At 42.3% G+C, this 576,716-nt stretch overlaps 1 protein-coding gene across 3 annotated transcripts; it reads right to left on the reverse strand.

Annotated features, from left to right (window-relative positions):
- Positions 1–75,295: 75,295 nt before the first annotated feature.
- On the reverse strand, positions 75,296–327,943 carry epha7 (eph receptor A7). 3 transcript variants are annotated; one of them, XM_080192637.1, is made up of 18 exons: positions 327,738–327,943; positions 324,851–324,915; positions 318,054–318,723; positions 223,781–223,936; positions 222,023–222,358; positions 126,474–126,598; positions 121,767–121,935; positions 114,477–114,585; positions 113,459–113,500; positions 112,036–112,091; positions 107,435–107,560; positions 104,561–104,746; positions 101,271–101,332; positions 97,157–97,366; positions 93,124–93,273; positions 87,041–87,234; positions 84,806–84,961; positions 75,296–77,551 (listed from the first exon to the last, which is right to left on the reverse strand). In XM_080192637.1, exons 1-18 carry the CDS (start codon positions 327,832–327,834, stop codon positions 77,437–77,439), a joined length of 3,024 nt encoding a protein of 1,007 aa, XP_080048763.1. In that variant the 5' UTR covers positions 327,835–327,943; the 3' UTR covers positions 75,296–77,436. The 3 variants fall into 3 exon arrangements, with proteins under 3 accessions (XP_080048763.1, XP_080048764.1, XP_080048762.1); XM_080192638.1 differs by lacking the exon at positions 113,459–113,500; XM_080192636.1 differs by lacking the exon at positions 113,459–113,500 and having other exon boundaries at positions 114,432–114,585.
- Positions 327,944–576,716: the final 248,773 nt, after the last annotated feature.

Below are 576,716 nucleotides of genomic sequence, written 5' to 3' on the forward strand. Positions count from 1 at the left end.
TCAGCCAATTTGATTCTCTCTACATGATATCAAGAGCTGAAAACTCTGGATACAGCAAAGACTATGGGTCCCGATAATATCCCGGTTGTAATGCTAAAGAATTGTGCACCAGAACTAGACACCCCTGAGGTGAATTACCCCAGGATAACCGCACACTCGTTACAGCTTCCGTCCAGAGGTGGGCAGAAGAGCTGAATTCCAGAGGCGAGAATGACTGCTTTTGACATCAGACAGCATTTGATGAAATATGACATTCAGATGGCAGGAACCCCAGTAAAATTGAAGTCAATGGGAATCAGCGGAAAAATATTCCACTGACTAGAGTAATGCCCAGCACGAAGGAAAATGGTTGTGCTTGCTGAAGGCCAATCATTTTAGCCCAGAAGCTCCTCAGGATAGTGTCCTAGGCTCAACTATCTTCATCTGCTTCACCAATGACCTTTCCTCCATCATAAGGTCAGAAGGTGGAACTTTCACTGATAATTTCAGTGTTCAGATCCACTTATAATTCCTCAGATAATGAAGTCTGTTCCCACGTACAGCATGACCTGGACACCACTTAGGTTTGGGCTGAGAAGAAGTAAATAATATTCATACCACTACTGCTACCAAGAGAAAGTCCATCTATCTGTCCTTGATATTCAATGGCATTTGCATCATTGATTACCCAACCATCAATATTCTGGGGGTTGCCATTGGTGAGTAACTTCAGTGCACCAACTAAATAAATATAATGGTTAGATGAGAACATAAGAACATAAGAACATAAGAAATAGGAGCAGGAGTAGGCCAACTAGCCCTTCGAGCCTGCCCCGCCATTCAATAAGATCATGGCTGATCTGTCGTGGCTCAGTTCCACATTCCCGCCCTCTCCCCATAACCCTTAATCCCCTCTCTTATCAAAAACCCATCAACCCGCGTCTTAAAAATATTTAGCGAGGTAGCCTCCACCACTTCAACGGGCAGAGAATTCCAGAGATTCACCACCCTTTGAGTGAAGAAGTTCTTCCTCAACTCCGTTCTAAACCTCCCCCCCTTTATCCTGAGGCTGTGCCCCCTAGTCCTACTGTCCTTTCTGAGCGGGAAGAGTCTCTCCACCTCTATCCTATCCATCCCATTCATCATCTTATACGTCTCAATGAGATCTCCCCTCATTCTTCTAAACTCTAACGAGTACAAGCCCAGTTTATTCAGCCTCTCCTCATAGCTCAACCCCCTCAACTCCGGCATCAACCTAGTAAACCTCCTCTGCACTCCCTCCAAGGCCAAAATATCCTTGCGTAAGTACGGCGCCCAAAACTGCACACAGTACTCCAGGTCAAAGACTGGGTGATTTACCTCATGACTTCCAAGTATTTCCACAATCTACAACGCACAAGTCAGGAATGCAATGGATTAGTCTCTGCTTGCCTGAATGAATGCAGTTCTAATAACACTGAAGACCCTCAGCACCATCTGGGACCATGTAGCCCATTTGTTTGGTGCCTCATCACCAGCTTAAACATTAACTGCCTCCATCACTGGCACATTGTGGCGACAGTGTGTATCATCTACAAAATGCCCTGTGGCAACTTACCAACTTCTTTGACAGTACCTTCCAATCCTACAATCACTGCCAGTTAGAAGGGCAAAGGCAACAGCTGCGCGTGAAAATCATCACCTCCAAGTTGCTCTTCGAGTAGCAGTTAGCTATAGCACTTGATCAAGAAGCAGTTAGATATAGCAGTTGAAATGAAGGGCATTTAAAGGATATGAGGGGAAAGCGTGATCAGGCTATTGAGTTGGATGATCAGCCAGGATCATAGTGAATGGCGGAGCAGACTCAAAGGGGTGAATGGTCTCCTCCTATTTTTTAGGTTTCTATGTAAGTCAAACACTATCCTAAATTGGAAATGTATCACCATTTCTCATGGACACGGGGGAAAATTCCTAGAACTTTACAGTATTACTGTAAAGTTCCTTTACAGTATTACTGGCATACTTTCACCTCTTCATAAACCTTTCCAAATGGATTCTTGCTCACATATCTGGAGGAAAATGAGCTAGGAGGCACCATTAATTCCCTCCTACCTCATTTGCTCCAGCTATAAGCATTCTGATCTGTACGCCTTTCCCATGGCTGTAGGGCACAGACTAGATGAAAATCAGTTTCGAACATGAGCAATTCCAACATAACTCTAAAGCAATTCAGTGTTTTAGATACTAAAGACCATCAAAACCTGAAACACTCTCATTCAGATTCATGTTTGTTTATGGCCTGTTGAACAATTAAAAAGTTAAATGGTGTAAGCTATCAAATCCATACTCCTGACAAATGGTGCTACTTTAAATCTTTTCAACTATTTTCTCTGTTTGAAAACTGTTCATATAACAAGTTTTAATTGACACTGCCTGGCCTGTTTATTGTCTAAAATGTATTCTGGAGAACTAATTTGTGATGAAGGGAAATTTGAATATTCATAACGATGGTGATATGGGAGATCAGCAGGTCCTTTGCCCTGCGCTGGTGTTGACATGCGTTTGGTCAGAGCATAGTGAAACATATGGATGGCTGAATCTCCTTGTACGCTACAATTCATAAGTTCATGCATATGTCTGGATTGTTTGCCAATGTGCATAGCTATAAAATTAAGGAGTTCCTTTAAAAATTCCTGGGTTTGTTTAATTTGTAGGAAGTTCATTGTGTATTTAGCTAATGCGAAACAGATGAGGGGTCTCCGGTTTGTGGAAATGTAAATAGTGAATAAAAGACAAAAGGAAGGTGGAAAGGGGGTCAGAGGATCAGGGCAAGTGTTTTTCATTGTATGAAAATGATGAGCAGAGCCGCAGATATTTGGGATTTAATTCCCTTTGGTGATAGTGCTTGAAATCAGGTAAGACTGCAGCAGAATATGTGGGAAAATGTAATTGTTGATCTCTTCCATTTCCCCGCCACTTATCTCTATTTCCTTCCTGCTACCCTCACTAAGATCAGCATAGGCCTCCACTGCCCAACTCATTAGGCTCCAGGAAGTGGCAGTAACTTCCCTGATTAGCTCCAAAATTAGAGGAGGATCTTAACAGCTTTTTTTGCAGTCTCTTGATCTTTTTCTGTGGCAACATGGCTTCATGAATCGTCTTTACAACGTAAACAAGCCATTGTTCTGAGAATGACAAATATAGGTTTATAATACAGAAGCTCACTTGATTAACCTTCCAAACATTAATCCCTTCCTCTCATTTTTGCACATAAAACACTTGTCTGGGTAATTTGACCTGTAATACAATTTAGCAAAGGAGCATAAATTCCAAGCAGGCTGGCAACGTTTAAACTATCAGTGGTGATAAGACAGACAAGAAGAGGAATTTGTTCTTTCAGAGGGTAATGAATCTGTGGAATTCTTTACCACAGAGGGCTGTAGAAGCTGGTTCGTTGAGTAAGTCCAAAGCTGAGATAGACTGATTTTTAATCAGTAAGGGAATCAAGGATTAAGGGATAAGGTTAGAAAGTGGAGTTGAGGACTATGATATCAGGTCAGTATCATAATCCTCAACTCCACTTTCAGATCAGTAATGATCTCATTGGAAGGCCGAGGAAACTCGATGGGCCAGATGGCCTGCCTCTGCTCCTATGTCTTATGGTCTTATTTGTTCACAATGACAATGCAGGCACACAACCAGCATGCTATCAATACTGAAGATGTTGGCCTGCCGCACGGTCTGTTTTAACCCTTATAGGGTGGACAAAGAATTGCAAGTAGACTTCTTGTTAGTACAACAATATTTATTTAAACACACAATCAATAATCACCCACCTAACCAATAATAAGTTATCTTACAGAAATACAAAAGTTCAAGTCCAGTACTAGACCTTGACTTAACTTTGCGTGACTGGCAAGTACCCAAGCAGATATTGGCCTTTATCTGTGCGCTGGTCTCTGTAATCCTCTGCATAACCTGGTCCTTTGGTCAGGTCTGGCACTCTGGCTCTGGTCTTCCTTCCTCCTCAGGTGCAGTGGCTCTCCTCATGCTGGTCGTTGCTGGCGATGGTCACCATTGTCGTAGTTCGTTTATGGGGTCAGAGTGAGAGAGCTTCTTCTATTGTGCAGCATCTTTTATCCCTCCTTGGTTTCATGTCCTTTTTGATGGTCTCCTGATTCTTGTCAATCAGTTGATCAGGGCTTGACCACCCTGATCGATAAGAGTCCAATCAGGTGCTGCCACACTGATCTCTGGGTGTGTACCCATCAGGCATTCCTGTAGGTGCTGGAGGCATGTAGGTCACACACCTCTCTCCCAAATAAGGGGTTAAGGCTCCCCTTTGTCTGGTAAATAAGTATGTTTGACCAGAGAGTGGCCATTGTCTTTCAAGTGGCCTATTTCCTGTGTATTCAGTCATCTGAGCTGCAGCCAGTTTATCTCTGTCTTTTAGGCTGTAGCCTCTCATTTTAGTTCTTGCCCAGTTATTCCAGAGTGCTCTGTAAATCGCCATTTTAGGTGGCCCATTTGGCCACAAAGAATTGGAGGACCTGCTGCAGGAGAGGCACAAGAGGGGCATGGCCCAACTTGGGATTGAAGGCCATCCTCATGTAGAAGAATGTCATGGGCTGAGTCAATGCTATCTCGCAAATCCCTTGTAGCTGGTTTAAAATGAAAATACTTGATGATGTCAGAAACAAGGTAAAGACAATTGTCTTCTTTATTATTCCTCATACCATACCCTATTTCAACCATGGTATAAACTTAAGAAGGGGAGCCAGAAATAATCAAAATAGAAATGGAAAATGAAATTGCCTTAGGGTTAGACCTGACTTTTCCTCCTGCCAGAATTGCCTCTGGCTTACTTTCACTGCCCACCGCATATGAAAGGTGATGGGAAAACAAGATATAGTCAAAGGGGGATTTTCATCTTGTCTGCTACTTCTGAATACTTACACTTTTGCACGATATAAAAACTGTACTTCCCTTGATGGCAATGGTGACAATCAAGCAATAGCAAACAGATGCTGAGCCAGCCACATTGAGGTGCTTCTCTGCTGACAGAGAATTTTTCAGTGTGGTCAGCAAATGGAAATGATTGCCGTCAGTAGGAAAATCGGTGCGTGTCCCATTGGCACTGGCAGGGCCATTGAGGTGGGATTCAACCACTTTTAAACTGAAAAAAAAACTGCCTCCATGAGAATCACGCCAAGCCAAACATACCAAGGCCAGTGGGGCTTCCAAATCAGTATCAGCTGTTCAGCTGACATTTATGGACTCTCCCATCTCTTCCTTCTTTGAGAATAACTGAATAACTAAATAACTGAATAACTAAATACAGTCTCACATTAATGGAATAAGCATTTGATCTTAAACCTTTTATGAAACCTGATTTATAACTGTGGAATTATTGCTCACAGTCTGAAATGCAGCAAGATTCCAGAAAAACTCACTGAAACTTGCAACTGAACTGCTCCCAAAAGTTTTAAGACTAAATAGATATTACACACAATGTACATTTAAAATATGTGATAGCATGAATCAAAGCAGCAGTTTTCTCCATTAGAATTTCATCTCAATGATTCTTTCTTTCTTACTTACCCACAATAACAGAATGAGGGTTAGTTCTGTAATTGTACCTAATACAGGAGCAGGCATGTAGCAACAGTGAAGCAACGTTTTGAGTTTGTGTGCAATAAAGCAGAGAGATATAGATTAACGCATATAAAGGCTCACAAATTTCAGCTTATTGTTCGTTGTGAAGCACGTTACCCTAATAGCAGCCTTTGTAAACCTCCTATTGACCTTGTACATGTTGAAAATGATGAGAAAACCATCATAAGAAGACTTGCATTCTTGCATAGCACCTCATCATGTCCTCACGGTGTCCCAGAGTGCTAATGACTTACACAGAAATATTATTAACTGTTCTTAAGAAGGTGAACATTGATTAGGAGAAAGCAAAATCATGTAGAAAGAGTCTGGTGTTTTAATTAACAGCTCTCTTGTATACATCTGGCATGTTTGTTAAGTGTGGTATTTCCAGATCCTTTCATATCTATTCTGTCAAGGCCCCCTCATTATTTTATGTACTTTAATTAAATCTTCCCTCAGCCTCCTCTATCTCAAAGATAAAAACCCCAGCCTATCAAATCTTGAAGCTTGGTAGAGATTAAAAAAGTTAGAAACAGTGACTGTGATCAGAATAAAGGCTTGTGATCATGTAGCAAAACAAACAAGTCAGAGGGAGTGCAGCTGTATTAAATTTCAAGGGAGTAATGCCAGGCTGGATGACCTCTACTTTAACGCCAGGAGTGTTGCAGGTAAAGCGGATGAGTTGAGGGCAATGATTGACACGTGGTAGTGTGATATAGCAGCCATCACAGAGACGTGATTGAAGGAAGGACATGGTATAGAATCTTCAGATGAGACAGGGGAGGAGGCAAAGGAAGAGGAGGCATTGCATTATTATTTAAGGAGTCAGTTACTGCAGTAAGGAGAGATGATATCTTGGAGGGGGCATCAAATGAAGCTTTGTGGATAGAACTTAGGAATAAAAAATGGACTGCCATGTTGTTAGGTGTTTATTATAGACCTCCAGATAGTCAGGGGGATATTGAGAAGCAAATATGTATTCAGTATGTAAAAACAATAAAAGCAGGGTTATTAGGTGATTTCAACTTTCCCAACATTAGCTGGGATATACATAGTGTATATCTTGGATGGAATAGATTTTTTGAAATGTGTACATGAGAACTTTTTATATCAATACGTGTCCAACAAGGGAGGGAGCTGTGCTGGACCTGATTCTGGGGAATGAAGCTGGACAGATAGTTGAAGTGGTTGTGGGGGAGCATTTTAGTGATAGTAATCACAACATGGTACAATTTAAGCTGCAAAAAAAATTGGATTGGGGGAGAGCTGATTTTAGTAAAGTTAGACAGGATTTGGCTGAGATAGATTGGGAACAGTTACCAATGAATGGGAAAATCTAAAGAAGCAAAGTTGGGGGGGGGGGGCATTCAAAATGGAAATGGGGAGGGCACAAGCCCAGCATGTTCCCTCTAGGGCGATTGGTAGGAATAACAAGCTCAGAGAACCATGGATGACCAGAGATATTCAGGATACAATGAGAAGGAAAAGAAAGGCTTTTAAAACATAAAAGGAGAGTAACTCAGTGGAGGCATTAGTGAGGTATAGAAAGTGCAGGGTGGAGCTTAAAAAAGCAATTAGGAATGTAAAGAGGGTGAAGCCAGAGGATATTGCAAAAGTGTTTAATGAATACTTCACATCCATCTTCAGAGAATGAGGATAATCGTATGTAATTCAGGAAGAGAGATTGTGAGGTTCTTGAACAAATTGACATAGGAAAGGACAAGGCATCAGAGATGCTGGCAGCCTTAAAAGTGGATAATCTCCAATTCCAGATGAATTGTGCCCTAGGCTGCAGTGAGAGACAAGAGAAGAGATTGCACAGCCTCTGATCCAAATTTGCAATTCCTCTCTGGCCACAGGAAAGTCCAGACGACTGGAGAACAGCTAATGTGGTTTCATTATTGAAGAAGGGTTGTAGAGATAAACCAGAAAACTACAGACCAGTGAGTTTCACTTCAGTGGTCAGGAATCTATTTGAGAAAGTTCTACCTCCACTTGAAGAGACAAAGCTTGATCAAGAATAGTCAGCATGGTTTTATCAGAGTGAGATCACACCTAACAAATTTGATTGAATTTTTTGAGGAGGTGACCAGGTGTGTAGACAAGGGTTGTACAGTCGATGTAGTTCATATGGATTTCAGCAAAGCCTTTGACAAGGTCCCACATGGAAGACTTGTAAAGAAGGTAAATTCACATGGGATATAGGGTAATTTGATAAAGCAAATTCAAAATTGGCTCAGTTGTAGGAGACAGAGGGTGATGACAGATGGCTGCTGTAGTGACTTGAAGCCAGTGTCCAGCACCAAATCACAGGTATCTATATTGGGCCCCCTGTTATTTGTCATTTATATAAATGACATTGATGACTATGTGTGGGGTAGGATTAGTAAGTTTGCAGATAACACAATGATTGCACTGGTGGTTAAGAATGAGGTGGAGTATCTTAGGCTACAAGAAGATATAAACGGAATGGTCAAATGGGCAGATAAGCAGCAGATGGAATTTAATCCTGAAAAATGTGAGGTGATACACTTTGGAAGGAGTTACTTGACAAGAAATATTCAATGAATGTTAGGACACTGGGAATTTCTGTGGAATAAAGGGGCCTTGGCGTGTTTGTCTACAGATCTCTGAAAGCAGAAGGGCATTTAGTTGGGTGATGAAAAAGGCATACGGGGCACTTGCCTTTATCAATCAAGGCATAGATTACAAAAGCAGGGAAGTCACGTTGGAGTTGTATAGAAGTTTGGTGAGGCCATAGCTAGAGTACTGTGTGCAGCTCTGACCAGTACATTATTGGAAGGATGTGATTGCGCTGAAGGGGGTGCAGAAGACATTCACCAGGATGCTGCCTGGGTTGGAATATTTAAGTTTTGAAGCAAGGTTACATAGGCTTGGTTTGTTTTTGATGGAGCAGAGGAGACTGAGGGGCGACCTGATCAAAGTGTACAGGATTATGAGAGATGTGGATAGAGTGGATAAGGAGCAGCTGTTCCCCTTAGCTGAAGGGTCAATCACAAGGGGACATACGTTCAAGGTGAGGGGCAGGAAATTCAGGGGGGATGTGAGGAAAATCTATTTTACCCAGAAGGTGGTGACAGTCTGGAATGCGCTGCCTGGGAGAATGATATAGGTGGGTTGCCTCACATCCTTTAAAAAGTATCTGGATGAGCACTTGGCATATTATAACATTCAGGGCTATGGGCCAAGTGCTGGCAGATGGGATTAGGTGGGAGTTCAGGCGTTTCTAATGTGTTAGTGCAGACTCGATGGGCCAAAGGGCCTCTTCTGCACTGTATGATTCTATGATTAAAGCAGTAATATGAAGCTTATGGGTTGAGTGAGAAGTTTTGCAGGCAAGAAAAAAAGCCAATGGAATAGCTGTATAATAATGGATACAGATGAGGAAATTATATGTTTTGTGGTGAGATATCGTATCAGCAGCAATTAAAGACAAATCCTTTTTGTTCATGTGGCCCTTACTGATTAATTGAAAAAATATAAATCCCATATATTGGTGCCATCTACACCAGCCTGTATTCAAGAAACCTCTGCCAGTGAGCAGATGCCCTGTCCACTTGATGCCTCATTTCCATAACAAAAACGATGAAGTTGTTTCGTTTCACTTTCTAAGTCTTTGATGCTTGTTTGACATGTGTGCATTGCCAATTGGCTGATCTAGTTAATGCCCCCCATGCTGGATTGGAAGGATGCAGTGGCAGCAAGCTTCATGCTATAGCAAACTTACCTTTATTTGTCATTCATCGGATGTGATCGTCATCAGTAAAACCAACATTTATTGCTCATTCCTAATTACCTTTGAGGTAGGGTTTGTAGTGAGCCACCTCCTTCAATTCTTCCTATTTTAAATGTATCTGGCACAAATGGTACAACTCTGTAGATCACAGATGGACAAGAAAAATGTCCTCTGATTTGGCCAGGTAGTTGTGGTAGTAATATCTAGGAACACAGCTCCCGGACAGCAAGGGGCAGACAAAATCCTCACATATTGTTGCACTGCAATATATGATCTGTGATAAAACTGTCTTCTTTTTTTGGACCCTGCAGTGAAACTAGGTCCCGCAAAAGGAGTAGACGGTCACATCATTTCACACAATTATATTTAATCTGTGGTAACTCAATCAAGAATTATGAAGGGGATTATTCATGGGAATTAAACGTTGAAAAAATAAAGACTACCCAGAATTATCAGCTAAAACACGCAGAAAAACAGCAACATTTAATTGAAAAGGCAAAAGAAACATTCTTTACTACAAACTTTCAACAATTGCCCACCTTTAAGCAGTTTACTTGGTCAAGTCAGGACACAGGACTCCTGATACATCCAGTTTATAAGGGTGAAGAGCGTGCTGTGGGAAAAGCATGTGCCTGAAATTGATAGGGTCAAAGAGAACATCATTTAATTAATACTTCAATTTAAATAAACTGTGAATGCCAGCGATTTTTTGACTCCAGATTATCCATTGGAAAATTGAGTATGGAGGTTGGATGCCTGACCTCTGACCTGTGCCTAGAATTAGCAAAGCCCAGTGGCTCCAACTGGAAAATTAGGGCATTAGAATACGTTTGCCAGGCTTGGCAATTATGAAATCTAGCAAAACTAATTTCAGTTTTTATTTCCTTTAGTTCAGCAAAATCTCTTATCCATCCAGTGTTCAATCCCCAGCAATTCTGTGTGAATTTTATTGCTGCTGATAGGAACCATGTATCTGTATATAATAGCAATGTGTGGTCTTAGTACGGGACTGATCTCTATTGAGTGACAATTGATGAGAGTAGGGTATGCAAGAAATCCAAGTGATTTATAGAATCTTAGAAATTTATGACAGAAGGAGAGCATTGGGTTCATTATGTCTTTGCCAGCTGAATAAAAGCTATTCATGCTAATCCCCCTTCCTAACTGCTGGTCCATCATCTTGTAAATTACAATCCTTCATGTGCACACCCAAATACTCATCAAATGCATTGATTGAGGAGATCATGAATTTTATTTTTAAGATCAAGACCACCTATTTAGCTGCCTCAGATTTCTGATACTTCCTTAGCTCTTTGTCCAACTCCAAATAATTGGGTAGTTTCTTTTCTCCCATCTCCCCCTGCCCTCACTAGGCTGATTTTCGATTTGTCACTCCTAACATAATTCCTTGCACACCACCTCTCTATAACCTCATACTTGTTAGCATTGTCAAAGACTTCCATTCCTCATGCATCCTTCTTTCCACTGTTAAAATCTGTGATCAGCAACTACCTCTGCAATCGACCCACCCGCAACCTTGCTTTATTATCTTTGCATTTCTGACTTCCCTTTTCTTTTTAAGATCTTAAAACTTGCCACTATTACTCAGATCCATATTCACTTTTCTTATCAGTCCAATCTTTTCAGACTAATTTCTAACATGTCGAAGGTCGGTGGTGTTGTGGATGATCTGGAAGGATGGCAAAAGTTGCAGCAGGACATAGATAGGATGCAGGACTGGGCGGAGAAGTGGCAGATGGACTTCAACGCGGATAAATGTGTAGTCGTCCATTTTGGCAGAACCAACGGGATGAACGAGTACACTATCAAGGGCAGAAGTCTGAGTAGTGTTGAGGAGCAGAAGGATCTTGGGGTCCGGGTCCACAGGACTCTTAAATCGGCCTTGCAGGTGGAGGAGGTGGTCAAGAAGGCGTATGGTGTACTGGCCTTCATTAATCGAGGGATTGAGTTTAGGAGTCGGGAGGTAATGCTGCAACTTTATAAGACCCTTGTCAGGCCTCATTTGGAGTATTGTGCGCAGTTCTGGTCGCCTCACTATAGGAAAGATGTAGAAGCTATTGAAAGGGTGCAGAGGAGATTTACAAGGATGTTGCCTGGACTGGGAGGCATGCCTTATGAAGTTAGGTTGAGGGAACTGGGACTCTTTTCCCTGGAGAGACGAAGGTTGAGAGGCGACCTGATAGAAGTTTACAAAATGTTGAGAGGAATAGATAGGGTGGACTCTCAGAGGCTATTTCCCCGGTTTGAAATGGTCGCTACGAGAGGACACAGATTTAAGGTGCGGGGAGGGAGGTTCAGAAGTGATGTTAGGGGTAAGTTTTTCACTCAGAGGGTGGTGAGTGAATGGAATCGGCTGCCGTCAGTGGTGGTGGAGGCGAACTCGCTGGGGTCTTTTAAAAGACTTCTGGATGAGTATATGGGGTTTAATGAGATTGAGGGTTATAGATAGGTCTGTAGGTTGGTAGGTGATGTGATCGGCGCAACTTGTGGGCCGAAGGGCCTGTTTGTGCTGTAGAGTTCTATGTTCTATGTTCTATGTTCTATGTCAATAGTTCTTTGTTACTGCAGTCTTAATGCACTACTGCTATGTATGCTCTGCCGTCTCTGTGCTGCTTTGGACACAATTAATCGTACCATTTTCCTCCATCATTTCTCCTCTGAAGTTCACTTCTCTGGTACATGTTTGTTTAGCTCCACTCTCAATGCAGCCAGTAAAATCCATCTAAGCTGCTACAGTTATGTCAGGTGCCCAAGGATAATTTTCTTGCCTACATGCTATCCCTTGCAACTTCATTGGTAGGGAATGGGGTCAGGCTCCACTTGTACATTGATAACTAATCCCCACCTCTAACCCTTTGCTCCATTGGTGCTACTGATACTCTAACTGCTTTTGTGGCATCAAGTTGCAGATAAAGAAAACAAAGAAAACAAAACAAAGAACAACCCCAGCATGGGAAACAGGCCCTTCGGCCCAACGAGCCCGCGCCGCCGCATCACCCTACACCTATTCTACCCTGCGTGTCTACGAATGGAACCCCTGACTTAGCCAGATTCAGGGGAGAATAGTGTCAATTTGGTAAAACCAATCAGCCTAAGAGCACATCTTTGGGGTGTGGGAGGAAACCGGAGCGCCCGGAGGAAACCCACGCAACCACAGGGAGAATGCACAAACTCCCACAGACACAGGCCCAAATCCATGTATCTGCACAGCTAGCAGTGCTAGTCACCGAGCTGTTGCAGCGTCCGTCTACCGGTCCAGGATCAAGCACACACACCGACACGAAGTACTAGGCCACTCCCGGAACCTCCAAGAGCAGCCCACGCACGACCCACCGTGTGCATGCCCCTCGTTTGACAACGAGGTGGACCTCCACCTGCGGAATAAAAGACAAAAACGTTAATCACAAGCCTGCCTTTCCGGTGTCTCCCGAGGTTCTAACCCTTATTTAATAACCCCTACCATAACCCTCCATCCTCGTTTCACTCATGTGCCTATCTAACTGAACCTTAAACGAGTCCAACGTTCTCTTCTGGGAACAGAGGATAAAAGAAGCACGAGACTTGAGGACCTGCAAGGGACACTTCTGGGAGCAGAGGATAAAGGAACTGAGAGTTTCAGGGCCCTTGGGGAGTGCAAGATTTGAGGCTCTGCGAGGCTCGGAGCCACCAAACAGCACGCTTAATTTGAAAAATCCAAGAGTGTCAACAAAGGAAAGCAGTAAGCTGATTGGCTGGTGAGTAACTGACATTCGGGACTTTTTTTTGTTTTTATTCCAATTCAATCCAATCAAGTCCAATTCAGAGTCTCAACAAGTTGAGACATGCCCGATCCAAGCTGACAAGACACCTCCTGTCTTGGGCTTGATCTACCTCATCCAAGCTGATTGGAGTGGGCATAACCCCTCCTGCAAGGCTTGATCTCATTTACATCTTAGCCAAGGCTGAGATGCCGTTTTTAAAAAGTTGCTTCAAATGAAGCTGAAATGTAACCTAGTGACTTCAACCAAGTACATCATGTCGATACTACACTTGATCTTAGCCAAAAGCCTGAGAAGCAACTATCTTTAAATGGGTGAAATTTAAATAACTAAACAAATTAACTTAGTAACTTAACAAACAGTTAAGGAACAAAGCTATGAGGATAAAGTAGTAAAGAGAAATGAACCTACGAGCAGAACTAGGTGGTTAAAAGATTGCAAGAAAGATGTGCAATAAATTCTCCAAAATTACCTTAAGCAACTTTGATGCCTTCCTGTTTGTCTCCCATTATAGCCACTGATTCCATTCTTCTGCTCAGCTGCTTGCTCAGGCTGAACCCAATGATTCATTGTACCAGAGCTGAGTTGCAATCTTGGCATCATTCTACAACACAAATGTTGCCCATTTCCAACTTTGGAACACCACATTCTTCTACCTTTACTTCATTATTCAATATCACTGTATCTCTTATACTTGATTTCATTATCTGTAGGCTTGGAGGATGCAAACCTCTTCCTGCCAGCCTCTGGAAAGCAACCTTCATAAATTGCGGCCTATCCAAAACTCGACTGTTCACATCCTATTCCATCTTAGGTTAGACTACCTTATCACCTCATCATCTTGCCAGCATTCACTGAATTCTCATCCTTGAATACGCAAATTTGAAATTCTTGCCAATGTGTACAACTCCTCACTGGCTCTGCTTTTTCTTCCAGCCATACATGTCAGTGTAGTCCAGACTTCATTCCTTCATAAAAAAAACTGCTCAAATTCCCTGTTTGATTGTTACTTCAGCCAGCTTCCCTAACACTAATGTTTGGTTTCTGATGACTCTCCTATCAAATAAGTCATTTGGGATACCTTGATTATGACTTTCTTTGTTATGTCTCTTAATATTTCCTCAACGTTAATTCAGTTTTATCTTCTGAGTGAGTCATCTTTTCAGTTTGATATATATCCCAGGTAAGATAATGGAATGATTGAGAGTAAGATTCGGCATGCTCTGTATGTTTGTGTGCCTATTAAAGATTTTGCTAAAAATTATTGCTGCAAATTACTTTGCAACTTGCAAAGAATTCACAAAGGGTTAATTGGAATTTGTCAGTCCAAAATAGAATAGCCATGTGATAATTAATACTCAACAACCCAGACTACTTCTCATCAAACAGAATTAGACTAAGCCAAGGCAGGTCTTAACAGTGCAGAGTTATAGAATGTCACAAGAGATTTCGAAGCAAGCCCGTTTCAGTAATTACCTGATTAGTCTGCTTTTCATTTACTTGCAGTGATTACCTCTCAGATATTTGCATTTTTTGATTTGGAGTCTTTCTTCCTTCTCTTCTGACAGACATACAATAATTAGCCCATGACAAGTCCCGTACATGGATCACAGAGGTCACAGAAAGGTTATTTGTCAGTTCAGTTGTGTTCATGAATTTTCAACTTGTGACTGTCATTGTCCCAGCCATCCAGATACCTTTGCCTCGAAAACTCACTTCAAACTTTACAATACTGCTATATTCACGAACAATTAAGCAAATCATTTCTCATCCATTTTCAGACAATCCTGTTTAATGTGACATAATCATGTTTCTTATCATTTGATGCAATCATTTAATGTGTTACTCTGAAATTTCTCTACCCACAAATTTGGCAGAGGTGTTAATCCCACCAATCAATGTTTGGCCATAGACCTGAACTCAAATTGCAAGAAGAAGGTAATTTCCAGGGTCTAAGTTTTTTAAGTTTACTTATGAGTGTCACAAGTAGGCTTACATTAACACAGCAATGAAGTTACTGTGAAAATCCCCTATTTGCCAAAATCAGGGAGAATTTAGGATGGCCAATGCACCAAACTAGCAAGTTTTTTGGACTGTGGGAGAAATCAGAGCACCCAGAGGAAACCTACGAAGACACAGAGAGAATATATAGACTCTGCACAAACAGTGACCCAACCTGGGAATCAAACCTGGGTCCCTGGCACTGTAAGGCACCAATGCTAACCATTATGCCATCTTTTCATCAGTGTAGGTTAGATGGGTTAGCCAAGTGTGGGGTTACAGGGATAGGCCAGGGGAGTGGGCCTGGGTAAGATCCTCTGTCAGAGAGCCAGTGCAGTCTTGATGGACTGAATTCCCTCTTTGCACTGTGGGGGTTCTATGGATAAAACAAACATTGCTATTCTATAACCACTTGGAGCCGTCAGCCAAAATACTCACTTAACAGGTAATTCACTGTGATAATGTTAGGTTGTAAAATTAGCCATGCAGCATAAATCCTATAATGATTGCCCTCAGACTTACATCATCAAACAGAGTGAAATATCAGGCATTGATTTTGTTTTAAACTTCGTGCTTTTTTAAAAATTTAAAGCCCGACAGAGCTAAATCGCTTGACAGCTTTGAAGTTTCTAATGAACTTTGACAGTACTTTTGACAGATTTAAATTATTTGACAGCTTGACAATTCTTTGACAGTGTTGACAGTTTTTTGACAGTCTGACAACTCCACTGAGTTTATGAACATTTTCCCCAGACGTATGGCTAATTTTAATATTTCCAAAAGCAATCTGGTCTACCACAAAGAATGCATGACCTCTCCTAGTGGTTGCCTGACCTGCCCGAATGAATGCCTCATTTCTTTTAGTAAGTCGTCTTACAACACCAGGTTAAAGTCCAATAGGTTTATTTGGTACCACAAGCTTTTGGAGCGCTGCCCCTTCATCAGGCACCACTCCAAAAGCACATGCTACCAAATAAACCTGTTGGACTTTAACCAGGTATTGTGAGGCTACTTACTAAGCTTAGCCCAGTCCAATGTTGGCAACTCCACATCATTTCTCTTAAAGGTATCTAGGGGCCATATCCAAAGATCTTCAACATGGTACTTTGGCTAACCAAACAAACACAAGCTTCAGACTTGCTCCTCCTAGGTCTAATCTGTATAATTTGGGTTTCAGACATCCACCTCACCCAAATCATACCTGAGTGGAGGCAGCTGCTGAGTCATATAAATAGCTGTTACCGGATGTATGAGTTATGGTGAGACAGCCAATTCCCAACCACAACACTACCACCTCCGCCCACCCCCTCCACCATCACCCCACCTGTTGAACTTGCAGAAATGGTAGAAGCAGCTTCTGGGATAGAATCTCTAGATTTGGGCCTTTGCCAGCATTTTCTCCATCTGTGCAAAAATTCAGCCTGCCCATAGAATCTACAATGCAGAAGGAGGCCCTTTGACCCATCAAGCCTGCACCAACAACAATCTCACCCAGCTCCCATCTCTGTAACCCCACATATTTACCCTCCTAATCCCTCTGACATTAAGGGGCAATTTATCATGGCAAATCAACCTAACCCACACACCTTTGCAGTGTGGGTGGAAACAAAAACACCCGCACACAGACACAGGGAGAATGTGCAAACTCCACACAGTCACCTAAGGCTGGAACTGAACCCAGGTCCCTAGCATTGTGAGGCAGCAATGCTAACCACTATGCCACCATACCAAATCTGTGGAGAGAGAAATTTCCTTCTGCCTGGTTTCTCTTTTCTTATCTTGTTTTATAGAGGCTGCTGTTTTCTTTTTGCTTTTCCTTTTGCAATTTTGTTGGCTTATTTCCACATTTTATTTGCTTTATGTTTTGTTTTTAATTCATTTCATTTTCCCACTTATTTGACCTGAATTAATTTCCCATATCTTGTCTTCTCTTTCGATGGTGCCCTCAAACTCCAGAAAGTATCTTGGGACAATTATTATTTAGAAGGTGCCTTGCAGAAAGGTGTAGTTGTTTTGAACTGTTAAAGGTGCCATTTGGCAACTGCAGCCATTTTAAACTTTAAGAGAACAAGTTCGGATTTAACAATCATGACCCTTAATGCTTAATTAAAAGTGAAATAAAGAAGAATTATCATCTCTACAATGTTGCAGGCAAAAGGGAGAAAGGATTTACTGAGCTGATTGGCAATGAAGAAACACAGAAAACAATGGATCAGAAAGGGAAGAAAGATCAAGAAGAAAGTGTTATTGTCTGAGTCTCAGTATAACTGGAACATTCTTTCACCACCATAAGAGCAAGAGGGCTATCAGAGAAGAGTTGAGAATAGTAAAAGGAGTGGTACTGTTACCTCGCAGCGCCAGGGATCTGGTTCAATTCAAACCTTTGGTCGCTGTCAGTGTGGAGTTTGCACATTCTCTCTGTGTCTGCATGAGTTTCCTCCAGGTGCAGGTTAGATGGATTGGCCATGGTGAATTGACCCTACTGTCAAGAGGTTAGCAAGGTAAATATGCGGGGTTACGGGAATAAGGCCGTGGGTGGGATTGTGATCTGTGCAGACCCGATGGGCCAAATGGCCTCCTTCTGTACAGTACAGATTCTCTAATTCTGAGTAAAAGATGCAAATGTGTTCAAAAATGTGGCTAAGTACAAAATAGTTTACATTCTGAATGATAAATTCCTCAAAATATTCACGAGGGGAGGCAGGAGCAACATACCAACCCATAGGAAAAGTAACAAGTAGAGGTTCAGGGCAGAATTTCCCAATTTTTCTTCTAAATGTTGAGGAGGTGGGAAAATGGGGTGCAGCATGTGGGCTGCCCAGCGAGCTTTTCTCATCATATCATCCAGCACTCAGAAACAAAATCCTGGAGATGTGACCCACACCGGTGGGTCGGGCTTTAAAGCAGCCGGCAAGATCAGCTTTCCAAAGAGCACCCTGATTCCCAGTACAAAAAAAAAGAACCCACTCACATGGGAATCCCACACCATTCCTATGTGTACAGGGACAGCTCCCCCACCCCACCCCACCCACCCCCTAAAACCACCTCCCACGTAGTAGTGGACACTCCAAATGGGGCTCCCCGGGGATCCTGTCCAGCACGGCCTCTTGACATTGTCCCTGGCAGGAGGCACTGACAAAGCAGTGTCTGGTCACCGCCCAGACATGTCCCTCTCACCCAGGTGTGTGCGCACCCAGCTGGTTCCTGTTTTTAAAAACCTATTACATACCTCAAGTCGACGGAGGGGGGTGGGGGGAGTGGGGGAGGGATGTTACAGAGGGAAGCCCACTAATGAGACAGTAATGCATTTAGAAGAGGTTCTTGACTTTCCTGGGCAGTAACCTCATTAAGTCAATGGCTGAGACAATCACATCCTGAAATCTCTGCAGCGAGATTCCCAGTTTTGGTTTCTGACAGGATTTTGTGCCTGTGTTACCATTTGTGCCCATGGTCTTAAGTTGCACAGGTTAGTTGGACTAGCCATGCTAAATTGCCCCTTATTGTCCAAAGATGTGTAGGTTAGGTGGATTAACCAGTGTAACTGTGTGGGATTACAGGGATAGGGTGGAGGGGAGGGCCTGGGTGGGATGCTCTTTCAGAGAGTGGTTGCAGATTTGATGGGCTGGATGGCCTCTTTCTGCACTGTAGGGATTCTATGGTTCGATGTTGAAAGCTAAAAGTGCTCAAAAATCAATCCAGGGTTATATATTACTTCCTCTACAGCGTTGAAAGAAAGCTAAAGAGGTAACTTGTGAGGCACTGTCAATCATTATGAAGAAGTCACTGGGGAGGGAGGTACCAGAATGGAAACAGTTTAATGTAATTTCCCATATTTAAAAAGAATGACAATTACAACAAACACAGGCAGCTATTAGTCTTAATTCGGTTCCATATTAAGTAACAGAATCAAATTTGAGGATTTTTATGCAAGAACAACCTCAGTAAACAGAAGACAATAAAAACAAGTGTACCAACTTCTGTGACTTTTTTTCGAAGTGATGATTCAATTTGGCTGCAGTAAACCTATAGAATCGTACACTTAAATATCCAAATTAATAAATCAGTTAGTTGTTCATCCATCGTCATTGATGAGGACCTCAACACCATTAGTCATTTTGAGGCTGGTTGCAGTGTGTCCGAAGATGACTGATTAGGCCAATTCGGGCGCGGAATGTCCTGGCACATATTGGACAGAGTTGTGTAGACAATGTAGTTGTTGCACTGGTGGCTGTGGACTTGCGTAGCTTGCACTTAAGTTGTACTTCAGCAATACACCTTGCTTCATAAGCTTCACAGCCTTTGTGGATGAGGCAGCGCCAGGTCGGGCGGTTTTGTGCCAGTGTTTCCCAGGTGGTCATGTCCATGTCAAGTGACTTCAGGGAGGCCTCGTGTGTATCTTTGTAATGTTTCTTTTGCCCTCCATGCAAGCATCTTCCAGCAGAGAGTTCCCTAAAAAGGAGCTGCTTGGGTATGTGCTTGTCTGACATACGGATGACATGACCGGGTCTGTGCTCTCATCAGCAGTGTGTGGACTGATGGTAGACTTGCTCCAGACAGAACTTCAGTGTCAGGTATTTTGTCATGCCATCTGATTCCTAATATTGAGCGAAGACAAGTCATGTGGAAATGATTGAACTGTCTTGCATGCCTTTGATACACAGTCTATGCTTTACAGCCATACAGGAGGGTAGTGAGTACTGCGGCACTGTAGACCTTCAGTTTGGTTGCTGGGCTGATTCCTCGATATTCCCATACAGTGGAGCGCAGACTACTGAAGGCAGAACTTGCCTTTGCTATTCTACAATTAACTTTCGTATCAATAGTCACTGCTTGGGAGAGGGTGCTGCCAAGATAAGTGAACTGGTCGACTGCCTGTAGTTGCTGCCCTTTGATTGTGATTATGGGTTCTGCGTATGATGCATGAGGAGCAGGCTGGTGCATGACTTCGATCTTTTTAATGTTGATGGTGAGTCCAAAGTTGTCACAAGCCATGGAAAAATTGTCTATACTGATTTGCATCTCTGGCTCTGAGCCAGCATACAGGGCGCAGTCATCGGCAAAGAGGAAGTCTATCAGAACAGCATTCTTCACTTTGGTAATAGCTTGAAGTCCCCTCAGGTTGAAAAGCTTCGCATCCTCTCAGTACTTGAGGCTGATTCCAGCAACACTGTCCTGGAAGGCATCATTCAGCATGGCAGTAAACATCATGCTGAACAGTGTGGGTGTGAGGACACAGCCCTGTTTGACACCATTGGTGACTGGGAATGCCTCAGAGGATTCTCCACCATCCAGTACTCTAGCCATCATGCCATCATGGAACTGGCGTACCATCTGAATGAATTTGGGGGGGCAGCCGAGCTTCGAAATGATCCTTCACAGGCCTCATCAGCTGACGGTGTCAAAGGCTTTCATGAGGTCAACAAAGGTTGTGCAGAGCTTGCAATTCTGCTCCTGACACTTTTCCTGAAGTTGGTGCGCAGCAAAAATCATGTCAGTAGTCCCGTGACCTTTGCAGAAGCCACACTGTGACTCTGGAAGCAGGCCCCGCTCCAGATGAGTGGCCAGACGATTTAGCAGGACTCTTGCGAAGGCTTTTCCTGTGATGGGGAGCAGCGAGATTCCTCAGTGGTTGTCACGTTCTTGCCGATTGCCCTTTGATGGAAGCATCTTTAAGTTCCTGAGGATTAATAAATATTAGGGAGATAGTATCATTCTGGTCATGTCACTGGATGAGTAATCCAGAAGCCCAGCCTAATGTTCTGGAGACTTGAGTTAAAACCCCACCATGGCAGCTGGTGGAATTTAACTTCAATAAATAAATCAGAAATTGAAAGCTAGTCTCAGTAATGGCAACCATGAAAATACCATCAATTTTTGTAAAAACCCATCTTCACTAATGTCCTTTAGGGAAGGAAATCTGCCACCCTTACTCAATCTGACCTATATGTGACTCCAGACTCACAGTGAGTCTTAACTGTCCTGAGAAATTATCTAGTGAGCCAATCAGTTCAAGAACATTTAAGGATGTACAATGAATCCCGCCCGGCCTTGCCAGCGATGCCCAAAGCAGAAGCAAATCCAAAGGGCATTAGATAAAATTCTACACAATAGGCACGCTCAAAGTTATGGGATCCTGGGTAAAGCTTGCATATTCAATAGTAAATATGCCAAACAATGGAAAGCAAAGCACATTAGTTGGAGAAATAGTACTGGAATGGGGGAAATACTGAATAGAACGTCCCAGCGTTGGAACTCCTACAACATTTAGAAACCCTGCAAATTCAGAATCACAGAAAACTACAGCACAGAAGAGGCCCTTCAGCCCATCAAGTCTGCACCACACATGGAATTCTCTGGCCTGCCCACTTAATCCCATTTGCCAGCATTTGGCCCATAGCCTTGAATGTTATGGCGTGCCAAGTACTCACCCACGTACTTTTTAAAGGCATCCATCACCGTCCTAGGCTTTCCAGGCCATCATTACCCTCTGAGTACAAAGATTTTTCCTCAAATCCCCCCTAAACTTTCCACCCCTCACTTTTAACTTGAGTCCCCTCATAACTGATCCTTCAACTAAGGGGAACAGCTGCTCCTTCACCACCCTGTCCATGCTCCTCATAATCTTGAATAGCTCAATCAGGTCACCCTTTATTGTTTAAGTTGTTTAAATTTTCAAATTATATGAAATTTAGAGAGCAGTGGAATCAAAGCAGGCCAGCCAGAAATGACAGAACAGGTTAAAGAAATTTGCTATGATTCTTGGCCAGACTTGTAATTTGTTGGTAGGATCTAGTTAGGAACAGATAACCTTTAGTTTAAAGTAGACAAAAGTTTGAGAGTTAAGGCACTTGTTCGGCGAAGAAAGCTACAAGATTCCATGGGTTTTAAACAAACAAAACTAAACTTTACAATGTAAGGTCAGAAAAATAAAGCAATTTACAATTTTATCATATATTCCAACATTCAGGGTAAATAGGAGGTAGATGTGAGTTATCAAGCCAACTGTAGTTGAACACACAACACTGCACAATAAATGACAGAAGCGACCAAAGCACATCGCACTGATATCTCAACAACCCACCCAGATGTCAGTAACATTGTGGGTGGGACTTGCTCATCCCGAAACTGTAAAATCCCGCCAGAGGTCAATGGACCTTCGCATGCTCCATCCCTCACCCACACCGATTACCATGGTGAGTGGGAACCATTCGCTTTAAGATGGTTAAATTTCACCTGTGAATTTTACTTACAGGTAAAATTCCAGCCTGTGAGTCAACCAATATCACTGAAATTCCATCAATCTCTCAAGGGATTCTAATCTTCACCTTGGAATTCTCTCCAGAAGTTGCTCCAGCTCTCAGAAATTGTGAGACATTAGAATTCTCTTCTTCAAAAGGTGATGAAAACAGAGTGTTTGAATATTTTTAAGGCAGAGCCAGCTGGATTGTTGACTAACAAGGGGGTAAAAAGTTATCAGGTGCAGACAGGAATGTGAGGTTGAGGTTACAATCACATCAACCATGACCTCATTGAGTGGTAGCACAGGCTAGAGGGGCCAAGTGGCCCACTGCTGCCCCTGGTTGGCATGGTGACACAGTGGTTAGCACTGCTGCCTCACAACGCCAGAGACGCTAGTTCGATTTCTAGTTTGGGTCACTGTCTGTGCAGAGTCTGCACATTCTCCCCGTGTCTGCATGGGTTTCCTCCAGGTGCTCCGGTTTTCTCCCACAGTCCGAAAGATGTGCTGGTTAGGTGCATTGACCATGCAAAATTTTCCCGAACAGGTGCTGGAGTGTGGCAACTAGATTTTCACAGTAACTTCATTGCAGTGTTAATGTAAGTCTACTCGAGCCACTAATAAGTAAACTTTTTAATTCTTTTTAAACTTTTTAATAAGTATGTTCAACAAAGGTGGGAAGTTCGAGATTTGTCAGCATTTGGATTTTCTGACATCTGCACTCAGCGTTGAGATAAATTTGGGTTTCACAGCAACAAGCTTCACTGGAGTGCATGTTTCTTTACACTTTCTTCACAAGTACGTAACATCATAAACTTCTAAGAAATATCATATTACATACTATACAGGGAACTTTTTCATTTTTTTGCACAATTGCACACCTAGTATAAAGTTACAAAGGTTTGACCAAAGCAAAAGCTAGTACATGTAACAACATGTAATTAGCAGGATTTAAATTAATAGAATTAGCAAAACTCAGAACCTGTCTTTTCTCCTATACCCTTTCTTTTTTTTCAGAATAGAGTGGTAATGAAAATACATTAACATTTCCTTAACAAACATTTTGATCAGCTTTCTCTCTATTTTGCAACAAGGCCTCTGGGATAACTGCAAACCAATACTCTGGTGGTCTTTCCCATTTGGATGCATATTTGTCGCGCTATGCAATACAAATTACTTTTGCATAGGGTTCTCAACTTTAGCACATAAGAATGTAGGGTTTTCCTTACTTTTCTCCTCCGTTAATGAAAACATGCCTCCTGGGGGCCTCCAGATTTTGTATGGAAACAGTTTGACAGCCACCTTTAAAATTCTTTTCAATCACTTCCTCCTCAACTAATCTCCTGTTTTCATTCAAAACTTCAGCTCTTTTCTCTCCTTACAGATGCTGCCAGATCCTCTGAGATTTTACAGCGTTTTCCCTTTTGGTTTCAGATTCCAGCATCCACTGTGATTTGCTTTTCTTTCTGTTTTCATTGTTTTGAGCAACACCAGATGAATGAACTTGCACTCAGTGAGGATTCCTCTCTTTACACAAGCCATTTTCTAGCTTGCTGAGAGATATGCCACATCCTTCTGTGCTGATTCTTGCAGAAATTGAAATATGGAAATTTCAATTCCATTTCTTTCACAATTCATCCCATTTCATATTTTCTCTTTTGTTTCCCAGTACTTTTCCAAGCTTTTTCTTTCATTCAGCTCAGCAACCATTCTGATGAGTTCAGATATCTTTGTTTGACAGTCATCTTTGCAATCCTTGTGTAAGCTTAATAACTTCACATGGGCATCCAATTCATTTTGAAATCTTTCTTCCATGGTCACTGATTGCTGATTACCCTTCTCCAACTCATTAGATCCTCAGCCTGTTGCTCAAAATCTTCATAGTCTGCTCTTAAAATCTGGATTTTCCCTTTGCGACCACACGTCTCATTCTTCATGATTTTTAGTGGCAAGAACATCATTACATCATTGGTGGGGGCAGGGAGACTTGGAATGGGAAGTTTCTACAGCGTAAATGTCATTTGAAGTCTCTCATTGGATTCGCCGCCCCAGCTGTCAATCCCACCTGTTGAATACGGGGTCAGAAAATTCTCCCCTTACCTGTTTGAGAAACTAAGCAACAAAGAGAAAACTAATTACTCAAGAGCTGGAAATAGTCACTCGTTCTAAAGAGAGAGAAATATAATTAAAGACCATCAGCAGATTTTCCAGATCCCCGGTCATGTTATCCAGCAGTAAAGGCTGGTTGCCATTGGCCACCGTGGGATTTTCTGGTCCCGCCGATGTCTGCAGTATTTTGTGTGGCTCGCACACCCAACCAACAGAGATCCCAGCACAGAGGGTCGCCTTCGGTAGGGCCAGAGGATCCCACTGGCAGATCAGGCCAGAAAATGCCACCCTGTGATCTTCCCATTTGTGTTGGTGGGAAATCCGTGCATTTGCATGCATGGGTCTGGGGCAGGACTTCCCTCAGAATTTATGGGCCACAGCCAATTAAGTGCTATCATCCAATTTAGGATAGCATCCCATTTCCAAGAACTGCCAAATCAATTAAGAGACAAGTAGCTCAACAACCTTGGCAGCAATATCAGGAATGATGGTTACTTGCTGAGGCAGGCTAGGGAACTGAGGCCTACAACAGATAGTTGAAGACAAGATTTAAAATTAAGGAAGGGCCAAATTCTGGAGGTGTAGCTCCTGTGGGGTTAATGTGAGGGTCAATGGGGCCACCTTCCTAACTGTTGTTCCTCTCTTTGCTACATAAAACCTTCCCTTCCCACTCCTATCTTCCCTCTATAGGAGGCTACCTTTTTTTAGCTGACAAACTCCTCATGCTGTGATGGCACCAAGCGACAGGTTGGTTGTTAGTGAAGTGCTGATAGCATGATACAATGACCTCTGATTGGGCCTTTAATTATTGAAATTCAGTGCCCACCTCCTGTTTTCTTCCAGTCCCAGCACAGAATATTGAAGGAATATCCGCATGCGGTAATGAAGGCTGATCCCTATATGTAAATATACTGAAAAGGGCACAGTGTCAAACTATTAGCTGCTGAGTTCTGAATCAGTTTTGGCTTTATTTTTATTAACTGTGCGGCACACTGTTGGAGAAATGCCTTTGTGCATGTTGTGCACTATGGCTTGTGGTAGTCACATGAGTTCATGTCATGTGTCATCCCTTTGTGAGTAAAGAATTCAAGCAGAAGCCATCTTAATCACAGCATAGAACATCCACCCCACCCACTGCCAGCCTCCACCCCCCCCCCCCTCACCCCCACATTCCCCCCCACCCCCACATTCCTAATTTTACTGATTCCTGGCTGCTAGGAAATTTCAAAAAAATTTTCACACTTGTAATTTTTTCATCAGAATTCAAATTATTTAAAATTTTATTTTGGATTTATGGCATTTCACTTTTGTGAGTCTCAAGAGACTTTCTTAAAAGAAAGTGGAAATTTTCCTAAATTTTCACAACTCCAAGACTTGTGTTTGGGCTTACAATGCTGTCAAGTCTGACAGACATTGTGGTGAATCATCATGGGGCATTTAGTGGAGATTAAATTGTTTACACTAGTGTGGTTAGATCATCGACTGGCTCAATGATGCGTGGAATGATTTTTGCTTCATGTTAGTAAAAATATAGACAGTGTTGAAAGTGTTATTTTTTTCTTCTTAAAAGCATTCAATAATCCCAGTTTGGATGCTGAACATATGATCTTTAATTAACTTGCTGCGTTACTAATGTCGACATTATCAGATCAGCTAATGTATATTAATGGCTGCCCATTGTGTGTTCCGATATTTCAGTCTGTCAGTGCAGCAAAACCTATCGTAGCACCAATGTTCCAAATGAGAGATGATTCATGTGTTTTCATCTGGAACAGCTTTACCTGAAATAGTTGACAAAAGTAAAATAAAATTTATTTACTAGTCACGAATAGGCTTACATCTACATTGCAGTGAAGCCACTGTGACAATCCCCCTAGTTGATTAACTTTGAACTTGCCCAATTAGGAGTCATTTCACACCCCATTGACATTTTACTGGTGACAGGGCAGGCTGCTGCCAAGTGCAGAGATCACATGATAAACCTTGATGACCTCCCACTGGGTTTCGAAGAGGAGTGCCCTCTTGGATGGGCGGTAGAGGGCCCACAGAGGGGTACCTTGGTGGCAATGGCCTCTTCCAGACCCAAGGCCCTGCCAGCAGACCAAACCACCATCAACCCTTCTGGGTACCGGGGATTACCTGGTCCTGCCTCCCCATTAAAATGTCATTTGTCTTCCTCTCCACCGTGATGCAGCTTCAGCAATGGTCACCTGGTTCTGGTTCTATGATTAAGCTGGCAGGTCTCAGTGGCGGGAGTGGGGTGGGGTATGACAGGGGCACTGGGGGAAGACTATCATTCAATTGTGGCAGCATCTTAATCGGCTGCCCTAACAAAATGCTGTCCCAAAATCTTGCTGCCCACTCGAGTGGGATCAGTTCCCACTTTTGGCAACACCAGCTACGGGACTTGACCCTCTCCAAAAAAGTTCATCACAAGTTTGTTGATGCCTAGCAGTGATGCCTAGCATCTTAGACTTGCAATTTTCCAATATGCCAACTATTGTCCTATACAATTGCAATCTGCATCGGCTTACAGGAAAGACCAAACTAGTCATCAGAGGGATTATGCTGCATTTGAGACTAAATTTGGAATTTATGATGGTCAACTCACTTACATGTTGAATAATGTGCCAGGACTGCAGCTCCATGTAAAAAAGTGAGGACAAGTACGTGAAGGATAGCCCCAATTGCCAGCAGTTCATTGTGGAAGAGTTGGCAGGACCCTGTAACATGCGAGGTTGGAATTGCTTTGGAGATTATGCAAGAAGAGCTTGTGAGGGATATTCTCGATGCTAGTTCCCGATGGAAAAGTTAGAGAGCCTTACTTCACTGAATGCTGAGTTACCATCCCAATGAAGTAGTGATCAGATCCATAGCCTGAAATGATACAGGTAAGATATTGTTCTGATTCCTTGCTTTGTACATTTCACTCCAGTTCCGCTATCCTGGGAGAGAGACAGATAGCTGGCAATGCGAATACCACTTGCTTTCAAATGGCTCTGGTGGCAGCTTTTGTTGGAGTTCTTCCCCGCAGGCCCAGCATGAAATTAAATTAATTGGTAAATTCACCAGCTCCACTATCCCAGTGGACAACCACATTAAATGGGTCAAGAGAATTGCCACATCCCGTGTCGCAGCCTTAGCTCCAAACTGTGGGCTCCTCCATCATTTAATAAATTCACCCTCCTCTGTAGCAATTCAAGACCGAATTAAGTGGAACTGCCATCATTCAATGCATCCCACAACAGATTACTTCTGATATTGATAAAACAGCCTTTTCCTACTGGCATCCAACTGTCGCGAATCAATTCTGTCCACAGGGAATGTGAGCTGGATGTCTGCGGATAAAAAGGCAAAATCTTGCAAGTTTTTTGTTTCAAAAACAGCAATACGAGTGAAATGTTGAAAATTAGGCTCAAAGGAAAAAGGTCCATCTTATTTTGCTTTTGAAACTCTAGCTAATATAAAATTTGATAGACATTGCACGTGGGCAGTGACAATGGACAGTAATTGCACCCTGTGGAAGAAAATGAGTATGGGTGTTATGTGTACATGTTACATTGTCCTGTTAAGGCTGATTGACAGACAGGAATATGGCCTCTGTCAGTCTTCATGCCTGTCAGAAAATTTGGCCTCCAACCACCACTTGTCTTTTTATGCGAGAATGTAACTTGATTGATGCTTATATGAAACCCACACTCCGGGATGTGCAATTCTGCTGCATTTTATACAGTCACATTTAGTCTGGAATTTAATCCGTTCATGTTCTCCTCCACTATTCCAACAAGATCTTGGCAATGTGACTGTGATATTATGTATCACTGTAAATAATCGTCCTTTGGTATGTGCAAGCATTACTTTTCATCTTCCATGGTCTGGTTCAGGAAATTAGTCCTTGTAATGCTACCGCGGTTTCTCTACAATATAAACACAGAACTATTTTATGTGAATTGTTACCTTAATTTCAATGGCCTTCTGATTTATTTGTTTAACTAATCTAATCCGAACTTTTTTTCGATGGAAATTTGAATAGGTTTGTACAGTAATTTGCTCAATATGTTAAGGAATGTCTTGTCCTTTTTCAAAACTGTCTGTCCTCCACTGGAGTTGTTATGGAGGTCATGTTGGCAACATACAGATCAGCAGATTCTGAAGTTGTAGGAATGAGAATGAGAACATTCGATCAACTCTGTGCTATTTTTTAAAAAAATGCAGCCTCTGCTTTTTTCCATTGCTTCAAAAATTGATCACAACCAACAGCAGGGCGTAAAGCTTTTGTGTCAGTTCACATAGTCACAGAGACCACAGGAAATTTGCATTGGAATTTCAATCTAATGAGATAGGTGTGCTGATAGCACTGTCTATGTTTTATATTGACAAGTATGCCCATTTGAACATAAGGAGAATAGACTCTTCTGATGCCACTTAAAGGCAAACTGTGCCTTTTAAATGGAGTGCTGCAGACAGCTGGTAACATTCTATAAAGGGTAAAGTGGGTGAAAAGTTTCAGGGAGAGGATCTTAATCCCTCTGCTAGAGTTCCACAAAACGTTGAAAAATGATGCCCAAAAGGTTAGTACAAGGAGAATTTTGAGATCATTCCTTGGGCACATGCCTTTAAGAACCCTTGTATCATTTTCTGTAAGTTATTTAAAAGGGACAGAAGTAGGGAGAAAGAAAGGGAGGAATGCAAAAAAGGAAAGAAGGAAGGAAGAGAGGCAGGAAGGGTGGATTGCGTTTATACAACCCTTCTCCTCACCACTGGATATTTTAAAGTACTTTGCAGCCACTATTCCAACAAGGCCTTGGAAATGTGACTGTCGGAACAGAAGTAGTAGGCCATTCAGCCCTTTGAGCCTGCTCCACCATTCAATAAGAGCATGGCTAATCTGTGTGTGTTGAGTTCCATATTCCCCATTACCCCCGATAATTTGCGATTCCCTTGCCTAACAAGAATCTAGCTACCTCTACCTTAAAAATGACCCCCACTTCCACCACCTTCTGAGGCAAAGTTACAAAATTGTACAGCTCTCTGATAGAGAAATATTCTCCTCATTTCTGTCCTATGAGGGTGATCCACAAGATGAAAGATCCTTTCAATGTCCACCTTGGTAATATAGTTCAGGATCTTACGTACTTCATTTAAGTTACCCCTCACTCTTCTAGACTTTAATAGAAACAAGCCCAGCCTTTCCTAACTATCCTCATAAGACAACCTCCTCATTCCAGGGATCAATCTAGTAAACTTCCATTGAACCACCTCTAATCAATTAGATCTCTCCTTAAATAAGGGAACTAAAACTAAAACATTTTGAGATGTGCTCTTACTAATGTCCTGTATAACTGAAGCATAACATCCTTACTTTTATGTTCAATTCCTCAGATAACAAAGGATCACATTCCATTAGCTTTCTTCATTACATGCTGCACCTGCATATTAAGGATTTGTGGCTTGTACACGAGAACACCTAGATCCCTCTGCACCTCAGCATTTTGCAGCCGTTCTCCATTTAAATAATATAGTGCTTTTTAATTCTTCCTGCCAATGTGATCAACTTCACACTTTCGAAGTGTAGTCAATGTTGTAATGGAAGAAACATGGCAGACAGCAAACTCCCACAAACAGCAATGTGATCATGACCATAAAAAGTGTTTTTGTGATGTGCGCCGGAACTCTACCACCTTGCCCGCCATGGAATCAGTGCAGGGGAGGTTCCGACTCCGGAAATCTCTGGTATCTGTTTATCAATGTAATAATTAATTGTTTAATTCATATTTGGGTAATCCCACAGCATTTTGTATTTTTTTCCATTGGTTTTACCAATTGATTCATTCACTATCCTCTTTTCCTTGGCTTCCTTGTAAATCTTAAAAAGCCTTATTTTACTTGTCTTTTTTCTAGCTTTGATTTGTGATGTTCATTCTCAAGGTGTAGTGGTATCCTAAGCTATATACTTTGGGGATCGATTTTGAGCCTGCATCTCCGTCTGTGGAAATGGAGCACATATTACCACAGAAAGCAGTTGAGGCCAAAATGTTGTCTGGTTTCAAGAAGAAATTAAACATAGCTCGTGCAGCTAAAGCGATCAAGGGATATGGGGGGAAGGGGGGAATTAAGATATTGAACCTAATGATCAGCCCTGATCATAATGAATATCCAGTAGGCTCGAATGGCCCTGCCCTGCTTCTAGTTTTTGTTTCTATGTACTCAAAGTCTAGGAAGCATGATTCATGCCAGTGAGTTTCCAATTTCTGATCTCTCTGGCCCCTCACCAATGGAGAGAGGTGAATTCACTGAAGTGTGAGTATCTGTACAGGTACCTGGCGTGGGTGACAGCTGTGATGCCTCTTCAATGGTGGGTTGGAGAAGATCCCCTCCCACCTGCCCAGACTGCTGAGGTCCGGTGGGTCTGGGGACACCAGGATGCTCTGACCTGTTCTGCTGGTCAGCCTGCAAGACAAAGGACATGGCATCAGTGCATTGCAGGGGATACAGAGAGAACATTGATTACTCACTCAAGACTTGAGGAATGACAACATATGTGTCGAGGATTCTCACATTTCTCTGCTGCTCCCACTTCACCAGCAGTGCAGGCACGCTCTCCCCACTCCCTGGCCAATTCGAGGGCTCATTCCTCAAAACACAATAGAGTTCAGAGCTCAGGGATGACGCCAGCTGGTGGCGCCCATTCACACATGATGTGATTGAGCTGGTCCTGCACCCACACAGATTGGGAGAGTGTAGACAGGAGTCATAAGTTTGAATATGATGATGAGGTGTGGCAGCTGAAGTGTGAGGAGCATAGCAAGTACAGGGGGAACAGGATGATTGTGGGAGGGAGGACGGAACCTGGTGTTTGGCAAAGGCCAAGATTGCTGAGTACAAGAAAAGATTGGGGGTGCAAAAGATGTGCAAAAGGGTCCAGTTGGAGGCTAGGGGTAGTTCATTTGCCCTGGCTGGATGAAGAATATCATTCCCCTTCTTATGACACTGCTGCCTCATTCTCCTGTGCACGTGTGCTGACCAGGGCTCATGCTGCATCCCAGGCAGGGATGGTGACGCTGCTGAAGGGCCACCTCCTTGAGCTGGGATACAGGGTGTCCCGCCTCTGCTCCACTCCATCCAGCATCCTGGTGAAGGCCCCCTCTGAAAAGCACAATATTGTCTTTTTGCCTGCCATCCCCTGCAGCCATTGTGGAACAAGAAGAGGTCTCACAACACCAGATTAAATTCCAATAGGTTTATTTGGTATCACGAGCTTTCGAAGCACTGCTCCATCAGGTAAGTGGAGAGTAGGTTTCACATACATTTGTCTGTACCTGTAAAGATTTGATCACCTGAACAAACTCACATTCCAATCGTTATCATGCCATGTTTGTGAATCCCACCTGTCCACTTACCTGAAGGAGGAGAAGCACTCCAAAAGCTCGTGATTCCAAACAAACCTGTTGGACTTTAACCTGGTATTGTGAGACTTCTTACTGTGCCCAATCCAGTCCAACGCCAGCATCTCCACATCGTTGTGGAACAAGTGCTGGGGCGCTGTTGAAATGGAGCTTCCATTGCTTGCAGCAGTTAAGTCATTGCGGGGCACGTGAATCAGATGGAATACTCTGGAAATGTGACATGACTCTCATGGGGATAAATATTATTTATTAATGAGACATAAGGTTTGGCCCGAAAACATCCTGGCGCCTTCAATGGAAAACACTGTTTTCATTCCAGAACCCACATTCTGCCATTTTTTGGTAAGATTTCATCCTGATCTGTGGTGATGTACTTTCCAAGACTAATACTATTTATGTCTCCTTAATAAATTCTTTGCTTCTGTCTGATCACGTAAGTTTCTGTATCTTCTTCTAAACAGGCATAACTCTTTATTTAAGCTGCATGATAAATAGGTAGTTTTTGTATCCCTACATCTGTCTATTAAACCTTCTTTCTCTTTCATAAACATTGAATAATGAATACACTTCATTATCTTTGCCTTACTTTGACTTTCTCTTCTATCTCCCTTTGTTAAACTTCCTCCAGATACACCCTTTAGGAATTTTCTTCAATCATTAGTTCTCTTTGAACACTCACTTCATTTCCTCATAATAAACTGTGGTACTTTATCCACTGTGACCACAATTCTCTTAGATCTTGCCTTTTTCTCTCATGCTTTGGCGCTAGCATTTTTGATGCCTGTGTCGCATATTATAATCCGCTTTAGGGCAAAGGACTTCTTATGATTTCTCCTCCTCTCCTTAAATTTACCAGCTCCACTGAAACTCTTACGCAGTTGAGAGGCTTATGAGGGTTAGAGCTCTCCCAATAGCTGCTTCCTGGCTTAGTTAACTAAATTCCAAATTGGACAGCTCCTGATGAGTTCTGCCTTTACTAAACCTAACGTTGGTGATTGATCTTCAGCATCTGTCCATACCTCTGTTTGTGGATTTGTCTTTATCTCTGAAGTTGAATCACTGGAATCCTTCTGCAACACAGTCATTGAACATAAAGTTTAAATCATCTGATGACTCACTCCAGCTACTGATGTGAATTTACTTGGCCTTAGTTATTTGGTTTGTTCTTTTCTACTGCAGTCAGCAGTAAGATGGACAAAAGGAAACTTTACATTGAATGAAATAAAAGAAAATTAAATATTAAATATACATTTCCTACAATTGAAATTCACTCTTGAAATTTAATATAGCACTCACCACTTGCAAAAGTGGTTCAGAGCACTTTAATAATGCGTTCAGAAGGAAATAAGCTATTCATGATTGCAGCAAAAGGATTGAGATTTTTAAAATTTAAATAGATAAAGAAACTTGATTTAAATGCATTCACAGCACTGCTATATTATCAGAAAAAAAATGCCAATTCACTGGATGGAAAATAGCTGGGATGGTGGTGTTTACCATTTTCTTCTTGTGATAATAATGTAACAGCACATTACAATGTAGAGATTGGATTATGAAGAGTTAACTCACCATCCTGTTTCTGTATTTTATTTTCAACTGTTCACTTTTTATTGCTCTGTCATGCTAGATCCTGTAGCAGTTGTCTACTGCAGGGAGATAATATAATCACTTAGAGAAAGTTAATGAAAAGAGGCGTCAGCTCAAAATGAAGTGAAGCAAGGTAATGTCTGATACAGTGAAACCACTTCGTTTTTGTAATTGGGGAATTTATGTTGCTTCTGAAATGCCCTTGTTATAAGTCACTGAAGTCAATAGTGAAGTTAATTTTACATCCAGTTCATTTGAGTTTATTGTGGTTTGATTTCAATCGAAACTCATGCACAACTTTTATTGAAAACATAAGTTAAGCAGCAATTGATGCAAAGAGTGCCTTTACTATATCTATCCAACAAGAAAGTAAGTATCCAATGATTGAATATAACAGAATAAAACAAGTCTCTCTTAAGACGTTTACAGGTTAAGATCTAAGCTAAAGTGTGTTTCCAGCTTTGCAAGGAATGTGAGGCAAAAGATTTTCAAGTTAGAACTGACCTAATGTTGGGTATTTGAATATAACTTTTTCATGGATTTGGATCAGTGACACAATGACTTATGACTGCTGGTTTTCCCAAAATGGTGTTGTGTACAAAGAGTGGAAGAACTCATGGATTCATATTGTTAGCATTTTCTCAGCTGTATCTAAAAGTTATCTTTTTTCTCATTCATTTATCGGGTTTCGTAAAGGTTAACAAATAAATAGTATATATCTATTGCTTTTTATCTGTTTTACTGGGGTTCTTTCACTTAATTTTCAGCACAGTGGTTAGTACAGCTGCCTCGCAGCTCCAGGAACCTGGATTTGATTCCCAGCTTGGGTCACTGCCTGTGTGAAGTTTGCACGTTGTCCTCGTGTCTGCATGGGTTTCCTTTGGATACTTCGGTTTCCTCCCACAATCCAAAGATGTGCCTGTTAGGTGCATTGGCCATGCTAAATTGCCCCCTAGTGTCCCGGGATGCATAGGTTAGAGGGATTAGTGGGGTAAAATTTTGGGTTACGAGGATAGGGCTTAGGTGGGATTGTCGCTGGTGCAGACTTGATGGGCCAAATGGCCTCCTCCTACACTGTAAGGATTCTATGGTTCCAAGACAGATGATTAGTTATGAAACAGCAGCAACACATATGTATATAGCAAAATATTTACCATACAGTGATAAGCTCCATGGTTTTTAGCTGGATAAAATCCAGCAGTGCCCTCCTCACTAATACTTTATTTTCTATTTCTGCTTCTTCACCCTGAATTTGAGAAATAGGATAAGCCTTTACGGGGTGTGAATGTGCATACCATACTGGACAAGTAGTAAATTTTTATATTCTTTAATGGAAATTTCTCAAATATGATGATGACTTTTTTTGTCAGATATTGATTCACTGACAGAGATTTTCTTCTCCTTTCCATGGCAAGCAGAACAGCGGGCAGGAGTGAAAGATATTGTGGGAGAAAATAAGTCAGAATCTTGTCAGGTTACGATCATCGGCTCCAGCCTTTAATGGTGGGTAGCATTAATCGCCATACCCTGTTAGGAAGGTCGTATGAATACAGTAGAATATCATGAATGCTCATTATCAAGGCAGCTCACCAGAATCATCCTCCCCCAACACTGGATCGAAAGGCCATGTCAGTGTCTAATTAGATTAATGTAGATCGCAGCTGGATATAAGCAACGAACGAACTGCACTTCACTCATGACTCTGAGGTAAATTTGTCGGCCTCGCTTTGCGCTGTGTTCATGCCTTAGTAGACTCCATGCTTCAGCCCATTGGCTGTCTCTGGCAAGGCTCCATACACCAGACCAACAAGAAGGCAGGGGTGGGTTTGTGCAATGTTATGCTCCTCCAGAATGATGAAAGGGATTTTCATGGTCACACAGGGAATGTCGAAGCTGATCTGGGGATAAAACCTGAGGACCATCATCTTGGAACCTCAAGCAATAGAGCAGTAGAAAGTGAGACTAATAACAACATTGCTGAAGAGAACTGTTAGGCCTTCTGGGACGAGCTGTGAGACTGATTAAAGTGGCAACTTCCTGAAATCTGTCTTCCCAAATGAAGAGAAATGCACAGCGGAGACACGTTAGCAGCATTACTGTTACAACAGAGGCAGTAATGAGCTATCAATCTGAAAGTGCATTCATGCGACATTAATTCCAGTTAGTTTCAATTATCGATCTCTATGCAGTAACCCTTTCCAACAATTGTGGTTATTCCCTCTGTGATAGTGCATGTAAAACCAAATAGACATCTGAATAAGCAGCAGGAGCCTTTTGGAAAAACCACTCTAGAACCTCATAACTGCCAGGCTCAAGATGGGAATCCCAAGCTCCCTAAAAAGAATCTCATGCCTTCGCAGAGCATCTTCCCTCATGTGTATTGCAAAGAATGTAGTCATTCAGTCAGGGTGTTGCCTGGTGTGGAGGGCATTAGCTATGAGGAAATGTTGGAGAAACTTGGTTTGCTGTCACTGGAACAACAGAGGTTGAGGGGCGACCTGATAGAAGTCTACAAGATTATGAGGGGCATGGACAAAGTGGATAGTCAGGGTGAAAGAATCAATTACTAGGGACATAGGTTTAAAGTGTGAGGGGCAAGGTTTAAAGGAAATGTACAAGGCAAGAATTTTATACAGAGGGTGGTGGGTGCCTGGACCTCACAGTCAGGGGAGATAGTGGAAGCAGTTACGATAGTGACTTTTAAGGGGTGTCTTTTCAAATACATGAATAGGATGGGGATAGAGAGATATGGTCCGCAGAGTGGTAGGGGGTTTTAGTTCAGTCGGACAGCATGGCCAATGCAGGGTTGGAGGGCCGAAGGGCCTGTTCCTGTGCCGTAATTTTCTTTGTTCTTTTGTTCTTCATTCTTTGACTGAAAGAGTAATCTGTAAACTGAAATAAATGCAGGCCATCCACGTGCCTGGCCAAATCCATTTCATAGCAGCAGATATGAGTTGGGGTATGGGGAGTGAGTGGTTTGGGGAGGGGAAGAATACTGAAACACTGAAAGAGTTCATAGCCATGGATACAATTGAATTAGTTAATAAGTGCTTATATTGTCAGCAAGTCCTTAAAGCCACAGACATTCGCTAGTCAATGAAAAAATCGTGTCTTTAAAGACTGCTGCTCACTCATGTTTTTATTTCAATTTATTTTGTTTAACATTAGCCAGGAAAGTCAACTGAGAACCAATTGTCATTTATAATAATGACCTGGTCAAAAGGGCCAATGATCCAACAGGGAGGAGAATGTGAAGAAAATGGAGGCTATATTTAATATTGCCTGCATCATCACAAGGCAGACAGGCAGACAGGAGCGCGCACGACCTCTGATATGACCTTTCAGATTGCAGACCCTCAGGGATGACGGAGAGTACATGAAGATAAAGAAGAACTTACCCTTCTCCGTGAGTAACTACACCATTCCTTGTACACTTCACCTTCACCTTCCATAGTGTGGACAAATCAGGGGACTGTATGAACCGCCATCTTACAAAGCCAAGAAACAACAGGATTTATATCTGCAACTCTTGTCAGCAAGATGTCTTGGACAAGGTCTTTGTCACATAGATGGTGACAAATCACCCATGTCGGAGAATAAAAGGGACACAGAATGTGATGGGATGACTCCACACAACATAGACCAGAGGCACATGATGCAAGATCAGTGATAAGTGGGAAAGGGAACATGGTGTACATCCTGATAGATCACAACACAACTCATCATACGGAGGAGGCTTACACAAAAGGAGATATGGAATGGGAGCAATTGTGCTTACATTGGTGGAAAGTATATTCATGTGGCAAACACCTGTGCAACCATTGTACTCCTACCGTTTATTGACCTTCCTAATCCTGTCATTATATCCTGACATCCAGAGTGCAGATGAAGGCAGCCTGCTGACTACACCCTGCAATGATTTTGGTGGGTGTCACCGGGAAGTCCAAGACTTGCAAGGTCCTGGCTTTTGGGGTAGTGTTCCTTTCTCGCTTTGTGGAGTTGGAGGTGATGGGTTCACAGGCAGAGGACATTGGGAGACACAAGGACCCTTGGCTGACTACCTGAGGGGCAGGGGCATGTGGAGTGAGATTGAGGTACAGTGGTCCCCTCTTGTTTAGGCACTGATGGATTCCACTAATGCTTGCAGTGTTAGGGTGCAATTCTTGGCACCATGCAGACTAAAGGACTCTATGGCAGCTGCCAATCTACCTGTGTTCACCTCTGTGCCCTGACGTACTGGCACTATGATCTTTGACTGAATGGGGAGGGACTCCACCATTGGGTGTACAATTTGTAGAATGCGTTGGACAACTATTCCATTATCTTTCACTGCAGCTCCAACATCTGCTTTAAGACTGAGTCAAGAGGTTTATTATCGGACTCAGACTCAGCAGAATCCTGGCCTCCAGCAGTCCACTGAGTGTCTTTGACATTAGATGACCCTGCCTCTGTTTTTGTGGACCAGAATCTGTGCCGCGCTCACTAGATTTTGAACCTGATCTCATCTAGATCTAGATCATACAGTGTGTCTCTGCACTAGTGGAGGGTGTGAGTGAATGCTGTGAAGGAACTTCATCTGTTGCATCTTCAGGGCCTCATCCGAAGGCCTGGAGATGAAGCTCTAACTCTCGGTGCTCCTGGATACTTGGTGGAGGTGCCCATGAAAGAGAGTGGAGATAATTAGTGTATGGCATCAAAATATAAACACCGCATTGCATTCCCACAATCTGAAGGATAAGCTGATATAGGGCCCTTATTGGGCGTGCACTGCTGACCTGACTATTGCTGCCTGCACTGTCCCGGTCCTCTCTGTCCAGGTGACGAACACACTGTTCAGACTGGGTGAGGGCCCTGATCTCTTGTCATGCCTCTTTCCCCTTTTATAATGAGCAAGACTGGCCTGCATTAAGGGAGATGAGCAGAGTGCGAGGATGATGAATGCCAAGGCAGATGCTAAAAGTAGCTGTGTGCGTTAAGTGGAGCCATGTTTGGAATAAGTATGTGAGCTTCACAGGATATGAGGTGTGATGGAGATGTGGGAGAGTGAGTGGCAATGACAGTGTGTGAGATTCCAGTGGATCTTTGCAAATTTGTGAGAGTGTGAGCTAGAGTATGAGAAGGATGACTTACTCTGACTGTGCAGATCAGATCATTCATGTGCTTTCTGCACTGTATCGCCAATTGCCTCTCCATGGGGTTGGTGCTTACAGTTGCAGACTCCTCCTCCCATGCCAAGTTGGTTACCTTTGTGGACCTCCATGGACCAGGATGGGCGTACAGAAGGTCTCAGTAGACCTCAGCTGCGTGATGTTCCGGCGAGGTATTGCTAATCGTTTGGGGTTGCATGTTTTTTCTCTTTGTGGGCCGTCTCTGTCTTGCAGCAGTCCTGAGCTTCAGGCATTGAAAATGTACGTGCGAGTGTAGTTTAAATATGGTGGTTGGCTTGGTAACCCTCTGATGTCATGGCAGGGCAGGTGTATTACAGGCCTCCACTGGTACTATAGGGTGTTTCTTGTTGATAAATATTTAACATGATTATTGCAGCCATGAGGAAAATGCCACTTTTCCTGCCCACCAGCAGCACATCTGGAGAGGAGAAAATCCCACCTACTATTTCTGAAATCCTAGGCTGGATTTTCCTCCAGGATAGGAACATCCACATTAGGGATGTAAATGTGTGATAAGATGCATGGTATAGACAATGGCAGGTCAAATCTTCAGAATATTAGGGCCGGTTTTAAGGTAGGACCAAAGGTGAATGATAGGATAGCTGGCATCTAAACAGAGGGGGGAAGTAACAATCACATAGGATGGTTACCTCGAGTGCAGGGGAGGATATTACTTGCTGCGGGAGCGGGACGGTGGGGGGGAGGCGGGGGTGGAAGGAAGTAGAAAAGGAAGGTGTTATCTTAAGAACATAAGAAATAAGAGCAGGAGTAGCCACCTAGACCTTCGAGCCTGCCCCGCCATTCAATAACATCATGGCTGATCTGAAGTGGATCAGTTGCACTTCCCCGCTTTCTCCGCATAACCCTAAATTCCCCTATCAGAAATCTATCTACCCGTGACTTAAATATATTCAACGAGGTAGCCTCCACCACTTCAATGGGCAGAGGATTCCAGAGATTCATCACCCTTTGAGTGAAGAATTTCCTCCTCAACTCCGTTCTAAACTGCACCCCCCCGCCGCCTTATTTTGACGCTGTGTCCTCTAGTTCTGTTTTCCTTTCTAAGCAAAGGTGTCATCTTCCTGTTCTTCTGAAGCTTCTCCTCAATCACTACTCCACAGCATCAGTGAACACAGCCCTTTATTAAAAATATTCGCACCACACTCCAAACATAGACTGCCCCCTCAGGGCCGTTCCCAACAGCTCACCAACACCCCAGATCACATGATCCATTCTCTTAACGAGGCTAACATACCCAACATACATAAGAGAAGGTAACAGAATTCATACCTTAGAAGTAAATTCTGGAAGGCTATTCTTCAAATTCTTGCTTCAGGAGGAGAGCACGACCTGGTGGGAACCAAGTATTGGAAGTTCAGGAACACAATTAGTAATGGAAAAATCATCAACATGCATTTCCAATGGTTGAAGCTTCTTGCTGGCTGAGCAAAATTTTACAAAGGTGACCCCTTGTGTGTGTATTGGTGAAATGGATGGGGAACTGCAGAAAGATGTTAAGCAGAGGGTAATTAGATTTTAAAAACGCCTTCCTCAAAATGATATTAGTAACAGAATACCTACATTCTTTTAAAAAGGAATTACTTGGAAAAGAGAAAGTGAAGCTAAAAGGAAAGCAGGATTTGACTAGGATCCTGGTCAAGGGAAAAACACAATCCAGACTGGTGGTGCCAAACAGTTTGTTTCTGTGCTGTTGTTCTCTGTAGTTCTATGAAGTAAGAACAGGATTGTTTTAAGAGGTAAAATGTAAGAGGTAAAACCCCACCATTGCCAGAGTTGAATAGCCTCCTAATTCTGACTCGGTCAGCTATGAAAGAATCACAACTTAACAAGCGTACCGGAGGCTGGTGATGCCAATGTAACCATTCCTCACAATTAACTTCAGAACAGGATGCTGTGAGAAATGCAGCTGGGTGTTCTGAACATAAGAACGTAAGAAATAGGAGCAGGAGTAGGCCATCCAGCCCTTCGAGCCTGCCCCGCCATTCAATAAGATCATGGCTGATCTGTCGCTGCTCAGTTCCACTTTCCCGCCCTCTCCCCATAACCCTTAATCCCCTCTCCTATCAAAAACCCATCAACCCGCGTCTTTTTTTCGCCCCGTAAGTAATAGTCCTTCCTACCATTCTTTCTACCAAAGTGGACCACCTCACACTTGCCAACATTAAATTCCATTTGCCATTTCCTGGCCCATTCGCCCAGCCTATCTAGATCCTTCTGCAGACTCTCCACACTCTCTGCACAATTTGCCGTTCCCCCAATCTTGGTGTCATCAGCAAATTTCGACACTCTACACTCGGTTCCCTCCTCCAGATCATCTATATAAATGGTAAAAATCTGAGGCCCCAGCACCGACCCCTGGGGCACTCCACTAGTCACCATCCGCCAATCTGAATAGCACCCGTTGACCCCCACTCTCTGCCTCCTATTTGACAACCAATCCTCTATCCACGCTAACACCCTACCCCCAACTCCATGTCCCTCGACCTTCTGCAATAATCTCTTGTGAGGCACTTTGTCAAACGCCTTCTGCAAATCTAGAAAGACCACATCCACTGGCTCTCCTCTATCCACCGCCCTAGACACATCCTCATAGAACTCCAGTAAATTTGTCAGACACGACTTCCCTTTAATGAAACCGTGCTGCGTCATTTTAATTTTTTACTTTAAATTTTTTAATTTTAAAATGTCATTTTAGACAAACGGTGAATCTATTTTCTAATCATGCTAGTGTTCGTGCGATTGTACCAACATTCAAACAAACACAGTTTTAAAAAATTATTGGTGTAGCAATGTTAACTATAACATTTTTTTTCCTCCTGGAAGGAAAAAAGACAGTTCAGACCAGCATTCTTATTTCCCCATTCCATTTTAGTATAAACAAAACCAGTTCTTGTTTCCCCATTTTACTGTTTTTTCATTCTTTTTTTAAATTCCAAATTTGCCTTTCGTTACTTCTAAGTCAGTCTGACATCTTTAGATATAGCTAACATTTTAAAGTACCTTTAATAATAAAAACACTCAAAAAATGCATTTATTATTTCCATAATCTTTGCCACAAATTCCTGGCTTTTTCTCACCTTTCTCTCTTTCTTTTATTCTGTTTGTTCCTCTATCTGTTTCTTTCCCAAAAGCATCTTTCTCCCCCCGGTAGGCCTCATTCTCTGCTGACTTCTCAATGTTTCTCTTTTTTGACGTTCCTCCATTTCGTCTGTTGTATTGTTTTTTTCACTTCCCCTCTGTCTCCTATTCTCTCATAGTTGACTGGGACATAATTTTTACAGGGCACATTTTCAAAGTGGCACAATACTGAATAAACAATAATGAGGATAGTAGTTCACTTCAGGAGGTTATCGACTGGTAAAATAGGCAGACGTGTACCAGACGAAATTTAACGTGGAACAGTATGAAGTGATCCTTTCTAGGAAGGATGAGGAGAGCCACTACAAACAAAATGGTACAATTTTAAAGGTAGGGGAGGGTGACGGTGGAGGCAAGGATAGGGGTGTGGAGACAGGAACTGGAAGAGGCTGGACTGCCTGGACACAATTCCACAAAGGTGGCAATGCAGGTTGAGAAGGCTTGCTCAACATTATCTGAATCTCGATATTAGAGCCATATTAAGGGCGGCATGGTGGCACAGTGGTTAACTCTGCTGCCTGACAGTGCCAGGGACCCAGGTTCGATTCCGTGTGGTGTCTGCACATTTTCAAAGCATGCTGTCAGGTGTGATAATCAAAATAGAGAAGCTATTAAAAAGTTTATGCGATCATTAATAGAGGAATAGAGTTCAAATGCAAGACATTTATGTTAAACCTTTCTAATAGTTGTTAGGCTGCAGCTGGAATACTGTCTTCAGTTCTGGTACCACACTTTAGAATAGGTGTCAAAACATTTGACTCCTATCTTAAACTGCGGTGCCAGAACTGAAGACAGGAGAGATTACTCATGTGGAAAGAGCTGTGAAGAAGGCTTATACTGTGTTAGCGTTTATTAACAGGGGGTTTGAGTTTAAGAGGCGTGGGGTTATGCTGCAACTATACCGGACATTGGTATTTGGAATACTGTGTGCAGTTCTGGTCACCTCATTATAAGAAGGATGTGAAAGCATTAGAGAGAGTGCAGAGGAGATTTACCAGGATGCTGCCTGGTTTGGAGGGTAGGTCTTATGAGGAAAGATTGAGGGAGCTGGGGCTTTTCTCTTTAGAGCAGAGGAAGATGAGAGGCGGCTTAACAGAGTTTTATAAGATGATGAGAAGGATTGATAGAGTGGACGTGCAGAGACTATTTCCTCAGGTGGATGTAGCTGTTACTAGGGGGCATAACTATAAGGTTCATGGTGGGAGATATAGGAGGGATGTCCGAGATAGATTCTTTACTCAGAGAGTGGTTGGGGTGTGGAATAGACTGCCTGCTGTGATAGTGGAGTCAGACACTTCAGGAATTTTCAAGTGGTTATTGGATAGGGACATGGAGCACTCCAGAATGATAGGGAGTGGGATGGCTTGATCTTGGGATTGAACATAGCTCGGCGCAACATTGAGGGCCGAAGGGCCTGTACTGTGCTGTAATGTTCCATGTTTCCTTGTTTAACGCAACTGAAACTAGAGATAGGAGTCTGTGGATTTGTTGAGAGCTGGGGAAACTGGAGCTGGAGCACTGGGGTGGCACAATGGTTAGCACTGCTGCCTCAGAGCCAGAGACCTGCGTTCAATTCCGGGCTCGGGTCACTGCCTGTGTGGAGTTTGCAAATTCTCCCCGTGCCTGCGTGGGTTTCCTCCAGATGCTCCGGTTTCTTCCCACAGTCCAAAGATATGTGGGTTAGGTTCACTGGCCGCGCCAAATTGCCCTTACTGTCATAGAATCATAGAAACCCTACAATGCAGAAAGAGACCATCGAGTCTGCACCAACCACAATCCCACCCAGGCCCTACCCACATATCCCTACATATTTACCCACTAATCCCTCTAACCTATGCATCTCAGGACACAAAGGGGCAATTTTAGCATGGCCAATCAACCTAACCCACACATCTTTGGGCTGTGGGAAGGGAACAGAGCACCCGGAGGAAATCCGCACAGACACGAGAAGAACGTGCAAACTCTGCACAGACAGTGATCCAAGCTAGGAATCGAACCCAGGTCCCTGGAGCTGTGAAGCAGCAGTGCTAACCACTGTGCTACCTAAGCACAGTTCCCCTACTTCAGGGGCAAATACGTGGGGTTACGTGGATAGGTGCTGGGTGGAATTGTTGCCAGTGCAGGCTCGATGGGATGAATGGCCTGCTTCTGCTCGAAAGGGATTCTATGATTCTTCGAGAAGCGGTTAAGAGGAGATTGGATAAAGATGTTCAAAATCATGAAGAGATTTGATGGAGTGAATTTGGAGAAACTGTTTCCAGGCTGAGGCAGTTGGTTAGCTAACCAGAGGACACAATTTAAGCAAAATTGTTGTGATCAGATATGCACTGCCTGTAAGAGTAGTGAAAGTACATTCAAAAGAGAATTAAATAAATACTTGATAAGTACTTGAAGGGAAAATATAACTTGGGGCTGAGGTGAAAGAGAATGAGAGTTGGATTAAATGAAGTGCTCCATTTAAGAGCTAGCATGGGCACAATGGGCTTAATGGCCTACTTGTTTGCCAAATCTTTCTATCATTGCATGATTACCCAATAATTAATTGTGGCTCATGGCCCCTTACTGTGTGTCAATTTATGGTGAGCCTGTGATTTCCTGATCTGACCAGCGTTTTCTCTTTGACAAGAGTACTAGGTAAAGGAGTTAGCTCTGTTGTCTCTCTCCTCCTTCCATCCTCCCCTTCTCTCCCACTATATCACTCATCCTGTCTCTCTAAATATTAAGATCTTTGGGACAAATAAACGGCAGAGAAGAATATAAATATTTACCTCCAGTCCAAGTGATAAAAAGATTTCTGTGGTTCTAATCCAAATCAGAAAAGTTCTATAAAGTGCATTAATAATTTAAAGATGTTTTTGTGTGCAAAGTATTAAATTATCCAGTAATTGGAATGAAGCAATGTAAATGACATAGGAAAATGGAAATGTACTGCCGAAAGAATTAAATTATCAGATAATTGAATTGAGCAACTTTGAATCAAAAGAGTTAGATTTTACTCAAGCATCTGTGGTGTATTACTGTGAAAGCATGAAGAAAATGATGTAACCATCTAAGAATTTATACCCTGTAACAAACTGAGATCTTTCCAATTTGCATATGGCTAAAAGGTTCGATGGGATATCAACCGTTTTCAATAAAAAAATTCAGGTGAAGGGCTGAGGGTAACTCCCTCAAAACTCCTCCATGATGAAGATTCCCTAATGGCAGAGGAATCAAACCCCTGACTTTGCACTCTCACTTCCGAGTATGTCCAGTTTCAGAGGCACAGTTAAGGGGGGAATGAAGAATCATCTTGACTGCAAAGTAAAACCCATATCTGTCTCAGTAACCTATGTAACCATGCAGAATTTCACAAGTTTAGGCAGCATTTCAAATCTGCACATTTGCTTCCCATATCAAGGGGTGTTTCCTGGTCATATGGTCAAGAAAACAAAATACAATAAAAGAGGGGATTTTAACATAGGGGAAGGGGTGCTTGTAATTCAAAGAAATCATAGAATTCTAGAACCCCTACAGTGCAGAAGGAGGCCATTTGGTCCATCAAGCCTTGCACCGACAACAATCCTTTCCAGGCCCTATCCCTGTAACCCCATATATTTATTTTACTAATCCCCCTGACACTAAGGGTAAATTTAACATGGCCAATCAACCTAACCTGCACACCTTTTGGACTGTGGGAGGAAACCAGGGCACCAAGTGGAAACCAAGGCAGACACGGGGAGAATGTGCAAACTCCACACAGACAGTGACCCCGGGTCCACCTGATTCAAGCAGCCACACAGTGGAATCATCTTAACTTTGAATGAAAGCATGAAATAAACAATGCTAAATGAACCACCTATCATGTACTTTGCCTGAATTGTTTTCACTGGCATTGGCTTAAGTAGAACAGACACATTTTGGGCAACTGATGTGATTCAGCCAGCCCTGCTTCATCCATTGTCCCCTCTATCAACACATGGAATCAGGGACAGTAAAGAGCAGAAACCCAATGCAATTGGGCTCCATCCCAATCAATACCCCCACACTCACATTACTCTCCCTTCTCCTATGTCATCCCTATATGTGCTGTTGTGCTGCCACGACATAAGATCAAGGAAAATTGTTTGCATCCTATCACACACCTCAGGTGGTTGATGAAATGATGTTGCCTTGTGGAAGTTTATACCATATAGCAATTTGGGATATTTCTGATTTGTGTGTAGCTGGAAGAAATCAAGTTCCCTATAATATCTGAAAGTGGTTACCTTCTGACTTTGTGTTTCCAAACGTTCTGCCAAACAAATAAGGGTTCTAGTGCTTCAAGCACAATTTTCTAACCATTATTTTAAATGGAAAATTATACACAATTATTCCAAATTTTAGATATCCACTGTCAAGGCACCCTGCCAGAACCACATAGTCAAAAAAATTATACCAAAGCCGCCATTTTTACAGTCTATGTAATTTCTTTCTGGTTATATTAGAGTATAGACATCTTCAACATCTTCCCTTTGCAGCAAAAGCAGTGAAGTGGACTCATCAGTACTAATATCAATAACTAAAATGGCTCTTATCATTTCTTAGAAGGCATGACATTTTTGAGCTTCTGTTCAACAGCATTCTTCCAAGTCGTATCAAGCCACACCTCCTCCATGATCATCCTCAACAAAGGTACCCGACAAGGCTGTGTCCTCAGCCCCTTACTATACTCCTTACACAGTCAAGTTTCCTCAGACTTGATATTCAAGATTGTTGTTGACACCACCGTAGTGGGTCAGACCTCAAACATTGATGAGACGGAATACAGGAAAGCAATAGAGAATTTGGTGAACCGGTGTGACGAAAATAAACTCTGCCTCAACGGCAACAAAACAAAGAAAATAGCCATCGGCTTCAGGAAGCATAGTGGAGGACGTGCTCCTGTCTACATCAATGGGAATGAAGTAGCAATGGTCAAGAACTTCAGGTCTTTAGGTATCTAGATCACCAACAACCTTCCCTGGTTCCCCCCACAATGCAGACACTACAGTTAAGAAAGCACACAATCGCATCTACTTTCTCAGAAGACTAAGGAAATTTAGTATGTCCATTACGATTCTCACCATGTCTTAAAGATGCATCATAGAAAGCTTTCTGATTGTATCACAGTGTGGTATAGCTCCTGCTCTGTCCAAGTCCACAAGAAACTACAAAGGGTTGTGAACAAAGCCCAGTCCATCATTCAAACCAGCCTCCCATCCATCGACTTACTGCTGCCTGAGAAAAACAGCCAGCATAATTAAGGACCCGAAGCACTCTGGGCATACTCTCTTCCATCTTCTTCTATCGGGAAAAAGATAGAAAAGTCTGAGGACACTTACTAACTGACTCAAGAATAGCTTCTTCCCTGCTACTATCAGACATTCTCCACTCTCTTCTTTTCTTCTCAATGGACGATATGCTTTGTCTGCATAGCGCACAAGAAACAATACTTTCACGGTACACTAATACATGTGACAATAATAAATCAAATCAAATCTAAAAAATCAAAGTTAGATGAGGGAGCTTTTCATTCTAACTGTGTAAAATAAATGGCTGATGTCAGGTTTTCCAAACAAAATATCTTGTGCAGTTTGGAGATAGCAGACAGTTAACCACCAGGCAAAGTTCCAAAGGCTCCATGTTGTGAGAAATAGCCATCAAGATTCCACACATCAATATGAACACACACATGAAAAAGAAAGATTATCACTCTATAAATGATCAGACTGTTTCAGGCCACAAAAATTTGATCATTCACATCAAAGCCCATTATTCAGGAGGCATGAAGGATATTAGCATTCTGCAGTATTTGACAGAACCTACATTATTTATGATCCTGAAAGAATGAAGATATGGCCATAGAAATACCTATACAGTAACACAGCACAGGAGAAAAATAGATCCATCCAAATTACTGTGGAAAATATCCCACAGAGTTGAAGCAACGGTTCACTTGTTTTGACTCTTCAGCCAGAATGCTGTACTAAAATCATCACAAACTACAGCATGCTGCACATTATGATCTCCAGAGAGGAGATAACATATACCAGGACTTGCCTGCACGCCCCAAGGAAAAGATGAAGGAAAGGAGGAAAGCGACATCAATAGAAATGCTACACAGGCACAGAGACTGGTGCACAAATCTGCAATTGTGAATGAATTCCATCAAAGATTATCGACTGTTTCTTTGTTTTTTCTTCAAAGAACATCCATGCAACCTCTGTTGCAGGGATTTAGAAAGCGAATTGCATGAAAGGAAATAACAAATGGGGGATACTTGTGGGATGGTGATAACCAGTCTTAATACCCGTCTTTGCCTGTGCTCTCTCCTGATATATGGCTGAGGGGATGACTGTTACCTCCTTAGAATCTGAAAGTTGCTCCAGTGTTTGTTAGGCCAGCGACTGCCCTGTTTCTCTGCTGATGATTGTGAATAGTCTTGGCACATAAGTAGAACACATTTATGAAAATGTTAGTCTGAACAGTTGACAATCTGTAACTCATTATGGCAGAGGTGATATTTGCAGATTAACTTCTGAACGCAGTTTGAGGGGAACAATTCAGTCAGGGCTGTTTTTGAGCACCAGGATTGCAGTGCTGGTTCTTCTGAGGCAGGCAATAAGTAACATTATTGTAGCATGGAGATGAGCAGAAAATATACCGTTCATTTTCTGCAAATGTAAAGTGGGGGGGGATCACAGAGCAAGTTTGGTTTGTCTGTATTTCTTAAAGAAAACCTGCCCCTTTAAAGGGGAGGTGAACTCAGACTCAAGCAGTTGCTCAAACAACAAGTGGGATTTTCTGGCCTTGCCCATGCTGATTCCCAGAGGATCCGACCAGAAAATCCAGGCCAGCATCATCATAGAATCATAGGATCCCTACAGTGCCGAAGGAGGCCATTCAGTCTATCGAACCTGCACCGACTACCATTCCACATATTCACACTCCTAGTTCCCCTGACACTAAGTGGCAATTTAGCATGGCCAATTAACCTGACCCACACATCTTTGGAGTGTGGGGGGAAACCAGAACACCCCGAGGAAACCCACACAGGCACAGGGAGAATGTGCAAACTCCAGACAGACAGTGACCCAAACCGGGAATCAAACCAGGGTCCCTGGTGCTGTGACGCAGCAGTGTAACCACTTTACCACCATGCCATCCCAAAGATCAAGAAAACTTGAATGGAAAGAGGAAGCCTGGTAAATGGAGCAATGAGCCAGTGATGGCACTCCTAGGATTTGTGTACAGGACCTTTCGAAAGCACAGGATGTCCTGAACCACATTACTGTTAATGAAGAGCGTTTACTGTTGGAACATGGGAAACCTGGCAGCTAGTTTATACATGGAAAGGATCCAGAAAGACCAATGGAATAACGACTAGATAATCTGTTTCAGTAATGTTGATTGAGGATTAAATATCAGCTAAGTCACCAGGAGGAATTTTTCCTCTTCTACAGAATTGACCTTTGGGCCATTTCCAAGGGACAACACCCAACTCCCTCAATACTGCACTGGTGTGTCAGCCAAGCTTCATGCTCAGCTCTCTGGCCAGGGAGTTGAACCCACAACCTTTAAACTTAGTACTACCACTAATTATGATGGATATCCATGTATCCATCCCTGTCTCATTCCCTACCTCCCTGGAGGTCTTTGAGCTGATGATTGTGAGAGAGAGAGAGACAGAGAGGCAGATAGCATTGATGTGGAGTGCTGACATTGCTGCATCCTTTTTAACTTTCATAACTCTACTCAGAAACATCTAGGGGAGGAAAAAAGTGAGGGAGGTGACAATGGTTTCTTGATGAGCAGAGTTCACATATGAATGGTATGTGTTACATCAGTCTTAATATAGGGCACATCAGAATGAGAAACAAGAGATGGCTTATAGACCTGCAGCTTACATACATCCTTCAGCCTTCAGAATAGTTTATAGCTTCCTTTCCTGAAATTTGGGTACCTTACAGTGGATGAGAGGTCAGTAGCTTTGAGAGCTATCACTTGTCATTGGTCTTTTCCAAAAGTTAAGGACAGTTCTTTCTTTGAAATATAGCATACAAAATGTGACTTCATTAATGAGCATGCTGACAATTGTCTGAAACAAGACTTTCTATGGGTTAAATAAATGTAAGGATATGAGTGAAAAATATATCGAACAATGTATAAGGGTATAAAGAGTGCCTCATGAACATTGCTAGGAAATAATTAGGAAGAGTTAACATAGTGCTAATTTAAAGGAGAGGTCATTGTAAGTGACAGATTTCATACAGCTCATTCTTAAACATTAAACCTAAAGCTTTTTGCCTTCCCAGATTTGGTGAGATTGTTATCTTCTTTCAGCATTGCTGGGCTGTGGATGGAGCTATCAACCTGATATTAATTGCCCTGAACACCTCACTCTACTCTCCATACAGAGCTACTTTTGAACCCAAAAGCTTTCTGCATCAACCCCCCTTTAGTTCAAGCCCGGTGGTAACTCCACTGCTTCTTCTGCAGACCACATAGCCTCACAACACTAGGTTAAAGACAAATTTATTTGGAATCACGAGTGCTGCTCCTTCAGCAGATGAGTGTTGAAGCCCCTAAAACTGGTGATTCCAAATAAGTCTTTTGGACTTTAACCTAGTGTTGTGAGACTTCTTACTGTGCCCACCCCAGTCCAATGCCAACATCTCCACGTTATCTTCTGCAGACATGGGGGCTCTCTGTTTTTTCAAACACTTGCAGACATTTCATTTTCATCTGACATTTATCTTCTGTACTAGATTGCACCTGTGATTATGCCTACATTTTAAACTGTTAACAACCAGTCCCCACCTGCCTTGCCACCATACTCATTGCTCTCAAAAATGGATGATGGGAGGGCACTTGCTCAAAGGCATTTCTGATGCTCACAGATTACTCGCAATGTTTGTAATGAAGCTAAACACCTACAATCTCCTGAAACATTGTAACACCAGAGTGGTGGGCCTGGGTACGTTGTGTTGGTGAGTTTCTGTGGGAGGCAGGAGAATGATGACGACTCGCCATGCGCAATTGTGATGATGCCCTGGTGCAAGCTAGTCTGAATCCTGCCTGAGCTCAGCACGCACACTGGCACCTGAGTCCACATCTGGGTGTTGGGTAAGGGAGCACAAAACCCCCATGCAGGACCCCAGGGCGGCTGGGGTCGGGCGGTGTGAAGGGGAGGGAATTTCTCACGGGTTGTGAGGGTGCCATGTCAGATGCTGTAAGTTGCTGCCAATGCCACCTGCTGCAGCCAGTGAGTTATTTCAGCACCTCGATTTTCTCAGTAGCAGCCACTGAGGGGCCTCTCAACGTGCAGGGTCCCTCCGGCGGTCATTGGAGTAAGTACATTCCTGTTAGAGGCTAATTAGAGAGAAGTTAGTCACAGTTGCGGGGTGAAATAACACTTATTGGTGCCAATAATAGTGCTTTCAAAATAAGTGATAATATAAAAACATGTGAACATGAGGCTTTAATCTGCCTAAATATTCTATCTCCTAATGTTGCCCTTCATCCGTTTCATCTTAGTGCAACTACAACTTAAATTTACGTGGCCTACCACTATATCTTGGTGTTTCCCCAGGATGTACATCGGAAATGGAAGTGGCCAGCTGCCTATTGTGTTTCATGGGCTGTGATGCTCTTAGCGATCATCTTCTGGAGGACCTGGACCTTGAGGGCCCTGGCCAGCTTCCAGGTATCAGAGATGTGCCATGATACCGTTTTCATCCCGCTGCCCCTGAGATACCCAGGTCAGAAGGTGTAGTCACAGCCCTAGTCTCCTGGGTGGAAGGCTCTGGCATGGGCTCAAGCCCTTCCTCCTCCCTCAGGGTTTCCGTGGGCCCCTAGGACACCCCATGGGACGGTGGTGCTTCTGCAGTGAGCTCCAGAAGTTCCAGAGTCACCTGGCCCTGCCAGTCCTGGAGGACACCTGAGGTTTTGACATGGTGGTTGAGCCTTCAGCCATGGCCCTCTGATTCAGGGGATGACTGTCAATGGCAGAAGTAATTGCTCTCTGGGCTGCGCTCTGCAGCTATGGCCTGCTGTGACTGGGCCACATTCTTAAAGGCTGCAGCCATAGCCCGCTGTGTCTCAGCGCTTTCCGGCTGGGTCACCTGCAAGCTCTGCACCACCGCAGCTAAGGGCTGTAGAATCTTGAGAAATCTGTTGAGACCCAAGGCTGAGAGACGCAAGAGCTTGCAGGAGACCCAGCGGGACCGTACTGGGAGGTAGTAAAGGGGTCAGTAACGGTGGGAAGGTCTCCCATGTCTGTGCGAGGGGGAGGGGGAGACTGTATCTGGCCTGGAGCTCTGTCAACAGTTTTCCTGCACACGCGCAGTTTGTGGCTGCAATCTGGGTTGCTGGCTGTCTGGTGAATTAGGCCCCACCCACTGCCTCTAGCAGCTAGAAATAATCTAGTCCATATTTTCAAAGACCAAGTGCATAAAATTGGGAGTGAAAGCTCGCCTGAAAAACAGATCAGCAACTCTCCTGTTTTCACGCTAGCTGGACACTTAGAAAAAATCTTGTAAACCTTTGCCCATTGCCTCTGTTTCAGTGTTTTATGATTTTCTAAATGTTGTACTTTAATTTTCTTAATAATGGATTCTTGCATTTTTCCAGTAATGGTTTGGCTCTCTAGCTTATAGTTTCCTACTTTCTGTTCCCTTCCTCTCTTGAACAGAGGTGTTACATCTATTGTTTTCCAATCCACCAGGATCTTTCCAGAATCTAAAGAATTTTGGATGATTACATCCAATGCATTCACTCTTTCTGCAGCTACTTCTTTCAAAACTCTAAGATGGGAGGGTCATCATTTCCAGTGGACTTGTCAATCTTTAATCCCATTAATTTTCTTAGGGCAGCATTTTATATTTGGGGTCAGGTACACAATAGACCCTGCAAAACACAAACCTTTACACACCCGACAACAATCACAAAACCAGTTTAGATTAAATACCAATTGACTGGACATTTAGATTGTCCATTTGCATTTATCATGGCGGGTTGGCTATTAACAAGGCAGCTGGATTGTTGGTCAGGGCTCAAATAAAATTAACAAATGTAAAGTTTTTTTAAAATGTTTATTTATTAGTCACAAGTAAGGTTTTCATTAACACGGCAATGAAGTAACTGTGAAATTCCCCTAGTCACCACAGTCCGGCACCTGTTCAGATCAATGCACCTAACCAGCACATCTTTCAGAATGTGGGAGGAAATCGGAGCATCTGGAGAAAACCCACACAGACATGGGGAGAATGTGCAAACTCTACAAAGAGAGTGACCCAAGCCGGGAATTGAACTTGAGTCTCTGGTGCTGTGAAGCAGCAGTGCTAATCACTGTGTTACCATGCCGCCCTAAATGTGTTCAGGGACTGAGGACTGTGTATGATTGTGCTGCCTAGACACTCATAACATAGTTTTAACATTGAAATTTATTTTTCACAAGTCAGCAGTCCCCTGAGACAGCTTTGCAGTGGCTGTCCCCCTGAGGGCACTCTGTGGGCTCACACCATCCCTTTTCTTGGTGCCCACCCTCTTCTTGCCTCCCCCGGCAGTGTTCAACCTTTCACAGCTCATGTTTCACACTGGCTCACCATGATTAGCCAGCCAGCATGAAATCATGCTCAGGGGCTGACTGCAACTGAAAGTGTGTTGCACCCCCTGTCTGATGCATGCCTGTACCCAACGGGTGAAAATTTACATTTTGCTTCTGATGATGATTATTTCAAGTTCCTCCCTCTGTTTGGTTTTCTATTATCTTTGGCATGCTTTTAGTGTTCCCTACCAAGAAGACAGATATCAAGTGCTTGTTCATAGTCTCAAAAGACTCAAAACATTGGCTGTATTCTCTCTCCGCAGATGCTGTCAATCCTGCTGAGATTTTCCAGCTTTTTGTGTTTTTGTTTCCCAGCACTTGTCCCACACTGACTGCAGGAGGTGACAGCCAAGGAGCCCACACTGCGCTTTACAATGGGAGCCCATACCAGGATGCTGGATGGAGCAGGGCAGACGTGGGACACACTCTACCCCGACTCCAGTGGACATACTTCCAGCTGAGTTACCAACCCCGTCTGAGATATAGTGACCCCTTGAGCCTGTTTTACCATTTATTGAGATTATGTTTAATCTGGTTATGACTTTGACTTCACTTTCTGGCCTTACCCATCCCTAGCAGAACCTTTGACTCCCTTGTAGATCAGAAACTTGTCTAACTGAACCTTAAAGAAACATGGGATGTCCTCTTTAGAGAAAATTGAGAGTAGGTTTGATTTTGTTCAATATCATGAGGAGTCAAATCAGCGTAATTAGAGAGAAGTTGTTCACCTTCGTGGTAGGGTTGATACTGAGAGAAACAGATTTACAGTCATGAGTGGAAGAACCAACAGCAACATGAAGAAAAATGTATTTTCACAGCAAATGGTTAGAATCTGGAAAACACTGCCTGGGACTACAGGCTGAGGGAGAGTCAATAATGACTTTCAAAAGGAAATTGGATAAGAATCTGAAGAGAAAAAAATTGGACAGCTACAGGGAAAAGGCAAGGGCGTGATTCTAGCTGTGTTGTATTTTCAGAGAGTCGGCATGGACTCAACAAGCCAGATGGCCTCCTGTGCTGTAATCATTCTGTGATTCCATGATTCGTCCTTGTTTTTTTTTCCCATTCTTTTCTATTAAATCTATAGTGGGTACAGCGAAAGTGATCCTTATTGGTCTCAAGTTGTGGCAACATAAAGCAATGCAGCTTGGAGGAATCTGTTCTCCACATGTAAGAGCGTGGCCGTCCTTTAACACCCGTTTAAAATTGGAAAGATTAATGCATTGCAGATGCAGAAAATCACAGGCTCCCCCATTAATCAGTACTTGGAATTTGATTTAAATTGGTAAGTGACGCTCCCAAGCTTTATGTGGCACAGAATGCACCGCTAGCCAACCAGAGCAGGAAATTTAAACTTTAGAACGCGATAAGTAAAGGAATTTATGCTTTTTCTGGCTCCCACAGGATTCTCCAGGCTTATTATACTAACGAGGAACAAAAACTCCCATGGTTGTGTTGGACTTTTAACTCAGCTGACTTTCAACAGTCGGCCTCGCGAACAGCGGCTGGTAACTTAATGCTGTCTACCATGTCGACTGAATCTGGGTTTGTGTAACTATAAACACTGAGATTTTGTTTCAAACTCGGTAGCATAAACCTGGCAGTCCTTTTTTTTAAAATAAGCTGCGATCAAAGCTGATTCAATTAACACTGCAAGTCCCAATATTTGTCGCACAGAGTACATGCAAGCTGCATTTAATTCTATCAGTCTGGGACAAAAAGAACTTCACCTAATTCCTCTTTATTGTTTCTCTCTGAAAGACTGGCGTTCTGTTCAACTATAAACCCTTTCACAGCAAGCATATCCGGCCTTCCCAATCAAGCTTCACAATAGGTGAAATATATTCACCTCCCTCCTTGTTGTACTTACCTATCCAAGTTGGTAAGCTCCTTAGAGAGATTAGAAGTCAACGCTGACAATGCTTCACTGCTTGTATATGTACAATAGAAATTCAAAAATCACTCAAAAGCAATTTGGTATCTGTGTGGGTGGGATGAGAGGCCATGGTGGGCAAGTAAGCTATCTCCCAATTTCACATTAATGCAATATATATCCCCACAGACAACCCTACAAGGCAAATAGGAGGAAGATGGGAACAAAAATATCCGGTTCAGAAATGACAGGCAACAGCGGAAGAATGTGGTCAGATGCACAGATGTCAAATTTTACTTCTACGCACCAGATGGGAAGGGGTCAGCCACAGGTCTGCCAGCTGTTTTGCACCCCACACTATTTTTCCTTCCATTAAAACGCAAAGTAAATCACTGTTCCATCACTGCAATCAGTTAATATCAACCCCAGAATCTTTAAATATGAGGGTGCTTGCATTTCCACACTGACCCCTTAGTATGGGCTTTGGAATAACTCACCGTTCCCTTGTTCATAAATGCCACCACTAAATTCAAAATGACAAGAGGGAGTTAAATATTGTACTGAAACAGATCAATGATGTTGATAAAATTTGCATTTATCTTTAAGCTTCATTGTCAAATCTTCTTTTCATGCCAATCTAAATCGTTCTAATCTTCCCAATAATAAAATGGAGCACCAGGCAGCCTGCAAGTGACAACTTCATGCTGTGGTCATGTTTAGCTGCAATAGCTAGAGCAGTGACCTGTTTGAACCATGAGGGTATATACTGTGGTCGCTATGAAGCCTTGATTTTGCAAGAGAAGCAAAACTGGAATTGTGCACTGGTCTACACCAATATCTCTGTGGTTATTCTGCATCGAAATCTGTGACAGAAGACTGACCTTTTTTAAATAGTCTTTGGAAGGTCCATGCAGGTTGACCTATAACACACTTGATAATTCTTATTCTTTTGTGGGATGTGGGTATTGGAGGCAAGTCCAAAATTTATTGGCCGTCCCTCATTGCCCTTGAATTGAGTGGCTTGCATTTCAGAGGGCTGATGGATTGCTAGGCCACTTCACAATCTGTTAAGAGTCAACCGCTTTGCTATAAGTCTGGAGTGGCAAGAAGACCAAACCACGTGATGGTAACAAATTTCTTCCCTAAAGGACACGAGTAACCAAATAGCTTTTTTCATGACAATCAATAATAGTTTCATAGGTCACCTTTGGTGAGACTGGTTTCCAATTCCAGAATTATCAATTGAATTTAAATTCCAACTGCTGGCACGGTGAGGATTGCACACATATCCCCAGAACATTAGCTTAGATTTCAGGATTTTGAGCCCAATGCCATTTTCACTCTGCCACCTTGCCCCCTCATGGGAGAGATTTTTTAAAAATTTATTCATGGGGCATGGGCACTCTTGGCTGGCCCACATTCATTGCCCATCTTTGGTTGCCGGAGGGCAGTTCAGAGTCACAATGCTGTGGCTCTGGAGTCACATATAGGCCAGGCCAGGCAAAGATGACAGATTTCCTCCCTTAAAGGAAATTAATGAACAAGATGCGTTTTTCTGACAATTGATTCATGATCATTAGTAAATTCTTAATATAGTATTTATTGAATTCAAATTCTACCATCTGCCATGGCAAGGTTTGAACCTGGGTCCCCTAAACATTAGCTGAGTTTCTGGTTTCAGTGTCTAGCAATAATACCACTGAGTTATTGTCTCCCCACTTCCACTTATGGAAGTGTAATGACTGTCTACAATGAACTTTATGAAGGGCTAAAAGTGAGGGTTGCAGTGGCAATAGAAAGATGGAGTTGCAAGAAGAGAGGTATAGGCAACACATCTCTTTTTGATGCTGAAGGGTTGGAAATCCTGCTGGAGGGGATACACCAAAAGTCCAAAGTGCCCCTCTGCTCTTAGTTTCTCATGATCTATAGATGTGGAGGGTACATGCAAGAAGGCTGCTATATATTGGGGTCAAAGTTGACAATCTAGTAAAAGTCCTAGGTGTTAATGAACTGTCAATACAATCAGCAACAATTGTCCTGGCAGCAAATAAGAAAAGGTATATGGCTATCAAGAGCAAGACCATGCATTTAATTTGGGGCATATATGCTGTGAACTGCCACTGTTCTGCAATCACCCTGAGCAAAAAGCATGGCCTTTGCTATTTTGTACACACTCTTTGACGCTGAGGCCTTGGGAGGCACATTTACTTAAAAGCGAAGCCAGCAGCCAATTAAGGAATAGCAAGTAGATGTTGAGGTATCCAGGTCAAAGTCATGCTCAGCTACCAGGGTGTTTCTCAGAGGAACTGTGGTCTGTGGATATTGAAGGTAGCTCGGTTGTCCTTAGAGATCTTCAGCCAGTGGTTCTTCACGATGAAATGCTACATAATAAAAATGTTGTTGTTACTTCCCGGATAACTTAGTGAAATTGATGTATCTGTAGACAAATATCATTGACTAGTAAATAAGTACAAACCCTTTTCCTTTAAGACTGTGGGTTGATATGTAAGGTCCTGATTATGATGTGAGTTACATCCATAATCCCTTTTAATTCAGGGAACCTTATGATCCAAACACAACATTTATATGGCACATTTAACATAATAAAACGTCCCAAGACACTTCATGCAGCATAATTGGACAAAATTTGAACTGAGGAGATAGTCGACCAAAAATTTGACCAAGAGATATGTTTTAAGGAGTTTCTCAAAGAAGAGAAAGCGGCTCAGTAGCACATTGGTTAGCACTGCTGCTTCACAGTTCCAGGGATCTGGTTTTGATTCCTGGGTTGGGTCACTGTCTGTGTGGAGTTTGCAGCTTCTCCTCATGTCTGTGTGGGTTTCCTCCAGGTGCTCCGGTTTCCCCCCACACTCCAAAGATGTGCGGGTTAGGTTGATTGGCCATGCTAAAGTTGCCCTTAGTGCCCTGAGATGCATAGGTTAGAGGGATTAGTGGGTAAATATGTAGGGATATGGGGGTAGTGCCTGGGTGGGATTGTGGTCGGTGCAGGCTCGATGGGCCAAATGGCCTCTTTCTGTACTGTAGAGATTCTAAGTCTAAGAGGGAGAGATTTAGTGAGGGAATTCTAGATCCTACAGCCCACAGATAGCATGGCCACCAATGAAAAGGCAAAGAAAAACTGCAGAATGCATGCAAAACATGAATGAGAAGAATACAGAGATCCAGGAGATTTGTAGAGAAGGAGGAGATTCCAGAGATAAGGAGGAGTGAGGCACTGAGGAATTTAAACATGGAGATGAATATCGCGCATTGTTAGGCTAGTAGCCAATATCGAATGGTAAGCATAGGGGTTAAAGGTTAATGGAATTTGATACACTTTAGGATTTGGATAGTGAAGTTTTGGAAAACCTCTAATTTCTCAAAAAGAGAAGACAGAATACAAGAGTTCTTCAGCCTGAGAAACTGGACGGGAAGGGGATATAGTCAGTGGCTAGGGAACACAAGTTATGCCAAGATCTAAGAAAATGCCTTTGGTCTTCCCATTGTTTAATTGACTTTGGTGCTGAGGGCAATGGTATAGTGACATTGTCGCTGGACTAGTGATCCAGGTTCAAATCCCATGGTGGATGCAATTTGAACTCAATAAAAAAACCTGGAATTTAAACTTTAATGACTGAGGAGCTATTGTAAAAACCCATTTGGTCCTTTAATGTCTGGCCTACACGTGATTCCACATGTGGTTGACTCTTAAATGCCCTTAGAGATGAGCAATAAATGATGGCCAAGCCAGCGATGCTCACATCCCACAAATGAACCAAATAAAATGTCGAATGGCTTGTCAATCCACCACCACTGCCTTTTCACTTCTGTAAAAAATCAAAGGCAGCCTTCTTGTCATATTCTCCTGGCAGCATTGCTAACCATGCTAACCAAGATATTTTGGTAAAGACAGAGGACAGATGGTAATGTGGTATAAACCTCTGCTTTTGGAGACTTTGGATCTAAATTCAGCCGGGGGATGGGTGACAAAAGGTCACATTTTCTGACAGCTGTTGAGATCCGCAGGTGAGTTGAGTTTCAGTAAGCTCTATCCCAGCGGACGTGATAGCACAGCTAAAATCTGCCCACAAAAATCAACGACTTACTAAATGAACAAGCCAGACAACCCCACAGAGAAATCATGCAACTTCCTGCATAAACTTAACAGCTGCTACTATCAACTGACTGCCACAGGGAAAAAAAAGGATTTGAATAGAAGCAGCTTACTTTGTATCTGTGTTAGTGATGATAATCTTCTTCGTCCTTCGAGATGAAGATGACCATGTTCATCATCTGGGGTGTTTGATAGGGCTCTAGTGAATAAGTAGGCGAGTGCTGATCTGTGCCTGGAAGGTTCTGTTGCAAATACTTAGGACAGGATATTACGGGTGATTGAATTTTGGACAAATTGCTGGCTCAGGATTTCACCTCCCTGCGTTTTCTCTCTGCCTCTGGTATGTGCTTGCTTTCGAAGGAGGCTGAATTTTTTTTTATTTCAGCAATGTACGATTTCAGCGATCATGGGTGAGCTTCCCGCAAAACTCAAAGTTTATATCAAAACTCCTGAATGAAGCCTTCATACTGTCTTTGTAGAGTGTCCTTTGACTGCTGTGAAAGTGCACCTTGCTCACCATAGCAAGTTTGCTTTTAAGTGAGTGTCAGGCATTCTGGCAAGAACCAGCCCATCCCAGGTGTGGTTGACTCACATGCTTTGCATGTTTGACATGGCAGCGTGGGTAAGCCCCACAGTGTCTGGTATTTTGTCCTGCCATTTGATTTTCAAGAGCTTTGTAAGGCAGCTCCTGTGAATTTGGTTGAGTTTATTGGCTTGACACTGACACAGTCTAAGCCTTGCCTGAGTAGAGCGAAGTGGGCATGGATGTAAACTTTGATGGACAGACTTGATCCTCTTCATTCCAAGACTAACATTCGAAGTCTGTCAAAGGATACTCTTGTACTTTTATAGATGTCTCGGCATCAATATAGACAGCACAAGAGTGCATTGCCAAGATTGTAGAATAAAGAGTGAACATCTGGAACACTTACTGATGGAACTACTGATGCAATACCACATGATTCGAGATTGAGATCTGTTGGGAAGCAGAAGTGCAACCTCATGTAGCACACTGAAAAGTATATGGATGTGCAAATAAACAAGTATGGTTCTTACGAGTAACAGTCTGTGCTAGCGTTTATAGGGTAACTCTAAAGAAACCTCATCGAGACATGAACACAAGAAGAAACATTGTGGCAGTTGATGGTTTCTGTCAACTGTTCATGTGCACCACCTCAAACATGGTGGCAGCGGACAGAGCGTAAAGACTCAGAAAAAATGTAAGAGAAGACTGCAGATCTGAAAGACCTACAAATTCTTCAAACAAGAGCATGAAGAAAAAAGGTTGAAGACTCACCTGAGACTGGAATATTGTCGATGCTGCAGATACAAGTAGACATACAGACCTGGAGTTCAGACAGCAATGTGTATCGATCGCTATCTACAGACCAAGCTACTGAAGCAGAAATTAATCCAGAGCTATGGGTGAGCATAGGCCTACATTGCCAATCCCAGAAACGTTCTGAAGTTCAGAAGGCTCACAGCAGACTCAACACTGGGACAATTAGAGGAAGCAATTCTTCTGATATAGAACAGCTTCAGGTTTGCGTAAGGATCAGAGGGACCAGGTCAGTACTTTACATGGTAAGGGCCATAGTACAGAATGTCACTGCAACATAGACTATAGATGACGCTTCAAACTTGTATGAGGAAATCCTCCAGGAATTCAATTTATACTTCATTGCTGGAAAAAATTTGATCACTGAGCGAGCAAGATTTAATAAGAGGCAAAAACTGGATAAGTCCATTGACTCATTTATAAATGACCTTGTATAAATGCATGGAGAATTACAACTACAGGGTCCTCAAAGATTAATTAGTATGTGATTATATAGCAGTTGGGAGCTTAGTTGAAACTCTTTTGTAAATGAGGGAAGAATTAACTCTCCCAAGGGCAGTACCAATAACATGACAGACCAAACTTAGGAAGCAAAACACAGAAAAAAGCAATGTTCATGGGGAAAGTGGTGTACCTTGGAAAAATGTGAGTGAAGCCATTCAATATGTCAGACAGAAAGAGAAAGTGCAGTGAAGCAAAAGCCCACAAGACTGGGAAAAGGCATGCAAATCACCAGCTTGAAATGCAATTAGTGTGGCAGCAAAACCCAACATTATAGAATCCCTATAGGGCAGAAGGAGGCCATTCGGCCCATCGAGGCTGCACCAACCACAATCGCACTTAGGCCCCCTTCCCACAACCCTACATGTTTATCCTGCTAATCCCCTTGACACTAGGGTCAGTTTAGCATGGCCAATCCACCCAACCCACACATCTTTGGACTGTGGGAGGAAACCAGAGCACCCGGAGGAAACCCACACAGACACGGGGAGAATGTGCAAACTCCACACAGACAGTAATCCAAAGTCGGAATTGAACCCAGGTCCTTGGTGCTGTGAGGCAGCAGTGCTAACCACTGTGCCACCATGTTACCCAAACATAGGCAGGATGATTGCCCAGAAGGGGGAGCTGAATGCCACAACTATGGGAAGTTGTGACATTTTGGAATAGCCTGCAGATCAAAAGTTCTTGTGGTTCACAGGACAAAAGGGATAATAATGGAACCAAATAAAATCCAAACAAAAGAGCCATAGAAAAAAAGCAAATAATCTTCTTAGAAGTTAACAAAACAGAAAGTAATTGGAGACCATTAAATTAGAAGTAATAGGCCACCCCATTGAATTTCAGTTAGATATTGGCACGGGTGTTTCAGTATTATCTGACAAATTGAAATGACTTAAAATATTACATTACAGCCATTGAGAGGTGAGAGGTGACATTTGTTGCGGCCATTGAGAGGTGGTCCCTGACTTAGGTGACCATCGCAGAAGACTTGACCACCATTGGTACGATGCTGTGGTCCTGCTGGACTGGCAGTGCCAGTTGACGCCAGAGCTTCTGGAGCTCACTGCAGAAACACTGTCATCCCATGGAGTGACCAGGGGCCCAAAGGAACTCCAAGGGAGGAGGAAGGGCTCGAGCCTATACCGGGTCTTCCAACTACACCTTGCTGACACCGGGGCATCTCAGTGGCAGCGAGATGAAGGGGGTGTCATGGAAACGTCCCAAACACTTGGAAGCAAAGCCAGGGACCTCAAGGTTCAGGGCCTCCAGAGGACACCTGCCACGTGCACCACAGGCTATGGAGCGAGGTAGGCAGCTGGTCCCCCTCCACCTCCAATATACATTCTGGGGAGTCACTGAGATGTAGTGGTAGGTTATGTAAGGTTAGGAAGTTGTAGTTGCACTGAGGTGGCACAGGTGAAGGGCTGCACTAGTTAGAAAGATATTTAAGCACCTTAGCATTTCCTGTTCACAAGGTTTTGTGTTAGAATGTCTGATTTAAATGCCTTTATTGCAATTAAATGTTTTTTTCACCACCCACCTGTGATTATTTGTCGTGAATAGGAATCCTCTTCTATTGATCCCTGGAGGGATTTTCATGTTGATGTCAGCTGGGTAGCCCCTTCAATGCTGTGTCAGATTGGTTTGCACCAGGGCATCATCATAATGGTGCTTAGCGAGTCATCATCACCCTCCTGCCTGCCAAAAAACTCACTAACACAGAATACCCAGGCCCACCACTCTTGTGTGATAATGTTGCAGGAGGCAGAAGGAATTTTTGGAGGGCAGGGGGCATGGAACCCACAGACACAAGCCCCTAGTGACTGAACCACCTGGTGATCAGGACCTGCCTTGCCACCCTCGCATGCCTCATTTAAGCTGCCAGCCCGGCAGCAGCTAGCTGGTGTTCCTTGGCGTGCTCTTCCTCTTTTTCCTCTTCCTCCTCCCCTGGCTGGTCAGCCTCCATGTCCTCCTCCTCCTTCTCCTCTTCCAATATGTCACCTCTCTGTTGTGCAAGCTACAGCACACGACCACTATGGGGGAAGAGATCGCAGGGCTGTATTGTAGGGCCCCGCCAGATCGATCTAGGGACCGGAATCACATTTTAAGGAGCCCAATGCACCTCTCCACTATCAGGCAGGTGATTAGATGGGCCTCATTAAAGTGAGTCTCTGCCTCAGGCACAGGCCTCTGCACAAGGTGTCATCAGCCATGTCTGGTGAGTAACCCACGCAGCCTGGGCTCCTCCTCAAATGCCTCCGGGATTCTGAGTTCCAGATAATGAAGTTGTCGTGTACCTTCTCTGGGTGTCTTGCGCAGACCTGCACAATGTTCATATTATGGTCACATACTTGTTGAACATTCAGGGAGTGGAATCCCTTCCTGTTGATAAACCTTTGTGGATTCTGTAGGGGGGGGGCCGTGAGGCTGATGTGGGTGCAGTTAATGGCCCCCTGTATGTTAGGCATCCCTGCAACAGCTGCGACCTCAGCAGCCAGGACTTCCTGAAGGGCCTGGTCCAGATTAAATTTGGTGTACTGCCCAGCCCGGGCACACAGGTCTTCTGTGATCTGCTTGACATAGGTGTACACAGCTGACTGGGAGATGCCACAAATATCTCCACTAGGGATCTGGCAGGAGACAGTCGCATAGAGGTTCGGAGTGGCCACCAACTTGACAGCCACCGAGAATGGGTACCCCCCCGCTTCTGGGCTTGGCCCACATGTCGTAGTGTTTGACTCGGGTGTGGCTACTGTTGCATGCTAACAACTGCTTGGAGCCACAGGTGAGAGCTGGATGAAGGTCACTACAGGATAAGTAATTTCAAATAGTATGGTGCCCATGTGGTGTTACCCCTCCCTTACACCCCTCATGCGCCAAAATAGCAACAGGAACATGAACATTAATGAAGCAATTATGACCAGCACTATATTACCAGGGACTGGCCATACGCTCACCACCACAGGTGAAGAAAATCTAGATGCACGTCTCCCAAACATAAGGTATCATTGTTTGGAGAGGTGCATCTATGTTAGGACATCTTGTTGAAGTTGTACAAGACATTAGTAAGGCCACACTTGGAATACTGTGTTCAATTCTGGTCGCCGTATTATCGAAAGGATATTATTAAACTAGAAAGAGTGCAGAAAAGATTTACTAGGATGCTGCCGGGACTTGATGGATTGAGTTATAAGGAGAGGCTGGATAGACTGGGACTTTTTTCTCTGGAACGTACAAGGTTGATGGGTGACCTTATAGAGGTCTACAAAATAATGAGGCAAAGACAAGGTAGATAATCAATATCTTTTCCCAAAGGTAGGAGAAACTAAAACTAGAGGGCATAGGTTTAAGGTGAGAGGCAAGAGATACAAAAGGGTTCAGAGGGGCAATTTTTTCACAGAGGGTGGTGAGTGTCTGGAACAAGCTGCCAGAGGTAGTAGTGGAGGCGGATGCAATTTTATCTTTTAAAAAGCATTTAGATAGTTACATGGATAAATTGGGTGTAAAGGGAAATGGGCCATATGCAGGTAATTGGGATCAGCTTAGGGGTTTTAAAAAATCAGTGGTGTAGACAAGTTGGGCCGAAGGCCTTGTTTCCATGCTGAAAACCTTTATGACTCTATGTTCATACAGTCAGTGAAAATTAATACGTTATCACAGAAGAGAACAGGGGTTAGGTGAATTATTTCACTCTTGCCTCACCATCCATGATGTTATTGATGACGTATATCATCTTCTAGGTTCTCAGTTTTAAAAAGTAAAAATGATAACAATTCTTGTGGCTCTAGTAATAACATTTAAAATGGATGCAATTTGTTATGCACAATTCATTTTTGCAAATGAAGGATTCATTTTTTTTTTCACAAACAGGCTGAGATTTTCCTCTTTGGCAACTTTGCTACCGTAAGTGTGGTGAGACAGAGAGTCTTCCACTTGGCAGGCTTAAGCAAGCCACTTCCCCGCACCCAAGTGGTGCTGGAAAATTGGCATAACATGAACTGTAAGTTCCTAAGCCCAGCTGATCCTTGTCAGGGTCTAATCTTGCAGGGAGTGAGCAAAGCAGCAATATACCTGCAGTCACAGCCTAATCAACAGGGGCCGCAGATGGGTGCTCATGCTCTCACTGTCCGAAGGACAAAGTAGCTGAAAAGGTGAACTGTGAGGCAACACTGGAATTCAGTTTCGTTCCACTGGATTTCTGCCAAATTCGCACTGTACATACATTTTTGTCTTTGAAAATAATTAACTGGGAGATGCAGCTGGGTTACAGGAACCATTTAAGATTATAGTAAGATTTTAGGATTTCTTTTAAAGTCAATTCTGCGGCAGTTGTCTTTAGTTAGTATTTATTTTTTTCAGCAGCCTTCTCCTGCCTCCCCTAGCCCTCATATTTTTGCAGTGGCACTTCCCAATCGGACCCTGAATAATTGAGACGTCTTGAAAAAATTCAAAGGAGGATCCACGGCCAGATATTAAGGCAGTGTTGCTGCAATAACGTTGTGCTGAACCCACTGGCTGATCCCCTGACACTGATATTCGTAGACAATTGATCGTACTTTAACCTGGTGCGCGTTTAATGTGTGCAGATGTTCCAATCCCCAAAGGAGACCAATGATAGTCAATGGCACAAATGTAACATATGAATGTTTGACTTGCCATTATGATAGATGGTTCTTCAAAACCATTTCAATCACAGTATATCATCTGTGAAAGGAGGCAGACCAGGGTGAGAACAGTCAGCACAGCCTGACTGGCTTTATTGGTCGAGTCACCAGTTATATCTGCTGGTCCTGGCACATCCATATGGGAGGAGCTCCCTTCCTAGAGAAACATGGACATAACAATGGGCAGAAAAGGGGAGTTAAGATCAGCAATGATCATAGTGAATGGTGCAGCCATATGACCTGTTCCTACTCCAATTTCTTCTGCTCTTATCGGTCAGCAGAGTCAGACCCTAAATTGCACTTTCTGTTGCAAGAATACATGCAGCAAATATGCACTTAGAGTTGGCATGGCCAATGACAATAATATTCAACTGCAGCCTTATTAAACCTGACAGCATCCCCTGGCAAACATGCAGACTTACAGCAATGGTAACGGTTCTAGCAAATAGCACCATCCTCCCCACAGAAAATCAACTTCAACAGCCAACAAATCGGGTTCTGAATGTGGATTGGACCGATTAAACCTTTGAAGAGTTTTCCAATGGTTCACTTTGATACCCTTTTTATTTAAAGTCTATAGTTTACCTTAACACTCCTTTTTTTTATCCTCTATATAGGGCGGCATGGTAGCACAGTGGTTAGCACTGCTGCTTCACAGCTCCAGGGTCCTGGTTTCAATTCCTGACTTGGGTCACTGTCTGTGTGGAGTTTGCACATTCTCCTCGTGTCTGCATGGGTTTCCTCCAGGTGCTCTGGTTTCCTCCCACAGTCCAAAGATGAGCAGGTTAGGTTGATTGGCCATGTTAGGAAATTGCCCCTTAGTGTCCAGGGATGCGTGGGTTAGAGGGATTAGTGGGTATAATATGTAGGGATATGGGGGTAGGGCCTGAGTGGGACTGTGTTCGGTGCAGACTTGATGGGCCGAAGGGCCTCTTTCTGCACTGTAGAGTGCTATGATTCTAGGTGCATTTTGGATTTTAGGGGGAAGGAGCATAATAGTGTGGCCCTTTAAGGGAGGGGCGTTTCCTGAAGGCCACATGATTGGTGCAGACCCTATGGATCATCTTGTTGGAAGTTGAGCCATCAGCAACAGGATCCATATCACAGGTTAAGGAGGGACTCACAGTTAGAGCCAGGGAGTCGAGTAGAGCACTTACATTGTACATTCGTCTGACCTTGTTTTATATACATATATTATTCTTTATGTGGCAATAAAGCCTTTGTTGATTCAAACCATTTCAAGTCACTCTCAATCTCTTACAGATAGGATTCCAAGAAAGGAAAGTTATGGCTTGGAGGGGAACTTGCAGGTGCTAGGTTCCCATGCATTTGCTGCCCTTTTTTTCTAGGTGGTAAGAGTTTGCAGATTTGGAAAGAGTTATCAAAAGAGCCAAGGTGAGTTGCTGCAGTGCATCTTGTAGATGGTCCACACTGCTGCCAGTGTGTAGGGAGTGGATGGAGTGGTCATTTAAGGTGGTGCGTCGGTATCAGCCAAGCAAACTGTTTTGTTCTGAATGGTATTGAATTTCTTGAGTGTTGTTAGAGTTGCATTCATCCAGGCAAGTGGAGAGCATTTCATTGCACTCCTAACTTGTGCCTTCTAGATAGTGGACAGGCTTTGCGGAGTCAGGAACTGCAGAATTCCCGGTCCTAAGACCTGCTCTTGTAGCCACAGTATTTACATAGTGGGCCTGATTTTACCATTTTCATTCTAACTGCTGAATCTGGGCGTAATTCAGATCTGACTTGGAAATCTGTTTTCAGGCCCACCTATGCACTCAGCCCGAAAGAAAAAATCGCGAGTCCAATTTGTGCTGTGGGTGGGGCTTAGCATGGCTGAAATGATCGGAGCTCTGAACTGTGCGTGTGCAGTTGAAAAAAAATCTGAAAAAGCGCGCCCATGTCAGATTGCTCACGGGCCGCAAAAATCAGATAAAGTGCCTGGAGTGAAAAGCGGGAGCGATGGCCCCTCACACATATTACCCTTATCCACCACCCGCCCCCACTACCCAGACCGATCACGACCCCTGCCCCCGCCCCCTCCAACCGATCGCCAGCAGAGTGGTAGTGGACACCCCCACTCCTCCTCCCTCCCCTTACCAGAGATCCCCTGCCTCCTCCACCTCCCCACCAGCAGACAACGATCAGCCCTAAACCCACCACCAGATAACGATCAGCACCCCCCCCCATGTCCCCCAACCTCCCCCCCATCCACCCTCCACCAAACAACGATCAGCCCTCCCCCCACCACCAGACAACAATCAGCACCCCTCACCACCAGACAATGATCGGGCCTCCCTCCCCCCACCTCCCCCACCAGTGATACATCTTACCTGCCTCTTCCTTCCCCCACTCTCCCCCTCCACCCAACCAGACAAGGATCTGGCCCCACTCCCCTCCCCACAATCAGAGAATGATTTGACCCACCATCCTCCTCTCTTCCGCCGCCCCCCCCCCCACCCCCCGATCTGAATCAGAGAGCCGTTGGAACCGCTGAACTCGCTCTTCAGCAGTTGGAGCACCCGATTCAGACTTTTATTCAGCAGATTCATTTCTGTGCGATTCCGGATTGGCGAATATAGCAATAAAGGGGGGAAAGCTGATAAAGTTGGGCGGGCAGTTCATTATTTCAACTGAAGTATATGCAACTGCATTTAAATCAGCCCATTTCGGGCACGAATCGGATCGCTGCCATTCCCAGGTTTTGATAAAGTGGCAATCTGCGCAGACGCGGATCGCGTTAATGACCTCACACCCGACTTTACCATGCTTTCGCGCCCAAAAACAGGCGCGACACAATAGTAAAATAGGGCCTGGTGGGTCCAGTTCGCCTTCTGATTAAGGGAACCCCCTGGAAATTGATAGAGGGATTCAGCAATGGTAATGGAACTGAATATATCAAGGAGTGCTAGTTAGATTTTCTATTGTTGGAGATGATCATTACGTGCATTTGTATGGCATGAATATGACTTGTTGTACATCAACTCAAGCCTGAATCTTGTCCAAATCTTGTTGCATATGGACACAGGCTGCTTCAGTTATCTGAGGAGTTGCGAATGGTGCTCTACATTGTTCAGCCATCGGCAAATAGCCTCACTTCTCACCATATGCTACATGGATGATCAATAATGAAACAGCTGAAGATTGTTGGTCCAAGGACACTGCCCTTGAGGAAATCCTGCAGTGGTGTTCTCGGACTGAAATGAATGGCCTCCAACAATGACGACATCTTCCACATACAGAGGCTGGAGGGAATGAATGTTTAAGTTGGCATGCATCCATGCCGATAAAATGAGCTGTTTTATCCTTGAATGTCTTGAGTATGTTAGTTGTAAACATTGTCACAGGGAATGTAAAATTAGGCTCACGGTGATGTAATGAGGGAGATGGTTGTCTGGTGGTAATTTCGCTAGACTAGTAGCTGAGAGACCCGGCTAATACTCTGGGATCATGAGGCCACTATAACAATTGGTGCAAATGAAGATAAATAATAAAATCTGGAATTGAAAGCTACTTTCAGGAATGCTAACTATGAAACTATTGCTGATGGTTACAAAAGAAAATCTGGTTCACTGATGTCATTTAGGTTAGGAAACCTGTTGTCCTTTCCTGGTCTGGCCTGAACCTGACTCCAGACCCTCAGCAGTGTTATTGACACTTAACTGCCAACTTAATGGCTTATCCACCATGGCCTACTCAGTTGAAGGGTGATTAGAAATGGATTAGAAATGGATTAGAAATGCCTGCAATGCCTATATCCCATGAAAGAATAATTTTAAACAAAGAATTACAATATATACCAAGCAATATTTAATTATTTTGTTTTCCTTGACAAGGACATATACAGAGCACATCCCTATGCTGCAGATATAACCTTCATAATATTTGAAGATGGAATCAGAATGAATTTGCATAGCGTGTCACATTCCTTCCTACTGAGCGGTGGCCTCATGCAATGGCTGTGTGCATCTCTGTTGCCGATAGGAATCAGCTGTTTCTGCCTCGACATTAAAAACAGCTTTCATAGATTAAATTGGATGAAAGTTGGTTTTATTACCATCAGGGATTTGTGCTGATAAACTAAGAGGAAATTACTTGTGTGATGTTTAAAACACCACAACCCTCATTAAGACATTATTGACTTTAAAGGACTAAGATCCTCATTGCTCAGAAGTAAAGGAAATTGTGCAGCTGGAACCCAATGGCTATTTACAAAACATCTATTCAAGATGTCAGGGTCCAAGCAGGTTTATGCAATAAGTTTAAAAAAAATGATTTGAGTTACGTTTTTGAAAGCAGTGTAGGCCAGCAAGAAAATCTCATAAGAATGAAGTTAGCAATTCAATAGGAAATAATGGAAAGCAATACAAATCGCATTTTCATTAATAGTTTAGAAACTTGTCTAGTCTCAACATCATGATATTAACTAGGACTATTTCAAGGCTCATGTAAATAAAATGAAGTAAAAAATTCAGATCAGCCAGTGCTAGCAGCAGTAACACCTTGGCCAGGATTATTATTATATTATTCTGTTGAAAAATCTGCCCACAAGATACTTACAAGCAGTGCCATTGTCCTGTTTTGTTTTACAAGGAATGCAGTATGAGCCAACTTATGGTTGCTAGTTACTGCCTATTAGCAGCCTGACCTTAATTCCCTGGCAGCATGTGGCACAGTGATAGGGTTGACGGACTTTTCAAGTCTGCCATTCAAACTGACCCAGATATTGGTGGCTGGTACTGAGCTTGGCTGGAATAGGAGATTGACATATTGACTCATTAAATAGATAGCAAAGGGAATACTTGCAACAACAAAAATAATGTCTCAGAATGAATGAAGGTGCAATCACGGCAGGGTAAGAAGGATGGACAACTTATTTAATGATGACCACCATGTTATTTAATGTGAGTGCAGAATTTAATGCATTACAAAACTATGCTATAATTGCAATCTTCATCAAATAGTAAGGTTCTACTGTGCCAAAGGGAAAAATGTTGTAAAACAAAGGTTTGAAACTGCCTTGAAATTCTTTAGTAACAGTTCTTATTATCCAAAGGTGAAGCAATGGTAGCAATCATTCTTCAAGAAGGTTCCCCTGAATTTTCTGCACAATTTTTAACAACATGACACATCGGCAAAAACAATTGAGCTGAAATGCGATGTCACATTTTACTAAAACCACTGCATCCTCCACAATCCTGTGAATGTCCTCAGGGTAAAACATCAAAAGCACACTCACACTGGTTTGAAGATGACACGCATTTGTTCTGGATGTGTGGATATAGATTATATTTTTTTTGCACCTTTGTAGTGGTTTATTTGCCTGTCAGCATTATTTTCAGACATGCAATCATGTCACGTATGCCCTAGTACAAGTAGCCTTGTGTGCTGCATCCTTAGAGTAATGGAACAAACTGCATCCCTGATGTGATGCCTGCTGTTTGCTTCTGCGCCAAACTCCACCCACTCAAGTCGAATCCTGCAGGATATTTTCTGGAATAAAGCTATCACTTTCTGACAGGCAGTGCCAGCCTTTGGGAATGCTTATTTTGTTGCAGAATGGTACAAAACCGTAACACCATTAAAATAAAATAAAACTCAAGTGCTGGAGAAAAACTGAAATGAATGTGTACGTTCAGGAAATGCATGTGTCCAGTTTCACTAATGGATTTTAAAAAAACTGTAATTGTGTTAATGCTGTGCCTAGTGTTTCCCCACATAGCAGCAGTCAACATCATGGCGACTGCACTGCAAAGTCATTCATCATCAGTGAAGTGCATTGAACTGTTTCTGAGACCCTTTATTTCTTTCCTCCTTTATTTTTTGTGTTTCTTGACAGCCTTCAACAGCTGTACAGTTGGTGTAGTCATTGTGTCGAGCTTATGCGCTTCTTTTACTCGTGGCTAAAAGCTACTAAACGATGTTAACGTAAGCTCCATTTTCTTCCCTCAATCTCATTCCTCGCCTTCAAAAGTCAAACAAGCAACAAATCATTTGTCCTGTCACTTACGTACATCCAATTCTGTGGCCAGAATGTCACCACCATTCACATCCCCAGGATTTTCCCATCTCACTGCAGTGAACAGAGATTTGGCTGGGCGCCAAATTCTCCGAACTTGCTGCAGCGGGACCGTGGCGTGAATGGCTGGTAAGATCGCGTCCTTTGTTTTTGGCACTACCTATCAACAGCAAGAGTTCCAGGAGCCAGCCACAGACCTATATTTTACAATGTCACTGTTAAAACTTGTCCAGTTCCAAGCATTGAATTTTTTCCTGCCTTTTGTTAATTCTGACTCCAGAAAAGAGTGCATTAGGCCGAAATTCAATCACCCCACCTGCCATGGGAATCAGAGCGGGCAAGGGGCAGACAATGGGAAGATCCATTGACCTTGGGCAGGATTTTATGGTTTCAGGGTGAGCGAGGCTGTGAAATCCTGCCCATTGTGTCCATATGAACAGAAGCATTGACAATGGGTGCAGATATTTGTTGTCCATCTCAGACAAGATGATAAATTGAGTAACATTGCTGATCGTCATTTAATATGCACCTTCAAAACTTGCACGCCTTTGGCCTTTCTAAAATGCCCTGTGGATACATTTCATTTTATAAAACACTGCTTAAAGTTAATCCCAAAATTCTACAGAATTTATTTTGTGCTCCAGCAATCAGAGCACAAAGCCCAGCTGTCTCACTCTGGTGCATCATATGCTGTGATTCTGCACTTGCGTTTGCAATATGGTGCCAGGCTCGGAAAACAAAAATCTTGCTGGTGAGATTTCTTTTTCCATTTCTCCCTGCCCTGCCTGTGCGTGGGAAGCCCTTTTCAATGCATTTAGATACAATGGGGGTGACTTTGAGAGCCTGAAAACTAGCTGGCTAAATCTCGTTCCTGATTTTTTGCACCCCTTGCCCATGATGTAACAGGGTTCTCGCCCAGAAAGTGTGGGAATATCATTTCAATATATTTGAATAAATTTACGTCTTTATGGGGCTTCCCAGTGGGCCCGTTCCATTGGGGGGAATTCCCCTTACGTGCGGTCTGGGGGGAGGGGTGGTTTTGCACCGATGCTTGTGTGGTGGGGGAATGGGAGGGTTGCCCCGATGCCAGTAGGGGGGAAGTTGACCTGATTCTAGCTTGGGTAGGGAGGGGGGGTCATCCCAATGCCTGTGAGGTTGGGGGGTTGTTGCCCCAATGCCTACATGGAAGGTGTTGCCCCAATGCCTGTATGGGTGGGGTGTTGCCTTGATGCCTATACGGAAGGTTTGCCCCACTGCCTGTTTGGAAGGTGTTGTCCCATTGCCTGTATGGGGGGCGGGGGAATGTTGCTCTGATGCCTGCATGGAGGGATGGGTGTTGTCCCAATGCCTGTATAGGCAGCTGTTGCCCCAGTACAAGTTTGGAGGTTATTGCCCCAATGCCTGTATGGGGGGCTGTTGCCCTGATTCCTGTATGGAGGTTATTGCCCCAATGCCTGTGTGGTGGAAGGGGTGGGAGGGGTTGCCCTGATGTTAGTTTGGGAGGGGTTGTCACCCCAATGCTTGTGGGGGTCTCCTATATCTATGGGGTAATGGTTTTTTTTTGTTTACTTTATTCCAATCCAATCAAATCAAATTAAAGCCAATTCAGAGTCCCAACAAGTTGGGACATTCCCGATCCAAGCTGACAAGACAGGGCTCTCACCACCTGTCTTGGGCTTAATCTACATGATCCAAGCTGACTGGAGTAGGTGTAGCTCCTCCTCCAAGACTTGATCTAATTTGCATCTTAGCCAAAAGGCCCAGATGCCGCTTTAAAAAATTGCTTCAGATGAAGCTAAAATGTAACCTAATGACTTCAACCAAGTGCAGCATTTTGATACGACACTTGCAGGTGTCCTTTAAAGATGGTGCCTCAATCTCTGTGGAGCTGGTGTTGCAGGATCTATCAGACCCTGCCCCATCACACTGATGGCGAAAACCATGCTCACAATTTTTTTTTGCAGAGTGCACGTAAGTCTGGAGAGAAAGCTCGGTTTGTTCACCTTGGTCAGTACTCTAGGGATTGAGGGCAAGATTTCGTCCAAATAGCAGGTTTTCCTGCTGTATTGTCCACCCCACGTTCAAAATTCCTCTAGCATACAACTGCTTTTTAAAAACAGGAGCAAAGTGAATGGGACTGTCCCCTACCACTGGGAGCACACAGGCACATACAGCAGGGTGGGAGAGAGACAAGCCTGGATTGTACTGGAGGTGGGGGCCCTTTGGCGAGCTCCATTTGGGGAGGTAAGAGGGGTGGTGAGATTTTCCTTATTGCCATTTGTAGTGATTTTGATTTGATTTATTATTGTCACATGTATTAGTATACAGTGAAAGATATTATTTATTGCGCTATACAAAGCATACCATTCATAGAGAAGGAAACAAGAGAGTGCAGAATGTGGCGTTACAGTTGGGGCGGCGTGGGGTGGGGGTGGGCAGGGAACGGAGGGGAGTGATGGGCTCCCTGTCTGTCTGTGTGTGGACGAGTTGGTTCCTGTGCTTTCTACTGCAATCCTATTGCAAAAAGGACGTACCGTTCTCAGGATTTCTACCTGCCAGTTTTTTCCAGCCCCACTCTGCCAGCGTGATGACATGGGCCACGTCTGCAGTGTTTTCCTGCATGGAGTGCTGGACTACCTGGAGAGAAAAGGCAGCTGTCCAGCCTGCGAGCCAAACACTGGCTCTCTCACCTCTGTCATGATGTGGATGTGCCGGCATTGGACTGAGGTAAACACAGCAAAAAGTCTGACAACACCAGCTTTAAGTCCAACTGATTTATTTGATAGTAAACTCAAATAAATTGGTTGGACTTAAACCTGGTGTTGTCAGGCTTTTTACTCTCTCACCTCTGACAGCACTCTAGAACTAGAGACGAGAAAATCCCACTCATTGAGAGAATGCTATCTGATTTGAGGTGCGGACGTTCGGATGATACTTTAAATCAGATTCTCTCAGGCGGAGGTGAAAGAACCTATGGCATTATTTCAAAGCAGCACAGAGGAATCATTCTCAGTGTCCTGGTCAACATTTGCCTTCAATCAATATCACAAAGAAATTATTGGATCATAATCACGTTTGTGGCACCTTGCTATGTACAAATTGCTGCTGCATTTTCTCCATGACCATGCTTCAAAAAAAAGCAATTTGTGGAGTCCTGAATTTATGAAAGACTCTATATAAATGTAAATCTTTTTCTTCTTGGTCTGATAGTTTATTCAATGGTGATAGCATATTATAACCTGGACTGCAAAAAGTCAAACCAAGCCAAAATGAAAGGGCAGCAGATGAACCAAAATCAAACCACTGGATATCATGGAAGCACTTTTCAAAAAATATATTTACAGTCTTTTACAAAGAATTGAAAAATAAGACCATCAAAATAACCACGAAAAATCTAATGAAATATTTATACAGATTCCGGGTTAACAGAATACAGCAAATTCTGGTGAGAAAATGTTGAAATTGTACTGCTCCCTGACATTCTGTGGGAGTTCAACCAGTCTTTTCCCATAACTCCAGCAGGATAATGGTACAACTGCCAAGGTAAACAGCAGGAATGGTCGACCATCTACACAATTTACTGCTGGTCTCCTTCTGGGCTTCCTGCAAAAGACCAGATGACTCCCCCTGGAGAATTTCAGGGCCACTCTTTCTGAATGAAACAAAAAATAAATAATAGAATGCATAAGGACCCACTCCCCCTCCCGCCCAAAAGAGATAAACACAATTATAAAAACACTGTACATGGTCTGAAAAAGTCAGAAAAATGGCATCTCTTCAGAATTTTTCTTTTTAGACAATGTCTGCTAATCTACAACCTTCTTTGGTCCTAAATGTGATTTTTTTTTAATTATGTACAACTGAAAATAAATGAGTTGTCTGTGAATCTCTGTCAGTGAAATAGAAAAATATAGTGCATTTTCAATGTGTACTGAGTTCACTACAGACAGACCTGTGTAAAAAAATGACAGTATAAATAAATTACAACTTTTACACAGAAGCGTTCACATCCCACAACGCAAGAAGATGAGAGCGGAATTCTGATCTGAGCCGTGGGATCTTTCATCAGACAATCAAATTCAACTTAAACAGCTCTCCACTCACAGTCAGTGCGTACCCAGGCTGCCATCATTTCTGCTATAGCAATGCAGATGAGAAAAATCCAACAAATAAGAGAACTGGTCAGGTTATGCCAACTACAGAATTCTGGATGTGAACTTTGCGCCACATTCCTCTGAGAAGAGATTTTGTTCAGAGTTCAGTAAGCTTGATCGCTTTCACCAATCTTGAGCTCCTTCTGCAGATTCCTGGACTGAAGTTGCCCTGTCTATGGCACCTTTGGATAGGCCCATATTTATTCTACGCTGCACCATCATTGCTCATTCAAAACAATGATCTAGCATCAAACGTCATCTTTCCTCAGTTTCCTTTGTTGAAATGATATGTCTTACATTTCATGTTTCTGTCTGGTCTGAGGCTGGACAAATAAGGTTAGTATAGAAGAGATGTCTGCTTTTACCACTCAGTTGAGAGTTAACTGCAGCTTCTCGCAATGTTTGCTTTGTTCCTAATTTTATTGGTAAAATGTTTCCATCATCAATATATTCATTAAGGTGCCATGCTATAGTATGAGGCCTGAACTAGTTATATCGAACTGAAAAAAAAAATCTGATTCCAAGAATATAACTCGTATTTCTTCCATAATTCAGCCTCTATATGTTTAGGTTCTCGTTGAATAAAATCTTAAAGGACAACTGAAGTCTTCAGAACCAGCAAATTTCTTCTTGAAGTATATGGAAATTGCTTCACTGACCCTAAGTAATATATGGAAGTTCTTGAGGATACTAATATGTACCAAAAAGAAAAAGCATGTTACATTTAAACTAAAATGATCATTGCCTACATGTTGTATAATTGGCATAGCAGTTTTAAAATCATTGAATAGATAAAATAAATTGGGTAGATAATGATTGGTCAATGATTAATTAAAAACCCAGGGCAGAGATAACCTTCTTTGGCTTCTACCCAATATTGCAGGTCAGTAACGAGAAAATAGCTGAATGAACACCATTCAGCAAGCACAAATCTCGAAAACAATTTAATTGATTAACCAGAACATGGTGGGGTGCCTTTGACAAATATAGTCTACGTAAATTGATATGTACACTTTTAAAAAGCCTAGTAGACAAAAAAGAGGTTAGAACGCTCAATGTTTTTCTTTTGTTTTGCTTTTGTGTAAAGTTCTAAATGTTGCAGGTAGTATTTTCTTCATAATGTGCATGTTCCAGCCACTCTTATCGTGTGCTGTGATACATCCATTTTTGTCCTTTAAGTGGCTTCGAGGAACATAGTTACACATCTTCCCTTGAATCTCTGATCCATCACAGGAAGGAACTTAGAAGAATGTTGGTACTGACAGTACTTAGCAGCAGATGGTGTTTTTTCTTCTCCAAATCTTAGGACAGTCTTTTCCCTTTTCACAAAGGGAGAAATGATGTATTACACTTGGATCCCGGTGCCATGCAAGTGCAGCATCTGGGCTCTCATAGTCTGAATGCTGCTCATGATTTTCTTCTGGTGGCCAACTAATGTAATTCCCAAACTCAGCACATCCCTGTGTAACAGAAAGGCACAATGATTAAAAACACAAGGTTAACTCAATACAATAACTTAAAACTGCAGTTGCAAAATGTCCGTAATATTCAAGTAGGGGTGACAAGCATCCTTTCCACAGAAGCAAGATCATTGCATCAAGCTAGTACAGCCAACTGGATTCTTTCTTCAATGTTCACTGACCATTTTTTTATTAAAATCTCCCTCCTGTACTCACATTTGTGCCAAATTAAAATTTCCCCTAGTGTCTACTGATTCAGCTCTCTCTTCCAGAAAATATGTGACATTTGGTGGCAAATCTGTGAAGAAGGTACACCTTCAGTTACATTTAGCTCAAGGCTCAATTTTGGCTGAGAGTGATGCACCACAGTCTCTGTATTTTCACTGTCCCAAAGACCTTCATTAACTTTATTGATTCCTTTTATTATTTTGTACTTTTGCCACAATCCATTCTTTTTCAATAAGAGCTCATTTACCATTTGAATTTATCTGTAATTTGTTTGCCTTTACAACTGCCACAGTATGGCCAAGTGTTTTATCAGCTGTTAATTCCACCAGTTTGCACTCAACCTTGCTGTTATTAACCACTGGTGTGCATTGCTTGCATTTCTCAACAGTGAATTCATCTCGCCTCTCACTTTTCAGTAGTTATGTGCCTGTAGGTCACTTTGCATTTCACCCCTTTGCTCATCCCAAACTGGTAATATCTCTTTCTATAAATGCAAAATTTTAATTACAATGCTCTCATTGAGGTCACTCATACATATTATGAACAGCAGTGATCACCAACAGTCAATCCCTGCAGCATTCCAAAGGTCACAGCTGCCCAATCAGAAATGTCGCTATTAATAACTGCTCCCATTTTCCATTATGCATATAATTCATTATCAGATTTACAACATCCTCGCTTTTATTGGAGCCATAAGATTCTTCAGTAAGACTTTATCAAATGCTGGTTGAAAGTCAAGATGTGGAAGGGTATATTTTACAATTGTCCTTCCTTACATGCTGGTGCACACATCCAGAGATTGCACAGACACGGTCCATGTTTCACCAGCAACCCATGATTCAGGGAATGGAAAATGATGAGTTGTGGGAGCACAACCTCTCTCTATGTTGTCCCAATGAGCACAATTCTGCATTGTGAGTGCTGCAGCAGACAACTGACCCTGTAATGTTTTCCTCATAACTATTATCAATGTGTCAGTCATGACCTACTTATATTGATTTGGAGTTCCGACCTTTGTCCTTTCTAAGTAAACTATAGTTGCTTCCTTTAGAGTAGGGTTTAGTGTTTTTCCTTTCAGGTTTCTATTTCATAGCATCTTGTTTCTGACCTTTTTAAGTTAAAACTACAACTGGTTGTTTTCTCACTCATTCATCACTGCCCTCCTCTCTGCACCGTATCCAGCAAATGGTAAAGATTTACTATCATCATTGCTCTACTTTTACCACATTCTTATTAGTTTTGCATTCATTCCATGTGATCCTGAAGCTTTAAGAAAATTCCTATCTTCTGAAAGTTAGTAAATTTGCTAATATTTATTAATGTCTGGTGACTATTTTCAGTGTCAACACTGATGGATTTCATGCCAGTGCTTCGACTACAAGAATGTTTGGAGTTTATAATTGTTTCAAAATGCATTGAACATTTTTTGCTCATACTGCACACATCCTCTTTTATGTTCTCATCTAATCTGCAATAATATACATCAGACCATGATAGAACAGTGGGGAAGTGCACCTTGAGATATATAGTGAGCAGAGTAAATAGGCCCAGGGGATACTAGGCTCATTCGTTTATCTGGGCTTAGGTTGCAGACAAGCGAATTGCTACCAAATACAGCCAGTGTCATAAAGTTGTGGAAGGGATCGCTTGATTCATATCTCCAGCACAGATTATTAGCTAGCATTCACTTTTGGAAGGCTGCGTGGCCTAATGATATGAGAGAACAGGATTCAGCTTGGTTTTGATGGTCAAACAGCTTTACAGTGTTCATAGTGAGCCATATATTTTAAGTTAAGCAAGGTATAAAATAACTAATGTTTTTGGAACAATTGTAAAATAACGGGAGAGAAGAGAAAATCAGAACAGGAAGAAATGTACAAGGGTATGGAGGGGATTACGATGAATCATAACATTGATTCTCATGGATTTGAACTGGAGAATGGTGTAAAGTTTCCGTGTGAAAAAACACCAAAGGATGCTGAGTGGAATTTCTTCTGTATTATAAACTAGTGGGATATGTTAAAGAGCTTAATACAGGGGAAAAGGATAAACCTGGCACCTACAAAGAATTCATGCTGTCAGTTGTGGAAATGTATTCTTTTTAATTCATCAACCATCAATACACTCTTGATCATCAGTAAAGTAATGGAAAGGGTCATCAACAATGCTATCAAATTGCACTTCCTTAGCAATAACCTGTTCAAAGATACTCAGTTTGAGTTTCGCCAAGGTCACTCAGCTCCTAACCTCATTATAGCCTTGGTTCTAAAATAAGCTACTCACCACCCTGACTTGGAATTGTATCACTGTTCCTTCACTGCTGCTGGGTCAAAATCCCTAACAACACTGTATCAATGCCACATAGAATGCAACTATTCCACAGACACCTCAGTAGCACCTCCTCAACGGTAATTAGGGATGGGAAATAAATGTTGGCCTATCCAATGAAGCCCAAATCCCTTTATGGATATTTTTAAAAATGTGGAATGTGGGTGTCAATAGCCATTTGCCCAGCCACGACTGCCCTTTGAGAAGCTAATGTTGGCCAACCTTCTTATTAGATCAGTGGCTACTGAGCTATTTCACAGGGAAATAATAGTCAACCACAAGGCTATGGGTTGACACTGAGTCACATATAAGCCAGGCCAAGTAAGGACGGCAGCTCCCCTGAAGGATATTAGTGAACCAAATGGGACAATTCAGCAGTTAGATGGCCAATATTACAGATCCTAACCTTTCATTTCAGGCTTTTATAATTAACTAATTCTAAATTCTCCAGCTGTTCTGTGGTATTTGAACTCTTGTCTCTGGATCATTAATCCAAGCATGTAGATTACTACTCTATTACATAAGTGCAATGCTACCATTCATCCCAGGGCCAATAATCAGGGACAAAATGCATTTGCAAAGGTATGAATAAATGAAAGTAGGCACAGATTTGCTAAAAGCAAATTATATTTGACTAACGTCTTCAGATTCTTTGGTGACGTAGCGGAGAGGGTTGACATTGTGTGAAATACCACACAATAAACCTGTTGGTAACTTTGCAGCCCACGGGATTAAAGGGACAGTGGCAGCTTGGATACAAAATAAGAGACATAAAACAGAGTAGTGGAGAAAGGATAGTTTTCAGACTGGAGAGAATTATGCAGTGATGTTACCCAGGAGTTAGCACTGGGACCACTCCTCTTCTAGATCTGCATTTAAGATCTGTACTTCGATATACAGGGCATAATTTCAAAGATTACAATGGTATGAAACTTGGAAATGTGTAAACAATTAAGAGGTTCATAATAGACAACAGGAGGACATGGGCAGATTCCAAAAATGGGTAACTTGACAGATGAAAATCAATGTAGAGAAGGGTGAAGTGATACATTTTGAAAGTAAGACTGAGAGGAAATATGAACAGAATTATATAATTTTACACATGGTGCCAGAAAAGAGAGACCGAGGGTGTCTGTGCACAAATCTTTGAACTGGTAGGACGAGTTGAGGAGACCATTAAAATGTATGAGATCCTCAGCTTTATTAATTAAGGAATAGAGTACACAAGAAAGGAAGATATGCAAAATCTTAATAATTTACTGGTTAGGCCTCAATTGATGTGTTGTGTCCAAGTTTGGGCTCTACAGCTTAGGATGTTAGGGTCTGGGGGAGATTCACTAAAATGGCATGAGAGAAAGTTTCAATTATGTGGACAAAGAAGAAGTTGGAGATATTTTTTCTTGAAGCAGAGAAAACAAAGGGGAAATTTGATAAGGATTTTCAAAATCAGTATTGGTTTCAATGGAGAAACTAGTAGATGTGTTGGTAAACACAGTAAGAAATCTCACAACACTAGGTTAAAGCCCAACAGGTTTATTTAGTAGCAAAAGCCACTTCCTTTCTTGTGTACTCTATTCCTTAATTAATAAAGCTGAGGATCTCATACATTTTAATGGTCTTCTCAACTCGTCCTACTAGTTCTTGCTGCCCCTTCACTGGATGAGTGGGAGTTATATTCACAAACAGGGCATATAAAGACACAAACTCAATTTACAAAATAATGATTGGAATCTGAGTCTTTACAGGTAATCAAGTCTTAAAGGTACAGGCAATGTGAGTGGAGAGAGCGTTAAGCACAGGTTAAAGGGCTGTATATTGTCTCCAGATAGGACAGTTAGTGAGATTTTGCAAGTCCAGGCAAGTTGTGGGGGTTACAGATAGTGTGACATGAACCCAAGATCTCGGTTGAGGCCATCCTCACGTGTGCGGAACTTGGCTATCAGATGTTGGTAACCAGAGGACACAAGAGGTGTTGGTAACCAGGGGACACAAGCTTAAGGGGATTGGCAAAAGAACCAGAGGCGACATGAGGAAAATGTTCTTTTACACAGCGAGCTGCTGGGTTCTGGAATGCACTGCCAGATAGGGGGGAGAAAGTTCAATGATAACATTCAAAAATTCAGTAAATACTTAAAGATTAAAGATTTGCAGGCATTTATGAACGGGAGTGGGATTAGAACTGGCCACAGACACAATAGGCTAAATAGACTGTCATTCTATGAAAATACTTCAATGGAACCTTGCAGAATTTCTGAATGACAAAGAACAAAGAGAAAAGTTAGGGAAAGTGAGCCTGATTGCTATGTGACCAGGCATTTATTTTACCTCTAAACCAAATTTAATATAAAGTTTTATTTTTACAACATATATTAAGAGCTGCATTTGCACTCCGGAGGTGGATAGTGAAAGTTAGCAAATTTCACCTACTTTGGGAAAAAGCGCCCCGCCAGACCTGATTTTCACTTTGGCAGATGTGGGTTGGGTGTGGATGCAGAATGGGGTCGGACTCACCACTCGTAGGTGCAGATCAAAGGCAGCCATGGGGTAATTTAGTGCCGAGGTGGACTGTTTAAAAGACCCACCTTGATTCCTGGGATATCGTCCCAGTTGTTGTTAAATATTAGGCCCTCTAGCCCTCACTCTCACACGCCATCAGATATCCACCATACCCCATGCAAACTTAATGTTAATCCATGTCTCCTTCAACCACCATCCTTTGCCCTTACTTCCTCAATATCAACTCAACCTGTATCCACTATAGACAGACCTCAGGAACCATGTTGAGATTAAATGAAATAAAGGTCTAAATATTTATTGTACCTTTACCTTTACTACTCACTCCCACTCACGGAAGCTCATTCAAAATTTTTACAACCCCTCATGTACTTAATCCCTTCTAAAAACAGACAGACTCATACTGTTAACACCATATCAAAGACAGATAATCCTTCAATAACCTCAATCAAATAGTGAATTTACAACCCTCCCACCCAAAGGTGCAGTGGCATAGTGGTTAACGCTGCTACCTCACAGGGACCCAAGTTCGATTTCCACTGGAGGGGGTGCAGAGGAGATTCACTAGGTTGATTCTGGAGTTGAGGGGGTGGCTTATGAGGAGAGACTGCGTAGACTGGGGCTATACTCATTGCAATTCAGAAAAATGAGGGGAGATCTTATATAAACATATAAGGTTACAAAGGGAATAGATAAGATAGAAGCAGGGAAGCTGTTTCCACTGGCGGGTGAAACTAGAATTAGGGGGCAAAGCCTCAAATTAAGGAGAAGCAGATTTAGGAGTGAGTTAAGGAGGAACTTCTTCACACAAAGGGTCATGAATCTGTGGAATTCCCTGTCCAGTGAAGCAGTTGGGGCTGCCTCATTGAATGTTTTTAAGACAAGGATAGATAAATTTTTGAACATTAAAGGAATTAAGCGTTATGGTGAACGGGTGGGTAAGTGGAGCTGAGTCCACGAAAAGATCTTATTGAATGGCAGAGCAGGCTCCAGGGGCCAGATGGCCTACTCCTGCTCCTAGTTCTTATGTTCTTAAGCCATGGGATGATATCAACAAAAAGCTACTGTAACTGTGAGAACAATTTTATTTTTACGTCTCACAGATATGCTTTGCTTTGATTTTAAAGGGTTGGGGATTTAAATTTGTTTACACTTTTTACCATTCTATGGACTTTATCCATCTTTCACAAGCTTTTGTGTATCCTCCATAAATTCATGACTCCCACATTGCAGGATAAGGTGCTTGTTACAGCAAAAATGGGGTATGTTTGAACTCTTGGTTTTTATGTGTGAGTCACACCCCACCCCTTTGCCCTACTGATAAAAATGCATTGTTAGAAATGGGAGTGGGACTTCTGGGTCAGTGTACTTTTAGCAAAACATCGCTGTTTTTAAAGGTCTGCAAAGTCTTTAGGTTCTGCAAAAATCTGGCCCCAATTTTTTACATAATATGCATACTCCATGAATAACTTTAGCTTCTCTGCATTTCTTTTTACAGTAAACTTTTGTACGTTTTTACTAATTTATATCTCCACACATTTACATGACGGCTGTGATGTTGAACATTTGTTGTAAAAATCCAACTAACAACTTAGGAGAAAAATCTGCAGGAATTCATTGCACCTGTCAAAGTTCAGAATCTTCACTCAGACACTCCATCCCATCCTTTGCTGAAAGGGACAGTTGTGCTATTGTAAAGGACAACATTTTTATTTTTTAACCTTCCTTTAGAAACCTTTTTAATTAGATTTAAATCACAAAGTACGGAATTTAAAACAAAATAAACAAATTATAGTCAAAATCAAATTATATTTTATTACTTGGGATTTGTAAGTCTTTGGGGGTTGCCCACAGCAATCTCATCATCATCTCTGCAAAATTAGAAAATTAATAACCTTATCCGTAATATACAAAGGACTATTTCCTATAATCTTTGGAATAGTTTATTGTGAGTAATTAAAGCAAATACTGTTCTCATCACAAGAGATTTCAGGATTCTTGAGGATTACATCCATCCATGTTTATTGAAAACCAATGATCTTGCTATGGCCTCAAATCCTATGCTATTTTCAAATTGACTGCTGGAGGAAAATGAATTGGTTTCATTTTGGTAGAAAGAATAACATTGCATCATAAACATCTTTCTGCTTCATGGTGACTTTGATTTCTAAGTGTTGAACTCACTCAATGGTCATTCTGGCGACAGATTCCAGTGTGCTATACCCTGCTGCTGTGAAGTTATCCTTGTATCGCTCCATCTTGATGGCCTCCAGCCAATCACCTACACAGCGGAAGGATGTGAAGTCAGGAGTGTTCTGATCTAGAAGAGGATTGATGGGTCTGTATGGGGTGAGGGGAAATAACAATCAGAAAAATCAGCTAAACTACAAGCATCATTGCATTTATCAATTAGATCACAGATAAAATGTCAGAATGTGTCAAATTGCCTAATTTACATAATTAGGAATATTAAAATGTGATCAGCATTGCTGCCTCATAGCAAGAGGGACCCAGATTCAATTCCCGGCTTGGGTCACGTGCGGGGTCTGCACGTTCTCCTCGTGTCTAAGTGGGTTTCCTGTGGGTGCTCCAGTTTCCTCCCACAGTCCTCGTGGGTGGCGCGGTAGCACAGTGGCTAGCACTGCTGCTTCACAGCTCCAGGGACCTGGGTCCAATTCCTGGCTTGGGTCACTGTCCGTGTGGAGTTTGCACATTCTCCTCGTGTCTGTGTGGGTTTCCTCCGGGTGCTCCAGTTTCCTCCCACAGTCCAAAGATGTGCAGGTTAGGTTGATTGGCTATGCTAAATTGCCCCTTAGTGTCCTGAGATGTGTAAGTTAGAGGGATTAGTGGATAAAATATGTAGGGATATGGGGGTAGGGCCTGGGTGGGTTTGTGGTTGGTGCAGACTCGATGGACTGAATGGCCTCTTTCTGCACTGTAGGGTTCTATGATTTCTATGATTCTATGGAGTCCAAAAGATGTGCTGGTAAGGTGCAGCAGCCATGCTAAATTCTCCCTCAGTGTACCCGAACAGGTGTCGGAGTATGGCAACTAAGGCATTTCCATTGCCATGTTAATGTAAGCCTACTTGTGACACTAATAAATAAACTGAAACCCTCCAAAACACTGCCCCCTGATGGGTCAGTTTGTAAATGTATGGCTAGGTATGCAAGAGAGATATGGCGGCCAGGATGGTTGCAATTTCCTCCTTGATCTATGTAAAGGAGGCTGATGTCAGTAGGAAGGCCACATTCAACAACTGTCAGGGTTCTTGCTCCTGAGCCTGACCCAGTAACCTGTGCTGCCATGCCTGGCTATTGTGGTAAGATTGGACTCAACTTGGACATCCCTCAAACTGCATTCCTGGCTCTTACTCATTTGCGATCTAAAGAATAGTGACTACTTGAGAGGTGCTGGGATCACGCATAATAAGAAGGGTCAGGGGGAGGGGGGAATAAAAGATACATAAATCTTCAGAATACATAAAATACTACATTGACAGGGCTAAAATTCTGCATCGCAATTAATGAATCTATTACACTTTAAAGAAAAGCTGTGTCATTTCACATTATCACTTTGTAAAAGAAATCTAGGTGCATTTCTGAAAGAACTGCATAAGGAAACTGACAAACAATTTTAACCTAATTCCTCCCCCTCCATCATGCCCATAAGTCAGACACCAATGGATTATAAAATAAAATGATGTGTAAAAAGATCACCTGATCTCTCCCAGAGCCTTTCCCATTCCCACTGATCAGATTATGGGAGAAAAGAAAAGGTTGTAAATTTACAGTTGTTTTGAACAATGAGTCTTCTACACTCATGGGGAGCCCTGTTGTCACAGCACTAGGATTTAACAGAGGCTCATAGTACTTCTCAAGCATTTTAGTACTCAACAATACTGAGGTAGCACGGCCACTTTATAAAGATGGTAGGCTCCTCATTGGAGCAACTGCCCAAAATAGCTTAAAAATGGTTTCATTCAATTTCTTTCAGGTGCACTTTGACGTTATTTGTCCTTGACATTGTCACGTATTACATTCTTTTAACATTCATAAAACAGAAGCAAATGGATCTCATTTCTCAGCAACTAAGTTACTGAGGAGAAAAATCATTTGAACATGCCATCCAACAGTGAAAAGTCATTTTCAATCATACTCTTCCAACTTCCGTTTCTCCTTATGTTACCATCACTTACACACATCAATTTCATTATCATGACTAAGTGTTAGCTTAGGGTTTAGCAGTGGCCATAAGCTTGTATGCCACCTCCCGAGATATTCTGTGATAGGTAAGCTAATAACTTGGTGATTATTAGATATAAATTCATTCACTGAAGATCAACAGTGCCATAAGCTTCTCTGCCCCTCTGGTTATTTGGGTTCCAGTGCAACAAATTCATGGTCAAGTTTTCCTCACCTGCTGCAGGTGCCTAGAGGGACCTTCAAGCTGTTTGGATTTCGGATCATTTTATCTAGGATCCCAACTATCTGATCAAACTTGGGTCTCTCGCTGCGTTCCTGTTGCCAGCAGTCAAGCATCAGCTGGTGCAGGCCAGGTGGACAGTCCATGGGAGCAGGGAGACGATAACCCTCCTCAATAGCCTTGATAACCTAAAACAGAGAAGAAATGTTGTTTAGAAGTAAATTCATGTATGGCTAAAGTAAACCTTTTCCATATTCTAATTGAATTTCCTGATAGTATAATGATATATCACACTGCATTTACAAGATGTTTTACAGAACAAAACTGAATCCCGACATGTTGAGTACAAGTATTTGCTGCTTCTTTTTGGGAAGAGCTCTTGCACCATCCCTACTTTTTTGGCTGATAACAGCAAATAATTAAAATAATGGACCATATGGCAGGATCACCGTTATTCCATCAAGATCATGTTGCCTCTTGGATATCTTTCTTCTAAGCACTGTATTCAGTTTGAATAAATGATTATAGATGCAATCATGCTAAAATCAACATGAGTTAAAATGGGCCTGTATTAATAGGAAGACAGCTGACCCGACTGACCTTGAAGTTACCAAACATTTTTGTCAGGCCAATCTAGCCGTAGAGCTTAGATGGGAGTTATCAGAGAATGAAGCTTCCCACTTCATCAGCTATGACCAGGGAATGGAAAGTTATTTTCCACTGCTGCTTTGCTAAGCATCAGTCTGCACCTTTCTGACAGTCTGTGTTACCTTTAACACCAAGCGCTATCACACCAGGCGATGTTATGTTTAAATTAGGCACTGAAGCAGTGAACCATTTCCATCTTCCCTAATTGTTTTAGCTCCTGAATGAGGCTCACTGGAGAGCACTTTAAAAGAAGAAAAGTTTATACATATTCAGAATTATTGTGGCACAAGGTGTCCAAAAGTGAAGCAAGCTGATGTTATACAGTCGAATATGTTAAGGGAGATTTTGTTTCAGGGGCTGGGGTACATCCTAGAGAACAATTCCTGAAGTAATTTTCACCTTACATGCAGGAGGCTGGTTAAACTCTAATGTAACCATTGCACCTTTCCCCATTTGGGGGAAATCTCTGTAGCCTCCCCACCAAACATCAGCATTACCACTGACCAGAAACCAAACTGGCCGAGGTACATGCAAGTCAGATGACAGCACAGTGGTAATGTCACTGCACTAGTAATCCAGATGTCCAGTCTAATGCTCTGGGGACATGGGTTCATAATCCCATCATGGCAGTTGTTGTAGAAACCTATCTGGTTCACTAATGTCCTTTCGGAAGGAAATCTGCCATCTTTACAGCTGTACAGTAACTCCAGACCCACAGCAGTGTGGTTGACCTTTAACATATTTTAAAATGGCCTAGTAAGCCATTCAGTTCAAGGACAATTAGGAACAGGCCACATACATTGCCCACATTCCATTAAAGAATTTAAAAATATATAAATACTGTGGTTGCCATAGCAATCAGAGACTGGGCATTCAGGGGTGGGTAAATCACATAAGAAACTATGAACTAGAAGTTGGTGTCAGCAATTCAGCTCTTCGAGTCTGCTCCACCGTTCAATACAATCATGGCTGATCTCATCTTTGCTTCATCTTCACCTTCCTGCCTGCTCCCCATAACACTTCATCCTGCTACTAATTAAAAACATATCTATCTCCTCCTCAACTCTGTTTAATATTCCATTATCGACTGGACTCTGGGGTAAAGAATTCCACAAATTCATGACTGTTTGAGTGAAGTAATTCCTCCTTATTTCAGTTTTAAATCTACCACCCCTTAGCTTAAAACCTTTTGTTCTAGAATGTCCAACAAGGGGAAACATCCGCTCTACATCTTCCCTTTAGCATCTTGTATATCTCAATTAGGTCTCCTTGTATTTTTCTAAACTCCAGTGAGTATAACCCTATACTGCTCAATCTCTCTTCACAAGTCAAATCATTCATCACTGGAATCAATCTAGCGAACCTTCTCTGAACAGCCTCTAATGCATTTACATCCTTCCTCAAATAACAGGACCAAAGCTGTACGCAGTACTCCAGATGGGGTTCATTAATGCCCTATACAGTTGCAACAGTACTCCCTACTCCTCCCTACAGTACTCCCTACTGTATTCCATTAGCAATGAATGCCAAAATTCCATTTGCCTTCTTATTAACTGCTGCACTGCATACTAACTTTCTGCGATTCATGCACAAAGACACCTAGATCTCTGTGCACCAAAGTGTCTCTTTAGACCCCAAAATGGATAACCTGACTTTTCATGTTAAATTCCATCTGCCAAATTTTGGCCCACTCACCCAACCTATCCACATCCATTTATAAATTTCTTATTTCCTCATTGCAACTGCTTTCTCACTTATTTTAGTATCATCTGCAAATTTGGATCTAATACATTTTATCCCTGCATCCTAGTCATTAACATAGATTGTAAATAGTTGGGGCCTGAGAACTGAACCCTGTGGCACCCCACTAGTTACAGTTTGATAACCAGAAAAAGACCCATTTATCCCCAATCTCTGTTTTCTGTTGGTTTGACAATCTTCTATATAAACTAGTATGTTACCCTAGCCCTGTGTGTAGGACCTCACCTTGTGTATTAATCTTTTGTTCGGCACCTTAACAAATGCCTTCTGAAAGTCTGGCTATACTACATCTATAGGAATCCCATGATCCATTCTGTTTGTTACATCTTCAAAAAAAATCTAGCAAATTAGTCAAACATGATTTACCTTTCATAAAATCTGCTGACCCTGATGGATTGCATTTTGAATTTCCAAATATCCTGTTACTACTTAAATAATGGCTTCCAACAATTTCCCAATTACAGACATTAAATAGGTCTATGGTTTCCTACTTCTGGCCTTTCTTCCATTCTGAACACGGATATTAGTATTTTTTCTAATTCAATAGAATCTTTCCAGTATCCAGGGAACTTTGAAATATTATAAACAATGCCTCCAATATCTCTGCTGCTATTTCCTTTAAGGCCCTGGGATGTCTGCCATCAGTGCCTGGGGACTTGTCTGCCTTTAATTCTAAAGTTTGCTCAGTCACCATATTAGGGGACAGCACGGTGACACAGTGGTTAGCACTGCTGCCTCACAGCACCAGGGAAACAGGTTTGATTCCTGGCTTGGGTCACTGTGTGGAGTTTGCACATTCTCCCCATGTCTGCGTGAGTTTTCTCCAGGTACTCCGGTTTCCTCCCATAGTCCAAAGATGTGCAGGTTAGGTGGATTGGCCATGCTAAATTGCCCCTTAGTGTCAGAGGGACTAGCTAGGGTAAATGGCGTTATGGGGATAGGGCCTGGGTGGGATTGTGGTCAGTGCAGACTTGAGGGGTCGAATGGCCTCCTTCTGCACTGTAGGATTCTATAGTCTATACTTTTTTCCCTAGTGATGGCGATTGTTTTAAGTTTCTCCTTTTCAACAATCTCTGCATTACCTGTAACTATTAGGATGGTTCTACTGTCTTCCACGGTGAAATCTGAGGCAAAATATTGATTTAAAGGCTCTGCCATTTAAAATCATAGAAACCCTACAGTACAGAAAGAGGCCATTTGGCCCATCGAGTCTGCACTGACCACAATCCCACCCAGGCTCTACCCCCATATCCTTCCATATCCACCCATTAATCCCTCTAACCTACACACCTCAGGACACTAAGGGGCAATTTAGCATGACCAATTAACTTAACCCGCACATTTTTTGGACTGTGGGAGGAAACCAGAGCACCAGGAGGAAACCCATGCAGACACAAGGAAAATGTGCAAACTCCACACAGATAGTGACCCAAGCCAGGAATCAAACTCAGGTCCCTGGAGCTGTGAAGCAGCAGAACTAACCATCGTGCTACCGTGCTGCCCATTTCTGAGTTCTCTACTATTAACTCCAAGGCTTTGTCCTCTAACGTTGACTCAAGCTACTCTCTTCCTTCTTACATGCTTATAGAATCTTTTGTTATCTGTTTCTATATTTTGCGTTAGATTTCTTTCATAATTTACTGCCCAAAGCCTTTCCACCATCTACAAGGCACATGTGTTGGAACACATTCCCCTTGCCTGAATGTCTGCAGCCCCAACACTACTCAAAAAGCTCAGCACCATACAGGACAAAGCAGCCTGATTGATTAACATTTGATTGTATTATTTACAGAAGATCCCCTGCAGCATCTCACCAAGGCTCTTTCAAAAGCACCTTTCAAAACACATAACCCCTCCCACCCAGATGGACAAAGGCGGCAGATGCATAGGGAAATCATCACTTTCAAGTTTGCCTCCAAACCACACACCATCTTGACTTGGAATGATGAGCAGAATCTTTTGTTCTCTCTGGTAGTGAGCCTGAAGGGTATTTAAGTTAGGCAAAATGGTGGTGTAGCTGAATCCCGTTGCCTTTCCACCTCTGCGAAAACTAAATTATAGTTGAGAAAGGCCACAAATGAACTTCCTACCCTCTGTCAATGAGGCCTTTACATGGCTAATTAAGACTGTTTAAGGGCCTTATTCTGATGCTGCTGGTATTGGTCTAGATGCAGGCGGTCGCGTCAGCATACAGTGTGCATGGCAGCTAAAACTTGGGGTGTGGCTGTCCCTCGATCAAAGGCACGCAGTGCTGCATTGAAGGATTCAACATAGGGAAGGAGAGCCACCTCCATACCTTTGCTGCTGACCTCCCCCCCACCACTCCGTTCCCTGCAACCCCACCCCTCAAAATTCCCTCTCCCCAAAATGAATTTGCTGTGACCTGGGTCACTCTACAATCCTGGGCCTTCAGTACCTGTCCTTCCAGTAGTAACCACAACCTCCCCAGTGGTGCTGTTGAGCACACATCGCTGACCACTAATTGGCCGGCAACTTTCAGTAGGATTTATGCACCCGGATTCTTGTTTCCAGGGAAAGACTCAACAGTGTCTTTGCCATTTCGTAATGGCACATGGCTAGGCATGACTTCCAGAAAATAGGCAGGGCATATCTCTTGCCAGCACTGCAGCTGGCAGGTGAGATCCTAGAAAGCTCAATAAGATTCATGTCACTGGATCAAAATCCTGGAACACCCTCCTTCACCCTCCTTAACAGTACTGTGGGTACACCTACACCACATGGACTCCAGCAGTTCAAGAAGGCAGCTCACCACCATCTTCTCAAGGGCAATTAGGAATGGGTAATAAATGCTGGTCTTGCCAGAGACGCCCACATCCCATGAAAGAATAATAAATGTGAATTGGATGTCACCTAAAATGTTTCCTGGCCTGGGGGGGGGGGAGGTGGGGTGCGGGCACCCGGAAACCATGAAAATTAGATGTTCTCCATTTGACTCCATATTCTCTGGCAAGGTTAGTACCAAAGGACACTTGTCAACATTGTCCTGGAGTATCTGCAGAGACAGTATTCCACGTAATTTCAGGCCTTTAAGAGCTTGGGAGGCCAATACATGAGACAGCTAATCTCATGATAACTCTCAAGATAGATAAAAATCTGAATCTGAAGAGTTTTCAGGTTTTTAGAGGTCAGCAGTGTTGTAGCCATGAGTAGTGACAGTGAGAAAGTTTTGTGCCTGCTGTGAATGCCACTCTCTCAAGGTAAAGCTGATTACTATGCTACATAAAGACGTCTCCACTTGATTTTTGTTGGTATTTTAGAACGTCTTTGATGTCTGTCATTTCAATCAACAAAGCTAACAAATCATGAAACGACTTGCATTTACAATGAGAAACAATTCAATTATTTTGAGAGTGTGAGCTGCATAGAATTAATTGCTATATTTTGCTTTAGCAAAGACTAATAGGGGGCTTGACATATGGTTGGAATCTATTTACACAAGTGAATACATTGATTAAAAATCATCTTGATGGAAGTACATCTCTCCTCCCCAGATGATTCTTACTTAAGCTTGTAGCACTCAGTATCTATAACAATTATCATGGATTGGAATTGCAGATTGTTAGCCTGTGGTTCAATAAGAATCTGATTTCAGTCCACACACACCAATGCAGTGCTAATTGATCCATCAGCTATGAAGAGTAACTTACATCCTGATTGGACATATCCCAGTAAGGCCGCTCTCCATAGGACATTACTTCCCACATTACTATGCCATAGCTCCACACGTCGCTAGCAGATGTAAACTTGCGATACTGTATGGCTTCAGGTGCAGTCCACCGTACTGGAATTTTACCGCCCTGTGATAATAAAGAACATGCCATTAAAGGCTGTCAAAGTTTAATTTTATAGCGGCTTTGAATAAGTGACCTTACAATGCCACCGTTAGCTGGACTGTAGGTCCAACTGAAGTGGAAATGCATAATTGAGCTCAACTCCAGAATTCAGGTTATGTTTTTGGTAATCGTTTCAAGGGCTTCAATGAGGCAAGATACACAAAGTAATTTACTTCACTCCACATCACTAGCAGAGTGGAACTTCTACCGTAGCAGTGATGAAAACACTGAACCAATCCCAGTTCCAAGGGTGGGTGCCTACACTATTTCTGACGTGTCTTGCTGAGGCAGCAAGTATTTGTATTGTGACACACTGCAGCAGTCCTGGTCCAATAGGGGCTTTGGGAAAGATGGGGAAATAATTAAAAAGCTACTTCTGACTTAAGTGGTTCACAACAATAATGAAATAGTACTGGAGCTGATCAACAATTCTAACAGTTCCTTCTCTCCTGCCATTGCATGGCCCTACCAAGGATACCAAGAATTCACAAGTTTCCTTTGTATACTTACTCAAGGTGTGGATGTGGAAAGCAAGATGCATTCTCCTCATCGACAAGACATTATCGGTGTCAGTTTGACTGAGACTGGAATCTATCCATAACTTTGATTTCTGAAAAAACTCCTTCACTCTTCATACGCTTATAATTTTTCTATCTAATCTATTTCTTCTTATTTAGTCTTTAATACTCTGACTACTTAACATCCTTTTGATGTCAGCGTGGCTCAGGCTGTAGCATCCTTGCCTCTGATCAGAGGTTGTGGGTTCAACTCCCACTCCATCTTCTCCTCTAGCAAGGATTTCATTATTCTTCCTTGGTGAAGGAGATTGAAGACCCCCACCCAGTGTACAACCTGTGCCCTAGTGCTTCCTCAGGGCACTTATTCATCAATTGAAGCTGGGAGGGGGTACCTAATAATCAGCTGGATGCTTCTTTGTCCAATTTTGACCTGCTGCCACGAGACTTCAGAGTTGATGTTGAGCACACCCAGGACACTCCCTCCTAACTGTATACCACTGTGCTGCCACCTCTGCTGAGTCTGTCCTATCTGTGCCTCTGTGATCTATTTTCTAGATTTTTTATAAGTACATAAATATATTGTAACTAGGACAGAAGGTTTATCTTCCAATTTAGATTAGGTCATTTAATATCTTTTTTAAATTCATCTTCTAATGTCATGTCTATCTGACCTATTTCTCTAATACTGAAGTTAAATAATTGTTCTTTCTAATATTTTGACCATATCTTTACGGCTGCTTGGAATTTTATCCTGACCATCCTTGATGGCCCTATTCTTATCCTGCCTTTCAATCTCTTACTTACATGCCTGTAGAATATGTTTTATGCTTCTTGATGATCTAATTTTGTTGGTTCCACATGATTTCCTAATTATTTTTGTTTGACATTCCTCCTAATCCCTCCACCTTTCCCCCCGTGTCATGCATTCCTTTGCTATCCACGTATATAGTGTATGCCTCAAACTTACCCTTATGTATTTATTCATAAGACTCTGATCATTACTGCCGTATAAATAGGAAGTGATGATTGCCTGGGCGCATACTAGGTCTTGCTAAAGGGAGTTTAGGCCCATCATAATTTATTGAGAAGGCGGATTAAGTAACATGTGGCATAGGTTCTCAACTGAAATACACTGAGTGAACTCAATTTCAACATGTGTGCATAAATGTATAGCATAACAGATATCGAGAGATATGTTATAGGCCAGTGAGAAATCGAGTGATTCTGATGAAAGGACGGTTCACAAGTAGGGCAGTTTGTGAATGTCATTTCATTGCACATTTACAATCGCAAGCAGAGGCCAAGCCTGTGCACAGGATTTAGTTCCTGTTTACAATTAGAAAGTTGCCCTTTAAAAAAAACTAACTGACTTTGATTTTCTGCTGTGATAAACTGTAAGAGCAGCAGAAGTAAATTTTAACCTGTGCTTAAAAGTGCTCACCACTAGCCTCACAAAACTTTCCCTGTTCCTGCTCCACACTACAATAGAAGCAATTTCTAAATTAATCTTATTGTCATTTCTTCACTAATTGTCCAAGGCTGATTTTTAATAAAATGTTTTAAGTGTGGCATGACATGAGAGAAGCACAACTGGTTTGAAATAGAGTCCTACATATTTCATACTTTTCAACGCATAGTTGGTTAAGACAACCGACAAAAGATGCCAGCATGAGGGAAGGTTAAACAGGTTGCGATTCTACTCATTGGAATTTAGAGGAATGAGAGGCAAACTCATTGAAACACTTAGGGTGCGATCTTACTGGCCGTTCACACCACGCTCCCGCTGCAGCGAAGTCAGAGAATTTGGCACTCAGCCTGATTTCCATTCACTCCAGCAGGATAGGAAAATCCCGCTGCTGTGCATGGTCATAACACTCCGGTCGTAGGTTTCTAAAAGGGCTTAACTGGATAGATGCTGAGAAGATGTCTGCCCTCAGGGCAGAGTTTGGGACTATAGTCTCAGAAGAAAGGGGCATCAATTTAAGACTGAGATGCAGAGGAATTTCTTCTCTCGGGGTGTTGCGTGTCTTTGGAGCTCCTTGTCACAGGGAGCTGTGGAAGCAGAGTCCTTGTGCATATTTAAGGATAGAATCTTGATCATTAAGTGAATCGGGGAGGGGCAGGGAAGTGGAGAAGACGAATACTGTATTCAGTCATGATCCTATTGAATGGCAGAGCAGGCTCAGGGGGCTGAACAGCCTATGCCTGTTCCTATTTCTTATGGTCTTATGGCTTCAATACAAAAATCATTGCAAGGCACTTTAAATAGCGTAGCAGGGGAAGGGTTAGGAAAGCGTGGTGTAAAGGTAGGTTTTAAGGAGCATTTCAAGAGTGGGAGAGACATAATAAGGCAGTGATTTAGAGTTGGAAATCCTAAATGAAGTGATGTTGTAAGATGGGTGAAGGCTTTGCAATCAAAGGGAAAGTGGAAGGATGGAGTGGGTGGACATGCTTGAATGAGAGGACCTAAAGCACATGGGCTTATGAAAGGCAGGAGCTAATGAAGGTTGATGAAGATCGAAGTGATGGTTCTGTGGGACTTTGTATGAGACAGGAATTTTCAATGATTTGGATGTTTGTGAAAGGTGGAAGTTAAGCCATTGAAAAATTTTAATTTACAGATAACAAAGATGTGGTTCAGAATTCCTGTAAGAAGTCTCACAACACCAGGTTAAAGTCCAACAGATTTATTTAGTAGCAAAAGCCACTAGCTTTCGGAGCGCTGCCCCTTCATCAAGTGAGTGAGAGTTCTGTTCACAAACAGGGTCCTATTTGTGGAAGTTCTATTCACAAACAGGGTCCTGTTTGTGAATTGAACCCCCACTCACCTGACGAAGGGGCAGCGCTCCGAAAGCTAGAGATTTTTGCTACCAAATAACCTGTTGAACTTTAACCTGATGCTGTGAGACTTCTTACTGTGTTTACCCCAGTCCAACGCCAGCATCTCCACATCAGAATTTCTGTGACAGGGGAGTGAAGTTAAACTGATGAGAGTGGTTGTTCATAGAATAAAATAAAAGATCTTGGTGACCAATGTCAGTACGATTTTGACTAGAAAGTCCATGATGTTGTGCGCTGATTTACACTCCGCTTGCTTTAATATCCATTGACTTCAGGGTTTCAAAATCGTTCATCGATCAGACCCCGGCAGCTTCCCCACAACCCAGCAGCTCATTGGTGTTTTTGAGTGATTGTGAGCTGTGTGCTGCAACAGAGCAATGTTTTGCTGAATCTGAACCAGATAGTAAACCTGAAGAGATGGGAGGAAATTTGATGATGATAATAATGCTCTCTCAACCGTAACGAACGATGGGTTGTAATTCACTCACTGTTGTGGTGTAGACAGCCTCTGGGTCATCTTCCACAATTCTTGACAGACCAAAATCAGAAACTTTGCAGACGAGGTTGCTATTGACCAGAATGTTACGAGCTGCCAGGTCTCTGTGCACATAACCCATATCGGCAAGGTATCTCATACCAGCTGCAATGCCACGTAGCATTCCCACTAACTGAATCACTGTGAATTGTCCATCATGTTTCTAATGAGATAAAAATAGAGAACATCTGTAACCTCTGCAAGTCAAAATATGCTCAATATATTCTGAATGGATGATATCAAGTCTTGGCCTCATTCCTGCTGATTGGTAATTAATGAGTACAGTTATGATTTTAAACAAAAAATACTATCCAGTTTGGTACTTGTACCCTCAGGCTTGCCACTTTGGTTGCACTCTGTTCAGCTCGAGTCTGAAATCTCTTATTTTAAATCCCACTCCAGAAGTTGAGCAGCTAACCTAGGCTGACAGAGTAGCACTGAGGATTTTTGGATAAGATATTAAATTCAGTCTTTGTGAGCCTGTTTCCTGTTTTTCAGATGGATATTTCACAGGTAAATATTAACTGAGCAGTATTACAGCTGAATGTTCTTTTTTATTCAATTTTTTTCTATATACCATATCCAGACAATCGGGGGGAATTTATCCCAGTAATTTACTGTGTTCAGTAACTCTGCCTGAGCCACACTGCTGTCAAAACTGGGTGTTTGCTGGGTAAAAAGTGACTGGATGGAATCTTCCTGTCCCACCAGCAGTGGGAATTGTGGTGGCTGGGGCCATTTAATTTGGCAGGCAGCAACAAATCTCTTTACCGACAGAGGGACAGACTGGTTGAATTTTGTTTTCCTGACTTACAAGGTGGGTTAAAGGCGGGATGCACTTCCTGACAAACTATGTCGGAACCCCATTTGCAGTATTAGCATCTCACACGTGCTCATTAAAAAAACACTTCACTGAACTTAAGTTCGCCCCAAAATTAATTTCCCTGGCACCAAGACTTTAGAACATTCAGATCTACCTGTGTATACAAGTGGTGTGCACCTGGCAACCTTCACCACTTCCATGACTTTGAGGTCAGTAGATGTTGCTTTCACCTTCTTGGAGACCATGTTCTGAGTGCCGGTAACAGAAACAACTGGAAGGTGATCACGGTGGGACCATGAAAGAGGACTAGACAAGTAGCTCAGATAATGGAGTGGAGAGGTGCAGTGCCAAAGTGGGCAAAGGGATGGTAACAGGTGTCAGCTCTGAGGGAAAGGAAAACACTCAGAGGTGGATGGTTGTAGGGTTCAGAACAACAGCAGGAAGGTCAAAGGTGACAGAGAAGAGAGGAATGGTGATATTCGGTGGGTCAACGGTGATGGGGGCAATTGGACGGTAGAAGACAGAGGACTGAGTCTAAAAGGTGATGCACACCATTTTTCAAATCTGACCTGGAGACTCAATGGTAGTGGGGCAAGTGTAATTGTGTTAGAGAGAGACTTTTCACACATGACTCCCATTAACCCGTTCAAAAAGCAATATCTCCAGAGGAGGAATATCTCCCTCTGGCTGTTCAGCATTTCCTTCACTGGGAAGGAGTCGGTAGGGATGCTATGTCTAGACTGAGATCAGGTGAAGCATTTGGCACTGGCCTGTTGGCTTTGAAATGGAGGGAAACCGGTAAAGGAATTGCTTACTAAATTTATTTCAATTTATTCACAGATCCACTGAGGTGACAATAAGGTAGACTGTAGGCAAACCTGCCTTGGTAATGGCTCTCATTCAGATGAGAAGGGTGACCCATCACACGTTGGCACAGGTGGAAAATAAGCCTGAACAGCAAGAGGCTGCAGAGCCTCAAGGAGGTCAAGATGCTGGTGAACAGGGTCCACTGCAATGGCGAGCATAGGTGTATCGTAGATGGTGAATATAGTAATGAGCAAAAGGCAATACAAAGCAGCCTTGCACCTCCTGGCGTGTCGAAGCTCATGTCTGCCAGCTTCTCCAGTATGGGCTGGGGCTGCAGGAAGTCTTGAAGAGTGGTGGATCTCCAGCCTGCAATGAATGGATGATTTTTTTGGGCGCTCTTTTAAATATGTCAGGACTTTAGACCCCATCAGGTAATGGCACAGCTGTTGGCACTCTGTCTGCTTTGTCACAAGATTCGCCAAACTCCTTGTAGAGGTATAGTTAATAAGCAAAGCAGCAGAACATTGTGACTGTTCAGCTGTGCTATTGCTCAGCGGGAATCATGCCGACTTTCCTGCCCATCATTCGTCTTAGAGGGTTGGATTCTCTGACCTCATCCATGACTGGAATTTTCCCATTCCGCTGCAGCGAATGGAGATTCGGTTGGGTGCCAAATTCTCCAACTTTGCTGCAGTAGGAGTGGGGTGTGAATGACCGGTAAGATTGCGTCTAGAGCACAAGATTCCAGCCACTATTTACAGAAGCACAGCACTGCATGACTGATTTGTCTTAATGTCGGTTCTGATTTACTAATGGGTCGTACATTTAGGTTATAACTATGCATGTCACAGCAGAAGAGCCTGCACCTGAGAGGGAGCTTGACTTGAGTTGCTGAAAAAGGGAGCTGCTACTTGAGTGGGAGATGGACTGAGTCATTGAGGTTGGAGCTTGGAAATGAGGGGGACATGCTGAATCAGTAAAGGAGGTACTGGCATTTGAGGGATAGAAGAGGAAAGGACAGAAGGAGTGCATGAAGAAGATGCTATATTTAGATATGGAGCATATTGTCATTGATACAGAAACTCTTATTTTAGGATGTGACAAGCTGCCACTGACGGAACAATTGCTCTTTGAGTAAGGGAGAGAGTATGTCATTGCCGGAAAGGATGATATTTAGAATGGAGAGAGGATGTTCTATTTCTGCTTCTCTGTGCACTGAACAGCAGCACACACTGGTCTGAAGAAAGATATCTCATGAGATTGCTTTTGGCTTGATATCTTCAAAAGAATGGTTAATTTAAAATGCGGCAACTGGGATGCAAAGTACTGACAAAACACAAGAAGGATGATAGTGATAAAAGATTAATTGGTATGGTTGACTTGAGAGCCAATTTGTTTGTGTAACTTATTTTCTGGTCTCGTGTCCATGAATGTTTATGAACAATACACAAATATTACAACATTGCAACAGTGACATAATCACCAGTTAAAGTGACAAGATCTGGAAAGAAAATTGACCAGTGGAGCTGCAGAGTTCCCAGCCAGGTTTTTCACTAGAACTGATGCTCTGCCAAATTTTCCTAATATCCTGCCTGTAGCATCTGCTTTGAGAAGAAGCTGCCATGATGAAGATTTTCTCAATTGTAAGCAGAAGCTTTTGAGTGGTTTAAACACGAAGTGTTATTATTGTTTGCTCTGTTTAAGAAAATTCTTACTGTCCTAGTTGAGGAGTAATATATTAAAATATACTGGGACTGCATGGTAGCACAGTGGTTAACAATGCTGCCTCACACTGCCAGGGACCCGAGTTCAATTCTGGCCTTGGATGACTGCGTGGAGTTTGTACATTCTCGCCATGTCTGCGTGGGTTTCATCCGGGTGCTCTGGTTTCCTCCCACAGTTCAAAGACATACAGGTTAGGTTGATTGGCCATGCTAAATTCTCCCTTAGTGTCAGGGGGGTAAGGAGGGTTGCAGGGATGGGACCTGGGTGGGATTGTTGTCAGTGCAGACTCAATGGGCCAAATGGCGTCCTTCTGCAGTGTAGATTCTATGAAAATAGATTTTGCTAAATTTTAGAAATCAGCTTTTTCCAAATCTGTTGCTACCGAGGCTTGAAATCAATTAACTTTTCCTTTCCTTTACTTTCTATTTACCAGTTCAGTGAAAGATGTGTAACTTTTAAACAGGCTTACAAATAGCATCTAAATTTGCTTTTTAAAATAACTAGCAAATTTTGATAAAAAATTATATCAATTCAGGTGGAACTTTTTTTATATTGTAACAAAAGCATCAAATATTTAAACAAATATTTAACTTAAGAAAGCCCATTCTGATCAAAAGCTATTATTTTCTTCCAGAAGATGCAAAATCTTTGATCATTTTCCATTACATGACTTTACAACAATGTGTAGAATTCTGTTTGTTTTGTCACTTACCCGGAGGAAAGCATCCAAAGCTCCATTCTCCATGTATTCGATTACAATCATAATTGGTTTACCTGCACAAATAAAGTGAGCTTACTGTAAATGACAAGTTCCTTGGGCTGGCTGCTGAAGCTTTCTCAGTTGATAAATTTGATTGTTTCAAAGTGCTTGATGCAGCTTGTAGCTGTTGATTGGAACCAGCTATACTTCCAGGATATTAATTAAGTAGCACTTAAGGATGCAAGTAATTGGTGGATGCAATCAGACAAGAAACCAGAAGGGTTTCTGATATGATTGATACTGTATGTCCCATATTTCTGCCAACCAAATGGAGCAAACCATTATCCCCATCTCAGTAGCAGGGAATGTACAACCATTGATGCTGACTTTAAAATCACACCAATATAGCTTTGTGTGTACTTCATTGCAATGGATTGAGTCAAAGCACCTATGGCGCAGACTTTGTTTGGGACTGGAGTGCAGAGGTCATAGCGGGACCTTAAAAAGTGCTGGATCCCATCAAGCTTTAATGTTGTATTGATGCCAATTTACAAATTTACATGCATGTAAACATCAGATTGATGGAATTCAGACAGGCACTATGGGAAAGGAAGTACAGCTCTTTGTTGCTGTTAAGATTGTGAAAAAGAATGAAACAGAGGGTTTAATTTTGATTTTTTTTAAGCTAACCCAAACAAAAGCCTTTAGAATGCATATTGAAAGTGACACACTAACGCAGCAGTTTAAGCATGTTGAATAACGGAGGGACTTTATTTCAGAAAATAAATTATGCAAGGATTAAAAACAATATTTATTGGGATTAATGCTGTTGCCATTGTAGAAGTGTAAAATCTGTGACAGCCTTTCTTTCTTATTAGCACCTGGCACTTCATACCATTGCTACTTCTGGCATTCTCCATTACAGGCTGTTGTTTGTAGCAATGCATCCCCACTCTAGATTCTTGATTCAATCAGTGTGTATTCACTCAAGACTACAGGTTCTATTAATGTGGTCTCATCCCAGGTTGTTAGTTCTATTGCTGCACCTCCCCTGCCACTACTTTGTCAGTTTCCTATGGTTGTATATCATCCTCATTAGATTTAGTAGGAAATAGGAACGCTGATATATGTAATAATATCAAATCTAGCTGTCAATTACCAAGAGTAAGAATGGTGCTTCATCATCCTAGGAAACGTTTGGAGGGCACATCAGCTAGAAAATTATCTGTGTCAGGAAAATTAATTTATTTTGTGTTTTTTTTGTTTGTAATATCACTGACCTATTCTCAGATACTGGAAAACAAGCTTGTGGAGGTGTGGCTGGTTCAATTGAACCAGAAAGACTGCACAGGTCAAACATCAAAAGAAAGATACGAAGGTGAATGGTTTAACACAGTGATAAACAGAGGGTGCCAGGAGAACTTGATATTTAAAAAAATACATAAGGTAAAGAAAATAAGTGGTTTGAAGTTAGCTGTTGGCTTTCAAAGGGGAACATGTACAATTGGAAGACTGTAAATAGATGAGACCAAATAGTAGAAGTACACTTCTAAAATATGGTAGCCACAAAATAAAAATAAATTGATAACTTTTGGACAAAGGAAATTCTAAAGGGTTGTAGAAAACAATAGAGGGTACAATCAAGACCAGATTTAAGAAAACATTGAAGACTGTGGCCATGATTTAACAGCCACGTTTACTGTTTGGAAGATTTTCATAATGGCTGCTAAATCACTCAGATACGCAAATCTTAATAGTGAAATTTATTTAATCTACCTGAATTGTCATGATTTCAGCACTTTACATTGATTTGTAAAATTTGTGACTGAGCTGGTATTCCAATACAACTGAATAGCATAATGACCATCAGTTTTCTCTTTTACTTTTGATCCAAGTTATGTAGAGGTAGGGAGTTTAGTGGAATTTGAGAACATGGTAGGAGATGGGGGGAAGCTCATCTGTGGATTTCCTCATTGTCTTCTTGTGTGAAAGCACCGGCTTCCAAAATATTTTAGGCTAATCTTGTGGGCACGCGTATAATTTTTGTACTTTATACTGTACTTTTTATTATACTGTATTTCATTTAAGGTGACAATTTTTAAAACAAGGGATGAACATTTTGGATTTTGAAAACAACTGCACTTTATATTGGCTATGAGAAAGTAACACAAATTTTTTAAATGCCATATGCATTTTGTTGTAATTTTTTCAATCCCTCTTCTTTGATAGGATGTTCATTAACTGTTTTTCAAATCTTAATTTTAAAGGATCCTAAATTCCTGAACTTTGTGGTAGATTTGTTGTGTGGAGTATTGGGATAGCACATTGACCCTTGGCTGCATGATGTAATTCTCTGTTGCCTGCAGAGATTCTGGGTAAAATGAGTTTGTGTAATTTCAATCCAATTTCCAACTCATAATAGGGAGTGGAACTTAGCAATGACCTAAAGGAAGAACCACAATGGGCTGTATTTTCCCATTGGAGGCAGGAATTGGGAGGTTGGAACAATCCTTATTTATGTTCCTGCGGGGTGGGTTGGGGAAGGGAGTGGCGGGAAGGATGGTCTGATACTGTCAGCAACCACTGCAATGGCCTCTTTCTGTGCATGATCTTCAACAAATGAGGGGATCCTCATCTTCTAAGTGGCCAGCACAAATGAAGAGTTAGCACAGATTAGGCACTGTTACTGTTCAGTAGTTTTTAATGTCAAAACTTGCATCTTTTACCATCAGATAAAACAATGACAAAACTGTTACTCTTGTTGCCGCTCGGCTGGGCCTGGTCAGCTTCACAACGTTCCCTAACAGCCATCCACATCACACTAAAAACTGGATCTCACCAGAATGATTGAAGGGATGACAGATTAGTTATCTGGGTAGACTGGAGAAGATGGACCATTCTCCAGAAACCAAGCAAGACTCAGAGGTGATTTGTTAGAGGTGTTTATGATCATTAAGCATTTAGATAGAATAAACAGAGAAGCTGTTTCCAATGGTTGAAGGATCAATAATGAAAGGACACAGATTTAAGTTGATTGGCTAAAGAACCGGGGGTGAATAAGGAAAAGCTTTGTTATGTAATGTGTGGTCAGAGTTTGAAAGACACTGCCTGATAGGGTGGTGGAAACAATTTCAATTGTAGCTTCCTAGAGGGACTTGGTTAAGTAATTAAAGGAGAAAACACATTGCAGAAATATGGGAAAACAGTTGTACAGAGGGTTTAACTGGATTGCCCTTTAAGACAGCTGGTGTATTTGAGGGGCTGAATGGCCTCATTCTGTGTTATAATAACCCGATTCATACCTCTAGTTACGACTCCTTCCAAATGAACCACATTCGGGTGATCAAACTGTCCCATGATGCTTGCTTCACAGAGAAAGTCCCTCCGCTGTTTTTCAGTGAAACCCACTTTCAGTGTTTTAATTGCGACTGGTACATCTCTTTTTCCAGGCAATTTCAAACGGCCACTGCACACTTCTCCAAACTCGCCTGTGGAAAAGAAAGAGTGGAGACATCTGAGCATAAATGTGTTTCCTTTTATGAAGTAATTACTTCCAGGTCATCTGGATGCTCCCCGTAGTAACTGACAAATTTAGGTTTAAACTTATATCTTCTTAAAAGTTGATTTACAGTAAGTGGTGCTGAACAATTTTTGGGGGTAAAATCAGGGATAAAAGAGTAATGATAAAGTATGTGTTCCTTCACGTCACAGTGTGGCTAATACTCTACTAAGTCCCATGTTAATCCATTCAATGCCAGGCCCTTATATTACACTGATTAAGCAGGCTGTTCTGTCTTGGATGCTGTCGAGCTTCTTGAGTTTCATTAGAGCTGCACTCATCCAGGCAAGTGGTGAGTACTCCATCACACTCCTGACTCATGCTTTGCAGCTGGTGGACAGGCTTCAGGAAATCACTTGCTGCAGAATTCCCAACCACTGGCATGCTGTTGTAACCACATTATTTATATGACTAGGCCAGTTCAGTTTCTGGTCAATGGTAATGCCTCAGGATGCTGATGGTGGGGGCGAGGGGGATCTTCAGGGTGATGCTTTTGACTGTCTAGGAGAAAAGGTTACAGTCTCCCTTACAGAAGATGGTCATTGCCTAGTACATGTATGACATGAATGTTATTGTTACTTTTCAGCCCAAGCCTGAATGTTGTCCATACCTTGCTACATACTTAATGATTATTTTGTTGAGTAGTGCCACTGTTATGTAATGGTACAGTAAATAAGAAAAACTGATCACTTTGTTTCTATTCCTTTACCAGGCTTAATGTTAAGGGTTACAAGTGTTATACAAGTCATGTTGTTTTTAAAAGCAGCTATAAATTGTAACCTCAAAGAGCCCCAACTGTAAAACTGACCCAGATTGAAAATGTTGAACTACTTCAGCACAGGGGTGTTTTGTTTAAGATTCATGAGAATGTGGATTCAAGGCTTTATCCCATTGGGCTGGATTTTATAGGGTTTTGCAACTTCTGCTCCCCTGCCGAAGAAGCCACCCATGATTCCTGCTGAAGTGCCTTCCCGATTGTCAGCTGTTGGTTGGTTGTGTTTTCAGGTGAGAAGCATGTGGCTGTCAGCTGAAAATCATTCCCAGATAGTTCTGGGCTTACTTTGATTTACATCCCAGTGGATGGTAAACAGTTCTCATTTATTTACATTTTTAAATTTTCTCACCCTGGAAATCAAACACACTAACTTGAATTCACAGCCCCTGACAACAGTAAAACAAATGGCCACGTCTGTCTTTCAGTACGGAATTTACAGGTCAATGTCACGGATAGGATCTTTTTGGAAGCCATAACAAAATTTTGTTTTTGGGAGATTTTGGGCAGCATTTTCCCATGGGCTTCAGGGCCCCAACATCAGGACCAAACGGGAGTTCTGAGTCACACATGTCAGCAGCGAGGCCGACCGTTGATCTTTCTGGCGGCCACGTGCTAATTGGTCACCTCCATCGGGGAAGCCCTGATGCTGTCAGCCCAACCAGAGGAACTGAGGAGAAGGCTCTTTGGGGACGTTGTTGGGTTGGCAGGAGTGGACTTTCCTTCCTGTGGCTCTGTAAATGGGGCAAAGAGCCCCTGCTTCTGATGGATGTCAAGCCTGCCACAGGGAAGCTGCCTCCAGTAAGCCAGCGGCCTACACTTATGGAAGCGGCTGGTGGGCTGTTCTGCTGCCAGTAACACTCTAGCGTGCTCGAAAAATAGCCCTTGATTGGGACCTGAACTATTCAAATTACCCACCTGTTTCGTGGAGCGGGCAGCCCACTCATGAGACACTTCCCCAGTCCTGAAGCAGTTTCCTACTATTATCTCAGAGTCCACCAGCTTCAACCTTCTCTCCACGGAGCTGGGAAAAATCTGCCCTTTCTTTTCCTTGAGCGACAAGTTTAACTATTTTGAGATCTTCTTGAAGTTTGTGCTTTAACATTATTGTAGGGAATCTTGACCAATAGTAATTATTGACATGTAGCCTGCACTTCAGCAGCAGCTTATGATGAAGAAAGGAAAGTCTGTGTGCAATTTAGTACTTTCACTCTATTGATTATTAGAGTTGTGGAATCAAAGTTACATGGAAAAAGCATTGAGGTCGCAGTACAAAGGGGTTCAAGCAATAACAAATTAGAAACCAAAAGAGAAAATGCTGGAAAATCTCAGCAGGTCTCCATAAGGAGAGAAATGAACTGACATTTCAACTCCAGATGAGGCTTTGTCAAAGCTAGAAGGCATAGAAAGTGGGAGATATTTATACTATAGGGTGAGGGAATGGGAGATGAGTCGTAGCCACAGAAACAAGGGGAAAGACTGCTAATGGCAATCCATAGGGAGAATTTCAACACTAAGAGAGAAATAGAAAGCAAATTAGATGTGTTTTAAGGAAAGTAAGGTGCTGTAGCAAAAGTTGATGCAGTTAAGGTCCAACAAAGAAATGGGTTGATTAGGCCTAATATGTTTTTTCACAATTCACACTAGAATTCATACAAGGTGCATACTAGAAGAGACCTTTATCACACCTCTTGTTATCTGTTCAATTGTAGTTCAAATGCCAATGGATTGGGAAGTATTTTACTGGCCTCTTATTCTCCAGGACACACTGCTGTCACCCAAGATAGATGGCTTTCGATATTACTTAAGTGGAATAGTTCAATCACTCGCCAGTAACAGACTTACCTGCTCCAATCACTCTTTCAATCTTAATGCAGGAAGCATCTAATTCCTTGGCAAATTGATGGACAGCCCGGTTAGGGTCCTCGTAGGTTTCTGGATCGATGTACGTTCTTGAACCTGGTAATTTAACTGTAGTAAAGTGAGGGAAGATTGATTGTGATGAATTACTATGTGCACGCATGGGAACATCGCTGCACATATCACTCGATCTGTGCTGATTCAGACCACTGTGTGGCAAGGAATGACTGAAAAGTGATCTGTAAACAATGCACTAAAATCAGATTTACTAACTGGCTGCATTATCAGTGGTAACCTGAGGATTTGTGCCAGTTAGAAGTGCTTCCTGGCCATTTACTTCTATCCAACTGAGTTTCTTTAAATAGTTATGATTTTGAAATTGTCATCTAATTCAGGGTGGCACGATGGCACAGTGGTTAGCACTGCTGCCTCTCAGCCAAGGACACGGGTTTGATTCCTGGCTTGGGTCACGGTCTGCGCAAAGTCAGCACATTCTCCCCATGTCTGCATGTGTTTCCTCCTGATGCTCTAGTTTCCTCCCACACTCCGAAAGACATGCTGATTAGGTGCATTGGCCGGGCTAAATTCTTCCTCAATGTACCCAAACAGGTGCCGGAGTGTGGTGACGAGGGGATATTCATAATAACTTCACTGCAGTATTAATATAAGCTTACTTGTGACACTAATAATAAGCTTTAAACTTAAGTTATTGAAATGCATTTTTTAATAGTTGCAGCACTGATATTTTAAAATGGCTACTTTACCCATAACATAGGACAAAAACAAAACTCAGGTTAGACCCTGGGAAAATGCCTGAATGAGAACATTAGGTTTTGCATTAAGGATGCTATAACTCAGACAGTCCATCAGTGAAACAAGGGTCACTCTTATAAATGTACTATAAGTGTATGCACAGAAATTCCTGGAAATATGCTGGTCTGCCAACTGTTGGAAAAAACTAAGTTAGTATGTTGCTTGGGAGAACCTTTCAAAAGAACTGAAAACAGGAAACCTGACCAGGATGGCCATTGCAAATCATCTAGCAGTCTTCCATTTACTAAGAGCAATTGATATGTCTCTGCGTATGACCCTCAATTCATGGTTTGCAGAGGAATTCACTTATCTTCCTTTCTGGTTTTGATAAGGATCTCAAACTGAAACTTGCTTTTCAGATTTCCAGCCTTCACAATTTGGTCTAATTCTATCGTTTCTCTGTTTCTTTGGCAGCATTTCTAGGAGTCAAGATTTCTTCATGTTCTCATTAAAAGCCAAAGGACTTTTAGCAGTCATGTTCATCTTTTTCCTCCCCAGTGTGTATTAAAAATATGTCCTGACTGTTCATACTATTGTTCTAAAGAGAATAAATGAATAGTTGACGGCTGGAGCAAGCGCACAATTCCAGTCCTTAAGAATACAGAGTGACTGATTGCCTCAATGTAAACAACATATAGTTCAAAATTAAAAATCCTGAAACTATTAAATAAGATCAGCATTTATCCACAATGGAGAATGAAGGAAATTCCAGTAAATTTATGCATGAGAGACTGTGACTCAAACATCAGGAAAGTCCCATGGTCATCCCTCCAGTTCGGTGCTAATCTTGGTTACTGCATTAGCAGGGATACTATCATCGTCCCCTGTGTCTCGGGGTAGGGAGGGGAAAATTGTCTAGGCTTTCTGGTCATAATGACTATCCAGTGATTTCTGCTTGCTGTGCGGATCCATGTAGCTGTCATGTGAGGACAGGATTAGGCTCAGCTGTGACTTCCTGCCACCATGCCTCCAACCTTGTACACACTGTTATAATCTGCTGACAATTATAAAGCCTGCAATAAAATAAGGGGATTAAAAGTGTGTATCTGTAAAAAGTGTGCCCTTAACAGGACAGCTATTGCTTCACTAGACAGAGGCAGACACAGTAACTGGTAGGAATTTATAAATATTTCTGGAGCTTGATGATGGTCAGGATTACATTGCGGTCTGAATTTCAATTCAATACCTTTTAAAGAAAAGAATTCTGAGGCGATGATCATTGTAGAAATTGGCAGTAGGGTTAGCATATTTCTAGAACTGAACAGAAAACTGACAAGAAAAGCCTGGGGAGAGATCTACTGCAGCTTTGGTTAATGATTTAAGTACCAGAGGATTCGTATTAGATGTGTTAATTTGTATTTTTGCAATAGGATTAACTCAAACTCATATTACTTCATATTATAACCCAACAACACAAGATTTATAACACAAATAAAAATCAATTTTATAGGCCTTGCATCTTCAGAATTACAGTGGATTGATACCAACTGATTCTCCTTGTTCACATTTGCTAATTCTTTTGTCTATTCAAATTGCCCCACAATTCAATAGGAGAGTCCTATCACAAGCTTATTTATGTCTGGCAATAGAAATGACAAATTGGGTCTTAATAGTGAAACTTACTAATGGGATCTATTTGTTGTCAATTTGCTGAACATTCATCATGTAGTATCAGATACCAGTTAATTATTGATGAGGAAAGCAATCTTTCCCAAATGCAGTCAGATTAATATGCTGCCCAAACATTTTATTTATCTGTGCTGGTCAGAACTGTGCACCTAAGTTTTGGAGCAATTATTTCTACACACCCCACCACTTAACCACAAAGCTGCCCTGCCTTGGACATGACAGTCTGTCTTGCTTCATTAATGATTGCCATTGTGGGTCAGTCATGGGGACAACATTAGCTTGCAGTTAATGCAGGTAAATATCAAATGCATCCAAAGTTTCCAAACTGGTAGCTGATGTGAACAGACGGGTCTGAGTCTTGGCTGTCAGTAATCAAGAAGCTCTCGTGAGGTTGCTGGTGGTGAGTGATGGTCTCTAAAATGAACAAGTATGGATCAGATTCCACAGATGATGCGATCGGCATTGTATACACACATACCAATCCACAGACACCACGTACACACAAGTGCCTATAAAGGCACAGATTTATGTACATACTGACCTATGTGTGCCTTTATGCACAGACAGGCAGGCAGGCAGACGTACAGGCAGACAGATGCGCAGGCAGACTGGAGCGCAGACTGGGGGATACACACACACACACACACACACAGACGAAAAGTCGGAGGTTCTGTTAAATTTTAACGATAATTCGTATCTGGACCAATGGTATAAAATCATCTTGGTATTGAGATTTCTAAGTGTAAAATTATTAAATGATTCTATTATTAGAATATAAATGAGTGGCATAATTAAAATGCCTACTTTGGAAAGAATGTAAGCCTGCAAATTACCATTGGAGGCACTGATGTAAGTTGGAGTTATTGGAGATATAGGTTAGAATTTTCATCCTTAGGGTGGGTAGCGAAGTCAGGAAAGTTTTCGGCTTTGTTGTTGCAATTCTATACGATGTTGGTGAGACCACAACTGGAGTATTGTGCCCCGTTCTGTTCTCCTGATTTGAAGAAGGTGGCATTGAAAGCAGCTCAGAGGAGGTTCACCAGATTATTTCCGGAGATGAAAGGGCACATGTATGAGGAAAGATTAAACAATTTGAAGTGTGTCTGTGTCTGTGCACATGCAGCCATTGGAAGGTCCCTTTAAAAGTGTTGGTTAGACCCGTCAATGTCTAGTACAACCAGGTGGAACATTAAAAGGAGCAAGCTCTGCCCATTTGCACTGAGTTGCATTGGGAGCACCCCCCTGCAACCAGCCCAGGGCTTCGATTTACGTATTTACATATTTAAGTAGCAGAACAGCTATTTTAGGGCAGGCCCTCTGGATGACCAAAATTCACCTGAATCATCATGAAATCCAGTGCTATTTCAGCATTGCTCAGCTGCAGCAGATTGTACCACAATATTTCGAGGTAACAGCACCAGAGAATCTGCAGTCATGAACTGAAATTCCCCTCCACAGATTTTACACAATACAAAAGCAAGGAACAACTGTAAATGCTGGGAATCTGAAGTACAAACAGGAATGCTGCAAATACACAGCAAGTCGCTCAGCATTTGTTTACGAGTACAGGCAGGTTTAAAGGTCTCAGTGTAGACACTTCACCAATTCCAATGAAAGATCTGTACCTGAAATGTTAACTTGTCTTTTTTTCTTAAGAACTGCTGTTGGGTCATTCCTCGCAATTTCTGTCTGTACAGATTTCTGGAACTAAACAACTTTAAATGTTTGGCAGAAGTGATGCCAACATATTGAAATTAATCAGCTACTCAGGGCAAGTGGTCAAAAAGTGGTACGCAAAATAAAAGCATTCATCACTACATTCTTTAAGACTGCATGTCTTAATTTTGCACACCTCTTAAATTGACTGTAACAATTTCAATGTAATAATTTCTTCAGCTTGGTTCAGGTGGAATGTTGCAGGATAATTAATAAAAACAAGGCAAGAAGCCCAGCACATAACTCATTAAGAGTCTTGTTTCTGTATCATGCAGTTGCCACTGCTTTAGCTGTTGCAAAGTTCAAAGTGGGAGAAAGGAAGGACAAAATATAATTCTACGAGCAGGAGCTCTAGAGGATGAACAACATTTGGAAAAGAAAATGGCCCATGTGCTTCTGAGAGTTGAAAGGTTAGTTAGCGTACTTACAATGGAAATAGAGCTCTTCATCCCCTTCCTGCTCAGCTTTGCTGTAGCCACAGTGTCTGAATAAGAAAATGAGACAATTCATTAAAGTTAATACATCTTTGATACACATCAGCTATAGCTGCTGAATACAGATGCTGGAACATGCTACAGGAATGACCGATCAATGGTAATGATCAACATAAGATGCTCGGATCCAGCATCCAGTGTGCACTTATTATTTAATCATTCCTGGACATGGCATCTCTGGGCTTAATAATCTTTATTAATTTACAAGTGTATATTACACCTTTGTTGATGTTCATCTTCATGCATATGTTGTACACATTTAATATTCTGTGGTGTAATGTACTCTGAAGTATAGATATTTTAGTATTACATGCTACTGCATTGTATATTCTGGGCTGAAATTCAACTTTGGCAGGAATGCAAAATGGCTGATAACAGATCAGCTGTCCAATGTATACTTTGCCCAGTTTGTTTTTTCCTGAAGTAAATCAAAAAAAATTTTGGCACATTGTAAAATGAAGGACTGTTTTGCTACCATCCACGTTATGCTCTGATGAGTTCAATCTTAATTGTATATTACTGTACAGTCTGATATATTGTGTATTGCTTTGTATTGCAGACTGTTACGTGATACTGTAAAATCTGATACCTGGTGTGTGCACCACAACGTGAGCTTTGGTAGAGCAAGGGAACGTCCTGCCTGCATTGTATGCGATTGTGTGTTCTGAGTGTTCTGTGGTTGTACTGTGCACTAATGTACAAGTCAGCATATTGATAATTTATGGGGTTGTAGTGTAAATGCTCATGTAGGATAATGGCAAAATTTAAACTTCTTGTTTCACCAAAGTAAGTTTGTGTTGCTTCATTATATGTTACCACATAGAATTATACAGTGAAGCATGCAAAGGAACAAACCTGGGCCACTTGTGCTCAAGTCACAAAAATCATAGAGAAATATTCTAAACTTGCCAATATACAAATCTGTAAGTTTGCAAGTCAGTCGATTAAATATATCACTCGATGAACTGGTAATAACACTGTACAACGTTATTTTGCAGATGTGGTAGATGTGAATAGTTCATGCATTAATTGTCTAAATTCTCACTCTGTTTATCTTGATGGAGTCAATAATGCAAAGGTTAGAAATATTGAGAACTTCCAATTCACAACTTCCAATAAAATTTCTAACAAAATGCTACATCTATACAGTGCACTCGTGGGGTACACAGTGATATATTAGGAAAAGCAGATGACACTTTTCTGAGGCAGTACTTCTGACACACAACATCCCTACTCTTTGCCTGTGCCTCTCTGCTGTCCAATCATTTTTCTGCATTATTAACAGTCTCCCCGCTGCAATGATACAGTGCAAGACAATTACAAACAACAAGAAAAGAAAAGTACAATAACAACTTACATTTCTATCGCTCTCCTCACGTAAGGAAAACATCTCAGAATGCTTCACACGGTGGAAGAAAGATGAACATCAAGCAGGAGAAAAAGGGAAACAGTAGTTTAGGGGCGCGGGCCAAAAGCATGGTGGAACAGAAAGGTTTTAGGAGGCATTTAAAAGAAAGCAGAAAAGGTGCCAAGACAGACGGTTTTAAAGAGGATGGAGCTGAGGCAAGTGGCAGGTAATGTTGGTGGGAGTCAAGGAGAGTGCGTTGCATTTGATCTGGAGGAAACTTTAACTCTTCTTGATGATATTTCCAGCCGAATGTGTCAATGCTGGAAGCAAAGAGGTAATTAAACAAAGAAGAAAGTCTTGCATTTATATAGTGCCTTTCATGACCTCAGGACATCCCAAAATGTTTTGCAGCCAATGAAGCATCTTTGAAATAGAGCTGAATGTTGTCAGATTACTTGTGGAAACTGAATGTGCAATTGATGTCACCAAAGGATAACATATCAAAGGCAACAACAGTGAAGAGGAGGAAGTTGAGAATGGGGTCCTGAGGTACACTTGTGTTAACTGTGCAGAGATGAGAGAAGGAATCATTTGAAGAAATGAAACTTCTATCTTATAACAGACTTGTGTTGTACTATGAAAAAGAGCCATGCCAAGGAAGTGAATTGCAGAGAAAAGACATTGGAGGAAATTATTACATACATCATATACAACAAACAGCCATGGAATGAATTAAAAATGTATATTGGGTTAGTTGATGATTTAATTTTTACATTTATAACGAACAGAAGACTGTGAACATTGCTGTCTGCCCAGACTATCCATCATTCTAGTTAGCTGACTCAACTTTCTGCTATCAGAGCATGATCAGAAAAAGCCTTCAGTCTGAGCTGTCATCATCCACCCAGCAATCATACAAATTGCACTCATCCTCTCCCCCACAATATGATGCACTCTAATTGTACACACCACGATCACGTACCCCTCGATCGTGTGCCCCACGTCTGCATGTTCCTTAGTTCCATACCTTCGTCCAATAATGAAGCCAAACACCATGAAGACCAGAATGATGGTCCCTGCTACGGCAACCACAGCAATGATAATGACTGGGTTCTGTTCAGAGGAAGCAGCTGTAGCTAGGAACAAAATGGGAAACATTTCAAATCAGTATGGCTGAGATCACAAAATATTGGGAGTAAAGGAAATCTCTAGATTAAAATCAACTCAAAATAAGTTGACAAAACTCAGTGTAATCCATGTAGCTTTTCTTGGAAAAAAGAGGGCACCTTCTGTAATGTCTGATTGTCTAGTCGAACAATCTATTATCTGTTCATGAAGATGTAACTGCACTTTTGGTGTAGATCTGAGTTCTCACAATGTACATGCATCCTGAAAAGGTGCTTAAACTTGCAATGTTATTGAAATGTGTGATCAAGAAAACAAGGACTTCCTGTTTGCAAATGAATTTATAAGCTATTGACAAATTTGAAGAATCCTCCACCACCTGCTTGAATCTTCTCGTTTAATCATACATTTTAACTGATCAGTTTAATTACTATTGAAAGAACTGAAGTGGGACTTGCAGCTTTTAAGAGTGTAATGCAGCTAAAATTTTGCTTTTATTGCAATCAGAAATTCCTTACTTGCAAATTAAAATGAGGGCGGCCAAATATATCTTCAACAGTGTACAGAGGCAGAAAACCGATACTATTAGTGAACAATGAGTTGCCAAATTGACCCATTTAAAGCATAAATATTTTAGCAACTACAGGCAAAGGATAGAATAAAACTCCTTCTATTTAATTACTCACATTTATCTTTAATTAATTACTGTCAATACGTTTTGTTACGTTCCTCATTCCATGGTCAGAAGATTCAATGCAGGCTACCAGAAGTACAAACTAAGACTAAATATTGTGATTGAAGATTTAAATAATATAATTTATTGTTGTGCACAGTGCAGTTTGCACAAGATCAATGGCTGGGAATATACATTCTATCTTTAATGAAGATGGAAAAAGATTATCAAAACCCAGGGGTATCAAAGACTGAGTACTGACTACTTTGGTTAAATGATCAAGACTAACTAATAAACATTCCCTGCATCAGTAAATGGAAAGAAACATCAAACAACACAATACAACATTATTCCAACCACTGGGATTCAATTTCCCTTTTCCATCAACTGAAATTGTGTAGGTGAAACAAGAATTGCCTTTGCTAGACACAAACAATATCACAATCAAGGAAAATGAGGAAAACAGACCATGATGAAATTCTTCAATTCTTGGGAACACACGGAAAATCTTTGCTAATAAACTTGGAGATCTGCATCGACAGCTATGCAGCAAGCATCTGTTTATTTGGACCTAGATAAACCATCAGTAGAGGTCTGAATATTCACTGGCATGGAGACAAGTCTCTAGTTTAGCCAAATGGTGCTGATTTTGATAGTTCCACTGGCAAACCCAGCCCCTATCATTTTTAACAGAAGGGGCAAGGTTTGGGTGGTGGTGAATGGGGATGGGCTGTAGTCTTCACAGAGGCGGCTGCCTTCAAACAGATCCAATTTTCGTTGGTAGGATGTCCAGAACACAACTTGTGGGCTTTACACTTTTCAGGACAAGGTCTCAACTTTCACTTGAGTTCTTTGGAATGTAGGGTGCCCTTTTGGAGAAGAAAGATGGCTTTTGAGATTGTTAAAAGTAGCCATAACTGTGCTCAACAAGTGGCTAAACATACTGGAAATGTTAAGCTGCCAAGATATTTAAATCTCCTGGGCCAGAATTCTCCCAAAAAAATTCTAAGTGTCGAATTTGTGTGAAAACTGGAGTTAATCATGCTGCGATTTTTTTCAGTGGGAGTTTCAAAATGAATCTCCCATACTCTGTGCACTGCAGAGTGCACTGGCATGAATCACACTGAAATTCAGGGGGTGTGGCTTATTCCACTGGAGAGGATGACAGCATAGTGCTGAGTGGGCCATGCTCATGCGCTGATTTATCAGACTGGAGACTGGCATATGTCATAGAGTCATAGAGGTTTACAGAATGGAAACAGGCCCTTCGGCCTAATTTGTCCATGCCACCCTTTTAGTGCAGCGTCCCGCTCAACACTATCGGCCTCCCGGTTGCTAGCCAGCTTGATTACTGGCTAGCCTCATGACCCCCACAAAGCTCTCTAACACCCCCATGGCCCGATCTCCCATCCGCCCCCCCATTGCTCTCCCCCACCCCCCCACTGCAGTCCAGATGCCCTCAGCAGGCTGACTCCCCCCCTCCACCCACTCAACCCGATGGCCAGCCCTGATTGCTAGTCCCCGCCCCCCCATCCCCAATGCAGTGTGGCAGCAGGATCCCCTCTCTAACCTCACCATTCTCCCTAACAGGCCCCAATCCCATCAGGCCCCACTCATTAGTCTCCACCCCCATAAGCCCGATGGACAGTGCAAAGGCACCCCCTATGCATTGGCACTTTGCCCCTTGGGCACTGCCAGGGGTCTCAGGCTGGCACTGTCAAGGTAACAATGCCCAGGAGGCATCAGCCACCCCATCATTTGACCCTCTGGGGGGGCCCTAATTGCCCCCCACTTCAGTTCTAGGCCCTCTAATCATATTTAAAATACATGGTAATTAGCATTACCATAATTTATTCGCCTCCCCTCTGATTTCCGGCACAGATGTGATGCCACTGGAAATCTGGTGCTGGGAAACACCAGCAGACTGGGACGGCCAGTGTGGATCCCACACATTGGGCAATGCTGGAATTTCCCAACCTACAGGAGGGGTGTGAGAATCGCCCATCCCCGCCAGTTTCTATATATTACAAAATTTTTAAAATTCTGCAGTTAAAAAATAAGTGTTTGTTAATTCACACACACTTGTTGACCTAAGTAAGAATTGTGCAGCATGATTTCACTGTCCATCATTATCACAGTAGGGGGTCCAATCAGATCAGTTTTCAGTTTGATTGATAGCTCCTGATAGTTACAAAGTCTTTGATGTGGGGCTAAGAAACATTTGTTTTTATAAGGAATTACACACTTGAAGTAACTTTGCTTTTACAAGGGATTAACTACTTGAATCAATTTAAAGGTAGTAAATATTATTTTCATCAGTGTTTTTTCAATAGTGGAGTTATCAATAGATATAGAAATTCCCTGAGGTCTGCCCATGGTGGATATTGGGTTAGTTGACATGGAGGGAGTAAAAGGCACATAGTTTGGGTGGGGCCATAGGTTGCCATGAATTGGTATGGGGCTATAAAGAGGCGGGGGGGGGGGGAGGTGAGTAAAGGGGTATGACATGGCATGAATGGAGCATGAGGAGTGTGTGGGGGTTTGAGAAGGTGTGAGGGGTGAGTGCTAGAGGGTTTTTTAAGATTTTAGGCTTTTTCTTATAAGCCCTGGGGCGTTGATGTCAGTTTTCCACATAGCCCACATCGGCACCTGGCAGCCCGTTTGCCTACCTCTACACTGTTTAAGGGTTCAGCGGGCTCGATGCCTTGTAATACCTACCCTTGCAACAGGACAAAAATTAAAACATCTAGGACACATTCTGCTGAGTCGGGAGAGCGAAAACCTAAGCCTGAATTTTCAAATGGCAAATTCACTTACTGAAGCCAATTTAGGTATCAGGACAACAGTTCGATTTTTATCATGCTTGCAGAAAGATGTCTCCCTGCACAGTCACACAGTGATAATAAAGCTATATTCAGAAAATATGTGCACTTTTTTTTAAGGAACTTAGGAACGTTGGCAGTAATGAGATTTCTTGGTCTCTCGCTGATTTTCTCCACTGAAATTAGGTCGAGCTGTAGTCCCCAAATAGTTCCTGCAGTGGACAAATTTGGATGTTTCTACAAATCAGTCTAGTTGGTGCCAGCTAACTATTTAATTGTGAAGATCTAGCTGGAAGGCCTAAAGATTTAGTCACAGACGAAATGATTACTTACTACCTTTAACTGCTTGCCATTGATACTGAATGCTTAAATTCCCAGTTCCTCACTTAGTTTGATTGCAAGACGAAGAGTGAGTGCCAGGGAGTAATGAAGTAGTGTACTTATCATAAGCAAAGCAATTACAACAATGTTATCTAATTAAGAAAATCTGAGCCGATTGGAAAGCTAATAATATGCCCATATGCAAGTGCAATGAAATAAGAGAAAAAGAGGACATCAATGAAATCTTAAAGGCTTCCTGGGAAGTGTCAGTCCCAAATGGGTTGACCCTAACACTACAGGTGAAGGTTGAGCTTGAGGCAAGATTAGAAAATTACTGAGTTAATCTACTTATGTTGGTGGGAGATGAAGGGTGCCCATAGGAAAAAAACTAGCGCTAAGGGAAATGATAGCTTAGTTAGGTAGGAATCAATTACATCAGTTCAGAAACCTTAATTAAACAATGTTTAACCATTCCTTTTCTTGCTCATAGCGTACAGTTGTGATATTGTTATTATCAAATCATTCACCAAAAGAATCATGCCATTCAAAATTAGTATTAGAAACATCAGGAGATGAGGAAACCAGTCAAGGAATTTGCATAAAATGATTTCATGTAATGGTGTAAGGCACTCAGAGGGATAAATTCTATGGCACACAACCGTTGTTCTACTTTTAAACTGCTCTGAAAGCATTCCTATCCATTGTAAAATGTAACTCCATTTGTGAAATAAATGCAAGTTAATGAGCACCAGGAGCATAATCACATTGGTTCAATTGTTGAATCCTAATGAGAAAACTTGAAATTGCTCCCTCATTTCTGATGGCATTTTATTTACATTAACTATTATGGAAAGGTTAAAGACATTATTGTTTGACTGACAGTGATTATTTGTGGTTCGCAGAAACACATTAAAATGTTAGCAATTATGATGTGACCAAGGCAAATTTATCAAGTGATAATGCACTGATTACAGAAAAATAGGTCAGCGTGCGCCAGCTAATACAGACTGCATTCAACATGTACATCATAAAGTGCAGTCAATATAAGTGATATCAGTATATATCGCACAATACAACCAGTATATAATAACACTGGTATTACATAATGTATGATACAGCATTTATCATACAAGAAAATCAATATGTAGTCAATACTATAGGTACATATCATACCACACATTCAACATACAATAGTAATGTTAGCATACATCACAATTCTGCAGTTTCAACATGGAACACCATTGAATTGCAACTTACGTAATATAATCAAGCATTAAAGTTAGTAATTGTTAACAGGTCGTGTATAATATATCAGTCACATGCAATTACAAAAATCAACTTCAGTGTCATTCTCAGTGCACGTAACAATCAGTACATAATAGCACTGTCAATGTACATCCTACGGCACAGTCAATATAACAGCCAATGTCAAATAGCCCTGTCAGTAAATGGCATAACTAGTGTCCAAATAACAATCAGTATAGAGTAATTTGTCAATTCATATAAGAATCTGTACATAACAACAGCATGTATAATAATTAGTACATGGTTGCACTTTCAGCATATTTAACCTACTTGGCACACAGTTAGTGTCCATAATAATTAGTTTCGAAAACCATACAGGATTGTATTATTATGCAGCAGCCAGCATATGTCAGTAAATATCATGTAAAAGTATTATGTGAAATAAAATCAAAAAGTGCTGGGAAAATACAATAGATCTGGCAGCATCTTTGGAGAAACTTGCTTAACATGTTGAATCTGATATGATTCTTCTTTGGTCTGAAGAAGAATTAGATTAAACTTGAAACACAAACCCATTTCTCTCCCCACAGATTTGCCAGACCTATTGCCCGATCTGGAATTGGACGAGGGTGCGACAACGAAAATCTTCACTGTCCTCGGGTGGGAATTTCTAGTCTCGCCTGAGCGAGGCCGTAGAATCCCACCCGTTGAGTTTTTCCAGCACTTTGTATTTATTTCAGATTTACAGCATCTACAGTATTTTGATTTTATGTAAATGATGTGTTATATACGATGTTGATTATTCGTTAAAATGTATTAATCTTTGAGGCCATTGAAAGATGACTACTGATTCAGAACTATGCTTAAAAATTAAAACCATACAAAATCCATTGTTAAACTGACAAGACAAAATTATTTAGGCTCATTAGTATCTCTTTCTCAGCAAGCAGATTCAAGACCAAGACTTGGTAATTAGAGTTGATTGAAATGACCTTATGTAATGAGATTCTATTAAGAATCTTTCAGCACAAGAAACAAAAACAAAAGCAGCATATTTGGAAAAAAAAATGTTATTTTTGACTGCTCATGCCTTTTCTTAATGTTTGGGTTCTTCACCTGATTGTGGCTTCATGGATCCCAGTTGCCATCCGACACTTGAACTATCATTAAAAACTGGGGATTAAATTGGTGGATCAATTTGTGATGCTTCCAAGCAAGTGTCAACTAGAGGTTCAAGTCTTATAGCCAAGTCCAATCCAATTCTCACCCAATATCCACAGGCGTTGCCCTACCAACAAAACAGCTGAAAAACTAGACCCTGAGATAGACCTTAAGGCCCTCATTTACTATGAAGGTGCCATGAAGCCCAGGCAACATGAACCCAATTGTAGTCCCTCAGAAGACTTCTTGCACATCAGCTAAATTAGCACAGTCTCCCACTAGCACAGTGGTTAGCACTGCTGCCTCACAGTGCTAGAGACCCAGGTTCAATTCTGGCCTTGGATGATTCTGTGGACTTTGCATGTTCTCCCTGTATCTGCGTGGGTTTCGTCTAGGTGCTCTGGTTTGCTCCTACAAAGATGTGCAGATTAGGTTGATTGGCCATGCTCAATTACCTCTTAGTGACAGGGGGATTAGTAGGGTAAATATGTGGGATGCAGGGATAGTGCCTGGGTGGGATTGTTGACAATGCAGATTTGATAGGCTGAGTGGCCTTTTTCTGCATTGTAGGGCTTCTATAATTACTGATTCTTTGTGAGGTCCCAAGAAATGTCACCTGTCATGAAAGGAAGTTTGTCATTAAAATGTATGAATGCAACAATGCAACAATCTGGCTTATGAACACATTGGGAAGGATTGAACTTTGCACTTAAGAAATTGCAAACAGTGCATTAATCTTTCCCAATGAAAATATCTTCCCTTCTCCTCCCCTTGGTTTCTCACAGCTGTACAAAACTGTTAGAAACCAGAAGAGAATCCATTGCTGGGCCGTAGCCACGGCTGACCATGAAGGACAGTCTGGGTTAACTTACCTTGGCCTTCTCTCTTACTAATTTTCAATAAGGCTCATCTGCCTTGAGCATTGTTTTTTGGCCTGAAAGCACAGAAGGGCAATTTTCACAGCTCTTACCTGTACTCTCCTCAAGTGTTAGGACCTCCAGTCTGGGACTGTAGTTCCCATAGCCAGCAGTGGTGAATGCTCGGATCTGAAATATGTAAGCTGTGCCTGGTTTCAGGTTATTAATGGTAGTTGATGTTGAGGTAGCTTTGACTGTGGAGTAAGTGCGCTCTTTTAGATTCTGAAAAACAAATAACTTGTATTAAAGAGTGCCGCAAGATTTTTAAAAATGGAGAGAGGACATTTATGATTAGAGTTATTGTATTTAGAAAATTAATGTCTCTTAATCTTTTGAAACATGTGCACAACAATCATGATGGAATATTCCCGAATGAGTTAAAGGGAGTTTATTTAGCTAAAAGATTTAAATAACAACCACAAACCACTAGACCTTCCATGTTACAGCCTGTGACATCATCTAAACTTTGTGATTAAATTATAGCCTTTGAAATTTACCCTGGGAATCTACTATATTCTATCTTGCTGCATCCAATCTTGTTAAAATCGGCTTTTTAAAGCTTATTCGAGTCTATTATTTTGATACTTTCATCTTAGTTCAGATTAAATCTCTCAAAAGGAAGAACCCAGCCTCCAAAGTGTCTTTGTCTAATGCACAGAATTCAGCTCCAGTATCTAGTTCCAACACTAATTCATTTTTATCACTTCATCTGCACAACAAAAACAAGCTTCAAAGCGAATGCTTTCCACTTAGTGGAGAGAAGTCATTTACTGTTGTGGAGGGAGTGCGAGCAACGTTTTGCCACCAGGTGGAATTACTCCCTGGGGGTTTGTTATTGGTATATCAAGCAGTTATCTGCTATTTTAATCTGATTAGTTAACGTCTGAAAGGTTAGATACCAATTTTCTGTTGCAGCTAGGTGATATCACTACACTGATATTGCCCTTACCAATCACACTGTTATGACTATGGTTGTTTATGGACACTAATGACTATCAGGCCACACTCCTTGCTCACAGCTGGAGGTCCTTTGAGATTTGGTTGATTATTGACAATGTCAGTCTCAAAAGTGAAGGCAAAAACTACACATAGGCGCAAACACAGCACCCAGCACAATTTCACACTCGTGATTCTCCAGGTAGTGCTGAATGCTGCAATGCAGCAGTGACAGTGTGTATGAGGTGGGAACGGAAGTGAAATAATAAAAGCTGATGTAAAACCCTAGAACACTAGAAAATGGGCATAAAAACCTAGGCTGTCAGATAGTAGAAGGAGAATAGGGAGGTATGGAAACACATTCCAAGGGTTGCCACTTGTGGCAGAATGCAACATGACCAACCTAGGACAATGCATTCGTGAGGTGCCACTTTTCCAAGAGTTTATTTGGTGCTCAGTTTGTAAAACCATTTTCTTGCTTCAATTGACCTATTAAAAAGCTCCCTTTGTTTCATATTCTCTAATGATTCTATCAAGTTCAGCCTCTGAGACCTAAAAGCATATCTGGTGACAATTGCTGAGATCTGGTTGGATGCATTCAGGATTACCTCACTCATCTTTTGGCAACAAATTTTAGGATCTGGAGGTAAAGACAATCCCAAGTTGATGACAAACCAGCTCCATCAAATCCTCTTCTTCCCTTCTTCCATCCTCATGACCTGCACCAAGTGTGAGAAGCTTCACTCTTTCACCTCCTTTCACCTGATGCTCCTCACCAATCTTCCCCTTATCCCAGCAACAAATTTGTATCAAGAGGCAGCTCCTCCCCTCAGAACACAGCAGGCCCATCTCCTTCAGCAAGCTGGACTATTCTGACCCCAACCTGTGGCACACAACTATCTATCCTTTGCCCAATTCTCACTGATGTGACAAATGGCTCCCTTTTCCCACGATCTGTTTCTTACCCTTCAAAACAGTTCTCATCAACCTTATTCATAGAGTCATAGAATCATAGAGGTTCACAGCATGGAAACAGGCTCTTCAGCCCAACTAGTCCATGTTACCTTTTTTTTAAACCCTAAGCTAGTCCCAATTGCCTGCATTTGGCCCATATCCCTTTATACTCATCTTACCCATGTAACTGTCTAAATGCTTTTTAGAAGACAAAATTGTGCCCACCTCTACTACTACCTCTGGCAGCTTGTTCCAAACACTCACCACCCTCCGTATGAAAAAATTGCCCCTCTGGACACTTTTGTATCTCTCCCCTCTCACCTTAAACCAATGCCCTCTACTTTTAGACTCACCAACCTTTGGGAAAGGATATTGACTATCTAGCTGATCTATGCCCCTCATTATTTTATAGACCTCTATAAGATCACCCCTCAGCCTTCTATGGTCCAGAGAAAAAAGTCCCAGTCTATCCAACCTCTTCTTATAACTCAAACCATCAAGTCCTGGCAGCATCCTAGTAAATTTTTTCTGCACTCTTTCTAGTTTAATAATATCCTTTCTATAATGGGGTGACCAGAACTGTACACAATATTCTAAGTGTGGCCTTACCAATGTCTTGTACAACTTAAACAAACATCTCAACTCCTGTATCCAATGTTCTGACCACCACCCTGTCCACTTGTGACTCCAGTTTCAAGAAGCTATGAACATGTACCCATATTCAAAAAGTCCTCACTTTCAACCATTCTATTCTTCCTATCCAAGGTTTCAAGCAGAACATTTCAACTTTCAGTACCACACTCAATTCATCATTATCCCTTGTTTGCATCTCTTTTAATTGGTTTCCAGTCTGCCAACATACTCAGAGTGCAATAGTCAAGTCATTTACAACACATTTGTGATTGTCTCCCACTTCCTCCCTCCTGGACCTTTCCACTGCGTTCACCATAATTGGCCGCTCCATATTCTCCTACTGTGTCTCTTCCATAGTTCACCACTGTGACACTCGAGTTTCACTCTTAACTGTCTCAACACGGCAAACACATTTTGTACAAAGATTCTCTCCCTACCCATACATTGTCACTTCTGCGCTTCATCTGCCTCTCCTACCTACTCCTTATTTACATACTGTCTATCTACATCAATATTAGGCACTGTATCAGTTACATATGCATGTGAGCACCAGTTACCTCATTAAAGTCAAGATGGTGCTGTTTTAAGGGGACAGAATTGTCACTGTGATAAGGTAACTCTCCAGACTGTGGTACAACATTCACATTCAGAAGAATGCTTAATGATGCAAATGACAGCCAGCTCACTTGCATAATATGTTTTTATAATTTAATAAAGTAATTAATATTGTGGGAAGTATCAGAATGAGTTTACACTACACAATCTGAACTTTATATTTTGGTGGCCAATGCAAATTTGTTTCTTGCCAATCTTTTTGCCCTCCTCGCTTATTGAGCAACCTCATCCCTTTAAAATTATACGTTTTTAGCACAAAATGTTAAGACAAGTGATTGAACAACTCCTCCCTACAAGAAAGTTAAGGTGAGAGTCTGCTGTCTGGAGTGACATGAGAAAGTATAATTCACTAACATTTGGACCTTAGGAAGGTGGGCACTCTCATTGGGCGCTGTTAATATGCCTGGTGGACACTGCCTGGCCATGCCCCGACTACCCGGGGGTTTCAACGACCTCTAAGCCCCTTGGCATGGCCATTGCACCTGGTCTTTGCTGGTGGAGATCAGTACTGATTCTCGCTATTCTTGCACCATTTCCGAAGGTCGGAAGATCTGATTTGTGCCATTAGAAGGGGACCAGGATGACTGCTAACCACTTAGCACCGAGCATGGAGCCAGTTTTTAGGCCCGCATGCTATTTGCTAGGATTGGTGCAATCTGTAGCAGGTACAGCAAGGTCGGTAAATCACTCCCCAAGTATTATTCTAATCCAACGTTTGGGAACAGATTTTAGTCCCCCATTGGAGATAGGAATCAGGTTGTGAAATGCTGAAATTATTATTTTGCTGAAGAAAGAATTTTTCTCTCCCTTCACGTGGCTTTTTCGTGGGTCAGGAAGACAGTTGAAGACACTTTCCGGTCCCGCCCGCCACTGGAATCATAAAGGGCTGGACTGAAAATTTAATGGATGATTTATAGGTCACTTAGCTTCAGGCAGGAATTTCTGGTCTGGTGCAACAGGAAAGTTCTGCCCCTTGAGTACAGAATGAACATGCATCACTTCTGAGGTTGGGGCTGCCATTGTGAGGAGCAGAGGGAATTTGGATTTCCTCCTCCTGTGCTGGTGCGAGTTTTGGTGGCTCAAAAATGCACCTCCTTAGGATTATCCTATTGAAGAGTTGATTGCATTTTGACAGGTAACTATTAAATGAGCGGGATCTTGAGCCCCACACTCAGTACACAGGATTGCCAGCGGGGGCACAAAATTGGGAGAAAACCAGAAATTGCGAACCTCACGGTTTCTTACTTTTCCCGCCTCTTAATGGTGACATAATCAGGGTCACACCCTGATTTTAAGACATTTTAATAATTTTACGTGTAATTATGTAATCCCCTCACCACATGACTTCCCCCCTCACAGTATATTCACATCTCTGTGACATGACACCCCAACAGGTTGTTAAAAAAAGAGAGCAGCTACTGAGCATTGGGGGTGGAACTGCTGATGGTGCTTGTACGCGGGGATGGATTGGGGTATCATACACATTTCTGATCTGAGCCACTTCAATACTTTTCATCAAAGAAATTAGCATTATTTGTTGAAAACAGTCTTAAATGCTTTGCTTTGAGGCTTTTGAAAGATCATTAAACTGTGGGTACAGGTAACGTGTGTGCAGCCCTCACCTTTTCATAGTACTTGATTTCATATGCTGTGATGACTCCATTGGGATGCTCTGGTTCCTTCCAGGAGAGATTGACAGTCCTCTGCTGCACTCTATCCTTCACAACGCCGCTAACTTGTGATGGAGCTGTTTGGGTAGGTAATGTCAATAAGCGCCACACAAACTCACTCCAAGATTGAAACAAAAAAAGATCAAAACCAATCAGCCATTTATTCCTGCAGTTTCATTAAAATACTTCCCATTGTCTTCATTTGTGAATCTTATGAATATTCAAATCAGAGCTCATTAATGTTTATAGATATTATAAAAATTTAAATTAAACTACAAATATGGGAAGATGGTTTTGATCAACACAATGCAAAATAACAATGACTTGATCTGGAGAGACAATTATGCAAATTTATTTAAATTCTGGGAACAAAAATACCTGAAGATTATTGTTGTAGTAAAGAAGAGAGGGCAGGATTGTTTCTCTGAAATATGTTTTTCTGTCTGCACAATTACTCAAAACTACCCAACAGTCATTTGTTTTTTGCTTTCCTCGCTCCTATTTTCTGACTTGATAAAATAACTATAGTCATAACAGCAGCCCACTTGTGGCAGGTGTGAAGTATATGCCCTGACTATTTATCTTCTCTATCTGCATGAACTTGCTTTGGTAGTTTTTAAACTGGAATCTATTAAGATGTTTGTTGGCTCAAAATAATATCCTTAATAAAGTAGCTTTTTTATCATCAAAAAAATTACCCAGGAATAGTGATGTTTAGGACTTCTTTACAGTCAAGTGTGGACAGGCTGCAGTGGAGACATCTCTCACCCCAAATCCCCAGGTGAGTATTCCACTGAGGGATTTGCATTATGTTCTCTTAGAAAAAGGCCAGAAAATTGTGTGCAAGTTATAGAGTCATAGAGATATACAGCACGAAAACAGGCCTCTTGGCCCAGCTCATCCATGCTGACCTCTTCTCGTGTGTGCTCAGCAAACCCTTTGGAAAAGAGGGATAAATGGCCAAAGTTGCACAGGGAGATTAGAAGAAGCTGTTAGAAAATTTTGAGCTACTGTAATTTTTCAGTCATAATATTTTTAAAATTAGGTAATGAGTTATAACTGAGCTTTCTTAAACATGCAATTTAGCCTTTATAAACTTGATTATTTGTTCTTGTTGAACTGGTCAGTAATATGGTGCATTAACCTTTTTCTGAGTATAAATATCATTACTTCAACAAATAAAACCATACCATTGCTTTAATTATTGTGTTTTGTGCTGTACAAGGTGTCCCATAACATTGAATACCATAAGCCTGCATGATGAAAGTGGGCAAGATATATTGTTTTAACATGGTGCAATGCTATGTTATAAAATGATTTCTAATGTATTGTATTGAGAAACAAATGGAAAATGAACTTAGAGGAAAAGGGAAAAAAGAAAATCAGAACAGTTTAAGCAAATGTGAAAAAAGAATTCTCCCCTCTCAATGCCAAAAAACTGCTAAAGTATGAAACCTTTCCCTCCTATCAGAAGGAGGTTCACTAGGTTGTTTTACTTGAGAGATGTGAGCAGCAGGATGTTACAACCACTGTTTAATATCTCAGTCTTGGTGTAATATTTCACCATAGCTTATATCTGCTCCTTGACCAAACTGTCATAGTGAAGAAATGCAGACAACACATTTTTTTAGCATCCACAAATCAATCCCAGTAGCCATATATCAGTGACAATACAAAACCCCGTGACAATTCCAGTCATTCCCGAGATCAAGCTCTATAGGGAATAAGAATAGATTTGATTCAAGAAACATATCACTATAGCACAAGCCAAGAGATTATGCAAAGTAGAAATAGGGGACCCTCTTTGAGTTCTTTTGAGTCCCCCTTTTCCAATACAACAGGCAATTCAATGTCAAGCATAGATTATCCAGATTAAAAATAAATTCTTAATAATCTACCATAATATTCTATGGCAACGGCTCTCAAAATTGTTCTTTGGGAGGAGAGCACTGGGTATGATTCTTTAATAAGACACATTGCTCTTCATCAATTATTTGAAGTTGATCTTTAATTCTTTTCTCTCATTTACTCTCCACTGGGGTAAACAACAGTCATCTGCTTCAGTCGTTAAAATGATATCCCATGGGTACTGAGTTCAAAAATTACTTGCAGATTACCACACATCCTCCCCTCCACTTCCCCTTTGCCACCATCCCCTGAGACTTCAGGATCCTCATGAGTTGCTCATTTAATCTCCGTTGTTCAGACTACTGTCATCCATTCTTGTGACAGCTGTCAATTTTATCCTGAAGATTTATGACCTGGTAACCCATAAAGCTCTTGATGTTCATTTCCTAGGCCATAGGCAAAGTGACAATGACAAAGTTTCCTTGTTGTAATTGATGCACTTGTTTCCAACTACTTATTCACATAAATTATAGGGCTGGTAATACAGGGAGCCACGAATAAGATGCAAAAGCAAAGAATTTTCAATGTTGACTCTAATGTTTAATAGCAATTAATCTAAATGTTTCCCTCATCAAAATTAATAACCCTTTGGACTTCATTGTTAAAAAAAAATCCATGCCAATGATCCCAAAGGATCCTTTTATTGTTTAGTATTCCAATCTGCTGATATAGAGATTGGTGCAGTGGCCACCTCATGTGAGAAAATAGCATTCCTGACTGTCTGCTAATTGACGTCAGTAAGTTACTGTCCTCGGTAAGGGGATGTCAGTGGCTTAGTGACTGGAAACTGTTGCCCACTGACATTGAAAAGCACTGGTCTGTGAAGGCTAGATGATAAGATTTCTTGTTTCTAAAATGAGATTCTCAAGTCTATAATAAAGTAACTTCGAACTGATTTCCAAAGTATGAAGGCATGAAAACCCTTCAGATTACTAATGGGAATACAAAAGCTCAACATCAGCTTAAACTTGAGTGTTGCCGAAAGAGAGAGGCGTGTCAAAGCTTTTCATCTTGCACTCATCAGGACACTTCACAAGAATGCAAACGGGAAAACAATTCATACTGAATGAAAAAAGAGTGCTGATTGGTTGGCAAGTGGACTCTGATTGTTCGAAGCATTGCCATTCACACATTCTCCCTGTGGGATGCACACTTAATATTTTGTAAGTAGTAGCCTCTGTGAATATTGTGTTGGTCATTATCTTTGAATTTAGGTGAAGCAAGTCACACATCTTTTAGTAAGCAAGAAATGCAGTGTATGCACAATGATGCATAACTACTACTGCATGTGTGGTTTGGATGTGTCTCTCCTCATAGTATGTAAACAGACTATTGATAATAAACTAGAAGTCCAGGATCCCATCTATGATTCCCAAAACTTAAATCCAATAATATTGATCTGCAGCCTCTTTGTCAAATAAGGAAATATTTACCTTAAACCACATAAAACTACCACATCACATCTTAAATTCTAGGTTATCACAAGTGAGGTCTTTTGCATGCATTTAAATCAATACTTTAATCATCATTTTAACATCTGACCAGATTCAACAGGACTCAGTCAAGCAGAGAAAGACACTGACAGGTAACTGAGTAAGTCACTGTAGCAGAAAATGGTTTAGTTGTTATGCTTGTCCTAAACCATCTGTTTCCACAAAAACTTCTGTGACTGCGCTGAGACATTAAGGAATGTATTTGTGATCCTGAGCTCTCTATTAAAGGTTAATATGTTTAGTAAGTGCTCTGTGCCTGGGACCAGGCAGGAATGTATTATAAAAATGCCACTTGCGGAAATTGCAATGCTGTTTCCTGTCCACTGCTGGTTTCAACTTGACTCCTGATGTAGCACAGACAACACCAGTTGATCCAATTGTCTGTTAGATGGCAGCTTGCTGCACCATGTCTCAGCCAATTATGTGTGTGGCACAAGCTGAGTACCACTGAACCATCATTTCTGTTACTAGGATTTATAATCAGATGTTCCCTGCATTGGAAGCCCCTCGTATTGTGAGTCCTGTTTAGAAAATTGCGACCAAAGTGCTTAAGTGAACAGACAGAAATAAATATCTCTGGGATTGTGATGCCGCAAGCAGCATTCTTTGCGAGTGCCACATCCATGCTGGATATTCCCAATCAGACAAACAAACCTCAAAAAGCAATAGTAAAATTTTCATATAATGTTGATCTCCAATGTGGAAAAACACCCAGCAGCACAATGTTCAAAAAATGATTTATGTCTATGTACAGCTTTTTTGAGCTACAATGAATGAAACACTTGCATTATATAACACCACCATACTCCTCAGAAATGTCTCAAAGGTATCTCACAAAAAATGAATTACTTTTGATCACTGTTTTCTGTTGTTGAATCAGGGTGAAGTACAGGTGGCTACAGTTCAGTCACTCGGGTGGCAGTTCTGAAGGAATTTTAAGGTGATCAATTTGACACATTATCCAAAACATTTTAATGTTGTACAAAGAGTGACTTTTCCTGTTGCGTATCAGTGATAACAGGTTAAATGCCCCAATAACAACAATGAGGCTTAGCTTCTTTCAGAGAAAAAACACTTTTGCATAACTCTATCACTGTGATTGACCACATTTTATGAGAGTAAACAACTAGCTTATATGAAGCAGGGATTCACCAAGTTGTATTGGGTTGTCTTTCCTGAAATAAGTATAAGGTGTCCTACTGAAAATTAAATGAAAGCCATCCCAATGTGTTTAACAGTTTTACGCCAGATGAGTTTCAAAGCCTTGGCCTAACCTCCAATTTGTGAAACTTGGTTGGCCCAGCACTGCCTTACGAGGCTCAAGACCTGGCTGTAAACACATAACTCATACTATACTTCTCAAAATTAACTTCAGATCTTTCTAAATGACTGGTCAATATTAAACTTTAACTAATCCTGCTCAGTGCTGAGGTTTAGTAGATGTGATCTTCGATGTTTGATCCTATTGCTACAAACAGTTGAGATATCGTGGAGCTACATGCACTGCACAGCACCAGGGACCCGGGTTTGACTCCAGCCTCAGGTGACTGTGTGGAGTTTGCACGTTCTCCCTCAGTGTGCATGGGTTTCCTCCAGGTGCTTCGGTTTCCTCCTATAGTCCAAAGATGTGCAGGTTAGGTGGGTTGGCCATGTCAAATTGCTCCTTAGCGTCCAAAGAGATATAGTTTAGGGAAATTAGTGGGGTAAATATATGGGCTTGAGGGGTTAGGGCGTAGGTAAGATCCTCTGTCGAAGAGTGGGCGCAGGCTCGATGGGCTGAACGGCCTCCTTCTGCACTAGGATTCTATTTTATGATGCAGCAAGACATCACCACAAGATAATTCAATGATTTCTTTCTTGGTTCAATGAATTTTTTTAATGGTGCTTTCAGCTCATAGGAAGGCTGGATGGATCAGAGTCAAATATTGGCCATCAGCAGCTTTTGAGCCTTGTTGGTTGCCATTAATGTGCCCCATGGAGATGAGCGCTGTATACCTGGAATGCCGCTTAGGTGCTCCAATTATGTTATAGGGCAGCTAGCAATGTGCACCATATGCAAAGCCCTGTGTGCAATGTATGCGCACACTCCTAGCACACTATGCTGTGACAAGCCATACTTTGACACACTTGAGTGCTCTAGTCTCATGCCTCACCACTTGATTTAATACCTGCCATCCCTATTATCAGTCTTGCTTTTGCAAAAAAAATGTAATACATATGAAATAGCACATTGTTACAATGTGATTTTTCTCTTTCAATAATTTCACAGGGTTTCTGTAATCTGCACTGGCACACAATTAAAACCTCACCTTTTCCAAGACGTGTGACTATGGGCATCAACACAATTCAGCATTCTGTAATCTGCTGGCAGATTATCTTGTGCTCCGCATTCTCAAATAAATGGATATTGTACACAAGTCAGAAATATTTTAGAACTAATACATTTATTCACAATTAAATAGAAATGTTAGAAGCTAAAATAAATGCCATAGAAGAGTCTGACAAATACAACAGAGTACAATACTGAGCTTCATGAAAGGAATGAAATTATTTGTAACAATTTTCCTTGAACTTCTTGGGTTTGCTATTTGGACAAAATTATGTGCCTGTTTAAAATAACAATCAGTGAGGTCAGGTCTTTCAGCCTCTGCCTGGGTCAGGACCAGAGGTGAGTGTACACAGTGTTGTCAGTGGTACACTAGTTCTACAGCTCCTGCTCTGTGCCCCCATCGCCATGGGCCATTTTTCTAGAATCGGTATGGTCAGGGGGGTGGGGTGAATGGGGTGTGCCCACATAGAGGTTTATAGCATAGAAACAGGCCCTTTGGCTCAGCTTGTCCATGCTGCCCAGTTTTTAACCACAAAGCTAGTCCCAATTTTCCGCATTTGGTCCATATTCCTCTATGCTCATCTTACCCATGTAACTGTCTAAATGTTTTTAAAAGACAAAATTGTACCCATCTCTACTACTGCCTCTGCCAGCTTGTTCCAGACATTCACCACCGTCTGTGTGAAAAAAAAATCGCCCCTCTGGACCCTTGTGTCTCTCTCCTCTCACCCTATGCCTCTAATTTTAGACTCCCTAAAAGTGATGGGGAAGCTAACCAATTAAAGATTACTCTGCTGCTGAGTGGAACTTTCCAGTCATCCTCCAGGTACCCAAATGCTGCAGGGACCAGTTTGGAGGAGTTACCTAGCAGCAAAATTGTTGGAGGAGGGTATGTTGTTGAGGGGTGAGGGTTGGGGACATCCAAGCAATGCTCCAGGTAAGTTTAGAGGTCCTCACATCCTGTGCATGGATTCAGTTGCAACCACAGACTGCACTGAAGAGATGTTCATCCCCAACCCCAAAATCCATGGGTGTGGCCCAGTTATAAAGTTTTTTTTTAATTTTAATTTGAAACATTGAAGGGAGGGGTTTCTGGCTGTGCTGTTCTGTTGTTGCTTTCAAGCTGGAGGGTCTTGTGGCCCTCAAACTTTGTAAGCTTCGAGAGACCATCTTCCATGCTGAGTTGGAAGTCAAGCTTGCTCGCTGATTGTGATTTTCCTTAAGTTAGTCAATCTATTTGAGCCTGATGGTAGGGTTCAGATGTCCACGGGAAAACTCTTTCCCAGGAAGTCCGCCTGAATGGATCTGAACACCTGTTAAAAACAGCACCTCAAATTATTCCCTAAATAATGAAGTTCATAATGGATTAATTACCCTTTTCAATAAAGTATTGTAAACACTTAAAGAATCTATTGTGTTTGAAAAACAATGTTCTTGCTACAGGTAATGTGATTCAGTCAGTTTTGTCACTTTACATTCCAATTCCTTTCGAGACAAAAACCGAATGTTAGTAAAGCAAGTTACAAAAATCTCAAATTACACAGTTCTTTCACAGCTCTTTATCTTTTCAATTCTGAGAACTCAGAATGAACTCAAAAACCTTCTCAGCTTTTAACCAGTTGTTTCTTTTGAAGGCATAATTTCCGGTGACTCATGCCACCTACTTTGTATCTAGGTTCCCAGGTACATGGTGAGTATTAAGATTTCAGCAGGATTTGTCCTGATTCCCTGCTGCAGCTTTAGTCACGGATTAGTTGAAACTCTTGAAAAAATATGTTCTGAATTAATATTTCTCTGCCATTTCTCCACAGCCTCTCGAGGAGATCAGTAACACCCCTCTCCAAATTCTTGGCAATGGCGCTTTGCAATTTTATGTTTCAAAACTACAAATGGGGCTTAAATTCTGATTGTTCCACTCTGCTGGCTAAATTGTGACAGTACAGAACACAGGTACCTGAAATGAAGCTTGCTGTCCTGAACTACATTGTGGGGACAGCATTACTAATAAAAAGGTGGGCACATCATACCTGTGAGGGTGCATCAGCCTTGTTACCTCAACTGAGGCCTAGAATGTTGCAGCAGCTCCATCTCATGTATGCAAAGTGGATTTGGCACTTCAAGATCCCCTCAACAAACAGGGTGAGCTCCCAAAAGGGTTACTGGACCAATCCTGCGGGGCAATCGATGGCCTTCAAGATTGGGTGGCCTGCCCCTGTCAGTACTCTGGACCATTGAAACAATCTGTTCTTAGCTGGCATAGACTCTATGTGGCCTATTTAGAGGTGTTCCAGCTCAAATTTCTCTGGGAAGTAGGTGAACATCGAGAAGATTGTCTGCCATGGGGAAGCCATGGCAGATCCAGGAAACTGGCTCACTAACACCATCCCTTGATTTTAAAGCAAAGCAGCAGTAAACAAGAACCACTCAAAACTCTGTCAACTCTTTCAAAGGGTCATCTAGACTCAAAAAGTTGGCTCTATTCTCTCTCCATAGATGCTGTCTGACCTGCTGAGATTTTCCAGCATTTTCTGTTCTTGTAATGCTTAAAAGTTATGAGTCACCCTGGGTAAATGGATAAACATTTCTCATTTAAATTGCACTATATTGCGCTAGTTGAATTACTGAGTCAATCTTTTGGGAATGAGTCACCTAATCTTTGCAACTAAGAATACATAGGAATAATAATTAAGGATTTTTTTTGTGCAAAACCAGCTGACAAAAATCTGCAAGGAAATCTTTGACTGCCTAGGGCCTGTTCCTTCGTGGTTCCTTCCTGCTATGAGTTACTAATGAAGTTCTCAGCAGCAGAACCAGGGACCTCTGTAGCAAGAGTTTCAGTCATAAAGTGAAGGTCCTTCAATCAATCAGTGGCTGCACACACAGACCAGACATCCACAAGCACTGAGAGAATCCACTTTTTGTTCCCTCCAGTCAGCAGCGGCTCAGTGAGTCGGAAAATAAAATTTCAGATGATGATAGGGCCTTGCTTTGATGTATGTCGAGAAACTCTTTCCTCATAATACGACAAGGCTTTCGCTTGAAGGTTGGCTTCAATATCTATCTGTATGACAAGGTCTGCACACCTATGAATTCCTAGGCTGAGTCACAGAAGCTACTTGCATTAAAAGCACACAAACTGAAATTGCGATTTATTTATCTTCGATAATTAAGGGAAGTATTTAATGTCTGCACATAATGACAAAGTTTTATCATTGTTCATAGAATGATAGAATCCTTAAAATCATAGAATCCCTACAGTGCAGAAGGAGGCCATTTGGCCCATTGAGTCTGCACCAATCACAATCCCACCCTATTCCCATAACCCCACACATTTACCCTGCTAATCCCTGACAACAGGGTCAATTTAGCATGGCCAATCCTCCTAACCCACACATCTTTGGACCGCAGGGAGAAACCAGAGCACCCAGAGGAAACCCATGCAGATATGGGGAGAATGTGCAGATTCCGCACAGTCACCCAAGGCCGGAATTGTACCCAGGTACCTGGCACTGTAAAGCAACAGTGCTAACCACTGTGCCACCCAAATAAGTATATAGTTCAGTGCTATAAAGCTGAACTTTTATCTAACTTTCCAGAGAGGTACAAAGTGTTAAGTTAACTTATGTCAATTTTGTAACACAGGTAAAATCTGTATGGCCACCCTGCCCAATGTCTTTTTCTACAATCAGGTAGGGTGTTCAAAAGATAGTCAATCAATTATCATTCATTTTCCACCACTGGCAAAAGGCAAAATTATCCCCTAGATTTTAAACAGACATCACAAGTAAATCCTGATGAACCTAGAAAGGTTTTCACTCAAAATATTCCTCTAAGTTAATAATTTGTACAACGTACATTATGAGTTTCTGTACTAGACTGAATCTAAGCCTGAACTCAAAGCACATCACAAAGGTAAACTTTTGCACAACAGTGATTAGATTCCAGAGAATATTTAGTAGTAACTTGACACTATTTATTGTGCTGACATTAAACAAAATGCATAACTGGGAGTGTTTATGTGCATACCAAGTTTTAGTAAATGCCAAGTATGGATCAGAGATGTGGAACATTAACTCCTAATGAGAAATGTTTTGGCTGATTGAAACTCCGTATAGCAGAAAAGATTGAAAAGTGGTTTGGTCCATTGGAATTTTATACTTCAAGTCACCGATAATCCTGTAATGTGAGAGGGTATTTTGACAAATCCACAAATATATCCACACGGTTAATATGATTGTTGGCCGCTGATGAATGGGATAACGTCTGTGTTGACACTGAACGGGGACAGACCTTCCAGAGGTGTTTGCAACCAGTGGAGGGATTCTTCCAGCTGAGTGCCTACATTTACAAATAAAAGGAAATAGAAATTGTATCTGTTTTTCATCTTTCACGACCTCAGGACATTTCAAAGCGTTCCACACCAAAGTACTTCCGATGTTAATCACTATTGCAGTGTTGGACATGGCTTGGTGATGGCTTCTGTGCCTGAAGATTGTGGGTTCAAACCCCACGCCACAGATGTGCACACAGAATTTAGGCTAACAATCTAGTGCAACATAGAAGGATGCTGCACTGACAAGAAATGCAGTCTCTCAGAAGAGAGCTTGGACTGAGGTTGTCTGCCTTCTCAAATGGACATAAAATAATCCAATGAAGTTATTTAAAAGATAAAGAGTGGAGTTCTACCCCGTACATTGCCTGTTATATATTTGTCCCTTTTGGCTCACCATAGAGTCATACCATTGTAATGTATGCAAGGAAATGATGCAATGCAATGTAAACAGAGAAGCAGCAGGCATGAGAGAGAGAGAGAACAATAAAGTCACATTTGTTTATCGAGTGTTAGAATCATAGAATCCTACAGTGCAGAAGGAGGCCATTTAGCCCACTGAGTCTGCACTGACCACAACCCAACTCAGGCCCTATCCCCAAACCCTGTGCACTTACCCTAGCTAGTCCCCCTGACACAAAGGGGCAATTTAGCATGGCCAATGCACCTAACCCACACATCTTTGAACTGTAGGGGGAAACCGGAGCACCTGGAGGAAACCCATGTAGACATGGGAAGAATGTGCAAACTCCACACAGACAGTGACCAAGTCAGGAATTGAACCCGGGTCCCTGATGCTGTGAGGCAGTAGTGCTAACCACTGTGCCACCGCGCTATCCAAGTATTCCTGAGTATTCATGCTCCAAATACACAACATTGTCCAATATTAATTAACTCAACTAAAACGTGGAAACCCTAGTATCCATCTCATTGTTTTTGTGGGATCTTGCTGTCCACAAATTCGTACAGAGGTTCCGACATTAAAGAGAGGAGGAAAAGCATCAGATCAAGCCCAAGATGGGGTTCAATGCCTTTGCTTGTCAGCTTGGATCTTGTTTGTCTCTCATGTGAGGACAAATGAATCGGATTCAATTGGAATTTGAATTTGGGTTTTGGAGTAAGCAAGGAATGGATTTAGGTTTGGTTGATCCATTCTGAGTATTGGATTTGTAGCTTTAAGAATGGGGTAAAAATTGAAAATAACAGGAGGAATTGCATTCATCTGCAGGCAGTGCTCACCTTAAAGACATTCGAGCTATGATAAATGGCACTTATAGCATTGATGAATTTGAAACCAATTTGGATTTTATGAAGTTCTGCACCAACTATCTTTAATACTTTTTGGGTCAAGCCCACAGAAGCAGAGAAACCTCCATCTGATTTTCCACAAAATCCCAAAATTTCAGCAAAATTAGTAAAGTGTTTGACAAAGTCCCTCATGGCAGATTGGTGCAAAAGGTTAAATCTCACGGGATAAAAGGTGAGCTAGCTAGATGGGTGGAGAACTGGCTTGGCCAGAGAAGACAGAGGGTAGCAGCGGAAGGGTCTTTTTCCGGCTGGAGGTCTGTGACTAGTGGTCTTCTGCCGGGCTCTGTACTGGGACCTCTGCTGTTCGTGATTTATATAAGTGATTTGGAAGAAGGTGTAACTGATGTGACCAGTAAGTTTGCGGACGAAACTAAGATGGCTGGACTTGCGGATAGCGATGAACATTGTCAGAGAATACAGTAGGACTGGCTGGAAAATTGGGCAGAGAAATGGCAGATCGAATTTAATCCAGATAAATGCAATGTGATGCATTTTGGTAGAACTAATGTAGGGGGGAGCTATACAATAAATGGCAGAACCATCAGGAGTATAGACACACAGAGGAACCTGGGTGTGCAGGTCCACAGATCCTTAAAGGTGGCAACACAGGTGGAGAAGGTGGTGAAGAAGGCATATGGCATGCTTGCCTTTATGGGCCAGGGCACAGAGTATAAAAGTTGGCGTATGATGTTGCAGCTATATAGAATGTTGGTTAGGCCACATTTGGAATACTGCATCCAGTTCTGGTCGCCACACTACCAGAAGGACATGGAGGCTTTGGAGAGAGTACAGAAAAGGTTTACCAGGATGTTGCCTGGTATGGAGGGTCTTAGCTATGAGGAGAGATTGGGTAAACTGGGGTTGTTCTCCCTGGAAAGACGGAGGATGAGGGACGACCTAATAGAGGTGTATACAATTATGAAGGGCATAGATAGGGTGAACAGTGGGAAACTTTTTCCCAGGTCGGAGGTGACAAAAACAAGGGGTCACAGGTTGAAGGTGAGGGGGACAAGATTTAACACAGATGTCAGAGGGACGTATTTTATACAGAAGGTGGTGGGAGCCTGGAATGCACTGGCAAGCAGGGTGGTGGAGGCGGACATGCTGGGATCGTTTAAGACTTATCTGGATAGCCACATGAACAGACTGGGAATGGAGGGATACAAACGAATAGTCTAGTTGGAAGCATGAGCAGCGCAGGCTTGGAGGGCCGAAGGCTGTATTGTTCTCTGTTCTTTGATTGTCCCATTAAAACTCACGGTATAGAGGTATGAGGATAGAAACTGCCAGTATGATAGACAGACATGGAGCAATGGAATGGGAGAGGCTGTGCTATCTGTCTTGGTTTTGTGTGCCTAGTTTAGGCAGCAAACATGAAATCTCAATAAATATACTAGCATTGTTCTAGGCTCATCTAGCATGTCCGTGTGGTTTAATCTCTTCCAGTTAACAGATAGTTGACAAATAATTTCAGACAAGTGGCTTACCACCATCTGGGACCACTAAGCAGATACACAAAAAACCTGAAGGACAGGACATTAACATGTATTCACAAACCAATCACCCATTTTTAACATTGTTCCAATGGGAAAATCAGTTCCCACTTACAACGGTTTGACTTGCAATGCGGTTTTCAGGAATCATTTGCGTTGTAAGTCCAAAGACTGCCTGTAATGGCATTCAGTTTCAGGATTTTGCAAAATAGCCAATGAAGGAATTTATAAAGCTAGTCACTCTCATCAATGGAAATGTGCTCATTTATTCACAGAAAGATCCCACAAAGAACAAACAGTCAGATCATCTGCGTTGGATAAATGTTGGCAAGTGAACTTCCCCACTCTTCTTCCAATAGTGCTGTTGGATTCTTCTATGTTCAACTGAGAGGGAAAACAGGACTTTGATTGTCTCATCCCCACACAACACTTCCCACAATACAGCATTCTGTCATTACTACACTGCTACAGACTGTGTTCAAATCATCTGAAGTGGGAGCTTGAACTCTCAACTTCGTACTCAGAGACAAGAGACTGCTAAGCTAACTGATGATACATTTGGAAAGCACCTGTTTTGGGTATCTATTACTGTTGGTAACAAAGCCACATTACCATCCTTCTGGCTGAGACTTGCAATTGACCACTACAGGATCCAGGTATGTTTCACTGGGATCAAAACACACATTTACCATTAGAACACCTGGAAATACAGTCCAGACAAATCTGCCTTTCTAGGCTGGGGTTCACTTAACATTCTTAGCACCAAACTGCCATCAATTTGATTCCTCATACTTCCTTTGCATCACTGGTCTCAATTTTAAGTAATCAAAACAGTAATTTGAAAGGCTCTTTGTGTTGTTTTGATTCTCGCCACATTCAGCAATTTTTGCTGCCATAAATATCAGTTCCAAGAATACGATCAAAGGTTGCAAAGGACAGAGAGATGATCGCATTCGCTGTGATTCATAATGATTCCTTTTCAAACTGAGGGATGAGCAATCTATTGTATGCAGCTGCCAACGTGCTTGCTGTGGTAAGACTAATATCTTGACTTCTGTTTTACTGGAAATAAAAAAAAAGGACGCAAAACACTGTGGATGCTGAAATTCATAAGAAACATAAGAAACATAAGAAATAGGAGCAGGAGTAGGCCAACTAGCCCTTCAAGCCTGCCCTGGCATTCAATAAGATCATGGCTGATCTGTCTTGGCTCAGTTCCACATTCCCGCCCTCTCCCCATGACCCTTAATCCCTTCTCTTATCAAAAACCCATCAACCCGCGTCTTAAAAATATTTAGCGAGGTAGCCTCCATCACTTCAACGGGCAGAGAATTCCAGAGATTCACCACCCTTTGAGTGAAGAAGTTCCTCCTCAACTCCGTTCTAAACCGCACCCCCCTTTATCTTGAGGCTGTGCCCCCTAGTCCTACTATCCTTTCTGAGCGGGAAGAGTCTCTCCACCTCTATCCTATCCATCCCATTCATCATCTTATACGTCTCAATGAGATCTCCCCTCATTCTTCTAAACTCTAACGAGTACAAGCCTAATTTATTCAGCCTCTCCTCATAGCTCAACCCCCTCAACTCCGGCATCAGCCTAGTAAACCTCCTCTGCACTCCCTCCAAGGCCAAAATATCCTTGCGTAAGTACGGCGCCCAAAACTGCACACAGTACTCCAGCTGCGGCCTCACCAATGCCCTATACAGCCGCAGCAAGACCTCCCTACTTTTATATTCAATCCCCCTCGCGATGAAGGCCAGCATCCCATTTGCCTTCCTGACCACCTGCTGCACCTGCAAGCTGGGTTTTTGCGACTCATGCACAAGGACCCCGAGGTCCCTCTGCACCGTTGCCTGCTGCAGTTTTTCTCCACGTAAGTAATAATCCTTCCTACCATTATTCCTACCAAAGTGGACCACCTCGCACTTGCCAACATTAAATTCCATTTGCCATTTCCTGGCCCATTTGCCCAGCCTATCTAGATCCTTCTGCAGACTCTCCCCACCCTCCGCACAATTTGCCTTTCCACCAATTTTGGTGTCATCAGCAAATTTCGACACCCTACACTCGGTTCCCTCCTCCAGATCATCTATATAAATGGTAAATAGCTGAGGCCCCAGCACCGAACCCTGGGGCACTCCACTAGTCACCATCCGCCAATCCGAATAGCACCCATTGACCCCCACTCTCTGCCTCCTATTTGACAACCAGTCCTCTATCCACGCTAACACCTTACCCCCAACTCAATGCCCCCTGACCTTCTGCAATAACCTCTTGTGAGGTACCTTGTCAAACGCCTTCTGAAAATCCAGAAAGACCACATCCACCAGCTCTCCTCCATCCACTGCCCTAGACACATCCTCATAGAACTCCAGTAAATTTGTCAGACACGACTTCCCTTTAACGAAACCGTGTTGCGTCTGCTCTATCAAGCAGTTCCCCTCAAGATGCCTCGCTATTTCCTCCTTGATGACGGATTCTAACATTTTACCTACAACAGACGTTGAACTAACAGGCCTATAATTCCCCGCCTTTTGCCTGGCACCCTTCTTAAACAACGGCGTAACATTAGCCGTTTTCCAATCTTCCGGCACTTCCCCGGAATCCAGCGACATCTGGAAAATAACCACCAAGGCATCCACTATCACCTCCGCCATTTCTTTCAGGACCCTCGGATGCATTCCATCCGGTCCTGGGGACTTGTCCACAATCAGCCCCTCCAGTCTGTCGAGCACCACCTCTCTAGTAACAGTAATGTCATTAAGACCCTCCAGTCCTACCACCTTTCCATCTCTAACACCCGGCAAATTATTCACGTCCTCCTCCGTGAAGACCGAAACAAAAAAGTTATTCAAGACCTCAGCCATTTCCCCATCCCCTACCACTAAGTCCCCCTTCTCATCCTCTGAGGGACCAACGTTCACCCTAGCCAGCCTCTTCCTTTTTATATATTTATAAAAATGTTCATTCTGAAATGAACATTTAAAATAGGCAAAACCTCCAAGAAGGTAAAACTATGTTCCTTTTCACCAACTTTCACAAAGCGATGCTGGCTATGAACACTTAGTAAAGGAGAAATTCTGCATAATGTGAAGCAGACACAATTTTGATGAGACAATTGGGCATTTTACACTTTCATGATAATTCAATTCTGCGATGCATGGGCTGGATTTTGTTGATGCGATTGTTCCCCTATTGGCACAGGAACATAGAAACTATGTGCAGGAGAAGGCCATTTGGCTCTTCTAGCCTGCTCCGCCATTCAACTAGATAATGGCTAATCATCTTCTTCAACTCCATGTTGTGCACTATCCCCATATTCCTCGATGTCATTAGTAACTAAAAATCTATCAATTTATGAACATACTAAATGATTGAGCTTCCAAAGGCTTCTCGGATTTGTGAAGCACTCATGAAGACATGAAGGTGCCATAACCCTTTATTTGGGAGGGAGGTGTAAACCCCACCTGCCCCCAGCACCTGCAGACATGGCCATTGGGGACACACCCAGAGGTTGGTGTGGCAGCACCCGATTGGACTTTATCGATCAGGGTGATCAAGTCCTGATCGATTCACTGGTAATGGCCAAAAGGAGCGCAAAACTCAACGGGATATAAAGGATGCTACACAACCAAGAATCTCGCTCTCTCTCTCTCTCTCTCTCTGACCCAACAAATGAGCAACAGCACCAGTGACCATCGCCAGTGATGACCAGCACAAGGAGAGCCACCACACCTGAGAAGAAAGACCAGAGCCAGAGTACCAGACCAGACCAAAGGACCAGATTATGCAGAGGATGACCAAGATTACTGCACAGATAAAGGCCAATATCTGCTTGGGTACTTGCCAGTCGCGCAAAGTTAAGTCAAGGTCTTGTATTGGACTTGAACTCTCGTATTTTCTGTAAAGATAACTTACTGTTAGTTGGGTGGGTGATTATTGATTGTGTCTCTGAAATAAATATTGATTGAACTAACCAGACGTCTACTTGCAGTTATTCGTCCACCATATAAAGATTGAAACAGATTGTGTGGCAGGCATAATATTGGGTATAGAATTCCAAAGATTTACTATCCTCTGAATGAATGTGTCCTTATTCTGAGATTGTGTCCCCTGGTTCTAGATGCCCCCAACCAGGGAAAATATCCTTCTTCTGGCTACCCTGAGTCGCCCTTGTAGAGTTTTGCAAGTTTCAATAAGATTACCTCTCATTCTCCTAAACCCAAGAGAATAGTGGCCCAACTCCTCAATCTCTCCTCATGGACAGTCCCACCATCTTAAGGATTCATCCGATGATCTTTGCTGCAATCTCTCTATCGTAAGTATATCCTTCCTTAGGTGAGAGGACCAATACAGTACACAATACTGCAAGGTGTAACTTCACAAGGTTCTATACAATTGAAACAAGGTATCTTTACTCTTGTACTCAAATCCCCTTGTGATAAAGGCCAACATACCATTTGCCTTCCTAATTGTTTGCGGCACCTACATGCTAACTTTCAGTGAGTTACAAACAAGGACACTCTTGTCTTTTTGAACATCAATACTTCCCAATCTCTCACCATTTAAGAAATGCTCTGTACCTATTATCCTGCTACCAAAGTAGATGATCTCTCATTTTTACATAAGAACATAAGAACATAAGAAATAGGAGCAGGAGTAGGCCATCTAGCCCTTCGAGCCTGCCCCGCCATTCAATAAGATCATGGCTGATCTGTCGTGGCTCAGTTCCACATTCCCGCCCTCTCCCCATAACCCTTAATCCCCTCTCTTATCAAGAACCCATCAACCCGCTTCTTAAAAATATTTAGCGAGGCAGCCTCCACCACTTCAACGGGCAGAGAATTCCAGAGATTCACCACCCTTTGAGTGAAGAAGTTCCTCCTCAACTCCGTTCTAAACCGCCTCCCCTTTATCTTGAGGCTGTGCCCCCTAGTCCTACTGTCTTTTTTGAGCGGGAAGAGTCTCTCCACCTCTATCCTATCCATCCCATTCATCATCTTATACGTCTCAATGAGATCTCCCCTCATTCTTCTAAACTCTAACGAGTACAAGCCTAGTTTATTCAGCCTCTCCTCATAGCTCAATCCCCTCAACTCCGGTATCAGCCTAGTAAACCTCCTCTGCACTCCCTCCAGGGCCAAAATATCCTTGCGCAGGTGCGGCGCCCAAAACTGCACACAGTACTCCAGCTGCGGCCTCACCAATGCCCTATACAGCTGCAGCAAGACCTCCCTACTTTTATATTCAATCCCCCTCGCTATGAAGGCCAGCATCCCATTCGCCTTCCTGACCACCTGCTGCACCTGCAAGCTGGGTTTTTGCGACTCATGCACAAGGACCCCGAGGTCCCTCTGCACCGTCGCCTGCTGCAGTTTTTCGCCACGTAAGTAATAGTCCTTCCTACCATTCTTCCTACCAAAGTGGACCACCTCACACTTGCCAACATTAAATTCCATTTGCCATTTCCTGGCCCATTCGCCCAGCCTATCTAGATCCTTCTGCAGACTCTCCACACCCTCCGCACAATTTGCCTTTCCCCCAATCTTGGTGTCATCAGCAAATTTCGACACCCTGCACTCGGTTCCCTCCTCCAGATCATCTATATAAATGGTAAATAGCTGAGGCCCCAGCACCGACCCCTGGGGCACCCCACTAGTCACCAACTGCCAATCCGAATAGCACCCATTGACCCCCACTCTCTGCCTCCTATTTGACAACCAAACCTCTATCCATGCTAACACCCTACCCCCAACTCCTTGTCCCCTGACCTTCTGCAATAACCTCTTGTGAGGTACCTTGTCAAACGCCTTCTGAAAATCCAGAAAGACCACATCCACCGGCTCTCCTCTATCCACTGCCCTAGACACATCCTCATAGAACTCCAGTAAATTTGTCAGACACGACTTCCCTTTAATGAAACCGTGTTGCGTCCGCCCTATCAAGCAATTCCCTTCAAGATGCCTCGCAATTTCCTGCTTAATGACGGATTCTAACATTTTACCTACCACAGACGTTAAACTAACCGGCCTATAATTCCCCGCCTTTTGCCTGGCACCCTTCTTAAACAACGGCGTAACATTAGCCGTTTTCCAATCTTCCGGCACTTCCCCGGAATCCAGCGACGTCTGGAAAATAACCACCAAGGCATCCACTATCACCTCCGCCATTTCTTTCAGAACCCTCGGATGCATTCCATCCGGTCCTGGGGACTTGTCCACAATCAGCCCCTCCAGTCTGTCGAGCACCACCTCTCTAGTAACAGTAATGTCATTAAGACCCTCCATTCCTACCACCTTTCCATCGCTAACACCCGGCAAATTATTCACGTCCTCCTCCGTGAAGACAGAAACAAAAAAGTTATTCAAGACCTTAGCCATATCCCCATCCCCTACCACTAGCTCCCCTTTCTCATCCTCTAAAGGACCAACGTTCACCCTAGCCAGCCTCTTCCTTTTTATATATTTATAAAAACTCTTGCTATCCTTTTTTATATTAAGTGCTAGCCCAGCCTCATAGCTTCTCCTACCCTCCTTTATCAACTTCTTTGTCAATCTTTGTTGACATTTAAACCTTTCCCAATCCTCTTCTCGCCCACTACTCTTAGCTACTCTAAATTCCTCCGCTTTTAATTTAACACTTTCCTTCACCTCCTTCGTTATCCACGGCTTATTACCTCTCTTCCTACTGTCCTTTTTAACCATCGGAATAAATTTCTGCTGAGCACCAAGAAAGATCTCCTTAAAGATCCTCCACTGCTCCTCAGCAGACCTACCTTCCAACGCACTCCCCCAGTCCACATTCGCCAATTCTTCTCTCATCCTACCATACTCCCCTCTATTCAAACAAAGGACGCGTGTCCGGGAACCCACTTTCTCCTCCTCCATCTGCACCAGAAACTCCACCCTACAATGATCACTCTCTCCAAGAGGATCCTTCACCGCAAGGTCCCTAATTCTACCCGCCTCATTACATAGCACCAGATCCAAGATAGCTCGCTCCCTCGTCGGTTCCAACACACACTGTTCAAGGAAATAATCCCGGCAGCATTCCAAGAACTCCTCCTCGAGCCCACCTCGTCCAACATGGGTCGACCAATCAATATGCAGATTGAAATCTCCCATAACTACTGCCGTCCACATTATATTCCATCTGTCATGTTCTTGCCCACTCACCAAACCCCCTCAAAGCCTCTTTGCATCCTCCTCACAACTCACATCCCAAATAGCTTTGTGTCATCCACAAACTTGGAAAAATTACATTTAATCCCCACATTCAACTCATATTGATTGTGAACAGCTGGTACAGATCCATGTGATATCCCACTAGTCACAGCCTGTTAACCTGAGAATGCTTCAGTGCTCACCCATGTGCGGCACGGTAGCACAGTGGTTAACACTGCTGCTTCACAGCTCCAGGGACGTGGGTTCGATTCCCGGCTTGGGTCACTGTCTGTGTGGAGTTTACACATTCTCCTCATGTCTGTGTGGGTTTCCTCTGGGTGCTCCGATTTCCTCCCACAGTCCAAAGATGTGCAGGTTAGGTTGATTGGCCATGCTAAAATTGCCCCTTAGTGTCCTGGAATGTGTAGGTTAGAGAGATTAGCAGGTAAATGTGTAGGGATATGGGGATAGGGCCTGGATGGGATTGTGGTCAGTGAAGACTTCCGATGGGCCAAAGGGCCTGTTTCTGCACTGTAGGGTTCTATGTTCTATGTGGCAGAGGACTAACATGCCACTGAAAAGATGCCAGGCATAGCAGAAAGAGGCCAATACTTGGCTACTTAAGCCACACAATTGTCCACCCTCCACCTTCCTTGCCACTTGCAGAATGCTACGGTGGCAGGAAAGTAACACGCACTCCACCCCTCAAATTCCCTCGCAATTCTTCACCATCTAAACCTCAACTTCCTATCGTGCTTTTGCATAAAATCCAGCCTGAAATATGCAGAAGGGTACTGACACTGATGGACAGCATCTGAAAAACATGTTAGGTGCATTTTATTAAAATTACAAACAGCAACAATCCAAACAATCACCATTCCTACCCACAAAATGGATAGGTGCAAACAATGGAGAAGTGCAGAAACTAAGACAAGATAGAACACTGGGCTTTCCTTCAGTTTCAATTCATTGTCCTGTGAGTTACTTACAAATGAATACGATTCTGTGCTCAATGCTGCTTCATCCTGCAAATCAATGATTAAGCCTCAAACCAATATTGGAAAAAAAAATCAGTATTGATTCAATATGTTTTAGTTTGGCACAGTGTTGCCAGCAGAACAAAATCATTTATACAAAAATCACATCAGACTGTTCTTCAAATCAATACGTCAAGCTTGTTCCAGGATAGATGGCAAAAAAAAAGTCTTGAAGGGCAGATGCATCTTGGTTAAAGTAATTTTAGTGCATCTCTCACTGAACTTTGTGCATCAGCTGAGAGCTTTTGGCAGCTAAGACTCATGGTTTGCTCAGAGGCAATGGGGTCACCATGAGATTCACTGGGCCTGAAATTGCAGTAAATTCAGGCGTTGGGCCTTTAATACGATCTGCACCCGAATCAAAGCAGCTCCAACTTTACTGGCACCTGATTAGGGCACGGGTCCAGTCGGCGCCCTAATCAATCGGCCCGACGATTTCAATACATTAGCATGCATTTAAATCAACTTAATGAACCGCGTGCCCAATTCTACCGCCAAATCCCACTTTATCGTCTTCTGGTCAGTTCCAGATCCGCACTGTAAGCGACCTGCTAAATAAAAATCCGAAGCCGTTTCCTATTCTGCAGGGGAATCTCCGAAGCCCGTCCTCCTTGCCCATCCTTCGCAGACCCCTCCAGCAGACAACCCCCCACCGCCCCCGGAAGTAGGCCGCCCCAGCAGGACACCACCCACCCCCCTCCAAGATCAGACCCCCTTGGGAGGCAGGCCCCCCTCGGCAGAGCACACCCCCAACCTACCTCGATCGCTGGTCTCCCTCCACCATCCTTCTCGACCATCTTCAGTCCTTTGAAAGCCTGCAGCACCTTCCTGGCCACAGACTCGGAGCCATGGCTAAACTGACCGGGTTTCACACCACTCCACTGGTGACTGATGGAGGAGGAGGAGGCGTAGTTGGATCTCTAGTTGGGGAGGGCGGGCAGGGGTGTCTGCGGCCACCCTCCTCCCCACCAGAGGAACGAATCCATCCTCCCGGAGTAGATGTGCGGACATGCCATCCCACTAAACCTTCAGGATCAAGCGATTCCTCACTAAGAAGATGAAGCAGAACTGGCAATGCCACATGGATCTGCATGAAAACTGGCAACAAGATCAGGGATAACGCCAAAAGGGGACACTGGAGAAGGACCAAGCTAGGCCTGTAAAGAGATACACCATCACTAGTACACTAGCAGCCACAGATTACTCTTCCCTGCAGGGGCAAGACAGCAGGAGAGATGGTGTTGAGGCGCGCTGGAATGAGGATTCCGGGCTCGGAACCTTATTACACCCGGATCTGGCCCTTAGGCTCCAATTAGTAAAATCAGGCCCACTGAGTTGAGATGGACATTTATCCGAGCTTCACAAAGAGTACTGCAGGTGACAGCCACAAGTATAGCATTAAATTCCACCAGGGACCCACAACCAGTCCCATCACCATTTATATATGACAAGTGGGAAACATCTGGCAAAAATGATGCCAGCAAAACGTGGAGACAAAAACTCAGTGAGGCAGTAAGGGACGCCCAAATTTTTCACTGCTAGTGTTACTGCCTGCTACAATTCCACTGGGATTATGGATTAGAATTCCCACAGTTTTCCAGCTCTCTTCCTATCGGCTGACGTTCCTCACTGGTTTGGTAGGAATAGACACACCCAATGTAATATTAAACACGTGGACAAGGTGTTCTTTGCTTAAATCTGCAATCTTTTCTGCATTTATTTGTGTTGTTTCTGATCTAGGGAGGGAAGGGAGTGTGGGCAGAATTTTACCAGCACAGCCATCCGAGATTAGTACGATCCCACCCGAGACCAATGGAGAATGCTGTTCTCCGAGCTTCGCCTGTCCCGGGAATCAGGGTAGGCATGCCAGTAAAATTCTGGCTTGTATGTCTGTGTGTGTGCGTGTGTGCATGTGTATGTGCGTGTGTGCGTGCACACATGTTCACGTGCGTTCACATGTGTGGGCATACCATTGGGTTCAGCTGCGCTGCCCGAAGCAACAAAGCAACAACCAGCTTATTGTAATTGGTTCACTCAACTGAGTACTTCCAGCATTTTATCTTAGAACATAGAACATAACAGTGCAGTACAGGCCCTTTGGCCCTCGATGTTGCGCTGACCAGTGGAACCAATCTAATGACCCTCTAACCTAAACTATTCCAATGTTATCCATATGCCTATCCACAGACCATTTGAACGCCCTTAAAGTTGGTGAGTTCACAACTGCTGTAGGCAGGGCATTCCACGACCTTACTACCCTCTGAGTAAAGAACCTACCTCTGACATCCGTCCTATAACTACCACCCCTTAATTTAAAGCTATGTCCCCCTGTGTTAGCCATCTCCATCCGAGGTAAAAGGCTCTCACTGTCCACCCTATCCAATCCACTGATCATCTTGTATGCAAATCTTAGATCTTTAGAATCTGTCGGATTTTGCTACTGACACAGGACTGTTGTGGTTTACTTGAATGTAGGTGGCACTTCAGTTACTGGGTCCTAGTATAAATCAGTACTTTTAGGAGTAAGAGTTGTGATAGTGGTGTTGGGAGGAGCTGGTGCGTTGGGGAGGGTGGGGGGCGGGGGTGTTGGAGACCCTCATGTAAAGGAAGGGGAAGATAAAACCTCTCACATGATGCATTAGTACATAGTTAAACCAAATGGTTATAACGCAGCAGTTTACAATTTTGCGATATCAGATTTCATATGAAAACCGTAAACCAGGATGCTCACCATCCGAAATAAAAGGTACGTTTTCTTAAAGTTATAAATGATCCTGCAACACCTCACAACATCCTTACAGTTATGAAAACATGTTAATCATGTGGGGCAAAGTGTTTTTATGTCTTATGAGGACATCTGCAGTCCTCAAGTGTGTTACACCTTCGCGCCGCAGACGCATTTTCCACTGAGCAGCGCTTTTCTACGAGATGGCAATGTTCCAGGATGAAAAGAGTTGATGAAGCTCGAGTCTCTTCCCCTGCTATACAAGACTCGACAGCGACGCCCGCTGCCGATTGTGTGGTCAGGCTAAAAAAAATGAAACAAATCTCATCAAACCGTCCAGAAACGATGAAGACTTTAGAGCGTGAATGCCTCTGCGGTCGAACTTTTCAAAAGTTTATCAGGTGTTTCAGTGACACAGGCTGCCAATGTGTAAAGAAAACTAAACAAGAGACGTGGGATGTCTGGAAGGCTTTGATCTGTTGGCAGAGAGAACTGTGATCAATGAGAATGGAGAGCTGCAGATCCCAGAGTGACACCTAGCCCGAGCACTGATGAGGAATTGATTAACACGAGTATGACAATCTGACAGGCAGTCTGGCAGGAATTCTCGAATGATGCAGCCCATCTCTTTGGCACACTATATCTTTGGAGGCTTTGGCTGATTGAAGGAACAACATCAATCAGGCGCTTTATGAGGAGGCGTCTTTGATCAACTAAAAGTGCCTGCTTTAAGAGTCTTGCAAATCTTACTAACAATAAATAATAATCCTGTTTGCACGGGACTGGGGTGGCTTGGAGGTCTGGGGCGGGGGCTTCTCGTAATTTCAGGATTATGCTGCAGGTTCAGCCGTGACATTGCACACTGTTAGACCCTCTCATCAGGCCATCCACCTCTAACTCACTGAACAGGATGCTACATCACAGCAATGGGATGTTCTAACCAAGTTGTGCTCTGTTGAAACAATGTAGCCTGAATTGATCTTTTTTTCAAAGAATTGTAGACAACTTGAAATTAAACAAAAACAGACTTGTTTTGTGTCAAAGTAAAAACTGGAATTCTCGAACACTATTACACAGAATTTACTGCATTAAAACAAACCATTCAAACCACTGGCACTCTGGCGGTGTTTACGTTCTGCACAAGTCTCCTTTCTCTCCACATCTAAACATACCAACATGTTAAAGTAAAGTAAAAAAGTTTATTTATTAGTCACAAGTAGGCTTACCTTAACACTGCAGTGAAGTTACTGTGAGAATCCCCTAGTCGCCATACTCCTGAGGACAATTTAGTATGGCCAATGCATCTAACTAGCAATCTTTCAGATTGTGGGGGAAACCACAGCAGACATGGGGAGAATGAATAAACTCCACACAGGTAGTAACCCAAATCTAGGAATTGAACTTGGGTCCCTGGCGCTGTGAGGCAGCTGTGCTAACTACTGTGCCACCGTGCCACATATTCTTCTATTCCCTCCTCCCTCGTGTATCCAGCTGTCCCTGAAATACATCTCTGCTATTCGCCTCAACTCTTCCTTTTAAACACCCTGTTGAGCAACATATCATTAAGCAATTTCAATAAAACATAACAGAAGGCTTTCTTTTCTGCATGATTTCAATGTGCATTAACCGAGAATTTAAGCAACTTTGCATCAAGAGAAGTAGACAGTGCTGATCCATCCCTGATGAAACCCGTCATTAACAAGCCAGCCACATGTAACTTAGAAGAGCAGTTTAACATCAAACTTTGGTTACATGAAAGCTGCTTTAACATTGCAGCACGTTCACACTGTGCCAGCAGTGCCAGTTGAGAGAAGATCGAAAATGATACTTAATGAAACAATATTCTAGCTGTACCTTACTTAAGATATCAAAACTACTTCAAAAACAGTCATAAATTGGAACATTTCCATTTATATCTGCTTCAACTGACTTTTGTTTGAATAGTGCCTGCTGATCAAAATCAGCAAGGCAAGTTCATGGTGCAAAACGTTGAATGAGCATCACTGGATTTGCTTTCGATTCAAAATTTCCTTCATTTGACGTGCAGCAAATTCAGAAATGCACTTGTAGTGACCACAGTTGTCACATCAGTGCACAGAGGAGTGGCTTAGGAAGTTGCCGTGTGGAGCCTGGTGGCAGAGGTTTACAATGTACCTGAGCTGCTTAGCAAAACAAAGGTCAGGAACTGAGAAACAGATTGTTCTGCGGGATAATGGTTACCCTGATCAGATCACTGCTCGCTGTATGGCGCACAAACTTTTGAAGCGGTCTTAGGCCGTCACTTTCAGTCTTGGAAAGCGTACAGTCTATCTCGGATTACACTCGGAGACTAAGGTATCTCAAAAATTTAAGCAACAGGTCAAGCTAGCTGTTTCACCCTGTAACTATGAAGGAGCAATGCGAGTGGTATTTGCCACCCAACAGGGTGCTGCCATCCAGTCAAAAAGACATTCTGCTTACCACACAAATGAGTAATGTGGTATATAAATTTCAGTGCTGGTGTGATGTTAGACACACAGGCTATACATCCCAAAGACTGACAGAAATCAAACATCATGCCACTCCACTGTTCACCGGGGGCAAGGTACAGCTGGCACCCAACCAGTTCGTGCTTGCAAAACTAAAAATACAGTGTCCAACATTAGATGTAATTCCACGATCAGACAACACTTACTAAATAATCCACAATAAAAATTACACTCACAACCATTTTACGAGTATCAGTCAGGCTCACAGTGTGGTTAATTTGCGTGTACTGGAAGCTACATATATTAATACACAGGGCCATGTTCTTTGCATGCAGAAAGACTTTGTGCATAGATTGCACCTGTTTCAGCTGAACAAAATAGTGGCAAAAACAATATACTGCCGAACTGGAATCTGAAACAAAAACAGAAAATGCTGAAAAATCTCAGCAGGTCTCACAGCATCTATGGTGAGAGAATACAGCCAACGTTTTGAGTCTGGATGACCTTTCATCAGCCCTTGACAGCCATTCTTAGGGCAATGCCTTGACCAGAGTCAAGCTGCAAGGTTTAACTTTCAAATAGTGCTTGCAAGCAGTTAACTGTCAGTCACCATCAACTGGTATATTCTCCATGACAACACCTTTACCAATCAGAATCCACTTGCCAACTAATCAGTACTCTCTTCTCAAATAGCATAAATTTATAATATTCCTTTGCATTGATATTCTTGCAATTGTCCTGATGGGTAAAAAGTGAAAAGCTTTGACAAAATGTCTCTTTTATTCAACAATAAGGAGGTTATGACGTCATTCAAAAGATGGGATGTTTGATCATGCATCTCTCCCTTAGGGCTACATTGTAAAGCACCTGGCATTTCAGGGAGAAGACCATCAGAATATCAATTTCAAGCCTTCTGGTAGAAATATCAGCACTAATCTCAGGCTTGGGTTCAATACCTGCCTCATTATCAGTCGATGTTTTGCTCTTCATTTGTGCAGCAACAAAGCAGGAACATTGCAAAATAGAGAGCAAATTACTGCAGTTTATCACTTCACAATGCGTTTTGGTGCCCAGATCATTTGTGCCTAGAAAACAGACTTACAAATGGATGCATCACTTTGTAATTAAATATCTCAAAACTTAATTATCTGATTTGCAATGAAACTGCCAATTGTTGGCCAAGTTTGATGTATGCATTGCGGTATAACTGTGAGTGCGCTGAATGAGTGCCTGAGGCGCTTTATGCTTTGCTGCAACATAACATCAACAATGTACTCATTTCGTAAAGAGATAATATACATCTGCAAAAATACGGACCGATTATCAGAACTCAGTGTTGATTATATGATACTCGCAGAGCTCCGAATATTTCTTGACTAATATATTGGCGTATTATTTAAGACCATAGGAGCAGAAGTAGACCATTCAGCCCTCTAAGCCTGCTTTGTCATTTAATAGGATCATGGCTGATCCAACATTCCTCACATCCACTTTCTTGCCCTTTCCCTGTCATCCTTGATTTCATTACTGATCAAAAGTCTATCCATCTCAGCCTTAAATACAGACAAGGACTCTGCCCCCATAGCACTCTGTGGCAAAGAGTTCCAAAGACATTCAATCCAGCAGCACAGTGGTTAACACTGCTGCTACCGGGTTCAATTCCCAGTTTGTGTCACTGTCAGTGTGGAATTTGCATGTTCTTTCCGTGTCTGCTTGGGTTTCCGCTGGGAGTGGTCCAGATAAGGGGACCAAAACTGCTCACACTATTCCAGGTGTGGTCTCACCAGTATCTTGAATAGTTGCAGCAAGATGTCCTTACTCTTGTGCACCAATCCCCTTGAAATAAAGGCCAATATTCCATCTGTGGCACTTGTGTGTTAGCTTTCAGTGTTTTGTGCACAAGGATCCCCAAGTCCCTTTGCGTTGCAGCTTTCTGCATTTTTTCTCTATTTAAGTAACACTCATCCTTTGTTCTACCTTCCAAAATGAACAGCTTCACATTTTCCCACATTATACTCCATTTGCCAACTTTTTGCTCACTTACTTAACCTATTAATATCTCTTTGTAAACTGTTTGTGTCCCTTTCGCAACTTGCCTTTCCGTTTATTTTCATGTCATCTGGTTAACTCAGGGCAGATGGAATTGATAATTTACAGAGAGTTAAAAAAAAATATTCAGTGGGTAGCTTTCAGCAGGGGCTCCACCATGAAGCAGTCATAATGTTGATGGACAGTCTAAAGAATGTAAACACCATTTCCTGAGGTTTACTTGGTCCCTTTGTTAGAGTAAGGGTGGATTCACTGTTTCAGTGTGCAGAGCTTTTGTGTTATGCCCATACCCAGAAGTATAATTACACATTTTGGGTTAACTTAGGGCTTGTCTGGAGAGGGCTTTTTAACCTTATGTAAAATTGATTTGAAATAAAGGCTGTGAGAGTGGTAGAAATAATTTGGAAGTGTTAAAGTGGAATACCACACTGTGAAGAGTATTAGGGCATTAAGGTGATTACACGCAACATTATAAAGTTGCTTAAGAACTAGGAGCAGGAGTAGGCAATTCAGCCCCTCGAGCCTGCTCCTCCATTCAATATGAACATGGCTGGTTTTGACTCCGCCTCATTTTTATTTCCTGCCTATTCCCAATAACCCGTCAACCCATTACTAATTAAAAACCTGTCTAGTTCCTCCTTAAATTTACTCCATGTTCTAGCATCCGTCAGACTCTGGTAGTGAATTCCACAGATTCACCATGAGTATCTCTTCATCTCTGTTTTAAATCTGCTACCCACTATCCTAAAACTATGATCTCCTGTTCTAGATTGCCCCACAAGAGGAAGCTTCCTCTCTACATCTATTTTTGTCAATACCTCTTGGCATCTTATGTACCTCAATTAGATCTCCCCTCATTCTTCGAAACTCTAAGAGACAATAGTCCTAAACTGCTCAATTGTTCTTCATAAGACAAAGCCCTCATCTCTGGAATCAATCTAGCTTTGGAGTATTCTAACAACTGGATCCACTATCTCCACTGCCATTTCCTTTAATACTGTGAGATGTAGGCCATCAGCTCATGGGTACTTTTCTGCCTTCAATACCATTAGTTTGCTGAGTACGATTGCCCTATTGATGATGATGTTCCTCCCTTACTATTTCCTCTGCATTATCTGTTACTATTGGGATGATGTTAGTGTCCTCCACCGTAAGGCAAAATATTGATTTAGTGTCTCTGCCATTTCTGTGTTCCCACTATTAACTCTCCAATCTTATCTTCCAAGGGACCAACATAAAGTTAACTGTGGTCTGTACACTAAATGCACCTGACGTCAACTCAGGAAATTAATTATATGTTCACTCAGTGCTTTCGCGCCAGTTTTAAAGCTACAGTTTGACATATATCAGTTTATTTCCGTGCAATGCTTGGAAGGGTCAGTATACCTTTAATATAACCAAAATACTGCAGGTGCTGGAAGTTTGAAATTAAAACAGAGATAACTGGAACTACTGAGCTAAATCCATTTGTGAGATCTGGAGGAGAGGAAAGCATCATAATTAGATTCCATTGCACTGCTATGTCAACAACGACTCCAGGGTTGAACACATTAAAACCTGTTAATCAAAGAAGCCATTCTACTGTTCACCTATTTAAAAGGCTCAACAGATGGCTGGACTGTCAATATAAAAAAAAATCACTAAATCACTGAGGGAAACTGACAAGTTAATATCTGAATCTACAGCCTAAGTTCAGTGGCAGTCATGAAAGCACAAATAATTCTTTATGGGGGCCAGGATAGCCGAACCGGCACAATCTTGTACTCTTCAGCTCGCTTATGTAAATGTGCAGAGAATCATGTGATTGGGTAGACAGGAAAGGCTCAGAGGTGGGGGGGGGCGCATATTTAAATGGCACCCAGAAAGGCTTCCTACCCCCCCCACTTAGTCTGCCTTTGTACTACTCTTCCACCTTGCAGCCTTGATGCAGCTTGTACTACCACGCCCGATACGATAAGTTATGAGCGGCCCTCAGAAAGGCAGAAGCAACATGTACTGGCCTCGACATCATGGAAGAAGTGGAGTTCACCACTTGCATTCCATGTTTTTTTTGTTGTAAAACTGAACATTCCAATTTCCCACTGGCAAGGGGAATTGTTTCAGTTAGGTGGCCTTTTAATGAGCACATGTGACATATAAATGCAAAAGGACTTCCTGACATTGTTTGTCAGATAGCTTGGCCTACATTTAAATTCCAGAGAACAGAATTTCCATCGTCCAGGAAATTGCTTTGTGTCTCCATGCCAAATGAGGTCCCCTACTCACCACACTCGTCTCGACTGGTGAGATGGCAAGATTCTGCCCCATGTCAATTCCATTTTAAGTCCTTTTCTCTGTGGAATGTGTTCGTAATACGCAGGTTTAAGTATATCTACAACAAGATTGCAATTACTCTAGTGAATATGTAGTCAGTAATAAATCCTGCTCACTGCTTCTAACTCAATACTTTAGTTTGGATTACACATTCCAAACAAATGGCAAGAATTTGAACTTGTGTACAAGAGGTGGAAAACTGAAAGAAAAATGAATGTCCTCATCTTGCTCATAGTATCACTTCATACAAAAAAGTCACAAGGGTAGATTTCAGATAAATTATTCATTGTGACGTCTATTGACGGACAAGTATTGATCAAGGTATAGTTAGACATCACTTTCCCTTCTTAGAATTGTGTTACAGGATATTTCTACTATCACCTGAACATGAAAAAGGGTCAGGTGAAATGCTACATCCAAATATCAACCAGCACAAAGGTGCAGCATTAAATATTAGCACATATCTGGCGAACCAGTCTAGACTAAGCACTCAGCTCTCCAGCCCGGGGGGCTTGAACACATGAACCAAAGAATAAGAACTGGTCATTTATCCTCTCAAGTCTGTTCTGCCATTCAATTAGATTAGGGCTGATCTGGACCTCAATTCCATTTGGGGAATTTGCTCAAAATCCTTTGATATCTTTACTTAATAACAATCTGTCGATACGAGTCTTGAAAATTGTGATCTATGGCATTTTCAGATAGTAAACTCCAGATTTCCAGTACTTATGTGCGAAACAAGTCCTTTTTACTTAGTTTTCTTCAAATTACCATTGACCAGAAACCGAACTGGACTAGCCATATAAATACTGCAGCACCAAGAGCAATCCTATGGCAAGTAACTCACCTCCTGACTCCCCAAAGCCTGTCCACCATCTACAAGGCATAAGCCAAGGTTATGATGGATGCTCTTCACTTGCCTGGATGGATGCAGCTCCAACAACACTTCAAAAGCTTGACACCATCCAGCACAAAGCAAACCGTTTTATAGGCAACTCTTCCAGAAACATTCACTCCCTCCACAACTGACCCGCGGTGGGAAATTATGTGCAAAGCATATGCTTAGATGCTACAATTCAAATCAAGTTCATATTATCGCAGCTTTAGACAAAAACATCAAGGCCAGAACTTGACATTGTTTGGGTGGATACTCATCCAACCCAAAGGCGCGTGAAGTCAAGCACTGCCTCATCGCTCACTCTTGCATGCGAGAGCCAGAAGAATGCCTACTGACAATCAAGCAGACAATTTCTCTCATTAAGGGACTCATTAAAAGTCATTTTATCTGGCCTGTCTGCTTTTATGGTCGATATGCGCCATCTTCTTGGAGACCCTCTCCACTTGGAGCCGGCAGCTTGCAGTGTCTATGGTAGCCATGATGTGGAGATGCTGGCATTGGACTGGGGCAAACACACCAAGAAGTCTCACAACACCAGATTAAAGTCCACTTTAACTTGGTGTTGTGAGACTTCTTACTGTGTTTATCCCCGTCCAATGCCGGCATCTCCACATCATGCTTCTATGATTGGCAGGTCAGGTGGCATTTACATTTTAGCTGCAACCTCGATCCAGGGTGGGATAAAATGTCAGACTGAAATAAAATTTTAAAAATTAGCTGGGGTCTGAGCCTCGTGTTTGAATGTGCTGCCTTGACACACTTTGCATTGTTTTTCCTATCGCTGTTTATTTTTCAGGAGTGTGCAGTTCCCTGAGACATCGCTGCAGCAGCTTTCCCTTGAGGGAACGCATTAGAAATGTCAGAATGTACCTTCCCTTTTCTAGTGCCCAGGTTCCTCCTGGCCTCCTGGCAGCACTCAGCTTTTCACAGTTAGTGAGAAATTGCTTTCCAAACGCGATACGAAGCCCAGTTTGAGTCCGATGGGTGGAAAATTCAGGTCTCAAGTCTCAGCTCAGGCCTTCGAGACACTTTCAGTAATAACTTCAGTGAAGACATTTAAAAGTGCAAAGCCAATTCAATCCATAAATCTAATTACGTTATTGCGGAGCATATAATTATTTTAATTTTTTTTAACCTTTGACTCTGATTTTATCCATGAGGTATTTTAGTCAATGAGAAAAATAATAAAACCAATACTTTACAGATAATTAATCTTCACAAAGCATTTTGAGCACTGTGTGAAACAAAGATAAGTGCCATTTAGTGACTAAACGTGCAATAACAGAGTGTTATTGATATAAGAATATTAATGGTGGGAAAAAGCTAACATGTAAATGCAGCAAAAAGATTCAAAACAGAAAAGTTTCATAGACTGGAAGTATCCACAGTTTTGGGGACGCACATTGTATGATAATTTTGGTATCTTAAGGTGGCATTACATTTCAGCGAGAATTTTGTTGTTAAAACTAATTGCATTATATTGTGAAGGAACTCCAGTCGAATGATGTTGATTAGGTAAATTTAATGTTGCTATGAGGGTTACTGCACTAATCACTTGTGGATTATTCCACATTTGTTTACTTCTTTGCCCATTAAAGACCCTAAACTCTAGCTCCATCGCTGATCTATCTTTAGTAAATAGCAGAGAAAAGTGCCAGTGTTATACTGCATCAAAATCTAGTGACTTGATTTAATTTAACTGGGCCAAGGATATTTCCAAAAGGATGTTGCTGTTGATGGGGTTATGCCGAGCTCAAAGTTATTCCAATGTTCACATCGATAAGATAGAACTGTTAAAATAATTTAGTCTGGATAATTTTATTTTAGGTTGAGTTTCAATGTGGTTCGGCATGGCAGTGCAATGGTTAGCACTGCTGCTTCACAGAAGCAGGGACCTGGGTTCGATTCCAGGCCTAGGTGGTTGTCTGTTTGGAGTTTGCCTGTTCTCTCTGTGTTTGCATGGGTTTCCCCTGAGGGCTCCGCTTTTCTCCCACAGCCCAAAGAAGTGCAGGTTAGGTGGATTGGCCATGCTATATTGCTCCTTAGCGTTCAAAAGATGTGTATGCTAGGGGGGATTAGCAGGGATGGGGTGGGCCTGGGTAAGATGCTCTGTCTAAGAGTTGGTGCAGACTCGATGGGCCAAATGGCCTCTTTCTGCACTGCAGAGATTCTATGGTCCTATTCCATTCATGAGAACACTGACTTTATTTCTGATGCCTAGATTTGAATCTGAATTCAAATGGAGGGATCAATACTCATCATTTTAGGGGCCTTAAGGTAAATGCGTGCCTGGTGAGCACAAGTCTGCAGTACAGAACTACTTCTAATGGGGCACTAATTGGAACTAATTTAACCATCTCACTTCCAAGGTAATGGAATGACTTTCCTGAGAGTTCAAAATGCCTCATGTACAGCAAGTAATGCTTTTCAGAGTGAGGCAGGTCTAGGAAGTAAGGGCTGCAATTTCCTGCCAAACATTTCTTATTTGCTTCAATTATTCAACCCTCTAACAAGTTCACATTAACTGGTATTTGATGACTGCCTGTGTACATTTTTCTTCTCGGATGACTCATGCCAGTAAATACAATACAAAACAGTTAGTCATCTGTGAGAAATTCCACTCTCAATACTAGCCTATGAATTTGCTTTCCACAGGAATCTTTTTCACTTCATCTTTTTCTCCCTATCCTCACTGGGTAACTGAGTTTCTTTTTACTATCTTTCCCACTCCAGACAGGAATTTTCGATGGCCTGACAGGCATGCGGTAGATACAGCCATTTGGGAAATGGGGTTCAGGGACCTCGGGAGGATGTCCTGAGATCATCGTGCCGCCTCATCACCTTCATTCACTTCAGGGTAGTTAAGGTCAGTGAGGCAGAGCAAGCCAGAGGATTCACTACAATTGCAGGATTTCCCTGAGCTCAGGGAGCCATTGACCAGCCAGAGAGGTGCCAGGATGTGAGTCGGGCATTTTCATCAATAGAAAGGGCTTCCACTCCCTAAAGATCCAGATTGTGTGTGACCATAAGAGTCAGATAATGCAGGTTTGAGCCAGGTATCCAGGAAGCTGCCATGATGGCGACATGCTCTAGCACTCCTAGGTGACAAGGCTGTTCATCGCTGGATGGTTGGCTATATGGGGAACAAAGTTTATCCACTGTAAAGATAGCTGATGATGGCATTGAGACATCCAAGGACTGCTGCTGAGGAGAGCTGTAAAAACACAATCCTGCCTCCACAAGGGTAATAATTGAGAGGACAATAGGCCTACTCAAGATGAGATTCCACTGGCTGGATCATTCCAGGGGATCACTGTAATATCCTCCTGATCGCATCGCCATTATTGTTGTGTCTGCTGCACTCCGCACAATCTGGCTCTCTCAAGAGGGACACATTGCAGCATTTAGATGTTCCAGAGGCTGCAGAGGATGATTCTAGTGCAGCATCTGAGGAGGAGTCTGAAGAGCTCCTAGGGTTAAGAGCAAGAGCCCACTGTGAAGATGATTATGAGAGACAGGTAGACCAAGGAGGCCTTGATTCTGAGGACTTCCAGTTAGGAACCCAAAGAGAGAAAACAAGGTGATGGCAAGGGAAACGCTGTTTAACTGATTGGTGCTGATGAGGCACTCCTGTCACCCTTCACTCAAGTCTCAACGTCTGAAATAAACTTTGTAGCTCTCACGTGACTCCAAGCCTCCTCCTGAACAACTACACAAAGCATACTAAGGACAGTGCACATTGTCTAACATTTTAATATTGAAGGACTGAGATATACAGGGGGTACCATATACATATGTCAAGGAAAACATCATCACCTGTGAGACACATTATGAGATCACTGTGACTTCAATTTCCACATGACTGCAATGTCCTGGTGCTCCCACCTCATTAACAGCTGAATTGGAGGCAGGCCATTGACTCTGCTACTTGACAGCCTTGATGATTTTGGCAAGCAGCCATCCTCTGGTTATAAGGACGCCTGAAGGCCTTGTAGGGGCAAGAGAGTCCAGTGCCATGGTTGGGCACCCCTCAATCATCATCGTGCCCTCAGCTGCAACAGTCATTGGCAGAGAGGCAGAAGAATTGCTGCCATCAAGAACACCCCGAGAGGAATCCACAGATTCATTGAGCTGTCGAACGTCTGGTTTGAACTACCCTGCACACCACAAATGTAAGGGTAGCTAGCAGAGTCACTCGATACCTCATCCATCTCTCGTACTGGCAGTGACCTGCTGAGGTCACTGTGGGTGCATGGACTCTTAGGTCTGAATGAAACCCCAGAAAGCAATGATGGGAGAATCACCACTCACTCTCAGGGGGAAGCTGTGTATTCAAAGCTCTGGGCCAACATAGTGCCTGCGCTCTGCAGGGATTCCTCCACCACAGAAAATATGGCATGCAGACCCTTGGGGATCTCTGTCAGATCTTCATGCCCATCCCATTGTACATCCAGCATCTGTTGCCTAAGAGAAGACTCCAGAGGCTTACTATTTGTCTTGGACTCAGCATCTTCCTGTTCTCCAGCAGTTTTGAAACTGCCAGCATCCTGCCTCCATAACTTCTCTGGCGAATGTACTTGTAAGCCTGTATCTGCACGAGAGCATGGTGAAGAAGAAGAATGTGACACAGGTGCTTCTAGCTGCTGGTCATCCTTGGAGGTCAAGGGAGGATGTCAACTGAGGGAAGAAGAAATATGTCAGTTTCAAACAATATTACAAAAATCCAAGTGTAGAATGGTCTTACACCACTGCCCTCATACCTCCCCCAGTCGCTTCCCTGTCCACTGAACACTTACCCTTGGAGATCCCTGCACCGTCATATTCAGTGGACTTGGCTCCTCGTTTGCATGCCAACTCCAGCTCCTTCACCTGACTTAAGGACAGAAGATTTGGGCCACTACCACCCGTCTGTCCTCACTCCTACACACTGTGACTCCTCTTCTCCTCTAACGACATAAAGTGCTTTCATTAGTGCGCCTCTACATGCCAGAACATACCAGACGCCACCCCCACAAAAGAGGCAAGTTCACCCTTACAAATATGCCTGCCATCCACTCTAACAACATGTAATCTTTCAAGGCACAGAAAGATGTTTCAATTTACATTCTGCATTTCACCCTCGTGAGCAACAAGTGCTGTCACCTACAAAGGCATCTACCCTTGTTTCCAGCTGGATTCAATACTTACCCTGTTGGAGCACAGAAGATTACTGAACTTTTTTCTGTTTCTGCACTGGATCCATCATGTCTGCCGACCAGACCTGCCACCTCCATCCAGGCCTTCTTTGTTAGGTGAGGTGACCTCCTTTTTCTGTCTCATGGTAGCAAAACGTTTGGTCGGGCAATGACTGCCCCCTATAGAACTGTTCTCCAAGGCGGCCTTCACGACACACAACAGCGCAGAGTCGCTGAGCAGAGACTGATAGCCAAGTTCCGCACACATGAGGACGGTCTCAACAGGGATCTTGGGTTCATGTCGCACTATCTGTAACCCCCGTGACTTGCCTGGGTTTGCAAAACCTCACTTACTGTACTGTCTGGAGACAATACACATCTCTTTAAACTGTGATCAGTGCTCCTTCCACTCACATTATCAGCCACTTCAGGTCTTGAACAGCAGGTTAGGTGTAAGGATTCGCATTCTAATCAGTAATCTCTAAACTGTCTGTGCTTTATATGCTCTGTCTGAGGCCAGAACTCTCCATTCACCTGACGAAGGGGCTAACCCCAAAAGCTTGTGAGTATATTATCAAATAAATAGGTTGGACTAAAACCTGGTGTTGTCAGACTTTTTACTGTGTTTACCCTATAGAACCTGCAGTGACTCATCAGAAGAATAGGAGGAGGGGGAAACGGGCAGACCAGCTCAAGGCATTTCCATCTTGCCTGGCACGAGCTCCAGTGATGAATGCCATTTTGCAGACACTAACAACACAATAACTGAAAAAAGTAGTCAGGCTCCTGGACATTCAAAGCAGCTCCTTCAGATTGTTGAACAGTGAATGTCAGCCTTTGGGGAGTTCCAATTATACCCCCCAATCGCAGCCTAATTCATGTCCATCCTCTTCCTGCCCACTGCTGACAGTGCTGGGGCTGTCACAATGCGTGTTTCACACTGGCTGGCAATTGATTGGCCAGTCAGTATGAAATTGATGTTGGGAGCTTGTCGCGAGTGGGAGTGGATTTCATATTCCCTTCCACTCCTACCAATCAAGCCTGCCAGGCCTAAAATTCAGGCCCTGATTATCTTAGTAATACGTCCTTTTTCTTCTGTTTGAAACTCACCTGAAAGGCTCTTAATAGGTTCCTTCCCTTGATGAAAGCAACAGATTGGAACTTCTTAATCTCCCAAGTTTTCTTCCCTTCTCTTAATAAACAGCCATGCAAAACCAAAGCTGTTGATTACAACATAGAACATAGAACATAGAACATTACAGCGCAGAACAGGCCCTTCGGCCCACGATGTTGCGCCGACCAGTTACCAAACAATGACCCACTAACCTAAACCAATCCCTTCTCGTCCATAAATATCATTTTTTAATTCCTCCTACCCATGTCAAACTTGATGCACTTGATGGGCTGTTAGCTACTCCTGACTTTCCAACATTAAATGAAAATGGGACAGAGTTCCCTGATCTCAGAAAACGTGGAATATATTTTAGACGGAGACAATTTGGCCAAATGTTATTTATATTAACAACTGTAAATGGAAACTGTGTCACTTTCTTATTAGTTGAAATTGTTCTGCGTGATTTTACCAGTAGAAAGTTGCCAGCCACTGGCTGCCTGTAATGATGCTTCTGTTGTGCTTTTTAAGTAGCTTAACAGCCACTTGACTCATAAAATAATAACTGTTGACATTCGTCCAGCTTTAGAAAGCTGGAACTGCAGGACCTTAATGCAAGAAGTGAACTTGTCGAACCCAATTCATTGGCTCTGCCATTCTGAGACTTTTTAACTGATCTGTGGGAGAAGCATGATAACTGCTTCCAGAACGCATGGAAAATTATGGGATGCACATCTGCGACTTCCTGACATGTTTGCCTGGCAGAGGGAACAGTGCAGCAGGGACAGTTTTCTTTTTTAATGTCAGTGTTCTATGGTCAACTTGAGTTGTTTTAGATTCAATACTCAAAAGTTTCAAATCAATTCAAGTCTCTCAGAGGGTTGCGAGTCTCTAGAACTCTCTTCCTCAAAAGGCAATGGAAGCAGAGTCTTTGAATATTTTAAAGGCAGCATTATGGGTGAAAGGTTATCAGGGTAGGCGGGAATGTAGAGTTGATGTTACAATCAGATCAGCCATGATCTTATTGAGTGGCAGAATTGATTGGTGGAACGGCAAATTGTGCGAAGGGTGTGGAGAGTCTGCAGAAGGATCTAGATAGGCTGGGCGAATGGGCCAGGAAATGGCAAATGGAATTTAATGTTGGCAAATGTGAGGTTGTCCACTTTGGTAGGAATAATGGTAGGAAGGACTATTACTTACATGGCGAAAAACTGCAGCATGCGACGGTGCAGAGGGACCTCGGGGTCCTTGTGCATGAGTCGCAAAAACCCAGCCTGCAGGTGCAGCAGGTGGTCAGGAAGGCAAATGGAATGCTGGCCTTCATAGCGAGGGGGATTGACTATAAAAGTAGGGAGGTCTTGCTGCAGCTGTATAGGGCACTGGTGAGGCCGCAGCTGGAGTACTGTGTGCAGTTTTGGTCGCCGCACTTACGCAAGGATATTTTGGCCTTGCAGGGAGTGCAGAGGAGGTTTACTAGGCTGATTCCGGAGTTGAGGGGGTTGAACTATGAGGAGAGGCTGAATAAACTAGGCTTGTACTCGTTAGAGTTTAGAAGAATGAGGGGAGATCTCATTGAGACGTATAAGATGTTGAATGGGATGGATAGGATAGAGGTGGAGAGGCTCTTCCCGCTCAGAAAGGACAGTAGGACTAGAGGGCACAGCCTCAAGATAAAGGGGGGTGCGGTTTAGAACGGAGTTGAGGAGGAACTTCTTCACTCAAAGGGTGGTGAATCTCTGGAATTCTCTGCCCGTTGAAGTGGTGGAGGCTGCCTCGCTCAATATTTTTAAGACGCGGGTTGATAGGTTTTTGATAGGCAAGGGGATTAAGGGTTATGGGGAGAGGGCGGGAATGTGGAACTCAGACACGACAGATCAGCCATGATCTTATTGAATGGCGGGGCAGGCTCGAGGGGCTGGATGGCCTACTCCTGCTCCTATTTCTTATGTTCTTATGTAATTGAGGGGCTGAGTGGTCTAATCCTGTCTGTAAGTATATGTAAGGAATTTAGTTCAATTAAAAATACCTAGTTATGCATTGCGGCGATTTTTTAGGAAACTGGTGTAAAGCATTTAAATTTAGTGGTCGGATCCAAATTGTCCAGTGTTTAGCTCATTGTTAAATTTGCGGAAACTAATTTTATAGGCATTCCCCTTTTGACTATGTTAACCAGTTTAATACTGATCAAAGGATCCCTTAAAAATGTAATTAGCAGTGAGTTGGGTCTATGATTAAAATTTAAATTTATTTATTAGTATCACAAGTAGGCTTACATTAACACCGCAATGAAGTTACTGCGAAAATCCCCTAATCACCAAACTCCGGTGCCTGTTTGGGCACACTGAGGGGGAATTTAGCATGACCAATGTACCTAACCAGCGTGTCTTAAGGTCTGTGGGAGGAAACCGGTGATCCAGTAGAAACCCACACAGATACGGGAAAAAGTTCAGAATCCGCAGACAGTGACCCAAGCCAGCAAGAGGACCCCAGTCCCTGGCACTGTGAGGCAACAGTGCTAACGACTGTGCCATCGTGATGCTCAGTATTCTTGGTGCCATGAACTACAGTACTAAGTTTGATATAATTTCAAGGCATTATGATTGACCCTCCCTGGGAGAAAAAGCTTCTTCCAGTATCTTGTTTAAAAATCAAGTCATTACTAAAAATGATTAAATTTATTGCTCTTTTTGCTATTTTGTGTTTGCTTGTTAACCACAGATTGTTTAAGACGTTTATATTAGACCCATTGGTAGATGTTGTGATGTAAATGAGCTAATTAATCCAGAGTGCCTCTGCAAGCATGTCATTTTAAGTGTTCTTAAATGTAATTGTTTTAGTAGCTTCGCAGTGAAGGGTACAATATTTTCCTTAAGGTGCTTCCCCAATAATGTCATCACCATTACATTATAATTCGAGTTAAACAAAATAAAATGAGCCAGACGTGTACCATTGCATAGATGTTTAGCTTTCATAAACCTATATCAGTTTTACTGAGGCTTCCTGCAGTATTATTGCAAGTGCTTTGAATAAAGACCAGTAAGCACATCACGTCTGATTGAGCTTGGCTTCCTGCCAACAAAAACCAAAACTAATTAGACCTTATTGTAGGTACAGCTGACTCCTGATAAACACATGCTTACTTTTGCCAAGAAATGTGATGCTTGAATCAGGATTATGCTTGGATCAGGGTTTCTCTAAACTGCAGATAAACACTGCCAAATTGTGAAACTTTGTATCGTAGCTCGTTTAATCAATCATTTAATTCAATCTAAACAAAGGCAACTGTAAACTTAACAAAAATACTGTTTTGGCACAAATCTAAACAGGCAACATATGCTACTAGATGAAAGATTATTGTCAACAATATAGTATTTAGTAAATGAAAAATAAATCATTAATTGGGCAAAGTTTTATGGTGCGATCAAAAATTCCGCACAATAGGAATTGTTTTTACTGGAAATTTGAATACAGAGTTATTTGCTAATCTGGATTTCTATGTAACACCAGAGAATGAGACTTCAGTGTTATGGATTGAAATCATGTTTGGAACAACAGAAGTCATCATGTTGAATAAGGCAGCAATATGTCACCATTTTGCAGTGCACAAAATCAGTTCTGTCTGCAGTTGCTAATGAAGGGTGGAAGGGGCTGCCAATTTCGTGCTACAAAGCCTTTTATACAGCCTAATAACTTTTCCAAAAGTAAAGCAGACAATTCCAGTATCAGTCCTCTTCGGATGTCATTCCCAGTCAGTACAAGGGCCTGTTCAACTTCCTCTCAAATCTTTGTGTTCTGGTTTACACATTTTGTACAGCTTTGTTCAAGTAAGATTATAGATATTACTACAGGAAAAAGCAATTGATAATCACAATCTTGTATATTATGGCAATCATAGAATCAGGCAGCAGAACTGGGATTAACAATACTCAATTTTCTATTACATTTTCTTTCCAATGGAGATAGCAGGCACCATTGGAACTGTGATAGATTCCTTCAGGTGAAGCAAAATAATATCAATAAATATGTATGGCTAAGCACTTTGGAATAAACTTCATCTGTGATTGTACCTCAGTAGCTTCCTTCTTCTTCTTCCGCTATAAATGCTGGCAAACATATTTAAAAACAAAGTTGGCGAATATTACTTTGACACCTGCCAACCATGATTATCCCCCTGCTTTAAAGCACCAAAAGATAAGGAATGGGATGGGTAGAACTTAAGCAATCAGAGGAAGAGAAAGACATCAGCAGCAAACATGTTGCATGAACTAGAGTTGCAGCTACTAAATAATTTTTTTTTATTATTCTTTCATGGGATGTGGGTGTCACTAGCTAGGGCAGCATTTGTTGCCCTTGAGATATTATTATACCACTCCTTATAAAGAAGTGAGATTCTCCCAATCTCAAAATTTTGCTCCTATCCTGAGACAAATTTGTTTACATCATTTATTTGGCCGAATCTGGGTAACATCATGGTGTTAAAACGTATTGATCCTTAAGAAAATTCAGGTTTCTTTGGTTTACAAAATCAACAGTAGCTTTAAAGAAAGAACTTAAGTTTAAGTTTACCTATTAGACACAGTAGGCTTACATTATTCGCAATGAAGTTACTGTGAAAATCCTCTCACCACATTCCGGCATCTGTTGGATTCGTGCAACTTGCATTCACATAGTGCCTTTCACAATTTCCTGGGCTTCTCTCCAGCTTCAATTGTTGCAATTGTTATGGACATTTTGCAGAAACCCTCTTTCCACTCATAAATAAAGCTCTGGTGGCAGATTGGGAGAAGTTGCAGGAAAATTCAGCTTATAACTTTATATTATCATTCTGCTTTTGAACCAAGATTCTAAATTTATTTTCTTCCAATGGAGACAGGGCAAAGTAAACTGTAAAAAGCCAATTATTAAAATATGTCAGCTGTGTTTAGCTTATGCATTTAGGAAAGTGTCCTGCCAATCTAAATATTTTTATTGCTTTCCAGGACGATAAAGCTTTTACACACATTTCCATCTCGGGCTAAATTGAACTGCTCATACAGGAGTTCTAGTCCTAATACATTAATAACACATTAATCAGATTAAGCATTTTTAACAGAAAGAGAAGCACTTTGGCATCTTTTCCAATCTTAGGACCATGGTAACTGGTTCTCTGATTGCAGTAATTTATATTGTAGAATCATAGAGGTTTACAGCATGGAAACAGGCCCTTTGGCACAACTTGTCCATACCACCCAGTTTTTACCCCTAAGTAGTTCACAATTGCCCACGTTTGGCCCATATCCCTTTATACTCATTTTACTCATGTAACTGTCTAAATGCTTTTTAAAAGACAAAATTGTACCCGCCTCTACTACTGCCTCTTGGAGCTCGTTCAAGACAGTCACCACCCTCCGTGCGAACAAATTGCCCCTCTGGACCTTTTTGTATCTCTCTCCTCTCACCTTAAACCTAGCCCTCTAGTTTTAGACTCCCCCACCTTCAGGAAAACATGTTGACTATCTATCTTATCTGTGCCCCTCATTATTTTACAGGCCTCTATAAGATCACTTCTATGCCTCCTACGCTCCAGGAAAAAAAATCACAGTCTATCCAGCTTCTCCTTATAACTCAAATCATCAAGTCCTGGTAGCATCCTGGTACATCCTTTCTGTACTCTTTCTAGTTTAATAATATCCTTTCTATAATAGGGTGACCAGAGCTGTACACAGTATTCCAAGTGCGGCCTTACTAGTGTTTTATGCAACTTCAACAAGATGGCCCAACTCCTATATTCAATGTTCTGACCAATGAAACCAAGCATCTCGAATACCTTCTTCACCACTCTGTCCACCTGTGACTCCACTTTCAAGGAGCAATGAATTGGTATCCCTAGATCTCTTTGTTCTTTAGCTCTTCCCAAAGCCCTACCATTAGCTAAGTAAGTCCTGCCCTGTTTCAATCTACCAAAAGGTGTCACCTCACATTTATCTAAATCTCGCATTATCTAATTATCTAAATATTGTCAATACACTTTTGCAGTTTGGATCTTTGGGAGAGTGGTGCCCAAGTGCCAAGGCCCCACATTTATATTAATGAAACCAACTTCATTATTCCCTTATTTCTGTGGGCTTGCAATTCCGTTATTAGTGTATGGAGCAGATTTCAACAATGTAAATGTGGTAATTTGGTGTACAGGCTATCCAATTCACACATACTACAGCACATAAAGGTTAAAAGAGATGAGCAGCCTCTTATTTCTGCCCCTGAAACTGATGCTAGAGACAAAAAGTTATATCCCCTTCAAGCCATAGTATAAACAGTAAACTGAAGTAAAAGCATTATTGATAAATTCATATGTAAACATAAGAACATAAGAAATAGGAGCAGGAGTAGGCCATCTAGCCCTTCGAGCCTGCCCCGCCATTCAATAAGATCATGGCTGATCTGTCGTGGCTCAGTTCCACATTCCCGCCCTCTCCCCATAACCCTTAATCCCCTCTCTTATCAAAAACCCATCAACCCGCGTCTTAAAAATATTTAGCGAGGCAGCCTCCACCACTTCAACGGGCAGAGAATTCCAGAGATTCACCACCCTTTGAGTGAAGAAGTTCCTCCTCAACTCCGTTCTAAGCCGCCTCCCCTTTACCTTGAGGCTGTGCCCCCTAGTCCTACTGTCTTTTTTGAGCGGGAAGAGCCTCTCCACCTCTATCCTATCCATCCCATTCATCATCTTATACGTCTCAATGAGATCTCCCCTCATTCTTCTAAACTCTAACGAGTACAAGCCCAGTTTATTCAGCCTCTCCTCATAGCTCAACCCCCTCAACTCCGGTATCAGCCTAGTAAACCTCCTCTGCACTCCCTCCAAGGCCAAAATATCTTTGCGCAGGTGCGGCGCCCAAAACTGCACACAGTACTCCAGCTGCGGCCTCACCAATGCCCTATACAGCTGCAGCAAGACCTCCCTACTTTTATATTCAATCCCCCTCGCTATGAAGGCCAGCATCCCATTCGCCTTCCTGACCACTTGCTGCACCTGCAAGCTGGGTTTTTGCGACTCATGCACAAGGACCCCGAGGTCCCTCTGCACCGTCGCCTGCTGCAGTTTTTCGCCACGTAAGTAATAGTCCTTCCTACCATTCTTCCTACCAAAGTGGACCACCAAGTGGTGCCTCATTAGTTTAATTCCACGCAGGTTGTACATTCTTCATTGATATCATAGCAGTAGAAGCAGCACAATGTGGATGAATTTATGTCCTATATTCTCTTAAGAAATGTAATTAGTTGGAATTTTAGCAATAAATAGTATATCATATCCAAGATAGCGGCAAATACAATGGCAATCCCTTTACCAATCAGACTCCACTTGCTAACCAATCAGCACTCTCTTCTTGTACTGTATAAAGTTATTGTTTCCCCCGCATTGGTAATCCTGTGATTGTCCTGATAACTGCAAGGCAAAAAACTTTGACAAAATGCATTTTTTCAGCAAAGTTCTGTGGTACCAAATGACTATCTGGATAACACCTTTAATTCTATTTTCTCAGAGCATTCAAAATTAACTCTCTCACTGATCGAATGAAATTAATGTGATTTAAAAGAAAATAACATTTCATACGTTAATGGTGAGTGATTCTGCCTTTTCAGATCAAAGTATATGACTTTCCATGTGTTTGGGTGCGGTTAGTTAAACATAGAAGCCCCATCATGTCTTTCACATTTGCAGATGACAGTGATAGGTGTGAATGTTTAAATTATGACAATCTATTAGAATGGTGCCAACAGAATTCACCTCACTGCCTGAATGCAAATCACACTGAAAACTGCATTATTACCAAAAAACAAAGTTTAACCAGGGCTCAACAAGGTGTGGATATTGATGGAGACCAATGGACCGTTGCCAGAATTCCATCAGTAAGAATATTAAAGAAAACCCATTACTTTGTGAAAGTGGTATAAGGAGACAGATTATCTTACTGAATAGACAGACCAAGGATAGCAGGGTGATGTTTACCAGACCTCACTGATAAGATGATTGCATTGTCCTGTGCAGAAAGGCTTGTGAATAAGTCCAGCATCAGACAAATACTTAGCTGTTTTTCAAACCAGCTGACGAAATCTACAAACACTGTTGTTTTCAATCCTTTGTGGAACGTATTTTTCTGTTGGTCTGTCCGAGACTGCCTTCCAAAATAAACTCCTTCGACTCAAAGCATTTTTAAGTCATCAGGGCTCATTTTGTAGATGAGCGTTAAATGCTGGAATGCACATTCATAAAGGTGGCTCTCACAATCCCAGCTTGAGGCTTCCTCTCTGTTCAGTGCACTTTAATGTCTTGTGAAAAAAACAAGGTTTGATGAGCATTAGGGGAGCCATTTTGGGTGAAATAAATGCAATGAGACGGTCACTACATCTGCAGCCTGAATTCTCCACCTGCCATCAAAATAATGGCTAAATGAAAATCTAGGTTTAGCACTACAAAGTGGAACCCAACGGTGTTACAGTCCATGATGGTATTCTCCACTTGTTTGGTGCAGCAGCCACAACACTCAATAAATTCAACAATATCCACGGATGAATCCACCTACTTGCCAAGCACATCTCACATTAGCCGAGACATTTATCTCCACCACCAGTTGCAATCCAGTGGCTGAATTATGTGCTATGTATAAGATGCACTAACATGTCAAGGCTTCTTCAAAAAACCTGTGAACTCTAAAATTTGGAGAAACACAAGCAGTGCCACGGCATCACCATCATCAAGTTCCCTTCCATCATCCTGAATGGGCCTTGTGTATTCTCATTTCTTCAACATTGCTAGATCAAAATCCAAGGACTCCGTCCCTATCTCACTACCTTGTGAATTAACCTCCATCATGTATACCTCAATGATTTACTGGGAGGACCTCTGCCTTCAAGGTAACTAGAAATAGGCAATAGATAATAAGCTTGCTTCTGACATCCATGTTCCAGGAATGAATAAACAAAAGCTGCCTAAAATCAAGAAAGTAGTACACATTAATCCCCAAATAATTACAAACGTCGAGCCAATTTTAGACTTGAAAATCAGTACTAATCGTGCTGACATCTTGGAAGCTAAATTTAAATCTATTCTGGTTCTTTGAACTGTAAATAAACATCTTTAAGATCAATAGAGCAAGCAGCAAATGTAAAAACTAATTGTTCAATTGTAAAATTTGTCCATTTGTTTGGTGATATTGGTGGCGACCAAATTTCTCATTAAATGCATGCCAATAAATAAAATTCAAACATCACAGCTAATCTATTTACAAAGCTACTGAATATTCAATCTACATGCTATCAATTGGAAGAGACTATACGCTATGTCCAAGGTTTTCAGACATGTATTAATGATTTTGCCGTAAATACTGAACAGGTGTAAATCTTCCCCTAAATTGTTGATTCCAAATCTGCATTGCCAACTTACTGCTGGCTGAACGAGAGAGGAATTTGTTGCCAAATTAAAGGAAGAGTCCAGTGCCAGCCCATACTGGCAGTTCATCTGCATGAGCCACTATCCCAATAACTCTAGCATTGATTTACAATGGGTAATAAAAACACTCTGTGGTAACAAACAGGCTGAATCCCAGGACAGTATGACTTCTGTTTACCAATGTAAATAAGTTAAAAATAAACCAGTGATTTACAGAATAATCTATTTTCATATACTGATAAAATTGATGCAGTATGAGAATGGTGTGCCCGACATAATGCGAGTAATGAATTTGTTTTCGTGGGTGAACAAAAACACATGTTGCTGAAATCCTAACTTCCTCAATTTGAAGGTATATGAGTGCAGCAATAACTACTACAGCTGGAAGCAATCTATACTGTCTAAGGAGGTACTTTTCAACCAAATCTTAGATGGCAGCACCAGCAAAAGTGGTGGACCACTGGCTGAAACACTCCATTTTATTCTGCAAGGGAGCAAAGATAATGCCACTACTGCTGGCTAGGGTAAATTTGTTTCAGTTGATAGACAATGCCCAAACACTGAAGAAAATAGCAAACAGCTGAATGTTCAACTATTGCGCATGTATTTACCTAGTCCCAGTAGCAGTTATCCCGTGATAAGGATGAGGTGGTTTCTGCAGCAACGAGACTGCAAATCATTATCTCACGTGAATGAGCGATGTAAGCAGTCAAATCCAGTCCACGAGCTAAATGGCTCTCAAAAAGGATTACTGAGAACTCATAACAATGTTTTGTCCTGGGAAGAGCATTTACTGTCTGTTAAATATAGTTACCATTGCAGATACAATGACAATAATGAAATATTGTGGGTGCTTCACACTTCCCCCACTTCTCTGAATAAAACTAAACTGAGCATTTTGTAACCACAAAATGGTAAGCTTAAGGCTTCCCACTGCTCACAATGTGTGGATTACCAGAAAATTGGCACTGGCATTAAATGCCAGGGAAATTCAGATAAAGTAAAATGAATAGTGATTGAATGAATAATACACCCTTATAATACGTTAGTAAATTATATTATAATCCTGAATCTGAACTAAATTCAGGATGCACTTCTCACTGATAAAAGTATAATTTGATTAGTGTAGCGGTGTATCAGGGGTGCAACAACAATTTTCTAAGTTTAGACTGAGGAGTTTGGTACCTGGATAAAATGCTTCTTGGCTTAGGAGGATATGAACCTGCAGCCTGACAGAGGTTCCCTTGTCCCCTTTCTCAGCTGAAAAACAGCAATCACTGTGTAACTTCCTAAAGTTAATTTCTGATCGATTTTGTGTAAATTGCCAGCACAGGAGCCTTTACACTAAAGCAAAAATCAGAGCCCTAACCCCCTCAACCTGGGCAGCTCAATCTCCTTCTCATTGTGTCTCTAAACAGCAGTGCTCCACTCATCACTGCATCAGGAATCTTGCTCATTTTCTCCAAAGTTACAAAAGGTTTGTCAGAGGGCTGTTCCCTTATTAATTGTTAGATAAAAAAAGACCCAGTTCTACTTTTCTCTTGCCTCCAAATCCTCAAGTTTGTGCTTCTTTCTTCATTTGTTTCCTGAAAGACCCCAGAGCTCTCAGCTAGTGGAATGTTGGCTAGGGATTAAGGGCACTAATCTGTAATAAATTCAGGATGTGATCTGTTCTGACCTCATCAACTAAATCAGTTAAAAGTTACTTTATAAGTCTCCTAGTTATTCCCTAACAAAATAAATGCCTGGCAGGATACACTTCAATCCTGTTAGGTTATGCTCAAAAAGCTTCATTGCTGGAATTCCTCAATATGTTTGTAGAAAAGCTGATTTAACACTCTATTGAAATGATTAGGAATCCAATGAGACATAAAAGTAAGAATGATTAAAAGCATACTGACTCTGAGAGATTGAAGTCTAAATCTGTCTCTGTGGATTGACTTTGCCTTGCTATGCATTTGATGCCAGTGCCAATGCCACGGCCATTTAAACATCAACATAGCCTCCAGCAGCAGAGAACAACTGTATCAATAGCATCTCAACTCCACAGGGAAAGCAGCAGAAAATCTCCAGTTTTCCCTTCATTTTTTCAATGTATGAAATCCTAGATTACTGATACACAGTAACTATTTTACTTTTGGCACGCAAAACTGCCGGTGTTTTGGAGTGGATGGAGAAGAAATTCTGTGATCCACTCTCACATCTCGCACTGAGGATAGCCACAGGTGGAGGCCAAGAAGCCTGGACACCAGTCCCAGTAGACCAGCAGCGTTGCAACACAGGGGAAAGGTGCCACTGCACGAGGAAATAATACAAGTAAATTCTGGCTTAATTTCAAGTGAAAAAAGCACTGATGAGAGCATCAAAATCTGTATTTTGCCAAATTACTTTAGGTGAAAGCCTGAAATCTTGAAATGATTTTTCCATGTCAAACCTAGTATACGGGACATAAAGGCTTTCACTATACGGCAAGAGTACTGAAAAGTGAACTGTCTGGTATAAAACTGACGACAGCACCCTCCTCAGATACTAACATTGTATGTAGAGGTCGGTTTAGCTCAGTTGGCTGGACAGCTGGCTAGTGGCGCAAAGAAATGCCAACAGCATGGGTTCAATTCTCATACTGTCTGAAGTTATTCATGAAGGCTCAACCTTGCCCCTTGCCTGAGGTGTGGTGATCTTCAAGTTAAATCGCCACCAGAAGGCTCTTCCTCCTCAATGGGGCGTGCAGCTGATGGTCACCTGGGACTATGGCAACTTTACTTTCGAGGCTAGATTGGAGGTGGGATCTGCATGTGATGAGACACTGAGCATAAGTGGCTTGAAAAGTTTAAAGTTTATTTATGAGTGTCACAAGTAGGCGTACATTACCACTGCAATTAAGTTACTATGAAAATCCCTTAGCCACCACACTCCAGCACCTGTTAGGGTACACTGAGGGAGAATTTAGCACGGTAAATGCACCTAACCAGCATGTTTTTTGGACTATAGGAGGAAACTGGAACACCCAGAGGAAACCCACGCAGACACGGGATAGGTTATAATGTCACACACGAGTTCTTCTGCAGAAGATTCAAAGGGGGACTTGGGTAGGACAGCCAACAGAAGAAGACTATGCACAATGAAATGCTCGGTGTTTGGCGAAGCCTCCCAGAAAGACAGTAATCAATGTCAGGGAACATGGGGGTATCTAGGCACCAACCTGGTAGAGGACTTTATGCAAAGTTTGAAGGCTATTCTCTTTATTATGGAAATTGCAGGCAACTCCATGAGAACACTTATGGCCCTGACCATCATGCAACATTTGATGACCGATACTGCAGAACAACCAGAGGTCACTCGACATATTGGTTCTGCAGTGAAAGCTCAGGCTGAAGTCAAGCAAGCTCAGCTTGCGGCCATACAACAATTGCCAGCAAAGATATTGGGCTGGATTTTATGCCCTGATGCCCCCTGCTGGGCATGTAAAATACACTGGGTGAGTAGCCCACAGCTTTCCCCCTCACCCCAACCCAGTCCTCATAATACAGGCAAATGGATAGGATGTCCACTAGTCCACCTACCCTTATGCCTATTGAGGGCCTTGTGCCACCAATCCACCTCGATTACTATAACACACAGGGAAATATCAGGCAGATGAGAGTGGAGAAGCATTTTTGTTTAATATCATTGCTAAAATGGGAGAAAGGGAGAATGGGGGGGGAGGTTGGGGGTGGGAGACATAATTTGGGGGTGCATTGTCCTCAATGGAACCAGCTTCCTTCCTCAACCCCAAGATGGCAAATCCCGCTGGAGCTCCCTGTTTGACCTCCAAAACTGTGCTCCCGCACCAAGGGTGCCTGATCCCTCCCCACCCTAAAAGCCTGGGACTTACCAAGGTCCGGTGTCCATCTTCATTCTCATATTCAGGCTCTAATGGGACTGCTAAAGCTGTCGGCAAATCAGATTGGCTGGGAGTCTTCAACTAGGAATTGTTCCTCCCACTGAAGGGTGGAAGACCGACCTGTCGCTCAGTTTGGAACTGACTTTCCTTCTGCTGAGAGTTTGTGGCGTGGGGGTGATTGTAGAGTGTGACCATGGTGCACCTCCCCCTAGATACCAATGTTCAAAAGGACTTGCAGGGTGTCACAGAAGTCCAACAATCTGTCCTACAACACATTATTAGAATTGTAGAGGCGCTGCCCTAAGGCTGCTTTGTGGAGCATGAGGGTTTCTGTTTTTTCTCAGGGTGGCAGCATTTGTCCTCCAACCACTGCTCCTCTGCCAATGCCTGTCAGCCAGTCATTCTAGACTGCTACCACCCATATTGGGGTGGCACAGTCCAAAACCAGGCCTTCCAGGATCAGAGCTGTCCATCCTGCAAAGCCATCTGCTCTCTCCTCCACTGCAAATCAGCAGCTTCCTGCCAACCATGCTGATGCCACTGGGTAGCATTGTGTAGGAACACAAAGATAGGCAAAGACTCATAGAAGACACTATGGGAATGTAAATGATTATTCACTGCCTTTTGTGTCTAAAATGGCAATGTTTAATTTTGGTTTGAAATGTTTCTTTTCTGGTTTGTATCGTTCTACCATTGTAGCCAAGGGGTCACTGTGAGGGTCTGAGACAGAGACAGAGACAGAGACAAGATAGGATGTGGAATAGTTGGTAAATTAGGAATTGTGTTCGCTAGTATTGCAGTCAGATGAGACAAATGGACAGACAAGCAGAAAGATGCTGTGCTGGTTGCCTCCTCATCTTCTTCCTCCTCCCAATCTTTCTCCTCCTAAGCTGGTTGTTGTATAGTTGGTGTCAAAAGCTGCCCTCATAAAATGCATAGTTCCTACTGTACAGAAAGAGGCCATTCAACCCATTAAGTCTGTACTGACTCCTCATAAGATCATCTTATCCAGGCTTAAAAGTTACTCAATCACTTCAATAGTCAGCTTGATCACATTTTGTATGGCAGCATGGATTTTGTTATACGTATGCTGCCCCAATACAGTCATAGAGGTTTACAGCATGAAAATAGGCCCTTTGGCCCAACTTGTCCATGCTGCTCCTTTTTTTAACACCCAAGCCAGTCCCAATTGCCCATGTTTGGCCCATATCCCTCTATACCCATCTTAGCCATGTAACTGTCTAAACACTTTTTAAAAGACAAAATTGTACCTGCCTCTACTACTACCTTTGGCAGTTTATTCCAGAAACTCACCATCCTCTACAAAAATATTGCCCCTCTGGACCCTTTCGTATCTCTCCCCTCTCACCTTAGACCTATGCCCTCCAGTTTTAGATTCCCCTACCTTTCGGAAAATATATTGACTATCAAGTTGATCAATGTCCCTCATTATTTTATCCACCTCTGTAAGATCATTCCTAAGCCAATGTTTGGGTTATGCACTGGACACACGAACCATTTGATCAATAGTTAGTCCTTGGCGTCCAGATGGCACCTTCCAATTTGCTGTAGTGCTTGAAATGCATAAAGTAGACAGAATGTCACAGAATGAAAGCAATATGACTTTTGCTGGGACACTGGGCATTAATGTGCGTGTTGATGATTGTAAATGTGTCTGGGACCAGCTGGAAGGAACCAGATGCACAGAAGTTCGTAGGCATGGTCACATTTATTGTCACTGAAAACTCTATCCTAGCCTGAACATAAGAAGTAGGAGCAGGAGTAGGCCATCTAGCCCTTCGAGCCTGCCCCGCCATTCAATAAGATCATGGCTGATCTGAAGTGGCTCAGTTCCACTTTCCCGCTTTCTCCCCATAACCCTTAATTCCCTTGCCTATCAAAAACCTATCTACCCGTGTCTTAAATATATTTAGCGAGGCAGCCTCCACCATTTCAACGGGCAGAGAATTCCAGAGATTCACCACCCTTTGAGTGAAGAAGTTCCTCCTCAGCTCTGTTCTAAACTGCCCCCTCCCCCACTTATCTTGAGGCTGTGCCCTCTAGTCCTGTTGTCCTTTCTGAGCGGGAAGAGTCTCTCTACCTTATCCATCCCTTTCATCATCTTATATGTCTCAATGAGATCTCCCCTCATTCTTCTAAACTCCAACGAGTACAGACCCAGTCTATTTAGTCTCTCTTCATAGTCTAAATAGCCTGCTAGGACTACAGTTGCAGAAGCAACAAAGATGGAAGATTTCAGTGATCACTTGGCTACTGAAATGGAGATCTCTGACACTGTTCCCAGTTACAGCTCAGCTGAAAGATTAATCCTTAGACATTCTGGCTCAATATGGCTTCCCACTGAGTGCCCCTCTCCCCCCCTCTCCTGCTCCTGCTCCTTCTTGGAACAACTTGCCTGCTTTTTGTCACCTCTGCATATTCTCCCAGTCACTCTTTAGTCCAAGGGGGGCTGAAAACTATAGCATCCATGTCTGGAAACACTCTGAAGTGAGTACAATGTCCTGCAGCAGATGCTCCCTAATCACTTCAGTAGCTTTAAGGAAATTTTGAGAAACCCCCAAACACTTTTAGAATTGTAACAAAGACCGTTATAAATTAATCAGCAACTGGACTAAAATGTTTGACAGTACTGGTGGGGGTTCCTTTCTGCAGTTGAATGTATTCTCAGCTAGCAAGGTTACGAGAGGTTCTTAGCTGGAGTTACATACTGAATGATATCCTGATCTGCCTACACTATACACTTACAGCAGATGCCCCTTAACAGAATGGCATCTGGCATGGCTACATCCTGGAAATGTGCACCAACATCATGGGTGCCATTTTCGGTGCAAAATGGGACCTATGGCATTGAGAAACTGGGTGTTATAGAGCCAAATTTTGTTAAGTACAGCAGTGTGGAACATGACTAGTACATAGCATATCAGCTAATTTGCATGTTTTCCACAAAGTCACATAACACCACGATATATTCATATATTGGTTCATAAACTCCACTTTCCTGCTGTTCCTCATATCCTTTAATTTCTCCAGAGAACAATCTGTGGGTTAGCACCAGATTGTTGTGAACGTTCAATCGAGTCATGCATGTAAGACAGGAAAACGTTCCTATGATCATATCCTGTTATGTGGTTGACCTGATTGCCCTCTGAGTAGCCGAGCCAACCACTCTCATTCATTCCATTCTCTGACCTGTCATCAGATGAGTTCTGATGAAAGGTCACAAAGCTGCAACATTGGTATTCCTCCCTCCACAGATGCTGCCAGATCTGGTGAGTATTCCCAATAGTTTCTATTTTTGTATCAGATTTGCAGCATCTCAAGTATCTTGCTTTGGCTTCACTCTATTATCTTGCTTGCCGAAGGTTATGCTGAACATTTATAAGTATTGGTCTCAGGCCTCAGCTGGAGAATCATGGCCACACTTCAGGAAGGATATCAGGACCTTAAAGAGGACACAGTGGAGATTTGCTAGGGTGGTACCAAGTGCAAAAACGTCCCATTAGATGGACAGATAAGAAAAAACTGGGATTGTTCTCCTTAAACCAGCGAAGGTTAAGGTGAGGTTTAATAGAGGTGTTTAAAATCATGAAGGATTTTGTTAGAGCTTTTTTTTAATCATCACATACACACTTTTTTCCTTTTGAGCATTAGTGGGGTAAGTGGTGGGAAGATTCCTGAGTTGATTGTCAGCTCATTGAACTGTGCTACAAATGTTTCTTCTGTGGCCAACAAGCCCAGACATTGAGCTTGGACCAACTGGTTCAGAGGTCAGGATGCTACCAATGTGTCACAAGATCTCCATGGAATACATAAGGAGAGAATGTTTCCAGTGGCAGAGGAGTGTATAACCAGAGGACACAAATTTAAGATAATTTGCAAAAATAGGCAAGATGAAAAAAAAAGTTACACAGCAAGCTGTTATGACCTGAGATGCATTGCTCAAAAGGGTGGTGGAAGCAGATGTAATAAAAACATCTTGAAGAGAACTGAATGCAAAAGGAGAATCACTTGCAGGGCCATGAAGAAAGAGGTGGCACCAGCACATGCATGATACGTGTTAAATAGCCTCCTGCATTATTCTGTCTTTGTTAAAGCGATCCACAAAATTCTCAGGATATCTAAGGGGGGACAATAAATCGGATCTGAAAACAAATACAAATATAACAAAGTGAGACAAAATACAATGATTATAGGATATCAGCATGCTGAGAAAGAAAACACCGCTGTCTAAACTCTTGAAGTTTGTTACATCCTTGAAAGCCCACTTTTTAAATATATATATAAAACGAGAATTTGTGCGACAGGTTCAAATGCATTTTCAATGAGATATTAGTTTTTGTCTCATCAGAGGTCAGTGTAACTGATCACAGTAGACAATAAGCTCTTTTATCACACAATCTGAAAGTACTTTTGAACCACATGACTTAAGTTACAGATATTGACTTTCATTTCAAAGCACGTTTTAAGTGAATAGCATACCCTGTTACTCTGAAAATATAACGTTGTTAACTAACCCAGCTTATCCAGGCACTTCATTTGGTGCCCAAATGAATGTTGGCATGTTATGTGGCACTAATATGCACTTTCACATTTAGTAAAGTCAGAACGGACTGCTGTTGCCAGGTAACGATGTTGGCCAATTACAAAGGGAGTTTTCAATTGGTTACAGCTTGTGCTTCAGAAACTCCTACTAAAAACTTTGCTCTTTGAAGATTTGAATTGTAGACAAGACAGACTTTTTGAATGTAACAATCAGTACAACTTATTACTCCCACCTATTGTTGCTTTTAAAATGCACCTGAAAACCAATTTACAACATGTTGACAGTCTAACAGAAACATGGTGATACCGATTGTGACTTCAACATCTTCTCCTCCAAATTCACAACCAACATTTCCAGTAAGTTCAATTAAGCTTTTATTGGTGAGAGCTTGTGTAACTGATAGTTTGGCAAGAAAATCTTTTAAATTCATTTTCCTCCCAAAGAGTATTGTAATTTATAATGACTGTTCTGGCCTTTGACCTGTTTGCACATGCATGATTACTTGCTTTAGATCAAAGCAAGGCCGTATGGGGAGCCCAGAAGTAAAATTAATTGAAGTGACTTAACACCACTTTGTAGGATACATGAAGGAAAAATTAATCACCCGGACCTTGAGTGCATAAAAATAACCCTATTACACACTCCCTTTCCCATACTGACTTTATTTGGTGAAGAGAATGGAAAAGGTTACAGATATAAAAGCTGATTCCGAGTCAGGATGAGGCCTGTGAAGGTACAGAATACTGATTAAATCTTGGAGCCTTGCCAACAATGCAAGAGGTTCAAATCAGTACCTTTTTCAATCCACTATGAACAGAAAGCTGGGATTTTTTATTTCTTTTTTCAAATTAGCTCTTTGGTCACTTGAAGAAAATAACTTCACTGCCAAGAGTTTGAGTTTTCCTTGGCCTTCGCTGGCGAGCAGTCTTCAGTCTGTGTGTGGAACTAATCTCCAGTCAATGCATTGAATGAAGTTTAATTTTGTCTTTTAAAGTCCGACTAGTGGAAGTGGCATTAATCCAAAGGTGCAATTATACATTAAAAAAAACAGAACATCCCATATCCGCTCTATCTTAGTTTGTTTTGTATGAGGTTGAATGAGCTGAATTGTCTCTAATCTGTGTCATTGGCCTTTGAAAAAAAAATGATTGACTGCATTTAGAAAGGGATTCCATTTAGGACTTTGCAAACTTGTCTTATAAGTGACAATCAGTACTGATCTGACTACTGCTGTGGTGTTGGAGTCAATTTTCATTCAAATAAGGCCATTTTTTTTGGCTGACTTACAGAATATCAGACTCTCAAGTTAAATCCAGTCAAATCCCTATCCCTCAAAAAGTTGACAAGCTAAGTATAAAAGTTGAGATGGCTTTCAAAGAGGCACAAGGAAAATCAACTTGATTTTCTCCTGAGGGGAATCAGAGATATCCTTTGGTTCATCTGTTGCAGAAACCTTTGTCACTACCTCTAAACTTATCAATTCCAACATATTCTTGGCTGGCCTCCCACATTCATGACTTCATCCAAAACTCTGCAGTCCATGTCCTCACTCCTCTACTTTCAAACACCTCCATGTCCAGGTGCTTTCCTATTGTTATAATCTCCACTATCCCTACAGCTCGCTCAGATATATGTGCTCCCGCAAATCTGCCCTCGAGCATGCCCAATTTTAATTCCTTTACCTTTGGTAACTTTGGCTATCAAGGCGTTAAGCTCTGAAATTTCTTCCCAGTATCTCACCACCTCTCTACCTCCTTTCCTCCTTTAATATTCTCCTTAAACCCCATGTGTTTGACCAAATCATCAGTCTAAATATCTGTCATATGCCTTGGCGTGAGATTTTGTTTTTCTGTAGCAGGAGGGATGTTTACTACTATAAGTCTTTGGAGGCCGAAGTCCCTTATTTACAAACTCTAACAGCGGTACACAGAGTGCTAGCAGTTCGCAGTCTATCTCTGGAGGTTTCAGAGGGACTGACACTCCTAGTTATGTACTATGCAAAGACTCTCTAATTGACCTATCAGTTGGATCTTTAATCAGGGCTATCCTTTGAGTTTAATCAAATAAACAAAATCAACTTAACTTAGGGACAACTCAAAAAGGGCAGCTCCTTAAAAGGAGAGGAACCACCTGAAACAAAAGACAAAACGGAAAGGAAATTTAAAACATCAAATGAAAATGTGACTAAAGGGGTCAATAATATACCCTAGACTCTGCAGTGCCCAGTGAGCACAGAAGGCATCAACTGTGCCCTCAAACACTGCATGCTCTCTTTCCAGGGACACCCAGCCATGAACACAGCCACAGTAGAGGGGCAGTCAATCAGGTTGGATGACACCTCCAATCACCCGCTGCCTGGGCCTGTAAATGGCACACCTTGCCAGGCCCAGGAGCGGGATCTTGAGGAGGTTCTCCTCCCTCCCCGCCCCACCACCTCTGCACCAGGCGTCCATAGATCAGGAGTGTAGGATTGAAGTGAAAATAAAACATAAATAAAAGGTTTTTGAGAAAACTGAAAAGGTTGTGCAGCCTATAACATGAAACATAGACATTTTTCTGCAATTCAGTCTCAATGAGACTGGGAGAGGCAACTCTGTCCAATATGGCATCAATTATGGTTGAATGGCAGAGGTTTGAGCATTGTTATAAGAACGTAAGAACATAAGAACATAAGAAATTGGAGCAGGAGTAGGCCATCTAGCCCTTCGAGCCTGCCCCGCCATTCAATAAGATCATGGCTGATCTGAAGTGGATAAGTTCCACTTTCCCGCTCTCTCCCCATAACCCTTAATTCCCTTGTCTATCAAAAACCTATCTACCCGTGACTTAAATATATTTAGCGAGGTAGCCTCCACCACTTCAACAGGCAGAGAATTCCAGAGATTCACCACTCTTTGAGTGAAGAAGTTCCTCCTCAACTCTGTTCTAAACTGCACCCCCCTTATCTTGAGGCTGTGCCCTCTAGTCCTGCTATCCTTTCTAAGCGGGAAGTATCTCCCTACCTTTACCCTATCCATCTCCTTCATTATCTTTTACATCTCTATAAGATCTCCCCTCATCCTTCTAAACTTCAACGAGTACAGACCTAGTCTATTTAGTCTCTCTTCATAGTCCAACCCCCTCATCTCCGGTATCAGCCGAGTGAACCTCCTCCACACTCCCTCCAAGGCCAATATATCCTTCCGCAAGTGTGGCGACCAAAACTGCACACAGTACTCCAGCTGCGGCCTCATCAGTACTCTGTACAGTTGCAGCAAGACCTCCCTGCTTTTATATTCTATCCCCCTCGCTATAAAGGCCAGCATCCCATTCGCCTTCTTGATCACCTGCTGCACCTGCAGACTGGGTTTTTGCAACTCATGCACAAGGATCCCCAGGTCCCTCTGCACCGTAGCATGCTGCAGCTTTTCGCCCTTTAAATAGCAGTCCCTCCTACTATTATTTCTGCCAAAGTGGATAACCTCACACTTGCTAACATTATACTCGATCTGCCAGGTCCTCACCCACTCGCTTAGTCTATCCAGCTCCCTCTGCAGACTTTCCACACCCTCCATGCAATTTGCTTTTCCACTCATCTTCATGTCATCAGCAAATTTCGTTACCCTACACTCAGCCTCCTCCTCCAGATCATCCATATAAATGGTAAACAGTTGAGGCCCCAGCATCGATCCCTGCGGCACTCCACTAGTCACCAACTGCCAACCAGAATAGCACCTATTGATACCAACTCTCTGCTTCCTATTAGACAACCAATCCTCTATCCACGCTAACAACTTACCCCCAACTCCATGCACCCTAACCTTCTGTAGCATTCAGTATGATGGTAGAGAGGGTCGAGACAACTCCTGCCCCTATTTCTTAATGTTCTTATCAAGTGGTGGAAATGGTTCTGCACCATCTTTGAACCAGGGGTTAAGAACATAAGAACATAAGAAATAGGAGCAGGAGTAGGCCATCTAGCCCTTTGAGCCTGCCCCGCCATTCAATAAGATCATGGCTGATCTGTCACTGCTCAGTTCCACTTTCCCGCCCTCTCCCCATAACCCTTAATCCCCTCTCTTATCAAAAACCCATCAACCCGCGTCTTAAAAATATTTAGCGAGGCAGCCTCCACCACTTCAACGGGCAGAGAATTCCAGAGATTCACCACCCTTTGAGTGAAGAAGTTCCTCCTCAACTCCATTCTAAACCGCCCCCCTTTTATCTTGAGGCTGTGCCCCCTAGTCCTACTGTCTTTTTTGAGCGGGAAGAGTCTCTCCACCTCTATCCTGTCCATCCCATTCATCATCTTATACGTCTCAATGAGATCTCCCCTCATTCTTCTAAACTCTAACGAGTACAAGCCCAGTTTATTCAGCCTCTCCTCATAGCTCAACCCCCTCAACTCCGGTATCAGCCTAGTAAACCTCCTCTGCACTCCCTCCAAGGCCAAAATATCTTTGCGCAGGTGCGGCGCCCAAAACTGCACACAGTACTCCAGCTGCGGCCTCACCAATGCCCTATACAGCTGCAGCAAGACCTCCCTACTTTTATATTCAATCCCCCTCACTATGAAGGCCAGCATCCCATTCGCCTTCCTGACCACCTGCTGCACCTGCAAGCTGGGCTTTGCGACTCATGCATTCTTGATGCAAGAAGCTTTTTTCCAATCTACACATCTTGAGACATTAAGAGCAATTTAGCATGGCTAATCCACCTAACCTGTACATTTCTGGACTGTGGGAGGAAACCAGAGCACTTAGAGGAACTCCCCATGCAGACCTGGGGAGAATGTGCAGTCAAGGCCAGAATCGAACCCAGGTCCCTGGAGATGAAAGGCATCACTGATGCCCACTGTGTCACCTTGCTATCCCTATATATTTCAAAATACACTGTCTTGATCTCCAATTCTGTTATTTTGTGAATAACAAAATATAAAGAGAGATGCAAACAATAGGATCGGGCCTTTCCTTTAATTTCTGCTTGTTTTCTGATGCAACTGAATTACGTTTTAAACTACAACCTTCTTCTATCTGATTTAGAGTGACAATTCACACCAGAAATGCTTCACAATATCGCATTCTGTAAAAAAGGTGGCCTCTTTTGCTTCAGTTCCTTGAATACTCACGTCAGCAAGTGCAACTCTCAATTATTCCACACTCCCACATCATCCTCTAAAAATTCACACATTTGCTATTTTCAAGACACTGGCAATCATGCTGAACAAATCTGAATGGGGGATAAAAGGATCCCACACTAATATAGCTCCTATATGGCCTAGCTTTGATGACATTGCCATTTTTCGTAACTGCAGAAAGGAAAAGAGGCTATGTACAAAATTAGTACCAGGTGGAACAGTAAATATTATGGGAAGAATGAATTAATTGCTAAGGATAAACAATGTTTACCCACTTGTAAAATCCTTGAGATACAGTGTGGAATTTGCACGTTCTCCCCATGAGTGCATGGGTTTCCTCTGGGTGCTCCTGTTTCTTCCCACTGTCCAAAGATTGATTGGCCATGCTAAATTCTCCCTAGTGTCAGGTGGATTAGAAAAGTAAATGTGTGGGGTTATGGGAATAGGGCCTGGGTGGGATTGAGGTCGGTGCAGTCTCAATGGGCTGAATGGTGTCCTTCTGTACTGTAGGGATTCTATGATACCTGATAGCAATTTTGTAGATTTTCAATCCTCTTGATGAGCTGGAAAAGTAATAGTGGGTTCAGCCCATTCCTGACTCCAACCTGAAATGACATATTCTTTAGCTTTTCAGACATGATGCAAAGTTAGTTGACAAAAAATGATGAAGTGCCATTTTTTTTTTGGAAATTGACTCTCGAGTCTGTACCTGCACATAATGAATGAAAAGAAATGGATCTTTGCTCAGGTCCATTTTCTCCATTGTCTCTCCATTAGCAAAATGCCACAATCATAGAGCTTATCCAAACTAATCAATCCCCTGAGAGAAACAATCAGCTAACTACAAGTAGCCTTCCACAAAATAAAGCTCTATGTAGATGTCTCTTCCTTTCATCTATATAAGCAGAGCTGTAGAATGGCACATAATGCATGCCCACCATTTATACTCACAGCAAACTCACCTCTTTTGGCACTGTGCCTGAAGGTGGAATCATTCTTATTGATCTGCCTTTACAAATGATACAACTGTACTTTCTCTAGATAATCCACAAGAATAGACTTTATGAATTTGGATTTCTATTGATGAACTGTGTGTTCCAGGATGTGTATTAGAAATTTGAAGGTTGTTCCAATTGGTCCCTGCTAGGCATGTCTCCACAGCCAGGATCACAAATTCATAACATTTACCTAATCTAATCCTTGGTGATCTGTACCCATCATTAAATCTTTAAATCCCTTTCAAACAAATATTTTTCCAGCTCTGTTTTAAGATATGTTACTCAAGAGAGTATTGATTGTTTTTTGCTCAGACTGTGTTTCACATAAATACACAATGGCAGAATAAGTAAAATGTTCCTAATCTTTAGCCTTGCTTGTTGATTTCGTGATACAGTCCTTTAGTTCTACATTACAAATGAAATAATGTGTGTTCTTACACGTACTTCTCAATGCCTCAAATTACAGACCTGAAACATGCTCCCTGTCTATCTCTTTTTTCCCCCAAGAAGGAATTAAATGCTCTGGAGAAGGTCTCCAATGAAATCTAGTTGACTAAAGAGGATGGGAACAATTGTCATAAACACTTTTGAGGGAACAAAGTTATTCAAGAAAAAATAATGGGGGTACTACAGGGATGGCAATCTGAAAACTTCAAACTAAAATTTCACAGGGTTCCACTATTTGAGTTATGATGGGAGGTGGACATCTCTATAACTCCCTCTCCTTTGATTGTTGAAAAATATAACAGAAGAAAATGGGAGAATTCCACCTCCTTCATCCTTCATCCTGAGGGCAAACTAACTGTAATGAACTAACCTGCTTATGAAGTATATGAGACTCAATAATGTAGTTGAAAAGAAAGAGTATTAGATCTTTTTCTTTGTTCGAGTTAAATCATAGAAGGCAGTTTACAAATGAAAATCAATGAAAGTCATAACAGCATGTCTTTGAAGTAATTTATACAATTGAATTTGTCATTTTTATTACTTGGAGGTGTACATGAACAATGCTTCTCAATCACTGATTGACATTGATGGTAAAAAAGAGTGCACAAAGATATGGAAGGCGATTCTCCCATCCCACTGCGCTAATTTTTTAGCACAGTGGGCTGAGAGATTTAAGCAGAGCCGGATTAGCGCAACTCAAGCTGGGGGTCTGGCCCCAAGTGCCTCTCCCAGGACCGGACTTTTGGTGTTGCCAACTCCAAGCTGGAAATAGGCGCAGAGCTGTATTACGTATTCAACAGGACATTAAGTTTCCGGGCCGCGAGTCTCTCCCACCCTGTATTTCATTCCAGCGGGATTTATAGTAGATCACCGCTTTTGGAGTGAAGGGGGGCAATTGTGTCCCCCCCAGAGAGTCAGGCAGTGGGTAGGGTGCCCCTTGGGCATTGGCACCTTGGCAATGCCAGCCTGGGCCTCCTGGCACAATCCAAGGGGCTGGCCCGGACATGGTCAGGGGGCCAGCGATCGGGCCATGAGGGGATGGAAGGGGAGGGGAGGGGCGTGGGGTCGCACTGCCAGCGATGCAGAATCGCAGGGCTGGTCAGCGATTAGCTGACCCAACAACTAGGTGGCCAGCAGTGCAGGGCCACTGCGCATGTGGCAATCTCCACTCTGATAGATCAGCGCATGCACAGTGACCCACCCAGCGCTATGCTGCCAACCTCTCCAGTGGGGATAGGCCCCGCTCTCTGATCTTCAGTGTGATTTACGCTCATGCGTTCTGCAGTGTACAGAGAGTGGGAGATTCATTTTGAAAATCCCACTGAAAGAAAACAGCAGGATTTACTCTAGTTTTCAGGTGAATTCAATACAGACTTTTTTTGGAAGAATTGCCCCCATAACTTTGCATTTGTTTCAAGTGCCTGGAGTGTATTCAAAAACAGTAGCTGCATAAAAACCTGCAGTTCCTAATTCTTTGTATCAGATGTAGTAACAAATTAAGTTGCATTATGATGGAAAATTATTTAAGATTTTGATTGACAGATTATGTTGTGAACTATTAATTTTCCAAGGTCAGTAATATTACTTGAATGAATATTTGCTGAATAGTTAATTTCTTAGCTATTAACTTCCAACTAATTCAAATCTCAGCTTTGATATAGATAATTAGCCCTCAATCTTTAGCTGTAACTGGTTATTATCTCTTATTAGATTCCAAAGATTAGTCAATGTTCCTTTTGTTCACTAATGCAAATACCTCCTTGTAAACCTCTATGTCAAATCTTGGGGAGGCAGTAGCATAGTGGTATTGTCACTGGACTAGTAATCCAGAGACCAGGGTAATACTCTGGGGAGTGAGTTTTGAATCCCACCATGGCAAATCTGAATTCAACAAAAATCTGGAATTAAAAGTCTGATTGTTGTAAAAACCCATTTGATTCACTAATGTCCTTTAGGGAAGGATATCTGTCATCCTTATCTTGTCTGGCCTACATGTGACTCCAGATCCACAGCAATGTGGTTGACTCGTAAATGCCCTCAGGGATGAGCAATAAATGCACACTCACACCCCATGAATGAATAAAGAAAGTCCTGTGAAGCACCATGGGATGTTTTCCATAATTAAAGGTGCTGTTTGTAAATTCACGGCACAGTGGTTAGTACTGCTGATTCACTGTGCCAGGGACCCGGGTTGGGTCACTTTTTGTGTGGAGTTTGCACTTTCTCCCTATATTTGCGTGGGTTTCCTTGCACAGACCGAAAGATGTGCATTGACCCAAACTGGTGCTGGAATGTGGCAACTAGGGGAGTAACTTCATTGCAGTGTTAATGTAACTTGTGACTTATTTGTGACTAATAAATAAACTTTACTTTAAATTGCCATATATGCATTTATTACTCTCTCTTCAAGATGTCTCACGCTGACTACTTTCCCACCACCACAATGGTTTGGCTAGAACTAGAACGATGTTGCATTGTAGGTTTTACAGAGTTGCCTTATCAAGACATGAGGCAATGCTAATTGAATTCAAGGGAGGAGCGTAGAAGGAAAAGTTAAAACCATGCTGCAGGATAATGGTTTCCTCCTCACTAAGCTGACATTAACATTAGTTGCTGTATCCCACTGCCGTCGATACAGATATTGGATAATTTAACATAAATATATAATTGAATTGAGACTATTTCTAATCTGTACAGGTTGAGTATCACACTGAACCCTAACGTGGGAATTGCTCATTGAAATAAATCATCTATCTACAAACATACAATACTTGGCATTGTGTTATCCAATATGTTATATACTGAATACATGAACTAATAATTTATTGACCAATCTTATGCGAGTTGCTGCCCCCTCTTACTTTTATTGCTCATTGTGGGATGTAAGCATTACTGGCAAGGCCAATATTTATTGCCTATACTTAATTTCCCTTAAAAAGGTGGTGGCGAGACACGTTCTTGAACTGCTGCAGTCTGTGTGAGTAGATACAACCACAGTGCCATCAGAGACGAAGTTCCAGGATTCTGATCCAGTGACAATGAAGGAATAGTGATTTAGTAACTCGTAGAGGAACTTAAAGGTGGCGTTTGTCCGTAGCTGTCAAATGTCCTTTCAAAGAAACGAATGAAAACTGAGTCATTGTGACTGGCCAACTTCCATGCCTGTGGTCCAATTTCAGTTAGGCAGAATTGTATAAGTACTCCTTTTCTTCTGCTATTACAGTTCGTCATTGTAATTCCTGAAAGATGCCACACAGTATACAGCAGGAAAACTGGTTTCGTATCAAGTGTTGAAGCATTCACTACCATCCAAGAACAAAGAAACCTCCTCCTCTATGGACGTGTTTTGTAATGATGCACACTTATAGACTTCATCAGGAACACAAAAGGTATTTATTAACAAGGAAGAACTGTAGAGATACCAGCAGACCCACAGCTGCCTATTGGTTGGCTGGCCGCCCCAGTCCCTACATGTCTTCAGACTGTCTTCTAAGAGAGGACTCCACCCCCTGGCGTGATCACCCGCTTTCCAACTGGCTCTTCAAGGCAGGTGACCCTGATCTGCTGTTTCCCTTAAAGGGATAATCACCACAATTTTGCAAAACAACCTCATTAATGTTTTTAAAGTAGTTTATTATTTATTTATATATACTGATTCATGATAACTTCCAAATGATTCATGAGAAGTTTAAACTGTGCTTATAAAATATGTGCCTCTGTGTTCTGTGTATTCTGAGGCCATCAAAACACTTACATCAAAGAATTGTTTTTGACTTTTTTTTGTGCTAGGGTCAGACACAAATGCTGCTGAGTGTTACTAGGCTGGGAGCACTCATTTGAAAGTTAATGGTTCTGTCTGCCAAGTTAGTGGGAACCTAAGAAGAAAAAAAATTGATTACTCGATGCTTGAGAAATTAACTGGATTACATTGAAGCTAGAAGCAGGAGTAGACTTTTCAGACCTTCAAGCCTGCTCCGCCATTCATTCTGGTCACCAAATTCAATATCCTGATCCTGCCTTCCACACCTGCCCCCCCGCCCCCCCCCTCCCAATTCCTCATATGCTTTTAGCCACAAGAGCTATATCTAATTTTTTCTTCCTGAAATTACTGTCTTAAGTATTTTTCCATTTTGCCATGGAGTTGTCAACATTGTTATTTCCCTTTTATTTTCAATCCCACTTCCTATTTTATTTTCTACTGTAATTTTCTGTTTCACTGACTTGAAAGGATGTTACCTTCCTACGCATACTTTTTCAGTTTTCTCCCACGTAGATCTAACCATCTCCCCCAACAGCTCACTCCAAAAGCAAGAGTGAGCTAGAGGTTGGCTTGTTTCTTGTCATCACACAAACACACACACAAAAAAGTACTTTTTGAAGAAAACTCACCCAAAAAGCATAGCAGGGAAGTTCTACCTTCATTAAGATTAATTTAACCTAGATGAGCCTTGCATATTCCAGCAGTAGAAAATAATTTTGAAACTAGGACATTTCAGCAGTGTTATTCTAGCACACATTAAACATAAAAGTCTCCTACTGGGGATGCCCATTCCCCTTCTTCACGTGTCAAGAGGAAATATGGGCAACGATCACATACCAACAAAAATTCCTATAAGGCCATCCTTTCAGATTCACCCCTCTTGTCAAATCATGCTCCGGATGTGATCCATTTCAGCAGACAGATCCATTCCCATTGTTAACAGAAACGGATTTTCATATGGAGTTAAGCAGAATGAATTGTTAAAACTCTCAACTGTAAATAACTTTTTTTAAAAAAATGTCAATTTAGACGCAGTATTGCTAGACTAATGTAACAGAAACAGATAGGATGATTGTCTCGCACACCTGCTTGTACTTAAAAGTCTTTCTATTTCGTTTTCCAGTCATTAAAATCAAGGAATGCAAGTAACAGGATTGTATCTGTGCAGTCAATGCTCAGTGAGTAACTCACCCCAAGAATCAAAACTCAACGTGTTTCTCAACTGGTCAGAAAAACACATGTTTTCATTTTAACACTGCTCCTTTTCTATGACCTACAAGGGGACAATCTGGACCTTCAGAACAGCTTAGAAAAGTTTCAATTGGGGTCAATTCCATAAATTTAAAGCAAATTCACCGCTAGTGCTCTCTATGCACTCAGGGAGTGCTAGAAACAAGGCTGCCATCAGAGGAGTTAATTGATTAAGTAATGCAATTGTGGACAGTGATTTCCTGTTGTAAATACTTCCTGTGGCGAAGAACATCCTGTTGCAGGAATTTCCTCCACAGCTTTCAATTGATATTTATCCTCAACACAGGACCACATGTAAAAGAAAATAATTCAAATGACATACTTTAAAGGAGTGGACCACATATAATTCTGTAAATTATTGTGAATTAGGCAAGTACATAAGTGCTTTCATATCAAAACCCTGTTGCCATTATTTAATGGAGATGTTAAACTGTTAAAATGAATAGGTCAGTAGCCTCATTAAGGTGATTGAGATAATTATTTGATATAAAATGTTGTATGTTTTTACAATAGTATCACTCACTGTTACTTCCAGACTATAATCTCCAACATGTAAACATAATCACAAAGTTAACCACTATTATTAATTTGTGTTCTGCATACAGCAGAGCAAGAAAACTGACCAACACAGTTTTAAAGCTAATTATTGAGAAAGGCTAATAGAAAATTGCAATGGTGCTGATTCGCAACTGAAGCTGAAAATGCACACCAGGTAAATTAGCATATAAGGACAAGCTAACTTTGCAGGTAACATCATGATGATGATGGTGGTGGCTGCTAGAGATAGGTAAACCCCCAAATTTCAAGCTGTCCTTTCTCTCCATTGACTGACCTGTAGCTTACTTACAAGAGTTTCAGTTTTTATTAAGAAAAGCAACATTGATTCTATAAGAAATGCCACCTCCAGCACAAATACTTCCTCGCTGGGATTGTCCACGCATTCGTTTTAATAAAGACACCCATGCTACGTGGTATTAGTTTTGTTGAAAAAAAAATCGATGGTTAAAAAAAAATGTGTTTGCAAGTTCTGCAGATGTACATTTTACAGCATCTACTCCTGTGTCCTCTTAAAATGCATGACTCGGATGATTTGATTTTATTGTCTATTCATCTACATCAAAGATGCCGAATGTTGGGGAACAGAACGTATATTGGTCAAAACTTTGCAGGATCCCACATCAGTGGCAGGGCCTCACATTCAGCAGGTGGCTCATCATAAAACTCAGTGACTTTTGTTTTAAATTGCTTTTGATTGTTACATTGGGAACGTCTCGTGCTCCAAAAGCTCAAATATTACATTACACTTTTAGTGGTCTAATTTGAAGACAAATGCAATTCTTTTCACTTTTTAACATTGATTTGTGCAATTACGCTGCCCATTGCAATTTGAATATTTCAATCGCTGATAACTTAGGTGCCAATCGTACAAGAACACTTAGCAACAATGGGCAAAAGCTGTGCCAAGGAGCGAGAAAGTGCTTCACATTTCACGTCACTGAACTATCTTAATGCAAGAAGAGCATGATTTCTTTGATGTTGAGAACTTATTTTCCTTTAAAATAATCAGCACGATTTAAAGATTTGTGAACTATAGCAAATATCAGTAAAGAAGCGGCAACATTTTAGGACAGTTGTTTTCAAAGTAGGGCTGTGCCCCTCGGGTGAGTGGCAGGATGTTAAAAAAAGGGTCACCAAAAATTGATTTTGCTAAAGATTCTCTGACCTTTCTATTCTCTGGGTAAACGAATACATATTCTTGCTGCAGTATGAACACCTGAGACAATAAACAGGTCAACGTGCCTTGTAGGGTACGTGCAACTGATGTGAATTTTCTTTCCCGTTTTAGAAGTTGATTTACACTCTTTCCATGCTACACATGTACTGACAAGCCTCATGTCACCCATGGAACACCCTAAAGAGAGACACCAATAGCCGATAAACATTCTGGCCAGGATCTCGCATCTGAGTCTGCCAGAGAGAACATTAGCTGCTCGGCCAAGGCCGCGACAAGACAGAGCAGCATTAATGCCACCAAGTCCTCCGATGAACAGCCTGCAAATTATGGGGTCACGCGACTGAATAATGTGATTAAAATGGATCGCCTGAAAATCACTTTCTTAGGAATACAGTGACATAGGAACTTCAGGAGCAAGAGTTCAGCCCCTCTGCCATATAAATTGGTCATCGCAGGTTTGCATCACTATCAATACGATTGACCCACCTTTACTTTTCACATTCACTGATTTGTTTGAACAGTTCAACTGTCCTAGCTACCAGTTTTATTTGGTGGTGATGGAGTGAGGAGGAGGGAGAGTAACAGATTTTTGCTACCCTTTGTGTGAAGAAGTCCTTTCAGATTTAGCTTCTAAATGGCCTGGCTCAAGCTCTAAATTTAAAATTATACCCACTTCCCCTACCTGAGAAAATAATTTCACTGCAAATCCAATCAAATCTGTTTTTCATATTTAAGCAGTTCAATCAGATCGCCCCACAATCATCTAAATACTTATGTGGATGCTAGCTAAGTTAATGCACTTGTCCTCATAATGTAACCCCATAAGTCCTAACAAAACATTAAAGCTGCACTCTAACTCCTCCATTTCTTCCAGAGGCATAGTGCCCAAGATTGAATGCACTATTCCGAATGAATTCTGGCTAAGGCTCTGAACAACTGAAGAATAATTTCCCCTCATTGTGCATTGCAGTTGTGTTCAATTGGGCTTGTTTGTATTTACTTTATTGCATTTTCATGTCATGCAAACCACATTGACATCGGTAATGGATGTGAAAATTGGTTTGTACCAGCATTAAAAAAAAGTATCACAAACTCATCCCATTCCAAACTCAAATCTTTTAAGAATTTTTTTTAAACTAGCTGGTGTTAGCCGATATGCAGGGAAATTCAGACTTCAGAAATATGAGCCAGACAGGAGGAAATTTATATCATTTATGACTGGTGAGTACAAGGTACAACTGACCATTAATCTAGGTTATGTCCAAGTGAAATACTGTATGGGATCAAAACACATCAGAATTTAATTTCCATTGTCACTCTCATATACTTCTTTACAGGAAATGAAACACTTAAAATGCTGTGACTGTTTCAACCTGATCAAATGCTCCTCAAAATAAGTCACTTTTCAAACATGCAACACATGTTCTGAAGTAAAGTGGATGCACGTGCATACACACACAGGCCAAAGAATTAATAGAAAATTAGTCACACCTGAAGAGTACATGTACTGTGTTATGTTCTTGAAGCCAAGATTGATTGAACACTAGTTGTTTGTAGGTCAAATGATAAAGTTTTATAGTTTCCTGAAAATAATTACTGTTTTTTTCAAAGAAAGTATGTCTGCATGGGTGCAAAGACAGCCGGTTAAAGCAGTGGGGTGGCCTACCCTCCATGTGCATGAGCAGTTGACCAATTGCCACATTTGTGAGGCCCATTTTTCTCGGCAATGCCCAAATTGGATCCTGTGTTAGGTCCTTATCAATGTAAACTCGTAGTCATGTTGAAAGATTCCTTTTTAAAATTATTCAGCAATGAGTGGGGCATGCTTCTGCTTAAGATTCTTCAGAATATCATTAAAATTTGAAGCTAATAATTTATCACCAAAACTGATTGATGTGGAAAACACTACACATGCATGAATCAACAGTTTGACTGAAGTGGTACAATGTCACAAACACCTAAGTCTGACAGTATAAAATAACCATAATCTGATTGTTCTTGTGCATCGGTTTAACCTTAACCAGAGAAGTACAATATTAGGGCAATCTAAATATTGTGATATATTACTGCATTTCATTCACACTATATATCATCACAATCAGCACTGTGTGTTATATCTCCACAATCAGTTTCACATCATATAATGTCCCCACAATCAGATTCACACAGTACAATATCTTGACAATCAGACTAATGTGGTACAATGTTACTATACTGTACATCAAATCACAGCATTTTGAATGATTTGATGCAAGATCACTATACATCCACTCAGTGTTTAAAAAAACAATGAATTATTGGCTTAGCAGTTGGAAATAGTGATGGAATATTACTGTAGTTTTGGTCAGCTATATATTTGTGTGTGCCTGCCATCAAGAAAGATTTTGTCCTCCATTATCTACTAATAAAACAGTGAGTACCTCAATATCACTGTGCAGAATAATGAAAGAGGAATGTGGTTGAGACAGCAACCTATCTCTGGGTTCAGATGACTTTGATAAACTATTCAAGTTTTGTTCTTTTAGATTACAGTGACATCTGAACAGCTTGATCTGTTGCAGCTTGGTTACATACTCCAGGCTATGTGTTAACCTGTACATAATAGGCATAATACCCATACGTAAAAAAATGTAAAATGATCCCACTTCTGCTAGCCAGCCAGCTGTTGTCGAGGGTGTACTCAACTGATTCATTTGAGAAAACCAGGAGAGACTTAAGTTCTGAAGAAGTTATAATATCTCATTAAGCTAATATGTGAAATTTAAGGACAAAAAGAAATGCTGGTTTGGAATTGTATTTCCTTGTAGAGTGCTTTGGCTGCCAATCCAGACGCTGTTAAAATGAATGGCAGCTTGGCTCTCCAACGCAGTGATACTGAGGGGTTCCATTCTTGGCCAGTTAATTCTTCAAGTAGTACGCTCAGGAATTTGAAGTGACTGAAATGTCTTCTGGGGGGGCAGGGATAAGGGAAAAGAAACTGGTTTTAGGAGGACTAAAGCATCTGGGGTTTGAATCTTATTTGAAAATTGCCAATGAGTTGCGGCCATGTAATGTGTGTTGCTGGTGATGGTGCAAGGAATCGGCCAGCTGGCTTCTCTTAGCTCCACAAACATACCCTTCCCTTCACTTGTCCCCTCCCTCCCCACCACCCCCAACTAAAGGAACTCTAGGTCTTTTCTTGAGCAGCCACCGGTGGTTCATTTAAGGACAATGGTTAAGCCACTCACTGCCTGATATAAATGGGCTGAACTTGTTCAGTAACTGTTTTGGAAAATAATATCGGGCAGGTTGTACAATAGGACAGCTAATGTGATCCCATTACTTTATCGCTGACTGAGTTATGTTTAAATTGGCCCTACATTTACTATTGAGATTTGAAACCATAGAGAGCTGAAAGGTCCCAGTTTCAATTCCAAGCCTGCACCGGCTTAATGGAAATTACTTGGCACGGTGGAAAGACTGTTTCAATAGAGGTTTAAAAATATGGTCAGGGCTCATGCTCATCCAGAAATCCTACACATATGATGGATGGATAAAATGTTAGACTGCTCATGTCTATAATCTCACCATAGTTGTATGGAATGTTAATACCCACTGTCAAATGCCTCACATGAAGAATAGCAAATACAGACTGAGCAGCAACAATAAAACTGTACAACAGAGGAGTCAAAACCTTCAAGAAAAGGAGGGAAACACACAAAAACGGTTGAGAAAAATGTTGACAGATTTAGCACACGATGTAATTTGTCACTCAAGTTTTGCTGATCATATAATCATCTTTTCTTCCTTGTTCAGCTTTTCCAATGTTACATGGCATCACCACAAAGATATTTAGGTGGTCGGCACTGCTGCCTCACAGCACCAGGGAGTCAGGTTTGATTCCCGGCTTGGGTCACTATTGTGTGGAGTCTGCATGTTCTCCCCATGTCTGTGTGGGTTTCCTCTGAATGCTCAGGTTCCTCCCACAGTCCAAAAGTGTGCTGGTTAGGTGCATTGGCCTTGTTAAATTCTCCCTCAGTATAACTGGAGTGTGGCAATTAGGGGATTTTCACAGCGTTAATGTAAGCCTACTTGTGAGACTAATAAATAAACTATAAACTTTAATCACCTTCATATCAACCATCTTTCTTTTGGGATTTGGTGGGTTGTTTGACAGCAAGATGCCCTTCCTGCCAGCAATATTCTTTGTTTATCCAGGCTGGAGACCAGCTGGCTTGCCTGCATCAGTAAATGAATTCTTTCCTAACCTCTTGGAGTAAACCAGAACTTGCTGGCTCAGAAGGAGGAGGGCTACCCACTGAGCCACTCCAGTTACATACAGCCTTCATAAACACTTTCAAACATCGAACAAAATCTGTTTCCAACAACCAGACCATCCATCTAAAAGAGTGAAAGTGGATTTTTTTTGGAAAATGTATTTCAATCGTGTTTTGATTTTCCCAAATGTCATAGACAGAATAAATGTGAAGAAGTGATATTGCATCCAGTGTCCAAAATGAGAGTTACCATGAACAGGATTGTCTCATTTTAAAATTCTCCCTAAAAATTGCTACTGTTTGTAAGTCTACGGAGGTTATTGAAGTTGAAATTAGTTTTTCTAAGTCATCCAAAATGAGTTTGTAGTATATCAGCCAATGGAACAAACCCTGGAAAAAAATGGTTGTGGCGTAAAGTGGGCTACAATGAACCTATTTTCTGCTCCTTTGAAGACCAATTTCACTCCCAGTATATCAACCAAATATGAATTATTGGGATCTTTCCAGAGGGACTGGTAAATCCCTCACCCAGCTCACAGGGAAGAACGTTGCTGATGAATAATACATCTGATAGAGACAACATTATAATGCAACTCCCAATGCGGAAAGTTGGTTATTCAAAATTTGTGACTCTGGAAGTTAAAATGTTCCATTTGGTGCAGCGCACTTAATTGGTTGGCGTTGCTTTGTTTTGAGTTGCACACAATTATCAGCATTTTCACTGTAACAAGTAAAACCAAACATTTTCAACACACTTCACTTAAAGTGGCACTTAGCCAAACTGCCAGCACCTTCCTTCACCAGCTCTCAACATCCACACACAAGCTGCAAAGTGATTTTGTTAAAACAGGCACGTTTGTTCACAGCCAAAATAAAAGAGAGAAAAAAAAAGTCTCAGCATGCATTCTGTGACAGTGAGGATGCATGTACAAAACATTGCTGCCATTTTAGTTCAGATTCAGGGAGCCTGGTATCAGTAACCAACTCCCAGTGCCCTTGTTGTGAGCATTGATCCTCTAATCCCAGCAGCAGACCCAGAGAGGTACAGATAGTGGTTACCTCATAAGTGACTATTTGACCAGGCTCTCTTGCAATAAATGTCACATCAATGGAATTACAATTATTTTGTTACACTGATAGGAAGTCACAAATTGCAGCCAAGCAAAATCTGCAGTAAAGGTAAAGTCGTCATAGTCCCAGATGACCATAGGCTGCTCTCCCCTTTGACACCACACCTCAGGCAAGGGGCAAGGTTGAGGAGATGGATCCTTCATAAATAACTTCAGCCGGTATGAGAATTGAACCTGTGTTGTTGGTGTCGCTTTGCATCACTAACCCGCCATCTGCTAACTGACCCCCCCCCCCAAAAGCCGCGAGACATGAACCCAGGGCCTCTCATACCTTCATACAGCAGGAAGCCCGTGACAGAGCTGTCAGCATTAGGGGAATGTTACAAGTGAGAGACTGTGAGCAAGGTGAAAAGGAAAATGTTCTGTTTGCTGCATGACTTGTAACAATTGTCATCTCCTTTTGCTTATCGTAAAATTATTCAACAAGAAGGAAGTCATTCAGCCCAGTACCAGCTCTTTTGAAAAAAAGTCTCCAGCCCTTTCCTTGGAGCACTGTAACATTTACTGTGCATACAATCATCAGCATTTCCACTTTAAATAAACAAAAAAAACCACAATTATTTCAGAATATGAAGCCCTTCTTCTTGTTTGTTTTATTTATTAAAATGGAATGAGAATAGTCACTCCAAGTGATTGAACCAGACAGGTCTGATAATGGAAGTTGAAGTGTGTTCTATTGAGGGTTGCACATCTCGAGCAGGAATTCCCCCTCCTCCAGCCTCAATGAATGTAATATTACTGTAATAGGGGCAAGGTAAATGCTTTAAACTAACAAATTTGATCACCTTTATGTTCCTAACATTAGCAAGTAGCCTGCAGTACAGTCAGTTCTTGATCAACATTCATCAACAGCTGAGTATCAGATAGTCAAATAATTGTGTTTATGACCATAATCATATCTCCTTCCTATCACTTTAGGGTAGATATACAACTGTCAGGAGTGAGGAAGTTCACGTCTCATCCCAAGGGCCTTCTGCAACTCTAGAATACCGTCTACAAGTACTGAGTTGACATTCGGTAGTTACTTGCATCTGGACAGAGTGAGCACTTGAGTCAGAAGGGTTGTATTTAGCCCCAGTCCAGACATCCTGATAAGTGAAGATCTGAACACTGGACCAGAACACTTGATTGATATTCAGTGTGTTTGCATGCATCCAAATCAGTGTGAATGCTCTTTAGCCTTGGTTGCAGCTCCTAGGAGAAGGTACCATTCTGATTGCTGTTTGATTGATTACACCCCCATGAACAGAGAATACATAAGGAGCTGAAACAAGTTGACCAATTACTTGCTTCATTGCCTACAATGCAGACACTTGCTTATGCAGTTGGGTGATGTGTTGCAGCAAGACTTTTCAGCTTTGCAGACTGCCACAAAAGCCTTGCATACAGCCGAGACATCTCCTGTAACTCCTGCAATGATACAGGTGATCCTTTGGAAGCCAAAACATAACATAAGAACATAACATAAGAAACAGGAGCAGGAGTAGGCCATCTAGCCCTTCGAGCCTGCCCCGCCATTCAATAAGATCATGGCTGATCTGAAGTGGATCAGTTCCACTTTCCCGCTTTCTCCCCATAACCCTTAATTCCCTTGTCTATCAGAAATCTATCGACCCGTGACTTAAATATATTCAATGAGGTAGCCTCCACCACTTCAATGGGCAGAGAATTCCAGAGATTCACCACCCTTTGAGTGAAGAAGTTCCTCCTCAACTCTGTTCTAAACTGCCCCCCCCCCCCCCTTATTTTGAGGCTGTGCCCTCTAGTTCTGTTTTCCTTTCTAAGCGGAAAGAATCTCTCTCCTTCTACCCTATCTAGCCCCTTCATTATCTTGTAAGTCTCTATAAGATCCCCGCTCAGCCTTCTAAACTCCAAAGTATACAGGCCCAGTCTATTTAATCTCTCCTCATAAGCTAACCCCCTCATCTCCGGTATCAGCCGGAGGTCACGTTGTGTTAGCAAGCAAACTCATAAAGATCTTGAATGAGGGATAAGAGATCTGTTCTCAGGTCATCAATGACTAAGCAGGAATGAACTTCCAATAGGGATATTCAGGCAGATATACAGTCAAGTTGCTGCAGGCCAATGCCTGGTCATCATCAGGCAAAATTCTGGGGTAATGCTCGAAAGTAAGCACCCAGAGAGTGAAAGGTACTTCCTCTGCCATGCAAATGTTTAATGTGCATTGAATCAGATTATCCTGCAGAGAAATTTTAAGAGCGTAAGCAAAAGATTGGCAAAAGTACTATTATTGCTAAAGTACTAATTAGTAAATCTTAATACACACCTGGTGTGTGTGTGTTAGCTCATCACTGGTGAAAGCATGATTAAAAACTCAAATCAAGCAATTTAATTAAAGTCACTTGAATCCTTAGGTATGAAACAGGGTGGCACTGCTACCTCACAGCACCGCGGACCCAGGTTCAATTCCGGCCTCAGGTGACTGTCTGTGTGGAGTTTGCATGCTTTCCTGTGTCTGTGTGGGTTTCCTCCCACACTGCAAAGGTGTGCAGGTTAGGTTGATTGACCATACTAAATTGCTCCTTAGTGTCCCAAGGTGCATAGGTTAAGGGGATAGCAGAGTAAATATGTGGGGTTATGGCGACAGGGCTGTGGGATGCTCTGTTGGGGAGACAGTGCAGACCCGATAGGCTGAATGGCCACCTTCTGAACTGTAGGGATTCTATGATAGCTCTTTCACTTCACTATCATCTTGGAAATACATCGTGACAGGTGTCATTCTTTATCGAAGATAATTAACTCCCCTCTTGCCATTTTACAATGCACAATGTGATAAATTTTATGATTTGCAACAAAGCCTCAAGTGATGGGAGTACACTTGCCCAATTTGGTCAGCAAACCTGATTTATAGCCTGCCAATTTCTCATCCATTAAAATGAATTGAATAAACCATAAACTATTCTCCATAAATCCACAGTGGAACTAATGGTGAATCAAATGACTGGCTGGCTCCAGGACTGACCTGTGATTTGAATTAAAGTAGCATGTGAGTTTTTTTATCACTGCTTTGTCACATTATTATAATCGTTTTGCCTATCTACCCAGATATCTGACATCAACCTAATCAATCATGCATTTATAATGCGAATATACGTATCTATCTGACCATTTTGTCCAGCTCCAGATTATTTATTTTTCTGTCTAATTATATATACACACCTAATCAGTGTTCCCATTTTGATTTTTCTCTAATGGCGTTCGGACGATGTACTTGGTTATAAAAAAGTGCTGACTACTGACCTGTGTCAGCATTTTACTGCCTATTTGGTTGCCCCTCTGCCTCTCCCATAAGCACCCTGTGAACTGTCAGAATAGTTGCCAAAATTACCCAGCTGCTCAGTGTGAATGCGCAGCTGGGCCAAGGAATCAAATCCACCTGAACTCCGCTGCTCTGAGGGAAGTGGATCACAAGCTGACAGATTGTTCTGTGGCAAGATACCCGAGACTCAGATGAGAAATAACCTGGGCTTGGCCGATTGTTTAAAAAAAACTGTCACGAACAAGCCCCATTTGTGCTCGCCCCCTCCTATACAATAGGGTCTTTCCCAGTACCTCAACCTCTGGTGAACATGTGTGTCCACAGCAGCCTCCATGTCAGTCTGGCTTTTGGTAAAAGGGCACAGGCTCATGCAGAATTTAAGCCCCTTTCTGTTACTGGCAAGGTTGCTGAGTGTCCATTAGCTGCCAACATGTCCTGTCCATTTTGATCAATGGCCATGGGATAAAGCAAAGGCTTGTATCAATGTCATGGTAAACTTATTCTTCATGTACTAGAGATGCTTCTTGGTTTCCTGGAAATATTTATCTCTCAACCAGCCTCACTAAAATTGATTATCTGGTTACGATCACATTGTAGTTGAAATCTTTCTGTATTCACTTTGGCTGTTGTATTTCTTATATTAAAACAATGACTACATTTCAAAAATTCCTCCTTGACTGTAAAATACTTTGCAATGTCCCCAAATTGTGAATGGCACAATTTAAAGGCAAACCTTTCTATCACAAGACTGAGCTGCTGCACAGCTCAGTAATGTTGAAAACATAAGAACACAAGTGGGCCACTGTGCGTGTACAGCTGTATTTGTGAAATGCCGTCATTTGAACACCGCACCCTCAACGTGAAGTCAAGTTTTCTGCTGTTACAGGAAGCATCTTTCTGGCCTGAGTTTTAATTAGTTGAATATTTGTTCACTAAACAAATCAACCTGACTGGAATCAAAATCCCAAATCAGCCCAGTAGTCTCATCTCCACCGCATATCGACAAAAAAGCCGCAGCAATGACATAGGGCAACTATTCTAAACTCACTCACAATGCGCCAGTGTAAGGAGCTGAAAAAATGTTTTAGGTTATGCCTTTGATTCCAAATAATAGCAAACTGCAGTAATCTGAGCACTTTAGAATAGTTGTGCCAAACTCAGTAGAAACTGAGAGCTGTCAGACAGGTCGGTTACCCGGCAATGTTTAAAGGAAACATTAGCGATACAAGTAAGCATCTTAAGCCTCTGGAAAAGTACCAGCAAAGATGCTCAAAAGCCACCACGCAGTGTCAGTCATGTGTGTACCTTTGGGGATGCCGTAGAACTGTCATCCCGACAAACTGGAGATACGGCGATTTGGAACGGTGTAATGAATTGAAAACTTGTTTGAAAACCTCTCCGTCAAATAACTCTTGGGCACCCGCTCAAGCACGCAGGATTCAGGGGGCCCGTCTGCCAGCAATAAAGGCCGAAATTGGATACTAGGGGAGATTAATTACCAAGATAGTGAATGATAATGCAAGTTAAATGGGAAAGTAATTAAAGTGCACCTTCCATGAAAATTATTCATTGCTGATGGATCAGGTGACAGATAAATCAAAAACCGTTTAAAAAAAAAAGCTACGGGTTAACCCAGGCGGGCTGTTCCCTCGTGAGAGCTGGGTAGTTTCCGCAGCTGTTGAATTGAATTATGCTGGCCAGTGCTCATCAAATTACTTCACTGAAACATACTTTAAGGGTAGGGAGAAAGGACGGGGTAATGTAAAACTACTAAAATAAATGTTTGCAGATAGCCCGTCAAAGGCTTTGCTTTGGGAAGAGGTGAGCAGGAGCGGAAGCGGTCAGCCATGGGGCTCTTGATTACTGGATCATTTGACACCATTTAGTGCTATTATTGCAACAATGTCCATCAAAATGGGAGTGATAAATTAATACGATTTCGTCTCCCCAGTGAATAATGCTCAGAGATTAAAGAGACAATATCCTTTTTGCTGGAATGGCTCAGTGTTTGAGTAAGATTATCCCTTTTTGTCTTGTCTGAAGTGGTTATTTTTCTGATTGAACGGAACTCAGCCCCACTTTTAAAAAAAAGCATTCCTTCACATACACAGCTTCCTGCTTACACCAGTCACAAAGCCAGGCCCAAGCTGGAGCCAGTCGGTTCCTCATGAGAGTAAACAATATAATGGGGAAAAGACTCACAGCTCCTGCTCAACAAGGATTCTTTGACTGGTGCCAGCACAATGCAAGTAGGGGGGTCTGGTCTTACACTAGACTAAATCCTTACTTTTTTTGGTGCTTCCAGACTTCGGGAGAAAACCAGTTGGAGGGCTCCAACTGGGGTTCTCGATATGAATCTACGCAATTGGACATTAAGGACCAAACTTCTGCTCGGGAGTTAGCAGTGCAGAGTCAGGAATTTCCAGACTCCACAAACCTGATGGTAGCACAGTGATTGGCACTGCTGCTTCACAGCACCAGGTTCCCAACTTGGGTCATTGATGTGTGAAGTTTGCACATTCTCCCTGTGTCTGCGTGGGTTTCCTCCACGTGCTCTGGTTTCCTCCCACATTCTGAAAGACGTGCTGGTTAGGTGCATTGACCTGAAGAGGCACTGGACTGTGGCGACTCGGGGAATTTCATAGTAACTTCAATGCAGTGTTAATGTAAGCCTTACTTGTGACTAAACAAACTTCACTTGATGTGGGGGAAAGTGCCACAAACGGCTGGAATTTTACTTTGGCGGAGTGCTGGTTTGGTGCCACAGAAGATGTGCACTTTTTATGCACTTGCATGTCTACTCTTAACAATCTCAAAGCAGTAGCTGACCTTCCCAAAATTTACCTGACCCGTCCCAAAGGGATAGCGGACAAATCCCAGAGGAGCACCTGACCTCTCTAAAGATCTCTGACAGATTTAGAGCTTTCCCTCAAATGTCTAAAGCCCAGGGGTCAAGTTTCAGAATCCTGGGTGACCAAAATTGCTTCTATTTGAAGGCAGCTGCACTTTTAAATATGCAGCTGCCTTGGTGAACTGCAGATGTGTGAAATATATCCCAGCCCTGTCTTCCCCCCACCCCCCCCATCCCCCTCACTGATCCACCCCACCCCCAGTGTAAACAGCGGATGCTGCATTCAGGAGTGGGGGCCTCTGGATTCCAGGCTCTGGCACCATTTTGGCTAAACTGCAGAGTCTTTCTGGCTTTACAAATATTTGGGCTTGAGGCTCCATGTGAAAAATCTTGCACATCTCAAAGTGCTGTGTGGTGTAAGAGCAATGGAGTAACCTCAGGGAGTGACGCAGATAATGTTATTTATTTCTGAGGAAAAATCAAATATAAATTGGCCAAAATGAAGTGATCCCTGGCACCAACAGATATATGTTAGACTCTTACATAGGTCAGCCTCCATGTTTCAAACCTAATTAAGCTAATCAATCATTATTCCCATCTGTTCTGTGGTCTGAAAAACAGTTGTGAAGTTTAGCTACTAACATCACCTGTCTCTTTCAGTCCTCCCAGTAGGATGAGACCAGTAAAGCTGAATGTAAAGGAAGAATGTTAATTTTAGTGATGTGTTACAACTAGTAGGGTAAATATGTGAGGTTAAGGGAATGAGGCGAAGAGCGGGTCTGGGTAAGATATTCTGTTGGAGAGTCGGTGCAGACATGATGGGCTGAATGGCCTCCTTCTACACTACAGGGATTCTATAAATCAGAGAGTAGTTACATCTCCCTGAAAACTTATGATTCCAGGTCAGAAAATCATCATGAAATAATTGACTTTTCAAGTAGCGTTTTGCAAATGTAAAAAGGTGGGACAGCATCATCATCTGAGTGTCTTGTCCATTGATATGCAATAATGCATTGGCAAGTTTGGGAAGATTCTATCAGAAGAGCAGAGTATCATTCCTTACATTATGAATCAATGATTAAAGCACAGTGAAGGCCATTTGGCTCATCATGTCAGTTTGCTTTATCAGCTGTAATATGGACTCCAAAAGTCATTTTATCAAAATACCTCCTTGATTTGATTGACAAGAACTATTGTCATTTTAGAGTGAAATGGATAAATATCACACACTGTTGCAGAAGCTGCTGTTTACACAATTATAGACAACTTCCTGAGTGAAACAGACATTCTTTGATCAGTATACAACTCCCATACTGGCACTGCCTTTCAATACCAATATCAAGCTCACGTTGTAGCTCAATTATGTCACTAGCCAAGATTACATGCCCCTTCCATCTATGATTGCAGAGGTATTGTCACTCATTCCTCTATGTCAAGCTCATTCTATGATGTTAATGTTATGACATTATCAGTATGTGATACTTTACGCTATCCTTTCTAAAACATTCAAAGTTTAGTTTTAATAGATGTCAAATTATTTTTCATTCTAAACTGCAACAAGCAAAATAACAGCTCAAGTTTTGAAAGGAACTGAATTGTCTTGGTTTTATGTTTTTCCTCATAGAATTAGGGAATGTTTACAGCACAGGACGTGGCCAGCTGGCCCATCAAATCTGTGCTGGCCCTCTGCAAGACCTACTCCTCAATCCCACTCTCCCATAGAACCTCTGAATAGAATGACTATGGTTTTGTCGCTACGTGTAGCTTCTGTTTTCTCAAGTGGATCTAGATTAGGCTTGGCAGGCTAACCAACTGTGGAGACACTGCAGTCAGGATCAATCAATCCAACATCCATACGTATATACATTCCTGAAAATACCATGGTGTTGTGATCAGGAGCAGAAAGTCTGGCTGTTTTCCCCTTTTTAGCTGAGGTGTACTGTGACCAGCTGTATAACCCATGGAACATTTAGCACAGCATAAACCAATAAGGCTCAATGAAACATTGTCTTATTCAACTAACCATCATACGTTAAGAAATGAGCAGTTCTAGACAAAATCACTTGGAATAGAATGATCCATGAAAAGTCATAATAAAATACAAAGTATACCTTGTGAAGTTCTACAGGCAGGTTTCAACACTTCTGTTTAAGAACTCATTTTCAAAAGTTCTCAAGTATTCTATTTCTTTTTACAGTTTTCAATGAAACTTGTTGAACTCTGCAGCTGGAGGGGTACCATCATGTTGTGAAATACCATTTAAAGCTGCAGATTATTTTTCTCTCAATTACTCAAACCAATAGTTCAAGTTTAATAGCACTAGCAACAATAGTTTAAATATTTGCTTTTAAAATGCACTTAAGTCCAGAGTGCCTGTTGGCACAGAAACATTAAAATGACATCAAAAAATGGGATTGGCTTCAGACCTCATTGCAGCTTTGGTCCCAACGCGACAGAAGTCCTGAATTAAAGCGGTATGGCGAGAATGACTGCCTTTTGACATCAAGACAGCGTTTGTCTGAGTGTGACATCTGAGTTTGGAACACAATTAAAATTGGTGTTAATGGGAATCCATTGGTTGGATTCACAGCAAACAAAAATGAAGATGGTCACAGTTTTTGGAAGTCAAATTCATCAGTTCCAAGACATTGCTGCAGGAGTTCGTCAGGGTTGGGTGCTAGGCCTAACCATCTTTAGCTGCTTCATTAATGACCTTCCCTCCATATTAAGATCAGAGGTGGGTGTGTTCTTCAATGATTGCACATTGCCCAGTACCGTTCATAATTCCTCAGATACTGAAGCAATTCATGTCTGCATCTAGTAAGACCTAGAGAATGTTGAGAGGTGGCAAGTAACATTCATGCTACACAAGTGCTAGGCAACGGCCATCTTCAACAAGAGAGAATCTAGTCATCTCCACTTCATGTTCAAGGGCATTTTCATCGCTGAATTCCTCACCATCAACATCCTGGAAGTCAACAATGACTAGAAACATAACTGGGCCAGCTGTATAAATAAAGCAGCTACAACAGTCGGTCAGGGACTGCGAGACAAATCTCACCAAAAAATGGCAGAATGTTATTCTGGTGAGAATCTCTTCAGATCTCATGACACTCTGCTGAAAGAATTTAAGGGAGTGTGTGTCACGCTGTTGGGGCGAAGGGCCTCAACATGCCTACAAAACCATGTGCACAGAGATTTGGGCACCATTTTTAAAGGGTACCTCATTCCTAATCTGAGTAAACTTCCCCCTCCCAAGCACCTCCCCCCCACCCCCTCACTCCCAGCCCAATAGGTCTCAGGGGCTCCCATCCCCAATTAGAGACAGCATTTCTGGTGGTGACCAGTAGTAATTATTGTTGGTGAGATGGGAAGCATCCTGGAAAGAGGTTGGGGGGGAGGGAGGTGCAGGGAGGTGGGGGGATGAGGACTGTGTCAGACTTAATAACTACATGGAGATCCAGGCAATTTTATGGTAATGAGCTTTGTGCCCTTTCTGGTGCGAAGCCATTCTCATCAGTTAAGTGGGACTGGGAAGATAGCAATCTACAAAGCAGTGTTTTGGCCTCTTACACTATCTTCTCAGCTTGCCACATTGATCGACAGGCGGGATAAGATGGTAAGATGGCACCCATTAACTCTGTTTCTCACTGAAAACAGTATCTGTTGTTGCTCTGGTTTGAGATTTCAATCTGTCACATAAGCTATCCTGTTATGGCTCAGTTTAGAAATTCCGAAGTACTTTATGAAGCCCGTGTGAATCATAAGTTTTGCATCTTGAATTTGGCTGGATAAGCATGAGATATTTCACCACAGGTATGATTCAAGTGACCCACTAGGGAACTTGCATCAAACAAAGTTTATTTAACAATATAGTTAACATATATAGTAAGAAAGTTAGCAAGAATTTTTATCAATTACAAACAATCATGATAATGTATAATGCTTGACAAAAGCATCTACAATGTTCCAATCAAACCAATCCCATAGACAAAAGACTCTTTTCACAGCTTTAACACAGCACAGACTAATGCTCATGTGATACTGGAAATTGTGTCCTTTGGCTGGAGAATTGAAAACTCTCAATCTTAATCAGCAGATTTTCACTCTTCAGGAAAACAAGGTCTTGCTTTCAGCTAACCAACACAATTTCCAAGAAAAGCCAGGAAGAGAGAGAGATTTATCTTTCAGCTTAATGCTTCTAACACTCCAAGCTCCCAAAACTGAAACTGAAAATGAACTGCTGCCACCTGACCTGCCCAGTTTTTTTCTCCTCCCAACAATGACATCACCTCAGGCTGTAAGCGTGAATTAAATAAGAACTCTTAAAGGTACATCAACATCACAATCCTTACTCAGGGAGATTGTTACTTTCTGGATTTCATTCCCTCTACGCGCTATTTTATGGCACTCAATTACACTTCCAGAAATTGCACCCACGCTATTTTAATGCAGGCTAATTAATGATGTGCTTAAGACAGCACATGTGAAATTAATACCATTTTAGTCAACTTACGCCAAATCCAGGTCAGTTTTTGTGCAGTGTGGAACCGTGCCAACTAGAAATCATGTTGAAATTATCCAATCTAATTATATGATGGACGCTTAAAACAATCAAGGCAGAATACTTTCCTCCTGAACGTCAAGTCTGGGTTTCAACCCACATCCCTGATTTGAAAGGACAGCCAGAAAATCAAATGCAGCACCTAAAACCCCCAACATAGTAATTTATTGTAGGAATTTGCACAAAGTATTTGGAAAATTACATTTATATCAATTTATTGCTTTATTTGTTCTGAACAAAAATATCCAAGTCATCAGTCACCAAACGTTGCAACAATGCAAGTGCATCAGGGAAATAAAGCTGAACTAATCATGAAACATGGCCTATGCTTTATATATTTTCTCAACAGCAATATCTGGAGCATGGGGAAATATCGCAGGGCTGAGATCCACATTCTTTCACCTGTTGAGGCTGAAATGATTGGGGGTTCTGGTAATGTGTTTGCTTTGTTACAAAAGCTTTGTTGCCTTCTGTTCCAATTGCTGTTAAAATAATATAGTTTGTTGAATTACCTGGTTACTATTAAGGTGTAGACTTCAGAAAGATTAAGGCAACAACATGCATTACATGAACTGAGTGTGAAGCACCTACATAAAAAATCCATGTAAGATTAAACAAATATGTAAATTAGCAATGTAAACTGTAGAATTGTTAAATACTAATTTATACATGAACATGAAGTGGCTTATAAAGAACGAGAAAAAAATCATCTTGCGTAATAATTTTTCACTTTATTATTAGTAAATGTCATCTTGATCTCCAGCTGCATGAGGATTCTTGGACAATTAAAAGGTTTTTAATAATTATTTAATTAATGATAGACTACTGTTGGCCCTACTTGTATTTAAATCAAGAATAACAAAGCCCCATCTACAACAAATTTTATAAAGCAAGATTCTCCTCCCTCATCTTCCTTTTAAAAGTATCCCCATTAAGAAATATCAGTAGAAAACAGGGAATAAGATTGTCACATGAGATGACAAAAATGGTTTTAATAAAGGTTTTTTTTCATTATTTGTTCATAAGAGTGAGCAACGCCAGCATTTATTATCAATTTCTAAATATGGGTTTTGAAAACTAAATCATTGGCCCAAACATATAGCATAGGTGGAACTCTGCATGGGAAACAAGATCAAGAGTAATCTTTTCACCCAGACAGTGGTGGGGTCTGGAACTCTGCCGAATAGTGTGGTAAAGGCAGACATGCTTCTCACATTTTAAACAGCTTGGATTTAATATGGTGATACTGGAGACGTTATTGAAAAAAAGTGTAATCCTGACAATTACTCTCAGCTTTTCAACAGCACTGTTCTAATAATGTCAACGCTGTTACATTCCAAGTGTCCTTTGCTCAGTCTTATGGTCATATATGGGGGGAAATTTCCCATCCTGCTTGCCACAGGAAACCCATTGACATTGTTTGCTGATTTTCTTTCCTTTATGGGAATATGCTCAACAAGCAGAAATGTGGCCACTTCCGAGTCCTTGTGAGTGCCAGCTTGTAAATGACTGCATGACAGCTAGCAAGAATAGCTCAAGTTAAATCTCAGGAAGTATACCCCAAGGGGCCGAGGTTTTGCTCACCAAATGTAAAATTACTAAGGAGTTAGGTGATGTGTGCTGCTGCTGGTGACCAGAGATTCCTAATGCCACTACAGTGGTAAAGCCAGCGGTAGGAAGGCAGGTGAGCAAAAAATCCAACCGTACTTTGTTTCTGGTCAACTTGAGGACGATTTTCATCTGCAACTTTAGACAGGGCGCAGAGTGTGGAGGGTGACAATGCAATGAAAATGGCTGCACAACACTTCTCTTCCTGTTCCCACTGACATCTGGCTCTTTACCATTTAGGTAGGGTTCTTGAAATGTGTGGCATGTTCTGCTAGGAAAGTGCACAATCCACCCATTTATATTTGGTGCTGAACAAACTAAGCAGCATACCTTAAAGGGAGCACGTGGGCTGTTTTAGGACAAATAGTTAACAAAGTGTCTAAATTACTTTTGTACCTTGCTCCTCCTGGCACTGCAATAATCAACGTCATTTTCCCCTCTTCAACGTGCAACCTACTACCGGTCATTCCCCATCGATAGAATATTAAAGAAACATAGCTGTGGAAATGATTCAGGCCTCCATCTGCTTCGACTGAATGGACAGTCGAGTCACTCTGCCGGTCTCCTGCCTAATAGAGGTGATCACTTGAAATTCAACCTCCCCGTCCTACTGTAATTGATGGGAGTCTGTTAAGTATTTCAACTATGTGATGAGACTGAGACCAAATTGGCAAATGTGATACAACATTGCACCTACTGTACTGAAACATCCTCACGTGCTTAATCATGTGCAAATTCCCCATTTAGGGGCTGCACTTATTACACAAAGACAGCACACTTCGACATGCTCAACCTCTTGCATACACACATCGGACTGATCTTTCCCCTCTCAATACTGAGTAATCGATTTTGGGCGGTCCACACTGGAGGTGTATGGGGCCACAATTTTAAATTTACTGGGCCATTCACTAGGGATGCCATTTTCCCTGGGATAGGGCATTTGTCATATGTGTGCTCACCTCTGTATGTGTGCTCACCTACAGCAATCTTGGAATCATCAGTTAAATGCCTGCTGTAAATACAAATATCCCCAACATTATCATTCTTGTCAAGGCTTTCGGAGACAAGTCAGATAGGACAGATCATGAACCTTGGGGGGAAGTCATGCAGTTGAGGACCATCTGACAGATAAAAGATCTTGCCAGCTTCACTTGTTATAGTGTAACACTGGATGATGATTTAAGATTGTTTTCAACGCAGTGATTAATCATAAGGCTCTATTCTTAAAAAGTAACCATGAAATTGACCAGTATAATGTGTGCACACTTATGTATTAGAACACTTTATCCAGTGCATAAAGTATTCTTATGTATTCAATGCTATTGGGAATATTATTTAAATGTGTCATCTGGACACTGTGGTTGAAGTATTACAATGACTTGAACTCTGGAGATCAATTGCCAGAATTCTCCAGTTGAATCTCTATTATGGCTTTGAAAGAAAACCTTGAGATCTGGTGAGACAACTTCAAAGAGTCTATTGCATTGAGTTTTGTAGGATCTGTTCATTCAACTACGAATGCATGGCTGAGCTCCAAGTGCCAGTAACGTATCTAGCTTAACAGGATTTTTTTACACAACTGTGAGGGCATTATATGTTTTGTTTAATGATTTTACAGCAAGTTAAGAGGGATTTGGTAGGTTTTTTTGAATGGTTGTTTGCTTATTTTCATACAATTATTAGCACTTGAGTTAATATTTTTCATAGGGAGTTGTTTGATTTAGGGATATTTTTAAATACCAAAGGGGCATTTTCAAGGTGGTTTGAATGTCTTTTTTTTATTTCCTGAGCATTTAGAAGACATTCTATTGCTCATGAGGTCGGTACACAGTGGATAGTGGTTAAGTGGACTTGGAGAATACATGAGGGGGAATGGGAGATGGGGAATTATGGAGGTCATGTGGGTATGCAGGGGCATTAGGGCTTGGAAGGCATGAGAGATGTGGGAGTACGGAGGGGGCAATGGAGATAAGATTAGGAATGGGGGTCTGGGAGGGGACATGGAGGAAACATGGCAGACAGAGTGAATGGTGAGGAGCAGATGGCCTAACAACCATGTAGAAAACTGGGTCAATATCCCAGTGGCGGGAGACAAACCTTTTAACTGACCAGCCTTGTTATCCACCTGCTTCCGTTCTCGCCTCAGGCCTGCATTGAGAGGCACTCATGATTCTAACCCAACTCCAACACTCAAAAGACCAAAATTCCAGGTAAATGGGCTAAATTTCCAAAGGTGGAAGTATAATGATGAGAAATGCCCTGAGTCACGCTTCCTGAGTTGGAGTGGAAAGTGTACTTCATATTCCCACAGCACACTCACATGAAAATTCTTTCACAAACGCATACTCTGACACACAATACGCACACTGGCACACAATATGCACACCACACTCGCAATCTTGCACACCTCCCCCCCCACACACACACACACATACACACACACACACACTTGCACATAACACATAACACACATGTATACACCCTCACATATAACACACATACACTTACACACACAAAACACGCATACATTCTCACGCGTGCACACGTGCACGAATCCTTCTGTTTTCCGAGCACACACCACTTGGGAGGTTTCAGAACACAGTGATAAATCTGTCTGGCCCCAATTCACTCAACTGGTTTTGATTATATTTTTGGGTCTTTTTTTTCCTTGCATGTAATTATGTCAGACTAATTCTTCTTGTCAAGTGCCAAATTTGAAACAGAAGAAGAGGAAAAATGTGGCATTCGAATTTCTAGCAGCCAATGTGTTTCTGAACCTTTCAAATTTGAAGTCACAAATAATGATGTAGCAAATAACTGGTGCATGTTAATGTCACAGAGTAATATTTCAAGTTAAATGCTATTTCATGGAATAAATTGGAATTGCTCCTGCACTATTAAAGCTGCAGCCCAGCTTTGTTATACAATCTTATTCCAGACTCTTTCAAATGACAGCTACAGTGCTATAGTCAGAAGGCTGTGGGTTTGAGACCCACTTCCAGAAACCAGAGCACATAATCTTGACTGAAACTCCAATGCAAAATCGAAGAATCCTGCACCGTTAGGAGTGCTGTCCTTCTGTCGAAGTATTAAATCAAAGCCCGGACTCAAATGGATGAAAAATATCCCATGGCATTATTCAAATGACAAAAAGTTCTCCCAGTATTCTGACTAATATTTCTCTCCAAGAACATGAGACATAGAATCCCTACAGTACAGAAGGAAGCCAATCAGCCCGTCAAGCCTGCACCAACTATCTGACGACAATCCCACCCAGACCCTATCCCCATAATCCCATGTATTTACCCTGCTAATCCTCCCAACAGTAAGGGGCAATTTAGCATGGCCAATCAACCTAACTTGCATATCTTAGGACTATGGGAGAAAACCGGAGCACCTGGAGAAACCCACGCAGACTTGGGGAAAATGTGCAAACTCCACACAGGCAGTCACCCGAAGCCGGAGTTGAATCATTGTGCCACCGTGTCACAGATTTGTCACTTATTCTATTTGGGTGTCCTTCCTGTATGCAAATCAGTTGCTGCATTTACTGCATTATAACAATGGTCACATTTCTAAAACACTTAATTGATGGCAAAGCACTTTCAGAGATCATGAGTATGTGAAGGGCACTATATAAATGCAGGTCTTTCTTTCTGCAAAGTGGCAATGTAACCTAGCAATTGTACTGTGTGTTTGAAAGATATTTTCCAGTAATTTTTACAGGATAGCAATACCTCCTCAAAGTAGCTTATTATATCAGATAACTAACAACTGGGTCTCACAATTAAATATGGAGATTTTCCTTTGAGGACATGTGCTTCGACTCATCCAATATTTGTTTTGCCCAGGTGCACCGGATCACTTGAGCATGGACTCAGGAAAAGATTCTCAACGTAGAGAAATAAGAACAAGTAGTAAAAGTGAGATTGATCTGAATACAGCATCTTTTGACAAACCAGTTCCGATCTCCTACATACATAAATAAATGTACAAACAAATAACACCTCTAGTCAGGAAATAAGACACAGCTAGGTCAGCAGGGCACTGCAATTAAAGATCACTCGAGCATTTCCTCCCCAGCCTTGAGAAAATGAGGCTCAAGTGAGACTTGGACATTTACTCTGAGGGATGAGTTAATATTTCACCCATCTTACACCTGACACCACACTGAACCTGTGACCTACATTATCCTTTTAAATCATTTTGTTCCTTTTTTTAAATTTCTGTTTCACCTTTTTATTCTACACGGCAAAATTAAAGGAGAGCGTAAATTCAATGAGTGCGTAAATAGTGACCAGTGATAAACGTAATGATGGAAACCAAGATTGATGCACACAAAATCAAAAGAGAAACAAACAAAGGTTCTGTTATCTGAAATCAAATTTATGGTGACTTGCCACGTTATTTCCTTAAGGTTAAAGCACTTTATGCACTTCAAGTCACTCTGTGTGCACAAAGATATCCATTGTAACTAATCTTTTTGCATTGCTGAACAGCCTGTTTAACACACAGTCACAAAACGCTGCCTGCCGCACTGGGGTCATCAAGCAATTAAGAGATCAACCTTCCCATCTGAGTACATGGCAAATTTCAGGGGATGAAATTTTTCCCATCAATAATTTCTTCCATCAGTAAAATCTATAGTGATTTCCTAGCTTGCACTCGCTTTTCACTAAAGCTTTGGGCAGAAGGAATTTTACCTTCATTATTTCAGTTTAGAGGTAGTTTTAGTGATCAGAGACATCCACAGGCCCTTATTCCGCAGCTTTAGTTGATTTTTTCAGATCTTCAAGTAAAGGGGTTTGAAGACATAGGTTTGATGTCAAACTGTCCACTCATTTTGACATTTCATTAATATTATACAGCGTTAAAAACAAAGAAACACTGCAAACTAATCCTTTGTTTTGCCTAGTGAGCTGGATGAAGCATAATGCAATATTGAAATGGGGTGGGGCCATGGATTTCATAGTAACTTCATTGCAGTATTCATGTAAGCTTACTGGTGATACTTACAAATAAACTTTAAACTATCTTCCCTGAAGTGAGCTTCCCATCCCTTCCCTGTGCTAGCCCAAATCTTAGTTGTGCCTCCATACATTAAGAGGCATTGTTGCTGATGTGTACAAAATGATCCTAATCTTGTAAGTATACACAGCAATTGTTAAATCATTGTTTTACTTCTGTTTGCTGCTCAAGTAGAGATTGCAATAGGCTCTTCCCAGCAGCTATTTTCACTGCTGCGTTAAAACTGATGGCCAGATATTTTTTTAAAATTAAAAACAGTAATTGACAGTTGCTGACACGCCACGGCTAATTAAGAACTGCTTGCTCGGAAAAAAAGCACTAATTGTTTTGCACAGGTCTTCTTCCCCTTGTCCTTGTGTCCTTGCCGAGTTGAGTCGTCGTAGGCCCGAGCGTAAATCTCTGTCACGTATCTTGTCACTGAACATACATCATCACTTTCTGCTCATCCCCGATTCATTCTGCTTGCTCGCAGCAATTATCCCTCTCTTAGTGCTTGACCTCTCAGCAAATGGAGTGCAGAAAGGTTGCTAATTTTTTTCCCATGGACTTAGTAGTTAATTGATCTCCATTCGGCTGCCCAGAAACATTTTCACTGAGCTAGTTTAATGATGAATCAGCTCATGCCAGTTAAAATTCCTCTGCTTCCTTAGCAGCGCGCATTGTAACATGCTGGTATTGACCCAGTCTTGGTTTGGACATTCAACAGCATAAATCAATCAACATTGCAAAAATGCTGACCTTTAATTTATTTATCATTTGTTCATATCAGATGGTTATCCTAGTTGCGTCAGTTGTTCTTAAACTCGAACATTTTCCTTCTACAAATCAATACAAGGTCTGAAATGTCCATTCAAAAAATATTATTTTTCAAAACAACATTGGTCCAATGCCCTGCCTGATAGAATGTTGTGACTTTTGACCCAGCTGGCAATGAGGAGAAAGGCGTGAGCGGTCAGAGATACACTTGTGTGGGCGTAGACTTAAAACAATTTGTATCCCTCCAAAACATTTTATACACATTAGGGTGATCCGTGACACTGTTTTTCTGCAATACTTCACTGATTTGTAACAGTAGAATGTTGAACATCTGCACTCTGAAGTGGTGAGGTAAGACAGAAGGAAGGTGCGTGTCCTGAATTAAGGAGCCAACAAACCATACAGGCACAGCAAAACCATAATCGTGTTTAAGAATAATAGCAAATCATGTAAAGTTACAAAAATAATTGTATGATAAGAAACAGATTAAAAACATGTTTGTGTGTCTTAGATTTTAAAGCACTGTTGTCTTCATGCATATAAAACTGTTAGGTAGCTTCCACTGATTAGGAAGGTAAGAGAGGCTTGCATCATTTTTTGTCAAAGTCATTCACAGTCACGTAAAGATGTATTTCAATACAGTTTTACATTATTGCAGTGCGCATAATAAACAAATAGAAAATGTGCAAGAACAAGATCCGGAAAGTGGGGTCCAGCAGATTTCAGGCAAAAGCTATCTCCACCAAGAGAGAATTTAATCTTCTTGTCTTGACAATTATGATCAATGAATTCCCCCACCATCAACGCTGTAGAGGGTTATCATTGACCAGACGCTGATTTGGGCCAGCCATAAAAGTATTAGGGTTAGAAAAACAGATCACAGGCTGGGAATTCCACAGCAAATAGAGACCTCCTGGCTCCCAAAAGCTTGCTTGTCCATCATGTATAAGGGCACAAGTCTGGAGTGTGCTGGAACACTCTCCACTCGCTTGGGTGAATGCAGGTCCAATAACATCAAGAGGTTTGACACCATCTAGAACCAAGCAACTCGCATGATTGACACCTCGTCAATCTACAAACAGTCACCCCAGCACTGACTCACAGTGGCAGAAGTGTGTATTACAAGATGCACTGCAGAGACTCATCAAGGCTCCTTCTATACTACCTTCCAAAGCTATAACCTCTACCACCTAGACAAACAAAAGACAGCAGATACCTGGGAATACCATCACCTGATTGTTTCTCTCCAAGCCACACACCATCCTCACTTAAAAATATCTCATCATTCTTTCACTGTCACTGGGTCAAAATCCTGGAACTTCCTTCCTAACAGCAGTGTGAGTATATCCTACACAACAGCGGCTGCAGCAATTCAAGAATGCACCTCACCACCAACTGCCTAAGGACAATTAGGGATAGATAACAAATGCTTGCTTTGCCATTGTTGCCCAGAGCCCAAGAACAGTTTAACAAAAAACTGTATTGCTCTTTTTTGACTGGACACAGACACAATAGGCTGAATGGTCTCTTTCTGGGTCATACATTTTTGATAGAGCTGCACAGTCCGCATACATCGCTTTGAAAGTCTGGCAGCTCATTCATACCATACTAGCAATGTAATTGCAAAGTGAGTTATCCAGGAATTGCTGTTGGTTATATTTGCTAATAGACTCTTCAAGTGTAACTGTGGCGCTGTTCCATCTGCTAATCAATATGGACATGAACTCTTTCATTTAAATAGCTAAACTTGGACAGAGGGAGAATTATAAGTGCATATCTTATATTCTAAGTTTAGATAATTACAAATTTGTTATTATATACACATTAAAAACAAATACAGCTGAGAGATTGTCAGGAGAGTTGAAAGTTAGAAAGCAACTGCAGAAAATCACACCAAGGGAATGTTTGACCAAAAACCAAGAGGCTGAACTCATACTGGAACCTGCAATTCCAGCACTTGCTGCCTATCACTTTCAGGGCAGGAACCTCGTTAGGCCACCAGCGAGGGACAGGGAAAACTGGGAAACAGGATCTCACCGGTAAGAAACTCGTGGGATTTTGCACCTGTATCGCCGTTCCCACTCACGCTAAACGTGGGCACAAAATAGCCCCCAAGCGTTGCTGCAAAGTTGTTTCAGTTTCACACCAACATTAAGCCTGTGGAGTAAATGCACCTTGACAGTACACATTAATCAGCATCCTATGCCAAACATAACCACAGCAGTAGCCACAGGAGAAAGCAAGGACAAGAAAAGTAATGCTGCAATCAGATCCAATACTTTCACAGCCCACAAAATAATGGTACCTGGCTATCATGAATCTTATTTAACCTCGCAGTGGAAGAACTGCAAACTCAAATATCATCACTTAATATGTTAAATGTGGACTCAGTCAAGCATTCACAAAAGCAAGGGATAGATTCTTAATTCTACAGCAAGTACAGGAAGACAAACTGAAACTAAGGTAGGGAATAAAATAATAGTCTGATTGGGACTTAAATGATAAGGAGGGAAGTTTAATCTATCTGCTTTTCTGACTAAGTTGTGAACCCACCAGTACTTTAGGAGGACCTTAAGATTGCAGAAAGGCACATAAGAGATTTGCACATCAGAGGCCTCTTGTTATGAAAAGCCACTAGAGGAACTGAGGAGGTTAAGAGATCAGGGGTTGATGCAGTAACATCATGTTTTCTTTCCTTGTGGTAGTTCAAGGATGTTTTCATATTCCAAACTTGACTGATTCAATTCCGGAAATCAAAAATTATCAAATCAAAGATAATGATAAAGAAAATGTTCCAAAACTTTACCTCAGAATAATTAGAACTGGAGTTATAGTGAATGAATCAATTCAATTTCTTGGGCTTAGCACTAAATGACTAAAGCAGAAGAAAAATTGAGGAGAGGACAGCAAGTACAACAGAAACAATTAAAATATGAAGCTGTTTCTGGAGATTAAGCTGGAGACAAAAACAAAATAGGCATTACATAACAACCTCACAGACTGAGCATGAAGCTGTCTTGACTCTTGTTGGCTCTGCGTCTTACCTGCTTGACTTGTGGTAATGCTAACGGCCGCAAATAACCTCTGTGTCCGGCTCAGGTCTGAGACGCCATTCACGGCTTCAACCTCAAATGTATAATTGGCATGGGCCAGTAGATCCACGACCGTTACATACGTATCTGCCAGTCCTGACTGCTGGGGCATGAAGCCGATACTGCTGCCACAAGGCACACACTCACCCTGCTCCCAGCTGCATTGTTTGCACATGATTCTGTAGGTGACATCATCCCGACCCCCGGTATCGGCCGGTGGACCCCACTCGAGACTCACTGTGGTCTGATTGATGTTATAAATGAGATTTTGCGGTGCTGAAGGAGGTCCTTAGGAATTAGAAAGAAAGTACTGGTCAGATAAAGGCACGCTGCCAGAATAGATGTGGAGATTAAGCAGACATGTCAAAACTGACAATACTTACAACTCCAAGTGAGCTGATTAGGGCTATTTACAAGAATTCTCAGGCTTCTTTTTGTCTTTCTCAATTGAATGTACTTACATTATCCAGATCACAGACCAGATATTCTACTCAAATCAGCACAATTAGCTATTATTCACACTTGTCAAATTGGGACAAGCAGTGGTTCCCTTCAGAAAAGAATAGTTACTGTTTTGATGAGGGAACTGCTTCAAATTTTCTTCCTCCCAGTTAAGAGCAATGGCCCAAAATCAGAAAGCACATAATACCAGGTTCAATACTGGATAAGGGGTGACAGTGACACAGTGATAATGCCACTAGATGAGCAATCCAGAGACCCAGCTTCATGCTCTGAGAACAAATCTCACCAAGGCAGCTGGTGGAGTTTGAATGCAGTTGTAGATCTGGAATGTAAAGTTAGTCTCAGTGACATTGACCATGAGACTATTGTTGATTGTTGTAAAAACCAGTCTGGCTCACCAACGTCCTTTAGGAATGGAAACTCTGCCTTTCTTACCCCGCCTATGTGACTCCATACCCTAAGCAATGTGATTAATTCTTAACTGCACTCTGAAAGGTTAGCACTGCTGCCTTATGACGCCAGGGACCCGGGTTTGATTCCCAGCTTGGATCACTGTCTGTGCGGAGTCTGCACGTTCTCCCCACGTCTGTGCAGGTTTCCTTTGGGTGCTCTGATTTCCTTCCACAGTCTGAAAGACGTGCTGGTTAGGTACATTGGCCAATATAAATTCTCCCTCAGTGCACCCGAAATGTGCTGGACTGTGGCAATAAGGGATTTTCAACTTCATTGCAGTGTTAATGTAAGCCTCCTTGGGATACTAATACAATAAAAAAAACAAATAATACAATGCTGATCTTGCCAGCCACCCAGTTCTCATGAAAGAATAAGGGAACAAAAACATTTAGGATTCTCGTATTGAGCACCCACAAAGAGTGGCCTGAGAATCATCCTAAATTTGATTTCCAGCCCTCCCTGAAATAAATCTGGCTGGTGGATCAGTTCTGGATGCCAAGCATCCTGACCCAGCTCCACAGTTACTGCACACCTGCCCTCAGTGGATGTGACAATGTTGGTAATGCCCCAGCCCCTCTCAAAAGCCTAAAATAAGATGGGAAACTGGGAAGAAACATTACAGATTTCAGTTATCAGTCAGTGGTAAATTGGTTCTGGAGAAGCAGATAACTAGATAGCTCCCTAACTAGAGCACAGCTCCCAAATCTGATCCCGTTAGCTGCGCAGGTGAGTTAAAACCACTCCATATGCCCAAAAACCTGAAAAGATTTGCTGCTGTTAAGGCAAGATACCTACTGGTACAAGATACAGAGGGACGATCAGTGAGAGCTCTGTAATAGCCATCCTCGCACTCACACCACGAGGAGCCTTCCCGAGCTGCATGACTGTGAGCTGGGCAGCGGGCACATCGATGGTCCTGCGATGATGACTTATAGAATCCTGGTTCACAAGCTGCCAAAAGAAACATATCATTTCAACACCAGTGACTTCGATAGCAAAGCAAGATCAAAGTTCAGTACAGTTTCCCCATTTAGAACACTGTGAAGAATAAATGAGAAATAAAAGGGTGATCACATAACGTACATCAGAACTTAGCTTTTGGACTAGGTAAGGTGCTGCAAGTCAGGACAAGATGCATTTATCACCTATAGTAATTACCCCTTCAACTCACTAATGGCCATTTTGGTTCCTCAGTGGACACTACTAATTTAGAAACATAAATGACTTTGTGCCAGAACAGTTAGTACCAAACTCTTTCATCTAATTGTAGTTTTCCCATCAACTTCCTGTATATTGAATCTCTTTTTTCCCAAAAGCAAATTAATATAAATTCTCCACCATGCCTTTGCTGGAAAACCAGTAGAAATCTGAAACGATTTCAAGTTTTACAGGATTTACAGTTGACGCTATTAAAGTTCTGAATTGGCAATCACTTTGATTGATGTGGCAAAGTTATCCAAATATTGTCTGCTTTGTGAAATGACAATATTCGATTTAGCCATAGACACAATGGGTGGGATTTTCAGACCACGCCCGCCCCCAGAACCAGAAAATCCTGCCCAAGGTCATTCCACCCACTACAATTCCCATGGTGGGGGGACACGAAAATTCTGGTCAATATATCAGAAGATGCAGATGGTGAATATTCATCCGATATAAATGTGTTTTGACCTAAACTCTGGAGAAAAATAGCATCGCCCTCCATCAACCCTACATTTGGAACAAGTGCTGGAGCTTTTGGGTGAAGCGGACCAGGACTTTTCTCCCAACCTCATGCTGAAACTACTCAGAGGTTTTTAAAAAAAAATTATCAATGCCAAGAGCTGGGACCAAATTTTCATCTTGGTGAGGAGGTGCATCTCGGAGCTCAAATGGCCACCCTTTGTGGGTTTTTTTTGAGGAAATCCAATTTTCCTCTGCATTCCCAACCTCGCATGATTTCTCTCTGGTCTTTTTGCTGGATTGGGAATGCCTAGTGTGCAAATGCACACCTGCCCCCATGGAGGTCGGGCTTCCCATTTTAAGTGGGGTTGACATTCAGATTTTATTCCTCATACCATTTTCAATTGGTGCTGCGGGGTTTTGGAAGCCCAGTAAAAACATGTCAAGTTTGTGGGTTCGTAAAAAGAATGGAAAGCTTGCTGAACAGTCTGGAACATTTTGAAAAGGCAAGGGCAAAATGTTTTCACATCCTCAAATGTCACTATTAGACACTGTATTGTAATGTAGATGCATTTTTAATGCGGTAATTCATCATAGGGTTGTGTTTTATAAAGATAAGTTGACCCTTACATTGACCAATCTCTGCATTTGTTCACATGCCTCACAGTGCTTTTTCAATAGGGAAAACACCATGAGGCAGTGAAAACTGTTACAAAATGTCAGGGACAATTGTCTCAAAAAGATTCCAAGTGTCGAATTTGCGTTAAAACTGGAGTAAATCCGATGTTTTTTTCAGCGGGATTTCCAAAATGAATCTCCCACACTTTGTGCACTGCAGAGCGCACTAGCGTGAATCACACTGAACATCAATGGGTGGGGCCTATTCCCGCAAGACAGGCCAGCAGCATAGTGCTGAGCGGGCCACACCACATGCGCCAATCTATCAACACTGGGATTGGTGCATGTGCAGTAGGGCTGCACTGCAGGCCCCCGATTGCTAGCCAGCTCAAATGCTGGCCAGCCCAGCAACCCCTGCATTGCTGGCCCTCCAACGCCACCATGGCCCAATCGCTGTCCCCCCCCCAAAACAAGTCTGGGCCAGTCTCGACCGCCCTCCCCCCCCCGCCACCAAGTCCCCACCAGCCCGATACCCAGCCTGGTAACTGGCCTCCCACCCTCCGCTTACGGTCCCAATGCAGAGCGGGAGCGTCACCCCAACCCTACCCATCGCCCTCCCACAGGCACTGCCTCCATTAAACCCCATCCCCTTGGCAATGTCTGATGCCCAGTGGCACTGTCCCATAGTGGCAATACCCAGGGGCACCTCCCCTGATGCCTGACCCTCGAGGGAGGCCTCGATTACCCCCTTTCATTCCAGTGGGGTCAAGTTGCTAGCTACCCGCAAGTGGGGTGCTATAGTAAAACTTCACTGGAATGAACCACTCCTAATAGGGGTGGGGGAGACGCTTGCGGGCTTGAAGACTTCATTTAAATGTAAATTTTAATTTACATAATTTATATAGCTCTGCACCAGAAATCGGCATGGAGCTGACGGCGCCACATATCCAGCTGCCAGAGAATCGCGGAAGCCATAGTACCCAGCGGGGAGGCCACAAAACAGCCTCCCCTTGAGTCTCCTGCCCTGCTGCGCTACAAAAGCAGTGCAGTGGGCTGGGAGAATCACCCCTGTCCTGTCAGTCTGTGCTGTTAAAATTTCTACCATGACTTAAATGGCTTTGGCTGATTGTCATGGATGCTTTAAAAGGTGTTTCCCCAAAGTCACCCATGAACACTGTATTTGTTTAATGTGTGTATTTTCCTACTCATGGAGTGAGAAATTCAATTAAAAATAACTCAACAGCAAAGCCTTTTTACTTAAAAAAGAGACGGTTAATTTACTTCACACTATTGCTCTGGAAGCTACCTTGGAAAAGATACACAAAGAATGCTTGCAAATGAAAGTAAAAACAATACTTATTTTAAAAAATGGATAGTTCAGTCTCTCTATTGTTCAGTGCAAGCCTGATATTTCTAAAATCAGCTCACAATTTTTAAAGGTTATCTTGGTACAGGTTCTTTCAAAATTCATAACTGTTATAAAACCCTGCTGATATTATGTGTGAGAGTGTTCCAGTCTGAAACACTGGTTTCCAGTGGCGCATTTTTTTTTTGATATTAGCAAGAAACATTTGTGGAAAGAGTGAAAACTCAACCTCTCTCTTTTGTTAAACAAATAAAAGAATATTTATTAAAGTAGAAGAAAGCTAATAAAACACTACAAAGAACAATCCTGTGCTTTAGGAAACTAACAATAAGCACTTAGCCCCTCAAAGACTGAATACCGAAAAGTATTTGTTCCCCCCATATTTGTAAAGTCTGAACAAAAAGCAGTACGTGCCCTTCAGCCCACCAAGCCTGCACCGATCACACTGTCCTACTAGACCACTGCCTGTATTCCTCTATACCCTGTCTGTTCATGTGTCTATTCAGATAAGTCTTAAATGTCGCAAATGTGCCTGCCTCAACCACCTCTCTTAGTCGTGCATTCCAAGACCCCACCACTTCTCTGTGTAAAAAACACAACATATCTCTACTGAGCCCTTCCTCACTTGCCCTGAACTTGGGCCCACTTATAATTGTCATTTCTGCCCTGGGAAAAAGCTTCCAACTGTTCACCTTATCTACGCCCCTCAGAATTTCATAAACTTCTATCAGGTCACCTCTTTGCCTCCATCTTTCCAGGGAGAATAATCCCAATTTATTTAAGCTCTCCTCATAGCTAATACCTTCCATACCAGGCAACATCCTGGTGAGCATTTTCTGTACTCCCTCCAAAGCCACCATATCCTGCATGGCAACCAGAATTGGACAGTGTTCCAATGTTTTATATAACTGTAACATAATTTGCCAACTTTTACACTTGATGCCCTGGTTGATGAAGGCAAGCATGCCATATGCTGAGACCCCCTTTTCCCAAACAATAACCATGAACATAGTGGTCAAATCTACTCAGTGCTTCCCATACCTTACAGCCTAAGTGATTAAGACTTGGGAATGGTCTTCAGCTCAGTGAAAAAAACAACCTTTTGCACAAACTGATGCTTGCCTTCAGCATCTCGAGCTGAGCTGTTTCCTGAGGATGCCCCTCTCCCATGCTCTTCTGCTGCCTTCAGCCCCTAAGCTCTGGCTGAATTGCTTTCTGGGGATGGCTGACTCGCTCTCTCTTGCTGCTGCTTCTTCAACACCTCATCTGTCTAAACTTCTTCCTGGCTCAGCACATTCTGTCTACTAATTGTATCAATTGCCAAGAACACCCTGTTCCCTATTCTTTCGTTTTCCATTCTTTCTCTTAGTTCCTGCCCAAACAAAACACATGACTGCCTTTTTTTGTACAAGTAAAATCAAACATTCTTTTAACGGCATCCTACCATTTCTTGACATAACACTGTCATGAAAACACTCATAACACAGATAAAAAGAAAATCCGTACACTGGATTACCTGCTCCCCCTTTGTGTAAGAGGGAAGAGAATAGTCCACTCAAGGATGGACTATTAATTAGCAATTATGATAGAGCTTTTGGCTCTGAATGGGGTTTCGGCCATGGGTTTAATTGTTTCCCCAAATGCTCGAAACTACGATCTAATACATTATAGAGGGATTGCTGCAATGTTGAAGATGTCTTCTCTAGGAAAGTACTTGAATCCTGAGGTTTTCCTCCTCAAGGGGCTATAAAAGAATCTATCACACTTTTCAAAATTGAGTTGGGGATATCTAACCAATATTAAGCCCCAAATGTTTATTTCACAACTGTTTGTGAGACCTTGCTATATGTGAATTGCTTGCCATGTTTCCTACATTATAACAATAACATAACTTCAAAAGTTCTTCATTTGCTGTTAGCATGTTGAGGTGTGCTAAGGTCATTAACATCAGTATATAAATAAACTATTGGAACTCTGAGTTTAGTTTACAGACTTCATCAGCATCTTATTGTTAGTCATCTCCAATGTCCAATTTTGTATATCTTGTTTTAACTTTATCATTTTCAAAAAATAACTGTGTCCATACAAAACAGCAACAATTTTGAAATGATATAGTCAGACTCCAGGCACATAGCATGAGCAAGGATTAAAGATCAGTGTCAGGATTTAGTCAGTGCCTTGCTTGTGATGTTGGGTCATTACTGCAGCATCCTGCCACAGACCTTGTCAAATCTATGGGGGTTCACAGATGTATTGTTCTGGAATTAACCTTTATCCCAGAAATCCCTCGCAATGTCATTATGCTTGAGCTGTTAGTGTGCGGTGCTTTTTCTGTGCACGGATGGCTGAGTTCCAGTATATACCTTGTCCTTGAGGTGTGAAGACACTGACACCAGAGACTGATGACTGTAGCATTATCATTCAAAGTATACTGATAAATATTCAGTGCATCTGTGAAATTCCATTGTATGGTATATATTAGAAATGTTTAAAGTATTGTTTTATTAATGCTCAAAACATTTTACAATCTACAATGTTTACATACAATTGAGGCACAACACGAATTGGGAAATGCAAGAACATCAGTAAGGCCAATGATAAAAATATATTGTTAGTTTCAGGAAAAAAATCTTTTGTTAGGTGCTCTACTTATCAGCATGAAACAAAGTCAAAGAAAATCTAATAAGCAACATTAAAAATAAAGTTCCTTAGTAATACTCAACAATAAGATAAACATGAAATTAGGATCATATGTGCCCTTTTTTGGACAGTATGAGTGCTCCTAGGACTTGGAATTACCATCCACATTGCATGCACACATTCGTGAAACAAATACATCAAAGCCACATTCATGCATACACTGAATGGCATCTGGAAATACTGGTAACACAATGTAGATAGGTTGGCAATATTAACAGACTGGGTTACGCAGGCGAGAAAGGGTGGAGCTTTGGGTGGGTAACTGGAAATCCAGATCCCAGGGATGGGAGTTGAGGGTGCTGGAGAGAAGCAGTGCACTGAAGGCATTTCTCACTGTATCTTACCTCGCCTCCCTCCCCTTCAACCACTGGTTTTCCTGTGCACCGTGCAACTCAGTCAGTTGTGTAAAACATACAAAGTAGGTTAAAGGGTGCCAGCCTCATTCCAATACCTAAATTGTCAAACCCCACTGGGAGCAGGTTGTCTTCCAGTCCTTTGTTTATCTTTCTGTAGCTCATTATATGGTTACACAAAGGAATTTCAAATTTCCAAAAAAAAAATTAACATCTAATCCAATCCTAGCCAACCTGTTTTGTGTCTTATAGTTCCCGCTACATCTCTGAAGAGTTAGTCCATTCTGCCATCTTTCTCTCCCTTAGACAGTTCCTCAGGATTAAGGAGGATTTGCTTTCACTCCAGTGCAGTGGGTTCTGAAATGGCTGATCTGTCCAATGTGTGATTTGCAAACTTGGCCACAGTTGGGGCACATAGCGCATGAAGAGTTGGATGAATGGGTTGTCTCAAGGTTTGTGCACTTCCTCTAATGCCTCAACTTCACATCTACAGGTTCCTGACTAAGACTCTCAATGTGTGTGGTTTGGTGCCTTCCCAAATGAGCCTTCTCATTTTGACCAGTCACAAGACAGACTCCCATGAGTTGGCAGGTATGTTTGACCTCTTCTGGGGTGATCTGCTGACATCCTAAAGTGCTTCCGCTGTCCTCCTGGGACTCTGGTGTCAACACAGTAATAAGTCTCACAACACCAGGTTAAAGTCCAACAGGTTTATTTGGTAGCAAAAGCCACTAGCTTTCAGAGCGCTGCCCCTTCATCAGGGGAGTGGGAGTTCTATTCACAAACAGGGCATATAAGGACACAAACTCAATTTACAAAATAATGATTGAAATGCAAGTGTTTATATGTAATCAAGTCTCAAAGGTACAGACAATGTGAGTGGAAAGTATTAAGCACAGTTTAAAGAGATGTGAATTGTCTCCAGACAGGACAGTTAGCGAGATTTTGCAAACCCAGGCAAGTTGTGGGGGTTATAGGTAGTGTGACATGGACCCAAGATCCTAGTTGAGGCCTTCCTCATGTATGCGGAACTTGGCTATCAGTCACCTGACAAAGGGGTAGCACTCTGAAACCCAGTGGTTTTTTCTACCAAATAAACCTGTTGGACTTTAACCTGGTGTTGTGAGATTTCTTACTGTGTTTACCCCAGTACAACGCCAGCATCTCCACATCACTCTGGTGTCAGGCATATGACTGACATTTCCCACCCACTTTAGCTGGTATTGGAGAATTTTGTTGCAGAGGATGCTGCTATTAGACTGCAATCAAAAGAGAAAATGCAGAAAATCTCAGCAGATCTGGCAGCACCTGTAAGGAGGGAAAAGAGCCGACGTTTCGAGTCCAGATAATCCTTTGTTAAGCACCACTGACAAAGGGCTATATGGACTCAAAACAGATTTTCCAGCAGTTTCTCTTTTGGTTTCAAATTCCAGCATGCGCTGCAGTTTGCTTTTATGCTTTAGACTGCACTCATTACAACCAAGCTATGAAGGATTTCAAAGGCAGCACTGACGGCACTTCACCAGTGCTTTGAGGTGCCAACTGTAGGGTATCCAAGCCTCCAAAAGCATATCAGGGGACAGGGATCACTGCTGCCCAGTAAAGCATGACTTTCATTAAAATCATCTTCATCATCGTCTTCAATGTGCCAACTCAGCCTTGGGCCAACTGAGGAAGAGTATTTGACCAGGATGCCAAACGCAAGACTAAATCATTCTGTAATACTGGCAAGAAAATGCATTCCTGCCCATATTCTTTGAAAAGCAGGCAAAAGTCTCTCCAACTCCCCTGCATAGTCTAAATATGTTAGCATGGCTCTCATAGATTACTAGCCGATTTAGGGTCCTTTGACACAAAGATGAGTGGGAAAGCAAATTGCGTGGAGGACATGGAAAGTCTGCAGAGAGATTTGGATAGGCTGAGCGAGTGGGCGAGGATCTGGCAATAGAGTATAACTTTGGCAAGTGTGAGGTTATCCACTTTGGAAGGAATAATAATAAAATGGACTATTATTTAAATGGTGAAAAATTACAACGTGCTACTGTGCAGAGGGACCTGGGGGTCCTTGTGCATAAATCGCAAATCCTCAGTCTGCAGGTGCAGCAGGTGATCAAGAAGGCGAATGGAATGTTGGCCTTTATACTGAGAGGGATGGAGTATAAAAGCAGGGAGGTCTTGCTGCAACTGTACAACGCACTGGTGAGGCTGCAACTGGAGTACTGTGTGCAATTTTGGTCCCCTTATTTGCAAAAGGATATATTGGCCTTGGAGGGATTACAGAAAAGGTTTACCGGGTTGATACCGGAGATGAGGGGGTTAGCTTATGAGGAGAGATTGAGTAAATTGGGCCTGTACTCGTTGGAGTTTATAAGGCTGAGGGGTGATCTTATAGAGACATATAAGATAATGAAGGGGCTAGATAGGGTAGATGCAGAGAGATTCTTTTCACTTAGAAAGGAAACAAGAACTAGAGGACACAGTCTCAAAATAAGGGGGAGTCAGTTTAGAACAGAGTTGAGGAGGAACTTCTTCTCTCAGAGGGTAACGAATCTCTGGAATTCTCTGCCCATTGAAGCGGTGGAGGCTACCTCGTTGAATATGTTTAAGTCACAGGTAGATAGATTTCTGATCAATAAGGGGATTAAGAGTTATGGGGAGCAGGCAGGTAAGTGGAACTGAACCACTTTCAGATCAGCCATGATCTTATTGAATGGCGGGGCAGGCTCTAGGGGCTAGATGGCCTACTCCTGCTCCTATTTCTTATGTTCTTATGTTATGTTCTTTGAAGTTAAATAGATCTAAATTGTGTTTTCTACTTTCCTGATTTTTTAAAACTAACTTGATGAAGGTATGGCATGGTAATGCAACATAGCACAGACTGGTGGGTGGCAGAACTGATTTCCTATTCCATGCAGTTCCCTGGACTTAAAAAGGGGGATGCAAATTTTAAAAGTGCAAGATTGCAGGTTAGGGGATATGGGAAAGGGGTTTGTCGTGAGTACATTTGTGGTTGAGAAATGCCATGGAGCTTTAATTCTAGGGGCAAGTGTGCATTCCTTTACTTTTGAACAGACCCAGGAACTGCACGTTGGTCAGGGAAACCTTGCGATTCCCAGGAGCAGATAGATTTAGTGACTGTTGAGGCCTGGGATTGCGGATTAGGGGGAAATTGGAAAGGTGATAGAGATGGGGTGGGGGAGGTGAGAAATGGCAGAGATGTTGGCAATGGAGATGAGGAGCTATTTACAGGTTTGACTTGATGGGATTCAAGGGAATACCCTTACTCTTCCTGATCCAATTGAAGCCCCATCAAGGCATTTACCTGCTGGATCTAATTTACCTGCCAGGTTTCTCTATTTCCTTCTCCTTCATATACTCACCCAATTTCCTCTTAAAGGGATCCAAGCTGTCAGCTTAAACCATTCCCTCTGATAGTGAGTCCCACATTCGGGTGAAGAAGTTTCTTCTGAATTTCCTAATGGATCTTTTCTGGTGACTATCTTATTTTGGTGGCCCCTAATTGTGCTCTTCACAAGAGGACATAAATGGGCTGAATTCTGGAGAAAGGAATGAAATCCCATCAGGTGAAAGCAGGTAGTGACCCCACTTTGGCGAACAGTGGATCCCAGGGCTGCATTTTACCAGCAGCAGCCAATTAAGAGGCCAGTACAAATCTAAGGGTGACAGCCCACTGCCTAGGCCTGCCAGCTCAATCAGACAGCTGGCAACTCCACAGTGCCACCGCTAGCAATTGCTGAGGCTACAGCTGTAGAGAGAGGGCAACTTTGAAGACAAGCATGTGGGATTGGGAAATGCTGGGACTTGGTAAGTCGGGCATCGACAAGCAGAGAGATGATGATAGATAGTCGCTGCGTATGGTATTGCCATTTTTGCTTCTGGGCACCTCTCCATTGCCCGTGGAGTGCCCACAAAGGAGGGCAGGCCCAGTTGCTACTCGGAGGCTGCCAGGTTTCACCTTTTGGATTCCCCATGTGACAATGGGTTCTCACAACTGAGGCAAAATGCCCACAGAGTTGAAGGGTAGCTCAATCGGCTTCCTGACAAGCAGCCAATTTGCCAACTTTCCAACCACTGGCAAAATGGCATGATAGCAGGAAGACAAAGCGCTCCCTCCCCCTGATGTCTGTCCATGCCATTTTACCAGCCTTATTGCCTCCCAGCCCATGTCCAAAGCACCCAGAAATATCTGCCAATCTTTTTGGATCCTCTATCAAAACTTTCCATATAAATTTTAAAGACATCCATCAGGTCACTCCTCAAACTTCTTATACCAAGAGTAAAGATCCTTTCTTGATATGCTTTTCTGGTATCATTCCTGTAAATCTTCTCTGCACCCTCTCAGTATCCTTTTTGTAACATGACAATCAGAACTTCATGCAGTATTCTTAAGTGTGGTCCAACCAAAGTTCAATACAGGCTGAACATAACTTCCTTACTTTCCGATTCTATTCCTCTGAAATAGAATCCGAGTATTTAGTTTCCTTTTTATGGCCTTGTTAACCTCTTTTAGTGGCTGGCGTAATTGTACTCCGAGATCCCTTTCTTCATCTTACCAGATAGACACGCACCTTCTAAGTAATAGCTGCAGTGTGCAAAGTCAGAAAGATTTTTTCCAGAGGTTAAAGACAGATCCTCAAAGCCAATGGGACAGCATAAGCTTAAAAACAGAGCAGCACATGCTATTCTTTACTAAGCCTAATAGTATGCATGTGTATGTGGTTATGTGTGCACGTGTAAAAATGCGTAGATCTTACTGCCAAAGGTTAGGGGTTTTGCTTAAAGAGTAAAAGAGATCTTACCAGAGAGATGCTATAGAGCTTGAACGGATCATGACCTTGCCTCACATTCAGAGCAAAAGGTCACTCGAGCTTTGCCCGCTAACATAGCAACCAGGGTAAACAGATAGTGAAGGGAAACAAGAGGAACTAATGATAGGAGACAAGTCAATAGAACTAAGTCTTCTGGAAATCAAACTAATCCACACAATAGTTTCACCACAGAACCTTCACCAATTACCAGAATGTAATTATGGGAACAATCTTTATTGAAATCAGAACTGATTCGTTGTTGAAGTTCTCATCACATAAAAACCTGCTTTTGGTTTTGTTGAGACAGAGTAGCCTATTTAATTCTGTTTGTTCTTTCATTCATGTTATTTCAATCTTACAAGTAGGTCGAACCATATGATTTATCAAAGCAATTTCCATTTATTTTTATACCGAGCTTAGAAATGAGCACCTTGCATTCCCACCATGCTGCCTGTTTCCCCACATGCTGCCATCAGTCTGCAGAAAGACATCCCATTATACAGAGTCGCAAAGCCTGTCTGACACCAGAGCAGAGCACTGGAAACAGTGCTTAATATTCCATCTCAGATCATCCATCGCCCCATTTCCGAAAAGCCACGCCTACTATCATTTTGTATTAAATAGCAGGGGCTCCTCCAGACCTGAAGGGCAAATTTCATCTTGGACTGTACTGACTGTCTTGTCCACATCTTAGCATATGTACATGTTTACTTTATATAACTGGGCTAAGATAACACGTCCAATAATTTTGCACATACATTTCATTAATGAATTATCAAGGCAAATTGTATCCCCGAGTCATGATAAAACAACTTGACTCCTTTGGGCTGGATTTGGTACCAGTTCTGTCCTGAGTGGCTCAGTAGTTAAATGCTTTACGTGATTAGTAGTTCAAGATGCTTTATTTTTCATATTTAATTATAAGATTGTTAATATCTATCTATTTTCATGTTAAAATAATTATCCTCACTGGAAAACGATGGCTGTGATTTTTCACTGAACAACAAATTGCTGTAAAAGTGTTTTAAAAAAATAATTCCCTCCTGAAATGTTGGTACAGCTATGGGCATGACTGCAGTATAATTCCAACTGAAAGCTAGAGATTTGTCATAAATGTGTTTTTGTGAAAATGCTACTTTTTTAAAAAATGAATAGTTTGTGGCTGCCAAATGTCACCTGACTTATTACAACTTCAATGTTTATCAAGTTTCTAGAATGCTGCAAGTCCACTGCAAGTAAACACATTCAGAAATGTGAAGACATTTGAAACCAATGCACATTTCCATAAGGATGAACCAAAAGTGATTGACAGTGGCCTCCTGGAGGTGTCAATAGCTCTTTCCTACCTTATCAAAACTGGAAGATGGGAGCCATTCAAGTTAAGTACTGAAACATATGAAAAGTTAATTAAAAGCAAAATACTGCGGATATAACGTAAAGTTTATTTATTAGTCATAAGTAAGGCTTACATTAACACTGCAATGAAGTTACGGTGAAATTCCCCCATGATCCATGTTCGGGTCAATACATCTTTCAGACTATGGGAGGAAACTGGAGCACGGGAGGAAACCCATACAGACACAGGGAGAAAGTGCAGACTCCACACAGACTGACCCAAGTTGGGAATTGAACTCACAGTGGCATAGCTAGAGCGGGAGCAGCGGGAGCGACCGCTCCCCCTGAGCACATTCTTCAGAAGTGGCGCCTTTTCAGCAGGGTGTTGCTCGTGGGCCTCTCAGATCTCTTCCCAAGATGTGAAGTCCTCGATCCGTGGACTTGCGGGATGCAAGATGGATGCAGGGACTTCAGGCAGCGAGGAAGGCATGCAATCACAAGGATAATTGCAGAGGCCGCGAAGGATATAAATATGCAGCCACCGAGACGAACAGGCAGTCGAGACCAAGCATCCCTCGCGGACGGACATCACCAGCCGAGATTGGGTGAGTAAATAGATTTGGTGATTATCCTAACCTGTCCACATTGTACCAAATTTTTCTGACCTTACCAATAACTGGTGCAGTTGCGGAACGATTCTTTAGCCAGCTCAAACACATAAAGTCCTATCTTTGTTCTACAATGGGCAAGGATAGATTGTCTGGGTTAGCTTTGGTCTCCATTGAAAGATAGTTGGCTACTAAGGTAGATTATAATAAAGTAATAGATAACTTTGCTAGAATGAAGCCTAGACAAAAGAGGCTGTTGTAGTTGCTTCATTCCTTTTTCATATTGCTTCGTTTTGTTTTCATTTTACATTTAAAATGTAAAATAATTAAATAATACGCATGTTTTTATTATGTTTTGATTTTAATGTATAATGAATTTAAAATTATTTGGAATGCGTGGTGGCGCCTTTTTTATGCGCTCACTCCCCCTAACTTTAGAACCTGGCTACGCCCCTGCCACCCCACCATGCTGGAATCTGAAACAATAACAGAAAATGCTGGAAAATCTCAGCAGGATTGACATGTCTGTGGAGAGAGAACAGAACCAACATTTTGAGACAGAATGAGCCTTTGTCACTTTGACTCGAAATGTTGGCTCTGTTCTCTCTCCACAAAAGCTTTCAGACCTGTTGAGATTTTCCGGCATTTTCTGTTTTTGTTAAAAGTTAATTACCTCGGCTATAAGATAATGGATGGGACTATGCCCTGAGATCTGGACTAACCTCAGATGGCAGCATGATTCAACAGTTTGGGATAGACGACATTTTTGTTTTGTTTTGTGCAAAGGTGAGAAGCCATTTTGTATGGAAGACAATACTGGCACACAGCTCTCAGCTGAACCAGGCATGAGCGACATGTGAAAGCTGGCATTCCCTGTCACTGGGAGTTACAGATTAAGGCATCCAGAAAATCATTCCTTGATTGCTGGGAAGAAACCAGACAATCTTCAAGTGCCACTATATGCAGTTTACTGTCAGAAAACGAGCTTTTGCACTCTCCCAGCATCTGTCTACCTATTGAGTCCACCTACAAAGGTTCACTCCAAATTTCTGACTTCACAAGCCATCGCAGCTGCTGAACCAAATCTCGTGTTTCAATCCCTTCACTTTGGAAAGAAGGGATTCAAGCAACAAATGAATCCTTAAATATCTTTTTTTTATATCTTTATGTGCGCTTGATTCTTTTCTGTATTTTAGCTTATATCATTAGCACTTTTATTTAAGTAGCTTTTAGAAGCAGTTTCGTAATAAAGTAACCTTTGCCTTGTTTAAGAATAAGGCTTGACTGCTGGATTATTGTTATATTTAACTACGCACAAATTAAAAGGAAACTGCAAAGACGTACACACACAAATTCTTAGTTCAGAGACCATTTTGCAGAAGTGCCGTTTACATCATTGTGACAAATTGTATTTTTGGCTAAGATCAAGCATTAGATCAAGCCCAAGATGGGGTGCAATGCCTTAGCTTCTCAGTTTGAATGTTATTTGTCTCTCTTGTGGGGAACGTGAATTGGATTCAATTGGAGTTTAAATTTGTTTTTTGGAGCAAGCTAGGAAGGAATGGATTTGGGTTCACTCAGTCCACTCTGGGCATTGGCTTTGTAACATTAGGAAAGACAGAAAAAAATGTTTTAAGAAAATGAATAAACTGAATGATAAGTTTGTACAAAAAATACACTGAAAACCAAGTATTAGAATTATACATCTTCATCAATCACTTTATGATGCCCTACCTGACAATAAACCTATTACTGTGGTAATAGAATGCCATCTTTCTAACACCTGGTTTAACTGCTTACTGATGTAATACTGGGATTTGAAATGCTTCGAACAGAATGGCTGCACTTCTGCATCATTAATGAGCATGTAAGAAAATTGCAGGAACGCTGATATCTGAAATAAGCTATTTCTGCAAAGTAGAATAGATTGCTAATTAATACAAAAAAAACCAGAAAGAATCAATCTGCTTTTTTATTCAAAAAGAAAATTTCTCCTAATTCATCAGACAAAGAAGCCTATATTATTATGCTGGAAAACAATGAGTCAACAGTTAACTAGTAACACGATGACACCTTCCCTTGAATGTAATGATTTTCAGTTATTCAAAAAAAAATTTCTGTCTACCCAATTCGAAGCAACTCAATAGCCAACCAGCTATTTTTCCCAATTTTCAAACAGAAACATATAAAGCAGTTTGGTGAAAATATTTTCTTTTTCTATAACTTTACACACAGAAAGAATGTAGACTAAATATAACAAAGAAACACTGAACCCTATTCTCCACACAGACAGATTCAATACCTAGTGGGACATTCTGCAAATGTCTATTGTCAGACTTATCCACTCATTCCTGTGGATTGTTCCCGACCAAATGAGGCTCAAAATCCCGGCTTGTTTTGCTGTGGATTCTGCTCCTTCGGTGTCATATTTCACAACAGACGCACACCATTATAAATTTATCTGATCAAATATGATGCAATTTATAGCGCAGTGCTTTGCATTTCTAATTGTTCCACATATGCGGGATAATGATTGGTCCAGGACTGAGCTAAAAACATTGCTGGTCGGTCAGTTCTCCTGGTGACTGGCTGAGCTGGAGGAAAACATCTGACAGGATTACTGAAAAGCAAGACTTTCTCCGCAAGAATCATCAGGACATAGAACAGAGGCTCAGGAATCCTGAAATCTGAAAATGGCTGGCAAGCAATAGATCTGTCACAATGTTATCTCCAGCTCTCAGGATGTGGTATTTACCATTGATGACAGCTAAACACTGGGGTAGAGACTGACAGGTCGGACAATGGGAAATGTCATTCAGAATCAGAGGATAGCTTTGCATGTGCTCCCGAAACTTGAATGCTGGTTTGGGAACAGAATTGTCCGGCTGCACCCACGTCAGCCTTGGATCATTAGCAACGGAGATGGAAAGCAGGAGATTAATTCTGGGAGAAATGAACAATGCACTGCACAGCTACATTCCACCACGCAAAGTTTAACAGATGAAAGTCAATAACAAAATAAAAATCAGCATTCTAATGTGATCAGTTATGATATTCATGCTTATATGAGGTAAAAGGGCAAGATTTACAGCATAGCTAGAAATTCAAAAACAATTCCAAAATAGAGCAGATTACAAAGAAAGCAAATTCAAGGACACAGGCTAATCAAAGCTATTGTATTTGTATCCCTCTATATGACATCCCAACACATCTCTCCAGTGAGTCGAACTGCATGTGATTTATTTTGTTGTTGATGGTGGCACGGTTTTGATTTGATTTAGTATTGTCACAGTAAACAGTAACGTTTCTTGGGTGCTATACAGGCAAAACATACCGCTCATAAAGTACACAGGGGAGAAGGAAAGGAAAAAGTGCAGAATATGGTGCTGCAGTTACAGCTAGGGTGTCGAGAAAGATCAGCTCAATGTATAATGGGACCATTCAAACATCTGACCACAGAACAGGGAAAAAGCTCTTCTTGAGTCTCTTGGCCACAAAGTTAGCCTCACAATGGCTGGGACCAAGTTCAAATTCCAGCCTTGGTTAACTATCTGTATGGAGTTTGCTAGTTTTCCCCATGTCTGCGTCGTTTTCCTCCAAATGCTCCAGTTTCTTCCCACAGTCCAAAGATGTGTAGGTTAGTTGGATTGCCCATGGTAAATTGCCCCTTAGTATTCTAAGATGTGTCGGTAGAGGGAATTAGTGGGTTAAGTGTGTGGGGTTACAGGATTAGTGCAGAGGGTGGGCATAGGTCAGATTCTCTGTCGGAGATTCAGTGCAGACTCAATGAGCCAAATAGCCTCCTTCTGTACTGTAGGGACTCTACGAAATGGTCAGTGGAATAGCAATTTGATTTTTAATCCAATATTTTACCTCATAGTCACTTGGTGGTACAGAACAAGTATTGCTGAAAAAAAAAGACATGCTGTCGCAGCCTCAGGACCATTTGGTTCTGAAAAGCTCCTTGTCAGCCTATCTTTTTACCCTAGTAAGATAAGGGGCCTGATTTTACCATTGTGTCGCGTTGTGCATGCATTTAAATTGAATTAATGAACTGCCTGCCCAACTTTATTGGCACTTTCCCCTTTATCACCGCGTTCGCCGATCCGGAATCGCGCCGTAATGGACCTGTTAAATAAAAGTCTGAATCCGGCGCTCCAGCTGTTGAAGAGGCGCGTTCAGAGCTTCCAACGGCTTTCTGAATCAGATTGGTGGTGGGGGGAGAAGGGAGGCAGGCCAGATCATTCTCTGGTGGAGGGGGAGGAAGGAAGGCCAATCATTGTCTGGCTGGGGTGGGGAGATTGAGGCTGGATCATTCTCGGGGGAGGAGGGGAGTGGGGCCAGATCATTCTCTTGGGGGGGGATGGATCTCTGGTGGAGGAGGCAGGGGGGTGTGTTGCCACTGTGGGCGATCGGTGTGGTGGGGGTAAGGGGGTCGCAATCAGTCTGGGTGGCAGGGGGAGTGGGTGGATAAGGGGGTCTGTGGAGGCCATTGCTCCTGCTTTTCGCTCCCAGGTCACTTTCTCTGCTTTCTGCACTCTGGGAGCGATCTGACACGGGCGCGCTTTTTCAAACGTTTTCCTCACTGCGTATGCGCAGTTCAGACCTTCGATTGTTTCAGGCGCACTAAGCCCCGCCCGCAGCGCAATTCAGACTTGCAAATTTTTTGTTGTCTAAGTGCATATGGAGCGCCAGAAAGCAGATTTCCAAGTCGAATCTGAATTGTGCCCAGATTCAGCGCTTAGAATGAAAATGGTAAAATCAGGCCCAAGGCGTGTCAAAATTCTGAGCAACACCGGAAGCTAGCCATTTTACATTGCTACTATTCAATAGCAACAAGGGTGGTATTTTCCACAGGATGCTGCCATCAAGCCAAAAAGACTTTCAGATAAATGATGTTGTACATGAATTTCAGTGCTGGTGTGATGTCAGGTCTGTAGGCCATATATCCCAAGGATGAGCTGTGTGGGAATTCCCAAAGGATAATGCGAGATCGAGGTAAGTGGTAGACAACGCTGAGTGTTGTCAGCAAACATGTGTCCTTGTGTCTACGGACAATGTCAGAAGGGCAGTATTTGAAGGAGAGAATGGTGGAAAATTTTTACCTTCTGGGAATGACAAAATACAGGAAAGAATGTCTCCAATTCACTATAAATGATGGGTTTGCTAACAGTCGGACATCTTTTGGCTTAAGAACCTCCCAGCGTTCTCCAAACGCAAGCAAATTAAATGGCAAACCTGCAATACTCAGTTGTCCACTCTAACATCACACTCCCCAATCATATTATTCCAATCTTGATTTTTCTGTGCATTGGCTGCAAATTAAAATGCTTATTTACAAAACATCCAACTGTGACCTCCCATTAAAAACCATAGGGGTGCAGGCGAGCAGCAAAGCTGTTGCCTATCCTGTGCTTACTTCACTAATTATTTTCAGTAGGAACCAAAATAAATTGGCAATAAAGTTGCAAAGTGTGAATTACTTAGGGAGAGAAAATAAGCTGCATTTTAAACTATTTAAAATATACATGCATCAAAAATACACATAAAGGTCATTTAATTAAATTGATGACAGCAACAATACATGTTTATAGAATCATACAGCACAGAAGGAGATCATTCAGTCCATCGTGCTCAGGCCAATTCTTTAACAGACCCATCCAATTAGTTCTGTTCCCAAAGCCCTGACTATTCTATCTGCTTCTGCCATCCTACAAGGGGTATAGTAATCTGTCCTCATTTTCCCTCTGCTTCTTTAGCCAATATCTTAAATCTGTGTTTTTTGATTACCAACCGTTTTGTCTCTGGAAATATTTCTGACTACGTAGTCGATCAAAACCCTTCCTAACTTCTATTCTGCCTGTTAAGATCAGCCAGAGGAACATGTTGTTTGATTCAATCAACCAATCATTAGGACAGATGGCCTACGTACCTGACATCACATCAACACTGAAGTTTCTACACAACTTTGCTTTTAAGTCTGCAGACCATTATCAACCAGTTCACACTTGCAAAACTCCAAAAACATCCACTGTTAGACATGAATCTATGACTGGGCAGCACTTGCTGAACAATACAGATTGTGCTAATAGCTACGCTAACCAATTCTGTTGCGCTTGTAATGTGGCTCACTTAGGCTTGCCAGTAATATGTCCAAGCCTTGAAGCTTTTTTGAATTACATAGAAACACGAGGAGCCTATAGTTTCATGTTACTTTCTCCATGGCAATGCCTTGGCTGATCTGAGTCAACTTGCCAACCAATCATTTTGCCTCGTAGTATAAATTGTTGCGATTGGCATTTGGCATTTGAAATTTGGCATTCTTGCATTTGTCCTGATGAATGCAAGGTGAAAAGCTTTGGTAATATGTCTCTCTTTTCAGTGAAAGTAGCAAAAGGGTGACCAGCCTATTGGAAACAGGAGTGTGGGAGATTCAGGGCAAAGCAGCGAGACAGGAGGAGGCTCCAGTATCCCATTTACCTCCTCTTCTCCATTCCATCCACACATGTTTTAGTCTCTGCCCTCCTTTGCTTTCTCTTTCCTTTTCTACACTATGCACACTATCCCCAACCACCTTACCTCCTCCCTTTCTCTCCTTCTTTTTCTTCCTTCATCTCACATTTGTCTCCTTTTGAAATATAAATCTTTAGGCGGAATTAAGAAAATCACTTTAAACTTACCCATATAGCTGTCCAAATTAAATGTCGCCTGTTGTCTAGATTCTAATTCTATGAACATTAGATTGACAAGTTAATATTTTTACAGCTTTTTACAACAATTGCTGGAACTTTGGCCTCTTAACACCCTTCCCAACTTGGGGAGGAAGGGGAGGGTGTAAAACCATTGTCTTACACCTAATAATGACTAATCGCTGGTAGCAAAGATACACGCAATTTATTGCCATGTGAGAAATTTATGCAAGTGGAAACACAAGAAATAGTAGCGGGGGTAAACTAAATGGCTCGTGACTCATTTTACCTTTCCACTCTGTTGTCCTGCCTGCTCCCCATATCCCTAACTTCCATAAGAGACCACAATTCTGTCCATCTCAGCCTTAAATGTATTGATCAATGGAGTACCCTCAACCCTGTGGAGCAGACAATTTCAAGGATTCACAATCTTTCGAATGAAGGCATTTCTCCCTATCTCAATCCTAAATGATAAGCCCCTTATCTTTTTTTAAAGTTTATTTATTAGTCACAAGTAGGCTTACATTCACACTGTAATGAAGTTACTGTGATAACTCCCTTGTCGCCACACTCCGGCACCTGTTCGGGTACACTGAAGGAGAATTTAACATAGCCAATGCACCTAACTGGCACATCTTTTGGACTGTGGGAGGAAACCAGAGCACCGGGAGGAAACTCACGCAGACACAGGGGGAATACGCAAACTTCACACAGACAGTGACCCAAGACGGGAATTGAATCCAGGTCCCTGGTGCCTCATAGCACCAGGGACCAGAATGATAGGGAGTGAGATAGCTTGATCTTGGGTTCGGACATAGCTCAGCACAACATCAAAGGGCCTATACTGTGCAGAACTGTTCTATGTTCTTTGTTCAGTGCTAACCACTGTGTCACTATGCCGTCCTATCTTGAGACTGTGCTCCTGTATTTTAGATTCTCTGACCAGCAGAAATAATCTCTCAACATCTACCTCATCAAGCTCCTTCAGAATTTTGTAGATGTCAAATCTCACATTCTTCTAAATTCCAGAGAATACAAGCTCCCAATTAACTCAGCCTCTTAAGAACAACCTCATCCCAGGGATCAATTCAATGAACCTTCCCTGTGCTACCTCCAGTGCAAGTATATCCATTTTTAGATTATGGTGACCATGGATAGAACATTATAGAATGAATATCTCATCTCAAAAGTGCTCACCCTGTCTCCCACCCCACCCCATTTTTATATATTTATAAAAGCTTTTACAATCTTTTTTAATATTCCTTGGCTAATATACTCTCATTCTATTTTTTTCCCTTTTTAATCAACCTTTTGCTGGCCTTCTGCTGGTTTCTAAAATACACCCAATCCTCAGACTTGCTACTATTTTTTGTGGCATCGTAAGCCTCTTCTTTCAATCTAATACTATCTTAACTTTCTGGGTGAGTCAGGAATTGGTCCTTCTTGCTGAGATTTTAGTTTTTAATGGAGTGTATTTGCTGAACCTTGTAAATTGATTTGACAAAAGTTTCCCATTGTTTACTTACCTTCATACTTCTTGGTCTATTTACCCAATTAACCATAGCCAGTTCTTCCTTAGCAATGAATCAATTTGTCGGCATCCTAAGCTTTCAGATGGTGTATGTATGCTTGGTTCTAGCAGAAAATTTTCATATTTGCCATCTAAAGGCAATAATCTATCAAATGAATGATTGGATTGTAATTATTCACCAGCCCCTCAGCTGCATATCTATGTAACTACATAACGTTGCTTTTTATTTGGGGTCTGTGACAGCACAGGACAGGTCACTGTCCCAAGAACAAGTTTAACCCCATTTGAAGGCAGCACCCCCTACTGCACCAAAATAGCACCACTATTTCCCAAATTCATATTTTAATAACCTCTCTATAGTTTCAAATGACCTTGAAATATCAAAGCAAAATACTGCGGATGCTGGAATCTGAAACAAAAACAGAAAATGCTGGGAAATTTCATCAGTGTCTTTGAGGAGAGAATTGCGCCAATGTTTCCAGTCTGGATAATCCTTCATCAGAGCTGAGATTTTCCTGCACTTGCTGAGATTTTCCAGCATCTTTTTTTTGTGATCTTGAAATATCAACAACTTGCTTCCATCAGAAGCCAATTGAGATTACCCAAACCCATTTCAGATGGAATTATTTGAGTAGACAGCAGGAATTTTCTTTCCATTGATTCAGGTAGATCCTGATCCCAAGTGTCAGCCTGGGCTTCGTATCTCACCTTGTCTCTGATCCATGTCTATGGATTCAAGGCTCACTCAAAGCATCACTCAGCACTGCATTGTTGGAGGTGGAGTCTTTTGGATGAGACATTGAAATGTAGCCCCACCTTCCCTCTCAAGTTAATGTAAAATATGCAATGACACTTTTTGAAGCTGAGCAGGAGAGTTCTTCCCAGTGTCCTGGCCTATATTAGTTGGCAAAACAACGTTAATAACAAATGTTGCCGCAGCCTTTCTTAAATGATGAAAGTACTTCATTGGCTGTAAACCACTTTGGGATGTCCAGAGGTCAGCAAAAGCACGATATAAATGTAAGATTTTTTTTCTTTTTCACAACATTTAAGTTAAAAGAAATTCTAACCCCTCTTACTAGTTACTTTTCCCCACTCGTCTGAAGATATTTCTAAGAAAAATTACGCAGTATAGACACTTTGCTTTTTAATGCAACAGTTTGACTGACTCTGTAAATTATGAATACACATTTGCAAGTAGAATTATCTCTTCAAATATTAATTGAACAGGAACAGTGATCACAAAGACATTTGTTTAGCTCTGTTCTTGTGTTTTCCAAAGAGCGCCATCAGTACCACAGAATGGAGTGATATAAAGTCACTTGCATTTATATTCCTGTATACACACCAAATACTGCATTATTCAGTCCATCAGCTAACATCCATGAAATGCACTTTACATTGAAACTGTGCAGTGGGATCTTGGAACGTTTATAGGTATTCTGTTAATTGCAATCTTGGATTCTTTTCATTTTTGGGATGAAATGGAAAGCCTTGGTCCTAACAGAGCATGCTCAGTGTTTAAATTCCTGCACCCACTTTCATTTCAACTTGTGCTGCACTGAGCAACAGATGTTTCTTAGGCATCAATGCTGCCACAGGCCTAAGCTCACTGTGGGTGAGCGCCCATGGTTCGTCTGTACTCAGTCACTTGTAGTGCAAAAGCTGCAGACACCCCACCAGAGAAACAAAGGCACTTTTTTAGCAGCATTTCTGTAAGTCACCTGCAAGACAAGCAGAAGTACCCCTGCAGCAGTTCACCCCAACTAACTGCAATAGATCTCTCTATGATCTCATAACCAAATGCATCTGGTCACGAAGGAGCCAGTCTGTGCTGTTGGTTCATAGCAGCTAGAAAGCAAAGTTCTGCAAATGGCTTTAATATCTTTGACTAAACTATGCTTGATAACAGCCCTGTGAAATGCTGTGGGACATTTTACGATGTTTTAGGGTGCCGTATAAATGTTTGTTGTTGAACTTAGGTCAGGAACACTTAATTGGAAAGTGAACCTATGTGAACAAAAACAAGATGTGCCTTGGCTATGATAGCCTGACAGCAATCTCACTGAAAAGTCCACCTTGAGCTTCTACGGGGTAGTAGAACTGCATCCAAACACCAGAGAGTGTCTGCTAGGAAGTAGGAGAGAAAAGGAAAAATCTTAAAATACTAAAAAAAGTTCTAATAGTCACAGTCATATTAGGGTTAATTCTGTGATCTGTAACTCTCAGTGGGAGCTGGAAAATAAAGGGCATCTTGCTCACAATTTGCCATCCATTATGGATGGTCCATCATGGAGTAAATGCTTGCCATAGCCCATGGTCTTTCCCACATCACCCCACCTCCAGATTTCAATGAGATAACCAGGACTTTATCTTACTGGGTATTATGCCTTCCTTCCTCTGTTTATGTTCTGATCTGTTAAAGCATAAGGAAAATCATTTATAAACGTGGGCTTATATAACACGATTGAAATCTACTGAATATAAATTTTATCCAATACTTGAACACATCATGTCGGCTCTTGGCTTCAGTTCATATACATTATTCTGTCACATTCCCGTTATATCCAATATATATCCATGAGTCCTGAACTATAACCCCTACTTATAATATGTAAAGTCTATAATACTGCTTCAGAGCTGCAGAATCATTCCCTTGCTCTTATAACTAACTGCCTGTTTCTAATGTAACAATGTCATTCTGCAGTACTATCACATTAACTGCTCACAGTCTTCAATCAAAAACCTTCAGCTCAACTTTTAACATTCACAAACATTTTTATTTCATTCAATATCAGTTCATTGCCCATGGTACTGCTTACATTAAGTCCCTGCCTCAGCAATATGTTCCATTCACATTCTATCCCCCCTTCTGCTTCTCTCCACCCCCTTCTGTTCTTTTCCACTTCTCTCCCTGTTACATCTTTTGTTTCTTCCCCCGTTTTCCTCCCTTTCCAATTTTTTTTTAATCCTATTTTCTTCCTCTTCCCTTTCATTGCTTTGTCAGTGGGAGGGAGGGGCTGATCAGAGGAAGATGCGGATGATGATTGGGGTGGGTTCTGGACTAGGTTTGTGGCAGTTTCAGGAGTGGGGAGTGTGGGGTTGCATTCAGATGCCAAGACACTTAGTCCTGGAATTCCTTCCCTCAATCTTTCCAGCTCTCTAGCCTGCTCTTTTCCTTGATGAAGCTCCTTAAAACTTATACTTTCCCCAAACTTTAGGTCACCTGTTTTAATATCTAATGTAGTTCATGTCAACTTTTGTGTGATAATACTCTTATGAAGCGGTTGGGGATGTTTTACCATGTTAACAGTGCTCTGTAAATGCAAGTTATTATTATTTGGGTGAAACACTCTAGCCAAGGCCACAGGCAGGCTGTGGAATAATAGGTGCTGGGATCGGTGTATAGGTTTAACACGGACAACAGCACAATCTGTAATGTTTTACTGTCTTTGGCAACACTTCCTTGCCCTCCAGCAGCCCTGTTTTCTTTCTCACCACCAACTATCCCTTTCTACACTATGTACTATAGTCACTATAGTCAGCACGGTTTCGTGAGGGTTAAATCTTGCCTCATAAATTTGATTGAATTCTTTGAGGAGGTAACTAAGTGTGTGGACAAAGGTAGAGCAATTGATGCCGTATACATGGATTTTAGTAAGGTGTTTGATAAGGTTCCCCATGGTAGGCTCATGAAGAAGATAAGGAGGTGTGGGATAGAAGGAAATTTGTCCGATTGGATAAGTAACTGGCTGTCTCATAGAAGACAGAGGGTGGCGGTGGAAAGAAAATTTTCAGACTGGAGGCCAGCTACCAGTGGTGTACCACAGGGGTCAGTGCTGGGTCCTCTGCTATTTGTGATTTTTATCAATGACTTGGAAGAGGGGGCTGAAGGGTGGGTTAGTAAATTTGCTGATGACACCAAGATTGGTGAGTAGTGGATGAGGTGGAGGGCTCTTGCAGGCTGCAAAGAGACATTGATCGGATGCAGAGCTGGGCCGAAAAGTGACAGATGGAGTTTAACCCTGATAAGTGCAAGGTGATTCATTTTGGTAGGACAAACTTGAATGCGGATTACAGAGTCAACGGCAGGGTTCTGAGGAATGTGGAGGGACAGAGAGATCTTGGGGTTCATATCTGCAGATCTCTGAAGGTTACTACTCAAGTAGGTAGAGCCTTGAAGAAGGCTTATAGTGTGTTAGCATTTATTAACAGGGGGTTTGAGTTTAAGAGCTGTGAGGTTATGCTGTAACTATACCGGACGTTGGTGAGACCACATTTGGAATATTGTGTTCAGTTCTGGTCACCTCACTATAGGAAGGATGTGGAAGCATTGGAGAGAGTGCAGAGGAGGTTTACCAGGGTGCTGCCTGGTTTGGAGGGTAGGTCTTATGAGGAAAGGTTGAGGGAGCTGGGGCTTTTCTCTTTACAGCGGAGGAGGATGAGAGGTGACTTAGAGGTTTATAAGATGAAGAGGGGGTTAGATAGCATGGATGTGCAGAGACTGTTTCCTCAAACCCCCTGTTCATAAATGCTAACACACTATAAGCCTTCTTCACGGCTCTATTCACTTGGGTGGCAACCTTCAGAGATCTGTGGATATGAACCCCAAGATCTCTCTGTTCCTCCACATTCCTCAGAGCCCTGCCATTGACGCTGTAATCTGCATTCAAGTTTGTCCTGCCAAAATGAATCACCTTGTACTTATCAGCGTTAAACTCCATCTGTCGCTTTTCCACTCTATCTATCCCCCTCTTCATCTTATTGGGCTAGGTTTACGAACAACTGGCAGGGCTGCAGTAACATTGAGCTTCAGAGAAGGTAGGTACAGTGGTAAAAGTGAAAAAGAGGGTGTGTAACTGCAACATGACAGGATAACAGGCACTTTCCATTATAAAGATAGGAATTTACAGGAAAATCTGTAAATCCGCCTGCTCCAGAAATACGCCAGTCAACGGAGCTGCAAGATAGATTTTGCGTTTCAATCCAATCAGCAAGCTCTGGGATGATCCCACAGGTATTTAAGATTCATGAGAGGTGTGGGAGTACACGGGTCAAATGGGGAAATGGTGCTATTAAACAGTGGGGCCCTGAGGCTGAAGGAAGGTGAGGCTGCCAATAACTATTGCTCGCGAGCTCGCTATCTCCAATCAAAAAACAGACACGAGCCCAAAATGCAAGTTAATAGAGAATTCCAGATTGCCAGAAATTTTACTGCATAATGGAAAAAGGTTGACAGGAAACAGAATCAGATGCAAGACTTTATAAGAAGGACGGACTTTATAGGAAGATCTTGCATTTATTTGGTGCCTTTCACAACCTCAGGATGTCCTGACATATTTAAAAGAAACTGATGACGCATTATAAAGGGTGGTAAAGAGTACGTAAATGTTTAATATAACCTCTAGTCCAGATAACCTCCCTCAACCCCTATCCTATTACAGCTTGCAACATTAGCTGAATTTTAGAAATTAAAGATAGCCCCTCTCTTAACTTCCTTAAATGTTCCCAGTTGAGCTCCCCAATCCCCACAGTGAGGACAATAAGTGTTTGTCACTGAGGTTTGCTTTCACAATTTCTCTATCACAGCACATCGATGGCATTCACTTTCCAGTCAGGGCCACAGTCCTGAACAGTGATTGCTTGAAGGGCACTTTCCTCGACAGACCTCTCAAAAATCAACTGCATCTGCTCATTGTCTTGCAAGTTTAAAACAAAATGACTCTTTCTGTTTATTCTTCTTCCGTTTTGAATCCTAGCTTGGCAAGTGTCTCAGGGATGTATGTATGCAAGGGCCGTGAATTGAAGCCAAGGGACTCGTGGGGCAACACACTGACCAAGAACCACAGGTAAGGAGGAAATGAGCTGCACGTGGCCCTCAGGCCATGTTGTAAATACATTATACTTTGCTCCACACTGTGATTTAGAGCCTCCTGTCAAACCCCTGCTGCACTGCCGTCCACCACTGCTGACTGTGTTACGTCCTAGCCTGCAGGAGCGCCTTGATTTCACTCAATTCCTCAAAAATACTTCTCAGCTTTCATAAACATTTAGAAAATGGCTGGTGCCGATTAGTTGTGTGCCTGTAACTGAGTCAGTCTAAGCGTCCGTTTATCACAGAGTTACTGCAGGAAGCCCTGGCAGTGCAGCTGTGTGCTGGGTGACCTGTGTAGTGGCACTGTTACCTGCAATGGGCACTAAATGGTTTGGAGTACTCTCCTTATTGCCGTAAAGCACAGATCTTTGCACTTTATACAGGGCCCATATCGCCTTCATAATCCTTTATAATCCTTGTATTGTTACACTTGTCCACGTTGTGGCACTTTACAGCCACTCAATCAGCAATGAACTGTTACATAACAGCTTACTTATACGAAAACAGTTGGCACCAAGACGGCTTTTCAAATGTAAAGCTTTGCGAAAAAATGTTTGGCCAACCTTCTTTATAAGTTTATTGCCCTGAGCAAAGGGCCATTGTGTTCTTTTCACTGCACCGAATAGGAGTTACAACAATAGCTTTTACTACATAGCACCTCTGAAATAGGAAAACAGTCCAAGGTACTTCACAGGAGCATTTTGGAACAATACCAGGCCACACCGAGATGTAAGAACTGCCAACCCAAAGCTTGGGCAAAGTGAAAGTTAGAGGAAGCAGCTTTACTTGTATCCTGGGCAAAGGGCCATTTTCTGACGTAAATCAGTATTCCATGAGCTGAAATGTAATGTTAAGTGCAAGTTGTTATTTGTCATCAATAGGCACAGTAATGATGCAACCCTGAAATTCCTGGCATTCTGCCATGCACCCAAGATGCAACAGGGTGGAGGCTCCATCCACCAATCAACTCCCGGGTTGACCCTATCCCGAATCCAGGGATTGGAGTTATTAGCATAAAAGGGACAGGAACCTGTGCTGTATACTGCGCTCCTTAAAATCTGTCCTCGTGTGTCCGTGAGGAATGGCGAAGCAGCAACTCACTGCTTCAGAAGCAGAAATAATATTCCACTTGAAGATCCAATTTATTTATATCGAAGATGAGCAAATTGGCATTTCTCTTTCAGAAACAGCAACCAGGCCTTTATTTCCATCCAAATGTAATGTGAGTAAGCCAAATTATACTGAATCATTAATAAGGTTAGCTTACCATTCGGGGAAATGCAAAAAAAACTGTTGGGAAGATGATTTCATCCTATTTCTTATTTCCCCTTCCAATGGATAAAGAAGCAATAGAGACCCTGCTCTCACAGTTCCTCCCACAGTTACCTAGATAATGGAACTGATCACCCCACACCAGAAATCTCTGGTCCAATAACTCAAATCTTCTCCAACTGACAGACAAATGATATGTTGGCAGATCGTGAGGTTGGACTCTGGGTCCAGGCTCCCATACTCAAAGACAGGTTCAGTTTGATTTGGGGGCCTGGAAGTAGCTGTGGCAATAGCAGGGAGATTTTTGATAAGGCAGACATTCAGAGACCCCTTTTAATTAAGGATAGTGGACTGAAATGTTCAAGGTCTAGCCAATCAGCAGGCCCACTACAAGATTTTGCACTGCGGCTGTAGGTGAGTGACTTTCCCATCTTGAGGCACCCTCAGGACACTTGTAAATTGTACAAAATATACCATGGGTAAGAAGCCGTCCACACAATGGCTTGCAACTGTGGCTATGGTCATCACAGTCATAGAATCCCTACAATGAAGAAGAAGCCATGTGGCCCATCAAGTCTGGCCCAGAGTATCTTACCCATGCCCTCTCCCCTGCTCTTTCCCTGTAACCCCACACATTTATCAATGCTAATCCATCTAACTTGCATGTCTTTGGACCAACGGGGGTCCATGCCAATCTGCTCAGGAAGATCCACCTGTAGGTCCCTTGGCCTGTTGCCAGGAGAATGCCATCATTCCAATTGGCTCCAGCATATTCTAAAAAACTTAGACAGCCGATTTAGAGTGCCCTCAATTGGCACTCTAAGTTACCAAACTGGTTATGCACCACTGATGGGCAAGTAGCCATCACCCATAAAAACAACTTCCCTGAAAATAGGCCTAAGGCAGTAATATGCGGAACATCAGCATGCTGACTAATGGCAAGAAACTGCCAGCACACCTACCTCCAGACCAACCTCCACCTCAGCATGAAAACTCTATCTTGTATCTCAGCCTACAATTTACGTGTTGCTGATTCAAAAATTCAGCTCAAGCAGCACTGGTTTCCTGCCACCAGGCCTGAGATTGGGAGTCGGAGGGCAGCGTTCTCCAATCTTCTAATTGAGGATCGCTGCCTGTTCTTGAGTTGCTGATCCAATCGAGGATGGCAGCACAATCACAGAGCCAGTAGCTCAGCAATCCCAATGTTGGCAATGGCCGCTGCTGAGGCTACAGTCCAATGGCGAGGGGCCCTCAATGGATCCTCAAAGAGAAGCTAAGTTTCTTCGTGGAGAAGCAGAGGCCAGGCAGACAGGCTCCAGCGATTGGGTGGGGAACCCTCACGGCATCCTAGCAACACCTTTGCCTACCAACTCGGGGTCCCTTATGTTGGCCATGGAGTACCCATTAAAGGAGCGCTCTGCACCCTATATCTCCAGAAACTGGGAACCCATTGGGAGATTATCAGGGTTTTTACCAGGTAGTTTCCCCAAACAGTGAAGGGCCCCATGCAGGTGGCAAGGAACCTTTAATTGTGCCCTTATGTGACTAAATTAGCCTTCTAGCGGTCTACCACTGGCAATACACCATTATAGCAGGAAAACATTGAGCAACCTCCTCAACATCTTACCCAGCCATATTGCCAACCTAATGACAACCAAGCCAAATTCTGTGGGCTAGTGAAATTTAGTCCTTCCTTTTGATTCGCATAAAAGCAACAAAAAATTTCCGACCAAAAAGCACTACATCAATACTAGAAAATTGAGATTGCTTTCTGTTGAGAAATGAAGCATGACTAATTGCCAATTAACTTTTTTTAGCCATTGTGTCAAAAGTCTAATTTTACAAGTTGATCCTAGTGCAAAGCTCCAATACTGTAAATGCATAATCTGGAACTCAGCAATGTGCTTCCTGTAATTGGCCTGGTCTTACTTAAACAAAAACAAAAACAAAATATAATACAGGTTGGCAAAAAAAAACTTTCTTTATTTTGTAGCCCTTTGCTGATATTAAACTTTCCTTTCCCTTTCTCTGCTTTGTTGTAAGATTCCTGACTTTCCCAGTCAGCCCCACAGTGTCAAGTAACATCACCCAGCTCAGAACATGAACAGGCAACTTGTCCCCAAGTCTCTCCTGTAACGTTAGCTGCAGACTCCACTTCTTATTCCCATTTTCAAAAATTTCAGCCGATCAAACACAGATGGCTTTCAAAAATCACAGGCAAGGTCTGTTCCTCCTTTTTATTAATGGCACAAAGAGTGTTCTGTTAAAGGTTCAGTTAAAAAAAAACTAATTGTACCGCTATCTCAGTACAATGTAATAACGTTTTTGTCAATGATTAAATGATAATTTACCGCCTCATCTGAAGTCAGAGAATGACAATCTCCATTTTCCACATTCCATTCTGATTAAAATAACACGATCAAACAGTGCAAGACAGCAGACCAGGAGTGAACTCTGAACATATTCAGAATTACAGTACACTAATGGAAATGACTGCAGTCAAATCCCAGGAATGATACCATTCTAGCATCCAGTTTACTGTCAGCAATGACAAGCGCCCAAGCAAATATTACCACAGTAAAAATATTACTGCAGCATAAATGTTGCTTTGAATGAATATTGCTACAGCATAAATAGCATTGCAGCTAGAATATTACTGCAATATAAATATTACTGTGGCACAAGTATTCATGTATTAGAAATATTAGTACAGTATAAATATTACTGTAGTAATGTTAACATGGCATATATGGTAATGTGGGGTAAAAATTACAAATCTTACTCTGGAAGAATATTACTGCAATGTAAATATTAAGGCAGTATGAGTATCATGGCAGTATAAATATTACACTGGGATTAATATTACAGTAGTGAAACTGTTATGCCTGTGCTGTATATTACTGTAGGATAAATGTTATTCTGGGATAAATGTTATGGTGGTATAAGGGAATGCATTTTACAACAGTATAAACATTACTGCAGTATAAATACAATAGCAGTATTATAAATATTACTCTGGGATAAATATCACAGCAACGTAAATATTATACCAGCATAAATATTACAGGAGTATAAATAGCATGGCAACATGCACATTACTGGAGTATAAATATTTCAGCAGTACATAGTTTTTGATTTAATTTTATTTGATTTATTATTGTCGCATGTATTAGTATACAATGAGAAGTATTGTTTCTTGTGCACTATATAGAGAAAGCATGCTGTTCATAAGGAAGGAAAGGAGAGAGTGCAGAATGTAGTGTTACAGTCATAGCTAAGATGTAAAGATCAACTTAGTGCAAGGTAGGTCTATTCAAAAGTCTAATGGCAGCAGGGAAAAAGCTGCTCTTGAGTGGGTTAATCACAGACTTTTGTATCTTTTTCCCGACAGAAGATGGTAGAAAAGAGAATGTTTGGTGTGCATGGGGTCTTTGATTAGGCTGGCAGCTTTTCTGAGGCAGCAGGAAGTATAGACAGTGTCAATGGATGGGAGGCTGGTTTGCATGATGGACTGGGCTTAGTTCACAACTATTTGTAGTTTCTTGCGGTCTTGATGTACCTTGCGATAACAAGCTGTGATATATCGCATTAGCCATGGCCCTCATTGCTCAGTCAGAAGGTTCAAGTCAAGGGCTTGAGCACAAAAGCCAAGTGACATTCCAGTGTCGTGCTGAGGAATTTCAGGGGGGCTGTATTTCAGATGAAACATTAAACTGAGGCCTTTGTTCTCAGCTGGACATTAAAGGTCCCATGGCAATATTCCATAAAAGAGGGGCAGAGTTATCCTTGACGTCCTGGCCTATATTAATACCTCAATCAGCATCAGAACAACAGATTGCCTGGTCATTATCATGCTGCTTTTGTGGCATCTTGCTGTGTACAAACTGGCTGTCACATTTGCAATAGAGAACTGAATTGTCATTATCCAGTTGTGAAATACAGGTTGGGCCACGATTAGGTTTGAGCTGGCATTCAGAATCCGAACACATCCAAAGCAGAGACGCTTTCCTCCCATCCTCAGCCCATGAAAAGGCAACTAAACTGTAAAACTTATAGAGCAGCACTGCTGGAGGTGACCTGTGACTCTACAGATTTGTTTGCTGGTTGATACATTGATGCCCTGCAAGAGTTTGCCCACTGACTATATTCCCTTCATTATGCAAATGTTAACTGTTTTTAAACTAACGTACTCTACCCTTTCTCATTGCTTTCCTGCTGCAACAGTCTAGAACATAGAACATAAAAACCTTACAGTGCAGAAAGAGGCCATTCGGCCCATCAAGTCTGCACCGACCACAATCCTACCTAGGCCCTACCTCCATATTAGCCCTGTTAGCCTCTGATTTTTGAACAAACATCATGCAGCAGCTCACGAATCTCTGCCAGCCACCTCAGCAGCATCTTTCACCTGTTGCACACCTCCTTCCAATTCAGCAAACATCCCAAAGCATTCCATCCTGAGGATGCAGCACATTCAGCACTCGCTGTCCTACCTCCCAAAGGAAGCACAAGGAAGCCACAAAATCTCCTCCATATCCCTCATGTCCTTATAACACTTGCAACCTAGATCATAGTTGGCCACCCTCTCACGAGCCACACAGTGATTAGACCATCAAAACTATGCCAGCCACAGCTTTCCATCTCATGCCACCCACAAAGCAACATTGTTTCCACAGGAGTTTTGCATCCAGTGCATGACAAGGAAAGGCACCGCAGATAAACAAGATGACTCCTCCTATCTTACTCTCGAATGGTTAACATTGAGGAGCCGACAGCAGTTCCGAGAAGGAGCTACTCCAAGGTTCTCCAAGTCCAATGACCTGGAGATCTTCCTGCACCAGGTTGAGGCTTACAGGAAATATCATGTCCCCCCCCCCAGGGAACAGGTAGCCTCCCATCAAGACAGCTTAAACCAAAACAGTTGAGGTGGTCAGTGCCTCAGGACATCACCAGAGATCCTGGATTCAGCGGCATGAGCTGTTTAGTGACATTTGGTGCTACGCTAAGTGTGTGAGATGCTCTCTAACACATCCAGCCAGGGCTTGCCACGTACAGAAGGCTGGCCTCTTGGGTGCCCAGTGCATGAGACTTGGCAGTAGAGCAGGATGGCCACAGGGAAACAATTCAACCTCATGCGAATGAAGGAATGGGAGACATTTTGCGACATCTTGGAGAAGCTCCCAACTGTATGTACTGAGGGAAGAGGAATGAATGCTACTTCAGGATGGTAGGATGGCCACTAATGGTTATGTTTCACACAAGGTTAGTAAACGGCGCAGGCTAGGAGGCATCGACTGGTGGCAGTGCATTGTCAGGGGTGGCTGGGGAAGAAGGTCAAGAAAGTCAAGAAGCACGAGTGAATTAGTTCATAACTTCCTTACGTTTCTATCACAGATCCAGTAGTTCCAGTCCCAGCACTGGAGAAGAATATGAATGTGGAGGTGTCATGGTTGTCCAAAGGTGAATCATTGACACTTTGCAAGGCAGCACTCACCAGCCCTGACACACACACACTGCTGGGTTTTAGCATGGGAACAGTTTGGACAGCATTTATTCAAGAAGACAGCTCCAGTGTGCCAGAGGAAGAGTCTGAGACAGGGATGTCCGTGCACAGTTCACCCAGGAGGGGGGAGGGCAGTGGCAGGGTTGCTTTGCTAGGAAATGGGTTTAGAGCCTTCAGGATCCCCCTTTGGACTGAGTATTTGGCCTGCAGTGGCAGATCAATACTCATCTAGCTGAATAAAGGCATCGCAAGATCAAACATTCTGAATGGAAGAGTGTCGTTGTCATGACGTTGACAATGTCACTGATTGGGGACTACATGGTGAGCACCACAGCGAGTGGTAACCTCCTGCTAACCCCCATGCACCAAGATCTGCAATTCATGCAGGAGGTGCAGGGAGTGCGAAAGCCCGTGCAAAAAGTGTATGATCTCCTGTGCAGTGGCAATAACTCTACCGAGGTAGTGGGGGAGGAATGAAAGGGGATGGCCAGATCAGACAGTGAGATGCTAGGAATTCTGCAGCAGTAAATCATCTCTTGACTCCCTAAAGCCTGTCCTCCATCGAGGGACAAGTAAGGAGTGTGATAGAGTACTCTCCATTTGCCTAGATGAATGCAGCTCCAACAAGCTCATGAAACTCAACACCATGCAGGATAAAGCATGCCCCTGATTGGCACCTCTTCCATCACTTTCAACATTCACTCCCTCCACCACTGGCAGGATGTACAGTCGACAAGATGTGCTGCAATAACTCACTAAGCCTCCTTCAACAACATGTTCCAAACCCACGGCCACTGCCATCTAGAAGGACAAGGGCAGCAGATGCATAGGAACACCCGCAAGTTCCCCTCCAAACCACACAGCATCCTGATCTGTAAATATATATCATCACTCCTTCACCGTCACTAGGTCAAATCCTGGAACTTCTTTCCTAACAGCACTGTGGGTGTACCTACATCACATACACTGCTGGAAGGAGGACACTCACCACCACTTTATCAAGACAAATTAAGGATAGGCAATAAACGCGAGTGTTGCCAGCGACACTTACATCCCAAGGAGTAAAGAAGAAATAAATAAAACGGACTGCGCTGTCACCTATTTTACACTATCGCTCAAAGTCAAAGTGCTACCAACTGGTGTCTTTACTTGAGAATTCCTGATTTGTAGACAAACATTTCTCACATCCAGACATTGGTACTGACAGTGCTGTCAGCTCAGTAATATATGTATCGCTGACAGCCAAATCGAGACTGACACTGCCTTTTACGACAAGCATCACTTTAACAATGTTGACTGAAGGATCTTCATCATAGCCTCCTGATGTGAAGATCCCACAAGTGACAAGGTGTCGCAATGTCTTGTCGCATGCAATAGTCAGGAACGACAGGATGCCACTTTCTGCCTATGATTTCCTATTGAATAGGTTTTGATTCAAACGGTGAAGGGGTGAGCCAGGAAGGGGGCAAGGGAAGAGCCCATAGAGAAAGCAGAAGGGAAAGGTGGGGTGGGGAGAGACAGCAACTGAAATATTGAAGGATGAAGGAAAGAGAGTTAAAATGACAGTGGTGAAGGGATAATATTTATTTATTATTATTGCTAGTGTCACAATTAGGCTTACATTAACAGTGCACTGAAGTTACTAGGAAAATCCCCTAGTCGCCCCACTCCGGTGCCTGTTCAGGTACATTGAATGAGAATTTAGCACGGACAAAGCACCTAACCAGCACGTCTTTTGTACTGTGGGAGGAAACTAGATCATTCAGAGGAAACCTTAACACATGGGGAGAACATGCAGACTCCGCACAGGTAGTGACCAGGCCAGGAATTGTACCTGGGTCCCTGGTGCTGTGAGGCAGCAGTGCTAACCGCTGTGCCACCGTGCCGCCCTAGAAGGAGAGACAAGGGAAAAATGACAAGGGGGGAGGACAGCAGTGAGGACAAGTGAAGTGAAGGCAGGCTAGGGAGAAAGTGAGCAAAGTGTGGGACAGGGGTTAGGGTTAGTAAACGTAGGGACACAACATCAGTGGCAAAATTCTCTTTTCTTTCACCAGGCATAGATTTTCATCTTGAGTGGTGGGATTGCTGGTTTTCCCCCTGTTGGAGTTTTCTGAGGTGGTTTATTTATGCAGGCCCAAGCCTCTCTCAGAAAAAGGGGGATTGTGGAGGAGGAAGGGCACGTTTCTTAGGACATGTTTCTTATGCAGTGCTTTGTGAGATAAGGAGCAAATGTGTACCACGGACTGATTTAGCTGTTTAATGTTAAGGGAGTGGAACAGTGCAAGGAGTGTGTTTTTTTTGGAGGGGAAAAGGTTACAGGGCACTTTGTTGCTTAGTGCTCTCCCCAAATGAAATAACTGCTCAAAAATAATATTTATGTCTGTAGGCAGATAGAGAGACCTGAAAGTTAACTTTTTTTTTAAAAACAGGATTTTAAAAAGCACGGAAATAAGGCAGTAAAATAAATAATTAGAATGCCATCCCCGATTGTGTGCAAGAAAAGAGGTTGGGTGAATCTGTAATAGATAAGGCGTGTCTGAACTCCCATTACAGGGCCAATTACATGTATTTTTGGTTCTGCAAATTGCAAAATGGATTTGCCCATATGGGCAAAGTTTGCAGGAAAGTATCCCATGAAATTCTCGATCCACGTACCAAAATGATGGAGCACTTATTAATTAATAAATGTTCAGGTTCCCTGTCATGGCGAGGACAACACAGTGAACCTAACTCATGGAGTTCCAAGGTTTCTTATGATTGCGAGAATGAAATCATAGAATCCCTACAGTGCAGAAGGAAGCCATTCAGCCCATGGAGCCTGCACCAACCACAATCCCACCCAGGTCTTAATCCCACCTATTTATGCCATCGCTCTGTTTGGTAACGACATCACTGTTTAGTAACGATAGCGCTGCTTGGTAACAATAGCGCTGCTTGGTAACGACGACGCTGCTTGGTAATGATGGCGCTGTTTGGTAACAATAGTGCTGTTTGGTAACAATAGTGCTGCTTGGTAACGACGGTGCTGCTTGGTAACGACGGTGCTGCTTGGTAACGACAGCGCTGCTTGGTAACAACAGCGCTGCTTGGTAACAATAGCACTGTTTGGTAATGATAGCAATGTTTGGTAATGATAGCACTGTTTGGTAACGACAGTGCTGCTTGGTAACAATAGCGTTGCTTGGTAACAATGGCGCTACTTGGTAACGATAACGCTGCTTAGTAACGATAGCGCTGTTATGTGTGTTTTATGTGCTGCATTGCTGAAGAGACCAAAGAATCCCAAAAACAATCAACTCCTGCTGCTTAAACTCCCATTTCTCCCTTCCCCTACATTTTCAAAACCATAAAACCAAACAACTGGATCACAAAACACTGATTTTAAATTAAGATGTTTTCTGACAACTGTTTCATAACTTCAACATTGTGCATCTCTAATTTCAGAGGCCCAATTCCCCCTACAAGCACTTCTGTCTGAAACACTCAGACTGAGCGGCTATTCATTGTATGCATGAACATATGCAATGAAGAGGATTGTGGACTCATTTCCTTCCCCCTCACCAGCCTAGAGACACTGGGGATAATAAAACCACGTGTACCACGGGCCCGGCTGAAATCAGTTTGTTTGTGACAAATGGGGGATCAGGTCAGTTACACACTACCCTTTCCAACTGAGCACTCAAGGATTCTTATTCCTTATACTAAATGATACATAGGCCAAGATTGTTCTCTTTCCTTCCACTGCTGTGTCAAGCAATTCTGTTCTAAAGCAGAATCAACGGGAGAGCTGAGCGTGGCAAACAAACAGAATGGGGCACAGCTGCTGAATAAAAAGAGGCATAACAAAACGGAAACCTTTAGTACATTCAGTATGAAATAGAAGAAAGCACTTAAACGAAAGGATAGTTAGGGCTGGTACGTTTGTCTTCTGTTGTTAAGTTTATTTATTTCTGATAAATAAATTTCCTGCTGTCATGGCACTAGCTAGTTGTTGCCAATTGTAGCTTTACTTTTCCATTGGTAGTTTGCAGTTGATTAAAATGCAGTTAACGGTAACATCAGGAAGGGAAGGGGGGGCAAATTCGCTCTCTGAAAATGGATGTGGGGATGATGACACATGCTCAACCAGTGCCCACAGCTTCAGATGCAGACAACATGCCAGTTTTGCGCTGCTTGCTAATTTATATGATTGCATTATCCAATTAGTGCTGAGTGGATTTACACTGCAACACACTGCTCACAATCAATAGATGTTTGCATCAGTTAAGACTCGTCGACATGTCTTAAGGCCAACCCACACCATTTAAAGGGAGGTAACTGTGGCTGGAACATGTGCTGGAAGTCTTTCTACAGCCGGTCCTGATCTGGGAAAGACAGAGAATGACAAACATGGGAGATTATTGGCTCCAGAATTTTTCAATGCCATACGGACAACTTAGTGCAGGAGGTGCAGACGAAGAGAGATGTCTAGGACACCCTCCAGACAAACTCTCAGGGGGAAGCGGGACCACAAAGCTGTGACTTTCAATGACAGAAGTCACGCCCTGAGAATCTTGATGCAGTGCCTCAAGAATTTCAATGACTTCACAAGAGCGATCAAGGTCATGAATGTATCGTCAAATGTCATAAAGTACCAACTGCATCACTGGCTTCATACACTGCTCAATACACAACTTGCCCCAGTGCTCACCTAATCAATCAGAATCCTACTTAAGATTCTTCGGACTGAAAGTTTGTTTGCGTAACACCACATCTAAACAGTACGATGCAAACTCTATCGATTCCCCAGGGTCAGACAGCATCATCAGAGATATCTGTGCACATTTGTCTACTTTCTATTATACAGTCCTGTTTGTTCAGCTATTATTCCAAAATGGAAGCGCACAGGCAGCAGCAGTTTAAAGAGTTAAAAAGAGAAATGTTTGAGGTATGCGCTTTGATGTGAATAAACTGAACAGGTTAGTGTAGAAGGATTTGAGAAAATCAGGTACATCTTGAAAAAGAATGAGGGAGAGACTGTATCCCTTGTTCCAGTGTGAATACTCAATCTAGCCAGGAGATCATTTTGCTTCTGGTTCATCTTACACTCTTGAAGGATGGCACAGTGGTTAGCACTGCTGCTTCACAGCGTCAGGAACCTGGGTTCAGTTCCAATCTCAGGTGTGTGTGTGTGTGTGTATGTGTGTGTGTGTGTGTGTGTGTGTGTGTGTGTGTGTGTGTGTGTGTGTTTTGTACATTCTCCCCATGTCCGCATGGGTTTCCTCCAACCGTCCAAAGAAGTGCAGGTGAGATTGATTGCATATGCCAAATTGCCCCTTAGTGTCAGGGGGACTAGCAGGGTAAATATGTGGGGATAGAGCCTGGATGGGATTGTTGTCAGTGCAGGCTTGATAGGCTGAATGGCTTCCTTCTGCACCGTAGGGAACCAACGATTCTATGAGGTTGTTAATGGCCTTTCGGGGAGAGCTTTGTTTCACTCGTCCTTTTTTTAATGTTCTTTATTTTTTGTTGACGGAATCACAATGCTGAAGTGGATTTCCTCCCATCTTCCCAACACTTTCTCAAACTAGACAGTTAAAGTATATTTGAAATACAGAACAGTTGGAAGCACACTCCATAGAAATATACAACAATATTGGATCTTTTCAGTTACCCCCATGGAATGCTGAACTGTAGATTTTAGGAATTTATACAATATTTAAGAAAACTTGTGTCAAACTTCCTTCTTGCTGAATTAGTACGGTCTTTCAGTATAAAAGTTCCCGGGCACATCATGCCCTCTGATGCACTGCACGGGAAGGGAAGGGAAGGGGTTATACACAAGAATGATGAGCTAGATTTTAAAGTGGGCACTTCGGGACTCTTGACTTTGGGACCAAATGGGGATGCCAAAACCACGCTTGCTGGCAGCAAGACCGGTAACAATGTCCTAACTGGCTGCTTCAGAGCTCACCATTCAATCACACGGATTGACAACTCAGGGGTTTCGGCAGTTCCAGAGGGTAGTTCTGAGATAATTGGAGAACTCAATGACATCTCAAAAATAGAGGCAGTCTTTGGGTGAGGGGATGGTGACAATTATTAAATATTTAAGAAGAGTCAAGCAGACAGGCCTGTCTGACCAGATGGGAAACCATTCTGGCAGAATGCTTGACCTTGCTGCCAGCAGACTCCTCTTTGAAGCATGGAGCTTTCAGCTCAAATGGCTCTGCTGGACAGCAGCAGGGAGACTATGTGAAATGCCAGTAGGCAATCTAAATGACCCCTAACTGGGGTCTTAAATGGGGAGACTGGCCAGTCATTGCCATCACAAAGTGGCTCCCTATTGCTTTCCTGGTGACCCTCTCTGCCTCCCGCACCAGCCCTACCGCGCTGGGCTGAGAAAATCCTGCCCTACAAGCCTGAAGCGAGATCAATTACAAACCCATTATTTTTCCAAACATGTCTCAATGTTAAAGGAACATACATTCTCACCAAAGGAATAAGCTACATTTGTATTAACCGGAGACCACTTTTAAATTACATTTGGTTCACTAGCTCTTTCACACAACTCCATTTCCCTTCCCATAACACAGAGTCCTATCAGCTCTGCATGCCCATTCTGGAGGTAACAATTGTTTCCTATTGTAACTCCATGAAAAAAAAACATTCTGTCAGACAGCACCTTTCAAGCAGCTACTATGTAAGCACAAAAACTCAACGATGGTTGATATCCATTGTGAATGATATGAATAAACAAGGTTACTTCTGTGAGAGCACAGGCAACACAGGTTAATGGCCACAAGCAGCCACTTAGAACTTCACTACTTGGCAGTCCACTCTCACTGAATAATCTCCCCGTGCTTTTAGCAGGGACTTTTCATATTTCTTCCTGCTCTTCGTTTCACACGCCACTGTCAGAAAGTCCTGTGGGTAATATTCCTCATGCTCACACCACAGCAGCCCTCCTACATCTTCCTCACTAACACAATCTCCTCAAGCATGGCTGCCAAGGGCAATGCAGAAGAGAATAAAGCCACAATGATTCCATAAGCGGTCAATAGAATCTGCACCAACACAGCATTGAACAAAAGTCAGATTTTTATATTTTTACATGCATCAGCTCATGTATGTCAGGTCAACAATGAAGGACACAGATTGGGATTTACACAATGTAAAAAGAATTTAAAACGTTTGTCACACTAGATTGATTGCTTTGTGTTCTTTATCATCAACAAATTGATTCGCAAACAATTCACTACAGATTGGGTGACACGATGGCACAGTGGTTAGCACTGCTGCCTCATAGCGCCAGGGCCCGGGTTCAATTCCGGCCTCGGGTCACTACCTGTGTGGGGCTTGCACATTCTCCCTGTGCCTGTGTGGGTTTCCTCCCGTGCTCCGGTTTCCTTCTACAGTGCAAAGATGTGCAGGTTAAGTGGATTGACCATGGTAAATTGCTGCTAGTGTCAGGGGGACAGGCAGGGTAAATACGTGAGACTATGGGGATTGCACCTGGGCGGAATTGTTGTCGGTGCAGGCTCGATAGGCTGAATGGCCTCCTTCTGTAATGTACGGAGTCTGTGATTCTATGGAATTATGGAGGAGGGAGGTAAATAGTCCATCAAGTATACAAAGCCACTTGTGTCCGTGGAAATCATTATATAAACGATCTTAGTCGTGGTCATTCAAATTTTTAATGCAGAATAAATTCAGTTAGCTAAGAACATAATTGCAGTAAAAGAAACATAATATCATTGTCCTGACATCTCCAGTGCTTTTTTCTGGCAATCAAGTAAGGAATGACTGGAACTAGTTGATGCTAGGAATTGTTACTGAGTTTTTAATGATATGGTTTACCTTCTAAGGAATTAAACCTGTTAGAAATGGGGTTCAAATCTCTGCCCTGCTATAAAAGGAATTCTAGATGAACACTGTATTTGCTCAGTCATTAATAGCCACTGCTGGCAACCATATAAAACTTTCCATGTTACTGGAGTTTTCTTAATCTGTGAAGAATACCAAATAAACATCTTTTATTGGGCACAAATGAGAGAGGAAAGGTAAAGTATGCATTTATATGGCATCTTATCTCATCTCATACTTTCAAACTTGAAATGCACTCTGTCAACACGGTCAGGAAATGTACACAGCAAAAGCTCACCGATGGCAAATAAAGTATTCAGTTCATCAGGACTTTTAGATAGTGTTGGCTGAGGGAGGAACATGTGTCAGTACACTTGGTAAACTCACTTCTCTTCAATAATGCCAGGGCGTTTATTATATCCTCATGAGCAAACACATCTAAAAGACGGGGAGAGCAAAGTACTTAGAAAAAGTCTTCGATACGTCACGTATTCGTCACGTTAAATTGCTCCTTAGCGTCCAAAGATATGTCGGTTAGATAGATTAGCCATGATGAATATGCAGGGTTACAGGGATAAAGCAGGGAGGGAGGATCTGTGTAAGACACTCTGCCGGAGAATTGTTGCAATCTCATGGGCCAAATGGCCTGCTTCGGCACTGTAAGGATTCAATGCGTCCATGAAAAGCTGCTTCTGTAATCTGTAGAAATCATTCATAAAACCAAGGTATGAATAAGGAACTGGTGAAGGAAAGAAAACAGTTACATGTTGGAATATTGTGAGCAGTTTTGAACCCCATACGTAAGGAAGGATGTACTCACCTGGGGGGTGGACCAGAGAATGTTCCCAGGAATGAAAAGTTTGTCATTTAAGGAGCCTTTGAGGATCTGGGTCTATACTCGATGGAGTTCAGAAGGATGAGGGAGTGATCTAATTGAAACTTAATGAATACTGAAAGGCCAAGATAGAGTGGACATGGAGAGGATACTTCCATTAGTGGGAGAAGCAAGGACATGAGGGCACAACCTCAGAGTAAAGGGCCACTCCTTTAAAACTGAGATGAGGAGGAACTTCTTCAGCCAGAGGGTGGTGAATCTGAGGAACTCATTACCACAGAGGGCTGTGGAGGCCAGGTCCATTGAGTGTCTTTAAGACAGAGATGGATAGATTTTTGATCAATCTGGGGATCAAGGGTTATTGGAAGAAGGCAGGAGAGCGGGGATGAGAATCAGCTATGGTTGAATGGCATAACAGACTCGATGGACTGAATGGCCTAATTCTTCCTCTGTATCTTATGATCTTATGAAGTGAGTGACGTTTGAGTGAAGAAAAGATACTGAGAGACATTTTACAAGACAGATCACGGTCCATACTGTCTTAAATCCACATGAATGGATGCAGGAACCCACTGGAAACTTGTCAAATTCATGTGGCCAGGTAAAAGAACCCTCTGTAGTTTATTTTTGTCACTTGATCTTATGTGATCTTTTTGATCTTTGAAAACTGGCAGAATTAATACCACACTAGAGACTGACTTGAAGCTTTACGTGTTAAATTCGTTGATTATTTCTTGTGCTGGATTTTAAAAGGAAATCAGAGTTGGGGTCAGTTTTGCAGAGTGCCACAATTCCAACCTTGAGCCATTTTTCGGAGAGGGCATTCACACCATGCAAGTGCTAGGTAATGACTGTCTCCAAAAAGTGAGAATCCACCCTCAGTCCTTGACATTCCTTGACATTACCATAGCCCAATTCCCCACTGTCAGCATCTGGGGGTTACAATTGACCAGAACTGGACCAACCACAGCAGCAGCAGTGTGAACCACCGACAAGCTACACTGCAAGAACTCACCAAAGCTCCTTAAACAACACCTTCCAAACATACAAATGCTACCATCTAGAAGGACAAGAGCAGCAGACACATGACATTAGGAGCTTTGCCCCCCAAGTCATTCACCATCCTGACTTGGAAATAAATATGTGGCTGCTCCTTCACTGACACTGGATCAAAATCCTAGGATTTTCCAACAGCACTATGACTGTACCTACATCAGATGGACTGAGTGGTTCAAGAAGGCAACTGACCACCATCTTCTCAAGAACAATTAACAGGGGTAGTAAATGCTGGTCTAGTCAGAGATGCCCAAATACTGTAAAAGAATAAAAAAAAATCCAACTACTACCCTTGATTAATCCTAAGGACTGTATGAATGAGTTAGGAGTTTTGATTTGATTTAATTTACTATTGTCACGTGTATTAGTATACAGTGAAAAGTATTGTTTCTTGTGCTATACAGACAAAGCATACGGTAACTTAGAGAGAAAAAAGAGAGTGCAGAATGCAGTGTTACAGTCATAGCTAGGGTGTAGAGGAAAATCAGCTTAATCCGAGGTAGGTGCATTCAAAAGTCTGATGGCAGCAGGGAAGAAGCTGCTCTTGAGTTGGTTGGTACATGACCTCAGACTTTTGTATCCTTTTCCCAAAAGTAGAAGGTAGAAGAGATGATGGGCTGAACGGCCTTCCACACCTATACTTTCTATCAACAGTGCAGCATTTCATTTCTAAGCCATCTGTGGAATGACCCATGTTCATTTTAGAAAAGGGGCAACATTGATTTAATTTGTTGTCTTGGTGATACAGTTTGTGAGCAACGTGCTTGAAGTCTGTTATATTCAGGTTATTTTGTTTTGTAGGACAAGCTCAGGCCCAAAAAGCAGTGTTGCTTTCACAGCAGCAAACTGTCTTGTGGCATTTACATTCAGAAGAGGTAAGGAGAGATGATAATGTAGCAGACAATGAGTGAAGAAAAGAAAATCTCTCCTCAAAACGCATTGGCACTCATTATTATAACATCCAGTCTGTGCTACAAGGTTATACATTGTTCTACTTAAGGACACCATGGCCTGGTCGTCTTTCGCACTACAATGAGAAGCTGCATCTTCTGTTTCTTTCTTTTTCCATTCTTCTAAAGTTGCATCTAGAAGTCTGTAGGGAGATGTGCTGTAAGTAGTTCAGAGCTCAGCCATTCTGCAGTAACCCGGGTCAACAGCAGAAGTGGTGTTATTTTCAGAGGGAAAAAGTCACACAAAAATCACGATTTGCCAGGGTATTCATTTTTAGGCTCCAGGCACTTCAGTTCAAAGTGGCCTGATGCAAAATCAATCACAACCTTAGATCCTAATGTTATTTTTTCTTCTTGCGGTACTTGCCATAATTTTCCAGCATTCCCTAGGTGTCACAAACTCTATTTGTTTAGCGTGACTATAAATCAGTGAAGTTGTATAAATAGTCTGATGGCTGGTTTTCAAAAATATCTGGTTAACATCATCACTAATTAGTCTGTTCATGTGTTAACTGGTCAGTAGGATCACCAGTTAGTGGATTAATTTGATTAACAAATCTTCAAATGGATGCCACTGTCAAATTTTTGTATTATCAACTTAGTAAATAATTTAATCATGTGATTGTTTATAAAAAGAACAATTTTTAATATAAGGAGATAATTTTGTTAGCAAGAGTAATTCAAACAACACTGAATATGAAAAATGTAATGAAGATTTGCATCCAATGTCATGCAATGAAGTGAGAGCTTCTTAATGAGCAGTTTTAGAAACCTGCATTTTGCATTGGACTGACTGAAAATACACATTTAAGAGTAGTCTGAAATGGAAATATTATGATTTACCAAGGGTAGTGCAATACCCAGTTACAGCCTAATCTGTAAATTCATTTTCGCCTAAAGAGAGAACCTCTATTGATTTTAACGTGACAAAATTAGAAGTAACAAGGCGGAGACAGCACCAGATTGCGATCATTTAGATTTACTGCCCCAATAATGTTCCCCTGCTCTACCCACTGTCACCTTTACAATGGGCCTGCCACTGCATAGCATCTGCCCCTTTTAGTATACAAATCAGAGTGACAGAAAGTACAAGACTTTGATTCCCATTTAGGAAGTAAGTGGTTGGGCGTCCCCAAAATCGCAAAAACCCAGTCTGCAGGTGCAGCAGGTGATCAAGAAGGCGAATGGAATGTTGGCCTTTATCGCGAGGGGGATAGAATATAAAAGTAGGGAGGTCTTGCTGCAACTGTACAGGGCACAGGTGAGGCTGCAACTGGAGTACTGTGTGCAATTTTGGTCCCCTTGTTTGCGAAAGGATATATTGGCCTTGGAGGGAGTACAGAGAAGGTTCACCAGGCTGATACCGGAGATGAGGGGGTTAGCTTATGGGGAGAGATCGAGTAGATTGGGCCTGTACTTGTTGGAATTTAGAAGGCTGAGGGGGATCTTATAGAGACTTACAAGCTAATGAAGGGGCTAGATAGGCTAGAGGTAGAGAGATTCTTTCCACTTAGAAAGGAAACCAGAACTAGAGGGCACAGCCTCAAAATAAGGATGGGGGGGGTGGGGGTGGGGTTGCGCAGTTTAGAACAGAATTGAGGAGGAACTTCTTCTCTCAGAGGGTGGTGAATCTCTGGAATCCTCTGCCCATTGAAGTGGTGGAGGCTACCTCATTGAATATGTTTAAGAGACGGGTGGATAGATTTCTGATCGATAAGGGAATTAAGAGTTATGGCGAGCAGGCGGGTAAGTGGAACTGATCCACTTCAGATCAGCCATGATCTTATTCAATGGCGAGGCAGGCTCAAGGGGCTAGATGGTCTACTCCTGCTCCAATTTCTTATGTTCTTATATTTTTATGTCCCAAAGATGCACCGAGGTGGTAAACTTTTAACTTATTCTAGTTTGGCCAAGAGAAGCAGGATTATTCGTCTGGACCTTTCAAATCCCAGCCTAATGGGCATTGCCAGCACTGTGCTCACTATGTCCCTCACCAGGACTTCAATACAGGAAAATGTCACAAGGCACTTTACAGAGGAGTAAGGGGAGAAAGAGCAAGTTTTCAATAATCGTTCAGCTATCTAAATGTTTATTAACAGGCTCTGTAAAAAAGGCAGGTGTGTAAAGTGTGTTGCTTACTCTTTCACAGGTTGTGTGGGCATCACTGGCTAGGCCAGTATTTACTTCCCACCCCTAAGTGCCCTTGAGAAGATGGTGGCGAGCCACCGTCTTGAACCTGAGTTTGACTGTCATGCTAATTGCCTCGGAAGCCATGCCATTGTTTCAAGCCACTGCACCACAGTCGTTCAATTAGAAGGCTCACCACCAACTTCCTATTAAGTTGTATGACCATGCAACAGTCCAGAACATATCATGCAGGGATCAGACAGTTCTCACACAAGAAGCAATCCCTTTCTTGTTTGTGCATGCTAAGCCACTCGGCAAACTTAAAAGCACCACATTGTGCTACAAATGATTGCACACAGCGAAGGGAAATTAGAGGGAGCATGCCCACTTCTACTTTCTCAAAGTAACTAGGAATTGGCAGTGCAGAAAATGAATTTTAAAAATGTCAAAAAACATTCAAAATAATTACCAAACAAATTGACTACATTTTACATTCCCTAAAGGCACCACGATTTGACAGAAGTGGCTGAAACTGCACCAACCTTCATTTTTCCTTCTCTTTCATCTCTCTCTCTCTCTCTGTTTCAGGATGATGAGTCTGTCTTTCACTGCTGCCTTTTTACAGCAGAAGATTATCATGTGCAGCTCATGAATCTACTTCCACTAAGCGCTGACTATATTACTGGATGCTAATGACCATCTGTAGAATTACCTCAGCAAGAGTCAGTTCTTTAGATGAAGAGTGCCGCAAAGGGGGGAACAATTGGGGTGAAAATATTTTCATAAAAAGTGAATTAAATGCACAAGCTTTTATTTGAATTGGTTGCCTTCCACTTTGGGGCATGATTTCCTCTAGTTTCCATTTATATTTCCTTCCTCAACTGGCCCTTTGCACCTTGAGATTCACTTTTCTTGGAGGGTATATGCTCAGTCTCGTGATCACGCTACAAGCAGTGCATGGTGCTGGATGGTAGATTATCTCTACGACATCCATCCTTTTAGATGAGTTTTCTTATCAGTGAGGGAGACTTCAATGCGATATGATATTGCAGAAACGAGTTGTTAAATGAGACAAGGTGAGGGAGAGTTACTGTACTTGTGAAATATGTCTAATTCTGAATATATCAAAAAGAAGACCAGCTGGGCCCAGGAAGATGGAACTCTGCTTCTCTGCGAGATGCTGAGTTAACAATCACTTTGTTGACAGGATACAGTGGTGCAATACTGTAATTCTTCAGAAAGCTGCATCAATTATATTTTTATCTATATTTTTATCAATAAAATAATCTATTTTTCAAGCTTCCAATTTTTTCCACCATCAATATTTTAATCCTCCCATGCCAAGCATGAACCTTTCCCAAGGCGATGGTAACCTGCTTCCTGACCTCTCCAACTGACCACGAACATGGACTGAGATGAGGAGAAATGTCTTCACCCAGAAGGTGGTGAATGTGTGGAATTCACTGCCACAGAGAGTAGTTGAGGCCAAAACATTGTGAGATTTCAAGAAGAAATTAGATATGGCTCTTGGGGCTAAAGGAATCAGAGGATATGGAGGAGAAGGCAGGATCACGATACTCAATCTGATGATCAGGCATGGTCATAATGAATGGCGGAGCAAGCTCGAAGGGCCAAATGGCCTACTCTTGCTTCTATTTTCTATGTCTCTATGTAAATGTAGTCTATAGTGAATCACACTTTGTCATTCTACCTCTCCTTGAGTGACATTGTTGGTCCTCCACATAATATCTCTCCTTATAGCATGGCAGAGATTGATAACTCAAGATATTGCTGAGTTGTAGCCACTACTACTTACAACTCTACTGGCATGATCCTTAAAAAAATGAATGAGAATGAGAACAGTAAAGAAGATGGCATTTTTGCTATATTGTTGGACTATGTTACCTCCAGATTATTCTAGAAGTTTAATCATATAATCCATAAAATTCTACAGTGCAAAAGGAGGCCATTCAGCCTATCGAGTCTGCACCTATTATAATCCCACCCAGACCCTATCCCCAAAACTGCAGGCAATTATCCTAGCTAGTCCACCTGACACTAAGGGTCAATTTAGCATGGCCAATCCACCTAATCCTCACATCTTTGGACTGTGGGAGGAAACCGGAGAACCTGGAAGCAATCCATGAGACAAGGGGAGAATGTGCAAACCTCACACAGACAGTGACTCAAGTTGGGAATCGAACCCAGATCCCTGGCATTGTGAGACAGTAGTGCTAACCACTGTGCCACCGTGTCGTCCATGATTAATGTGGAAAAACAACTATTGGTTCTCTGTATCTGATCAGAGGTAGAGTGAGGGTGGGACTAGGACAGTTAAAACAAATGATACCTACCTACAAAGCAAAGAGCAGTGATGGCAGTATCAGAGAAAAGGGTTTTGGCACAACATTCATCATCTTGAATATTCACTCTCTCTATCACCATACTAAGAGATAGCAGGGCGTTCCTGCACACTCTGCATCGCAGCCAGTCTACAAATCATCTTTGGCAACACTTTCCAAACCCATTCAAAATTCAAACCCACTATCTGGAGGAACAAGACCAGGCCAGCCAGTGCATGGGAACCCCACTACCAATATGTTTCCTTTCAAGCTGACTTGGAACTAAATCACTATTCTTTCACTGTCACTGGGTCAAGATCAAAATTCCCTGCTGCTGTCAGACTTTTGAATGGACCTACCTTGCATTAAGTTGATCTTTCTTTACACCCTAGCTATGACTTTTAACATTATACTCTGCACTCTCTTGTTTCCTTCTCTATAAACATCGTCTGCATGCTTTGTTTGTATAGGACGCAAAAAAACAATACTTTTCACTGTATGCTAATAACTTAGAGGTGGGGCGGGCTATAAACAAGCAAATAAATGATGTGTGCAGAAATGGAATGGCGATAATTATGGGGGATTTTATTCTGCATATTGATTGGTTGACCCAAGTTGGACGCAGTGGGCTTGAGGGAAAGTTCTTGGAATGCTGTCGGGATAGCTTCCTTGAACAGTCTGTGATGGAACCTACGAGGGAGCGAGCTATCTTAGATCTGGTGTTGTGTAACGAGGCAGGTAGAATTAGGGATCTTCTTGTGAGGGACCCTCTTGGGACGAGTGATCATTGTATAGTTGAGTTTTTGATGCAAATGGAGGATGAGAAAGTAGGGTCCCGAACCCGTGTCCTCTGTTTGAACAGAGGGGAGTACGATAGGATGAGAGAGGAATTGGCAAATGTAGATTGGGAGCGCAGATTGGTTGGTAGGACGGCTGAGGAACAGTAGAGGATTTTTAAGGAGATCTTTTTCGGTACTCAGCAGAAATATATTCCGATGGTAAAGAAGGAATGTAGGAGAAGGGATAACCAGCCATGGTTATCGAAGGATTGTTTGCTGGAGCTGAGAGAGAGAGAGAGCTAAGATTTTACCTGTTAAAAACCTGTTTAAAATAAGTTTAAAGCACTTTACTCTTTGTAGAACTGTTTAAAGCATTTATTTATTGTATTTACTGCTTTAAGAATTCTGAGGGTGTGGTGAAAAGGCATTTGTGGACCAGCCTGCTTTAAATCAGCGCCAGGTTTAAAAAGGAGGCCTGGTGTAGACAGTGGGCAGCGTCTGAGCGGGCAGCGGAGTGAGTGGGAAGCAGAGTGAGTTAATAGGGCTTAATATCAAAAAGGGCTTGAAAGAAAAAAGGCCAGGTGAGTTTGTTTGAAAAAAAAACAAGGAAAAAAAATTTTTTTCAAAACTGCTACAGCAAGAAACAAGGAAAAAATTTTTTTCCCCATAAAAAATTACAGTGAATAATGGAGGGGCATGTGATGTGTGGTTTCTGTATGATGTGGGAACTGGCGGACCCCAGGGTCCTTCCCAGTGACCATGTCTGCAGTAAGTGCAGGTTGCTGGAGGAGCTCCAGCTCAAGGTGGATGAGCTGGCCTCTGAGCTACAGACACTAAGGCTCATCGGGGGAGAGAGGGTGCCCCTAGACTGGCTAAATCTAAGGGTCAGGGACAAAAGGGGGCTGCTGGGAGGAGGAGGAAGGGGGGTGAGGAGCGGAGGCCTCAGCCTCTTAATCTGCATAACAGGTTTGAGGTTCTTGCTTCCAGTCTGGAAGAGGACGAGGCAGGTGAGGTTGGTGAGCAAACTGCACACGGTACAGTGATGCAGCAGGACATTGGCAAAGAGAAGGGGAAAAGGAACGTAGTAGTGATTGGAGATAGTGGGGTGAAGAGTATTGACACTGTCCTTTGTCACAATGACAAAGTGCACAGAAGGGTGTGTTGTCTGCCTGGTGCTCGGGTATGTGATGTCGCAGCTGGGCTGCAGAGGAACCTGGAGTGGGAGGGTGAGAACCCGGTCGTTGTAGTACATGTGGGTGCCGGCGACGTAGGCAAAGTGCGGACTGAGGATCTGGGGAGGGAGTATGAGAAGCTGGGAATGGAATTAAAAAGTAGAACCGACAAGGTGGTCGTCTCTGGGCTACTGCCTGAACTGAGTGCAGACGGGCGTAGGATTGACAGGATAAAGGAAGTGAATGGGTGGCTCAGGGATTGGTGTGGGAGGAATGGGTTCGAATTTATGGGGCATTGGCACCAGTATTGGGGTAGGTGGGACTTGTTCGGGCGGGATGGGGTTGGTCTGAATCGTGCTGGGACCAGAGTGTTGGCGAATCGAGTAAAGAGGACTGTAGACAGGGCTTTAAACTAATTAGGGGGGGGGAGGGTGCGAGGGTAGGTGACGCTACGAGGTCTAAAGTTAATGATAGGGTACAGGTAAGGGAAGAGGCCGAGGATGTCCCAATTGGTGGCGTTACGGCAAATAGGGTCCAGGTAAAGGCTGGGATGAAAGCGCTTTATCTGAATGCACGAAGCATTCGGAATAAAGTGGATGAGCTGGTGGCGCAGATCAACACAAATGGATACGATCTGGTGGCCATTACAGAGACGTGGCTGCAAGGTGACAGGGACTGGGAGATGAATGTACAGGGCTATCAAGTGTTTAGGAAGGATAGGCAGGAGGAAAGAGGGGGTGGCGTAGCTCTGCTGATTAAGGATAGTATCAAGGTGGTAGCAAGGGATGATATCGGAGCCAAAGAGCAGAACGTGGAATCGTTGTGGGTGGAGATTAGGAACAGCAAAGGGAGGAAGACGCTGGTGGGTGTCGTCTATAGGCCCCCGAATAATGATCTGGAGGTGGGGCGGGCTGTTAACACGCAAATAAGTGCGGCGTGCAGGAATGGGACGGCAGTAGTTATGGGAGATTTCAATCTGCATATTGATTGGTCGACCCATGTTGGACGAGGTGGGCTCGAGGAAGAGTTCTTGGAATGCTGCCGGGATAATTTCCTTGAACAGTGTGTGTTGGAGCCGACGAGGGAGCGAGCTATCTTGGATCTGGTGCTATGTAATGAGGCGGGTAGAATTAGGGACCTTGCGGTGAAGGATCCTCTTGGAGAGAGTGATCATTGTATGGTGGAGTTTCTGGTGCAGATGGAGGAGGAGAAAGTGGGTTCCCGGACACGCGTCCTTTGTTTGAATAGAGGGGAGTATGGTAGGATGAGAGAAGAATTGGCGAATGTGGACTGGGGGAGTGCGTTGGAAGGTAGGTCTGCTGAGGAGCAGTGGAGGATCTTTAAGGAGATCTTTCTTGGTGCTCAGCAGAAATTTATTCCGATGGTTAAAAAGGACAGTAGGAAGAGAGGTAATAAGCCGTGGATAACGAAGGAGGTGAAGGAAAGTGTTAAATTAAAAGCGGAGGAATTTAGAGTAGCTAAGAGTAGTGGGCGAGAAGAGGATTGGGAAAGGTTTAAATGTCAACAAAGATTGACAAAGAAGTTGATAAAGGAGGGTAGGAGAAGCTATGAGGCTGGGCTAGCACTTAATATAAAAAAGGATAGCAAGAGTTTTTATAAATATATAAAAAGGAAGAGGCTGGCTAGGGTGAACGTTGGTCCTTTAGAGGATGAGAAAGGGGAGCTAGTGGTAGGGGATGGGGATATGGCTAAGGTCTTGAATAACTTTTTTGTTTCTGTCTTCACGGAGGAGGACGTGAATAATTTGCCGGGTGTTAGCGATGGAAAGGTGGTAGGAATGGAGGGTCTTAATGACATTACTGTTACTAGAGAGGTGGGGCTCGACAGACTGGAGGGGCTGATTGTGGACAAGTCCCCAGGACCGGATGGAATGCATCCGAGGGTTCTGAAAGAAATGGCGGAGGTGATAGTGGATGCCTTGGTGGTTATTTTCCAGACGTCGCTGGATTCCGGGGAAGTGCCGGAAGATTGGAAAACGGCTAATGTTACGCCGTTGTTTAAGAAGGGTGCCAGGCAAAAGGCGGGGAATTATAGGCCGGTTAGTTTAACGTCTGTGGTAGGTAAAATGTTAGAATCCGTCATTAAGGAGGAAATTGCGAGGCATCTTGAAGGGAATTGCTTGATAGGGCGGACGCAACACGGTTTCATTAAAGGGAAGTCGTGTCTGACAAATTTACTGGAGTTCTATGAGGATGTGTCTAGGGCAGTGGATAGAGGAGAGCCGGTGGATGTGGTCTTTCTGGATTTTCAGAAGGCGTTTGACAAGGTACCTCACAAGAGGTTATTGCAGAAGGTCAGGGGACATGGAGTTGGGGGTAGGGTGTTAGCGTGGATAGAGGATTGGTTGTCAAATAGGAGGCAGAGAGTGGGGGTCAATGGGTGCTATTCGGATTGGCGGTTGGTGACTAGTGGGGTGCCCCAGGGGTCGGTGCTGGGGCCTCAGCTATTTACCATTTATATAGATGATCTGGAGGAGGGAACCGAGTGCAGGGTGTCGAAATTTGCTGATGACACCAAGATTGGGGGAAAGGCAAATTGTGCGGAGGGTGTGGAGAGTCTGCAGAAGGATCTAGATAGGCTGGGCGAATGGGCCAGGAAATGGCAAATGGAATTTAATGTTGGCAAGTGTGAGGTGGTCCACTTTGGTAGGAAGAATGGTAGGAAGGACTATTACTTACGGGGCGAAAAACTGCAGCAGGCGACGGTGCAGAGGGACCTCGGGGTCCTTGTGCATGAGTCGCAAAAACCCAGCTTGCAGGTGCAGCAGGTGGTCAGGAAGGCGAATGGGATGCTGGCCTTCATAGCGAGGGGGATTGAATATAAAAGTAGGGAGGTCTTGCTGCAGCTGTATAGGGCATTGGTGAGGCCGCAGCTGGAGTACTGTGTGCAGTTTTGGGCGCCGCACCTGCGCAAGGATATTTTGGCCCTGGAGGGAGTGCAGAGGAGGTTTACTAGGCTGATACCGGAGTTGAGGGGATTGAGCTATGAGGAGAGGCTGAATAAACTAGGCTTGTACTCGTTAGAGTTTAGAAGAATGAGGGGAGATCTCATTGAGACGTATAAGATGATGAATGGGATGGATAGGATAGAGGTGGAGAGACTCTTCCCGCTCAAAAAAGACAGTAGGACTAGGGGGCACAGCCTCAAGATAAAGGGGAGGCGGTTTAGAACGGAGTTGAGGAGGAACTTCTTCACTCAAAGGGTGGTGAATCTCTGGAATTCTCTGCCCGTTGAAGTGGTGGAGGCTGCCTCGCTAAATATTTTTAAGAAGCGGGTTGATGGGTTCTTGATAAGAGAGGGGATTAAGGGTTATGGGGAGAGGGCGGGAAAGTGGAACTGAGCTACAACAGATCAGCCATGATCTTATTGAATGGCGGGGCAGGCTCGAAGGGCTAGATGGCCTACTCCTGCTCCTATTTCTTATGTTCTTATGTTCTTAAGGAAATAAAGGAGAGTATTAAATTAAAACCTGATGCGTTCAGAGTGGCTAAAAGTAGTGGGTGATTAGAAGATTGGGAAAGGTTTAAAAATCAACAAAGAATGACTAAGAAGTTGATAAAGAACATAAGAACATAAGAAATAGGAGCAGGAGTAGGCCATCTAGCCCTTCGAGCCTGCCCCGCCATTCAATAAGATCATGGCTGATCTGTCGTGGCTCAGTTCCACTTTCCTGCCCTCTCCCCATAACCCTTAATCCCCTCGCTTATCAAAAACCCATCAACCCGCGTCTTAAAAATATTTAGCGAGGTAGCCTCCACCACTTCAACAGGCAGAGAATTCCAGAGATTCACCACCCTTTGAGTGAAGAAGTTCCTCCTCAACTCCGTTCTAAACTGCCCCCCCCCGCCTTTATCTTGAGGCTGTGCCCCCTAGTCCTACTGTCCTTTCTGAGCGGGAAGAGTCTCTCCACCTCTATCTTATCCATCCCATTCATCATCATATATGTCTCAATGAGATCTCCCCTCATTCTTCTAAACTCTAACGAGTACAAGCCTAGTTTATTCAGCCTCTCCTCATAGCTCAACCCCCTCAACTCCAGCATCAGCCTCGTCAACCTCCTCTGCACTCCCTCCAAAGCCAAAATATCCTTGCGTAAGTGCGGCGACCAAAACTGCACACAGTACTCCAGCTGCGGCCTCACCAGTACCCTATATAACTGCAGCAAGACCTCCTACTTTAATATTCAACCCCCCTCGCTATGAACATAAGAACATAAGAACATAAGAACATAAGAAATAGGAGCAGGAGTAGGCCATCTAGCCCTTCGAGCCTGCCCCGCCATTCAATAAGATCATGGCTGATCTGTCGTGGCTCAGTTCCACTTTCCTGCCCTCTCCCCATAACCCTTAATCCCCTCGCTTATCAAAAACCCATCAACCCGCGTCTTAAAAATATTTAGCGAGGTAGCCTCCACCACTTCAACAGGCAGAGAATTCCAGAGATTCACCACCCTTTGAGTGAAGAAGTTCCTCCTCAACTCCGTTCTAAACTGCACCCCCCCGCCTTTATCTTGAGGCTGTGCCCCCTAGTCCTACTGTCCTTTCTGAGCGGGAAGAGTCTCTCCACCTCTATCTTATCCATCCCATTCATCATCATATATGTCTCAATGAGATCTCCCCTCATTCTTCTAAACTCTAACGAGTACAAGCCTAGTTTATTCAGCCTCTCCTCATAGCTCAACCCCCTCAACTCCAGCATCAGCCTCGTCAACCTCCTCTGCACTCCCTCCAAAGCCAAAATATCCTTGCGTAAGTGCGGCGACCAAAACTGCACACAGTACTCCAGCTGCGGCCTCACCAGTACCCTATATAACTGCAGCAAGACCTCCTACTTTAATATTCAACCCCCCTCGCTATGAACATAAGAACATAAGAACATAAGAACATAAGAAATAGGAGCAGGAGTAGGCCATCTAGCCCTTCGAGCCTGCCCCGCCATTCAATAAGATCATGGCTGATCTGTCGTGGCTCAGTTCCACTTTCCCGCCCTCTCCCCATAACCCTTAATCCCTTCTCTTATCAAAAACCCATCAACCCGCTTCTTAAAAATATTTAGCGAGGCAGCCTCCACCACTTCAACGGGCAGAGAATTCCAGAGATTCACCACCCTTTGAGTGAAGAAGTTCCTCCTCAACTCCGTTCTAAACCGCCTCCCCTTTATCTTGAGGCTGTGCCCCCTAGTCCTACTGTCTTTTTTGAGCGGGAAGAGTCTCTCCACCTCTGTCCTATCCATCCCATTCATCATCTTATACGTCTCAATGAGATCTCCCCTCATTCTTCTAAACTCTAACGAGTACAAGCCTAGTTTATTCAGCCTCTCCTCATAGCTCAATCCCCTCAACTCCGGTATCAGCCTAGTAAACCTCCTCTGCACTCCCTCCAGGGCCAAAATATCCTTGCGCAGGTGCGGCGCCCAAAACTGCACACAGTACTCCAGCTGCGGCCTCACCAATGCCCTATACAGCTGCAGCAAGACCTCCCTACTTTTATATTCAATCCCCCTCGCTATGAAGGCCAGCATCCCATTCGCCTTCCTGACCACCTGCTGCACCTGCAAGCTGGGTTTTTGCGATTCATGCACAAGGACCCCGAGGTCCCTCTGCACCGTCGCCTGCTGCAGTTTTTCGCCACGTAAGTAATAGTCCTTCCTACCATTCTTCCTACCAAAGTGGACCACCTCACACTTGCCAACATTAAATTCCATTTGCCATTTCCTGGCCCATTCGCCCAGCCTATCTAGATCCTTCTGCAGACTCTCCACACCCTCCGCACAATTTGCCGTTCCCCCAATCTTGGTGTCATCAGCAAATTTCGACACCCTGCACTCGGTTCCCTCCTCCAGATCATCTATATAAATGGTAAATAGCTGAGGCCCCAGCACCGACCCCTGGGGCACTCCACTAGTCACCATCCGCCAATCCGAATAGCACCCATTGACCCCCACTCTCTGCCTCCTATTTGACAACCAATCCTCTATCCACGCTAACACCCTACCCCCAACTCCATGTCCCCTGACCTTCTGCAATAACCTCTTGTGAGGTACCTTGTCAAACGCCTTCTGAAAATCCAGAAAGACCACATCCACCGGCTCTCCTCTATCCACTGCCCTAGACACATCCTCATAGAACTCCAGTAAATTTGTCAGACACGACTTCCCTTTAATGAAACCGTGTTGCGTCCGCCCTATCAAGCAAGGAAGGATAGACTATGAAGCTAAACTAGCACTAAATATAAAAAAGGACAGTGAGAGTTTTTACAAATATATAAAGAAGAGGAGGCTGGCTAGAGTGAATGTTGGACCCTTAGAGGATGAGAGGGGGGGATTTAGTGGTGGGAGATGAGGAAATGGCTGAGGTTGTAAATAAGTTTTTTGCCTCGGTCTTCACGGAGGAGGACACAAATAGTTTGCCGGATATTAAAGATAGAAGGATGGTAGGAGTTGAGGGCCTGAATGCGATTACTGTCACTAGAGAGGTAGTGCTTGATAGACTAATGGGACTGAAGGTGGACAAGTCCCCAGGACCGGATGGAATGTATCCCAGGGTTCTGAAGGAAATGGCAGAAGTGATAGTGGATGCCTTAGTAATTATCTACCAAAATTCGCTGGATTCCGGGAGAGTGCCGGAAGATTGGAAAACGGCTAATGTTACGCCGCTGTTTAAAAAATGTAGCAGACAAAAGGCAGGGAATTATAGGCCGGTTAGTTTAACGTCTGTAGTTGGAAAAATGCTTGAATCCGTCATCAAAGAAGAAATAGCGAGGCACCTAGAAAGGAGTGGTTTGATAGAGCAGACACAGCACAGGTTCATTAAGGGAAAGTCGTGTTTGATGAATTTATTGGATTTCTATGAGGATGTGACTTGTGCGTTAGAGGGGAACTGGTGGATGTGGTGTTTTTAGATTTTCAAAAGGCGTTTGATAAGGTGCCTCATCAAAGGTTGCTATAGAAGGTTAGGCTGCACGGCGTTGGGGGTAAGGTGTTAACGTGGATAGAGGATTGGCTGTCTAATAGAAAGCAGAGAGTTGGTATCAATGGATGCTATTCTGATTGGCGGTTGGTGACGAGTGGAGTGCCGCAGGGATCGGTGCTGGGGCCTCAGCTATTTACCATTTATATAGATGATCTGGAGGAGGGGACTGAGTACAGGGTGACGAAATTTGCTGATGACACGAAGATGAGTGGAAAAGCAAATTGCGTGGAGGGTGTGGAAAGTTTGCGGAGGGATCTGGATAGGCTGAGCGAGTGGGTGAGGACCTGGCAGATGGAGTATAATGTTAGCAAGTGTGAGGTTATCCACTTTGGCAGGAATAATAGTAGGAGGGATTCCTATTTAACGGGCGAAAAGCTGCAGCATGCTACGGTGCAGAGGGACCTGGGGGTCCTTATGCATGAGTCGCAAAAACCCAGTCTGCAGGTACAGCAGGTGGTCAAGAAGGCAAATGGGATGCTGGCCTTTATAGCGAGGGGGATTGAATATAAAAGCAGGGAGGTCTTGCTGCAACTGTACAGGGCACTGGTGAGGCCGCAGCTGGAGTACTGTGTGCGGTTTTGGTCACCGCACTTGCGCAAGAATATTTTGGCCTTGGAGGGAGTGCAGAGGAGGTTCACTAGGCTGATACCGGAGATGAGGGGGTTGGTTTATGAAGAGAGACTACATAGAGTGGGTCTGTACTCATTGGAGTTTAGAAAGATGAGGGGAGATCTTATAGAGATGTACAAGATAATGAAAGGGATGGATAGGGTAGAGGTAGAGAGATTTTTCCCGCTTAGAAAGGATAGCAGGCCTAGGGGGCACAGCCTCAAGATAAGGGGGGTGCGGGTGGGGGGGTGCAGTTTAGAACAGAGTTGAGGAGGAACTTCTTCACTCAAAGGGTGGTGAATCTCTGGAATTCTCTGCCCATTGAAGTGGTGGAGGCTACCTCGCTAAATATATTTAAGTCACGGGTAGATGGGTTTTTGGTAGACAAGGGGATTAAGGGTTATGGGGAGAGGGCGGGAAAGTGGAACTGAGCCACGACAGATCAGCCATGATCTTACTGAATGGCGGGGCAGGCTCGAAGGGCTAGATGGCCTACTCCTGCTCCTATTTCTTATGTTCTTATGTGACAATAAATCAAATCAGATCAAAATCAAATCAAAATCCTGGGCCTCGCTAAATATTTTTAAGAAGCGGGTTGATGGGTTTTTGATAAGAGAGGGGATTAAGGGTTATGGGGAGAGGGCGGGAAAGTGGAACTGAGCCACGACAGATCAGCCATGATCTTATTGAATGGCGGGGCAGGCTCGAAGGGCTAGATGGCCTACTCCTGCTCCTATTTCTTATGTTCTTATGTTCTTAACTCCCTTCATAAAAATACTGTGGATGAGCCTATACCAAATAGACTGCTGTGGTGCAAGGAGACAGCTCAGCATCTCCTTCTCAAGAGTAATACGAGATGGGGGAATATGTGCTGCTTCCCAGCAATGCTCACATCCTAAGAACAAATAAAAAGAAAATGAAGGAAATGTAACTCTTCAAACCTAAATCTACACACTACTCCAATTAACTGTGCATTTGCTCAGATCACAATCTGCTGCAGACAAATCCTTCATTCATTGAACTGCCTCACTTTACAAAGATTAGCAACTATTACAGAACGCCACTGAGTGGTCTCACATTCTCATCAGCAGTGCTCTACACTGGTTTTAGATTTTTTTGGCAAACAACTGGGCTCTGTGTTGCCATAGTTAATCATTTTTACTAAGTAAATATGCTTACAGTAGACTGCAGTCAGGGACTAGGTGAATAATGAAATTAATGGTGTTAATAAAACAATTTAACACTCCATTTATATTGCAAAACTGCCTCTGCTTCAAGGGCTTCTGTGCTTTGCATTGGCTGCTAATAATTTCACTTTACCCCAACTGTGGTGCAAGTGAGTAAAACGCAGAGCTTCAGTGGAGGTTGAGAACAAACTGAATTTAAAAATGTTTTTCAGAAGTGAACCATTCGCATATCAGAGCAAAGCGTATGTCAGCCAACAATGTGAAAAGTGTACTGTTAACCTATGCATGCTGACAGGGAGCTGAGTCGACTGTGGACAGAAACAAAATGGTGGATTATCCACTGCAGCCATTCATATTCCAGTCATTGTTACCCCCAGTTACTATTGCTTTCTGGACAGCCTAAGAGAACCACATCAGAGTGATTCTTTGCCATTCTGACAACAGCAGTACTGCCTCATTCACAATGCACTGCAGATACTGCAGCCAGGAAGCTGTCAGCAATGTGTTTTAGTACAAATGAATGGAGTATATAATAGATTTATCTGCTCTCTGTGTCATTCAGCTTAACTATACCACTGACTGGATGATTGGAAATAAAATAATAATGCACATTGCAGTTGACTTTGAGAGCTAAATGTCAAAGATTAACATTTTGTAACATCAACATAGAAAAATAGTACTAAAATAAAATAATAAATTGCTATAGATATAACATCAAAATAACAAAGAACCTGCATCTGAATTTTGAGGGATTTTAATACAGCCATTTAGATTACTTTCTGTCTAGTATCTCCTGTGTCCAGCCATAATGCAAACCATAACTTCATAAGTGACGTGTGACTGTGAAAAGGGTAAATTTTCTCTCCTTGTCCTTCACAACCCTTGACACGATTAAATACATCCTCCTCCTCCAATGGTTCTCCGCCAACATCCAGTTGGATGGGACACAAACCTAATTTCATTCTGGTTTGCTCAGTCATAGCCAGAGAATCAACTAAAATGGCTTCTTTTCCCACTACCACACCATTAACTTTGCTGTTCCCAAGGATCCATCCGTGGCCCCCTCCTATATCACCTCTACAAGCTTCCCACAATGACATCACCTGAAAACATGGAGTCAGTTTTCAGAAGTGTACCAACAACACATTGCTCTGTCTCACCACTACCTCTCTTGATTCCCTACTGCCGCAAAATACCTGGCTGCTTGTCCAACATCCAATGCTGGATGATTTCTAGCCATAACTTCCATCCTTCTTCTTGGTAACTGTCTGAAGCTGAACCCAAAGCTTTACAAGCTTTGCCTCAGGATGAATTTTCGATGACACATCCATGCCATCACTACAACTGTTTCCACCTCTGTAACATTATCCAACTTCACTTCTGCCTCTATTCATCTGCTGCTGAAAACTCTATCCGAAATATAGTTTGTTACCTCTGGATTTGATCATTCCATTGCATTTCTGGCTGACCTCCCACTCTCCGTAAACTTAAGGTCAATCAACGCTCCGCATATTCTAAAGTGCAACTACTTTGGATCTCTCACTTTTCCAATGCTCACTTACCTACATTGCCTTGATTTTAAAATTCTTATCCTGGTTTTCAAATATCTCGATGGCTTTGTCATTCAATAATGGGTTCATAGAAATCATAAAAACTATACAGCGCAGAAGGATGCCATTCGGCCCATTGAGTCTGCACTGACAACAATCCCATCCCAGGCCCTATCCCCACAACCCCAAACATTTATCCTGCTAATCCCTCTTTCCTACACATCCCAAAACAGTATGAGCAATTTAGAATGGCCAATCAACCTAATCTGCACATCTTTGGACTTGTACTGTTCAGCCCCGGGGAATTACAAAAGGCACCTGGAGTGAGGTGAAATTCCTCTTATGAATGCTAAACAAATTAAAAAGGAGATAGAGACAGACAGGTAACAGGCTTTGACAGAGGGTCACCGGGATTCGAAACGTCAGCCCTTTTCTCTCTTTACAGATGCTACGAGAGTTGCTGAGCTTTTTCAGCATTTTCTCTTTTGGAACCAGGTAACTTGGCTGACAGATAGACAAAATAGAAGCCGGCAGCTGCTAGATGTCCTGGGGCAGTTTTCTGACTTGGCGCTCTGGGGAGCTTTCACACAGATGGTTTATTTTAAAAATTTAGGTGCTCCATACGTGACCATTGAATAGTTATTTGGGAAACGTAATGGAAAACATACTCAAAATTCATTTTGGGTTGTTAGAAGGAAAGACTCAGGGCAGCATTGTCCCAAGCTCCCACAGATGGGTTCAATGGTGGCACGGGGGGAGAATATGGTGGGCAATCCAGATATCAGCTTCATGCTGATGTAAATTTACAGCAGGATCCTTCGCTGGTGCCTTTTATGGCAGGTTAGAAAATCTGCCTCAGGCTGAGATGAACCTCATTTGCAATCTGTTAATGGGATGCAAATGACTGCCTGACACACCTCCCCACCAGATTCTCTATGATGCTGGTGGGAAAACAAGTCAACATGAAACCTGTTTAGAACAACGTGGCACCCAGGTATCAGAATTCAACTGAGCAATGCTTGGGGCAGTCTCTAGAGTTCAAGGTGGAGACTGCCCGCAAACCTGGATCCTGGACTACCACATCTGCAGATGAAATTTCCAAATTTGGTGTCCGGAGGGAGTATATTTTCCAGCCTCAGTTTGTTCCTGGAAGTCCATCTTCGTTCTCAGACTGCTCCCAAAACCCTATCATGACTTTTGGCAGTCTATCTTCTTACTTCAACTGTGGATCAGCAATAAGGCAGGCAGACATGACAATAGACTACACATCATCTAGACCTGCGTGCTCTCAATTAAGGCATAAAATGCCCAATGCTTAATTGAGATTGCCACCAGCCTTCATAGCAGGAAACATTCTACATTCCGGCCCCCACTTCAGCATTTAATCTCAAAATGGGAGAATTCTACCCTCAAGCTGGAATTTTATCACCTCGCCCTCCCGAGTCTCATAAGATCCCGCCCGAAGCGAACAGAGAATTCCATTCCACGGGAATCGGGGCAGGCGTGCCGATAAAATTCTAGCATCAGTGTCAGATGCGTGAAGATGAAAATTAACATCACCAAATCTCCTTAGTCTCAGGGACATTCAAATAATGAAGGCTGAGTAACGTGGCTTTCTATGGGCCTGACAGTCTGCAATACTTTATGTGTCACTCTCACTGCTCAAAAAGGTGCATCATGGGAGCTTCTCACGTCAAACAGGAAGTCATTAATTCTGCTCTTAATTCAATCGATTGCCCCATTCATGCAGTCAGTGGTTCATCACCTACCAGCAAGCGCACATAAGCAAAATATTCTCATGCCATTTTTGGTTAAATTCTGCACTTTTTTTAAAATTCCCAGATGACTAAAGTGTTGCTTACCCCAATCATTTCTTTAATTTTTCTCTATCTTTGAAGGCTTGTCTGTGCAATGTAATTTTCTTCCTTAATGCCTAACTCGCAAGCTTTTTAATTAAATCGTTATTTTTTTGTTAATCAACACAGTTTTGTTGACAATGTGACGAGGAATGATCTGCTGTCCATGGAAGTTATTTCCATTCAGGTCCGAGGAAGAAGTATATGTTAACATTTCTTCTAAAATACTGAGAGTTACAGGTTCTGTCGAATCCACACTGCTACTGAGATTAATCAGCAAGCAATAGAGCCCATCTCCTGCCCAGGCTTATCTGTTCATTTACCACACATGCCTCCTTCTCCTCAAGCTGACAGAAACAGCTGGGCAAAGTGACAATGTTAGACCAGCTGTGGGTACTGTCAGCCTCCTCTGAAACTGTTGTAATTTTTTTTAAAAAGAGGATATGCTTTTGGCATCCAAGGGTAAATTTGAGATCTTTGCAAAATCTCTCAGGCACTTAGCACAGCAGAAGGTTTTAAATCCTCTCTCTCTGCTAGAGTGTCAGCTGTGGCTCAGTTGGTAGCACTCTTGTCTCTGCATCACAATATTTTCAATTCAAGTTCCATTTCAAGGCTTGAACATAAAAACTAAGGCTACCACTCAAATGCAATACTGAGGGATGCTTCACTGTCAGAGGTCCATCTTTTGGACGAGAGGTCAATACAATGATTCTCAAACTTTTATATGTCATGGCACACCCCTATTCTTTAAAACTATTTTAAGGCACAGCTATTTTCTCTGTCTTCTTCCCTACTGAGAATTTCACTCTTAACTTCTGTCTTCTCGCCTTTTGTTTCAACCTCCCTGTCCCTTTCACTTCTTGCAGAGCTTGTGCATCCTTTTTGAGTTTTTGTTTTAGTGTGGGCGCACGGGACCATTGTCTTCAGCTCATTGGTCATTTGCATGGGCCTGACCAACATAAAAAATCTAAAAACATACATGTGCAGCTCTTTCCCAATCGGCACATGCACAGGAGGCCAAAGATTTGTTGGGTCTTGGAAATGCCAACTGGTGGGGTGACAATAATCTCTCCCTCAATGTCAACAAAACAAAGGAGATTGTCATTGACTCCAGGAAGAGTAAAGGAGAACATGCCCCTGTCTACATCAAAGGGGACAAAATAGAAATAGTCGAGAGCTTCAGGTTTCTAGGTGTCCAGGTCACCAACAACCTGGCCTGATCCCGTGTGGTCGCAATAGTTAAGAAAGCCACCAACGCCTCTATTTTCTCAGGAAACTAAGGAAATTTGACATGTCCTCTCCAATTCTCATCAACTTTTACAGATGCACCATAGAAAGTATTCTTTCTTGTGGTATTACAGTTTGATATGGCTCCTGCTCTGTCCAAGATTGCAAGAAGCTACAAAGGGTCGTGAATGAAGCTAGTCCATCATTCAAACTAGCCTCCAATGCATTGACTCTGTCTACATCTCCTGCTGCCTCTGAATCACAACCAACATAATTAAGAACCACACGCACCCCAGACACTCTTTTCCACCTTCTTCCTTTGGGAAAAAGATACTGAAGTCTGAGGACATGTACCAACCAAGTCAAAAGCAGCTTCTTCCCTGTTGCCATCAGACTTTTGAATGGATCTACTTTGTGTTAAGTTAATCTTTCTCCACACCCTAGCTATGACTGTAACACTACATTCTGCACTTTCTCATTTTTTTCTCTATGAATGGTATGCTTTGTCTATACAGCACACAAGAAACAATACTTTTCACTGTATACAAACACATGTGACAATAACAAATCAAATCAAATCAAACCACAGAGCTGAAGACCAAGGTTAGTTTTGGCTTAATTATGTGAATTCTGAATCTTTTCTCATGGCAGACTTTGGGGGAAATGATGTTAACACAGCTTTCTTTGAAGTTTTTGCTACCTGAGATGGTTCCTGGGAACAGATCAATAGCCTCTGCCAACCTATTTGCACTAAAACTAAAAGTGGTGCAGCATGAAGGTTGGTTGGTATCAGTTTCGCAGTTTAGAAAACCTTTAATTCTCATCCGTCCATTATGTTCTTCTTCTCTTCAACACGACATACAAATCATACACAAGAATTGGTGAAACAGTAAGTTCTTCATTTGAAGATGGGACTATATATAGATCACGTTACTTGAAGGCTAAGATAGCAGATTCATTACAAGTCATGGGACAAATGCATCACTTCCTGTTGAGGTAAGTAATGATTGACAGTTGTTTAGGATGTACCCCCATCTCCCCTTAAAGGTGTATGTTATTACATCACAACGGATAGGATTTTATGGCCTCATTTGTCCCAAAACCAGAAAATCCTGCCTCAGGTTGATGGACATTTCCGTTGTCTGTCCCTCACCTGCTCAGATTCTGTGGCAGGCAGGATGGTAAAATTTCAGTCAATGTCCCCCTTTCTCCTAAACTAAAAGGTTACCTTTAAAGAATAAAAGTATTTATCTGACAGGAAAGCCAAATAATATTGCTTCTGAATCCCAGAATTATTACAGTGCAGAAGGAGGCCATTTGGCCAGTAATGCTGTCTGCACCAGCTCTTCGAACGAGCATTATAACTTGGAACCATTCTTCTGCCTTTTTGCCAGAATACTGCACATTGTTTCTTTTCAAATTATCGTCTCATGTCCTCTTGAATGCCTCAAATAAACCTGCCTCCAGCACATTTCCAGGCAGTTCCTTCCAGACCCCAACCACTTGCTGCGTGAAAAACGGTTTTTCTCACACAGACTTGGTCCTTTTGAAAATTACTTTGAATCTGTGCCCTCTGGTGCTTGATCCTTTTATGAGTGGGAATAGTTTCAATCTACTCTGTCCAGCTTCCTCATGATTCTGAATATCTCTAGCAAATTTGCTTTTAGCTTTCTCCTCTCCAAGGAGAACAGTCCCAACTTATCCAATCATATCCTCATAAACGAAGTTTCTCATCCCTGGAACCATTCATGTAAACCTCTTCAGCTTTCTGTATAATGCACTTAGATCCTTCCTATAGAGTGGCACCCAGAACTGTACACAATACTGAAGTCTAACTAGAGTTTTATAGAAGTTCAACATACTCTCCTTGCTCCTGTGCTTTATGCTACCATTAATAAAGTTGAGGATGTGCTTTATAACTGCTCTTTCCAACTGTCCTGACACCTTTAATAATTTATGCACATATACACCCAGGATCCTCTGCACCTGCCCACTCTTCAGAGTTCACTTAATATTGTCTGTAATGTACTTTAAAACAAGTGTCTGAAACATATCAGTGATTGGCTTAACTGTCCTGCCTTGGTGATGGTGATCTTTTTTGCAGGCTGTTGTATGTTTTCAGGATGCTGATCAGGAGTGCTATTTGCATCTGAGGCAATGTTCCAATAGGATTATTAGGCGTTTTTGGCTATGGCATTGTTCTGATTTGGTGACTGTTTTGTCACGCTGTCATGCCGTTTGATGCTCGTACTTAATACGACCTTGGATCTGAGTACATGTTGATGATTTCTGCTGGACTCCACTTGCCATCAGTTGGGTGTTGTTCTCAAACTTTCTGTCTGATGTTTAGGTTGGGTAATACCCAAAAGCCATCTTTCCTTTGTCTTTGTATTTTGCTGAATGCATCCACATTCTCCTGGGAGTATCAACGAGTGATAACTGAAGAACTTTATCTGCAAATAACTATTCCGTGTTGGTTCTGCAGAATGAAGTTTGCAACTCCTTGTACACTGGGCGATCAGCGATCACTGGATATGTGGTGTCCACAATATAAAATAACTGGGGTGACCAGGATGAGTCTTTGTAGTGACACTGGAGTGTAATTGGATCCCAGGGATGGTTGTACACGGTGAATTTGGTGTTGATTGGTCGAATCATCACTTGCCACTTCTGTGGGTACATACAATTCAATGTACAGAATAGAGGGATGTTTGCAGCTGCACCAGTATCAAGTTTTGCATATACATTATGCTTGGCCCTGAATCTGTGGTATGTAATGTGGATGGTGGCAAAGGCTTTGTTGGTACCACTCTGTAGATCTATTCTTTGATATTCACTGTGCTGAATGGCTGCCCACTTTTGTGTATCGATTTGCTGGTCATTGTCATCATCCGACCACATGGACTGGCTGGACATTTTTTGGACCTTGTCTAGATGATATTTTACATACGCTCTTGGTTATTTGATATGCTGTGACTATGTGTTTTTTAGGCATGGCATATGATGTGGGACTTCATGTTCCATCCTTTCTGCTTCCAGTGTCCTCTGGTGCCACATACCCTGCAAACAGTGCTAAAAGCTGGGCAACTTCTTGGTTCATTATGATGCTGCATGACCCTTGTTGCTTACTAGGTATGACTGCATTGGCTAAAAGCAAATTACTGCAGATGCTGGAATCTGAAACCAAAAGAGAAAATGCTGGAAAATCTCAGCAGGTCTGGCAACATCTGTAAGGAGAGAAAAGAGCTGACATTTCGAGTCCAGAAGATCCTTTGTCAAAGCCTATATTGGTTATCGTGCCAACAGTAGATGAATTACGCATAGCCTATACACTCTTTTCACCCATCAGCATGCCTTGTTATTTGGATCATAGTTGTGCTTCCTTTGGGTTGGTCTAAAAGGTCTTTTTGGAACACTCTTATAAGAGTAGATAGAAACATAGAAGATAGGAGCAGAAGGAGACAATTTGGCCTTTTGAGCCTGTTCCGCCGTTCGTTACAATCATGGCTGATCATCCAACTCAAAAGTCTAATCCTGCTTTTCCCTATAACCTTTGATCTCATTCACCCCAAGTGATATATTTAGCTGCCTCTTGAATACATTCCATGTTTTGACATCAACTATTCCTTGTGATAACGAATTCCACAGGCTCACCACTCTTTGGGTGAAGAAATACCTCCTCGCCTCCATCTTAAATGATCTACTCTGAATCCTCAGACTCTGACCCCTGATTCTGGAACTCCCCCACCATCGGAATAATCCTCCCTGTATCTACCCTGACTAGTCCTAATTTTTTAAAATTTCAATGAGATACCCTCCTCATTCATCTGAACTCCAGTGAAAACAATCCTAACCTAGCCAATCTCTCCTCATACATCAGTCGCGCCATCCCCAGAATCAGCCTGGTAAACCTTCGCTGCACTCCCTTGAGAGCAAGAACATCATTCCTCAGAAAAGGAGGCCAAATCTGCACACAATACTCTAGGCGTGGCCTCCCCAAGGCCCTGTATAATTGCAACAACACATCCCTGCTCCTGCAATCTATGCTATCACAAGCTCAATTATTCTGTTGGTTGTCTCTGCCACCTTGAAGCCACATCCCTTGTCTTTGTCTCTAATTATGAATTGATTAATGTCTCTGTGAACATGAATTCCAGATGGTGTATTTTGAAGTTAAGCTTCATTCATAATTGACCTTTGTGTGTTGGCCATAATTTATCTGAGTTTTTCAAACGGTCGTCGGACAGACTGGAGGCCTTAATTGGCAATAGCAATTTTAATTTTAATGGCTTATATGGTTCGCAAATATTGAGGTCCAGAAACCACAGCTCAAAGCATTGTCAGGAGAAGGTAAATTTAGATAGGATATTCATTGCCTTTAAATTGAGTGTTGGAATTTTGTGGTCATTTTTAGCTTTCTGCATATTTTTAATACAGTCTGTACATTTGACAGAAATTCACGTTTCTTCCAGCCTGTTTAGATTTAACTTGGCTAAGTTGTAGAATCCTTATTGACCACTGCCTTAGCTCTACATAGGTTACTGCCTGGCTGCAATGGTGGTGCTGTTGAGCTCCTTTTGATTTTTCTAAACTCTGCTCACGATACAGTAACTTGGGTGGAAAAAAGACTGCAGGACGCCAACAACAAAAGCTAACAATAAAAAAAGACATTTTATATGCTTCTTTAAGCTTGTAGATGCTATTGCTGGATTGATTCTTCTCAGGCAAGTCTGCAGTATTTAACTTCGATGTGGAGATGCATTGGACTAAGACAAACACACTAAGAAGTCTCACAACACCAGGTTAAAGTCCAACAGGTTTATTTGGTAGCACAACTTTCAGAGCGCTGCTCCTTCATCAGGTGAGTGGAAGTTCTGTTCACAAACAAGGCATAAAAAGACATAAATTCAATTTATAAAATAATGGCTGGAATGCAAGTCTTTACAGGTAATCAAGTCTTAAAGGTACAGACAATGCAAGTGGAGAAAGCGTTAAGCACAAGTTAAAGAGATGCGTATTGTCTCCAGACAGGACAGTTAGTGAGGTTTTGCAAGCCCAGGCAAGTCGTGGGGGTTACAGATAGTGTGACATGAACCCAAGATCCTGGTTGAGGCCGTCCTCATGTTTGCAGAACTATCAGTTTTGGCTCAGCGATTCTGCATTGTTGTGTGTCGTAAAGGCCATCTTGGAGAACACTTACCTCAAGATTAGAGGCTGAATGTCCATGACTGCTGAAGCATTCCCCAACAGGAAGAGAACACTCTTGCCTGGTGATTGTCGAACAGTGTTCATTCATCTGTTGTCGTAGCGTCTGCATGGTCTCCCCAGTGTACCATGCCTTGGAACATCACGACTTACGTGGACTTGCAAAATCTTACTAACTGTCCTGGCTGGAAACAATATACATCTCTTTAATCTGTGCTTAACCATCTCTCCACTCACATTGTCTGTATCTTTAAAGTCTGATTACCTGTAAAGACTCGCATACCAACCGTTATTTTGTAAATATGGCCTGTTTGTGAACAGAACTCCCACTTACCTGACAAAGGGGCAGCGCTCTGAAAGCTTGTGGTTTGTGCTACCAAATAAACCTATTGGACTTTAACCTGGTGTTGTGAGACTTCTTACTGTGTTTAACTTCAGCAGTAATAAATTCGACTGTTTGTGATAAAGGCAAAATACTGCAGATGTTGGAATCTGAAACAAAAAACAGAAAATGCTGGAAAATCTCAGCAGGCCTGACAGCAGCAGTGGAGAGAGAATGTTTTGAGTCCAGATGACCGTTTGTCATCTTGAGTTCTGCTTAAAGTGAGACCAGCGACAGTCTGCTATTTCATTTCCATACCTGCTTAAACTTCACACCAGTTGGACTTTTACTAATTAACCTCTCCCATACTTGAACAATCTAACCTGGACCCAATGCAGCTGGTTGGAAAGAGGTGCGATCTTGGAATGGAGGGACAGAGTGTAGATTCCCGACAAAGCTGCAGAATCCCAACATGCAGTGAGTGTTGAAAGTTATTTTGGGTTTCACACCAACTCTTTTCCATTATTGGATGTGAAGGAGTTGAGGTTTGTATGTCGAAAACCATGCTGCGACTCTGCCACTATATTGCATTCTTTAATCAACATAGACCTACCAGTCACACACAAGAATTAGTGAAATAATAATATGGGTTCTTTATTTGAATGATAAGGCTGTCTGAAGATATAGTTACTAGGAGGCGGCTAAATATAGGACATCAAATCTCTACCCATGCAGATTCACTACATGTTATGGGACAATTACAATACATCCTGGTTAGATATGTAATAATTGACAGTAGTTCAAGATCAGCGCCCTTAAAGGAGCATGTTGTCATATCACAAACCCCATCCATCGTCCCCTCCCCCCTCCCCACCAGCTATCCGCAGGTGTTAAAATGCCTCTCTCAGCACCGCCCAATACATAATGTAACTCCATCTAAGCTTTTCTTTCTTTGGAAAGCATGATGGAACTCAAGTAGCATGTTAATTTGAATTATTTCAACAGAAGGGTTCAACCAAGTGAATATTGAACTGCAAAAAAAACATCATTTCCTCAATTTGTACAAATAAACATGTTCAATGAGGTGAAAAAAATCAATATGTGTTTTCCTACGAAGCGCTTTTGAAGTTGTTTACAAGGGGAATTCAATATAATTCTGAAATGAATTAACTGATGCTGTTCACAATTAAAAGCAAAATGAGCCATTTTTTGTAAGAGAACTCATTTTAAATATGACAGTGTAAAAACTGGCATGTCGCAGCATACAGATACAAGGACAGATGGGATATGCTGCTGGGAAAAGCAAACCTTTAACTCCAGCTACTAAAATTAAGTCACTAGTTAAAAATAAAGAATTTATTTATTTTTGCTTTTGCTAATAATTCATCCATCTCCTGGCCCTTCCTTATCCAGCTTCTGTTCTCTGAAGTTGAAAGCAGATGCAGGCTCCAACAGGTGCAGCAGTTGGTATAGAAACACATGGTTAATTCATGGGCTAATAGTTTAACTCTCCTGACAAAAACACAAGCCATTGCGATATAGTAAAGACAAGTCCACATCCTACCACCCTGATATAGAGAACTGAAGCTTCAATTCACTACACAATGAATGATGTGTTTATTCTAAACTCTGCAGCAAATACATTTAGTATTTCGTGTAGCTCTGGGAGACTCACGACAAGTGAGGCATCAAACTTCAATTGTTGCTGATGTTTAATATTACAACATGAGGGATTGGGTAGTGCAGCAAGTTAGCATGCTGCACTTTCACCTCTGGGGCTTTAGTTCAAATTCAGACCAGACTACCAGTATGAAAAGTCTCCTCTCTCAGACAGCTGTGCTGCCCTTTGTTAAATGAATTTGAGCTGTGTTAATGTAAGTCTTAGTGGGTATAGGCTCGCAGTACAAAACCGTCTGCAATTTAAGATAAAAATCAAAATATTGCGGGTGCTGGAATCTGAAACAAAAGCAGAAAATCCCTGCAGGTCTGACAGCACCTGGGGAGAGAATAGAGCCAATGTTTTGAGTCTAGGTGACCCTTTGTCAGAGCTAAGAGCAATGAGAATCAGCAGAGATTTACACTATGAGGATGGGTTGGGTGGAATGGAGCAAAGGTGGAATGGTTACTAACCTTATTGAGTTTTTTGAGAAAGTGACCAAAGAGGTGGATGGGGGTAAGGCAGTGGACGTGGTGTATATGGATTTTAGTAAGGCGTTTGATAAGGTTCACCATGGTAGGCTTCTGCAGAAAATGCAGATGTATGGGATTGGGGGTGATCTAGGGAATTGGATCAGGAATTGGCTAGCGGATAGGAGACAGAGGGTGGTGGTTGATGGTAAATATTCATCATGGAGTTTGGTTTCGAGTGGTGTGCCTCAGGGATCTGTTTTGGGACCACTGCTGTTTGTAATTTTTATTAATGATCTGGATGAGGGTATAGTTGGGTGGATTAGTAAGTTTGCTGATGACACCAAAGTCGGAGGTGTGGTAGATAGTGATGAAGGGTGTCATAGTTTGCAGGAAGACTTAGACAGGTTGCAGAGCTGGGCCGAGAGGTGGCGGATGGAGTTTAATGCGGAGAAGTGTGAGGTAATTCACTTTGGTAGGAATAACAGATGTGTCGAGTATAGGGCTAACGGGAGGACTTTGAATAGTGTGGATGAACAGAGGGATCTAGGTGTATGTGTACATAGATCCCTGAAAGTTGGGAGTCAAGTAGATAAGGTTGTTAAGAAGGCATACGGTGTCTTGGCGTTTATTGGTAGGGGGATTGAATTTAGGAGTCGCAGCATCATGTTGCAACTGTACACAACTCTGGTGCGGCCGCACTTGGAGTACTGTGTGCAGTTCTGGTCCCCACATTATAGGAAGGATGTGGAGGCTTTGGAGAGGGTGCAGAGGAGGTTTACCAGGATGTTGCCTGGTATGGAGGGGAGGTCCTATGAGGAGAGGCTGAGGGATTTGGGGTTGTTTTCGCTGGAAAGAAGGCGGCTAAGAGGGGATCTTATTGAAACATATAAGATGATTAGAGGTTTAGATAGGGTGGATAGTAATAGCCTTTTTCCTCTGATGGAGAAATCTAGCACGAGGGGGCATGGCTTTAAATTAAGGGGTGGTAGTTATAGGACGGATGTCAGGGGTAGGTTCTTTACCCAGAGGGTGGTGAGGGATTGGAATGCCCTGCCTGCTGCAGTTGTAAATGCGCCTAGTTTGGGGGCGTTTAAGAGATCCGTGGATAGGTTTATGGACGAGAAGGGATTGGTTTAGGTTAGTGGGTCATTGTTTTGTAACTGGTCGGCGCAACATCGTGGGCCAAAGGGCCTGTTCTGCGTTGTAATGTTCTATGTTCTATGTTCTATGTTCTAAAGGGAATGTAAATGAAGATACAGAAGGCTGAGAAGGTGCTAAAAGTATCCATTAAGTGATCAGAATTCACGAATGGCAGAACAGAGGTACAGATGATTAGGGGGCTGCCTGGGGATTATGGCAGTTGCCCAGAAATTGAGGAGGAGGGGGTGATGGGAGGACAAGAAGGAAAGCTGGAATGGAGAAGTGGAAAAATAGAAGTCAGAAAGAAGGATGATAAACTGAAAGAATGAGATGAAATGAAATAAACGGAAATGGGGTGAGGGTGGAGGGGAGAGTTCATGTTCTGAAGTTATTGAATTCAATGCTCAATCTGGAAGGCTGTAAAGGGCCCAATTGGAAGACGAGGTGCTGCTCCTCCAGTTTGCATTGAGATTCACTAGAACATTGCAAAAGGTCAAGGACAGACATGTGGGTAGGAGAACAGGGTGGCATGTTGAAATGGCAAGCGACAGGAAGGTTTGGATCCTGCTTGCAGACGGACAAAAGATGTTCAGTAAAGCAGTCACCCAATCTGAGTTTGGTCTCCCTGATGTAGAATAGATCACATTGGGAGCAGTCTACTCACACATTCTGATCACTTAATGGACACTTTTAGCACCTTCTCAGCTTTCGGTATCCTCATTTACATTCCCCTTGTCCCATTCCACACCCCCCTCCCCCCAGTCCTGTCATCCCAATCTCTGCTGATTCTCTTTGCCCTTAGCTCTGATGAAGGGTCATTCAGACTCAAAATGTTGGGTCTAATCTCTCCCCACAGATGCTGTCAGACCTACTGAGACTTTCCAGCATTTTCTGTTGTTTTATCTGCAATTTAGCTTCATGCAGCAGTCTGTCTCTTACTCTCAGTGAAGTTATAAGGTATGGAAAATGATATAAGAAGTATATCACATTTATTCCTTTGGTTGTACATCAAACCTGCCTGGAGAAAGAAAAATATGTTGACTTTGGAGCTGCTAGCAAATAGCTGCTTTTTAACTGGTGGAGGATTTCTCCAGAAATGCTCCATTGTAACTGCACCGGAGGTTCGACAGAAATCATAGCTCAACTTGTAATCACACGTCTGGAGAAGTTACAGTGGCGAAGCAAATTACCAGCCACTTGTGTTCAGATGCTATCAGATGTGTCACATTGCTTATTTTTGTGCAGCAACTTCTGTAGAAGTTTCAGAAAGAATATTCCACCATCACTTACTTCACAAGCGCATCAAACCAACAACAAAAAGTTCTTAATTTTTCCTTTTGTTTTATCTCTTCTTTCTCCTCATGTTTCCCAATCCTAATGCAATCCCTCAGACAGTTGCTTGAAGACATAGAATAGTGTTGTTGAGTGAGGAGGGCTTTGATTTGCCCTGCCCTCTCATCTCAAGCAATCTGTACAGCCACCGCCACCGCCACCTCCCCTCTTGCTGCCCCCCAACTCCAAACACAGGTTGTGTGTGGGTTGGGGTTTGGCCTTTGGTCAAACCTTGCCCTTGAAAGCACAGCTGAGATTGAGAATATGTTGTGTGATGAAACAAAACTGGACAGATGCATTGCTTCTCATTTTTCATTTCGATTTATTAAACCCATTACTAGGAGCTACGATCTTAGTTTTCTTCATTCCTTGACGAGTGTTAACAATATTATTGATTGTATAGTTATTTTATGAAAACACCAAAAATGTACACAACTCAGATTGGATTCATTTCTAGAAATTATGTTCACCGTGTATAAAAATTCAGAACAGAACAGTTTCAGGAACAGAATGTATTGCTTCAGTACAGTTCATTTCTCAATCGCCAAATACAAGCTACAACCTTGAAAATAATTTAAAAACAAAAACAACTGATCTTTGGTAAACTTAAAGTTAATCAAGTGTTCGTTAAGTGTTGAATTCCATTATTTCTAAGGCTATACTGGGGGCTCCCATTGGCTATGCCTTGGGTCAGTGAATATTAACTTCATTTACACTTGGCTGGGAATTGGCTGGTGTCAACAATAGAAGCCCTGCTGTCTCTGCTGAGGTGGGGGGGAGTTAGCCAGGAGCTGACAGAAAGCTGCCACTGAAGAAGATGGATGATGAAGCTGGCTGACCTTGGCCCTGTGTACAACATCATCACAGCCACTTTCTTCCCAACAAAAGAACTCTCCAACTTTCTCAGTTGCTTTCATCACGGTCGGTGCTAACTGGTCCAGACATCTTCATCGATCGAACTCTATGCCTTTTAAATCTGCAAGCTTCAAATAGCTAAATCCCGACAGAGATGTCTCCTTTTCTTTAAGTTACTCACTGCAATCCCCTGTACACGTTGTGGCAATGTTGACAATGCTGAGCACAGTGCCTCACCATTTCTCAGGACTTCAGGCTCCAAAAAGGTGCACTTAATGATGAATGACAATTCGTGCTTGGACCCTTTTCATTACAGAATTTCAAACATCGTGGAGCCTTTCAAAAAATAATCTATAACAAGATTATTTCAGAAGCTCAAGAACATCAAAACACAATCTGATGCTTTCTATTGATTACCAAAATAGTTTATGCTCATCTGGTACTTATGTTTTGTGTATCCACTGGTATATTGACGATGCCAGTCCCAAATAAGAAGCAACGACTAGAAAGATATAAATGAGAAGACACAAGTCATCAACGTAGGCTGGACAATGATTATTCTGATACTAGCACCAATCTTCCGACTAATTGAGAACTGAAGATAAAAGAGGGTTAATCAAACAAGAATCACATTAGGGTTTGGTTGACGTGGCTTGTTATGGAAACAAAATACAGGTCTGAATGACTATTTTCACACATGCAGCTTTTCCCTGAAACTTTTGAGACAAGTTTTTTATTAATGGAGGAAGAACTGGCTATCAGCCACTGCCAGTTACAGAATGTTCACCATTTATCATTCTTTGACATTTCACAACATGTTAATTTTACACAAAAGATCAACTGGTAAATATTTTCCATTGCCAACTTTATAACCCAGGAGCGCTACAAGGTTCTGCACTAGGTAATCCTTGGGATATGCTCCAGATGGTGTTCCTCTTTGGGTTTTATCTAAGGAAGTGTAATGGTTGACTACAATAATTGGATAAAATCTAATAGGGTGAATATCACCAGCCGATATTAAATGGTTTCTTCACAAACATGTCATACCTTTGTTTCTTGGATAGCTCTTTTCTCCCTTTTCAGCCATCCTGCATGGTCCCTTAACGAGACAGTCGGCCTCAAGATACATTTCTCAAGTACAATCCCATCCAGGCAATTTTTTTTCCTGATTTTACCATTTTCCTTGTGAAAACGGTTTCTCCTTCACTTAGGTTGGGTAATGTGGCGAAGGCCCAAGTCATCAATTTTTTGTTTAATGCTGCATAAAAGCAACAAATCCCACAATCACGCACCAAGATCTTTTCAGGAGTGCAAATCATAATGGTTCAAAAATGAGAACTTTGAAATATCTCTACTTGTTAAGAGTAGGTAATTACATACTCCTCTACCAGTAACACCTACCCCACTACTTTCCACCCCCATACATACAGGAACGCACGTATGCACACACAAACCCAGATAACTATAATCGCACCAGGACCAAAAAGGTTAAATTATGAGACAGGCTACAAAGACTAGACATATTTCTTTGAAATAGAAGATCAGGCAGCGATCAATTTGAAGTCTTTGTCATGTTTAAAGTATTTCATTGGATAGATCGAGAGAAACTACTTTCTTTGATTAAGCCTCCAGAACAACAGGCCTAACCTTAAAATAAGATCTAGGCCCTTTAGGTGTGATATCAGGATTGATTTGTTCACATAAAGGGCAGTTGAAATCCAGAACTCTCTCCCCCCAAAAAATGTTGAGTTAAAATTTCAAATCTAAGATGAATAGATTTTAGGTATGCATTAAGATTCATGGAAACAAGGCTGGTAGATAAAATTCAGGTACAGATCGGCCATGATCTAACTGAATGATGGGATTCCCCGATTTCTTCTGTACCTGCCCCACAGTCAGTGGGAATGAACAACTTAACGTTCAACAAACACTCCTCTCACTGCAGTGGCACCAGAGAATCCCAGCTGTGGACGAGATCGGAGGTTTTCGGCACCTATGTCCCTAGAATCATAGAATCCTACAGTGCAGAAGGAGCCCATTCGGCCCATCAGGTCTGCACCGACCACAAGCCTACCCAGACCTTATCCCCAGAACCCCATACATTTACCCTAGCTAGTCCCCTTCACTCATAACAGGCAATTTAGCATGGCTAAAGGACCTAACCCGCACATTTTTGGACTGTGGGAGGAAGCCAGAGCACCTGGAGGAAACCCATGCAGACATGGTGAGAATGTGCAAACTCCACACAGACAATGACCCAAGCCAGAATCAAACCCGGGCCCCTGGCGCTGTGAGGCAGCAGTGCTAACCACTGTGCCACCGTGCCATCCCAAAATAACTGATAATACATCTTTCCTAAAAAAAAGTTTATTTATTAGTCACAAGTAGGCTTACGTTAACACTGCAATAAAGTGAAAATCCCTTTGTTGCTGCACTCCAGCACTTGTTCGGGTGCACTGAGGGAGAGTTTAGCATGGCCAATGCACCTAACAAGCACATCTTTCAGATGATGAGAGGAAACCAGAGCAGCCAGAGGAAATCCACGCAGACACGAAGAGAATACACAAACTCCACACAGACAGTGACCCAACCTGGGAATACGAACCCAGATCTCTGGCCCTGTGAGGCAGCAGTGCTAGCCACTGTGCCACCATGCCACTTAGCTGTTTTTATGAGGAAGAAGGGAAATATGATGGAATGTAAAGCCAGTAAAGCATTCCCGCTTCTTTGGAAAGTTTTTGGTCTGAATGGAGATTAATTATCTGCTCAGAGGCAGTGACAACAGCCTTTTGTTCAAATTCAGATTAGCAGATTAATGTTGGATTTGGTAACTAAACAGTTAAACCTCCAGTTGGGCTGTAATTCCCTTCAGTGCCTAGCAGGAAGTTTACAATGCTAGTGGAGTCAGTATATCAGTTACATCCCACCTCCTCAACACTCCTCAGTTCTAATTGTAGTGATGTTGTGATATTCTAACACAATGTGCCCATGATCGTCCTAGCGGTATATGGATGAGAATCAGTGAAAAGTAACAGTATTTTCTCTGGTGGGGGGGCGGGGGGTGCATGGTCCAAGAAAAAGAAAGAAAAAGACTTGCATTGATATTGCATCCTTGCAAGATATCCCAAAGCTTTTTACAGCCAACAGAATACTTTTAAATTGTCATCACTCGTAATTAGGGAACACGGCAGCAAGCTTGCACTAACAACAAAGTGACAATGACCATATAATCAGTATAACAATGTTGGGTGAGAAATAAACATCTTTAAAATGGTGCCATGGATTCCCGAAAGCCGACGCGAGCTAGATCTTCTGAACGATTGCACCTTTGACAGTGTAGCATTGCCTCAGTACCTGACCAGAGCTGCAGCCTAGATTTTTGTGCCCATCTTCTGGATTTGAACCCACCACCTCCTGAGGGAAGAGTTTTATCAGCTGAGCCACAGCTGACACAAGGAAGAGAGAGGGAGAAAACAGGTTTTTAAGAACACATTCACATTGACTTATTTTCACAAGCTGCTGTGTGTAATTATCAAACCGGAGCCCCTGTGATGTAAATAATTGATGATACATTTGAAAGAAAGAGCTTTAGCAGCAATTGCAGCGAAATGATTTCAACTGGTATTTCACAAAAAAAATAGATTTTAGCCTGCTTTTGAACACTGAACATAATCGAAGTTCACTTATTTTGTAATGTGGAACTTCATCCATTTAATAATACTAAATATGACAATGGGTTTTCATTCGTATGAGAACATCAAAAACAATGGAGTTCTCTCGATGTCTATTAACACATAATTCCACCCAGTTCGCAATTTCTACCAAAAGCTGTGAACTACAAATCTTCAAGGATCTTTTTAAAAATGTCAGGGAAAATCTGACCGGCAGACACAGCTTTTAAGCTCTTTCAGGCATTATATTATCTATTTCACACCAGCCGCCACATTGAATAAGTGCCACTGCTGGTGGTTATAAGTTAAATTTAGTGAAAACCATACCACAGCCCCAATCCCTCACATTCCCTAATGTCCCTTTCATTTTACAGAAAAAAGGGGAAAGAAGTCATACTTCGGAAAGTTTCTTTTTCCCTTTTAAAAAAAAGTACAAAGAGTAATTCTATGTGAAAGAGGTTGACAGAAAACGGGAAGCAGTGAAAGATGAGCTGGCCCCTTTCCATGGACTGTGATGAATGAGCTGATCACAACACGTTTTGGTGAAAGCTGAAGCTGAGCTCAGAGGAGGCTGCTCGAGTGACATGACTGGCAGGCCATCTCATTTACTCACAACTCATTTCCGTTTAATATTTTATGCAGCATGTTTAAAATTGTATTAATTCCGTCCTCCACTCCATTTGCTCTTCAGGCATTTGCTTCCAAAAGAAAACAGTTCTGTGACCAAAATGCTGATCACATCGGATTGGAATTCTCTAAACCTCCACTAGCTACCTCCAAGAAGTAGCACTAATATAATTTTTCGACAAGGTAATGTTCGACCTCACAGATTTTTACACTCCACTGTAATTATCAATATATATTTATTTTGCCTTTTTCTTAATTCAAGCTAATGAAGGGTATTGGATCTGACTAGTTAATTATATCACAAGTCAGCCACCCATATAATGGCCTGACAGTCTGTCAGTTTAAAGTTTTAACTATCTTTACACAGGTCATAAGGGATGGTACACTCTTGCATTCACAAATATGCAAATTGCACAAAGATTTCAAACATGTTTTTCACATCATTATCGCTATTACTAATTTGCTATAAGACTTCTGGATGTGCTACCAGGTTACACTGAAGCCAACCAAGTTGCCTTTATTTGTCTCAAATATACACAGATAAAGGGGAACAGCCATTGCAGTTTCTTTTTAGGTGTGCCTCATACACTATCTCAGGCAGATTTCGCTTCTGTCTCTGTCAGTGGCTGTTATAAGTTGAACAGGGGTAACACTGGGTTGGCTCCCTCCAATTGTCCCTTCTTGCCTCGGAGGAAGAACTTTTATGTTCACTCTCCTCGTTTTTTCGAAGTAGCACATGATTGGGTTCCCCAAAACTTTCATGATTTGAACACATTGTGAGAGAATGACAAGCCCTGCCAATCCATCACAGGACATGTTTTCAGTCTGCACCGTCCCACTGCTGCAGTTTCTCTTTCAATAATGCAGAAGTGAAAATTCTGGTTTTGCCTCCTTGCTTCCTGTGACTTGATTATTTTGGGAAGGCGCCACAACATGGTCAATGAACAGGGATCATCATGTTTCCACTTGATGTTTTAAATAGGATCCGGGCTTAAGTATGTGCTGCTCATTCCAGGAAGGAAAGTTGCATTATTGATCTGTGTAAAACATTAAGAGGATTGATCCCAGTTTTTGTAACACTGACTCATTGTGCACTATTGTTCCATGGGGAAGATTTAGTGCAAACAGACAGGACTGAAAATTCCCAACCAAAGGCATTGGACATTTGGCTGCCTCTCCAAATTTTTCATCCTGCCCACAATGGGGAACCAGAAAATCCCAACCAGACATTCCACCAAACAATTCTTCCTTAAATATTGCATTTTAAACAGTTCAACTAAGATACTCAAAAATAAACACTTGCTTGTTATAAATGATAACTTTGATACTGATTACAGATTTTTCTTTTAATTTTGCTGTAGAATTTTTCATACTTCACTAAAACTGACAAAAGACATAGTTAAAAAATTGCTATCAATTCCTTTTTAACTGAAGTAGATAAATGATCAACATTGTTAGCACGGGGTCTCAATTCTTCATTGCCAAGTTTTCAACATTGCCTGGGCAGAGTGCAAAGAGGAACATTACCCAGGGAGAAATGAACAGCTGGAACAGAACCTACCAGATTTTCCTTCCATTAATTTGAAAGGAAAGGGGACAAGCAGCTGTGTGATGGATGTACAATACTGTTTGCTTTACCTCAGCTGTGCAGGCATTGAAGATAAAAATCTACCCCAACCTTTTTTTTCACACTGTTACTTCATGGGATTTTTTTTTCAAATGGTACGGATACATCTTCAGCGTAAATAACTTCAAGACAGCCCAAGGTTCTAAATAAGTTAAGTGTTCAACTTCGTTTAGGTCAGTGGCACTCATGAGATCCACCAAAAGGGGATTACTGATCGTTTCTCCCATGACTTGGTGTGCACCAAGTTTGCTTAGAAAACTAATGAGAATGACTATTCTTCAAAGCAGTTCATCAGCAATGAGGCATTTTAGATGTCCTAGAGTCACGATAGTTCTACAAAAATGCAGGTTCCTCTTTTCTTTCAAAGATGTAAAGAATGACTTGATTACACGACTAAATCCAAAATGACTGCCCAATTTTAATTCTTAACTCCAATAATCTTTAGAAAGACAGAATCTTTCACTTTTTATTTTGTGAAATTCTGTATACCTGGATTAATTCAACGCTATACTGTATTAATATACTTTCAGTCCAACTATGGATCTACATGTTTTGCCATAATAAAAATTAAACTTTTGATATTGCCAAGCTTTTATGCTCCAAACAATGTAATGGTAACTGATGTGATGCTGCAAAGGCTGCTGAAATTGCCAATTGCGATCATGTACCAACCAACTCAAGAACAGTTTCTTCCCTGCTGCCATCAGACTTTTGCTAAGTTGATCTTTCTCTATACCCCAGCTATGATTGTAACACTACATTCTGCACCTTTCCTTCTCCCCAGCGTACTCTATAAATGCTATCATTTACCTTTATAGCATGCAAGAAACAATACTTTTCACTGTATATCAATATATGCAATAATAATAAACCAAATAATAAATCAAATCAAAAAGGATGTCTGAGTTAGGTGGATTTGCCATAGCAAATGCATGGGGCTAGGAGGATGATGGAGCAAGGATGGGGGAGGGTGGCAGGTGTCCAGGCTTAAGAAAGATGCTCTTTCAGAGAGTCAGTGAAGATTTGATGGACTGAATGGCCTTCTTCTGCATTGTTGGGATTCTATGCTTCAAGAAAGGACACCTGCTGTGATTGCAGCATCTACACGGTAAGCAATATCTCAATGAGAGAGCATCAAAGAAAGGCAAATTAACAATTAACTCGTGTATCTGCTCAATGGCTAAATGCTACAGCCTGTGTGACAATAAGACACACTAGTTGTGAAGATCTCTGGCTTCACCCCTGCTCTTTGCTGAGTGATGGCAATATTACAATTCTCTTCAGTGTCCCTGGGAAAAGGAAAAGAAAATCGTCTGGTTCCTGGTTCCTGACTGCAGTCCTTATCCCTGACCAGACCATTATTAGTGTAGATGAGAACAGGATGAGGCTCAGTGCATTGTCCCACTTGGCTGAATCTCCTTCCAATATTGTCAGTGTAGAAAATGAAAGGTCACATAAGAGTGGCACATGGAAGCTGCTGTGTATCTGCAGCCCAGAATGTGTTATTGTTTTCAAGAAGCAATCTGTGAGCTTTTCAGGGGGTGACTTGGGAGGAATCATAAAAAGGACGAGAGCGAAACAGCCACTTGTTTCGCATTCCTCCTGATAAACATTTGTCCATTGGAGTCAGTGAGATAGAAACCCGGACGAGTGGTAAAACGGGCTGCCGATTTACTATCACCTTTTCCACCAAAGAAAAGATTCACCCCTCCCCCCTTATTGTCAGGCATCCAGTGTATTTACTAAAGAACTCTTTGGTTGGAGAAAGGAAGTTATCGTTTTAGCACAACTACACACAAGACCATTTCCTGATAGGAGAATTGTGCTGGGCCAGTGCAAAAGGTTGTACTGAAAACATGAAATGAAAAGTAGGTGAGGTTATGTGGGGACTGCAATGGGGTAATCAACATAATGTCAAAGAGTTCTTATTATGATCTCCTTTGTTTATTTATCCCGAGCTTTGCTTCTACCTTCTGCCTGATCTAAAGGAAAAGTTATTTTTGTTTGAATTCCTCTGAAGAAGAGGCATGTCAGTAATGGAAGAAAGGGCCTGATTGAAAACTCCCTGCTGAGGGGTTCAAAAGCCAGGGGACATACAAAATCCAGTGGCAATTAATGCCCATTTCAGGGACTCATAACGTCACTGCTAGAATTTAACTGGCAATAAGAACAGGCCCAAGCCAAGCCCCAGCCCAGCAGGTTTCCATGCATGGACTGGTGCTGGGTGGGACAGGGAGGGGTCCTTCCTTAACTGGTCCCCTGGCCCATCCAAGGGCCCCCAAATTGTTTCCATCCTATAGCTTCTCAAACCTTCCCCACCCCATCCATCGACACCCACACGCTTACAATTCTGATCCATCACAGCTTGCTTCCTCATTGCCTCTCCTGCGAATGATACTGGTACATTGAGAGCTCTGATTGGCTCTCCGTATAATTCATCTTATAATTTCCCCATCCCACTGTCATCCCCTCATCCCACTGACATTCCCAGCATTCCCACTGTTATTTCCACCCCCCCTCCCCCCATCCCCTCATCCCACTATCATCCCCCTATCCCAGGATCTACCTCTGGTCAGCCTGCAGGCAAGCCTCACAAAAATAAATTAATCTCTTGGAAATGAAAAGGCTACTTTTGGAGGAGAGACAGGAACCTGCAACTTTCCCAAGGTATTGACATAGGGCAGGTCTAAATTCAGGTGAGCCTTTTGCCTCCCATGTTTGTCTGCATGCCGTTAGTTATACTCTCCAAAATACAGCTAGAACCAATTTCTACCCAACTATTTCCAATTCAAACATCTTTATAAATTCAGACCGTCTGTGAGCATCACACAACCCCTGTGCCACATACTTCATGTCTTCCTTCAACAATCTCTTATCAATTACACACTTTCACCCACCTGCCAATCACCAACTCCAACAGCACCAGTGTGATCATTTGCATTTGCTAAATCAGCCAATCTTGTTCTGTCAGCTCAGGGTACAAAATTCAAAATGTAATTCATTGTGTTCTCAGGCATTCTGTCATGAGAAACAGTCCATGCAAATGCATGTTATACTACTATTAAACCGTGCTGTGCTATGTAACCAGTGTCAACAGAAAAGAGCCGTCCAAACTCATCTCACATAAAAGTATGCAAAGAGAAATCCTCAGTTCCATGGGTTTCGGACAGATTTAAATCCATGTCCCAGTCCACTTAAATTTACTAGTCCATTAAAGTGAAAGGGTGTAAAATGCTCTGTTAGCAAGCAGAGAAAGCAGGAAATCCTGGCCAAAGAGATAGTGTTTAGCACTCACTATAACCCCCAAACTCCCCTGAAGGAACTGGTACCAAAGTGACCATGTCCTAAAAGATTTTGCCACTGAATCAACCATGCACCCGGCACAACATATTTGAGAAAAAGCCAATCATCAGAAAGCCAAGTACAGAAGGTGCTGAAAATATTAAATAAGAAAATGCTGGATAACTCAGCAGATCACGCAACATAATGAGTTCAATGTCTAACCTTCTCCACTCCCACAAGGTGCTACCTTCTCGTTCCCACAGAACAGCCAGACAGTCATATTTCCAATTTTAGGTTGTTTTTCTTAAGAACTTGAGAAGTTTCAAATGAGAAACAGCTGATAGCAGACTTATAATTCAAGTCAAAGCAAGCCCAAGCAGAGGTCAGATAGGAAAGCAATTATAACACGATATTTAAGCAAAAACTATGGCAGAATATGATGAAAAAATTGAAGGGAATTGTAAAATGAACTTTAATGGGGTCTGTCAATATTAAAGAAAGGATAAGAGTGAGCTTTATGATCGTACATCGATTGCAAAAGCCATTTAAAGAATGGTGCTATTTACTTTTAATAATAGTATATCTATATATCAAACTGAACTGAGTGAGATTTGACGAGCCTGAATTTAATCCAAGATCCCTCCCCACCTACTTATAATGATATATTCAGGCAAAGGGCCCTGCAGCTTTTTAATTAGGAGAACCTTACCATTTTTATTGAGTTTTTGCCTTCACCATTTATAACTTTCCTTTCCCTGAGTTAAAATGTTCTCTTGAAGTACAACTTTCAAAGGCGCTTTACTTCACAACAGTATCCTCCTTACTCCTGCTGCTGAGAAGGAATGAGTCAGAATTTACTTGATTCTATAAAACCTTCAACAGGGGAGACAGCCAGCTTGTCAATGTTACATACTTGAGGGGGAAAAATCAAAGGACAACACTGAAGTTTCACTAATAGTAATCTACAAAGGTTCAGGCACTGCGTACAAGGAAAATATCAGGCTATCAGGCAAATGAAAAAAAAATTGGAAACGTAAAACTCCTGCCGTTTTCAACCAGATTCAGAACAGATCTATGATCCTCCCACTGAGATCAAAATGGAAATTTTTGTAGTTTATCTATGGCAAAATAAATAGGCCTGTATTCAGTTTCCTTTAAACTTGTCCTTTTAATAAAAAGTCTCTCCATTCATCTCCCATTTTTTCATAAAGGCAGAGAATACATGCCAAGCCCCAGACAGCAGTCTAAGACATGGAGACGCACTGAACTCATCTTGAAGTAGTGCCTAAAATTCATGCAATACCACATTTAACAGCTCAGTATCAACATATCGAGTGAGCTCATGTGAGGCACAGGTCCTGAATTGTTCAGAAAATGATCTGCTCCAAACATTCAGCTAAGCTGCTTCCCCAGTATGCTCATATTGCAGCATCGTTACATGTGCTGTACTGCAGTATTTTTTGTGTGAAAAGGATAATAGCTCATTGTTAATCTAGGCCAAATGGAATAAAATCACATGGCTCTACTCATGCCATTAAACACTTCTGCAGCTACCAAGAATTTGAAAGGACTTGAAGAGCTATGATCTTTCTCTACACCTCTAGCTATGAATGTAATGCTCCCCTTTCCTTTCCCCTATGTGCTCTACAAACGGTGTGCTTTGGCTGTATAGCACGCAAGAAACAATACTTTTCACTGTATCCCAATACATGTGACAATAAATAAATCAAATCAAATATTAAATGGATCACAACAACTTTTGAATTTACTAAGTAATGTGACCATTTCATTCCCATAAAACTCAGTGGTTTGTCTGCCCCCTCATCTTATGAGTACTCATTCGCTACTATTTCCACACAAGATCCCAAAAAGGTTTGTCATTCCCCAGTCAGTGCTTTTATGCATTTCCAAATGTTAACAGGATTACTGAAAGAAAGAATTGTTGTAAACAAGATGTTGGCTTGTTTCCAGAATAGCATATTCAACAAATGATTGTCTTGGATTGGTGCCAAGGATGGAGAGTGCACTTACACATACACATCGCTACACTCAAGTGCAAAGACAACATTCCTCTGTAATAATACTAATGTCCACAAAACTGTGGCTTCAAATTAACAGCGCTGGATTATTAAAATCACTTCCACAAAAATCCAAATGGAGCACACAGCTTCTTTTATTTGATTATTCTCCTCTACTTCCAAAGTTTACTCAAGCCTTGATAGCATTCGTATCATTGTGCAAGCACTAACAGTCCTTCACCATCTTATACTCCTTAGTAATCTTCATATGTAAACCTGGACAGTGAATCCAAACAGAAAAACCTAATCATTTCTTGTTGAGATGTCCATGAACTTGTGCATGTAGACACAGATTAAATGAATTGATCACTCCTAGCCCAGGATTCTGCTATGCCCATGACTGCCCCACTGAGATCAGTGAACATCTATAGACCACAGCTTAGGGCTTTCCAAATCTATATAGTTCCCTAATACTTAGCAAAAGAATAGTAACAGCAGTTCATCCAAACAGAGATTGTGTAAGATTCTCCAGCCTCCCAGCCGCATGTTTCCCACCAGTGGGAAGTGGCGCATTGTTTGCTAGCAGCGGGATTCTCTGCTCCCACTACTGTCAATGGAAATTCCCACTGACATCACCCCACGTGCGGGAAACCCATGGGTGGGGATGAGCTGCCAGCAAGGCCGGAGAATCCCGCCGGCATGAATGGCCAGAAAATTCCAGCCATTATTTTATAAATGATGCAGAACGAGAGGGGATGGCAGTGATGTGGTGTAACTATATTCACTATCAGTAAATCTGTAAGAATAAATGAACCCCTTGAATTAATAAGTCAAAATTGCAACAAGTAAATTATGTTAAATAGATGCCAGGTCAAAAAATAAGAACACAAAATTATTCAACTAAGACTGCTAAATTGCTTGTAAACTAAGTGAATGAAATATTGTTTAATCTCAATATCTCGGTTAATCACATCATTGCAAATGGCTGAGGTGCCACAAGCAGATTCTTACATTGTGACTTACCCACTGGGGAACAGTATGTGAGAGATGTTGGACCACAAGTTGTAGATGCACTTTTACGAAGACTTTGGCCATTGTGCAGCTGGAACTGTGGTTCCAGGATTGTAGAGGAATGTTTTATGGTGGCTGCTGCTGTCATTATTGTCTGTGGGGATGTTATTCCAAGCACAGTTCAAAAAATATTAACCCAACAGGAATAACACTGCAGTAGCAATACCTGTGCACGCAGCAAAACAGAGCAGCTGAAGCATTTTATGTTTATCTTTAAAGCCAGGTTAGCATAATTAATTATGTGTTTATTTTAAATGATATCACGTACTTGAAATAAATTAACCCCCATACTAAACTGCAGACACGTCTGACTAAACTCAATGAGGCATGCTATTTGCTAACTCCTCATGTGCTTCTCTCTACATTCAATGTGCAAACTATATAAACCGTCTTGCTTATTCGTGTGGTGAAACAATGTAATGGCCCAGAGTTTCTTGGAAAGTTGCAGCATAACTATGGCCTAAGGTCAATCTTTTTTGAAGAAATGCATGCAGATAACCTGGCAAATCATGGCTACCTGTGAATTCTCTTGGTCATTAGGACAGTTTTGAGTTAAGTCCATCCAAACGCCACTCAGTTAACTGACACAACTGAAAAACTGGCTGCTGTTCAACAATCACCTATTTCACATCAAAATTAATCCTACGTTTTTGAATATTTTCTAACAATTTTTAAAAGTTCTTCTTTGATGAGGCATGATTTTACCATCGTGTTGCGCCCATTTTCAGACGTGAAAACTTGGTAAAGTTGGACATGAGGCAAGTAGCGTGATCTCTGTCCTCCTCTGTGCTGGTTCTCCCTTAACCAAAGCCCGAAAATGGCCGCGATCAGGACCGCAATGACTATTTGCATGCATTTAAGTTAATTTAATGGGCTGCATGCCCATTAAGATATGTAGGTTTGAGGAATTAGTGGGTAAAACATGTAGGGTAGGGCCTGGGTGGGATTGTGTTCGGTTCAGGCTCGATGGGGCGAAGGGCCTCTTTGTGCACTGTAGGGATTCTATGATTCTACGATTTCATTCCTCACCGGCATTTCTCCCCTTACCACTGCATTCACCCATCCAGAATTAGCATGAATCAGACACGCTCTACACAAGTCCAATTCAGGTGCTCCAGTTAGTGAGGAGGAAACTGCCGAACATCCAACAGCTCTGTCCTTAAGATCGGTTGGGTGAGGTGGGAAGTGGTGGGGAGGTGGTGTTTGGGGGGAGGAATGGGGGGTTCTGCTGCCACTCCGAGAATGGGAGGGTCTGCTGCCACTCTGCCTGAGATCACTGGGGGAAGGGAGGCCCGCTGCCATTCTGCCCGAGATCAGTGGCGGGGAAGGGTTGGGGGTGGGGGGGGGGGGGGGTCCACAGTCACTCTGCCTGAAATTGGTGGGGGGGAGGGGGAGGGTCCCACGATTGGTCTGGGTGGTGGAGGGATGGGGAGATAATGGGGTCAGTAATGTTGTGGGGGTGGGGCATGTCTGTGGGGGTCGGGGGAGGCATTATCTGGCCCGGGAGCAGGAGCAGCATTCTATCGTTTTTTTTGCGCATGCGCAGTTGGAGGCGCCGATCGGAACTGCAGGGTTTTGGGCGCATTAAGTCCCACCCACAGGTTTGTGCAGAACGATTCAGATTCACTGATATTTTTTCAGGCAGAGTGCGAATGGGGGCACCTGAGAACGCGTCTAAAAGTGGGATCTGAAACACGCCCAGCTTCAAGTCTGCCCCGCACTTAGAATCAAAATGGTAAAATAGGGCCCTATGTATTTCTAATATCTTTGAATGATATTTTCTTTGTATTAAAATATGTTACATTATAAAGAGAAAAATGCCTCAAGATTATTTCACAGTTTTAGACATGTACAAATGATGATTTGACCACTTCTTGAGGAAGATAGCATATGATCCATACTTCTCTCAAGCTCCATTTCTTTCACACTTGTCCTTATCTTTCAGCATATCCTTGTGCGTATCTTAGGAAATTTGGACATAAGTTTCCCATGGCAGGATCAGTGTTATGACTGACATAAATGGTGGCATTATTTCTACATAAATGCCACCCAGAAAATACTACAGTATTTTGTTTTCTCTGTGATCAGTAGTCCCTTCATCCCTTACTACTTCATCCTAGATGACAACCTCTGCAAACACAACACAAAGTGGCTGATCAGCTCCCAGGCAACCATCAGTACCAATCAGAAATCATAACTGGACTGCCAATGATTTTGCTTTACAATTCATGAGGAGATCCCAAGCACACATCAAACTCCCACAAATATCAGTGATAACCTGTTTGTATACTGATGATTGAAGGGTAAACCCTGGCAGGACACCAAGGTAACTTCACTGCTCTTTTACTAAACGGTGCCACGGGATCTTCTACATCCATCTGAGAGAGCAGAGGATAATTCAGTTTAAAACGCATCAAAGAGACAACATGCTTCTGACAGTGTAGCACTTCCCAGGTGCTGCTGTGGAATGTTAGCCAACACTTTGTGTTCAAGGCCTGGATTTTCCATCCTCAAATGGAGACATTGAGAATATTCCGGGCTTAATCCATCCACCTTGTCAGAAAGTGCTCACAAAGACAGAATATTCAGTGTGTGGACAGGGCAGAGGGTGTAAACTGGAGTCAGGCCCAACCAACCTAGGAAAAAATTTGGAGACAGCTAAATGGGACTCCAGAGTGCTCATCTGGGTCGTTTAAAAGGATGGCTTTGGTGGACGGGAACTTGGTCCGATTAAAATAAAAACATAAATTTCCTCCATCCCTTACCCCTCCTCATATTCTGATGCCCCATCCATGTTACCTCATGCCCACAATACGCCATCTATGGACCGTTATGCCCCATGCCAAGGTATGTCCACCAAGCCCCAAGGCCCCTATGTCAGACTATGTTCCTCCCCACAAACCCCATGCTCTCTATGACAAGTTGTGCCTCTATCATCACCCTCAACAAGGGGCCTCGGCCCTATTCAAAGCTACATCCTTGTACCAACTCCCATTCGTGCATCATGCACCCTATGCAAGCTGCAGCACTCCATCCCATTGACACTTCCATGTTTCGGCTCTCAGAAGAATGCAGCCTGGCTGTAAGCCCAGGAATCCATTTTTCTATTGAATCTTCAACCCCAGAGAAAACATTGCTTATTGACAGCTCTGGGTCTCTAGCCTCTGCTGTCAATTGCAAGAAGTTTATTTACACAACATTAAGAGATTTCAAAGGCTTGCAATTTTAGCTATTGAAACTTTAAAGGGCTTGGATTATTGGCACTTTTATTGCCCCGGTGAAAGGTTATAAATGACTTTCTTCAAAACGCTTTTATTCATACATCTTATTGTCACTATATAGTGTATCATTGGTTCAATATAGCGTATAGGTCAATAGGTCTGGAAATGCCACAGTTTGGCAAAGGGGGCATGGGAGCCATTACAGGAGAATGAAGGAGCATATATTTGTATGGGGGTATAAAGGGCTTTATGATTTTTTGGGAGGGATGAGGAGGACCATTTGAACTTACCTTAAAAAAGATTCTTTCATACAACATATTGTTCACAACATCCCTGAGACTCCATGACCCACGACTCACTGAAAACCTGACACAACTCTATGAAAATTGCAAAGGACTAGAACATGCCTATCCTTACAATACAGCTAGCCAGGTCAGGAGTTCAGGTTATGTGCTTTTGACCAGAACCGACCTGCGCTCTTAATAGGCACTTCCATATATTAGACTGCCTGAGAATGGGGCCAGGAATCCCAGAATCTGGTATCCATGCCAGTTTTAAAGAGCTTCCAAGTCAGCCCAACTCAGTGAAAAACCCCACCCCAAATCTCTGGATTTAGGTTTGAACCCACAATCTTCCAATTCCCAAGCAAGAGTGCTGCCAACTGAGCTATGGCTGGCACAGTGAAGTCAAATGTGACCCAAACGTGACAATAGTTCATGTCTCCTGGCCATGGCTTAAGCTGGAAACAACAGATGCCCCATCCACTCAATACTCACTTTGGACACAAGCTGTAAATCTTTGCCCCCATCCCTCAAACTTGCATCACATACATCAATAACGTAAAAGAATTCAACACAACTGGAAGCTTACTGCAGCAACTTCAGGACAAGTAAAACACTGGTTAGATTTCTGGCTGATATCAGTAGCATGTCTGTATCCTTAAGACACACAACATCTTAGTGCTTCCTGTAGAATTACAGTGACTACATTCCTAAGAATTTTATACATGAGGTTTGACACTTTTTTTGGAAAGGCCATGAGCAGCGAGGAATATATACGGACCACAAAATTTGATCAAAAACCCAATGAAAATGCATGGATTCACTGAGTGGAGAGATATCAGTATACCGAAACGACATCACATAGAAATACTATTATAACACACAATTCGAAAAAAAAGACATACGGTTTAAGAAATATTTGTTCTTCTGTCCTGCTTACTGTGAAAACCAACAGTTTTTGCTCAATGCTTTGCAGTCAATATAGATGGTGATTATTTTCATGTTGTCAGCACTATTATTATCTACATTCTGTTAAAATCCTTGTTCTTTCTAAGCAACATTAAATCCGCAGTGCCTCAAAATGACAATATGGTACGGGCTAAAGAAGCTTATCTACAAAAGGAGTTAGTGTCCCATTTAACACTGACCTGTATTGAATTTTTTTTTTAGTTTTCAATGCAGATCCGACATCAGAAAGCCAAAACTTTTATGTAGACATGTAGCATTGCCCTGTGCTCTTTAGTTTCACTGTATGATTAGCATGTGCAAGCAATCCCATCATTCCTGTCTGTAAATATTTAAATTACAGAATCACAGAATGCTTACAGCACAGAAGAAGGCCCTACGGCCCATTGATTTGATTTGATTTGTTACTGTCACATGTATAAACATACAGCAAAAAGTGTTGTTTCTTGTGCACTATACAGACAAAGCATGCCAAACATAGAGAAGGAAAGGAGAGAATGTAGTGTTACAGTCATAGCTAAGGTGTAGACAAAGATCAGCTTAATGCGAGGCAGGTATTCAGAAGTCTGATGGCAGCAGGGAAGAAGCTGTTCTTGAATCGGCTGATATGTGTCCTCAGACTTGTATCTTTTTCCCATTCGCTGCGTCGATGCTGACTATCTAAAGGAGTGATTTACCTAGTGCCACAACCCCACTTTCTCCCATAACCTTAGAGTCTTCCCTTACATGAAATAACTCCAGTCTTTACTGAATGCTTAGATTGAACCTGCCTCGACCATGCCCTCAAGCAATACATTCTAGACCCTAACTGCTCGCTGTGTGAAAATGTTTTTCCTCATGTCACCATTACTTAGGCAGTAATCATAAATCTGCGCCCTCTTTTTCTCAATCCTTCTAACAATGGGAAAATTTCTCTCTTATGCCATCCAGACCCCTCATGATTTTGAATACATCTATCAAATGAATTAAAGCCAGTCAGGTTTGCAGCATAATTTTGCCACAGTCTTCAGTTCTGTATTAGATATTGGAAAATGACTTACTCAGTTGTTAGAACTGGAAACATTTAGTGACAAGCTTGGAACCAGGAGGATAATAAGGTAAGGGGGTTTTTACCAAGTTAAAGGGTTAAATCTGGAATACACTTTTCAGGATTTTTAAAAATGTACTTTTACTTTTTGGCCGGAAGTCTCTGGTCTCACAAGCCCTGCTAGCGAGAATGGAGAATTTGGTGCTCAGCCAAACCTCCGTTCGCAGCCGAGAGACCAGGTAATCCCAGTCGCAGACAAGGTTAGAGAATTCTAGCCATTATATCGCTTTTCATAAGAACATAAGAAATAGGAGCAGGAGTAGGCCATCTAGCCCTTCGAGCCTGCCCCGCCATTCAATAAGATCATGGCTGATCTGAAGTGGCTCAGTTCCACTTTCCCGCTTTCTCCCCATAACCCTTAATTCCCTTGCCTACCAAAAACCTATCTACCCGTGTCTTAAATATATTTAGCGAGGCAGCCTCCACCACTTCAATGGGTAGAGAATTCCAGAGATTCACCACCCTTTGAGTGAAGAAGTTCCTCCTCAACTCCGTTCTAAACTGCCCCCCCCCCTTATCTCGTGGCTGTGCCCTCTAGTCCTGCTGTCCTTTCTGAGCGGGAAGAATCTCTCTACCTCAAATGTCTATCTGCACATTAGGAATTATATCCAACAATCCAAAAATTTAAGATTGATTCTTAGAAAGTTCCCTTGTCTCACCTTCATAGGAACATTGAAAATAGGAACATGAGGAGGCCATTCAGCCCTTCAAGCCTGCTCTGCTATTCACTTGTGATCAAGGCTGATCCTTTATCTCAATGCCATTCTCCCACACCCTCCCCATACCCTTTAATGCCTTTAGTTATAGAAATCTATTTCTTTCTTAAATAAATTAAATGATTTGGCCTCCACAGCTTTCTGGGGTAATGAATTCCACAGGTTCACCACCCTTGGAGTGAAGAAATTTCTCCTCAACTCAGGCCTAAATGGATCATCCGTATCCTGAGACTGTGGCCCCTTGTTCTAGACCCCGTCCCCAGCCAGAGGAAACATTCTTCCGGAATCCAGTAGCCCAACCCTGTCGAAACGTTATACATTTCAATGAAACTCCCTCTCATTCTTTTAAACTCCAGTGAATACAGGCCTAGTCGACCCAATCTCTCCTCATGTGACAATCCTGCCATCCTAGGGATCAGTTCAGTGAACCTTTGTTGTAATCCCTCTGTGGTAGGTGTATCCTTTCTTTGGTAAGGAGACCAACACCGCACACACTATTACAAGGCCCTCTACAGCTGCAGTAAGACATCCTTGTTCATCCTTCAATTTTTGTAACAGTTAATTTCTGGAGATGGGGGTTTCTGGACATATTTATAAACTGTTTTGATAAATGATAGGTGTACCATTTCCATGCAAAATGGACCACTTACCCTCGCATTCATCCCCTTTCTGCTGAAATCCTGCTTTGCAGATGCACTTGCCAATGGGCACCAACCACTCCCCCTCTGCACTGCAGTGCATCTTAGGAGGGTTTTCTGTTTCCTCTTCTGCGTCGCTGACACATGTTCCACGCACCTCGACCAGGGATGAAAACTCAGATCCTGTTACTGTGTCTGGGAAAATTGCCAAATTTTCCACAATAGACCAACACTTCTTATAGTAAACACGCACAGACACAAGGGCAATGCAGGCGCCCACATCCTGGAAGGCCAAGTAGAATCCCTTTTTCGACAAAGGCCCGATTTCTCGCACCTCTGTGTTAAGTTTCATTACACGCTCTCCAAGGTCCCCTTGAGTAAAACTTTCATCAGCTGCAATAGTATCTATTTTGAGGTACTGACTCTCTTTAATGTTCCAGCCAACATCTGAGTCACTTTCAAAGTAATACAGGTTAAATGTCTCCTTGCATGTCCCCAAGACTCCTGGAATGCTATTACAATCCCTCAGGGTAAACTTCACCTCCACAAATATCCTCTGAGCATTGCCTCTTGCAATCCAGTTAGTCCGCAGCCAGTTGTTCTGATTAGGTTCCATTACTCTGCACACCTGGTACGTGCGGATAGGAATGTAGTTCTCATCTACTCCGCTGATCTCTTCCCACTGAAAGACAATAAGACAAGATGTTACCTTACTACAGCATAACAATAAACAGAGCAAAATGTCCAAAAAAATAGATTTTGTTAGTTCGTAAAATCTGCATTTTGAAACATTAAATACAAACAGCATTTACACAAGGACTCCTGAAAAAGATCAGAACCAAGCATTGCTACTGCAACCTGGAATATTATAACTTATTTCCTGTCCTTCACAAACCAGCCAATGTTTTACACTGGGCAGGTTTGGAATATTGGGACATAAAGTTTACAATCGAAGTGCTGTGAATGGTTATTGAAATGGGGATTTTACAGAAAAACTTCCAGATGAAAGCGACTCATACCAAACTATCCAACATTTCTAACTTCCAACAAGAAATACAGTTTTATCTCAGCTATGTCAGCTAATACTCTACTCGGTAATACTATCATTAAGCTATTTTTACACTCTGTCTACGAGATTGCATTTAAAGAAGCATCAAGATAAAAATCTATCTTATAGTAATTCATCCAACAATCTGACAGCAAAAGCAAAATATTGCAGATGCTAGAAATGTGAAGGAATTGTTGGAAATAATCAGCAAGTCAGGCAGCATCTGAGCAGAGTTTACATTTCAAGGAGAGGTGACCTTGACTGGGGTCAGTTACTAATTGCCCACTAAGATCATTGATGAGAAATTTGGCTCCAGATCTCAGCCTGTCCCAGGAGATTTTTCTCAGACAAATTTTAACTGATGGAAGATCATACGTGCTTTGGCGGCAAGTTCTCAATCTGATTTTTAGCATAGAACACTCCTCTCCAGGACTTCAAATCTTTTAATATGGTCCTAAAATATCTCTATATCCTGAACATTCATTCAAGGTTCTTTGGGCAAAGTATCAAGAAAGATTTTCAGTCGAGCACATCAAGTGACTCTCACTCTCCTTCAGCAAGTGCATTCTATTTTCTTCACATCAAATAAGGATAGTTAACTGTCACTTGGTATTGCAGTTACTGGGATCTAGATTATCAGGTCTGTCCGTGGACTGCACTATTTAGCTTATTTTGGAATATTAATTGTTTAAAAGTGTTTTGCTGTGCAAATTATCTAAGTGCCTCCATCAAAAGGCTAGATGAATTTATCCAAGCAGTAGCTGCTTCATGAAGACCAAGGAGGACATAAGTCCTCCAATCTATGTTATTAGCTGATCCTCCATTTGACAATGTCTGAGGTGCTACAGTTTATCTCAATACCTTTAGGTTAAGGTGAGGCTAATCATAGTATTGTGTCCACCTAAATTTCTATACCAGAAATACATGTGTGAAGGTCGAACAACAAAAAGGGTTCAGTTTGACTGCAACATGCCATGCAGTTAGAGCACTATGTATAGCCTCATGTATAAATAATGGCTGCTTGAGCAAATTATTAAAACGAGATGGAACTTTATTCTAACAAGTGATTGACAAACCTAAGAGTCACCAGTGTGCTGGAGGCCTGAGAGGGTGCACTCTGCGTGGCAGATAATGGGAGTCTGCCATTTTGTCTGGTAAGGTTACACAGTTGACTTGGCTTAGCACTAAACAAAAGTCAAGGAAGGAATTGAAGCACAGCTGCAAGTGTGAGCTGTTGGGGATAGAGAAGATCAAAACCTGGAAATGGTTTGGTGTCTTCTTTCATTCAGAGGGGTCTCAGAGCAGGTCCTTTCTTCACAGGGTTCTCCATACAGTAAGATGCAAAAAGTGAGTTGGGATATGAACAAGGCCTCTCTCATATTAGTAAAATGATGAAGATTTGCACCATGCCTAATCCACTGATATCCATGCCCAACAAGGTTGTAGGGACAGAAACCTGACATTAAAGGGCTAAGCCCTTCCTCTTTCCTCATTTCATTGCAGAGTACCTATTCCCAGCTGCTGCAAACAGGAAATTTCACAATGATTTTTTCAGAAGGGTGACTGGCAAAAAAAGATTAACATGCAAAAAAGCAGGAACTGAAATGGGTCATTTCAAAGATATTCCATGGCCTTTAAAACTAAACCACAATCTTTTCAACCTCAGGAAGTAGAACACGGGTTTTTTTTTTTAATTTATAATTCTACAGTATATTAATGTGCCTGAACCTTGGCTAGATGAACCCATCAAATATAACATGCTCAAGGTTCATTAGCATCCCACTAACTGCAGCCTAATAAAAAGCTTCATAAGTTTTTCTTTCCAGGCATATGTAGGAAACCAAAAGGCTAAATTGCACTTTATTTTTTAATCACGTCCCTATCAGTCATTGTATTTGCAGATATTTTCTGATTGAGGTCAATACTGACAAGCATATGACTTTCATGTTTACAGCTTATAAAGAGCTTTCCCCAATCACACAGATAGAAGAGTGCTGCATTTTCAAACACTGGGCCCTACTAGAAAAAGTGTATGTTATGAGAAAGCAAGGAACACTTGTTCTCAAAGTTCAGCTTCTGTACCTTTGAGCTATACTGGGAGAGAAGTTAATTTATGAGAAAAGTTAATTTGTGAATCAGTGCAGAGTTAATTTCTCCCGTTCCTGTCCTAAATTTCCATTAACGTTCCCTGCCCTGCAAAAGAGAGATTACCTCACTTCATTTGCACAAGGCCTGATTTTACAACAATTTATGGTTGAACCTTACGCCTCCGTTTGTTTCCTGAGTAACTGTACAGTACAGGTGACCAACTGAAAAAAGGTTATTACTTTATAAATGTAAAGACAATCTGGAGAATCACCTTCACAATGGGTTAATTGTAATTACCAGTTTTGTGAATCCAGAACCAACCAGCTGATAACCTATGTTTTTATCAAAGTGTCTGAAAAAGCTGGTAAATTAAAATGTATGCAATATCAGGAAAAATACTTGTAGGAAATAATTATGGAAACTTAAATAAATAACAGAATAATTTCCTATACGTATTTTGTTTTTAATCATAGCCTATTAATAGTGTAGGAAAGTGGAGCTGAGATTTTAAGGTTAGTTTTCATTAATATAATGCAAACCCAAAACAGCCAATATACAAATGACTGGCAATGTTCTGTTTTTATATTGGTGGAGTTACAGCATATTATTACCCAATATGCTTTAGTTGTATTTTTACACATGATATCATAGATGAAACACCTGTACACGTCAATTTGCTCAAGTTGTCATAAATGTTACATTCTGTGGTTTATTAGTCATGCAGACTTAATTCACATTTTATCTTTACTGGGCTTCCACAGGATACTCGGTTGATGACTTCATTTCTAAAGAGTAAAGTAGGGCTTTATTTAGTATTGCATTTTACTATTACATAGTGGGTACTTGAATGAGAAGTAGGCTCAAATTAAGGAAAAGCAGGCAAGCCGGGAACAATGAGAGCATCAAGCAATACCTGTTGGTGGTGAACGAAGTAACTGCATTAAAGGCTGTCATGTGAACCAGAGCAAGCAGAGAGGAATGTTCCGACTAAAACACAGTCTAAAGAGACAAGCTCAAACAACAAAGCCACTCAATACAACCACCTTTTGCCCAAGTAGAGGCTCTTTTATCTGGCTGCCCCGAAGACAAACTGAAACGTTTTTGAAGAGCTAAGTAACAATCCCTTCTAAATCCTATTTATGAAGAGCCCCCTGTAATGGTGCAGGCAACTTCTGGAATGTCCAACGCATTGACATCAATTTACCTCAGACAAACAACTCTGTTACTGAAGTCCTTCTGCAGATTCCATATCACAAGATTTGCAAGGCTCTCAAATGAGGCTCTGCTGGGTACCTGACTGCAAGGTACACAAGCTAAGTGAATGATCAGCCTTCATTTTTATACTGCAGTGCCAGGTGAAGTGACTGCTTATACGGTGTGTACAGTTGCTCTGACATTGCATAAATAGTCAACAATTTTACATCCCATCCAAGTAGATAGGAGTTTAAAACATGATTGTTTTGAAGGGAAGTGTCAAAAATGGAAATGCTGAATGAAATTCAGGGAATTCAGGGAATGGTGGGAAACCTTTATTTATGCATGGTGAATTCAGTTGGTAGATTGTCTTTTCATCTCTGTAACATGGATTTAAATATAACCCAGTCTGGTGGGATAAAAATGCTCTGCTTGGATGAATTTGAACATAGTTCCTAAGGGGCATGGGCACATGACATAAAAAAAAATGCCCTCTTCAGGAAATTGCCTGAGAGAAATTCTAAAGGTGGCTGGTGTGGAAAGTGATAAAATTCATGCTGGTGAACAGGTTGAGGCATATTGCTTGGTAGTTATTTTATCTATAATTTACCTGAGTTTGGAACTGTTGCTACTGAAATTGGACCAAGAAATGAAAAATATTCTGCTCCTAGTATTAACATGTCTCATGCTAATGAGGACAGAAATCACATTCATCAAAGGCAATTGAAATATAATTATGCCGGTTTGATCTAACTGATTATCACGAAACAGCCACATTGTTTTATATACTTTCTTGTTGTTGAGATGTTAAACAAATTGTGCTGAATTATAAAACAGACGATTGCTGTCAATCTCACAGCAATTCCAACGTGTTCAATCCTGTGATTCTTTATCTTTGTCAGCTTGATTTATTAGCAGTGAGGCATCACATATTTATCTAGATTAATTAAATATTAATATTAAACTTGAAACTTAAATTAAAATTAAACTTTCTCAGGCAGTGTGTGTAATTTTCAAACACAAGGTAACTCCACACATTGAAAAGTAGCACTCACTTGCTATGGAAAGTAGTTGATCAATACCAATGATTTGTGTGCTTTGATTTAATCAAAACAAAAATTATTTTAGTTTGCTCGAGGCATTTTACTGCAGGAGTTTATGTTCTGTGATTTATACGACAAGCCTGACCTCTGGCCACAACAAAGGAAGATGTGCAATGTTGCATTGCGCAAAGAAACTTCCAATGTGGTGTTGCAAAGAGAAATAAAACATATGACCAATATCAAATGTTCTTAATTTTAAACTTTTAAGTTTAAAGTTTATTTGTGTCACAAGTAGACTTACATTAACACTGCAATGAAGTAATGTCACACGGGATTTTGTACATACAGGAGTGCAGAACAATTGTTAAGTGTCTTTGCATCAAGAGAATCAGCACATAATTGAAGCAAAATGAGTATTATTCAGATTGGCAAGAGGAGTTCTCTGCAATAGCCATTGCTTCATTTTTTAATGCATCATTTATATGGTAATTCACAAAAGAACAACACTTTCAATTTGGGGTTCAATCCAATTTAAAAATTATCCTGCAATCTCATTTTTTTAAGAATAAAGCTGGTTTTAGCGTATCTGTAATCCAGAACTGGCTATAGATTGATTGTGGTGAAAATGACATCCTCCCAGACCCACCCCTCAGGCAGCGACATAAACAGGACACAATCCAATCAGAGCGAAAATTTAAGACGAAGTCTGAACAACTTGCAATCGTCGTCCAGTGATAAACCGCACAACCATTGGCAACTGCAGTGCCTACTTGTCTTAATTTCTAGAATATAATCTAAAGGTTTCAATTTGTTCAAGCGCATCTACACATTTTCATTTGTTATCCATTTAGCCAGTTGGTTAATAAATAAATGTATAACTTTCTTATTCTTTTTTTAGTATCTAGTATATTTTATAAGAAATATATTTGAATTAATTGGCTTAAAAAGTACAGTTCCAGGGAAGTCAGTTACAGCAAAAATTCCCAGAATCAAACCAAGATTGCGCATTCCTTTCTGTCACCCCGAGTAGTTTAAAGCGGTAATCAACAAGATCACCCCGGAGATAAGAACCATGTCAGTGTTGGTGTGTGTATCGGAAATCAATTGATTGGTATTTATTCAATTTCTATTTGTCCCAGATACAGGCGCTTCAACTATCTACGTCTTGGATTGTATCATTTACGACTGGCGGCTGCACATTACAGACAACACCTTTAATTCTAAGAGGACTTTAAACCAGTCGATCTCCTCGCTAATTGAGACGGGTCTGTGGACAGACACGCACTGTAATGAACTGTACTGAAGTCCTCTTGAAAACTCAGCGCCAATGGCAATGATACATGTTCCGCCCTTGGGGGTGGTTCAGGTTAGGACTCTGTGCCATTGGCAAATCTGGGTCATTTGAAAAGGGTTTTATTTAGAGACGCGAGGCTTACCCCATCGGGAGGAAACGAGATCCACTCCAACTCTGTCTGTTGTGCTTTGGAATCCAGCAAAATAACTGCCAGGGAGAGAGAAAAGAGATCACACGAGAAGAGTGAAACTGCAGTCACCTACTTACATCAGATATACTAAACGGGTTTATTTTGGATCAATTTGTGTACCGTTTGATAGACACCCTTAAAACAACATGATTTACCCAAGCGATGCACGGCTGCCACTATAGGTTACGTTGGTGTCAACAAGGGCATTCAAAACTATTGTTTTAAAAGGCAGTGTTTAATTTCAAACGGAGTGTATAAAATCTACGTTCTCGGCGTGTTTCAAACGGGGTTAATTTTTGCATCTTAGAAACCGCCTCGTTTCCCCGTTCAGTCCGTTGTTCATAAAAAATAAATAAATATAATGATTCCAATGAATTAAAGACTTTAAATTCGTGCGTGATGTCCCTTATTTATTGCGGTGCTTGGCTGTGCATGTCCCGAGAGAGGACAGAAATGTATCTGCACCGCTACAGCCTGTATGAGTCTAACCATCCCAATGCATTTTACAGTGGGGGGGGGGGGAGGGATGGGGCGCAGCTACTGCCTTCAACCGAGACCGCTCGCTCCCTGAACTTTCCTCTGACTGACGAGAAATCCCTGCCAGTCTCTCTGGGAAAAAACGGGTTTTTGGGAAGGAGGAGGAAAGGGGAAAAGAGAGACCATTTAGCCGGTGAGGTTATTCATTTCCGATCGAAAGGGAATCCGATTCTGGCGTCCGGGCGGCGTCAATCACAGGGACTCTCCCCATTGAAATAGATTTCGCGTCTAGTGCCCCAACAACAAGACATTTTAAACCAGCCCAGAACGAACTTTTAGCAAAACAAAAACTGACTTCAAATTGTCATCAAAATAGGGGGATAAAAACGAATTTGCAGTTTGTGTTCAAAGTGTGCTGACAGGTTAGGATTGGTGTGATTTTCCTTGCAGTTGGGTTCTACTTTATTGGAACATTTTTTTTAAAATAAATTCACACTAAATATAAGTTACTATCAGTCCTGAGCCACTGATTTCTCTTTTCTAATGATTCTGTCCCGATCTTTCTTGGAGAAAGTTACTATTTATTTAGATCTACCTACGTGCTGTCCGGTCAATGCACGGGGAGGTGACAAGAATTGGTTTCCAATGAATAAAAGTGAATGAAACAAATTTCCTGAGAGTCTGTCTCTCGCCACCGGGAGAGGATTGGGGGCGGGGGGGGGAGCTGTGGGGCAGGCGGTAGGGGGGAGAGAGAAAGGGTTTTTTCTAGGGGGGGCGGTTGGAGAAACTCTTTGCCGATGGCTGTTTCTTCCTCGGTTAGAGTGGGCTGGCCGAGCGCTGTGTGTCTTGTTTCAAGGTGTAAGAGACAGGCAGTGCGAGAAGAGAAGCTGCAGCCCGCCTCCAAGCGACAGGTAACTGACACAGTCCCCGTAAGCCCAGCCACACTGAAACACCCTCACTTGCGAACTGCACACTCACTCTCTCAGTGGGAAATCACGCTTATTTCACTCCACACCGCGATCTGTTTAAATCCCAAATTGACCTTACTCATCAGCACATCTTTCCTCTGTGTAAAGATTTAAGGTCGATGAGAACTTTGGCAGAAAACCCCTTTTCAAAGGCGGCCAGTGCAGTTGGAGCCGGGCTAGCTGGATGGTCGACAAGTAGAAATTTCACTCAAACTCGTTGAGATTTCGGGTTTTAATCTATCTTTCTATCTGTGTCTCAAGCACAGGGGCAGTCCGCTGGAACTATTCACTCTCACTCACCTTCCCCCAGCACCAACTTCACACAAGTTTATCGTGTGTTTTGATCTATTCTCTCCAGCATTTCCCCTCCACCCCTGACTGCAAGGCTGCGGCGCTCCCCCCACCCCCGCGCTGGCGACGGGCGAGAGGTAAGGGTGGAGGGATCTGCAAGGTGAAATGTAGCAGTGGGTTTGCGTAGCCCAGTTTTATAGGCAATGTGTGAGCGAGATTTGTAAACTGCAACTCCCTCCCCAGCTCACACACTCCACAATGTCAAAACTTAACTTCTGCTCCCATTTCACCCAGCAAATGTGGCTGGTGTTTTGAATGGCACGGTTTGTCTGATGGAAAAGACCCTCTTGCAGCGGCGATGAACTCCAGACCTTTGGTGAAAGTTTCATTTTGAAGTACAGCTCGCAGCGTTCACAGCTCGGGGCTGTTTGGTTGAGGGATGGAAACTCCGCTTCACCCAAAGTCCTCAGCTTTATTAATTTATTCTCCCCCTGCCCCACATTTTGCCCATGTCCGCATGCTTTGCAGCGCTTTCCTCCTCTGGGAGGGGAGGGGGGGGGGGGTACCACTGAGAAAGCTCTACAAAGTCGCACTTTGCCACCGCAGTCTGGGAGCCAGCCTGAATCTCACTGGGATACAGCTTCACACACTGCACTCACCCCAATCGGCGGCGGACACACGAAAATATGAATGGAGAACCAACAACAGTGGCCCGGGCACGGTTTGATCCATTCATTCACTCTAAAGTAAAACGCATCTGTGTGAGTCCTTCTGTCCCCTTGTTTTTTGAAACCAAAATCAAGTGACAGCGAGTCTGTGAGGAGGGTGTAAAATGCAGAGTGCCTGTAATGTGTCTCACACAATCTGACCAACGCTATTCTCCCCATTAAACTGGAGGCTGGCTAGATGCTCCGGCTGATGTTACAGCTTAAAGGGGCAGAGCCGGGAGTTTGGAGGCAGCCCGGTGGAGGGAGCTTTCCACTTGTGCTGTCCCGTCCCAAAGTAGTGAATCGCTCACGGGCACCTTTAGGGGAAAAAAAGGGGAGGAGGGGAGGGGGAATCGGAAAGTCTTTAATTTCTCTCCTCACTCTCCAGTTTCTTACCTTCTCTGGCAGCCTGTGTTAGATGGGTGAGGATGGTGCTGAGCACAGAAATGCAGCCGCAGATAATCCAGAGAGCGCGGCTGAGCTTGGAGCTCATGATGCTGACACCGGTGGCTTGTGTGTGTGTTTGAGGAGCTGTTTCTGCTGCTGCCGCTGCCGCCGCCGCCGCTGCAAAGTCAGAACCCGTCCCCCCACTCTCTCCACACACGCTTTAGGTCCCAGGCTCTGCTAACAAGCTTCACTTCCACAGACTCAAATAGCGGGCAGTGCTGAGTGGGGGCGGAGAGGAGACTTGTCAATCAGCCGGCCCCGGGGTGTGAGTGACAGCAGCAGCAGCCACCCAGGAAGCGCAAGATGTGACAGAGCTGGCTCTTCAAGCCCAACCGTGCCACCAATCCCAGTGTGACAAGGGAGGAGGGCGATCGCTCTCTCCAATAGGATAACCCTGTGTAAAGTAACATGCGTGGTGTCGAAATTAAAAAAAGGAGGGGATTTTTTGGGGGGGTTAAAAAAGAAATCCAGGATTGAAAATTCTTGCAGAGCAGTTGTAGTGAGAAAGTCCACACTTGCACTCTCCACCTCACCCACCCCCACCCCAAGAGACACCTGTGAAAGGGTCACTCCAACAAAGAGCCAGGGCAACTAGATTACATACTTCACTGGGGTTAAAAAGTCACCTCCAGAGAGTTTGCAAAAACGAAGCGGGGAAAGATATAAAACAGATACACCAGGGAGTCAGCCCAGGGAGTCTGTCGAAATGGCTAGGAAGGAAAGATGTTAAACAGTTCCACAAGTGAAGGAGCCAGCGCACTGAGTGAGGCTCAAGTCAAGGAGGGCTGAATTGATGAAGGGAAGTTACTCCCTGCAGTGTGTGCGGACAAATGGACTGGGCAAGGATTACATGTATTTTATTTTAATTCTTTGCTGAAAATAAGCAGTCAGGTAGAACTACTGTTCCTCGGGCAGTCCTCCCTTCCTGTACCCCACTGTGAGTCTGCACAGTAAGTGTCAGTGTCCAATTCTCTCCCCTGCTGTTCTCTGGAGGTATCTTTTGGAGGAGGACAGCAATCAGAAGCCTCACATTCTTATTCCACCCCCATCCAATCACCCACCTCCCGCCCCCACCTATAAGACAGGAGGAGTTCTGTGGCTAATCCCAACATCTCCGGCTGAGATCACAGACTGGAAATTGAACTTTGGGTCATCCTGTGTGGTTTGGTCGCACAGCAGACAATGTATTTACCCACTGCCCATCAGGGGAGCATAACAATCATAATAGCAACCTTTACAATAACAGACTCTAACGAAGGGTCACCCAGACGCAAAACATAGGGCCCAATTTTACCATCAAGTTGCACCCATTTTTGGGCGTGAAAACTTAGTAAAGTCGGTGTGAGGTAAGTAGCGTGATCTGTGCCCACTTCCACGCCATTCCCCCTTTATCAGGGCCCGAATGTGGCCACGATCGGGACCACAACGAAAACAAGCCCCACGGTCATTTAGATGCATTTGTATGTATTTAAATTGACTTAATGGGCTGCACGCCCAATCTTACCGTCACTTCCTCCTTTACTGCCGCATTCGCCCATCCAGAATTGGCACGAAACAGTCATGCTCCACAAAAGTCCGATTCAGACACTTCAGTTAATGAGGGTTAGTGAGGAGGAAAGCTCCAAGCATCTGATGGCCCTCTGTTTAAGTTCGGTAGTGGGCGGGGGGGGGTTCCGCTGCCATTCTGCCTGAGATCAGTGAGGGGAAATGGAGGGAGGGCCTGCAATTGTTCTGGGTGGTGGGGGGGTGGAGGGATAAAGGGATCAGTAATGCTGTGGGGGTGAGACAATATCTGTGGCGCCCAGGGGGAAGCGTTATCCAGCCGAAGAGTGATGTGGCAGGGGAGCCGCACTCTAGCTTTTTTTCCTGTGCATGCGCAGTTGAAGGCACCGATCGGAGCTGTAGGATTTCAGGTGCGTTAAGGCCTGCCCACAGGCTTCTGCAGCATGATTCGGAATCACTGATGTTTTTGCAGGCAGGATGCAAATGGGGGCGCCTGAGAATGGGTCTAAAAGTTGGATCTGAAACACTCCCAGCTTCAAGTCCGCCCAGCATTTAGAATCAAAATGGTAAAATAGGCCCTGTTAACTCTATTCTTGCTCCACAGATGCTGACCTGCTGAGATTTTCCAGCATTCTGTTTTTGTTTCAGGTTCCAACATCCACAGTATTTTACTTTTTACCCTTTAGCCTCCTCTATTTTAAGGAAAATAACCCTAGCCTATCCAATCTTTCCTCATAGCTGCAATTTTCAAGCCCTGGCATTTGTATTCCTGCTTTTGTATTCAATATCTCAGGGCATGGTTGTGCAGTGGTTTGCATTGCTGTCCCACAGCACCAGGGACCAGTTTGGATCACTGTCTGCGGAGTCTGCTTGGTTTCTCCATATCCGTGTGGGGTTCCTCTGGGTGCTTGGTTTCCTTCCACAGTCTGAAAGACATGCTGGTTAGATGCATTGGCCATGTTAAATTCTCCCTCAGTGCACCCGAACAGGCGAGTGTGACGAATAGGGGATTTTCACTGTAACTTCATTGCAGCGTTAATGCAAGCCTACATATGACACTAACAAACAAATAAATAAACAGAAAAAATCCAATAAGTGAAAATATTCCGTATGCTTTCTTTACCACCTGTCCTGCCAGTTTCAGGGACCTATGGACTTGCACTCTAAGGTCTCTTACTTCCTCTGCCTTCCCAATGTTCTCCCTAAATGAGCACTTTGCATCTGCCTTCACCAGAAAAGAGGGTCCCTGCCAATGTTTCAGTAAAGGATGATGCAGATGAGAAATTGGATAGAACAAAATAAAGGTGGTACTTAAAAGCTTAGTAGCAATCAAAATAGAGAAGTCACACATTTTGGATGAAGTAACAAAGAACAAAGAAAGGTAGGGCACAGGAAAAGGTTCTTTGGTGCTCCAAGCCTGTGCCAATCATGATGCCCTAACTAAACTAAAAAAAACCTTCTGCCCTTACTTGATTTATATCCTGGAATTCCCTCGCTAATGGCATTGTGGGTAACCCTCAGCAGATGGATTGCAGCGATTCAAGAAGTCAACTCACAACCACTGTCTCAAGGGCAACTGGGGATGGGCAATAAATGCTGGCCAACCAGCGACACCCATGTCACATGGATGAATTTTTTAAAAATCCCTCTATTCCCCGCTCTTCATGTACCCATGCAGATGCCTCTTAAAGGTTGCTAATGTGCCTGCTTCTGCCACCTCCTCTGGCAGCGTATTCCAAGCACCCACCATTCTCTACGTGAAAAACATCCCCAGACATCTCCCTTAAACTTTCCCTCTCTCACCTTGAGCCTGTACCCCTTCTAATTGACACTTCCAGTCTGGTAAAAAGCCTCTGGCTATCCAGCCTGTCTACGCCTCTATCAGGTCTCCCCTCCGCCTCTGTCTTTCCAGTGAAAACAATCCTAGTTTATTCAACCCCTCCTCGTAGTCAACACCTTTGAGGCCAGGTAACATCCTGGTGAATCTTCTTTGCACTCTATCCAAACAGTAGAAATTAAATCTTCCAGTCCTCCTGTGATATGGGAGTGGTGCCAAAGGACGAGGGACTTGGAAATGTTACACCCTACTTCAAAGAGTAACAAAAGGATAAAGCTGGTGGCTACAGGCCAGTCAGCCTAACATCAGCAGTGGGGAAACTTTTAGACATAATATCCAAGTCAAAGTTAATTGTTAATTGGAAAAATATGGGTTAATAAATGTCAGACAGCACATATTTGTTGAAGGCAAATTGTCTTTAACAAAGAGTTGATGACAGGGTAGCTTAGTTATTTCTGTCTACATGGTCTTCCCAAGGACATTTTGCAAACTACCAATCATGAACATGTTTAAAAAGTTGGAACTCACGCATTCAAATGGTCAATGGCTGCATGAAGCTATCTCTGAATGAAGCAGAAGCATTGCCCCTTTTCTCATTTCATATCCTGTAGTTACTAAAACCAACTGTTTAAGGGATAGGAAACATGAGTTTTGGTGAACAGCTGTTCTTCAGACAGAGCAAAATATTAGCAACTTGAATTTGAGATCAATTGCATTATTTCAAAGTTTGCAGATGAAACTAAATTCATAAATGGAATAAACAGTGAGGAGGACAGGAACAGATCTCTGGAGGCCATATCAGTCACATGATGATGCAATGCTGAGAATGTAAAATGATGTATTTTGGTAAGGAGAAAGATGAAAAACAACATAATCTAAATGATACATCTGAAAGATGTACAAGAATATTGAAGGTGGTTTTGATGGTTGCAGGGCCAGTTGAGCAAACTATTAAAAAGGCATGTTGGAGCCTTGGTTTTGCTAACCTAGGTATACAGTGCAAAAGCAAAAACATAATGCTGCACCTTTCTAAATCACTGGTTAAGTTCCAAATGGAACTTTATGTCCAATTTGGGCACCATCATTTAGGAAAGTTGTCAAGTCCTTAGGAAGGGTGCAGAAGAGATTTACAAATATGGTACCAAGGTGTCTGAACTCCAGTTACTCAGAGAAACTGGAGAAGCTGAGGTTGTCCTCATTAGAGTCAAAAAGATGAACAAAGTTATGAAGGGAGAAACTGTTTCCTTTGGCAGAAGGATCAGTAACCAGAAACATAGGTCAAAGGTAATTGGCAGTAGAACCAGAGCTGGAATGAGAGCATGTTTTTTACACTACAAATTATTGTGACCCAGAATGCACTACCTAAAAGGGTGTTGGAAGTAGGTCTAATAATAAACTTGCAGGAGAACATTTGAGAAAATCTTGAATGAGAAAGTTTTGTATGACTAGAGGGAAAGGATAGGGGATTCCTACTAATTTTGAAAGCTCTTTCGAAGACTCTGTTTCAACACAATAAGCATCCTTCTCTGCTGTATCATTCATTCCATTGTTCTGAAATCAATTCCTTCTTGCTCATCTATGTGTATATCTACTCACTGCCACATAGTTTCCTTAAACTCTAGCTGTTAATTTAAGAAGTAATGGCAATATTTCCTTCCAGAATCCAGTATACATGAAACATATTAGCCATGCACTAGTAATAACCTTCTTGCTCTTATTTAAGCTATAATGGTGTTCATTTCAGACATGATGGGCTGAATATTTCCAGGCCCACAGAGGTGGCAGGGGAAGGATGTGAAAAAATGTGGAAAATTGCACCAGGTCATCTCTCCAACCATTATCTGCCTTCAAGTTGTAATTATGAGGAGAGATTGGATAGAATCATAGAATCCCTACAGTGCAGGAAGTTTAACGTTTATTAGTGTCACAGGTAGGTTTACATTAACAGTGCAATTAAGTTACTGTGAAAACCCCCTAGTCGCCACACTTTGGCGCTTTCTCGGGTGCACTGAGGGATTCAGCATGGCCAATGCACCTAACCAGCACATCTTTCGGACTGTGAGAGAAAACTGGAGCATCCGGAGGAAACCCACACAGATACAGGGAGAATGTGCAGACTCTACACAGACACTCAAGGCCAGAATCTAACCCAGGTCTCTGGCACAGTGAGGCAGCTAACCACTGTGACACCATGCCGCTCCATTCAGCCCATCGAGTCTGCACTGACTCTGTGACAAATTTCCCACAACTAATCCACCTAACCTACATATCTTGGATCATTGACGGGCAATTTAGCATGGCCAATCCACCTAACATACACCTTACCATAAGCTGGGCTTATCTTCCTTGGAACAAGGAAGGCTGAGGGGTGACTTGATAGAGGTGTACAAAATTATGAGGGGAAGAGACAAAGTGGACAGGATAAAATTGTTTCCCTTGGTGGACAATTCAAGTTTAAAGTCCAACAGGTTTATTTAGTAGCAAAAGCCACTAGCTTTCAGAGCGCTTGCTGCCCCTTCATCAGGTGAGTGGCCGTTCTATTCACAAATAGGGCATATAAAGACACAAATTCAATTTACAAAATAAAGACTGGAATGCGAGTCTTTACAGGTAATCAAGTCTTTAAGTACAGACAATGTGAGTGGAGAGAGCATTAAGCACAGGTTAAAGAGATGTGTATTGTCTCCACACAGGACAGTTAATGAGATTTTGCAAGTCCAGGCAAGTCATGGGGGTTACAGATAGTGTGACATGAACCCAAGATCCCAGTTGAGGCCGTCCTCACATGTGCGGAACTTGGCTATCAATCTCTGCTCAGCGACCCTGCATTGTAGTGTGTCGTGAAGGCTGCCTTGGAGAACGCTTACCTGAAGATCAGAGGCCAAATGCCCATGATCCGTGAAAACCTGTTGGATTTTAACCTGGTGTTGTGAGACTTCTTATTGTGTTTACCCCAGTCCAACGCTGGCATTTCCACAACATAACAATCCTAACATCAGGGGACATAGATTCAAGATACGTGGCAGAAAGTATAGAGGGGACATGAGAAAGAACTTTGTTACCCAAAGTTTGGTGGGTATTTGGAATTTGTGATCCGAGTTGGTGATGGAGGCAGAGACCCTAAACTCTTTTAAAAAGTATCTGCATCTTAAATGCTGTAAGCTACAGGGCTATGGGCCGAGTTCCGGAAGGTGGAATTAAAAAGGGCACCTCTGTGTTCTCGGGCTGGCATACAATATGGTCTGAATGGTGTCCTGTCCTGTAACATTTCTAAGGTTCTAAGTGCTTTTCCTGGAGGTAGACTAGCAGCTTCAATAGCAATTTACCTAGCAATGGTGGGAAGCAATTAAGCATGGTAATGAACTACTCCTCTACAATTTTCCAAGCTGCAAGAGCTTTTCTTAACAGCAAATACCTCCCACACCATCCTGAAAATGGATCATAGGTGACTATCGAAAGGGGTAAGCACACACTTGAGGGTTGAATTTTATTTGTCAACAACAGTTCACACAGAGTATTTATCACAAAGGGCAACAGGCCTGCCACACACAGCCATTTCATGGAGACTGTGGTTTCTGCCAATTTTTGCCCTGCTTCAATGGCAGTCACAGCTCATGCTGTTGGTGCCACTACCATTCCTGCTGATGGCCAGTCATCACCCACATAGCTGAATGGATGCTGGAGCCTGGTCATCATCCCTAAAATGAATGGGACTCCCAGATGCATCTTCTTAATTGGAAGCCTCCTGGAAGTCCACATCTGTTGCTCGCCATGACCACCTCCAGGTTATCAACACAAAATTCATCCAACATTGGGATCCCAACCCACCTGGAGAAATTCAGCCCAGTATGCCTTGTGACATTCCTGATATGTCCAGGAAGTAGTCACAATCCTAGCCACAAATTTCAGACCTTCCAATTATTTTCTGTCTCAAAATGGTGTGCATAATGCATTAACACGGAAGAAGGTGGCACAGTGGCAAGAAGATGGCACAGTCGCACAGTCGTTACCACTGCTGCCTCCCATCTCCAGGGACCCAGGTTCAATTGCAGCCTTGTGTAACTACTTGTTGGTATTTGCTCCTTCTTCCTGTGTCTGCATGGGTTTCCCTCAGGTACTCCGGTTTCCTCCCACACTCCAATGATGCGCAGGTTAGATAGATTGGCCATGCTAAATTGCTCCTTACCGTCCCAAGATGTGCAGGTTCGGGGGATTAGCAGGATAGATATGGGATAGGGCCTGGATGAGATGCTCTGTTGGAGAGTCGGTGCGGATTTGATGGGCCGAGTGGCCCCCTTCTATATTGAAGGGATTCAATGATAAAAAAATTAAACTCCACAAAATGAGTCTGTGAATAGAATATTTAAACTGAGATGATGTGATATCTTAGTGATCATCTATTGGGGCCCCATTTTATTCATGTGTATGCCAAACTTGATTACATACTTTCATACTTGGATCAAAAATTATTGTTGATTGATGAGCTTTAAAGAAGGGAATGTAACCAAAAAGTGAGAGTACAAAAGGGGAAATTACCAAACAATCACACCACCCAAATAGCTACCATTTGAGAGAGCTGCATGACATTGCAGGAAGAAGCAGCCAATGGAATAATGGAATGAGAATTAGCTTAGGATATTTTTTTCCTGTTATCAGTTAGAATGCAAAGCAGTTGGAAATGCTTTACTTAAAAAGAGTTAATTTGATGTCCACACATCCTTAAGAATAATTCACATTTAGAAAGGATGAAGATTATTTGAGAATTTGACATTCTCACCAAAACAACATTCTATTTCTGTCCATCGGAGCACCTTTTCTAAACTCCATGATCTGTCTTCATCAACAGTGAATTGAACCCTCCTTCAAATTCTTCAATATTGCTTTTGTTGTTACGCTTTTTGACTGTGTCTCTCCTCATTTTCAAACGTCTCCTTTGCACAGGGGTGGCACAGTGGTTAGTACTGCTGCCTCACTGTGCCAAGAACCTGGGTTCGATTCCTGGCTTAGGTCACTGTCTGTGTGGAGTTTGCACATTTTTCCCTGTGTCTGTGTGGGCTTCCTACCACAGTCTGAAAACATATTGGTTAGGTGCATTGACCCAAACAGGTGCTGGAGTGTGGCAACAGGGGAATTTCACAGTAACTTCAATGCAGTGTTAATGTAAGCCTTACTTGTGACAAAGAAATAAACTTCTCCTCCTTAAGTTATACGGCTCGGATTTTAATTTAATTTTAATTTGTGTACCACCTTAATACTTAATGCTGTGTGAAGTGTGAGATATTAAAGACAATTAAAAAGATAATTGCTGGTCTTTGTCACACCAGAAAGTAATGTGTTCGCATTAAATTCCATCCCAAGCTCCACAGCCCTTTGCACGTTTTAACTATGTACTACAAAATAAAAAACATGTACTTATAGATGATTCTTCATTGATTTGATAACAGTTTTTGTTTCTACAAGTGATGCAATATTATAAGTCAATTACAACGAGTGTCTGTAGTCAAAATAAAAATCATACTGGCAGCATGATGGCACAGTGGCACTGCTGCCTCACAATGCCAGGGACCCGAATTCAATTCTGACCTTGGGTCATTGTCAGTGTGGAGATTGGATGTCCTTCCATGTCTGCATGGGTTTCCTCCAGGTGATCCGGTTTCCACCCACAGTCCAAAGATGTGCGGGTTAGGTGGAGTGGCCGTGCTAAGTATCAGGAGGATGAGCAGGAAAAATGTGGGGTTATGGTGATAGGACCTAGGTGGGATTGTTGTTGGTGCAAGCTCGATGGGCTGAATGACTGCTGCACTGTAGGGATTATTCTATCAATTTATAGCACTCAAATCACAATGGTACCATCTATTTAACACGTGTTCTATTAGTGGAAGATATAAAATGAAGGCATCATTTAGGGGAAATATTAAACCAAGATTCCATGTGCCCTCTCAGGACAACCGTTCGAAGAAGAGCAGGTGAATTCTCCTGATGTTCAAGCCAAGATTTACTTCTCAACTGAAATCACTGAAACTGATTATCTGGTCATTTATTTAAGTTAGTTGGCAGAGTCTTGCTGTGTACAAATTGACTGTCAAATCTGCCTACACTTCAACAGTAAAGATATTTCAAAGTACTTGCCAGCTGTGAAGTGCTTTGTGATGTCCAAAAATGAGAAATGCGCTTATATAAATGTGGTTATTTCTTTCTTTGGAAAAAAAAATCCATTTCGATTGGTATTTATGTAATTATGGTATGATGAGCATAAGAATGAAATTGTTTTGACATTTCTGGAATCTATTGAATATTATAAAAAGGCTAATACAGATGCAAAGTACCATGGACGCATGGAAATCTGAAAGAGAAAAGTAGAAAATGCTGGAAAATCTCAGCAGGTCTGGTATCACCTGTGGGAAGCTGCAAACTGATTTAAAGACAGAATTTTCCTGGTCCTGCAGATGAGTCAGCTGCCTGAGGCATTCTCACCTTTGAGCTAGCTTGTCAGAAGTGGGGTCATGAGGCTTACACCAAGCAGCCAATTTGTCCCATTAACTGACTAGTTGGCAGAAAGGTGATGTTGTTGCCAGGATATTCCTGATGGCAGGCAGATGGACCCTCACTGAGGCTGGAGCTTGGTGTGTAACTGGAGCCGACCGCCCCTTGGAATGCCAGTGGGTGATCTTTTTCTAACTCACCCCAGCACGGACTTGCCAGGATATGTTATTAAGTTTATTTACTAGTGTCACAGTAGGCTTACATTAACACTGCAATTAAATTACTGTGAAAATCCCCTAGTCGTCACACTCCAGCCCCTGTTTGGGCACACTGAGGGAGAATTTAGCACGGCCAATGCACTAACTAGGACATCTTTCAGGGTGGAGACCAGAACACCCGGAAGAAACCCATGTACATATGGGGAGAATGTGCAGACTCCACACAGTTACCCAAGATGGGAATCAAACCCAGAGCTCTGGCATTTGAGGCCACAGTGCTAACCACTCTGTCACAATGCCACCCATAGGGATGGCCGCAGTTGCAATCAAAAGCCATTTTGTAGAAGGGTCCCACTCCACGATGATGGCACAACAGCCAAGGACAGGTGTGTTTTCTTTCAAATCTTTTAACAAAGCATGTATCTATTTTGATATGTCCTCATGACATTCTGGTGGGGCACTTCCCTGGGTGAGCATGCTGGCCAAATATCACAGCAGGGCCTTTTACTGAGCCTCTCTCTTTCCTGGTCTGCCTGCCGTTCTTAATTGAAGGGGATTTATGACGGCAACTCCTTAAATCCCTGCCTCTGGAAACACCACCTCCGACATCCTGCCACAGCCACATCCGGTGTCTCAACCCAGAATTGAGGCCAAAGTCGGGATTGCATCCCAATCAGGAAAGGGTAACCCTAAAGATTCTGACAAAAGGTTATGGACCTAAAGCATTAGCCCTGTTCCTTCCTCTACAGATGCCGCCAGACATGCTGAGTGTTACCAGCATTTTCTGTTTCTTTGTGAATATGTTATTATTTTCAGCCATGACCCCACATACGCCCTGTCTCTTACAAACTTTTATATTAACTTTCTTCTTAAAAATAGTTACGTTTATATTGTTTTGTGAAACGTCCATATGGTTTAAGTTTATTTATTAATGTCATAAGTAGGCTTACATTAACACTGCAATGAACTTACTCTGAAAATCCCCTGGTCGGCACACTCTGGTGCCTGCTCAGTACATTGAGCAAGAATTCAACATGGCCAATGCACCTAACCAGAACGTCTTTCGGATTGTGGGTGGAAACCGAAGAAAACCGAGAAAATCCATGCAGACACGGGAGATCATGCAGACTCTTCACAGACAGCGACCCGAGCCAGGAATCAGAACCTGGGTCCCTGGTGCTGTGAGGCAGCACTGCTAACCACTGTGCTACCATGTCGGAGTAGGTTCCTTGCAAGAATGAGAAAAGATGGCATTTGCATTTATAACATTGATGGCTTTAATTTTACATGATGGCAAATAATTTACCTAGTTTGTTTTCCCAATGCTTTCTTCCATGTAATCTGCTATGGATTACACAGGTAACTATTTCTCTTTAGCGTAATAATCTTGCAAGGCGAGCTTCACCCTTTTTGTTACGTACTGCGCATCAGTGAGAAACCATTATGAAAAGCCACTGCAGTTTTGTTTCTGTGACTGAAGTTGGGTAAAGAGCTTCAATTCTGACTTCAATTCAGTTCTGTCAGGCTAAGTGAACACACACTGTACCTATAGAAGTAGGACCTCAATATTAGCATATCTGCCAACTTTTGATGCCCCCCAGGGAGCTTCAACGTGAAGCAAAATGGAGGGGGGTCTGTTGAATTTCTCAGCATTCCACATCACTGGAGAAGCCTGCTCCCCATCAGAAATAATTGATGATGGAAAACCTCACCATATAACATGCAGAATAGGTTTCATAAACGAGAGTTCCTTTTTAACAGTTAAGAGATATCTTTAGACTACTGTCTTCTTTTAGAGGATAAGTGCATATCATATATATTCAACCACATTTGATTCCTGCACGTACTATCTCCTGAAAGAGAAATTATAGAATCTCCGATGATTCTTCTATAATGATGCAGCATTGTCCTTTTAATCAAATTATTCTCTGTCACAGCCAGCTCATTACTATGGTGTTCCCAAGCACCAATTTCCTATTCACTTTTACACTGCACAATCTGTTTGATGTTTTAATGGTCCGTTTAATACTGTGCATTGTTTATCGAAGCTAAAACCTGTCAAGTTGCCACAGTGAACTTGAATTTAAATGAAATCTCCAATGATTCTGTGAAGGTATCAGATGGAATACTATTCAGTAATCAACATTATAATGAATCTGAAATATAAAAATGCTAAGAAAAGAGATAACAGCATGCAACGTGAAAACATATGGCTGCAGCCAAGGAAGTTGATATCATGAATTTGTTTGTTTCAGTACATACTTGGAAAATGGAACTAGAGAGGCAAAATAATGGTTTTAAGAAACAATGGAAGCAAGAAGAGCAGGTCTTCTTTGCTCTTGTAATTACTAAAGTCAAATATTAATTAATCACATAGCAACAGATAGAAGAGAGGAGTTGGTTCATTACAAGAGTGAGAAAAAACGGTATTTACATTTATAACATTGATAACTTTAATTTTACATGATGGCAAATAATCTGCATAATTTGTTTCCCCAGTGCTTTCTTCCAACCTGAAACATGTCTCTACAATATCATATATTGATTGTGTAAATCCATTACCTGTGACAAAACCATGAGCGAGTTGTTAAGTGCTTTGATGTTGATGACCAGTATATATAAAACAAAAAAAATTAAAAGTAAAAAAAAAAAAAATTTTTAAAACAAAGATAAATTAATTTGGGGAAAGCCAACTTGAATGTGGTAAGAATGGTTCTGGGCTGAATGAATTGGAGTCAAAGATTGACAAGCAAAATGATAGCCTAACAGTGGACTGCCTTTAAAGAAGAGATAGTTCAGGCTCAGTCGAAATATATCCCCTCAAAAGGGAAGGATGGGGCAAATGAATGCACAGCTCCTGGTTATCAAAAGAGATAAAGATTAAGATAAGGAAGGAACAGTAGGCTGATGACAGGTGTCAGGTAGAAAATATCATTAAGAACTAGGCTGAAAAAAAAGGTTCAGAGAGGAGATGAAAAAAAAACAAAAAAGAGAAGCAAAAAGCAAGTATGGAAAGGGACAGGCAGTTAACATAAAGAGCTGTCTGTGTGGTGTTTGTACATTTTTCCTGTGTCTGTATGGGTTTCCTTCGGGTGCCCTGATTTCCTCCCAAAGTCCAAAGATGTGCAGGTTAGGCGGATTGTCCATGCTAAAATTGCCCGTTAGTGTCAGGGGGACTAACTAAGGTAGATGCATGGGGTTGTGGGGATAGGGCCTGTTTGGGATTGTGGTCTCCTTCTACATTGTAGGGATTCTAAGGATTCCCAATGTTTTCTACAAAAGATATGAAGACAAAAAGGGCAGTGAAAGATTTGATTAGGAACCAAAAAGGGGATTTATGCATGGGGAAGGGGAAGTGGGGGGGCGGGGGGTGCAGTGGTTACATCTGAGGTATAAAATGCATATGTCTTTATCAGTGAAGAAGATACTTCCCAGACCATGGTGAAAGAGGAGTTCATTCAGACACTAGAAAGATTTAAAATTGATGAGGAGAAAGTATGGGATAGGTTACTGTCACGACCACAACAGATATTATTGCTGAGAAAACTAGACCCCAGAGTGAGATCTGTTTCGCTGATCACAAACCATTTTTTCAGTCATAAAAACAAGGAAGAAGAGCTACTGACCCTAAAAGTATAGAACTCTAGAAACACCTTTAGATTTTTTTTAATTATAAAATTTATTAAAAAGAAAAAACACTAAGGAAAAAGATTAAAGTTACATATTTTAAAAAGTTTATTTATTAATGTCACAAGTAGGCTTACATTAACACTGCAATGGAGTTACTGTGAAAATCCCCTAGTAGCCACATTTCAACACCTGTTTGGGTACACTGAGGGAGAATTTAGCATGACCAATGCACTCAACCAGCACGTCTTTCAGACTGTGGAAGGAAACCAGAGCTCCCAGAGGAAACCCACACAGGCACGGGGAGAACGTGCAGACTCTGCACAGGCAGTGAGCCAAGCCAGGAATTGAACTGGGGTCCCTGGCATTATGAGGCAATAGTGCTAACCACCGTGCTGCCCCAATTAAAATAGTCTTATAGAACAACTCCCCCCAAAAAACTCTGCTTGGTCAAAAATCAAGTAACTACATTCTTGGCATCAACCCCATTATAGATTTTTACCTGTAAAAATCCAGTAATTTTAACCAAGTCAAGAAATTGTTGTTTAATAAAGGTATGCCATGCAATTTCTCAAACTCTTCTGCTTTGATGTAGAATTCCAAAAGGAGGTTCAGGAACAAACTATTTTAAAAGAAGAAGACTCTTCTGGTTTCACACTAGATGACTGTCTCCAATGCAAAATTATTACAGCAGCTCACACAGAAAGGAACTTGTCTTCACAGATTTTTCCCCATAGACACACCATACAGTTAAACGTCTCTTCTTGACTGAGAGGAGATTTGATAGAGGTATTCAAAATCATGAGGGGTCTGGATAGAGTAGAAAAGATAAAACGGTTTCCACACACAGAAGGATCATAAATGAGAGGGCACAGGTTCATGGTAACCTGCAAAGTGATTTGAGAAAATGTCTTTTTATGCAGTGAATAATTATGGTCTGGAATACATTGCCTGAGAATACGGTGGAGATTGGTTCAATTGAGGCGTTCAAAAGGGAATTTGATTGTTATTTGAAGAGAAATAATGTGCAGGGTTACCAGAAGAAGGCAGGAAAGTGATATTAAGTAAGTAGCTCTTTCAGTGAGCAGGTGCAGACACAATGGGCTGAATGGTCTTCTGTGCTGTAGAAATTCTGTAATATTTTAGAAATTTTTGTCAAAATTTCTAACGTGATTTTTTCTTGCGTTAAATGTTTAAAAATTGTTTTATTTGCCTCAACCAAATTTCCTGTTTTCCAACAATGACTCATTTCTCACAAGTCACAGCATCATTTCAATAACAGTTGAAGATGATAAATTTTCTATAGAGACATGTTAGAAGTATGGTTAATATTATAACAATCTCATCAAGGCTATTAGTAAAAACACAAATAATATGTACAACTCCCCATTGTATTAATTAATCTGAGCAGTCTGCCATTCTATTAACTACCAATTTTTAAAAAAAATTAAATTTGGCATCAATTTTCTTTTCTCATCAAACTGAGAGTCCCACTGGGGAGGAAGGAAATATTTTTCACCTGTACACCTCACTCAGTCACAACACATACTGGAAAATTACTGTCCACTTTACAGATGGAAAATCAACAACAGCACCTTTTCAATTTTCCAATATGTGCTGCTATCAGTGTCACAAGCTTAGAAAATCATCCCAGCATTTCCAGGTCAGATTTAGCAGAGGGTGTATGCAGAATAAAGCTACCTCAACTTTAAGCCATAAATGTACTCTAATCACTAGTGTGCCAGTTTGACATTTCAATTTTCCATGCCTCAGCACCACTTATAGCCTCTCTGAGTAAGGCCATATTAGACATAATTTTAGTGAGGTGGACCTAAATGTTCCAGGAACTTGGTCAAACTTTAAAAGCTGACAGGAAGAGGAGACTCTAAAATATGTAAGAACGACATATACCTGAACTCTTCCACAAACATATTTCAATATCCTTGACAATCATTATGTGTTTTGAACAGTTTGAAATAAGTAGATAGATGATTATCATACAATGACTAAAATGGAAATAATTAATTACCCCTTATTAAAAAAACAAAGACAATGTGATTAATATTAATTAAATTATCTATACTTCTGCAAACTTAATGTGTTTTATGTGCTGACCATCTATTTTGGGAGTATCAGATTGTTTATCTTTCCGTTTCCCAGACAAAATGTTGTCTGGTGCACATTCTCAACAATTTGCTTGTGCCAAAAATATTGGTTAATGTTTCCTTCTTAATTGTTCCTCATATTTGTTTTGGTTGATTTATTATGGCAGATATGTCTTCAAGGCTTGTTCTGTGCTGTAACCATTCTGTGATTTGAGCGAGGCATCAGAAATATCATTGTTCTTAGCTCATGGTCAGAATTCATTTTCCATGTCTTGTTTTCCATTTGGCTATGATGTTCAAAAGTAGCCATAAAATTATTGAAGCAATGAAATGTTTTTCCATATTTGGCTAAATAGTGAAAAAGCATAATAATTTCACCTGGTTGTGGCTGCTGTGTCTCAATAATCAGCAGCTTCACCTTTTATAGTGGGCCCCATACATTGAAAATGTAATCGCACGATGCGAGGACACAAGCAGAAAATTAACTAGCTTCACGTGGGATTGGAGATAGTTGTATTTGTAGACATCTGGCATAGATAACTATATCAAATATAACTAGTACTGCATAGGCCAAGAAAGAGAATCAAAAACAAGACCGTCAATCCCAAGGAGACAAATAAACTTATTGCAGCATCTCCAAACAAACAACCTGCAGAAAAAGTTTATAAACGAGCATGAGGCCAAGACCACTGAAATGGAAACAGAGTGAAGAGTAATCTGGAAACAACTATCTAAGTAACCACTCCTAATAAAGTACATGAAGACCAACTGAAATGCAAAAGCTGCATGCACTACAGCCATTATAAAAATCACAGGTTTGATCCATGCCTGTCAGAACAATGTCAACAAGGGTGTGGTCAGACTAGATTGCTCCTGGACATTTGTCTGGTGCTGGTGGCAAATCCATCCATTGTAGGCAGTGACATCATGGACATATTTCATTTTCAGCACTGATCTCCGATAAATTTTATCTCTGATCTGATAAGCATATCGCCAGGGTCACGAAGGCAATCTGAGATATTCAGACCAGCACAACTCTTATTGTGAGGTGTGAGAAGGTGCATTCCATTCTATAGAAAAACCCCAATCTGTTTGGATGAGTGAAGGTTTACAGTGGATGATGGATGACAGGCCAACCAGGACACCATTTGAATAGCCCAGTTTAGAGATGACAACAGGGCAACATTTTCAGAAGCGGATGTGCAGAGGCCAGGTGGAGATGGGTGATGTTACTAAGATGGCAGTAGGCAGTCTTTGTCATGCAGAGGATACAGGATCAGAAGCTCACCTTGGGTCAAGTAGACCGTACCCATGGTAGAATTCTTAGCAATTGAGGAAGTGCACATACAAACATACTAACTAGGGGCAATAGTAGACCATTTGGCCCCTCGAGCCTTACCCACCATTCAGTAAGATTATTGCTGATCTGTTTGTGTTGAGTTCCGCGTGCCCACCTATGCCTGATAATATTTGATTCCCTTTCCCAACAATAATCTATCTAACAGCGCTTTAAAAATATTCAGCAACCTGGCTTCCACCACCTTCTAAGGCAGAGAGTTCCAAAGTCACACTAACTAGGCAGTTATGGCTCATTCAAGACTAGTTGAGAGACAAGATATATGTGAGCACATAAGTTGTGGAGTTTGAATAGAAGTGATGGAGAGGTAAAGCTGGCTGCCATGAATGCTCATGAAGGATTTGATTCCAAGTCTATTGATTATGATGCCAAGGAGCAGCATGAATATTGGAGAAAGGGGGCTAATGAAGGATCTGAGATGGTGCAGTGTGCTTAAGTTTCCTTAATTTTTTTGTGGCTGTTTGCTTTACATCCCAAATTCCAGGTGTCCAGTCTCAAATGTGCAGGAAATTCCATCCCAAGGAATCATCCGTGTTATGGTTCACTAATGTCCTTTAGGGAAGGAAATCTGCTGTCCTTGCCCGGTCTGGCCTACATATGACTTCAGAGCCACAGCAATGTGGTTGATTCTCAACTGCCCTCGGGCAACTAGGGATGAGCAATAAATGCTGGCCAGCTGGCGACACCAATGTCCCACAAATGAATTTAAAAAATTGTAGACTAGAATATGTGTAAGCTAGACCAGCTAAAGAGACAAGTTCCTTCACTGAAGGAAGGCCATTAGTAAACCAGTTCAGATTTACAATAATTTGGCAGCTGTCATTGTCATTTTCTTTCTTGTATCAGTCACAGGTTGCCAGATTTATTGAACTCCATTTCACAACGCTAATGTGGGTTTTAGATTGGTGATCCTGTACTATAAATGCTACAATACTGTGCCTATTTCATTATTTTATACAACAAAATAGTTCAGAACATGTGAAGCAGGCAACCTTGTCTTAATCCCATATGTCTCAAAAGGAGCAGGAAGGGAAATCACCAAAGTTACAAGACTGAGAGGTTTACATCCATTTTTAAAGCTTTTACTGTCATTAAGTCTTTATTAAATGGGAAAAAAAGGCAATAGTTAAAAAGATATTCACAAACCGTAGATTCCCTACAGTACATAAGGAGGCCATTCAGCCCATCAAGTCTCTACCAACCATAATCCCACCAAGCCCTATTTCCATAACCCTGCACATTTACCCTGCTAATTATCCTGACACTTGAGTCAATTTAGCATGGCCAACCAACCTAACCTGCACATCTTTGGATTGTGGGAGGAAACCGGAGCACCCAGAGAAAACCCATGCAGAATGGAGAGAAAGTGCAAACTCTACAAGACAGTGATCTGAGGCTGGAATATAAAGCTGGGTCCCTCACACTGTGAGGCAGCAGTGCCAACCACTGTGCCATTGTGCTTTAAGTAATTTTACTGGATCACTTTCCATTGCTTGCTATTGGTTGATTTTTGGTGAATGCTGGATTTTTGATGAGAACATCTTTTTAAATCACTGATTGGAGCTTTAATTCCTTTGTGCTACATATTGATCAATATGATCTGTATTTGCTCTGTGGCTGTTTTATGAGTGAAAAAATTTGGTCAATCAAATGCATGTCCCCAAAATCTATATGGGTCACATTATGTGATGGCCAAGTAGCTGAGGGATGAAGCCATGCTTGGTGAATGAAGCGCGCCTATAGCTATATCTTTCACTATGTATTGATCCCTCAGCCCAAACAGATCTCAGCTCATAAAACTGGCCCTACCCTAAGCTACAGAGCCATATATGTGTGATCCCTGCCATCACACTTGTTCAGAGGCTCTCTTGTATTGACTGGCAGGTTGTCAAACATAGCAGGAAGCAAAATCATTTTTCTGATTTTATTGCATTTTTTCAGAGTGTTTCTTTAAAAGACTAACCTCACTAAGACCACATTATGGGTGGCCTGGTGATACAGTGGTTAGCACTGCTTCCTCACAGTGCCAGGGACCCAGGTTTGATTCCTGGCTTGGATCGCCATCTGTGTGGAGTCTGCATGTTCACCCTACGTCTGTGTGGATTTCCTTTGGGTGCTCCGGTTTTCTCCCACAGTCCAAAAGACATGCTGCTAAATTCTCCCTCAGTGTACCTGAACAGACACCAGAGTGTGGTGACTGGTGGGGGGGGGGGGGGGGGGGGGGTCACAGTAATTTCATTGCAGTGTTAATATAAGCTGACTTGTGACACAAATAAATAAATTCTAATACTTTTAAAAACTCATTCTTTTTTCTGTTTCTTTAAATGCATTCTTATGCCGTCAATATAAGTCACATTAAAAATGGAATATCTTCCCAGATTACAGGTTCTCTAACATGTTGTGCCTAATGTGTCTAAATGATGGCTGAATGAGTTGAGACTTTAATTTTGATACTTAAAGAAGAAAAATACAGTGCAAGATGAGCATTTCCCCAGACCCCGGTTGTCTATAATGTCATACATCCATTTTTATCTTTGGGCATGAGACTGTGAAATACAATATACAAAAGGACATCACCAAATACAAAATCACACCAGTGTGCAGGGATTTCCTGCATGCTTGTCCTCCGGCGTTAACAGCGACTCCTCCTTGGCTGTATCCTGTGAGTAGAATGGTCCATGGCCACATAGTCATAGAACCATAGAGGTTTACAGCATGGAAACAGGCCCTTCGGCCCAACTTGTCCACGCCACTCAGATTTTACCACTAAGCTAGTCCCAATTGCTAACATTTGGCCCATCTCCCTCCATACCTATGTTACCGTCTAAATGCTTTTTAAAAGACAAAATTGTACCTGCCTCTACTACCACCTCTGCCAGCTTGTTCCAGCCATTCACCACCCTCTGTGTGAAAAAAAAAGCTCTTCTGGACTCTTTTGTATCTCTCCCCTCTCACCTTATATCAATCTCTAGTTTTAGACTCCCTTACCTTTGGGTCACCAGTTTCTGTGATACAAGGATATCTGAAAGCAAGGCTTCAATTTGATTGGAATTGGAGTCGATGCATGGGAAGGCTTTGCAGCTGAACAGACTGCCTGGAGACAAGTGATCAGGAAAAGTATGGAAAAAAGTAGACAACAAATGGAATAACCAGAAGGTGGAAAAGACAGCACTTCAAAAGGGGGAAAAAAAATCAGTTGTCCTCAAGACAATACCATTCGTCACTGCCACCGGCAGAAGGGACTGCCAGTCATGGATTGGTCTCCACAGCCACAGCAGACTACTTTCATTTTAGAAGTGATGTAGAGATGTAGATCCTGGGCACAATTCATCACTTACCGAGGTGGATGGATGTCTACTACTGCTGTATGAGATTGTCAGGAAATTTGAGTATATCTTGACATTGGCTTAACAGGAGCTGGAATGGTTGCATTTACTGGGTTATACCCACAGTGAAATTTCCAGGCCAGGGAGTGTAATACAGGAAAGCACACAACATTTATAATAAGTGATTTTTTATCCATGATCATGAATGGTACTACAGTGAGCTTGCCGAGTTTACTCTATGCAATAAAATATTGTGATTAGGCCTGTTGGGAGCAATGGTGGATTATCTGTGAAATGGTCAAGGTTGAATAGTATTTAATAGTAATACTCATCAGATCTCCTGGGGTTTAAAATTTCTCAGTATTATTTTTGACCCAGATCAAATTCCTAACAGGGTGACGCCTTTGTTAAAACATTGCGTGCAGGAATTTGATCTACATGTGTCAACCAAGGTGCTAAATATAGTACACAGAGAAATTTCAACCCCCTTGATGCCATCTTTCAATTATATTCTAAGGTCAGAGAATAATAATATCATGAGTGTATCACTGTCAAAATTTTACTTGGAGTTTTCTAATGTCTCCAACAGATTAATTAAATTGGTGGTTTAAACTGCAAAGTGAATGTTGGAACAGGCACAAAAGTGGGTTAACCATCCTTTTCTCATCCTTTGCTTTCATACACGGTTGCTTACTCAACTCCAACCCCGAGAATGATGTCCTCTCCTGTGTGTTCCGTTTTACACAGTCTCCATTGTGATATTAAAATAATAAAAGGGTGGTCTACCCATGGCCAATTGAAGTCCTTAAGTACCAATTATATCCTTCATTCAAGGGATGTGGGCTTTGCTGGCTGGATCAGCATTTATTGTCCTTCCCTAATTGCCCTTGAAAAGGTAGTAGTGAGCTGTCTTCATGGACCTCTGCAGTCCAAGAAGGTACACTCACTGCTGTTAGGGGAGGAGTTCCAGGATTTTGACCCAGACACAGTGAAGGAACAGTAATGTATTTTCAAGTTTGGGTGGTGAGTGACATGGAGGGGACTTCCACGCAGATGGTGGTGTTCCTATGTATCTGCTGTTCTTGTCCTTCCATATAGGAGCAGTCATGGGTTTGGAAGGTGTTGCCTAATAAGCCTTGTTGAGTTCCTACAGTGCCTCTGGTAGATGGTGCACACTGCAGCTACTGTGTGTTGGCAGTGGAGGAAGTGAATGTTTGTGAATGTGGTGCCAATTAAATGCTTTATCCTGAATGGTGTCAAGCTTCTTGAGTGTTGTTGGAGCTGCACCCATCCAGGTATGGAGAGTGGCTTGAGGCTTGTAGATGATAAACAGGCTTTAGAGAGCCAGGAAGTGAGTTACTCGCCATAGGATCTCTAGCCTCTGACCTGTTCTTGTAACCACAGTATTTAATATAGCTAGTACAGTTCAGTTTCTGGTCAATGGTAACCCCAGGGTGTTGATAGTGAGGTTTCAGTGATGGTAATGCCGTTGAATATCAAGGGCAATGATTAGATTTTCTCTTGTTGGAGATATTCATTGCCCAGCGCATATTTAGCATCAAGGTTACTTGACACTTGCCGCCCTGGCCTAGGTATCGTCCAGTTTTATCATGGACTGTTTCAATATGTGGGGAGTTGTGAAGAGTGTTGATCATTGTGCAGTTATCAGTGAACATCCTCACTTCTGACCATATGACGGAATCAAGACCTAAGACAGTATCCTGAGGAACTCCTGCAGTGATGTACTGGAACTGAAAAGATTGAGCTCCGGCACTCACAGCCATATTCCTTTGTACGAGATGCAATGGCCGCAGAAGGGATTCCTCCTGCTACTGCAGGTATTTTACCATTGGCAGGGTGCTCACACACTATGTGGTAAGGCAAACCCCGGCAACCACGACAGCTCAGTGACTATCACTGTTTGCTGTGCAGATACATGGATTTGGGCCAGTGTCTGTGGGAGTTTGCGCATTCTCCCCGTGGTTGCGTGGGTTTCCTCCAGGTGCTCCGGTTTCCTCCCACACCCCAAAGATGTGCTCTTAGGCTGATTGGTGTAACAAATTGTCCCTAGGTTATTATCCCCTTAATCTGGTTTCCAGTGGGGGTACCATAAGCATAGACGTGGGTCAAGGGTGGAGGAGGAAAAGCACAATGTTAAGATGGTGGCACGGGCTCATTGGGCCGAAGGGCCTGTTTCCCGTGCTGTGTTGTTCTTTGTTCTAACCTGGTTGCAGTCTTGGGGTGGGGACAAGATATCTGTCTTGTTTCATTCATTGTCTCTGATCCCACGATTATAACTCTCCCCCATTCACTGGGATCAGTCAGACAAGCTCCAGTCAAGCCCCAGCAAAGCTGCCTCCAATGATGTTCATAACCAGTCTCCTCTATGGTTTTTCCTGGGGAGCTGTTGCAGCCCCAGCATTGGTTATCATTGCTGAGGATGGAGTTGCTGGCTATTTGTTTGGCTGGTGGTTCTCTGAGCTGGGGGCAGGTGGATTGACCGTAGCCACTTAACTGATCATAAGTTCCTGATTCTGCGGAGGTCGGGCTGGAAAATTTTGGGGGAGGTGAGAGGAAGTTGCCTGCGGTGGGAGGCGAGGTGGGGGGGCGGAGTGGGCTGGCGGTGGAGTGGAATTGGTGTTGGCCTCGATAAAAACTTCCAACCAATATGCTTTTAACAGTGATGTTGACTCTGGAATAAATCTTGATCAGGGAGAACATCCCAGTGCTTCTTCAGAATAGTACTAGAGGATTCTTTAAGATCTACATTCAGTTTAATGAGTTTCAGTCCAAGGGGTGATCCCTCAAGCAGTGAAGCACTCCCTCAGTGCTGGATTGTCCACATAAATAAATTGTGTACACAAGTTTTTGGAGTGAGCTTTGAAACCACAGCGTGCTGATTGAGAGATGAGAGTGCTGCCAGTGCTGACACAGACAAGACTTCACATTTGAAATGTTGTCATTTCTTTTTCTTCCAGATGCAGTAATTAAAACGTTCTGCTTTTGTTTGTGTTTCCACGATTATTTATCCATCATCTAACATGCATAACTTGAGTCCAATCCTTGAGCCCAGAGTTGTAAACCTAGAGAGAGCTATTAGTATGCCACGCTGTGTCGACAATAGGAGATCTATGTCTTGCTAGCTCATTGCTGGTCATAATATTGTTGCAGGGCCTTTCAGTACTGATGTGCTTTTGTGAACAGATTGTGCAGCAAGGTTATTTGACATGTAAATCTGCTCATTATTGGCCCTAAAAGGGGGGATGGGGGGGGGGGAGCGGGAATGTCTGCAATGTTTTTGACTTTGTACATTGTAGTAATCCTATACATATGCAACAGGTATTAGAGCCCAGCCTGCTTACTGCTTATCAGGAATCAAGAAGCAAGAAGCTAATGTTTGCAGCATTGACCAAGAACATTAAATGCCTCAGTATTTCTTTTGTTACACTGACATAACAAGTTTGTGCAGTCGAAGCCTGGATCTACGTGTAAACAATGTCCTGGTGGTACAATGTTTCAAAGTAGATGTGTGACGGCACAGAAATTCGAAACATGTTGTGCATGGAGCAACAAATACGTAAGAGAAATTGAGGGAAAATCTGTGCGGTGGCAGCAAGTCAGAGTAATGTTATGGCCCACTGTTACTGACCGACAGCTCACTGTTTTAAGAAACGCTTTTAATGGTTTGTTGTCATTGGTACAATGGAGAAGGATGAGCAAGAGTAAGGACAATTTGCCAGAAATCATAGAATCATAAAATCCCTACAATGCAGAAGGAGACCATTTGGTCCATCGAGCCCTAACCGACAACAATCCCACCCAGGCCTTATCCCCACCACCCACTTATTTGTCCCGCTAATCCCCCCGACAATAATGGCAGATGGCACAAAAGGCATTCTGACCATATCTGCTGATACGCTATTCACTGTATCTCCAGACACAGGCACACCTTTCTGATTGGAGGACACTGAACCAGTGTTTTATTTTCTGCCAAGCTTGTTATTCCAGCTATTTTTACAGTCAGAGTTCTTCTGCCCTGTACAGAAGTGGTTTTCCCTCTGATACATCTTCAATGCCTGCAGCTTCAAAAATGTCAAAGTGAGAGGTTCATGGGCAAAAAGGTTCTGGTTTGCTGGAATTTCACAGCACTAACCTTCCTCTTGCTCTCTCTCATGAAAGCCCAACAGTTCAAATAACTGCTGAAGACATTTAGATACAGCTCAGCTGCTTCTTAAGTGTGACCTCTTCATTGACCAGTCTGTTCACTCGCTCTCTCATGAGAAAGGTTGTGGCAATCTCCAGGCAATACTTCCAAATGCTTGATGCTCTCAATACTTTAAACAATGATCATTTTCAAAACTTCAAAGACAAAGGTATTTTTTTAAAAAAGAGAAGAAGGGCTGAAGTTTAACTTCATGATATGCCGGGGACTAGGAGAACTGATAGTACGTGGGAAACTCTGAAGTAAGCTCAATGCATTGGACCCAGCCACTGCACCAAGATATTGGGTGGAATTCCAAAGATGTGCAGGTTAGGTGGATTGGCCATGCTAAATTACCTCTTAGGGCTGAATTTCCCCATCCCACCTGCCAATGGAATGATAGCAGGTGGGACACAGACCATGCAAAGGTCCATTAGCCTCAGGTGGGATTTTTTGGTCTTGGGGAAAATGTTGGAAAATTCCGCCCTTAGTGTCAAAGGTAGTTAGGTGGATTAGCCATGGTAAATGTGTGGGGTTACCGGTGGATGGGGGCAGGGATGAACCTGGGTACAATGTTGTTTTGGAGAGTAAGTTTAGACTTGATGGGCCGAATGGTCTTCTTTTGCACTGTAGGGATTCTATGGATTCTAATTTCTGATCTCAACTGTGCCCACCCCGCTGTAAGAGAGGACAGAGAACTTGGTGCTGTGGCCAAAACTCCACTCATCTTCAGCGGCACCAGGGAATCCTAGCCGCAAATGAAAATGGAGATTTTCAGTCATTTTTCCAAGGTTTTCCATGCAAGCGTGAGCACATACAGGAGGTGAACTCAACTCCAGTATTTAAAAATACATTGAGAAAATGAAATTTGATGGATTCAGGGGGCTGGATTTTAGGGGCACCATGCCCCAGGATGGGGAGGGGGAAAGCCCACTTGTGATTCCAATGGCTGTGGCACTGCAGTGTAACATTGGGAATGCTGTTAAATGCTTTAAGGTGAAGTTTCCACCAGCCACCCTCTGAGAAAAGAAAAAATAAACTCCTTTTCACCTCTGTCTTAAATGGAGAAACTTTGGGTGGGATTTTCGGCATCTGCAACTATTTGTTTCACAGAGGTGGCTTACCACTGGCTGGCAGTGGGACTTTTTGGTCCATTCTCTACGCACACGCACACACCACCCCCCCACCCCACTGCCGCCAAGAAACCTGCAGCGGGTGCTTGCCATTGGTGGGACTGGAAGATTCTCCCAGCGGGAACAGCTGGAAAATTCCAGCCTTTATGTTTCAAAGTTTTCAAAGTTTTTTTTTCAGTTTTCATTAGTTTTTTGAAACTTGTTCCAGATAGCCCCACAAGTCAATACATTCTCCCAACAACCCTGGCAAGCCCATTCTTACATGTTTCAACATGAGGAAAGGTTAGACAAATTAGACAGATACCCACGGGAGCTTTGAAGAGTAAGAATCAACATATAAGAGCCTGAGGGCTCTTGACAGGGTGGGAGAATTTAGAACTAGGGGGTCATTGTTTAGAAATAAGGGGTCACCCATTTAAAATGGAAATGAGGTGAAATTATTTCACTCAGAAGGTTGTGAGTCTTTTGAACTCTCTTCCTGAAAAGCTGGTGGAAGCAGAGTCTTTGAACATCTTTAAGGCAGAGGTGGATAGATTCTTGGCAAGCAAGAGGGTGAAAGGTTATCGGGACTAGGCAGGCTGTAGATTTGAGGTTACTATCAGATCTGTAATGACCTTATTAAATGGCAGAAAAAGCTAATGGGGCTGAAAGGCCTACTCTGTCTCCTTGTCCATATGTTTGCATGCAGCAGAACCTCTTCCTTAGCCCTATCTATGTCACTGGTGTGTGCGTGGACCACGATTTTCTCTTTCCCATCCCACTCCAAGTTCATCTCTAGTCCAGAGGAAAAGTCTTTAACCCTGATATTGGTAAGCAACAGTCTTCAAGACGGACATTTTTGATTGCCAAGAATAGTATCTCTCCCGTCAATTGTACTGTTCCCTACTGCAACTATATTCCTTTTCATTCCCCTACTTGAATGGTCTCCAATATCATGGTACTGTGCTTAGTTTTTTCACCTTGCCGCAGTTACTCTTCTCATGCATATATGTTGCAAGAACCTAAAACCTCATGGACAGTTGAAAGGGCTGATATATAGAATATAGAGTACTGTGTGCAGTTTTGGTCTCCTTTTCTGAGGAAGGATGTTCTTGCTCTTGAGGAAGTGCAGTAAACATAAGAACATAAGAACATAAAAACTAGGAGCAGGAGTAGGCCATCTAGCCCCTCGAGCCTGCCCCGCCATTCAATAAGATCATGGCTGATCTGAAGTGGCTCAGTTCCACTTTCCCGCTTTCTCCCCATAACCCTTAATCCCCTTGCCTACCAAAAACCTATCTACCCGTGTCTTAATTATATTTAGCGAGGTAGCCTCCACCACTTCAACGGGCAGAGAATTCCAGAGATTCACCACCCTTTGAGTGAAGAAGTTCCTCCTCAACTCCGTTCTAAACTGTCCCCCCCTTATCTTGAGGCTGTGCCCTCTAGTCCTGCTGTCCTTTCTGAGTGGGAAGAATCTCTCTACCTCTACCCTATCCATCTCCTTCATTATCTTATACCTCTCTATAAGATCCCCCCTCATCCTTCTAAACTCCAATGAGTACAGACCCAGTCTATTTAGTCTCTGTTCATAGTCCAACCCCCTCATCTCTGGTATCAACCTAGTGAACCTCCTCTGCACTCCCTCCAAGGCCAAAATACCCTTGCACAAGTGCGGTGACCAAAACTGCACACAGTACTCCAGCTACGGCCTCACCAGTGCCCTGTACAGTTGCAGCAAGACCTCCCTGCTTTTATATTCTATCCCCCTCACTATGAAGGCCAGCATCCCATTTGCCTTCCTGATCACCTGCTGCACCTGCAGACTGGGTTTTTGCGACTCATGCACAAGGACCCCCAAGTCCCTCTGCACCGTAGCATGCTGCAGCTTTTCGCCCTTTAAATAGTAATCCCAGTTAATTTCAGTGAAGGTTTACCAAGCTGATTCTGGGGATGGTGGGACTGATGTATGAGGACAGATTTGACTAGGTTAGGATTGTTTTCAGCTGGATTTCAGATGTATGAGGTGGGATCTCATAGAGATTTCTAAAATTCTAACAGGACTTGACAGGGTAGATGCAGGGAGGATGTTCTCAATGATGGGTGTGCCCAGAACCAGGGGTCACAGTCTGGGGATACAGGGTAGACCATTTAGGATGGAAATGAGGAGACATTTCTTCACCCAAAGAGTGGTGAGCCTGTGGAATTCATTATTACAGGAAGTAGTTGATGCCAAAACATTTAATGTATTCATTGAATACATTCAAGAGGCAACTAGATATAGTACTTGGGGCGAACGAGATCAAAGGTTATGGGGAAAAAGCAGGATTAAGCTATTGAGTTGGACAATCAGCCATGATCATGATGAATGGCGGAGCATGCTCGAAGGGCCGAATGGTATCCTCCTGTGCCTATCTTCTATGTTTTTATGTCTACGTTTCTATGTTCCTTCTACCTTCTGGATCTCTATACCTGCCTCATGCATAGTCACATTCTCCTGTCCCTGATCACAGACAAAATATGAGTACTTAGGCTAAGAGATAACACCACCTCCTGGAGCAAAGTGTCTGATTACGTTCCCCCTCCACGACGAATTGCTTGTCTGAAGCTTGGAGTCCAGATCATCAACGCAGAGTCAAAGTTCCTCATGCTGCAATTATTGCCGTGAATCACACATATGTCCGCCAACGACAGCTGCAACTCTTCACCAGTGAGAAGCCAGCCAGAGCTGCAGACTTGTTTACAATAGTGGTAATGATGCTAAGATAATTCCCTGCCCCTGAAAACAAACCACCTGCCTTATGTATTTGTGAGCCATGGACTGCAGGACATGCAAGTATCTCTTGCAGAATCCCGGAAGAAGCCAGAGGCAAGGACATTGAGGGTAGCTGTCACTTCGACAGCCACTGGTAAACAAGGGCAGCAGGTCCACTTGGTCACAGGTCTTGTTTCAGCAGGCTGCAAATGTCTGCTCCCACCATATGGTGTCTCCTGAGCCACTTGTGATCTGATGCATATAGGAAGTAGAATTTTTAGAATCAAAGAAACCCTATAGTGCAGAAGGGGGCTATTCAGCCCATTGAGTCTACACCGACTCTCTGGCAGAGCATCTTACCCAGGCCCTATCCCCGTAATCCCGCATATTTACCCAACAAATCCCCTAATCTACACATCTTGGGACACTAAGGGGCAGTTTAGCATGGTCAATCCACCTAACCTGCACTTCTTTGGACTGTGGGAGGAAACCAGAGCACATGGAGAAAACCCACGCAGACATGGAGAGAATGTGCAAACTCCACACAGTCGCCCAAGGCCGGAATTGAACCCTCGTCTCTGGCACTATGAGGCAGCAGTGCTAACCACTGTGCCGTAGTGATCCTCTGTCTGTGTGCACTGTGTTGTTGATATGCGAGCTGCACTTGTCCACTCTATCTCTTGCATCTGTGGAATCACAGGTCTGGGAGGAGCAGGTTGCTGTTGCTCCTCCTGGTGCTGTTACTAATGTTCATGCTGCTGGTACACCTGCTGATGTCTTCCTGAGCCTGTTGATGCAGGACATTTTTGTCCTCATCTGAGGTCCAAAGTAAAGTATGATTCATTCCAGCCTGATCGGTCACAGTTGTAAAGTGGAGGTCAGACATACAAGCCTCTGAAGTTGTGAAACTAAGGTCACAGCACAAATACTGCGAATAAAGTCTTTTACTCAAGCAGCAGAACTCCGCTGTGAGGTTTCAGTAGTTATTGGCATTTCTTCCTGATATGTCTTAATCAAGCCCCTCAGTTGTCATTTTGTTCTCACTTTGCTTTCACTGGTGAGTTCCAAGAAGCCCAGTAAACCTATGCATCTGCAGTTAAATGGCAAACACCAGGTTAATATCGCAGTGATTGCTTACACTACAGCTCAGTGTGGAAGTCAGTAGGTTGGAGCTAGCTTCCTTATCTGCTGTCAATTTTTCAGTTTTAAGCCCTCCACCTGATCCCAAATCCATGAACTCCATGAACCTAACATGCTGGTTCGATGGACTGGCCACGCTAAATCGCCCCTTATTCAGGCGGACCAGCAGGTTAAATACACAGGGTTATGGGGATAAGGCCTGGGCGGGATTGTTATCAGTGCTGGCTCAATGAGCCAAATGGCTTCCTCCTTGCATTGTAGGGATTCTATGATTCTAACTCCTGCAAAGTAAAATGCACTCTGAATAGCCGGGCACTAAAGAAAGGTAACTGTTGCCCCCCCAAGTACTCTGTGTTTGTCCCTGTTACTTTGTACTGATCACATCTTGAATAATACAGCAGTTTCTATTCTCTGTGTGTTTTGTGTCGCCAGTGATTCAATTGAAGAATGTGTCAATTGTGCATTTAATAGCTGCCTGTATTTATTTATTAATTCATACAAAGAATACATCCTATGAGAAAAATGACTGGTTGTGATTTTTAAAAATCTGTAATTAAATCCTTGAAGAAGAATTAATTAGTGACCAGCCTCACTCAGCAGCTTGTAGAACAGGCAAAAAAACACCTATTTCTGAAAGCTTTAATGATACATGAAATTTAATCAACTAAATCAAATTGTAAATGAGGAATAGGCACTGTTGACATCTACTTAACATTTTGCTTCGTGCCGAGGATTACTGGGAATGGTATCCATATTAGCTTGTGTGCAGCATTATGTTAACTTATTTGCATAGCTGTTAACAGTTTTCAGAGTAGACAAAGGCTGCAAAATTCGACCCTGTGGTGCTTGTACTTTCAATGCTCCAGGTCTCCTTTTGGGTGAAAAATGGTGTCCCTGTTACATACATGTAGGATCCATGACAGGCACAATTTTGATTAAGATGTCAGTGCAGGCATTAAGAGAGTTGCCAGAAGTATGCAGAATAGTTAGATCACAATGTCAGTCGGTGAATTATGACTACTTGATACCAGTGGTGCCATTTATGACCTTTAAAGCTCTAGCTAACACCGTCTCTTAACCATGCACAGCATAATGTGCGTTTAGAAGCGTAGAAACTAGAAGCAGGAGTAGGCCATGTATGTCACGATTGATAGAGATAGTTGGTAGGTGAATGATGGGGCTGTGATGCATGGAACAGTGGGTGATCCTAATGGTGCAGTTGCTGGAATGTGGTTTTCCAAGATGCATTCACTCATGTTTACAACCTGTAAGGTCTTTATTCCTTGTGCATGAGTCGCAAAAACCCAGTCTGCAGGTGCAGCAGGTGATCAAGAAGGCAAATGGAATGCTGGCCTTTATAGCGAGAGGGATAGAATATAAAAGCAGGGAGGTCTTGCTGCAACTGTACAGGGCACTGGTGAGGCCGCAGCTGGAGTAGTGTGTGCAGTTTTGGTCATCGCACTTGCGCAAGGATATTTTGGCCTTGGAGGGAGTGCAGAGAAGGTCCACTAGGCTGATACCAGAGATGAGGGGGTTAGATTATGAAGAGAGAAAAAATAGACTGGGTCTGTACTCGTTGGAGTTTAGAAGGATGAGGGGGGATCTTATAGAGACGTATAAGATAATGAAAGGGATGGATAGGGTAGAGCTAGAGGGATTCTTCCCGCTCAGAAAGGACAGCAGGACTAGAGGGCACAGCCTCAAGATAAAGGGGGGGCAGTTTAGAACGGAGTTGAGGAGGAACTTCGTCACTCAAAGGATGGTGAATCTCTGGAATTCTCTGCCCATTGAAGTGATGGAGGCTACTTAAATATATTTAAGTCACGGGTAGATAGGTTTTTGACAGACAAGGGAATTAAGGGTTATGGGGAGAAAGCGGGAAAGTGGAACTGATCCACTTCAGATCAGCCATGATCTTATTGAATGGCGGGGCAGGCTCGAAGGGCTAGATGGCCTACTCCTGCTCTTACTTCTTATGTTCTTATGTTCTTTAAACATCGAAAACCTCTCTTCTCCTGTCAACCTCCTGCACCAAGGCCTTTAGAGTCTTGGACTCAACTCTTTGTCATGTGTATTTCCTGTGTTTTTTCCAGGTAAAAGTCACATCTGCAATGACATCGGCACCGTTCATGTCAAGATAGATTTTCCATTTAAAAGGTACAGACTTGCTTTCAGCAGTGCAGACTCCTTAAATTTGTTGTTAGCTTTTCAGGATTTTGTACCTCCTACTCAGGTATGCAGCCATTCAACTTTCTTTTTGGTAAAAACAATTGAACCTAAAGCAAGCAAATTAAGGGATTAAGCAAGAAGGGCAGACCTTTTAAAAGGGGAACCTGCCAAAACAAAACAAAAGTAAGCTTAAAATATTCAACCAAAACATGATTAAAGGGGTTACTAATACACCCCAGTTCCTGCGGTGCCCATTGAGCACAGAAGGCCTTGATGGTACTCACAGTCACTGCACTCTCCCTCTCCAGGGTTATCGGCGATGGACTGCGGTGGGCATGGTCAGAAGCCTCACAAGGTTAAAGTCCAATATGTTATTTGGAAGCTAGTACTTTCAGAGCCGGGGGCTCTTAATTCCAAATAAACCTGTTGGATTTTAATCTGGTGTTGTGAGACCTCTTACTGTGCTGTCTTCATGGATACTTGGGTGTGAATATAGCTGTGGTAGAGGGGCAAACACCCAGGTTGGACGATCACGTCAGTCGCCCACCGCCTGGACCTATTTATATTGTATTTAGCTAGGGCAGACACTTAACTGCATGCTTAGTTTAGTGTTGATTGCATGGCGCAATCATGTAATTGAACAGACAGCACGAAGTTTGTGTACCGATACATCGTAACAAACTGGCATCAGTGAATGGCTCATTACAATCCCAATTTTCCAGATTTATCCAGTTTTCCTCCCAAAGTCACTATTGGATCTAAATTTAACCGAGACTTAAATATAAATTAATACATTCCAAGACATAGCACTTCACAAAACATTAAGGGCATTTAAATGGACATTGGATAAACATATGGATGATATTTGAATAGTGTAGGTTAGATGGGCTTTAGATTGGTTCCACAGGTTGGCGCAACATTAAGGGCTGAAGAGCCTGTACTGCGCTGTATTGTTCTATGTTCTAAATTTATAATTTTACTCCCAATAGGTGATTTTTTTAAATGTCAGCAATGCACGTTTGTAAACTTACCCATTATACTTTAAACTAGCAAGTAGCGGGGAAAGGAAGGATAAAACTGCAGGAAGTATAATGGTTAATGGGAAGTAAAGCAGCAGGTTAGAATGTGGGGAGGAGGGTTCAACTACATGGAAAATTATGAAAAAAGTTAAAAGGAAGGAAAACTCAGGAGATGTCTCTTTGGAGGTCTCTTTAATGGAGGTCTTTTTGTTCTCAGCTCTGATGAAGGGTCATCAAGACTCAAAATGTTGGCTCTATTCCCTATGCTGTCAGATCTGCTGAGATTTTCCAGCATTCTCTGTTTTTGTTTCAGGATCCAGCATCCACAGTATTTTGCTTTTATGCAACATAACCTCCCTGTTTTTAAACTCCATCCCTCTAGCAATGAAGAACAAATTTCCATTTGCCTTCTTAATTAGCTGCTGCACCTGCAAATTAACTAGGTTGATTCTGGAATTGAGAGGGTTGGCTTATGAGAAAAGATTGAGTAGACTGGGAAAAATCTTTATTTAAATTTAGAAGAATGAGGGGGGATCTTACAGAAACATGTAAAATTATGAAGGGAATAGATAAAATAGAAGCAGGGAAGTTGTTTCCACTGGCAGGTGAAATTAAAACTAGTGGGCATGGCCTTAAAATAAGGAGGAGCAGATTTAGGACTGAGTTGAGAGGAACTTCTTCTCCCAAAGGGTTGTGAATCTGCAGAATTCCCTGCTCAGTGAAGCAGTTGAGGCTACCTCATTGAATGTTTTTAAGGCAAAGATAGGTTTAAGGAATTAAGGGTTATGATGAGTGGGCAGGTAAGTGGAGCTGAGTCCACAAAAAGATCAGCCATGATCTTATTGAATGGTGGAGCAGGCTCGAGGGGCCAGATGCCCTAATCCTGCTCCTAGTTCTTATGTTCTTATACTTAGAGATTATGATGAGTCTGTTCACAGTAGATCATTTGTTTTTGTCCATTTGATTTCCCTTTATACAGCTGGACCACTTTTTCTACAATAGTTGCCAATTGTGAGGAAATTGAAGTGTTGCAGTGTGCTCTTTGTTTTCCTGTCTGGGTAGTTCACACCTGACTTTGATGAATCTTTCAGGATGCCACTGTCTTCTGCAAACCAGTTGCTGTCACCAGTTGCAGTTGCAAATTTGAGAGTGAAATTTTCTGTGCAGTGCAGTTGCTGCCATTTATCTTGGAAAGAGCTCAACTCTTGCAGATAAAGCCATGGGACGAAATGTTGTTTCTTTCTTTTTCAGGACACAGTTTTATAATATGGCATTGGAACCAAGAGTGCAAAAAATCTGGGAAAAGAGGCTTGCCCTGTTTGGTACTTTGGTATGGTTTGGCTCAAGGTCATTGTTGCCTGCGTCATCCAGAGGAACTGCGTTACCAACAGGAAGTGGTTTTAAGGACCTGAAGAAATTTATCCCATAATGGGACCGAGTGTAACAAATTGATTGGAAAACGTGTTCATAACTCTTGTAGCCCCTTACAAAGCATTTAAAGGCTTTCTAATCTTGCTAATAAAGCAGCAACATGACTGCAATTTTCCACTAAACCTCTTGGCACACTCTTAACTGAAAAAAGTTTATGCAACAAATGTTTCTAATAAAATATCAGCTGTACAGCACATTTATATACTCACATACATGGTGGGCTGTGGCATGACCACCTGCGTGTCATTTTACATGACCTTTATGCTCAACTTTCAGGACAAAGTGGCGAGGGGGAAACTAAATCTAGTATAATGCCCTGATATTATTTTCTTTTAAATAGAGGTAACCTCCTAAATTCTTAAGCTACAGTCAAGGATATGAGAGAGATTGTAGCTTGAGCTTCCCCCAGCCTGAGGGATAACGATCTTTATCACTGTCGCCCACGCATACACTCAAGTGGAACAACACAATAGAGGGAGCAAATACAGCAGGGACTTGATAATCGATTCTCAACTCAGAAGTTTTGAGTTCAAATCTCATCATAACAAGTTGTGAAATTGAATTTATTAAGGGTTAGTGCCAGAAAATTACCATGAAATCTATCAGATGGTTGTAAAACTCCAACTGGGTCACTGATATTCTTCAGAGCAGGGAAAAGGCACTTGTATCAGCCTGGTCTACATATGTTTGCAAACTGATGGTTGCCTCATAATGTCCTCTGGCATGGTCTAATAAGCCACTTTAGCTGTGAAAAGAAGTCAAGATAACTCGGGCAGCAATATGACCTTTGAAGTGTTGCAAAAATGTGAGAACAAAAACAAAAGCACAGTACATTACTATGCATGTAATATTTGAAGGGGTAACATTTGAACATCTGTTCCTCTTTGCTTTCAATAGCTCTGTCCAAGAAACAGTTCCAGTTTCCAGTGTTGTCCAAGAACCCTGCACCTGACAGAAGCCTGCATCCTTCCCAACAATGTTTGCAGGCACCAGCACAGCTACACACATTCTGGTGAGTGCAGTTAGTGAGCCCGAGGGAATATCATTATGTGAATCACAGTGCACAGGCAAGGAGAATACAAGTCATGAGGAGTCTGCTGGTCACATGGCTACTGTCAATATAGTCCCTGTACTTTGTGCAGCATTGTGGTGACACTGAACAGCTGTGTTACCGTATTTTGGGATAGAAACCCAAAGTGCCATCACAGTACTTTAGTAAATGTTTGCTAGGGGACATGGTGGCGTAGTGGTATTATCACTGCATGAGCAGTCCAGAGTCCACAAGTAATGCTCTGGGGATCCAGGTTCAAATCCCAATGTGGCAGATGATGAAATATAAATTTTCAAAAAATTGGAAGTACAAGTCTAATGACCTGTGAAAACTTATCTGGTTCACTAATGTTCTTCAGGAGAGGAAATTTTTTGGCCTTACTTGATCTGGCCTACATGTGTCTCTAGACCCATAGCAATGTGGCTGACTCTCAAGCTTTCACTCAGTTTGAAGGCAATTAGGGATGGGCAACAAATGCTAACCTTGTGTGCAACTCCTGCATTCCATGAAAGGATAAGGGGGCGATCTTACCTTCTCATCCCATCGGTCAAGAACATAAGAACATAAGAAATAGGAGCAGGAGTAGGCCATCTAGCCCCTCGAGCCTGCCCCGCCATTCAATAAGATCATGGCTGATCTGTCGTGGCTCAGTTCCACATTCCCGCCCTCTCCCCATAACCCTTAATCCCCTCTCTTATCAAAAACCCATCAACCCGTGTCTTAAATATATTTAGCGAGGCAGCCTCCACCACTTCAACGGGCAGAGAATTCCAGAGATTCACCACCCTTTGAGTGAAGAAGTTCCTCCTCAACTCTGTTCTAAACTGCCGCCCCTTTATCTTGAGGCTGTGCCCTCTAGTCCTACTGTCCTTTCTGAGCGGGAAGAGCCTCTCCACCTCTATCCTATCCATCCCATTCATCATCTTATATGTCTCAATGAGATCTCCCCTCATTCTTCTAAACTCTAACGAGTACAAGCCTAGTTTATTCAGCCTCTCCTCATAGTTCAACCCCCTCAACTCCGGTATCAGCCTAGTAAATCTCCTCTGCACTCCCTCCAAGGCCAAAATATCCTTGCGTAAGTGCGGCGACCAAAACTGCACACAGTACTCCAGCTGCGGCCTCACCAGTGCCCTGTACAGTTGCTGCAAGACCTCCCTACTTTTATATTCAATCCCCCTTGCTATGAAGGCCAGCATCCCATTTGCCTTCCTGACCACCTGCTGCACCTGCAGGCTGGGTTTTTGCGACTCATGCACAAGGACCCCGAGGTCCCTCTGCACCGTTGCATGCTGCAGTTTTTCGCCATGTAAGTAATAGTCCTTCCTACCATTATTCCTACCAAAGTGGACAACTTCACACTTGCCAACATTAAATTCCATTTGCCAGTTCCTGGCCCATTCGCCCAGCCTATCTAGATCCCTCTGCAGACTTTCCACACCCTCCGCACAATTTGCCGTTCCACCAATCTTGGTGTCATCCGCAAATTTCGACACCATACACTTGGTTCCCTCCCCCAGATCATCTATATATCAATATATCTATATATCAATGCACAGGGCAAGCCAGTAAGATCACAAGATAGGTGAAAAATTGGGGTCATGTCTGATTTTTCATTTACTGTGATCTTACCAGGCCCAGGTACTTAGTGAGATTATAGCAGCTAAATCAATTTAAATTGTGATTTAAATATTATTAGTGAGCCCAGGATGCTATTGTCTGGATTCACTTGCCTTAGTGACCTTGCCAGTGAGGATCCTAACGTATGGTCCCCATCAAAGTGGACCAGTCGTGATAGCCTCATTGTTAGGACCGGAGGACATTGAGGCCCTCTGGGAGGTCGGGGGCTGGGGACAGTGCCCCTTAGGCAATGCCAGCCTGGCAAAAATAAACCAAAAGAGAAAACGCTGGAAAATCTCAACAGGTTTGGCAGCATCTGTAAGGAGAGAAAAGAGCTGACAGTTCAAGTCCAGATGACCTTCTGACAAAGCTAAAAGGCAAAGCCAGCCTTGCACCCTGGCAATGTTCACTGGCCACTCTTGCACTCCCTCGCACTGCCAGCCTGCACATTGGCAGTGCCCACCATGGTCAGGGCATGAGGGGAAGGCGGGGCTTACAGGGAGAGGTCGGATCAGGTTGGGGCAGGGCCCAAGGGAAGGCTGGCAAAAGAGAAGATGCTGCATACTTTGCAACTGGCAATTGATTGGGGTGGTGGTGATTGACTGGGCCAGGATGAGGGGAGGGGGTGGGAAGGGGCGATTGGCCGGGCCATGCTGGGATGGGATGTGGATGCGATCGACTGGGGGTGGTGACTGACTGGGAGAGTGTGATCGATTGGGGTGGATGGAAAGGCCAATTGGCCATGGAGGCCAGCCTTTGCAGAATATGCAGGGGGTGGAGGTGACTGCCACAACAGAAAGATTGGCACATGCGCAATTGCACCCTCTAAGGTGAGCTGCGTGCTTTCCAGTGAGCTGAGGCTCTGCCCTCTCCCCCTGCTGGCAGGAAACAGATTTAGCAATTTATTTTATGTAGAGTGGCATAAGATTGGACTTGTGGCCTTGGTGAAAAAATGGATCCAAAACGCTCCCAATTTCTAACTTGTTCAGGACTTAGAATTTTTTTGGTAAGATCGCCCCCCAGAAGCTTTCATTCATCTGCCACCTCAAAACTGGCTAATTATATGAAAGATAGCCTATAAGAGGAAAGAGGCAAAGAAGTTGAAAGCAGAGCTGGTACAGACATGACAGGCTCCTTCTGTGCTGTAATTATTCCATGATTCCATAATTCAATAGTGACTTTTCCTGCCAGTCTCATTTCATTCTTTTGTTGCAGGTTGGCTGTAGGTTACCTTGTAGAAGATATATTTGTCTTCATTTGGGCCATGCAATGGAAAATGACATCAGCCATTGCTCTGTAGAAATAATTGGTGGCATAATAGTATGATTGGTGGGTTGGTTATAGTGCCTGCTGATCTCTGCAACATTTTCCTTCACCTTGCTATTTTGAAGATGGGCAGAGGTGAGATGAGCATCATTATGAAGTGTTTCGAAAGATTAGTCATGGCATAAATCAATTCCTGCCTCCCAGTCTGCCTGGATCCACTACAGTTCACCTATCGCTGCAACAGGTCCAAGGCAGATGCCATCTCCTGGCCATACAGTCAACCCTGGAACATCCGGATAACAAGGACAGATATGACAGACTCCTATTTATTGACTACAGCCCAGCCTTCAAAACCATTTTTCCTATGAAACTCATCTCCAAACTCCGTGGCCTGGGGCCTGGGTCCTTCTGTGACAGGATCTGATGTGGCAGACGGAGTACAATGTTAGCAAGTGTGAGATTACCCATTTTGGCAGAAATAATAGTAGGAGGGATTACTATTTAAAGGGAGAAAAGCTGCAGCATACTACGGTGCAGAGGGACCTGGGGGTCCTTGTGCATGAGTCGCAAAAACCCAGTCTGCAGGTGCAGCAGGTGATCAAGAAGGCGAATGGGATGCTGGCCTTTATAGCGAGGGGGATATAATATAAAAGCAGGAAGGTCTTGCAGCAACTGTACAGGGCACTGGTGAGGCCGCAGCTGGAGTACTGTGTGCAGTTTTGGTCACCGCACTTGCGCAAGGCCTTGGAAGGAGTGCCGAGGAGGTTCACTAGGCTGATACAGGAGATGAGGGGGTTGGACTATGAACAGAGACTAAATAGACTGGGTCTGTACTCGTTGGAGTTTAGAAGGATGAGAGGGGATCTTATAGAGATGTATAAGATAATGAAAGGGATGGATAGGGTAGAGGTAGAGAGATTCTTCCCGCTCAGAAAGGACAGCAGGACTAGAGGGCACAGCCTCAAGATAAGTGGTGGGGTGGGGTGCAGTTTAGAACGGAGTTGAGGAGGAACTTCTTCACTCATGTTTTTATGTTCTTATGTTCTTAGGATCCTGAACTTCCTAACTCACGGACCACAATCAGTAAGGATAGGCAACAACACCTTCTCCAAGATCACCCTCAACACCAGTGCCCCACAAGGCTGTGTCCTCAACCCCTTACTATACTCTTTATACATCTATGACTGTGCGGTCAACTTCCCCTCCAACTCGATTTTCAAGTTTGCTTATGACACCACTGTAGTGGGTTGGATCTCAAACAGTGATGAGATGGAATACGCGAAAGAAATGGAGAATCTGGTGAACTGGTGCGATGACAATAATCTCTCCCTCAATGTCAACAAAACAAAAGAGATCAGCTTCAAAAAGCATAGTGCAGATCATGCCCTGTCTACATCAGTGGGATCGATGTTGAAATGTTTAACAGTTTCAAATTTCTAGGTGTGCAGATCACCAACAACCTGTCCTGGTCCCTCCATTCCAATGTTACAGTCAAGAAATCCCACCAATGCCTTCACTTTCTCAGGAGGCTAAAGAAATTTGGCATGTCCGCTATGACTCTCATCAACTTTTACAGATGCGCCATAGAAAGCATTCTTTCTGATTGTAGCACAGCACGGTATGTGTCCTGTTCTGTCCAAGACCGCCAGAAACTACAAAGGATCATGAACGAAGCCCAATCCATCACACAAACCAGCCCCCCATCCATTGACTCTTCTACACATCCTGCTGCCTCAGAAAAGCATAATCAAGGACCCCATGCACCCTGGACATACTTTTTTCCACCCACCAGGAAAAAGATACAAAAGGCTGAGGACTCATACCAATCGATTCAAGAACAGCTTCTTTCCTGCTGCCATCAGACTTTTGAATGGACATACCTCATATTAAGTTGATCTTTCTCTACACCCTTGCTATGACGGTAACACTACATTCTGCACTCTCCTTTCCTTCTCTATATATGGCATATTTTGTCTGAATAGCATGCAAGAAACAAATACTTTTCACTTTATTCTAATACATGTGACAATAATAAATCAAATCAAATCAAATCAGAAGATGTTCTGGCCAATATTTATCTCTTAAACAACATCACAAATAAAATAATTATCTGATCACAATCACATTGTTGTAATTGGGACTTCCTTGTGTACAAATTAATTGTCACACTACAGGCTATATGATGATTACATTTCGAAAGTACTTTATTAGCTGTAAAGTGCATTGAAATGTCCAGTGATCATGAAAATGCTAAATAAATACAAGTTAGAAGCAAAATTCTGCAGATGCTGGATTCTGAAACAAAAACAGAAAATGCTGGAAAATCTCAGCAGGTCTGACAGCATCTGTGGAGAGAGAAAAGAGCTAACATTTCCAGTCTGGATGACCCTTTGTCAGAGCTGAAGAACAAGCAGAAAGGATGAGATTTATTCTGTAAGCGGCGGGGGGCGGAGGTTGCAGTTGTAATTATGTAATTGTGAAATTGTGTAAATAAGATATTATAGATAAAAAGACAAAGGCAATGTAAAAGGCTGAGAATGGTGTTAATAGCAGCCCGTTAAGAAATCTGCATGTCTGAATTAAATGCAAATCTCTTTTGCACAAGTTAAATTATACTAAAACTAAACTATAAAATGTTGCAAATGCGGTGTTTCAAAAGCAAATTGTCTTGCTTGCCAGTATTGAACCCTATAATCTGTGTTAGCTTATTTGTTGCTCCCTGACCTTGAATACCTGAGGCATTGCAAAAAACCCTTTTTCCTATCTGTTTTTGTACATTTTTCCTGTTCTGTTGAACATTGGTTAAAAACTTCCATTGCAGTTGACTCTCAGTGATTTTTCAAACAATGTTTAGCTTTTTCTGTTTCCAGATAAACATCCCGAACTTATTCCGCTACAAAGTAAATTTGAACAATGAAACAAACTAAAAAAGGAATAAGTTCTTCAAAGAACTTGTGTACTTAATGCCCCCAGGTCTCTCTTTTCCGGCACCTGATTGAGAATTGTACCTTTTGTTTTATGTTCCCTTTCCTTTAAAGTAATTCCTAAAAGTCATCAAAATGACCTAAACTTGGTTGTTATATAACAATATTTCAAAATTTGCAGAGACCATCAAACCTGGAAGTATTGTGAACAGTGGGGAGGATAACTATAGATTCAGGAGGATATAGACATGCTGGTGGGATAAGCAGATGAAATTTAACACAGAATTACGTGAAGTGCTACCTCTTGGTGGGGAAAGGGTGAGGAAGTGTGAAACAAAGAGTACGAATCTAAAAGGAGTACAGGAATGGAGAGATCTGGCAAGCATATCTGCACAAATTCTTGAAGGTGGTAGCATATAAAAGTGGTTGTGAAGGCTTATGGAATCTTAAGCTTTATAAATAGAGGCATGGGTTGAAATCTAATCGTTGCAGGTGGGACAGTGAATTTGACGGACAAGCAAAAGGCCTGTTGATCTCAGGTGGGAATTTCCTGCCACTGGTTGGATGGGACCAGAAAATCCCAGAGTGCAAAAGCAAGGAAGTTATGGCGAACTTCTATAAGTCATTGATTCAGACTCAATTAGGGTATTGTGTCCAGTTCTGGACACCACACTTTAAAAAATGGCTTCAGAAAGAGTGTTGAAAAGAATCACAAGGATGATTCCAGGAATAAGGATGATCGAATAGTCCAAAGTCATGATCTAGACAGATAGAAACTGTTCCGATGGCAGAAAGGTCAAGAACTAAATGTACGTAGACTTAAAGTAATAGGCAGAAAAACAAAGGCGGCTTGAAAGAAAATCTCCTTTATTCAGTGGTATAATAGATGCTTTCAGATGGGAATTGGATAAGCAGCTGATCATAAAGGATAGAAATATGGAGAAAGGGTAAGGGAATAGGAGTTGCTCTTACAGAGAATATGACAGGCTGAATGGCTATCTTCTGTGCTGTAACTATTCTATGATAAACTTTCTTTACACCCACTTTAGATGGGCGTTCTTTGTGCATGGCATGAGCTCATTTGTGTTCTGATTTGCATTCATTATCCATTGATTTGAACATTATATTGAAGCTCTTCCAAAAAATATGCTGCAGCAAGTTGTGTGTACACCAAGCCCAGATGGAAAACTGGGCATCAGGAATTCATCTAGGAATCAGCTTTCTCTTACAAACTTCAATTTCCTGGTGACAGCTGATTTGAATCATGCCAACAGCAGCATACCAATAACTCAAAATTATATCCTATCCATCACTGCGTAGAGAACAGGAGATCATCCTCAGTGAGATAATGGGTGGGATTCTCCCCCAAAAATTCTAAGTGTCAACTTTGCATAAAAACGAGTAAATCCCATTGTTTTTTTCAGCGGGAGTTTCAAAATGAATCTCCCACACTCTGTGCATTGAAGATTGCACTAGCATGAATCACACAAAAAATCCAAGGGCGGGGTCTATTCCTGCTGGAGAGGCCGGCAGCACAGTGCTGTGTGGGCCACTATCAGCGCTGAGATCAGCGCACGCACAGTGGCCCCGCACAGCCAGTCTCCTGATTGCTGGCCAGCTCTGCGACCCCCTGTTGCTGTCCCTCCAATCCTCCCACAGCGTAACTGCTGGCCCCCTGGATGTGTATGCACAGCCTGATGTTCCCACTCCCCACCCCCTGGCTCACCTCGATCTCCCCTCCCCCTTCCTTCCCCACAGTCCCAATCTCCTGACATCTCCCCCCTCTCGGCAGCCCCTTTCCCCTGGCAGGCTGACCCATCCAACCCCAATGCCAACCCAGAGCGCTGGCCTCCCTCTCTCCCTCTCAGGTGGTTTCCATGGGAATTGCCACTGTGTCCCTTGGACAATGCCAAGGAGTCAGGCTGGCACTGCCAAGGTGGCAATGCCAAGGGCGCACCCTCTTACCCTTGACATCCTGGAGGCCTCCCTGCCATCACTCCAGCAAGGTCAGGCCGCCAGCGTCCCGCAAGTGGGGAGTTGTTGAAAACTACGCTGTGTTGAACTACTCCTGGCAGGGGCAGAGAAGACTCTAATGGGTCTGGAGACTTCAGTTCTGGGCTTGCTAATAGCATGCAAATTATGTTGAAGTGGCTATTAGAATAATTTATACAGTTCCACGCCAGAAATCGGTATGGAGCTGATGGTACAGGGAATCCAGCAGCTCGAGATGCGCTGAGGCCGTGGCATCCACTGGGAACCTCGATAAAGGCCTCCGCTTGAGTGTCCCAACCTGCTGTGCTCAGGGAGAACCACCGCCAATATTTGTAATACTTCCATCATCTATGTAGCATCTTTTGCGCAATTAATCATTCCAAAGTGACAGTAACATCAAACAAAATTTGACACCAAAGTAGTTTGAGCAAGTGACCAAAAGCTTGGTTAAAGAGGTAGGTTTTAAGGGACGTCTTCAATGGAGAAGATTGTGGTAGAGAACCTTAGTGATGATTATATCTATATATTATACAGGCTGTCTGGGTGTGTTCTGATCCAGTAATACATCACAAAGCTGACTTGACATTGGTAAACCATTTGTGGTTGAAGCACCATCTCAACCACTCAATAAGTTCCAGTTCTCAGTTTGGCTAATTCAAAACATATTGTTAAAAATAAGTACTGTTGTTTACAAGAGTTTTGTTGCGTAGCTATATATTCTATAGCACTGATGCATAAATCATTTCTATTGTGCAAGAAACACTATTGCATTAAGATTGACACCATGGACCTAAGTTTTCATGGGTCAGTTGGGGAAGGAGGGTGGTGTCAGGGTCAGTGCAATTTCTGCCTAAGTATCAGAATTTGGAGTAGAAGCAGGATGTGCAAGAAGTTAAGCTGAAAGAAGAAACAGATGGATGAGTCTTCCGTCTGCTTGTGGTATGTCAACAAGACAGGTACTGGCAACTTCACAGGCTACCCTAGAACGACTATTCATTATGCCCAGAAGGACTCATTGCCAACTGATAGCTGATGTTGAGAGCCTTATCAAGGTCTGTAAATTACACAAGAATTAGAAACCTATTAAAAATACAAAAGTACTTCACTGAAATTATTCTCTTATTCTCTACATAGTGAATAATGGGATATAATTTCCAGTTACTGGTACTGCTGCTGTGGGCAACAACAAAAGGGTGTGATTAAAGTAAATGCATGCACCTTTGCAAAGATTGGGCCATTTTGATTTTTTTACATACCAAAAAAGCTACTGTCCCTTAATATGCAAGAGATAGAAGCAGAAGTCATCAAAATTTTATTGAATTATAGAATAGTCTGCTCTCACTCTTTCAAATAGCTATCTAGTTTTGACACTTTTTTGCACGTCTTCCATATCCCTATAATTGTTTCCCTTTCAAATGTTTCGACAATTTACTTTTAAAGGCTATAATTGAAGCTATCAAGTGTCTGAGAGGGAGGTGGGGGATGGATTTTGAGAAGATGAGTGTGTGAGACAGAGGCTGAGTGTGTGAGAGGCTTGAGTGTATGCGAGAGGTGAGTGTGGGAGAGAGGAGTGAGTACATGTGTGAGGGGGAGAGTTAGTGTGTGAGAGAGAAGGGTGATTATGTATCTGAGAGACAGGGATGAGTGTGTGTGAGGAATTATTCCATCTTGCTGTTGCTGGGCAGAAATGTGCATGGCCAACAGTGAGGATTGATCCTGAGGCGAGAGCCAGCAGCAAAAAGAGACAGCGAGATTCAGCCACAACAGCATGGAGAGGCAGCAATGTTGCCTACAAATGGTGGTGGGGCCTGAGAAGGTAGTGGACGGGGCAGGGGGTACAGGCCTCAGAAAGAGGAGAGTGTGTGTGCATGTGAGGATGTTTGTGTGAGAGGATGAGTGTGTGTGAGGACCAATGTGTAAGTGAGGGAGATGAGAGTGCGTGAATGGGGTTCATGTGTGTGAGAGATGGGTGAATGTGTGTGAGAGAGCATGGAATCATAGAATCCTTACAGTGCAGAAGAAGGCCATTCAGCCCATCGATCTGCACCAACAACAATCCCACCCAGGTCCTATTCCTGTAACCCGACATATTTACTCTGCTAGTCCCTCTGACACTAAGGGGCAATTTAGCATGGCCAATCTACCTAAGCTGCACATCTTTGCGCTTTGGGAGGAAACCAGAGCATCTGGAGGAAACCCATGCAGACACAGGAAGAACATGCAAACTCCGCACAGTCACTCAAGCCTGGAATTGAACTCAGGCCCATGGTGCTGTGAGGCAGCACTGTTAATCACTGTGCCACTGTGCCACTGTGCCACACATGATTGAATGTGAATGACAGAGGGGTGTGTGTGTGTGAAACAGGGGTGAGTGAGAGAGAGATATGTGCATATTTGTGTGAATGTGAAAGAAAGGCTTGCATCTGTACATATGCGTGTGAGGGAGAGAGTCGTGTCCAATGTGAGAATTAGCTTTCCAGCATTATTCCTCCCATTAAAAAGACATAAGTATTCTTTTTAAGAAGGAAATGTTTTAGTTATTACCAGACTATTCACTCCTAAAGTGGTTACTACTTCCAGAGATTATGTTAAGGAGCCATGGGAGGGGTTAATGTGTCGGGGCTATGAGGCTGATGAATGTATTTGCAACTGTGTGCCTCTTCCTAATTTCTAATGTACATATAGATATAGCTAGAAAAGACTTGTTTACATCTGATTTCTGTACTTGTATCTATTCCATGGCAAAAAAAAAGTAGCATCAACATTATGAGAATGCTTGGGGTTCCCCAATGCTCTTGGGAAGTCAATAGGGGCACATAAAGATTGGGGAACCCTACTGTAAACTATCATGATTTTAAGCAGTTAGTCACACTTGTGGATAATGTGTCACATGTAATTGTGTTGAAGACAAAGGTTTCCACACTGAGTCCTGGGGACAGATTTGCAGCCCTGCTGTAAGGTCCATTCACATTGGTCTGGGAAAAACAGTAACAAATGCAGAATATTTCCAACTTAGCTCAGAAGAAAGCAAATGTTTTCATGTATCTTTAAATACTCAATGTAATTTTTAATGCAGCCTTTGAGGTTTTGTGGTATGTAAGTAAGTAGACCACAGAGATAGAATGTTGCACTCTCATATGGGGTGTAAATAAAGTATTTAGAAATATCATGGAGGTCCAATAGTTGCCAGATGTCTTGTGTTTGGTTGATTCACACACTTGAGATTCTCTTCTTTATGATAGTGGAATGTCACTATTTAAACCATCATATATTTGGTTAAAGACTAGCCTGTCAGGAACATTGGACTTCCTCCAGTGATGTGCCGAACTCTGGAGGATACTTCTATTGCGGATTCTTTCCAAAGCTTCTCAGGCTGTGACATGTGCAAATTGGAGACAGACAACAATGAACAATGTATCATATTGATATAATTTTTTCTGTGTTAACTATTTACTTTGGTTTACTGTTACATATTTTGAGCTTTTTTTTTCTCATTTTGAGATCTCTTTTGTCTTGTGTTTTCTCTATTTGGCCGAGTCAGTTTTTCACTTCATATTTTCTCTCAGTTTACACAATCTCCAACTTGACACTCCAACCTAGTTGTCTGAAATTATTTCTCCTGTGTGGTTATCTTTTGGTCTGCTTGAATTTGCTCAAAGTGTGTAGTTTGGATGGTATCAGTTCACAATTACATATCAATTTTATAAAATTCAGTTATGGGATCTGGGCATCACTGGTTGAGCCCATCTCTGAGGACATTTATGAGTCAACCACATTGCTATGGATTTGGATCACATGTAGGCCAGACCAGGTAAGGACGGCAGATTTTCTTCCCTAAAGGACATTAGTGAAACATGAGTTTTATGCAACAACGTTGGTTTCATAGTCATCACCAGATTTTTAATTCCAGTTTTTTTGATTGAATTCAAATGATGGGATTCAAACCCAGGAATCCATGGGTCTCTGGATTACTAGTCCAGTGACAATACCACTATACCACTGTCTCTCCAATTTGTCACATCTAAACATTTCCACAGACAAATTTTATAAATATTTATTTTCCAAATTATGCAGCCTTTAGTTATATGTAATGAGGTTAATATTTGACGATAATTAGAATCATAGAATCTCTACAGTGCAGAAGGATGACATTCAACCCATCGAGTTTGCACTGATAACAATCCCACCCAGACTCTATCCCCATAATCTCACATATTTACTCTGCTAAACCCCCTAACACTAAGGGGCAGTTCTGTATGGCCAATCAAGCTAACTCACACGTCTTTAGACTGTGGGAGGAAACTGGAGGAAACTTGTTGTTTGTCCATCGTCATCGATGAGGACCTTGACACCATTAGTCATTTTGAGGCTGGTTGCGGTGAGTCTGAAGATGACTGATCAGGCCAATTCGGGCACGGAATGTCCTGGCACATATTGGACAGACTTGTGTAGACACTGTAGTTGTTGCGCTAGTGGCTCTGGACTTGGGCAGCTCGCACTTAAGTTGTGCTTCAGTAACAGACCTTGTTTCATAAGCTTGACAACCTTTGTGGATGAGGCAGCGCCAGATCAGGCGGTTTTGCGTCAGAGTTTCCCAGGTGGTTGTGTCGATGTCAAGCGACTTCAGGGAGGCCTTGGGTGTGTCTTTGAAATGTTTCTTCTGCTCTCCGTGCGAGTGTCTTCCAGCAGAGAGTTCCCCAAAAAGGAGCTGCTTGGGTATGCACTCATCTGACATACAGATGACATGACCTGCCCACCAGGTCTGTGCTCTCATCAGCAGTGTGTGGACTGATGGTAGACTTGCTCTAGAGAGAACTTCAGTGTCTGGTACTTTGTCTTGCCATCTGGTGCATAATATTGTACGAAGACAAGTCATGTGGAAATGAGTGGGCTGTCTTGCATACCTTTGATAAACAGTCCACGTTTCACAGGCATACAGGAGGGTAGTGTGAACCACTGCACTGTAGGCCTTCAGTTTGGTTGCTGGGCTGATTCCTCGACATTCCCATACAGTGGAGCGCAATCTACCGAAAGCAGAACTTGCCTTTGCTATTCTGCAGTTAACTTGCGTATTAGTAGTCACTGCTTGGGAGAGGGTGCTGCCAAGATAAGTGAACTGGTCGACTGCCTGTAGTTTCTGCCCTTTGATTGTGATTATGGGTTCTGTGTACGGTGCATGAGGAGCAGGCTGGTGCATGACTTCGGTCTTTTTAATGTTGACGGTGAGTCTAAAGTTGTCACAAGCCATGGAAAATTTGTCCATACTGACTTGCATCTCTGGCTCTGAGCCAGCATACAGGGCGCAGTCATCGGCAAAGAGGAAGTCTATCAGAACAGTCTCGTTCACTTTGGTAATAGCTTGAAGTCTCCTCAGGTTGAAGAGCTTCCCATCCACTCTGTACTTGAGGCTAATTCCAGCAACGCTATCCTGGAAGGCATCATTCAGCATGGCGGTAAACATCATGCTGAACAGAGGAAACTTACAGACACAGGGAGAACATGCAAACTCCGCACAGACAGTGACCCAAGGCTAGAATTGAACTCGGGTCCCTGGTGCTGTGAGGTAGCAGTGACAACCATTGTGCCACTGCGTCGCCCACACTTAGGAGGATATAGCACGATGGTAATATTACTGGGAAAAGTAAATCAGAGGCCTGGACTAATTCTTCAGAACCCATGAGTAAAAATCCCACTATAGCTACTGGGGGACATTTAAATTCAAGTAATTTTTTTTTTATTATTCATTTGTGGGACATGAGCATCGCTGGTTGGCAGCACTTATTGCCCACTTCTAGTTGTTCTTGTTCAGAGAGCAGTTGAGAGTCAACCACATTGCAGTGACTCTGGAGTCACATGTAGGCTAGACCAGGTAAGGATGACAGATTCCCTTCCCTAAAGGGGACAATAGTGAAACTAGATGGGTTTTTCCAACAATCAAAAATAGTTTCATTGTCATCAATAGATTCTTAATACCAGATCTTTGTTAAATTGAATTCAAATTCCACCATCTATTGTAGCGAGATGCAAATCCGGGTTCCAGAACATCAATTGAGTTTCTGGATTATTAGTTTAGCGATAATACCTCTAGGCGATTGTCACCCCCTATATCTGGAATAAAATGCTAATCATTTCATTAATAATGATCACGGAACTATCTAATTGTCGTAAAACTCCATCTGGTTCCTAATGTTTTTCAGTGGAAGAAATCTGCCATCTTTACTGAACCTGGCCAACATCTATTTCCAGATCTACAGCAACATGGTTGATTCTAACAAGTGAGTCAGTTGCATCAAACTGCCACAGAAAAAAGTGTGGATGTACCTAAGTCACATGGCCTGCAGCAATTCAAGATGACAGCTCACCATTACATTCTCAAGGACAACTAGGGCTGGGATGTAACCGTGTTCACATCCCAAGAGTAAATAAAAGAACACTGCCTCTGAGAATGGTTGGTTTACTCCTGTAGATGACAAAATAATTTCTAATAGCATAATGCATTATATCAGAGCATATAACATTATATTTGTCAGAAGCAAATAATTTTCTATTTAATTTGCAGAGTTTTAAACACCCTGCTGTGAGCAGCTCCAAATTCCATACATAATTGAAGGCTTTACTGTAGTTGAACTTGACTGTCTCCTATTCCATTTGAATCTGCTAACTAATCATTGACTAAATTGGTGGGATTAAGAGTCGGGGCAGGTTTCTTCTTCTGACACAGCTGAACATGTTGAGAACAGAACATAAATTTACATCTACTTCCCATCTCCTACCTGGCAGAAAATGGGTAGGATTTTATTGGTATGTGGGAGATTTTCTTCCGAATTACTGGACGGTAACCAGGATGCTAAGTTATATAGCCAAACCAGTGGGATATTAATTAGAGGAAATCAAGGTAAATCTATGTAGAGTTCTAGTCTGATCACAATGAGTTCTGTCTCCAGATTGGGGAGTATGCAAGGATATTGTTTGTGTGGTCTTCTAAAGGCATTTGATAAGGTATAGGAGATACTAAAGAGAGGATTTTCCAGCCCCTCCCGCTGGTGGCTTATTCCGGGCCCTCCAAAGTCAAAGAGGATTTGAGTGAATTTTCTCTTCCACCATAGGGAAACCCACCAGGGTGGGGCTGGTAAATGTAAGCTTACTTGTACTTGTGAGTAAATAAAAAACTATAAACGTTAGATCTTTAAAAAAGAGTAGAGATAATGGGTACATACTCCAAGTCGCAAGATGTCACTAACAGTGTCTCCCAGGGGATCGTTAGTGAAATCTCAGCCTTTCACAATATTTATGTGAAAGTCCTTGTAGACTTGTATTGCATGTACTCTGTGATTCTATTACACTATAACTTAGAGAAAAGAAGTTTGCTGATAGCATCATGGTAGCAGAAAGTTGAAAAAGGATATTTTTTAATTCATTCAAGGCATGCAGGCTTTGCTGACTAGGCCAACATTTATTGCCTACCCTTAACTACACTTGATAAAGTGGTGATGAGCTGCTTTCTTGAACCGGTGCAGTGGAATAGTAACCACAGTAAGAAGTCTCACAACACCAGGTTAGAGTCCAACCAGTTTATTTGATAGTAATCTCACAAGCTTTCGGAAACGGTGACCCTTTGTGAGGTGTGTGGAAGGTTCTGATCAGAAAAAACTTGTCGAAAAAATGCTGGCATCCCTACATCGTGAAATAGTAATCCAGAGACCCAGTCTAATGCTCTGGAGACCAGGGTTCAAATCCCAACATGGCAGATGATTAAATTTGATTACAATAAAAATCTGGAATTAGAAGTGTAACACAGCCCAAGAAACCATAGTCAATTGTTGTAAAAACCCATCTGATTCACTAACATCCTTAAGGGAAGGAAACCTGTTGTTCTCATCTGGTCTGGCCTACATGTAACTCTAGAAACATATGGTTAATTAAGTGTGTAGAAGACTGTATGCCAAAGCAGCAAATCCGTGTGTTCTCCAACCAGAAATCATGGATGAACAAGAATATCCATTGCTTGCTGAAGTCCAGGTCTGAGGCATTCAAGTCAGGTAACACTGACCTATACAAGAAAGCCAGATACAATTTAAGGAGATATATCAAAGATGCCAAAAGACAATACTGGAGCAAGCTACAGGCTTGCGACATGGACCACCACTGACTTTGGCAAGGTCTGCAAGACATAACTGGCTACAAGATGAGGTATATAAAATCACTGGCTCCAATACACCCCTCCCTGATGAGCTCAATGCATTCTACTCCCATTTTGAGCAAGAGGCCAGCGAGAGCATGCCCTCCACCCTGGAAGTCCTGGATGAACCTATAATTGCGGTCACTATTGCAGATGTCGAAGCAGCTTTCTTGAAGATCAACCCACAGAAAGCAACTGGCCTGGATGGGGTACCCAGACATGCACTCATCCTGCACGGAGGAGTTGGTGGAGATGTTCAACCTCTCTTTACAACAATCTGAGGTCCCTATCTGCTTCAAGAAGACGACCATCATCCCAGTACCTAAGAAAAACCAAGAAGTGTGCCTTAAGACTATTGGCAGGTGGCTCTGACATCCATTATTATGAAGTCCTTTGAAAGGTTAGTCATGGCATGAGCCAATTTCAGCCTCGCGGACTACCTGGATCCACTACACTTTGCCTACTGCCGCAACAGATCCATAGCAGGTGCCATTTCAGGATGGACCACTGGACATCGACCTAGAAACAGGAAATAACAGCCATGCTGACTGGATCCTGAACTTCCTAACTCACAGACTACAATCAGTAAGGATAGGTAACAACACCTCCTCCACAAGCATTCTCAACACCGGTGCCCCACAAGACTGTGTTCTCAGCCCCCGACTATACTCCTTATACACGTATGACTGTACAGCCAAATTCCCCTCCAATTTGATTTTCAAGTTTGTTGGCAACACTATTGTGGTGGTTCAGATCTCAAACAATGACGAGATGGAGAATCTGGTGAACTGGTGCAGCAACAATAATCTCTCCCTCAATGTCAACAAAACAAAGGAGATTGTCATCGACTTCAGGAAGCGTAAAGGAGAACATGCCCCTGTCTATGTCAATGGGGATGAAGTAGAAAGTGTTAAGAGCTTCAAGTTTTTGGTGTCCAGATCACCAACAACCTGTCCTGATCCCCCCATGCCAACAGTATAGTTAAGAAAGCCCACCGACGCCTCTGCTTTCTTAGGAGACGAAGGAAATTTGGCATGACAGCTATGACTCTCACCAACTTTTACAGATGTACCATAGAAAACATTCTTTCTGGTTGTATCACAGCTTGGTATGGCTCCTGCTCTGCCCAAGACCGCAAGGAACTACAAAAGGTTATGAATGTAGCCGAATCCATTACACAAACCAGCCTCCCATCCATTGACTCTGTCTACACTTCCTGCTGTCTCGGCAAAGCAGCCAGCATAATTAAGGACCCCACACACACTGACATTCTCTCTTCCACCTTCTTCCTTTGGAAAAAAGATATAAAATTCTGAGGTCATGTACCAACTAACTCAAGAACAGCTTCTTCTCTGCTACTGTCAGACTTCTGAATAGACTTACCTTGCATTAAGTTGATCTTTACATCCTAACTATGACTGTAACAGTACATTCTGCAGTCTCTCATTTCCATCTCTATGAACAATATGTCTTGTTTGTGAAGTGTGCAAGAAACAATGCTTTTCACTGTATGTTGATACATGTAACACTAATAAATCAAATCAAGTCAAATCAAAAAATTACCCTCTTAATTGCCCTCAGTGATGGGCAATAAATGCTGGTCTAGCCAATGATGCCCATATCTCATGAATGAATAGAAAAAAGTCCCTGAGATGCAGGGAAGGAGTTCCAGGACTTTGATCCAGTGACAGTGAAGGAACAGTGATAGATTTCCAAGCCAATATGATGTGTCACTTGAAGGGGAACTTCCAGGTGATGGTGTTCACATGTATCTGCTGCCTTTGTTCTTCTAGATGGTTGTGGTTGTGGATATGGAAGGTGCTGTCGACAGAGCTTTCCTGAGTTCATTCAGTGTATTTTGTAGATGGTACACATGGCTGCTACTGTGCAACAGTGATGAAGGGAGTGAATGTTTGTGAAGGGGCTGCCAGTCAAGTGGGCTGCTTTGTCCTGGATTGTATCCTGGAGTTGCACTCATCCAGGCAAGCATAGGATATTCCATTGCACTTCTGACCTGTGCCTTGCAGATTGTGGACAGGCTTTGGAGAGTCAGGAGGTGAGTAACTCATGACCCCATTCCTAACCTCTGACTTGCTTTTGTGGCCACACTATTTATATGGCTGGACCAGTTCAGTTTGTGGTCAACAGATATCCCCAGCATGTTGATAGATAGAATGAATGAGCAAAACTGTGCTGATGAATTTGAATATGGGACAAATGTGAAGTCTTCCACTTTTAGCATAGCGCAGATCAGAATAGTTTTTTAAAAGGGGGGAAACTCAAAACTGTGGAAGGGCACAGAGACAAAGGGGATTGAGTAGAGAAGTTACCTGTTTGTTAGTGAATAGGTATGGAAAATAATTTAAAAATCTAATAAGTGGGTGGGAGGTATGGTGAAGTTGCACCAAATTGTGGTTCAACCCATCTGGAGAACTGTATTTAGTTTTGGGCACCACATTTTAGGAAGGACATACTGGCCATGCAAACTCAGTAGAATTTTTCGGCCTCTTCGCTAAGATCAAGTGTAGTATCGACATGCTGCACTTGGTTGAAGTCATTAGGGTACACTTCAGCTTCATTTGAAGCAACTTTTTAAAGCGGCATCTGGGCCTTTTGGCTAAAATGCAAATTAGATCAAGCCTTGGCGGAGGAGCTACACCTACTCCAATCAGCTTGGATCATGTAGATCAAGCCCAAGACAGGAGGTGAGAGCCCTGTCTTGTCAGCTTGGATCGGGAATGTCCCAACTTGTTGGGACTCTGAATTGGCTTTAAATTTGACTTGATTGGATTGGAATAAAGTTTAAAAAAAAGAATTTTACTAGGACTAAAATGGTTACATGAGGACAGGTTGCATAGACTACACTTATATTCCTTCGAGTATAGAAGATTATAGAGATTAATTGAGATGTTTAAAGTGTTCACCAGATCAATAGGGTAGATAAAGATCAATTATTTCCTCTGTTTGACAATGTCAGGAAGTATTTCTTCACAGAAAGGGTATTGGAAAGCAGGAGCTTTTATTGCTAACCCTAAACTCCCCAAAAGTGGCAGCACAGTGGCAAGTGATTAGCACTCCTGCCTCACAGCGCCAGGGACCCAGATTCGATTTCCGGCTTGGAGTGGAGCCTGTATGTTCTCCCTGTGGGCTTGCGCGAGTTTCCTCCGAGTGCTCCGGTTTCCTCCCAAAGTCCAAAAGATGTGTTGGTTAGCTGCATTGGCCACGCTAAATCATCCATCAGTGTACCTGAACAGGCGCCAAAGTGTGGCAACTAGAGGGTTAAACACATTGCAGTGTTAATGTAAGCCTAATATTTTTAAGACGCGAGTTGATGGGTTTTTGATAAGAGAGGGGATTAAGGGTTATGGGGAGAGGGCGGGAATGTGGAACTGAGCCACGACAGATCAGCCATGATCTTATTGAATGGCGGGGCAGGCTCGAAGGGCTAGATGGCCTACTCCTGCTCCTATTTCTTATGTTACTTGTGACACAAACAAATAAACTTTAAATGCTGCTCAGGATAGGTTCATTGGTAAAGCTGGGATTAATAGAATTTAGTTAAGTCAGGGTACTAAGGGTTACAGGAGTAAGGAAGGCAGAAGGAGTTAATGTGCAGATTCATTGAACAGCAGAGCAGGTCTGAGAGGCTAAGAAGGCAACTCCTGTTCCCATGTTTCTAACTTTCATCACTGAGCCACAGGGAAACATGTTAAGTGCTGGAGGCAATTCAGAAGAATATCACACTGATATCCGGGCAGTCAAAGGTATGAGATGTACATAAGAACATAAGAACATAAGAAATAGGAGCAGGAGTAGGCCATCTAGCCCTTCGAGCCTGCCCCGCCATTCAATAAGATCATGGCTGAGCTGTCGTGGCTCAGTTCCACATTCCCGCCCTCTCCCCATAACCCTTAATCCCCTCTCTTATCAAAAATCCATCAACCCGCGTCTTAAAAATATTTAGCGAGGCAGCCTCCACCACCTCAACGGGCAGAGAATTCCAGAGATTCACCACCCTTTGAGTGAAGAAGTTCCTCCTCAACTCCGTTCTAAACCGCCGCCCCTTTATCTTGAGGCTGTGCCCCCTAGTCCTACTGTCCTTTCTGAGCAGGAAGAACTTTTTTTTTCTGCCTTGGAAGGACGTAACTGAATTGTAACTTTATGATGGTATACAAAATGGTAAACTGTTACGTCAGTATGAATGGTGAAAGTAGATCCCAATCAGTGAAAGGCAAATTTCAAACTGATAAGGCCGATCTACTTTACACAAGCCAATACAAACATGGAATGGATTTTGGGATAGTGAAGTGGACACAGAAACACCGGATTTATTTAAGAAACAAATGGAGTTGGTGAATAAACAATTGGACTTTACAATGTGGCAAGTAAGTGCACAGGTATGAAGGGGATGGGAGGGGCACTGAGATCCTTTGAGATACTTTAACTGAGATTTACCAAATGGTCTTTTCCATCCATAACTACCCTTTATTACTTGAGATGGATCATAAACAAAAATAGAAAAACTCAAGCTCATCTATTTTCAACTGAGATTGACAGAACTTTCTGGGGAGGTGATGACGATGTTGTCTTGTCACCGGTCTAGTAATCCAGAGATCCAGAGTAATGCACTGGGGACCTGGGTTTGAATCTGAACATTGCAGATGGTGGACTCTAATGGTGAACCAGTTGTCGTAAAAACCCATCTGGTTCACTAATGTCCTCTAGGGAAGGAAATCTGCCATCCTTGCTTGGTCTAGCCTACATGTGACTCCAGACGCACAGTGATGTGGGTGACTGGTGTGCTACACCAGACCTGCACCAGGTGATCTGGGAACCAACAAGAAGGAAAAACATACTCTTAAATGTTCTTTGAAATGACGTTGCAATCCATTCAGTTGTATCCAATTGCTGAAAACAAATCAATATGGAATGAAACTGCATGGACCACTGGGCATTGACCTAGAAACAGGAAACAACAGCCATGCTGACTTGAACCAAAATTTGGGGAACTGTCTCACACGTTAATCAAGCAACAGCCTGAGAAAGTATTACTCACGAAATCAAGAGTGATATGTACTTTATTGGGCTGGGGGGCGGAGGTGGGTTGTCCTCAATGTTTCTTCACCAAGAGTGGCTCGGTAACATTGCTACTGAACGAGCTGGCCGAGTCCTGAATGCCCCACTATCTACATTCTGGGGTTTATCATTGGTCAGAAACTTAACTAGCCATATAAATATTGTGGTTCGAAGGAAATGTCAGAGGTTAGGAACCATGTGGTGATTAAGAACATAAGAACAAAAGAAATAGGAGCAGGAGTAGGCCATCTAGCCCTTCAAGCCTGCCCCGCCATTCAACAAGATCATGGCTGATCTGAAGTGGATCAGTTCCACTTTCCCGCTTTCTCCCCATATCCCTTAATTCCCCTGTCTATCAGAAACCTATCTACCCGTGACTTAAATATATTCAGCGAGGTAGCCTCCACCACTTCAACGGGCAGAGAATTCCAGAGACTCACCACCCTTTGAGTGAAGAAGTTCCTCCACAACTCCGATCTAAACTGACACCCCCTTATTTTCAGGCCGTGCCCTCTAGTTCTGCTATCCTTTCTAAGCAGGAAGATTAACTCACCATAAGGCACAAGTCAGGAGTGCGATGGAATATGCGCCACATGTCTGGATGAATACAGCTCCAACAACACAACAAGCTTGATACCACCTAGGCCAAAGCAACCCACTTAATTGGCACTTCAGCAACAAACATTCTCTCCATCCACCATCAACATACAGTGGCAGCTGTGTGTGCCATCTACAGGGTGCACTGCATGACCTCACCAAGGTTCCACAGACAACACTTTGTAAACTCGTTACCGCTACCATCTAGAAGGACAAGGACAGCACACACATGAGAACACCACCACATGGAGTTCCCCTCCAAGTCACTAACCATCCTGACTTGGAATTATGTTGTAGTTCCTTCACTACCTTTGGGTCAAAATCTTGGAACTCCCTCCTTGATAGCACTGTGGATGACCCTATACCACATGGGCGTAGCAGTTTAAGAAGGCAATTCACCCCGACCTTCTCATGGCAATTAGGGATGGGCAATAAAATGTTGGCCTAGCCAGTGATACTCACACCCCATGAAATAATTTTAAAAAGGTGTCTTTAATGTCATTCTCGTCGATAATTTCTATTGAGAGAGAGAAATAGTCATTCAAAGCAGTAGATATTCCACCCAATCTACTCCCTCTGAACTATGCAGCAGACTGTGTGTGTCCAATTACAGGTGCTGCATTGAAATACCAAAAGATGTCATTTGCACTGAGAAACATACCTCAGAAAATTCTCCTAAATGTAAAATTAAATGCCAGAGAAGGTCAGCTTCTATTCTATACTCCAATTATGCAAAATATCTTTTCTTCAGCTAACGTTAATACATCTGATGCAACAACTTAAGAGTACAGAGAGTTCACTTCTGTTTAGACAAGTGGAGCATTTTGTAACTTCTCAGGTGATATGCAAATACATTCGAATTTATTCTACTGGTAGTGTTCTTTCAAATGTTTATGGTCATGACTGTCATGCAAAGCACCAATTTCAGTGTTAACTGTGTGGGCTAAATTTTAACTCCTATAAACAGGTGGGGTGGGGGGGGGAGGGGGTCACATCAGAGGCTAAAATGCAACAAATTTGAAACAAAATCTGTCTCAAATCCATCCATTCCATGTTTAATGGAGAAGGAGGACAGGTGGGAAGCCTGAGCTCCCTGTTCATTTTCATTTCAATTCTTCACCTTCGTATACTTTTCCAATGACGCTAAGTTCAAGATTGAGGAGCACCCACCCAACCTGCACACCTTTGGATTATAGGTAGAAACTGGTGCATCCAGAAGAAACGCACGCAGGCACAGGGAGAGCGTGCAGTCTCCATACAGACAATGATCCAAAGCCAGAATCAAACTGGTGCCACTTCCCTTATCACAGGTCTTCCATTTTATTTTTTCTGGCCTTAAACAACACCAGCCCCCACCCCTCCAGTTTGACAAAACTCATTGCCCCTTCTCTCAGTCTTGCTGAAAGGTCAAAGACCTGAAACTTTAACATTATTTCTTTCCACTGATGCTGTCTAGCCTGCTGAGTCTTTCTAGTGTTTTCTTTTGCTATTTCAGATTAACAGCATCTGCAGCATTTTGCTTCAGTGTGGGCATTTTCTTCCCTCTTAACACATTCGTTCGAGGTTTTTGTTCACAGGAAGAAATTCCCACCTGTGTAGGAAATTCCTTAAAGACGTTATGACCCATTTAATTGCTACCCACCTCTCTACTACAGTGTATAATTGCTCCCTGGGTAACAGCTTCTGGCTCAAGCAGAGCAGCTCAACAGAACAGAAATATTCACATCTATGTAAAGGCGAACAAAATCCATATCTTAAATTTATTTTTAATAAGTGGCTGTGTTAGACATATTAAGAATATTTGGGCCTATGGCAAACTCAAGGGAGTGCCATGTTAATTGTCAGATGCCAAACAACCAGGATAACCTGTAGTGGGTGTGGTGGCAAAGCCTCAGGCATAGAAAATGCTATACAAGCCTGATCTTGACTGGGTTTGCTCCTCACCGTTATCTATCTGAGGTAACTATAGTCAAAACGCACATCTGAAGCATCAGTTTGCGAAATCCATTTTTATCCAAAGCCTGTGATCCTGAGCCCAGGATTTTAACATAGTTCAGATCCTTGAAATGAGCTTCCACTTCAGGGTTCTACTTTAACAGGTTTGGCACCATTATTTTAGTAAGATCAGTAAAGGTGGGCTGCTCAGGTAGAAAAGTCTAAAATAAATCATTGGTAATAACCAGTCTCGCCCAAAAAAGGGCATGCCTACTTGCTTCTTATTCCCCAGTTGGGAGTACCAACATACAATAGTTTGACACAGAGCTGTTTAATTCAGCCTCCATTTTACATAAATGCAAATCTTGGTCAGTAAAACACAACTTTAGCCAACTATGCTACTACAGACTAGGTTTGAAGTCTCAGTTCTTGGTCCATCAGTCTTTGGAAGGTGGCTGGAGCCACATTCAATCCGAATGGCATGGTAGAGCACTGATAGACCCCCCCCTGTCAGGCACAAAAGTCATTTTCTCTTTCACAGACGCTTAAGGAAACTTGTCAACATCCTGACACATTTAGATTGACAAGGTAATTAGCCATCGTCTATCAACTCTCCTACCCAGAGCATCAGGAAAACATCAGATTTGGGTATTTTGGTTTCCAGCAAAGATATATCAGCTCCCCCAAGGCTTTGGAACTAAAGCAATGGGACTATTCAATTCAGTCTGTGATTCTTCAGTTTCTCCTAATTGCAAAATACATTGTATTTCCTGGCAAACCTCCTTCTGTTTGCTTCCTGGGATTCTGTAAGGTCAAATAGTACCACAAGTGTCAGGCAGATCACCCTCAATCTGCAGGTCCAAATGCAAATAACATTGTGGTCCTGATCTATCATGTCCCGAACCAACCTATACAGATTATCAGCCTATTCATTAGAGAAGTGAATTTTTTTCTTGTACCTTGGGGTCAACGCCCCCAGTGCTTCTTCCATCATTCTAACAATCTCACTCTCAATCGCTCCTTCTCCCTTAGGCCCCACCACAGCACCAGGAGCTCCACGTGGTATTTCTGCTCAGATGCTCCTCTCAGATTGCCTGATCTCATAGCTCACCAGGCCCACAACCTATATAACCTCACTTTTGGGAATGGAGACAAGGGCATAGTTTAGTCACCTATTGAGAGAAGCTGACTACAGCCTCTTTACAATACTTATTTCCCTTCTCTAAATGCTCCCTTATTGATATTGGCCTCTGTATTAAAGGCATGCATTCCCACTATTAAGAATAAATGTCCAAGTTATAATCTAACCATTTTCCATTTTCACCTTTAACCAGCAAGTCTAGAAGAACTTTTAATCTCTCCCTAGTTCTCTTGAATCTTACCCTCTCATGTTCAGCAGGCTGGAGAAAGAATCAATTCAATTAACTTTTAGAGGATGAAGCTTTTAAATGGCCCTCTTCAAGTTAAGTTTTCTTAAAGAGCACTACTCTTGTTTGAGGATGTTTATCAGTCGATGGCTGACATATTGGGCCTCATTCACCTGGCTACCACACGCTTATTAACTGCATTTCTGGCCTGTGTTGCCATTCTATGACTGTAACATTGGGCGGGATTTTGCGACCTTGCTTGGGGGAGGCTCGTAAAATCCCTCCTGAGGCCAATTCTATTCGACGAGGCAGTAAAATTCCAGCCATGTTCTGTGCTTCTTTCAGATTTCCAGTATCCCCAGTATTTTTCTTCTGTATTGAAAGCTCCAAATTTGAGATTCTCCCACAAACAGACACCTGCTCTCTACTGTCACAGGCCGGTGCATGATTAGTCCAAAAGAACTGATCTGCATCATGTTTTAAAAGTGAACTATTAATCTCAAAACAACAGAATATTCCACCCTATTTGTTGTGATTTTTGCTAGGCGTTTAAGTCATTAACTTTCAATGGTGTGACCTCTAAGCATAGATAGGTATTCATCCATCTATCTTTGGGGAAGGGATTAAAAAAGGCTTGCTAGGAGATTTAACAATGCATAATAGATCATGTATTGAACATTTCTGCTGTTTAATTTTCTGTGAATGTCGTTTAAATCCTGACCTCTCTACTGTCTATATTTATATATATATACTATAGTCACCCTAAAATGGAATAAAAATTACTAATGACAGTTTCAAATAGAGCTGAAGATATATTAGTTGAAAAAGGTTGTCATTCACCACGTCTGCATATTGTCAGACAATTGACAAAGCAGTGAAAGAATTTAAAGAGTCTGGTATATATTGTACCGGTGTTATTATGTAATTGACAGCCAGTTCAGTTGTGTATTTTGTAATTGTGAGGTCATCTCCTCTCATGTTAAAAAGATTGATTAACTTTGACTCCTTTCTGCAACATGGTATGTCAATGGAAATCTACACAGTACTCCCAATACAGATAAAGCTGGAATTGTCTGCAATGGGTTCAGTATGGATGGCAGGGAAAAATAAGGTTTCAATTTGTTCATGGAGTTTAAACAGTATCATATACCACAAGATCACAGGATACTCGGGAAAGATACATTTTTAACATATCCATTTCATCTTGTAATTTTGGCTGTTGAAGTAACAGAGTGTGAACATTGGGGAAAAGTATGTTGTCCCTATTTGCTATTTGTGGTCATATCATATAATTTCAGATCTCAGCATTTGTTGGATGCTTTTGAAACTCCTTTTAGACGTAGCATTTATAATGCATAATGTTTCAACGTGAAGATTAAAAGAGCATTTTGTGCTCACATCAGCCACATAGTTCCGTTTCACAACCAGTCATTAATCCTCGTTCCTCTGTGACTGTGGTCGCCCTGACTGTTAAAGTTTGGGCAGTTTAGTGTTGTTGATTTACACCTACTGGGAACTGGATTGAGACAGGCCAAACTCATTTAACCTAAGACCCCGGGCAGCCACCAAACACAAGCAAAATTTTTCATTTTACCTTTCTAAGATGGATTTGAACCCAGGTCCAAGAGATGAAAAAACAGCATTCTAACCCAATGCACTAACCAATACCCCATGAGAATGGCAGCACTCAGGCTATAGAAAATTCAATGGCTCTCACTGTTTGTTAAAAACATTGCACCATACTTTGATAATAAGGGTGGTTCAGACAAATTGTAGTTGAAAACAGTGCAAAAGAATATAAAGTATGCTGAGATGACAAAGTTATGTTCATTTTCCAAAACTCATTTTAGAAGATGAAATTTCACTGGTCTGGATTTAAAAGGCCTTTTTTGTGCTGATTGTAACTTATTCTCATGCAGCATCCCCATCGTCAACTGTGACTCAATAATATCATAATATCTCAATGGGGAAAGTAGAGGAGGGGCCCCAAGAAATACCTCAGACTGTGGCTTGAACTCACATGGTCAGAATTATTAAGCACCATGCTCTAACCAACTGAGCTAACCAGCCCCATGATAATGCATTCAGAACTTCTGAAACGTTTGCATGCCACAGATTAACCCTGATGATCCCCGGTCTTCTTAAATTCACAGACTCCTAAGTGAATTCCGACTTTTTATTGACACAAGAAAACATCATTAGGCAAAGATCACTGAAATGCAACACTTTCTATAATCTTTCTTTATCAGACCAAATCTATAAACATACTAAAAAAAACACAAGAACCTTTGAATGAAGATCCTTGTTGAAGCCTACTCACTCTGTAGGAATAAAATGCAGGTGAATTTCTGCTTTCTTTTGAGATTCTGTTGTGTCTACAGTTTTTTCAGATAAACATCACTTGTAACAAAATGGTGTAATGCTAATGACTCTCACCTGTTATCCACAAAGTAATTCAATTGAGATTGATTCTGAATTTCATTATATTGTAGGATAATTTCTTTGGCATGTGCTGAAAGCTTGTTTTATTGTGTTGTTATTTTATAATCTGAAGCAAAATCCTTTGGCTTTGTTTGCCACACATTAGGAAATATATGAATATATTGGCGAGCGCGCAGAAGAGATTTACAAGAGTGGTTCCGGGGTGAGAACCTTCAGTTATGAGGATAGATTGGAGAGGTAAGGGTTGTTTTTCTTGGAGTGAAGGAGGCTGTGAGGAGATTTGAAAGAAATATTTCAAACCATGAGGGAGCTGGACAGAGTAAATAGGGAAATACTGTTGACCCTCACAAAAGGATCAAGAACAAGGGGGCACGGATTTAAGGCAATTTGCAAAAAGAGCAAATGTTATGTGAGAGAAACTTTTAAGACTGTGACTGGTAGGGGTCTGGAATACACTGCCTGGGAGTGTGGTGGAGGCAGGTTCAACTGAAGCATTCAGGAGGGCATTAGACGAATACTTGAATAGAAACAATGTGCAGGAGTACAGGAAATGGCACTAAGCCATAATGCTCATTTGGAAAGCAATGGGTCAATGGCATAACAATTCTGTGATTGCTTATACCTTCTTCCAAAAGAGGATAGATAAAAATTTATTTAGACTCACGCAGCCCAAACCCAAGAAAGTGAGAGCAGCATTTCTGTATGATGTGGTTACTCATAGCCATATTAGTGAAATTATGTGGTTGTTCCTTTCATCCTTTATAACATGGAGAATATGAAATCTCTGGGAATGATTATAGGCAGTTATTTCATCATGATATCATAAACCACAAGAGCTATGCTTGAGCGATTACAACCATCATCTGAATCCTGAGATGAGATTAATCGTTTAAAATCACTCCAATATACCCATTGCACTTTGTAACGTAAGCTTGGCAGGGTTCAGTTTGTATTCAATTCTGCGGAGTGGGCAATTTCAATAGTAAAGATGTTCTGTGCAGTTTGTACTTGCTTTGTGCAGTTAATACTTGCTAACACCTTCGCTGAAGGATTAGCAATGTCACTGTGAAAAATTACTATGTAACAGGGCTCTGGATTCCTCTGCCACTGTATGAGGCATTGGCATAAACCTACTCAAGATTTGCTCTGCTTGATATTTCAAATAATATTCTGAAGGCAATTCTTATGATTTCACAAGAGTCACAAAATGGTAGGATGCTAATAAAATGAATACATTCTTTGCAGAAGTCAAATCAAACTACCATAGAACATAGAACATTACAGCGCAGAACAGGCCCTTCGGCCCACAATGTTGCGCCGACCAGTTAAAAAACAATGACCCTCTAACCTAAACCAATCCCATTTCATCCATAAACCTATCCACGGATCTCTTAAACGCCCCCAAACTAGGCGCATTTACAACTGCAGCAGGCAGGGCATTCCAATCCCTCACCACCCTCTGGGTAAAGAACCTACTTCTGACATCCGTCCTATAACTACCTCCCCTTAATTTAAAGCCATGCCCCCTCGTGCTAGCTTTCTCCATCCGAGGAAAAAGGCTATCACTATCCAACCTATCTAAACCTCTAATCATCTTATATGTTTCAATAAGATCCCCTCTTAGCCGCCTTCTTTCTAGCGAAAACAACGCCAAATCCCTCAGTCTCTCCTCATAGGACCTCCCCTCCATACCAGGCAACATCCTGGTAAAATCATGGTAAAATACCATGGTATCATGGTATTTGCTAAATACCATGTATTTTATAAATCATATCTGGGCAGTACTTAAGAGAAAGGAAAGAACAGGCAACAGGATGTTCTTTGCAATTGATACAATTAATAGTCCGAGTGCTGTGAGCCAGGAAGCAGGTTAAACACAGATGACGTGTTGAAGAAACAGCAGCAAGAAAGAGAGAGGCAGCCATCCTCAAGAAACAACTCAGCTAGAGATGAAGCACTAAAGGCAGGCCAGTTTGTGCAAAAGTTCATTTTCTTCATTGAACCAAAGACCATTGCCATATCCTGTTCACCTAAGCTGCATGGCGTGGTAATCACTGGCTAGATTTGGCCAATAGGTTTATGGTTGTTGTTTAAGAAGTGGGGTCATGATGTGAGTTGCTGGCATTGGACTGGAGTAGGAACAGTAAGCAGTCTCACAGCACCAGGTTAAAGTCCAACAGGTTTATTTGGTAGCACGAGCTTTTGGAGTGCTGTTCCTTCATCAGGTGAGTCTCAGGTGAGAAATGGGGTGGCAACAGAATTTAAGATTATCAGGCAAACAGATACTTTTGGGATTCCAGTCTTTGGAGGATTAAGACTTTACTGTTAATTTGCTAAAGAATTCTTCTTTGTGGTATTTTATCATCTTTTTCCCATTTTAACCAATACTTTTGTTTGTTTAATAAAAGAGCTATCTAAATTCTCACTGTTTCTGCAAACTTTTCTCACTAATATCCAAAGAAAACACCATACCAAGCTAATGTTTCAGGGTAGAACACTCTTGCACATGACATCAGTGAGGTTTCATAACACAAGCAATTCCAAACAAGGGAGATCTTCACAGATCCATTCATGGGTTGAGATTTTCCTCGTTAGTGGTTATGTGCAGTTCAGAACATAAGAACTAAGAGCTGGAGTAGGCTGTCTGGCCCCTCGAGCCTGCTCCGCCATTCAAAAAGGGAGGTCAGGGATAACCCTTTACCCTACAGAGTAGTTTTCAGCACAGTTGCTGTTGTCAGGTAGTGAAAGAGTTTTTGTGGACATGTGCCAGGATTTTCGCCTGCCACAGCGGGAAGCAGAGGGAGTGGGAGATGGGTTGAGTGCAGTGAGGAGTTAGGGTGAGGGGGGCGAGGTATAATTCGGATGTTAGAGGGAGGTTTTTCACACAGAGGGTAGTGGGGGTATGGAATGCTCTGTCAAGCAGGCACGCTGGAGTTGTTTAAGAGTTACTTAGATAGGCATATGAGCGGGATGGAGATGGAGGGATATAGGAGACAGTTTTAAATAAGGTTCAAGAGCCTTGGGACATCCCTGGGAATCAATTGATTCCTATGGACCTTCCAACATATTGTCTGGCTCACTTGTTTTACTTCTGAGCTTCTGGGGATTCCCTTAAATGTTTGTATAAGGATGTGCATGGTATTGATGTTTTTCTCTTTTAATCCACCGGTGCTTCGGTCAGCCTTGTTGTCCAACAAGGGGCATACACATGATGGGTCGTACGAGGGTTGTTTCGAGAGTAACCTAGTACTTCACGTCGTTAGTGTACGCTTAAACTGGACCAGATGCTGGGCAACACGACAGCTCAGTGACTATCACTGTTTGCTGTGCAGATACATGGATTTGGGCCAGTGTCTGCGGGAATTTGCGCATTCTCCCCGTGCTTGCGTGGGTTTTCTCCAGGTGCTCCGGTTTCCACCCTCACCACAAAGATGTGCTGTTAGGCTGATTGGTGTAACAAATTGTCCCTAAGTTAGTTTCCCTCAATGTGGAATGCCATAAGCATAAACAAGGGTCATGGGTGGAGGGGGGACTCATAATGTTAAAATGGCGATGTGGGCTCGTTGGACTGAAGGGCCTGTTTCCCGAGTTGTGTTGTTCTTTGAAACATCCTCTGCTGTTGCTGCAGCTGGTTAATTGTCTGGTTCCTGCAACATCCCATGCAAATGGCTTTGCATTTGCTCAGGAGGGATGTTGCAACATCCTTCACCAAACCCAGCCAGTATTTGCCCCTGTCGTGCACAGGAGGTCAATATATTCACTACAAACCAGGCTGTAATTTCAAAAAATATGATCACTATTGTAACTCCCTCATTGCTATCTTATTTGTAACACCTGCCTGGATGGAGGCTTGAAACTTTCAGCAGAAGTAAAAGCAAAGGACTGTCTCAGGAGTTAAAACAGGTGCTGGTGGGACCACCCAATTTTACACTCCTCCTTCCAGAAAAGCAGCAAAGCTCTTTAGGGAAGTCCAATCACAATGTTGCTGTTCATGCCAGCACACATGAATTTTTTAACCACAATGTAAACAAGCCATTTTTTTTGTTAGCCACTACTAATTATTTTTAACCTACTTGTAATGATTACGTCTCAATGGCTAATCTTTTATCATTCACAGATGGTGCAAACTGCACTGATCAGTGCTGGTGGTGCCCACTATTATCAGAAAAAAAGTCACAGCGCTGAATATAATCGCTCCATTATATTTATAAAAAGCTTGGATACCCAGGAATGATTGCAAGGCAGTAATTTTATCCTGGGGTTTAAATAACAGTTATAAAATGGTTGAGCATCTCTCTGCTGATTTATGATGATGTCTGAAACTTCATCGGAATACTTGCCTTGCAATGACTTTCAGCCAACCATTCTTCTTTAAACAGTTGAAATATACTTTTCACCGTTCAAGAAGTTTCATTTGAATTGTCAGTAACAGAAGTTTTGTTTTGCCTCTTTAGTCAGTGATGCTTGTTCTTGTCCCATGAACTCAAATTTTGTGAACTTTCACTAATAGTCAGTTGAAGCCTAAATTATTGGCTGTTCACTGGACTCATTCTGGAACCTAAGTGGGGGCATGATTTTCGAGCCATACTCACTCCAAAGCCAGAAATTCCTGACTGTTGCTCTATGAACGGTATGCTTTGTCTGTATAGCATACAAGAAACAATACATTTCACTGGATGTTAATACATATGACAATAATGAATCAAATCAAAAATCAAAATAGCAGACCTTTACATGGTCTGCCCTTGCCCGCTATGATTCTCTTGGCAGGCAGGAAAGGAAAAGGCCGGTTAGTTTAACGTCTATTGTAGGTAAAATGTTAGAATCCGTCATCAAGGAGGAAACAGCGAGGCATCTTGAGGGGAATTGCTTGATAGAGCAGACGCAGCACGGTTTCGTTAAAGGGAAGTCGTGTCTGACAAATTTATTGGAGTTCTATGAGGATGTATCTAGGGCAGTGGATAGAGGAGAGCCGGTGGATGTGGTCTTTCTTGATTTTCAGAAGGCGTTTGACAAGGTACCTCACAAGAGGTTATTGCAGAAGGTAAGGGGGCATGGAGTTGGGGGTAGGGTGTTAGCGTGGATAGAGGATTGGTTGTCAAATAGGAGGCAGAAAGTGGGGGTTAATGGGTGCTATTCGGATTGGTGGTTGGTGACTAGTGGAGTGCCCCAGGGGTCGGTGCTGGGGCCTCAGCTATTTACCATTTATATAGGTGATCTGGAGGAGGGAACCGAGTGTGTGGTGTCGAAATTTGCTGATGACACCAAGATTGGGGGAACGGCAAATTGCGCGGAGGGTGTGGAGAGTCTGCAGAAGGATCTAGATAGGCTGGGCGAATGGGCCAGGAACTGGCAAATGGAATTTAATGTTGGCAAGTGCGAGGTGGTCCACTTTGGTAGGAATAATGGTAGGAAGGACTATTACTTACGTGGCGAAAAACTGCAGCAGGCGACGGTGCAGAGGGACCTCGGGGTCCTTGTGCATGAGTCGCAAAAACCCAGCCTGCAGGTGCAGCAGGTGGTCAGGAAGGCGAATGGGATGCTGGCCTTCATAGCGAGGGGGATTGAATATAAAAGTAGGGAGGTCTTGCTGCAGCTGTATTGGGCATTGGTGAGGCCACAGCTGGAGTACTGTGTGCAGTTTTGGTCGCCACACTTACGCAAGGATATTTTGGCCTTGGAGGGAGTGCAGAGGAGGTTTACGAGGCTGATACCAGCGTTGAGGGGGTTGAGCTATGAGGAGAGGCTGAATAAACTAGGCTTGTACTCGTTAGAGTTTAGAAGAATGAGGGGAGATCTCATTGAGACATACAAGATGATGAATGGGATGGACAGGATAGAGGTGGAGAGACTCTTCCCGCTCAGAAAGGACAGTAGGACTAGGGGGCACAGCCTCAAGATAAAGGGGGGGCGGTTTAGAACGGAGTTGAGGAGGAACTTCTTCACTCAAAGGGTGGTGAATCTCTGGAATTCTCTGCCCTTTGAAGTGGTGGAGGCTGCCTCGCTAAATATTTTTAAGACGCGGGTTGATGGGTTTTTGATAAGCGAGGGGATTAAGGGTTATGGGGAGAGGGCGGGAATGTGGAACTGAGCCACGACAGATCAGCCATGATCTTATTGAATGGCGGGGCAGGCTCGAAGGGCTAGATGGCCTACTCCTGCTCCTATTTCTTATGTTCTTATGAAAACTCTCCCCTGGGGTGGGGGGGCGGTGGGGGGTGGGGGGGGGGGCGGTGGTGCTACCAGAACAAGCATAAACTCCACAGGCACCTGCTCACACAGACTTGTCATAGAGATTCCTGTGGCCTGATTTGGAGGTCAGGTCTTCATAATGCATCAAACAATTTTACAGCTGAGCACTGAAGCTGAGGATAGGGACACATGGCACTAGGAATTGGCCCTTGCTTCTAGCTCAGAGGCACCCCTTATAAAATTGCAGGTCATTACTCTATGAGCTTGTTGAGACAGAAGAACATTACTGAAAATTAGCTTCAGTAAATCCAAACCATCAAGAATCCCTTTTGTTGAAAAAGGACTAGGGCCAGAATTGGAACCTCGATCCTGGAATGAATATGAGCTGTTTGTGGGGGAGTTTTTTTTAAGAAATATTTCAAGTGGTTGTGGCTACAATTTGCATTTTCTGGAAGAGAAGGGCTGGCAACCACAACCCTTCCCTCACTCATTTAACAGTCTCAGAATCTTTGGTGGGCATATCATGTGATTTGCAATGTGCCCACATATTGATAAAGGCTGATTCTGGAGAGCTCTACCCCTGACCCTATAAACCTGGGCATAACAGGTAAGAACATTCCCTCTTGTCAGCACTTTGGTCACAATAGCATTTGTTTCATTGGAGTAAGAAATGGTGCCCATTTTTGTGCTTTTTAGTTAAAGGAATGCTTTCCCCTTTGTCTTTCTGACTTTATTTTGTTTCGCTATGATTCCTTTGACAGGGGCAATTTCTCATGTTTTGGGAGACTTGGGATAATCAGGATTACTAAAGCGTTGAACATCCAATAGATATTGCGTCTCTTAAGACCAGGCAAATTTCAGCCAAAAATATGAACAGATTGTAAATTTGGAAGTGCACATTTGAACAAGCAGTGGAAAATAATGCTATCTGGCATTTTGCTGGCATTCTTAAATATTTTGCAATTTTGTTAACTTTTTAAAATCCTGATTTTGTTTGTAAGACAAAGGGAAAAAAATGGATTGTTTGTGTTAATGTTGAGTGGCATTCTCTTTAAAATCCCTGTTCAACACAGAATAAGAATGCAACTCTCTTCATTTTTATACATTAATATACAATGTGTAGTGCTTCCTTTTTATGTTACCCATTGTCCCAAAATCAATGAAACTTCAATGAAAACAACTTAATTTATTGGGGCTTTTCTTTTCGCAACAAAAGGGATACATGAGGGTTTGGATTTACCAGAGTTAATTCTCAGTCATATTCTAGAATATTGTACCAGAATCTGTACTGCTTCCACCAACTAGAAGTATCACTTTACTATTGCTACAGCTGTGTGGCATTAACTGCTGACTGTTTCCAGTTCTATGAAGTGTGTCGAGCCACACACCCAACCAAGTCCGAGCTCCAGCACACTGAAAAGAACCTGTCTTTCCTTTTGGCTTTGTTGAATCTGATGAATTTATGTGCTAACTCCAATTATCTGGCTATCACCCGGAGGTGCACAAACTCATTAACCTCTTCTGAGCCTCTTTGTGCCTACTTTGTGTCCGTCACCAGCTTAGACGATGCCAACAATGTTATTCCCTTCTGCAAAAGTGCAAGAATTCTTTCTTTGTCTCAGCAGTCACTGCATTAATTCACTCAATTTGCAGGTACATTCTTTCTCAGTCCCTTTCACAAATCTCTTATTTCCGAGATATCAAATATTTCAACATTAACCATAATCTGACCTTATATTCTTGTTGATATTCTGTTCGTTGATCCAAACTCTCTGTGTGGTCCAAAATGTGAAAAAAAAAATCAGTGCAATGTAAAAAGCCAGCTGCTCAGGCGATTATTTAGGAGTCTTAATTGCTCAACTTTGGAAGAATCAACAGTTCTAGTGAAAGTGCTATGAGACCACTAAGGAATCTGTTAGGTTGAGAATCATAGAAATTTAGGCATTAAATCTGCACTGATGTTGGTGCTGAATCTCCCACCAGAATAATCATGGACACATTTTCTCTCCCCTTCTTCAAAAATGGGTACAACGCAGATAAGAATTGGGATTTAATTATCTATTCCTGCATCTGAAATTTCTGTCTGCAGACAGCGATGTAGAGACAATGACAATGTAAATGACATGCAAATCATTATCAGCCAGTCTTACACTAGAATATCCTCCATAGTGCTGGGGGCAGAGGAAGGTCAAATTGCAGCAATAAAAAAAATAGTTTTTTGGTGGTAAAGAACTTGAGTATTGCTGAAAAAATAGACATGCTGTCGAAGCTTTTATTCTCGCACCCATCAGGACATATTCATAGGAATACTGATTGTAACGGGAACAGCAATTCGTACTGCATGAGAAGAGAGTGCTGATTGGTAGGCAAGTGGACTTCCAATCAGAGGCCAATAAATTACCACTTGAGGGCCCGTGGACAAGTGGACTGCTTGATGCCTCTCAATTATGGGTAATATATCCAGGGGGCAGGCAGAGGCAGGCAGATGATAGACACAGAACTGTCCAAAGATGTAGCTTCTCACCTACACTCCAGCTAACTGCATCTGAGCCAGAGAAATTTGAGATGGGAGCTTTTATTGCAGGCATATTCAATAAGCGTAGACTCACTGGTCGGAATTTTACCACCCCATTTGCTACAGGAATCAGAGCAGGTGAGGAGCGAAACATGGAAAAGTTCATTGACATCAAGAAGGATTTTATGATTTGGGAATGAGTGAGGTCGTAAAATCCCACCCATTGTCTACAGAATGCCAAATACTGCAGTCTAGACACATAACCTGCCCATAATGTCTTAGTCTAGATTATTTATATTTACTTTTTCTCTTTTTTTTCAGCACACTAAAACATAGCCTTATGCAACCCACTACAAATATTGGAGGAAAAAAGCAGCAACTCTTCTCCCTCACTGAATTTCTACTCTCACCAAATACCCAACATTTTTTAGTGCACTGCATTAATGACAAATTCATGCAACTGTGTTTGTATCAATAGCTAAGTGTTTACTTCTTGTAACTTGCCTGGCCACATTCAAGTTGTGTGGGGAATGAAACTATCTGGGAGTGGAAGATACACCGGCTTCCACATCCACCATTGTTTCTACTTGCTGGACATAAAATCTAGCCCATTGTGTCTGGAGTATCTTCCAAAGATGGTGACTAAGTAGATTAATGAATGACTAGCTTATTAAAGTAAGTAACTACATACAGAGAATGAATTTAAAGGCTCCCTTTATATTTTGTATTTCACGACTCCAGACTCCTAACTACAAGAAAAACCCACACTTCTTTTTAGGATTTGTACCCTCCAACCCAATTGGCTGAATGGATCACATGACACTTTGAGCTTGTCTCTAAAAGGAGAACACTACCACAGGTAAGTTGGTCTGGGGACTTTCTGATCTCTGAGAGCATTGTAGTTCACGAGCAGGTACTCCGGCAGTAGAGGTAACTTTGGTTTGAACTTCAAAGGCTTGACTCTTGACTTGCAAATGTGCGCAGTGCAGATAACTTCTCCTGTTCCTACTGGAACATCACTTAGAACATAGAACATAGAACATTACAGCACAGCAGGCCCTTCGGCCCTCAATGTTGTGCCAAGCTATGTCCAATCCCAAGATCAAGCTATCCCCTCCCTATAATTCTGGAGTGTTCCATGTGCCTATCCAATAACCGTTTGAAAGTTCCTAAAGTGTCTGACTCTCTGGCATTCTTAAATGCTCTTTCTGGGGGTTGTTTGCAGTTGCATTACTTAAATCGTGAGCAATATCACTGACAAGTAAATTAAATGCAAACTGTCCCATTGGTTCTGTGTGTGTTTCTCTCCTTGTCCAATGGTCCAGGTGTTTCTTTACCCTTTTTCTTGGATGCAATTTGGACCAGCATGATAATTCCCAACATATATCAAATCCTCAAATGCCCTTTCTGTTTTTGTCAAATTAGAATCATAGAATCTCTACTCTGCAGAAGGAGGCCATTCAGCCCCTCATAGAATCATGATGGGCGGCACGGTAGTACAGTGGTTAGCACTGCTGCTTCACAGCTTCAGGGACCTGGGTTCGATTCCCGGCTCGGGTCACTGTCTGTGTGGGTTTCCTCCGGGTGCTCCGGTTTCCTCCCACAGTCCAAAGATGTGCGGGTTAGGTTGATTGGCCATGCTAAAATTGCCCCTTAGTGTACTAGGATGCTTAGGTTAGAAGGATTAGCGAGTAAAATATATAGGGATATGGGGGTAGGGATTGTGGTCGGTGCAGACTCAATGGGCTGAAGGGCCTCTTTCTGCACTGTAGGGTTTTATGATTCTATGATTCATTGAGTCTGCACCAACCACAAGCTCACTCAGCTTGTATCCCCATAACTCCATCCTAACTAGTCTCCCTGACGCTAAGTGGCAATTTAGCATGGCTAATCAACCTAACCTGCACATCTTTGTGACTGTGAGAGTAAATCGGAGCACCTGGAGGAAATCTACACAGACACAAAGAGAGTATTTAAACTCCACACAGACAGTGACCCAAGCTAGGAATCAAATCCGGATCCCTGGAGCTGTGAGGCAGCTGTGTTAATCATTGTGCCATCTCGCTGCCCCATGATGCTTCTTCTGTGCATCCTGCTTTAACTCTACCTTCCTTGCCAAATTAGGGAACATGAAATCCAATCTTGTTCCCATGCTGCTGGCTATTAGTGACTTGGCAAATGTAATAACTATGGTGACATGAGATGTTGTTCTATAGATGATCAGGAAAGGGGCCAGCTTGGTTTATAGAGAGAGACTGATGGCTGTTTCTTCATGACGGTTTGGGAAGCTTGGATGGCTCTCGGCCAATCTATTTGAATCAGGGTGGTAGGGTGCAGTTCAAATACGTTGAATGCCATTGGTTTTCATGAAGTATTGGAACTCTTCACTAGTGAAAGCAGATTATGCAAGATCAGCACCTCGGGCAGCCTGTGAGTGGTGAATCTCTGTTGCAATTTCTCTACCTTTGCTGATGAGGTCATGTCCAACCATTTGGACTGCATATCTATAATGAGCAGGAACATGGAGCCCATGAAAGGATCTAAAAAAACAATGTGTTTTCACACCCAATGTTGACCTGGCCACTTCCAATGATGCGCTAGAGCTGCAGATGGCAATTTTTGCTGTATTTGACATTGGTCACATAGATTGACCAGATTAATTTAGTTTTTCTTATTGCTTGGACCCTGAATTGCCCAAACCTGTCATCATATTGGCAGCCTTGGAGGACTATTTGTTTGACTTGAGGTAATACAGGGTCATTCTGGGTCTAAACCTTGACCTGCTGTGCTGACATGAGCAAAGTATTGAGGAAGTGTTGGGCAAGAACAATTTCCCGATGGATCCCCTACCTGGCGGACCCTGCCCTGCCCCCATCTTCGTCATGATCCCCTCCAGGGCCCAACCCTGAATGACCTCCACTGCATACCTCTTCCTCCCCCTTGCATGACACCCACCCACATGCATAGCCCCCTGTAATTGTGCATTTGCCCCCATCATTGTGCATAACTCCTCATTATTATGCATAGCCCCCCTGTTACAGCCCCAATCCCACAGGCTCCATCCCCGCTCAAACCCCACCCCCTTGGCACTGCCCCGGCACACTTGCATTGCCCAATTGGCCAGTAGAGTGCCAAGTGGGCACTGCCACACAGGCACTATCCGACAGACACTGCCCGGCCATGCCCCAGACGACCCCAGGGCTCAAATGGCTCTGATCTCACTGGCATAGCCATGGCACCTGGTCTCCACTGGTTGAAACCAGTACTGATTCTCATCATAGTGACGCCTTGCCGGTGGGATGGGAGGCATTGGGACAGGGGAAGCAGCTATGCCAGACTTACTAATGATATGATAATCCAGGCAATCTGATGGTAATGAGCTTCATGTCCTTTCTAGGAGCTGAGCCATTCTCATCAATAAAATGGGGCCAGGAAGGGCTGGCATGAATTGGATTTTTAGCCTCTCATGCTATCTTTTCACCTTGCCATGCTGATTGATGGACGTGGCGAGCTGGTGAGATTATGCCCAACATGTAGCATCGCTAGGGTTGATCTCCCCCACACAGCTAGCATTCTTCGTAGCTCCTGGTCAGTGGACAAAATTTCCTATATATCTGCACTCTCTTTTGCCCTGAACCTCTTTGCTCATTACTTATTGCAGCAGTAAGAAGGCACTCCCATTGATCCTTGTCACCAAATGTAGTACCTTCTAAAGATGGGCCACCACAAAGTATGAACAGTTTATTAAGTAACTATATAAAGAGAGTGAATATAAAAGTACTCCATGACTCCAGACTCCTAACTACAAGGAAAACCCATGCTCCCCACTAAGATTTGCGTGCTCCAACCTGATTGGCTGCAAGGGTCACAAAGATTCTCTGAGCACTTCCTCCTTAAATGGGCACACTACCACAGTGACCAATCACAGATGCCAAGGCCTGAATTTTTCAGGTACTGGGGAATACCAACCGTCCCGCTCCATTTTATGCTGGATTGAACACTGATTGGCAGTACGCACTTGGAAACAAGACATGCCTTGGGGAGCAGTCGGCCAATCAGATTGGCTAACAGCTCTCCATTCCATCCAGCCACAGCACCAAATCATTCACTCACATCCCCCTCCTGCACCCACCTCCTCCCCTCACACACACACCCCCTCCCCCACCTGAACCCCTTCCCCCACTCACACCCACTCCCTGTGAATAATGCTCAGTCCATCACACAAACCAGTATGCCATCCACTGACTCTATCTACGCTTCTCACTACCTCGCAAAGCAGCAAGCATAATTAAGGATCCCATGCACCCTGGTCATTCTCTCTTCCACTTTCTTCCTTCAAGGAAAAGATACAAAAGTCTGAGGTCACAGACCAACTGATTCAAGAACAGCTTCTTCCCTGCTGCTGTTAGACTTTTGAATGGACTTATCTCGCCTTGCTATGACTGTAACATACATTCTGCACTCTTTCCTTTTCTTCTCTATGAATGGTACACGTCTGTATAGTGTGCAAGAAACAATACTTTTCGCTGTATCCCTAATACATGTGACAATAATAAATCAAACCAAATCATTCAGCTACTTGCACCCCTTTGCCCCATTCATACACTTTCCTACTCAACACCCCCACTCACACTCCTTCTCCCACTCACACCCCCTCCTCCACTCACACCACCCCACTCACACACCCCCATTCACACCCTCTCTCCCACTCACACCCCCTCCAACACTCACCCCCTCCCCATTCACACCCACTTTCTCACTCACACCTCTCCTCACACTCCCCCACCTTTCCTCACTCACATCCCTCTCCAACATTCCTCCACTTACACCCCCTCCCTCACTCACACCCTGGGATGCTGACATCCCATGAATAAATAATAAAAGATCGCTGTTGGCAGCATTGTTTGCATGGGCAGCTCATCAACCGTATTACAATTAAAGTTGATCTTCAATACAGTGTGGGTACCACCTCCGGGTGGGTATCATATGCACCCCTCCCACCACCTGCTTGATTAATGACAAAAATTGTCCGCGAGCAATAGAATTCTATGTCACAGGCTTTTATTGTCTATAAATTCTTTTACAGGCAAATTAGATTGATGTCTGAAGGAGATGAATACTGAGAGCCAGGGAACAAACACAATTAGAGCAGATGGCTTGGATGGAGATGAACTATAAACGAAGCAAAGTCAGTACGTAAGGTGATGCTGAAGATGCAGCTCACAACAATAGCCTTTAAAGGTGACAGGAAATAGTATTTTTCTACCAGTTTCACTTAACTAATATGTCATTTCTATTTAGGCACAGACAAACTCTATTTGCAAATAGAATCACAGCATGTCACTGCATGGACTTGGTGGAATTAATGATTTGTTCCTGAGCTTTGATACTGTATGATTCTATTTGTAAATAGAATTTGCCTGCGCCTAATCCAAAATGACCTCTTCTTAGACCCATTTTAAGTGAAACTGGTATAAATGTGTTATTTTCATGTATCGTTCTGTGCTGTATCTTCAAAATTACTTGGTGTCCTGACTTTGCTGAGGCATTTAATATCAGTGAAGTGATATGTATGTTTTGCAAGTATGTACAATTCATCTTGATCTCCATCATTATTCAGAACTATGATTGTCTCATAACTATACACATACTACAACACAATTAGATAGGAAGGGATGGAAAATATTTTGCTATAGTAAGCTGCTTTTATTACCCTTGTTAATTTGACAAATGAAAACAATTTCATGCACCATATGCAGCATTTTCTGTGTAAATTTGATTCCTTTAGTTACAGTTCTTCATTAAAGAAAAGTAATTTGATATCTTGCATCATTACAGTCACAGAAGTGAGTTGGCCAAACTTGCCTGAGATAGTTTCATTCATACCTGCAAGCCCTTCATAAACTGACTTTGAAATAGACTGTTACTAATTTCCTTTTCACTGGCAGATTAATGGCAAGTAACCCAAATGCATTGTGAAAGAAGTGTGAGCCTATTCGTATGAAAGTCTGGTTAAGAGATTTAAATCAGTCTGGCTCACGTTGCTGACCTGGATTTACTCTGAACCCTAGTCTGAAATACTAGCTCTGCAGCACACCAGAAATAGCATACACTGCTTTGAACACAATTTGGAGTACGTAACTGAGACTTTCAGTACTTTTGTTTGAAAGGAGGAGTCTTTCATACTGTAAATGATTGCAGTGTTAAGAGACGTAACAAAAACATTCCCTTGGCTCGAAATGCTTGCCTTAATGTACTGGCAGCTCAATTGTCCTCAGAGAGTTCAAAAATGTGCAGTAACAATTTGTGCTTTTTGTAGGGACCTAATAAGCTGAGAATGCAATATTGCCAAGTTTCATCAGCAACACCTTCCAAACAGTGACCTTCACTGTCAAGAAGAACAAGGGCAACAGGTCCATTGGAACACCTGCAAGAACCCCTCCAAGTCATGTATCACTTTGACTTAGTGGGCTAGGGGAAATGTCATTGGATGAGTAATGCAGGCCACACTGGCTAATTCCCCTGCAACATGGAGTCAAATTACACCAAGGCAACTTGTGGAGTTTAAATGTAATTAATTAGTAATATAACAAACCTGGAATTGAATGCAATCTCAATAATGGTGCCATGGTAGTATACTGAGTGTGGTTCACAATGTTCTTCATGGAAGGAAATCTGCCACTCTTACTTGGTTTATCCTTGGTGTGTCCACATTGACAGCAATGTGGTTGATTCTGAAATATCATCTGTAGTGGCTTAACCGCCCAGTTTAAGGCCCTTGCAATGACACTCACATCCCATGAATGACTATATAAAAAAAATCAATGGCAACAGAAATATATCCAGGAAAAATCTCACTACACTAGGCTCTGCATTTTTCTCTCTCTCACATAACATGGATAGTATATCACTAAACCTTTTTTTGGTTGTTTACCAAAATAAAGCAACGAGAATAATTTGCAACAGTCATGTTATAGCACTGTGTAAATGTTATCATACCTCTTGCAATTTCAGCTTTTATCTCTTCAATATGGATTGGACTACCTTCACAACCTTTTGTAGTTTCTTCCAGTCTTGGGCAGAGCAGGCGCCATACCAAGCTGTGATATAACCAGAAAGAATGCTTTCTATGGTACATCTGTCAAAGTTGGTGAGAGTTGTAGCTGAAATGTCAAGTTTCCTTAGTCTTCTGAGAAAGTAGAGGCATTGGTGGGCTTTCTTAACTATAGTGTTGGCATTGGGGGATCAGGACAGGTTGTTGGTGATCTGGACACCTAAAAACTTGAAGTTCTTGACCCTTTTTACTTTGTCCCCATTGATGTAGACAGGGGCATGTTCTCCTTTCCTGAAATCGATGACAATCTCCTTCATTTTGTTGACATTGAGGGAGAGATTATTGTTGCCGCACCAGTTCACCAGATTCTCTATCTCATTCTTGTACTCTCTGTTTCGTCATTGTTTAAGATCCAACCCACCACAGTGGTGTCATCAACAAACTTGAAAATCAAATTTGGCCGCACAGTCACAGGTGTACAAGGAGTATAGTAGGAGGCTGAGAACACAGCCTCGTGGGGCACTGGTGTTGAGGATTATCGTGGAGGAGGTGTTGTTGCCTGTCCTTACTGATTGTGATCTGTGAGTTAGGAAGTTCAGGGTCCACTCGCTGAGGGAGCAGCTGAGGCCCAGGCCATGGAGTTTGGAGATGAGTTTCGTGGGAATAATAGTGTTGAAGACTGATGACTTAAGTTGATGACTATCTCCTTTGTTTTGTTGACACTGAGGGAAAGGTTATTGTTGTCGCACCAGCTCACCAGATTATCTATTTCCTGTGCTATGTTTGAGATTGTTTGAGATCATACCCACAATGGATGTGTCATCAGCAAAATTGAAAATCGAGTTGGAGGGGAACTTGGCCACACAGTCTAGGTACAATAAGTATAGAAAGGGGCTGAGAATGTAGTATTGTGGAGCGCCGGTGTTGAGAGGATGATTGTGGAGGAGGTATTCTTGCCTAGCCTTACTAACTACGGTCTGTGGGTTAGGAAGTCTCAGATCCAGTTGCAGAGGGAGGAGCTGAGCTTCAGGTCACAAAGTGTGGAGATGAGTCTCATAGGAATAATGATGTTAAAGGCTGAGCTGTAGACTACGAATAGTGGTCTGACATAGATGTCCTTGTTATCTAGGTGTTCCAAGATTGAGTGCAGGGCCAGGGAGATGGTGTCTACTGTGGGCCTGTTGCAGTGATAGGCGAGTTGTAAGAACATAAGAAATAGGAGGAGTAGGCCATCTAGCCCTTCGAGCCTGCCCCGCCATTCAATAAGATCATGGCTGATCTGAAGTGGCTCAGTTCCACTCTCCCGTTTTCTCCCCATAACCCTTAATTCCCTTGCCTACCAAAAACCTATCTACCCGTGTCTTAAATATATTTAGCGAGGTAGCCTCCACCACTTCAACGGGCAGAGAATTCCAGAGATTCACCACCCTTTGAGTGAAGAAGTTCTTCCTCAACTCCGTTCTAAACCGCACCCCCTTTATCTTGAGGCTGTGCCCTCTAGTCCTACTGTCCTTTGAGTGGGAAGAATCTCTCTACCTCTACCCTATCCATCCCCTTCATTATCTTATACGTCTCTATAAGGTCCCCCCTCATCCTTCTAAACTCCAACGAATACAAACCCAGTCTATTCAGCCTCTCTTCATAGTTCAACCCCCTCATCTCCGGTATCAGTCTAGTGAACCTCCTCTGCACTCCTTCCAAGGCCAAAATAGCCTTGCGCAAGTGCGGTGACCAAAACTGCACACAGTACTCCAGCTGCGGCCTCACCAGTGCCCTGTACAGTTGCAGCAAGACCTCCCTGCTTTTATATTCTATTCCCCTCACTATGAAGGCCTTTGCCTTCCTGATCACCTGCTGCACCTGCAGACTGGGTTTTTGCGACTCATGCACAAGGACCCCCAGGTCCCTCTGCACTGTAGCATGCTGCAGCTTTTCTCCCTTTAAATAGTAATCCCTCCTACTATTATTCCTGCCAAAGTGGATAACCTCACACTTGCTAACATTATACTCCATCTGCCAGGTCCTTGCCCACTCAGCCTATCTAGATCCCTCTGCAGACTTTCCACACCCTATGCACAGTTTGCTTTTCCACTTTGTAGTGGATCCAGGCAGTCTGGGAGGTAGAAATTGATTTTTGCCTGACTAACCTTTCAAAGCACTTCATAATAATGGATGTCAGAGCCATCGGATGACAGTCATTAAGGCATGCAGCCTGGCTTTTCTTTGGTAGCAGGATGACGGTCTTCTTTTTGAAGCAGATAGGGACCTCAGATTGGGGTAAAGAGAGGTTGAATATATCTGCGAATACCCCTGGCAGCTGGTCTGCGCTGGACCTGAGTGCCCATCAGGGTATCCCATCTGGGCCAGTTGCTGTTCTCTCCCCACAGATGCTGTCAGACTTGCTGAGATTTTCCAGCATTTTCTGTTTTTGTTTCAGATTCCAGCATCTGCAGTATTTTGCCTTTATTAAAGTGCAACAGAATGTGGCTGTGATAATTTCTCTAACTTTTCCTGTGCTATAAGCAACACAGAGCATCTCGTCCTAACAATTGTCTCTAATAGCCAACTGAAAAGAATATTATTGATTCTCTCCTTACATTGTCCGTGCTGAGTCAGTTTTATAACTTGGTTCAATTTCCCCCCTACTGTCTGTTTCTTAGGGCCTATTTGTTTCTTATTCACAAGTTGCAATACTGTTGAAATAAGCAAGGAGTTCATTAATGAGAGACAGACCCTTAAACAAATACATTTCAAGGCTGTTACTTTAAGTAATGGAGAGAAATGTTTTATTTTGTGCATTGTTAACCATTCAACCATGGCAGGTACACCACCTAAACACATTGAATCCCACTCTCTGACACACTTTTTTCTCCCTTGCAGGACAAGATGATCCATGACCATGGGCAGCAGCAAACGACTGGTGGAGACTGACACGGTTGAACTGACCTTACTACGATTGAGAAGGTGGTACTCACTATCCTTGGATTGGCCACGACTGAAGCCAGGGTACAGAATGGGGCTGAAACCACCAAAGGTGACGAAATTCTCACACCTAATCCTGCTTCTTGCATCCCACTTCCCCCTTAACCCATGATCTCCTCTGCCTTTCAGCTAAAGATTCTTATGTGTACCTGTGGCTTTTTCTCCTCTTCGCTCACTACAACAGTCACACTGCTTTCAATCAAAAGAAAAAATGCGGAAAATACTGCCAGACCTACCCTCCAGACCTCTCAGCGGGCCTGGCAGCATCTGTAAGGAGAGAAAAGAGCTGATATTTTGAGTCCAGATGATCCTTTGTCACTCTTTCTTCTTTCAGATCCCCAAGAAGTCCTCCTCATCAGGCATTGGTGAAGGAGCAAGAGGATGAAGAGCCTGATAATGAAGAAGCGCCACCACTTGCCTTGACACTTGCAGCCACTATCTCAGAAACTGACACTGTGCATCCTTTGAAGGGAAGATTAGGGGTGGAATCCGCATGCAGCAAGTCCCTGGACACAGTTGGCCTCCAGGTAGATCAGGGGGAAAAGGTAGTGCTGATGCCAGCTGCCCAGATCACACATACGTTCTTCTGTGGAGGATTCCGTTGAGAACTCTGATTGGATGGTGCACAGAAGAAGGCTGATGAGTATGTACACAGAAATGCTTGGTGAAGTCGCATGCTCACTGGACCTGCTTCCCTCTGAAAGGGGGGAATACAATATATTCTGTTCTCTTTCCACACAAAGGCTGTAATCTTACCAGCATGCCCACCAGAGACTTGTAAGATCGTGCCTGAGGCCAACAGAGAATGCTGTTCTGCAAGTCTCACTCTTCCTGAAATTGGTGTGGTCATACTGGTAAAGTCAGAGCCAAAGAGTGTCAGCAAGCTTCTTTATACCAGCAGCGAACAGCAAACCACTAAATGTTGGAGATGTCAGCCACTCCATCCTGAAAGGTGCCCGACTTGAAAAAAGATGATCATGTCTATTTTTAGAGCTGCTCCCACTGCTGTCATTATCCATCTCTGAGGCTTCAAGTCTGTGCGTAGCAACTGGCAAGTTTCAGTCAACACCTCCTTAGGGAAGCAGAGACACTGGATTCAAAGTTTCCCCCTGAAGACCTTGGATCAATATGGTCTCATGCTGACAGGACTTCTCCTCTCCCATTCTTTTCTCTTTGAGCGATTGTCCTCCTCTGCATTGCCTCTCCTCATCCTCTTTGTCAAGCTGCAGGCCAAGAAACCATCGCATCCACAACTGAGAACAAGGATTGTGAGCAAAACGCTTGAAGTCAGAACAAAGACTTTTACCACATGACATACGACTGTAGATTTCGCCAGCTTTAAGTAGCAATACAAACAAACAAACACCTCTATGTATGGAGCAGAAATGAACCAGCGGCAAAACTGTGAGTATTGATAATACCTTTAAAAGTGTGCTGATGGACATATTCATTGTGCTGCAGAATCCCTGTTCAGCTGTGTGAGGTTAAGAGAGGGTATTAGCTGGAATTTTAAGGTTAAAAAAGGCATTGCCAGGTTCACATCAGCATGGCCCCAATCTTAATCTGCCTCTACCACATAATTCCAATGCACAAAATGGCATCCAAGGTGGCAAGAGTATGCCCATTGCACAGACACACGATGGAACTAAAATGGTGCCCATACTGCTAACACTACACAGTCGAATGTTGTGGTTGAAATTTTGAAATCACAATATATGTATGCATTGTTTTCAATTTGGAACTCTTCGATCAGTTTGCAGATGTGGGAATACAATTAGTAAACTGTGAATTTTGTGGTATAAAGGGTGGTGGATGGTATCACAGTCCAGGTTATTGACATTGAATGGATTCGTTATGATGTTAAAATAATGGATTGTAGGATTGTCCGACAGTTATTCATCCAGGATGTAGGGAATAAAGACCATGTGATAATTCTATCGCTCATCGTAACCAAGGACATTTCCTGAAGACAAATAATCAGTGTTAATAATGACCAACATAGCATTTTTGTAAGAGATTTAATTTTGTAATTATCATAGATAATTTAGTAATAATGGGAGAAAATTTCTCAGATTTCTGTAGAGTTATGGAGTCTCCTTAGCCACCTTAGCCAAAATAACGCTGTGACCTTCATTTCCTACAGATTTTATTTTTGCTCAGGAGAAGTGTGGGGGAGTGAAAGCAAGATGGGATTAACAGATATGACAAATCCAAACCCAAAAGGGTTCACTTCAACTCATCGCTCGAACAGATACCATTTTTGCAGGAAGTCTGTTTCCCATGTATGACAGAATTTTTAAGTGAAAAGTCTGACAACGCCAGGTTTTAGTCCAACTAAAACCTGGTGTTGTCAGACTTTTCACTGTGTTTACGCCAGTCCAACGCCGGCATACCCACATCAAGAATTTTTAAGAGCAGACATAAATCTCTTTAGAACTGCCAAATTGTCAAGTCATTTAAATTCCCTGCTCTTTAAATTTTGAAAAAACAAATACAGCCTGCTATGGTCCTCAATTGGAAAAAAATGGTGCTTGTAATTTCAATGAATGTTTGTTGACATGAGGTCATTAAAGATATGATTAGTACTGTTCAACTGCTTTCATAACCTTTTATTATCACAATGGGTAATTTCACTGTTTGGTTGATGGCTCAGGGAGATTATTGAGGGATTAACTGTCCTTGATGTGGAGTTATAAATATATATATTTGTTTTTATAAGAGATTAATTATTTTAATTAATTGTAATAATTAATTTAATTATTAATTATAAGGGATTTTGGGAGGTGATAGCCTAGTGGTATTATCACCAGATTATTCATCCAGAAACTCAGCTAATGTTCTGGGGATCTAGGTTCGAATCCCGCCATGGCAGATGGTGAATTCATATTTGAATTCAATAAAAATATCTCCAATTAAGAATCTACTGATGACTGCAACTTTATAAGACCCTTGTCAGGCCTCATTTGGAGTACTGTGCGCAGTTCTGGTCGCCTCACTATAGGAAAGACGTAGAAGCTATTGAAAGGGTACAGACGAGATTTACAAGGATGTTGCCTGGACTGGGAGGCATGCCTTATGAAGTTAGGTTGAGGGAGCTGGGTCTCTTTTCCCTGGAGCGACGAAGGTTGAGAGGCGACCTGATAGAAGTTTATAAAATGTTGAGAGGAATAGATAGGGTGGATTCTCAGAGGCTATTTCCCCGGGTTGAAATAGTCGCTACGAGAGGACACAGATTTAAGGTGCGGGGAGGAAAGTACAGAAGTGATGTTAGGGGTAAGTTTTTCACTCAGAGGGTGGTGAGTGAATGGAATCGGCTGCCGTCAGTGGTGGTGGAGGCGAACTCGCTGGGGTCTTTTAAAAGACTTCTGGATGAGTATATGGGGTTTTATGGGATTGGGGGTTATAGATAGGTCAATAGATTGGTAGGTGTTGATGTGATCGGCGCAACTCGTGGGCCGAAGGGCCTGTTTGTGCTGTAGTGTTCTATGTTCTATGTTCTATAAAACCATTGTCGATTGTCAGAAAAACCCATCTGGTTCACTAATGTTCTTTAAGGAAGGAAATCTACCTTTCTGACCTGGTTTGCTCTACACATGACTCCAGAGCCGCAGCAATGTGGTTGGCTCTCCACTGCCCTCTGAAATGTAAACCACTCAGTTCAGGGCCAATTTGGGATGGGCAATAAATGCCGTTCAGCCAGTAATGCCCATGTCCCATGAATGAATTAAAAAAACATAATTGAAGGGGTTTAAATGTATTTAATGGGCTTTTATCATTGATAGGTCTGACCATGTTAGGCACAGGATAAATTGGCAAGGAGGTGCAAGTGCAGAGTGTGGTGGGATCAGGGCATGTATTGGCACTAAATTGTCATAGGGATTACAAGGGGCCATAAAGATGGTGGGGGAGTCATGGGTCAGAATGAGTTAGCACTAAGTTGGCTTTGGATTGATTCAGGACTATGATGTAGATGGAGTATATGCGTGATATGGAGAGTATCATGGAACATTGGGGTACATAGGGAGGCATAAATTTCCATGGAGGGTATGAGGATTGGGTGGGTGCATGAATCAACATGAATAAGGCATGACGAATTGGAGGGTGGTGGTGTGGGGGTGAGGGTTGGAAAACTTTTTTTTGTTTTAATTTTTTTAAATTACTAAGTCCCAGAGTATGGAGGGGAGTCTTTTAACTAGCCCACCTTGGCTGTATACTCAGTGCTTCTGAGGACAGTGGGCCTGACCTCAGCACAAAACCCCCCCTGAATAAAAATCCTATTGTTCAGGGATATTTCTCTTGAGCTGGAGATGCTGAGCGAGGAATGCCTTTAACTCTGTATATCCCCACTTCGGAGTGAAAATCTGGACCAAGGTTAGAAGGTATGATTAATTCACTTCTTTGTGGAATGTGGACTTTGCGTGGATAGAAACTTGTCTAAAGTATGTCGTCACCATACCTCCAGTGGACTTCAAGTATTTGCATCTGTCTGAGTAACAACATATCTTACTAAAATCATGTCTGCAACATTATCTCATGTGTCTTCATTCAACCTATCAAAGGATTTTGCTGAAGTCTCTTCAAGAAGCAATGATTCAAGCTCAGTGGTGGATTTTGGTACGACTAATCCTCTATAAAAGGGAACATTACTGGGGAGAATATTTAGAAAAGTTACACAACCCATGGTCCAGTACAGGAGGAGTTACAAATGGTGCAATGAAAAAACCTGACTGCTGCTTTAACTGTTGGCATAGTCACTAATCATTAAGCAATCAAAATCAAGGATGTTCAAGAGATCTAAATTAAAGGACCTACCTCGAGGTTGTGGGACTGGAGGAGTTTACAACAAAGGGTAAATTTGAAAATCTCAATGCTGATGAGATAGGACCATAAAACTAGATATTTCCACATTCCATCTCGGGGCTGATTCTGGTGGTATGGGCTGTTAAAATTTGCCCTTTCAGTCTACCATCTGAATCAGTGTCAAGAGAAAACTATACCATGCCCAAGCAAAAGGACAGCAAAGACAGTAGGACTAGGGGGCACAGCCTCAAGATAAAGGGGGGGCGGTTTAGAACGGAGTTGAGGAAGAACTTCTTCACTCAAAGGGTGGTGAATCTCTGGAATTCTCTGCCAGTTGAAGTGGTGGAGGCTACCTCGCTAAATATTTTTAAGTGGGTTGATGGGTTTTTGATAAGCGAGGGGATTAAGAGTTATGGGGAGAGGGCGGGAATGTGGAACTGAGCCACGACAGATCAGCCATGATCTTATTGAATGGCAGGGCAGGCTCGAAGGCCTACTCCTGCTCCTATTTCTTATGTTCTTATGTTCAAAGTGGTTAGCACTGCTGCCTCACAGCACCATGGGCCCAGGTTTGATTCCGGCCTTGGGTGACTGTCTGTGTGGAGTTTGTACGTCCTCCCTGTGTCTGTATGGGTTTCCTCCAGTTTTCTTTCACAATCCAAAGATGTGCAGACTAGGTGGATTAGTCACGATAAAGGTGTGGGGTTAAGAGGATAGTACAGAGGGGAGGGCTTGGGTAAGATAGTCCTTTGGTGAGTTAGTGCAGACTTAATGGGCTGGATGGCCTCTTTCTGCATGGTAGGGTTTCTATGGTTCAAAGTGAAGCCAAGTCACCTTCAGTTGCATGTATTATTACTGTGATGGAACTGATCCCATGTTAGTGACAGTCTTGCAAAGACAAGAAATGTCATGCATGTAGGAAACAAAATTATTCTGCACTGTCAATCATCCAACTGTAGACATATAGTGAAGACTTTGAGTTGAATATCCACAAATATACAGCTAGTACAAGTATCACAATGTGCAGCAAATTACTAAAAAACTGCATATACCAGAATAATATATTCAATGAAACAGCGTTCACAAATCCCAAATAAAAAGCCAATTACACCATAATATGTTCAGTGGGACCGATCGAAGTAATTGTTAACTTGCATTGGTTTCCTTGAAATTACATCAGTTGTCGAGACCCGACACTATGGATTTCCTTCCTTAAAATTCATCACCGCTAGACCTCTCTGTCTCCTGCCTCCAAATAACTCTTTGTTTGGCTTTGCGTTTTTCTTTGTCTGATTACACTTGTGTGAAATGCCTTGGGTGAATGTCAAGAGCAGTATATAAATGCAAGTTGTTTCACTTGGTGGCGCGGAGTGGAGGCAGTGAACAACGATCATTGTCCTAGGAAAATGAGGCAGGAGTTAGTAATACTTCTTCTAGACTTATTAATCTGCCCGACATTTACCTGTGGGTACTGCAGGTGCAGGTGCAGTTCCACACCTTCCACTCAAAGAAACACTGGAACTTTTAGGCAATGTAAAAGAGTCAGAGAATTCATCCCTAAAAATTTGCGCTGGTGGACAAAGGTAACAGAAGTCTATTCTATTATCTATGCCAGCTGTTTGCTAAATTCCACAGAGCTTTTCAGGGTGAAATATTACTTTGAATGCATAAAGCAGAGAATGTGTCTATATCATATATATATTGTATGTATATATAAGGTATGATCCACAATTTACATTTTTTTTTTTACCAATCACATGCCTTGCTTCCTAGATTTTACAAATCGCAGTCTGAACCTTAAATCTTATTCTCTATCCAGTACTGAAAGTCCAGCATTATGTTTTGGTCATTAACTATTGCTCTGTATCTATTAATCATGTTAACTATGTTTCACAAATGCTGCAATAAATCATTATTTGGAGAGGATGGAGAAATTCATTACCATTGCTCAACATTGTACACCCAAGGCAATTGTTCTAGTTGATATCAAATAAGTTACACAGATGATTTTGCACTACAAGCAACCATGCAGCATTCACCCAAAAATCAATGGCACAAGTTGAAGACTGTACACCAGCTGCTGTTGGCTGATTTACCATTAACCATTGACCACAAAGGATGATATTGTCCCAGTCATCCCCAAGGTGACAGTATTAAATTATATCTTTCTTAACAGGCATTAAGGGACCATTAAAAACAAGCTCCCTTCCAAATCAACCTATGTTAATCAACCACAGAAAGTAAGACAAGTAAAATTTATCTATTAGGTGGCAATGTTTTACCAGAGTACTGCCTCAGTTTAAGTTGTTTCAAGTTTATTTATTAGTGTCCCAAGTCAGCTGCAATGAAGTTACCGTGAAAATCCCCAAATCACCATGCTCTGGCACCTGTCCAGGTACACTGAGGGTGAATTTAACATGGCCATTGCACCTCATCAGCAGGCCTTTTGGACTGTGGGAGGGAACTGGAGCATCCATAGGCAATCCAAGCAGACATGGGGAGAATGTACAAACTCCACACAGGCAGTGACCCCAGCCAGGATTCAAAACTGGCTCCCTGGTGCTGCAAGGCAGCAATGCTAACCATTGTGCCTCTCCTGATTGTCAACTACCTACACGTCCAGCCGCTGTGAGGCAGCAGTGCTAATCACTGTGCCGTCCCCAATTGTCAACTACCTACTTGTCCGGGTGTTGTGTGGCAGCAGTGCTAACCACTGTGCCACCATGCTGTCCCAGTTGTCAACTACCTCCTTGTTCAAGGCAGAGAGTTTGTGGTTCTTGTGACCTGTTTCCACTATCCTTAGGAAAGTAAGGCAGTTGACATGGGTGCAACTCCAAGGAATTTCCTGCCCTATATTTTAGCATCAGTCATTGGTTTCTTCTGACACCTGAAATAGTCAAACTTACAGCAGCACGAGTTACTACATTCCATGCTCTTGCAAGAGTTTTGCATTGAGGGAAACAATAAGGTGTTTAAACAATAAAGGTGAACAGCACATCAGGAAGCCATTGATCTGTGCTGTGCCTGTGCTGCCTCCATTACAACAACCCAGGACTAATTCTGCTTTCTCCACACTGTTTTATATTTTTCTCTAATTCAAATATTCGTTCCGTTTCCATTAAATGTTACAATGGTCTGTGCTTCAATACTTCCTGTGAGAAAATATTCTCCAACAAATCCCAGTAATAATTTCAACTTATCTGCCATCACTGACACCACAATTTGGAATGCTTAATAATCTTAAAATCTTCATTAAATCATCTTTTAGCTTTCTATGTTCAGTTGAAATTGCCCCTGTTTCTCAAGTCTATAGTCTCACACCTAGTTTCACTCTGGTCAACTTACGTGATTGTTCACAGCTTAAGGTATAGGCATCATTGTGACACAATGGTTAGAACTGCTGCCTCATAGCATGAGCAATCTGAGTTTGATTCCAACCTTGGGTGACTGTCTGTGTGAAGTTCGCACATCCTCCCTATCTCCGTGTGGCTTTCCTCTGGGTGCCCTGGTTTTCCTCCCACAGTCTAAAGATATGCAGGTTAGGTTGATTGCCCATGCTGAATTGCTCTACAGTGGGAACTAGCAGGGTAAATATGTGGGGTTACAGGAATAGGGCCTGGGTGGCATTATTGTTGGTGCAGGCAGGATGGGTTGAATGCCTCCTTCTGCCCTGTAGGGAGTCTATGATTTGATAATGGAGATCCTAAACTTGCATATCAGAATCAAATTGTTGCCTAACTATTGCCTGAATGGATTCAGCCACTCTGTTCCATTTTATATTTTAGAATGTCAACAGTTTGCAGATATGGACAAGGATTGTCTCTGAAATGAAAAGAATTTACAAAAGTTACAAATGTTACAAAAACATTCTTACTTTTGTGCATAACTCTCTCATTTCTATTTCAGTGTATGCCACAGTTCACTGACCATCTCTATATTACAATCTACTTTCAGCAAATCCTGTGTTGATGATTTTTGGAATAGCGTGCAGATAAGATTGATATGTATTTGATGCCACCAAAGACTTGATATTTCATTGTAATATTTAGTCCCTGTTTATAGAATCATAGAATCCCCACAGTGCAGAAGGAGGCCATTCAGCCTATCGAGCCTTCACTGACCACAATCCCACCCAGGCTCTATTCCCGTAACCCCTCATATTTAACCTGCTAATCCCCCTGACATCAGGGTTAATTTAGCATGGCCAATCAACCTAACCACACATCTTTGGAGCGTGGGAGGAAACCAGAGCATCCGGAAGAAACCCACGCAGACACAGAGAACATGCAAACTCCACACAGGCAGCGACCCGAGGCTGGAATTTACCCATGGTCCCTGATGCTGTGAGGCAGCAGTGCTAACCGTTGTGCCACCATACCGCTAGAAGTTGTAGAGTTTATACCCATAACTCATTTGAATTATTACTAATCGCATACTGAGTTCCAAGTGATAGATCATCTTCAAGGGAATGGAATAAGTTCAGCAGAATGCTGTTTTTACTCAGATAAACCTATCTCTTCTAACATTATAATGGCAACATCAAGAGATGTAATGAAGTAAATCCACCATTAATGGCAAATGATTGCTGAGCGACATAAACACACACCTACCTATTGGTTGAGAAGGAAACTGTATAATGCAATGCAATTCCAAATAACTTAGATGAGTTTTCAGCAATCACATATTCACATCACATTGAAAGTTTCAACTGGGAAGAAAAACTCCCCAAAACGGACATTGTGTTTATTTTTTCAACTTCAGCAAGATACATAATCATGCTGCCGGCTACTTGGTATGTGCAAATCCTTGCTAGATGTGAGGAGTGTATTTACCCAGTATTAGCATCCATCAATCCAGGACAGTTTCAGTGGGATTAGTAATTAGCTTCAGCGGATATTGATCTGACCATTCATTTGTGGTGCAGTGTAACAAAAGTGTGCCAATGAGAATTGTCCACAAATGAATTGCACACATTACCCCTCTCTAAGTGCATATAAGGCTATTTGAAGTATAATCTATTTATCAATAAGACAAGGAGGTAAAAGTAGACTGGAAACTATAATTTTAATCCCAATTCCTTTTTACTGTTATCATTTGTAATAAATGATATTGATTTATTTTAAATTTTGTGGGTTGTATATTTTGTTCCTTTTTCTCCGCTTTCAATTTCCTCATAACTAATCAATATCCTGGGATTACCTTTGACCAGAAACTGAACTGTACTCACCATATTAAATACTGTGGCTACAAGAGCAGGTCAGAGGCTAGTAATCCTATGGCGAGTAACTCATCTTCTGGCTCACCAAAGCCTGTTTACCATCTACAAGTTTCAGATCAGGAGTATGATGGAATTCTTTCCCCTTGCCTGGATGGGTGCAGCTCTAACAACATTCAAGAAGCTTGACACCATTCAGGACAAGCCAACTCACTTGATTGACATCCCATTCACAAACATTCAATCTCTCCACCACCAACACACTGTGGCTGCAGTATGCACCACCTACAAGATGCACTGCAAAAACTCACAAAGGCCCGTTAGGCAGCACCTTCCAAACACGTGACCATTGGCACGTAGAAAGACAAGGACAGCAGATACATAGGAACACAACCAGCTAGAGGCTCTTCTCCAAGCCATTCATCATCCTGACTTAGAAATATATCGTTGCTCCTTCACTGTCACCGGGTCAAAATCCTGGAACTCCATACCCAACAGCACTCTGGATCTGTCCACACCATACAGACTGCAGTGGTTCAAGAAGGCAGCTCACCATTACCTTCTGAAGGGCAATTAGGGATGGGCAATAAATGCTGGCCTATCCATCAAAGTTCACATTCCTTGAACAAATTAAAAAGAATTGATGTCCTGCAACTAAATTTGCTTACATGACCAGGGCTTAACTTACCCCGTTAATTCTGTCTGAAATTTGTTCTAACAGTTTCCCTTAATGAAATTATAGTATCAACAATGATCTTATTAAATGGCGGAACAGGCTTGGGGGGGGGGGGGTGGCGAATGGCCTACTACTGCTCCTAATTCGTATGTTTGAATATTATGTAGCACTGAATTAAATGATTTATTTTTAGCTTCCCTTAATCAATTTATCTATTATATCTTACTTCTTAATCAATGATTTTATAACACTCCTTAATCAAATGGTGCTGTATAAAAACTTCTAATCAATTGATCTGTCAGTGATTTGGTTGCACCTCTTTTGAGTAATGAGTCGGCCATGGATGAAAAGTTGCTCTTCTGAGGAGGCAGTGAAGTGAAGATGTGAGGCTGACATCATTGGAAGGTATGTAATAGTGAGGTGGAGTAGCTGAATGTTAAGCCTGACTCCTGAATGTTGGGGCTGCTGATGGCCAAGTGATGGTCTGGTACATTGAGCAGTTTTAATGTTTGAAGGTTAGGTCAGGTTTGTTGCCCTTTGAAAATGTTTTCGCTGATCTTGAGCACTCACATGAAGTCATTAAACATTTTTCCAGAAACGCTGCTAGGTCCTCAACACCAGACTCATTGCGTTGACACCCCTTTCTATTTTCACCCATTCCCATTGAAGAATGTTTCTTGAAGGCCTCCCGAAAATGGCCTTTCTCCTTCTGTCATCCTCCATGACTAAGGCCTCCAGTAGTGTGACCATAATCTGGGCACCCTCTCTCTGCTCTGGTGTTCTTTTGTTCCCATTGCAGTTTTGGCATTCAACAACTTCCTTTCTGTCAGTGCAGCTTTATTTAAAGAGGTATAGGCTATACACTTGCCAGCCTTAGATGTTAGGCCCTTTGTTGAGAATGCAGCCTTAGGCAAGTGAGAAGTCAGGAGGACATTTGTTTGCTGCCCACCTGAACAGGATTGGGCATGGGTAGATTGCGAATCAGACTCCCCTATGCCCAAAACAGGGTTCAGACAGATTTTTAGCCCTGATATTGCAAATATGATTTTAAATATTTTAACAAGTTAAGTCTGTCCACCCAAAGAGCTAACATTAGTTCTGCAAGCACACCCTCACTCAGACAAGACTCCCACAAATCAAATTTTCTTACCACAAATGGAACATACCATGCCAACGTCCATAGGTTAATAATGCAACCTGACAATGTTTGGGCACTTTTTAGTCCTTGTGGTTTTCATAGTGTATCAAAGTTAAATGTTTTTTTTTAACCATGTAATTTGATTGAAGGTTGTCAATAAAGTAGTGCTTTATAAAAGTGTGCGTGTGTCAGCTCTTGACCCATAGTAATCTAGCCCAGTCTGCAGTTCAATCAAGAAATTTATTGAGCAAGCAAATTGCCCATTGACCAGAATGGGATAACTGGAAAATGGGTGTGCTATGAAAATCTCAGATAACACGGCACATTGTGAATTATCCTTAGCATAACAACCTCAGGTAATGTTTCTTTCTGCTAAAAAGGAATTCTGAAATCTGAACTACACAGACACCAAAGGTTCTAACTGAAGGATTTGGTGTCACACACAGGCATCTTAATTGCTGAAAGAGCCTCACTGAGTTCACATTCAGAGATAAAATCTTGTCTCGGTTTTCACATTTTATGTTATTGATCTCTTCTTGGATATCCAAAGCGCAGCTTTACCCATCACATCAACAGGAGTTGTTTTGAATGATTGTCTGTATAAACTGCAATGATGGTTTTGAAATGACACTGTATATCCCTGTGCTATCATCAAGGATTTGAATTATAAATAGAGGCTCCTGTCCTCTCACTTTTCTTACAGTTGCCAGTTTGTTGCAGAGGGACAAAAAGATATGTTTTTGTTACTCTTTGTTCAATTTGTGTTTATACATTAGGCAGAGGTGCTGCTCTAGTATGGATCACCCTACAGCACTTTCCCACAGAAATTAATTGAATTGCAGGGGAGTCAACAAATCAGTACAAAATACATTAACCTTACATCTCCCTCTGATACTGCTAGGTTTGAAAGCGATCAATAATAGTACACAGGATCTAATCTGGACCGAGCAGTTTATGTGCTGACATGAAAAAAATGTTTTCACAATAACTTGAAGTATTCATTTATCACAAGGTTAATTTGTAATTATGTCCCCACCTTCAGGTTGTTGGGCCCGGAATAATGGATAGGGTAGGAGGGAGTTACAAGGCAATTTTGTCATTAACGGATAAAATGACATCTTAAACCTTGAATTAAGCTGAGTTGTGTTACAGTCTCTGATGCTTTCCTAAATACTGTGATCTACTTTCTTCTTCATGGAGGTCAGCCTGTTCACCAATATTCTCACCTATAGGATCACAGGTTTATTTTTTAACTACACTACCTGAAAAAGAATCAAAACCATCATTTGTATCAACAAGTTCTCTGTAGACCATGTGGTCATGTGATGATATGGCTACTAAAAGGGTCACGTGACAGGACTGGGGAAGTTCTCCCTGGTCTGCAGACAGGGTGCAAGCATACAGTGGTGCAAGCTCAACTGGTGAATAAAGTATTGTTTGTTACTCGTCTTTGGTCACCAGTCTTTGGGAATCCAGCACTCCCACATTCTCAAAAAAGCAAAGGACAGAATTCTCTCAACCTGGCCATGCTGGGTATGGTGGCAAGTGAATTCAGTGAACTTTGTGGGAACCAAATAGCCAGAAACCCACTGACCTAAAATCCCAATGTGATTCTCGCAGTGGTGGCTTACTGACTCTTCCTGCTGCTGGTGGCACAAATACTACTTGCGTCCATTTGGATCTCATTGAATGTTCATTAAAACAGGGGGTGAGGACAAAAGAAAGAGATGTGATGAGATGGGTGGAGCAGAGGTTGGGTAAAATGCATTTTCATCTGGAAGGGCCAGAGATTGGAGTGTGAGCGACAAGACAGTTGGGATGGTGGTGTTGTTGACAGAGTAAGTTTTGATACGTGTCCCTGCAAATGGATGTGTGAGAGTCATGAAGGGAATAGCAGTTGGCATACATGATGCCACGCTGACAGTCTGATAGTGGATGGATCTGAGAGAGGACTTATCCTGGGAGAGTGAATGGGATCATTCATCCTGCACTGGATGGTACTTTGTGGGTCAGTGACAGCTGTGCTAACCTTCTGGGTAATGACCTCCCAGCTCAGAGAGTATGGTTCATCTGCATCTTTGAGCCATCTTTAGGGTATAGGAGATGTCAATGGGCCCAGATTCTCCAAATAAGGACCTCGAGGGCCCTGGCACTGAAAGCAGGTACTGCCTTCTTCATGAGACCTTTTGCTTCTGGGTTCCAGACAACCTGCACGGATCTGGTAAAAACAGGTGGGCTGGAGAGAGTGATATGAATGCGCTGGACTGGTATTTAAATATGGCACTGGGACCTTAGAACCCACCAGCTGAGAATGGACACATGGATCAGCTGCTGGCCCACCAGGAAAGTCAGAGGGTAACTCACCTATTCATAGTTAATGAGATTCCAAGCATTGTGTCTGGCATCTATTATTCTGGTTGGCGGAAAGGTCGCTGCTTGACCCTCTCACCACTGCACTTAAGTGTTGATTCTGGCGAGAAATCCAATGAGAATAGACAGCAGGGAATCTTACTGAATATTGAGCTCTTCAACAACATTTTTTTCTTGTCACACTCATGGCTGCTTGTCCCCGATTCACTTGCATCAGGAAAACTTAATCTCAGTTACTTTGAAACGCTTCCTGAACACTGGTTCCAGTTGAGGTGATAGCTGCCAGGAAGCTCGCACCAGGATTCTCAGAAGGAGCCCTGGCCAAACATTTGGATGGTGTGGGGCAGAGGCATGACATCTTCGACTCACAATCCCGCAAATGTCCATCCACCAAGGTCATCACCTTGGGAGGCAGTGGCCACCATAGTGAGCGCCAGCTTGCTGCAGAAGAGGACAGGGCAACTGTGCTGCAAGAAGATGAGTGACCTTCTTTACACAGTCAAAGTAAATCTGCTGCCTTATGCCTCCCGCTATACCCCTTCACACACCTTTCACACCTCCATGTTGAAATCTCACCCAGCCACCTCATGGTTTACCAACACTTCTCATGATGCCTACCCACCCTCCACATCCCACGCACCCCCACCCCGCCCTCCATTTTTTTTTAGTTCATTTATGGGACATGGGTGCTGATGGTTGGCCAGCATTTATTACCCGTTGAGAGTCAACCACATTGCTGTGGCTCTGGAGTCACATGTAGGCCAGATCAGGTAAGTACAACAGACTTCCTTCCCCAAAGGACATTAGTGAACCAGATAGACTTTTCCGACAATCAACAATGGTTTTATGGTCATCAGTCGATTCTTATTTCCATCTGCTGTGGTGAGATTCAAACCCGGGTCCCCAGAATATTAGCTGAGCTTCTGGATTAATAGTCCAGCGATGAAACACTAGGCCGTCACTTCCCCATATTTCCCCAATAGCTAATCTGCTCCTCATCCCCACTCCCAATCACCTCATGCACGACAGACTTCCTCACCATCTGAACTGGTTCCCTGGCATAAGCGCCTGTGGGATGAATGACATCCTTCCTCTTCTGAGAGATAGTCAGCTTTTGTTCCTCTTCAATTCAAAAGAAACAAACATGAACAGAATTAACTAAATGTGGGCTCTATTTGTATTTCTCAGAATAAGCTTTGATGGATATTCACTTTAAATAGTTAAGGAATCACCAGTTATCAGTGAATGCCTTTGCATTCACTACGTGCTATGACAAAGCTTTCTATTGTGTCTTTTCCATTTCTCTATCTGTGCACTGTCAGATGTCAAAAAGCAAGAAATGGCCTTTATATTCTTGCAGATGCTTCATTGATAGGTAAGTAAGGCAAGATATGACTCACCAAGCCCATGATTTGCACAGAATACACATCATGGGCAATGCTTATGCAGCCAATTTGATTAAAATTTGATTTTCATGGCAATGGATTTGTTTTGCTTAATTGTACTAGTAATAGCACTTAAATATAGAACAACAGAATACAAAATGACTTCAGACTACAGACATAAAGATGCAATCGCTCGTTTTCGATCAGCAGATTTGGTTATCCCTTTAAAGACAGAGTGGTTAAAATTGGCCTTCATTGGCATTGCAGTGTATATACGTAACATTTTGCACAAAGGTGTAAACAGCAGTCATGTTCTGGGTTGGGGGGGATGGCGTGCAGCAGTGGGGGCGGGGGGGGATTGTGGGTTGGTGAAGGCAGAGTGTGGCCAATTTACTAAAAATATTCTGCCAACAAAGATCAACTGTACTCCCAGAAAAGCTTAGTGTCAGATTTTATTTACAAACCTTAACTCTCATCAGCCATTCCTTTCCATGGGGTGCAATCCTATTTCTGATTTGGTGGCTTAATTTCATGGTAACTTTGTAAACAACAGTCTGTGCTGCTTTTCAGTCCATGTTGTTTAATTTATTGACAGGGATAAATTAATCCATCTGGTGAGAAGTTAGTTGAAGTAATCTGACACTTATCACCTTAATCACTGGAACTGCATGACCTGGGGTTGAATTTAAACTTTCCAAGTAAGGCCAACAGCACGTTGGGGACACAACATTTTTAGCAGTGTATTTGTCAGTGGCTTTTCTTCACAATTTAGAGGGGTGTGGTGCGGTGCGGTGATGACCTGCATCAGTTTATTTCAACTTCAATATTTGAAGGAAACCTGCGCAGGTTGAAATTGAAGGATTGCCAAAATGTCGTTCTGGAGCCAAGAACATTATAAGTGGAGCGTCAACATGGAAAGACAGCACCACATTTCGCTAATGCATCCTTGCACAAGAAGCTGTGGGCCGTAAGAGCCAAAGCAAGGTTCTAATCCTCCTGGATGAGAGGAAAAAGGCAGCTGCAGAGGAAAGCAAGGGCAGTTTGTGGTGGGCTGAGAAGGTCAAGCGGCAGAGTTATGATACTTCATTCCTGGGTACAGCGTGGCAAGAGGTTTGGTGATCTAATCGGTGCAGAGGCAGTGCAGGGGCGGTACGGTAGCACAATGGTTAGTACTGATGCTTCACAGCGCCAGGGACCTGGAATCAATTCCTGCTTGGGTTCCTGTCTGTGTGGAGTTTGCACATTCTCTTGTGTCTGCGTGGGTTTCCTCCGGGTTCTCTGGTTTCCTCCTACAGTCTGAAAGACATGCTGGTTAGATGCATTGACCAGAACAGGTGCCGGTCTGTGGTGACTAGGGGATTTTCACAGTAACTTCATTGCGGTGTTAATGTAAGCCTAGTTGTGACTAATAAATAAATTGTAACGAGTGGCTTGATAAATTCAAATACAAACACACTTACGTTGCCTTCACTACCCTTCTTCTGAACATCACTGCTATTGTCAAACCTCCACATCCTCACCTTAGCAGCCAGCACTGCCGCTTATCCCCATCTTATTGCAATATCACACCTATCACTCATACTGACCCTGCACAAATGATAAGCTTTCATCGTCTCGAAACATCTTCCTTGTTATTCTTGTTTTCTCTATTAAAGAGTACAGAATAGCAGGAGGAGACAGAGAACCAGAACGACCCACCAATTATCACACATTTCAGCTAAGGAGGCAAAAGTGATAGATGTAATGCAGGTTTTGTTGCGCATAGACACTGCCATTGGCGAGGTGGTGTCTTCCAGCTCCCTGATAACTGAATAAACTTATAGAACAGCCACATAGCTTTCAACACTCACCCATGTTCACTTGACATCAGCAGTCACATAATGTCATATAATGATCTACATGGTGACTTTGAATCCTCTCACCTTGTCCCAGCTCCCAAAGATACTGTAAGTGATGGTCTTGGAGGAAGATGAAGACTCCAAAGAGGAGATCACTCACTTTAAGGATGCACCATCATATGACTTACATATATTAGCTCTGATACTCACACCTTTGTGGAACTGCCAAGGAAGCTAGTTACATGGTGAAGCATAGATTGAGAAGGAGCAGGTAGTGAAGCTAGGGAGAGTGGTGGAAAGTCCCTATTAGAAGGTGTATGGCTCTTAAACTCTGCACAGCTGGATACAAATACTGAACCTCTAGGCTGAAGTATAAGACCATAAAACAGGAAGACATAGGAGCAGAAGCAGGCCATTCACCCCTCAACCCTGCTCCATCATTCAGTGAGATCATGACTTAACTGATGTGATAATCGTCAACTCAAATTTCCCTCCTTATTCCCATAACCTTTGATTCCCTGACTGATTAAAAATCTATCTGTCTTAGATCTAAACACATGAACAATTCAGCCTTTGTAGCCCTCTACAGCAAAGAATTCCATAGTTTCACTACCATCTAAGTGAAGAAATTTCTCCTCATCTCTGTCTTAAATAGGCAACCCTTTACTCTGGGATTATACTATCTGGCCCGAGACCCTCCACAAGGGGAAATAACCGCCCAGCATCTACCCTGTCAAGTCCCCTGAGAATCCTACATGTCTTAATTAAGTCATTTCTCATTCTTCTAAACTCCAATGAGTACAGGCCTATTCTACTTAACCTCTCCTCATAAGAAAATCCCTCCATATCCAGGATCAACCTAGTAAGCCTTCCCTAGACTGCGTCCAATGCCAGTTTATCCTTTCTTAGTTAAGGGGACCAAACCTGTTTACAGCATTCCAGCTGTAGTCTAACAAGTGCTTTGTATAGTTTTAACAAGATTTCCCTATTTTATGTTTCATTTTCTTTGAAATAAACATCTCACTTCCCTTCCCTATTAACTGCTGAACCTGCATGCTAGCTTTTTGTGATCTATGGATGAGGACTCCTGAATCCCTCTGTGCTGCAGTTTTCTGCAGTCTTCCTCTATATGTCTCCACTTTCCTACAACACATTCCATCTGTCAAATGGATATTTGTGATATTCAGTCAGTCTTTTCAGCCGCAATGTGCACATTTGGGAAGGTCTACGTGTCTCAGACCTTTGTGACGATGCTTTTGGCCATGGAAAGGTGGCCCAATGTCGAATGTGTCAGGCACAGCAGGCAACTGAGTTCATACTGGCCCTCGCCAATGGCATACATACCCTGAATGCTACTTCATTGAGTATTGAGGAAAATCTTGCCTTGGCCAATCAGTGCCTTACTGAAATGCAGCAAAGTTATTTCCAGCTCTTGGATATTGACCATGAGAGAAACAAATGGCGAAGGGAACATGGAAGCAGAAATTCTGCTCAAAGTTCCCCATTCACCTCCCAACCTCCACATTTCAGAGTCCACATGTTAGGCTGTGCTAATTTCACTGTTCCAGTAATCAAGAGGCCCAGGCTAATTCTCTGAGGACATGGGTTCAATTCCCATCATGATAGCTGATGGAATTTAAATTCAACTGATAAATCTGGGATTTAAAGAAAGTCTCAGAAATGGTGACCATGAAGCTGTCATTGATGTTGTAAAAAAACATCTGGTTCACTCATGTTCTTCAGGCAAAGAAATCTGTCATCCTTATCTGGTCAGAATGAACTCTAGATGACTCCTATCTGCCTTCTGAAGTGATCTGGTAAGCCATTCAGTTCAATGGCAGTTAAATATGGGCAACAAATGCTGTGAGTAAGTGAGTGAGTGTGATTGTGAGTGAGTGAGAGATTGTGAGTGAATGAATGTGATTGTGAATGAGTGAATATGATTGTGATTGAATGTGATTGTGAGTGAGTGAGGGAAATAGTGAGTGAGTGAGTGTGATAGTGAGTGAATGTGATCGTGAGTGAGGGAAATAGTGAGTGAGTGAGACAGTGAGTGTGACAGTGAGTGTGACAGTGGGAGAGAAGAACCCGTCAACTTGGAAGGAGCCACACATGCACACACACACACACACCCCTCATCTTCCCTCCCAAAAATCTATCCACATTTTGGGTTGGGAGAGGAAAAAAACCTAGTCTGAAATTGCAATCTGCTTCTGACCCTGACTTTTGAATGAACTCTGGTGAGACCTACTCAGAATCTCTACTACTAGAGGCAAACGCAAGGTCAATGTTAGATAAATGCATCTCTTGAGCTTATCATTCCCTGGTGAGCCATACTTGGCACCCAGTCTGTCCCTCTTGTTCTGCTTAAGAAAAAAAAACAAAAAAATTTTTATGAGTTGGTTCTGCTGCTTGGCTGTTTTTAATTGTCATTCTTGTGAATTTATAAAATTTATTGCTTTGACATTAATGTTGTTTTGTTTTCTTCATAACATTTTTTTGAAATTCATGTTTGATGTGCCAAATCAGATCTCAGGAAGTTGCTGCTGCATTTCTTGCTGAAGGGGGAGAAGATCTCACAAAGTCTGACTGCTTTCTGGAAGGCTTGCAAAAGGGGTTGCTTTTGCACCAATACAAACAGAATATGTTGGAAACACTCTTCATGTCTGGTGACATCTGTGCAGAGAGAAACAGATGTCAGTGACCCATCATCAGAATTAATGCACACTGTGGTTCTGCAGCATTGATTCTCTCTCCACAGATGCTACCTGGATTGCTAAGCGTTTCCAGAATTTTCTGTTTATCTTTCAGATTTCCAGCATCCACAGTACTTTTCTGTTCTATTGTATGCGCCATGCTGGGCAACCATCCGGATTGCTAATTTCAAATTAAAATGAGAAATATTAATCACTCAACGCAAAATTTATTTTTTCTCTCAATAACGCCTACTTGTGTGCACTGAAATAGCACACTGTTGCAGGTGGATGGTTAGTGCTAATTTATTGGAAGGCTTTATCATTTTTACATTTGGAAGTAATTTGGAAGAATCTATCACTCTTACTTCAAGAGGCGATGGCTCGGAGGTATCGTTGCTGGACTGTTAATCCAGAAACTCAGCCAATGTTCCGGAGATCTGGGTTTGAATCCCGCCATGGCAGATAGCAGAACTTGAATCCAATAAAAAAATCTGGAATTAAGAATCTACTGATGTCCATGAAACCATTCTGGATTGTCGGAAAAACCCATCTTGTTCTCTAATGTCCATTAGGGAGGGAAATCTGCTGTCTTTACCCGGTCTGGTCTACATGTGACTCCAGAGCCACAGCAATGTGGTTGACTCTCAACTGACCTCAGGCAACTAGAGATGGGCAATAAATGCTGGACAACCAGCGATGCTCATGACCCATGAATGAATTAAAAAAAAATCTCATTTGTACATAGGATTGTTGTTTGCAGCGCTTGTGGTTCAAATCTTTTTGATGTTAATGTCCAGATATTGCATAGGACCAGGTTCAAAGAAGCAGAGCTTATTGAATAATATGAACAAATTATGTGCAATTGTCTAAAAAATACATGCTTGTAAAGCAGATCATATTGAAACCTCAGCTTTTGATCAATTATGTCAGAGTAGGGAAATTATTGGAGAAGACTCTTTGAGACAGGATTTACTCCCATTTGGAAATAAACTGACGTATTAGCTAGTGGCAACATGGTTTTGTGAAGAGAAGGTCATGTCTCACTAACTTGATTGAGTTTTTCGAGGAAGTGATAAAAGATTATTGAAGAGGGTAGGACAGTGAATGATGGCAACATGGACTTCAGTAAGGCCTTTGACGAAGTCCCTCATGGAAAACTGGTGTAGAAAGTGATGTCACATGAGGTCAGAGATGAGCTGGCAAGGTATATACAGAACTGGCTCGGTCATAGAAGACAAAAGTAGCAGTGGAAGGGTGTGTTCCTCAGGGATCAGTGTTAGGACCTTTGCTGTTCGTAATATACATAAATGATTTGAAAGAAAATGTAACTGGTTTGATTAGTAAGTTAGCAGAAGACGTAAGTTGGTGGATTTGCGGATAGTGATGAGGACAATCTGAGGATACAGCAGAATATAGATATGTTGGAGGCTTGAGGGGAGAGATGGCTGATGGAGTTTAATCTGGACAAATATAAGGTAATGCATTTTAGAAGATGTAATAAAGATAGGAATTATGCAGTAAATGGCAGAACCCTTAAGACTATTGATACGCAAAGGGAATCTAGGTATATAGGTACACAGGTCATTGAAAGTGGCAATGCAGGTGGAGAAGGTAGTCAAGAAGTCAAGATGCTTGCCATCATCGGCCAGGGCATTGAGTTTAAAAATTGGCAAGTCATGTTGCAGCTTTATAGAACCTTAGTTAGACAGCACTTGGAATTCTGGTCGCCACACTACTGGAAGGATGTGGAGACATTAGAGAGGGTACAGAAAAGATTTACCAGGATGTTGCCTGGTATGAAAGGCATTAGGTATGAGGAGAGGTTGGGGAAACTTGGTTTGTTCTCACTGGAGCGATGGAGGTTGAGGGGCAACTTGATAGATGTTTACAAGACTATGAGAGGTATGAACAGAATGGATAGCCAGAAGCTTTTTCCCAGGGTAGAAGAATCAAGTACTAGGGAGCATAGTTTTAAGGTGCAAGTTACAAGATTTAAAGAAGATGCACAAGGCAAGTTTTTTTACACTAAGGATGGTGGGTGCCTGGAACTCGCTGCATGGGGAGGCGCTGGAATCTGATACAATAGTGAGTTTCAAAGGGCATCTGGACATACAAATGAATGGGATGGGAATAGAAGGATATGGTCCCCATAAGGGTAAAGGGTTTTAGTTTTGGTAGGAATAATGGTAGGAAGGACTATTACTTACGTGGCGAAAAACTGCAGCATGCGACGGTGCAGAGGGACCTCGGGGTCCTTGTGCATGAGTTGCAAAAACCCAGCCTGCAGGTGCAGCAGGTGGTCAAGAAGGCTAATGGGATGCTGGCCTTCATAGCGAGGGGGATTGACTATAAAAGTAGGGAGGTCTTGCTGCAGCTGTATAGGGCACTGGTGGGGCCGCAGCTGGAGTACTGTGCGCAGTTTTGGTCGCCGCACTTACGCAAGGATATTTTGGCCTTGGAGGGGGTGCAGAGGAGGTTTACTAGGCTGATTCCGGAGTTGAGTGGGTTGAACTATGAGGAGAAGCTGAATAAACTAGGCTTGTACTCATTGGAGTTTAGAAGAATGAGGGGAGATCTCATTGAGACATATAAGGTGTTGAATGGGATGGATAGGATAGAGGTGGAGAGGCTCTTCCCGCTCAGAAAGGACAGTAGGACTAGAGGGCACAGCCTCAAGATAAAGGGGGGGCGGTTTAGAATGGAGTTGAGGAGGAACTTCTTCACTCAAAGGGTGGTGAATCTCTGGAATTCTCTGCCTGTTGAAGTGGTGGAGGCTGCCTCGCTCAATATATTTAAGACGTGGGTTGATAGGTTTTTGATAAGCAAGGGGATTAAGGGTTATGGGAAGAGGGCGGGAATGTGGAACTGAGCCACGACAGATCAGCCATGATCTTATTGAATGGCGGGGCAGGCTCGAGGGGCTAGATGGCCTACTCCTGCTCCTATTTCTTATGTTCTTATGTTCAGTTGGGCAGCATGGTCAGTGCAGGCTTGGAGGGCTGAAGGGCCTGTTCCTGTGCTGTAATTTTCTTTGTTCTTTGTTGGGCTTAGAAATAGAGACATACAGAACAAAAGCCAAGAAGCTTCCTAAACCTCTGTAAAGCAGTTCAACTTCACTGTGACTATGTTTCCCAATCTGACGGATGTGAGGGGAGCATTAAAGCTGGAGGAGAGTGGAGGTTAGTGACAAGGAGCCGAGAAACAGGGCCATAGTTTCTCTCCCTGGCCCTGCAAAATTACACCCGCAAATCTGAAAGAAGTACTCTGATAATTTTAGCCTGGGGAACATGCACAAAATATTTGCTTGCTAAATATTGTGGGAACAGATTTTACTTAAAGGCCTGAATAGTTGCAAGTTGTGTTAAAAATGGAAAGCATATTAGATAAAGATCAATATGTAGGAGGTACTAGAAAGATATAGCTAGGATGGTTAATGTAGCAGCGCATATTCAAGTTAAGGACAACTTTGCTGCATGGAGGCTTCATAAATTTGTCTCAGTTCTAGCAATGGTGTCCCTTCAAGAGCTTTTTAAAGTTTCTCCCCTTGCTGGTCCCTATTCTGAGTTTAGATGCTTCACATCTCCTTGGCCTCTATGATGGGGTAGTTAGCAAGTATGTGGCCATATTGAAACATTAGCCAGGTTAAAGAACTCCATTGGCTGTGAAATGCTTTGGGATGGCCTGGTGTCAAGAAACCTGATGTTCTTATCGTAGAATGTTCTGGATGCTCTGGATTAATCCAGGCTCCCAAAACACAGCTTTAAATTGCCAGTGGAGTGCTTGCTGATTAATCTGGTAGACATATGTACCTCTTTGCAGATGTTGAGCAAACGTTTCCCCAGCTTGGGAATCACAGACTCAGAGTAAGGAGTCTGCCATTTAATGCTGAGATGAAAATAAATTTCTTCTCAAAAGGTTGTGAACCTTTGGAATTCTTAGAGGGTTGTGGATGCCCTGTCATTGAGTATGTTAAGACAAATGTTAGTTTTTTGGGTACTAAAGTAACTAAATGACAGGATAATGCATGATGCTGGAATTGAAGATCAGCCATGATCTTGTTAAATGGCAGAGCAGGTTTGAAGGGCCAAATGGCCTACTCCTGCTTTATTTCTTATTATAGCTGTGTTTAGTTTGCATTGTGATAAACCACGGAAAGAACATAAGAACATAAGAAATAGGAGCAGGAGTAGGCCATCTAGCCCTTCGAGCCTGCCCCGCCATTCAATAAGACCGTGGCTGATCTGTCGTGGCTCAGTTCCACTTTCCCACCCTCTCCCCATAACCCTTAATCCCCTCTCTTATCAAGAACCCATCAACCCGCTTCTTAAAAATATTTAGCGAGGCAGCCTCCACCACTTCAACGGGCAGAGAATTCCAGAGATTCACCACCCTTTGAGTGAAGAAGTTCCTCCTCAACTCCGTTCTAAACCGCCTCCCCTTTATCTTGAGGCTGTGCCCCCTAGTCCTACTGTCTTTTTTGAGCGGGAAGAGTCTCTCCACCTCTATCCTATCCATCCCATTCATCATCTTATACGTCTCAATGAGATCTCCCCTCATTCTTCTAAACTCTAACGAGTACAAGCCCAGTTTATTCAGCCTCTCCTCATAGCTCAATCCCCTCAACTCCGGTATCAGCCTAGTAAACCTCCACTGCACTCCCTCCAGGGCCAAAATATCCTTGCGCAGGTGCGGCGCCAAAAACTGCACACAGTACTCCAGCTGCGGCCTCACCAATGCCCTATACAGCTGCAGCAAGACCTCCCTACTTTTATATTCAATCCCCCTCGCTATGAAGGCCAGCATCCCATTCGCCTTCCTGACCACCTGCTGCACCTGCAAGCTGGGTTTTTGCGACTCATGCACAAGGACCCCGAGGTCCCTCTGCACCGTCGCCTGCTGCAGTTTTTCGCCCCGTAAGTAATAGTCCTTCCTACCATTCTTCCTACCAAAGTGGACCACCTCACACTTGCCAACATTAAATTCCATTTGCCATTTCCTGGCCCATTCGCCCAGCCTATCTAGATCCTTCTGCAGACTCTCCACACCCTCCGCACAATTTGCCTTTCCCCCAATCTTGGTGTCATCAGCAAATTACGACACCCTGCACTCGGTTCCCTCCTCCAGATCATCTATATAAATGGTAAATAGCTGAGGCCCCAGCACCGACCCCTGGGGCACCCCACTAGTCACCAACCGCCAATCCGAATAGCACCCATTGACCCCCACTCTCTGCCTCCTATTTGACAACCAATCCTCTATCCACGCTAACACCCTACCCCCAACTCCATGTCCCCTGACCTTCTGCAATAACCTCTTGTGAGGTACCTTGTCAAACGCCTTCTGAAAATCCAGAAAGACCACATCCACCGGCTCTCCTCTATCCACTACCCTAGACACATCCTCATAGAACTCCAGAATGAGGATGGCACTGAACATCCAAACGCTACCTTGAAACTTATTTTCATGGGTCAGCCAGTGTTGGATTAGTGAAGACCCTGACAAGAAAGGCCTAAAACAGCTGCTGGAAAATAAGCATTAATTTGCAGAACGTGGAATTGATGATTGCAAATGAGCAATCAGAGGGTGATATGGAGAGAGTGGAATAGTTTCCCATTCAAGTAAGTTATGGCATTGAGCAAAGGAGTAGTCAGGGCCACATGGCTGCAATATGGACCTCCGTGAAGTCAGCACAATATAACATTGCACAGCTTTTGCATGATGATGTTGTTCCTTCTTTGCAAAGGACATGAACTTTGTGGTTCTAGCAAAAATGCAGCTGTTGCCTGCTTTGCATTTCAATGCACATTAGATTACTTTATATTCCCAATGACCCCAGTAAGCAGCCTAAAACAAGATGCACTGTAAACACTCACTTCTGAATTGGAACGATATCACTGTTCCTTCATTGCCATTGCTCCCTCCTTAACAGATTTTGGGCCATATCTACACCACATGAGCTGCAGCAGAAGGTGGCTCACCACCATCTCCTCAAGGGCAATTAGGGATGGGCAATAAATGCTGGTCTAGCAATACTCATCCCATGAAAATCAATTCTTGGTGCAATTAATAGGTGGGATTGTAGCCACTAGACGTTTTGCACCTGTGGTGGGATTTATTTGCAATTCTCAAATTATTATTCAATTCTTACATTGATGTCAGAGGTAGTCTCAGAGACTAGACGTAGTCTTAGCAACCACTACCTCTAAGACAGGTGTATGGGGAATTACAGTATGGGCATTATGGCTGGCCGGCCCAGAGCACCTTTGGTGCAGCCTGATCTCTGTTCATGATGTTGAAATCTGTTTACTGGTCCTGGTAGAAATAGATGTAAGCACTTAGCAACCATGATTAAACTCTGCATCCTATCCTTTCCTTTTCCCCTACGTACTCTATGAATGGTAGGTTTTGTCAGTATAACTCATAAGAAACAATACTTTTCACTGTATCCCAATACATGTGACAATAATCAATCCATCACATCATGATATTGTTGGACATTTATTTCCATGTAGACAAACTGGTGAATATTTCCTGGAGTGATCGAGTCTGTGTAAAAAAAAAACTGAATGGGCTGATAAATGGCAAGAGACCTGATGTAAGTGACGTCTGACCAATATCAGAAAAATTGGGAAAAACAATCAGAAAATGCACCCTCTTTATTATGTTGCATACGAGAAAAGTTTTGATAATGACCTTGTGAAAGAAATATGACATAAGACATGAAAGGATAAATGCAATTATCATAAGTAGAGTAATACAATGTCTGAATTCTCCATGCACAGTTCATTACATACTCGCTCACTGAATCAAAGAGTTGTTGGTTCAAGTCCCACCCCAGGGCTTGACTATAAAAACTGAAGCTGGCACTTGGCAGTGAGGGGGCACTATCTTTTGGATAACCAGTTGAAACAAGAATCTCTCTGCCCCATCAGGGGCACAGTTTGAAAATGAATAGGGGCACCATCCTGTCCTTTATTTATCCTTTAATCAACCTCACCAATAGCAGATTTCCTGGCCGTTGTTGTTTGCTGTTTGTGGGAGCTCGTTGTGAGCAATTTCCCACATTACAGCAGTGATAACATGTTGTGCTTCATTGGCTGTAAATTGCTTTGTGATGTCCTGTGGTTACGAAAGGTGCTGTATAAATGCAAGTCTTTATTTCTGTTCTTTCTCACATTGATGTCAGAAACAAATTAAAATCCATTGTATCAAGCAAACTGGGTAGGGCAGTAGAATTGAAGGAAACTGCAAAGAATTGTGAATGAAGCCCGGTCCATCACACAAACCAGCCTTCCATCCATTGACTCTGTTTACACTTCCCACTGCCTCGGAAGAGCAGCCAGCATAATTAAGGACCCCACACACCGTAGATAAACTCTTTCCCATCTTCCTCCATTGGGGAAAAAGATACAACAGTCTGAGATCACTTACCAACCGACTCAAGAATAGGTTCTTCCTTGCTGCCATCAGACTTTTGAATGGACCTACCATATGCTAAACTGATCTTTCTCTGCACCCGAGTTGTGATGTAACACAATATTCTGCACCCTTGCCTTTCCTTCACCCCTATGTACTCGATGAATGGTATGTTTTGTTTGTTCAGCATGCAAGAAACAATACTTTTCACTATATCAATACATGTGATAACAATAAATCAAATCAAATCAATGGGCCCATTTACAGCCAATGAGAACAACATGTCATCACTGCTGTAATGCAACATTATGAGTTAAGCAAAATACATGATTGGGTCAAATGATGGCAAATGAAATTTGGTACAGGCAGATGTAAAGTACTTTACAAAGGGAGGGTAAAAGAGCAACATATATCCTGCAGGACTGATGTTGAAAAAAACTAAAGGTGATGTTGAAAGAATGCTGGGAGTCTTACAGTCTCCATATTAGAGCTGACCAATTAAGCAAAGCAACAACCAAAAATCCAGTAGAACATTTACCCACATAACCAACAAATGTAGACTATCAATCAGGCAAAGTCGTGACCAAGTATAGTGCTCTGGTCATATTACACCTTGAGGTCCAAATTTGTATCATTGGAACATGAGCTCTAAAGGACGTTTAGCCACAAGGTTGATCCCTTGTATAAGGTCTCTGAGGTATGAAGTAAAACTGAAGAAATGCATGTTTTACAATTTGAAATAGGTGTATCTAGTGCTTTATAAAGTAGTAAATAGGTTAAGAAAGTTAATCAGGAATACTATTTTATAATTCAGAGGAAATAGGACAGGGTTAATCAGGGTTAGAACTAATAGAATTTAAAGAAATGTCAAGAAAGAAAGAAATTGCTTTTACTTCTCACATCTTCCCTAAGTGCTCCATAAGCAATAAAAAGTATTTCTGAAGTGTAATTATTTCACAATATAGGAAGAGGTGGCAACCAGCATGTACAAAAATAGCAGTGAGGTAAACAAGCAGATAATCTGTTTTAGTGGTTGGTTGAACAATGAATAATGGTCAGGACACCAAGCAAACTCTAATGTTCAGAAGCTTCATCTTCATGTAAAGGGTGATCAAAACTTGGAATGGGTTTCGAGACGGGCAAATGAAGGTTAAAACCCTGAGGTCATTTCAGAATCAATGTGATGTAGCAATGGGGGACATAGAGTTATTCAGGATGCATGAATTAAGATGGATCAAATGGCTTTTCTCATGTATAAGTATCTTGTGATACTGTGAAACAGACATAAAAACCACACTTGGACCCTGCTCAAATCCACACAAAAACAGTGGGAGCTCTGCTGATTATTTTCTCGCCCTTGAAGTGAATTTAGAGTTATTGAAAAAATATATAGTTCAAAATTGGATTTAACATGAAATAAAGATATAACTTAATGAAGATCTTGATTAAAATACAACCAGTAATGAGAAATTTGGAAATGTTTTTACCCAATGGTTTTGAAACATACTTCTGGTGAATTCATGTGCAGCCTAATTATACTTCATTTCTTTTGAAACATGGTTGCAGCAATATTCTTAAAAAATAAAAATTCAAATTAAGCTATTGAATTAAAGAATTTCATGGATGCAGGGCATTCAGATAATTGTGTATTCTGGCTCTCTGAAAGATGTAATCCTATACCTCAACTTTTCCTCTATAACCCTAGGGGAAAATTTCTTATCAAGTGTTGGTCCAAATGCATTCTAAAAGTTGCTGTGAAATCTGCTTCTACCATGCTTTCAGAGAAATATTTCAGATCTTAACAAACTTCTGTCTGAAAAGCCTTCCCTCAATTACCTTTCAGTTCTTCTGTGAATTATTTTAAATCTTTGGTTACTGACCCACAAGCCAGGGAAACAATCACCCTCCTTGCTTGTGTAAAAATTGTCATAATTTTGATTATGCTATTAGGACTACTTTCTACTCTATGGGGAATAATCCTGGTTTCCCCGGATTGCCCATATAACTAAGGACCCCATTCCTGGGGCTGGGTTTTAGGGACCACCCGTGAATTGGAAAGCTGGCTGGAGTTGGAACTGGATGCATGTTTGGTTGGGGATTGGGAGGGTGGAGGGTGGGGGGAGAGAGAGCGAGAGGTTGGGGAATGGTATTGCCACAGCTAGGCTGGCAGGCCCTGGTGAGGGGGACATAGGGTTTTGGGGCTGGGATGCACAGTGAACTTGGGGGGGTAGGGGTTGCATTGTTGTGAAAGGCCAAATGCAGGGATTGCCTTGAGCTTGGAGAGATGCACCAAGTTAAACTGGAATGATGGCACAACCTCTTTCTGTCTTAAGCCTGAGCAGTGTTACTTTCCAGGTTCTGACACAAGGCTGACTTAGCCAGTTACCCAGAAAATATTGGCAGAGGGACGATATGGAACAGGGATGGTTAGGGTGGGAGGGTAGGCACCAGGAGAAACATCAGTGGAATTTTATGGAGCATCCCATTTTGCACACCCATCTGCAGGAATGTGTAAAGTTCTGCCTTGTGCTCCCTGGCGACACCCTCCAAAAGGCCTAGCTTTTAATTGAATAGTTTGCCTTCTTGTTTTGGAGTCACTCACCCCAGAAAATTGTTTCTTTCTGTATTTTAACCTGGTGTTGTGAGACTTAGAGTCTAACAGGTTTATTTGGCATAACGAGCTTGTGGAGCGCTGCTCTTTCATCAGTTGAGTGGTGAATTGCGTTCACAAACAGGGCATAATTAGATACTCAGAGTCTCTGTCAATATATGCCTTGTTTGTGAACCCAATTCACCACTCACCTAATGAAGGAGCAGTGCTTCGAAAGCTCGTACTACTAAATAAACCTGATAGACTTTAAATTGGTGTTGTGAGACATCTTACAGTGCCCACCCCAGTCCAACGTCAGCATCTCCACATTATATCTGTACTTTCAAATACTTTAACTACTTGAGGCTTCAGTTAAATCATCCCTTAATCTTAAATATTCAAGAGAATACAAGATTGTTGAAGCAGTCCATCTGTGTAATTTAACCCTTCCAGCAGTTATAACTTTCAGTTGTGGACTTATGAATAAACCCAGTTGCTTCTCTCAACTCCAGGGCTAGAGCTAGAAATTGAATGTAAAAGAAATTCTTCTTTTTCCAACAGAGGATGCATCAGCCCCTTTTCACATTCACTGAGCCATTGATGCTATCACTGCTCCCTGCCCATTTGCAGACACAGGCCATATCCCTTCCCAACTCCTTCACACTGGGGTAAGTCAGGAGCACTGTATTTAAATCCCATTCAGTTTAAAATCCGCCCATGTTAATTGGATTCCTGTGTTAGGCTCATTTGCATATTGTGGGAATGCAAGGAAACATTGGTGTCTTGAATTCAGCATATGCTCAATATTGGGAGGCAGTTTATGTGTTGCTGTGGGGCTTCGGAACTTTAAAACTAGCTCAAAGAGGAAGTAAAGATTTGAAATTGTGGCAGCACAATGAGTCTGTGCAGCTGGGGACCTCTAATTTTTGCATACTTGTTCAGAGCAATTAATTTATATAATTTGATGTAAGTGGGTTTGCTGTGCACAATAAATTAGCATCAACACTGGAGAAGATCAGTTGCACTTTTACGATGACTCATATTACTCCACAACTCTTGAATCATTTAATTCAAATATCAAGCTCAACCAAGGATAAAAATGCATTTATTGTTTTGAGTTTGAGTGCAGAATTAAAGCTCAGTGTATTGCTTCGTACTGGTGTCATCTCTTATTGAAGGTTGGAATATTCCAGTGTTACAGTGGCTGGTTTGATTAACAGTTACTTAATATTTCCAGTTGACCAGCAGTAGTAATCCCCTAAATATTAAATCAATGTTGAAAAATATGTAATAAGGTTAGCAGTGTAAAATGTACTGTAACCCTCAGCTGCCTTTTTTATTGGTAATTAAGTGGACCGTAAAATTACTGATATTTTGAATTAATGCTTTAATTTTCAACTGCCTTGTGTTGTGCAATCTTCTTTTAATTTTTCACAGAATGTGGACATTGTTGCCCATCCCTTATTGCCCTTGACAAGGGGGAGGTGAGACAATTTCTTGAGCAGTAGCTGTTCATGTGATGATGATACTTCCAGGATTTCACTTAAAGATGTTGAAAGAATGGTGATATTTTTCCAAGGCAGGATGGTGAGTTGTTGCAATATGTCTTGTAGATGGTACGCAATGCAGATGTGTACCAGTAGTGGAGAGAATGAATGCACAGTGTAGTAGTTGGGGTGCCAATCAAGCGATCTGCATCTGGATGCAGCTCAGCGTTTTTTAAGCATTGTTAGAGTTGCATTCACCCAGGCAAGTGCAGACTATTGAAGCATGCACAGGCTGCAGTCAGTACGGATAGGCAATAACACCTCCTCTGCAAGACTGTGTCCTAAGCCCCTTACTATACTACTTATATACTATTGACCACATGGCCAAATTCCTCTCTAACTTGATTTTCAAGTTTGCTAATGACTTCACCATTGTGGGTCAGATCTCAAACAATGACGAGACACAGTACAGGAGAGATAGAATTTGGTAAACTGGTGTGATGACAATAATCTTGAATTTTAAAGTGAAGTATATAGATTCTTCCTTCTCTAGCTGTTCAATATCTGTCATTGGCACAAAATGTATATTACTTATGATCACAAGGCACGATGGCCATGACTCTGCTGAGTTGGGACTAAATGGCAGGAAAGTGGGAGTGTTTCCCACTAGCGTTGGCAGCATGTAAATTCTGAAGCAGCCAAGTCACCATGCTCTCCAGTCACCTGGCAGGATCATTACAGCACTCTATATTACAGCAGAGATTTTCCTTTCTCCCAGCCAGAAGCTGCAGGTGTGAGCAAACCTATTTGAAGTCCTCTAACAAAGGTTGGGGGCAGGGGGTCCATTCTACACACCTGTGCACTCAGCCCTTATGTATTCACACAGCTTTGATTGAAGTTGCTGTGGCTTTCTAGCAAGCTGAAATCATTGAAACCCTCTCCATTGCACTGGAGCTTTTGATCTGTAACAAATTCAACATGCAGTGCCTTGTAAAAACTCCATTGATGGCTCAGTGGATTTCTATCATCCTCCTGCCACCTTGTTTATTTTTATTTCCCTTCATGGTTGATTGCATCTCTAGTACTTCCTTGATCCTCCCTGAAATATTGATAGAGTCTAAGCATCATTCGCAGTTTGTGGTTTCACTTTATCTTTGACCCAACTCCCAGGACCCTGAAGGGACACGTCCTCTGCAGCTTGGCAGCTGCGGGGTGGGGGGGGAGGTGCAAATGACTACTGGACCTACTGCCTTGAGCCCCCTGGGGCCTAAGGCACCAGGGCAGGGTGTCAGGGAGTAGTGCACTGTTGGCACCAAAAGGAGACTGAGTGGGGAGTGTGAGAGGGAAGGGGACCTGCATGGAGGGTTTGAGGAGGAAGGGGGCAATGTGGTGGATTCTGATAGGGAAAGGGGCTTGAGTGGGGGGGTGGGTCTGAGGGCAAAGGAGGGATGAGTGGGTTGTCAGAAGGGATAAACTTCATTCCTGTATGGTGGGGGATGGGGAGATGGAGTGCTTCTCATTGCTGAGGCATTTCTGGTGCTTCCTCGACTTTCAGGGTTCAACACACCAGGCTCTTGCTTGTGAAGACCTGTACAAAAGCCCACTTGCTGCAGAGTCCCCTGGGGAGTTGGGTGAATAGTGGGAGGCATTTGAATCAGGCATCAATGTGAGATCATCCATTTTGTTAGGAATAACAGCAAAATGGACTATTATTTAAATGGTAAATGGTAAAAAATTGCAGCATGCTGTTGTGCAGAGGGACCTAAGTATCCTTGTGCAAGAATCACAAGGAGTTGGTTTGCAGGTGCAGCAGGTAATTAAGAAGGCAAATGAAATTTTGTCCTTCATTGCTAGAGGAATGAAGTTTAACTACAATGAGGTTATGTTGCAGCTGAATAAGGTGCTGGTGAGGCCACGCATGGAGAACTGTGTACAGTTTTGGTCATCTCACTTGAGGAAAGATATACTGGCACTGGAGGAAGTGCAGAGGAAATTCACTAGTTGACTCTGGGGTTGAGGGTTGGCTTATGAAGAGAGGTTGAGTAGACTGGGACAATACGCATTGGAATTCAGAAGAATGAGGGGAGAACTTATAGAAACATAAGATTATGAAGAGAATAGATAAGATAGAAGCAGGGACGTTGTTTCCTCTGGCGGGTGAAACTAAAACTAGGGGGCATGACCTCAAAATAAGGTGAAGCAGTTTTAGGATGAATTGAGGAGGAACTTCTTCACACAAAGGGTTGTGAATCTGTGGAATTCCCTGCCCAGTGAAGCAGTTGAGTTTTAAGGCAAGGATAGATAAATTTTTGAACAGTAAAGGAATTAAGGGTTATGGTGAGTGGGCAAGTAGAGCTGAGTCCACAAAAACTGTCATGATCTTATTGAATGGCGGAGCAGGCCTGAGGGGCCAGATGGCCTACTCCTGCTCCTGGTTCTTACGTTCTTATTATCAAGCCTGCTAATTATAGTAACTAATTTTAATATTTAATCAGGCGGGAAACCTGATCGGGGCCGGTGGTTTGGGCTGGGAGCATCACAGTGGTTTGCCACCGGCACAAATTTCATTTTTGTGCTGATATCCAATTCTACAGACCTTGGTAATTTGCAGTTGGAGCTGGCAGGCCTGGAGTATCTCTCCCACCCACCCACCACCAACCCCCTCCCTTCCCCCCCAGTGTTGTCTAGGTTTTACTTCATATGGACAGGGACTGTGAAGGCAAGAATAGAATTATACATTGGGCAACTATCAGTAAACATACACATTTCTGACCCAATGATGGCAGGAAGGTCATTGATGAAGCAGCTAAAGGTGGATGGGGCTAGAACATTACCCTGAGAAACTCCTGCAGCAATGAGAAAATTAACATCCAACAACCACAGCCATTTCATTTCATGCTACATATGACTCCAAACAGTGGAGAGTTCCATCTGATTTTTGCTGCAATATGTCTTTGAGATTACAGCACAACATCATTAGAAGGAAAATGTGTTATGTGATCCAGTCTTATTTCCAACAGCTCAATGTCTCCAAGCTATACAAGTATGTAAGTCTGTTCTCATGTGACTAGTCTTAGTAAATAAAGTTATAATGTGTTTACTCAATCTTTACAAGTGATTGGTGTCTTGTGTCTTATAAAGCAAATTAGCTCAAGTACTTGTAACATTGTAAGAACACATCACAGTGATCAGCAGTGGTGACAGTCGGCAGCAAGATTAAGTACAGGCATGACATGGTGAACAGCCTTAGATATTGCAAAATAGCACGAGAAGATCCTTCAGGTTTTGGTCAGACTGCAACTAAATCACCGCAGTGGAGAATGTTCAAAATACAGCATGGTAACTGCAAAGAAAAGCTTTGGAAAAATAGCGCCGAGCTAGTCCTTATGTAAATTTATGCTGCTAATTTATCTTGACACCAAAGGGCAATTTAGCATGGCCTATCAATCTACCCCACACATCTTTGAAATGTGGGAAGAAACTGGAGCACCCGGAGGAAACCCACTCAGTCACAGGGAGAACGTGCAACTTCACAATCACCCAACCAGAAATCGAACCCAGCTCCCTGGTGCTGTGAGGCAGCATTGCTAACCACTGTGCCACCATGCCATCCAGACAGATTCGTCATGGTAAGATTGCAGCACATGGCCCCCAGTTCTGTGAGTGGATCGAAAGGATCAGCAACAGGTTCACTCTACTGGAAAAAGCACATGACCAGGTTGCTAGCAGCTTCAACTGAAATCAAGGGAGAGACAAACAAAATAAATTGTAAAAATTGGGCCAGACAAGTTTTCAATTATAATGGATAGTTTTCCGAGTTGTTGAACAAGAAATAGAGTAAAAAGTAAAGACTCCATCGCATGGTGCATTCCAGCCATAACTTTTCATGGGCACAGTTCCAGAAAATTGCACTAAAGAAACCACAGTGACACTCATCCCATGGAGTACAGAAGGAAGGAAGGTCAAAGGGATATTGTTAGACTGTCCACAATATTGGGATGCAGCTGACCTACTATCCAAATATTTACAGAGCATGTAGAGCTATGGTTTTTTGATTCAGATGCATCTGAACCAGACAAGCAAGCCATTGACATTTGCCTTGCAATTGGAAATGATGGTCTACACTGGTTGAAAATGTCAGGACTAACAGAAGAAGATGTGGACAACATTGTTAAACCGGTTCAGAATCAGGTTACACTTCTTATTCGTTAACTAGAATTTACGACATTTTGTCAACAATCTTCAGAATTCATACTTTGATTTTTAAATGCAGACCTAGCACACAGGACTGTCTGAGTTGGTGATTGCATTCAATTCCATGGAAGCATTCCAGAATGATCTACTCAAAAACCCCAGAAAGAGCTAGTCCTGGATGGACATAAATATGAAATGATCCTTGCAAATTAATACCGTTTTCAGGTCCTAAGCGCAACCTTAATTGTTACCACAATCACTGGAACACTTAATTCTAGCAAGGCAATTGGAAGATGTGGCTTTACGCATACAACAAGGAAATGCCCAGCTTTTCAGAAATTCAGAAAGGGCAATTGGCAGTGGTGGTACACTAGAGCAAAAGCTGATCCAAACACATCAGATACAATCGCTAGATTTCTATCTCCTTGCCTGCAACGAAATCAGAGCATGCGAGGAGCAGACAATGGGAAGGTCCGTTGACCTCGAGCAGAATTTTCCAGTCTCAGGTCGATCGAGGCAGTAAAATTCTGCCCAATGGGTGTCTTCAAGACATAAGAATGACCATCAGATATCTTGTCAGAAATATATACAGAGGTGATTGAAAAAGCAGAAAGTGATGATGATGTACACAAAAAGTTGAAGGGGGTGAACAAATATTTCACATCAACCTCATGGAAAACATAGATGCCATCACATCACCTGAAGTCTTTGCTAAGATTTGAATTATTGACCCTGACAAAATTGATAATTATTTGCTATTGGCCAAGATTGATACTATCTCTGAAAATTCTAAAAGATATATAACCACAGATGTAGACGGCCGTGGTGAAACCTCCTCCTGTGAAGCTTTTAATGTATAACACTGAGTTCACGTGAAGGTCCATAGTCCTGATGGCAAGTGCAATCAATTCTCCAGGGTGTCGCTGATGTTTTACATCATGGAAACTAAAAGCTTGTGATTGCTGCTCTTACCGCCAAGTTGTGACCTCGTAACAATCCAGAGAATCAATTAGATATCACATGGCAGATCAACCTCATTAACTACTCCTATCACCTCAGTTCATGACTTAACACTGAAATAACCAGAGTCATAACCAAAATGATGAAGAGTCATCCAAGCACAAAATGTTAGCTCTGTTCTCTCCCCACAAATGGGCTGCTTAGATTTTCGAACATTTTCTGTATTTGTTTGTGATTGAAATAATCAGAATGTCTTGACAAAATTGGCAGTTTCAAGGGAGTTGCAACATGTTACTTGAAGTAGAATTCAAGTCTGTCAATTGAATCACTATCTAAATGCAACATTTATATGCAAGACAAGTGGAAGGTTAAACTAGTCTAGGGGGAGGGTTTAAACTAATGTGGCAGGAGGATGGGAACTGATGCAGGAAGTCAAAGGGAAGTAAAGTGGGGACAGAAACAAAAGGCAGTCAGGGGAAAAGTGGAAGGCAGAGAAACCAAAGACAAAAATGAAAATGGGCCACAGTACAGATTTCAGAAACTGTGAAGGCAGTCATTATCTGTGAGGTTTAACTCAGACAAATGTGTTGTTATGTGATTTGAAAGGTCAACTGCAGAAATTGACTGTGATGACTGTGGGGAGAACTCAGTGAATGGGTCCAATAAGGCTGAAAGAAATAAAACACAGGAAGGGTGTACAAAACATGACAAATGGTTTGAGGTGTGCTTGCTTTAACGCGAGGAGTAGGTCAGGTAAGGTGGATAAACTTAAAGCTTGGATTACTACATGGAACTATGGTGTTTTGGCAATTATGGAGACTTAAATGAAAGGAGGACTGTTTAGCATTCAAGGATTTAGCTGTTTCAGGCGAGAAAGAGGCGACAAAAGAAGTGAGGGTGTTGCTCTACTGATTAGGGAGAATGTCAGGGCTATACAGAGCGAGGACATCTTGGTGGGATCATTCAGTGAGGCCATACGGGTAGAACCCAGGAACAGGAGTGGAGCAATCACACTGTTGGGGTTGTACTACAGGCCCCCCAACAGCCAACATGGAGTGGAGGAACTGATATGTCAGCAGATTATGGGAAGATGTAAAAACAACAGGGTTATCACGATGGACGATTTTAATTTGCCCAACATAGAATGGGATTTCTTTAGCGACAGGGGCTTGGATGGGACAGAATTTGTTCAGTGTGTCGTTGAGTGATTCTTGAGGCAATATGTAGATAATTCAACTCAGGAAGGGGCTATCTTAGAGCTGGTTCTGGGAAATGAGCCCATCAGGTGATTGATGTCTCAGTGGGGGACCAATTTGGGAACAGTGATAACATTTCTATAATATTTGTAGAAAAGGATCAGAATAATCCCATTGTGAAAGTATCAAACTTGGGGAAGGCTAACTACGACAGCATTAGGCAGGAACTAGGGATTGTAGTCAGGGGGGCGGTTTGAGGGTAAATCCACTTCTGATATGTGGGAGTCTTTTAAAAGTCAGTTGTTAACAATTCAAGACAGGTTTGTCCCTATAAAAATGAAGGATAAAGATGGCAAGGTTCGGGAACCCTGGATGTCAAGAAAGATTGTGAGCTTAGTGAGAAAGGAGGAGGAGGCATACACAAATTTCAGGAAATTGAAAATGGATAAAGCTCTTGAGGAATACAAAGAAAGCTGGAAAAAGCTTAAACAGGGACTTAGGAGGGCAAAAAGGGGCCATGAAATGTTATTAGCAGGTAGGATTAAGGCGAATCCCAAGGCTTTTCGTGCATATATAAGGAGGAAGAGGGTAACTAAGGAAAGGTTAGGTCCACTCAGGATGGTAGAGGGAATTTATTTGTGGAGCCAGATGAGGTGGGTGATGTCCTTAGTGAGTACTTTGCATCAGTATTACAAAGGAGAAGGATGTGGTGGATGGTGATTGTAGAAAGGAAGATGTTGACAGTCTAGGACATGTTGAGATAAAAAGGACATGTTGAGATAAAAAGGTATTGGGGGAGTAGTGGATAGTGAGGAGGATTGTCAGAGGATACAGCAGGATATAAATCCACTGGAGACCTGGGCCAAAAGATGGCAGATGGAATTTAACCCAGACAAGTGTGAGGTGATGTGATTTGCAAGGTCTACTGCAGAAGGAAAGTATACAGTAAGTGGTAGAGCCCTTAAAAATATTAGCATATAGAGGGATCTAGACATGCAGGTCCACAGTACCCTGAAAGTGGCAACTCAGATGGACAAGATGGTCAAGAAAGCATATGGCTTGCTGTCCTTCATTGGTCATGGCATTGAGTATAGGAATTGGAAAATCATGTTGCAGCTGTATAAGACTTTGGTTTGGAGTATTGTGTATAATTCTCCACACTACTGGAAGGATGTTGATGCATTGGAAATGGTGCAGAAGAGATTTATCAGGATATTGCCTGGTTTGAAGGACATGGACTTCGAAGAAAGGTTGAACAAATTTGGATTGTTTTCATTGGCGTGTCGGAGGATGAAGGGGGACCTGATAGAGGTTTATAAAATTATGACAGGCTTGGATAGAGTGGATGGTCAGTGTCTTTTACCCAGGGCCAAAGGGTCAATTACTTGGGGGCATAGATTGAAAGTGAGAGAGGGAACGTTTAAAAGAGATGTAAGGGGCAAGTTTTTCACACAGGTGGTAGTGAATGCCTGGAATGCACTGCTGGAGGAGGTGGTGGGAGCAGATTCTATAATAACGTTCAAGAGGCATCTGGATTGATACATGAATAGTAAGGAATGGAGGGATATGGACCACATAGAGACAAGAAAATATTAAATCAGAGAAACATCTGTGTCAGCACAGGCTCGGTAGGCTGAAGAGCCAGTTCCTGTGCTGCACTGTTCTTTGTTCACTTTGTTCTAGACAACATGAAGATAAGTGCCATCATTAGAAGAGTACAGATTGCACAGATTGGTGCAGCTGAATCACATGTGACTTAAAGAAAGATGGATCACTGAGAGTATGCTCTGATATTTAAATGTAGCTTTGAAATGTTGTCCTACAAAATACTTACATTAGAAGAATTAAATCTGTGATTTGCAGGTGCAGATTCTTCTCAAATCTTGATGCCAAGCAAGGCTACTGGTATGTGCATCTTGTGGAGAAGTTCCAAGAGCTGACTGTATTTCATATCCCATTCAGATAATACGACTTTCAATGACTTCCTTTTGGGCTCCCAGTTTCACACAACCTTTTAAGCTCACATGGGTTGCTTAACATGCACTGCACCAGGATGCATCTGTCTCACAGAGAACATAGATGTTATGGGAAGAGCAAATCAAGAATATGATTGTAATCTGCATTTCCTGATGAAAATGGCACATAATGAAGGTTTGGTGTTTGAAATGTGACATCAATGTGCAGAAGCTCAGTTTCTTCGATTCTAATTATTCCAGTGCTGGTATATGTCCCCATCAGTAACATACAAGATGTTAAATCCATGCCAACATCCCGAGATAATATACATACAGATGCCATGTACAGATGCCGCCAGACCTGCTGAGATTTGCCAGCATTTTCTCTTTTGACCCTAAGATAAGGATGATCTTCGAATATGTCTAGGTCTGTTTAATTTCTTGTTTCCATAGATTCCTTATTTTGCTCAAAAGACTTAATTGTTGAGGGAATTGTTGAGAAAGGATGTGCCTTTCCTGTGATATGAAGAACATTAATACCTCTTCAAAGCACTGAAAACATCATTATCATAAAATTGCTTCAGCATTACAATTTTATGATTCAAGGGAGCCAACTATTCTGAAGATAGGTATCTAACAGAACAATCTGGGAGCATGTGCACTGCAAAAAGGCAAACCAAATGCATTCACTTCAAAATCTCTATCTGTAACACAATCCAACTACTCCCAACATTGAGAAGGAAACATTAGTTTTAGCATTTGGAATCATGCATTTCGACACCTATTTCCTCGGCAACAGATTTATGGTAGAAACAAACCACATGCCAGTGAAGATGATTCGGCAAACACCATTGGCCTGTGCACTACCAGAATTGCAATGTCTCTGGACAAAGATTCAAGGTTACGACAATGTAAAACAGATTTTCGACTTTCTCATGATATTTTCTTCTCCCACCTGTCATGACACCGGCAGCAAGTCCCAGCCAGTGAACCAGCCACCTTAACCATACGGTGTTAACCTGCAGCTGCCCCCAATGTCCTGAATTGAATGGTAAACATGGATGAGGCCTGCTTGTAAGTTGTGAGATGTTGCACTGTTGGAATGAACAAGGTTAGCACCCAGTGAAGGTGCCAATAGCTGGAAAGATGATTCCAACCCCAGTAACTGCCTGCACTTACGAGTGCATGATCTGGATTCTGGAAAAGTGTTTTGTTCCCCATCACTGACATCCCCAATCATGCTGACTACAGGAATTTTTCTTCCTAAAATCTTTTCTTGATACTGAATCGCAAATAACAGGGGTCCATTAACTTATTCAATTTAATAATACAAAACTTGAAGTAATGACTGATTGTACTGCTGAAGCATTTCCCTCTTTAACTGAGTTAAAACATTACTGGGTCTGTGATTAATGGTTCTTCATGAGAAGTGGAATCCACCTAGAGATCATACACTAAATGTGCCCTCTCACTTTCTCCCAGAGACTGGACAAACAAACAGTTTATCTTGCACCTGCTTGATGACGTCACGACACTGTCTCAGATGAACAGCTTTCTATTTTCTTTCCAGGCTTTGGTGGCAGTGCAGGAGGCTGAGGTCATAACAACAACATTTTTTACGATTACATATGGTGGTCCAATCTTTAAAACAAATAGTTTTTTTTAAACTCTGGAATGCTTAGAACCAATTTGCCAGTATAGTCATGAAGGAACAGCCTGAGGCTTAGCACACACACACTGTAAATGAGGCATTAAAGAAAACAAACCACTCTTAAAAGGACATGTGCCAATCTGGTAGAGCTACTTAATAGTCTGCAATTCAACAACAATGGCATCTTTATGATATTGAGGTGATAGCACTCAAGACTAATGCTCCAACTTCAGCCTGGTTTACAGATGCGGAACAGCACAGTCTTACGTTCTGTCTCATCAGTAAATTAATAGACTTTATTTTTAATGAGCAAGAGAAACTCCAGTTAGCGTATTTTGATTTAAAAAAAAAACTCTCAATGAACTCACAAGGATGAGGGATGCGGAAATGCAATACTTTTCTACTTTTGAACACCCCAGGTCTGGGGAGTGGGGGGTGGATGGGTGGCATTTTTTGCTGAAGAGAACGGGTTGCTTCACAAGCAGCTGAAGGATTCAAAATGTTGAAACTGACTGTGCATTGGGATGCTGGTCCAAACCTGCCAGCTTCCACGTTTAACTGCAACAAGTAATAAAACCCCTTGCTCATTCTAACAGGTCCTGGGAGTCAGCAATTGCATACCTGACACCATCAAGGTGTCCGCAGATTACATTTAGATTAAGTCTTAGATCATCGAGCAAGAAATCAGAGTGCTGAAGTTGCACTTTAGGCACTGGGTCAGGTTTGGGGTTCACCCTTTAGTTTGCAGCAGCCAGGTGTTGAGAATGAGTGCAGTCTTCTGCACGTTTGTAACACTGCAGTGAGGGTTGGAGCTGAGCACAGTGTCTCTCCAGAGGAGATAGAGGAGGAAGAAAATGTGGCACAGAACACCGATATCTGGGATAGCCAGAATCTGGCATTATTTAATTAGACTGTGCCATTACACCCATCTGGCAACCACACCTTCACCCACTTGGCTCTGCCCCACAACCCCAATACAAAGCAGTCCTACAGTCAACAAAGTGTCCCGATCACAGACACCTATTGCCTAACTGCCTTAATGTTCATCAGGTGTTAGAAGGCCACTTGTTAGATAGCAGGCAAAAATGGACAAATCAGAAAAATATTTTTTTAAAATTTTAACATGAATGACAAATTGAATAGAAGCTGATTTGTGTTAAACACACATGTGCATACTCCGGTGAAGCTATTTGATTCTGTTCCCTCTTTTCCTGCTACTTCTACATGGTGCAATCTCAGTGCCTCAGCAGAGCTGGAGACAGGCTGCTTATATCCACGCTCTCTTCTACTACTAAGGTAGCGTCAGTCAACATCCTCTGAGTTTTATAATTCGTGACAGCCATGGCAAAAATTGTCTCAGCTTTTCGTGGGCAGGAGGAAGCATGTGATGCACTGACTGAGGGTGAGTAATGGGCGAGAAGTGAAAGCATTTTGAGCTGAATCTCTACTTTCATGTCCCTTTTCTCCACCTTTCCTCTCATACTTTCTTTCTGGCAATGAGCCACAGCAGTATGGTGCTGAAGGCCCAAGGCTAAGTTTTCAACAATCCTATTTAAGGTAGCATTCAGAGTATGCAAATCATTGATCAGGGTTTGCATGCATTCTTCTTACTGTTGTGTCAATTGCCACTCTTTCCATGGATGTGGATATCATCACAAGGGCCTGAAACCTCATCTCACTCAGATATATGACACACTGTCTTTCAAATTTTCTCCAGGTATGCACAGTGCAGCTGGAAATGCAGCAATCATCTCAAACTATTTGCTGCTGCTTTGGAATGATCCTGTTCCTCAATGACCCCAATGGCTTGGCATCTGTGTCCAACTGAGCAGAACTTGCAGTATACTGTGCCCTCTGACAGGAACTCTACACTGTTGTCCCTGTCTCCACTACCTGCCCTTGTTCACTTGTGATGTATGAAACATCATGTGAAAATCCAATTACCTGTCACACCAATCCCATGGAGAAATCTGCCTCAGCCCTCAGAATGTTTGATAGGTCTTTGGGAGATGAAAATCATAGATTAGAACTGTCAAGTAAGAAAGTGCCAAGTCAACATTGTGTACGTCATCTTTTCGCTGGCTGCTGACAATAGGTCAACATGACATGTAGTTGTGTAAAATTGCATTTTGCCACCAGCGAGATCCCAAATTCTGCACCTCCAATGGGCAAGCAAGCCTAAACTCAAATATTCTCCAATACTTCCCCTTCTTATAGCTGTCACCTGTGAAATGGTCGAAGTGCCACTGTCAGTTGTAAAGGTTCAGGAAGATGGCCCAGAATCACTTTCTCAGGGCAAGTGGTGATGGATGATAATTCTATGATCTTGTCATCAATACACAGCCCCTGCAAATTAATTTTTAGAAACTGTACATGTGTGTGTGTTCCAAAATATTTTAAAATTCATTTACATTCTTTTGTAAGAAAAGAAACTAATGTTTTCCTCATGTTCACTGTTCTCTTTTGCTACAAGAAGGGAAAAAAGAGACCTGTGAGTGAGAATAATGGAATATGCTGACTGCATGGATGAATAGCATTTGTTGAGGGATGCTGTGAGGGATTGGTGTGATATTATACTCAAGTTAGTGTGCATGTCAGTGATGGATGAACTGATAGGGGGTGGGAATATTCCTAGACAGAAAGGGATGGGTGCATCTGCAAGATACATTGGTGAGAGCAGTGATGTACAGGAGTAGGTTCTTTTTTCACTAAAGAACATAAATTAATTTTAAAATATTTTGAAACACACACACATACAGTTGCTAAAAATTCATTTGCAGGGGCTGGGTGCTGGTGACGAAATCATAGAATCATCATCCATAACCACTTGCCCTGAGAAAGTGATTCTGGGCCACCTTCCTGAACTTCCACAATCAATGTGGAGTTGCATGGATACAACTGAAAGTCTTGCAAGGCCCTTCAGAGGGCAGTTAAGAGTCAATGACAATTGTATGGTTCTGGAGCCACATCTTAGCCGGGCAGAGTAAGGAAGGCAAGTTTCCTTCCCCAATGGATGTCAGTGAACCAGTTCTGTTGTTACAACAAGCAGCATGTGATCACCTTGGACAGATACCAGCTTTTGTTTGAGACTAAGAAAAATGTATTCAGATATAGTTGGATTTGTGCTCAGGTACCTGAGCTTATTATATCAGTAACATGGCCATGACATCGCTGCACATAACATACAAAACATAGGTTACTGTCACCTGTCAAAATTATGCCATGTCAAAAGATATTAATAATCGGGCCTACTCTGCAGCACTGTTCTGGTGTTGTTTTGCCAATATATACCATAATGACTATTTACTCTTTGTTAGGTTTCAAACCATCTGTCAAAATAGAACATTTTTAATGATTTAATTCTCCTTCATGAAACGATCAGAAAACAACATTTTTCAGAGCAGCTGTTGTGTGAAGAAATGATTAATTTGCACATTGATAAGAACAAGCAGAGAGTATTACTGAAAATGACAGTGTACCAAGCAGTAAGACAGCATAACCTTTTCAGTTTGTATCTAGAATGATGTTCAATCATTGCACAGCACTGCAAAATACTATAACATTTAAAATTCAACACATGCAGGCACAGTGCAGTAAAAATAGTTCAAATGTTTACGTAGGCTCCAGTTACTTTCCATATGCCACTTAAAAAATGTCATTCCTGCATACTACCATATGTGTTCTGGCAGTTGGTACAAGTGTTGTAGAGCACAGCTCAGGAAATGATGAGTTCATTATTTTTAACACAATAGACAAAGAGACATTTCTAATGATTGGCAAATTTAAAGTATTCACTTCTGAAAACAAGCTTTTTTTTAAAAAAAAATTGTTTTGTCAAAGTGCAAGCATTTTACTTTGTGAATCAAGTTATAAACCTTCTGCTGGAAAATAACATTGGTGGCAAGAGTACAGATCTCATTAACTTACAATTGTAGACAACCATTATTAATGTTAACCACCCTAAAATCAAGATTGGTATATATGGAATAAAAAAAGAATATAAATTAACAATTCAACTGTAAGTATGTAAATATATAGGAAGGTGAAGATAATGTCGTCCATTCGAGGCTTTCGGTTACAAAATTACGCAGAATTTTTAATGTTTTTTTTCAACATTTCAAAACTAGTTTAATTCTTGCCCTTCTCTTTGGGCCATGACAATCCACATGTCTTTCAAGTTACTAAGTTTGGATTGAGGCAATCTGCTGGCAATGTATGAGAAAGTACAGCAATGTGGCAACAGAGTTAAATCGGGAGTCCAGCATATCATAGGATCAGAGTATAGAAGGAGCCCATTTGGCCCATCGAATCTGCACCAACCAATCCCGCGCAGACCTTATCCCCATAATCCCATGCATGTATCGTAGCTAGACCCCATGACACTAACGGGCAATTTAGCATGGCCAATCCACCTATCCCATGCATCTTTGGACTGTGGGAGGAAACCGGAGCACCTGGAGGAAACCCACACAGACACAAGGAGAATATGCGAACTCCACACAGACATTGAACCAAGCCGGGAATCGAACCTGAGTCCCTGGTGCTGTGAGGGAGCAGTGTTAACCACTGTGCCACCATGCCGCCCCGGTGTGGGACATCAGGGTAAACGATAAGGTTGAAGCATTTGCAACAGTTTTCAGCCAAAAGTACCGGGTGGATGATCCATCTCGGCCACTTCGGTTCACTCCATATGATAGCAAAAAAATAGCTGAAGGCACTAGGTATTGCAAATGCTATTGGTCCTGATAATGGAGGTTAGAGTCATAGAGGTTTACAGCATAGAAACAGGCCCTTCGGCCTAACTTGTAAATGCCACCCTTTTTCTTTAAAACCCTCTAAGCTAATCCCAATTGCCCACATTTGGCCCATATCTCTATTTAAATGCTTTTTAAAAGACAAAATTGTACCCGCCTCTACTACTACCTCTGGCAATTTGTTCCAAACACTCACTATCCTCTATGTGAAAAAATTGCCTTCTGGGCACTTTTATATCCCTTCCCTCTCACCTAAAACCTATTCCCTCCAGTTTTAGACTCCCCTACCTTTGGGAAAAGATATTGACTGCCTAGTTAATCCATGCCCTTCATTATTTTATAGAGCTCTATAAGATCACCCTTCAGCCTCCTACACTCCAGAGAATAAAGTCCCAGTCGATCTAGCCCCTCCTTACAACTCAATCCATCAAGTCCCAGTAGCATCCTAGTAAATCTTTTCTGCACTCTTTCTAGTTTAATAATATCCTTTTTATAATAGGATGACCAGAATTGTACACTGTATTCCAAGTGTGACCTTACCAATGTCTTGTACAACTTCAACAAGATGTCCCAACTCCTGTATTCTGATCAAGGAAACCAAGCATGTCAAATGCCTTCTTCATCATTCTGTCCACCTGTGACTCCACTTTCAAGGAGCTAGGAACATGTACCCCTAGATCTCTTGGTTCTGTAACTCTCCCTACACCCTACCATTAACTGAATAAGTCCTGCCCTGGTTCAATCTACCAAAATGCATCACTTTGCATTTGTCTAAATTAAACTCCACCTGCCATTCGTCAGTCCACTGGCCCAATTGATCAAGGTCTCATTGCAATTGGAGATAACCTTCTTCACTGTCCACTATGCCACCAATCTGAGTGTCATCTGCAAACTTACTAACAATGCCTCCTATATTCTCATCCAAATCATTAACATAAATGACAAATAACAGTGGACCCAACACTAATCCCTGAGGCACATCACTGATCACATGCCTCCAGTTTGAAAAACAACCCTCTACAACCACCTTCTAGCTCCTGACAAGAAGTCAATTTTGTATCCGTTTAGATACCTCACCCTGAATCCCATGAGATTTAACCTTATGCAACAACCTACCATGTTGTACCTTGTCAAAAGCCTTGCTAAAGTCCATGTAGACAACATCCACTGCACTGTCCTCATCGACCTTCTTGGTTACCTCCCATCAAAAAACTTAGTCAAATTTGTGAGACATGATTTTCCACTTACAAAGCCATGCTGACTGTCCCGAATCAGTCCTTGCATCTATAAATGCTTGTAGAACCTGTCTCTCAAAATACCTTCCAACAATTTACCCACCACAGATGGCTCACTGGCTTGTAGTTCCCAGGCTTTTCTCTGTCGCCCATTTTAAACAAAGGCACAACATTTGTCACTCTCCAATCTTTAGGCACCTCACCCGTGACTATCAATGATTCAAATATTTCGGCTAGAGGACGCACAATTTCCTCCCTAGCCTCCCACAATGTCCTGGGTTATGCTTCATCAGGTCCTGGGGTTTTATCTACCTTGGTGCACTTCAAGACTTCCAGCATCTTTCTTCTCTGTAATATGTACACTCCTCAGGACATCACTATTTATTTCCCCAAGTTCCCTAACATCCATGCTTCCCTCAACAATAAACGTGGATGAGAAATATTCATTTAGGATTTCGCCCATCTCTTGTGGATCCACACATAAATGACCTTGTTGATCCTTAAGAACATAAGAACATAAGAAATAGGAGCAGGAGTAGGCCATCTGGCCCTTCGAGCCTGCCCCGCCATTCAATAAGATCATGGCTGATCTGTCGCTGCTCAGTTCCACTTTCCGGCCCTCTCCCCATAACCCTTAATCCCCTCTCTTATCAAAAACCCATCAACCCGCTTCTTGAAAATATTTAGCGAGGCAGCCTCCACCACTTCAACGGGCAGAGAATTCCAGAGATTCACCACCCTTTGAGTGAAGAAGTTCCTCCTCAACTCCGTTCTAAAACGCCCCCCCTTTATCTTGAGGCTGTGCCCCCTAGTCCTACTGTCTTTTTTGAGCAGGAAGAGTCTCTCCACCTCTATCCTATCCATCCCATTCATTATCTTATATGTCTCAATGAGATCTCCCCTCATTCTTCTAAACTCCAACGAGTACAAGCCTAGTTTATTCAGCCTCTCCTCGTAGCTCAACCCCCTCAACTCCGGTATCAGCCTAGTAAACCTCCTCTGCACTCCCTCCAAGGCCAAAATATCTTTGCGCAGGTGCGGCGCCCAAAACTGCGCACAGTACTCCAGCTGCGGCCTCACCAATGCCCTATACAGCTGCAGCAAGACCTCCCTACTTTTATATTCAATCCCCTTCGCTATGAAGGCCAGCATCCCATTCGCCTTCCTGACCACCTGCTGCACCTGCAAGCTGGGTTTTTGCGACTCATGCACAAGGACCCCGAGGTCCCTCTGCACCGTTGCCTGCTGCAGTTTTTCGCCACGTAAGTAATAGTCCTTCCTACCATTCTTCCTACCAAAGTGGACCACCTCACACTTGCCAACATTAAATTCCATTCGCCATTTCCTGGCCCATTCGCCCAGCCTATCTAGATCCTTCTGCAGACTCTCCACACCCTCCGCACAATTTGCTGTTCCCCCAATCTTGGTGTCATCCGCAAATTTCGACACCCTACACTCGGTTCCCTCCTCCAGATCATCTATATAAATGGTAAAAAAGCTGAGGCCCCAGCACCGACCCCTGGGGCACCCCACTAGTCACCATCCGCCAATCCGAATAGCACCCATTGACCCCCACTCTCTGCCTCCTATTTGACAACCAATCCTCTATCCACGCTAACACCCTACCCCCAACTCCAAGTCCCCTGACCTTCTGCAATAACCTCTTATGAGGTACTTTGTCAAACGCCTTCTGAAAATCCAGAAAGACCACATCCACCGGCTCTCCTCTATCGACTGCCCTAGACACATCCTCATAGAACTCCAGTAAATTTGTCAGACACGACTTCCCTTTAATGAAACCGTGCTGCGTCTGCTCTATCAAGCAAGCCTTATTGTCTCCTTCGTTACTCTTTTACCCTTTGTGTATTTGTAGAAGCTCTTTGGATTCTCCTTTGCCTTATCTGCCAAAACAATCTCGCGTTCTCTTTTTGCCCTTCTGATTTCTCTCTTAACTCTACTCCAACACCTCCTATACTCTTCAAATGATTCACTTGATCCCAGCTGCCTCTGCACGTCATGTGCCTCTTTCTTCTTCTTGACCAGGGTGTTAATATCCTGAGTCATCCAGGGTTCCTGACTCCTGCCAGCCTTGCCCTTCACTCTGAGAGGAATATGTTTATCCTGAACACTGGTTAACACACTTCTGAAAATGTGCCACTTACCAGACTTCCCTTTGCCTTTCCTCAGACTCTCCCAATTAACTTTTGAAAGTTTCTGCCTCATACCATCAAAATTAGCCTTGTCCCAATTTAGAATTTTAACTTTTGGGCCAGATCTATCATTCTCCATAGCTATCTTAAAACCAATAGAATTGTGGTCACTGGTCCCAAAGTGATCCCTCACTAACACTTCTGCCAACTGCCCTTCCTTATTTTCCAAGAGGTTTTGCCCCCTCTGTAGTCGGGCCAACCACATGCTGAATGAGAAATTCCTCCTGAATAGACTCAACAAATTTCTCTCCATCCAACCCTTTAATACTATGTCTGTTCCAGTCAATGTTGGGAAAGTTAAAATCCCCTACTATTACCACCCTATTTCTCTTGGCCCTATCTGTAATTTCCTTACATATTTGCTTCTCAATTTCCCACCGACTACTTGGGGGCCTACATACAGACCTAACAAAGTGATTTCCCTCTTCTTATTTCTCAATTCTACTCATATAGACTCAGTGGCCAAACCGTCGGACACATCCTTGCTCAGTATGGCCATGATTCTTTCCTCAATCAAAAGTGTAACTCCCCCTCCTCTCTTACCCCTTGTTCTATCTCTGCTATAGCATCTGTACCCTGGAACATTGAGCTGCCAGTCATAGAGGTTTACAGCATGGAAACAGGCCCTTCAGCCCAAATTGTCCATGCCCCCTTTTTTTTTAACCCCCAAGCTAATCCCAGTTGCCTGCATTTGGCCCATATTCCACTATACCCATCACACCCATGTAACTATTTAAATGCTTTTTAAAAGATAAAATTGTACCCGCCTCTACTATTACCTCTGGCAGCTTGTACCAGACACTCACCACCCTCTGTGTGAAAAAATTGCCTCTCTGGACTTTTGTATCTCTCCCCTCTCACCTTAAAGTTATGCCGTCTAGTTTTAGACTCCCCTACCTTTGGGAAAAGATATTGACCATCTACCTTGTCTATGCCTGTCATTATTTTACAGACCTCTATAAGGTCACCCCTCAGCCTCCTACGCTCCAGACAAAAAAGTCCCAGTCTATTCCCTCCCTTAACTATGTTTCAGTAGTTGCTATAATATCCCAGTCCCATGTACCTATCCATGCCCTGAGTTCATTTGCCTTGCCCGTCAGGCCTCTTGCATTGAAATAAATGCAGTTTAATCTGTATTTCCCTTGCTCTCTATCTTGCTTTTGCCTGATCTGTCTGGCACTAGGATTACTGACACTCTACTACTTAATGTGCTCTCTTAAATTTCTGTGCTGTCCTCAAACTTCTCTTCTGTCTGCCTACTGCTTTGGATCCCACCCTCCTGCCAAACTAGTTTAAACTTTCCCGAGTGGCTCTAGCAAACCTCCCCAGGTTGTTAGTTCCCCTCCAGTTCAGATGTAATCCATCCCTCTTGAACAGGTCAGCCCTTCTGCAGAAAAGATCCCAATGATCCAAAAATCTAAATCCCTCCCCCCCTGCACCAGCTCTCAAGCCAGGCATTCATCTGCCTAATCCTCCTATTCATACTCTCAAAAGCACATGGCAGCAGTAGTAGTCCTGAAATTACTACCTTCGAGGTCCTGCACTTTAGCCTTCTGCCTAACTCTCTATATTCACATTTCAGGACCACATCCCTTTTCCTACCTATGTCATCAGTACCAATATGTACAACGACCTCTGCCTTAAGAATGTCCTGCAATTGTTCAGAGATGACCTTGACCCTGGCACCAGGGAGCAACACACCATCCTGGAAGCTCGATTGTGGCCACAGAAACGCCTGTCTGTGCCTCTAACTAGCGAGTCCCCTGTTACTACTGCTCACTTGTGCTTTGCGCGACCCTGTCCCACTGCAGAGCCAGCTGTGATATCACAGGCCTGGCTGCTGCTGGTATCTCCCCCTGACAGGCTAGCCCCCTTAACAGTATTCAAAACAATATACCTGTTTGAAAGGAGAACAGGCACAGGAGATTCCTGCACTACCTGCCTGCCTCTCCTGGTGGTCACTCATCTATCTATTTGAACCTGTGGTGTGACACCTCCCTGTAACTGGTATCTATCACACTCTCTGCCTTGTGTACGCAGTGCATCCTCCTGCTGTTCCAACCAAACAATGCAGTCTGGAGGAGCTGCAACTGGACATGCTTTCAGCAGACAAAGTTATCAGGGAGGTTAGATTGCTCCCTAACTGCCTTCACAGCAGCTCCTCCACAAACCACCTTCTGGTCGCAGTGACTGCACTTATGCAAATGTGACCTGCAACCGCCAATCACCTTTGCCGCTCTGCTGTCCTTACCTGGACTTTAAATCGTAGAATCCCTGTAGTGCAGAAGGAGGCCATTCAGCCTGTCGAGTCTGCACCGACCATAATCATACAAAGGCCCTATCTCCATAACCCCCAATATTTATCCAAGCTGGTGGCCCTGGATCAATTTAGCATGGCCAATATACCTAACCTGCACATCTTTGGACTGTGGGAGGAATCAGAGCATCCGGAGGAAACCCATGTATATACGAGGAGAATGTGCAACCTCCGCACAGAGCTGGGAATTGAACCCGGGTCCCCGGCGCTGTGAACCAGCAGTGCGAACCATTGTGCTACTGGACCTCAGAATTTTCTGTCCCCCTAGCCAAGCTGCTCCAGTAGAGCTGCAACTCTGGCATCTATCTAGCTATGTGGAAAATTGCCTAGCCATGTCCTGCAAACAGGAAACAGGACAAATCCAACCCTACCAGTTACCGCCTGTTCAGTCTATTCTTGGTCGTCAGTAAAGTGATGGAAGGGGTCATTAACAGTGCCATGAAGTGGCATCGACTCAGCAATTACCTGCTCATGTATTCTCAGTTTGTTTTATGCCAAGGTCACTTGGGGGAAGCAATAGTGTGGTGGTATTATCGCTAGATTATTAATCCAGAATCTTAGCTCATGTAGTGAGGACCTGGATTTAAATTCCGTCACAGCAGAAGGTAGAATTTGAATTCAATAAAGAATTAAGAATCTATCAACGACCATGAAACCATTGTAGAGTGTTGGAAAAACCCCATCAGGTTCACTATTCTCCTTTGGGGAAGGAAATCTGCCACCCTTACCTGATCTGGAACACAAGTGACTCCAGAGCCACAACAATGCGATTGATTCTCAACTGCCCTCGGGCAACTAGGGATGAGCAATAAATGCTGGCCAGCCAGTTACACCCATGTTCAATGAATTAATTAAAAAAAACTCTGCTCCTGACCTCACTACAACCAAACATGGACAAAAGAGCTGAATGCCAGAGGTGAGAGTGACTGCCCTTGACATCAAGGTAGCATTTGACTGACTATATCTCAAGGAGTGCCAACAAAACTATAGTCAATGGGAATCAGAGAGAAAACTCTCCACTGACTGGATTCATATCTGGCACAAAGGAAGATAGTTATGGTGGTTGGAGTTTAATCATCTCAACTCCAGGACATTATTGCAGGAATTCCTCAGGTTAGTGTCTTAAACCAAGCCATTTTAGTTGCCTCAATGATCTCCCTTCCACCATAAGTTCAGAAGTGGGGATGTTCACTGATGATTGCACAATATTCAGTATCATTCGCAACTCCTCAGATGTTGAAGCGGTCCATGTCCAAATACAGCAAGACCTGTACAATATTTAGGCTTGGCCTGTTCATCATCCAGAAGGAACAAGTCAGGAGTGTAATGGAATACTTTCCACTTGCCTGGATGAGTGCAGGTCAAACAATGCCCAAGTATCTCAATACCATCCAAGACAAAGCAATACGCTTGAATGGCACCCGATCCATAGACATAAACTCTCTCCAACACATCATGGATGTGGTGATCTATTTATATCCCCATTGATTTCAGCAGGACTGAAAGATGCCACCAGAAGGGTAGGTCAGATAATCCTACTCTTAGTTTCTGGAGTGGGAAATTCCATCCAATGTGTTTAGAAGTACTTGGCCGAGTGTAAGTGTTACAATCTGAACTCAGCATACAGGAAACAGCCAATGCAAAGCAATGATCCATCCCCTGTAGCACAATGCACAATTTTAATATGGCATTGCAACATTAAGTCAACCTTTATAGTCTTTATTAGTGGGGATGCAATTAGAATGTATGCGACATCAAAGGCTATTATACTATATAGCTTCAGAAGGAGTTTTTCAATACAGATGCATGGTATTACTAGTGTAAAGCAGGAATTGAATTGAATAATTTGCATTTTAACGTTAGCAAGAAGATGAATATCTTTTTCTTTGCGGCTGGAAAGCAAATTGTGGGGCATACACTCATGATGTTGTGACCTGTGCAATCAGATTTGCATGGTAAGCTTGTTTGCATTCTTTGTATGTCCCATATTCAATTCATGGGTTAGAAGTGTTCAATTTGAAATAATCTGAATTGGACCAAATACCTGCATCAACCTAAGGTCCCTGCTACTTGCAACTACAAATTATTGCTGAAAGAATACGCTGGAACAAGTTATTTATTAACTGTAGAGGTTAGAAGAGCAAGTAATTAGCCAAATTGGTTTTAGGTTTGATAAATTACTACTTTTTTATAGTGAAAGCTTATTCTGAAATATTCTAATTAGGCAGATATTATATTGAGTTGATAATATGAAGACCTGTACGATATGATGTTACTCTTCGCAGAGTGAACAGACAAAATCACTCAATGACGAAAAATGACACAACATGGTCCCAGTAGAATTTTCTAATTTGGACACTCCAACGGACTCCTCAGCATTATTTTTGAACCATATTAACTTTAATGAAAATTTTAATTAATTTTAATGAGGACTATTATCAGCTCAAAGGATGCTTCAGTACTGCCCATCATTGGCTTCTATCTCATTCTCTTAGCTTTCTTTTTCTTCCCTCCAGTGATAAGTGGCCACTGCCTTACAACTACCAAAAGTGCTGGTCAGGAAAACTTATTTTCTGTTGCAGAGAACGGGGACCCAAAAGAATTGTGAACGATAGTGTCAGCTGCAAGTAGCCTTTTGACAGGTTGTGTTATAATTTATGATGCAACATTGTGGTGTTTCATTTCTTTTGGGAGTGCATCACTTATTACATGCTGGGAAAATTTCGATGTACTCTGTTTTAATGTGGCAATCTATTCACTTATACTATGTGGGTTAATGGCTGCATTGGAATGGAAACTGCAGTTCTCGTCCCAGGGAATCACAGCACAATGTATTTACGAGTGAGAAATTATTTGTTCAGATGCCGGTTTTGGGTGATTGTCACATTAAATTCACTGAGCAGATACAGCCCTGGAAACAGTTTTTTTTGGGGTAGTTTGATGAATTAAGGCTGAAGGTGATTAAAAAGAGAGCGAATGAAATGTATCTCAAAAATAATTAGGAACAGTAATGCCTGTGCGGTGACTTGAGGAAAACCTTTGAAACAGAATAAAAGCGAAACCTTGTTAGGCCCTGTGATGACTCTCACACTTCACTTAATGAATGAAATAATTGCAAAAAAACCCAAGATCTATTGTGCTGTCTCAATGCACTCTTTACTTTCACTTCCTGAGCAATAATATTTGTTTGATTAATGATGTACATGATCGACAAAGATAAGATGGCGGATGAAAGGATGTGTTTACTTCCAATAAAGCTATTGAGTTACTTTAACAAGCAACATAGATTGGAATTTGCCTTCTTTCCTCCATGATCCAAGGGGTCAGCAAGATCCTTTCATTTGTGTCTCAATATTATTCCCCACATTTCCCCCCTCTCCAACCGCCAAAGAAATTCAACTATATTTAAATTTTCCTTCATTTCCTCCATGGAAATAAATATCTGATCAATTTGATTCTGCACAGGAGGTTGTTATGATTTAGTGCTGGCAATGATTTCAAAAGTGCAGAAGTAAGATAAATATTTACTGTAAATAATTAACAGAAATCTACTTTACGCATAGAAGCCATGTGCCAAATAGACCTTGAGGCCCGTCTGATATTAGAGTCATAGAGCTTTACAGCATCGAAACAGATCCTTCAGCCCAACTTGTCCATGCCGCCCTTTTATTTAAAACCCCTACACTAATCCCAATTGCCCGCATTTGGCCCATATCCCTCCATACCCATTGTACTCATGTAACTATCTATGTTAAGGGGACGCTTTAATACTTAGGATAAATTTTTGAACATTTTTCCTACCAAATCATTTCCGTCTATCATAATGCTAAGTATTATTTGTCTGCTGTAGTTTCTTAACATGATAAGATTGCTTATCCATAAGCATATTTGTGCAACTTCCTCCACCCCCCATCCCCTCAGCCACAGAGAACCCACTAGCACAAGAGTAGATTAGCTTAATCAGACATTGACTCTCGGTATTCCCTGACAATAATATGAACATCAGGGAGAAAGCTGTGCCAGTAGCAGTGACTCCCTTTAAAGTTATAGATCATGGTCATCATTGTCATGAATTCTTCATAAGCAAGAACGCATTCTTGGTGATATTAGTGGGCAAGTGTGGTAATGCTGCTATTAAAATAATAGGAGAATCTCATGTGAATATGTTGAATGCTCATGGTTAATATCACTGACAGTCATTTTAACCTTAAGGGTTAATGTTATAGAAAGTAAAGAAAGAGCATCATAGGGCAGCATAGTAGCAAAGGCAGCACAATGGCACAGTGGTTAGCACTGCTGCCTCATAAAGCCAGGAACCTGAGTTCAATTCCCAGCTTGGATCACTATCTGTGTGGAATCTGCACTTTCTCCCCATGTCTGCGTGGGATTCCTCTGGGTGTTTTGGTTTCCTCTCACATTCTGAAAGATGTGCTGGTTAGATGCATTGGCTATGCTAAATTCTCTGAATAGTTTACCTGAATAGGCGCCGGAGTGTGGCGACTCGGGGATTTTCACATTAACTTCATTGCAGTGTTAATGTAAGCCTACTTGTTTGTTTCGATTTATTATTGTCACATATATTAGTATACGGTGAAAAGTGTTGTTTCTTACCTGCTACACAGACAAAGCATACCGTACATATTGAAGAAAAGGAGGGGGTACAGAATGTAGTGCTAGGGTGTAGACAAAGATCAACTTCATGTGAGGTAGGTCTTTTCAAAAGTCTGATGGCAGCAGAGAAGAAGCTGCAAGTGATCTCAAACTTTTGCATCTTTTTCCTGAGGGAAGTAGGTGGAAGAGAGTATGTCTGGGATGTGTGGAGTCCTTGATTATGCCAACTGCAGGAAGTGCAGACAGTATCATGCTGAAGAGCTCAAAACCTGGGGCTGTGCGTGGTCTTTCCCGGGCACAGTCAATGCTAGAGTTCTAGAAGTCAGTGGTACATTCCAGCGCTCTGTATATAGTTATTCGAATAAATAGTTTATCATTTAAACCTGCTGGTTGCCAATCACTTTGATACTATACATTCCCCTTCCCTCCCCATGCCACCACACCACAAACCTGGAGTCTGTCTGTAGCCACATTGAGATAGGTTTTTCAGCTTGTCCTGCAAACTGAGTGGAAATGGGCTAGTCTGTGTCCTCTTTAAGGGTTTTCAACCTGAGTAAGTCAGTTTTGCACAGTGCTTGATTAAAGAAAGGAGCAGCTGGTGAGGTTAAAAGAAGTATTATTGAGGGCAGCAGAAAGTTTTGAGAATGTGAGCACAAACAGAAAGGAGAAGCAGTGAAACGTGTCTGGCTGACTTCGAAAGAGCCCTGGGAAGCAGAGGATGAAATAAATGATAGTGCTGAGTCTGAAATAAGGTCATGCAAGGCTGCACTGTTATATGAGGAGTGATGGGCAGTCTTATCTTAACGTGACTAGTCAGATCATGTCAGTACCATCAGCTTGCATAGCAACCTGGATGCAAGCTGGTGGTACTGATGTGTTATCCCATTTCTTCCTCTGCCTGTTAAATAATTTGTCAGGGAGGCTTTTTTTTTTAAATTTGATTTTGGCACAATGGTAAGCACTGCTGTCTCACAGCGCCCAGGACATGGGTTCGATTCCCGGCATGGGTCACTGTCTGTGTGGAGTCTGCCCATTCTCCCACAGTCCAAAAGATGTGCTGGTTAGGTGCATTGGTCATGCTAAATTCACACTCAGTGAAACAAACAGGTGCCAGAGTGTGACGATTAGGGGATTTTCATCGTAACTTCATTGCAGTGTTAATGTAAGCCTACTTGTGATACTAATAAATAAACTTGAAACCTTATTGTCATATGTATTGTGATACAGTGAAAGTTATTGTTTCTTGCCTGCTACAGACAAAAACATACCGTTCACAGAGTACATAGAGGAGAAGGAAAGGAGAGGGTGGAAAATATATTTTGCAGTTACAGATAGGGAGAAGAGAAACATCAGCTTAATATATAGTAGGTCCATTCGAAAGACTGGAGGCAGCAGGGGAGAAGCAGTTCTTGAGTCAATTGGTATGTGACCTCAGATTTTTGTATCTTTTCCCCATAGGAAGAAGGTGGAAAAGTGTGTGTCCAGGGTGTGTGGGGTCCTTGATTATGCTGGCTGCTTTGCTGAGGCAATGGAAAGTGTAGACAGGAGGCTGGTTTGCGTGATGGGTTGGGCTATATCCACAACCATTTGTAGTTTCTTCCAGGCTTTGTCACAGCAAGAGCCACACAAAGCTGTGATATGTCCAGAAAGGATGTTTTCTATGGTGCATCTATTAAAATTGATGAAAGTTGTAGTGGACATGGTGAATTTCCTTAGCCTCCTGAGAAAGTAGAGGCATCGGTGGGTTTTCTTAACTATAGGGTCACTGTGGAGGGACCAGAACAGGTTGTTGGTAATCTGAATATTAGAAACCTGAAGCTCTCGACCATTTCTACTTCATCACCATTGATGCTGTCAGGGGCAATTTCGCCACTACATTTCCTGAAGTCTCTTTCGTTTTACTTCTGTTTGACACTGAGGGAGAGATTATTGTCACCGCACAATTTTTCATCATTGGGAAGAGTCCTTGTGACCTGATGTCGATTTGCTATCTCAATATCTCCACTGTTGGTATAGAGATGTTGAGGTGCTATTAGAATGTATGCTGCCTTATTGTTGCACAGTTCTGTGAGACTCCAAGCCCCATGATAAAACAAAACACTTTCCCTTTAAGGCACTGCTGTGGAGGCCTTTAGGAAATGGGTTGACTGTCTGATTTCCTACATTCACATCCGCTAACTGTCTTTTGGGAGTGTAATTTCAACCAGCAACTGAGTGACTGTGTCTTAATTGGGGGTGATCACAGATGTTGAATCTATCCCGTGCTGATTCCTCCAGAGTGTGTACATTCCATTCATTTATTTTGTGTGACAAAAATCAACCCCAAATCATGAAAATATTTTTTAAATGGTAAGAGGGGTACTAGCAGGCATGGGAGCCTTAAAAGTGGATAAGCCCACAGGCCTGGATGGGATTTATTCCAGGCTGTTAAGGGAGGAGATCCTAAGGGCCCTGGAGTAACGTACAAATCTTTTCTAGTTACAGGTGAGGTGCCAGAGGACTGGAGGACTATTACATTGTCCCATGATTAAAAAAAGGGAAATAGTGATATACCAGGAAGTTACAGGCCAATCTGTCTAACCTTGGTGGTGGGGAAATTACTAGAAAGAATTCTGAGGGATGGAATATATTTGCACTTGGATAAACACGGATTAATAAGGGATCACCAGCATGGGGAAGATTGCGTTTGACAAATTTAATCAAATCTTTTGAGGAAGATGGAGGTAATGCATTTGATGTAGCCTGTACAGACTTTAGTAAGGCTTTGGATAAGGTCCCTCATGACAGACTGGTCAAGAAATTAAGGGCCCCTGGGATCCAAGGCAAGGTGGCACATTCAAAATTAGCTGAGAGGCAGAAAGCAGAGGGTGATGGTAAGTGGATGTTATTATGATTGGAAGTCTATTTCCAGTGGGGTTCTGCAGGATTCAGTGCTGGGACCATTGCTATTTGTGGTGTACATTAATGATGTACACCACAAATGTGTGTGTGTGTTTGTGTGTTTGTGTGTGTGTTATGGGAGGGATATGATCAAGAAGTTCACTGATGAGATTAAAAATTAGTAGGCTGTTGAATACTCAGGAGGATAGCCAATAGCTCAAGATATTGATGGACTGGTCAACTGGGCAGTGTGATGTCAAATGGAATCCAACTCGGAAGTGTGTGAGCTAATGCTCTTGGGGAGGGCTAAAAAAGGCAAAGGCACATATAATGAATGGCAGGACCATGAAAAGTACTTGTGATCAGAGCGACTGGAGTGCATTTCCAAGGGTCGCTGAAGGTAGCAGGGCAGTTAGGTAAGGTAGTTAAGAAGGCTTATGGGATACTTGCTTTAATTAGCTGAGGCATAGAATACAAAAGCAGAGAGGTCATTCTGGAACTGTACAGAACACTGGTAAGGCTACAACTAGAATAGTGTGTGTAATTCTGGTCACCACATTGTAGAAAGGATGTGATTGTATTGGAGAAGTTGTAGAGGAGACTTATCAGGATTCTGCCTGTGCTGGAGGGTCTGAAGAATGAGGAATGATTGATTAGACTGGGGTTGTTTGCCTTGGAGCAGCAAAGTTTGTGACGGGACCTGATAGGAGAATATAAGATTCTGAAGTGATTAAGTGCTGCAAATGTCAACAAATCTACAAAGATACTTTACCTGCTGGGGTTTCAGTGAAATAGAAAATTAAACGGAAGAGCAATAAAATTTAGTTCTATCAGAAACTACAATATATTGGATGAAATAGGCTTTGTATAGGCTTGTACTCGTTAGAGTTTAGAAGAATGAGGGGAGATCTCATTGAGACGTATAAGATGATGAATGGGATGGATAGGATAGAGGTGGAGAGACTCTTCCCGCTCAAAAAGACAGTAGGACTAGGGGGCACAGCCTCAAGATAAAGGGGAGGCGGTTTAGAACGGAGTTGAGGAGGAACTTCTTCACTCAAAGGGTGGTGAATCTCTGGAATTCTCTGCCCGTTGAAGTGGTGGAGGCTGCCTCGCTAAATATTTTTAAGAAGCGGGTTGATGGGTTCTTGATAAGAGAGGGGATTAAGGGTTATGGGGAGAGGGCGGGAAAGTGGAACTGAGCCACAACAGATCAGCCATGATCTTATTGAATGGCAGGGCAGGCTCGAAGGGCTAGATGGCCTACTCCTGCTCCTATTTCTTATGTTCTTATGTTCTTATGAAATAATGCACAATTTGGTAACAACTAACATGGAGTCACTTTGCTCTATGTACCCTCTTCATGTCCATCTCCTCAACAGCACTATTTGTTTGATTATGGTTAACATGACAATTCATAACATAAGAACATAAGAAATAGGAGCAGGAGTAGGTCATCTAGCCCCTCGAGCCTGCCCCGCCATTCAATAAGATCATGGCTGATCTGTCGTGGCTCAGTTCCACATTCCCGCCCTCTCCCCATAACCCTTAATCCCCTCGCTTATCAAAAACCCATCAACCCGCGTCTTAAAAATATTTAGCGAGGCAGCCTCCACCACCTCAACGGGCAGAGAATTCCAGAGATTCACCACCCTTTGAGTGAAGAAGTTCCTCCTCAACTCCGTTCTAAACCGCCCCCCCTTTATCTTGAGGCTGTGCCCCCTAGTCCTACTGTCCTTTCTGAGCGGGAAGAGTCTCTCCACCTCTAAGATGGCAGCCGTGGGGTATTTCTTCTATCCACTCCTGTTGTTGATTTCAGACCCACTTCTAATTAGCTACCCATTGAGAGAGAGCTGCAATCTCAATAAAGTGTCAACTTTTTTCCTCTGCATGCACTCTGAAAACAGATTGATTTTGACAATCCCTATCCTGAGTAAGCGTGTGTGATAAAAACCGATGAATAAAATTCAGAATCTGTTTGTGAATCAGTGCAGTGAGGTAAAGTAATTAGCCATCATCCACAATGGACCATAGGCAACACTCTCTGTTAGAGAGAGACAAGTGGCTATATAGCTTGAGGGGCACCATGCACATCAAGCAAGTTAAGGAGCCAGGACTCCATGAATTATCACAGCTACATGGGGGTTGAACCCATACCATTAGCATCATTCGGCACCACATATTAGCCAATTGAGCTAACCAGCAATACAGTGTGATGTAGAAAAGAGGAGGACAGTTTCAACTCATATAATAGCTTGCTGACTTAGCCAAATGATGACTAGTACTTTCCCATTGCTCAATCTTTCTATTATTCTTTATGGGTCTTTAGTTCCCATTCTAACCCTTCCTACATGCACATATTCTGTATTGCTGAATAAGGGAGACTGTAAGTCCTAGTGCTATGATTTCTTGCCAAAAATAACATTTTTATTTCAAGATTATTTTTCTCAAAAGCCAAGAATAATATTCTAAGGAATTGAAATCAATGGTACGACCGTTGACTGGAATTTCTTCACTCTGCCCAATTTTAATTTTCTTAAATCATATTACAAACATTAGTTCAGAGCCAAAAAAAAATCAAGACTCATGAAAAAACCACAATCTGTTTTTACGTTACTGATTTAAAGTTTTGGGGAATGGCATTTTAGGATTTTTAAATTTGAAATAATCTCAAAATAAAGTTTATTTTGAACGCAATTTTGATGACATTGTCTTCACATTCCACACCTCTATTTATATATAATGAGGTAGCTTTTCAATACAACCACATGACTGTGTTTGGTGTAATTACTGATTGGTTAAAATGAAGTGGATTTTCCTGCTTGGATCCATTTCAGCAATGGCCAGGGATAACCAAGATTAACATTTACAGATCATGACTGTGATCCTGACTACTGATCTGTAACTGCATTACAAGACAATTGCTCTTTCATATAGTTATCTATATGTAAAAGAAAAACGTACAAACTTTCTCCTGTTGGCAAACCTGAAATTAATTTATTCCCTGATGATCTGAATTGTACTTTGCATGTTGCGTAATTGAACACCAATGACCCCTAGAATGGGAGCAAACTTACTGCAGCAATTAGACTCCAGGGATTCCATTCGCACTGAATGTTCCATACAAATAGAATATTCCAAAGAGTCTGAAATAAAAGCAATCTTTACTGCAACAACTGAATGGTTATTGGACATAACATCAAAGATGAAGGGCCATATTTCCTCTGTCAGAACATTCATAAATTCATAAGATATAGGAACAGAATTCAGCCCATTGAGTCTGCTCTGCCATTCAATCGTGGCTGATATGCTCCTCATCCCCATTTTCCTGCCTTTTTCCCATAATCTTTCAACCCATTACCAATTAAGAATCTGTCTAACTCCTCCTTAAATTTACTCACTTTTATAAGTTCATAAGATGTAGGAGCAGAACTAGGCCATTTGTAAAGGTTCATTATCAATAAAAACCAAGTTAAGTAATCTGTCCTGAAATATCTGTTCCTTTTTGGGGCTGAAGGTAGGTTTACTGGCAGTGTCAGAACTGGGAAATATGATGAAACTCTTTTTCTAGTCCAAGCCTTTTACTGTGTAGTCTACTTCTGCACTGTCAGGATTCTATGATTCTAGATCACTTGTCTCTGGGGTACACGTCTGGTGGAATCCTGGTTCCGTTGCAAATCCCGCCAGTTACATTTTACCGATTGCCAGGGCTGTATATACTCACTACTGTGTTAAAGTCATAGGTGAGGAAAAACTGATGGGTTGCATATCACACACTGATCCTCCTCTGCCCATTTTCCACCACTGCTGAAACTTCACACCAGTCCTAATTACTTTGACACATAATGTGATACAAATATTTGCTCATCATACTTCTTTCCACTTTCCTTCCATTCACAAATTTCAACAGTCAGAGTCAAGATTCACTTGTCTTGTTGTGAACAGCTGCAGCCATGATGTGAGGAAAGTTTTTAACCAAATGCCAGTTCATCGAGGTCAGCATTGACCTAGAGTTTCAGAAACAAAAGCAGATCCAGTTCTATCAGCTGACCTATTTCCCCCAAGTGCATATCATTATCACTTGCTTAGATCCATGTTGTGTTTGCATGCCCCTTCATAATTGATGACCATATTTGAAAAGGGAAGACTCACAGTCCCGCACCATGTTGGTATCAGTTGAAAACCATTTGAATTAACACTACTCAAGCATAAAGAGGGTAATTTTCCAACTATGCACAGAATCTTATTCAAAGTGAAAATCATGGATTCCCATGAGTATCTGAAACATATTTTTGATGGGTCCCTTGCCGCTGATGTATACTCAGAAAATTTCTTTATTTTTAGATAGTCCAATAAGATGGTATTGTCTGAAAGGTTACATGAGAGTTTAGTTCTTTGGGGGGAGAAGTTAGTTGTTGTCGCAATGGGGGAGGTAGTGGCATAATGGTAATGTCACGGGATTAGTAACCTAGTAGGCCCAGGCTAATGTGCTAAGGACACAGATTCACACCCCACAACCGTAGCTGGTAGAAAGTAAATACAATTAATAAAGCTGGAATTAAAAGCTATTTTAGTGGTGATGATGAAACAATTGCTGATTGTTTTAAAAACCCATGTGATTTATCAGTACAACTTTAAGGAAGGACATCTGCCATTTTTACCTGGTCTGGCCTACATGTGACTTCAAACTCAGGGCAATGGGGTTGATTCTTAAATGCCCTCTGAAATGGCCTAGCAAGCCACTCAGTTATATCAAACTGCTATGAAATCTATATTGAAAGAAACTGGAAAGACCATCCGGCATTAACCCAGTCATGGAAAAAGACAACAGCAAACCCAACCATGTCAACCTTGCAAAGCTTTCATTACTAACACCTGGGGGCTCTCCCAGGACTTTCTCATAATCTAGTCATGCAACACCCTCACCAAATCATACCTTACAGACAATGTCCCAGATATCACCATCTCTGGGTTTATCTTGTCTAACCAGAGGACAGACCCATCAGAGGTGCAGCACAGTGGTATAGTCAGAAGGAAACAGCCCTTGGAGTCCTCAACTTTGATCTTAAACCCATGATGCCTCATGGCATCAAGCCAAACATGGACAATGAAAGCTCTTTACCGCCTACCGCTCTCTATCTGATGAATCTGTACCCCTCCATGTTAAACACCATGTGAAAGAAGAACTGAGGGTGACAATATACAGAATGTACTCTGATTTTTTTTTGATATGATACTCTCTTCCACCAGAAAAAAGATAGATAAGTCTGAGATCACGTACCAACCGACTCAAGAACAGCTTCTTCTTACTGCCATCAGACTTTTGAATGGACCTACTTCATATAAGTTGATCTCTGTCTACATTCTATCTATAACTGCAACACTATATTCTGCAGTCTCTCCCTTCCTTCTCATCATGTACTCTATGAATAATATGTTTTGTCTATATGGCGCACAAGAAACATTATTTTTCTCTGTAGCCCAACACATGTGACAATAATAAATAAAATCAAAATAAAATGAAATCAAAATGAAATCACATTAACCTGTCTGCTGCAGATGCATCTATCCATGACAGCATTGGTACTGACCACTATAAATTTCTTGTGGAGCCAAGTCCTGCCTTCACACTGAGCTTTATTCCTTCCATTGTGCTGTGTGGCTTTACCACCATGCTGGACAGGAGATGGTGATATCTGAATTCATAAAAATCTGGAACTAAAGGTCTAATGATGACCTTTGATTATTGTTAAAAACCCTCTGGTTCATTAATTTATTTTAGGGAAGAATACCTGCTGTCCTTACCTGGTCTGGCATGCATATAACTCCAGATCTACAGCAATGTGGTTGGTTGACTCTCGAATGTCCTCAGGGATGGGCAATAAATGCTGGCCAGACAGCAATGCTCACATTCCACGAACGAGAAACTAAATCCATGTAAACTTTGTCAGTGACGGAGTTTGGTAAGGAGGTCTACCCTTCCGTTTGCTTTTTCTAACTTTTTCACCCTGCAGGAATTGATTCTTTGTCCACCACAGGGAAAGATGCTAGCTATTTGGTAACTATTTGAGAGGAGATTAAGATCTGTTTCTGTCCCAGGATTAAAAAAAACGAATTTGTGGGATGATCAATAAAATACATAAAATAAAAATAAAAATTGAATATAGTAATTAGGCAATGAATTAAAACACAAAGATGACAAGACTGGTAGTACTGAAGACTTACGCTCCAGAACGAGCTGTGTCCTAGCCAAACTATTCCAATATAACTATGATAGCGACATCAATATGGTGATGTGGAAAATTGTCCAGCTATGTCCTGTCCACAAAAAGCAGAACAAATTTAACACTGACAATTACTGTCCCATCAGTGTACATTCAATGGCCAGGAAAGTTATGGGATGTCATCAACTGCATTATCAAGTATTGCTCACTCAGCAATAACTTATTCACTTATGCTCACTTCCGTCTCTGCCAAGGTCTCTCAGCTCCTGAAAACAGTGCAGCCTTGGTTCATAAATGGAGAAAAGAGCTGAACTCAAGAGGTGAGGTGTGAGTGATTGCTTTGATACCAAGGCAGCATTTGACTGAATTTATCATTAAGGGCCTAGTATAATGGTAGTCACTGAAAATCAGGTGGAAACCTTTCCAACGGTTGGAGTTATAACTAGGACAAAGAAAGGTGGCTATGATTGTTGAAGGTCAATTATCTCAGTCCTGGGACATCACTGCAGGAGTTCCTCAGAGTAGTGTCTTCGACCCACCCTTCTTTAGTTGTTTCACCAACGATCTTCCCTCCATCACAAAATCAGAAATAGAGATATTCATGAATAATTGCACAATCTCAGCAGCTCTCCAACAATACTGAATCTGAGTATCTCCCCTTGATATTCAAAGCATTACCATGACTAAATCCCCCACTATCAACATCCTGTGGGCTATCATTGAATTGAAAGCTGAGGTTTGACAAAGGATCATCTGGACTCAAAATGTCTGCTCTTTTCTCTCCTTATAGATGCTGCCATATCTGCTGAAATTCTCCAGCATTTTCTCTTTTGGTTTCATCTCCTTCCTTGTAGTTTCTTGAGGTCTTGCTCAGAGCAGGAGCCAGAGTAAGCTGTGATACATCTGGAAAAAATGCTTTCTGTGGTGCACTTGTAAAAGTTGGAGAGAGTCACAGTGGACATGCCAAACTTCCTTAGCCTCCAGAGAAAGTAGAGGTGTTGGTGCTCTTTCTTAAGTATGGTGTCAGTGTGGAGGGAGCAGGACAGGTTATTGGTAAGCTAGACACCTAGAATCTTGAAATTCTCGACCATTCCCACTTCATCCCCAATAATGTGGACAGGAGCATGTCTTCCACTACACTTCCTGAAATTGATGACTATCTCCTTCATTTTACTGACATTGAGGGAGAACTTATTGTTGTGGGAACATTTCACCAGATACTCTATCTCTTTCCCGCACTCCATTTCATTATTGTTTGTACCCCATCTCATCTGGCTATGCCATGATCGATCTGTTCAAAGAGTTGCTGTAGATAGAGTAAAATCATTGGCTATGCTGTTTCATGGAATCCTTACAGTGCAGGAGTCCATTCTGCCCATAGAGTCTGCACTGACAACATTCCCACCTGGGCCCTATCTCCATAACTCCACATATTAGCCCTAGCCAGTCACCCTGACGCTAAGCGGCAATCTAGCATGGCCAATCCATCTAATCTGTACATCTTTCGACTGTGGGAGGAAGCCTGAGCATCCAGAGGAAACCCACACAGACACAGGGGGAATGTGCAAACTCCACAGACAGTCAGCCAAGGTCAGAATTAAACCTGGGATCCTGGAGCTATGAGGCCACCATGCTGTTTTGTTTCTGAGGTTCCGATTTGCAATTATGTTTGCAATGGCATATTTAAATGACTTTCTAGCAAATGTTGGAGTAATTTTACATTGGAAAGAGCCAGACACAAACCATTGTTATTTATGGTGTTAGTCACAGGTGGCAAATCTGGAAATTCTGGCCCCATAAGCAATGCCTCCCGTACTTGATAATTCATTACTTATAAACATTAGAGTACCTGTATATTTTATTTTATATATAGTATCCATACATATTATTTTATCACATCAGTCGCAGTAAGAAATCAACTCATACAAGAATCTTAAAAATAAAATTTGTAATTTGCATTGCAAGTGTTAAGACAAAACACTTAGTTTGGCAAGCTTATGATTCTATTACGATCATTTCCAAAATAACACAATAGCACATTAAAATAAAGAACTTATTCAAAAAAATTATTTGCAAAGCAGTCTTGCAGATTTTTTTGTGAACCAAATAATTTCTTACCACCATAAAATTAATCTATAAAGCAATTGTTAATGAACCATGACTTCAGATGCCAGATGAATGGATGCTCCTGGGAGCTTATACTGTTCAACAGTTGGAGATTTGAGATGAATCAGATTCCAGAGTTTGTGAACGACACTGACAATCAGGGTATTGTGGTGAATATAGTTTGGTGAGCTCCCTGATGACCGTTCATTATCATTTAAATACAGTGCATCATTGCATTTTCAGGGAGTTGTCAGACAGGTTCAGTTCCAAGAACACCCAGAAACATTCTACTCTGGAAACTCTATTTTACACCCATTGTATTCACTGCCAAGAAAGCTTGTGTTACAGCACATCTGATATCTGCACTGAAGTAAACTACTGGGAGGAAGGGAGACCAACCATTGTTAGTAAATTCACTATAAACAGATGCCAGAAAACTGAAGTAAAAATAGAAAATACTGCAATCTCAGCACGCCACTGAGGATGTGTGCATGAGTCAGAGAAGTTAATGTTTCAGATGTCGACCCACTGTCAAAACTGGACAAACTATAGGTGGACGACATTTAAAGTGTTTAAAATTTGGATAACATTTAAATGTTTGAAGGAGTTCAGAACAGGTTTACACAAATGGTTTCAGGGATGAGAAACAGCAGTCATGAATAGATTGGAGAGCTTGGGACTGTTCTCCTTGAAGAGAAGAAATGTTAGAGGAAGTTTGATAGAGATGCTCAAAATCATGAGGGGGCTGGACAGAGTAGATAGGGCAAAACTGTTCCTGCTCAAAAAAAAATGTCTTCCACAACACTTCCTTAAAGTGCTTTGCAAAAGAAGCAAAAGTGATATGAGAAAATTTTTTTCACACAGTGAATGGTTTCAATCTGGAAAGCATTGCTTGGAAATGTGATGAACATAAGAACATAAGAAATAGGAGCAGGAGTAGGCCATCCAGCCCTTCGAGCCTGCCCCGCCATTCAATAAGATCATGGCTGATCTATCGCTGTTCAGTCCCACTTTCCCGCCCTCTCCCCATAACCCTTAATCCCCTCTCCTATCAAAAACCCAGGTGACCCACTGTAACAAATTTCCAGGCTGTTGACCGGAGGTCCTGGTGCTCTGTTCATAGCAAACACGAATGCTGCTCTGCCTTGTTGTGGCCTTGGTGGAGAAGTTAGCGTTCCACCAGATTCAGATCCTGGCCAGTAGGTTTATTGGCTATTGCTGCCTCTCTTTCTGATGACAAGATGATCCACGGGTGACATGGAAACAGAAAATAGGTGCAGGCATAGAACATTCAGCCTTTCAAGCCTGCACCACCATTCAATATGATCATGGCTGATCATGCACTTTCAGTATCCCACTCCTGCTTTCTCTCCATACCCTTTGATCCCTGTAGCCACAAGGATCATGTCACTCTCCCTCTTGGACATATCTAACGAACTAAACCCAACAGCTTTCTGTGGTAGAGAATTCCACAGGTTCACAACTCGCTGAGTGAAGAACTTCTCTCTCATCTCAGTCCTGAGTGGCTCACCCCTTATTCTTAGACCTGAGTCCTAATTCTACACTTCCCCAAACGTTGGGAACATTCTTCCCGTATCTAGCCTCTCCAGTCCCATCAGGGTTTTGTATGTTTCTATGAGATGCCCTCTTATTCTTCTAAATTTCAGTGGCTATAAGCCCAGTCAATCCATACTGTCTTCATATATTAGACCTGCCATTCCAGCAGTCAGTCAGGTGAACCTTCACTGCACTCCCTCAATAGCAACAATGTCCTTCTTCAGATTAAGAGAGCAAAACTGCACACAAATACTCAAGTTGTGGCCTCACCAAGGCCATATGTAACTGCAGCAACAGTAAGAAGTCTCACAACACCAGGCTAAAGTCCAACAGGTTTATTTGATAGCAAACACCACTAGCTTTTGGAGCGCTGCTCCTTCGTCAGGTAAGCGGGAGTTCTGTTCACAAACAGGACATACAAAGATACAAACTCAATCATAACTGCATCAAGACTGCAGCAAGACATCCTTACTCCTATACTTAAATTGACTGGCTATGAAGGCCAGCATACCACTAGCTTTCCGAACTGCCTACTGTACCTACATGCCAGCCTTCAGCAAATGTTCCGCCATGACACTCAGGCCACGTTGCACTTTCCCTTTTCCTAAACTGCCATCATTCAGATAATAATCTTCCTTCCTGTTTTTGCCACCAATTTGGATAACCTCACATTTATCCATATTATGTTGCATTTGCCAAGTATTTGCACCACTCAGCCAGCCTGTCCAAGTCACTCTGCAGCCTCTTAGCATCATCCTCACAGCACATACTGCCACCCAGCTTAGTGTCATCTGCAAATTTGGAGATATTACATTCAATTCTTTTGTCCAAATCATTAATGTATCTTGTGAATAGCTGGGGTCCCAGCACTGAATCCTCATTAGTCACTGTCTGCCACTCTGAAAAGGACCCGTTTATTCCTGCTCTCTGCTTCCCGTCTGTCAACCAGTTCTCTACCCATGTCAATACATTGCCCCATGAGCTTTAATTTTGGTCACTAATCTCTTGTGTGGAACCTTGTCAAAAGCCTTTTGAAAGGCCAGATGCACAACATCCACTGGTTCATTCTCGTCCACTCCACTGGTCCCATTCTCAAAAAATTCTGGAAGATTTAAGAAGCGTGATTTCCCTTTAGTGAATCCTTGGACTGATCCTGTCACTACTTTCCAAATAATCAATTTTTGCATCCTTAATAATTGACTCCAGCTTTTTCACCAACACAAATGTCATGCTAAGCTGCCAATAATTCCCCGTTTTCTTTCTCCCTCCTTTTTTAAAAAGTGGGAATACATTAGCTACCCTCCAATCCATTGGAACTTGATCTGGAAAATGATCACTAATATGTCCACTTCCTTGAGTACTCTGGGATACAGAGCATCAGGCATGGGGACTGATTGGGTTTTAATCCCAGCAATTTCCTCAATACAACTTCCTGACTAATAAGGATTTCCTTGAATTCCTTCTTCATGCTAGATCCTCTGTCCATTAATATTTCTGGAAGGTTATTTGTGTTCTCCTTAGTGAAGACAGATCCAAAGTATTTGTTTAGCTGGTCAGCCATCTCTTTGTTGCCCATTATGAATTCACCTGATTTTAACTGTATGACATTTATCTTCACCAGTTCTTTTCTCTTCACATATTTATAGAAGCTTTTGCGGCCTGTTTTGATGCTTTCTGCAAGCCTACTCTCATATTCTATGTTCCCCTTCTGAACTAAACCCTTTATCCTCCACTACTGGATTTTAAATTTCTCCCAGTCCTCAGGGTTGCTGCTTCTTCTGGTCAATTTATAAGCTTTTTCTTTGGCTTTAACACTATCCCTGATTTCCCTTGTAAGCCATGGATGAGTCACCTTCCCCATTTTACTCTTATACCAGACAGGGGTTTACAATTGTTGAAGTTCATCCATGTGTTCTTTAAATGTCTGCCATTGCCTATCCACTATCAACCCCTTAAGTAACCTTTGTCAGTTTATCCTTGCCACTGAATATCTCATAACATCGAAGTTAGCTTTCCTCAAGTTCAGGACCACTAGTCTCAAATTTAACTGTGTCATTTTTCATCTTAATGAAGAATTCTACCATATTATGGTCACTCTTCCCCAGAGGATCTCGCACCACAGGTTGCTAATTAATCCTCTCTCATTACACAATACCCAACCTAGGATGGCCTGCTCTCTTGTTGGTTCCTTGACATATTGGTTGAGAAAACCATCCCTTATACATTCCAAGAAATCCTCCTCTATCGCCTTGCTACCAGTTTGATGCGTCCAATTAATGTGCAGATTGAAGTTACCCATAATAACTGTTGTACCCTTACTGCACGCATCTCTAATTACCTGCTTGATCTCATCTCCAACTTCATTACTACTGTTTGATGGTCTGTACACAACTCCCGCTCACATCTTTTGTCCTTTGATGTTCCGCAGCTCCACCCATACAGATTCCACATTGTCCAGGTTAATGTCTTTCCTTACTATTGCATTAATCTCCACTTTAACCCATCCCCTTTCCTTTCCGTCTATCTTTCCTGAATATTGAATATCCCTGGATGTTGATCCTTGTTCACCCCAGAGCCAAGTCTTCGTGATCCTAATTATATCATATCCATTAATGACTGGCTGTGTACTTTATTCATCCACCTTATTACAAATGCTGCTCACATTGAGACACAGAGCCTTCAGGCTTTTTTTTTGGCATTTATTGACCTCTTCGAATTATGATATAATGTGGCACTTTCGATTTTTGTCTTTTGTTTCTCAGCCATCCACTTTTCCCCTTGCTGCCTTTTGTTTCTGTCCCCACTTTATTTCCCTCTGATTTCCTGCATCGGTTCCCATCCCTTGCCACATTAGTTTAAACCCTCCCCAACAACATGCAAATGCTCCCCCAGGACATTGGTTCCAGTCCTGCCCAGGTACAAACTGTCTGATTAGTACAGGTGCCACCTCCCCCAGACCCGGTTTCAATGTCCCAGGGATTTGAATCCCTCCCGCTTGTACCATCCCTCAAGTCACATGTTCATCTTAGCTATGCTGACATTCCTACTCTGACTTCCATGTGGCATTGGTAGTACTGGTGCTCATGTAATGACAAGCACATGCAGTTTATCATTACATGTGGAGCATAGGAAGAGTGTGAAAGAAAATTGGTGCCAATTGCAGGTACGTTGACCTGCTTATTGCCTCATGTGGCCGCACTGCGTACTCCAGAGAGAATATGTATCCATTTACCCAGTGATAACAATTCAGGGGATCTTTGCAACATCAATTTTGGCAGCTCATTTTTTTAACATCCCGCGAACCACCTGAGGGTTGTAACCACTGGTTTGATAATTATTTCAATAGAAACAATCTGCATGGTTGTTGGGAAGAGAGAAGAGAAAGGCATTAAGTCCCAGTGGTCACCTGGAGAGCCGGTACAGATATGATGAGCTGAATAGCCTCCTTCCACGCTGTAACAATTCTGTGATTCTGTGAAAATGGATCAGAACAAAAGGAAGGGGGAAAGGAAAAGGTGATGAACACACACACGGACAGGCACAGACACATGGATATGCGCACTTGTGTAAATGTGTACACAAATTTTCCAGTCTTTCCTGTTGGCAGGATTTTCCAGCTCCAGATCCCATCACCAGTGGTCTGTCTCCACGGCTGTGAAACAGGGCATATGGAAAATCCTGTCCATGATATGCCCAGCACATGCATAATACATACATACACACACAAAAAAGATAGAGAGATATCAATGATCTACAAAGTACTTAAATGGAAAACAAGATAGTTTAATTGCTGGAATGATATTAACATGTCACAACAGAAGACATAATGAGAGAGATTAAAGGCACCTCTGTGACACAGAATATATGAATATGTAAAACAGTGGGGTTGAGGCAGGTAAATTAAGCAAGAAAGCTGGTGAAGCAGAATAGGTTTTTGCAGACCAAGAGCAGGCGAGAAGGAAAAAAACAGAATGAAAGCCATATGGGGGAGATGTAGCCTGCTGTCCTTAATATTGTGACAGATTTACTTCCTTTTCAGATATCCCTATCAAAATAATGATAAGCATTCACTGCTATTTATGTGTATATGGTACAGCAACTTCAGGCAAGGGCCTGGTGAAATGCCAATCTCCTAAAGTTGCTATTTTAATTGTGTTGCTCCACTTCTTCAAAGCAGCATTTTGCTATCTGCCTCACCATTGACATATATTAAATGGTATGCAGTTGCTGCATTTCTATGAGAAATATTATTTAAACTTGATGCAGGTATTTAGGGCTAGTAATTAAAAGCAAACACACTTTTTAATAATACGATATGTCATAATGATTGCCAATCTTCCCTAGTATCAAAAAATAATCAATTATGCATGGAGTTTTTCTCATGAAGCTTTCCACTCACCACATTGGAGAACTTGCCTCGGAACTCTCTCTAGGTATCGTTCCCTCTCAGATGGCTTCAACAAAGATCCACCTCCAGGATCTTCATTTACCTTCAGTCTCATTGTCAGAGATTGCTTTCCTCTGCATCTCAGTGTCCACTCAAGCTTCGCCTTCCAAGCACACTTTCAGATCTTTGGCCATTCCAAGCAAAACACCACTGTTCCAAAAGGTTTGCAGTAAGGAGCCAACATCTTTTGGCTGTCTTCTTGAAACTTCAGGAATTCATAGAATCATACAATGCAAAAGGCGGCTATTCGGCCCATTGAGTCTGCACCAACCACAATCCCACCCAGGCCCCATTGCCATGACGCCATGCATTTACTACCTTAGTCCGCCTGACATAAGGGGCAATTTAGCATGGTCAATCCACCTAATTTACACATCTTTGGACCGTGGGAGCAAACTGGAACACCTGGAGGAAACCCATGCAGACATGGGGAGAATGTGCAAACTTCACTCACACAGGAATTGAACCCAGTCCTTGGTGCTGTGAAGCAGCAATGCTAACCACTGTGCTACTGTGCCACCTCTCTTTGGCTTGGGACCTTCATTTTTATTTCCCTGTCCCCCTCCCCATGTCCTGCTCCCTGAGACACCTTCACCCGAATGAAGCTGTGATTTTAGGTCACCTGCTTTTCACGCCATTTGACTCCTATCCTTCTATGCAGACATGCAGGGCCAGTTCCTGACCTGAAGAATGGAAGAAACCGTGACTACAGTCAAGCGGCCAAATCCTGGCTGGCACATGCATGATAGTCCTGAACCATGTAAGAAAAAAATGTGAATTGTGTATGTGCAGTCATTTCCCAGCTAGTGCTTGGGCAGAAGGCCCTAAACTCCAACCTGTTTGCTGATTTAAAAGTAAGGTAAATATCTGCATATCATCAAAAAAGATGGTTAACAAATGAGATTTGGCATATCTGTCTGTCTTAGCCAGCATCTTGTCCAGCTTGTTTCTGAATGTGTAAGTTTTGAATGGTATGAATCCGCAATCACCACACAAGCTGATAAAGTGATCCAGGACCCTCTGTTATCCTAGGAGAAGAGAGAGACTAGAATGGATGTATGTAATCTGGAGCTTAGAAGAATGAATGGTGCTGTCACTGAAACATGTTAAATTCTGAGAGGCTTTGAAAAAAGTAGATGCTGAGAAACTGATTTCCCCAGAAGATTCTACAACGAGGAACCAAAATCTCAGCAACAAGATAGCACTGAAATGGAAAGAAATTTCTTCACTCAGAATGTTGCGAAACTGGAATTCCCTACTCCAAAAGTCAGTAGAATCATGGAAGAATCCCTACAGTATTGAAGGAGACCATTCAGCCCATTGAGCCTGCACCTACAACAATCCCATCCTATCTCTACAAGCCCACATAGTTATCCTGCTGCTCCCCCCAAAACAAGGGTCAATTTAGCATGGCCAATCCACCTAACCCCACACACATCTTTGGACTGTGGGAGGAAATCAGAGCACCTGGAGGAAACCCATGCAGACAAGGAGAGAATGTGCAAACTCTACACAGAGACCCAAGCCAGTGACCTAGCAAATCCCTTTTTGCTGAGATTTTGGTTCCTAGTTGTAGAATCTTCCAGGGGAATCGGTTTCTCAGCATCTGGATCTCTGGTGCCGTGAGGCAGCAGTGCTAATCACTGTGCCCCCGTGCCCCCTCTAGATGCTCAGTTATTGAGTATATTCAAGACTGAGACGGATTGCATGTTTGGGAAATAAGGGATAGGGTGGGAAAGGTTACATGTAGCTTCCCAGTGTTAGTAGCAGTTAAGTCATTGTGGGAAGAGTGAATCAGGTGGAACACGCTGCAAGTGCGAAAACTGGGAAACACTGTCTTTTGTGCTGGAACCAATTTTTACCATTTTTGGTAAGATCTTGCTTTGATATCACTAAGTACATGCTTATTGAAGCAAAAAAGAGACTGGGGATAGCTTAATTCTCAGGGCTCTTTTAGCTGTCATTGACCAACTTCCAACCTGTTTGTAATGAGAAGTCAAAGGGAACTCCTGCCAATCCAGAGACTGTTCGCCAACAGGATCAGTTGCTGGGCCATCCTGCAGGGGTTTCACAATCAGTGACGGAGTGGTATACTATTTCTTTGTGGGATCTAAAAGATCATTCTCAGTCTAGTTCATCCCTCTGGCCAGAGGCTGGGAATCCTGTAGCAAGTGTTATAATTCAGGTCAGAAACTCAAAAATGTTTTATGAAGCCCATTGAGATCATAAGTTTTGTACTTTGAATTTGGCTAGAGTGAGAATAAGATATTTCACTTCGAAATGATTCAAATGACCCATCAGGGAGCTTTTATCCAACAAAATTTATTTAAGAATACAGTTAACATATATAGAAATTCAATTAGCAATTACCTTTATTAATTACAATGAAAAAACAATGATATTGTATAGCCCTTAACAAGTATATAAAGTGTTCCAATCAAATAAACTTGCCTATACAAAACTCTCACCACAGGTTTAGTTGAGAAACTACAAATGCTCATGTGATGATGGGACTTAGTTCCTTTATTGAATGCTGCAGCTCTCTTGATGTATACATAGGCAAGTTTGGAGTCAGAACAGCTTCTCAAAACACCAGGGAGAGAGAGGGAAAGGCACTCGGTACTGACTCGCAATCCACCAACAGCAGAATTTTTACTCCAGGAAGCCTTGCTTCCAGCTGGCGAGCAGAATTTCCAATACCAGGGAGAGAGAGAGAAACACTGCTTTCAGGTGATTTCCATGCCCTTTTAAACTAAAACTGCAGCCTGCAGCCAAATTAAAAGTGAAACCTTGAATTTACCATGAAGAAAAGAAAACTGTCCAAAATACATGACCTGTCAACCATTCTTCACCCTAACAATGCAAAGTCATAAAAAAAACCCAGAGAGTATCTGAGGCCCAGAGTAAAAATAAACAAAACCCCATTTAAGCCATTGAAGCAGTAATAAAAGACTTCTAGTAACCAGCCCAGCAACAATGAAAAAAGCCAAAGCTGTTGGTAGCCGCAGAGAACATGATTAAGAAAAAAAACACATTTCTTAAATAACGTAAGAACATAAGAAATAGGAGCTGGAGTCAGCCATCTAGCCCTTCGAGCCTGCCCTGCCATTCAACAAGATCATGGCTGATCTGAAGTGGATCAGTTCCACTTTTCCGCTTCCTCCCCATAACCCTTAATTCCCTTGTCTATCAGAAACCTATCTACCCGTGACTTAAATATATTCAGCGGGGTAGCCTCTACCACTTCAATGGGCAGAGAATTCCAGAGACTCACCACCCTTTGAGTGAAGAAGTTCCTCCTCAACTCTGATCTAAACTGCCCCCCCCCCACACCTTATCTTGAGGCTGTGCCCTCTAGTTCTGTTATCCTTTCTAAGCAGGAAGAATCGCTCTACCTCTACCCTATCTATCTCCTTCATTATCTTATATGTCTCTACAAGATCCCCCCTCAGCTTCTAAACTCCAACAGTACAGACCCAGTTTATTCAATCTCTCCTCATAGGCTAGCCCCCTCATCTCCGGTATCAGCCTGGTGAACCTTCTCTGCACTCCCTCCAAGGCCAATATATCCTATTGCAAATGCAGCGACCAAAATTGCACACAGTACTCCAGTTGCGGCCTCACCAGTGCCCTGTACATTAAAGATACACTAATGTCACACAAGTATATAATCTTCTGACTTGTTCACCATCTACAAAGCACAAATCCAGAGTGTAATGGAATACTCTTCACTGGCCTGGGTGAGCACAGTTCCAACAATGCTAAAGAAGCTCATCACTATCTAAGACAAACCAACTCACTTGATTGGCACCCAACCCAACAATTTAAACATCCTCTACCATTGATGCACAATGGCAGCAGCGTGTACCATATACAAGATAAAGTACAACAATTCATCAAGACTCGTTTAAGAGTTTATTTTAAATCCGTGACCTCTACCACCAAGAAGGACAAGGAGAGCAAATGCATGGGAACATCAGCACCTGTAAATTCCCCTCTAAGCCACTCACCATCAGACTTGGAACTATATTGATGTACTTTACCTATTGCTGAGTCAAATCCTGGAACACTCATCCTGACTGCATTGTAGCTGTATCTATATCAGATGGGGTGCAATGATTCAAGAAGGTGGCTCACCATTATCCTCTCAAGGGCATATAGAGGTGTGACAATCATCCCTATTGTTCACCAGCAATGTTCACAACAAAAAAAGGAAGAAAATTAAACTTATATTTTTGCCCTCTTCTGATCCTGATTTACTCGTGCTGTACTTGCCTGGCCTGAAACCCATGACGATTTATTCCGAGTTCAAATCCCCCTTTTAAGTTAATTCTACACATATGCAATTAACCTATGTCTCCGATTCTCCCTTATCAAATAGGTTATCTCAATTTCACCTCTTTATTATTTTTAATATCTCAGACAAATTTCCCTGAAGCTTACAGTTTTCTAGAATAAAGTTTACTATTTACATTTTCTTTCTCTCAAACCTTGTTGCTCTCAACCAGATGGAATTCTGTCCTAAACTCCCACATAGCAACAGGAAAAGGACATTTGAATTTTCTAATTGCTGGGTGAAAGCAATTTTCCTCTTGTAATAATGCAAGCTAAGAGGAAGGTCTAGGTCATGATTATTAATGTTTGGTATTTGTGAAATCATTCTGAATGTTGACAATCAGTGGACATTATCTCAAGCATGAAACATATCAGGAATAGTACAAGTTGTTTGATCTAGATCCTGTTCGGTGGAAAACAACTTTTCACGGTTCAAATGGAAGCATATTTCCATAGTTTGTATAAGATACTTGAAAATTACCATATACCTACTTTGCACCACCATTTGATCAGATGGGATATTAAACTGAGGTTCCACCTGTGTGGAGTTTACATGATCTCTCTGTGTCTGTGTGGATTTCCTCCCACAGTCCAAAGTTCAAAGTTGTGCTGGTTAGGTTGACTGGCCATGATAAATTGCCCTCTAGTGTCAGGGGTAAATGTGTGGGGTTATGGGGATAGGGCCTTGGTGGGATTGCGGTCGGTGCAGACTCAATGGACCAAATGGCCTCCCTCTGCACTGTTGTGATTCTATGATTCATCTGTCCTAAAATAAAAACAAAATGCTGCAGATGCTGGCAATTTGAAACAAGAATGAAAAATGCTGGAAAAACCCAGCATTCTGGGATCATCTGTGGAGAGGGAAATATGGTTAACCTTTTGACTGGATGTAACTTTTCTTCAGAACAGTTTTTCCAATATTTTCTTCCTGATGCTATCTATCCTCTCAGTTCAGCTTAAATGATCCCATGGCACTATTTTAATCAGATTGGGGGGCGGGCATGGGTTGGGCATATGGGAGCGGATGGGTGTGTTGACCTACCCAACATTTATTCTTTAAAGAACGTAAGTAGGTTATCAGTTCACTTATTGCATTGCAGTTTTCAGCCTTGCTGTAGGTACGTTTGCTGCACATTTTCTCATTTAGAGTATGGTAATAACTAAACTTCAAAAATACTTAATTGGCTGCAAAATATCTTTTAACACCCAGAGGTTGCAATATAAAATAAAATTATTTCTATTTTAGTTTCTTGATTTTTTTTGCTCTATCAAGTTAACCGAATCCCATCTAGTAAATGGTTTTTGTTGCTTTCACATGAGACTTTTAGTTTATTTATTAGTGTCACAAATGCCATACTAACACTGCAATGAACTTACCGTGAAAATTCCCTAGTCACCACTCTCCACTGCCTGCTCAGGTACACTGAGGGAAAATTTTAGCATGGCCAATGCACCTAACCAGCATGCCTTTCGGATTGTGGGAGGAAACCGGAATATTTGGAGGAAACGCATGGGGAGAATATGCAAACTTCACACTGATAGTGACCCAAGCTGGGAATCAAAACTGGGTCCTTAGCGCTGTGAGGCAGCAGTGCTAACCGTGACACCCCAAGCTGTCCTCCAAACCAATAAGTTTTATTTACTCTCTAAGAATAATTAAAGTTCATGCATGGGGATAACTTAAAAAATGCCTTATTTTTGCACATCATTTTTCAGAGAAGTGGATTTGAGACACTTGTACCTCATCACTTCTTGACCCTAACTGCATACATTAGTTCTTTGTATTCAGGTAGGACCATGGCAACATTGTTCTGACACCATTAAATTCTTATGAAGTTTCCTATGTTTTAATATGGGAAAAAATTATTAAATTTATTGCAATATATCAGCAAAATAGATGAAGGTTTTTAGGAATCTAATTATAATTCTTCCAACAGCACAAATCCTCACATGATCCCTTCTTAGACTCATACTGGCATGGCAGTATGGCTGGCATGATGGCACAGTGGTTAGAATTGCTGCCTCACAGCGCCAGGGATCCAGGTTTAATTGCTGGCTTGGGTCACTGTGTGCGTGGCGTCTACATGTTTTCCTCATGTCTGTGTGGGTTTCCTCCGGGTGCTCCAGTTTCCCCCCATAGTCCAAAGGGCATGCTGATTAGGTGCATTGGCCATGCTAAAATCGCCCTCAGTGTACCTGATCAGGCGCCGGAGTGTGGTGACTAGGTGAGTGGGTAAGCTTACTTGTGACAATAATTAATAAACTTAAACTTTTACAGCTACTGATTTTCTTTCCTTTAAATCTTCATGCTATGGGTTACTTCTTTAGCTTCTCACTACAAGCTGCCCACTACCAATAGGTTCCATCCAAAACGGTTGATTTTATACAACACACCACTGCTACCAATATTTTCACCTAACTTTGAAATTTCAAGATTTCTACTGCTAGTTATTAAACTAGCAGTTTAATTAAATTAAAATCTTTCTATTAATATACCAAGCTTTTGCAGATCTTAGTGCAAAAGGCCATATCCAATTAAAGCTCTGGGCTATCTGTGATGTAGTAGCCCTTTAAAGAGGGGGGTATTTTCCTGATAGGGTCATGTGACCCACTGGTCCAATTGGAATCTGAATTGGAGACTCACTCGGACTGGCCTGGGCTTGTTCCAGCAGTCTAAGTTTTGGGCCTGTGGAGTTAAGACCATTTTCCCTGTTCTGTAATGTGTATAGTAATAAGCCTTTGTTAGTTCAAACCTCAGTTTGAGCTTTACCTAGCAATGCTATACTTTCCATGGCCCTTGATAAATTGTTACTATCCTTGATGCTCTAGGCCTCCCATTACCAATGTTCTAAGTTTTCTCTACAAGTATTTCAGGATTCCAGTTACAAGTTTTGGTTGACTCGCATCTAACAGAAACTACCTTTCTTGTCTACATTCTTTGCTCATGCACTTTCTTTATTTTCAAAATCTCTTGTGTGGAACAAGTGAAAAATGTGCTTTGGAATGTGTTTCACAACTCAGTGTGAAAGGTGAATTGCGCCAGTACTGACAAAATCAATAAACAGAGAAAATGAGTTGTTAGCAATAGAGCATCTGCCACATTTCCTACATAGTATAGCCAGTGGAGATAGGTAAACTGTCATCCAAATAATTTGGGTATTTGGCTGTTGAGCCTGGAGGGAGAAGTTCAGCTCAGGTATGGAGAGGGGGAAGATAAACAGTTCGAGAGCAATAATCCTGTCACTCCCAGAGGACTTACAAAATCAAAAGTAAAAGCTGTCAGTGGGTCAGTATTGGGCAGGGGACCACCACTCTATCATTCTGGATGTACTGTTTAAAATTCAACTGTGTCAGATATAGGCCAACTGTCAGCTGCAAGTTTCTTTGGCAATAATGGTCAGAAGAGTAAGTCTATGGCCAGGAATCTGCTCATTAATATAGAATTAGCACATAATTTGCCCATAGAAACAAGAGTAAGTCATCCAGTCTCTCAACTCTGCTTTGTCATTTTGATCCCATGACAGATGGTTCTCTTTGATTCCCATTGTTTATATATATATGTCTTTCAATGCAATTAGTTTCTAAATGAACATCGCTCTTCCTATCAAGTGTCCAATACTTTCATGCAAGATCCTCTGGAAGAGGGTACTAGAACCATTTATGTAGAGATTTATTTTGTAAGTTGTCTTCTAACCAGCTTAAATGAATTTTAAGGTAATGACACCTTGTTCTGAATTATTCTACTTGAGTAGAGGGTTGTTCCTGAGTTACCCTGCTAATTCTTTTAGCCTTCTCATCTCCTGAATGTATCAAGTAAATCTTGCACTGGAATGTGCTGGTGCCCTTTAAAAATAGTGCTCTGATCTCAGTACAGCCAACTTTGCTGGTGTGTTTAAGCCCCACCCCTCAAAATGATAGTGTGAATCATGGCCCTTTATTGTGAGCTGTTGGTTTTCCGATGAGCTTAGGGTCTTTCCCCTCTCTCTACTGACAGGAAACAGATTTTGCATCTTTTTTTAACAGAGTGGTATGAGATTAGACTTGTGGTATCACTGAGAGAATGGATCTGAAACTATCCCATTTTCACATTCGTTCGGGACTTAGAATTTTTTTGATAAGAGCGCCCCCACAGTGTTTGTGAGTGTGCATCACCAGCCTTTTCACTTGTGTGTTTAAGGTGAATTTTTCCAATGCCCCATCCCTACTAAGCTCCTTTGTCCCTGAAGTCAACTTTGTGACATTTTCCAAGGCTAGACATTCCTTGTAAGACAAGGAACAAAAACTGAACATAATAATATTGGTAACACTGCAATATATCATGTACACCAAACACAAATGAATTCACAATGTAAGCTAATTTTAATAACATGATGACTTCAATGGAAAAAGGAAATCATGAGAGAGAGGGAGACAGGAGGTTAGGGCTGCTCTTGGATGTTGCTTTGAGAGTTTCCTAGTGCTTCATGTCGTTAGTGTGCTTAAACTGGACCATCTGACGGGCAACATGACAGCTCAGTGACTATCACTATTTGCTGTGCAGATACATGGATTTGGGCCAGTGTCTGCGGGAGTTTGCACATTCTCCCCGTGATTGTGTGGGTTTTCTCCAGGTGCTCCGGTTTCCTTCCACACCCCAAAAACGTGCTATTAGGCTGATTGGTGTAACACATTGTCCCTAAATTAGTCTTCCCTCAATCTTCCCCAAAGGCGTAAACAAAGGTCATAAGTAGGGGAGGGCACTCAATGTTAAAATGGCGGCGTGAGTGAACAGCCTGTTTCCCGTGCTATGTTGTTCTTTGTTCTTTGATAAACTAAAACTAAATAAAACACTAGCTTTTCCCCAGCTGCAATACTGGGTAGAATCTCACCCGCGAAAAGAAGATAAGATTGAATGTGTCCGGGGTGTTAAATCTTCAACAAGTGTTGTTACGTTGAGGTCACATTATCCCACCCATTTCCTGACTTTATATGGTGGGTTGGTAGACAGGCAGGGGGACAACCTCACCAACCCACCCCCCGCCTCCACCTCCCCCCCCCACCCCCAGCCCACCCATCCCCACACACAATGGAGCTAGCTGTTGAGTAAGTGATAGTAAAGGGCAAATAGGTAATTAACTGGAGTTTTAACCAACTTTTCTTAATTTAATAGCCAGTGCACTTATTTCCCACTAAGATAAAAGTAAAATACTGTGGATGTTCTGATATAGGGTCACCTGGACATAAAACGTTGGCTCTATTCTTTCCCCTTAGATGCTGTCAGACCTGCTGAGATTTTCCAGCATTTTCTGTTTTTTGTATTTCCCAAGCTGTCTGCAACTTGCCAAGGTCAATCAGGTGAAAGCACAGCGGAGAGTGTAACTTCTCTAGCGTAACTGACAGGCCGGGAAAGGTTCAAACATTGAAATGGAAGAACTTTGGCTATGCCTAGTTTAGCCCTCACAGCATGTCTTCTCACAGTGTGCTTACACTGCCTGACAGGAGATATCCAATCTTGTTGAAAGACAGTTTGCCCACCTTGCACTTCATTTACTTTGATCTGTACTTATTCCCTGCTGTCAGCCTTCATTGCAACCTAGGAGCAAATTATGCAGCTCCACTTTGAATCTCTGATGAAGAACAAGATGAGCAGCAGCACCAACATAAACAGCAGCAGGAGTGACACCAGTAACAACACCAACCACATGCTGCCCTGTAGCACATAGGGTATGAATACAGTGAACCAGCTTGAGGGAGGCACGAGACAGAGCTCTTTCAACATCAGTGAGTATCAGTGCTTCACAAGGATCCGATCGTCTTAGCAGCTCATTGCTGATATATTTCAGGAGCAAGGTCTCCTTCCCAGTGGAGCAGATGAGCACATTGCCAGCAGCTGTCAAGGCGGCTTTGACTGCAAAGCAACACCTCTCTCCCCCACACCCGCTAACCTCTTTCCCTTGCTGGTGTTCTGCACTCTATTCTCCTGCAAAAGGAGATGGGTCCCTTTCCTTTATTTGTTCAAAAGATGTGGACGTCACTGCCAAGGCAAGCATTTGATTGTAGTCTCGCTGGGTCATTTCAGAGACAGTTTAAGAGTCAACCGCTTTACTGTGGTTCTGGAGTCACAAAGGTCAGACCAAATAAGGATGGCAAATTTCCCTCCCTCAAGGGCATCAGTGAACATAACATATTTCTCCAACAACCGATAATACTTGCGTTACCGTGACCAGCTTTTTAATTCCAGATTTATGAATTGATTTTAAATTCCAGCAGCTGCCAAGGTGGGATTTAAGCCAATATCCCCAGAAATTTAGCCTGAGCCTCTAGAACACTAATCCAGTGGCATTACCACTGCATCACAATCTCCCCCTGTGGAAAGAAAAGGAGGAAAGCATATCTGGAAGTGAACTGGCATGGTTGTGTAAGAGCACCAAAATGGCTCAGTGTTCGCTGTTCAGATATGAGGAAGTGGCTGCAGACAGAGGAGTCGCAAGGTATGTTGCTTTGAACATAGGACATAGAACATTACAGAGCAGTACAGGACCTGCGGCCCTCGATGTTGCGCCGACCAGTGGAACCAATCTAATGGCCCTCTAACCTAATCTATTCCAATGTTATCCATATGCCTATCCACAGACCGTTTCAACGTCCTTAAAGTTGGCGTCCACAACTGCTGCAGGCAGGGCATTCCACACCCTTACTAACCTCTGAGTAAAGAACCTACCTCTGACATCTGTCCTATAATTACCACCCCTCAATTTAAAGCTATGTCCCCTTGTGTTAGCCATCACCATCTGAGGAAAAAGGGTCTCACTGTCTACCCTATCTAACCTTCTGATCATCTTGTATGCCTCAATTAGGTCACCTCTTAACCTTCGCTCTCTAATGAAAATAACCTCAAGTCCCTCAGCCTTTCCTCATAAGACCTTCCCACCATACCAGGCAACATCCTGGTAAACCTCCTCTGCACCCTTTCCAATGCCTCCACATCTTTCTTATAATGCGGCAACCAGAACTGTACGCAATACCCCAAGTGCGGCCGCACCAGAGTTTTGTACAGTTGCAACATGACCTCACGGATCTGAAATTCAATCCCTCTAGCAATAAATGCTAACACACCGTATGCCTTTTTAACAACCTTATCAACCTGGGTGCCAACTTTCAGGGATCTACGAACACGTACACCGACATCTCTCTGCTCGTCGACACTACCAAGAGTCCTTCCATTAGCCCTATATTCTGTACTCCTGTTACTCTTTCCAAAGTGAATCACCTCACACTTTTCCACAATAACCTCCATTTGCCACCTCTCAGCCCAGCTTTGCAGCTTATTTATGTCCCTCTGCAAACTGTATCTTTGGTAAGGCCAACATTTGTTGCCTATCCCTACCTACCATTAAGAAGGCAAATAATTAACTGAAAATTAAGTGAAAAAATGTTATTACAAATTTGATTGCTAAATAGTAAATTTCTTCGCAAATTAAATATATTCAGATTTTTAAAAGCTTTTAATAGGTGCCTGTAAGTTTCCATGTTGTAAAAAAAAATGCAGCTTAATTTTCAGAGCACCTTCAAAGGCCCACAAGCAAATACAGTTGGCAGAATCTGTGTACTGATGAATTTAAATTGCGAGTATGGTCAGTTTTGTGGGCAGGGCCATCTTCTTGAACAATGTTTTTTTTTAAAATCAGTGAAAAAGCTCGTCCAAAATTCTGCAGCAATGAATAAACTAAAGTTAATTTATTAGTCACAAGTAAGGCTTATATTAATGTTGCAATGAAGTTACTGTGAAATTCCCCTAGTTGCTACAGTCTGACACTTGTTCGGGTCAATGCATCTAACCAGCACGTCTTTCAGACCGTGGGAGGAAACTGGAACACACCCATGCAGACATGGGGAGAATGTGCAAACTCCACATAGACAGTGTCTCAAACCGGGAGTCAAACCCTGTCCCTGGCACTATGAGGCAGCAATGTTAACCACTGTGCCGAATGTAATTTGTGCTTGAAATTGCTCTATTATTTGTGTTGTGTTGTCTGATATTGCGACAATTATGCTGAAAAAAACAATGCAATCTAACACAAGCCCTGGGCTTAGGCATTTATTGTCACATGCTGTTTTTTCAAGATTGGATTGCTAATCATGCTGGCAGCATAAACACGCTGCATGATCATGGACTCACACAAAGGGCATCTAGGACATTCGTTTGTGTGTTACTGTCTCTATTCTTTTGATTTCCAATGTTTGTTTCTGCTAGAAGGCAAAATTGTATATTATAAGTGAAAGCCAAGCAGAGGAATCACTCCTCCATCCATTGACTCATTTTAAGGAAAATTTCCTCCTAGTTCTTGGGTTAGAAACCATTGTTGGTGAGGTATTGGCCTATGATCTTTTTTCAAGTTCAGGGTTGGTATTATTATGTACTTATTGCTGTGGATATAAGAGATGTATCTCAGGCTACTGTGGGAGGGAAGAGAAGAGATTGCAGGGGTCTTGGTGGAGATATTTAAATCTTTGCTGCCCACAGCTGAAGTGCCAGGTGACAGGAGGATAGCTAATGTGGTATCTTTATTTAAGAGGGTAGCAGGGATAAACCAGGTTATTACAGGTCAGTTAGTCTGTCAGTGGTAGGGAAATTATTGGAAAAAACTCTGATGGACTCTTGGAAAGGCAAGGATTGACCAGGGATAATCAACATGGATTTGTTGGTAGGAGACCCTGTCCAACTAATTTAACTGAGCTTTTTGAAAAACTAATGAAATATATTGATGAGTTGATGTAGTTTACATGGATTTCAGTAAAGCCTTTAACAAGGTCTCATATGGAAGATTGGTCCAAAAGGTTAGATCCATGGGATTCAAAGCAAGTTGGCAAATTGGATCCAAAATTGACTTATTAATTGGAGGCAAAAGATGTTGGTGGAGAGTTGCTTTTGTGACTGGAAACTTGAGACCAGTGGTGTACCACAAGAATTGATACTGGGACCCTTGTTGTTTTTGTACATATTAATGATTTGGATGTGAATGTAGAGGTATAATTTGTGAGTTTGCAGATGACACAATAATTGGTGGTGTTGTTGACAATGAGGAAGATAGTCTTAGGCTACAAATTTATATCGATCAGCTGGTAAGCTGGCAGAGCAATGGCAGATGGAATTTAATCCTAATAAGTGTGGGGTGATGCATTTTGGGACATCTAATAAGGGTAGGATATACACAATGAACAGTAAGTCCCTAGGGAGTATTGCAGAAAAAAGGGACCTTAGTGTACAAGTCCAAATATCCCTGAAAGTGGCAGCACAGGTAGATAAGGTAGTGAAGAAGCCACACAGAATGCTTGCCTTCATTAGCTGGGGCATAGAATAGAGGAGCAAAGAAATCATGTTACAACTTTATAAAGCATTGGTAAGGCCACAGATGGAATATGTGTGCAGTTCTGGTCACCACATTATTGGAAGAATGTGATTACACTGAAGAGGATGTTGCCTGGGATGGAAAGTTTCAGCTATGAGGAGAAACCGGATAGGTTGGTTTTGTTTTCCCTGGAGCAGAGGAGGCTGGGTGGGGATCTGACAGAGGTATACAAAATTATGAAAGATAGATAGACAGGATAGATTGTAAACATATTTTCTCTGTGGCAGAGGAGTCTAAGTCCAGAGGGCATAGGTTTACGGTGAGGAGTGGGTGGTTTGGAGGGGGTCTGAGGAAACATTGTTTCACCCAAAGGGTGGTGGAAATGTGGAGTGTGCTGCCTTGGAGTATTCTTGCAAAATTTAAGAAGCATTTGAAGGAGGACTTAAATCATCAAGTCACAGGAAGCTATGGACCAAGTGCTGGTAGATGGGGTTAGCATAGTTTAGTATTTGATGGTCAACATGGATATGGTGGGCCGAAGGGCCTGTTTCTGTGCTGCATGACTTTATAACTCTCAATAACTCTGGCAGTTTTAAATCTTTTCCTCAAATATCTAAAGCCATGAGTCACATTTTGGACATCACAGTAGTGATAATTGGATTTGTAAGTACAGCTGATTTAGTGAACCATGGATGAACAAACTACAAATCATCCTGTTCCTTCCACTCTTCCCCAATACACTTTGGTGATAATAGTGGATGGGACTTCAGGAATTAATGCTCAAAGCCATTTTGGATGGAGTACAGAGCCCATCTGACATTGTGAAAATTCAGGCCTAGTATCTATCCACAGTTGGCACAGTGGTTCCAGTCATTGTTTACAGGTGTGAATTTATTGCACATTCTTCGCAGTTAAACAATATGTTCTACTCCTCTTTGATCTGTAACAACCAAGCCACCCAGATCTGTGCAGAATTCAGATTGATCACATGAGCCTCTTCATTCCCCCACTTCATTTTAAATTAAAGAGACAGTCTCAAAAAATAATGATCAAGCAAATTTCATTACAAACCACATATCATCCTTCTCAAGAGAGTACAAAAATATCACATGCTATTGTGTGTCACCCTGTGACTTAGTCAGTAATACACTTGCCTTTGAATCATGGGCCTGAATTTTCAAGATGGCAACAGCTCAGTCAAACACATCCTCACCAACTCCAGCAGCTCTGAAGCTATGTTACACTCCATGAGTGTTGACTGCACAAGGCAAGACTTCTGACCTCACTTAGGAGGAAATCTCATCTTGGAGAGTTACCTGCCAATCAGGTTGGCTGGCAGTTATCTAACTCCTCCAGGCACAGCGCTGCAGTGGCTGGAAAAGGCACTGCAGGGAACAAAACTCCAGAGTCCCAGAGAGGGGAAGGTGTGAAACATCTGGTGGATTCTGAATGTGTTGTTTGGGGCCTCAGAGGATAGCCGGATTGGGAAGGAGAGAAAGGTCTGGAGGTCACTGTCACAGAGCGTTAAGGGAGGGTGCCCCAGTCAGAAGGTGCCTTCTGATGGAGATGTCCCCAACAAACTTTCTACCTGAAATTGAACTTTTTTTTCTGGCCTTCCCCCTTCTACTCTCCTCTTAAAATCTCATCAGCTTGTTAGCCCAAAAATTGAGGCTGGGTAGGAAAAGATTCTTGCGACACAAGTGGGCTTCCTGGTGAGGCCCTGTCCACTCCTCTAAGTTGGTGCAGGCAGCAATCCAGATGGAATTCCATTCATGTAACTTCATGTTCCCCATTCCGCATGCTCCAGTTGTGGGGGTGGGTGGCAGGGACAAGAAAAGGGGTTGGGGGGTGGGTTTTAGTGGCTAGGACTGCTGCCTCACAGCGCGAAGGATGTGGGTTTGATTCCGGCCTTGGGTTACTGTCTGTGTGGAGTTTGCATATTCTCCCCATGTTGCGTGTGTTTCCTGCGAGTGGTCCAGTTTCCTCCCATATCCAAAGATGTAGAATCATAGAATCCTACAGTGCAGAAAGAGGCCATTCGGCCCATCGAGTCTGCACCAACCACAATCCCACCAGACCTTACCCCCATATCCCTACATATTTACCCACTGATCCTTTTAACTTATGCATCCCGGCACACTAAGGGGCAATTTAGAATGGCCAATCAACCAAACCCAATACATCTTTCAGATTGTGGGAGGAAACTGGAGCATCCAGAGGAAACCCCACAGACACAGGGAGAATGTGCAAATCCTACACAGACAGTGACCCGAGCCGGGAATCGAACCCAATCCCTGGAGCTGTGAAGCAGCAGTGCTAACTACTGTGCTGGTTAGGTGGATTGGTCATATGTGAGTTATGGGGATTGGGTGGGGTAGAGGGCCTGGGTGAGAGACTCAGTCAGAGAGTCGGTGCAGACTTGATGTGCTGCATGGCCTTTTTCTGCACTTTGGGGATTCTTTGGTTATATGATGATAAAGCAGCACTGTCAAAGCTGGCACTCCTGTGCAGTGTGGCATTTGTGCACTGTGCTGTCTTCTAGACGACATGATAAACCATCCGCCTGCTTGGTGTGGATGTATTTTGAAGGAAAGCAACGGCGTTATCCCTGGTGCTGGGGCCAATGTTTATCCTTTGGCCAACATCACAAAAAAACAGATTATCTGGCCATGATCAGATTTCAGTTGGCTGGGTACAAATTAACTGCTGCATTTGCCAAATTACAACAGTGACTACTCTTCAAAACATACTTTGTTTGGCTGTAAAGTGCTTTGAAACATCCGGTGGTCATCAAAAGCCCAAATAATGACAAGTTTTTCTTTTACATAAATACATATAATTACAGTCCACCCTACTATTTTTGTTAGAAAGTATTGACTACAGGGATGTAATTCATAATTGATTCAAGCATGCAAATTATAGAGCCACAACTGAATGAATCCTGGGAATTACAAAGCTTGCTGATCATCAGTTGATGATGCTTCTCAGAAGTATGTGGTGTATGGTTCAGAAATGAAGCGTCATTTATTTATTATGAAGAGAAAGACTTGCATTTAGAGAACACCTTCCAGAACATCAAGATTTTGCGAAGAATCCTATAGTCAGTGAAATTTCACAAGTGTAGTCAACGTCGTAATTCGGAAAGCACGGTAGCCAATTCATGTACAGCAAGATCCCACAAACTGTATATTATGGGGACTATATTTTAAAGTTTATTTGTTATGTCACAAGTAGGCTCACATTAACATTGCAGTGAAGTTACTGTGAAAATCTCCCATTCGCCTCACTCCGGTGCCTGTTTGGGTACACTGGGGGGGGAATTTAGCATGGCTAATGCACCTAACCAGCACCATCTGGACTGTGAGAGGAAACTGGAGCACCCAAAGGAACCCACGCAGACACAGGGAGAACATGCAGACTCCGTGCAGACGATGACCCAAGCCAGGAATCAAATCTAGGTTCCTGGCACTGTGAGGCAGCAGTGCTAACCATTGCACAATCGTGCCACCCACAGATGATCAATTTTAGTGTTGCGTGCTGATGGAAATGGTTCAGGAGAACCCACTCTTGCCATTCTTTGAAATAATACCCTGGAATCTTTTCTGTCCACCTGAGAGAGTGGGTGAGGCCTTGGTTTAACTCTTTATCTGAAAGGCAGCATCTCAACAGTGTAGCCTGCATAGGAGTGCAGTCTGAATTATGTGCTCAAATTCGGACCTGAACCACCATAAATTCACAATCTTCTCACTCATAGGCAAGACTGATTGCCATGAAAAGATAAAATCCAACAGAAAGCAAGCAATCGTACACAATGGGCAGCATTTTCCAGCCACGCTTGCCCCAAAACTGGAGAACCCACTTTAGGCCAACGGACCTTTACATGATCCACCCCACTCCCCGCTCACTATAATTCCCAGGATGGGTAGGATGGGAAATTTTTCTGATTAAGTCAGACTTAAAGGACGCTGTTTTAGGAAATTCTCAGTAAAATAACTGCCTGGCGCAATTACATCACAAAGTAACAAAGAAAAGAAATGTGGTCAACATCTTGTGCATGAGACAAAAACTGAGGAAATGTAGTTAATAGCAGAGTTAACTGGCAGATTTTAGAATTTCAAACTCTGGGCACTGTTCTTTACACGGCAAGCGACAGCAAAGATTCGGGGGCAGAGGTCAGAGGGTCTTGCTGGAGTCTGGTGAAGGTTTTCACTGTGGTGCAATGAAGTCATTGCCAGTGAGTACATTTAGAAAGAGAAAAGTGAGAGAAAGTAAGGAACGTAGCAGATTGTTGGAGAATACTAAAGAGGTTCCAGCCTTTAACAAAAGCAATTGTGCCATGGTGACAGTGCTGAAGAGGTGAGAGGTCACCTTTGCATTGGAAAGCTTTGAAGATTCTTGAAAGCACCTACAGCTGCAATAAAATCCACAGATTCCTTTTGAGCAGATCCAACAATTATTATTTTCACATCGGCTTCATTGACATTTCAGCAAAAGTTGCACCATATAATAGAGGGAGACATGCTTAAAGTACTCAGTCAGAAAAGCAGTTGTCATTTGAACCAAGAAAAAGTATTTCCAAAATTGTCATTTTTCTCCCCCATTCAGTTAAGGTGCCAAGTTCAGAGAATTTTCTTCACGATGCGGCTGTCTGCATTCAGCCGTTTTGTCTTCCTGATAGTCTGTTAAATAGCTCTGAGGTGGCATAGCTTTTTGAATGATGGACATTTGCTTCCATTTCATTATTTGTTACATATTTCCTTGACGGATTTGTGAAAGAGAAATCAATCAGCCACATCAGTTTGATTGAAGCCACTGTTTACCCAGGCAATGGCGATAGATTTCTTGAAGTGGAGCGTGGCAGCACCCAAATGGGTCAGTGAGGGCTGGACAGGGCTCACATCTTCAGTCTAGGGGCTGTGGCTCTCCAAGGCTCTGTGAAAACAAGCTGAAAGGCTCGCTTTTCAGAGGTGCCAAATTCCGAAGGTAAACACAGTGTCGGGAAGGGGCAGAGGTCAGGAATATTTTCCAACTTACATCTTCCCCCAATGGACAAATGCTGACAGTTTCTGCCAGAATGTTGACTTGGACACTGGGGAGGTGTGAAAGTATTTGCCACTTTGGAGGCTGTGACATCCAATTAATAAGTGTCAGAGCCCCTCCCTCTCCATTGCAGCAGCGGGCCCAAGAATCACAAAGTTTCTGTGCGATTGTTTAACTCGGCAAAAGCCATTTTGCTTGTCAGCACTAAATACACACACACAGATTTATGGCTATTCTAATCCCTATTATTATAATGTGTGGCAGATTTCAATATTTTAGTAGGCTCCCCAGACTCCCCCTGGAAGCCTACCAGGGCCAGGCACAGCCGTGTGACATGGGGCCTCTGAGGCGTCAGTCAAACTGCTGATGAAATATGTAGATTTTTAAATCTTGTGAAAAGGCTTGTGCGATTAATTGCACTGTGATTTCAAACAGTTGCATCTGGCAGCGAGTTTTACTCAAATGAAAGGAGGGCCCATGAAAGGAGATTACATGGAGTAACAGCTCCATAAACACGAGCTGCACACAGGAGAGTAGGCAGTCAACATTTCCATGAAACGGAATTCGTTCCAAAGGCATTCAATAAAGTGATAAAAAGAAAGTGATCAGTATTGTATCATCTCTCATATTATTTTTATAATGTGAGTATGAGTTGCAGCATTCTTACCTGCGAGCCAGAGGCACATGGGTTCAGGTTCCACTCCTGAAGCCTGAGGACAAAATTTGGGCTGGCACGCCGGCCCACTGACGTATTAAACCAAGGCTTAATTTGGCCTCTCAGGTGCAGGCAAAAGATCTGGCACTTTTCAAAGAAGAATAAAGGATTTCTCCCAGGTATCTTGGCCTAACTTATCTCTAAGCCAGCATTACTAAAACAGATATCTATCCTTCATCAAAATGTCATTTTGGGAACTTGCCATGTGCAAATGTCTGCACTTTCCTGCATCACAACAGTGACAGCACTTCACCAGACACGTTACACAGATGCAAATTTGCATTCCAATTAAAATAACCACTGAAGGGTATATTTTCCACTCACAGTGCTTGGACTGTGCTCTAACTTTGTAAAAACATAAAATAGGAACAGCTAACTGGACTAGATTTTCTGGGTTTGGCCTGGTTATATACTTAATGTAATTCTCAACCCTTATTAAGCATGGTACCAGGAACTCAGCCTCAAATGTTATGATAATAGGAAGTCCAGCACTTTTGCTGTGGAGTCTGAGTTGCTACGGTAACATGCAGTTTTATATATATTTTGTGCCGATGGCTGAGACCTCCAAACTTCTTGCATCACATGGCTGACCAGGAATCTCTCCCACTCTTACCACCTGCCATCAGCTTGTATTGGAAGGGTTTGCAGGTTGATGTGATCTGTTTGGTCACATTATGAATGTACCTTCCTTGACCATCAAGTTCAGAGGTAGAACCTGAACCCAGAGCCTTTGGCTCAGAGGCGGGGATGCTACTGACTGTGCCTTGAACTATGCAGCACTCTTAAAAACAATAAATATTATTTAAAGGGATTGTTGACACATAGAAGAAGATAGGCACTGGGAACGAGTAAAATAATGCTGGTAAATAATAGTGATAGCAAAAAGAATGAACTATTATGACTCTCTGGATGACAGTAGTAATAAAATAAACTCAAAGACAGGTGACTGAAATGCAACAATCTCTCCCTTAACCCCCATTTGAGTGATGAAGAATCACAGGTGCTACTACCAGAGCACAGCATGCACTCAGTGTAATGAAACCTCATTCCTCTTACCTAGTATTGTTAAAATAAAAAGTATTGTTAAAATATTAGGTTGCCAAATTCCTGTGGTAGAGAAGATGCACTTCCAAGTATCATCTGCAGCGGACAATCAACTTGCAATGAAACTTAGATCTACTTGGTCCCCATCCCATTTACTGCATCAGTGTTTCCAATGGGGTTGGAAGAGAAGAGCGGTTGTATCCACTCATAAATGAGAGGATTTTTTCACTCTAGGGCATCATTCTCAGAGGACAGCAGGGTACCACTGACAGGTTATTGCATTCAAGATCAGCATTTTGTATAATGTCCACTAGAACAGGAGTAAAAGTAGGCGATGGTGGAAAACCTTTAAAAAAGCTGTCAACAGCGCAGGCTGCAAGTTAAGTAACCCAAATATGCTTGTCAATCTTTCGCACAGGTACTCCTGGCCCATCGTTTACTATGCACTTGAAGACTACGACAGGCCACATATTCAAGCTGTAATTTATAATGGAAGGCCTGAGCACAGCAATATTTAAAAGAAAAAGAATTTTGCAGCAAATTGTTGTAACACAATCTGCATGATGCGTGGTCAGTTAGAGACATCATATTACTCTTTCTATCCGCTTCCATCAGATTTGAATTCACAATTAAAGCAAGAGGAACATCACTAGGAATCAAAAATCTTGCAAATAATAACCCAGGAAAAATAAATAGTCTATTGGAAACAAAATTGGCCCCATATATTCAGTGAACACATAGGTGGCTCTCTGCATCTCCATTGAAAATGTTGTTGCAGTGGAAATGAAATTGGAAGCTGGCAGCTTTGAGCTCCATCTCAAATTCTAGCCTGTCTCCAGATTGTCCACTTAAATTGCACGTTCCCCCACAGTACAATTTGGCCTCCCAGTATTTGAACAAGGCTGGGTGGGAAGAATAAAGTTGATTGCACTGAGGGCAATCCAGGGTTTTGGTTGCAGTGAAGGATGGTTCTGGATTTTGGCAGAACTGAAATTGCGAATTTGGATCTTGGCAGTTTTATGCTGAGGATGGTAAAATATTGCAGTAGAAGAGGGGAAACTTTGGTGTGTTATTACTGCAGGGGAAACCTGGAAGTGCTACAACTGTGGAGGGAAATGTCTCAGCACCAGAAATACTGGTTTGTGATTTTCTAAAGGGACCCCCAAACTAATGGTCGGTATTTTACTGCCTCGCCCACCCCCGAATTGGGACAGGTGAGGCTTGCAGTACGGCATCCTCCTTTGGCCTCGGGCAGGATCTTACGAGCCTCGGGCAGGTGAGGCGGTAAAATTCCGACATAAATTTGTATTTCCTGATTGGTTTCTGTAAGTAAATCTTTAGTTCATTCTGTCTAACTCACAGAATGTTAACACTTCCAAAAAATCTGGCACGAAAGCCTAGATGATAATCAAGTGACAATTAGAGACATAATTTGTCTTGAACTTACAGCCTCATTTTATGGATGAGGGTGACCAAAGACACCTTATCCATCTATACCTTTCTCTCTCAAATTGGCATCTAATGGGGCTAAAGTTCCATGCAGCTTCTCTAACTTACGCACGCTATGGCAGAAGAGCTGTAGCAACTTGAGGAAACATCTTGAACCCCATTAACAAGATTTTGCTGGGATTAGTAAAGCACTTCTGCTTAAGGCTGGGGCAAATGACCAGGAACCGTGCTCAGCACCACTTCACTCTCCCAAGCAGGAACCCTCTCCAAAATATTGATAATGGGCAAACAGCAAAAGCTGAAACTACCACGCATGACATATGCTCACAGAAAAAGAAAGCCTCTATAAAAAAATCTTATCTGAATAATGTTTTTGTAATTTGTCCTCTAACTTTCCTTCAGATAATGGGAAACACAGTGATATAGATTTTGTTACAAAATAAGGAATGAACTTTATCCTTGTCCAGCCTGTGGGAACTAAGCCGGTGAAAGATTAAATTGATCGAAAGCTGTTCAGAAAACTATGTATGAGGCTCATCTTTTATTTTCCTTGTGGGTCAGGAGGAAAAGTAATGCTTTTCTTTAGCTCACCAGGATATCTTAGGCCTCGACCGTCCCAGATTTCTCTCTCCCATTCCTGACTGCACTGCCTCCCAAACAGCATCCCAACAACTTACCCGAGTTCTGGGAACTATTCTTCCTACTGACAGGCACACACAAAAAAAACCCTTCTGTCGACCAGTCTTCCAGGTTTGAGTGGGAGATTGATGGATGTAAGCTCAAAGTTAAAAAGCACTTCCCCACTCCACCCCCGCCTTCCCCAGCCACCTTAAACCCCATTCCAACAGCCTGGTCTCCACGTGTGGACTGCTAGTCAATTTGCTGTTCACCTCAGCCTCTCACCAGACTGGGCTCCAGCTTTAAGAAAAGCGTTTTGTCATTTGACTAGCTTAAATGCGAGATGCACATGGCACATATGCAGACAGCAGAATCTGCCTTCGTCAGGCTGACTCCGCATCTCCTTTGGGAGGGCAAAGGCCTTGGACTAAAATCTGTGGCGCAGACACTAAAAGACAATTGCCAGGCAAATTGATGTCCCAAATTTCTTAGCAGTAAATTACATGGCCATTATGCCAATTAAAAAGAACTGTGCCCGCTGATGAAAAGGTTTTCAACACAAGAATGTCCTCGGTCAGCTCATTTGCATATGCATCAGGATAGTGATTGACCTAGCACCCATGCAAATGAGAAGAATCTGCTGTAGTGCAGGGGAATTAGAATGCAGTCTGTAAAATGCCAGCGCTGGCTAGGAGTTGGCTACAGCAGACTAGAGGAGAGCTTGTAAGTCAGGAACAGTGCTCAGCTCATTCACTTGACTGTCAGCTCTGTTGACTGCATGTCTCAGAAGTGCTCGTGCGCCACTTCTCAAGGATGTCTAACACAGGAGCATCTGGCAGAAACAGCCAAACGAGGGACCCAGAGCATGGCAGAGAGGCAGACAAGATGTCATAATTTCACAGAGTACGACCTGCAGGCTCGCCACGATGAAACTGAGCTTCTGTAAAATTCTTTCCTGGGATGTGGGCATCATTGGCAAAAATAGGCATTTGTTACCCATCTCTAATTGCCCTTGAGAAGGTGATGGTGAACTGCCTTCTTGAACTATTGCAATTCATCAAGCTCTGGTAAACCTACAGTGCTGTTCGGAAGGGAGTTCCAGAATTTTGATACTGCGATGACAAAATAGCAATATAGTTCCAAGCCAGGATGGTGTGTGGCTCAGAGTGGAACTTGCAGGTGGTGGTGTTCCCATACAACAGCTGTTTTTGGCTTTCTAATTGATAGAAGTGGTGTGTTGAAAGGTGCTTTCAAAGGAGTCTTTATGAGTTGCTGAAATGCATCCTGTGGATGGTATACCTTACTGCTACCTTGCGTTGATGGTGGAGGGAGTGAATGTTTGTGGATGGGTTTCAGAACAAATGGACTACTTTGTCCTGGATGGTGTCAAAGTTCTTGAGTGTTGTTGGAGCTGTGCTCATCCAAGCAAGTGGAGAATATTCCATTACACTCCTGACATGCAGCTCATTGTCAGGCATTTGGGGAGTCAGGAGGTGAGTTACTCACTGCAGAATTCCCAGCATCTGATCTGTTCCTGTAATCACAGTATTTACATGGCTATTCAATTCAATTTTTGGTCAATGGGACTCCAGGATATTGAATGAAGTGTGTGATAGTAATGCCTTTGAATGTCAAGGGGAAATAATTTGATGCTCCTTTGCTGAAGATGGTCATTGCCTGGTACTTGCACGGCACAAATGTTATTTGCTACTTATCCACTTAAGCTTGAATGTTGTCCAGGTCTTACTCCAAATGGACAAAGATTCCTTCCATATCTGAGGAGTTGGAATGGTGCAGAACATTGTGTTATCATCAGTGAACATCCCCATTTCTGACTTTATGATGGAGGGAAGATCATTGATGAAGCAGTTGAAGATAGTTAAATCTAGGACACTACACTGAAGAACTCTTGCAGTGATGTCATAGAGTCATAGAGGTTTACAGCATGGAAACAGGCCCTTTGGCCTAACATGTCCATGCCGCCCTTTTTTTTAAAAACCCATAAGCTAATCCCAATTGTCCACATTTGGCCCATATCCCTCTATACCCATTGTACCCATGTAACTATCTAAATGCTTTTTAAAAGATAAAATTGTCCTCGCATCTATTACTACCTCTGGTAGCTTGTTCCAGACACTCACCATCCTCTGTGTGAAAAAAAATGCTCCTCTGACCACTTTTGTATCTCTCCCCTCTCACTGTAAACCCATATCCTGTAGTTTTATACTCACCTACATTTGGGAAAAGATATTGACTATCTATCTTTCTATGCCCCTCATTATTTTATAAACCTCTATAAGGTCACCCCTCAGCCCCCTATGCTCCAGAGAGAAAAGTTCCAGTCTATCCAGCCTCTCCTTATCACTCAATCCATTATATCCCAGTAGCATTCTAGTAAATTTTTTCTGCACTTTTTCAAGTTTAATAATATTCTTTTGATAATAGAGTGACCAGAATTGCTCACAATATTCCAAGTGTGGCCGTACCAATGTCTTGTACAACTTCAACAAGATGTTCCAACTCCTGTATTCAACGTTCTGACCAATGAAACCAAGCATGCCAAATGCCTTCTTCACCACTGTGTCCACTTGTGATTCCTCTTTCAAGGAACTATGAACATGTACCACTAGATCTCTTTGTTCTGTAACTCTCCCAATGCCCTACCATTAACTGAGTAAGTCCTGCTCTGGTTCAATCTACCAAAATGCATCACGTCACATGTCTTTGAACTGAGGTGAGTGGCTCCAACGCATGGAGAGTTTTCCCCCTATTTTCAGTTAGCTTCAATTTTGTTAGGGCTCCTTGAAGCCACGCTCAGTCAAATGCTTGCCTTGATGTCAAGCACCATCTTTCTCACCTCCCTTCTTGAGTTCAGCTCAGGTATCCAGTCCATTCAGTGTCTGTGGCAGAAACCTGATAGAACTGCCACTTGTACCATACGAAGTGAGGTGTCACTGGCACTGGTTTCCACCTCTATCGTCCACGGACTGTTGTGAAATGTCACCAGTAACGGTGGCCGCTGCCAGGACAGCATCTAGCTTCTTCCAGGCTGACAGGCCCCATGAAGGAGGCAAGGAAGGTGGAAGGCTGAGCTGGATAAGGCAGGGGAGGAGGGGAAACACAGGGGACAGGCGTGGGGAGGATTTGGGGCAGAGGCCTCCAGTGAATATGGTGACCCGTACTGCAGGCACCAGTCTCTCGTCTGACATCGAATAGTGACACCAGCTGGGCTGCACACTTAACGCCGCGGGTGAAATCCCAGCTAAAAGCAACAGCAGGAAGAGTCCCTTAAATAGCTCTTACCGGTTTGCTTCTGTGTTTTCTCGTGGTGTTACCTCACTCAAAAATACTCAGTGCCTGACTGAGGGACCCAGTGAAATGTCCAATTGTTCTATGTTTGATTATGAGAGTTTAGTAACTGAAACACATTTGCTGTGATTGATTGGATAAGCCTGGATGTGGAGAAAAGTAAACAAACCGTGTAAGAGCTGGAAGTTAGAGCTAGAAGTATGGCGTAGACATTTTAAAACACAATGAATAAACCTTGTTACAAACATGGAAACTAGTGTCACCTCAGAGATGCACTGAGTATACAACTCCCAACACTGGGAACGGGGGACTGTTTAGAGCTAAAGCTCCCTGCCCTTGCCCGAGTTGTTGATTCCCCTCCTCTTCCCTCCATCTTGTCATCACGCACCGGTGGCCCGGGATGTGATGACACTAGGCTTCGGGAGAGTGTTGTACCAGCAGCAGCCATCACCCCCACAGTGACACTGCCAATCAATAGAATTTTCAGCCTCTTATTGATCAGCAGTTCTTGGTAGGCAGGATATCCACCTCAGGGTCCTTAATCCTAGGGAACACCTGTTGCTGTCCAGTTAAGTGCCTGAGTGGCATGTGGTTAATCAGGGCATCCCCAAAGGAGCTGCACAAACCTTCTGCCTGCTCACCAGCCAATATATGAACCTCCCAATGCCGTCATTAAATACCGCACTGTGAGTGAGCAGGCGGTACAGCGTAATAAATACAACTAGAGAATTAACAATCAAAGATTTGAAATGTCATTGTATAAAGTCCCATAGCTCTTAAAATCATTTCATTTATAAACATTTCTTTGCAGGAAAACAAATTAAAAGAATCAAGTGGTGGCTAATTGACACTTTAATTCCCATCAGTAAATGAGACTCAAGTAAAAGTAAAACTCTGTGTGACAGAGGTCATGGAACTATTAACTAAACAACACCATATAATATGACATTATACAGAGTCAAACTGGTATTTTCTTTCCCCAGAAGATTTTTGTGATAAAGTAATCTATAAAATGAACAGAAACACAACGCATTCCATATAAATAATGAGGCCAGTCCATAAAGACAACTATTGAGGGTTTTATTCTTAACCGCAGGGCGGCATGGTAGCACAGTGGTTAGCACAGCTGCTTTGCAGCTCCAGGGATCTGGGTTCAATTCCCAGCTTGGGTCACTGTCTGTGTGGTGTTTGCACGTTCTCCTCATGTCTGCATGGGTTTCCTCCAGGTGCTCCGGTTTCCTCCCACAGCCCAAAGGTGTGCAGGTTAGGTTGATTGGCTAAAGTTGCCCCTTAGTGTCCTGAGATGTGTAGGTTAGAGGGATTAGTGGGTATATTTAGGGGTAAGACCTTGGTGGGATTGTGATTGGTGCAGACTCAATGGGCCAAATGGCCTCTTTCTGCACTGTAGGGATTCTATGATCTATGAATATCTGTAATTGAGCTACAGAGCAACTGACTTTATAACAACTGGTGTCAGCAGCCTCTCATTTTGCAAATCAGAACTTTCTGATGAAACAGGACCTTTAACCCTGGACATGTATCCCGCACCCGAGGCAAGCAGATTTTTTTAAAAACTGAATCCCACTGGAAATCAAAACAAAATCAAAACTGTCTGAAGCTCTGATCAATAAAATGAAATTACTTTAATTCACCAAAGCTACAGAGCAGTGCAAGTGAATGTGGATTTTGCTGACCCAAGTAGGAAAGTTTCCCTGGTGTGTGCAGCTTTGAAAGTCTCCAGTTTCTGATGGAATTTTCCACATGTTGACTTACTACTAATAAATATATATGTGAGGACTTGGTAAAACAGTTCCTGTTAATTAAGTATAAAATGCTTATTTGATTAAGTATAAAATGCTTCTTTGATATATGGGCATGTTTAAACCCTATTTGAATCCTCTGGAATATGGACTTTTTCTAAAGCCTACATGAATTTACTTATCTAGTAATTCACTAGAATTGCTTATTAACTGTGGCTGATTTGCTCTTTCAATTGCTTTTTATGCTAGATCTGTATCTGCATTAGTCATGCGCTCACCATCATCTTTTTCCACATCTGGGGCGATTCAATGATTTGGCAAAAAAAATTCAGAGTATGATTTTTGAGATCTAAGTATAATTCATAGCATTCCATATATTAAATGGAATCTCAAAATCACATTTTTCTTCCGTGTTCTTCGACTCGATTTGATTTATTATTGTCACACGTATTGTTATACAATGAAAAGTAATGTTTCTTGTGTGCTATAGAGACAAAGCATACCACTCATACAGAACATTGTGGAGAAGGAAATGAGAGGGTGCAGTATGTAGTATTACAGTCATAGCTATGGAGTAAAGAACGATCAAATTAATGTAAGGTAGGTCCAGTCAAAAGTCTGATGGAGCAAGGGAGAAACTGTTCATCACTTGGCTGGTACATGATCTCAGATTTGTGTGTCATTTTCCCAACGGAAGAAGTTGGAAGAGAGTATGTCTGGGGTGTATGGGGTCCTTGATGATGCTGGCTGGTGCCATGTAGTCAAGAGGTAAAAAGAGACGTGAGCAATCTCTAGATTGCAAATGGAAGGAGTTACCTCTAGCCTGTACCGAGACCAAGCAGCTTTCAACATCCTTGCAGTTCAACAAGGCTAATTGTTTAAATTATGAAACTTTTCTGGGAGATAGGAGATCTCACACACAGCGGGGCCCTAAGGCAAAATGGCAGCAGAACAATTTGTATGTTCAAAAATATATGAACAGTAGACAAGAAAATTACTTCAGCTAGAAAAGCAGTACAAGTAAAATCAGAAACAACATTGATAGAAACATGAAGGAGTGTGAAGTCTGAATGTCTTCTAAAAATGATTGTTTTATCCACAGCTTCTGGCTTTTAAAGCAAGGCATTCTTGTCTTCACAGATATTCAGATGTCAATCAGAAGTGCCTGTTCTTGTACGGTTTAAATTTTGCACCACATCAACTTGTTTTATGATGATTTTGACAGGCACATGTGTGTCCTTGAGGCCTGGCTTGAATCAAATCTAGCTTGTCCTAAAGGCACAAATAAACAAACCAAGGAATGCAAGTAATATCCTTTTCCCTGCAGCATTAATGTTAATTCTTAAATAGATGTCACTTAGACCTCAGAACACAGTTCATTTTTCACAGGAATCTGGGTTCAAATTTAGGGCAAACAAAAGGGATGGGAGTCTCCCATTTGTGCCATGCTCCCTGATTTCCTTGGCCTAATTCTTAATAACCACAAGCCCACATCATGCATTGCTTACAGTTCTACGCTGATGCTGAGGGTAAAATGATACCGCTCTATTTTCAAGCAGGTTCTGCGAGCAAAAACTGGACTTCAGTCCTGATTTGACTCTGAAAATGTAGCAGTATGAGATCTCTGGAATCTATGTCATTCCACATGGATTATAATTTTGGGTCTGATATCAAACTTGATCAAAGCAGTCTGAGCTTCCTTGAACCCAAGGAGAACTTCATGACTGTATGCTGTTTTGACACATTTGAAGAATGCACTCTGGAATTACTTTATATGGATCGGACAGCAGCAGAAGTCTAAATGTGCATTTGAAAACAAATGTGCAGTGTTCGCCGCTGGTCCTTAGGGTTGATTCCAAGCCAGTCAGGATGAAAAGGTGCTACCAGGCTACAATTAATTCTCCTGATAGCACTCTCAGTGTAGTAGCTCCAGTATAAATAGACAATCACAATCAGAGGCAGCTTCTTGCTACTGGCAGCTTTGCCTTGGAAAGGTTATGAAATCAGTTGCTTTAATGAATAAGCCAGCAGTGATCTGCTTTATGCACCAGTCACTGTTGACGGTTTGATTTCATGTGTTGTCTGAGACACCTTAAAATGAGCCAGTTGGATAAATATTTAAGGCTCTGAGTACTTTTTCTACCCCTGGCAGCTCTATCTACGACAAGGGTTGCAGAGGACAACAGATTTTAGAAACTGCTTTCCTTGTGAAGCACTGAATATGAAGGAATATCCAAAAGAAGCTGTGGTGAAAGCTATGGTGAGTCCATGCAAGTAGCCGTAGATGCCAATAGACCTGCCTCTGAACATTCCTTCAAAGTCCTGCTCACCATTAAACCTGTTGAGGGAAACAGAAATTCCCTGGGTAATGTCCAACACTGGGTGGTTACTGGAAAGCGCTTAGTGCTTCAGACATGTGAAAATCGGCCACACACAGAGTTCACAGATATATAGGCTGAAATTCTCCCATCTTGACCTCCATGGGAATTGTAATGGGCAAGACAGAAAATTTGGTGGAACATTTAAAGGTGGTGTTGATCTCAAGAGGGCATTGGGGCATGCTCAGTCGGAGAATCCCGCTCATAGAGTCCACAGCTAATTACACACACATATGGAACCTACACATATACTGAAACACAAAAACAAACACGGAACCCATACATACACACACACACTAATGCCCATAGCAGATACACAACATTTTAGCAATGGTGCTAAGTAGTGTTACTTTAGTAAAAATAATACTATTCCCTCAGAAAGGCTGGTCCTGCCATTTGCTGTGCTAAGCATATGGAGTTCTTGTTTATCTAGCAGCCAGAGAAAGCCAATAAATGAGTCATTTACTTGTGCACAGCTTGGTGAAGCCATTTTTAACACTCTCTTGCCAACTCTGCTGTCGACAGCTCAACATGTGGCAACAGATTGTGATTTTTGGAAAGTGATTTCCTCTTAAATTTCACAAAATTGGTATGATTTTGTCTCCTAGGCCTAGAGGATTGCTTTCTTTTTTTAAATTTGACTGAATCACTTACGTTAAACTGCTTGCTAAGTGTTTCAGCAAGTACTTAAATAACTCAAACTCACAGCAATACATCAGCGCTTCCCATCTCACTCATCCACTGCCCCCATAATCTCTGCCACTCAAAGTGATACCAAAGTCTCCACAGCTAATTCCTCCATGCACTGTGTGAAACAAAACTTAAAACGCAGTTAGAAAGATTGGCTTCAAGGCACTTGTAGAAATTTGATTTGAATATTGTTCTGCCTGCTGTGGAATAGTGGAGTGAATTTTACCCCTGCCTACAGAGGTGAGTAGGTATTAAAACGTTTGAGTTGTTTATCTGCTAGACTGGCCACCTGAATTGTGTTGTTTTCAAACTGAAGCGGTGCAGTAGCAAAGTGGTAGATCACTGGACTGGTAATCCAATCCGTGGGGTGTGAGTCTATCTCACTTGTGTCTTTCCATTTTCCAATGTGGCCTTCAGGGCATACAACGCAGAATCGCTGAGCAGAAACTGATAGCCAAGTTCCCCAACCGGGATCTTGACTTCATGTCACACTATATGTGAGTCCCACCATTTGGCCTGGGCTCGCAAAATCCTACTAACTGTCCTGGTTTGAGACAATTCACATCTCTTTAACCTGTGATTATCCCTCTCTCCACTCGCATGTCTGTACCTGTAAAGACTTGATTACCTGAAAAAGACTCACGTTCCAACCATTATCCTGCAATTGCGTCTTTGTCTATATATGCCGTATTTGTGAAACCTACCTCTCCACTCACCTAATGAGAGAGCAGTGACCTGAAAGCTTGTGATAACAAATAACCTGTTGGACTTTAACCTGATGTTGTGAGACTTCTTACTGTGCCCATCCCAGTCCAATGCCGGCATGTCCATATCATGTGACTTGCGAGCAGAGGGAATTGTTTTGGTCACTCCTTTTATGGGCAGGGGGAGAAATCACTATGAATGAACAATGCAGGAGAATGATGATGACTTGCAGTGAGGACAGAGCCATGATCCTATGAATGTCTGACTCCTGTCTGACAGAAACCTGAGTGCGACCTGCCATCGAGCTGGGTGATCTGGGGTTGATGAGATGCCAATTGACCCATCTCAGGTGCTACTGCCTCCTCCAGAATTAGGGGGCCCGAAGGATTCACTCATGCATTAAGCCATTGGCTTCCTCATGCTGAAATAATACCACGACAGATGAAAGGCCTGGATATTGCTCTGGGTGGGTCGGGAGGTGATTTGCCAGTGTCATATCAGCAAGACTGCGTCTACACAGCTGGAGAAGGGCATGGAAACCACTGAGCTGCCATCCTCTCAGAGCAGATGGAGGATAATCTGGCATTGCACAGTGGTTAGCCGAATATGCTTCAATGAAATGAGAGCAGGGAGGCATTTTAAGGGTGCACAACATGACTTTTAATGCATTTAATGGTGCTAACATTAGTGAACAATTTCTATTCATGCCTAAATTCACCTGTATCCATGCTGTTACTACATTTTCTTAACCTTCCTCAAGCTATCGCTATGTCTAGGAGTCTCCCCATGACCCACAGCTGAGGATGAGGTGGCTTGCTAACTGCCATCCCTGAGATGGCCTTGGCGGGCATACCTTGGGAGGCCTGGACCTTGAGAATCAGGGCCTGCTTTCAGGAAACACGGGTGTTTGACTGCTGCAGGTACATGAGCTACAGGGTTCTACCACCAACCCCTACCATAGTCTGGGAATGAGCGCACTTGTGGAATCTCGGGCAGTATCCCTGCTCCTCCTGTCTCTTTCTGAAGTTTTATTTTAAAGGAACATTTCTTTTAATAACTTACCTTTTAGTTGCTAAAGAATTCTAAGTGGTACAAACATAGCGTCCTAATTTGAAAAAACATTCTTTTTAACAGGTGATAGATAGACCTCTAATTTAGATATTTAAGGAAGGTAACTTCCAGAATGCCAAAAATTTGACTATCGTGATATTAGCAATGGGGACAATCACCTACCTAGACTGGCATCAATTCATCCCTTTGTTAAATGTTTGTTGTGATAAACATGGACAAAAACTTACCATTTTTTTACCTCATTAAAATTATTTGATTAAATATCAGGGGTTTTTGCCACAGTTAAAACTGTGACCTATCAGAGTCATAGGAGTGCAGGGCTTTCCCTTTAGTCCTTTGGTTCTTTTCTTCTAATTTCATTATTTTTAGCCCTAGGTTACACAAGTATCCTTAACTCCTTTCGTTTTAAAGTTCATTTTGGTCCGCAGAATATACTGATTATGCTCCAATTGCGATCACAGAAGTCAAAAGTCACATTACCCCTCAGGCCCTTAAAATATTGAATTTTGAAAGACATCAATGTTTTTAAATCAATGCTTTAGTTAATGATGCCATGGCTTGTTAAGCAGAGATGAGCATTACTGAAACTCCAGCACTTTTGGATAAATGCAAATGAACGAGATTTAAATGATTGGTTTTCAAAGTAAAAATACCAGAATAATGAGGTGGAAGATGGCAAGTTGAAAACCAGCCAGTAATAATGCAAGAGTTTAGAAGTAGATTTTGTTGGCCATCTGATTGCCTGTTGGGTTTTTGAATGGTGCTTCAAACAATGTGAAACTTGCATCAAAACAGAAAATCCTGGAAAAGCTCAGCAGGTCTAACAGCATCCATGGAGAGACAATAAAGCCAACATTTCAAGTCAGTGTGACCCTTCAATCCAGACTCAAAAGTTTGATTCTATTCCTCTCCACAGACACTGTCAGATCTGCTAAGTCTTTCCAGCACTTTTTCTTTTTGTTTCAGGTGCCAGTATCCGCAGTATTTTGCCTTTATCATCATATCATGGGTCACTGCTACCTGTGCACCTCCCTAATCCTTCACAAACAAGTAAGGATTGAACCCTGAAATCCTGTTGCCCGCATAGCAGGGGTGGATTTTCTGGAGAAGAAAAGAAAGGCTTTTGAACTAATCATTTTCAACTTTTCTCCATCCTCTCCTCCAACGATTGCATTTTGGAGATTTGCAGAGATGACACACACCAGGTTCTCTATGTGAACAGGAACTTGTAAAATGCCTGCTTCACAAACATCCAACTTGTTTTTAGTTGCCGTTCAGAGCTGCAATCACATCCACAGGTGCTGTCAGACATGCTGAGTCTTTCCAGCATTTTCTGTTTTTGTTTTAGATTTTAGCACCCACAGCATTTTGCCTTTATCAAGGTGAAACTGGACTCTTGTATGGTGGAGAAGAATCTTCAGCCTCAACCACGGATATACAATGTAGTTGAAACGTTACGTAACGATGTGCAGTCTTCATCCCCAATAATTTCTTTGTGCATTGTGTGCACTGATGCATGAAAAGCTACACTGAGATTTTGAATCTGGGTTTATCAAATAAAATGTTTTCCTGAACCATCGATTTCTCAGAGGCTTAAAATTCACTGAAGATTGGAAAGTGTCTCAATAAAGTTTACCAAATGACCAATGAGGTTGGGAAACTTCCAAGTTATAGCCCAGCCTCAGGTGAGTAAATTGACCTCATCCAAGGTTCCACAACAATTGTCTTCAAAGAAGATAACAAAGAGAGGGGACAATTGTCCAGAACTTATAGCAGTTCCTGGTGAAAATTTACATGTGGGTGTTGAATTTGGGCTGATTAAGATCAATTATGATGCATCCAAGGTTGAAAAAATTGCCAGCACACACTACCTAGGGCAATACATGAATAATGACAATTGGAAGAGGAATCAGAGTGAACTATAAACCCCAATCTCCCAGTCAGGGAGATAGCTAAACTAATTACTCCACCAACATAGATAATCCTGAAAAAAATAGTTTGTCCACATTTCAATCTGACTCACGTATTCTGGATATGAACTCCACACATCTGTTGTAAGCATGGCTAACCTAAAGCACAGGCACCCAAAGAGACAGTTCAGCTGTTGGAGGCAGTGCAGTTTGATTTTGTGTTAGTGTAAGCCACGTGTTGTTGTGTTTGGTACATATCACCTGACATGACATTTCCCACTAGCTGATAAACTGTGCTTGGAGGCAGCAGGTTAGCACGGCAGCGTATCACTGTGTGAAGCCAAAAGGGAGTTCAGGGACAAAACAAATGTGATTGTGGTGGAAAGGCTGAGTGATGGGAGACCACTTGCTGCTCAAAGTGATACTTTCAGCAAAATCCAGTTCCTTGCAGTGCTGTCTGCAGGCGACTGAACAACTTGCTCTTTTTTGTGGGATCAAAAAGCAGAAGAGCCAAAGCATTATTTAAGAAACAGTGTAAGGTGTCAAACATGCAAAACAAAACAGTCAATGCTGTCATATCACGTGGAGGGCTCTAAGCTTGGCTAGTACATCTGATTATTTGGATTGTTCTTACAAAGTATCACTGAACTTTGCAGCTTGCGCTCCTTGGCAATGTGGAAAAATGAATGTAATTCTGTCCCCCATTCATTTCAGTTAGCTGGTCAAAATGCCTCTCTCCCTCTTCCTGCACCCCTACTGCTTGTGTAACCCTGACTTTGTAAAAGATCATGAGTGAGGTAACCCAGAATGTCACCACTGGAACCAAATCACCAGGTGAGGCTAAGGGGCTCGGCCGGTTAACCACCAGCAGCTTACTTTTGCAGACTCTCTTACTTAGTAACAGGACAATTATATCTCTCTCCAATGCAATCAGATAGAATGCAGGAATGCCTGCTTTGTGGTTTTACTGGCAACCAGCCTTTAGAAATTTAACTTAGCAAATTCTTGCTATTTTGGATGCAGAAAAGCAAATGATTGTAATCATTTGCAAATTTGCAAGTGAAGTCTTACAGACTACATGGGAAATTCAAAAGATATTTGTTGATAAGAAAATCTATCCAGAGACCAGCAACAACATGGTCGCCCTCGCTCCTACATATCTTCTGTCAAAGAGAGGATGCCACCCCTTGGGAATGACAATGCACTCTCTCAGTCCCAATTAGTCCCCCAAGCCAGGTGATAGTCTTCTGCTGTGTTGGTCTTAAAGGAACAATCACCACAAGATAATTAAGGGTATAAAAGTTGACAATGATGCATACATCATGCAACAAGGTGATGTTAAGATGTTTATCACTGATACCAACCGCCGCACAGGAGGTTGAATGTTGCCTAGCTCTTTCTGGAAGCCCAGCCTCACCATCACTGAGGGTTTCTGGGGGAAGCACCAGTCTTAGTAACAACATAATAAATCAGATTGCAGGTATCTTAGTGCATCCTAGGCATAGGCCAGCGTAATCACTTTACACTCACTGCCCTGCCTGAAGACTCCTCAAACATTAGGCAAGTTATGATGACAAGGAGTGACGTTTTCCCATTTTCAGGCTCTGACTGAAAACTGGGGTGCAACTCTCCAACTGCCCAGTCAGGTTTTTACGCCAGGGTTTCAGGCACTCTGAAGAAAAGGAATGAGTCACTGTGGTTTACACCATCAATCTGGTGGGATGGGGCCTGATAATGTTGGCAAGGATGTCTCCACAGAGAGCAGGGCACTATCTTTAAAAGGTGCTCTAACAGAACATAAAATAAATGCCCTCCACTCTCACCCACACATGGATGCAGAGGATCTCCCTCAGGAGCAGTGGGGGTTTTCCCTGCACCACGCACCCCCCCCCCCCAACTCCCCCACCAACAGTGGGGCTCCTGATGAAGGAAAGCCAGTTCCGAAAGCTAGTGGCGTTTGCTAGAATAAACATGCTGGACTTCAACCTGGTGTTGTGAGACTTCTTACTGTGTTTACCCCAATCCAATGCCGACATCTCCACATCATGATAAGTGGTATTCCTCAAGGATCAGTGCTTGGACCTTTACTATTTGTAGAACATAGAACGTAGAATAGCACAGCACAGTACAGGCCCTTCAGCCCTTGATGTTGTGCCAAGCTATGTCTGAACCCAAGATCAAGCTATTCCACTCCCTAGCAATCTGGAGTGCTCTGTGTGCCTATCCAATAACCGCTTGAAAGTTCCTAAAGTGTCCGACTCCACTATCACAGCAGATTTGTAATATATATAAATGATATGGAGGAAAATGTAACTGGTTTGATTAGTTCGTTTGTGGACGACACAAAATTTGGTGGATTTGCCGAAAGCGACGAGGAGCATCAGAGAATACAGCAGGATATGGATCAGTTGGAGACTTCAGTGGAAAGATGGGAGATGGAGTTTAATCCAGACAAACGTGAGATAATGCATTTTGGAAGGTCTAATACAGATAGGAAATATACAGTAAATGGCAGAATCCTTAAGAGAATTAATAGGCAAAGGAGATCTGAGAGTACAGGTACATAGGTCACTGAAAGTGGCAATGCAGGTGGACAAGGTAGTCAAGAAGGCAAACAGCATGCTTGCCTTCATCGGCCGGGGCATTAGGTTTAAAAATTGGCAAGTCATGTTGCAGCTTTATAGAACCTTAGTTAGGCCGCACTTGGAATATAGTGTTCAATTCTTGTCGCCACACTACCAGAAGGATGTGGAAGCTTTGGGAAGAGTACAGAAAAGATTTACCAGGATGTTGTCTGGTATGGAGAGCATAAGCTATGAGGAGCGGTTGGAGAAACTTGGTTTGTTCTCACTGGAGCGACGGAGGCTGAGGGGCGACCTGAAAGAAGTCTACAAGATTATGAGAGGCATGGACAGAGTGTATAGTCAGAAGCTTTTTCCCAGGGTGGAAGAGTCAATTACTAGGGGGCATAGGTTTAAGATGTGAGGGGTAAGGTTTAAAAAAGATATACGAGGCAGATTTTTTTTTTTACAGAGAGTGGTGGGTGTCTGGAACTCGTTGCAGGTGGAGGTAGTGGAAGCGGATACGGTAGTGACCTTTAAGGGGCATCTTGACAAATACATGAATAGGGATGTGAATAGAGGAATATGGTCCCCGGAAGGGTAGCAGGTTTTAGTTCAGTTGGACAACATGGTGGGTGCAGGCTTGGAGGACCAAAGGGCCTGTTCCTGTGCTGTAATTTTCTTTGTTCTTGTTCTTTTAGTGCAAGAAGGGAAATGTGTAGTGCAATCCATTCTTAGTTTTACTTTTTCATTTGAGCAGAGCACATATTCTACTGCTGATGCCTTCAATCTTACTACCTATGCATAAATGTCCCCATGTGGCTAGTCTAAATAAATGTTTGCCAAATGTGTTTACACAATCTATTATAAGTAATTTGTGCCTTTATATCAGTCAAACACATGACAGGGCATCCACTGCCGTAGACCTCAATGTGGGAAAGGCCACTAAAGTGCCTGCTGTCTGAAAAACAGGCGCAGTGGTTAGGATCTAAAGTGGTTGAACTCAATATCGAGCCTGGAATGTTATGAAGCATCTCTTCAAAAACATGAAGAGCTATTCCTTAAGTTTTTGTTGAGTTTCATTGGAACAACATAGGAGATTGAGGACAGAATGATTAGAGTGGGACAGAGAATTAAAATAATAAGCGGCTGGAATCTCAGGGTCATGCTGGCAGACTGAATGGAGGTCCATAAGCAGGCAATCATTCAATCTGCATTTGGTCTCTGCAATGTTGACAAGACTGCATCGCGAGCAGTCATTAATATAGTATACTAAATTGGAAAAGAAGTACTACAGAATCTCTGTCTCACTTGAAAAAAGTGTATGAAGCCCAGAGAGTGAGAATGGATAGGGTGAAAGGCCAAGTGTTGAATCTGCTGTGCTTGCACGTACTGTTGTGGGTGGGGAGGATGCTGGTGTTAGTGTGATTGAAGAGCGGACCAGGGTGTCACACTGAGAATGGTATTGTTGTTGGTATTGTTTGTAATTAAATGGAGCAAGGTAGGGAAGTTCATTATCAACATTAGCATTAAGAGAAACAGTGAGCTCAAAATGTTAGTTTTCTGCTCAGGACAGTGAGCAACTGAACCATAAATTGAGAAGGTGATTGAAAATGAGGATGTACAGTTTCAGAGTCATCGTATAATTCACATGGAATGTTTGTATTGTAAAAGACCATCTACAGCTATGCAAACTTTTACAATGCAGTTCCCAATTTATGCTTGACTTCCTTGTAATTGATGAGGATAATTGATGATGCAATTAAAGCATTGACTGACTACACATAATCATTTAGAAATCTAGAAAGCATGCCAACAAATCAGGATAAGTAAGTTCTTTTACGGGTTCAATTTTTAAAACACTTAGTGGATAGTGTTATTTTAAAACTTGTTGCCTTGTTTTCTGCTGTTTCATTTGTGACCTGTTTTGTCTTTGGGAGGCAATCTAGAAATCACAATTTTATCAAGCCATCCTTCTCTTTCTAACTCTCCATGCTTGCCAAAATCTTTATGTTTTTATTTCGGACTTCCTGCATTAGTGTTTTCTCTTTCTTTTTAACCATCAAATTACAGTGGGTGATGTTAGTGGACAAACACCACACAGACATGTTTACATAAATTCTTTCCATCCATTAATTTAATCATGGTATAAAACTATTTAAAATGAATGGGTTAATACTGGTTTGAAACTAGCAACCAGAGGAATTACATACAAATGCATTAGGAACTCAACAGTAGTAATTTCTAGATTTTTATTCTTGCATTTACCCACTTCAGTGAAGAGGTCAATTAAAAATGGTGTAGGTATGGCATAGGCGAGGGCCTGATGTTTACTTTCTTATTATTACCCTCCTTTCTATGACAAAGCCCATTGACGGGAAATGTGATTTCTAGATTGCCTCCCAAAGACAAAACAGGTCACAAATGAAACAGCAGAAAACAAGGCAACAAGTTTAAAAATAACAGTATCCACTAAGTGTTTTAAAAATTGAACCCCTAAAAGAACTCCGTTATCCTGATTTGTTGGCATGTTTTCTAGATTTCTAAATGATTATGTGTAGTCAGTCAATGCTTTAATTGCATCATCAATTATCCTCATCAATTACAAGGAAGTCAAGCATAAATTGGGAACTGCATTGTAAAAGTTTGCATAGCTGTAGATGGTCTTTTACAATACAAACATTCCATGTGAATTGTACGATGACTCAAACTGAGGACAAGCTAAAGAAATGGCACATAACGTTTTCATCAGTCTTGCTTTTCAAAGGATCCATCAGTAAATTTATGGCAGCTGATTGGAAGGATCCTGCAGAAATTCAACCTGTCAACTAATTTTGGATTTATTTGGATTCAGGAAGTCCACCATCTTTCTTCAATAGTGGTTCAATGATGTTGGGTGCATTTTCAAAATGGCCCCTAGATAGGAGGGTGAACTACATACCGTCAGGCTTGCATCACCAAAGAATACAGTGCAAAATACCCAGTCACATACTATTGAGGTTAAGACTGGAAGATTTGGTATGTTTTCCCACCAGCCTCTGCACTGAGAAAGATTCTATGCTCCCATCCCCGCCACAGGATTTAGTTCCCAGATGGGCAAATTCCAACCAGTATATCATTCTTGTGCTGCAGCATGCTACACTACGCAATTGGTTACCTTGGACTGCAGGATTTGAATAATTTCCAATTCGATGCCTCAATTTACCATCAGGAATAATTCAAGATATTGTTTGGTGGGAATTACATCAAGATCTTGTGATCATTATGCTCTATCATCCTAATGATTATGTTTAAAAACCATTACCACTTGTGAATTGGATAATTACCCCATAAATATTTGTCTGATGCCATAAGAAGAGCATCATATGGATCTCAGTGTGAGAACACATCTCGGTGTGAATTTGGTTATTCATCCGAGTGGACCCAATATGCATGGAAGTTTTCTTTTTATGTTCCATTGTTTGATTCAATCACAGTAGGATCACAATGGGGATCTGTGTACCAACCTCCAATAATCCATGCCGAAGATGCTGGTACCCTATTATGTATCAATTCCACCAGCAGTGCAGCCTTATAGTTCTCTAGCTAGTGGCACAATGAATGTAAATTGCCTCTTGTTGCTATTTGTAATGTAGGCACTTCAAGGAAAATGACGGAAGCTTTCTTTTTCTTTTGCTTCAGTGCTTCCGAAGGTTACAATTTAAAAGAACAACATTTCATCTGAAAATGCCTGTTTAATTTTTCAAACAAATATTCACTGTGGTGCTTAAAATATCAATTTGATTTGCTGGAGTACACATTTGCAGAGACCTCCCACGATGTGCAGCAGCTTATAGTGTAAATGATCTTAATAAATGGCTGTCAGCCTGGATTATTCAGTTAGAATATATAGGTTTTATTGCTTAAGTTGTAAACTACAGCTTGTTTGGTGCTAGAGACAAAACCAACACAGTAGTTTCAATGTATTAAACATGTTGATACTGTTGTCAGTGCAGTCGAAGTTTAACATTTTACTCCTAAAAAAGAACCCTGGGGAATTGTTTATTTTTTATCTAATAACAATAATCTTTCTGAAGATATTTTGTCAATAATTACTTGATAGGATTTTGCTCATAGATTTGCGAATAAATGTATGTTTATCTTTGTCTTTTTTCTGACCAATTGGAGCTATGAACTTATGTAAAGTGTTTCTAACTGTTAACTTCCTGTTATTTCTTACTGGCATATTCTATCCATCTATTAAAATATTTCTGTTTAAATAGGGAGAGAGAATTGTTTACCATAAGAACTAGCATGAAGAAGTTACCAAAATCAGCTGTGTGAGGGTGATAATTTGAGCATAAAGTCATTAAACCAGGATGTGTCAGCAATCTTGTTGCTTTAATTGAGTACATTAATTGCTTCACAGTATTGGGCTCAGTAATTGCTGATTAATACTTCTGGTGATATCATGGGGCAGCACGGTGGCGGAGTGGTTAGCACTGCTGCCTCACAGCACCAGGGAGTCGAGATCAATTTCAGCCTTGGGTGACTTTGTGGAGTTTCTATATTTTCCCTGTGTCTGCATGGATTTCCTTTGGCTGCTCCGGTTTCCTCACACAATCCAAAGATGTGCAGGTTAGGTGCATTACCTATGCCAAATTGCCCTTCAGTGTCCAAAGATGTATAGCTTAGTGGGATCAGTGGGGTAACTGCATGGTGTTACAGGGATAGGTTGGAGGTGGGCCTGGGAAAAGTACTTGGTTGGAGATTCATTGAAAACTCAATGGGCTGAATAGCTTCCTTCTGCACTGTAGAGATTATATGAGAATTCACTATTCAAACAAAAACAATTTAAAATAATAGCATGACCAGGGAAGCCAGCACCTAAAATTTTAACATGTTAAAGTAATAGGCATGAAACGTGTTATCCTTCCATTCCCACTAGCTGAATGGCATATTCATAAACCACAGCAAGAAAGTAAATTATTTCCTAAGGGTTCTAACTGATCTTGATAACCCAGAGAGGCTTTAAAAGAAGCAAGAAATTTACCTGGCCAACAGAATGATTAATTTTATTGCCCCAACAGACTGAGAGCAGCAATATTTCATGCCCTTGGCTATTGACATAGTCTGGGAGAATGGATGGACAGCTAGCATTGGCTGAGGCACCAGAAATGACAATTGGACGAACAGCCCTGTCAACACTGTAAACTCCTTATTAATATCTCTGGGTTTGTGCCAAAATTGGGAAAGCTGTCTCACAGACTGATCAGCCAACAGTCTGACATGGTCATACTTATGGAATCATACCTTGCAGACAATTTCTTGGATAGCACCATGATCAACCCCGTGTATGTCCTGTCCCACCGGCAAGACAGAGCTGGTAGCACAGTGGTATACAATCGGGACGGAGTTGCCCTGGGAGTCCTCAATATCGACTCTGGTGCCCATGAAATCACATGGTATTGGATCAAACATGGGCAAGGAAACGTCCTACTGACTACCAACTACATTGCTTCCTCAGGTGATGAATCAGCACTCCTCCGTGTAAAATATCACTTGAAAGAAGCACTGAGGGTGGCATGGGCACAGTGTACACTCTGGGTGGGGAACTTCAATATCCATTACCAAAAATTGTGTGGTAGCACCATTACTGACCGAGCTGGCCAAGTCTTGGGGGGTACATTTTTTCCAGATTGGACTTGTAGCAGGTGGGTGAGAGAACTGACAAGGGGGAGAAATATCTGGTTCTCAGCTGTCACAGATGCATCTGCCTATGACTGAGTAGGTGGGAGTGACAACTGCACAGTCCTTGTGGTGACCCAACAACCAATGGATCACAAAGTATTGCAGCTCTGCTACATCCAGTCATGAACGCAGTGGACAATTAAACAACTAATGGGGAGGATGCTCCACTAATATAATTATCCACAATGATGGGAGAGCAAATACATCCGTGCAAAAGACAAGGCTGACCCATTTCCAAATAGCTGCAGGTCGCAGTGCTGAGTGGATGATCCATCATAGCCTTCTTCAGAGAGATCCAGCATCACAGATGCCAAATCTCAGCCAATTTAATTAATTCCATGCAATATCAAAAAACAGCTGAAGGTACAGGATACTGTAACGGTTATGGACCATTGCAACATCGCAGCAATATTGAAGGATGAGCCATACCCCTAACCTAGCGTAGTAGTACAGGGACAACACTGCCAGATAATGTGGAAAATTGCCCAGGTATGTCCTGTCCACAAAAAACAGGACAAATCTAATCTGTGCAATTACTGCCCCATTTCCCTCCTCTCGATCATCATTAAAGTGATGGAAGAAGTCATCAATAACACTTTCAAGCAACACTCACTCAGTAATAACTTGCTCACCAAAAGCTTCCTCAACAGTACCTTCTAAATCCAAAACAAGAGTAGTAGACGCATGGGAACATCACCACCTGCAATTTCCCCTCCAAGCCACAGTCAAGTCTTGGGCCTTTATCACCATTCCTTCAAGGTCACTGGATCAATATCCTGGAACTTCTGTTCTTAACAGCACTGTTGTACTACATTACAGGACAGTGACAGTTCAAGAAGACAGCTCACTACCATCTTAACAAGGTCAATTAAGAACAGTCAACAAATGCTGCCCTTGTAGAATGAATTGAATCCCTTCAGTGCAGAAAGAGGCCATTTGGCTAATCAAATCTATACCGACTCTCCAAAAGAGCATTCCACGTCCTCCCTTCCATTTATCATTCTAATCACCCAAACCTACACGTCTTGGGACATTAAGGGGAAAATTTGGCCAATCCACTTAACCTATACATCTTTGGATTGTAGGAAGAAATCGGAGCGTCCAGAGGAAACCCACACGGACAAGGGGAGAACGTCAAATTCCACAAGGACAGTTACCCTAGACCGAATTGAACCTGGGTTCCTGGTGCTGTGGGGCAGCTAACAGCTGATGATGCTTTATCAGTTATGATAGAGATAATAGACAGACCATCTCAATTACTTATAAACATCCTGAAGAAGCTGGTCCCAAGAAATCTACAGTGAACCTCTTTTGGGATCCACCAACCAAATCCTGCAATTCTGGGGAAAGATTGGTGAATTCTTCAGAATAGCAGAGGCCATAAGCTGCGTCTGCAGAGTTCTTTGTTAGCTGAGGTAACAATGGCAGGTCTGAGAAATCCAAAGTAGTTATTCCCCCTTGAGTTTATCTTTCAGTTCTTAGCCTGCCATTGACTATGCCATTCAGGGTATGTTTTAGCAGAAACATTGAACCCGAGGCCAAAAATCTCCCTCTCTTACCTCGTCTACAGAAGTGCATTCACTCACCCGCATCCCCCCCAACCAACCCGACCATTCCCACTACCATCCCCACTCCCCCAACCACTGTAGGTAGAGGTCCAAGGGAAATCCCAGGGCCACTAAAATATGCCAAAACATTGAAAAATTTGAATTTTCTACCTTTTCATCAGCCTCTACATCCTGGGAAATGGGCATTCCCTGAGGACAATGATCAAGCAAATTGACCTTACCAATTGTCCTCTAATTGCCGTGGAATATTATTTTGAGGTATTTTCCACAGGAAATGGTTGCACTGTGGCCTTAAGGAGACAGCTGCGGTTAACAGCCCTAGCTTCACAGCTGAACACACAATCTTGCTCCAGACTTCTGGACTGTCCCATGGGGGATCATCTCGTTCTAAACATAAAAACACAAATAAACTACACTGTGTCAGAGACCAATAGGTCCTAGTTGCAACCTTCAGATTGTGTTTAATTAGCTGGTCTCAACTGGAGTACCACAGGCCTCAATGCTTCATCATGGCTGATCATAAAATAATCAGAAGGTATCCTCGGCTTCATTCCGATCCGGTAATCGCTCCCGAAAGTGCATCTGTGACTGAGGAGAGAATTGGCCTCAGATGTCTTACCTTCCACAGTTGAATTATTCAATAATTAGCCTCAACATTAGAACGTGACCACTCGCTTTAGAAACCAAAAGCAGCTGTTAAATGTGAAATTCTGCACCGGCTTTAATCAACACTAACAGGGAAAGAAATAAGGACATGGGACAATGAACACCAGAATGGAGAGAAAAAAAATAGAAAAGTAATTATTTATAAACTCCTCTAAAAAGTGTTAAAAGCACTAACACTAAGAAGCCAAATAGCTTAGCAGCGCTCTTGAGCTCCAAGTGTTCTTTGCCCGGTTTGAAAGATGCTTATAGCTCAATTGCTTTTTACAATGCTTGTAAGTTCTGAATTTGTCGCACAGGAACGAGTTACCTTTCCTCAGCATCACTCGGGAGAAATCTTATAACTTAATTTCTCTTTCCTCACTGTCTCTTCCCATTTTTGAAATTGATTTCCAAACTCTTTTTATTTGGAACACCAGACACTGGCCATTTGCTGTCATTAGCTAATTGCAACACAAACTCTCTTATCTCTACCTAGCAACATTGTGAAAATCAAATCACCACCCCACCCCCTGCACCCCACTACCAACAACACCCCCCCCCCGCCCTTCCCTCACATCAGATTTTCATTATTAAATGTGGGCTGCATTATATTTTAGAACACTTGGATTGTGGAGATTGAATTGTGGAACATGTCTTCTCTGCACAATAGCTCGGGCCGATTTTCAAATCTTATCATTAGCAGAGCCAGCTGAAGGGGCAGGGATAATTTCCTTAAGACATTAATGATCCCCCCATCCCCTTCTCCTGTAAGTTGTTGGACAATTGTCCCCTCTTTTTGTTATTTGCTTTGAAGGCAATTGTTGTGGAGCCTCGAATGAGGATCAACATATCCTCCAGAGACTGGGATATAATTTGGAAGTTTCCATCCTCATTGGTCACTGGGTAAACTGTACCGAGACTCTTTCTCATCTTCAGTGAATTTTAAGCCTCTGAGAAATCGGTGGTTTAGGAAGACATTTTATTTGATAAACCCGGATTCAAAATACCAGTTCAGCTTTTCATGCATCAGTGCACACAATGCACAAAGAAATTATCGGGACTAAAAACTGCACGTTCTTAAGTGAACATTTCGCCTACACAGTGCATCGATAGTCGAGGCAGAAGATTGCTCCCCACCCAACAAGCGACCACTTTCTCAATGATAAAAGTAAAATACTGCGGATGCTGGAATCTGAAACAAAAACAGAAAATGCTGGAAAGTCTCAGCAAGACTGACAGCATCTGTGGATTGATTACAGCGAGGAAGATAAACTAAAAACAAGATGGATGTTTGTGGAGCAGACAAGGAACAAAGAAAATTACAGCACAGGAACAGGCCCTTCGGCCCCCCAAGCCTGCACTGATCATGCTGCCAGACTGAACTAAAAACCCTTACCCTTCCGGGGACAATATCCCTCTATTCTCATTCTATTCATGTATTTGTCAAAGATGCCCCTTAAAAGTCACTATCTTATCTGCTTCCACTACCTCTACTGGCAGAAGTTCCAGGCACCCACCACTCTCTGTGTTAAAAAACCTGCCTGTACGTCTTCTTTAAACCTTGCCCTTCACGTCTTAAACTTATGCCCCCTAGTAATTGACTCTTCCACCCTGGGTAAAAGCTTCTGACTATACACTCTGTCCATGCCCCTTAATCTTGTAGATGTCTTTCAGGTTGCCCCACAACTTCTGTCATTCCAGTGAGAACAAGCCAAGTTTCTCCAATCTCTCCTCGTAGCTAATGCCCTCCATACCAGGCAACATCCTGGTAAATCTTTTCTGTGTCCTGTCCAAAGATTCCACATCCTTCTGGTAGTGTGGCCACCAGAATTGAACACTATGTTCCAAGTGTGGCCTAACTAAAGTTCTATAAACCTGCAACGTGGCTTGCCAATTCTTAATCTCCATGCCCCGGCTGACGAAGACAAGCATGCTATATACCTTCTTGACTGCCTTCTCCACCTGCGTTGCCACTTTCAGTGACTTGTGTAACTGTACACCCAGATCCTTCTGCCTATCAATACTCTTAAGGATTCTGCCATTTACTATACATGTCCTATCTGTATTAGGCCTTCCAAAAAGCATCATCTCATATTCGTCTGGATTAAACTCCATCTGCCATCCCTCTGTCCAAGTCTCCAACCGATCTATATCCTGCTGTATTTTTGGATGGTCCTCATCGCTGTCTGCAAATCCACCAACCTTTGTGTCATCTGCAAACTTACTAATCAAACCAGTTACATTTTCCTCCAAATTATGTATATATATTATATATATATATAGCAAACCCCAAACGTCCCAGCATTGATCCCAAGGAACGTCACTTGTCACAGCATTCAGGAGCTTACCCTTCCACAGCTACCCTCTGTCTCCTTTGACCAAGCCAGTTTTGTACCCATCTTGCCAGCTCACCTCTGATCCCATGTGAATTCGCCTTCTGCACCAGTCTGCCATGAGGGACTTTGTCAAAGGCCTTACTGAAGTCCATGTAGACAACATCCACTGCCCTACCCTCACCAGTCATCTTTGTCACTTCCTCGAAAAACTCAATCAAGTCAGTGGGACGTAACCTCCCCATCACAAGACCATGTTGCCTCTCGCTAATACATCCACTTATTTCCAAGTGGGTGTAAATCCTGTCTTGAAAAATCTTCTCTAATAGTTTCCCCATCATTGACGTAACATTTATTGGCCTGTAATTTCCTGGATTATTCTTGCTACCCTTCTTAAACAAAGGAACAACATTGGCTATTCTCCAATCTTCTGGGACCTTCCCTGTAGCCAGTGAGGATACAAAGATTTCTCTCAAGGCCCCAGCAAATTCCTCCCTTGCCTCTCTCAGTATTCTGGGGTATATCTCATCAGGGCCTGGGGACTTGCCTACCTTAACGTTTCTCAAGAACCCCAATACCTCCTCCTTTTTGATCTCAACATGACAAATTACTTACACACCTTTCCCCAGACTCATCATCTACAATGTCCTTCTCTTTGGTGAATACTAACACAAAGTACTCATTTAATACCTCTCCCATTTCCTCAGACATTTTACAAGATCCTTTTCACATATAGAATCTGGTGCATGTCATCTTTGCAAATATCCAAAACGCAAGAGAAGAGGATGGAGGAAAGTTGAAAATTATTTGTTTAGGCATTTTGTTTTCTTCCCCGAGAGACCCACCCGTGCTTTGGGAGCAGCAGATTTCAGGGTTTAAGACTTACTTGTTTGTGAAGGATTTGGATGGTGCATAGGTAGCAGTGACTTATAATATTATGACACCCATTCATTATCTCTGGGCAGAAGGCCAGCAGTATTTGTTTACTTCACAGAAGACATGCCTATATTGGACTCTCCAAAAATTCTTCTGGCCAAAGAAAAGTGTGGTGATTGTTCAAAGTGCTTTCTGGCAGGAATGCCTGGGAATGGTGAGCTCATAAAATAGTACGTGGCAACATTGCAGCGTAGAAAATAGGTGCAGGAGTAGGCCATTCAGCTCTTTGAGCCTGCACCATCATTCAATATGATCATGCACTCCCAGTATCTTACTCCTGCTTTCTCTCCATACTCCTTGATCCCTTTAGCTGCAAGGGCCATGTCCAGCTCCCTTTTGATCAAATCTAATGAACTGGCCCCGACAGCTTTCTGTGGTAGAGAATTCCTCAGGTTCACAACTCTCTGAGTGAGGAAGTTCTTCCTTATCTCAGCACTGAATGGCTCACCCCTTATTCATAGACTGTTGTCTTCCACATGTCAAGTTGGCACACTGACCAACAAACTAGTTTGTAATCAATAAATTGAAAAAAAAAACTTCAGTTCCATGAATTAGGAAACCTCTCATCATGGAGGTTGATGATATAACCTTGGAAAAAGCCACAGTCTTGATAGTCCAAATCAAATCTGCCAAATTTAATTTGAAAAAATTACTTAGAAATGCACCCTCAAATTCAGGGTTGCAGTTACGGACACAGTTAAGGATTAAAACACCTGAATAGTTTTATCAACACTTGCACTATCTTGGTCAGAAACCCTCAGAAATGATTCCAAATTTTGGAACTACTCAGATTTGAAATTCCATATCTAGCTGAAGGGAAATAGTGCAACTCATGCTTAAAAATGATTCACTTCACAAGGGTATGCAGGTCTTTGAAGAAGGAGCTGTCATCAGTTAGAAATATGGAGGAATCTATTCCCAAGAGTGAAATATGGCATGCCTATTCCATCGTGAATGTTAAATCACCAGGTTATTTTAGAGATCACACTATAGACATTGTGGGTATTTCAATGTCATTCTTCTTTGATGAGGAAGTATTTATGTTGGATGACAATCTCTGCCATTGTGATTTTTCATAATTTTCTCTCACTCCTGTGACAGACCCTCTTCACACTCATGATGATTCCTTCATTCCAGTTTTAGGAATGATCATAGTTCCATGTAAATACTATTGCTACCAGAGCAGGGCAAAGGCCAGGAATCCTGGTTTGACTAACTCACCTCCTGACTCCCCAAACCTATCCACCATCTACAAGACACAAGTCAGGAGTGTGATGGAATACTCCTCACTTGCCTGGATGAGTTCAGCTCCAGCAACACTCAAGAAGCTTGACATGATCCAGGACAAAGTAGCCTGCTTGATTGCTATCCCTTCCAAAAATATTCAGTCCCTCCACCACCAATGAACAGTGGCAGCCATGTAAACCAACTGCAAGATGCACAGCAGGAATTCACCAACATTCCTTAACAGCACCTCCTAAACCCATGACGGCTTCTGTAGTGGAACAGCTTGGCTAGGGATGTGGCAAGTTCTGGTGCACCTCCCAAACCCACCACCTTTTGGTCTAGAATGACAAGAACAGTAGACACTTGGGAACACCACCTCCTGGAGGTTCCTCTCTAAATCACCACCATCCTGACTTGGAAAAAGATTGGCATTCCTTCACTGTAGCTAGTTCAAATCCTGAAACTCCTGCCCAACAGTATTGTGAGTGTACCTACACCTCAGGGACGGCAGTTGTTCAAGAAGGCATTGCACCATCACCTTCTAAGGGTAGGCAACAAATGCTGATCTAGTCAGCTGCTTTGACGTCCCATAAATGAATTTAAAAATGCCACTGAGGGGCAGAATATTGATGAGAGAAAGGAGGCCAAGGATTGATCCTTTGGAGACACCAAAAGTAAAGGTGCAAGAGCAGAATTGATGTAATTGATGCTCTAGGTATGATTAGACAGAGAAGAATAAAACTAAGTCAGAGCAGTTTTGCTCTGGGCATTGGTGACCACATAATGGTATTCAGTGTACACCTCTGGTTTCCTGATTTAAGAAAGGCTATAAATGCTTCAGAAGCAGTTCAGAGAAGGTTTATTCGATTATTAGCTGGGATGGGGGGTTATCTTATGAAGCAAGCTTAGATGGGGTAGGGGAAGCCCCTCTGAGGGCTGCAGCCATTGTGGTTTAGGAGATTGAGATGTGATCTTATTGAAACATATAAGATCCTGAGGGGATTTGACAGGGTCAATGCTAAAAGGATGTTTCTCCATGTGGGAGAGGCTAAAACTACGGGTAAAGTATAAAACTAAAGGATCCCCCATTTAAGATGGAGATGAGAAGAATTGTTTTCCTCGCAGAGGATTCAAAATCTTTGGAACTCTCTTCCCTGGAGAGCGGTGGAGGCAGGTCAATGAATATTTTTAATGCAGTGGTAGTTAGTTTCCTGATTAATAAGGGAGTCAGTGGTTACCGGGGTAAGCAGAATGTGGAATTGGGGCCACAGTTAGATCAGCCATGATCTTATTGAATTGTGGAACAGGATCAAAGGGCCGAGTTGTCTGCACCTGGTCCTAATTTTCATGTACATAAGCACGTACAACTGGGTGATAGTGAAGAGGCTTTGGCAGAGGATGGTGCGGTCAATTATGCTAAGGCTGTAGACAGTTCTAGAAGAACAAGGAGGCAAAGTTTACCTTTGTCACAGTGACATTGGATGTCATTGAGATTGGGCATTGGAGTTTAGGAATACTGTGGCAGAGGTGGAAACCACAGGAGGTTCATGTTGCCATTTTAAATGTCCCGAGCATTTCTGTGATTCCGATGGGTTGCTTTAACACATGAAAAATAGAACAGGCAAAAAATGTCTATTGGATTGTTGCTGCACGCCATCTCTTCAGTTCAAAATGTTTTACCACATTTTCAGCTGGTTACGTCACTTCCCTGTGCCCAGGCAAAGCAGAGCTTGCATTTAAATTTGTGCTACCTGATCCTATCATCGACGACTCAATTTCAGGCTTCTAACCTAACACTTGACAGAATGAATTGTAATTCAAATGGTTGCAGTGACCTGGACTTTGTAGATGTCAATCAGGTTTCCACTTTACAGTCAGACTGCATCATATTGCACAGGCCGCTGATCTGATACTGCTTCTTTAATGTGTTGCAAGCACAATTAGCATATGATGCAATCTCATTTCCATCACATTGCTAAGTCTACAGAGATTCATACTTGTGTAGAATAGGATAACTTAAAAAATCCAATATCAAACTGACTCAATACACATCATTGTGCAGTGAGAACTGTATTTTGCATCACAAAGCCAGATCTTTCACTCTGTCACGATGCCAGCAGGGCAATTAACAATGAGAGAAAATTCTAGTTATATAGCACCTTTAATGTAGCAAAAACATATCAATACCCTTCACAGGTGCATAATCCGAACAAGAAAAACATTGAGACAATAAGGGGACCAATAGTCAACAACTCTTTGGCTGTCCCTACACCATATGGATTGCAGCGGGACAAGAAGACAGCTCACCAGCACTTTCTCAAGGACTATCAGGGATGGTGTTGAGTCTGTTCATTCGTTTGAATAGATGAGGGGAGTGATATGAGTTTTAAAATGAGGTTTTATCATTGAACAGAATTTAAAAAGATTAATATGACAAAAGTGAAAAGAAAAAGTGAACTAGGAGTCTGGCTTTTACTGCCAGCCCCAATACTGAAGTTGAACACACTGAACAGATCTTAAAAACAAACTGAAAAAAACAATCTAAATTCCAAACTATATTTCAACTGTTACCTTGTTATTGGAAGTGTTTTTTGCAGGATGGCTCCGTCTTAGAGAAACAATTCTTGCAGCTGCTATTATGTTGTTTGCCTGCATTGTATACCCTTCAGGAATGCAGTTATTTTTTAGCAAACCTTTAGCCTTCTGATTCTATGTGTAGTAAAGTTAGCAGTCAATTTTTAAGCTTAGCAGAGTTAGTTGCATAGGCAGAAATGTCTTAAAATGAAGTCTTTGCATAGACTGAGGCAAACACATAGCATCTCTCAGATGGCCAATAAATGCCAGCCTAGCCGGTGACTGCCGTATCTCATTAACAAAAAGAAATATGGTCTCGATATGGGCTGGGCGGAGTTTCAAATAGAAGGGATGCAGTCTGTGTATTGCCCCAAAACAGTTAGTGACAACTGTTAAACTATGCAGTATCTTCTGTTCTGTGAGGCAAAAACACTGAGCAAGAATGTTCCAGCAGGATGTTTGTATAGATGAAGCATTTAAGTTACATTAAAGAACATAGAACCCTCGGCCCTCAATGTTGTGCCAAGCTTTGTCCGAAAGCAAGATCAAGCTATCCCACTTCCTATCATTCTGATGTGCACCATGTGCTTATCCAATAACCGCTTGAAACTTTCTAAGCTGTCCGACTCCACTATCACAGCAGGTAGTCCATTCCACACCCTAACCATTCTCTGAGTAAAGAACCTACCTCGGACATCCCTCCTATATCTCCCACCATGAATCTTATAGTTATGCCCCATAGTAACAACTACATCCACCCAAGGGAATAATCTCTGAACGTCCACTTTATCTATCCCCCTCATCATCTTATAAACCTCTATTAAGCCACCTCTCATCCTTCTGTGCTCTAAAGAGAAAAGCCCCAGCTCCTTCAACCTTTCCTCATAAGACCTTACCTCCAAACCAGGCAGCATCCTGGTAAATCTCCTCTGCACATTCTCCTTTACTTCCACATCCTTTTTATAATGAGGTGACCAGAACTGCACACAATATTCCAAATGTGGTCTCACCAAGGTCCTATACAGTTGCAGCATAACCCCACAGCTCAAACTCAAACCCCCCTGTTAGTAAAGGATAACACACTATAGGCCTTCTTCACGGCTCTATCCACTTGAGTGGCAACCTTCAGAGATCTGTGGATATGAACCCCAAGATCTCTCTGTTCCTCCACATTCCTCAGAATCCTGCCGTTGACCCTGTAATCCGCATTCAAATTTGTCCTACCAAAATGAATCACCTCGCACTTATCAGGGTTAAACTCCATCTGCTATTTTTCAGCCCAGATGTGCATGCTACCAATGTCTCTTTACAGTCTACAACAGCCCTCCATTTCATCCACTATTCTACCAATCTTGGTGTCATCAGCAAATTTACTGACCCACCCTTCAGCCCCCTCCTCCAAGTCATTGATAAAAATCACAAATAGCAGAGGACCCAGCGCTGATCCCTGGGGTACACCGCTGGTAACTGGTCTCCAGTCTGAAAATTTTCTATCCACCACCACTCTGTCTTCTATAAGATAGCCAGTTACTTATCCAATCGGCCAAATTTCCCTCTATCGCACACCTCCTTACTTTCTTCATGAGCCAACCATGGGGAACCTTATCAAATGCCTTACTAAAATCCATGTATACAACATCAACTGCTCTACCTTCGTCTACACACTTAGTTACCTCCTCAAAGAATTCAATCAAATTTATGAGGCAAGACTTCCCTTTCACAAATCCATGTTGACTATCCTGGATTAAACTGCATCTTTCCAAATGGTCATAAATCCTATCCCTCAGAAACTTTTCCATTAATATATTAACCACCAAAGTAAGACTGACTGGTCTTTAATTACCAGGGTCATTCCTATTTCCTTCCTTGAACAGAGGAACAATAATCACCACTCTCTGGTCCTCTAGCACTATCCCCATGGACAGTGAGGACCCAAACATTAAAGCCAAAGGGTCTGCAATCTCATCCTTTGTCTCCCAAAGTATCCTAGGATATCTCCCATCTGGCCCAGGGGACTTATCAACCCTCAGGTTTTTCAAAATTGCTAATACATCTTCCCTCAGGACATCTACCTCCTCCAGCCTATCAGCCTGTATCACACTCTCATCCTCAAAAACATGACCCCTCTCCTTGGTAAACAGTGAAGAAAAGTATTAATTCATCGCCTCTCCTATCTCTTCTAATTCCATGCACAAGTTCCCTCTACTTTCCTTGACCAGCCCTGCCCCCACCTTGGTCAATCTTTTATTTCTCATATAAGAGTAAAAAGCCTTGGGGTTTTCCTTGATCCAATCCACCAAGGACATCTCGTGCCCCCTTCTAGCTCTCCTAAGCCCTTTTTTTCAGCTCAATCCTTGCTATATTGTAACCCTCAAGTGACCCAATTGAACCTTGTTTTCTTATCCTTACATACGCTTTCTTTTTCCTCTTGACAAGACATTCAACCTCTTTTGTGAGCTGTGGTTCCCTCACTTGGCCATTTCCTCCCTACCTGACAGGGACATACATATCAAGGACACACAGTTTTTGTTCCTTGAACAAGCTCTACTCTTCATTTGTGCTTTTCCCTGACAGTTTCTGTTCCTATCTTATGCTCCCTAATTCTTGCTTAATCACATCATAATTACACCCCCCCCCCATTATAAACATTGCCCTGTTGTAATACCCTATGTCATCCATTGCAATAATGAAAGACACTGAATTGTGGTCACTATCTCCAAAGTGATCTCCCACAAACAAATCTAACACTTGGCCGGTTCACTACCAAGTACCAAGTCCAATGAGGCCCCACCTCTTCTCAGCTTATCCACATATTGTGTTAAGAAACCCTCCTGCACACACTGTACAAAACGTGCCCCATCCGAATTATTTGACCTATAAAGGTTCCAGTCAATATTTGGAAAGTTAAAGTCGCCCATGATAACTACCCTGTGACCTCCACACCTATCCATAATCTGCTTTACAATTTCTTCCTCCACATCTCTATCACTATTTGGAGGCCTATAGAAAACTCCTAACAACGTGACCGGTCCTTTCCTATTTCTAACTTCAGCCCATGTTACCTCAGTAGGCAGATCCCCCTTGAACTACCTTTCTGCAGCCGTTAAACTGTCCTTGATTAACAATGATATTCTTCCACCTCTTTTACCACCTTCTCTATTCTTACTGAAACGTCTATACCCCAGAACTTCCAACAACCATCCTGTCCCTGTTCTAACTATGTCTCCGTAATGGCCACAACATCCTAATCCCAAGTACCAATCCATACTCCAAGTTCACCTATCTTTCCAGATGCTCCTTGCATTGAAGTAGACACGCTTCAACCCACCATCCTGTCTGCCAGTACACTCCTGTGACCTTAGTACCTCACTACACTCAACACTGGCTTCTGGACTACAACTCGCTTTCCCATCCCCTTGACAAATTAATTTAAACCCCCCTGAAGAGCCGTAGCAAATTTCCCTCCCAGGATATTAGTGCCCCTCTGGTTCAGGTGCAAACCATCCTGTTTGTACAGGTCCCACCTTCCCCAGAATGTGCTCCAATTATCCATGTAGCTGAAACCCTCCCTCCTACACCATCCCTGCAGCCTCATGTTAATCTGCACTCTCTCCCCAGTTCCTCAACTCGTTAGCACGTGGCACCTGCAACAAACCAGAGATGACAACATGTTTTGTCGTGGCCCTCAGCTTCCACCCTAGCTCCCTAAATTCTTGTTTTAAATCCCCATCCCTCCTCTTACCTATATTGTTGGTACTGATGTGTACCACGACTTGTCACTGTCCCCTTCCCCCTTAAGGATCCTGAAAATACAGTCCGAGATGTCACAGACCCTGGCATCCGGGAGACAACATACCATCCTTGAGTCTTTCTCGTTGCCACAGAACCTCCTATCTGTCCCTCTAACTAACGAGTCCCCAATAACTTTTGCTCTCCTGCTCTCCCCCCTTCCCTTCTGAGCCACAGGGATGGACTCAGCACTGGAGATCCGGTCAACGCGGCCTACCACTAGTAGGTCGTGCCCCTCAACAGTATCCAAAGCAGTATACTTGTTGCGGAGGGTAACAAACACAGGGGATCCCTGCACCAACTGCTTCCTCCCAGCCCTACCATTTATCTATCATCATTCTTTCGAGTAACTACAACCCTGAAGCTTCTATTTATGACCACCTCTGCCTCCCGAATGATCCAAAGTTCATCCAGCTCCAGCTTCAGTTCCCAAAGTAAATGACTTTTTTTTCCCCCTTTGGCAACAAATTCTTCATGATTTTAACTACGAGGTTAGGTTGGAGAAAATGGTATGCTTTTCCTTCGAGCAAAGGAGATCAAAGGGAGATTTGAAAGAGGTGGGCAAGATTACGACAGTTTTGGGTAAGGATAGTACAGAAACTCAGAGAGGTGGGGGAAGGGGTCAGAAATGCTTCCATATGAGGGATGGGTTGTACAGAGATTCTTGTTGGGTGGCGGGGGGGGGGGTGCGGGGTGAGGTGGAGTGGAGTATTGTCAAAAATAAAGAAGGAATGGGAGAACAAATTGTTGTTGTTAGCATAGTTCACACCCAAACTGTTTGTGTTTACCCCTTGGGGAATAATGGGGGAGATGGGGGAAGGATTTCTGAGCTGACTATCAGCCCATTGAACCCTTTTTTAGCGCTCCCTCTGTGACCAATTCTTCCTGTTGTTCGGCTCAGACCCAGAGCTTCTGGTCCAGCAGTAGGGGCACTACCACTGTGTCACATAACCTCCACGAGAGCTAATTGAAGGACAGGCATAATCCCCATGGTCTGAGGCCAAGTAGTCAGGGTGAGTAAGTGAACTCAGTCCTGGTACTTAGTATTCTTGATAAGTCAGGGTGCGAGAGTGAAGTCAGTCCCGGGGTTCGTAGGACATGCTGCAATCCAAAGATATACAGATTAGGTGGATTGTCCATGCCAAATTGCCCCTTAAGTGTCCTAAGATGTGTAGGCTAGGGGAAGTAGTAAGCTACATTTATGGGGGCTACAGGGATAGGGCAGAGCGATTGGCTTGGATAAGCTGCTCTGTTGGAGAGTCGGTGCAGGCTCGATGGGCTGAATGGCCTCCTTCAGCACTGTAGACATTCCATAGTTCAATGGCACACATGCCATAGTTCCACTCCAGGGAGGAGCAAGCCAGCAAAATCTCTAGAGAGCTGAGAAGTCAGGTTTGCACTTGGTTTCTCACCTCTCATGATCTTACTGGCACTGGATATCTGGCGCTATCAGCCTGGTGCAGGGACGGGGCATGAGGCTGATTGTAATATTTAAATTTTATTCAAAACAGAATTCAAATATGAATAATGAGCCCAGGCTGCTACCATCTAAGCTCATTTGCCTCTGCAGCCTCACTGGTGAAGGTCTTCACTGACGAGGATCACATATGATCTCCATCAATGGGGACCAAGTGTGATGGTCTTACTGGTCAAGGCTGCAATTACGATTGTGGTGGGGGAATGCTGCAATCGCGACCAAGGGCAAGACTCATTCTTACTGTGAGTGGTTGGACATCCCCTGATGTGAAAGCGAATGGCACTGAGGGCAAGGAGAGATTTGGTCATATGTCCTCACTTAGCTTTACTCTTCCTAGAACCTGCCAGTGATTAAAGTATCACAGGCATGTTTCCCACATCTTGCTTCCTCCACAGTGTCAATCACATTCATACTGTCCATCAGCAGCTTCCTGAACTGACAGATCTTTAACCTCTGACGAGCTCTAGATTGATTCTTGCTAAGCAGGGTTAAGATAGATTACAGGGGGGTAGGAGGGATGAGACCTGAAGTTACTATCAGATCAGCCATGACCTTATTAAACGGTGGAGCAGATTTGAAGGGCTGAATGGCCCATTCCTGCTCTTTGATTATAAACATGTAGGCAACGCTATCATGGAATTATCCTGATGTCAATCTGCAAAACCCATTTGAAAAGTACTAATTGTTTTCAACTACTTACTTGTTGAGCTATGTTCAGCTGCCTGCAAGTGTGAGAGAATCTTGATACTGGAAAGAAATGTTTGCATTCAGAATGTGAAATTATTGACATGAAAGAATCTGAGGATCCCAAAACAAAATTGTTAGTTAGGATTTGATTTAATAGCAGACAACTGAGGGTACTTCATAGAAGCGGAATGTACATTTCAAAGGAATCAAGTCAGTGGGAGGAGACAGGAAATTACTTTGGTTTTGGAGGTATACCATTCAAATTCCACAAAATTGTATGTATTTAGTTAAGTGTGTGTTATTTTCATGACTAAAATAGTCCCTATCTGTTCCCATTATATTTGGAAGACCTCTTATATGTTCTTCTTATCGTATATTTAAAATTGCTGAGATTATACATTATATTCAATTACATCCCGGGTTAGAGTTGTTAACAACAGTGCTCTGCCCTGTATGCCGCAGGTCAATTTAGCGGCCCTTAGTTCAGAAAGCATCGACTTTCTTGGTGAAATCGTTGTGTTAGATTTATATTCCTACCTATAAATTTACATCAAACCTGTCGGATCAAATTTTTTTTTCTGCTATAGAATTATTACTAAAAGAGAACAATTTCATTGCTTCTGTCACCTGCGGAGAAGGTGTCACAGATGAAGGGTTTGTGTAACTTGAACTATTTGAATTTGCAGTTTGAATAGATAGTAGATTAATGAGTGGTATTAAATTTACCCCTCAGGGCTTATGGATATCCATTGGTTGACTCACACTGTTCCGTGGAGCAGATGGCCTTTAAACAACTACACAAAACATTTGGAGGATCAAAATTACAGGGAGAATCCAAACAGTTTCACAATAGAGCCTACAATTATAATTATTGTTTTAAAACCACAGGGGCAGTTCTCCCAGCCCACTGCACTACCAGGGTGGGGGTGGGGGTCGGGGGGGGATGGAGACTGCCAAAGGGAGGTGACTGGGGCTGCTGGCGGGAGGGAGGTGGGGAATCAGGGACTGCCGGAGGATGAGCTGGAGGGAGATCAAGGCAGGCTGGGAGTGGGATGGGGGAGGTTAAGGCTGGCCTGGAGACTCTGAGGGGTAGCTATCGGGCCATGAGGGGGTCAGAGGGGCAGCAATGCAGGTTGTTGTGCTAACCAGTGATTGAGCTGGCCAGCGATCGGGAGGCCGACAGCCCAGGATTACTACATATGCGCTAATCTCGGTGCTGACGGATTAGCGCTGACAGATCGGTGCATGTGCACTGGCCTGCTCAGCGCTATGCTGCCAGCCTCTCTATTCCTTATTGCCCACCTCGAAGCCCAACAGCTCTTCCTGCTCTTCCTGGTTCCCAGCCTACTGATTTTTTTGTGTGATTCCTACCAGTGCCCTCTGCAGCGCAGAGTGTGAGAGATTCATTTTGAAAATCCCACTGAAGAAAACCATGGGATTTACTCTTGTTTTTACATGAATTTGACAGTTAGAAATTTTTTTGGGAGAATAGTCCCCTACATAGAACATAGAACATTACAGCGCAGTACAGGCCCTTCGGCCCTCGATGTTGCGCCGACCAGTGGAACCAATCTAATGGCCCTCTAACCTAAACTATTCCAATGTTATCCATATGCCTATCCACTGACCATTTGAACACCCTTAAAGTTGGCGAGTCTACAACTGCTGCAGGCAGGGCATTCCACATCCTTACTACCCTCTGAGTAAAGAACCTACCTCCGACATCCGTCCCATAATTACCACCCCTTAATTTAAAGCTACGTCCCCTCGTGTTAGCCATCACCATCCAAGGAAAAAGGCACTCACTATCCACCCTATCTAACTCTCTGATCATTTTGTATGCCTCAATTAGGTCACCTCTCAACCTTCTTCTTTCTAACGAAAACAACCTCAAGTCCCTCAGCCTTTCCTCATAAGACCTTCCCACCATACCAGACAACATCCTGGTAAACCTCCTCTGCACCCTTTCCAATGCCTCCACATCCTTCTTATAATGTGGGGACCAGAACTGTACGCAATACTCCAAGTGCGGCCACACCAGAGTTTTGTACAGTTGTAACATGACCTCATGGCTCCGAAATTCAATCCCTCTACCAATAAAAGCTAACACACCGTATGCCTTCTTAACAACCTTATCAACCTGGGTGCCATCTTTCAGGGATCTATGCGCATGTACACCGAGATCTCTCTGCTTGTCGACACTACCAAGAGTCTTTCCATTAGCCCTATATTCTGTACTCCTGTTACTCTCACCAAAGTGAATCACCTCACACTTTTCCGCATTAAACTCCATTTGCCACCTCTCACCCCAGCTCTGCAGCTTATCTATGTCCCTCTGCAAACTGTAACATCCATCCTCCGACTTTGGTGTCGTCAGCAAATTTACTAACCTATCCTTCTACACCCTCATCTAGGTCATTTATAAGAATGACAAACAACAGAGGCCCCAAAATAGATCCCTGAGGTACACCACTTGTAACTGAACTCCAGGTTGAATATTTCCCAACAACCACCACCCTTTGTCTCCTATCAGTTCGCCAATGCCTGATCCAAACTGCTAAATCACCCTCAATCCCATGCATCTGTATTTTCTACTGTAGCCTACCATGGGGAACCTTATCAAACGCTTTGCTAAAATCCATATACACCACGTCAACTGCTTTATCCATCTCTTTGGTCACCTTTTCAAAAAACTCGATAAGGTTTGTGAGACACAACAGATCCTTCACAAAACCATATTGACCATCCCTAATCAATTTATTTCTCTCTAGATGATTACAAATCCTATCCCTTATAATTCTTTCCAAAACTTTGCCGATGACAGAATTAAGGCTCACTGGTCTATAATTCCCAGAATGGTCTCTACTCCCCTTCTTGCCGCACAAGAGGTTATTACAGAAGGTTAGGGGGCATGGAGTTGGGGGTAGGGTGTTAGCGTGGACAGGGGATTGGCTGTCAAATAGGAGGCAGAGAGTGGGGGTCAATGGGTGCTATTCGGATTGGCGGTTGGTGACTAGTGGAGTGCCCCAGGGATCGGTGCTGGGGCCTCAGCTATTTACCATTTATATAGATGATCTGGAGGAGGGAACCAAGTGTATGGTGTCGGAATTTGCTGATGACACCAAGATTGGTGGAACGGCAAATTGTGCGGAGGGTGTGGAAAGTCTGCAGAAGGATCTAGATAGGCTGGGCAAATGGGCCAGGAACTGGGAAATGGAATTTAATGTTAGCAAGTGTGAAGTTGTTCACTTTGGTAGGAATAATGGTAGGAAGGACTATTACTTACATGGCGAAAAACTGCAGCATGCTACGGTGCAGAGGGACCTTGGGGTCCTTCTGCATGAGTCGCAAAAACCCAGCCTGCAGGTGCAGCAGGTGGTCAGGAAGGCGAATGGGATGCTGGCCTTCATAGCGAGGGGGATTGAATATAAAAGTAGGGAGGTCTTGCTGCAGCTGTACAGGGCACTGGTGAGGCCGCAGCTGGAGTACTGTGTGCAGTTTTGGTTGCCGCACTTACGCAAGGATATTTTGGCCTTGGAGGGAGTGCAGAGGAGGTTTACTAGGCTGATCCCAGAGTTGAGGGGGCCCAACTGAGCCTTCATGCCTCATTTTTACATAAGCTTCCTACATTGCATCTAAGTCGTCTTTTCATCATCTCAGGATGTCCCAAAGCACTTTACAATGGCAGCAACTTGGAGTTATGCAGCATGTTTAATATAATAAAATTTTAAAAGTATTTCTCAGCAGCATTATAAAGAAATACTTGACAATGAGTCACATAAAGCATTACCAGGGCAGATGGTCAAAAGCTTGGGCAAAGTAGTAGGCCTTATATAAAATCTTAAAAGAGGGAAGTAAGATCGAGAGGACTCATGGTGAACAACCACTGAAACAACTATATGATGACATCAACAAGTTCTACCCCACCATCAGACTCACCATGGACTGCTCTCCAGAATTGGTTGCATTCTTGGACACACACATCTCCATCAAGGACGGTCACCTCAGCACCTCACTGTACCACAAGCCCACAGGCAACCTCACAATGCTCCACTTCTCCAGCTTTCACCCTAAACATGTTAAAGAAGCCCTCCGTATACACAGGATCTGCTCAGAGGAGAAGGATCGTGAGAGACACCTCCAGACGCTGAAAGATGCCTTCATAAGAACAGGATATGGCGCTCCACTCATCTATCCACAGTTCTGATGCGCCACAGCGAAAAACTGCACCGACCTCCTCAGAAGACAAACATGGGACACGGTGGACAGAGTACCCTTCATCGTCCAGTACTCCCCCGGAGCAGAGAAGCTACGACATCTTTCCCGGAGTCTTAAACATATCATTGATGAAGATGAACATCTCGCCAGGGCCATCCCCACACCCCCACATCTTGCCTTCAGACAACTGCACAACCTCAAACAGACCTTTGTTCGCAGCAAACTACCCAGCCTTCAGGAGAACAGTGACCACAATACCACACAACCCTGCCACAGCAACCTCTGCAAGACATGCCAAATCATCGACATAGATGGCATCATCATACGTGAGAACATCATCCACCAGGTACACGGGACATGCTTTGCAACTTGGCCAACGTTGTCTACCTAATACGCTGCAGGAAAGGATGTCCCGAAGCATGGTACATTGGGGAGACCATGCAGACGCTACGACAACGGATGAATGAACATCGCTTGACAATCACCAGGCAAGACTGTTCCCTTCCTGTTGGCGAACACTTCAGCGGTCATGGGCATTCGGCCTCTGACCTTCGGGTAAGCATTCTCCAAGGCAGCCTTCACGACACACGACAGCGCAGAGTCGCTGAGCAGAGACTGATTGCCAAGTTCCGCACACATGACGGTCTCAACAGGGATCTTGGGTTCATGTCACACTATCTGTAACCCCCGTGACTTGCCTGGGTTTGCGAAACCTCACTTACTGTACTGTCTGGAGACAATACACATCTCTTTAACCTGGTCTTAATGCTCCTTCCACTCACATTGTTGGCCACTTTAAGACTTGAATAGCAGGTTAGGTGTAAAGATTTGCATTCTAATCAGTAATCTGTAAACTGTCTGTGCTTTATATGCTCTGTCTGAGGCCAGAACTTTCCATTCGCCTAATGAAGGGGCAAATCCCGCAAGCTTGTGAGTTTACTATCAAATATATCAGTTGGACTTAAACCTGGTGTTGTCAGACTTCTTACAGAGTTTACTATTCTTCAACAGAGAATAGTCATACTGAGAACCGTTTGACTTGATAGTCTTCAAAGACTTCACTAAGTTCACCTAGGAACAGCAACTGAGCCATGACAGATCAGCCATGATCTTATTGAATGGCGGGGCAGGCTCGAAGGGCCAGATGGCCTACTCCTGCTCCTATTTTGTATGCTCTTATGTTCTTATGTCAGCACAGCAATCAGTCTGATGGTTAAGCGTTACTCAATCTGTGCAAGAAAATATCCAGCTGTCTTTCTTGAGCCATAAACGGCCAAGATGAACAAGGAACAACTATTACCTTTTACTTTTCCATCAAGGCTGTGGGAGAGCCTGGGAATGGACACATTTGAATTAAGGAGGAAAAGCTTCCTTAAAGCCATTGAAGTAAACAGATTGCATAGCAGCACAGCAGAAGCATTCATCCAATCCCACAATACAATTTATGCAACACATGATATCGCGGATTTCACACTTGCAACGTGAGCCATCGTTTTCTCATGAGCTGTTCCACAATTTTGAAAACAAATATTACCTTTGGTGATGTAACCAGTTCACCTCACTCTCCTCAATCAAATGGAGAAGCAAAAAGAGGGGTACGAACCGGCAAAGATTTATTGAAGAACAAAGATCTAAATCTAGTGCTTCTGAGTTATCGAGCCTTATCACAACACGGAGATTCTCACTGTCAGAATTATGAATGGGTCGGAGAGTGAAAATACTGCTTCCATTTGTGGAACAAAAACTCAAACTCAATATCATCATGACCGGCTGCAGGAGGATAGAACAGCATGAGGAAGAACAGACTAGCAAGCAGACTTGGAGTTTTAATCAGGGCATGTGAGTTAACAGTGCTGGAGCTCAGGGAGAGAGTATGGGATGAAACCACGCTTGCCGTCCGCGGAGATAAGCATTACCAGGGCAGATGCGGCTCTAGATTCAGCAACAGCCCGGATGTCATGGATTTCACTGGTGACGTAATCGGATTCACCCAGAATGGGCGTGATCCTGATTTAAATACATGTATTTACATGTCATTAACCCCCCCCCATCCCACCCTGCTCACTCTGTATTGACACCCTGCCATATTCTTTTTTCCAGGGTGGAAGTGCGAATTACAAGGGGGCACAGGTTCAAAGTAAGAGGTGGCAAGTTTAAGGGAAATGTACGGGGGGAGTTCTTCACACAGAGTGGTGGGTGCCTGGAACACACGACTAGAGATGGTGGAAGCAAGCACATTTTTAATTTAAGAGGCATCTGACTGGGTAGATGAATAGGAAAGGTCCGGAGGAATATGGACCTAGTAGGGCAGAATGTTTTTTAAATTTAGTTCAGGCATCATGAGCGGCAAAGCCTTGGAGGGCTGAAGGGCCTGTTCCTGTTCTGCACTTTTCTTTGTTCTTTGCCACCAAATAATGACATCATGGTGGGGTGAGAAATAAACAAAGAAATAACTGATGCATATAAAAATGGTATGTCATTTCCCCCAGTTGTTGAGGGGGATTTTAATCTATATACCAATTGGTCAAACAGGTCGGTCAAGGCAGCCTTGGGGAGGAGATCATAGAATGTATCCGCAATAGCTTCCTTGAACAGTGTGTAATGGAACCAACAAGGGAACAAGTTATCCTAGATCTGGTCCTGTGTAATGAGACAGGGATAATTAATGATTTTGCAGTTAGGAAGAAGCGATCACAGTATGGTTGAATTTAAAATACAGATGGAGTGTGAGAAGGTAAAATCCAATAGCAGTGTCTCACGCTTAAACAAAGGAGACTACAAGGGGGTGAGGGAGGAGTTGGCTAAGGTAGATTGAGAGCAAAAACTTTATGGTGGGGCAATTGAGGAATAGTGGAGAACTTTCAAAGCGATCTTTTACAGTGCTCAGCAAAAGTATATCCCAGGGATAAGGAAGGATTGTATAAAAAGAGATAATTAGCCATGGATATCTAAGGAAATAAAAGAGGGTATCAAATTGAAAGAAATGCACACAAAGTTGCAAAGATTAGTGGGAATCTAAAGGATTGGGGTATCATTAAAGGCCAGCAGAAAGCCACGAGAAAGCTATAAAGAAGAGTAAGATGGATTATGAGAGTAAACTAACCCAGAATATAAAAATAGATAGCAAATGTTTCTACAAATATATAAAATGAAAAAGAGTGCTAAAGTAAACTTTGGTCCTCTAGAGGATGAGAATGGGGACGTAATAACTGGAAATGAGAAAATGGCTGAGGCATTGAACAGGTATTTTGTGTCGGTCTTCACAGTGGAAGACAGAAATAACATGCCAAAAATTGATGATAGGAAGGCTATGGCAGGTGAGAATCTAGAAACTATCATTATCATGAAAGAGGTAGTGTTGGGCAAGTTAATGGGGCTAAAGGTAGACAAGTCTCCTGGTTTTGAGGAATGCATCCCAGGGTACTAAAAGGGATAGTGGGAGAAATACAAAATGCACTAGTGGTAACTTACCAAAATTCACTGGACTCTGGGATTAGAAAGCAGCAAAACTGTTTAAAAAAGGAGGTAGACAAAAGGCAGGTAACTAATAGCTGGTTAGCTTAACTTCTGTAGTAGGGAAAATGCTTGAATCTAGCATCAAGGAAGAAATAGCAAAGAAATCATCTGGATATGAATTGTCCCATTGGTATGACGCAGCATGGGTCCATCAAGGGGAGGTCATGATTGACTAATTTGGTGGAATTCTTTGAATAGACATATGCAGTGGACAATGGGGAACCTATGGATGTGGTATATCTGGATTTAAAGAAGGCATTTGACAAGGTGTCACACCAAAGACTGCTACATAAGATAAAGGTGCATGGTGTTACGGGTAATGTATTAACATGGATAGAGGATTGGTTAACTAACAGAAAGCAAAGAGTGGGGGTAAATGGGTGTTTTTCTGGCTGGCGATCAGTGACTAGTGGTATTCCTCAGGGATCAGTGTTGGGACCGCAATTGTTTACGATTTACATGGATGATTTGGAGTCGGGGACCAAATGTAGTGTCTCAAAATTGGATGACACCAAGATGAGTGGCAGAGCAAAGTGTGCAGAGGACGCTGAGAGTTTGCAAAGGGATATAGATAATATAAGTAAGTGGGCAAGGGTCTGGCAGGTGGAGTACAATGTTGGTAAATGTGAGGTCATCCATTTTGGCTGGAATAACAGCAAAATTGACTATTATTTAAATGGTGAAATATTGCAGCATGCCGCTGTGCAGAGGGACTTGGGTGTCCTTGTGCAGGAATCTCAAGGAGTTGGTTTGCAGGTGCAGCAGGTAAATAAGAAAACAAGTGTAATTTTGTCCTTTATTGCTAGAGAGATGGAGTTTAAAAACAGTGAAGTTATATATAAGGTGCTGGTGAGGCCACACCTGGAGTACTGTGTACAGTTTTGCTCTCCTTACTTGAGAAAGGATGTACTGGCACTGGAGGAGGTGCAGAGGAGATTCACTAGGTTGATTCCAGAGTTGAGAGGGTTGGCTTATGAGGAGAGATTGAGTAGACTGGGAATTTAGAAGAATGAGGGGGACCTTATAGAAACATAAGATTATGAAAGGAATAGATAAAATAGAAGCAGGAAGTTGTTTCCACTGGCGGGTGAAACTAGAACTAGAGGGCATAGCCTCAAAATAAAGGGAAGCAGGTTTAGGACTGAGTTGAGGAGGAACGACTTCACACAAAGGTTGTGAATCTGTGGAATTCCCTGTCCAGTGAAGCAGTTGAGGCTACCAGATTGAATATTTATAAGGCAAGGACAGATAAATTTTTGAACAATAAAGTAATTAAGGGTTGTGGTGAGCAGGCGGGTAAGTGGAGCTGAGTCCACAAAAAGATCAGCCATGATCTTATTGAATGACGGAGCAGGCTCGAGGGGCCAGATGGCCTACTCCTGCTCCTAGTTTTTATATTCTTTTATATCCAAAACACGCTGATGTGATATCACTTTGGCGCAGTTTGCAATCAGTTCACCCAGACATGAACCTGTTGGGTGAATTCCCCCATAGGAGTAGACTATAACCCTCAGGGGAGAGGGACATTACCAGGCAGTGCCCTGTCAATGCCCCCTGGCAATGCCCCCAGTGCAGTGGCGGGGAGGGGGCGGGCGTTGGTGGGGGTGGGTTCTGGTTTGTGGAGGCTCCTCCACCTTACTTGATGGCATGAAACTCACCCACCTGTTTTTATTGTGGCAGAATGTGGTAATTTGGTAGGCAAGGGGATTAAGGGTTATGGGGAGAAAGCGGGAAAGTGGAACTGAGCCACTTCAGATCAGCCATGATCTTATTGAATGGCGGGGCAGGCTCGAAGGGCTAGATGGCCTACTCCTGCTCCTATTTCTTATGTTCTTATGTTTATGTAAGGTCTAGAGAGTAAACTGATACTGTTTTGCTCGTTGGAATCAACAATGCCAGTTTTTGGTCAGATTTTGCCTTATGAATCTGAGACCAACAGTCATTGAACTAAAACTTCACAACCAATAGCATCCAGGTTGATTCAGTCCAGAGTATCATAGAGAGAAACCATAGTGCCTTAGTATCTTTGGGAGAGAAAGAAATTTGGGCTTATTGCTCAAATCTTGATGATGAAGGAGAAAGGTTGGCTACAAGCTTGAAATGCAGCAACCAGGGGAAGGGCGCTCACACGGACAGAAGGGAGAATACAGAATGAGCCCAAATTCAAAGCAGACCATATCACAATCGGGGAGATTGATCAAGTCATCTCAGTGATTAACTCTGAAGTCTGAGACTTTGGGAAGTGATGTAGGAGGTTGTAAGTATGAAAGGTTCATAGGATAGAATCCTTTCAGTGCAGAAGGAGGCCATTTGGCCCATCAAGTCTGCACCAACCACAATCCCGCCCAAGCCCTAATTCCATTTACTGTGCTAAGCTCCCTGACACTAAGGGGTAATTGTGCATGGCCAATCAACTGAGTCTGCACATCTTTAGAGTGGGGAGGAAACCAGAGCACCCAGAAGAAACCCATGCAGACATAGGGAGAATGTACAAACCCCACACAGACAGTCACCCGAGGCTGGTATTAATCACAGATTGCTGGCACTGTGAGGCAAGTAGTGCTAACCACTGTGCTGCCCAAGTGTAAAGACTTGGAGGAGGAGATGTGGAGCAAAGTGTTCCACATCAGAAGCATGCATGATACAGATCTAATAATGATGCTGGATCGTATGATTGAGAAGAGACATCTGGGAGGATAAGTTCCAGGCTTGTGTAGAGGTCCAAATATGTAAGTGGCTGCTGTGCATCTTGGACTGAACTATGTATCATAGAATGGGGCACACTGCTGCCACTGTACATCATTTGTGGATGGAGCAAACATTTAAGGTGGTTAATGGGATGCCAATCAAGCAGGCTGCCTTGACCTGGATGTTGTCAAGCTTTCTGAGTATTGTTGGGGCTGCATGCATTCAGGTAAGTGGAGGATATCCCATTGCACTCCTAGCTTGTGCCCTGTGGATGGTGGACAGGCTTCATGGGAGACAGGAGGTGAGTCACTCACGACAGAACTGTCAGCCTCTGTCCTGCTCTTACAGCTATAGTGTTTATATGGCTGGTCCAGTTAAATTTACAGTAAATGATAATCCTCAGGATGTTGATATTGGGGGAGTCAATGACAGTCATGCTGTTGAACACAAAGATGGTTAGAATGCCTCTTTTCGAAGTTGATCATAGCCTGGCATGCGTGTGGCACAAATGTTAATTGGTACATATCATTGGAAGTCTAATGCGGTCCATGACTTATTGTATGCTGGACTCTTTCAGTATCTGAGGAATTGAAAATGATGTTGGACACTATGCAATCATTCCCATTTCTAACTTCTGGAGAAAAGTTTGTTGTTAAAGCAGCTGAAGAGTTCAGCCAAGGACACATTATTCTTGGAAATTCTGCAGTGATATTCCAGGTTTGACATGATTGGCTTCCAATAACTACAATCATCGTCCTTTGCTTTGAGTACAACACCAATCAGTGGAGAATCTTCTTCCTAGTTCCAAATGACTTCAATTCTGCTAAGGTTCCTTAACGCTGCAATCAATCAAATACTGCCTTGATGTCAAGTTCAACAGCCGCACTCATCTCACTGGAACCTTCAGCCTTCTGACACAGAACTGATAATGCCTATCACTAATTGAATAACCAGAGTTCAATTCATTTTGTCAAACTCCGTATCAAAATGGAAATCTCACAAATGTGCCAACCTCTTTTTAGTTAGTGGAATTGCTTGAGGAACAGTTTGCAGGGCTTGCATTCATTTTGTTGAAGTGTTCAGTGAATCAAAAGTTTCTCTGCAAGACACTATAGTCACCTGGAATTTCCTTGATTTTAATTGTGCTGAAATTATGTTGAAATTTGTTTCAGTTTCTGTGCCACTAATTGACAGGCATTTATGCCTAGAATTTCCTGCAGGGAGCAGTTGTCTATGCCAGAATGCAAATACTGGCATGAAACAAGTACAATGATATTGGCCACCAGTAAAAGTCATGACATGAGCGTAAAAAGATGTCTGTAGTCTGTTGCCACAATTCTTGAGTCTCAGAGCTTCTTAGCTCTGCTGTTTCAGTCACTTGTGCAGCTCTACCTTGGATCTCTGATGAGAAATAGGAAGAGCAGCCACACCAACACTAACAGTACCAGCAGCTATAGGTACAACACCAGCACCAGCTGCCTTTCCCTCAGCCACATGGAACCCTGCAATGGGCACAGAAATCCAACTTGCGGGAGGAAATGTCCTCATCACAGAGTCTACAGAGAGAGGATCAGCTATTGCCCCATGTCTGAATCTGAATGCTGAGTGCCTCATGATGTTCAGGCTTTCACAATAGTTGCCATTGACATCTGCAGCCTCCTTTCCTCTGGAGCAGGTGGGTTTACATAGTCCTCTTGATACCCACTGGCAATCATTGAGTGTCCCTAACCCCTTCAATACTTGCAGTCTATCCCCTCCATTTCTCTGCCACTGCAAGCTGGAGACTTCTTTCCCTGAAAGGATCGAATCACCAAGGTCAAACATGAACATTCCTGCACAATGAGCAGCTTTACTCAGATCTGCACTCACCAGCAATTTTGCGGATCTCCTACTGAACAGAGAAACTTATAAAACATATAGTTCAGAATATCAAATGATTTGGGATATTCTTGTCCATCACCACTAATTATGGAAAAATTTCCTATATCTGCCATCCCCATGTTCTCCTTTTCTTCTCCTCCCTCGCTCTACTATTCCATTCCTCCCCACCACTTTCCTTCTTTTGTTCTCCTCCCAGCCCCTTCTCTCTACTGTTAACTAATTGCCTGCAGTGACTATGTTATATTTTGATTAGCTGCTTTCTCAGGTTCTTTTCTGTCTTATTTTAATACCTCAAAGGTCATTCTTCAAGCTGATCATCAGGTAAACCGTTGTTGTCAGATTGTCCTTGTAAAGAACCATGAAGAGAAGCATGAAAGTGGATCAGGATCATTCACTTTGATCTTGCCTTACTCCACACAGGAAGTATCTTATCGCCATATTTTGGCAAATAGCAAAGACTTTGAAATATGAAAAACTACAAACATAAATCACTTCTTCTCAATCCATGGCCAGGTTGTAAACATGGCAAAATAAATAAATCTTAAGATCTTATGTTGTCTAAGAGCCAGCAAGTTTCACTTTCCTGCATTCCTGCAACTACTTAAAGTCAACAAGCTCTTGACAATATTAATACAACTCCGCAATAATTTTATACAATGCACCACACAGAGTAATACACTGGAAAATGTCATGATTCTGGCACCTCTGTACAACTCTAGACTTTTCTTGTAGCACTTGTCAGATGGTAATGAAAGTCATCAAGTTTGCAATTCAGTAGTTCGGCAAGAATAGATTGTGCTTCATATAAAGAATTGGAATTGCGTACATTTGTTGACAATTTCTATGGAAAGATATACAGCTTCTGAATTTTGATTCCCTATTTTTGAATCTTTAATGCTTACTAAATAAATTGTCAGTTATTTGACTTGATGGTTCGTTTGTCAACTACAGCATTGATTTTAACTGGAGTGGCTTTAAGAAATGAAAAAAACGGAGTTATCTAGTTAACGTGTTGATGTTCGACAAATATTCTTCCCTCTATGTAATTTATATCACAGAAAATAAAAACTCTGCAATTCACCATGTGTACTACATGTACCTCGCTGTTGTTAAATGATGATTGGTGTGCCAGGATCTACACCATCCAGGGATGGCACCTACAAGAAAAAAAAGTGTTTGCAAATATTTTGTTCTGCTGGGAAAAAAGCTTGTAACACAAAGAAATCATTGTAGTCACAATTATGTTGGGAATGAGTGATGTGATGATTGCTTTTAATATGATTTACAGGATTGTATGTTTACGAACAAGCAAAAGAAGTTATGCCAAGCATGTTATTGCGTGTATTCTGCAACCTTTTATAGACGTAGAACATTCCTTCACATTACATACATATAGAATCTCAAGTACCATGGGAATTGTAACAGGCAGGTAGGGAAGGTGGGGTTGGGGGGGGGTGGGGGTGGGGGCGGAGGGGATGGACCATGAAAAGGCCTGTTGACCTAGGGCGGGATTTCCTGGTTTTGGGACGAGCGTGGCTGGAAAATACTGCCCACAGTGTCATGTCCATGTCCCATCTACATACTTCAAAACATGAACTGTAATCAATTTGGAAACCTCTGGAACTAACTTTTATTTTTAAAAAAATGGACATTAAGAGCTGTAAAAGAGGGCTGCCAGATTTTTTCTAACATTACAGCAGGACACTTAGTTAAATTCAAGATAATCATGCAGACCCAACGTGGTTTAGTGAATGGGAAATCATGTTTGGCCAATTTATTGGAGTAAATGTGCTGTGGATAGATTTTAACTGGAGTGGCCAGCAGAAAGAGAACAGTCTTGCCGGGTGTTTGTTGAACACTTCAGCAGTCACGGGCATCCGGCCTCTGATCTTCAGGTAAGCGTTCTCCATTTTCTGGTTGGCAGGATGTGACAAAGGAATCGATTTTAGGACCTCAACTTTTTACGATTTTTATAAATGGCTTGAATTAAAGGACCAAAGGTATGGTTGCTAAATGTGCTGATGACTTAGATAAGTAGGAAAGTAATCTGTGAAGAAAACAATAAGAGGCTACAAAGGGACAGAGATAGATTAAATGAGCAAACAAGTATCTGGCAAGTTGATTATAATATGGCCAAATGTGAAGTTGTCCATTTTGGCAGGAAGAATAAAAAATAAGCATATTATCTAGATGGTGAGAGATTGCAGAGCTTGGATTTGCAGAGATAACTTAGTTTCCGGTGTGTGAATCACAGAAGACTTGTATGCAGGTATAGCAAAAAACGAGGAAAGCTAACAGAATGTTATTGTGTATTGCAAGGGGCATTGGATAAAAAAGCGAGATTGTGCTTCAGTTATACAGGACATGGTGAGACCACCCTGGAGTGGTATTTACAGTATCAGTCTCCTTATTTAAGGAAGGGAGTAAATGCACTGGAGTTGGTTTAGAGAAGATTGACTAGATTAACACATTGAATGAGCAGGGTATTATATGAAGAAAAGTTGGTCTGTCTAAATTTGTATCTGCTGGAGTTCAGAAGGTTATGAGATTACCTGATTGGAACATATATAATTTCCTGAACAGCCTTGACACAGCAGATATGGAGAGGATACTTTCTCCTGAGGCCAACAGGGAATGCTGTTCAGCCCATCCCGATTCCATGGTAAGACAGCCACCTTGACCTTCCCTTTAATAAAAACCTTTCATTGCTGTCTGCAGAACACAACAACAACCACCTTGCAATACACAATAACATTCTGTTAGCTTTCCTAGTTATTTGCTGTACCTGCATACGAGCCTTTCAGCAGCAGCAGAGAGAGCAGCAATATCTGCAACTTGAAAAAGTAAAGATTGCAGCATCTTCAGGACTCGAAGCCTGTTCTTCAAGTTCACCACAACAGAAAACTAACTTCCTGGGGACATCGCTAAAATGACAACATTTGTGACCTACCGAAAATCCATCCCATAAAGAGAATCCTGCAACAACTCTGGTAAATGACTCCAGCTATTGAATCCACATTTAAGGAGTGAACACTCCCTCTGCACTAGGCCTGCAGTTCATGTTTATTTCCCACCAAACCAATCATGTGAATAACAAACAATTATTTTATTTAAGACTTGTAAAAGTACACTAATCTCCTTAACAGGGTTTTTCTCTCTCACTCTCTGTGATGTAGCATACGATATTTTGTGCAAACAATCCTCTTTACTAAATGCGTAAGAAGTTTGCTGCTGATCATTCAAATCATCCACACATTCAGGGATTAAGAAACACACATCCTTTTCAAAATGCAATGACTACAGACACTGCAGGAAAAGAATTGGAGATTGAATGCTTCACTTTCATCCTTCTTTGTAACAATAGTGAGGCTCTATCATCATCAGCTAAATTTTTCTTCATCCTTTGGATCTTTTGCACAAGTATAACATGGCTAAATGTATCGACTTTAGTCAGAAAAACAGAATGGCAGATTAGTACTTAAATGTTGATAGGGAAATGTTGATAGACCATGGGATGTTCTTGTACACCAGACACTAAAACCAAGTATGCGGGTAAAGCGGGCAATTAGGAAGACAATGATATGTTGGCCTTCAATGCAAGCTGATCTGAGCACAGAGGCAAGATCTTACCAAGGAAGGAAAATAAAAATAGAAAACGCTGGAAAATCTCAGAAGGAAGTCTGACAGCATCTGTGGAGAGAAAATAGAGCCAATGTTGTGAGTCTGGATGACCCTCCGTCAGAACAGGTCAGAGAAAGGAAGAGCTTTAGTGAGACTGTACCTGGATCATTGTGTCCCAAGAAAGGATGAGTTTGTCATAGAAGGAATGCAGCAAAGCTTCACCAGACTGATTCCTGAGATATATTTCTAAGTCAGCATGGTAAGTGGCTTGGAGGGGAATTTCCAGATGGTGATGTTCCATGTATTTGCTGCCCTTGTTCTCTGAGATGGAAGTAGTCATGGATTTGGAAGATGCTGTCTAAGGATGCTTGGTGAATTGCTCCAGTGAATCTTGTAGATAGTACACACTGCTGCTACTGAGTGTTGGTGGTGGAGGGGGTCGATGTTTGTTGATGTGGTGCCAATCAAGTGGCATGCTTTGCCCTGGATGGTATCAAACTTCTTGAGTGTTGTTGGAGCTGCACCCATCCAGGCAAGTGGAGAGTATTCCATCACACTCTTGATTTGTAGATGGTGGACAAGCTTTGGGAGTCAGGAGGTGAGTTATTTACCACGGTATTCCTTGCCTTTGACCTACTCTTGTTGCGTTTATGTGGTGAGTCCAGTTGACTTTCTAGTCAATGGTAATCCCAAGGATATTGAGATTAGTGTGTAAAATTAAAGCTCAGTGTATTGAGATAGATAGAAAACTAGATGGCAGACAGGAAACAAAGGGCAGGAATAAACAGGCCTTTTTCCAAGTGGGAAGCAATGACTAATGGAGGGCCACAGGGTACTAGGACCCCAGCTAATCACAATTTATATTAATAATTTAGATGAAGAAACTAAATGTAACATTTCTAAATTTGCAGATGACACAAAGTTGGGTGGGAGGGTAAACTGTAAGGAGGATGCAGAGATGCTTCGGTGTGATTTGGACAACTTGGCTGAGTGGGCAAATGCATGGCAGATACAGTTTAATGTGGACAAATGTGAGATTATCCACTTTGGTAGTAGAAACAGGAAAAAAAATTATTATCTGATTGAGAAACGAATGTGCAATGAGACCTGGGTGTTCTTGTACACCAGTCATTGAAAGTAAGAATGCAGGTACAGCAGGCAGTAACAAAGGCAAATGGTAATTTTGCCTTCATAGCTAGAGATTTTAAATACAGGAGCAGGGATGTCTTGCTGTATACAGGGCCATGGTGCAGCTTTGGTCTCCTTATCTGAGGAAAGATGTTCTTGTTCTAGGGGGAGTGCAGAGAAGGTTTACAAAACTAATTCCTGGAATTGACGTATGAGAAGAGATTGAGACGGTTAGTATTATACTTGCTTGAGCTTAAAAGAATGAGAGGGGATCTGATAGAAACTTATAAAGTTCTAACAGGACTAGACAGAGCAGATACAGGAACGATGTTCCTAATAGCAGGGAAGTCCAGAGGTAGGGGTCACATTCTGAAGGTACCAGTACACCATTTGGGACTGAAATGAGAAATTTCTTCACCTAGAATGTGCTGAGCCTGTGGATTTCAGTACTATAGAGAGCACTTGCAGCCAATTCATTGAATGTTTTCAAGGAGGATTTAGATATATTTCTTGGGCTAAAGGCTCAAAGGATATGGGGAGGGGGGAAGCAGAAACAAGTTACTGAATTGGATCATTAGCTATGATCATAATGAATGGTGAAATAGGCACAAAGGGCTGAATAGCCTACTCCTGCTCCTATTTTCTATGTTTCTACATGCCTTCACTCAAAGGGTGGTAAATCTGTGGAATTCTCTACCACAGAAGGCTGTCACTGAATATATTTAAGGAAGAAATAGATCAAATTTAATCTCTATAGGCATCAAGGGTTATTGGAGAGGACTCAGGAGTATGGCAACGATATAAGGAATTAGACATGATCGTTTCAATAGAGGTGCAGGCTCAGGGGCTGAATGGCCTTGTCCTGCTCCTATTTTCTACTCCATATTTCAACTCCTTGCTAAATCTCCCACATGTTTCTGTGTTAATAAATCTATTGCAATGCCTAGATGTTCATTTATCAGTAAGCACAAAGAGAAGTAAATAACCTATTTACTGGTGATCTGCTTGGATGCTGCCAGGGCCATTCAGCACTGACCTCATTACAGCCTTAGTTCAAACACGGACAGAAGAGCTGAACACCAGATGTTAGGTGAGAATGACTGCCCTTGACATCAAGACAGCATTTGACCAAGTGTGGCATCCAGGAGTCCTAGCAAAACTGGAATCAATGGGAATCAAGCAGAAATCTCTACTAGTTGGAGTCATACCTAGCACAATGGAAAAATGGTTATAGTTATTGTAGGTCAGTCATCTTGGCACCAGCACACCACTGCAAGTGCTCTTCAGGAGAGTTTCCTAGGCTCAACTATCTTCAACTGTTTCATCATTGACCTTCCTTCCATCATAAGGCTTTGGGAAGTCAAAATCCTGAGTTACTCACGGTGGGATTACTAGCCTAGAACTGCAATTGTAACCACAGCATTTATATGGATAGTCCATTTGGGTTTCTGGTCAATGATGATCCCAAGGATGTTAGTAGTGAGGAATTCAGTGATGGTAATGCCATTGAACATCAGGGTGGCGATAGTTAGATTTTCTCTTGTTGGGGATGGTTATTGCCTGCCACTTGTGCAGTGCAAATGTTACTTGCCACTTGTCAGCCCATGCCTGGATAATGTCCAGGTCTGTAGCTGAGGAGTCACGAATGGTACTGAAAATTGTGCAATTATCGGTGAACAGATTTGGTTTGCCCCTAGTCCATCGTCCTACTTGCGTTGAAAGTGCTGACAACGATAATGTTAAAAAAAGACGTGAGTAAATTCTCATGAGCTCCTTTGCATATGATGCAAAAACAGATAATGGATGCACTGTGGTGAAGACAAGACTGTGCATCTCACTTTGGGATTCTGATGAAGGTTCTGAACTGATTGGACTATGCTTTCATACTTCATAACGTTATCTAAATTTGAGATGATCACCATCCCTCCTGGGTATATCTATTATTTCATACTCATATATATGAATGGCATTAGTCAGTCAGACAACCTTATTTTATTATAATCAGAATATTTATGGCATGCAGGGAGTAACATCAGGCTCAATGATTTGAATTGATTGGATTGGACATATTTCATTTTTATTAAATGGTATCCAGGGAACTTTAGTCATCCTTTAGATTGAATTCAATAACTGTGTCCATTATTCTGTGAAAACTATAATTAAGTACATTACATGCACATATAAATAAAAACTTAAACAGGTAAATCGAACAAGCCCACAAACTCCATCACATGTTGAACAAAATATTGTGGATCCTGAGAATTTTCTCAAGAATGCAATCTAATCACAGGATTTTCATGACAGTTGAGAATCACTCATGCTCTATTTTTTCAGGTTAACATCTCCTCCTAAGCCTTAATGTAACTCTTTATTAGGAATCACACCCTGTTATTTATTATTCATTATGTATTATGACAGTTATATGTACCATAAATAATGTGAAGCACATACTTCAGTTGTGAATATAAGAATCAACATTAAACCATCTGCTACAATGGTATTATATTGGCTGAGCTGATCACATTGTATGCCACTTTTCCAACCTTTGGCCAGATATTAATGAGGTCCAAGGCTCATTTTACTCTGTACACAGCAGCCATTTCAGGTTCAAAAAAAGCAGGCTTTAAGAAGATTCCACTGATTAATGTTGTAAGTAAATTTTAAAGATTTGAGTGTCAATTACAAGGGGGCACAGGTTCAAGGTGAGAAGGGGCAAGTTTAAGGGAGATGTGCAGGAAAAGTTTTACATGCAGGGAGTCGGGGGGGTGCCTGGAATGCGCTGACAGAGGAGGTGGTGGAGACAGGCACATTTGCAACATTTCAGGGGCATCTGGATGTGCACATGAATAGGGAGGGGATAGGACCGAGTAAGAGCAGAAGGTATTTTTAGTTAATTAGGTCACCATGATCGGTCCAGGCTTGGAGGGCTGAAGGGCCTATTCTTGTGCTGTACTTTTCTTTGTTCTTTGTTTATGATTGATGAACAATGATACAGCTGCACGTTGAGGAATTGAAGATATCCTGATGGAGGACACAAGGTGCTCTTTCCTCAATTGTCTGGCTTCAACTTAGTATCCTGATATAATGACCAGGTTTTAACCTGGAGGATGGTGTCCTTAATTATTGATTGGAGAATTGATGGGAGTTCCATATCACTTGTTCTGGCAGACTTGATGCTACTATCTCCAATCAGGCACTTAACTGGGCAGGATTCGGTCTTCTGTGTGATTAAGCCACCAATAAGGTGGAAATCTCACCTCCAAGAGCTGCTGGCCAATCAAAGGCTTGTAATTTTCAAGGACAGGCAGCACCTCTGGCTTTGGTGGACACTTCCAGTACATTGTATGGCCTTCCCCAAGGATCAGCAATGAATATTAATACAGGCAAGAATGGAGATTGCAGGGAGGCATTGCTAATGAGGGGAGGAGGGGTGCGGGGGAAGTCCCTTGATTGGGTTCCCGATGGCAATGCAACACCCAAAGGCCCAGGATCATCTTGGGACCCCAGTTCAATAGCGAATGATGGGTGGGGCACGGGAAATGGGGGTCGAGGCACCCGAAGAGGGCCCAAAGAGGTGGGGAGGGCTCAATGATCAATTCCCTGCTTAATGCAGCATTTCTCAATTGGGAACATTGCCCCCGCTATCAAGAGAACATTGCACCCAATGTCAAGAAACTGTTCCACTCACTCATCACGAAAAATTCCCATCCCCCCTGCCCCCCCAACATCCCCATGCCCCCCAGGAATGGGGCCTCTCTTGCGACTACGTGGGCCTGATCAGCATGTTTTCCACCACAACCAAGCTGCATTAAATCCAGCCCAAGCATTGTAATTTTAAACAAATTGATAGTTAAATGGAGTTGTTCCATCATAAAAAACAAATGGTGTGTTTGTGTATCATGATATAAAATCCATTGAAAACAGCCTAAGCTCCTTTCTTAATGTGCTCACTATATCACAGAGGTCTAATTATCATGATAAAACACAGCTGACATTGCAAAGAACAGACTGCCCTCTGCAATCATAGCTGTGTTTTATCATCATAATTACACCTTCATCATACAGTGAGCTAAGTAAAAAAAAAACCTGAAAGCTCTATCAAATGATTTTACATTATGATATACATTAACTGGACTGGTTAGGTGCTTGGGAGAGTTTGTCAAACCTGGGCTGAAGAGATATCAGCACAATGCTCTCTTCATAATCTAAAGATTTTATTCACTAGTTCCTGTTTCTTGTATCATTTTCTTTCTTGTTAATTTTTAGGCTTTTACCGGCACCCTTCAACATCCCCCCGTGCCCTCCCACTGGACACTCCTGTCCCACACACAACGCACATCTGTAAACAATTTTTGATGAATATTTGGTGAGAGTATTCCAGAACAAAAATTCCACCCAGTGCACTACCTGATAGCTCAGATCCCAGGCTTTTGAAGGCCCTGCAATTGAAAGATGTAATGAACTCCTTATAATAGGGAAGACAATGGCCTAGTGGCATTATTGCTAGACTATTAATGTTCTGGGGATCCGGATTCAAATCCCACCACAGCAGATATGGTGCAATTTGAATTCAATAATATCTGCAATTAAGAATTTATTGATGACTGTGAAACCATTGCTGATTGTCAGAAAAACCAATCTGGTTCACTAATGTCCTTTAGGGAAGGAAATCTGCCATCCTTACCTGATCTGGCCTACATGTGACTCTAGAACCACAGCAATGTGGTTGACTCTCAACCGCCCTCTGTAATGGCCACTCAGCTCAAGGGTGACTAAGGATGGGCAATAAGTACTGGCCAGTCAACAATACTCATGAATGACTAAAAAAAAAATATACCACAGCCATGCAAACCTACTCCACAAGAAGGATTACAACAACAGCCTCAGGCTGCCACCTTGAAGTGATTGGATGCTGCTATAATTTTCTGGTACCCCCTGCAGACAGAGCCCTATTTCCCTTTCACATGCAATGCTCCCACTAAGCTGTGCAGCCTGAAAGGTAACATGCAGGCCTTCTTCCATATTAAGTGCAGCTGCATAAAAAAATTTAATAGAAAAATGTATTGAAAATAAATGATTGCATGTCAACAAAATTTTACAGGGAATATTGTCCATGGGTGCAGGTTGCCCACATTCTTCAAATACTTAACTGACTGGTTTTTGAGATTTCAGACTGGGTCAGTGACCAAATGGCAAGCAGAACTTTCTGCTGGAGTTTGAGAAGTACTTGCATCTTAACTTATTACAGAAAGGTAGAGGGAAAAAACATGACTATTATTTTGGTTTTTGAGAAGGAAGAGCAAAATTTTGTGAAATGGTAGATAGACAATGTTATAGAAAGTGTGTTACAAAGCCTGTATTTTTCATTTGGAGTAAGAATAACAACATTTTTATTTTAGGTGCTTTTCATTTCTACCAACTGGATGGACAAGCAGTTAAAATATACTTGTTCCATTTTTCACTCCTTTCTTTCATTTTAACAGCGTTGGAATTGATGGTGGATCAAGAACTGTCCAGGCTCGGGTGCCAATGCTATCAGGAAAGTAGACCCCATTGATAGTTTAATTGGCTCCAGCGAAGGGAGATTGTGGTTTTTCTGCATGTCTGGGCAGGTTGGCAACTGATGAAAAGAATAACAACATCTTCAGATCAAGCTTGATTTCTGCTTACCTACCAGCAGCTGTTCTCCACCTTCATTCAAGGGGATCGGCTGAAGTTCAATGAGGAGTTAAAATACCCTGAGCACGAAGCTTAAGCCACAGTGGATGTGTTCTACATTTGCTCGGCCAAAGGATGCCCTGAATGAAAATCAACCACTTTGCGTTGGTCATATGATATATTCCACAGCTTTATGGCAATATTGCACTTGAGCTGCATTCACAGCTACCTTCCTTAAATCTACTCATGCAATATATTAAAACAAATAACCATTCAGCAGATGGATGATGTTCTATTAGAACTTTTGTGAGGGCGTGAATTTTCCACTATTTTAAACAAAAGTTCTGATTTCCCATGGTGATTGAAATAGAGGGTGTACTTCCTTGTTTTAAAAAAAGTAATCATAGCTTTGGAAACACACAATGAGCTAACAACTGGGTTAATGTCTCTACTAAATAGGTGACAAAGGAACTGAGAGAAATGCATTAAGTAGTCATACATCCTGTCTCACAGCAGAGATTAAAGGTCACTGTTTCTTCTGAAGGCAGATCACATTGGGTTGATTTATGGGTAAGTCCTTACCATTAGTAGGGGGATGATGGAATGGTGCAGCACATTAATGTGCCCATGCAAGGGTGCCTACAGTACAGGGAAATAGGTATTTAATTGTCCACTCTGCAGATTTCAACTTCAGTGTTGTCGGAAAGTAACAATTTGAGATATGTCCTAACCAAATGAAGAAGGGAAAAATTCCAGAGGGATGTAAAATACCTGACTAAAATAAAACAAGGGGAATAAAATTCCCAGTGCAGCATGTTCAGAACATCAGCAAAAAAAACAGGAGAATTGGGATCAATCATTGTAAGTGTAAAAGCGATAACAGAAAAACACAGACAGAACCGATTTGGCATTTAAATATGATAGGAGAAAGTAAGGAATGGGGTGGTGTGTAGCTGTATCAGAAATTAATGACCCAATTATGGCCAAAGATTGTATCAGATCAAAGGAAGAGGCTGAAAAAGTTGCCAAAGGATTGGGAGCATTTTAGAATGCAGCAAAAGCAGATCAAGGAATTGAATGAAATAGGAAACAGAATATGAAAGTAAATTATTGAGAAACACAAAAGCAGGCTGTAAAAACTTCTATAAGGATGTAAACAGGAAAAGATTAAAGACAAACTTGAGGCCACTACCAACAGAGGTAGGGGAATTTATAATGGGGAATTAGGATATTACAGAAACTAAACAAATACACCATTGGCAGGATTAGAAGATCCAACTGGTGAGAGTGGCTGGAAACTTGCAATCTTTGCATCTGTCTGCACAGAGGAAGATACAATGAACCTCCCAAGAATAATGGAGACCAAGGAACTAGTAAGAGTAAGGATCTGAAAGTGAATGACATTTTGTAGAAAAAAAAAGTACTGGAGAAATTGTGACTGAGTTGATAAATCTCCTGGGTTGGGATGATCTACATCTCAAAATACTGGAAGTGGTGGCAGAGGTGGTGAATGCTTTTGTGGACATCTTCCAAAATTCTATTGATTCTGGAATGGTTCCTGCAGATTGAAAGGAAGCAGGTATATCCTAACTATTTAAGAAATGGGGAGAGAAAATGAGAAATTACTGACCTATTAGGCTAATATAGTGGGGAAAATGAAATAATCTCAAGAATAATGTGATAATTGGGACTAATTGTCACATTTCCAAATTTTCTGATGGCACAAAAAAAGATGGGAATGAGAGTTGTGAAGAAGGTGCAAGAGTTTCATGAGGATTCAAACAAGCGAAGTAAATGAGGTAGTATGGTCTAGAACCAAGAGGCACAGTTTCACAATGAGAGATAGTCTATTTAAGACTGAGATGCGGAAGAATTTATTCATTCAGAGAGTGCTGAATCTTTGTAATTGTCTATCCCAGAGGGCTGTAGAGGCTTAGCAATTGAGTATGTCCAAGGTGGAAATCAGTAGGTTTCTACATATTAAAAGGTATCAAAGAATTATGGGGATAATGCAGGTGAAAGACATTAAGGTGGAAGGTCAGCTATGAACTAGTTAAATGGAAAAGCAGCATTGAGGGGCTAAGTGGCCTCATAATGTTCCTATTTCCTATGTTCAAACAAGAAAACAAACCCAGCTGGACCTAATAGTGGGAAATGAACCAGTTAAGTAAGTATAAGAAGGGTTTCTAAGATTTAAGATACTGATTGTACAAAGACCACCCTAATATATTGTAGCAAAGCAATGGGAAACAATAAGGATGGCATTATGGGAAGTAAACTGGAATGTAATATTGACAAATGAGGTAGAATGACAATGAGGAGTATTAACAGAAGAAAGCAATGTTCAGGAGAAATATATTCCACTGAAAGTAAAGACCAAATTGGTAATTTTGAGATGGCATGGACAAGTGAAGAGATTATCATAAGATTGAATTTAAAGAAAATACATATGCAAAGTACAGGAAGAATAAAGGAAAGGATGACAAAAAGGAAAATGCACTTTGAAGTTAAATAAAAAGACAGTTTGAAAGGCAATGAGCAAATATGAAATGAAAATGTCAGTAAATTTACATATAAATGATATTTGATAGGCAAATAAGTAACATAAGCAGAATTAAGATTGGTATAAGGCCACTTAAAGGATGAGCAAGGGAGTTTCACAGGAGATGACAGTGAAATGTCAGGTAAACTGCAGGGATATTGAACAGATCATTTGCTTCAGTTTTTGCTGAAGAGGATAGAGCAATAGAAATGGTACCATTAGACCAATCAATGGAGATATTACAGCAGTTCAGATAAAAAGAAATTGAAATAAATAGATGTCGGTAAACCTTAGGACATGAATCCTGAGTCCAAATGAATCAACTTCATAAATAGTCAAAGGAGCTTGGGAGGAGATGGCAGAGCACTATTATCCATATATTAATGAAAACACTGAATTAGAAAATCATTTTACAAGACTGGAAAACAACAAATATAATTCTGACCTCCAAAAGCAAGATTGAACTCACCAAATGAACTATGGGCTGTTAGGAAAATCATGGTCAGAATTTTATACTCTCCTACTGGTGGGTTTTTAAGCAGGGGGAAATTACAAAATTAAAGGGACAGGATTTTAAGCTGGACCAGGTGGTAAGTCCACCCATCCCCCACTTGAGGTCCTTAAGTTGCCACTTAAGGGCTATTTCCTGCATAGCCTCAATTTGTAGGCTGCTGGCAAGATTGAGCCTCCGTGGGAGAACCTTGAAGTAGAACAAAATTGCACCTCAGGCAGGGCTGGGAGAGGTGGGGATGGGATGAGGGGGCAGGGGTTTGCATCTGTCAAAAGACCCTTCTGATCATGGGCACAACCCCCACCTTAAGGTACAGTGTCTTCCCGTCCTGTCTTCCCATTGGTCTCTCCCCCATGACTCAAATCAGCTCCCCTCCCCTGCTGCCCCTCCTCCCCCGTGCCCTCCTCACAGGCTTGCAAGCGTTCACTACCCTCCCCACCTTGGGAACTTTTGAAATTACCTTGGCCTCCTGTTCCCGGACTTAGGGCGGAATTCTCCCATCCTACCCATGGTGGGTACGGTAGCAAGCGAGAACAGTGAACCTATCAGGAACCAAAAAGTGGGAAACCCGCCGGTGTAAAATCATGCTGCAATTCTCCAATGGCGGTGGGTTAATGGCCGGTCTTCCCTCTGGCACATAGTATGAATGCCATTCGCATTCACTTGCATTTCATAAATGCTGCAATCCCATTAATTTTCTAATCTTGTGTCACATCAGAGTGATATCACATCAACCTGAATCCAATTGATAAAGAGTGACATACACAAGACAGCCTTCAGTTCATAGGAGAAAAGGCAACAAAGCGTATCTGCCATAGTGCTGCACTGCTCCTGATGTACTACAAACCACTCTGCTGGGGCATCTCCATGCTGAGCTGATGTTCAGAGACAGAACCATGCTGCAGGACCCATTGACCCTCCTGTGTCACTGGCTCAGTTCTATGTCTGGGATTGGGGAGTATAGGGGTCTCCTTGCCCTTGATGTCACACACCATTGTCTGTTTGGTCAGCTGTGATCTGTGGGATCATCTGTGGGATGGGATTGGGCTGATAAAGACAAGGGGAAGGAACGTGGAAGGAGGATTGTACAGGACCTGGGAGGAGGGCAAGTGTTCACATTGGCAGGAAGAGGCGCAAGGAGGTTGATGAAGAGGATGAACAATGGAAGGCAGAGGGGAAGGTTATCTCATTGAGACATATAAGATGATGAATGGGATGGATAGGATAGAGGTGGAGAGGCTCTTCCCACTCAGAAAGGACAGTAGGACTAGAGGGCACAGCCTCAAGATAAAGGGGGGGCGGTTTAGAACGGAGTTGAGGAGGAACTTCTTCACTCAAAGGGCTGTGAATCTCTGGAATTCTCTGCCCGTTGAAGTGGTGGAGGCTGCCTCGCTAAATATATTTAAGACGCGGGCTGATAGGTTTTTGATAGGCAAGGGGATTAAGGGTTATGGGGAGAGGGCAGGAATGTGGAACTGAGACATGACAGATCAGCCATGATCTTATTGAATGGCGGGGCAGGCTCGAGGGGCCAGATGGCCTACTCCTGCTCCTATTTCTTATGTTCTTATGTTCTTAAGGTTGGGGTTATTTTCCTTATACCAGAGAAGGGGTGACCTGATTGAGAGGTACAAAGTTATGAGGGACATAGAGTAGATAGGAAGAAACATCCCCCCAAGTAGAGGGATCAATAACAAGGGGATGTAGATTTAAGATAAGCGACAGAAGATTTAGAGGGGATTTGAGGAAAAGCTTTTTCACCCAGAGAATGGTGGGAATCTGGAATTCACTGCCTGATAGGGTGGGAGTGATAGGAACCTTCACAATATCTAGAAGCATTTAGATGAGCATTTTAAAACACCATAGCGTATAAGGCTACAGACACAGTGATGGAAATTTAAGTAAAATAGATAGGTTCTTGATGGCCAGTGTAAACACGATGGGTCGAAGGGCGTCTCTCTGTGCTGTAAACTCTATGACTCTACGTGAACCGCAAGGGCTTCTACTCGCTGAATGTTCAGCTGGTCTGAGACTGTACCAAACATATCCTGCAGGTGTGTGCTCGCTTCCCAGGGACTTTTACATTCTGAGCCACTCTCAGATCCCTGATATCTTTCAGAGTACACAGAAGCTGCAGGATTGACACCTCAGGGACAAGTGCTGCCCACTGAGATGTGGCTGATGATGCCTGTCGGGAGGAGAGACAAGACGCAACAAGGCTTAGGCTGCAACATGTACGTTGGTCAATCAGAACACAGGGATGCTGAAGAAGAGATTCCAGTCCCTGGACTGGTGGAGCCCTGCAACACAATCCACAGGGTGTCACACATCAGTTATTGACTACTGAGCCCTACACGATCTAGTGCTACGTCAGGGGGAGGAACTGCCTGAGCAGGAGATGGTGGAGCAGCACATCTCCTCCAATGAGGAGAATGCCTGAGGTCATTGAGGCTGAGGAAGTGCTCAAGGTCAAGGCCCAGATCACTGAAGCACTGAGGTGAGTGGGCAAATCAAAGGCCATCCAGCAACAATACAACATGGAACCCATGCCTGCTAATTTTCTTCACTATGTGCCACACAATTTAATGGTAAAAGCCACCATTGGAGTTGGCAGATTAAACACCACTCTTCCGACTTTTCAGACTTTGCAGATTTCTGAGATGATTCTGCCCAGAAAATTCAATTTTTCATCTCCGATATCTTCTTGACCATTCTCTTCCATCCACAGCAGTACTGTTGCTGCAGTAACTGTGGAATTGTTCTCTAAGAGTTAAGGACGGAGATCCCATCTTCAGCCAATCAAAACTCATTTGAGTGTCATTTGACTGTGGGGTTTGTTTGTTTGAACCACAACTATTTTAATTGCTGGGTGAATAACTGGTTTAAAAGCAAAGGCTGGCGATTTACTGGAAATCACCTGACAGCGGAGCTTTTAGTTTTGAACCTGTTGTTTTGAACTCAGTTTTGGGGAATAAACTGAGAAGGGTGGCTGACCTAACTCACTCTCTCCCTGCCCTCCCTGAAATTCTGCATGTGGTTACCATCCTGAGGTGAGAGAATCCTCATCTGAAACTATTTGGAAACCTGTAAAGCTGAGACAAGAAGGACTGACCTGGCTTTATATTCTCCTCTACACTAAAGCTCCATTGCTGAGAACCTCCAGACATCTGCAGGGAACAGTGATCCATCCTCACACAAGGGAACTCCAGATCAACAGCATTGAGCCCTGTGAACTTTATCTTTTTTGAAATCCAGCCTTTCCTCCAAAGCACATTATTGCAGAGACCTTTGTTGGAATGTACCCATCCCGCCCGCCATGGGAATTGTAGTAGGCGGGACATGGACATTGCAAAGGTCCGTTGACTTCGGGTGAGATTTTCCGACCTTGAAGCGAGCATGGCCAGAAAACCTCACTCCCTATCTGTTTGTCCGTTGTTTGTTTTTGTGTTAGTGTGTTGGGGTATTTTTTAAAAAAGGATTGTTATACTTCCAGAGTACAATCATGCAGTATTCAGTTCTTGCAACTTGTCTTGGAAAAGAAAGTTTCATTTTATAATGAATCAATCTTTCTGAGTTTATTGAAAGAAGCCTGGTTAATGTCTCTTTTATTCTGGGTCTAACAGTAGTGAAGGTAATTTTGGTGAGTGAATTCATCTTTTAAATTAACAGTGCGACCTGTGGAATAATGGGGCAAGAGAAACTGCACACTCTTCCATCCAGATCGTTATTTGGACTTGTTAGTTTAAAATCATTTGTAGAAAAGTTACTTGATACAAAAATACAAAAAGAATTTTGACAAAAAGATTTAATTGCAGAAGTTCTTAGAATTGATTTGTAAAAGAAGACAATGTTTAAATAACTTTATTGAATTTATTGAAGAAATAAAGAAAGAATGAACAAAGGTTTTGCAGTAGATGCGGTATCCATGAACTCTTGGAAATTCTTTGATTAGATATGCAACAAAAATCAGGGTATATGGGGGTCAGGTGTTAGATTGTAGAGTGGATTTATAGATGGCTACAAGACATGGTTAGGTGAAGTCAAGTTTCTCAGACAAGCAGAAAGTGGAACTAATGGGAATCGGTGCTTGGGCAACTGGTGTTTACAGTTATTGAATGTAAATTGATTGGCAGATAATATAAAAATTAGGATTGGGTTTATAGGTAATAATCTAGGGCACTGCCTCAAAATACTGAACTGCATGAACAGACTTGCAGAGCTAGTGCACACATGGCAAATAAAAATCGATAGACAAAATGTAAGGTGCCTTAATTTGATAGGAACAACAAGGAGATGACTTAACCTTTTTAAAGTAAGAAAATTGAAATGCATATCAGATTGGGGATCTGGAAATAGAGACACGTAAACCCCTAAAAGCAGTAATAAAAGTTGATAAGAGCATAAAGATTGCAAATTACTGAGATTCATGTGGAGGAATAAAGAACAGAATGTGAAAGGTAATATTTAAATTAAGAACCTTGACAGAAGAAGAACATCCATTTATAGGAACGTAGGAATTAAGAGCAGGAGTGGGCAATTCAGCCCTTCAAACCCACTCCATGATTCAACATGACCATGGCTGATTTATACAGTGTTTTATGATGTCAGGACATCCCAAAGCATTTCATAAACAATGAAGTACTGTTGAAATGCAACCATTGTTATGATGTAAGAAATGCCTCCATCCAGTCAAAGGTTTGAGGAGATACTTGAAAAGTAGTTTATTGGTAGAAGGACAGAATGAGCTAGGGACAGAATTTCACATAGTAGGGATGTAATGACTGAAAATTATATTCAGTTACAATGTAGAGAACATGCTAGCTAAAATGGAACAATTTACTCCCATCATTAGATCCATTTCAAAAAGAAAGCTTTCTGCAAACATAAAATAGTGTTTGGACAAATCAATTATCAAGGGAGCAACGCAAAAGCGCCAGTAGGAATTTTCTGGCCGTTGTTTATTCTGATGTAATTTTTTTTGTGTCAAGCAATTAAAGTCAAGTCAGAAAAATCAATTTTCCGTTTCCGATTTGTCTCTAACTGCTGCACACACAAAAATTCAAAGACTGACTGTGAAAAATAATGGAAAACAAGTTACTATTAAGGTTTGTGCTGTGTTCTGCATTAATTGATTTGTCCAAATGATATCTTACTTCTTTTGTTTGGAACAGTACTTTTTAGAAACTGCTTTGAAAATGGATATTCAGGCTGACCTAAGTATGATAGGCTCTGTAGTTACTGAACATACACGATCTTATGCATTTTGTTGAAGAAAAAGAAGATAAACACACTACAAACTGTAAAGCAGAGGAACTTACTTTGCTTTAGAATTATACTGGAAAATCTTCTTGAGTGACTTATTGTTTTCCATTTTGAAACAATGAGCCTGCATTTGAAACACTAAGAGGAAAATCTGTAGGTACAACAAAAAAAGTCTGTATAAGGCTACAGTTGAAGTGATTGCTGAAAATGATTGGAGTGAGTAATTAGGAGGGAAAATGATCGCAGATGTCGTTCTGGAATTGTACACCAAAATGACGTGATGGTGACATCTGATGCCTTGTCAACCGTATAATTGCCCTGTAAGTCACTCACAGGCATTTATTATTGTGTGCGTTGCTGGAGATGAGAGCTTTCTATGTGTCACGGGGTAAAGAAACAAGCAGAATTCTTTAACAAAACCAATGGAAATCACCCTGTAATCTTGACAAGAAAAGTAATACACAGTGCAGCAATTGGCAAAGACAAAACCATAGGCTTGGTCCAAATTTGCTTTGGTGCTACTAGTTTTATCATTCATGGGTTTATTTTGTGCTGTCAACTGAGAAAGTGAAACTCCACTCGAGTAATAAATGGTTGTTTAATGCACCAAGATTTTCAATTTTTTGACATAATGCAATGAAATATTAACAGATTAAAAATAAATGGGAAATTGCTCTATAATGTACAGTTACGATGGATTCCATACTTCTTTTTGAATAGGATGTAAAAAGAAAGACAAAATACTGTAATGCCAATGAACGAGCAGACGCATCAACTCAATGGTAGCTACAACAAATTCTTTTCTGAGTCAGAGCATATCTTTTATTCATTATTCGTTCCCCCCTGGTGTGAACCTGTGGGATCTTGCTGTGTATAAATTGGCTGTTATGTTTATGACATTAATAACGATGCAATGCAGCATTGAAAACTTTTTCATCTTGGGAAGTATTTCAGAATCGAGGCTGACTTGTTTCCAGATTAAAAATGAGTTCTCAGGAGTCAAATGCATGGCCTGCAAGCTCCACCACAGGTGGTGGTGGAGTCGGTGGGGTGGAGTGCCTGTGTTGCCAAGTGCTCTTTTCACTGTTGATGCTTGGCTTCAGCTTTCTCCTGGTGATGAAAGCTACAGTATTCAGCTCCTATATGGCTACATTTCCCCCTCGTCGAGCAGTTTTGGACCAGGAGTTCCCAGGTGTCGGTGGGCATGTTGCAGTTGTTCAAGGACACTTTGGGGGGTTTTCTCTGCCCTCCTGGGTTCACGTGCCATGTTGAAACTCCAAGTAAAGTTTCATAATCTGCAAACCTAACACCAGATTCATGAAACTTTAATTGGAGTTTCAACATGGCAAGCGAACCCAGAACATGGCAAGCGAATCTGCAAACCTAACACCAGATTCATGTCACCTGCCCAGCAGAACTGATTGAGTATGGTCAGTGCTTTGATGCTAGGGATGTTGGCCTGAGTGAGAACACTGACACTGGTTCGTCTATCTGGCCAATGGATTTTGTGGAGGCTATGCTGGCACTTTTCCAGGGTTCTGAGGTGCTGTACATAACCCATGTCTCTGAGCTATATAGGAAGGCAGGTATCACAACTGCTCTGTAGACCATGAGCCTGATGCCAGGTTTGAGGTCCTGACCTTCAAACATTCCCTTCCTCAGGGGACCGAAAGCTGCCCTGGCTCACTGAAGGAGTGTTGAACCTCATCATTGATGCTTGCCCTTGTTAACAGTAGGGTCCTAAGCTACGGAAAGTAGTCCATGGTGATCAAGGCCATGTCATGGATTTTGATAACTGGGAAGGTTGTTTCGAGGACCTTTGTCAGACATATGTTGAGGTTGTGAATTAAACTATGGATATTATGGAACTTAATGACCTACTCCTCGGCAAGTTCGGTGATGTGGTCTCTTAATCATCAGGAAAGTAGTAGATGGTGACCTGACCATCTTCTCACCTCCACTGTGATTAAGTCCATGGTGCGAAGGATTGTGACTGACCCTCCTGTCCAACCGCCAATAGAGGCCCTCAAATGGGCAAGTAATGCCCACTTAAGGGCCTCATCCTGCCTCCGCTGCAATTCATCCAGCAGGATGCAGGGGACTCACCATTCCCAAAGCCTGAAAAGCAAATCACCAACTTGTGATGTGGGTTTCCCTCTTTTTTGCCCTCAGCGCCCCCAGTGCTAACAGTGAAGGACTGAGAGGCTGACAGTTCTTGGCTGAGAAGACTTCCACCTCAGGGGCCAGGACCCTGGGGAAGGCACACCAGTGCCCAGTCAACTGTCTTGTCTGGCCTTCCTGAAAAGAGACAACGCTCTCCACCTGGCAGGCAAAAACCCTCAGTTGCTTTACATTCAATTCCACCTCAGAAAACTGCAACTCCTTTTTTTCAATTTATTTTCTCCAGGCAATAAATCTTTCTTTCTGTTGAAACAATATCGACTGATCTCAATGAATAGTCAGGATGAATATTAATCACAGTAATATGCTCAAACACCAATGAATGAAGAAAAGCAAAAGCTTCTCTGCATGTAGGGAAATGGACTTTGGTTTATTTTTCTATCAGAGCGGAATTTGTTTAAACAATCCCATATCCTTTCTGACATTTCTCAATATATTTTAATTAGTTTTCAAACAGATAAAAAAATCCTGGGGCCCCAAAATATGTTCTTGATAAAATAAAGTTATCTCCTTCAGGCCTCCTGTGATGAAACTGGATTATCAGGCACTCTGCAAGCATGCTGCGAGGTGCCTGGCCTTGAGTGAGTCCTGCGTGTCAACCCTTGGCTTTCACATCAGTCAGAAAATTGTGTGTTCCTAAGGTGCAGGCATGGCTTTTTTCCTGCCTTGATTCGTGCCGTGCTCAGCATACAAAAGCAATGGGAAAATGAAGAGATCTAAATCCCAGCTGGAGACTGACTGCATTCTTCTCAGACATGTCCTGGGCCCAGTCATCCAGAACAACCTGTGATCCTCAGACAAAGCTGCTGACAGCAGGTGGTTATAGGAAGAAATTTTCCTACTGGAATTAGATATTATCCCTGGAATCCCTATTCAGTCAAGGACAATGCACAATCATGCCGGGCTGAATGGGACTTTCATTTCAATTTCTTCCGCGTTGCATTGCTTTTCATCTTGTCTGTGCAAGAGGACAGTGCCGCTGCACAAAGTCAATTAAAACTGATTGAAAAATAGACTTATCCCTCAAACCTGCAGAATTCCAAAACACCGACCAATGTGCTATACTGTCAATTCCAGATAAGCCAGTGTCTTCATCACTAGCTTGTGCAGGTTGACATCCTTTCATCACACATTTACGTTGTAGAAGATATTCTCTCTATGGGCTAAGTTAAATGATTATGAACAGGAAAGAGATGAATTTGAAAAGACTTAAAAGATTCATTTTGATCACTGCTGCAAGGTGAAACAGGTGATGGATTTCAGTTTAACTCTTTGTTGACTGTGCACTCACTGTGTGGTGTTGAACATTCAGTGAGATCAAGGACAATCCCACCACCTGCGAGACGGGCTTAAATTTTCTAGCAAGTGATTCTTGTCAACAAATAAGCTTGCTTATTGGGGATGTCAAATTGCTCACAATTCTCACACTCTTGTTTCTTCGGAAGGAAATCTTCAAAATGCAGTTAATGAAAATACAACAAAACTTACTCCAACTTATAAATCGAAGAAATGGTTTAATAAAGAATTATCAATACTCCAAACCTGGGCCCTCATCCTGGACCACTTCAAGCTCCCCACAATTCTACATCGTTCTTTATTTATAGTGAATCAACTTGTCAGCTCACTATTACATCCCTCTGCAATTGGTTCCATGGTTTACTGGGTCAGCTAACCTTTACATCTTGTTCTCATTGGTCACATTACATCCAGTACAAAGTTGTCACTGGTTACATTCTAACAACTCTCAGGAACTTAAAAATATATAAGGCTAAAAATTTATTTGCGCTGTCTCTCTTACACAGTCAGAAATGTGTACCTAATGATTAAATTATTGTTAATAATAATTACATGACTCATTCTCTGTTGAAAAAAGACCCTTAACCTGCACATTGGAATCAGGTTCTCCCTCAGTGTCCAAGGTTCAAGCTGGAATCATTTGAAGGCTTCATTATCATATTAATATGATTGTTCTTTCCCAAATTTTGTTTTGTCCAGCCTTTAACTCACCTCATAATCAATTTGCTCAGTAACTTGTGGGGCTGATAGGTACAAAGAAGCTTTCAGCAGTTCTCTTTGAAGAGAACATCCGGTTTCTTGCTGGATTGACTTATTAGGTTGTTGGACGTTTTTTTTCACTGATTTAAGCTTTATACCACTGACTTCTCGCTTCTGATAACAGGGTTTTGCTGGGACTGGAGTCATTTTTGACTGCCTTCAAACCTGCCTTCGAAACAGGAGCAGGGATTTTATGAGGCTGTAAGCCCAAGCTGGGAATTCCAATAACCCATTGAATTGGGTGTGAGGGCAAAATCGGGATTCTTGCTGAGGGTCAAACCTGTTGTGAGTCTCCTTTCCCATTGCGCTTGGCCCAGTCAGATTCTTGCCCAGAGTGGGAGAGAGCATAATCACAGATGCTTTAAGTACATTTCTATATTATCACCACAACCCCAGCAGGAAGT

This window comes from Carcharhinus amblyrhynchos, chromosome 7 (assembly GCF_965287045.1).
Source record: "Carcharhinus amblyrhynchos chromosome 7, sCarAmb.v2.hapA, whole genome shotgun sequence".
NCBI lineage: Eukaryota > Metazoa > Chordata > Chondrichthyes > Carcharhiniformes > Carcharhinidae > Carcharhinus > Carcharhinus amblyrhynchos.

Bases quoted from the DNA above. Each gene is read 5' to 3' on its own strand.
- epha7 (XM_080192636.1), bottom strand. From the start codon at position 327,834: ATGAGCTCCAAGCTCAGCCGCGCTCTCTGGATTATCTGCGGCTGCATT. The intron at 222,359-223,780 runs GTAGGTATCTTG...CTAATTCCTAAG, and splicing joins TCCCTCTGTATCTTGTACCA to GACCTCCTTCAGCACCGCAA. The intron at 84,962-87,040 runs GTGAGGAAAACT...CACCCCATACAG, and splicing joins CCTCTAGGCACCTGCAGCAG to ACCCATCAATCCTCTTCTAG.